This window comes from Triturus cristatus, chromosome 5_2 (genome assembly GCF_964204655.1).
Source record: "Triturus cristatus chromosome 5_2, aTriCri1.1, whole genome shotgun sequence".
NCBI classification, from domain to species: Eukaryota; Metazoa; Chordata; class Amphibia; order Caudata; family Salamandridae; genus Triturus; species Triturus cristatus.
Genome location: NC_140588.1, coordinates 698,337,992 through 698,914,707, shown reverse-complemented (window position 1 = coordinate 698,914,707; position 576,716 = coordinate 698,337,992). Strand labels below are relative to the sequence as shown.

The 576,716-nt window shown below is 45.6% G+C and overlaps 1 protein-coding gene and 1 long non-coding RNA gene across 2 annotated transcripts; one reads left to right on the top strand and one right to left on the bottom strand.

Annotated features, from left to right (window-relative positions):
- Window positions 1-204,658: 204,658 nt before the first annotated feature.
- Window positions 204,659-227,555, bottom strand: LOC146829146 (uncharacterized). The gene is made up of 3 exons (XR_014961918.1): window positions 227,290-227,555; window positions 215,143-215,485; window positions 204,659-206,508 (listed from the first exon to the last, which is right to left on the bottom strand). It is a non-coding gene; the product is annotated as an uncharacterized LOC146829146 (long non-coding RNA).
- A 59,264-nt stretch (window positions 227,556-286,819) lies between these two features.
- ZDHHC9 (zDHHC palmitoyltransferase 9) lies at window positions 286,820-554,443 on the top strand. Its single transcript, XM_085607769.1, has 10 exons — window positions 286,820-286,999; window positions 323,810-324,121; window positions 399,561-399,721; window positions 411,977-412,135; window positions 423,897-424,034; window positions 448,540-448,588; window positions 479,795-479,897; window positions 520,532-520,635; window positions 523,131-523,218; window positions 552,090-554,443. The coding sequence occupies exons 2-10, from the start codon at window positions 323,955-323,957 to the stop codon at window positions 552,222-552,224; spliced, it is 1,104 nt and encodes a 367-aa protein (XP_085463895.1). The 5' UTR covers window positions 286,820-286,999; window positions 323,810-323,954; the 3' UTR covers window positions 552,225-554,443.
- Window positions 554,444-576,716: the final 22,273 nt, after the last annotated feature.

Genomic DNA, 576,716 nt, shown 5'->3' with positions numbered 1-576,716 from the left:
AGAACCGGTTAGGGCCGATTCTCCTTTCATATATCCTTCTCAAGCTGTCTTCCAGACTCAGCATTGGTCTAGAGTGATGCTCCTCGCAGCAGATTCGTCAGGCTAGAGAACCGACAACAGAGGTATAAAGAGAAGTGAGCATTCTGCACCTGTCTATGGCTACCAACAGCCACACCTGAAAAGACTGACTCCTTTCTGAAGATCCTTCACATGCTGGCAGCAGAATCCACAATTTCTCCCTTGTCTCCTTACAACCACCGAATGGCAGTCTCCAGGAATACTAATCAGTAGTGCTCTCCGTCAAAGGACATAATCAAACTTCTAAGGAGGAACCTGTCTCCTCCTTCCCCACATCAGTGTCTAGGATCCCTCCATCCAGCCCCAGGAATGTCAGCAATACAATTCCACCGTATGAGGAAGTAACCTCACCTTCATCTTGTGCACATGAGCATGCTAGGACTTCCAAAATGGAACCTGAGTGGGTTACACGCTACATTAATTATATAAAGGAACCAGAGTGGCCCACTCATCACATACATACACCCAGGATCTCAGTGCTAGGACCCAGATTCATCCATTAGGCCTCCACTCTCGTTACACAGATAGAAATTTCTGGTCAGGCTGTGATCTCTACATAACATGGTATACTGCCACCACCATGTTACACACATGATCCTGTGACAGTGACAGCTGTCCAATGCCACTGTCGAGGACATTCTTGATCAGCCCATTCAGGTCCAGAACAAATTCGGAGCCAGGCTCTTGTTAAAGGCAGGCCAAGGCATTTCATGCACACAAAATTAACAGTGAGCTGGGGACAAAAATCCAAAACTAGAATGCCAAATACTTGCAGTTGAACATGGAAGGCAGGGAACATAAAAGTACATTCCCATCCCAACTCTCAACATCCAGTCTCCGGGTATGAGGACATCTCTGAGATGTACAATAGTTTCCATCTTGAAATGACGGAACAGTGCAAACTGATTGAAATCCCTTAAACTTATAACAGGAGGGTACTTCCTGATTTTCTTCCTGACCAAAAATATTTTCCTTAACCCCTATTGAGAAACCAATGGTTTTGGTTTCAACAGATTGGATTGGAAGAGACAATAATGCTATTTGATACCCTTGCTTGATTTAAAGGACGCAAGAATCTTCTGACATGTTTTTCATTTGTGAAGAAAATAAGTTATCCTACCACCAACTACACAAGGTGTATCCACTTTGCAAACACTGAAATCTTTTATTGGTATACAATTTTCTGGATTATTCCATCTCTGTAGGGATCTTCAGTCCACATAAGAACGATTCGTCCTAAAGATGATCTTATAGATGTTATCACAGCAAAGACCGAAACATCGACAATTTAACCTATTTTCCTTGTAACCATCATCTCAGGACTTCTTCATTGTATAATCAATGATGATTTGCCTGTTTTTTAATGTATGAAATGGGTTACGGCAAAAGTGTTCATGAGACAAATAAGTTATAGCGAAGAATGTCTATCTCAGTCGCTTTTGTCTATATGTGAATTGATTTTTGTACCTTGGTCTTTTACATAAATCTGTAATTTAAAAAGTATACACTCGTTTTGTATTGTTCATTTTTGTTGTGCACTTTTTCTGCGATAGATTCGCTTTCCAAACAAAGAACGAATTTTGAAATTTAGTTACAAGCCACTAAAAAGGGCTTACAATAATTCATTTTTGAAGATTATTTAAAACTTTATACATCTAAAAAAATCCCTTGTAGGCACTTTTACTTAATATTAAGTCTGTGTTACCCAAGCCTTCAAGGGTCTATTGGGTTGCCCATTTTCCCGTTCAATTCACCAACTACAAAAGGGCAAGAAGAAAAAGCAAAAATTTTGGTTGATATTGCTTCTTCTTTGCTGTCTGTTATGGGGGCATTGATATTCTCTTCATCTTTGTGAAAAGAATGTAAGGTGTTGAAGAACTTGCCGCTCTGCTTGAACCTGCTGTTGGTGATGTATTGGCCAACAAATTGGTTCAAGAATCTACTGGCCTTGGCAAAACCCTATCCGACAACAACCCTGGCCAGTGAGAACTGAACATTATCCACTGTGGGCAAAGCATGGCAAACCCATGCCTCCCCATTTGTTTACTAAAGTGGATGCCAAAGAGAGGAACTTGCACTGCTGGCGCAACCATTGGTCTTGCAAATTCACTACATTTAGGTGCCGATTCCGATTCGTTAAAAAAATTTACCGTCCGACTCGTATCCGTATTGTTTTACGTACGAATCGTACAAGTCCCGTACAAATGGCGAAGTACGATTCGTACGTGAAAAATACATATGAATGACCTCGGGAAAAGTCTACGAGACGTCTCCGGACAGTATTACGTACGAGTCGTAAAACTGAAGTCCGAGCGCACAAGTCCGATACGTACCGGCGTCCCGAATACACAAGCGTATGGAAAACGTCCCGTGCGGAGCAAACTTTGCACGACCCCTACCCCGGGTACACTTGTGCCCGAGTACGAGTCGTACAGCCCCCCCCAGCCTCCCACCCCTCCCGTGTACGTCCGCACCGTACCCCCCACCCCCGTATGTACGGTGCGTACTCCCAGGCCCCCCCGGATATACGTGCCGTACCCCCAGCCCCATATGTACGCGCCGTACCTCCAGCCCCCCCGTATGTACGCACCATACCCCCAGCCCCGTATGTACCCGCTGTACCCCCAGCCCCCCGTATGTACGTGCCGTACCCCCAGCCCCGTATCTACGCGCCGTACCCCCAGCCCCCCGTATGTACGCGCCATACCCCCAGCCCCGTATGTACACGCCGTACCCCCAGCCCCCCGTATGTACGCGCCGTACCCCCAGCCCCGTATGTATAAACTCTAACACAAACACAACTAGCTCAGAAATCTAGGACAGGAACTCACACTCACTGACATGGCAGCATGCGCCATGGTGGGACAGATACATCAACTGGGAGACCCACTGCCACATCACCACACACCCACCAGCAGGCACCGTCAAGCAATCAACAATCGATCAGGGTACTTGTAATGCGCGATTCTTACCTGTCAGGGTCTCAAGGCGCTGAGGGGGGGGGGGGTTCCACCACTGCTCGAAGAGCCAGGTCTTGAGGAGTATCCTGAAAGCAAGTAGGTCTTGGGTCAGTCGTAGGTGGGTTGGGAGGGTCTTTCAGGTCTTGGCAGCGAGGTAGTAGAAGGATCTGCTGCAGGCGGGCATACGTTGGATGCGGGGGACAGCTGCGAGGCTGCCGGAGTGGAGCTGGTGGGTGGGGGTGTAGAAGCTGAGTCTGATGTGCAGGTAGGCTTGTCCGGCGGTGTGGAGTGCCTTGTGTGCGTAGGTGAGGAGCATACAGGTGATCCTCTTGTCGATGTGGAGCCAGTGCAGGTCTCTCAGGAGGGGGGTGATGTGGCTGTAGCGGGGGGGTTGACGATCAGTTGTGCCGAGGTGTTTCCGAAGCGTTGTAGCCGCCGTTGGTGTGTGGATAGAAGTCCTGCATAGAGTGCAGTGGCGCAGTCCAGTCAGCTGCTGACGAGGGCCTGTGTCACTGTTCTACTTGTTTAGGTCGGGATCCACCAGTAGATCCGGCGGAGCCTGCGTAGGGTGTCGTAGCAGGAGGAGGAGACGCCGTTGACCTGCTTGGACATGGAGAGGGAGGATGTGACGATCACTCCTAGGTTGCGTGCTTGTTTGGTGGGTGTCGGTGATGTCCCCAGAGCGATCGGTCACCAGTAGTCGTCCCAGGCTGAGGGTGTGGGTCCGAGGATGAGGACCTCCGTCTTGTCCGAGATCTGTTTCAGATGGCCGGTCCGCATCCAGTCGGCAATGGCCCTCAGACCCTCGTGGATGTTTGTCTTGGCAGTGTGAGGGTCCTTGGTGAGGGAGAGGATGAGCTGGGTGTCGTCGGCGTAGGAGATGTTTTTGAGGTTGTGGTGGCGGGCCACTTGTGTGAGGGGGGCCATGTGAATGTTGAACAGCGTCGGGCTGAGGGATGATCACTCACCCCTCACACAAGCACACACCCAATGGCAGCCAATGGAGTCACACACTCTCACAATGGACATGTGACACAACAAGATCAAGCCACAGCCAAAAAAACATCCAAGGCCAAATTCGACATGTCAAAGACCCTGGATAACATTTCAATCATTCCCCTGCAACATACCCATCCACAAGTGAACATTGATGTGAATGCTAGGCACATACAACTACCTGGAGGAACTGTGGCAACTAGAACATGTATGAAACATGGATGTCGCATTAAACAGCATTAACATTGTCTCTCTCTCACACACAGGGCAATGTCATGGAACTCCCCCCAACACTGGGGGGGAACAATCACAGGCCCAGGCTCGGCAGGAAGATGATCCCACCGGCAGCGACGACTCTCAGCCCAAGCCCCTGCAGCACCTGCGTCAGGTACATATGTGCCAACCACCACCCCCATTCTTGCCACATCCCAGGAGACATCCAGGAGCCCTGCCCGCACAGAACAACTGAGCCAGTCTGACCTGGAGGGACAACGTTCTCCGGCCACCCAGGAGGAGGCAGACAACCCTGCAAATGCCATCCCTCAGGGGTCCCGTAGACCCGATGTTCCCACAACGGCAGGCCAGGCTCGTGTGGGCAGGGGTGGTGGGAGTGGAGGCAGGCGGAGGCGCTAACCTGACCAGCCAGCTGAGGGAACCGGTATGTCACACATACCCCACATCTTGGACACATACCGGCATGACACCAGGGGCATCAGCCAGGCAGTGGCGACCCTCAACGAGATTAAGAACCAGCAGGCCGAGCAACACGCCAGTCAACAACAACACCAAGGACGGATGGAGGCAAGACTGGCAGAGCTCCTGGCGGTGCAAACGGACATTAACCGTTCACTCCGTCGGATCGCCGACAACATGGCCAACCCTCCCTGTGCCACCAGGCGAAGACCACCACCAGCCACAGGGAGCGAGGAGGAATCGTCCGACGGAGCGTCACAAACATCGTCAAGGCCTGCATCTGAGGGTCTCCCGAGGAAGGTGGGTCGTCCACGGAAAAGACCGTGAGAGGCAGCGGACCATCCACATCTCCCAGGTCACCTGGCCTGGCACCTGGCCCTCATGCGCAACAGCAGCACCTCATCCAATGACATTCTCTGCCACATGGACTTGCTGGTCACAGTCTGACCAATGATGAACAACACTGTGGTCTGGACTCTGATGACTCCAAATGACAAAGATCCCATCTCCCCCTGTGAACTTTGGATTCCATGCACACTGTATAGCACCTATTTGTCCACACTAAACAGGCCCCTCACCGAGAATAAATCTTAATTTCTTCAATTAGATGTTGCATTCATTTTGCATGAGTACACAACCTACGTGTGGGGAAATGTCAAACTATGCCTGAGTGTTGAACTAACTCCAGCCATCCATACCCTGGAATCTGAGTCTGGTACAGGACACACATGGGTCACAATGTCGGGGCAGTAGTTGACACGGCTGGTGTCGTGGGCCTGGGGGATGGTCTGTCTTTCCTTGGAGTGGATCTATCTGTGGATCATGTGCATCATGCAGAGGGTGTTGCGCCCTGAGGTACAGATGCTGGTGATTAGCATGGCAAATGTGAGTGACAAATCCATGATGCACCCCATCTTGTGTGCGTGGGCACTGGGTGCATGTGCAGGGCACTTGCGGGTGTTACACAAGCAGTTGACCCACCTGTAAGGGGACAATCCTCAGATGATTACCTCAGTCCTGTACAAGTCCAGCCTCAGGTGGCTGATGTTCAGACATTCATCAATGGATCTCATGCCTTCTTGAATGTTGGAACTGGCAATGGCTGCGTCTTTGGTGAGGGTGAGGAGCACCTGGCTGTCAATGGCATACGAGCTGATGATGAGGTGCTGTGCGCATGTGATGCCGGAGAGGGGGACCTGGACACATTGAAGATTGACACGCTGAGAGATGATTCCTGGGCCATGTGCCAGATGATGCCACTATACTACATGCTGAAGGCTTGAGTTCCACTCCCGTGGCCTTGCTGGTGTACGGAGCCGGTGGGGAGTAGGAGGGACATGACCTGGTTGGTGTGACAGGGCCTGGAAGGCGGGGCAGCACTGTGTAGGCAGTTGGAGTTGCACACTCATCATGCAAAGGTGTCGTGTGTGCGCCTAGGGTATGCCTGAGAGCAGGCGGTAGATTTTCGGATGGACAATGCTTGGAGGGTGGCTGCAACATCAGACTGTAGTGTGATGTGGGTCATGCAAGGACATGAGGGTCGTGCAATGTGCACGTTGCATGCGCTGACGGTCCAGCTTTTGGCACCGCGTGGCCGCAACAGTGGCACAGACAGGCTGATGACAGCCAAATGAATGGGTGGAGGGAGGAAGGGAGGAGCATCTTTGAGGTGTGAGTGTTGCCGAATCCGGAAACTTTGTGGGCCCTTGCTGCAGGGGCCGCAGCAGCAGGCGGCATGTCCTGGAAACTATGCCACAAGTTGCACACAAAGACAAGGATGTCAGAAAGGACAACTGCAACAGGCGTATGTAAAGGAAGGAGTGACCGGTTTCCCATGCACACCCAGAGACAATGGATGCACAATCACCAAAGATGACTGACACAGGATCAGGAAACTGAAGGCCGAGCTGCGCACAGGATACACACCCTCAGCAGGTGTTGACGGCCCGTTGTGGCCAACATGGCCAAATACATGCACAACCATGGACATCATGCACAATAGAAATCCTAATCCCTGAAGAACTGCATGCATGTTGCTAAACTACACATAGACTCATATGCACAATCTTTGACAACTATGCCAGAGATGCCGCATGCAAAGTGGCAAGAGACCTGCATTGACAGAGATGAGGCACCTTGGAGGGTGAGGAAAACCTTTATTACTCAGGTTCACACCTAGGGAAATGCATCAATATGAACAGACTCACAGGTCATTAGGCTGAACATGTGGGACCTACACTGGACACCCCCTTCACAACACAGATGCTGTGAATCCATTGAACTGGCACACAAGTGAAGGGGGTGAGCCAAACACCCCCTGCTGCACACGGAGGGGCTGCAATTCCCCATTGATCCTCTCATGGGGATGTCTCACACTATGTCCACCCGTAGCATCCCGTATGTTTCAGAGGGAAGTTGTACACACATTGATGCCTTCATCAGAATCCACAGTCCCATTACAGATGACTGTTACGAAGGGTAACTATCAATTCATGGGAGTCATGCAACATGTCATGTGCCCCATGGTGAGTCGACATGTATGTATAGTAACACAACATGCACAGGAACAGTGCCCACACATTCCAAACACCTACCAACACCAAAATCCCTTGCAGCAATCCTTAACCAAAAAGTCTTTTCACCATGTCCGTGCATGAGACGCTGATTCAGCACACGTTGCAATACTCATGAGGAATAGCGGGAGGCCAAGGATGACACGAGCAGACAGCATGCGCAACTACCTGGGGATGACAGACACACAAGAAGTCAGGGAAAAGATTGTCATCCGCATGCATGGTCATTTACTCTACAGGAATAAGTGTGTCACCATGCTATTTTTAAATTGAGTGTCTAAGCTAAAATGTGTGGAAGGACATCATCACTCGAGTGACACATCTAAACACACCTCTAAGTCACTTAGCATACAGTCAGCTGGACACACACATTGCAACACATGCCACACAAGGCTCCAAGCGTGCACACTCCGAGCCATGGACTCGCCATTATGAGAAGAAGTTGCGTATGAGCTGACTCCGGATGTCGTCCTCCTCCTCCTCCTCATCCTCACTTGCCTCGTGACCAAGGCCTTCATCCTCCATGGGTGGATGTTCCTGCTCATCCGGATCCAGGATGAGTGGCACAGCCTTCTCCACTGCCATGTTGTGCAGCATGCAGCACACAAGGAAGATTTTGCAGACCTTCACCGGTGCATATGGGAGGGACCCGCCTGTCTTGTGAAGGCACCGGAATCGGCTCTTCTGGAGGCCAAACGTCCTCCCGATCACTCGCCTGGTCTGCCCATGTGCGTTGTTGTAACGGTGATCTGCAGCTGTTCTGGGGTTGCGGAGAGGCGTCATCAGCCATGGCATGTTGGGATAGCCAGAGTCCCCTACATGGAAACATCATGTAAAGAAGTGGGTCAGGAGATGCCGTAAGATACAAAGATAGCGCTAAACAAAGGACAAACAGAGTATACCCACCAACAAGACATGCTCGTTCGTTGTGCAGCCCCAGCATCATTTCTGGAACCCTGCTACGCCTCATGATGTAGGCATCGTGTGCTGACCCTGGAAAACGTGCACAGACATGGGAAATCAGCATGTTAGCAAGACACACCACAAGGGCATTTATAGAGTGGTAATGTTTACGGTTGCGATAGGCAACCTCCTGTGCCGGTACAAAAGCCACATGTGTCCCATCAATGGACCCAATGTCATGGGGCATCCCTTCCAGGGCATAGAAATCACCCTTGACACCTGTCAACTCCTCAGGAGTCGGGAAATGGATTAATTCATCCAGGTGCTCCAACATGGCTTCTAAAACATCATGCCGGACACGGCTGAACATGGTCTGTGACATGCCACCCACATCCGCTATCGTAAATATAAACGTACCGGTGGCAAAAAAATGTAGGGCTGCCATCACCTTCATCTTGGGGGTCAGCGCAGTAGGATACCTGTGTCGCGGTTGGAGGTGTGGTTCCAGCTTTGCGGTCAAGTTCTCAATCAACTGTTGCGAGAAGCGGTAACGTCTTATGCAGTCACGTTCCCTCATGGCACCCAAGTCTGGCATTGGTCGGGGGAGAGGCGGTGCCCTGCAGACCATTGGAAGGAATAACGAAGAGTGAGTACATAACAACATCAATGTCAATGAACTGAGCACATGCTCAACTGGTACTACACCTCTGCTAAATACAGAGTCTGGTCTGTGCAATACATCCAGGACACGTATGCCAGCCAGGTGATACTCCTACGAAAAGCCAGCGACACCCGTTGATTGTCAAGTTCTACATGACATGCCCCGAAACTAGCTGTGGGCCAGTGTAAGTGAACTGCCAGAGACATCACAGGAGTGACATACATCCACATATCTACATTTGAAGGATGTCATCTCATAAGACAGCTGGCGGCAAGCTAGACGCACAGGTCACATGTCATTGAAAATGTACAGATCACACACATTGCGATGAAGGGGTACACGTGAAAAACGAAAACACAGACATGGATACGGCGCAGATATGTCCTCATGTCAAAAAATCATCTTCGAAGCATCCAGACACATGTAACGTGTGAATCCACATGTGGCATGGTGTGCGTATATGTGTGCCATGCCCATCTACACACAGACACATGTTGGATGCAGCAATAGCAGATGCAGTTGACGGAACACCAACAATAAGCTCATGGGAACACATGACACACACAGGACATAGTCACATCGGGGCACGCTGGTACTTAGATGTCAGGTGTTAGTGTCCCTGTCCCTGGCATCAGGGGACAGTTGCGGGTGTTGGTGACTGTGCCATACCAGTGATGCAGTGCTTGACACGTTTGTACTACATGCACACATGTGCAAAGTGGGAAGGGGAAGTGTGCCACATACTGCCCCATCACACATGACATGTGTACACAGGTCATCACACATCTATTGAGGAGACATGTGCCATATCACTGCCTGACACACCTAGGCCATGCACATGAAGGACTGCAATGACAATGACTTGATGTACAGCCGTGCACGAGTCTGACACCTCCATTCCTTTCGTGTGCGCCTCCTATCACCAGTGTAAGCTGTGAAACGCCCCGTACACATGCTCTGAGGGCGTGTGAACGGTCTGTAACATGATATCGGTGTTGCCGCTGGAGTACGGGTGTGTGTACGGACCGTGCACACGTACGTCTACTACCAGTGTGTACACATACGTGTACTAAGGTCGTACACGTACGTGTACGACCAGTGTGTACAAATAGGTGTACACACTGGTCATACACGTACGTGTACGACCGTAGTACACGTAGGTGTACACACTGGTCGTACACGTACGTATATGACGGTATTACACGTAGGTGTACACACTGGTCGTACACATACGTGTACGATGGTAGTACACGTACATGTACACACTGGTCGTACACGTACGTGTACGACTGTAGTACACATACGTGTACACACTGGTCGTACACGTATGTGTCAAATGCACTGTGCAACTGGTGCCGTAGGGGTACGTGTGAAACGCACCGTACCTGTGTGTGGAATTCTAAATTACATAGGGACACATGAAGGACAAGTATTAGGGCCTAAATGCATGCTGGTTGTCATGGATACCGAGTTTCCAGTTCAAATTTTTCCATCAGGTGGCCTGTAAAAGTCAGTTAGCAACTAAATACAATGTTGCAAAGTGGTTGTTGACTTCACATGATGCTCAAATTTTGAACCATGCAAAGGCACTCACTGGTGTATGTTTAAAGGGATTGGAGGAAACGTAAGATGCAAATGAGTCTGACCATCACTCTGTACTCCTGTAAATGAAACAGCCCAGCAAGGCAGATATAAGTCAGCCAGAACCCATGAGAGGGCACTTGCCTGCACAACCTTTCAGTCGACACCACTGCTGCTGCCTCTGCTTCCTCTGGCACCATGTCAAGGTCTGTGGAGAGGGCCCAGCCTTTCACACAAGAGGAGAATGAGGCATTGCTAGATGTCATCCTCCCACAGGACCCCAGCCTGTATGGGAGACCAGGGGAGCAGGTGAGTGCTGACTCCACTACCTTTGACTGTGCACCTTTTTTGTGACTGTCACTTCTGGCATTTTGTCCAGGTGTGACAGACATGCAATGTTGTTTAGAGTGGGTCCCAGGGGTGGGAATGGCTTATGTCTCTCCTGCAGAGCAAGATGTAGTTAATGTGTGCACTCCTCACTTGCATTGTGCTTACTGTGACATTCACTGCATAGTGCATGGCACATTCAGCCTGCCCAATCCTTTAGGCCATTTTTGTTCTATAGTCCTGAGGTGATTCAGTGGCCCCCCCGGTGTGACAGGTGACTGTACCCACAGATGTGTGTGAGTTGAGTGGAGCTGTGGTGAGAGTGGTGAGAGTGTCCGAATGATGTGTACGCCCCCTGGACATTGATGTGTGTGAATGTTCCTTGTCATGTGGGTGAGTGTCTCTGTGGAGTGTTGCACCACAGCTGCATGGAGGAGGCAACAGCTCCACCCATCTGATGTGAGAATTAAGCCGTGCGGAGTGTCTGACTTGCTGAGCTAGCACCACACCTGTGACACCCCACAGGCAAGTGGCACATGTGCAGAGTGAGGTTTGTATCCGCTGTTGCCAATGGCAGGTGATTGATCTGTGCCTGTGTGTGTCTGTGTACTCTGCTGAGGTTGCGTCAGTGGCCAGGGGCACGTGACTGCTTGGAGGTGCTGTCCATCAGCCTGGTGTTGCATGTGATGCACAGTGTGTGCCATGATCAGGGAGTGTGTTGCACCCCTCATGCCACCTGTGTACTTTCAATGCCATGTAGTGCATTGGGGCTTCCACAGAGGCTAATGTCCCTATGACAAAGGTACTATTTGTTGCCAGCATACTATGCCCTGTTCAACATATAAAAGATGTTCAAATGTGTGTCTCTGTGACATGGAGCAGGTGTAGTGATGTTGTCTCACTTTGTCATCCTCACAGCTAACTGCCTACGAGAAGGGGAAGATCTGGAAGCGGGCCGTCAGGGCCGTGAGATCGGTGGAGGGTCGCAGTCGGCGCCTAGCCCAAGTGAGGAAACGCTGGCAGGACATCCGTTGCTGGACCCGGAGGATCGCCCGGGCCCTGCTGAAGGACTCACCTCCACGCAAGCACGGCGGGCGCCGACGCCTGACCCACCAGATGAAGCGCGTCCTGGCGGTGGTCTTCCCTGAGTTGGATAGGCAGTTACAGGAGCTGCAGCAGCAGGAAGGGGGTAGGAACATGTGTGTTTATTGTGTGTCACTAGCTTTGGAAGTGCTCAGTCGCCTGGATACACTGCGAGGGTTAATATGTGCAGTGCATATCCTGTTCCCCAAAGTCAACCGGTGCTGTTCTTCCTCCCTTCCCCTCCTTGACATGTGTTCCCTGGTCTGTGTGTAATCACTATTGCACATGGTCATCTAGGCTGCCAGTTAATCCAAGTGCACATTGCTTTCTGCATCATGTGGGGGTGGGGTCTGAGACATGTGTTGTTACCTTGCCTGTGCCCTGTCCTGTTCAGTCATTTGGGAGTCCATATTAGTTGGCACTGATGCTGAGTCTCAACATAGGAGTGTGAGTGTTCAAATGAACAGACTTGCAGCATGCATGACCGATGTTGTGGCCTCATACATGATGTGCATGAGTGGGAGATATGCATAGTGCCGGGACGGTTGCTCATGTTACAGTCATATCATTCCAGGACCATGGAGCAGTGTGCCCACTACAGTCCCCTAAGACACCCTTGCCTCGGAATCATGTGTGTCATCCAACACTGTGCCCATTCTCTGTGTGTTCAGCATAGGTTGGCCTCTGTGGCATTGTTCCCTGGCCTCATTGCTATTTATCTAAAGTGTGCTACATGTGCCCATTGTACAGGCTGACCCCATTTGGCTTGTGCATCCTCACACTGGGCAGTGCCTGTGTGTCTATGTACAACTATCTGTTGATGGTTGTTTGTCACAAATATGTGTTGGCAGCCTCACAAGGTGATGTGGAGTACATTTAGGAATTCTTGATGCACATTTTAGAAAACCCAGATTAAGAGGTGTAACTTCGTGATCTGTCTCCATCACATTGTGTCAGGTATGGGGGGTTTGTGCGGGCAAGGCCTACATGTCCAAGCCTTATGTCTCCTTGCCAGGTCTGACCTGTGTGTGATAATTGTCTGGACAGACACTCAACATGCAGTGACCCAGTCATGTTGTGCAGGGTTTAATGTTTGTTCTTTGCAGCATGTGTCAAAAGTGAAAATACATGGTTCCTGCTCATCCATTTTTGGCACTAGTGTGTGGTCGAGATGCTACGTAGTTTGGTCTGTGTGTGCTGACATCTGTGTGGACATTCTTGGTTCCCATGAGGGTGTCTCCTCAGTGCAGGTGCTCTTTATCCCGTCACAATTGCAGGCCCATTAGCTAATGCATTGTCCTGTGTTTGGACATGTGTGCCACTCCACATGACAGGCAGTGGGTCAGATGTGTTGCCAACTGTGTCATCATGGTACGGATGGCCATGTGACAGGTTGCATGATTCAAGTTGTTAGTCAAGAAGTATTGTACCTTGGCACTCACTACACTTGTCAACATGTCTCAATTTTGCATATGCTTGACTTTGATGTTTTGTTGTGAAGGACAATAATGGGCCTGCATGACAGATGTCTCCCAAGGAAGTGCAAAAGAAAGTACCTTTACACTTTCCGGGGACACGCTGGCACATTTTAAAGAATGGCACAGTTTGATTACCACTTGTTTTCTGATTATACATATCCATGTTCCCACAGTGTGTTTGCATGTGGGTAAGTCCTTGGTTGTTGCTGATACCAACTTACGAGTGTCAAGTCATCCAGACCACCGTGGTGCCATGTATATGTACTCACTGATACCCCATTTCTTCTTTACAGTGGCTGATTTGAATTCGACTGGCAGCTCATACAATGACTGTGTAAATGCAGTTTTGTGTGCACCTCCTTGTGTGACTTCTGTTATACAGGCACATGTGTGTTTTGTTCACAAAGTGGCACATTCACACATTCTAAACATGTACATTGTGTAAAGTGTGGTGAGTCCCAAGGGATCACAATGTTTTTCGATTGGGTTTCCAAAGTACTCACAGGTCTCTGAGTGTGGGGACACCTTCAGCATTGAGGTCTGTTATTTGGCCTTGGGTGCACCAATACTGTTTCGTTCACAGTGAACAAGAGGTGGCATGCCTTCATAGTCTTGCTGTGCTCAACTGTTCCCAGACACTAGCTTCTCAGTATAATTCGATATCAAGTTATTTGCTGTTGTGTCATAATCTCCATTGTTTCCAAGTGGCATGGTGGGTCAACCAACTGGGGAGTGCAGGGTTACATATGTGCGGAGTATTCTAGATGTTATTCATGATGCATTTCCTGATATGCACTGTGACATATTTTGTTTGGACTCATGTGTCAGTTGTATACAGGTGACTGATTATTTTCTGTATCTTCACCTTGCCCACAGCATCATCGGAGGACACTGAGGGAGACACCTGCACGGACCTGGAGGAGGGATCCAGCACCGCTGCCACCACTGCTGGCGAATCTGCGGGAGCAAGTGGCACGGAGGGTGAGGGGAGTCAGGCGGAGGACCTGTCTAGTGGCAACACTGACTACGACACTGACAGGTCCGAAGCTGAACTCCTCGAGGGGGCGGAGGCTGCTACAACACCTGGCAGCAGCACTACATCTGTCACCACCCCCTCCATTCCCATCACCGCCCTCCCAGTTGTTCCGGTCCGTGCAAGGCCTCACCGTGTCTCCTTCGTGCCAGGCACCGCACCCCCTGCCCCTGTCCCCACTGCTGCCCTCACTGCAGAGTCTGTGGACATTCAGCGGCAGTTGCAGGTTGGCCAGACATCGATGCTGAATGTCCTCCATGGCCACACCAGACTGATGACAAAGATGGTGTTGTACAAGGAGGGCATGTCATCAGCGATGTCTGACCAACGGATGTTGCTGAGGTCCATGGACTCTTCACTGACGGCAGCAGTGAGTCTCCTGCAGCGCTTTATCCCCCCCACCCCTGCACCATCCACACTTCCCACTCCCATGCCTGTCCCAAGCACACCCAGACATTCCCAAGCACGCACACCACCAGACACAGGCAGCACACCACCACGTAAGGGCAAGCGCACACCTCCTCGCACGCACACTCAGGGGGATGAAGGCACAGCCACTGGGTCTGGGGCACACAGGCATACACGCAGCCACAGTCCGAGTCCGCATGCCTCACTACCCAGTCCCTCCAATGGCACTCCCCTCGGCTCCCTTACCGCACAATCTGACAAGGAGGCCTACTTGGCTGTGCTGGGCCTCAGCCCCTCTGGCTCACCAGCCCACAAACGGGAACGGCACTCCATGGGTAGGGGAGTTGAGTCCCCCCCCGTCCACCCCCTCCCCCAGTAGCGCTGCACCCCATCCCTCCGCCCCCCCCCTCCTTTGAGCCTGTGGTTTCTTCGGGTGCAGGGGATACGCTGGACGACCTGGCAGCAGTGTGCAGCGCCGAGCTCACCTCCACGTTTGGCGCTGCCCCACACCCTGTGGTGGAGGCGTCCGTCCCTGCACCCACCACACCTACCCTTACACCTCCTGTCCCTGCGGTGCCTGGTCCTTCCCCACATGATGCACCCCCCCAGTCAACGAACCTGAGGGTTCTAATGTGCAGGCAAGCTAGGGGAGACGCGTGGTCATGTGTCCCCCCCAAGGACTTCTGATCTGGACTGGCCATGTGCCTTTGTAAATAGTGTCCTTTTATAATTTTCCTTTTAATGCTGAATAAAGCATTTTCTTTTCACTTTGAACACTATTGCATTTCAGGTATTGATGTGGGTGCTGATGCTCCAGGAATTGGGGTTATGGTAATGTGTTATGTTTCAGGGAAATGTTGTAGTCTGATGCTCATGGGGTGGACCATGGTATCTGCGTGCCATCACAAGGTCTCTGCAAAGAATCTTTGGTCGTGTGTGCTATTTGTGTTTGGAGACATTGTCCCAAGGAGTGTTCGTTCCTCTGTGGCACCTGACATCTTCCCTGCAGGGAGTTGCACAATTGTTGTGCTGACCTGTGTCTACATTTCCTTTGTTGGTGACGGATCCCTTCAACTATGGCCATGCCTGCTCAGCAATGTCTCCGGCTGCATCGTCTGTGCCATCCTTGCTAGTCACTGTACTTGTGTATTGAGTATGTTGTAATGTCGTAATGGCTAAATTCTCCATTTTCTGCACTATGCATGTGTGTTATCCCAGCCTAGCACACAATTGGTACTTGTTCTGCAGGGTATTTGGGCACCTGACTGACAATTGTGGGCATTGTATCTGTGGGAACTCCACCCTATTCCTTCCATGAGAGGCAACATCTTGGTGGCTGTCCCAGCACCTGTACATTCCTATCAGTCCTGGGATGTGCGTGACAGTGTGTGTTCCCTTTGGCTCTCTAAGTTTAGTAGGCATTGACATGACTATCCAGTCTTGTGGCATGATCTCTGTGTGTGTATTGTGCTGCATCCGCCAGGGGTGGGTATGCATGTGTCATTTGTCCTCACACCCACATGTGGTGTGTCATGCAGTGGGGGAAAGACATCCATCCTCATGGGAGTGGGACACTGCTGTCAGTGATGTGTTGCTATGGTACTATCAACATAGTTGAACATTAGGGATGCTTACATACACCCATGGAGTTGTGGTCATCTGATCATGATGTACACACCACCATGTCTCTGTCCACTGCTGGTATTCCTCTGCACCCACCCCTCACATGTCTCTGTCCACTGCTGGGAGTGATAGGCACCCACCCCCATGTCTCTGTCCACTGCTGGGAGTGATAGGCACCCACCCCTCACATGTCTCTGTCCACTGCTGGTATTCCTCTGCACCCACCCCTCACATGACTTTGTCCACTGCTGGGAATGATAGGCACCCACCCCATGTCTTTGTCCACTGCTGGGAGTGATATGCACCCACCCCTCACATGTCTCTGTCCACTGCTGGTATTCCTCTGCACCCACCCCTCACATGTCTCCGTCCACTGCTGGGAGTGATAGGCAACCACCCCTCACATGTCTCTGTCCACTGCTGGGAGTGATAGGCACCCACCCCCATGTCTCTGTCCACTGCTGGGAGTGATAGGCACCCACCCCTCACATGTCTCTGTCCACTGCTGGGAGTGATAGGCATCCACCCCTCACATGTCTCTGTCCACTGCTGGGAGTGATAGGCACCCACCCCCATGTCTCTGTCCACTGCTGGGAGTGATAGGCACCCACCCCTCCCATGTCTCTGTCCACTGCTGGAAGTGATAGGCACCCACCCCATGTCTCTGTCCACTGCTGGGAGTGATAGGCACCCACCCCTCACATGTCTCTGTCCACTGCTGGGAGTGATAGGCACCCACCCCTCACATGTCTCTGTCCACTGCTGGGAGTGATATTCACCCACCCCTCACATGTCTCTGTCCACTGGTGGGAGTGATAGGCACTGACCCCTCACATGTCTCTGTCCACTGCTGGGAGTGATAGGCACCCACCCCTCACATGTCTCTGTCCACTGCTGGTATTCCTCTGCACCCACCCCTCACATGTCTCTGTCCACTGCTGGGAGTGATAGGCACCCACCCCTCACATGTCTCTGAGGGCGTGGGTACGGCCCGTACCAGCATTGTAGTGGTGATGTAGGGGTAAGCGTGGTACGGGCCGTACACACTCTTTGAGGACGTGGGTACGGCCCGTACCACCATTGTAGTGGTGATGTAGGGGTACGCGTGGTACGGGCCGTACACACACTCTGAGGGCGTGGGTACAGCCCGTACCAGCATTGTAGTGGTGATGTAGGTGTACGCGCCGCACCCACGCCCTCAGAGCGTGTGTACGACCCGTACCACGTGTACCCACGCCCTCAGAGTGTGTGTACGGCCCGTACCATGCGTACCCCTACATCACCACTACAATGGTGGTACGGGCCGTGCCCACGCCCTCAAAGCATGGGTACGGCCCGTACCACCATTGTAGTGGTGATGTAGGTGTCTGCGCCGTACCCACGCCCTCAGAGCGTGTGTACGGCCCGTACCACGCGTACCCCTACATCACCACTGCAATGGTGGTACGGGCCGTACCCACGCCCTCAGAGTGTGTGTACGGCCCGTACCACGCGTACCCCTACATCACCACTACAATGGTGGTACGGGCCGTGCCCACGCACTCAAAGCATGGGTACGGCCCGTACCACCATTGTAGTGGTGATGTAGGTGTACGCGCCGTACCCACGCCCTCAGAGCGTGAGTACGGCCCGTACCACGCGTACCCCTACATCACCACTGCAATGGTGATACAGGCCGTACCCACGCCCTCAGAGCGTGTGTATGGCCTGTACCACGCGTACCCCTACATTACCACTACAATGGTGGTACGGGCCGTACCCACGCCCTCAAAGCGTGGGTACGGCCTGTACCACCATTGTAGTGGTGATGTAGGTGTACGCGCCGTACCCACGCCCTCAGAGCGTGTGTACGGCCCATACCACGCGTACCCCTACATCACCACTACAATGGTGGTATGGGCGGTACCCACGCCCTCAAAGCGTGGGTACGGCCCGTACCACGCGTACCCCTACATCACCACTGCAATGGTGGTACGGGCCGTACCCACGCTTTGAGGGCGTGAGTACGGCCCATACCACGCGTACCCCTACATCACCACTGCAATGGTGGTACGGGCCGTACCCACGCTTTGAGGGCGTGGTACGGCCTGTACCACCATTGTAGTGGTGATGTAGGGGTATGCGTGGTACGGGCCGTACACACGCTCTGAGGGCGTGGGTACGGCCCGTACCCCCATTGGGGTGGTGACGGGTACGCGTACTCGGGGATTGGTGGACACGCCCCCCGAAGTGACCAGACCCTGGAGGTAATGTATGGACAGTATATGGTATTTTTTAAATTGGGTAGAGGTTATGTTTCCTGACCCTCGCCCCCCCTTTGCCCCTGGGTGTTGTGCTGACCTTCTGCGGCGTGCACGGTGGTTTCGGTGCACCAGGTCATAGGCTAGGAGGGCCGGGATGACACGTAGGATGGGGTCCATGGCTGTCCGTCGTGTACCGCTGCTCCTTCTTCGCGTCGTCCTCAATTTCCCGGGAGTTTTTGGCTGCCGTAAAATATTAGCCGTGCGGAGTGACGTAGGCACGAATCGTACTTGCTGGTCCGTAAAATGCTGCCTGACTCCGTCCGGACGTCACGTACGCGATGTCCCGGATCGGAATTGTGGGTATTTTTTCGCCGCACGTAGTTTTTTACGATTCGTACGGAAATGGTATTTCTGTACGAATCGTACATGCTGCTTTGTAACGTGGATTTCCCGGGTACGAGTCGTATGCAGAATACGCTCCGTACGACCATTCGTACCCGGGTTTTACAGGATCGGAATCGGCACCCAAGTGTTGGTTTTGATTAATAACCCTTTATGTCTCATCAAAGAAATAGTCATATTGGGAAAGTAAAAAGTCCTTTGTGCCCAATTAGAAAAACATCAGGGTTAATGATTTCCCCCATCTCTTTGGCTTGCTCCACCATTCATAATTACTTTGTGAGAGGGCTAAACAAACCTAGAGGTTTCTCCTGGCAGGACACCGATAGTCTGTCAATGCCTTTTCTTGGGTCATGTCCATCCTTAGTGAAATGTGTAACCATTTTAGGTTCCAAAACAGGGGTAACTGCTATTTTACCTGGAATAATGCGTCTGGGGCATGCAGTCTTCAATTTAGAACTGATAGGCTTTTCCATGTAAAGTCTCAATCTACTTCTGATATATTCCACCACATGATCAACAGAAACCAATCCCAGGAAGAGGGTATCTAAATAAGGAATGGATCAAACATTGAATCATTGGCATAACAAAATACCTAAAATACATTAGAAGGATCATTACTTTTCTAAATAGGTGAAATAGTCAACCTCTGCCTTTGAGACACATCTTACCTGCACAGGAAATAAGAATAATTAATCATGTACATGTCTGAACCAGTGGTATCGCCATGGAGATTAACATCGGCATAGTAATAATGTGGTTGTGGCTTCTTTAAGACGCAAGTAGATTGTGTTTAGAATGTGTGCACCTCCAGGCAAGAGGATTGTGAATTTGATGATGAATCAATCTCTCTGTGCAGTTGGAAACAGCTAATTACTATGCTTAGTTCAAAGTCCATTGTACCCTAGGAGATTGCTTAGTAGTCACATGTTTACATCTCACCTAGGTCTCACTTTGAGTCCTATTGTTGGTTTATCAAGAATGGACACTGGGCTTAGAGCCCACCCATTGCTTATCATTGGTTAGTTTTATTGTCACTTTCATGTGCTTGCTTCTTATTTAATGAATTTCTTGTCCAAACGTTTTCCATCTTGTGGATGTTCCCCCCTTGGAGCTTAGCATCTTTAACATCATTTGGTGTAAGTTGACTTACAAGTGCCCATCCACAGATCACTTTTAGGGAAGTACTTTTTTCTTCTTTCTTGAGCATTCTATTGAAGTGCATGTTTTTTTCAGCTCTCTCCTTCATGTGCTTCTCCCTCTCCTAACAAACATTCCTTTGTGCTCCGTGTTGGTGTCTCCCCCAAGGTGCAAGCTCTCTCTCGTGTGCATTTCGGAACACCAAACTCCCCCGCGCTCTTTGTTGCTTTCTTGATCATATGCTTCTTCTCTGCTCCCTGTACTGGTTTCTCTCTTGTTTTGCTTTTTCCCTCCCCTGCTCACTGCTCTCCCCCACCCAGACCTCCGTTGTTCCCCAACCTCACCTGTCAGTGTTTTGTTTTTAGAATATTATATTTTTTATTAATTTTTCGGGGGGAAGAACCAGGGAGCAAATTGCAGCCTGCGCACCTCTGCCGGAAAAATAATCACCTGTGCTCTACTTTCATTTTTTTATTTACTGATTTATCTCGAATTAGTAAATGAAAACAGTGGCGTCCTCATCATTTGAGGAGCACACATGCGTAACGATGCACGCACTAATATACACAAATGATGCTGTCCCTTTTTGGGGGGGGGAGGCTTACCATGCTGCAAGCATCTTGCCAATGTTGTACAGCTTTGCCAAAAGGCATTGGCAGAGTCAATAGGACTCAAAGGTGAGACCTATTGGATTTGCCAATGCTTGTTTTAATTTAGTAGCACATTTTCCTCCATTACAGGAGGTTTGTGATTCCCTATTAATAGAGACATTTTCAATACAGGAATGAGCAGTCTTATGAACATGCATGGCTTAGTCCTAACAGCAGGAGGACTCAAATTCTCTGGTATCTCTCTAGCATCAAGGTACAAATATCTGAAGCCACAGATTACAGCCTGGAAACAAACATACTCAGTAGGAACACACACATTGTTCCATGCATTTAGGGGAGACCACAATACCAAAAAACATTTGCTTACATTATGCCAACTAGTGTAAATAACATTGTTATTACTTTGTTATTGCATGATGCCATTTGTAAGTGGAGAACTGCAGTGGAGATGTTACTTCTATATGTCGATGCGTGTGTGCTGTGCTGCTTTTAGGGCTCTAGCTCCCATGATCTGCTTGTGACGCTCTGTGGAGGGCAGGCCTACCCTGGTACTGAGTGCGAATTGCGCTGATGTGCCATTAGCATTGACAAAACCTATAGACATTAACATTGACAACGCATAGAGCTCTTGGAATACTAAGACCTATTGGCTTTGCCAATGCTTGGTTTTCAATAGATCCAGCACTATAGTTGTGCTGCGAATAGAGTCATAACTATGCAGTGGGGCCTAATGGTGTAATTTTGGAAAATTTGTATAAAAAGCATAACGAAGACTCATGAAATTACAGGAATTATGCCTGGGCCTAAACAAAATTTAAGTGATGCGTTGAAAGCAGTTACCATGTACAAGTAAAGGGAAAAACACCATAAGTGCAATGGCTTGACAAACACGCTGTACTCCCAGGAAAACGGGATATTTATAGAAACCTAGTACTTAGCTCTGTGAATGCCATTTGAGGAATGTGACTGCCCCAACCGTGGATGGTCAGGGTAATTGCTAAATAAGCGATGAAGGAAACTTGATTGAAGTATCCTGTCTGTACGGGACCTAATCGCACCTGGCTCTCACGGAATGGGCCATTACCCTGGCCATCCACGGTTGGGGCAGTCACATTCCACAAATGAGGTGCATGTCCGCAAGAAGGTACACCAATTTTAACCTCTCACACTTTTGCACTTTTGGGATTACCTTTTGAATCCAGACTACAGGGGAAGTGATTTTTGTACAGTACCTAAGAATAACCTTCCCCGGCGAGTAGTAGATGTATCTTAGGTCCTGAAGAAAAGCATAGATCTGTTTGGACACCATAGGGCATTAAACATGTCGACCACTCACACACCACACACATTTCTCTAGACCGAAGCGGGTATAATCCCTCCCTCTTCAATTCACGACTCAACGGTGGTTTTAACACATAGCACAAGAACCCAGAGAATAAAATTACCCTTGGAGTCTCTTGTAGCCATTTTTAGATCACAAGCACTTTCTTTCACTTCTACTCACGACACACAAGCTCCCTCATAACACCTAGCTTCACGATGGCAACCAGAAAAGAACTCTGGCAAAGAGCTCACCTGTGGGGCCCGTTGGGCATTGCGGCGCCGGCTCAACAAGGAGCTGCCCTATGATGAAGTATGAAACCTCTTGGGGTGTGTGAGGGCCCTTGCTCCTTATTGGAGCACTCCCAGTGCTACTACGCACTCTCTATTTAGCACCTGGACTTCACACCCATCTCCCCTCTCTCTTTTTTTCCGTTCATCCCCCATAGGAACAGCATACTCCTTTGTATTGCATCTCTGTAGTTATGTCACACTTTCTATTGCAAAGGCATTTTTTATATTCTTAATAACTTCGACAAATCTGTACAAAACTTTCCAAAAAGAAGCACTGTCAGAACCCCTTTCAGAGGGCCACGGGGCAGACAGGGGTTACTGGACCTAACCGTAGGGGTTGAGGCCTTTACTCCTGATTTCCCAGGGCCCGACCTACTAAGGATCTTGAGCAACTGGGCCAAGTACCCCTTCTGCGCTTGACTTTTCCGGAAGAGAGACAGGCGTTTGAACTGGGAGTTGGGCACACCGAGCTACTGTTTATGTCTGAAGAAAGTGAATAGTTGTCAAATTGAGATCACTCGTTGTGGTGTTATGATGGAAATTAGTGATAACTTACAATATGCAGTGAACGGTATATAGAGGGGTGATGTGACCTCTTTGGTTTATGTGTTGTGACTTTAATGGAAAATCTCAAAATAAAGACTTTAAAAAAAATGTGTACATTGATTTGCAATTATATATTATATATTGGATGAAATGTGGGAACTGGTTTAGTACTGGTGCATTACATCCTGGAGGAAAATAAGGAAACGGGCATCCAATATTTATTCATGACTACTACGTTAATATACTAATGTCCCCCTAATATGTAAAGCATAAGTGTTAAGGCAATTTCTTTCCATGTTACTCAATATGGACAGTGTCATGGAAAGGAACACAATCCTGCTAATCCTGCTGATTTTGTCTCTTCATTCTCGCTCACCACTAGCCACAGGAAGCCATCTGTGATATATATCACAGACACATAGTCAGACAAGCATGCACTGACGCCCTCAGCAAAGATTAAATCATCAGGGCTTCATTTTTTTATTCCACTTTCAGTGCTGTATGCTATGTATTTGATTCTCAATATGGAGAGCTCTTGGAAGGTATCAAAAACCACCAATGTTGCATCATCAAAGAATTAGCTTTTCACCAGAAAGGACTCATATCAAGAGGCACCTGACTAGTAATTCCCTTGTTATTGTAGAAGTGACTAGTGGACTCCCACATGAAGGTCATCGTTGTATTGTAGCCACCAAAATACTACTTTTTGGTTTCTGTTCCTTAATGAGTTAACTAAAAGAGGCGTGGGGCCTGCCAAGTATGGCACAGCCTGGGGAGCGACAGATCCCCAGAACCGATCCTGATGTCTCAGGTGCATTCTGAAATCGAGCAATGGCCCTCTGTTCAGTGTCAAGGACTTTAAGACTTTGTTGACCACCTAGGATTTGAACTTCGTAAAATGATGTCTCTATGGCCCTGTGAAATGATTCATGGGAACTCTAAAGAACAGGTTTCAAATTTCCAAGGCCATGAATTCGTCTGTCTCTGAGGTCCTGTGCCCAACCGTTAGCAACTGCCATGACACTCCTTACAGCACCACCCGTTTCACATGCTAATGTTTTGGATGAAAATTTCACACATTTCAGCTGAAGAAAGTCATCCTTACACAGGAATGTGCACCAGCTCAATTCACTCCAAAAACAGATGAAGACAGGCCAAAATGGAGAAGCTGGACCATAAAGGCTCTGTCAAGATGACAAGTCACTTATTAAGATTAATGGCAAACCCAAATTTCACCCTAAGTCATCTTTGATCAGAGATATTAGAAGATCCATGATCACTGTATGGAGGGTTGGCATATCATGGCCCAAACTCTTGATATTTTTGCACGATAAAAGGGAAATATTCTGAGTTGGCATCAACAAGGAAACATCAGACCTTGACCTGAAACATGAGGAGGAAATGTCCACCTACTATGATGATATTGGTGATTCTAGTAAGACACATCTTGACGGTCCTTGCTAAAGATGTTACTTGAGGTCCAATTGATTTACCAGTTGTGTTTTCTCCTTCTAGTTTGCTCTTCATCCCTGCAGGAAATTTTAAGCCTCCAGAGAAATTCGTTATCATCCTGGACTAATCTCATGTTACTGTTTAAGTTGTAGAGAAACGTGGTGTAGCTCAGTCTGGTATGCACATGATAGAGCGAAATTACTCATTCCGCTCAGTAAACGCATTTATTAGCAAAGTACAATTTATACCATTAAATAACATGTGCCAAATTAAGGCAAAAACTTATAGTTGGTAATCACACTTACACATTATAAGCAAATACTTGGATTAACATATTGTAATTAATTAAATTAGCTTAAATGATGATGCCATTTTAAATGTTGACTTTAAACGTTCAAGGCTAATAGGCCTGTTTACGTATTTATCCAGTTCCTTTGCAAGAGATGTTTTTTCTTTCTTCCCACTGCTGGGTGCAGAGACAGAATATCGAGTCATAAATATCGAGTTGCACAAATATCGAGGCATAAATATCGCGGGTCAGAAATATCGACAGCAAGAATATCGTGGTCAAGTATATCGAATTTAAGGTAAGTAATATCGATTTTAAAAATATTGAAGTGTTTAATATCGTTATATTATTATGTATTTCAGTATATATTTTACATGTATGTGATGTGTGTTTTTTTGTATCAGGATTGTTGGTATTTATAATATATGTGTTACATTTTTTGTAGTTTTTTTTTATTTGAAGTTTGCTCTTTTAGTTCTGTAGCGGGTTGTGGGTTTATAGGGGAATAGGGTGGGAAGTAATTTAAATATATTACATTTATTGATTAATTTTATTTATTAATATTTGTTTAATTGAGATGTTATAGTGGTAAATGTTTAAAGTAAATTATTATTAATGAATTAATAATTGGTTGCTAATAAAATGTAGTTAATTAATTGGTAATTAATTATGGTAATTGTGTAATTAATTTTAGGTGTGTGTTGTGGTGTTTATAGGTGTAACAAGTGGGAAGTAATTTATTTCTAATTTATGAATTAATAATTGGTTGTAAATTAATTTTAATTAATGAATTGGTAATTACTTATGGTAATTGTGTAATTCATTTTAGGTGTGTATTGTGGTGTTTATAGAAGCAAAGGGTGGTAAGTGATTTGTGTTTAATTAATTAATATATAGTTGTTAATTAATGCTAATTATTTAATATTTTTTGGGGTAATTGTTTATTTATTTGTGTGTTGTTTTTACTTTTAAAGGGGTAAAGGGTGGGTATTAACTTACATTAAATTATTTGATTATTAGTTGTTAGTAGTAGTTTTCAATTTTAAAATAAGTTTTAATTGTGTTTTATTATTTTATAGTTTAATTTAGGTGTGTGTTGTGGATATTATAGTGTTAAAGTTTGTGTACTTAATTAATGTTTATTCGTTTTTTTATTAATAATATTTGTTTAATTGATAACTTTCTCTACTGTTGCACTTATTGTATTGGGCAATTTAAGTTTACATTTTTTTTTATAGTTTAATGTTTTAATTTATTCAAGAATGTTTTTTTATATTTTATATTTTTTATATATATATACATTATTTTTATATAATTTTAATTTTTTGAAATACATTAAAGATAATAGTTTATTAATTATTTTTAATCAAATATATGTATATGTATGAATTATTATGTTTGTGCGTTTATTTTTTTAAATTACGTTTATTTGTTATATTTAGTAAAAATGTATATTAGATTTCATTTATTTTGCTACAATTAATAAAGATATTTAATATATTTAATGTATATTCGTTTATTTTATATATATATATTAAAAAAAATATTTTTTACATCTATATTTTTTACATCAATATTTTTGTACTTACCTGTTTAGGTATAGTAGTCGATATTTTTGTATTCCATATATTTTTTCGATATTTAGAACATCGATATTTTTTATATCGATTTTCTATCAATGAATCCACTGCAGATACTGTACTTTTCCAGAAGCCTTCTGTTAGCTAATGAATAGGAATTTGTTATGTTTAATATAACTGATAGTACAGTTCTCACCGGGAGGAGAGGAAGATACTAGGAAGTGTGACTCATGGGAAGAGCTGTCAGAACCACAATATTCTGTCTAAAGTAACAATTCAAGGACATAATCATGTATGAACCATTGGAAAGACGTGTTAAACTGGGGAGTTTACCTGCTCTTGTAGTCTGATGATGACAGATGTGTTTGTGGCAGTGGAAACAGGGAGAAATGCTGTAACTAGAGTTTTTGTTTAGTTATAATAACGGGTGTTCCTTAGGGTAGGGCAGACCTGAGACATACTTGCTGACTTCGAGCTGAGAAGTCCCTTCTAGCCTCTGCTAATCTCCACTGCCTGAGTGCTAAACCTTCAAGCCTTTGAATTCCTATTCTGTCATTTGGTTTTCTGAAACTGACATCTTAACTAATTTGCTTAATTTAAATGTCATTCTCGCCCATATCTTTTTTGAATTAGATTTGGGATTTTCTTTAATGGAACACACTTGCTGCGTATTTTGCATTCTATCTTTAATTCTTACAAATGTGCTATTTTATCTCATTCTGAAATTTCGTCTTTTAAACTATCTGAATCTGTAATAAAGATTACCAAAGTTAAATACTTAAAAAATTCATGACCTGGTTTGAACTAATTTGTTAAATCCCTCTTAAACTTTCTTCAATTCTATTGTTGTTTCCTATGAAGTCCCAATGGTTGTTCACTGTCAAGAAAATTAACGGGCTGACACGAAACTTAGCAGTTGCATTCAGTACCTGCTCAGTACATGCAACACTGCCACATAGAGGGCTTTTGAGACCTGTATTTTCACTTATATGTAATTCAGAAAAAAGCAACCGCATAAGTAAAGAGAAATAAAATAATCTTGTTTCATCTGAAAACCTTGTCCCTGCTGTACTACAAGTCGATGTCAATTGGGGTTTCACACCAACAATCTCTCAATAGGAGTCCTTTCTTAATCCTGATTTCTCAGAATAAGAATTAGTGAGTATTTTCATTCATAAACCGCAGTTGTGAAATTTTAAAATGAGCCTGCACAGTATGATTGCTGCTGGAATTCTTAGGGTTAAAGGTGGGACTGTGGTATTTCTGGGTGCGGCACTTTGCATAAATAGTATCCACACACCTATTGTTAATACACTTGGAGTTTTCCGCATGGTGAAAGTGCCACATGCCTACACTTTGCATCTCTATCCATGACGTTACAAATTGTCTGAGATCCCATTGGGATTGTAAACCATCCTGTAATCGGAAATCTACGCTAAATGTGGAAGTAATCCTTCAGGAGCTGGTGTTTTTCATTTGTAGGGGCCGTGCGAGTCAGCCGTAAAGTCCAAAAGTGTTTTTACTGCAAAAGGAAGATTAAAAAAATATATTAACTGAAAATTTGGTGTCACCTTGTGGCTCATCAAAATATATATATATATATATATATATTCACTGAAAAAACCATAGGTTTCACACACGTTATAGTTAGGAATTAGCATTTAAAAAACCTTGCAAATTCAGTGAAAAAACCATAGGTTTCACACATGTTATAGTTAGCTGGACATTTTACTGATAAAAAACCAATGAAATTCCCCCGTTATAGTTAGTGCAGGCAACTATAACTCACGCGACCGCAATCCTCTGCTGATGCTAATACTGTATTTAGACACTTATTTACCCATGTCTTCTTCCATAAATTTTTAGCTATACATATATTACAAATATTTTTTTTTCATAAAGACACATATGTCATCAGCAGAGGATTGCGGTCGCGTGAGTTATAGTTGCCTGCACTAACTATAACGGAGGGAATTTCATTGGTTTTTTTCAGTAAAATGTCCAGCTAACTATAACATGTGTGAAACCTATGGTTTTTTCACTGAATTTGCAAGGTTTTTTAAATGCTAATTCCTAACTATAACGTGTGTGAAACCTATGGTTTTTTCAGTGAATTTGTACGTTTTTTTAAATGCTAAGTTACTTTACGCCATTCGTGGCGTGCGCGCCCACTTAACGCAGTTCGTTCCGTGAGCGCACGGTGCGCTTCGCGCACCGTGCGCGCACAGTGAGCACGCGGTGCGCGGCAGTTAGTGCCGTGCACGCACGGTGGGCACGCGGTGCGCTATGCGCACCGCGTGCCCACGTTACGCTAGATGGGCCATGTACGCACGATGCGCTTCGCGCACCGTGCGCACATGGAGGACATATGATGCGCTTCGTTGTGAAAGGTAATATTTTAATTTTTCACATAAATATATATGCCATGCACAAATGGTGCCCATAGGGCACCATTTGCACATTGGGTGGGGAGAGTATGGATATTTTTTTTTTTAAATAATTTTTACCGTACGCGTACGGTAAGCGTAATTGCCGAAATTATCGAAAAAATTAAAATTCCGTTTTTGTCCTTGGGGGATCTTTGGGGACTCCCTCAACATGGCTAGGTGCTTAGGAGCTGTCTAAACAGCCCCTTTACATGTTTTTGGCCTTTGTTTTTTAACCCCCTCTCAGAGTGCGAGAGAGAAAATGGCGGCCGCCACTTCCTGGTTTCGACCGATTCGAATGTTTACTAATATCTAACAGCCAATCAGATTCGCGCTCGCGCACGGCACCGTACGCGTACGGTAAGCTTACCGTAAGCGCACCGTAAGCGCACCGTAAGCTGCCACAGATATATATATTGATTTAAATGCTATTTTCTCAGGAACTACTGAACAGATTTACACCAGACCTACAAAAGGCACTTCCTTGACCTGAGGACTACCTCTCTGCCAAATTTCAAGTAACTCTGTTCAGCCGTTCGGGCTGTAGCTGTGTCTAAAGGTCCTATGGAAAAATGCATGGGAAAAACGCGTTTTGGGACCCCCCTTTTTTCTCAGCCCCCGCTTGACGAATCCCCCCGAGACTTTTAGGGTAGGAGCAGAGCGTAGCGCCCCACCTATTTTGAAAATTTCGCGAGGATTCGTCGACCGGCGCCAAAGTTATTCCAAATAGAATGTTGCGGTTTTCCTATGGAAACAGGGTCCTAACTATAACTACCTACTGGCGACCGCCAGTAGGTAATATATATATATATATATATATATATATATATATATATATATATATATATATATATATATATATATATATATATATATATATATATATATATATATATATATATATATATCCAAAACACTTTTCCCAGCTCTTCCCGCTTTCCCATCCGGCAAGACAGCGAAGAGAGAGTCACGGACACCCGTTTTCTTTGTGGCAAAATCAGGTCTGTATTCAATTACAGCTTACGACGCGTTTCGGATAACAGAGTATCCTTGTTCACATGCGGAAGTGCAGTCCGCCAACATTTTTTATACCCAAATGGCTTTTTTTTGTGTGAGTGCATTTTTTTACTATTCTGTCACGTGATAATAGACATAAACAACACCTTCATTTAGCGCTGGTTACTTGCCAAACGATTGGCAAGTTCACAATCATAGACATAAATGTAGTTGGAGTCCCAATCGACAAATTAAGTTGTTCACATGTATAAATACATTGCATATGTTGTCAAAAATGGATGCGTAAATGCCTGAAATATAAAACAACATACATAAACATGAATTTTGTATATATGTTGTGTATTGATTCTATGCAAGGATCCAGTAGTGTATGGAATGTTTGAGTTAAAGTGGCTACGTTGGGATAAATCCTCTGCCATATAAAAAAATGTTATATATAAAAGCCCAAAATTCCATCTTAAAGTTGACTAAAATGGTTTGACAACATGAATGTTGTATCTCAAAACAGACCATAAAAACAAGTTATGCGTACTGGAAAGTTAATGCAATAAACAACCATTTGGTAATCTGCCGGAATTGTGCAAAAATGCATATTTATGTAACCCATTGAGGGCTATCATGACATCTGGATTAGATGTTTTAAAGTGCGAGGCGCTAAAATGGTAAGGTGCTGGAGAATATGTGCAAATAGTGCAAATACTTTGTGGGTTACACAAAGTTTATAGTGCAAAAAAAGGGAAAAAGGGGAGGAAAAAACCGGGGAAGGGGGGAGATTACATATATTAGCAGCTAAGGAAATGACATCATGTTAAAATATAAAATGACCTAAGAAAATACAATATAAAAACCCACTGTAAAAACCTTCTATAAAAACTCTCTATACAGACTCCTAAAAAGAAGTAAAGAATTATTATAAAACATTCCCACAATAAGTCTTCATATAAAAACATAATGTTGAACAGTACTATAGAAAATATATATATATATATCATCCAGTGAACACAAAAGTGAGGCCCAATGCTGGAAATAAGGCTTTTATTCAGGCAGCACAGCAAACTTCCATTCGCTAACGTTTCGGCGATTGCCTTGTTCACAGCTGGAAGTTCCACCTAATAAATTGCAAAGTGCGTTAGTGCGTGCTTTTAAAATGTTCATCACGTGACTGAATGCTCAAAATACAAATCCCACAGTGCATTGTTGAATCAATTTTGAACAAATGTCATGACACTGTGGTTAGTTTGGAATCATTAGTCAGAGTAGCCAGGCGATGTTGCTCTTAATGTTTGTTTTGTCTGAAAGCAAGCCTCATTGTCGAGCACGATCGTAGAAGGAGAAATCCCTCACAAATCCCTTCCAACATGCGCTCGTTTATTTGCTGCAATAGCTTTCCTCAGTAGGCTGGGCGCATGAGTGGGTCGAACTCCTCAATTAGAATACACAAAAACATTTCCCTGATTCTGGAGTCCCCGACCCTTCAGGGCGGCCTCACGGGAATGGTCTCGGAGTAACCCATGAAAAAACCATCCAGTGAACACAAAAGTGAGGCCCAATGCTGGAAACAAGGCTTTTATTCAGGCAGCACAGCAAACTTCCATTCGCTAACGTTTCGGCGATTGCCTTGTTCACAGCTGGAAGTTCCACCTAATAAATTGCAAAGTGCGTTAGTGCGTGCTTTTAAAATGTTCATCACGTGACTGAATGCTCAAAATACAAATCCCACAGTGCATTGTTGAATCAATTTTGAATAAATGTCATGAAGATTTTCGTTAATATTTCACCTAAGTTGTAAATTTAGAGTTCTTACTTGACAATGACACTGTGGTTAGTTTGGAATCATTAGTCAGAGTAGCCAGGCGATGTTGCTCTTAATGTTTGTTTTGTCTGAAAGCAAGCCTCATTGTCGAGCACGATCGTAGAAGGAGAAATCCCTCACAAATCCCTTCCAACATGCGCTCGTTTATTTGCTGCAATAGCTTTCCTCAGTAGGCTGGGCGCATGAGTGGGTCGAACTCCTCAATTAGAATACACAAAAACATTTCCCTGATTCTGGAGTCCCCGACCCTTCAGGGCGGCCTCACGGGAATGGTCTCGGAGTAACCCATGAAAAAACCATCCAGTGAACACAAAAGTGAGGCCCAATGCTGGAAACAAGGCTTTTATTCAGGCAGCACAGCAAACTTCCATTCGCTAACGTTTCGGCGATTGCCTTGTTCACAGCTGGAAGTTCCACCTAATAAATTGCAAAGTGCGTTAGTGCGTGCTTTTAAAATGTTCATCACGTGACTGAATGCTCAAAATACAAATCCCACAGTGCATTGTTGAATCAATTTTGAATAAATGTCATGAAGATTTTCGTTAATATTTCACCTAAGTTGTAAATTTAGAGTTCTTACTTGACAATGACACTGTGGTTAGTTTGGAATCATTAGTCAGAGTAGCCAGGCGATGTTGCTCTTAATGTTCGTTTTGTCTGAAAGCAAGCCTCATTGTCGAGCACGATCGTAGAAGGAGAAATCCCTCACAAATCCCTTCCAACATGCGCTCGTTTATTTGCTGCAATAGCTTTCCTCAGTAGGCTGGGCGCATGAGTGGGTCGAACTCCTCAATTAGAATACACAAAAACATTTCCCCGATTCTGGAGTCCCCGACCCTTCAGGGCGGCCTCACGGGAATGGGCTCGGAGTAACCCATGAAAAAACCATCCAGTGAACACAAAAGTGAGGCCCAATGCTGGAAACAAGGCTTTTATTCAGGCCGCACAGCAAACTTCCATTCGCTAACGTTTCGGCGATTGCCTTGTACACTCCAGAATCGGGGAAATGTTTTTGTGTATTCTAATTGAGGAGTTCGACCCACTCATGCGTCCAGCCTACTGAGGAAAGCCATTGCAGCAAATAAACAAGCGCATGTTGGAAGGGATTCGTGAGGGATTTCTCCTTCTACGATCGTGCACGACAATGAGGCTTGCTTTCAGACAAAATGAACATTAAGAGCAACATCGCCTGGCTACTCTGACTGATGATTCCAAACTAACCACAGTGTCATTGTCAAGTAAGAACTCTAAATTTACAACTTTGGTGAAATATTAACGAAAATCTTCATGACATTTATTCAAAATTGATTCAACAATGCACTGTGGGATTTGTATTTTGAGCATTCAGTCACGTGATGAACATTTTAAAAGCACGCACTAACGCACTTTGCAATTTATTAGGTGGAACTTCCAGCTGTGAACAAGGCAATCGCCGAAACGTTAGCGAATGGAAGTTTGCTGTGCTGCCTGAATAAAAGCCTTGTTTCCAGCATTGGGGCTCACTTTTGTGTTCACTGGATGGTTTTTTCATGGGTTACTCCGAGCCCATTCCCGTGAGGCCGCCCTGAAGGGTCGGGGACTTCAGAATCGGGGAAATGTTTTCGTGTATATATATATATATATCTATATGTATGTGTTTCTACTTTTAGTGTGTTTCTATGCAGAATGCAGCACACATAGAAAGAGGAAAAAACCGAGGGCAAATAAAGATATTTCTCCTCAATATTCCTCACCTGGGAAGGCATATCTTTTTCGGCATTCCCAGGTTTACTAGGCTTGGTAAATCTTTGAATGCATTAAAAACCAAGGGAGTTGCAAGGGAACACCCAGACAATGCCCATGGAATGACTCCCTTCTGCAGCGTGATGCAGCGCAGCGATTTACACTGCGTTGCATTACTCAATATTTTTTAAGCCATTCAAAGCCATGCAAAGTGGCTTTGCGTGACATCAGAAATATGACTTTAGGTTTGCATCGCTCTTGTAGTGGCTTGCTTATGGCAGAGCGAAGTAAACCGTGTCAAAAATATGGCCCTTAGTTGGTAGCAAAAGTGCGATCTGTGTAATGCCAATTAATTATTTTAGTTTCAGTATAAACCTTTCTGTTCGGTTTCACATAGCATTACATTTGTTTTAGGAGATGCAGTTAGTTTAACCCCTGCTGCCATTTGTAAAGTTAACCTGAGCACTTGCATTGCCATATAACAATTTAACATGTGACAAGTAATTCGGGCTAAATTAGTATTCGACCAATGAGAACATATAGGCCCTTCACACACTATCACAGTACCTTAAAAAATCTATTAGCAGCAGAGCCAGTGGCTGCCGCAGCCGTTCAGTGACTACCAGCTCATTATGTAGTTGACGAATGTTATTTCATGTAGTTAGAAATTGGGTTTTTGGTTGGCTAGGGTATACGACGCTTCGTTACAAACAGATACAGCGGGAACTCGGCGGCTTTTGCCTCCGATTGTATCCCTGGATGCCGGGAGTAACCGACGGAGAGGTAAGCCTCCCGAAAGAATGAATTATCTGATATAGCGCCTGGCCTCTATCTGTGTAAGCGCTAACCACGTCGAATCCTGATTTACGAGGTCGATTGTACAAATTACCTAACCAGCCTCGATGGTATCAGGACCTCCAATCCCCTTCTGGTCCAAAGAAGGTCCTGATTTTTGATTTTTGATTTCTGTTTCAAGCGTAGAGGGTTATAAACGGTGAACGCTGTGGGAGCACATGATGCAAAGTTTTTAGAGTTTTGTTTTTGCAATAAGGAGGGGGATAAAGATTAAAACATTGTCTTATCAACTCCTATTTTCTAGAGCGGTGCTCCACGCCTTGTGATACAATAGGTGAGGTGAAGCACATACCCTAGTCAAGCAGGGTAAGTTTGTGAATTATTCATGATCATGAAGTATTTGATGGTGGTGGCTATGCTAATGGATTAAGATACACCACCCCAAGAAAATAATGAATGTGACTTAAAAATAACTGTGATATTTCAACTGTTACTTTATATAAATTATTGTGTTTATTTGTAGGTGACAACCTTCCTGTGGCCGTCAAAATGGACGCACGGGCATAGCATGACTACGGTTGTATCACATTTCTATTATGATTTTCACGTTTTTCCTGAGTGTATAGATGTTCTTTATGGTCCTGACGAATGCCCGACCTAGTGGGTCGAGAGGGGCAGAAACATGTTGACCTTGCTTTAACAACATACAGTAATATCATGGCCTATTATGTTAAAGGCCAATTACACCATTTTAGCTTTGTCGCTAGTATAGCTCCAATAAAATAATGATGGCTATATGGTAGGCATTTTTAACGCACTTTTTCTCATTCCATCCTCCATTTTTGTATACTCTGACTGTGAATACATACAGCTTTGTCAACATCACGGTAGAGGAATCTTCCTCATAAACCTGTGGGGACGATATAAGTTGTTACCATCTCAAATGATGAGTCTGGCCAATGTGGTCGTTGATGGGATGCTTTCACAAGTCTGTTGAACTACTGCAGTAAAAAGAAGCATTTTTCATAGTCACAATTCTATTTGTCCACTAGTTATCTCTGAGTGTCAGATTATACCTGCTCAACTTAAGTTGTTTTTTGATTAGTTCATTGCGGGTTTTAGTTGATAGTAGGTCTATAAATATAAACCCTGCGGACCCTCTTTAAAATTGTGTTAATAGAGTGGCTAGGGTATGCACCTAAGCCAGGCAGAATCCACCACTCTAGTTAAACACCCAAGATTACCCCTTCTCACCTCCTTGGTATCTTGGCAGAGCAGTCAGGCTTATCCCAGAGGCAATGTGTAAAGTGTTTGTGCAACACACACACACCAGTGATACACTAAATACACAACAAAAGAGACTTCATACAAGGTTATATAAAATTATATCATATATTGTATCTAAAAAACATTGACCACAATCACATAACCCTAAATCACTTTGCCACTAGGCAATGGTCATAACATCATACGTAGTGCAATAAAGTAAATACGCATAGGTTGCACACATCATGAAAACATTATGAAAACAACACCTTACACTATCACTGAACACAATAGGTGGATCCTAAAAATGTAACTTGCTATCCGGTTTTCACAAGGACTAAAATGACAGTTATCATAACTTCAGGACATGAAATGCAGGCCGTAGGATTAAGAATGGAATACATAAATTACCACATTTCTATGTACATGAATTACTAGATATCGCTCTACATGAACCACCAATTTGGGCCTACCCTAAGCAGGAAGCCACAATGCTTCTGCACTTCACCTACTGGTGATACAGTAATTCTGGTCCAATTGCAGGTCCGGGATCTCCTGCTCGCCCAGTACAGTTAATATGGTAACTCTAGTGGTCACCAGACACCTCAGACAGCAACCCGGGGGTCCTCCATCAAGGATGCACCCACAATCATCAAGAAAGAAGGCCCCTCAAGGTAAAACCAATGGGGGTGATACCTTGCTGGGTCCCCATATGCAGAGCCTGCAGTTTGGGGCCATCCGCAACACGCTGTATAGCTGCCCACAATGTGAATGCTTCGGCCAGTGTTCCTCCTGTCAGCGAGGACTCCTGAAGCGGTATGCAAAGGAGGAAGACCTTGGTCGGCCCTTCTGAGTCAAGGCTGGCTGCCGGGGTTGGAGATCCGGGCTCCCAATCTCTGGCTCCCAGCTGAATTTGGGCTCATAGCTGGCCCCGTTCTCGAGGGCGCTGCTTCAGAGGGCGCCACCTGCCACAGAGAAGTTGTGGTCGCTAAGGTGACACAACCAGGGCTCGAGTCAGGGGTAAACGAAGATAAACGGCATCTCCCCACTCTTTTCACAGGTTGGACGCCGTCCCCTCGCCTAGAAGCTGGGCCCCACAGAAATAAGCTGAACGTGTTCCGGTGTAATTTTCAGACACCGGGACACGTTCAGTACGTGACGTCATGAGGTCATTTGCGTATTGTCAGTCCCCCACTTTTTTTTATAGGACTTGTGCCCTGGACACAACTCTCGGGCTACGTTTAGTACATGCTCAGCTCACGGGCAGGTCGACCGGAGCAAGCATTCGTTGTGCCGATCTGCCTTGATGCTGCAACACCACATACCGCTTACATGGTGATTGAAGACCAAAAGGGGCATTCATTGCTTAGTGCCAGCAGACAGTCCCAAGCAGGGACGCTCCACACACCGGCTGCCAGAGAGAGGGAAAGCACTTCCTTCGCTAACAGCTCTCTCCTCCCCTTGCTCGAAAACACAAGGAAAGTGCAGTGCTACAAGCGTTATGGTTACCAAGCACCGGGATTTCTATACAGCGCTCTCCACGTGCTGGGCTGCAAACAAAAGCACTCCTCACGTGCTTTCACTTTAGAACAAAGGGGAAAAACAGTCCAGTCCTTTTCCTGCAGGACCGGCAACTGCAGGCCAATCCACCCCTCACACAGCAGGGGCAGTGCTTCTCACACAGCTCTTCAGCTTTTTTAGCCAGGTTACTTGTGATCCAGCAAGGATCCATTGAAGTCTTTTATCTCCCTGAACCTTCCAACAGGAGGCAAGCACACACAAGCCCTTGGAGATTGTTCAATAGCAGGATACCACAGCAGGGCAAAGAGAGCCAGTGCTTTTCCTCTATCACAGACAGAAGCAGCAACTGCAGGCCAATCCACCCCCTCACACAGAAAAGGTAGCGCTCCTCACACAGCTTTCCAGCTCCTCTTCTTGCAGGGTCCTCTTGTTTCCAGAAATAATCTAAAGTCCTCGGGTTTAAAGTCTCAAACTTATACCCTATATTCTCATTGTTATCTTTGCTTCAGAGTCTCTGAGCTCAGTCCAAACCAGTTCTGTCCTCCCTGGTCCAGTATGACCAGATGGGGTGTAGACAACGTTGTGCAAAGGAGACGCAGCCTATTCAGGTGCTTTCGAAACTCTTCCCACCAATCTAAATGCAGATCAGGTCTATTCAGCCTAGCGATGAGTCACCCAGGAAAGGCAGGATACACCCTTGTAACTGTCTAGAGTGAATGCACATCCCCAGCAACTATCACTCCAAAACCAGACAGTGAATACACAAACAGGCAGAGGCAAACACAATGGTAAAGTGAGAAAATGCCCACTTTCTAAAAGTGGTATTTTCAAACACACAATTTAAAAAACACTTGTACTTTGTTATTTCTCTAGCTTGTTCCAATAGCAAGTTAGACTTGTAAGATGTTACAAGGCAGCTCCCATGTTAACCTATGAGACAGAGGTTTTGAACAGTAAAAAACTAAATACGCAGTATTTCACTATCAAGACATGTAAAACACACCACCACATGTCCTACCTTTCACATACACTGTACCCTGCCCATGGGGGGGGGTGCCTTATATGTAAGAAAAGAGAATGCTTGGGCCTGGCAAGTGGGCACACCTACCAGGTAAACATGACAGTTTACCACTGCACACACAGACACTCCAGTGGTGGGTCTGAGATACAGTTACAGGGCTACTCGTGTGGGTTGCACAACCAGTGCTGCAAGCCCAATAGTAGCAGTTGATTTACATGTCCTGGCACACTCAGTGCACTTCACTAGGGACTTGCCAGTAAAACAAATATGTCAATCATGGATAACCAAGCATAATCACAATTTACACAGAGAGCAAATGCACTTTAGCACTGATCAGCAGTGGAGTCCTATAGCCAGTAAAAACAGAGTCAGAAAAATAGGAGGCAAAAGGCAAAACGTTTGGGGATAAACCTGCAAAAAGGAGCAGGTCTAACACATGTTGATCATGTTGATGGCATAAAGTCACTCTGGCTATTATGAATTATATCTGTGATGACAGTAGTAAGCTGTGTCATGAGGACTTTGGCCAATAGGTTGGTCTCACAGTTAATCAACGATATAGGCCTATAGGATGAGCAGAGAAGCAGAGGGTGATCTTCTTTGAAAATAGTGATGACATGGGACTCCTCCAGGTCTTCTGGGTGCGGCCTCATTTCTGTGTTTCAGTAGAGCGGTCCAGTAGGGGCTGGGTAACGAGATCAGCCTGACAGCGAAAGAAGTCCACAGGGAGTTCATTGAGACCCAGGCTTCAGCCCCCTGACAACTGAGCGATAACTTCTCTGATTTCAGTTACAGCAAGTTTTTCCTCCAGCAATCCTCATTGGTCAACGTTCAGTTGCAGCGATCGAATGGCTAAGATATATTACCTCCTCATCCGTCTTCCCGTCCCATTCCTTATCCATAAGCAGCTCGCCTGCTCCTCAGAACATGTTACCTAGCTAAGGTCAAAATACTTCTCCCAATATGGAGCTGCCTACCCAGCATGCATAAAGAGGGAAGTATGTCACCATGGCAGCCTGCTCTTTTTCGTCTGCGCTGCAGTCCGATACCTAGCGGGTCAGAGATAAGTGTTTTTATGTGTTCATTGACTGTTCCTACTGGATTTACATAAGCTTGATCTGTTTATCTTTTTGGACCGCTCTCCCTGCTCCAGCAGGCGTGGATCATTTCTATGGGTTGTGGTGCAAATCTTACTTTCCCCATGTTTTTGTCCCCCCTCCCCTGCTATGCCACAGCTTTGCAACGGGTGGTCCGCGGGGGCGCACAGATTCTTCCGGGGCCCTGTACGTCCTCTTGGGGTTTCTCCTATTTCCCTCGGCAGCCGTGTTTCCAAATGCAGGCGGTTCTGCTTCCTGCTCTCATGGCTCCCGCAAGTTTTTGGGTGCAACGAGAGTTGAGTTGCCTAGATACGGGCGGGTTGCAGGAAGCGACCACATTGTGTTTCTCGTGCTGGCTATGGAGTCCACTTTTGAAGGTGCTGCGGGGTGCCGACTATGGTAGTGCTACGCCTGCTCATTAATGAGGCAGTTGAGGCCGCTTTTCTGGACCAGAGAAGCTGGGGAGCCTCCTGCTAAGGTTCCATGGCCTGTGCTGTAAATGAATGACTCTGAAGATGAGGAGGGGATGCACGGTCACTTTGTTCAGGGAGCTGAGCTCTCTGGTCTATTTGCTCATGTCTGGGACAAATTTTTACCAAATATCAGCGCCCTGACCTGGCCTCTTTGCCCTTGTAAAGTGCAGTCCGCAAGGTGATGGTCCATGAAAGAGATTGACAAGGCTGCTTTCGCTCATTTTCTGGCCAAAAGCTATGCTTTGGAGGGGTGTTCCGAGGAATACCCACAATCAGTTAAAGTGGACAACTTGATGGCTGGCCTATCTTCCCAAGGCATGGTGCTTTTGGATGACGCCCTTCCTTCGGACCCTGTGGATAAGAAGGACGAAGGTGTAGTAAAGAGGTCTTACGTTGTCTCCAATTTTCCATCAGGGCTCCCACCTATGCAAATTATATGGTTCAGTCCCTTCTGAAGGATTTCCAGATGCTGGCACTGCAGATGAATGAGGGTAGGGATACTTCCTCACTTTTGTTTCTGATAGAACTCCAGGTCCACTACTTGTCAGATATCTCATTCGATAACCTGTGTTCAGCTGTAGCAGCTTCTTGGGCCTCCATTGCAGCTCGTCACAATATATGGATGCGGGCATGGAAGGTGGATGCCTCATAGGAGTCTGTCCTCTTAAAATTGCCATTTGACAGTTCAAATGTGTTTGGTCCTCATCTTGAAGAGATGGTAAAGCAGTCAGCTGAAAATCAGAAACTGGTTGCTCCCATTTGCACTCCTTCGCAGGGGCAATGTTTTGGTTATCGCCACGCCTTTGCTTTTCCTTGAGGCAGAGGTCGTGGCCAGGTTTCCCCTGGAGGTGACAAATCTCGGTCCCAGTCTGCTGGTGCTTCCTCCACTCCTTCTACAAAGTAGTGACTATCCACCCCCTCCGGTTGGTTGTTGTCTTTGCTTCTTTTGTCACCAGTGGTGGGGTGTTTTGGATGCATGGTCAGTTCGAACAATTATCTCTGGTTACCGGATAGAGTTTTCCTCCCGTCCAGCCCAGCTGGCATTCAAGGAGACTCCTCTGCCCCAAAATCCTGTGAAGCGGGCAGCTTTGTTGGAGGGTGTTCAGCTTCTTTTGAAGAAAGTAGCGATCATTGAAGTTCCACCTCTGGAGCAGGGGCTGGGATAATATTCCATCATCTTTCTGGTTTGGAAGAAGAACACCAGAGACTTCCGCCCTGAAGGATCTGAAGGGGTGAATCAGCACATTCTTTATCACCGCTTCAAGATGGTGTTCTTGCAGTCAATAATTCAGCTGGTGCATCTGGGGGAGGGGGATGCTTCCTCGCCTCCCTCGACCTGATGGACGCCTACCTGCATGTTCCCATCCATGTGGCGTATCAGCTGTTTCTGTGCTTTGTGGTGGGCTCAAGGCACTGCCAGCACCAGGTGCTTCCTTTCGGCCTTTCATCGGCACCAAGGGTTTTTGTGAAACTCTTGCCCCCCGGTGGTATTCTCCGTTCTCGAGGTATTCAAGTTTATCCTTACCTTGAAGATTGGCTGATTATCTCTCCTTCTTTCTCTCAGGCAACGGAGGAGGTGCATCAGGTCTGTTGTCTTGTGGACTCTGTTGGGTTTCTAATCAACCACAAGAAGGCCTCTCTGTGCCCCTCTCAGTCTCTGAAGTTCATCTGGGCTCTCTTCCGGCTGGATCTAGGGATGGTGTTCCTGTCTCCCTAAAGACAATTGACTCTGTTCCAGCACCTTTCATGAATTCTGTGCTAATCTCAGGTGTCCGCCTGTCTCTGGCTGCGGAGTCAAGGGGAGATGACCTCCATACTACACATGCTTCACTGGGCCCGTCTCCATTTTTATTCCCTCCTGCATCATCTTCTGTGCCACTTGGATCCGGCTTCTCAGGCATACGAGGCTCTCATTTCTGTGACCCCAGAGATCCAGGAGTCTCTCCAGTGGTGGTTGTCACCTCACAATCCGTCCAAGGGCTTCGATCTCGATCCTCCTCCCTTGGTGGCCCTGACAACCAATGCAAGTGCTGTAGGTTGGAGGGCGGTTGTGGGGTATTCCAAGTCCCAGGGCAAGTGGTCCCAGTTCAGGGTTCTTCAGTCCTCGAACTGGAGAGAATTGATGGCAGCGTGGCAGGCCTTGTTTGGTTCACTCCTCTCTTTCAGAACAATACTGCCTGTGTTCAGACCGACAACCAGGCTGTTCGTGCCTATATCAACCAGCAAGGGGGGATGCTCTGGTCTGTTTTTCCTTTCCCAGAAGATCGGTCTGTGGACCAAGAGGAATCTCCTTTCTCTTGGTAGTCTATCTTCCAGGGAAGGAGAATGGGCCTGCAGGGTTTTCTCCTCATCTGTGACCATGTGTCTGTCGCCTCTTCTCTTCCAACAGATTCTCTCCAGATTTGGCATTCCTTGGTTGGATCTGTTTGCCTTGGAGGAATAAGCCCTGCTCTCTCAGTTTTGCAGCCTGATTCCCTCGAGTTTAGCCTGGGTGATAGATGCTTTCACCGTCCCGTGGTCCATGGGGCTCTTATTTGCCTTTACCCCATTTCCCTTGATTTCCAGGGTCCCCAGGAAGATTCGGGTGGACCCGGCAGAGATTCTTCTAGTTGTTCCAGAATGGTCCCAGAAGGCTGTGGTTTCCCCTTTTTCAGGGTTTGTCAGTGTGACCCCATTGGAGGTTTCCTGTGAATCCCTCTCCCCGGCTTGCTCCTCTTCTCAGCGCATCCTCTCTCTTATGCCTCTGACTTTTGGTATGGCACTTAAGAGGTTAACCTTGTTGACTCAGGGTTGTTCACTTGAAGTGGCCCAGCACATTCAGTTATCTCGCAGGCCTTCGACCTTGAAGTCTTACAATCAACATTGGAAGAACTTTGACTCATGGTGAAAGGGGAAGGGTCTGTTTCCTGTGATCCTGTCAGAGCGTTCCAACTTTTTGAAAGATGGGTTTACAATGGATTTAGCGGTCACCAGCTTCCATGCCCAATGGGCTGCCATTCTGGCTTTCATGGGTTCTGATATGGCTGCTGTGTCTCCCTTGGTGACACACCTTTTCTTTGCTACAGTCCCCCGTTTTCTGCTCTCCCATTCCCTCCTGTGATCTCCCTTTGATACTTCAGGCCCTGACAGGTCTTCCTTCTGACCTCTTAGTTTACGTTGACCTTAAATTTCTTTCTGCTCAGGTTCTCTTTTTGGTGGCGGTTTCTTCTGGTCGCAAGGTTGGTGAACTGGGGGCTTTGTTGGCTTCTCCCCCCTTTATGTGTTTCTATCCATATAAGGTGATTTAGCACCCTAGTAAGTTGTTTCTGCCAAAGATCTTATCTGACTTCCATTGTCAAGAGGATATTGCCCTTCTGGTGTTTTATCCTGATCCATCTACTCCTGAGGAGGAGGTTCTCCATTCTCTGGATATGTTGAGATCTCTTCGCATCCATCTGGATCTTACCAGTGAGTTTAGACAAGTAGACTCCTTGTTTGTTTTCTCTGGGAAGGGCCTGAAGCCTTCTTTGTCCACTCTTACTTGTTGGGTAAAGTTGGGTAAAGGGTGCTGTAAACTTATGCTGTTGCCCAGTTTCCTCTTCCATCTTCTGTCGAGGGGCAGTCAACCAGGGGTGTTTCCTCATCCTGGGCGATGTTTAAGGGGCCATCTCTATGTGACATTTGTAATGCTGCGTGGGACTCGCCCTACATTTTTGTTTCCCACTACCATCTTTAGTTGGGAATGGCAGCGTCTGCTGATTTTGGAACTCATGTTTTATCTTCTGTGCATAATCTGTAATTTGTTCTGTTTTTTATATTAAATATCAAGTATGTGGCATCATCCTTGGTTTCTGTGTGCGTCAATCACCATGCGCTTGGGTATGGGCTCATAGATAAGGAATGGGACGGGGACACGGAGGAGGTAATGCTTGATAACTCACTGGTAATCTTTATTACTCCGAGTCCAGGTCTTTCCGTTCCATTCCTGGGCCCGTGACTGAGGACGAGTGTCTGAAATGTTTCGGTGCTCCATCCATCATCTCTTTGTGTTTGCTTTGTTCACCCTAAGTTGGTAGGGTATGCCCAGACGTGGGTCCCTTGCGCACTTTGCCACTGGATTCAAACTAGTCTGGCTGATGAGGGTGTTGCCCTGAAACCGGTCCCAGGATGCTTGTTTCTGGTCTATGGAAGACCTGGCTTGGCAGTTCGGGATGGACTGTTCTCATAAGAAACAGGGTCAAGACTGATTTGCATATGGCTGGATCTGAACTGGGGTAGTGAATTGAGCTAAAGAACAATGATGGATTCAACCCAGTTCTGTGACTGGGGGGTGAGTGTCTGAAAAGTTTCAGCTCTTCATCCATCATCTTCTTGTGTTTGCCCCGTCCCTCCCTCCCTGGTTTCTGGCTATGGTGATTGTTTTTATTTCCTTTTCTTTCTTTTGTGTTCTCAGGCTGTCATGGTGACGTACTTCCCCCTTTATGCATGCCTGATAGGCAGCGCCATATTAGGGGAAAGCATTTTGACCTTCGCTAGGTAATACTTTCTGTGGAGTAAGCGAGCTGATCATGGATAAGGAAGGGAACGGGAAGACCAGGACTCGTAGTACTGAAGATTATCCGAGAGTAACCGGGCATGCTTTAAGTAACACCTCAAAGCGAATCTGTACTTTACTGTAAAGTGAGGAGAAGTAGGTAGCAAATGCATTCGCCATACTATGGGGGTCGTGTGAATAACTCCTGACACACCCTCAATCAGTGTCATGAACTGGTTCCTGTCAGTGTTCTGGATTACATAATGCAGTAGTTTGCATGTCTATTGCTGCACTTGTAAAGACAACTTTGAGATACCTGCCAGAGTTTTCAGGTCTTCTTTGGAGATGCTGGAGCACAAAGGTGGCCTGCGCCCATGTCTCCTCTGAGCTCCCTCTGACGTATTTACACTCCGCCTCTTGTACCACCAGTTCAGGGGCCATAAATCTCTTATAGCCATTCATGTTTTTTATGGGCAAACTTCAATATCTCTGCCACCTAGGTCACTGTACCATATGCTCCTTATCTACGGATCCCGCCTTGTTGTGGAAGAATTGCCTCAAACCATCCAGCAAGAACTCCTGATATGGCTGTTGAGTCAACTACCAGGCGCTGAGCCACCAGGGGATCGAAGAATGCAGGCGGCCACATCGGACATGTAGCCCCAGTGGGGCCTGGTTCGACAGACCCCGGGCGTGTAGAAGTATTGTAGATATAGAGGAAACATGGATTTCGGGAAAGGGGGTGTAATGTTATGCTAAAGGTGGAATACCCTGAGGACAATAAGCATCAGATGGGGGAAAACTAAAAGACAAATATCTACCACGCTGTGTTGGAGGTGACAGCTTGTGGTGTAGAATAAGAGGGATAAGACGATGCTCATTTGGAAAGTTGGAGGGATTGTTGAAACAGTAGACAAGAGAAAAATGTTAAGCTCTCTTAGATTCCTACTTCTAGGATTATTGGAGATCACCTACTATATTGTAACTATATTGTAACTTGTAACTTTACAAAAGTGTAATAAAAACATACATTGCAAAAAAAGCAGTGCTTCGGCAAGGGCAGGAATGCTGCAAGATCACATCAACATGTAAGAAAAAGTGCCACCGGCTCTAGCTTGTTGCCTTCAACAGTGTTTTCTGACCATGAACAATCCAGAAATGCCCAGGTGTTCTCTATTTGTGGGAGCAATGAACTTGCTGAACTCACTGTTAACATCGGTATCAATGGGAAAAATACTTTTTCTGATGACTGCAGATACCACCATCAATGTCATTCATGACACAAAATTTGCAAAGGTATTACAAGTTAACCCTATCCTCCTTCCTGTGCATGTTTGCATCCATGCACAGGGCTCCACAAAGTCTCTCAGGTACTTTGGTTACTTCAGTCCCTAGTCACCTATGACTGAAGACACATAGAAGTCGGGAAAGGGGCCATGTACCCCTGGCAGGAAGGTATATCCCCAGCATCACGATGGCGTGGTGTCATGCATCACTGAGACCCAAAGCCCCAACAAATGATCCCAGAAGGTTTGTGTTTGGCAGATTTCATGGCAGAGGTCCAGCAGGATCGAGGAGCACTACCTTTTTCTGACCACATTTGAAAATAGTTAAGATCTAAGCAAAGAATTCGATCATGGAATGTTGGCACACTACAGGAAAGTACACTGGAATTATGTGGTAACGTAGCACCACATTATGTGGCAGAGTTGAATACATTATGTGACAAGAAAAGGCAAATTATGCAGCGTAATGTGGCACATGAGTGGCAACATTAAACAATTTTGTAATTTTACACACATTAATGATGTTTAGATACACGTTTTGCCTGACTAGTAACAGTTTAACACCTGAAGATAAGAATCAGCAACTAAAGAGTGACCGGTTACCTTTCCATAGGGCCTGCCACTGCAAGGAACTTTGTTTACTATCTTTTGATCAATTTGAAATAGAAACATTTTATTGAACTGTGCAAATTATGTAGCATGTTTTGAAATAGGTGGCAACTGTGATAAATACATAATTATGCAGAAAACACAGTGGCAGCAGAATCACATAATCCCAGTGACCCAAGCCAGTGACCCAAGCCAAAGGAGGCAGAAACTGGGTGGAAAAGTTAGGGGCTTGGATGGAGAGTGTTAGGGAATCCAGCCTTCCTAAAGGGGATCTGTAGCCTGGATCCAAAAGAAATGGAGCCTGAACAGAGGGTGAACAAGATTGTTTGAGATGCACACATAGGTCTGAGTTGGCACAGCCCCTGTCAGCAGTGGACTGGCAGGCTGGAAAAGGAGATGGTGCTTGGAAGCAGCACAACCCTGGACCACCAAGGCTGCCCGGTAGGGGCTCAGGGGACCCCCTCTATCCCGCAGGGCACTGTTCTCCCAGCTGCTGGCCACTGCGCCATCCACAGTTCTTCTCTGAGGTGACGAGCTCGATGGTGGCAGCACACTGGCCTCATCAGAACCTTACCAAGATGTTTCCAGGTGAAACAGTTCTGTCACGTTTCATGTTCCTCAGGGGCATCCAGTGAAACTGACAGAACGTCTTAAAAAAAGGGAAAAGTACTGAAACTATTAATCAAATGATGACAAATATAAACAAGTCAGTACAAGGCAACTCACCCGCTGGATACCAGTTAGCAGTTGCAATTGACTAGTAGTATCAACTGATGTTAATTCTGCCATTCTTTACGAATAGCCCTGGGCAGGATGAGGCAAAGTCGATTTTGTTTCTGAAGTTTTCGTAAAGGAAGTTTCGGCTTTAAGTTTGGGGTACAGTGCGCTCTACATTAGTGGACCCATCATACCAAGGGATCAGCCGCTGTGTTTCTTGTACTTAAAAGGTGAAGGGGAGTCGGATGTGCGGATTCCGACCATTCGTTCCTACTGCAGATGTCAAGTGAAGCCACGCTTTGCAAGTCTGCTGGGAGCATATTAACAAGCCAGGCGATAAAATTATCGCCGCTTTGGCGGAAGAAAACTGCCGCTAAAACGGCGATAATGGGCTTGATAATATGCTCTATGGAATTCCAATTGAAGCTTAGGTTAGATGTCCTTCACATCTAACATGGGCTTCAATTAGAATTCCATAGAGCATATTATCAAGCCCATTATCGCCGTTTTAGCGGCGATAATTTTATCGCCTGGCTTGATAATATGCCCCCTGGTACTTTGTTCCAGGAGACCCCATGGATGGCGCAACTAAACTTCAAAATACAGCATTATCCAGGCTCCAGGGCTTATTTCAATTTGGCAACGAGCGATACTAACCAGACATACATCACACCCTTCAAATCTCTGTTTGATGACTGTTTTTATTGGACTTGCAGTTTAAACCGCACCCCATGAGCCTGCACCCATAATGTCGCTAGTGAGTTAGAGACAGCAGTTCTCACCGTTTATTATCTCGCCCGCGCGCTGGCCTCCCAATTTCATCCGTTTGTATTTCATGAGGAAATTTTAGCAACCTTAGTCTTCTTCCAATTTATTGTGACCCATCGCCATCTAGAGGAAGTAGATGGTATTTTCACATCGGATTCTGCAACATCTCCTATTTAAGGCCTTAAATGCATTTCTTTATGTGACAAACTACGGTGATTCCCAAACTTATTTCGGGTGTACCATAGTGCAGATTAAATCACAGTGATAAGCATACTTTCTGAACATTGTCATATTTTTTTGGAAACCTTGATATTTCTGTGTCACAACAGTAGCATTTAACAAAACGTTCTTTCAAGTCACGGGGGTATGAAGGAAAACCAAATTTTTATTGTCATAAGGTCGAGCCTAGGCAGCGCGCATGTGCTGTCGGTAAGGCCTGTAGTATTAAGTAAAACGAGGCAGATCCCGCCTGCTGCTCACCATTTGTTAAGTGCAGTGTCGGTCTTCTTTGTTGCCCCGTAATTGGTTGAGGGGGCGAACGTCACTTCCGATTATTTCTCAGTGCAGCACCGACCAACTACAGTTACATTACGCTTGCACAGCATAATTGTTATTTGGGGAACTCTTTTTTGCTTCATGCTTGTGTCAGTGCTCACTGCACCATGCATGACTGTGTCATCCCCTCCACCGCCACCCACCCTCGGTATTGTCACCGCCCACCACGGACGCCGCGCTTTTACTTTCGCAATATCAGCATGTCACAGTTTAACATTAACGGCCGACCGCCTCGTTCATTAGCTCTGGCAAGTTCAGCAGAGTAGGCTGGCTCCGGCTCCCAGGGTATCTGTTTGAGAGATGGCTCTCTGGGCAGTTGCGAAATAAGGCCAGCGAGGAGGTGGTGACACGCAGAGGCCAATTGCAAGTGAGAGGACGGGGCCAGGTCACGTGAGCAGACAGCGCTCATTAAAGCCAGCTACCCATTGCTCAGACCATCGAGGGACCTCTGTTCAGTCTCTTTTCATTTCTGTTTATTTTTTGCAATTCTCACCCCTCCCTTCTCCATTTATTTTTTCTTCCAGTGCTCGCGGCTTGTGGGTATTAAATCAGGCACGAGCGCAGTCTGCGGAGAAACACTTTTCCGTTCAGTAGCAACATTCCAAGCACTCTCCAACCAAGACTCTGGGAGTGCGGCATTCAGGGAACGGTGTGGAGTTGGCTTAAATCCTTTCTAGCCGGCCGCCGACAAACGATCTGGGCGCCTCCTTTTTCCGCGGAAATGTCTCCGCTAGAGGTAGGGGTACCGCAGGGTTCCATTCTTAGCCCCACGCTATTTAATATCTTTATGGCTCCTCTGGCGGCAGTCGCGGAATCCTTTGGCGCCCAGGTCATATCTTACGCCGATGATACCCAGCTCCTGTTCACTTGTGACAGGGGCGGTACTTTCAATGGCGTACAGATCAAGGACTGCTTGGGGGCGGTCTTCGAGTGGTTCAGGTGTAATGGGCTTAAGTGCAATCCCGACAAGTCGGAGCTGCTCTTTTTTGGTTGCACCTGTGAACCAGACTGGAAAGCCTGGTGGCCTCAAGATTTATTTCCTCCTAACAGTGTGTCACTTAAAGCAAAAAACCTAGGAGTAATTGTGGACAATGAGCTGTCTTTTGGGCCACACATCTCGTGTCTCTCAGGTAAATGCTTCGGCATTTTACGTATGCTGAGAAAGTTCCTTCCTCTTCTGTCTGTTCAACATAGGAAGACTATTGTTCAGGCCCTGATTGGATCGCGTCTGGACTACGCAAACGCCCTTTTTCTGGGCCTTCCAAAATATCTGTTGACCCGTTTGCAAGTGGTCCAGAATTCGACAGCCCGTGCTATTTACGGCCTCCCTAGAAGAGCCGGCGCTACGGCTCTTCTGAGAGACTTACACTGGCTGCCGATCACTAAAAGAATTCTTTTTAAGTGCCTGACTTTTGCTTTTAAGGCTCTACACGGCCCTTGCCCCAAGTACATAAGGAAACGTTTGTCCCGATATGTACCGGGCAGGGCCCTGAGATCATCTCTGTTATTCAAAATGACAGTTCCGGCTATTAAGCGTGCTAGGATGGGTGGCAGATCCTTCCGCTACCTAGTCCCGAAGGAGTGGAATGAACTACCACTCTCTCTCAAGCAGGCCCCGAGTCTCCTTGCCTTTAGGAAGGAGCTTAAAACATGGCTCTTTGCTAATTAAGTACTTTTGGATAACCTGTGTCTTTCTCTTTATTTTTCATTGCAGCCGCTATGTGTTGTTTCTACCTGTTATTTTTCTTCAGCAAAGCGCCGGGATGCTCCTTGGAGTAGCCGTGCGCTATAGAAGAAATAAATTAACATAACATAACATAACATAACGTCCTGGGGTTTGTGTAATGCTCACATGCCAAACCTGTGCGCAACAAGGCGCTGTTTATACTTTGATTAATGATCACAGATGAATATGATATGGCCCTTAAAAAGCATCTGTCACTGTAATGTCCGGCGTGCGACGAGGCGTTCTAGCCTTCCGCGCTGCCGGAGTGCACTAGCGCTGCCGCGTGACGTCAGACGCTGGCGGTTGTAAATAAAGAGGCGTGGCCTCGGCGAGTCAGTCGGAGCCGCGTGTGAAGTCTAAATCACCGGCTCCTGTGGTTCTTTAGCGCGAGCGCGCTAATATGTAAATTAGCATAAAACAAACGCTACACTGGCGACGAGGGAGTGTTTTGGACCCTGTTAAATGTGCCCATGTCCCTACAGGGCTGAGTGCCTGCACCATGCTGGTGGCCAGAGTTCGGTGATCTCCCCCTGGAGGCCTGCAGAGGCGGCTGGTGCTGCGCGTGGGAGGAGAGGTGAGAGCCCCATCCATGTGCCCCGGGAGCATTGCCCAACGACCTCCTGGTGGCTGATAATGAACTTGGTGTTTGCCAGCACATGCCTGTACAGTGACCCGGAGCAGGCCCATGCCCTGTTGCAGCGTCAAGATTCCTAGGACCCTGCAGCTGGATCCATGAGTGACGTGCCCCCGCAGGGTGGAGGGGTAAGGGTGGACCACACCGGAAGCGCGTGGGCCTCGCCCCCATTTGTGTCCGTCCAGGGGAAGTGAAGCAGACAGTCTCCGCAGCATGCTGTGCACGTGCCAAGATGGCGTCGATTCCCGCCCTGGAGCCATTCGTCGTTGATGGTGCCCCGTCGTCCCTTGCCCCGCGCTGGAGGGATTGGACAGACCGCCTACAAATATATTTTGAGGGGGTAGGCATCTCGATGGAAAGACGCAGAGCATTGCTACTCCACCTGGGAGGCAAAGACATCCACCGCATCTACAAGACCATCGTGGAGGCAACGCCGAAGACTTACCTCACGCTGCTGAACGCTCTAAACGCCCATTTCGAACCCATGGCGAACAGAGATTATGAAAGATTTATCTTTCGTCAATCCAAGCAGGAGGCGGAAGAGTCCCTAGATGCGTTCCACGGCAGACTGAAGGAGCTAGCCAGCACGTGTGGGTTCCGAGATGAGCAGGAGGAGATCCGAGGACAGATCATACAAGGGTGTTACTCATCCAAGCTCCGAGTCACCGTCCTCCAGGAAGACGGCAAGCCCCTGGCGGACATCCTCACACTAGGACGGTCAAAGGAGCTATCGCAGGCGAGTGCCTCGCACATGGAAGCAGCCCTGCATCGCCCCGTGAAGACTGAACAAGTACAGGTGGCGGAAACGGTGAATGTGGTACGGCCCAAGGTGAGACCTGCCGGAGGGAAAAGACAACTGGACACGAAAAAGAAAGAATGCGGGTATTGCAGAGGCCAGCCCCACCGCATACAAGACTGTCCGGCAAGAGGAAAAAAATGCAGCGCATGCGGATGGATGAACCACTTCGCAGCAGTGTGCAGGTCCACCAGAGTCAAGAAAGAAGCTGCACATGCGGTGCGAGAGGAGGCGGATAGCGAAGACATGGACGATGACACCGAGGAGTACCCAGTCCACTACGTGTTTGCGGTTAACCAGCCACAAAGGAAGAAGCGCAGACTTCCAAAATGTCGCATCTTGATCCACCAACAGGAAATAAAAGCGACCATTGATACAGGGGCGTCCATTGAGCTGATGGCCGCCAACGTCTATCACCAGCTACGCACCAAACCCCCGCTGTGAGAAGCAAAGATCCGAGTATTTGCATACGGCCAGAAGACGCCCATCCCTCTCATCGGGTGTTTCAAGACGGAACTGCAACACGTGGAGAGGAAAATAGGCACCACCATCTATGTCACAGAAGAAGGCAGCGGGATGCTGTTGAGCGGGCAATCGACCGAAGAGCTGAGACTGATATCGTTTGCCATGGCGGTCCTAGAGGAGGAGCTGGATACCATCATGGAAGAGTTCGGAGAAGTTTTCAAAGGAATTGGGTGCCTGAAAGGGAAGGAAGTGTCCTTACATATTGATCTATCTGTCCAACCGGTGGCGCTGAGGCACAGGTGAATTGCGTTCCATCTGAGGCAAAAGGTCGAAGAGGAGCTGGAGGCTCTGGAAAAACAAGGCATCATAGAGAAGGTCAGCGGGCCAACCCCATGGGTATCCCCGATCGTCATTGCCAGGAAGCCAAAACAGCCCGGACAAGTCCGTATCTGTGTGGATATGCGCCTCCCCAACGCCGCCGTAAAAACGGAACGACACCTGACACCCACCATTGATGACATTTTAGGGGAGTTGAATGGGGCCAGGTGGTTCTCGAAAATGGACCTCCGATCAGGCTACCACCAGCTGCCACTCCATCCGGACTCGAGGTACATAACCACCTTCTCCACACATGTGGGCCTCAGACGGTATCGGCGTTGTCGTGGTCAGGTATAACCAAGTGCCACTAACCTGACAGCCGGATACAGCAGGAACGATGCTAGGTAATCTCTTCCCCTCAGAAGTGACACCTGCGCGCAGCGTATATATATGCGGCACAGATAACACTCCTACCGGGGAAGGGAAAAAAGGGACAAAGGAAACAAAAACAGAGTTGTCGCCTGTACTGCGGACACACTTGGCAGGAAGGATGAGGTCTTACTTCAGCTCCTCCCTCTAGTCTCTGAAATGAGAACACAACATTCATTCAGCAGGGTCTACAATCAAGCGTTTTCCCAACCTCCTCCCACCTCCTCAGACTATAGCTCACAATGTATATCCGCAAGGAAGCAGTCGTAGAACCAGGCGAGTTCTTATGATCAATAATGCAGCACTAAACTATACAACAGTCTTGAATAAGGAAGTTGCTGGATACTTATCCAATAACGCCAAGTCGGCAAGTCTGGCACCAACGTTGACTGTCTTCCAGCTGAAATCCAGCGCTATCATAAGCGCACCGTGTGAAGAACAGTCCCTCCTGTACCAAAGTTAACAGCACTCTGGCAAGGGGGACGCTGACAACCAGGGACGCTTGCGGGGGAGGAGCGCGACTCCGCGGCAGTGTCGCGTTGGGAGAGTCTCCGGCAGGAATTAGCAGTCTTTAAGGTTCAATCCTCCCAGGGCATAGCCACCGGTATGACAGTAAAGAATAAGGTGTGGGGACACAGGTTTGAGTTCACCCAGCTTCCGTCTGAAGTTTGGGCGGTGGAGGTAGCGGAGTAATGACTAGTGCGGGGAGCATGAGCAGCGCTCTCCTACTGTTCGAAGAGCCTGCTGTGAGTCCCGCAGGGGAGAGAGACTTTCCCTGCTTCCCGTCGGGTCAAGGGTGCGCGGAGACCTACCGCCTTCCAGGGACAGTGTGGCGGATTCGGCAGGGTTCAGGTATCGCGGTTCTCCCGCGCTGCGGGGGAGTCTCGGTGGTGTGAAGCAGGATGCGGGTGATTGCAGGCTTCCGTGCTGCGGTTCCTTCCTTGTTGGCTCGAGGTAAACAGCGTTACGTGAAGCGAAGCTTCACGGCATAGATTCGGAACTTGAGTGTCAAGCACCGCCTTGCGTGGGGGCGGGGCTTATATACTAACGGCAGTGGTTCCCAGTGCACTGTGGGAGTTGTAGTGTACCGGCCCCTCAGTCATACGCATTCAACCCCTTCCTGCTCTACGGCGCCCCCTCTGCTGGGCCATGACAGTACCCCCTCTCAATGTCCGCCGTCTCGGCGGACCTCCTGGCTTAGAAGGATGTTGGTTATGGAAACGTCTCACTAACCCTGGGCAATGTAGGTTTTTCTTTGGTTCCCAGGACCTGTCTTCCTGCCCATAACCCTTCCACTCTATTAGATAGTGGATCTGACCTCGTAGGATCTTGGAATCTAGAATAGCCTGCACCTCATATTCATCCTCCCCGTCTACTTCTATAGCAGGGGGCCTATCGGGAAGTCGGGTGCTGGCACGACATGGTTTCAGAAGGGACACATGAATTACGGGGTGGATATGCCATGAGGAGGGCAGAGTGAGTTTCATGGCCACAGGATTGATGATTTTGCTGATAGGGTACGGACCTATGTATTTGGGAGCTAGTCTACTATTTCCCTTGAGTCTCAGATGTTTTGTGCTCAACCAGACCTTATCACCGACAGTATATGCGGGTTCAGGTGTCCGTTTTTTATCAGCCTGTGATTTATCTCGTATTCGGGCTTCCGCGAGATGTGCTTTAGCTGTGTCCAACACGGTTTTGAGGTGTGCGTGATGTTCTTGAATGGAAGGGAGTCTAGAGATGACGGGATTGACGAAAGGTAGCATGTTGGGATGGAAGCCAAAAAGACAAAAGAACGGAGAGCATCCTAAGGAGGAATGGGTGGCATTATTGTATGCAAACTCAGCTGTCCATAGGAGTGTACTCCATTCCTCTGCGTGTATCAAGGTGAAGCATCTGAGATATTGCTCTAAGGTTTGATTGAGCCTTTCTGTTTTCCTATCCGTTTGGGGGTGATAACTAGAAGATAGTCTGGCGTCCACTTTCATTATTGCACACAGTTCTTTCCAGAATTTGGAAGTGAATTGGGTCCCTCGGTCCGTGATGATGACAGCAGGTATTCCATGTAGTTTAATCACTTGTTGGAGGAAGACGGAGGCCACTTCTGCTGCCGTGGGTAACTTGGGGAGGGCAATGAAGAGCCCCATCTTGGTGAGATGGTCTATAATCACCAGGATGGTATTGTTGTTACAGCTGGGCGGCATTTCCACTATAAAATCCATGGATATGGTGTGCCAAGGAGCCGGGGGCGTGGGAATAGGTCTAAGAAGACCGCTGGGTCTTTGGTGAGATGCCTTTGCCTGGGTGCAAACGGCACAGTCTGCCACATAGGTGGCGGTGTCTTGGTGTAATGTCTCCCACCAGAAATAGCGTGACACCGCTTGTTCTGTTTTTTGTCTTCCGACATGACCGGCTAAAGTAGTGTCGTGAACCCAGTGTAAAGCTTGTTCTCGCAACAACTTACTGGGAACATACAGTTTATCGTCTTGAAATAGTAGACCATCCATGTCTTTTCTCAGATGAGGCCCTTCCTGGACCCAGGCGGCTCTATCCATAGCCATCACCTGTCTTTTTACTTCGGAAAGGAAGAGCTGGGTAGAGAGAGCAGCCGTGGACAGCGTCGGGAATGACGCCTTGTGTAAAATGATAGGAGGCTCTTCTACAGTCTCAGGGACTGAAGGACCCTCGAGCACGGGCCTCGACAAGGCATCTGCCTTTCCATTTTGTGGTCCTGGTCGGTATTTAATGAGGAAATCGAAATCCGCGAAAAACAGGGACCATCTTAGCTGTCAAGGGGTTAAAGCCCTAGCACTCTTCAAAAACAATAGGTTTCTGTGATCCGTATAAATTTCAACGGTGTGCTTAGCCCCTAGCAGATAGTGTCTCCACTCCTCACAGGCGCGTTTTATGGCCAACAGCTCCTTATCAGTGGTGCTGTAATTGATTTCACAGCTTGTCAATTTCTTTGAAAAGAAGGCAACAGGGTGGAGTTGCCCGGTGTCCGGATGTCTTTGAGACAGGATTCCTCCTAACGCGTAATAGGACGCGTCTGTTTCCAGTATGAAGGGCAGTTGGGCATCTGGATGTCTCAGAATCGGGGCCCTGGAAAAACATCTTTTTAGGTCTTGGAAGGCTTCTTCTGCTTCTCCTGTCTACTTGAAGGAAACTCCTTTCTTCAGTAGATAGGTCATGGGTTGGATGCGGGTAGAGAAGTTCTGTATGAACCTTCTATAGAAGTTCGCAAACCCCAAGAAACTCTGTAAGGCCTTAACGCTAGAAGGGGAATTCCACTCTTGGATGGCCCGCGTTTTCTTTGTATCCATGCACACCCCATTGGGCCCAATGACATACCCCAAGAATTCCACTTCCTGAGTGTGAAAGAACCATTTTTCTAGTTTGGCATACAGTGAGGATTTCTGGAGCCTCTCCAATACCGCTGCTACGTGGTGCTTGTGCTCCTCTAATGAAGCTGAGTAGATGAGGATATCATCAATGTAGACGATACAGGATACATCTAAGAGGCCCCTCAATACCTCATCCATGAAGTATTGGAAGGCGGCAGGGGCATTACAAAGACCAAAGGGCATGACTTGGTACTCATATAGGCCAAACTTTGTTCTGAATGACGTCTTCCATTCATCCCTCTGCCGCACTCTGACCAGATGATACGCTCCCCTGAGGTCCAGTTTCGTAAAGAATTTGGCTCCTTTTAATTGATCCAGAAGTACCGGAATGAGGGGAAGGGGATACCTGTTCTTCTTGGTAATCATATTTAGGGCTCTATAGTCTATACAGGCCCGCAATCCTCCTTCACGCTTCGGTATGAAAAATAAAGGAGATGACGCAGGGGAGGAGGAATGTCTGATAAATCCGTTGGCCAGTAACGAATTAAGATATTGCTGTAGGTAGGTGGTTTCCGCTTCCGTCAGAGCGTAAATGCGGCTACACGGGATACTGGCCCCTGGTTCCAAGTCAATGACGCAATCATAGGCCCTGTGCGGAGGTAGTTTGTTGGCTTCTTGCTCATCGAACACTTCTTGATACTTGTGGTATTCTGGGGGTACCTGTGACGTACAGCCTATATTGGGGGAGCTACTTCCGCTAGCCAGGAATGCTGCAGGGTTGTCTTTCTTTGCCGGTTCTTCCTTTTGACAGAGAGTGCAGTGTTCTTTGCAATACGTTGAATTCAGGGATACTGTGCGAGCGGCCCATTGAATGAGAGGGTCATGGAGGGTTAGCCAGGGCATCCCCAATATCAAGGTAAACTGAGGGGCGTCGATCAAATCAAATTGAATGTCTTCACGATGGTTCCCACCTATGGTCATCGCGATAGTTTGTGTGTGATACTCCACTGGTCCAGAGGTTAACTCTGTGCCGTCCACGGCTTTTACCATCTCGGGGATAGACTGTTTTACAGTTCGAAACCCTGTTTCTTTTGCGTATGTCTGATCCATAAAGTTACCGGTTGCACCAGAATCAAGTAAGGCGTGAACTGAGACCACTCCGACCTCCGTAGCTGCTAGTTCCACGCATACATGCATATGAGCTACTGCACTTTGGATTGTATTGGCGAGGGCAGGACAGACCTCTCTCTCTCCGGGCCTCAAACAAGGGGTCTGGTTCTTGTCTGAGCTGGCTAGTTTTCCGACGGTTCAAACAGGGTGTCTGTGGTGTTCACTTTTTGTGGGCTTTTTACGTCTTTGTAAGGGGCCCGGGTTCTGGCCTTGCATTCCTTTATGAAATGCCCGGATTTTCCACAATAGAGGCACAGACGTAGCTTCCGCCGTCTCTCTCTTTCTTCTTGATTTAGTGGGCCACGAATACCACTGATTTGCAGGGGTTCTACCCCGTCCATAACCGGGGTAGGAGCGGTGCTAATAGGTCGAGGTCGCGGGGTAGTATAACGGGTTTCCATGCGGGTTTTATCCCCTCGCCGTTCTTGTAAGCGATGATCTAATTGAACTGTGAGATCGATGAGTTCATCACATGAAGTGGGGAGATGCACCACCTGCGCGAGGACATCTTTCAATTCGCCTCGTAACCCCTGATAGTATAAGGATGTGCGCTTCTCCTGAGGCCAATCTGTTTCGGAAACCAGTCTATTAAACGAGGTAATGTAAGTCAATAGTTCTTGATTCCCCTGTTTCAGGGTGATTAGTTCTCGGTCTAGGGAGAGGGCATGGGCCTTCCGATCAAACAATTTGCGCATTTCCTCGCAGAAGGAGTCAAAATCTCTCAGAGCCGGGTCATTTCTTTCTATGAGCGGGAAGGACCAGCTGGCAGCGTCTCCTCCTAGATAGGACATTACAAAGGCGGTTTTGGTCTGGTCATCTGGAAATACAGCAGGTTTGCACATGAAATGGAGTTTGCACTGCCCCATGAATTTACCAAATTTCTTAGGGTCCCCAAAGAAACGTTCAGGGGGGGCTAAAGGCAAGTGTGCGGCCTGAATAACCTGGATGGTAGCAGGACCCCCTGCACCCCCGTCTGTCTGTGAGGCATGCCCTGCATGGGAACTGCTAGTGTGAGGCGGAGGTAGGGTCCATTGCCTAATGTACTGCGCTCCTCTCTGTGTGCTGGGACCTGGGCGAGATAGCCCAGCAACCTCCCTTCGCATCGAGCTCATCTCACTACGCAGTTCTAGCGCATCCCCCCGAAACGCATCTACTTCCATCCTGAGGGCGGTCAGGGTCTCTAATACTGACGTGAGGACGGTGCTAGTGTCCATCGTTCGGGCTGTATATATCCGTGGGCTTGACACTCTGTCGTGGTCAGGTATAACCAAGTGCCACTAACCTGACAGCCGGATACAGCAGGAACGATGCTAGGTAATCTCTTCCCCTCAGAAGTGACACCTGCGCGCAGCGTATATATATGCGGCACAGATAACACTACTACCGGGGAAGGGAAAAAAGGGACAAAGGAAACAAAAACAGAGTTGTCGCCTGTACTGCGGACACACTTGGCAGGAAGGATGAGGTCTTACTTCAGCTCCTCCCTCTAGTCTCTGAAATGAGAACACAACATTCATTCAGCAGGGTCTACAATCAAGCGTTTTCCCAACCTCCTCCCACCTCCTCAGACTATAGCTCACAATGTATATCCGCAAGGAAGCAGTCGTAGAACCAGGCGAGTTCTTATGATCAATAATGCAGCACTAAACTATACAACAGTCTTGAATAAGGAAGTTGCTGGATACTTATCCAATTACGCCAAGTCGGCAAGTCTGGCACCAACGTTGACTGTCTTCCAGCTGAAATTCAGCGCTATCATAAGCGCACCGTGTGAAGAACAGTCCCTCCTGTACCAAAGTTAACAGCACTCTGGCAAGGGGGACGCTGACAACCAGGGACGCTTGCGGGGGAGGAGCGCGACTCCGCGGCAGTGTCGCGTTGGGAGAGTCTCCGGCAGGAATTAGCAGTCTTTAAGGTTCAATCCTCCCAGGGCATAGCCACCGGTATGCCAGTAAAGAATAAGGTGTGGGGACACAGGTTTGAGTTCACCCAGCTTCCGTCTGAAGTTTGGGCGGTGGAGGTAGCAGAGTAATGACTAGTGCGGGGAGCATGAGCAGCGCTCTCCTACTGTTCGAAGAGCCTGCTGTGAGTCCCGCAGGGGAGAGAGACTTTCCCTGCTTCCCATCGGGTCAAGGGTGCGCGGAGACCTACCGCCTTCCAGGGACAGTGTGGCGGATTCGGCAGGGTTCAGGTATCGCGGTTCTCCCGCGCTGCGGGGGAGTCTCGGTGGTGTGAAGCAGGATGCGGGTGATTGCAGGCTTCCGTGCTGCGGTTCCTTCCTTGTTGGCTCGAGGTAAACAGCGTTACGTGAAGCGAAGCTTCACGGCATAGATCCGGAACTTGAGTGTCAAGCACCGCCTTGCGTGGGGGCGGGGCTTATATACTAACGGCAGTGGTTCCCAGTGCACTGTGGGAGTTGTAGTGTACCGGCCCCTCAGTCATACGCATTCACCCCCTTCCTGCTCTACGGCGCCCCCTCTGCTGGGCCATGACAGGCATCTAAACTTCGGCATCTCGAGTGCCGCCGAGGTATTCCAAAATACCATTAGAGAAGTCCTCAGCGGGCTCCCTGGAGTGCTAAATGTAAGCGATGATCTGCTGATCTATGCGTCAACCATAGAGGAACACCACCAGAGGTTGAGGGGAGTCCTCAAAAGGATCCAGGAGTCAGGCCTGACCCTGCACCGGGAGAAATGCCAATTCTTGCAGAACAAGATTAGTTTCTTCGGGTACACCTTCTCGGATCAAGGAGTGGCCCCAGACCCAGACATGGTGAAGGACGTTCAGGAAGCCTCAGCACCAACAAAGATCTCAGAAGCCAGGAGTTTCCTGGGCATGGTAAATTTCTGCGGACGCTTCATCCCTGACCTCTCCAACCTCACCAAACCTCTCAGGGAATTGACAAAATCATCGACCACATGGCAATGGGGCCCCGAACAAGAGCAAGCTTTTCAAGCAACGAAAGCAGCCCTTTCGGCAGACACCACCTTATCGTACTTCGACCCTGCGAAGCCCACCAACGTGGCGGTGGACGCAAGCCCCTATGGTCTGGGAGCGGTGTTGGCTCAACTTCAGAGCAATGGAGAGTGGGCCCCCATCGCCTACGCGAGCCGGTCCCTGACCGAGACAGAACAGCGCTACTCGCAGATTGAGCGAGAGGCCATTGCCATCCACTGGGCCTGTAGACATTTTCACGTATACGTACATGGCCACCACTTCACGGTGGTGACTGATCATAAGCCCCTCATACCTCTCTTCCAAGGGTCAGCATCGAAACCACCACCCAGAATCGAAAAATGGATACTCCAATTACAAGGGTACGACTACCAGGTGGAGTACAAACTGGGGGCCACGAACCCGGTGGATTATCTGTCGAGGCACCCGTGGAAAGCCACCAAGGAAGAAAAGGAAGAGGCGGAGGACACAGAGGAATATGTCCGGCTTGTGACGGAGCGGTCACGACCCCTTCCGAGGAGCCTAGCTGCAATCATCGAAGCGTCGAGAGGAGACGAATGTTTGCGAGCAGCGGCGGAGGCTGTCAAGTCAGGGGATTGGAAGGCAATCCAAGAATTGCTAAATCGGAGGACACCCCAAGCCAAACTGACACTAGAATCCATCCTGAGAATAAAGGGAGAACTGTCTATCGACGGCCAAGGATGTCTTCTACGAGGCCCCAGACTGGTCATGCCGGCCAGCCTCGCCCAGCAGGCAGTAGACCTAGCCCACAGAGGGCACCAAGGAATGGTGAAAACTAAGGGCAGGCTCAGAGCCAAGGTATGGTTCCCTGGCATGGACGCTATGGTAGAGCAGACTGTGAGAACCTGCAATTGGTGCCAAGCGGCAGGACAGCCGAACCGCCCTCACCCAGTGGTAACCGAAGCAAACCCCCAGAGGCCGTGGGAGTGTGTGAGTGCCGACTTCGGACACCTCCCAGATGGATGTTATGCACTAGTCATCATCGATGATTTTACCAAATATCCAGAGGTCGAAATAGTGGGGAGCCAGACAGCCACCGAGGTGATAGCGAAGTTCGAGAAAACCATCGCCACTCATGGCATATTTGAAGTGGTCAAGACTGACAACGGACCCCCCTTCCAAGGGCAGGAGTTTGCAGAGTACCTCAGGAGTTGGGGGATCCATCATCGCAAGGTGACACCACGCTGGCCCCAAGCCAACGGAGAGGTGGAGAGATTTATGCGAACCCTCAATAAGACAATACGTATAGCCATGGCGGACGGATCTCCATTGGAAAGGGCGATTTATAGTTTCCTGAGGGAATACCGGATGACCCCCCATGTCACAACAGAGGCAGCGCTGGGAACGGCCACCATGGGAAGAATAGTGAGTCACACGCTACCCCACCACCCGACCTGGGTTCCGGTACAGGCCAGTAACGAGAAGACTCTGGCCAATCGGACTCGCTCGAATGATCAAGCCAGCAGAAGGAGAGGAGCCAAGGAGTCAACGATCCAATGGCAAGATCAGGTGTATGTCAAGGACCGATACCCTGGAAGCAAATTCAGACTCCCTTTCGAACCACGACCATGGACCGTCACCCGCTGGACAGGCACGATGGTGACCGCCCAGAGAGGAGCTGAAACTGTTACCCGAGACGTGTCCTTCTTCAAGAAACTCCATCCTGGGACGCCTTCACGTCCCGGGCTCGAGCCAGAGGGATGAAGCCCAAGCCAACTGAGCGGAGACCAGGAGGGGGAGGAAGGTCCGGATGAAGATGGTGATCCCAGAGATTGTGACTCCCAGGCCCTGCCAGCCACTCCTGGGGGTAACCTGCCCAGCTGCTCCCCGTCCCGGGAGGAGCACAACACCCCAAAGCGCAGGACCCCCGAGGTGGCCCTATCCAGAGGCGGCCAATCCCGCTATGGCCTGCGGAAGAATCCCGCACCATCGTCCCAGCTGGCTGACTATCTGGTGTAACCCGCAAGGACTGGCAGACTGGTAACAGATCCATCGTTCATTTGCATTTTGTGTTAATTAGTTGTTGTTTTGATAAAGTTTGGAAGGAGTGTAATGTCCGGCGCGCGACGAGGCGTTCTAGCCTTCCGTGCTGCCGGAGTGCGCTAGCGCTGACGCGTGATGTCAGACGCTGGCGGTTATAAATAAAGAGGCATGGCCTCGGCGAGTCAGTCGGAGCCGCGTGTGAAGTCTAAATCACCGGCTCCTGTGGTTCTTTAGCGCGAGCGCGCTAATATGTAAATTAGCATAAAACAAACGCTACAGTCACAACTGACCTAACAATGCAAAAGGAATTCAGGCAAGTATTCAGGAAACGGCAAATGAGAGCGGACACCGTACAGGTTCACATAGGCATAGCCTGTCCACAGGTTTCAGAGAATAGTTGGACGATTACCGTATTAAAATCGGTTGCTAAATTACTTGACTTGGGCGATGTTTCAACCAAAAATATCTAGGGCAATTTTGCTGAAACCTACTCCTTCCGCATACAAACTTTAAGTCCTGAAGGGAAAGGAAACCCAAGTTTACCATTCTAGCAGCATAATATAGGAATACTTACCTTACCATATATCTGGAAATGCTTGACTTTAAAGATGTGCGCTTGCTTCAAGAAGCGTTTTCACTGAAAGGAAATGTACTACACTCAAAAGGTCACAATGACACATACCCACACGTTTATTGCATAAACATTCATTGCAACAGATACTTTATGGAATTTGTTTTCACAGCAGTCCTCTGCCTGACTCACAATGATCAATGAGTAACAGTGATTTGTCACGAAAACATCATTTAGAAGGTCGTTGTAATATAATATTTTGTCAAATGGATGGTCCATAAAAATGCCCTTTTATGGTCAGAGAGTAGCTGTGTAAAAAGGTCAAAAGGAATGTTTGGGAGACCTTTCCATTAAAGAGATCAGAATGAACAATTTCCTCCTTTTCAATGCTACTTTGGTCATTTCTGGGAAAGGCAAGCAGTCGTAAAGAACCACTCAAACAAGATATTCTGCCTCCAGAACATCCGTAAAAAGTACTAACAGCGGAATGTGAGCAATAGCGTACGCGGGCTATGGCAAGATACATATGGCATCGAGTACCTCTTTAACAGCTTAGCTTGTGTTCGCATGTTTATGTCCAGATTTATCCTAAATCCTTATGCCAATAACACTTGAAAAATATTATGCCACACAAGAGAATAATCAAGCAAGGTTTATAAACTAAACAGGTACTAACTTCCGATGCAACAGAAAACATGTTTGCTTTCGTGTGTTTTGTATATTGTAATCATGTGTTTTTTATATTGTAACTGTCACTGTACAGCGGTAAACACAAAAAACAGAGTCCAAGGTCACCCATAAAAAAATATATTGTCTATCATTATTAGCAAAGGCTTTATTTTTTTAGGTTTGCAATGCCAATAGATGAAAACCCTTGCAAATGCGAGTCCTATTGCATTGCAAATGCTTGTTTTTTAGCACCTATCAGGATGGAAGAAGAGGCAGGGAAGTATCAATCAGTACAGTCAATGGCTCCTCCTCTCATGGTTTAGCATAAGCTGGTCCACCCGCAGTTGAATGACTGAATTAATTAGAGGCCATTGATGGTTTGCACTTCAGAGCTTCAAGGAAAAGAGCCCTTCCAATTAATGCATTAGGAAAAGAAGGTCAACATGTTTTCATGATTACTCCAATAGTTAAAGGACCAGGCAATGCACAGATTGAGAACACTTATGTAGATGCCAAGAAAAGACTAAAAACATATTTTGGAGAGCAGGACAACGTAGTTATGAAGAGACATACATTTTACACACAGTCCCAGAAAAGTCATGAACAGTAGATCAGCTCATCACGAGACTACATACGTGTGAGGGATGGGCGAAAAACAAATCTAGGAGGCCAGATGGGCTTCTCAATCTTGGCATTTTCACAGGGGGGGAGGGAAAACTTAATTTGCGGTAGCTGGTTTTGGTCTTTGAATTCTTCTCCTTTTACTGGTAATCTTCTTTCGTTGTTCCCTTTTTTGGGGGGGGTTCTAGGTCTGGGCTTCATTGGTGTGTCATCCCCGGGTTGCCAAGAGAAAAGACAAGGAGAGCAAGGTAAGGAAAAATGTCTGGGCTATTCGGGTTGAGAGGGCTAGGGACCATCATCACACCCAGGGGTGTTGGGGAAAAGCTCTTCTATTCTTCAGTTACCTCCTTCTCTCTTTAGTTGTTAGGTACTCGTTTGTTAAACCTCTTGTTTTACTTCTGAGTCTTTGGGGAATAAAGGGGGGTGGAGGTGTGCCAGGAAAGCAAAAATAAAAGTGTGCGATTATACTCAGTCTGTTTCACTGTTCTCTCTATGTGGTTTCTAAGATAACTGCGCCCCTCTTGCGAGTTTCTCCATAAATACTCTTCCTATCTCTTTTGGTTGATTGAGCTTTCATGAGGGTAGGTCCAAGCTCCACTGGCCACAAGGAGTCATTCCAAAGGGCAGTGTGTCTGCCAAAGATCAGGACATCCGTTTTGTTTGTGTCAAGTTTCAGGCAGTCATTTTTCATCCATGGCACGACATTCCTCATGCAGTTGTGGAAATTAGTCTTCAACAAGGTGGGGTCCTCTCGGAGTGAGAGGATGAGCTGTGTCTCATCGACATAGGAGATGGTGTTGATTCAGTGTGAGCTGACGATGTCTGTGAGTGGTGCCATGTAGATGTTGAAGAGGGTTGGGCTGAGGGATGAGACCGGGGGTACTCTGCAGAAGGTGTGCTTGGGTTGTGAGGTGAAGGGAGAGAGGAGTCTCTGGGTGCATCCTGTGAGGAAGGATGCCATCCATCTGAGCACCTCGCGTGTGATTTCAATCTGGCTTTGTTGGTTAATGTGTGTGTAGTGGGAGATGGTGGAGCAGGCTGGGGAGAGGTTAAGGAGGATGAGGGTGGCTGATTCTCCTCTGTTGAGTAGGGTTCGGATGTTGTCTGTTGCAGCGATCAGGGCTGTCTCGTGCTGTGAATGGCTCTGAAACACAATTGGTATGTGTCCAGTTGTTTGTTTCTTTCCAAATGATCGGTGAGTTGGAGGTTGATGGTCTTCTCCAGGACTTTGGTGGGGAACGGGAGTAGGGCGATGGGACTGTAGTTCTGGAGCTCGCTGGGATCTGTCGATGGTTTCTAGAGGAGGGTTCTAATCTGCGTCTTTCCATGTGTCAGGAAAGGTGGCTATAGTTATGGAGGTGTTGAGGATGCTGGTGAGCTGGTGGCTAATCTCATTGCTTCCGGGGTTGAAGAGTCAATGGGGGCAGGGGGCAGTGGGTGATCATGAGTATATAGAGTTCATCAGGGTGGATGTTGTCAGTGTGCTAAGTTGTTCCCATGTGGTGAGAGGATGGTTGGTGGGTTGCTAAAGAGGTCGTAGGGTTGGGGGGTCAAAGTTTCTATAAATTGGTTGCTATCTTGTTGTGGAAGTGATCGTCGAGGGCATCACAGAGTTCTTGTGAGACGGGATCGCATTTTTTGTGGCTGGCGGGCAGGTGGACTCTCTAACGATGGTGAAGAGTTCCTTGGTTTGGTTGGTGCTGGTCTCAATATTGTGTGTCAGGGCTTCCTTTTTTGTGGCTTTGAGTTGGCTGTAGTAGATGTTGAGGGCTGATTTGTAGGAGGCTTGGTCTAAGTGGTTCCTGTTGGTGCACCATCTTCTTTCTAGTTGTTTGCACCTGCGTTTTGATGTGCTGAGTTCTGGTGTGTACCAGCTGGTTCATGTGGTGTGTATGCGTGTTTTGGCTGGCTTGGAGGGGGCGACTTTGTTGGCAGCGTTGGGGATCCGGGATTGAAATGCTCTACTGTCTGGTCTAGGTCCAGCATTAGCAGCTGCATGGCGAGACGAGTATTTATTTACGTATTTATGGGGAATAGGATTTACATTATGTACTGACCACAAACCTTTAGTAAAGATTTTATAACCAGGGGGCCGACATAGTCTGTGCTAGATTAGCTAGGTTTGCTTCTCGCTTACAAGAATTTCGATACAATGTAGAGTACATAACTGAATGAGAAAATATGCAAGCCTATTGCTTGTCTAGATTACCCCTTAGCATTGAGAACGGTGGTGAACCAAAGTATGATGACACAGAATGTGAAATTGCCAATGTTGAAGATGGATTGGAAGGAGAGAGGAGTGGTATTTCAATCGAGGACTGGGAGCAAGCTGCAGAGTCTGATGCAATTTTTCAGAATTTGGCAAAAAGTATTCACGAATGCTGGAAAAGAAAAGAAGACGTGGTTGGCCCACTGTGCAGCTACTTGAACCTACAAAGTGTATAGAGCATGGTTGGACAAATACCTCAACTGTGATTGGTGAACAATATGTACCCCCAGAAGGAGTAAAAGCAAAATTGATTAAACTTGCCCAAGAGGGACACTTAGGACAATCACTTACCATAAGACACTTAAAAGACAAGTTTTGGTGGCTAGGCATGGATAATGATGTAAAAGAATGGACAGAAAGATGTGAAATGTGTGGCGAGAGTGAGAAACGTTTGAAAGTTGGTGGTGAGGAAATGGGTTCCTTAAATGATGCTGAAGGGCCAAAGTGTGCATAGATTTCACAGGTCCCATGGATTATTTGTGCAAGTCTCAGCACTTTGTGATAGTAATGGTTGATGTATTCTGGAGATGGTTAGCAGTTGAATTTGTAAGGAGCATTACAACTGAGAATGTTATCAAAGTATTCAAGAAAGTATTCATGAGAGAGGGATGCCCGGGAATAATTGTCATAGATAATAGTAATAGGCATACATCCACACTGATGTAAGTATTTTTAAAATGTTGTGGGGAAACAAGAATGTTGCACCTCTTTATGTAATCCCCAAGGTACTGGCATAGTTGAGAGGGTGAACCGTCTAGTCAAAGGAACCATACAAACGGGAGTGAAGAGCAGAGTGGGAGTGGGAGAAGGTGTGGACAAAATGGTGTGGGCATATAACACGACTGTGAATAGTGCCACAGGTGTGTTACCGTTTGGGAGGATAAGAGGTAGAGAACCCAAAAGCAAACTGACCCCACACTGGATGGAGAAATCTGAGACTAAAAATGAAGCATATGAGGGCATGAAAGGAAAGAATATTGGGGAAGGTGACTATGTAAATTTCAAGTTGGGAAGGAAGAGTGATAGCGTTAATATATTTTCGAATCCCATGGAAGTGAGAAGTGTACCTAATTGGAATGCTGTTTTCAAGAACTGCCAAAGTTGGAATAAAATAAAAGTTGCCTTATATTGCAAAACAGAAAAAAAGAGTAAGTGTGTGGAAAATCGATGAAAAGAAAGAGAGAATGACAAGAATGCCTGTAGTGGATACATGTTGATGGATGATGTGCAGATGGTTAACAGAGAAAGTATTGGTCTAGGTGACCGAGCAATAGCACAAAGAGTGAATTCAACAGCTGGAGTAGATAAAGTTAGGACATTGGAAATACTAGGTTATTAATTCACATGGTTGTTGATCCACGTAGTGAAGGCCACAGAGAACATTGCACACCAGTTAGGTATTAAGGGCCCGATTCACAGAACTAACTTAAGACAAAATCCTAAACTTACTACTTATGGTATTCACAGAAGTTAGGATTTTGTCCTAAATTTGACTTAAGTCAAACTTAAGACAGACTTAAGACAAACTTAAGACAAACTTAAGACAAACTTAAGACAAACTTAAGACAGACTTAAGACAAACTTAAGACAAACTTAAGACAAAATCCTAACTTAAGTCGGTCTTAAGTCTGTCTTAAGTCTGTCTTAAGTTTGTCTTAAGTCTGTCTTAAGTCTGTCTTAAGTCTGTCTTGAGTTTGTCTTAAGTTTGTCTTAAGTTTGTCTTAAGACAAACTTAAGACAAAATCCTAACTTCTGTGAATACCAAAAGTAGTAAGTTTAGGATTTTGTCTTAAGTTAGTTCTGTGAATCGGGCCCTAAGACTATATTATTAATTGATCCCACAAATGTTTTCTGTTTCTGGATTAACTTTGTGTATGTTGATTATACTTGCATTTTCTTCTTTTCGTTTTCATGGTTTCTTTTTATTGGTAAAAGAAGGGATGTGTTATATGGTGACTGTTAGACATGGCATCCTTGTTGTTGTTTTCCCCCTAAATTTTTCCCTTTAGACCTCCTGTTTTTGTTGACTTCTTTTTTGCTGCCTGTAGGACTCTGCACACTTTACCACTGCTTACCAGTTTTAAAGTGCTGGTGCACTCTCCCTAAAACATGGTAACATTGGCTTTTACTCAATTAGCATTTTTAATTTACTTGTAAGACCCTAGTAAAGTGGTACTACCTGTGTCCAGGGACTGTAAATTAAATGCTACTAGTGGGACTGCAGCACTGGTTGTACCACCCATTAAAATAGCACTTTAAAAATGTCTCAGAACTTCCATTGCAACCTCTGTGTGTGTGCAGTTTTAAACTGCCTGTGACGATATAGAGTGAATTATGTGGGTGGTTGTGCGACATAACTGTGTAATACACTTACCAACCCTTTTAGGTACAGTAAGTTTCATCTGGAAAACCCTCAATTCTACCCTCAGTAGCTGTAGCACTAATCAGCAAGGTTACAAAGAGGAGCAAGTGTTAATCATTTAAACAACACCGAAACAATTGCAGAACAAATCGACACAACACTCAAGAAACCAGAAGGCAATTTATAAAAATAGACTGTATTTTTATAAGAATTCAGACACTAACACTAAAACGATCCACCGGTGTGTTCCGGAGATATTGATTTTACAAGCAATAATAAATCAAACCAATTTCACTCAACCACGAACAATCCATGGCAAAGTCAACAAATTGGACACTTGGAAACTTTTTCTAAGAAAACGTAGGTAAGTGTCAATGCGGTCAATTACAAGTACTTGGGGCGACCAACTCCGGCAGGGAGCTAGTCAAAGGGGACCAGCAAGGTCTTCAAGAACTGTTACGTTCCTAGAAGAAGCAGTCCTTTTGCAGTTCCAGAAACATTATCCGCATTGCAATGGATTCCTGTGGAGTAGTCCTGATGCAAGGGATAAAGGATGCTGAAGATGCTCTAAGGAGGCTGTGGATACAACGCGGTCGATGGGGGAGGTCTCCCTGCAGGGATTCCTCGATCCACAAGATTGGTGAGGGGGTCCTGCTTGCAGGGTTGACATCCAACAAAGTCATCTCCAGCCTGGCCGAAGTCCAGTTGCCACTTGACTACCAGTCACCCATTGTCATGGTCACAGGCCAATCCTTCCTAGTAAGTACCTTTCCTTCTGAGGGTCTCATCAACTCTCTGACAACACTCCCAGGTTCAACGACCTCAGACGCATAAGGTCTTGCTCCTTGGTGCTGCACGGCAATGATGGTAGTGACTTGATGATGTTGGGGCTACCAACGACCTCCAGCAGGTGTCTTCAACTGTTATTTCCCTGTGGTGCTAACAGGAGGCCAGTCAGCATGCCCTTGGAGTGATTTGACTGGGCTCTGGAGATGGTTTCTCCTTGATCAGGACATAGCAGCCACAGTCCCTCTCTTCGATAGCCACCAGGTGCAGCAGGTGCAGTCTTCTTCAGTGCTACCTCTCTTTACTGGTCCCTCAGTGCAACAGGGCAGTACCTTTGGTTCATATTCCAAGTCGGTCAAGATCTGAGGTCTGGGTGCCAGTGGTGCCCTTATTTATGCATGGAAAGTGCCCTCAGGGCAGGATGCCCATTGGTGGCCAATGGATCACCAGGTTCCCTCCCACCTGGTGATCACTTCCTGTGGAGTGTGGCATCTGGCTATCCCAGGATGCACCATTCTGTCCACTTCCAAGATGGCGAGAACCCTCTCATGGTGATCAGACCTCCCTAGCCCACACCCGGGTGTGGATCAGGGATCACGCCCTGGGGGAAAGCGGTTTGGCAACAGGTTTCCCCTCTCTGCTTTCTGTGCCAGCCTGTGTACCTCAACAATAGGGCAGGGCTCCATCCTAATGTTACAAATCTGCCCTTCACCTTTGAAGGGTTGTAGCCACTGCATGGACAGGATTTCTACTGGCATGGCTCATTACCACTAGGATGAACCTGTGCCCTGAAGCTGTGGGTGGGTCCGGGGAACCAACAATATCTATCACCACCCTCTCAAGGGGTATCTCCACCATAGGCAGTGGTATAAGGGGAGCCTTTAGCTTGCCTCCTGCCTTGCCACTGGTATGGTAGGTCATACAAGAGCAACAATACTCCTTGACCTTCTCGGGCATCTGGGGCCAGTCGAAGTGGTTGACCAGCCTTTGCTAGGTCTTGGTCTGCTCCATACACCCAGCCAAGGGGATATTGTGGGCCAGGATCAGGAAGAACTCTCTGTACTGTTGAGGGCCCACCACCAGTCTCCTGGAGGCCCTTGGTTTGGGGTCCCTTGGCTCACCGTACAGGAGCCCCTCTGCCCAGTATACCTAATGGGTACCACTGGTATCCCCTTGTACCTATTTAACAGCTAACTGTTGCAGGCCTTCTAGAGTGGGACATGCCCTTTGTCCTTTGCTCAGGTCCTCTCTTGATGGACCCTATACCCATTGGAGTACTGCCAGATGTGACAGGTTTCCAGGGGTCAGACCTTCTTCAGGCCTTCCCACTGATATTTGGGCTCCTTCTGGGCCTGTGGACCTTTATAGACTGGGCTGCCAGCCTCCCAGCCCCTCCTCTTGGCTTTAAGGACCTGATCCATAGATTTAGGCTTCAGGTTCTCTTAACTTTCTCTAAGGGTCTTCTATGCTCTAGTAGAGACACACACCTATTCAGGGAGTCCCAGTATGGCTGTGTGCTCCTCCCCTCTACTTCTGCGTGGGAAGACAGAGGAGTTTTAAAGGCTGCAAAGTTGGTGGTGCCATTGAGAGGTTTTCTCCAGCCCATCCATCTAACCATCCTCTCCTCTGGCTTCAACCACTGGCTGGTGAGCTTCTGCCCAGGCCCTCAGTGCCTCTTGGAGCTCTAAGAGCACCACCTGGGAGCTGAAGAAGCCTACCGAAGCAAATTGGTTGCCCCAAAGTCTTTAAGTCGCTACCATTACTGCTGTGCAGGACCAAGGACAAAAACCCGCTGCACAGAGTTGCATCTGAGTTCGCTGAATCTGAAAGTGCTGTTGGAGTATTGCTGGGACCCTCCGAAGGAAGGTTATTGACCTAGGAAGGATTGGCCTGTAACCGTGAGAATGGGCGACTGGTAGTCCACTGGTGAATGGACTTCGGCCAGACTGGAGAAGACTATGATTAATGTCGACCCGGCAAGCAGGACCCGCTCAACATCTTTGTGCACTGAGGAATCCCTACAGGAAGAAACCCCATCAACCACCTTGCATCCACAGCATCTTTAGAGGATCTTCAACATCCTTCATTCCTTGCATCAGGACTAATCCATTGCAATGTGGATAAAGTGCCTGGAACTGCTGAAGGACTGCTTCTTCTAGGAAGGTAACTGTTCTTGAAGACTTTGCTGGTCCCCCTGACTAGCTTCTTGCCTGAGTTGGTCGCCCCAAGTACTTGCAAATGACTGAATTGACACTTACCTAGGTCTTCTTAAAAAGTTTCTAAGTGTCCAATTTGTTGACTTTGCAATGGGTTGCTCACAGTTGAGTGAAATTGCTTTGATTTATTAGTGCTTGCAAAACCAATATCTCTGGATCCCTCTGGTGGATCTTTCTGGTTCTAATGTCTAAATTCTTATTAAAATGCAGTTTATTTTTATATATTGGTGTCGGATTTCTTGAGTTCATGTTGATTTCTTATACAATTCTTTTGGTGCTGTTTAAATGCTTAGCATTCTTTTCTGTTTGTAAGCCTTGCTGATTGTCATAGCTACTGAGGGTTGAGCCGAGCGTTTTCCAGATGAAACCTACTGGACCTAAGGAGGTCGGTAAGTGTATTACACAGTGAGGTCACACAACCACATCATATGATACACCCTATTTCCTCACAGGCAGTTTAAAAATGCACACACACAGAGGCTGCAATGGAAGGTCTGAGACATGTTTAGAGTGCTATTTAAATGGGTGATACAATCTGTGCTGAAGTCCCACTGGTAGCATTTAATTTCAGGCCCTGGGCACAGGTAGTGCCACTTTACTAGGGTTTTACAAGTAAATTAAATATGCTAATTGGGTATAAGCCAATGTTATCATGTTTTAAAGAGAGAGAGCACAAGCACTTTAACGCTGGTTAGCAGTAATCAAGTGTGCAGAGTCCTAAGGCCAGCAAAAATGAAGTCAGCAAAAACAGGAGGTCTGAAGGGAAAACGTTTGGGGGAAAACCACACCAAGGATGTTAGGTCTAATAGTCACCATATAACACATTCCCTCTTTTACCAATGAAAAGAAACCAAGAAAAAGAAAAAAAGAAGAAATACAACGATTATCAACATACACAAAGTTAATCCAGAAACTGAAAACATTGGTGGAATTAATCCATAATATAGTCTTGATACCAAACTGGCGTACAAGGTTCTCTGTGGCCTTCACCATGTGGATTAATAACAGCGTGAATTAACAATATACTATTTCCAATGTCCTAACGCTATCTCCTCCTGCCGTTCGATTCACTCTTTGTGCTATTGCTTAGTCATCTATTCCAATGCTTTCTGGGTTAACCGCCTGTACACTATTCATCTACATGTATCCACTACAGGCATTCTTTACATTCTCTCTTTCTTCGCAGCGACTTTGCACATTTGTACTCTTTTTGTCTTTTTTTTACATTACAAGGCATCTCTTCTTTCATTCCAACTTTTGACATTCTTTAAAACAACATGCCAACAATGTACACTTCTCAATTCAATGGGATTTGAAAATGTATTAACGCCATCTCTCTTGCTTCCCAGCTTGATTTTGACGTAGCCATCTTCCCAAGTATTCTTTCCTTTCATGCCCTCATATGCTTCATTTTTAGTTTCACATTCCTTCATCCAGTGCAGGGTCAGTTTGATATTGGGTTCTCTACCTCTCATCCTCACAAACGGTTACACACCTGTGACACCATTCATAGTCCCACACCATTTTGTCCATAGCCTCTCCCACTCCCTCCATGCTCTTCACTGCCATTTGTATGGTTCCTTTGACTAGTTGGTTGCCCCTCTAAACTATGCCATTACCTCGGGGATTATATAAGGAGGTGCAAACTGGTTTATTCCCATGAGCTTTAAAAAATACTTGCATCAGTGTGGATGTAAGCCTAGTACCATTATCTATGACAATTCATCCTGGGCATCCCTCTTTCATAATACTTTCTTGAATACTTTGATAACATTCTCAGTTGTAATGTTCCTTACAAATTCAAAAGCTAACCATCTCAAGACTACATCAAATATTACTATCGCAAAGTGGTGAGACACGCACAAATAATCCAAGGGACCTATGAAATCTATGCACACTTTGGCCCATGGCACTTCAGCATCATTTAAGGATCCCATTTCCTCACCATCCATTTTCGAACGTTTCTCACTCTCTCTATGTATTTCACGTCTTTCTGTCCCTTGTTTTGCATCATTATCGATGCCTGGCCAACAAACCTTGTCTTTTAATCGTCTTATGGTAAGTGATTGCCCTAAGTGTCCCTCCTGGGCAAGTTTAATCAATTGTTTTTCACCCCCTAAGGTGGTACATATTTTTCAATGATCATAATTGAGGTATTTGTCCACTCAAGCTTAATTCACTTCGTAGGTTCATGTAGCGGAACAATGCAGCAACCATAACTGCTTCTCTTTTCCACCGTACGCGAATACTGCTTGCCAAATTCTGAAAAATTGCATCAGACTGTGCAGCTTGCTCCGACTCCTCATTTAAATAGCACTTCTCTCTCCTTCCAATTCATCTTCAACATTGGAATGTACACATTTGGTGTCATCATACTTTGATTCACCACTGCCCACAATGCTAAGGGCAATGTAGACAAGCAATAGGCTTGCACATTTTTCCATCCAGCCATATACTCTTCTTTGTATGAAATTCTTGTAAGCGAGAAGCAAATCTAGCTAATCTAGTACAGACTCTGTTGGCCCCCTGTTTGTAAAACCTTGATTAAAGATTTGTGGTCAGTACATAATGTAAACCCAATTCCCCATAAATACATATGGAAATACTTGCCATGCAGCTGCTAATGCTTCATGCTCATAGACCGTATAATTGCTTTCAGTAAGACTCAAAGATCTAGAAGCAAAGGCCACTGGACGTTCAACTCCACCTTTGCTCTGTAATAAGACTGCCCGTGATCCATGAGTAATAGCAACAGCAGTTAATGTGCTTGTGCTCTTGGGATGAAATGGTGTCAAAATCTGTGAATTTGCAATATCATTTTTGATGTTTTCAAATGCTTTTACATGTTTCTCACCCCATACAAACCCCTTTCCTTTTCTTAATAATTCTCTTAAAGGTTCTGTTTTCTCAGAATAATTGTGAATACATTTTGCATAATATTCTATTAAGCCCATGAAAGAGTATAATTAGGCTATCTGGTTTTAGGTTTAAACCTATAAAGACTGATACAACCCCACAGAGAGGAAAACAGCCATCAACAGTGTAAACATATAAACACTGAAAAAAAACCTTCGCAACCACAATCTAAGGGCCATATTATCAAGGAACGGCGATAAACTTATCGCCGCTTTAGCGGCAGGAAACTGCCGCGAAAGCGGCGATGATAGGCTTGATAAAATGCCCTTGTGAATTCCCATAGAAGCACAGGTTCTGGTGTGAACCTGGGCTTCTATGGGAATTCACAAGGGCATATTATCAAGCCCATTATCGCCGCTTTAGCAGCAGTTTCCTGCCGCTAAAGCAGCGATAATGTTATCGCCATTCCTTGATAATATGGCCCTAAGTGCCATTCAAAGGAAGGAAAAGATGAGTGAAATAGTCTTTTTTATTTCTTCCAGAAGGGACCGATACAATGTAACTTTGTTATACAAGGCAGCGGCAAGAAAGACTGGGCTAACATTATTCTGCTTGAGTTTTACTGTTTAGGGATGTCACTAATATATTGTTTCTTCTTCCTTTAGCTTTTTTCAGTTTTGTGGTCTTTGGTCTAAATATGCAGTGTTTAGAAGCATGTTTTAGGTCTTATTCATTTATTTTGTAAACTGTAGAGAATCAGGAAATCTCAAAATCATATTTGAAATTTTGTTGTTGTGTTCTGTTTCTTTTCTACAGCATTTACTTCATCACTTATCTTTACATGAATTTGTTAAATTTCTCTCATGCATGAGTCAGATTCGTCCACTATTTTTGCAATTTTAATTGCTTCTTTTAATGTTGGCTACTTGTAGCTCATAACCTTTCCTGCATCCTTTTGTTTTTGCATTGAACTATTTTATTGATCTCGGTTCATTTGGTCCATAATGTTTTCAAAATCACATTAGTCTGACATAACTCTCGTAGTCTGGTGATAAATTGATCTACTCTTTCATGACTTTTCTGGGACTGTGTGTAAAATGTATGTTTAATCAATTGTTTTTCACCCCCTAAGGTGGTACATATTTTTCAATGATCATAATTGAGGTATTTGTCCACTCATGCTTAATTCACTTCGTAGGTTCATGTAGCGGAACAATGCAGCAACCATAACTGCTTCTCTTTTCCACCGTACGCGAATACTGCTTGCCAAATTCTGAAAAATGGCATCAGACTGTGCAGCTTGCTCCCACTCCTCATTTAAACAGCACTTCTCTCTCCTTCCAATTCATCTTCAACATTGGAATGTGCACATTTGGTGTCATCATACTTTGATTCACCACTGCCCACAATGCTAAGGGGGAATGTAGACAAGCAATAGGCTTGCACATCTTTCCATCCAGCCATATACTCTTCTTTGTATGAAATTCTTGTAAGCGAGAAGCAAATCTAGCTAATCTAGTACAGACTCTGTCGGCCCATTGTTTGTAAAACCTTGATTAAAGATTTGTGGTCAGTACATAATGTAAACCCTATTCCCCATAAATACATATGGAAATACTTGCCATGCAGCTGCTAATGCTTCATGCTCAATGACCATATAATTGCTTTCAGTAAGACTCAAAGATCTAGAAGCAAAGGCCACTGGACGTTCAACTCCACCTTTGCTCTGTAATAAGACTGCCGTGATCCATGAGTACTAGCAACAGCAGTTAATATGCTTGTGCTCTTGGGATGAAATGGTGTCAAAATCTGTGAATTTGCAATTTCATTTTTGATGTTTTCAAATGCTTTTACATGTTTCTCACCCCATACAAACCCCTTTCCTTTTCTAAATAATTCTCTTAAAGGTTCTGTTTTCTCAGAATAATTGTGAATACATTTTGCATAATATTCTATTAAGCCCATGAAAGAGTATAATTAGGCTATCTGGTTTTAGGTTTAAACCTATAATAACTGATACAACCCCACAGAGAGGAAAACAGCCATCACCAGTGTAAACATATAAACACTGAAAAAAACCCTTCACAACCACAATCTAAGGGCCATATTATCAAGGAACGGCGATAAACTTATCGCCGCTTAGCGGCAGGAAACTGCCGCTAAAGCGGCGATAATAGGCTTGATAATATGCCCTTGTGAATTCCCATAGAAGCACAGGTTCTGGTGTGAACCTGGGCTTCTATGGGAATTCACAAGGGCATATTATCATGCCCATTATCGCCGCTTTAGCAGCAGTTTCCTGCCGCTAAAGCAGCGATAATGTTATCGCCATTCCTTGATAATATGGCCCTAAGTGCCATTCAAAGGAAGGAAAAGATGAGTGAAATAGTCTTTTTTATTTCTTCCTGAAGGGACCAATACAATGTAACTTTGTTATACAAGGCAGCAGCAAGAAAGACTGGGCTAACATTATTCTGCTTGAGTTTTTTTGTTTAGGGATGTCACTAATATATTGTTTCTTCTTCCTTTAGCTTTTTTCAGTTTTGTGGTCTTTCGTCTAAAGATGCAGTGTTTAGAAGCATGTTTTATGTCTTATTCATATATTTTGTAAACTGTAGAGAATCAGGAAATCTCAAAATCATATTTGAAATTTTGGCTACATTTGATTTCACGGATAGGTAAATTGGCTTATTTCATAAGAATCTTTCCCAATATGTATCATCACATATGCCCACAGACAGAGAACGGGTGAACTTCTTTGATACATCAGCCCAGTATTGACTGTAGGGGAATTGTCAAACACCCCAGGCTTTAAACATTCAATGCAAGGTATAGTGACAGGTATATGTGAAAAGAGTGTTGTCACCATGCATCTAAGATAGTGGTGAAAACATGACACAGATGTTTGGTAAACATGGAACGCGGTGTCACTTGGAATGCTGCTGCAAAAAGTTCCTACCAAGTTCAATCTAGATTGGAGTGATATTGTTTGTATTTGCAGTAATTCAGCTACGTATATGAAAACTTTGTATGATGACCTATCAAAATCAATACCTGAGCTGGAGTGCTTCCCTGTAAGAGACCCTTGTCACATGCAAGATGGTATGCTGAAAGCATCTTTACAATTTTCAGAGTTATTGAAGAATGCTATGACTTTATAGTCCATTCTGGTGCACTGTTTCATTATGCCCGGGAACTAAAATGCAAATATTTTTTATTTTGTTCTTTGTGTGGCATCAAAGAAAGATTCATCCTAACTGTGTTATTTAGCCGGTGGTTCTCAGTCCTAGAGGTTGTGAATGCTATATTATCCATGTGACGACCGTTTAAAGACTTTTTGCTCAGTGATGATGCCAAAGGCAAGAAGAGTGATGATTGTCGGTCACATATTGATAGTAGTGTGAAAAGTACAGTCTGCTGCATACTTAGGTTTTTACAGGAAAACATGACTGTTGAAGTGGACATTATAAAAAAACTAGAGTATGAAAACACCCTTGTCTACAAAGTGTTCAGCGTAATTGGTGTGGATGTGAAGCATCTCCTTGAGAGTAGGCTGGGCGACAATTTTAGTGACTTTGGCACAGCAACATGCTCCATGTTAGAATTCTTGCCACTTGGTAAGCACAGAAATGTTGAGGAGCAATTCAGGAAATTTTATTTTACAGTGTATGGGAAATGGCTTGCAATGATGCATAGAAATATTCATTCACCAACCATTGCATTTGAAGTTAATGTAGCTTTACTGAGGTACTCTGCACAAGTTCTAGATCCTTCTGAATTTTCTCCAGGCTTTGAAAATTACTCCTTCACTTTTGACCGCTTCAATAACTGAGGGCATATGCGCCCAATTAAACCCATATGTTGCTGAACATGTCCTCGAAAATCACAAGCTTCAGATGCACCAATATGGGCTTGGAAAACGATGTCTTTGGCCAGAGTTAGCAAATTGTGTACTGGCTGTTTTGGCATTGCCTGTCAGAAGTGCCAATGTTGAGAGGGCCTTTTCACAGATAAACATTTACATGGGAAGGAAAGAGTAAGCGCGCATGACCAAATAACTAAAGAAGTATTGTATGGTGTACTAAAATAAGTTTGATTCATAAAACTGTATTTGGACCTCATATACCCTGTACACACACTATCTATACACATGCACTATCAGTGCAGAAAGCAAGCAATAATTAAAAGCAAAACATTCGATAAACACCAGAAAAACACTGCTTCTGTTGTTTTTAATGGCTTGAAAATGTGTAACCACGGATAACCACTGATCTTTTAAGGTATTGAAAACACTAAAAAAAAAACAGAATTTACCAAAAATAGAAACTGAAAATAGGAAAGCCTAAGTATAATAGGTCTTTTCTTTGAGGAGCTTGTGCCAATCTATTGGATTTTACTAGCTCTTCTTTTGGCTTCACAACTTGGCCAGTAATGATGTATCCAAGATACTCGATTTTGGTTACCAGGAACTGGCATTTCTCTTTGCGAAGTGTCAAACAAGCTTCCCTTAGTATTGGTAGTACTTTCACCAAAGTACCACTATGTTCCTCTTCTCTGGCACTACAAAGTTTGAAAATCATCTTGAAAAAACAAACATTTGACATGTTTGACATGTTTTTAAACCAATTACTCATCATACATTGGCATACACTGGAAGCTGATGCCAAACCTAAAGGAAGTCTTGTAAATTGAAACACATCGTACATTGTCATGAAAGCAGTGAAAGTTGTTAACTTGGAGTGAAATTTAATCTATTGATAATCAGATTTTAAGGCTAATCTGGTGAAAAATCTAGCATTATTGAGTAGAAAGATAAATTCCAATATGCTCTGCAAAGGAAAACTGTTCATCACTATGCACTGGTTCAAACTCCTCAAGTCAACACAAAATCTTAAACAGCCATCCCCTTTTTTGTTATAACCACTGGAGTTAAACTTGTTTAACACTGCATCTATTTCCTTGTTACCCTGGATAACTAAATTGTGTTTATTAGATCTGAGATTAAGTACAATGTGCAAATCATACTGTTGAGCCCAACCCAATATGGCTGGACCATTGTGCAATACATACATCTTTCCTGCTGTCTCCTGACCTTTGACTGAAAATGTTGAATCAACAAATCCTAAGATTTGTATATCTTCCCCTCCATACCCCTTTGGCTGTATGTCACTGGACTGTAGCGAGACATGCGGCCATACTCTGTCAAATAGACAGTGCCAAAGTATAGTATACATTGATCCACGATCAACCATCAATTCTATGAGTGCACCATTCACAAAAAAACATAGTTGTTGGCCTATTATTTCTCAAGTCTTATTTACTTTTGATGCACATTACTCTTTCTTGTTCCTCCTCTACGCAAGCCACTCTAGATTTGTATCCATCCTTTCTCACTGTTGATAAGTCCTTTCCTACCATATTTCCGACATTCTTTATCCCTCACAAAACATCTTTTGAAACCAGCCATTTGTGACATACTGCCACATCTGTAGCATCCTATATATGCTGGTTTGATGTAAGATTTGCTCAGTTTATCTTTAGATCTTTCCATGAAGCTCTTTTCCCTTTTATCTTGATTCTTGAAAGCCGTTGTTGTGTTCTGCTTCTTTTCTACAGCATTTACTTCATCACTTATCTTTACATGAATTTGTTAAATTTCTCTCATGCATGAGTCTGATTCGTCCACTATTTTTGCAATTTTAATTGCTTCTTTTAATGTTGGCTACCTGTAGCTCATAACCTTTCCTGCATCCTTTTGTTTTTGCATTGAACTATTTTATTGATCTCGGTTCATTTGGTCCATCATGTTTTCAAAATCACATTAGTCTGACATAACTCTCGTAATCTGGTGATAAATTGATCTACTCTTTCATGACTTTCCTGGGACTGTGTGTAAAATGTATGTTTAATCAATTGTGTTTCACCCCATAAGGTGGTACATATTTTTCAATGATCATAATTGAGGTATTTGTCCACTCATGCTTAATTCACTTCGTAGGTTCATGTAGCAGAACAATGCAGCAACCATAACTGCTTCTCTTTTCCACCGTACGCGAATACTGCCTGCCAAATTCTGAAAAATTGCATTAGACTGTGCAGCTTGCTCCCACTCCTCATTTAAATAGCACTTCTCTCTCCTTCCAATTCATCTTCAACATTAGAATGTACACATTTGGTGTCATCATACTTTGATTCACCACTGCCCACAAGGCTAAGGGGCAATGTAGACAAGCAATAGGCTTGCACATTTTTCCATCCAGCCATATACTCTTCTTTGTATGAAATTCTTGTAAGCGAGAAGCAAATCTAGCTAATCTAGTACAGACTCTGTCGGCCCCCTGTTTGTAAAACCTTGATTAAAGATTTGTGGTCAGTACATAATGTAAACCCTATTCCCCATAAATACATATGGAAATACTTGCCATGCAGCTGCTAATGCTTTATGCTCAATGACCATATAATTGCTTTCAGTAAGACTCAAAGATCTAGAAGCAAAGGCCACTGGAAGTTCAACTCCACCTTTGCTCTGTAATAAGACTGCCCGTGATCCATGAGTACTAGCAACAGCAGTTAATATGCGTGTGCTCTTGGGATTAAATGGTGTCAAAATCTGTGAATTTGCAATTTCATTTTTGATGTTTTTAAATGCTTTTACATGTTTCTCACCCCATACAAACCCCCTTCCTTTTCTTTATAATTCTCTTAAAGGTTCTGTTTTCTCAGAATAATTGTGAATACATTTTGCATAATATTCTATTAACCCCATGAAAGAGTATAATTAGGCTATCTGGTTTTAGGTTTAAACCTATAATAACTGATACAACCCCACAGAAAACCTGGCTTTTTTCACCTTGATTTACTTGCTGTTAGCACCATTTCCATCCCTTGAGCGCCGAGACACCTTTGGGTAGTTGCGCGCTTTAAAAATTGCACAAACATAAACATAAACATAAACAGAGAGGAAAACAGCCATCACCAGTGTAAACATATAAACACTGAAAAAAAACCTTCGCAACCACAATCTAAGGGCCATATTATCAAGGAACGGCGATAAACTTATCGCCACTTTAGCGGCAGGAAACTGCCGCTAAAGCGGCGATAATAGGCTTGATAATATGCCTTTGTGAATTCCCATAGAAGCACAGGTTCTGGTGTGAACCTGGGCTTCTATGGGAATTCACAAGGGCATATTATCAAGCCCATTATCGCCGCTTTAGGAGCAGTTTCCTGCCGCTAAAGCAGCGATAATGTTATCGCCATTCCTTGATAATATGGCCCTAAGTGCCATTCAAAGGAAGGAAAAGATGAGTGAAATAGTCTTTTTTATTTCTTCCTGAAGGGACCAATACAATGTAACTTTGTTATACAAGGCAGCAGCAAGAAAGACTGGGCTAACATTATTCTGCTTGAGTTTTGTTGTTTAGGGATGTCACTAATATATTGTTTCTTCTTCCTTTGGCTTTTTTCAGTGTTTTGGTCTTTGGTCTAAAGATGCAGTGTTTAGAAGCATGTTTTAGGTCTTATTCATTTATTTTGTAAACTGCAGAGAATCAGGAAATCTCAAAATCATATTTGAAATTGTGGCTACATTTGATTTCACGGATAGGTAAATTGGCTTGTTTCACAAGAATCTTTCCCAATATGTATCATCACATATGCCCACAGACAGAGAACGGGTGAAATTCTTTGATACATCAGCCCAGTATTGACTGTAGGTGAATTGTCAAACACCCCAGGCTTTAAACATTCAATGCAAGGTATAGTGACAGGTATATGTGAAAAGAGTGTTGTCACCATGCATCTAAGATAGTGTTGAAAACATGACACACATGTTTGGTAAACATAGAACGCAGTGTCACTTGGAATGCTGCTGCAAAATGTTCCTACCAAGTTCAATATAGATTGGAGTGATATTGTTTGTATTTGCAGTAATTCAGCTACGTATATGAAAACGTTGTATGATGACCTATCAAAATCAATACCTGAGCTGAAGTGCTTCCCTGTAAGAGACCCTTGTCACATGCAAGATGGTATGCTGAAAGCATCTTTACAATTTTCAGAGGTAATGAAGAATGCTATGACTTTATAGTCCATTCTGGTGCACTGTTTCATTATGCCCAGGAACTAAAATGCAAATATTTTTCATTTTGTTCTTTGTGTGGCATCATAGAAAGATTCATCCTAACTGTGTTATTTAGCCGGTGGTTCTCAGTCCTAGAGGTTGTGAATGCTATATTAGCCATGTGACGACCGTTTAAAGACTTTTTGCTCAGTGATGATGCCAAAGGCAAGAAGAGTGATGATCGTCGGTCACATATTGATAGTGGTGTGAAAAAAGTACAGTCTGCTGCATAGTTAGGTTTTTACAGGAAAACATGACTGTTGCAGTGGACATTATAAAAAAACTAGACTGTGAAAACACCCTTGTCTACAAAGTGTTCAGCGTAATTGGTGTGGTTGTGAAGCATCTCCTTGAGAGTAGGCTGGGCGACAATTTTAGTGACTTTGGCACAGCAACATGCTCCATGTTAGAATTCTTGCCACTTGATAAGCACAGAAATGTTGAGGAGCAATTCAGGAAATGTTATTTTACAGTGCATGGGAAATGGCTTGCAATGATGCATAGAAATATTCATTCACCAACCATGGCATTTGAAGTTAATGAAGCTTTACTGAGGTACTCTGCACAAGTTCTAGATCCCTTCTGAATTTTCTCCAGGCTTTGAAAATTACTGCTTCACTTTTGACCGCTTCAATAACTGAGGGCATATGCGCCCAATTAAACCCATATGTTGCTGAACATGTCCTCGAAAATCACAAGCTTCAGATGCACCAATATGGGCTTGGAAAGCTATGTCTTTGGCCAGAGTTAGCAAATTGTGTACTGGCTGTTTTGGCATTGCCTGTCAGAAGTGCCAATGTTGAGAGGGCCTTTTCACAGATAAACATTTACATGGGAAGGAAAGAGTAAGCGCGCATGACCAAAGACTAACTAAATAAGTATTGTATTGGTGTACTAAAATAAGTTTGATTCATAAAACTGTATTTGGACCTCATATACCCTGTACACACACTATCTATACACATGCACTATCAGTGCAGAAAGCAAGCAAGAATTAAAAGCAAAACATTCCATAAACACCAGAAAACACTGCTTCTGTTGTTTTTAATGGCTTGTAAATGTGTAACCACTGATAACCACTGATCTTTTAAGGTATTGAAAACACTAAAAAAAAAAAAAAAATTACCAAAAATAGAAACTGAAAATAGGAAAGCCTAAGTATAATTGGTCTTTTCTTTGAGGAGCTTGTGGCAATCTATTGGATTTTACTAGCTCTTCCTTTGGCTTCACAACTTGGCCAGTAATGATGTATCCAAGATACTCGATTTTGGTTACCAGGAACTGACATTTCTCTTTGAGAAGTGTCAAACAAGCTTCCCTTAGTATTGGTAGTACTTTCACCAAAGTACCACTATGTTCCTCTTCTGTGGCACTACAAAGTTTGAAAATCATCTTGAAAAAACAAACATTTGACATGTTTGACATGTTTTTAAACCAATTACTCATCATACATTGGCATACACTGGAAGCTGATGCCAAACCTAAAGGAAGTCTTGTAAATTGAAACACATTCTACATTGTCATGAAAGTAGTGAAAGTTGTTAACTTGGAGTGAAATTTAATCTATTAATAATCAGATTTTAAGGCTAATCTGGTGAAAAATCTAGCATTATTGAGTAAAAAGATAAATTCCAATATGCTCGGCAAAGGAAAACTGTTCATCACTATGCACTGGTTCAAACTCCTCAAGTCAACACAAAATCTTAAACAGCCATCCCCTTTTTTGTTTATAACCACTGGAGTTAGCCACTCTGAGATTTCACCAGGCTCTATGATGCCCTCATTCTGCATATCCTCTAACATTTTCTTCACTTCTTCCCAGACTACGGTGGGAAATTTCTACAAACTATGCCTTACTGGTATCACTCCCTCCTTCAATTTGGTTTCATGAACGTAACCTTTAAGTCAGTCAATTTTCTCTTTGAAGACATCAGAAAACGTGTTTATCACTGCATCTATTTCCTTGTTACCCTGGATAACTAAATTGTGTTTATTAGATCTGAGATTAAGTACAATGTGCAAATCATACTGCTGAGCCCAACCCAATATGGCTGGACCATTGTGCAATGCATACATCTTTCCTGCTGTCTCCTGACCTTTGACTGAAAATGTTGAATCAACAAATCCTAAGATTTGTATATCTTCCCCTCCATACACCTTTGGCTGTATGTCACTGGACTGTAGCGAGACATGCGGCCATACTCTGTCAAATAAACAGTGCCAAACTATAGTATACATTGATCCACGATCAACCATCAATTCTATGAGTGCACCATTCACAAAACAAATAGCTGTTGGCCTATTATTTCTCAAGTCTTATTTACTTTTGATGCACATTACTCTTTCTTGTTCCTCCTCTACGCAAGCCACTCTAGTTTTGTATCCATCCTTTCTCAATGTTGATAAGTCCTTTCCTACCATATTTCCGACATTCTTTATCCCTCACAAAACATCTTTTGAAATCAGCCATTTGTGACAAACTGCCACATCTGTAGCATCCTATATATGCTGGTTTGATGTAAGATTTGCTCAGTTTATCTTTAGATCTTTCCATGAAGCTCTTTTCCCTTTTATCTTGATTCTTGAAAGCCGTTGTTGTGTTCTGTTTCTTTTCTACAGCATTTACTTCATCACTTATCTTTACATGAATTTGTTAAATTTCTCTCATGCATGAGTCTGATTCGTCCACTATTTTTGCAATTTTAATTGCTTCTTTTAATGTTGGCTACATGTAGCTCATAACCTTTCCTGCATCCTTTTGTTTTTGCATTGAACTATTTTATTGAACTCGGTTCATTTGGTCCATCATGTTTTCAAAATCACATTAGTCTGACATAACTCTCATGTTCTGGTGATAAATTGATCTACTCTTTCATGACTTTTCTGGGACTGTGTGTAAAATGTATGTTTAATCAATTGTTTTTCACCCCCTAAGGTGTTACATATTTTTCAATGATCATAATTGAGGTATTTGTCCACTCATGCTTAATTCACTTCGTAGGTTCATGTAGCGGAACAATGCAGCAACCATAACTGCTTCTCTTTTCCACCGTACGCGAATACTGCTTGCCAAATTCTGAAAAATTGCATCAGACTGTGCAGCTTGCTCCCACTCCTCATTTAAATAGCACTTCTCTCTCCTTCCAATTCATCTTCAACATTGGAATGTACACATTTGGTGTCATCATACTTTGATTCACCACTGCCCACAATGCTAAGGGGCAATGTAGACAAGCAATAGGCTTGCACATTTTTCCATCCAGCCATATACTCTTCTTTGTATGAAATTCTTGTAAGCGAGAAGCAAATCTAGCTAATCTAGTACAGACTCTGTCGGCCCCCTGTTTGTAAAACCTTGATTAAAGATTAGTGGTCAGTACATAATGTAAACCCTATTCCCCATAAATACATATGGAAATACTTGCCATACAGCTGCTAATGCTTCATGCTCAATGACCATATAATTGCTTTCAGTAAGACTCAAAGATCTAGAAGCAAAGTTCCACTGGACGTTCAACTCCACCTTTGCTCTGTAATAAGACTGCCGTGATCCATGAGTACTAGAAACAGCAGTTAATATGCTTGTGCTCTTGGGATGAAATGGTGTCAAAATCTGTGAATTTGCAATTTCATTTTTGATGTTTTCAAATGCTTTTACATGTTTCTCACCCCATACAAACCCCCTTCCTTTTCTTTATAATTCTCTTAAAGGTTCTGTTTTCTCAGAATAATTGTGAATACATTTTGCATAATGTTCTATTAACCCCATGAAAGAGTATAATTAGGCTATCTGGTTTTAGGTTTAAACCTATAATAACTGATACAACCCCACAGAGAGGAAAACAGCCATCACCAGTGTAAACATATAAGCACTGAAAAAAACCTTCTCAACCACAATCTAAGGGCCATATTAAAGGAACGGCGATAAAATTATCGCCGCTTTAGCGGCAGGAAACTGCCGCTAAAGCGGCGATAATAGGCTTGATAATATGCCCTTGTGAATTCCCATAGAAGCACAGGTTCTGGTGTGAACCTGGGCTTCTATGGGAATTCACAAGGGCATATTATCAAGACTATTATCGCCGCTTCAGCAGCAGTTTCCTGCCGCTAAAGCAGCGATAATGTTATCGCCATTCCTTGATAATATGGCCATAAGTGCCATTCAAAGGAAGGAAAAGATGAGTGAACTAGTCTTTTTTATTTCTTCCTGAAGGGACCAATACCATGTAACTTTGTTATACAAGGCAGCAGCAAGAAAGACTGGGCTAACATTATTCTGCTTGAGTTTTGTTGTTTAGGGATGTCACTAATATATTGTTTCTTCTTCCTTTAGCTTTTTTCAGTTTTGTGGTCTTTGGTCTAAAGATGCAGTGTTTAGAAGCATGTTTTAGGTCTTATTCATTTATTTTGTAAACTGTAGAGAATCTGGAAATCTCAAAATCATATTTAAAATTTTGGCTACATTTGATTTCACGGATAGGTAAATTGGCTTGTTTCATAAGAATCTTTCCCAATATGTATCATCACATATGCCCACAGACAGAGAATGGGTGAAATTCTTTGAAACATCAGCCCAGTATTGACTGTAGGTGAATTGTCAAACACCCCAGGCTTTAAACATTCAATGCAAGGTATAGTGACAGGTATATGTGAAAAGAGTGTTGTCACCATGCATCTAACATAGTGGTGAAAACATGACACAGATGGTTGGTAAACATGGAACGCAGTGTCACTTGGAATGCTGCTGCAAAAAGTTGCTACCAAGTTCAATATAGATTGGAGTGATATTGTTTGTATTTGCAGAAATTCAGCTACGTATATGAAAACGTTGTATGATGACCTATCAAAATCAATACCTGAGCTGAAGTGCTTCCCTGTAAGAGACCCTTGTCACATGCAAGATGGTATGCTGAAAGCATCTTTACAATTTTCAGAGTTAATGAAGAATGCTATGACTGTATAGTCCATTCTGGTGCACTGTTTCATTATGCCCGGGAACTAAAATGCAAATATTTTTCATTTTGTTCTTTGTGTGGCATCAAAGAAAGATTCATCCTAACTGTGTTATTTAGCCGGTGGTTCTCAGTCCTAGAGGTTGTGAATGCTATATTATCCATGTGACGACCGTTTAAAGACTTTTTGCTCAGTGATGATGCCAAAGGCAAGAAGAGTGATGATTGTCGGTCACATATTGATAGTAGTGTGAAAAGTACAGTCTGCTGCATACTTAGGTTTTTACAGGAAAACATGACTGTTGAAGTGGACATTATAAAAAAACTAGAGTATGAAAACACCCTTGTCTACAAAGTGTTCAGCGTAATTGGTGTGGATGTGAAGCATCTCCTTGAGAGTAGGCTGGGCGACAATTTTAGTGACTTTGGCACAGCAACATGCTCCATGTTAGAATTCTTGCCACTTGGTAAGCACAGAAATGTTGAGGAGCAATTCAGGAAATTTTATTTTACAGTGCATGGGAAATGGCTTGCAATGATGCATAGAAATATTCATTCACCAACCATGGCATTTGAAGTTAATGAAGCTTTACTGAGGTACTCTGCACAAGTTCTAGATCCCTTCTGAATTTTCTCCAGGCTTTGAAAATTACTGCTTCACTTTTGACCGCTTCAATAACTGAGGGCATATGCACCCAATTAAACCCATATGTTACTGAACATGTCCTCGAAAATCACAAGCTTCAGATGCACCAATATGGGCTTGGAGAGCTATGTCTTTGGCCAGAGTTAGCAAATTGTGTAAAGGCTGTTTTGGCATTGCCTGTCAGAAGTGCCAATGTTGAGAGGGCCTTTTCACAGATAAACATTTACATGGGAAGGAAAGAGTAAGCGCGCATGACCAAAGACTAACTAATAAGTATTGTATGGTGTACTAAAATAAGTTTGATTCATAAAACTGTATTTGGACCTCATATACCCTGTACACACACTATCTATACACATGCACTATCAGTGCAGAAAGCAAGCAATAATTAAAAGCAAAACATTCCATAAACACCAGAAAAACACGGCTTCTGTTGTTTTTAATGGCTTGAAAATGTGTAACCACTGATAAACACTGATCTTTTAAGGTATTGAAAACACTAAAAAAAAAACAGAATTTACCAAAAATAGAAACTGAAAATAGGAAAGCCTAAGTATAATTGGTCTTTTCTTTGAGGAGCTTGTGCCAATCTATTGGATTTTACTAGCTCTTCCTTTGGCTTCACAACTTGGCCAGTAATGATGTATCCAAGATACTCGATTTTGGTTACCAGGAACTGACATTTCTCTTTGCGAAGTGTCAAACAAGCTTCCCTTAGTATTGGTAGTACTTTCACCAAAGTACCACTATGTTCCTCTTCTGTGGCACTATAAAGTTTGAAAATCATCTTGAAAAAACAAACATTGGACATGTTTGACATGTTTTTAAACCAATTACTCATCATACATTGGCATACACTGGAAGCTGATGCCAAACCTAAAGGAAGTCTTGTAAATTGAAACACATCGTACATTGTCATGAAAGCAGTGAACGTTGTTAACTTGGAGTGAAATTTAATCTATTGATAATCAGATTTTAAGGCTAATCTGGTGAAAAATCTAGCATTATTGAGTAAAAAGATAAATTCCAATATGCTCGGCAAAGGAAAACTGTTCATCACTATGCACTGGTTCAAACTCCTCAAGTCAACACAAAATCTTAAACAGCCATCCCCTTTTTTGTTATAACCACTGGAGTTAGCCACTCTGAGGTTTCAGCAGGCTCTATGATGCCCTCATTCTGCATATCCTCTAACATTTTCTTCACTTCTTCCCAGACTACGGTGGGAAATTTCTACAAACTATGCCTTACTGGTATCACTCCCTCCTTCAATTTGGTTTCGCGAACGTAACCTTTAAGTCAGTCTATTTTCTCTTTGAAGACATCAGAAAACTTGTTTAACACTGCATCTATTTCCTTGTTACCCTGGATAACTAAATTGTGTTTATTAGATCTGAGATTAAGTACAATGTGCAAATCATACTGCTGAGCCCAACCAAATATGGCTGGACCATTGTGCAATACATACATCTTTCCTGCTGTCTCCTGACCTTTGACTGAAAATGTTGAATCAACAAATCCTAAGATTTGTATATCTTCCCCTCCATACCCCTTTGGCTGTATGTCACTGGACTGTAGCGAGATATGCGGCCATACTCTGTCAAATAAACAGTGCCAAACTATAGTATACATTGATCCACGATCAACCATCAATTCTATGAGTGCACCATTCACAAAAAAAATATCTGTTGGCCTATTATTTCTCAAGTCTTATTTACTTTTGATGCACATTACTCTTTCTTGTTCCTTCTCTACGCAAGCCACTCTAGATTTGTATCCATCCTTTCTCACTCTTGATAAGTCCTTTCCTACCACATTTCCGACATTCTTTATCCCTCACAAAACATCTTTTGAAACCAGCCATTTGTGACATACTGCCACATCTGTAGCATCCTATATATGCTGGTTTGATGTAAGATTTGCTCAGTTTATCTTTAGATCTTTCCATGAAGCTCTTTTCCCTTTTATCTTGATTCTTGAAAGCCGTTGTTGTGTTCTGTTTCTTTTCTACAGCATTTACTTCATCACTTATCTTTACATGAATTTGTTAAATTTATCTCATGCATGAGTCTGATTCGTCCACTATTTTTGCAATTTTAATTGCTTCTTTTAATGTTGGCTACATGTAGCTCATAACCTTTCCTGCATTCTTTTGTTTTTGCATTGAACTATTTATTGATCTCGGTTCATTTGGTCCATCATGTTTTCAAAATCACATTAGTCTGACATAACTCTTGTAGTCTGGTGATAAATTGATCTACTCTTTCATGACTTTTCTGGGACTGTGTGTAAAATGTATGTCTCTGCATAACTCCGTTGATCTGCTTTCCAAAATATGTTTCTAGTCTTTTCTTAGTTTCTACATAAGTATTCCCAATCTGTGCATTGCCTCGCCCTGTAACTATTGGAATACACTTGAAAACATGTTGAATTTCTTTTCCTTATGCAATCATTTGAAGCTCTGAAGTTCAAACCATCAGTGGCCTCTAAGGAATTCAGTCATTCAACTGCGGGTGGAACAGCTTGTGCTAAAAACATAGGAGGAGTAGCCACTGACTTTACTGATTGATACTGCCTCTGTCTCTTCTTCCATCATAAGCACAACAAAAATAATGACAGTAAAATTTAGTTTTCCTTAATACACCCTGTGACTTGAAAGAACATTTTGTTAAATGCTACTGATGTGATACAAAAATGTCAAGGTTTCCACACAAATATGACAGTGTTCAAATAAAGTATGCTTATCACTGTGATTTAAACTGCACTATGGTGCACCCGGAAGAAGTTTGCGAATCACTGTAGTTTGCGACATAGAGAAAGGGTTTTAAGGCTTTTAATAGATTTTGCAGAATCTGATGTGAAAAATACCAATCAATTCCACTAGATGGCGATTGGTCAGAATAAACTTGAAGAAGACCGACGTTGCTAAGAAGGAAAAGAATGCATTGAAGTTGCTGGGCCTCTGAGGTAACGTCGTTCTGAAGAGGTTTCTTCATGAAAGGCAAATGGATGAAATTAGAGGCCAGCGCAGAGATGATGAACGGTGAGAGCTGCTGTCTCTAACTCGCTGGAGACATTCTGGGGCTTATTTACAAGCCCCTTGCGCCACCCATACATCACTATTCTCATGTTAAAAATGACGCAAAAGTGGCGCAAGGGCTTGTAAATAAGCCCCTAAGGGTGTAGGCTCACGAGGCTAATAATAAAATGGGCAGATATGTTTCAAGTCATGGCAGCGACTAATGGGTTTGTGTAAAATTACAAATCCAATAAAAAACAGTCATCAAACAAGTATTTTAAGGGTGTGCTGTATGGCTGTTAAGCAAGCAAAACATACCTCACAGCACAACACTGGCAGCCGGCACTCGTTGTCAAATTGAAATAAGCCCTGGAGCCTGGATAACGCTGTATTTTGAAGTTTAGTTGCGCCATCCATGGGGTCTCCTGGAACTAGGTACCAGCGGACTTGCAAAGCGTGGCCGCACTTGACATCTGCAGTAGGAACGAATGGTCGGAATCCGCACATCCGACTCCCCTTCACCTTTTAAGTACAAGAAACACAGCGGCTGATCCCTTGGTATGATGGGTCCACTAATGTAGAGCGCACTGTACCCCAAACTTAAAGCCGAAACTTCCTTTACGAAAACTTCAGAAACAAAATCGACTTTGCCTCATCCTGCCCAGGGCTATTAGTAAAGAACGGCAGAATGAACATCAGTTGATACTACTAGTCAATTGCAACTGCTAACTGGTATCCAGCGGGTTAAGTCCCTTCTGTACTGACTTGTTTATATTTGTCATCATTTGATTAATAGTTTCAGTACTTTTCCCTTTTTTGAAGACGTTCTGTCAGTTTCACTGGATGCCCCTGAGGAACATGAAACGTGACAGAACTGTTTCACCTGGAAACATCTTGGTAAGGTTCTGATGAGGCCAGTGTGCTGCCACCATCGAGCTCGTCACCTCAGAGAAGAACTGTGGATGGCGCAGTGGCCAGCAGCTGGGAGAACAGTGCCCTGCGGGATAAAGGGGGTCCCCTGAGCCCCTACCGGGCAGCCTTGGTGGCCCGGGGTTGTGCTGCTTTCAAGCACTGTCTCCTTTTCCAGCCTGCCAGTCCACTGCTGGCAGGGGCTGTGCCAACTCAGACCTATGTGTGCATCTCAAACAATCTTGTTCACCCTCTGTTCTGGCTCCATTTCTTTTGGATCCAGTCTACAGATCCCCTTTAGGGAGGCTGGATTCCCTAAAACTCTCCATTCAAGCCCCTAACTTCCCCACCCTGTTTCTGCCTCCTTTGGCTCGGGTCACTGGGATTATGCGATTCTGCTGCCACTGTGTTTTTTGCATGATTATGGATTTTCTAAACTTGCTACATATTTGAACACCTGCTACATAATTTGCACAGTTCAACAAAATGTTACCTTGTTACTATTTCGAATTGATCAAACGTTAGTGAACGAAGTGCCTTGCCATGGCAGGCCCTATGCAAAGGTTAAGTGGTTACCCTTTAGTTGCTGATTGTTATCTTCAGGTGTTAAACTGTCACTAACAAGGCAACACCTATATCTAAACAGCATTAATGTGTTAAAATTACACAAATTTTTTTAAATATTGCCACTGAATGTGCCACATGACGCTGCATAATTTGCCTTTTCATGTCACATAATGTAGTCAACTCTGCCACATAATGTGGTGCTACGTTACCACATAATTCATGTGTCCTTTCCTTTAGTGTGCCAACTCCCCATGATCGAATTCTTTGCTTACATCTTAACTATTTTCAAATGTGGTCAGAAAAAGGTAGTGCTCCTCGATCCTGCTGGACCTCTGCCATGAAATCTGCCAAACACAAACCTTCTGGGATCATTTGTTGGGGCTTTGGGCCTCAGTAATGCATGACACCACTGCCATAGTGATGCCAGGGGCTATACCTTTCTGCCAGGGGTAAGTGGCCCGTTTTCTGACTTCTATGTGTCTTCAGTCATAGGTGACTAGGGACCGAAGTAACCAAAGTACCTGAGAGACTTTGTGGAGCCCTGTGCATGAATGCAAACATGCACAGGAAGGAGGATAGGGTTAACTTTGATGGTGGTATCTGCAGCCTTCAGAAAAAAGTATTTTTCCCATTGATACCGATGTTAACAGTGAGTTCAGCAAGTTCATTGTTGTCTTTGGTGGGGACACTCCCACAAATAGAGAACACCTGGGCATTTCTGGATTGTTCATGGTCAGAAAACATTGTCAAAGGCAACAAGTTAGAGCTGGTGGCAGTTTTCGAACATGTTGATGTGATCTTGCAGCATTCCTGCCCTTACCTAAGCACTGCTTTTTTTTGCAATGTTTGTTTTTATTACACTTTTGTAAAGTTACAAGTCACAATATAATATGTGATCTCCAATAGGCTAAAGTTCTCTTTCTTTAATCTGAAATTGTCTCATTTTACATTGTCACTACTGGGTCAGGTGCAGTCAATTAAAATGGTGACAATACCATGATTAAATTATGTTATTGGAACTATGTTACCTGTATTGATACTTAAATCACTATTTGAACTTGCAGACTCTGATATTAATATGGTTTATATGAGAAACTTGTAGGTCATGTCTAAATATGAGCAAATTCAGGAGGTTTACGTACCGTCACACAGGCACTTACTATCTAGCACTATCTGTCTAAACTCTCAGACCGGCTACTAATCACTAGGGATTGGCCACTTAAGTACTTCGAAGGAAAGAAACACTATCAAGTGACATGAGTTTATATATCCTATAGAGACACAAACTCACATCCCTGCCATGCAACATAGATAACCATAAAATTATAACCATGGAAGAGAGCTTCTGATCTCCTAAACTGGGCGGCTCCACCATGTGGGTGGAGGAGCGTTGCCCCACTGCTTTCTTGCACTGCAAGAAAGCAGAAAGGTTTGGTTGGGGGCTGGCGGGTTGGCAGGCTTACTCTAAGGCAGGGGCGGATGGCTTGCCCACAGCTGAGGGTGCTGACTGTTTAGTCGGGCGTCTGGGGCTGACTAAACTAGTCATGCACATTCTCCATTTTCTCCATGTAGGCTGCGTGCAGCCTACATGGAGAAAATGGCCTCTTCATAGACGCCTGGCTGGTCAGGGTCCCGACCAATCAAAATGCTGTCATTGCAGCGTTGTGATTGACTTAGGGGAGGGAGGCTGCCTGCTTCCTGTTCAGGAGAGGGGCAGAGAAGCAGAGACAACACAGGACCGGGCCGGTGAAGGTAAGCTAACATTTATTTTTAATTAACCCTTCTCCTCGACCCGTCCCGTCCCCCTCCTGTGCGCGACCCCCTTCCCACGTGACCCCCTGCCACCCCCACCCACGAGTCATGCCAGCCGCGACTGCTCCTCAGGGTCGATACCTGGGTCCATACCTGCACACCGTTGTGGAACACAACAGAAATCACTCGGGGGAGAGGTACAGTATATATTGGAAGAAGTGGGACTTGAACGGTGTTGGACAACTTGAGCATCTAATAGATGACATGTTAAAAACATTTCCGAACCTGGGTACTGAATTTAGGCTTTAGAGATTATGGAAATATATGCAATTAAACCATTGTTTGAGAAACAGACTTAAGAGAGACCCTGTGAACATGCCAGCTTTCCCTGTCTTGAAGTTAGCATCCCGGTCCCGGTCCAATGCACTTGCACTACCACCAGACCAGCAACCTGAAACTGGAACAGCATCACTGACAAGTACTGGATCGCTGCTCTCAACATTCATTGACCTGAAAACAGCAACAGCCTCCCCAAAGTCATCAAGAATTCATCAATTTAATAACCTGCTGCACCGATTAAAAACAAATCACTAACCTGCAGGCCGGCTGCTGCCTCTCGGTCCACTTCAGTCGACTCCAGAAGCAGGAAGCACACAGGCTCCCAGACTCCCCTAGCCAATCACAAAGCTGCTGTCACCAGCATGACAGCAGCGCCGTGATTGGTCTGAGCGCCATGGTTCGGGGCTCAGACAGGGACTGGGAGCCTGTGCAAATTCTTCACTTAAGCTGTGCAATACAGCCGGGTGGAAAACATGGTAAGTACGCATGACTATTTGGCCGGCCCAAGACGTCCGGCCAAACCTGCATACGCACTTAAGAGAGTGCCCACCACTCCTCCCCCTGCTTCAGTGACAGCCTAGCCACCCCCGCACCTAAAATGTAAACTAGCAGAACCAGGACAGAAAAAAAAATTAGAATAACATTGTGTTATTATCGGTTTATTTTTCCTTTTTGAACCGCTCACAGAGCATTTGGGCGTCCGTCCTACGCCTTAGTGGAGGAGACGCCGCTGGGCTAGACTAATACATGCTCAGGGCCAGGATACCCTCCCTGGTGATAGTGCACTCCACAAATCTGTGTAACATAACCTGTGGGAAGCACAAAGGAGTAGTCTCAAGGACATTTGGTCTCTTGATAGAACACTTTTACTCTACCACACACCCATGAAGGGCTCAGAGGTTATTGGCATAAGGCGCTAGAACTAGAATACTCACAGGAACAGTAGGTGACTCTCAGTTCAGCACATGATCCTTTACTTGACCTGGGACATAAACCCCTTTAGAAGGAGGAACAGGAGAGATGGTATCATCTTGCGCAGTCTGGCAGATAGAGTTTTGCTACTATATTAATGAGTGATATTGGTCTAAAGTTTCCCTAGTCGTGATGGTCCTTCCCTTCTTTGGGTACCAGAGTTAAAAGGGCCTTATTAGAAATGAGGCTGTATTATTCCAGTGTAAGAAGGTTGATAAGCATTCTCTAGAATGTGGTGAGGTCATTACTGGAATGTAGATATTTGTAAAATTCTGTCCGTTGATCTGGCTTTGTGATGGTAAGATGACTCTTTTTCTGTGGCAGCTATGCATGAAGTACACCTCTACACCTACTTGTATCATGTTTCCTTGGACAAGGATTCCACAGCTTTTGTTGATGAATAGAACAGGAGCTGCACAAGGACCCACAAGTGACACAAAGTTTGACTTTCTCCAGGAGCTATCATAACGGCAAATCTTTTGGTTTTTGAACATTTAATTTTTACTGGGGGATGAATGCACCCATGCCAGTTGCAGGTTGCCAGTAGTTATTGCTGTGTTCACAGCGGGCATCGCACGTGCGCGACAAGCAGTAGTGGTGTTCGTGAGGCCCGTTGTCTGACCAGACGCATCCTGTGTTCCAGTGGAAGGCAGCGTCAGTGTCGATTGCGGTCCATTGCCAGAGTGCATTGCGTTCCAGCTTATGGGGCGTCATGTTGAAGCAGCTGCCATTTAGAGATGGGAGGTCTTTCTTTATAAACAAGATTTTTGGCTCATTAAATGGTAAAGTCCTTAAAACATGCTGCCAATGTTTTCTAATGCAAAAAAAACAATTGTTGGACAGAATGTTGAACAATGTCAAACATTCACCCAGTACAGAGATCTGGGCCTAAATCCATCAATCTATTGATTTACATTTCTTTGCAAACTGGCATCTATTGAAGGGTGATACTCCAAAACCGGTCCCAGGATGCTTTTTTCATACCTTTTGATCCCAGGTTGCCATGTTGTTTTACACTAGTTGCGAGTAATCATGGTCTGGGGCTGTGCTCATGCAATGTAATGGTAGTGGGGAAAACACAATTGGGTATGCCTCTAGGACATTAGTACATTGAGAAATGCAGAGATTAATTTCTCCACCATTGAGAAAGAATTGGAGGCCTGTTGGTGGGCCATACAAAAATGTAAACCATTTGTGTGGGAAACAAGATTCACTATTAAAACTGATCACAAACCTGTGGTTACAATATAGAGCTGTGACAAAATGAGAGACTAGACTCCTCGCATTGCCAGACAGTCAACAAATTGTTACAATATCATTTTAATTAGTCCACATTCAGAGTGTGAAGAATGCGAGAGCCGACTACCTGTCTAGGTATCCGTCAAAACGGGAGTGTGTGGAAGATGAGGAAGACACATGTGAGGAGAGTTGTTTGATTGCAGGGCTTGATTTGGAGAACAAGTGTGCCGTTTCAGAGTTGGAGTGGAGGTCAGAAGTCCTTGCTGATACGAATCTGAAACAAATTATGAAGTATGTAACTAAAGGGTGGCCCTCTGAGGGATCACTTGAGAGTTCATGTCAACCATTTTGGAAGGTTTGGGATAAATTGTCAGTGGTAGATGGCCTGTGGGTAAGAGCAGAGAAGTTAGTACCTCCTGTTGGGTTGAAGTATAAGCTTATTAAGGTAGCACAAAAGGGGCACTTAGGAAGGCCCGTTACTAAACATCATCTGAGACAAATATTCTGGTGGCCCTCTATGGACAAAGAGTTTGATCATTTGTTTGTTGAGTGTGCTATTTGTGCCACTTCTGATAAGAGTTTGGTGGTGAGGATGTCCCCATTACATCCTATTGAATGTCCATCCAGGGCCTGGGAGAAGGTTGAGATTGACCTAGTTGGACCTTTCAATGCTTTACCAAGTCAGTCACATTTTGCGTTGGTTCTAGTTGATTTTTATTCTAAGTGGCCTGAGGTAAAATGTGTATCAGAGCCTAATGCCAATGTAGTGATTGAATTTACGAAATACATTTTCATGCATGAAGGGTTTCTAGACTTTTTGGTGTCAGACAATGGTATGCAATTTGTCAATGAAGAAGTAAAAGGATTTCTAAGATCTAGGGATGTCAAACATTTGAGAGCGTTGTTATATCATACTCAATGCAATGGTCAAGTTGAGCGCATGAATTGAGTTTTGTTTCAGTGTATTAATTGGGCTAGTGCCAACAGGTGTGTTGTGTTGAATGCTGTACAATCCATGTTAATTTTTAGCGCACCAGTCCCCAGAGTTCTACTCAGGTATCTCCATTTGAGTTATTGAGAGGTGGAAAGTCTGCTACTAAAATTTGCCCGGATCGGATTAGTAAATGGTAACGTTTGGTATGTCAGTGGAGGAGTATTATATCAAGGAGAATGTTGTTGAGACTAAGACCACGCAGAAGGACGTTTTTGACAATATTAACCATGGGCGAAGCTAATTTTGAAGTAGGTGATGCAGTTCGCATAAGGAAGGGTTTGGATGTTAAGAAAGGTGGAGAAAAATATAGTGGTCCAGTTGTGATTGACAAAGTTTGTGGTAATGCTGTCAGTGTCAATGAATGTAATTGGTGGAATGTGGGATGAGTGATGAAAAGTAGGAGTGGTGCTGCCCTTAATGGTCTCGCATCCTGAGAGAGAAGTGGTGTGGATGGGAACAGTTCTAAATGTTCTTGTTATCAGGAGGATCAAAATGGAGAAGTTCAGAGAAGCAAATGTTTCAGGCGTTTGCTGCTCAAGCCCAGAAAGGTGGTAGCTGTTTGTTAAAACAATCAAACATTTATGACTTTTTTCTTACTACTCGTATATGTATTCTTTAAGTATATCTGTACTAACCTCTTGGTAAAGCTTTAAAAACATGTTTAGAAATAGATCATTTTATTCATGTTTTATTTTGCAAGACAAGATCTATATAAATTATTTTATCAGTATTCTCTTTGGTTCCATTGTATCCATTTTATTTTTTTGGCCTCGTTTTTGTTGTTGTTTTGTTTGTTGTTGTTTTTTTAAAGGGGAAATCTAATGTAGTTTTCTGGTGTAAGAAGGTTCTGTGGAATGTGGCGAGGTAATTGCTGGAATGTTAATATTTGTAAAATTGTGTCAGTTGAGCTGGCTTTGTGATGGTGAGGTGAAGCTTATTCGGTGGCAGCTTCACAGAAATTAACTTCGCAAGAACTCTACACCTACTTGGACGAGGATACTACAGAGACTCAGGGACTCTGTTGTGTCGGCTTCTTCAAATGCCTGATGTAACATTGGGGATACCTATGATTTATGTTTTGTAGCATTCGCCAAGAAAGCCACCTCCCCTGGCGACTTACATACACATAGAACGACTGGCTATGGCTTTGTTGATTTCATCAGAAGAAACATCTGCTTGACCTCATCTGTAATGTGGGAGATATTAATTGAGGCTAAGAATTCATCTCCTGCCTCTGATGAGTCACCAGGAGTTGCCTCATATAATGCCCTATTGTACGAGGCAAATGTATCTGTGATGTCCTCCGGTTGGATCCGAAATTCCCCCTCATTATTCCGGAGAACGAGAATTGCCAGTTCTATCGCTCTTTGCTGCACCTTGCTCGTAGTGTCTCAAGAGCCTTTTCAGCCGCTTTATGGAAGCGCAAGTTATGTGTGAATGTCTCTGCCTGTAGCTGTAGCAGCAGATATGGGTAGAGCATTGGGCATACTATGCCTAAGGTGGTGAGAGAACCCTCATGGCGCTTTCGTTCCCTCAGGGCCTCTTTTCTGGCTAGGGCTGAATCCCCTATGAGAAGCCCCTCCCCTTTTTGCCATGCCTGCTGTCCATACTGTTTGTGGTGATGCAATTGATTGCTCATTTTCAGGCCTATAGAAATCAACACACGAGTTCAACGTACATTTCTCCTCTGGGAACCTGTAATTGGAGGACTGCCTCTTAGTCTTCCACATGGAGAGTGTTGGAAGTCTATGACCCAAGTGTATGTCTAATATAACAGAGTCATCATCAGAGATCCCCCTGGAAGAATTTCAGTAGAGAACGGAACCGAAGCATGTGAAATGAAGTGCCATGTACAAGTGACAGAGACTTACTAAGGTGTTTAATGCGCCATACATCTTGATAATGAGTGATCACCCATAATGTCCTATAGCAGCGCTCTTTCGTTTGCATAACTTTTGTTGATGTGCCCAGCCCTGTCCAGGATAGTGTAAGGGCAAGGTTCTAGTCTTCGCACATAACAACCCTCGTCCTGCCAAATTCAGTCAGCTATCTGGGTGTCTGTGCCAGGAAGAGGACTTATTTTTAGGGATGTATACGAAGTCTATTATCAGAGTTTGGTCCATCATTTTTAGTTTCAGGCAAACATAGTTGTCTACTGTATTGGTCCATGTTTTAAGCATCTTGTGGGGGAGGGATGGATAAATGAGTATTGCCATGTCACATTACCTGGAGAGCTCAGTGTTTTGATCTTGGGTGGTGGTCTCCCGATTAGTCCTACAACTGCTTACTACCCTGGCCACCCAATCCCTTTTCAGTTTGTCTGCTTGATGTGGTGGGAGATGCTTCTCCTGTATCAGGACTATGTGTGTATTTTGATGATGTAAATACTGTAGGATATTTTTCCTCTTATTAAATGAGATAATTCATTCACATTCATAGGAAGTATTTTCCGTGATGCAGATTTCGGATCTCTATGAGCCAAAGAGAAATGAAGGGTTCTTCTAAGTGTATATTAATGCAAAAGCATATTAAAAAAATTAACATTATTGTAGCGTTCTGCGTTACTGCAAGTTCTCTGGGCTGTCATATATCAGGTGCTGAAAAGTGTAGTGTGGATAAGAGCTCTGCAGACCTCTGGAAATGCTGGGTTGGGGAAAGATGATCTCAAGAGAGAGTGGAGCATTGGCTGAGATTACAATTAATGGAACCTAATCCCTAAATAATACAAACTAACCTTATTGCTACTCTTGGCCTTAAGGGAGGTGCCTGGGGCTCACGAATGCACAACTATCTCAGAGTATGACTCAATCGAGCCAGTGAGTGGGAGATCAAACAGAGGGGACTGTCCCACCCGCAGCCGACCCAATTGTGTCTGGGAACTGCGCGGCCTATCTCATTACACTTTCAATGTGATCTTCATTAGTCATACGGAGGAGAGGTTTCCAACCATTACACTCACCAGACCTAGGTTTGTGCATGCATTGATCATATGCAGTAACAGATCCTTATTAGATCAAATGCCCATTGACCTACCCTGTATAAGGTACTCAACAAACAACATATTGAAGCTCAAGTGTGAGGATATAAACCTTCAGCTGCATTTAATACTCCTTCATTAGTCCCCCTGGTCTCTGGCTTAGTCTTTGAGTGGAGTCAACACCTCCAACACTTGCTTGATGCCATCCCTGTCAGAGCCTCTACGGTGAGCAGAATGTTTCAGCAAAGGAAGGTGGGATCTGCCCATTTGCCGAACATCTGGTTTAGTACTGTAGCTCTGTAGATCCCTACCAGTCTGGAAATAGGTGAACTCAATTGGTGCCACATTCGAGGAATCCAGAACATCTACTAGTCCTTCATGATCATTACATTTAAGAGCGTGGTAATTTATTATAAGAAGCATGATTGCTGGTTCCAGCAGACCAATCATAATGCCATTTTGTCGCACCCATGGACCTAGTGATAAAAACTTCTTTCTTTTTTTAGCAGTGTTGTGAGAAAAGTCTGTGATACTATGTGCTATCAGTCCACCATGTGTATAAGGGCCCCCATCCTTCTTTGCTGGTGTCTAAGGAGACAGGTGATGATGACCCATTGTTTGTTAAAGTTCTGTTATTATCTGGGCCAATATATATGCACCCTTTGGAATTCTAATGCATCAGTAATATGTATATTTAAAAGCTTGAGCAAGAAGACCTGCAAGAACTGGTTCATTTAGCTTTTTTTCATGAACTCCGGTATTCCATGAAGAGGATTGTTGTCCCTACAGGACCGGAACTCCAATTCTGTCCTTTTGCACTTGAGATGCCAGATTTCAGTGCCCTAGTACAGGCCTGCAGCAACCTGCCTGTCTAACTCCTCCAGATGTTGGTTGTGGCATATAGACGCCTATGTATAAACGTGAGGAATACGTCTGGTTCCAACCTTAGGTGGCATGGTGTACAATATAACAATGAACTGGAATGCAGCCCAAGTAAATACCCATGGTTAAGATTAGTGCAAGCATTTCACCCATTTCTTTATTGTATACTTTAATGTGTCACCCTTAGTGGGACTGGTATGCCCAGACATGAATCTTGTGCACACGGTGTAACTGGTATCTAGTTATACCTGACTTTTAGCCCTTATCAGGGAAAAACTAGTCCTGGATTGTTTGAGTTTCGGTCAAAGCAGTTCGGACTGGACAGTTCCCGTTGGAACAGGGTGAAGACTGATTTGCATTTGGCTGAGTCCAAACTAAGGTAGCATGGTGTGCAAAATAACCATGGATTGTGAGGTGGCACTAGTAGTTACAAGTGGCTTAGATTAATTCAAGCATTCCACCATTCACTTTGTGTATACTATTGTTTGTTGCCCTAAGTGTGACGGGTTTTCCCAGGCATTGGGCTCGTGCACACTGTCACTAAAGCCAAGCTATGCCCCACTGATGAGCCCTAACTAGGCTGAAATCGGTCCTAGGTTACTTGTGTTTTGGTTGAAGGAGGGCTTGGCCTGGCAGTTTGGGATGGACTGTTCCCATTGGAGCAGGGTCAAGTCTGATTTGAAAATGGCTGGGTCCAAACTGAGGTGGCATGGTGTGCAAAATAATGATGGACTGAACTGCGGCCTGAGTATTTACCAGTAGCTGATATTAAGTCAAGCTTTCCACCCATCACTTTTCTAAATACTTTAGAGTGTTTAATTAAGTGGGATGGGTATTCCCAGATGTAATGGATGGAATGCTCAAATTGCTTCACTCCTTGAGTGGCAACTCTATGACCCCTACTCTAACTACTTATGCCTTTGTGCTGCAGGCACTGCTGTGCATCTCGATTGAGCTACATGTAGGCTGTTCATAAATGGCTTGGTAAGCAGGTTTCAGACCAAACTGTCGGGAAGCACTCACCCTGAAGTTCAGTTCAAAGTAGAGTGATGTATGTATTCAATACCTCTCTGAATCCACTACATACTGTACACATAAAGATATGTTATTTATAAATAGACCTGAGGAAAGGGGAATAGATTATGGGAGAAAACAGAGACACTGCATATTGCCACTCGGTCAAGGCATTCATCTGGGCACTGCCTTCAATTGTAAGAGCATTGATATTTAAAGATAAGAGCCCTTTAATATTTGTTCACCCTTGATACAGCATCTAAACACATTCATTGCATATGATATATCTTAAGAATACTGTGTTTCTAACTTTCTAAGCTTAAATGAAACTTTTGAGTCTTCATTGAGCTGAAACACAATTATTATCTCGACATCTTTTTTACTTTATTTTAGAAAACTGCCAACTGTCTTATAGGAACACTCTCTGTGATTTGAATTATTTTCAAGATAATATGTTCAAAAATTGCAATATAGCAATAGCACATTAGGATTATGGAGTTGACCAGGCAGCATTTAATCTCTTCCCCAAACTGCTTCAGTACTGTAATACAACAATATGTGTGTCAAAGCAAAATTATTTGACACTTTGAAGGTAAAAGAATCATTTCCTTTCCCCCACGCTGAATAAAAGGCTGTGGAAATATGAGTTTATAATCCTTATAGGACTGTTTCAGAAACTGTACTTAAGTTTTGAAGATTACAAACCCAATTGGGTTTCTAAGAATACTACTCTGTATCCAGTTCAGTCTTTCATCAACTCCAATAACGATTACAAGCAGTGTCCAAGGTTCTCTTGGCAATAAGATCCTGGCTGGAGCAGGAATGTATCTCAATTGCCTGTTAGGAACTTACACTATGATTTCAAAACTACCATTCGCAAACCTCATGAGTCCTGTGACTTCATGGGATATGTTGCTTCCTTCACTAATCTCTTAGAGCAAAGACGTGAAGCCGTACTCCAGGCGGTGCCAACGCTCTATATGCATCACCAGCATTGGCCTTCAGCAGTATGCCCAGTTCCCCTCACATTGTGCCCTTTAGTGGGCTCTTGTCAGAGTACTGCATGATTTATGATTTATTTTTAATGCAAAATGCCTTTCTGTAGGCCCTTGCCATCTGTTTGCCTTTTCATACAAGTTCTTCTGGATCTACCAAACTTATTTAGGTTTATTATAAGCATGCATGTGCTTTACTTATGTTAAATACATTTTATCAGTATCCATACACAAACATAACATGAAATAGAGTCACTCTGAAAAAACCATACACACATTCTAAGGGCAGTACAAAATGTGAAAAACCTGAGATGCCTTAAACGACTACGCTTAAAGAAAGTTGCGTAAAAAGAAAGGTTGAAAATAGAGGAGCACGGGGAAAAAAAACACCAGTCCGCCTCTCTAGATAGATTCCTAAGCATACTATGACATTTGTAATTCTTTAAGTAGCACAATATAAATCTACGACATTTCCCAAGATGCAGGTGAATTTATCAAGATGATCTTGCGCTTTGGAGAACATATTTTCCACTGATGCTAGTTGAACATTTCATGTAGCCAAACCAACACATCTGGCTTATATTTGCTCTTCCACACTCACAGAATTGTCATTAGTCCAATCATCAAACCTTTCACAAGCCAACTTTTCATGCCTGGTTGTACACCATTAACATAGGATATTCTATTAAAACAACAATGTTCCATCCACCCTCAGGTTAAACTCATGGTTTCCTCCTAGAATGCAGGTAAGAGCAGTGAGGCCGGGTGGGGTTGGTTTTCGACAGACGAGCATGAGAGAAAATTAAATAATTAATTTTCCCTCGTGGTCGTCTGTCGAAATTCCCGACGCCCCCTCCCCCCCCCCCACACCCAGCCCTACCGCTCTTACCTGCAGGGGCCGCGGCTGCTAGAATGGAGACACCGATGGGCCAGAGAACAATGGATGGTGCAGGGTTTCTCCTCCAATACACATTTGCAGAACACTTCGTTCTCAGCAAGGCCTAGTTCACTGAGCTTTATTGGAAACAAATATATCCTCCGAAGTATTTTCTGCTGCTCAAACCCCAGTTTCAAAATAGGACCAATTGTCACAATGTCAGAACCATAGCATGTCCACAACACCTCTTTTTAGCTGCTTGGACAGCCTCTGCTTTGCTTAATTCTTTGCCATGCAAATGTTGTCATGTTTTTTTCTGAATGTTCATGCGGTAAAATCTGTCACTTCTGCTTGGAATGTGGACAAGCAGGATGGCGCTTCAAGGAGGAGAAACTCAGAATGTTTCTGTCATCATTGCACTGCTTGAATGCAGTCTGTACCAGGGCTGGACAGGCTTTTCTGATACTCTGGGAGTTTCCAGGTGGGCTGCAGGATTGGAAGCTTGTTTGAGAGGTGGATGGGCTATTATTTTTTATTTATTTATTTTTGTCCTCATTTGCCATTACCCTCTTAAAGGTAACACCATCCACCTTGTGTGTCACGAACTGAGAAAACAGCACCAGATTTTAAAGTTAACTCTCGTTCCAGGACACAATTTACAGAATGGCGGAAGATAAGTCCACGAGGAGGGATGCTAGTTAGCAAGGTTACTCCATCAAGGTATCTTTCAACCTGTTGGGCCGAATCGTTGAACGGGTCCATAGAGTAAAGTAGGCATAATCATAGGACCCGGGGAAAAAAACAAAAACCCCGGCATACCTATTTCCACTTTACCAATAAGTCCCAGAAAGCCAAACTTCTTTTGCTAGCAGATCTAGCCAGGTCCACCTTAGATGTATCATATAGGGATGTCAGCCAATCTTCGTGTGATGGAGCAGCGGCGTCTACCCAAAACCTGCATATTTGTCTTCTTGCCAGAAGGATAGCATAAAAAAGAAAGGATCTTGCCTGGCCAAGAATGTTTTCATCTATGCCAAAAATAACTAGTGACAGGGTGATGGACACGGAGGAGTTAAGTATGGAGTCCAACGTCACCTTTATTTTCTTCCAAAAAATACAGATAGAAGGGCAGTCCTTGAACATGTGTATATCTGATGCTTCAGGGAGATTGCATTTGTTACACCTCTTTCCTGGCAGAAATTTTGATAGTCGTAGAGGAGAGAGGTATGCACGGCGGACAGTAAACAGGTGGTTGCGCCTTAGCCATGCAGGTTTAACTAATTTATGTAGAAGAGTAAATGAGATTACCCATAATTGCTCACACTGACGGCCCATCTCCCCCCCATAATTGATTAGAGAGATTAAAGTCTCCATCCACCTCCTCCAGGATACTCCAATAACAAAAGGCCACCTCTTTACCGCCCGCCTGCCTTACCACAAGCTGATATTCCAGGTTGCTGAATTTTCCCAGCGGGCCACCTTTCCTAAAAAGAGCCCGGGCCCAACTATCAAGCTGCATATATTTAAACATCGATAGCCCGGGGCCTACCTTATACCGTAGTTCGTCCCATGTCACCATTGAGCCCTTTACCAACAGCTCTCCCCACCTTGCAATTCCAGCATAGTTCAAGGGAATCGCCAACCTGTCCGTCAAACACAATGGTAGGCCCGGGGAGTCCCACACAGGGGCATAATTTGAAAAATAAGACAACCCTATTTTCTTTTTAATCTGTGCCCAGAGTCTGGCCAAAGATTGGAGACTCTTTAGTTTAACTTTCTTGAAGAACTTTTGGTCTCCAAACTTAAACAAAAATCCTTGAGATGGTAGTTCAGCCCCGGCTAACATGGCCTGAAACAATAATCCTATCGAAGAGCTAGTTGGTGATTTCAAAAGCATCCTGGAGTAGGACAATTGAAAGGCCCAAGCATAATACAGCAGGTCGGGTAAAGCCAACCCACCCTTTTCCCTCCTCTTTCTCAGTTTCTTCCATGCCAATCTAGTGGCTTTATATTTCCAAATAAAAGAATTTCTCGCTGAGATTTATCTATTTGTTTAGAGTCAAAGGCCAGGGGAATGGTGTTAAAAATAAATGTGAACTTAGGAAGTATAGACATCTTCACTAAATTTACTCTCCCCAATATGAATAATGGGAGGTAGGACCAAGCTTTTAATTTTTTCTGACAGTCTTTGAAGACCCGATCTAGGTTATTTTGCGCAATATTCCCAACTTCTTGGGTGATATGAATACCGAGATATCGCATGGAGGACGTCACATCAAGTTGTGTATTATTGATATTCCACACCATTATCTCAGTTTTACTTGCATTTATCTCGTATCCGGATACCCGCCCAAATTCCTCTGCGCGCTTAATGACGGTAGGGAACGCTAAGACCGGGTCTGCTGTAAAGATTAGAATATCGTCCGCATACAGGGCTACCCTCCTTTCCCACCCCTCATATTTCAAGGGGGGGATATTGACCTCCTCTCGTAGTACCTGAGCAAACGGCTCAATGTACAAATCGAAGGGAAGGGGAGAGAGGGGGCAGCCCTGTCTTGTCCCCCTTGTGATTTTAACTGGTTCTGTCAGAGTATTATTTACTAAAAGTCTAGCAGCTGGGGCCTTATACAAAAGAGAGATCACCCGACAAAAGTTGTCTCCAAAATTACATTTTTTCAAGACCGCAGCCAAATATGGCCAACTCACCCTATCGAAGGCCTTGGTTGCATCTAAAGTAAGAGTTGCTAAGGGGAGGGAGAAGTTGGAAGCGATGTCAATGGCCCCGACTAAGTCATGCATGAGGTCTGCCAACTGACTACCTTTTATAAATCCTTTCTGATCCTGATGTATAATTGAGCCGATGACCTTCCCCAACCTAATGGACAAGATGGCCGCAAATATTTTGTATATATGACCCAACCATGACAGGCCTCAAAACCTGTTCTAGTTGCAGCCTCCTGCAGTGTGCGGCTAGTTTGAATATTTTGCTAGGTTTGATTTTAGTGGTCTGGCCTGGCTCACTGTGCAACATTCCAGCTCATGTATAAACTGCTTTATATGTTGAAGTGAACGTAGCAGACGATTGGGAACTTAATCATAGAGTTCATGTGGGTGAGTCCTGTGTAAAACTCAGGACATTTCATGAGAGGCTGTTTTTCTAGACAAATTTGTGAGGGAGATATTCTTTTTTGTTTATATAATAGAAATACCTCCATAATTGTAAAACCTTAATTTCAAGCCTTGAAGAGATACCCAGTCCTCAATTACTCAAATGCCTTGTTTTACTTGATTCATATTTAATGCAGATTATACCTTCAGACTCAGCTGTACATTATACACACATTGTTGTAGAATGGGGTCTGCAGCTCATTCAAGTCTTCCAGCATTCCATCTGCCACTTAAACAAAATCGTATCACCCCTGTAGTAGATTTTTTCATTTTGCTGAGTGGTCAGTTGCGAGAGCTGTGAGGCGTGAGGATGTGAGACGTGAGGGCGGAACCGAGCTACGTTGCGAGGACTGCAGAGCCGCATAGTGGCCAACTGCCACTGCCATTAACGTTGGCCTGGGTCAAGATTCAGACAAGCAGGCAGGCGGCAGGCGGTGCCTCCGGAGGTTGGCGGGTGTAAGACCCCCAGACTCCTGCATCAGTGGGCACCAGCTTCTGGCATCGGGCTGGTGAGCAGCGAGTGGCTGGGGGGCTCACAGAGGTCCTTGTGCTGCCACAACCTACCTGGCCCATAACGCTCACCTACAGATCATAGCACCAATGAGCCGCAACCTTCTTCCTTCTACCACGGGCCTAGCTGCCTCCACGTTGCCTCCTTGCTGGTGTCCTCTGTTCTTCAGGCGTTGCAGGCAAAGGCAGCAGTGAGGGCCCTGGCCCAGTTTGCGGAAGTGGCCCAACTGGTCGGGTGCGGCTTGCGTGCCCGGCACACCTTGCACCATCAAACATCTGTTTTGCCCGTCAAAAACGCTATAAAAAATAACTAAAAAAATTGGCCCACCCATTCCGCATTTCTCTGTTATGCAAAGCTGCTAAGCCACCACTTTAACAGGAAGAAGTGTCACCATCATCTCACCATCTTTGTATGGATGGGTGTCCCTACTGAACATGGAACAGCTATCTGTGGAGGCATTACAATACCAATCGAACAAGTTGGACATTCAGCTTTCACTTCTTAACACCCTGGCCTTCTTGTGGCCGGGATTGATGATAAACTAGGTGAACTAAACTCCCTGATCAAACAGGTTCAGTCTGACACCACATTCACCCAAATAAACTGTCCCTGTACCAATATCGTCAATAAGCTGTCAACTCTTCCTACAATGCTGAATGACTTCATAACTGGCTTCAAACAAAATCCAACAGCACGGGCAGACCAACAAACTGGGGTGAACCCTTCAGACCACAATCTAACCACTCGTAGGGACCACGCAAGGCTCCCATCGACCACTGAAGGTACCAGCGGGCATGTAGATCCAGCTCAACTGTAACAACCTCAGGGAATGTACCAAACACAGGCGGGGCGGCCCCAGCACAACTCCAGACGACACAACATTAGATTGTCCGGCAGACATAGCTGCTCCCCAATCTGGGCCAAACGGGGCCAGGAGCACCCAAAATATAGCGAAATTAAGACGGACACAAAGAAGAAAGGGACGGAATAAACAATTTGAAGACCAAAAGAGAGTATACGCTCTCTTTAACTCAACAGCAAGACCAAACGGAACGGTCCACCAAGCCTCCCAGGAGGCGGAGAAAAAGGATAAGCAGGAGGAAGGGCAGGCTCAAATTCCAACAAACTCACAATGGGTGGGTAAACAGCCAGCCACGACCAGCATTAAGCCTCCATCTGAAAGCCCGCTGGACATACTGCCCGGTAAACCATCTGGGACAATTCTCAAGTCTATATCACTAGGGGTACCTTCAATGGGGTGGGAGGTAGATTCCCCCTACCCCACCCACCAACGGATGCCCTACAGACTCTTAATCGAATAACCAACTGAGCACAAGTGGATCCACAACTGAGATGGTCTTCGCAAACACCACTACGACAGAGAACAATCACCCGTAGCACACGGGCACAGAGCTGAACTTCTCGTCAAGCACAGGTCACGAATCTCCTCCCAATACTTGCACTAACCAAAGTAATTCATTCAGGAGTGTCTCTAAAATCGCCGCAACTGGTGTAACCCCACATGAGATCACACTGACTCTACATCAAGTACAACAAGAACACAAACACCCATTGGGAACTGCTGGGAATCATCGTGATAACACCACAGTGCTAAAGTTCATCCCGGAATATGCCTCCAGAGAGATCCATGATGTCCTAAACAGGGGCAACATTCTTCAGCTACTATCAGAAATCCCAGCATTATGTGACCTGATCTCAAAGGACCTTGTAGCAATTTAGTTTGAACCCTCGGAAGAAGCTTCATGAGGGGAACAACCAAGACCACATGGACCTCAACCAACATCGGAAAGAAAGTCCTCAAAGTGGGGAAGGTGGGAAAAAAGAATCATCCCACATTATGAGCCAGGAGAACCCCCGAACTCTTCTCACTCACAGTGTAATGGACTCCTTGTCCAGAGAATTAGCGGCACACAGAAATTAGTGGAGAACAGGCAAGCTGAAAATGAGCTATCGAATGACAACACAAATGGTATTGTTAGAACAATCAGCTGCGTCCCTACGACAATGTGACCGTGCACAGCCCAGGAGCCACATGATGGAGCGAACACCTGCCTACTTCGCATGTGCTCTTGAAATATAAATGGTCTCATCACAAAGCTAACTGATCCGGATCTACACAATTATCTGAGGTTATTCGATGATATCCTCTTGCAGGAGACCTGGATGGCCAAACCTGTCCACATTCAAGGTTTTGCAAACTTCTCTGTCCTAGCTGTGAAATGGGTGAAATACGGTCACCTCTCGGGCGGCCTGCAACCTACATCTCAATAAAAAGCATAGCTTCTGCAACGGCCCTGGACGTCAAAACCTCCGGTATGAGCGCAACGAAATTCACCATACCAATCAATAATACAGCAGACAATGTAGTCTTCATCATTACCTATGTCCACCCAAAGAGGAAGCCAAAGGACTGCAGGAAATTAGTGCAGGAACTAACGAAGGTTACAGAAGGGACTGCTCCACACACCTTGTCATCTCCTGGGATGTCAATCTGCACCTACCAAACAAAACTGGAAGTCGCCTGCTGGACAATCTTGAACACTTAAGCTTCAGGGCACTGAATGGTAGATTCACAGTACACAATCCACCGGCTGCCACATATCATTCTAACAGAACTAGCACAACTCTGGACTACAATTTTGTGACTCTCCCACTATTTCTATGTTCACACATACCAAATTAGAGACAGAACTGGCAGTGACCACCTCCTGCGGAGGTATCCTTCTCTCCAAACTTATCTATTCTAAAACACATCGGGTAGACAATGGACCCAACTTACACTATCAACTACAAATAAATCAAGTCCACGCCAGACATCCTCATGCAATTGCCTGCAGCTGGTGTGGACATACTTCAGAAACCTGGGGTGCAAATGGCGATGCAGCATCTATGTGGGAGTCTTTTACAGATACACTTCAGGAAACGTACGCAAAAGCAATTAAACCTAAGCTTTCTTGCAAAAACCTTCACAAAGAGAAAGGCCACAACACAAGAAATCAGACTAAGGCAGCTTAAAATCACAGTAAATGATGCTGTGAATCCTGTGGAAAAGACTGGATGACCTAACCGTCCTTGTAGCCTTAAGACAACACAAAACTCAGATAAAAAAAACTGAAATGGGCCATAAAAAGAGCACAGGACAACAAACTTTGGGCCAAGCCATGCACAGATTTAAAATGCAACTACAGCACCAGATTCTGGGCCTCCATCAACCACCTCCTCCGACCTGACCATGAAGGCATTGATTCCTACATCTCTGAGGCCACCTAGGTACATTTTTTTAAAGAACATTTCAACTGCCCGAAGATAGACAGCCCACAGCAGGACTCTCGGGAAACGGCAGTCTCAATATCAATGGAAGAGCCCAATGAGGTAGACACAGATAACATCATAAGGAAGATAGCCATAGGGCGGAGGGAGGGAGCACTAGGCCCCAATGGCATTCCTCTGGTGGTGTCTGAACACAACCCAGCTCTTTAGGCAGTAACTCTGGCACCAGTATTTTCACAGATCAGGAGCACTGGCACCCTGTCTGCCTTGTGGCGAGGCTTGGTCATATCACCAATCTTCAAGGGTGGCAGCAGATCATCCCCACCTAATTATCACTTATTCGCCCTTATCAATAACGAGGCCAAGTATTTTGATGGGAGACTGTTCGAGGATCTATCATTATGGATCTCTAGCAACAGCATCATCGCATTCAATCAGACAGGATTTTTAAAAATGTCTGCACAACCACAAACATCCTGGCCATCTCTCTCCTAACAGATGCTGCCTGAGGTACCAAAACACCATTATTTTTCTGTTTTATTAATTTCAAAGTGGACTTTGATAATGTTGACTGAGAAAGGCTGTGGCATAAATTAGCAAGCTTTAAAATACATCAAGGCCTGCTGAACATGCTAATCATGCCTCATAAGGACACATGGGTGCAGGTCAAGCTAGGTTCCGGAACGCACCTCTCCAGGAAAACTCCAACTATCCACGGTCTAAAGCATGGGTATATTCTGGCTCTAATGCCTTCCATTCTCTTTCTGGCAGATCTGGCAGAGCAACTGCAATCCTGCAATTCCCATGCTCCAAAATTAGGAGGCCCAGCAATATCCAGCTTCCTCTATGATGATGACGTGATTCTGGTCTGCCGCACTCATGTAGGGCTGCAGCGGTTGCTAGACAGTACAAAGGCCTACTTCCTGGCCAATGGTCTGACCATCAACCTTGGCGAAACCAAGACCTTGGCGTACAACAACAAGATAACATGAACACACTCATGGCTCTGGGGAGACATCCGGATAAGAAAGTACGGATGAGTATAAATACCTAGGGGTCACCATCGATAATAAAAGCTCCTTTGTAGTCCAGAAGGAGGTGATACAAATGAAAGGGTTGGCACTGGCTGTAACTCTTAAAAACATCAAGAAAAAAATTGTCCGGGCTCTCTCTGATGCCCCTACTCGAAGTAGCACGAGCAAAACTTATACCAACAATCTCATTTGGAAATGAATTGCTAAGAGGCTGGGACACCAGAGTCTTGGACAATATAATGGTACGTGCCTATAGCATCATCCTCTCACTCCGACGTCTCACCTCACCGGTGCAGATTAGACTAAAATTCAGGTTGCTAAAGCAGTCGTCAGCCAGGCGTGGGGCATACTTAATATGCTGGAACAAGATCAGGAAAGCACAGGCAAATACACTGAACCACTTGCTATGGAAGGAGCTGCAGGACTGTGATTTGTCGCCGGCAAGGGCCTATCTACAAGAATCAATGGAAATCACAGGGTTCACACAACTTTGGGACATGCCCACCAGTAATCAGATATTCAAGTAGACGGGCTGGAAGGCCTTAAATATCGGTTCCGTCATTGAGGATAAGGCCTCGTTGTCAAAAAGAGCACCTGGATGATGACATTAAATAACTATAAAACCTTGCACCACAAAAATACTTTATCACCGAATATCCAGCCACTGTCAAGGTGCAGTTTTTAAAATAATGACTGGGTCTGCTACCTGCAAAAGTGCATCTTCCACCCTGGGTACGAGAAAGCCTTCCTGACGTAGGGCCGGGAAGGAAGACCTCCTCCACTTAGTCTGCACCTGTAAAGCAGTAAAGGGTGAAAGGAGACAATTATTGAAAACACCCTTTAACCAAAGTGGAATACGCTCGCAAAGGCAGGCAGTGCTGGCCTGCTACTATCGAGGGATCCTCAGCTGACCTATCATTTTGTCAAATTCCTGCTGAAGGTGGATAAAAGGGGGCTCCACAGCATACCCCCAGGCCTGCCAAAGCATACGCACCCCTTCATGATGGAATCACCCTTCTTCAATCGTGATCACAAGAGGATAACATTGGCTGCACTTTTTGCACCTGCACTATATTACATATATATCACCTTTCATAATCAAGATTGATGACTAATACCAACCACCCCCGACAGCATAGCCAGACTGGTGGGGACTATTGCACTCAAAGAGTTCTAAATTTGCAATGTGGTATTTTAAACACGTGATATAACACTTACTGTTATCTGGTTGTAAGGGACAAGAGACACCACAGTAGCGGTAATGATGCAATTCATGGTTGTCTATAGACACCACAGCAGCGGACATGTAGAGCCCACCGTGAAGTAATGGTGACACAACCCAAAAATAATCAGAGACACAAAAATAGGGGGTCTATGGAGTCTACCCAGGAGAAGCAATGGAACAACTCATGGATATATGAGGACATCACTGTAGTATATATATATATATATATATATATATATACACAAACCACTCAGAAGAAATGACACAACCCAAGAGTAACCAGAGGCACCACTGCAATGTATGTATGGAGGCCACCCAGGAACGGTAATGGTGCATTGCCCCATGGACCCACTACCATGGTGTCAATAGACACCATGGTAATGGGTGCATGGGAACGACCCAGGACCAAAGATGGAACAGTGAAAGGATAATCTGGGGGACCTCAGCAGAGGGAGATAGCAAAAATAAACCCACTCCAAGTCAGTGAGGTACAAGCGACAGGAGAGGATGCTGTTAGGTAATCGATGGGGGAGTCAAGAATGTTGGTCTCGTAGAAGCAAGTAGTAGTCAGCTTTTAGAAGGTCAGAATGTGGTAATGAGAGGGTGAGGAAGTGGGACGGGGTGAGAGAGGCGTTCCATCCTTCGGACTTTCAGGCCCTCATAGGCCTACACTATGAAGAAGCTGTAGACACACTTAACCTATATGCCCCATATCTGAAGGCTTGGAGAAGTACAATCCTGGGTCCCATTTGAGATACTGTAGGAGTGCATCATAATCATGAGTCGTCAGCACTCAAATATATTCTGTGTGATTGATGTTACTAAGGAGAGTGGAGTACTGCATATTTAAAGTACATGAAGTATTTGTGTATAGAGCGTGATTAATAAAGGTCTATGTAACATTTATATATTAATGTGACAGGAGAAGTTAACAAAATGTGTCCCATTGTGAGATTAATAAATTGGAATGTGTAAACAAACATTAACATTTATACGTGTAACAAGAATTATTTTCATGTAGGTGCATTTAGAATGACATCATTGTAATTCTTTACAATTTATTAATGTATTAAGAAGTTACATTTATTGTGTGTGTAGAAATGTGCACGTATTCTATAACCCCGTGCACTGTTAAAATTGACTAGAGTGGGCCTCCAGAAACCAGTTCAGTTCATGCTCATGTCTAGAGTCTAACATGTAATTCACATTTAACCTTCAATGCAGAATGCATTTTCTTGTAATTTGTGTCCACTGCAGGTATGGATAAGGCCCCATTAGTTAGCATAGAAGGGTTTTATAAGTTGGCAAGGAGAAGTGCAGTAATGAGCAAGGAGGCGAGTTCTCATGGGAGAGGAGAGGAATGACCAAGGATGAACAAAGCTGCAACTTATCGATGTGGGAAAGGTGGTGAAAGTATCCTGCTGTGCCGGAGCCATGTAAATTCACTAGCAAGGGTCATGTGGGATTATCTACCGGGAATGCAATTGATATCTTATGCTGAATGCAGTGAGGGACGGGAGATTCCACAGAGAGCAGATCTGTGCTTCTGCTTGTGTGGCTTTATACTACCTGACCCATTGCTGGAGTGCCTTCTACTGAAGAGTCTGACAGCTGACAACTTTCTGATTTCACCTTTACCAAATGCTTCTTAGCTTAGTGTTGCCCCTTTTAAGGTAGTGTAGGGAAAGATAGCTAGCTCATGGTTACTTTGGAAAATCATCTGCTGCAATTTAATACTCAATTATTTTTCCTGATCATCTGTATCGTGGAGATTTGGACTTACCTCGGTCTTTCTGTATTTCTATATTATTATGTTGAGGGTGGTCTATATAAAACATTTTCTAAATATATAATTAAACCTTAATAAACTCAGATTAAGTTGTTGGGTGGCTTATTGTGTGGCCACATTGGTTACACTATATCGAGATGTAAACGAAGTGATAGTTTTCTCCCTTTATCTCTCATGCTTGTACAAATGTCGTCGGTCTGGAGATAAATGTTTGAATGCGCCCAAGCTCCATCCATCAGCTGGTAGTATTATCGTATGGTTAGCTCTTGAAGTAAAGGGAGTTAGAACCTAACCAAGAGTAGTCTAGACCCCAGCCTCCATGGCCCTACTACAGAATCCAGGATCGAGATGTGGAGGATAGACTAAGTTCAGGTGATGTGCATTAAAACGCCAACTGCGAAGGAGTGAGTATCAATAGGGATGTGTGTATGATAATTATGCTTAGCTTGCAGTACAATACTGATTGTGTGATGTCTGGCTGATATGTTGTGAAAGTCTTATGAATGTGGTGTTAAATTGTCGAAGTTGAAGAAGTTGTTGAAGTTGTACCGACTTGACCTAAGATCCCGGGATATATAACAAAGGTGCAGAAGACACCGTGTTGGAATTGTCTGCTATGGTTTTGTGGAGTTTGTCGGGAGATATTGTCGACGGCCCAACGGAGATAGGGATCTTTCGTATGCAAGATAGAGTTGTAATTAGTGTGGTGAACCTTTTTGCGCAGAAGGGAAACTATATTGATCTAATCGATCGCTGATCGAAGTTTCATTTGTAAATGTGTGTTCTTTGGGTGATTGATTCTCTGGATTCTTTTAGCAGAGCAGACAATTGTTAGTTGTTGTTTTAGTATAAACAGAAGTAAATGAGAGAGAGAGAGTGTGGGAAAGATTATGAAGAAGGGTGAGCTGCTGCAAGGAGTGAGAGTGACATCAGAGTGTTCCATGCTGAGATAGGTTGGTTGGTGTAACGCTGCGCTGGGATGGGTTGAAATTGTCCTTTGGATGCTGAGCTGTCATTGGTGATTCCAGCGGAACTTGAAATTTGTTTAATTTGGATTTGAGTTGAAATTGTTAAAATAGAAGCTTGACAAATTAGATGTTTTAAAGCATTAAGTGATATGATACGAGGGGATGTAGGTGTGCCTACTAGAATTGTCGAGGAAGCATCAATGGAAGATACGTCAGCTCATTATATGGTGACGACCATAGGGCTCAATACTATTATCTAGCTTTACGAATTGGCACAAGATCACAGAGAAAGAACGTAAATGAATGTTTCCACGCTACGGTACTTTCAATTTGAGAATAATTGCCCATTTGATAGGGATATTATTTGCAATGAAACCATTACCTAGGTCTACACAAGTTTAAAGTGCTTGATGCATGGGAAATTGCAGTGCATGTAAAACAAAGAGACCAATCTCAAGGAAGGATGAAGAAATGGATATGTGCATATGCAGATGTGAGAGGAGATGACCAACAGAAGAGGTGAAGAGTAGACATTATTGAGGGAGCGAGTTTATACCCTGTCGTAACAAGTGAGGGAAATGATGCTGAGAGAAGGAGAAAGGAAAAGAAAAATGAGGGAGAGGGAAATGCAGACAGTGATAGTGATGCAAGTGACAACATTCTGGATGGAATGTTAGCTAAACTTCCACCCCCCACATAATCAGACGCACATGGGAAGTGGGGGAAATATGAGTGGTACTGGCAGTTCTGGAAGTGCTTCAGCACCAGTTGCTTCTAATCCTGGTATTGTCTGGGTTGTATCAACTGGCACAACAGACTATAGCAGCAGGAAATATGGGAGAGTGTGTCCAAGATTCTTGGGGAAATTGTAGCACTAATTTGGCTTTGAAACTTCTGGATGCTCTTACAGTACCAGTTAGTATTGGACCTTTAGTCCCTACATATTGTCCTAGTCCTGTTGGGAATGAAAGTCAGGGAGTGCCTGCTTCTACAGAAGCGAGGGTACCAGAAAGAGCAACAGATACCCAGCTAATGCAATTTGTCCCGTTGGTTTCAATGAATGCGAGGCCACTGTGTGCAGCGACTACAGACCCTTCTGTAATACAGAATGGATTCAGACATATAAGGTCTTTTCCTGGACTGGCAGGTCTGGATTCCCCTGTATGTGAAACTCTCCTGAATGTACGAAATAGTACGCCATACGACAGCACTACACAAAAAAGGACCTCTGAGAGTCAACATCTATTTGATATCCAGGACTTGGTTGAAGGAGCATAGCAATAATGATTCAAATGGGAATCAGAGTTCAGAGGTGAGTCAGGGAACAATAAAATTAGCTGTAAAGGTAGATTTGATAGATGTACTTAAATTGAAAACTGAATTAGAGGAAATGATAACTGGGAGGTTGCAGCTTAATCAAATAGATATCTATCAACAGAATGAATTGTTATTCATGAGTAAAGATGTCAACAGGAGAGCAAGACAGGCTCATGAGAAATGATCTGATTTCGCACAGATACATGATGTTGATATAGAACGAACAAAGGCATTGAAGAAAAACCACAGACTTGCATTTATCGATCAGGACATAGAGAATGTGAGATTACCAGGATTTAAGACCCAAATTTGAGAGTTAATTCTAAACATTCGGATTTGGAGCATCTTAGGCAAGTGGGAAGAGAGATGGGAGAAAAGAAAGGGTTCTAAAAGAACAACAGGAGAACCTCCTTCTTTGGGAGGGATGGAAGTAGGTGTCAAGGCTTTTCTATTGTGGGAAGTACCGAGTGGAGGTTATCTGCATGTACCTTGGAGTAGAGGTGATCTTGTGGCTTTTACCAATGATTTCTCAAGGCTGAGAGAAAAGCCTGTATAGTGGTTGTTAGACCTGTCAGCCCTTTGGCAGTTCCCTCCTCATTTTTATTATTTTTGTCCCTTTCCCCCTTCTCATTTTTTTCTGTCTACCAAACTTTTTGGGTGCTGATGTAGAGGTTCTGGGCGCTTCACCCTCACTACCTGAGGAGGAGGCGCAAGGTGCTCCGCTGAGGAAAACTAGATAAGGGAAGAGAGATATACAAAATGGTGGCTCCAACTGTCACCTCAGCGCCTGGACCATGACTACCATGAGAGGTTCCGGAACCTTCTGGGCTCCTCTGGCAAGTCAGGCCCAAGGTGATAAATAGAGGTGACAGGTGGGCGGCCATTTTAGAAGAGTGTGAGTGGCCAGATAGTGAGGAGTAAGGCACCTGAGTGGGGAGGTGGCTGCACTAGGTCAGGTATGGACAGGTCTTAGGGTCTGCGTGATTTTCCTTACCAGTGACACCACCCTCCACCTTCTGACCGGTCCCTGACGTCTGCCAAGGGTTTTGAAGAACATTGTACCCTGGGGGAATCTCAGGTAGTCAATAACCCTGAAGGAGGACTGAGGGAAGAATCGCCGCCTGGAACCCCCTTTTTCTCATCCCTACTGGATCTGAGTCGTTGGTGCAGACTGACTTTAGCGTTTTCCCCTTGATCCCTGACTGAGGGAGAGATCGGTACCCAGTGATTGAGAAGGGTTCTGTTAACACCTTTGTCCGCACCGGAGAATTCCTGGCCCTCTTAAGTTCAACCCCCCCCCCCCCCTCCTGGTTACGAGGCGCTACCTGGAGTCATCGCCGCCGCCACCCCCGGGATCGGGAGGTTGTCAGGTGTCCTCCGGAGGTGGCCCGCTGTTTCCGCAGATCCTTGGAGAGGCTTGGTGACTGGTGAGGGGGCGTTGCCACTGCTAGCCTGAGGAGATTTGGGCAGCGGAAGTGGAGACGAGCTTCAGCCTGGAGGCCGCCGTCCTGTGATCACGTGAGTGGGGCTGACGCCGTAGCGCCGCCCCACTGCTGTCGTACCCAAGCGAAGGCCGCGCCACCGCAAGCTGCGCGGCGACGGGTGGCTGTGGGCGCGCTTTCCCCGAGGGAGTGGAACGGCAGCCGTTGCAAGTGCGCTGGGGTGAGGCCCATCAACAAAGGAGTGCACACTACGGGGGTAGGAGGTTGTGTCCTGATTTCGCCCTCACGGTGATCCCTGCCGCTCGCGTGTGAAGCCCCGCCTGTCCTGTGGGGAGTGGGGACTCCACGCCAGACTCCGCCGGACTGCCGTCAGAAGGACACCGAGGAGCATTCAGTAAGCGGGGCAAAATAGACAGGGAGGGAGAGCCTGATGCAGACTTGAGGCCAGCTGAGGTCCGGGTTAAGCCGGTTGCCGATCCCAAGGGAAACCAGGTGGTAAGATAAGGACTCCGGCACGACGCTGTGCTCACTCCGGTAATTGTAATGTAACTAGTGAGACTGACAAGATTAGCGCTAGAGCCAATAGATTACTTCCCATTAACAGAGGAAGTTGCAAAAGTGCTGATATTATGTGATTTTTGGAAATATAGCACCTCAAGGTAACCACTTAAGTCACAACAGTAGAGAATCCATTTCAAGAAAGCATCTAAATGTAAAGTGATGATAATATGTGATTTTGGAAATATAGCACCTAGAGGTAATCACTTAAGTCACAACAGCAGAGAATCCATTTCAAGAAAGCATCTAAATGTAAAGTGATGGTAATATGTGATTTTTGGAAGTATAACACTTAGAGTAACCACCTGATCAAAGAGCCTTGTGCAGACTAGAAGGCCATTTGTGACTCCAACTGGCAAGCGAACGCTGTGCAAATTAAGTGACCCCTTGAAATGTTGTGAAAGCTCGTGGGTGTATAAAGTAACCTAAAGGAAAAGTATTGTTATTTAATGTGATGAAATGTTACAGGAAAGCTGATCCTGAGTAACCCTGATTGAGAGAACAAGATAAAGACTTCAATTAATTCTCAAAAACTTAATCGGTGTAGTGTCCTTTTTGAGTGGTGCTGCGCTGGATTGCGAGCTGGGTAGGATGCAAGCATGAGAGGCCAAGTGGAGGTGAAAGCCTGTTGACCTGAGCCAAGCTAACCCAAGGACAGGAAGTCCAACAAGTTGGTGCTCAGCGGTGGGATCCTTATTCAGTGCTTTCATCCGCTTGGTAGCAGTTTTGCGCGCGTCACCACCTACACTTGATTGTTTTAACTGGAGTTTTCTCCAGATTGTTCCTGATTGGAGGTTTTCAAAATTGTCCTGTGTTATACTTCCTTTCTAGGGAAAGTCTTCCAGTGTGAAGTTCTTTTTGACTGTGTTGGGGTCCCATCTGGTAGGATGGAGTTCGAGTTGGGTAGGCTGGAGGAATATACGGTGACCCAATTGAAGGAATTCTGCCAGGAGCGGGAGGTATTCTTTAAGCAGGGGGCGAAGAAAATAGAGCTCCAAGCAAGCTTAAGAGCCTGGGTTATGGCCCACCCTAGCGGGAAACGGGAGGAGGAACCAGGACTAGACCTCCTGGAAGAACCGGAAGTCCTTTTTCCCCCTGGGAGCAGCAATATGGACGTTGGGTCCAGGGCCCCATCAAGAGTGGGTAGTAGTGCTTCAGGGGGGAGCCTGTCCTCTGCTGATCTAGTTGACCGGAGGGAGGAGAGGCAGTTCAGGATGGATCTGGCCCGGTTGGAAAAGGAGAGGGAGGAGAGGAGGTTCCTCCATGAGCTCCATTTAAAGGAGTTAGAGCTCAAAGCCCTTCAACTTGGAACCCCCAGCAGTCCTGTTGGTGGCAGCATACCGAGAGAAATCCCGAGAGAGTCCAGGCCTTACCTGCCCAAAGATGTAGTCGCCAGCTATGGTGTCGGGGATGACATCGTAAAATGGCTGGCTGCCTATGAGGTCTCTCTAAGAGCCCATGGGGTCCCCGAAGCTCAGTGGGGGGGTGGCCTATATAGGTATATGCCTCCGGTGGGGAGGGATGCCTTGTTAGCACTGGAACAGCCAGACCAGACCAGGTACCCCATCATGAAGGTAGCCCTAGTGAGGAAATTTGGGCTGACCCCTGAAAAATTCAGGCAGAGGTTTCGGGGCAGTCAAAAGTTGGCCACCCAGAATTGGGTAGACTTCTTGGACTATGCCAAGAAGGCCTTAGAGGGCTGGGTGCAGGGAAGCGAAGTCAAGGACTATGAGGGACTGTATAATTTAATTTTAAAGGAGCACCTCCTCGAGAAAAGTTTTCCGGAGCTGCGTCAGCACCTGGTGGACAGCAAGCTAACTAATCCCAGGAAGCTTGCAGAGGAGGCGGATATCTGGGCGAGTACCCGGGTATCCTCAAAAGGGACTGGAGGGAATTTCCAAGGGGCTGGACAGGGCGCCCCCCAGAAGAAAGAGGGGGGAGACAAAAAGAAGGAGTTCTCCAAAGGCCCCCAAAAGAGTTCACAAGGGAAGGGAGTAGTATTCCCTCCTAAAGTTGGCCCCCACAAACCCCCTTATCCTGACCGTGGTCAGCAGCCTAGGGTTGTCCGATGTTATGAGTGTGGTGAGGTTGGGCACTATAAGGGGGATGCCAAGTGTCCCAAGAGACCCCACCCTCCCATTGGAGGAAAGACCCCTGGGTTGGCGAGTGTAGTGCTCGGGGAGGAGTTGCCCCTAGATAAGGGAGGTGAGTGGGCAGGGCTAACCTTAGTGTCCTTAGGGGATTGTGAGATGGTTCCTAAGACCCAGATGCCCTCGAATACTACTAAGTACAGGCAATGGGTCACCATCAATGCCCAGAGGGTGGAGGCTCTGAGGGACACAGGAGCCAGCATGACTATGGTAAGGAGTCAGCTGGTGTCCCCAGAGCCGGTGGTTCCCAATGTAGTCCACCCGGTTGTGATGGCTGACAACCGAGAGGGTCACTATCCGGTGGCCCAGATTCCCTTTGAGTGGGGAGGTGTTGTGGGTCCTCTACGAGTTGCAATCAGCCCTGCCATGCCGGTCGACTGCCTGTTGGGAAACGACCTTGAACACTCGGCGTGGAAGGAGGTTGAGTTCAGGGCCCACATGGAAATGTTGGGGACCCCTGAGTGGACATATGCAACACCCGGTCCGTGACTGCCCGAAGAGGGAGTTCACAGAGGTTGGAGCCTGTGACAAAGGCCCAACCAGCTGCCGGAAAGGGAAAACGGGGTAAGGGAAAGCCTGCCCTGGCATCTGACCCTCCAAAGGTGGATGGGGCAACTGGAGTGGTCCCGGAGTTTACGGAGGGGGATGTAACTTCCCTGGAGGGCTTACCTACCCCTGCAGATGAGGATTGCGTCCGATACTTTTTGTAGGATGTGTGTAACCTGCCAAGCTAGTGGGAAAACAGGGGTGAAGCTGAAGGCTCCCCTGGAACCACTGCCTGTCGTTGGCACCCCCTTTGAAAGGGTGGGCATCGATATTGTCGGGCCATTGGATCCACCAACGTCTGCCGGTCACAGGTTTATCCTGGTTCTGGTGGATCATGCCACACGGTACCCAGAGGCTATCCCTCTGAGGACCATTACTGCACCTGCAGTGGCACAGGCCCTTATGGGAATTTTTACCCGGATGGGATTCCCCAAGGAAGTGGTGTCGGACAGAGGTACCAACTTCATGTCGGCCTATATGCGGGCTATGTGGAAAGAGTGTGGAGTCACTTACCGGTTCTCCACTCCTTATCACCCCCAGACCAATGGTCTGGTGGAGAGGTTCAACAAAACCTTAAAGGGCATGATCCGGAGTCTGCCCGAGAGCCTGCAGAGGAAATGGGACGTCCTCCTACCTTGTTTGCTGTTTTCTTACAGGGAGGTACCACAGAAGGGAGTGGGCTTCAGCCCCTTCGAGCTGTTGTACGGGCACCCTGTGCGTGGACCCCTCATCCTGGTGAAGGATGGATGGGAAAAGACTCCAAGAAAACTTCCCCTGGATGTGGTGAGCTACATGCTGGCATTTCGTAGCCAAATGGCTAGGTTGTGGAAGCAAGCTTCTGAAAACCTAGAAGCCAGCCAAACAGTCATGAAGGAATGGTATGACCGAAACGCTCACCCGGTAGAGCTGGAGCCTGGCCAGAAGGTGTGGGTGATGGAACCTGGAGAGCTTAGCGCCCTCCAGGATCGCTGGTCAGGCCCCTTTGAGGTGGTTGAGAAGAAGGGCAAAGTCACCTACGTGGTAGATCTTAAGACCCCCAGGCAGCCCCATCGGGTGCTCCATGTCAACCGCCTCAAGCCTCACCAAGAGAGACCCGAGGTCACTTTACTGATGGTAACTGATGGGTCAGAGGAAGAGGAGAGTGAATCCCTTCCTGATCTTCTTGCGTCCCAAGAGAAGGATGGGTCGGTGGAGGGAGTGATCCTATCACCATCCCTAACTCCTGAACAGCGGAGAGACTGCCACTGCGTGTTGGAACAGTTTGCTTCCTTGCTCTCCCTTATCCCGGGAAGGACTCATCTGTGTACCCATGACGTGGACACAGGGGACAGCCCACCTGTGAAGTCCAAGTCCTACCGACTGTCGGATAAGGTGAAGGCTAGCATCCATGGAGAAGTTACCAAGATGCTAGAGCTAGGAGTGATTGAGCCTTCAAGTAGTCCCTGGTCCAGTACGGTGGTACTGGTACCCAAAGCTGCCCCACCGGGCACTACCCCAGAACTCTGGTTCTGTGTGGATTACAGGGGACTGAATTCTGTGACAAAGACAGATGCTCATCCCATCCCGAGGGCGGATGAGCTCATTGACCGGTTGGGAGCTGCCCAATATCTCAGTACCTTTGACCTTACATCCGGGTACTGGCAGATTTCCCTGACGGATGGAGCCAAGGAAAGGTCAGCCTTCTCCACACCCGAGGGTCACTACCAGTTCTGTGTGATGCCTTTTGGGCTCAAGAACGCCCCTGCTACATTCCAGCGGTTGGTGAACCAGGTCCTCTCTGGAATGGAAGCCTTCTCGGTTGCGTACCTGGATGACATCGCTGTCTTCAGCCGCAGCTGGGAGGACCATTTGTGTCACCTTCAGGCTGTTCTTCAGGCTTTGCAGCATGCGGTTCTGACGATCAAGGCCAGTAAGTGCCAGATCGGGCAGGGGTCGGTAGTGTACCTCGGTCACTTGGTGGGTCAGGGCAAGGTGCAACCCCTCCAGGCCAAGATCGAAACCATCATGGCCTGGGAACCCCCCAAGACACAGACAGAGGTCCGAGCCTTCTTGGGCCTCACTGGCTACTACCGACGCTTCGTAAAGGGGTACGGTACTATCGTGGCCCCCTTGACTGAGCTCACTTCTAAAAAGCACCCTCGACGGGTAGTCTGGACCGAGGGATGTCAACAAGCCTTTGACACCTTGAAAAAGGCCATGTGTGCGGCACCTGTTCTTAGGGCCCCTGACTTCGCCAAGGAGTTCATCGTCCAGACAGATGCGTCGGAGCATGGTATCGGGGCAGTGCTGTCGCAACTCAATGACGAGGGTCTAGACCAACCGGTGGTTTTCCTATCTAGGAGACTACTCCCCCGGGAACAGAGGTGGAGTGCAATTGAGAGGGAGGCTTTTGCGGTGGTGTGGGCTCTGAAGAAGCTGCGGCCATACCTGTTTGGCTCGCACTTCCTGATTCAGACCGACCACCGGCCCCTCAGGTGGCTGATGAAAATGAGGGGCGAGAATCCCAAGCTATTGAGGTGGTCCATTTCCCTACAGGGAATGGACTTTAGAGTGGAACATCGCCCAGGAGTGGACCACGCCAATGCTGACGGTCTATCCAGGTATTTCCGCCTTAGTGAAGAGGACTCCCAAGGGGTTGGGTAGCTCTCCCCACTTTCAGCTGGGGGGGACGCGTGTTAGACCTGTCAGCCCTTTGGCAGTTCCCTCCTCATTTTTATTATTTTTGTCCCTTTCCCCCTTCTCATTTTTTTCTGTCTACCAAACTTTTTGGGTGCTGATGTAGAGGTTCTGGGCACTTCACCCTCACTACCTGAGGAGGAGGCGCAAGGTGCTCCGCTGAGGAAAACTAGATAAGGGAAGAGAGATATACAAAATGGTGGCTCCAACTGTCACCTCTGCGCCTGGACCATGACTACCATGAGAGGTTCCGGAACCTTCTGGGCTCCTCTGGCAAGTCAGGCCCAAGGTGATAAATAGAGGTGACAGGTGGGCGGCCATTTTAGAAGAGTGTGAGTGGCCAGATAGTGAGGAGTAAGGCACCTGAGTGGGGAGGTGGCTGCACTAGGTCAGGTATGGACCGGTCTTAGGGTCTGCGCGATTTTCCTTACCAGTGACACCACCCTCCACCTTCTGACCGGTCCCTGACGTCTGCCAAGGGTTTTGAAGAACATTGTACCCTGGGGGAATCTCAGGTAGTCAATAACCCTGAAGGAGGACTGAGGGAAGAATCGCCGCCTGGGACCCCCTTTTTCTCATCCCTACTGGATCTGAGTTGTTGGTGCAGACTGACTTTAGCGTTTTCCCCTTGATCCCTGACTGAGGGAGAGAACGGTACCCAGTGATTGAGAAGGGTTCTGTGAACACCTTTGTCCGCACCGGAAAATTCCTGGCCCTCTTAAGTTCAACCCCCCCCCCCCTCCTGGTTACGAGGCGCTACCTGGAGTCATCGCCGCCGCCACCCCCGGGATCGGGAGGTTGTCAGGTGTCCTCCGGAGGTGGCCCGCTGTTTCCGCAGATCCTTGGAGAGGCTTGGTGACTGGTGAGGGGGTGTTGCTGCTGCTAGCCTGAGGAGATTTGGGCAGCGGAAGTGGAGACCAGCTTCGGCCTGGAGGCCGCCGTCCTGTGATCACGTGAGTGGGGCTGACGCCGTAGCGCCGCCCCACTGCTGTCGTACCCAAGCGAAGGCCGCGCCCCCGCAAGCTGCACGGCGACGGGTGGCTGCGGGCGCGCTTTCCCCGAGGGAGTGGAACGGCAGCCGTTGCAAGTGCGCTGGGGTGAGGCCCATCAACGAAGGAGTGCACACTACGGGGGAGCCTTGAGTGAGGGGGTAGGAGGTTGTGTCCTGATTTCGCCCTCACGGTGATCCCTGCCGCTCGCGTGTGAAGCCCGCCTGTCCTGTGGGGAGTGGGGACTCCACGCCAGTCTCCGCCGGACTGCCGTCAGAAGGACACTGAGGAGCATTCAGGAAGTGGGGCAAAATAGACAGGGAGGGAGAGCCTGATGCAGACTTGAGGTTAGCTGAGGTCCGGGTTAAGCCGGTTGCCGATCCCAAGGGAAACCAGGTGGTAAGATAAGGACTCCGGCACGACGCTGTGCTCACTCCGGTAATTGTAATGTAACTAGTGAGACTGACAAGATTAGCGCTAGAGCCAATAGATTACTTCCCATTAACAGAGGAAGTTGCAAAAGTGCTGATATTATGTGATTTTTGGAAATATAGCGCCTCAAGGTAACCACTTAAGTCACAACAGTAGAGAATCCATTTCAAGAAAGCATCTAAATGTAAAGTGATGATAATATGTGATTTTGGAAATATAGCACCTAGAGGTAATCACTTAAGTCACAACAGCAGAGAATCCATTTCAAGAAAGCATCTAAATGTAAAGTGATGATAATATGTGATTTTGGAAATATAGCACCTAGAGGTAACCACTTAATTCACAACAGCAGAGTATCCATTTCAAGAAAGCATCTAAATGTAAAGTGATGGTAATATGTGATTTTTGGAAGTATAACACTTAGAGTAACCACCTGATCAAAGAGCCTTGTGCAGACTAGAAGGCCATTTGTGACTCCAACTGGCAGGCGAACGCTGTGCAAATTAAGTGACCCCTTGAAATGTTGTGAAAGCTCGTGGGTGTATAAAGTAACCTAAAGGAAAAGTATTGTTATTTAATGTGATGAAATGTTACAGGAAAGCTGATCCTGAGTAACCCTGATTGAGAGAACAAGATAAAGACTTCAATTAATTCTCAAAAACTCAATCGGTGTAGTGTCCTTTTTGAGTGGTGCTGCGCTGGATTGCGAGCTGGGTAGGATGCAAGCATGAGAGGCCAAGTGGAGGTGAAAGCCTGTTGACCTGAGCCAAGCTACCCCAAGGACAGGAAGTCCAACAGTGGTACAAACAGGTTGATTGATTTGTGAAGATTTCGAAGGTGTTGTGGATTGATTTGAATACGCTGTTCAAAATAGTAGTCCCCAGTGATTTGTGGTCAGCATGTAAGATAGCTATAGAATGGCCCAAAGGTGAACCCGAGAGAGATCCAGTGACACATGGTCCGTCACCTGTAATGATGTTGAAATAGGAGGAGACTTGGTCGAAAGCTAAAATGTCACCACAGGCTATTGATTGGATAAAGATTAACAGGACGACTCAGCAACCTAAGGAGATGATTCATGCGTTTTATGAAAGGTTGCAGGCTTTCAAACAGTGTAGTGAGATGGCCACCCTAGAACCCAAGGATATGGTAAAGTTTGTGTTCTGATTTGTGACTGGGTTAAGACCTGAAATTAGTGTGATGATGAAACAGCATTTGATTTGTTGGCAGAATAAGTCTGTTGACGAAATTTAGCATTACGCAAAGTATCGTTGAGATGAGATTGAGATCAAACACCAAAAGTTGAAGGAGAATTTGATGGTTGCACAGATGAAGGATGCTCAAAGGGGTCAGGGACAGCCTTATGTAAGGACTACTGCCCCTATACAAGGAGTCTATCAGTCTGGGACTCCAATGCAACAAGGTGGAAGATTTCAGGGTCAAGGAAGGGCAGATGTGTTCCCATAGATCCCACAACTGGAGTTGGTGTTGCCACTTTAAATAAGTCAAACCCATGTCACTTTTGTAACAAGCTGGAGCATTGGAAGTGAAAATGATGCTTTAATCCTGCAAACCAATAACAGAATGGAGGGTTAAATAAACCCCAGGGTAATGTCATGCAACCCCAGAATGTGGTCAGATCGAGATTCCAAAATCTGGCTGGTTCCCAAGGTCCAATGATGCAAGTACCACAGACCCCGATGCCACAGCAAGCTGTAAATAGTGCCCAATTTAATCAGAACACAGACATGAATGGGAATCAGAATGTGTCCTGTCATAATGGCCCGTACCAACAGTTTAATTTATTTGACACAGCTATTGAGTACTGCTCAAGTCAGTCTTATGACAGTGCATGGGGGGAAGACTGTAAACTTGGCACAGTCTTAGAGGTAGACTAGAGTGGACCATACGTTGACACTGATGTCGATGGCCACAATGTTACTTTCCTGATTGACACTGGTGCTACCCGCTCTACTGTGAGAACAGCAGAGGTTCCAAACCCACCCCTCTCAAGAAAAACAAACCAAGTAGTAGGAGTTGTAAATAAACGATTATCAAACCCCCTTACTGAAGAAGTGCCTGTGAAGATAGGGACATTTGAAGATAATCATCAATTTGTGGTGTGCGATTCTAGTTCTGTGTGCCTGTTAAGACGGGATTTGCTGTGCAAGTTAAATTGCACCATCTATAGTACCCCGAACGGTATTGAGCTTCAGACAAACAATGAGGACATTGCCTTTAAATTAGCAAGTCAGAACTTGTACGTTTCACTGCTCCCCAAGTTGACAGTGGAAGATTACCGTTAAATCTCAGAGATACAGTGAGAGACCTAGTTTGGGATTTTTTTGAAAAGGTCATCGGACTCATCTGAGGGGTTGAGCCGGTTCACATCCAAGTTAAGCCAGATGCCAAATACCCAAGAACACCACAGTATAAACTGATGATGAGACAGATGCTGGAATTACACCTGTGATTGAAACTATGATTGAGCAAGACATTTTGAAAGAGGTCCTGGGGAGTCTATATAACTCATCCATTATGGGCTTGCAGAAAAAATATTACCATAGTGGTTCCTTCTTGTCCCATGGTACCGAATCTATGATATTGTTTCAGATTCAATGTGAGGCTGAATTGTTTACTGTTATTGATCTTTGTCAAGCCTTCTTTTCCTTTCCCCACCATGAGGAAAGCCAATTCTTATTTGCTTTCCGGTGGGAGAATCATGTTTTAATGTGGTGTCGTGTCCCACAAGGGTATACAGGGAGTCCTTCCATTTTCAGCCAGATTAAAAAAAATAATCAGGAGTCCCTGGTCATGCCCTGTAATTCTGTCCTGGTCCAGTGCATCCATGACCTTCTGGTTGCATTGAATACTTGAGATGCCTGTAAAACTGATACAATTGCCCTACTGAACCATTTGGCTGAGAATGGACATAAAGTGTCCCCAAGCAAGTTGCAGTACTGTATGATGGAAGTCCTTTACTTAGGACATCACTTTGTGAAAGGTATGAGAAAAGTTGTCACAATAAGAATTTATGCGATCATGCAAATGAATGTGCCTTGTAATGCAGAAAGAAGTCAGGATATTTCTGGGAATGGTGGGCTACTGTCACCAGTGGATACCCAACTTTTCCCTCATGGCTAAGACTCTACTGATGTTGTCACACAAAGATGTGTCTGAACTGGTGCCCTGGTACAATGATTGCTTGAACGCATTCCTGGAGCAGAAAAAAGCCTTTGTTGCACTCCTGCTTTAGGAATGGCAGATTATTACAACGCATTTTTGCTCTTTTGTAGTGAACAAGAAGGTTTTGCGTTCTCAGTAATGTCACAGAGTCATGGAAGTGCCCGTAGACCAGCTGCTTATTTTCCACCTATTCTGGACCCAGTAATAATAATATAAATCTTTATTCGGATGTTATCACAACCATAAAAGATAAAAAACATACAATAAAATACATCACTACAAATACATTTCTGTAAAAAGAGGGGAATGCAAAACTCCTCATTACTATTGATTAAAAACAATGAGTAAAAGAAGCAAAGTCCAGATGTCTATGAATCAGGTCTTGATTGTCTTGACCTAATAGCTGCCCTCAAGAAACTCGTAACTAAGAAAAGAGTGTGGTCATTAAGCAAAAGCTGCAAGTACATGAGTGCTATATGGGCTTGCCTAAACTTCCTGGATTTTAAAAAGAGCCAGAGAAATTGTCTCCTGCGGCGACTAAAGTATTTACATTTGAAGGAAAAAAAAACAGTAGGGAATGCCATGAGGTGGTGAAGCTGATTAAATCTAAGTCGATTTTGTAAAAACCTGTTGCTAGCATTTATGAGGACAGAGAGATATTTATCCATACCCTGCATTGATTTCAGCAAAGCATGCCCTCTCACAATTGGTTTCAAAAGCTTGTTGTTTTCACGATGAACAGCAGCATGTTTATAAAAGAGCTCCTTTACTATGTTGTGGTCCTGTGCCCTCACAGAGTCGGGTCCTTCCAATGGCAGTGAGGGACTCTTTTACATACTGTAACCAAGGAGTTTTAAGTGCATGGTCTAGTGACAAGCAATCTGGTATGATCAGACGGCTTAACTCTGTATCCTCTCTAGACCATATCTTCACCCAACACAACAGGGTCCTCAATGCCACCAGCTCAACCATGTAGTTAGCTCCAATTTCTTCATGTACGGTAAACGAGGGGGTGCACTGAGGGACCTTAAGAATTTGTCTCAGGAAATTGTTTTGAGCAATCTGTAAATTATTAGCCAATGTCTACCCTCAATCTTCACTACTGTATAAAACCTTGGAGAGACATATGGACTGGTATAACTTTAAAATCACGCCTGGTGACCATGATCTCAATCTAGGGGCATAGTTGGCAATGGCCCCCATTAATTTATTCATATCACTCAACTTTCCCTCCATCAATTGGTTCCAATTAAATTTTGTATCAAATAGGATTCCCAGGTAGGAGAAAACCAGTGCTTTCGTTAAGGTGTGGGACCCTACCTTAAAAGTTTTAGACTGAGTCGCCCAATGGCCAACTTCCAAAATGTACAATTCTGAGAAATTGACCCTCAGGTCCAACCTGGCCATAAAAGAAACAAACTTATCAATTAAAACCTGCAGGCTCAAGGGTGTCTGTACCATAAGTACCGCGTCATTGGCGTATAATAAAACTGGCAATGATTTCCTACCAATTCTGGGGCAGTCACACTTTATTGTAGAGAGGGCTGCTTCTAGGCCATTGATGTAGATGGTAAATAAAAAAGGGGCTAATATACAACCTTGACGGACCTGCCTGGTACAGGTAAAATGTTCTGTAAGGCCCACCCCCTGAGAGTATCTAACCGCAGCTGTGGTATTGGCATGAAGGTTCATTAACAAGGATACAATGGCGGGTTCGGCGCCAAGAGAAATAAGTAGGTCCCACTATTTCTTGTGATTCACAGGGTCAAAGACAGACGTGAGGTCCATAAAAGCTAAAAGCAGGCCACCAGGTTGGTCTACCGTATATGTATTCACTAATAAATTGAGGTTAAGGCATTGCTCAGTGGTCGATTTGCCCGGGCGGAAATCAAACTGCACCTCAGAAATTATTCGATTTGTGTCAGCCAATTTTGAAAGTCTCGTCAGTGAAACCAACCCATAACCTTGACTGCAGAATCAGTGAGGTATATAGGGCGGTAACATGGGGGATTCTCCGCATTCCCCTTCTTAAAAATCAGTATAAATGTGGCAGTTGACCAAGAAGGCAGCATCCCATTCCCAGCTGCAACGTTTAGTACCATGGTCAAGACCAGGGCCCAGACATCTATATTATCCCCAAAGAGATCCAGAGCGATCCCATTGGGTCCAGGTGCTTTGTTCCAGAACAATGCCTCAATGCCCATGTGAACTTCCTCCACGAAAAAAGTCTCACCCGGGCTGAGTTCTTTCACGTTGTAAGTCTCTTCGATGTGGCCAAAGCTGTATCCACCTTCAAAGTGGTCAGCCCACTGTTCAGGGGCGATGTGATGGCATAGCGCATGCTTTGTTGGCTCAGAAAAGCAGGGTCTGTTTATGACCTGCCAGAAGAGGGTGCTTCCCCTCAGCTCACTGGCTTTAGATAGCTTGTCGCATGGCTGTCTCTGTAAGAAATGCTTCTGATATTTCAAAGCCCCCTTATAAGCGCTGCAGCAATTTGTCACCCACCCTCTCTCTCGTGGGGACTGCTTCAGGGCTTTCTTCGGAGGAGGAGAGCCTGGGGGCTGTCCTCACACAAGAAGTGGAGCCAGGGAAATTGGCACCACTCGCATTCCTTAGCAAAAACCTTACTCCAACGGAGACCCGATATTCCCAAATAGAGAGAGACGCATTGGCCATTTCCATCTATACCTCAGGCCATTCTGTGTGGTCACTGACCATTAGCCGCTTGTCCCTCTATTTTGTGGCACAACACCACATCCTCCTCCATGGATCGAGCACTGGACCATTCAACTGCAACACCACCACATGGAAATAACTTACCAAGCTGGGCCTAGGAATCCAGCTGACTTCCTCTCCCGGTAACCACCTACTCATGCCAAAGACAACCACGACAAGTCGGAGGCCACCGAGGAGTATGTCAGCATGGTGACACAAAGTGCATGTCAGCAGGCACTCCATGAGATCAGTGATGCCACTAAGTCGGACTCAGTCCTCGTGATGGTCATGGACGTCCTCCATTGAGGGTCATGGCAGAACTTATTAAGAGATGCCAACAACTTGCATGACCCCAAAAAAAAAAGCCTCATCAAAATGTGGACAGTGCCTGATGAACTGAGCGCCACTCAAAAAGGATTAGTGCTGGGAGGGGCACGCATTGTTATATCCGAAGACCTGCAAGGCAAAGTGTTGGCCCTAGCTCATGGAGGACACCAAGGGACAGGTTGAATGAAGTCCAGGATGAGAGAAAAGGTCTGGATTCCCAGGCTAGAGACAGCCATTGACGAGGCCGTGAGACGCTGTCCTTCATGTCAAGTCACAAGTCTCCAGGAACCACCAGCATGCATCATCACCGAGGAACCGAGCACCACCCCATGGTACCAGGTGAGCCTAGACTTTGGGAGCTTCCCAGATGGACGCTTTACCGCCGTAATGGTCGACAGCTACTCCAAGTTTCCCATTATTGAGGTGGTAGACTCCACAGCCTTCCCAAACATAGCCCTGGTGCTGGAAAGAACTTTTGCACTGTTTGACCTCCCATATGAAATAAAGACAGACAACGGCTCACTCTTCCAGGGATCAGAGTTTAAAGAACTCCTTCACAACTTGAGGATAAAACACCTCAGGATTACCCTTCAATGGCTGCAAGCCAACGGCGAAGTTAGGCGCTTCATGTGCACCCTGAACAAAACACTCAGAATCGCTGTCGCTGAAGGTGCCAATCCAGAACTGAGCACGCACAGCTGCTTAAGAGAATACTGGGTACTCACTGCACCACACACTGGTCTTCATTGTCCCTGATGCTCAACGGGCACAGGCGGACACCATCCCAGTCTTCCCAGGATAGACTCCACATTTACATGATTCAGCATGTGCCCAGGCCAAGTGCACTCAAACCAACGTGCTCGCCAGCGTGAGGCGGCATGCAAGAGTCCAAATAATATCCCCTGGAGACAAAGTATTGATAAAAGACAGGATACTAGGGTGGAAGTTTTAAACTCCATTTGAACCCGGAACCTGGACACCAAAAATGGGCGAACCCGCTAAAGCAGGTAACTCCCCAAATTCCATCTTCAAGGAGGAGCCACACTCAATTAAAATTAACAAAATGCATCAGGAAAGTCAGGACAGCCAGGAGAGCCAGAATCAGAATCTGCGAAGCCCACCCAAGATAGAGGGCAACAAGGGTGGAAACAGCGGGAACAGCCAAGACGTGTCGCCTTACCAAACAAATAGCAATTCCCCAAAGGGGCAACAATCCAACACAATAACCCGGGACAGTCTGGGCACCAAGCAAGAAATAACGTCAGAAGAACTACCTCAACTGACTGACATCATCCCTACACAAATAGAGACCCCAATTAGAACAAAAACAGACAATGGGGGGCAAATAAGTGCCCAGAGCGGGACAACCGGTCTCAAATCAATAATGCGTCGCACTCTATCACAATATAGTGATTTCAACTCCACGACCAGCTCAGCGGAAAACAATATGATATTTATAGCCACACAGGAATGGGAAGACCTAGTCGCCTCTTACAACCTCAGACCAGAGCACACTACTCTACTTGAAGAACCAAACATCTTATCAAGCCAGGGGAATAGCAAAAGCACGACAAATCCACTATTGGAAATTCCATGGCTTATAATCATAAATACTCTGCAAACATCGGCTAAAGCACTAGAGTTCCAATCGCAAAAAATGGACACACAGCTTACTGTCTTACAATCAATAGCAACCTCAATACAAGGCATTGAGGGGAAGATATCTGAACTAAATGGTCTCATAAAAAGGGGCCAGGAAGCGACTTACACGATCAAATCTCCGTCCCAACTATGCTCTTGCGAACTGATACTAGATAAACTAGCTACAATGCCATCTATGCTAGGGGATCTGATGCGAGAAATAAAATCAACAATCCCCCAAATGCAAGACTGTAATGTAACATCAATTCCAAAACAAAAATTACAGGACCCCAAGCCAGTAGCGGCCCTGAGAGCAACCACCAACTCAATCGCAGAGTGCTGGGAATCTACTTCAACCCAGCTAAAGGAACCAGGTGTCGAGTCCGTAAACCAAACAGCAACCTCAACTGAACTGACAGCAGTGAATAGCAAAGCACTGAATAAAACCCGAAGGAAAAAAACGGAAAGGGAGAAAAAAGCTCCTACCAAACGCCAGTCTTTACACTAAAAAACAGCTCAACCCGCAGCAAGTAGATAGCATAAGCCTTATAGAAGCAATGGAAACGGAGGAATGCTCACGCACACCGCAACATGAGGCACTAGAGAGACCACAAGAGCAGCCAACCAACTCTTTTCATGCCATAGTTCAAAAGACAACTAGAAGTCCAACTCAGAAACTTCAACCGGAAAAAAATAAACAATTACTTGACCACAAAAATTGGGCACCAAGAAAAACCAATGACCCAATAACCAAATTTAACTTAACACAAGAAACTATGCCTACCACAAGGATTATTAATAACACAGAACCTACTCAATCATCAAACAGCATAACTAACAGCAACATAACCGAAACAAGAGTTGACTCTACACCAAGAGCCCAACTAAATAACCCAATTATGAGCAGCCCAAGCCGCTAACCCCAGTCCAATCAATTTAGCCACGTGGGTCTCCAATCAAACCCCAAAAATGCCACCAATCAAGCAAACTCTACTGTAATCCTCTTCGTACCAGAATATACGTCCCTTGGTAGGGATGACATACTGAATAGGGGAAACATCCTCAAACTCCTTCATTCAATAACAAGCCTAGAGAACATCCACTCTTCAGATCTGTTTCAAATTGAATTCATCCCCAGCAATGACTTCTGTCACCAAGAGACGACGAAAACAACTTGGAATACACCCGAGACAGCAAAAAAGATAATGGAAGAAAAAACAATTTTTAAACATTGGGGGATCGACCTACGACTTGCAGAACAACTTTGATATCCGGCACCTTTCTTACTTCCGCCCAGTTCACCAGCGCGAAAAAAGACCAACTCTGTACTAAAAGGAGCAAGGAGCTTCTCGCCGACAGCACATTCCAAATCCGAAAAAAAAAACGGCTAGTGGACGGGAACTCATGCAAAATGATCAAAACCTGCCAATCACCACTCAGAAGTGGAAATCGATCCAACGAACCATCTACACAGCCAACAAGTCAAATTGACAAAAGGGACTGAACACCGAGAGCTTTACAGACAAAGCCAAACAAATAAAAATTTGCATTTGGAACATCAACGGTCTGGCAAGTAAAAGACACGACCCTGAATTCTTACAGTATCTAAATTTATTCGACCTTTTGCTGCTCCAAGAAACCTGGGGAGAAGAATCATTTGAAATTCAAGGGTTCACTTCATGTTTTCTCCCAGCCAGCAAAAATTCTACTTTTGGACGCAGATCAGGAGGTCTTGTAATTCTGGCATCTATAGCCACAATAGGAACAATAAGAACTACAGAGTTTTATATAACCCCACCAAGTGGAATTTTGACGGCAAAAATCTCGTTAACACTACAACAACACACCCAAGAGGTCATAATAATAAACACTTATATCCATTCAAAACAAAAACGAAAGGCAGCTAATGAATTGATAAAGGTACTGAAAAAAATCTCGGAAGTAGACCCCTCCGACCTGATCATAGTCGGAGGTGACTTCAATATGTTTCTCATTAACACAGAATATGATAATAACATTCAGCAAGAACTTAGCGCCGCATGGGGCGTACCAGGACAAAATATGGCAAAAACCGACAAATCAACAACCAACTCAAAAAAAATATTGCGGCAACTAGAATATCTCAACCTAAGGGCATTGAATGGGCGTCTTTCCGACGACAACCCACCGGCTCCAACGTTTCATTCCAATAAACAATTCTCCCATTTGGACTACACCTTCATATCCTTAAACATGTTCCCCATGATAACAACATTTAGGATAGGGGTAAATGACCTTAGTGATCACCTCCCCCAAGAAGTCTCTATAAAAGCAAGAGCATTATCAAACGTTGAGCCATACACATGTCTTGCGATAGACACAACCTCAAACCTAAGGCGACTCCGATGCAACTCCAAAAACATCATCACCATAAGCTCTGACGTAAAATCCATATACACTTTAACAGCAAAGCGTATAAACACACCATCAGAAGAATGGCAAAATTTCATCCAAAAAGTTACTGTGAAATTATCAAAAGGATCGTAAAAGAAGTTTTCCCACGTAAAGGGGAACCCAAATAAAACATCACTCTCTCCGGGAATGAAGATCCAAAAACGAATAATAAACCACACACTGAGAAAGATACGGAAAGATCCAGACAACAAAGAACTGCAGATAACCTTGAGGGAAGCCAAAAAATCACTAAAACAGAAGAAATGGGAGAAACAGAAAAATAAAAACAATCAATTATGGGCAAAATTATTCTACGAAGGGAATCAAAAAAACAGCTCTAAATTCTGGCGAATGATTAAGGAAATAAAAAATCCAGACCATCCTGGTATAGACTCAAACATCACAGAGGAAGAATGGACAAACCATCTAGCTAGGCATTTTAACAGTGAGGACACCACCAAAGAGGAAGCGCCAAAAAGCTTGAGTACGGACGACACGACGGAAGGATCAGGCAATTATCATACGGCCGCTGGTGCCCAAAGAGAAAAAAACAACAAACGTAGTACCCTCCTCTCGAGAACGAACGAATTAAAGATTGACCTAGACATCCCTACAGATTCGGACCTACATGAATCGACCATTGGGCCAGACAATATCAAAAGACAAATAGCGAAAGGAAGACCAACAGGAGCTGCTGGACCCAATGGCATACCACCAATGTTGTACAAAAACGATGTAGAGTTCTGGAGTGTCGCATTAACACCTTTATTCAACTATGCAAAAACAACTCAGATACTACCCGAGTCATGGCACGGATCAATAATTAGCCCAATCTACAAACACTCAAACAAAAAAGACCCAAAAAACTATCTTCTGATCGCCTTAATTGACGTAGAAGCAAAATACTTTGCAGGGAACATACTGGAGGAATTAACCTCATGGGGCACAGAAAATTCAGTGATACCGAACACTCAAACCGGATTCTGTCGGGGGTCAAGGAACAATCACAAACATCATGGCCCTGACCCTACAGATGGAATCAGCAAGAGAAAATAACAAATCTTTATATCTCTCTTTCATCGATTACACTGCTGCGTTCGATCACGTAGATCGTAACATGCTATGGCAAAAACTGGTCAAATGGGGTATACCAGCTCACCTCTTAAATGTACTGATAGCACTTCATTCTAACACCTGGATCAAAATTAAACTAGGTGCAGGCACACACCTCTCAAAACCTATAAAAACAACAAAGGGCCTCAAACAGGGCTGTGTCCTAGCTCCAACGCTATTCAATCTCTTCCTAGCCGATCTACCTGGCGAACTAGACAAAAGTTCTTGCCATGCACCAAAGCTAGGGAAGACCACATTATCCAACCTGCTATATGCAGACGATCTGGTGCTTATCAGCCAGACGCCCATAGGTCTCCAGCACCTGCTAAACACCACCTACTCTTTCTCGAAAAAAAACGCTCTGCAAATAAACTTCGACAAATCTAAAATAATGGCAGTAAATTACAAAAAGAAAAGGGAAAACAACTGGCACATAAATGGAGAACGAATGGAAAATGTAACAACCTACAAATACTTGGGTGTAATACTGGACTCAAAGATCTCCTTCAAACCTCAGCTGGACTCTCTGCGAGGCAAGGGAATGGCAACCTCCCTTACCTTAAAATCTTTAAAGACAAAACTCCCAGATCTGACCTTTTATCTGCTCCTCCAAGTACTTTGTGCAAAATTGCAACCAACACTCACCTACGGGAGCGAACCCCCTTCAAGGGAAAGATGCCACCCTCTTGGACATAGTTATATCGAACTCCTACAGGCACATCTTTAACCTGCCAAAATACGTTTCCTCCGCACAAATACGACTCGAATTTGGTATCATGAAACAAACTCTAGAAAGACGGCGTGCATACGTCGTTGCCTGGCATAAGATACGCAATGCCGACAAAGATTCCCTAAACTATAACATCTGGGAAGAGACTCTCCGGCACCAAAAATCACCAGCAAGTTAATTGATTCTCTTGAAGTGCTGGGCCTGTCCGACTTGTGGGGTAGCCCGACATACCACGTGACGTTTAAAAAAACAGCCAAAAAAGTAGTAAGACTTATCTCCATAGTCGAAGACAAGGAGGCCCTGACAAAAAAAGCGCACGGCTGGATAATCCTTAACGATTATGGAACAACGCAACCACAGGCATACCTTAATGTTGGCATGAACCTAAGAAAGAAAGAAAAATTTCTAAAACTGCGCTTGGGTGTAATCCCCGTACTTCATCACTTACCACCTTGGATAAGGAAAAATTTTCAACTACAATGCCGGCTGTGCAAAGCCGGAAAGGAAGACATTGTCCACGCGGTGTGCATTTGCCCCAACTTGAAAGACCTGAGATGCAAATTTCTGCGAGATTCCTTTAAAACTCACGGTATCCGGACATGCAGACAGGCAATCAAACTTTGTTTCAACCCCAGCAAAACAAAACTAAACTGTCAGGTTGTAAAAATTTTTGAACTTGCTGGGGTCAGATATATGAGGGCCTGAGGACTGTTGATTTTAATAACGGTTAACCACAATCTGAATTACCCTGGTAAATCCACGGGACAGAGAGAACTTTTAAACTTTTTTTGTTTTTTTTTTGCTAACTGATTTTTCTACTTTTTAATTTCCCTTTACAACGTGTGTATCCGATTTGTAAAGATTTTAATTAATCATGTACAAATAAATTACTTATTTACTTACCACAGGGCCAATCCACCCCCAAGCCAGAGACTCAGAGACTTTGCATGCCAAGCACAACAGCAAAGTCCAATGCCAGGTTGGGGAGGGATGTGATCCAGCGCAAGACCAATACCTAATCAGGGATCGATACTCAATATCATCACACTACAATGGCCCATACACATTCACCCAGAATCCTTGATGCGCTGGGGTCAATTTATAAAGACGTTCAATTATTTTCTTTCATAGATTCATGTTGACATCTCAAAATACATATCTAACCTATACATCAACTTTCTTTCTATTTGGTCGATGAACCAATTAGTTGAATAGTTGATGGTAATGATAGAACTATCTAACTAACTATTCAGTCAGCTAAATAATCACAGACTCTCGGTAAAGTTAATAATGTTTTATCTCTAAATAAATGGTTAATGCTCATTGCATACGGTCACAAAATGCAAATGATGAAATTCACAAAGGGAGAGAAAACATCAGCCACCTCAAATGAATACAAACTCATCATACAAGCAATTACTTTGTGCATGAAAGAGTGGATAGATTAAGAGACAAAAGTTTCAGCAAAATTAAATGTGAAACATACATCTAACAGAGGGGCTAGATGAAAATAATGCGTATCAATATACCTATGACGGAGTGGATAGGTGAAGAGACAAAAGTTTCAGAGACAAAATACATTTGCAAATTATTTTGTAAGAATAAGTCAGAATAATACAAACCTAATGGTGTGTGGAAAACCACCCCCTTGGCCTAGGTGATGGTGGGGGTTCCCTGAAATAGAATCAGGGAACAAAGATTACAGAACCCAGGAGCAGGACAGGCAAAGAAACAGCTAGGCCTCTCTGCAAACCGACGAACAGCGACGCATTCACCCATCTTCTCTTCCTCCCCGCAAGTCTAAACCACACCCCTAAAGGCACCCCAATTATACCCTAAAACCTACATGTTCATCCCACATTAGTTGAAACATTTTATGAAACTCGACAGGGGAAAGCAAGATGCAACATGCAAACTACGAAATGCGCATGCGGCCTAGTCATGCATTATTTCTTGTTTCTTTCAAAGTGCACTTGTAATTACGTTTCAGTTCTTTCACATATTATTTCATATTAGTGCATACATGCGCAAAGCTATTCCCTCGTGTTTGTGTAAGGTGCATGTTAGTTTTCTAATACTACGTACTAATAGTACGTATTATGGGGGTGTCAATTCGAGTAGGTTTCTTTTTGCTAATCCCTGCTCCATCAGATGTAACAACCACCAGGCACTGCCCCCACGGTGACGATATGCCCTGGAACTGCATCTAATGCATCCTCTGGACAGGCGTGGCCAGAGGCTAAATAATTAACGGGCAGAGACTGCACGTGGTCTGATGGCTCACACTATAGCTGTGTGTGTGTGTGTGCTTTTCATTGTTCCAGCGCGGTGCGCTCAGGCCTAGTGGGAAGTGGGGGAAATATGAGTGGTACTGGCAGTTCTGGAAGTGCTTCAGCACCAGTTGCTTCTAATCCTGGTATTGTCTGGGTTGTATCAACTGGCACAACAGACTATAACAGCAGGAAATATGGGAGAGTGTGTCCCAGATTCTTGGGGAAATTGTAGCACTAATTTGGCTTTGAAACTTCTGGGTCCAGAATAGGTGGAAAATAAGCAGTACCAGTTAGTATTGGACCTATAGTCCCTACATATTGTCCTAGTCCTGTTGGGAATGAAAGTCAGGGAGTGCCTGCTTCTACAGAAGCGAGGGTACCAGAAAGAGCAACAGATACCCAGCTAATGCAATTTGTCCCGTTGGTTTCAATGAATGCGAGCCCACTGTGTGCAGCGACTACAGACCCTTCTGTAATACAGAATGGATTCAGATATATAAGGTCTTTTCCTGGACTGGCAGGTCTGGATTCCCCTGTATGTGAAACTCTCCTGAATGTACGAAATAGTACGCCCTAAAACAGCACTACACAAAAAAGGACCTCTGAGAGTCAACATCTATTTGATATCCAGGACTTGGTTGAAGGAGCATAGCAATAATGATTCAAATGGGAATCAGAGTTCAGAGGTGAGTCAGGGAACAATAAAATTAGCTGTAAAGGTAGATTTGATAGATGTACTTAAATTGAAAACTGAATTAGATGAAATGATAACTGGGAGTTTGCAGTTTAATCAAATAGATATCTATCAACAGAATGAATTGTTATTCATGAGTAAAGATGTCAACAGGAGAGCAAGACAGGCTCATGAGAAATGTTCTGATTTGGCACAGATACATGATGTTGATATAGAACGAACAAAGGCATTGAAGAAAAACCACAGACTTGCATTTATCGATCAGGACGTAGAGAATATGAGATTACCAGGATTTAAGACCCAAATTTGAGAGTTAATTCTAAACATTCGGATTTGGAGCATCTTAGGCAAGTGGGAAGAGAGATGGGAGAAAAGAAAGGGTTCTAAAAGAACAACGGGAGAACCTCCTTCTTTGGGAGGGATGGAAGTAGGTGTCAATGCTTTTCTATTGTGGGAAGTGCCGAGTGGAGGTTATGTGCATGTACCTTGGATTAGAGGTGATCTTGTGGCTTTTACCAATGATTTCCCAAGGCTGAGAGAAAGCCTGTAAAGTGGTACAAACAGGTTGATCGATTTGTGAAGATTTCGAAGGTGTTGTGGATTGATTTGAATACGTTGTTCAAAATAGTAGTCCCCAGTGATTTGTGGTCAGCATGTAAGATAGCTATAGAATGGCCCAAAGGCGAACCCGAGTAAGATCCAGTGACACATGGTCCGTCACCTGTAATGATGTTGAAATAGGAGGAGACTTGGTCGAAAGCTAAAATGCCACCACAGGCTATTGATTGGATAAAGATTAACAGGACGACTTAGCAACCTAAGGAGATGATTCATGCGTTTTATGAAAGGTTGCAGGCTTTCAAACAGTGTAGTGAGATGGCCACCCTAGAACCCAAGGATATGGTAAAGTTTGTGTCCCGATTTGTGACTGGGTTAAGACCTGAAATTAGTGTGATGATGCAACAGCATTTGATTTGTTGGCAGAATAAGTCTGTTGACGAAATTCAGCATTACGCAAAGTATCATTGAGATGAGATTGAGATCAAACACCAAAAGTTGAAGGAGAATATGATGGTTGCACAGATGAAGGATGCTCAAAGGGGTCAGGGACAGCCTTATGTAAGGACTACTGCCCCTATACAAGGAGTCTATCAGTCTGGGACTCCAATGCAACAAGGTGGAAGATTTCAGGGTCAAGGAAGGGCAGAGGTGTTCCCATAGATCCCAAAACTGGAGTTGATGTTCCCCCTTTAAATAAGTCAAACCCATGCCACTTTTGTTACAAGCTGGAGCATTGGAAGCGAAAATGATGCTTTAATCCTGCAAACCAATAACAGAATGGAGGGTTAAATAAACCCCAGGGTAATGTCATGCAACCCCAGCATGTGGCAAGATCGAGATTCCAAAACCTGGCTGGTTCCCAAGGTCCAATGATGCAAGTACCACAGACCCCGATGCCACAGCAAGCTGTAAATAGTGCCCAATTTAATCAGAACACAGACATGAATGGGAATCAGAATGTGTCCTGTCATAATAGCCAGTACCAACAGTTTAATTTATTTGACCCATCTATTGAGTACTGCTCAATTCAGTCTTATGACAGTGCATGGGGGGAAGACTGTAAACTTGGCACAGTCTTAGAGGTAGACTAGAGTGGACCATACGTTGACACTAATGTCGATGGCCACAATGTCACTTCCCTGATTGACACTGTTATGTTATGTTATATGGTTCTTATAAAGCGCCTATCACCACTGGTCTCTAAGCGCTAGACAGACGACCAACAACACCAACAACTGGTGCTACCCGCTCTACTGTGAGAACAGCAGAGGTTCCAAACCCACCCCTCTCAAGAAAAACAAACCAAGTAGTAGGAGTTGCAAATAAACGATTATCAAACCCCCTTACTGAAGAAGTGCCTGTGAAGATAGAGACATTTGAAGATAATCATCAATTTGTGGTGTGCGATTCTAGTTCTATGTGCCTGTTAAGACGTGATTTGCTGTGCAAGTTAAATTGCACCATCTATAGCACCCCGAACGGTATTGAGCTTCAGACAAACAATGAGGACATTGCCTTTAAATTAGCAAGTCAGAACTTGTACGTTTCACTGCTCCCCAAGTTGACAGTGGAAGATTGTTAGAAGGGCGATCTCCGGGGAGTCAGATGGTGTCGGACTGACCACCCCGAGAGCCGCCGTTCCGTAGGAAAGTAGCCGAGCGCCGCTGAGAAGCCTCCTGGGCGAGGTCCTTCTCCTATGATCGTAACAGCCAAGCAATCCCACCACCACAAAGGGACACAACAAAGGTATCAATTCTCACAAGTCTTTATCGGTATTAAAGGCAGGTTTCTGTGGCAATGTTTACAGGCGGATCGAGGGATCCAAAAGAGTCTCAGGGTCTTTTAGGGACGGGGTAGCGGGACAGTCTCAGTACCAGCCCGGTACGGGGACACCCTGCGCCCAGCTCTCAATCCTCGAGCTGGGGGGGTTCCGGGAGCCGGGACGTCGTCCACAGGGCTCGAGGGGTTGCTTCGGTGAGGTCGAGCCGTGACGAGCTCAGCAGGGCTCCGGTGGTTACTTCAGCGAGGTCGAGCCGCGACGAGGTCCGCAGGGCTCCGATGGTTAGTTCAGCGAGGTCGGGCCGCGACGATGTCAGCAAGGCTCCGATGTTCCGTGAGGGTCTTCTTCTCGGCAATGGGGAGCCGCGACGCAGTCAGCAGGGCTCGAGTTTCCAAGTTCCAGGCAATGAGTCTCTCTCCGTAGGGTCAGCCGCGATCCGATCAGCAGGGCTCTTGACTCCAGGATACAACTACTGTCCTGGTTTTGGGCTGCCCCAGATATATGTCTGGAGCCCTTTGATGTCCGGACCCTCGCGCCTGGGGGGGTCGGAGGGGCCGGGATGAGAGAGTCCAGAGACCCAGCGGGGGGGCAGCCAGCGCCCAGGGAGGCCGGAGGGCGATCGAAACCAGGCGTCGGGGGACGGCTGGAGGCCCCATCGAAACTCTCCTCCTCCGGGATCTGTGGAATGGCCACTCGACCCCCCCCCCCCGGTCGGATCTTGGCGCCTCGATGTCGGGGCTTCGCTGGGACTGAGGCCGGGGGCGGGCCGCATCGCGAAGGCTGGCGCGAGTAGCGGGGTACAATCCAGGGGGACCCCGAAGGGTTGGGGTTGCCCCCGTTTGGTCTGGTAGGAGGGTTTGGGACCACGCCACGAGGCCGGGTCCAACAAAGATTACTGTTAAATCTCAGAGATACAGTGAGAGACCTAGTTTGGGATTTTTTTGGAAAGGTCATCGGACTTGAGCCGGTTCACATCCAAGTTAAACCAGATGCCGAATACCCAAGAACACCACAGTATAAACTGATGATGAGACAGATGCTGGAATTACACCTGTGATTGAAACTATGATTGAGCAAGACATTTTGAAAGAGGTCCTGGGGAGTCTATGTAACTCATCCATTATGCGCTTGCAGAAAAAATAATACCATCGTTGTTCCTTGTTGTCCCATGGTACCGAATCTGTGATATTGTTTCAGATTCAATGTGAGGCTGAATTGTTTACTGTTATTGATCTTTGTCAAGCCTTCTTTTCCTTTCCCCACCATGAGGAAAGCCAATTCTTATTTGCTTTCCGGTGGGAGAATCATGTTTTAATGTGGTGTCGTGTCCCACAAGGGTATACAGGGAGTCCTTCCATTTTCAACCAGATTAAAAAAAATTAATCAGGAGTCCCTGGTCATGCCCTGTAATTCTGTCCTGGTCCAGTGCATCCATGACCTTCTGGTTGCATTGAATACTTGAGATGCCTGTAAAACTGATACAATTGCCTTACTGAACCATTTGGCTGAGAATGGACATAAAGTGTCCCCAAGCAAGTTGGAGTACTGTATGATGGAAGTCCTTTACTTAGGACATCACTTTGTGAAAGGTATGAGAAAAATTGTCACAATAAAGAATTTAGGCGATCATGCAAATGAATGTGCCTCGTAATGCAGAAAGAAGTCAGGATATTTCTGGGAATGGTGGGCTTCTGTCACCAGTGGATACCCAACTTTTCCCTCATGGCTAAGACTCTACTGAGGTTGTCACACAAAGATATGTCTGAATTGGTGCCCTGGTACAAGGATTGCTTGAACGCATTTCTGGAGCAGAAAAAAAGCCTTTGTTGCACTCCTGCTTTAGGAATGCCAGATTATTACAAAGCATTTTTGCTCTTTTGTAGTGAACAAGAAGGTTTTGCGCTCTCAGTAATGTCACAGAGTCATGGAAGTGCCCGTAGACCAGCTGCTTATTTTCCACCTATTCTGGACCCAGTAATAATAATATAAGCCTTTATTCGGATGTTATCACAACCTTATAAGATAAAAAACATACAATAAAATACATCACTACAAATACATTTCTGTAAAAAGAGGGGAATGCAAAACTCCTCATTACTATTGATTAAAAACAATGTGTAAAAGAAGCAAAGTCCAGATGTCTATGAATCAGGTCTTGATTGTCTTGACTTAATAGCTGCCCTCAAGAAACTCGTAACTAAGAAAAGAGTGTGGTCATTAAGCAAAAGCTGCAAGTACATGAGTGCTATATGGGCTTGCCTAAACTTCATGGATTTAAAAAAGGGCCAGAGAAATTGTCTCCTGCGGCGACTAAAGTATTTACATTTGAAGGAAAAAAAAAAGTAGGGGATGCCAGGAGGTGGTGAAGCTGATTAAATCTAAGTCGATTTTGTAAAAACCTGTTGCTAGCATTTATGAGGACAGAGAGATATTTATCCATACCCTGCATTGATTTCAGCAAAGCATGCCCTCTCACAATTGGTTTCGAAAGCTTGTTGTTTTCACGATGAACAGCAGCATGTTTATAAAAGAGCTCCTTTACTATGTTGTGGTCCTGTGCCCTCACAGAGTCGGGTCCTTCCAATGGCAGTGAGGGACTCTTTTACATACTGTAACCAAGGAGTTTTAAGTGCATGGTCTAGTGACAAGCAATCTGGTATGATCAGACGGATTAACTCTGTATCCTCTCTAGACCATATCTTCACCCAACACGACAGGGCCCTCAATGCCACCAGCTCAACCATGTAGTTAGCTCCAATTTCTTCATGTACGGTAAACGAGGGGGTGCACTGAGGGACCTTCAGAATTCGTCTCAGGAAATTGTTTTGAGCAATCTGTAAATTATTAGCCAATGTATACCCTCAATCTTCACTACTGTATAAAACCTTGGAGAGACATATGGACTGGTATAACTTTAAAATCACGCCTGGTGACCATGATCTCAATCTAGGGGCATAGTTGGCAATGGCCCCCATTAATTTATTCATATCACTCAACTTTCCCTCCATCAATTGATTCCAATTAAATTTTGTATCAAATAGGATTCCCAGGTAGGAGAAAACCAGTGCTTTCGTTAAGGTGTGGGACCCTACCTTAAAAGTTTTAGACTGAGTCGCCCAATGGCCAACTTCCAAAATGTACAATTCTGAGAAATTGACCGTCAGTTCCAACCTGGCCATAAAAGAAACAAACTCATCAATTAAAACCTGCAGGCTTAAGGGTGTCTGTACCATAAGTACCGCGTCATTGACGTATAATAAAACTGGCAATGATTTCCTACCAATTCTGGGGCAGTCACACTTTATTGTAGAGAGGGCTGCTTCTAGGCCATTGATGTAGATGGTAAATAAAAAAGGGGCTAATATACAACCTTGACGGACCTGCCTGGTACAGGTAAAATGTTCTGTAAGGCCCACCCCCTGAGAGTATCTAACCGCCGCTGTGGTATTGGCATGAAGGTTCATTAATAAGGATACAATGACGGGTTCCCACTATTTCTTGTGATTCACAGGGTCAAAGACAGACGTGAGGTCCATAAAAGCTAAAAGCAGGCCACCAGGTTGGTCTACCGTATATGTATTCACTAATAAATAGAGGTTAAGGCATTGCTCAGTGGTCGATTTGCCCGGGCGGAAATCAAACTGCACCTCAGAAATTATTCGATTTGTGTCAGCCAATTTTGAAAGTCTCGTCAGTAAAACCAACCCATAACTTTGACTGCAGAATCAGTGAGGTATATAGGGCGGTAACATGGGGGATTCTCCTTATTCCCCTTCTTAAAAACCAGTATAAATGTGGCAGTTGACCAAGAAGGCAGCATCCCATTCCCAGCTGCAACGTTTAGTACCATGGTCAAGACCAGGGCCCAGACATCTATATTATCCCCAAAGAGATCCAGAGCGATCCCATTGGGTCCAGGTGCTTTGTTCCAGAACAATGCCTCAATGCCCATGTGAACTTCCTCCACGAAAAAAGTCTCACCCGGGCTGAGTTCTTTCACGTTGTAAGTCTCTTCGATGTGGCCAAAGCTGTATCCACCTTCAAAGTGGTCAGCCCACTGTTCAGGGGTGATGTGATGGCATAGCGCAGGCTTTGTTGGCTCAGAAAAGCGGGGTCTGTTTATGACCTGCCAGAAGAGGGTGCTTCCCCTCAGCTCACTGGCTTTAGATAGCTTGTCGCATGGCTGTCTCTGTAAGAAATGCTTCTGATATTTCAAAGCCCCCTTATAAGCGCTGCAGCAATTTGTCACCCACCCTCTGTCTCGAGGGGACTGCTTCAGGGCTTTCTTCGGAGGAGGAGAGCCTGGGGGCTGTCCTCACACAAGAAGTGGAGCCAGGGAAATTGGCACCTCTCGTATTCCTTAGCAAAACCCTTACTCCAACGGAGACCCGATACTCCCAAATAGAGAGAGACGCATTGGCCATTTCCATCTATACCTCAGGCCATTCTGTGTGGTCACTGACCATTAGCCGCTTGTCCCTCTATTTTGTGGCACAACACCACATCCTCCTCCATGGATCGAGCACTGGACCATTCAACTGCAACACTACCACATGGAAATAACTTACCAAGCTGGGCCTAGGAATCCAGCTGACTTCCTCTCCCGGTAACCACCTACTCATGCCAAAGACAACCACGACAAGTCGGAGGCCACCGAGGAGTATGTCAGCATGGTGACACAAAGTGCATGTCAGCAGGCACTCCATGAGATCCGTGATGCCACTAAGTCGGACTCAGTCCTCGTGATGGTCATGGACATCCTCCATTGAGGGTCATGGCAGAACTTCTTAAGAGATGCCAACAACTTGCATGACCCCAAAAAAGAAAGCCTCATCAAAATGTGGACAGTGCCTGATGAACTGAGCGCCACTCAAAAAGGATTAGTGCTGGGAGGGGCACGCATTGTTATATCCGAAGACCTGCAAGGCAAAGTGTTGGCCCTAGCTCATGGAGGACACCAAGGGACAGGTTGAATGAAGTCCAGGATGAGAGAAAAGGTCTGGTTTCCCAGGCTAGAGACAGCCATTGACGAGGCCGTGAGACGCTGTCCTTCATGTCAAGTCACAAGTCTCCAGGAACCACCAGCATGCATCATCACCGAGGAACCGAGCACCACCCCATGGTACCAGGTGAGCCTAGACTTTGGGAGCTTCCCAGATGGACGCTTTACCGCCGTAATGGCCGACAGCTACTCCAAGTTTCCCATTATTGAGGTGGTAGACTCCACAGCCTTCCCAAACATAGCCCTGGTGCTGGAAAGAACTTTTGCACTGTTTGACCTCCCATATGAAATAAAGACAGACAACGGCTCACTCTTCCAGGGATCAGAGTTTAAAGAACTCCTTCACAACTTGAGGATAAAACACCTCAGGATTACCCTTCAATGGCTGCAAGCCAACAGCGAAGTTGGGCGCTTCATGTGCACCATGAACAAAACACTCAGAATCGCTGTCGCTGAAGGTGCCAATCCAGAACTGAGCACGCACAACTGCTTAAGAGAATACTGGGTACTCACTGCACCACACACTGGTCTCCATTGTCCCTGATGCTCAACGGGCACAGGCGGACACCATCCCAGTCTTCCCAGGATAGACTCCACATTTACATGATTCAGCATGTGCCCAGGCCAAGTGCACTCAAACCAACGTGCTCGCCAGCGTGAGGCGGCATGCAAGAGTCCAAATAATATCCCCTGGAGACAAAGTATTGATAAAAGACAGGAGACTAGGGTGGAAGTTTTAAATTCCATTTGAACCCGGAACCTGGACAGTCATCCGCTCGGACTGTACCATAATCACTGCACGAAAGGGCAAAGAAACAGTCACCAGAAATGTGTCATGTTTCCAAAGAGTTGACTTCCCAATGCAACCAGTCTCAGAAGCAGAGGAACAGAAGAACTAGTTGTAGAGCTCATATTGGCAGCCAGGCTCCAGGGAGACCCAGGAAAGCAGCCCTATTCCTGCATCAAATGATTTGAAAGACAATGTTGTCAACTCCTGCCAGGGCAGGCAGGAGTCTGAAAACAGTAACAGCCGGCCCTGCCATCAGCGATGAAGTACTGGGTTTTTAAAACCCAGCGGTGCAGGGGAACACATCCTAAGACTTCAGGTTCTTCCTGTTTCAGACCTACAGAAACACAGAGGGCCCGATTCACAGAACTAACTTAAGACAAAATCCTAAACTTACTACCATTTTGGTATTCACAGAAGGCACTTACTCATTTTGGTATTCACAGAAGGCACTTACTCATTTCGGTATTCACAGAAGTTAGGAGTCCTAACTTTAGGACTCCTAAATGCCTTCTGTGAATACCGAAAGTCTTAAAATTAGGATTTTTCTCAGTTTAGTAGTAGTATAGTTAGGACTCCTAACTTTAGGACTCCTAAATGCCTTCTGTGAATACCGAAAGTCTTAAAATTGGGATTTTTCTCAATTTAGTAGTCCTAAATTTAGGACTCCTAACTTTAGGACTCCTAAATGCCTTCTGTGAATACCGAAAGTCTTAAAATTAGGATTTTTCTCAGTTTAGTAGTAGTATAGTTAGGACTCCTAACTTTAGGACTCCTAAATGCCTTCTGTGAATACCGAAAGTCTTAAAATTAGGATTTTTCTCAATTTAGTAGTCCTAAATTTAGACTTAGGACTACTAAATTGAGAAAAATCCTAATTTTAAGACTTTCGGTATTCACAGAAGGCATTTAGGAGTCCCAAAGTTAGGAGTCCTAACTATACTACTACTAAACTGAGAAAAATCCTAATTTTAAGACTTTCGGTATTCACAGAAGGCATTTAGGGGTCCTAAAGTTAGGACTCCTAACTTCTGTGAATACCGAAATGAGTAAGTGCCTTCTGTGAATACCAAAATGAGTAAGTGCCTTCTGTGAATACCAAAATGGTAGTAAGTTTAGGATTTTGTCTTAAGTTAGTTCTGTGAATCGGGCCCCTTGTCTTCTGGGTGAAGTCAAAGATCGATTTATTGGCTGCAGACCAATTACAGGTATTCGAGAAGTACAACACAATGTATGTTCTCAGGAGACTGCTTAAACTTACAGAAACGGCCTTCTCCTTATATACAAAATAACATGCTTCAGGCACACATTCCTCGTTTTACGATATGGTCATTCACATGTATTCATTACAAACGAAAAGGCAGAGTCATGATGACCATCCCACATTCCAGTTAAGCCAGCCCACAATTATTTACCCAGCGAGGCTCAGATCCCACATCAGATATCAACAGACCTCAATAAACACGGGCATCTCCTGTTTGTAAAACAAGCCATAAAGCAGGTGTGAAAGAGATTAGCCGGAGGCTTGTGTGGGATGAAAAGGCTTTATGGTGTGTCAAACCCTGATGCTAATCACAGGTGGCCGTAGGACGGGGAGCTCGTGAGACCGGACGGACCTGGGGCAGCGGAGCCAAGCTGCACAGGTCACAGAGAAGTCAAATAGAAAGCACATGTAATCTGAAGGCCTGTGCTTGTTCGTAATGTGTAGCCTATGTGAGGGCAACAATAAGATGGCCACTGCTCCAAGATGGAACCCACAAAGTCAATGTGTAATGTCGTATACACAGTGCATTAATCGATAAAACGCTATACAAAGCACTTGTACATACCGCATTGGCCATTCGCGGTTCGCTAATACCGGAATAGGCAGGGTAGGGCCCTGCCTCCTACGCGGTCCCAAATTTTGAAGTACCACAGACCCTCCTTTTGCCCTTACATAGGCAATAACTATACTCACATCAATCCAAGTCTAGGTCAATATTCATGAAGTCATGGAGATGTTGCTGTAGCATCATCCTATTACTTAGCTCGTCCCTCAATACAGGTTTCCTTACACATAATGTAGCACAGAGGCCACATATTGCAGGAGCATACTGTATACACAGACAGAACAGGAAAAGAATGGCTAAGATCATTCCAATGACCATCAGAATCTTCCAACCCCAGGCAGATATCAGCTCCCAGAACCACCCCACCAGTGACCAATCTCCTTTATCCACGTGAATAGATTCAGATATTTTATGCAGTTTGGAGATGGCTTGATAAACTGTTGGAGCGTTATCTGGTATGAAAATGCAACAGCTAGATTGGATGACCTTACATACCCCACCGCGGTCTGCAAGTATGACGTCTAGAACCATACGGTTCTGCAAAGTCATGAGGCGATCCGCTTGGAACTCAGCTGTCAAATTACCAAGGGCACCAGCCGTAACATGAACAGTGGTTTCAACCACACGAGTCAGTTGTCTCAGGTTCCTACTATTGACCATCGGTCCCCAAAACGGCAGGAAACCCAAAAAGAAGTCTCCCGCTTCCTGACCGGCAGTATCCTCCTTACTAATCACGCCCCTCACAACTCTGGTCTTGTGATAATCAGAGGCAGCAGTAAATGTTGGCGGTAGCAAGTTTGCAATATAACATGTGCCCAAGAAATCAGGGGGAAACCATGTATATGCTCGGTCATTGCAGACAAAATATGTACCCTTGGCAGCCAAAAACGCAGGGGAAAACTGTGATGGAAAAGTGTACGTTTCAGTACAGTCACTTTTCCCCAGTTGAGCTCTTGGATTCAGACCATTACCTTGTAAACAGAACCGACCTATGTGGGGTACGACCCAAATTGGGGATGAAATTTTCCGCTGCCTTTCACCCAGACTAATGCTATACCCCGTCGCGTTCCAACCTACATAAGCTCGCAATTCATCCTTGGGAATAGATGAGTATGCGTCGATATCTCTGCTCATATCGGCAACTCCTTTCATTAAGGCCTTATTATTTGTGCTAGGTCTGATGGAACGCGGTTGTCGCGGGGAGTAGGCATCTAATGCAAAAAGAAACATGGTCTGGAATGCCCATGACGATCCATTATAGCTAAACGGCAGCACTAGATAAGGAATACCCTTGTTAATGGTATGTGGCATTAAACCACACACCCAGCAATTGGTTGTATTCATGACTAGTTGGTGCAGGAGTTGAATGAATGAATTGTTTACAAACTCGGAACGTCTAGCTTGTTCGTGTTCAGGCAGAGGGTGAAAAGAGTGCAAGGAGGCAGTAGGAGGAGGTATAGGCTGTACAGTGGGTGCAAATGGCACTTGAGAGGAGAAGAATACATAACCTACAGTAAACACCATCATACTAAATAATACAAACAGACATAATAATACAAAACGTTTGCTCTTCATTATTTTACATATTTTCGTTTTAAAGTTCATTTCCTCAGCGAGTCTCTCCATCTTGAAAAACTCCATCCTCTAATCGTGCCGCTCGCGGCGGGTGAGTATCTTCTGCTAAGGAGTACGCCTGTCAATCCAGGGAACGCCCTAGACCAACCAGAACCGTTGACCTAATGTCTTCGGCCTGTACCCCAAAGTCTTGGCACCGCGACCCTGCGGCTGAACCCGGATGGTGGTTTGAAAAATCAAAATCAAAAAGTTCTTCAGATGGGAGAGCTATAATATCAAAAAATAGTAAGGGAAGGGAATTTTTGTTTGTCCATAGGCCTTGGTCTCAAGTTATATCGGTTTCTGCCAGGTACTGTCTGGTCTTGAAACAAGAGTTCAGGCTCTGTGGTGTCCAATCGAATTGACGGTGGCACAGCTTCTTGCAAAATATCGTCACTCTCTTGTTCTGAAGTTGTGCCTCTTATGAGTGCATCACTAAATGGTACAAAACGAGGTACAGTGTCTGTTTCAGAATCAGCGATACCCTCCTGGACCCACTGGTCATATGGTAGGGGCAAAGGGATCTGTTTGCAGTGGGCGCCGTGAATCCAATTCTTTTTCCCTTTTACTCGAACTGCTGATCTTGTTGATAGAAGTACGAGGTGAGGGCCAATCCAACGGGGCTCATCGTTGCTCTTTCGCTGAAAGTTCTTCACGAGAACCCACGTGCCAGGGTCGATATGGTGTCCTGGAGCTTCAGAGGCTTGGGGAAGAGTATCGTGCACCTGTTGGTGTAAAACACGCAATTTAGCCGTCAATTCGTACAAATAGTCAAGCAGTACTGGGTGTTCGATTTCGCTGAATTTTGTCGGTCTTGGCACACCCCATACATTGGCCGGGCGGCCAAAAATGATCTCATATGGGCTAAGTCCCACTTGTGAATGCACAGTCATTCTTGTGGATAGGAGTGCTAAAGGCAGAGCGTCAGGCTATTTAAGACCGGAGCTCGTCTGGATTTTGGCCAGCTTGAGCTTCAGAGTGCCATTGTAGCACTCTACTAATCCAGCTGATTGGGGGTGATTTGCAGCGTGGAATTTTTGCTTTATCCCTAACCCCTCACACACATTCTTCATCACTCGACCCACAAATTCACTCCCATTATCACTCCACACCATTCTTGGCATTCCAAACCTAGGGAAAAATTCTTTCACAAGGGCTTTGGCTGTGGATAAAGCAGTGTTGTCTTTTAGGGGATATGCTTCTATCCATTTTGAAAAAGCGCAAACAACAACCAGTACATATTTCAAGTTGTTGCACCTTTCCATGTGGATAAAATCTAGCTGCAAAACCTCGAATGGATACGTTGGAGGCGCAAAATGACCAGCTGGAGTTGGGGTTCCCCTACCAGGGTTGTATTTCAAACATACCATACAATTCTTGACCACATTCTCTGCACACTTGGGAATTCCAGCGTTCTGCCATACTGGGGCCAACAACTTACAGATTCCTTTCACACTGATATGTGCCATTCCATGTACCATAGTAACCACTGGAAGCACATATGCATCAGGTAACAACCATCGCCGGTGTTCTGACAAATCAACCCAACAACCATTCTCATCCAATTTACCCGTACTTTCTCTCCACTTGCTCAACTCTTTCTCTGTGGCTTCAGCTTGAAGGGACTTCACACTTTCTATCGTGTCTTCACACATTCTAACATCACCAACCCATCTTGCAGGGCCTGCAACATACATTCGAGTCTTCACATCTTTTGCTGTTTCTTTCGCGATTTCGTCAGCAAACGCATTACCACGACCAACATCATCAGTGACTTTCTTGTGCGCACTGCATTTCATAATCGCAACTTGTAACGGTAGGGTCAGTGACTCATTCACCAACTTGCCATTCTGAATTTTAGCTCCATGCGAAGTCAGGAACCCACGTTCCTTCCACAATCGCCCAAAACTATGGGCCACACCAAAGGCGTACTGGCTGTCAGTATATATGTTCACTTTCATTCCTTCAGACAACACGCATGCTCCTGTAAGGGCAATCAATTCTGCTGCTTGAGCCGAATTATGTGGCACACGTGCAGTTTCAACAATCGTGTGCAAAGTCGTGATAGCATATGCAGCAGTCGTATCACCATTCGAAAGCTTGAAGCACGAACCATCCACCCATAAGGCACCATCACACTCAGTCAGGGGAGTATCTTTAAGATCTATTCTCCCTTTCGTCTCTTCTTCTGTTCTGAACAGACAATCATGCTGCTCAATCTCATCTATGTCTGCTGGAATCAGCAGTAATGTAGCTGGGTTCAACGTGTTGCATCTCTTTATGTGTATATGGTTTGCCAACAGTGTCAATTCATATCCTGACAATCGAGCACTAGTTAAGTGCTGTGTCTTGGTCCGGTTTAACAATGTGTCCACAGCATGTGGAACCATTACAATCAATGTGTTATCCATTACCAATCCAGCAGACTGTCGAATAGACATAGCTGCTGCGGCTGTAGCTCTCAAACAACTTGGCAATGCCCTCGCTACCGGGTCCAAGGTTGACGAAAAATATGCGCATGGACGCGGTCTGTCTCCAAAAGGCTGTGTTAACACTGATAATGCGCAACCGTCCTTTTCATGAACATACAATGTAAAAGGCTTACTGTAGTCGGGGATACCCAACACAGGAGCTGAACATAATGCATTACGCAATTCCGAAAAACTTTTCTGACACTCCTCAGACCATGGGACAGGATTCAGTGTATTTTTACATGTTAATGCTAACAAAGGTTTTGCCAGCAAAGAAAAATTTGGTATCCAGTGCCTACAGTATGAAGTAATGCCCAAGAAAGCACGCACTTCTCTCTGTGTTCTTGGCACGCTCAATTGTGCAATGGCTTGAATTCTTTCTGGGGTCAGTTTCCTTCCCTCCTTCGATAAGAGATGACCTAAGTAGGTCACTTCTTGTCGACAATATTGCAGTTTGGAAAGAGACACTTTATGATGAGAGGCAGACAAATGACGCAACAATGACAATGTAGCTTCTTTACAAATCCTTTCAGTATCCGCGGCGATTGGTGAATCATCAACATACTGAATAAGGATAGCGCCACTAGGTAAAACAAGTGCATCAAGCTGCGCTTTTAAAGCCTGACTGTATATTGATGGACTTTCACAGTAGCCCTGTGGAGCGCGTTTAAAGCGGAAGCTTCGACCTCCTAAACTGAAGCAAAAAATGTCCCTGCTCTCTTCTGCAATTGGGATGCTAAAGAAAGCATTCTTTAAATCGATCACTGAAAACCATGCAGCGGAGGCTGGAATCATAGTTAACAAGGCAGTTATATCAGGGACAACTGGAAACTGTGGCACAACAATCTTATTTACCTCTCTAAGATCAATCACAAATCTGTAAACAGGTGGCTGGGAAGGGTCCGTACGTTTTAAAACAGGTAAAACAGGACTGTTGCAAACGTTGCCTCTTGTTTCTTCAATTACACCCTTTTTAATCAAATCACTGACAATTGCTAACAACGCTTTCTGACCTTCATTGGAGATCTTATACTGGGGAATGCATGGCAATCTGACATTGGCTTATAAAGTGACCACGTATGGCGGTATTTCCAAGAGACCCACATCATTGGGACCAGTAGCCCAAATGACATCCGGAAGGGATGACAATTTAGGTGGCATTGTATTCTTTGACAAATACAATCCGGGAAATCACTTCCTTACCCAATGAAAGTTGTACTCCTGAGGGAGAACAATATAGTGTCGCATGCAATCTTTTTAACAAATCCAATCCTAACAGATTTTCACCACAACCTGTCGTTAGGATGAGGGGTGCTTTTAACTCACAAGGTCCAACAGAAAGCGGCATAGGACTAGAAATCGAGTTCCTAACTGGGGCGCCAGAAAAACCTACGGAAACATTAATTTCGCCAGACAAAGGCGCGCCAGGGAGTTTTGAATGCATGATTGAACTCTTTGCAGCACCAGTGTCCAGCAGAAAGGGCTCTGTTACACCCGCTGTAGTCACCTTAACATACGGTCCACTCTGATCCACTGGTACTGAAACAACTCCCTCTCTCTGTCTACGGCTGTCCTAGTAATCATTACCTTCCACATTGTCGTCTTCTGCATAATAATCATTATTATAGTACTGAGCTGTGTTACCAGTTGCATTGGCTTGCTGATCAAAGCTATTTATCGTATTTTGAGGCGGAAGAGAACGCGCGTTCTGGGGAACATTTCCACGCCCTCTACCTCTAGGGGCTTGCTGACCACCTCTACCTCTTGCGCCATACGCATTATTAGTACGCTGCAACAATTTAGGACAACTATATTTAAAATGACCTTCCTCTCTGCAAAATGAACATTGATTGGGACCTATAGGGATACGTGGTTGATAATACCCATTCATTTGCTGGTTATTCTGAAACTGTTGGGGTTGCTGATAGATACTTTGGGTTTGCCTGTAATTATTCTGTCCTCCACGTGGCGGATAAGCCTGCTGTAAAAGGACCTTTGTTTTCAATTCTTTCGTTTTCTTGTCTGTTCTATCCTTCTCGTCTTTATCTCTATTTTCGTAATACTGTGCAGTAGCCAGTATTTGCGCTGAAGAAAAAACAGCCCAAGAACTCTCTGAATCTTTTAATTTCTTACACAACTCGGGAAGTAGATTCTGCACAAATATATCCACAAATAACCGTTGGCCACCTTCAGTACTCATGTCTTGACCACTGTGGTCGATAAACTTTCTTCAAACCTTGTAAAGAAATCGGACACTGTCTCATCTTTCTTTGCTTGCATGCGGATAGTTTATCCCAATTCACGCGCATCGCGGGCATTATAGTCTTCATGTATGTAATAATTCTACTAGGGAGGTCTGCTACGAGGGGCTCAGGTTTTGCACCACCAACTTGTCTAGTGTCTGCAGCAGCGATATTAGCCCATGTGCCCCCTAGTTCTGCAGCATGATCCGTATTACGAATGGATCCCCATAAAGGCTGTTGAACCACATTCCCGAACAACATATCTATGTCAGCCAGATTCATGACACACGATTCTGCAGTTTGTGATAACTCCTTATAATATCCTGTAGGGTTTTTACGGGGGTCAGGCAATGTCTGCTTAAGCGCTAACACCACAGAGCGCTTCCATGGCACAAACACGCAGGAAATGAGCTGGAACAGCTGGATTAGCATTTGGATCAGCAGGTCTCCAAACAGGGGGCACCTAACGCATCGGATATTGGGGCGCTTTTATCTATTTACCCACAGGGAATTCCTGTTCGAACAATGATTGTTGACAATCGCCATTCCTGAAGGACAGTAAAGTCGCAACTGCTTTATCTACATCGGGACCCACAATTGTACCTGTTCCAAAATCGAATCGCACTCGACACAATTCCTGCGGGATTGTGTTTGAACCATGATCCTCCAATTCCTCACAGAGGAATTCACACATTTTGTCAAACACATACCTCTGTTTTGGGGCATCCCATTGGTGAAACCCGTTAACAACTGACCCCACCTCATAGAGTGAAGGGAAAACAATCCATCTACGCGCAATATGATCTAATACCTCTTTTTCTTCAGGATTAGGCAGCTGACTACGTAACTGCTTACGTTGTAAACCAGGGGTCATACTAGATGACCCAAAGAGAGGCGACATTAAACTAGTAACTACATTAGCTAGTCGTTGTCGTGCTGAAGGAGAAGTTGAGGCGAAAACAGGGGGAAAGACAGAGGGAAGAAAAGCGGATGCAGATACAGGTACCTGGGTAGTGTAAGGAAAAACGCCAGGGGAGGCAGCTGACGTACTAGGCAAAGTCGCAGGAAGCGCAGGGGCAACAGGTAACAAAACTGGCGGCCCTTGAGAGGGCTGCACTGTAGGGATAGGAGCCAGCTGAGGAGGAGCTGGCGGCTGTGGGAAGGCTTGCGGCACATTAACTGGAGGCTGCACATTTACGAGCTGTGGAGGCGCCGTGGCATTTTGCGCATAAGGGGGTGGCGAACTTAGCAAATGGGACATTAGGGAATCTTTCCCTTTCTCTTTTGTTTCATCTTGTGGTAGGGGTGACAAAACTGGGTAACATTTATCGATCCCTAGTTTACGCTGTCTATGTAACTGCTCATTCATTTGTTCCTCCTCATTATCTTTAAATTGCACAGCTGCTTGCATCATTGACATACCTTTTTCTCTCTTATTCCTTTTCGCTAGCTTAATTTCCTTCTGTTTGGCTTCCTTTCGCCATAGGCGGAAAGAGTCAAACATCGCCGGCCGGGCTTTCTTTTTAAACAATTTAACTTCCAAATTATCTAAGATATCTGTATCGAAACTACCATTTTGGGGCCATTTTAAAACACCGTCCTTTCTGGTGTATCGGATCCATACTTCATTATATGCAATGGGGCCCACGCCATGTTTTACATAAAGCTCATAAGTTGGAGTTCCAATTGGAGGAACCGGACACGGATCCTCCAATTGGGAATCCCTTCTACAACCCAAACAAAACAATCTTCCAAATACACTAGAACCAGGCATCTTCGCTCACTAGTCTAGTTTCAAACTTCAAAGGATTATCGAATACGATAGTCTCGTGAATACACGAGTCCTCTGGCTTTGGCACTTGCAAGTTCCAAATCAAGGCGATCCCGAAGGATACCAAATTCCCGAAGGATACCAAACAAACTGGGAGACGCTCCACTTATACTTAACTGAATATCGATGATCGATGGCGTCACCAGAAGACTCTCTCGATTGTTTCGCTCTACCAAATCGTCAAGGGTCCAAAACAGGGCGATTAATCAGGGCAGCAGTCTTTCGTAGCCGTCGGGACGCGGAGAACCTCGCAGAAAAGACTTTCGGACCACGTCGACATGCAGGGGTCAATGAAGTGGCGGCCTTCATCCGGAATTTCCACACGAAGCTCCTCACGAACCTCTGGCTTGGACCGGTACCGCTGAAATCGCCCCGAGTTGGGCGCCAACTGAAGTACTGGGTTTTTAAAACCCAGCGGTGCAGGGGAACACACCCTAAGACTTCGGGTTCTTCCTGTTTCAGACCTACAGAAACACAGAGTCTTCTGGGTGAAGTCAAAGATCGATTTATTGGCTGCAGACCAGTTACAGGTATCCGAGAAGTACAACACCATGTATGTTTTCAGGAGACTGCTTAAACTTACAGAAACGGCCTTCTCCTTATATACAAAATAACATGCTTCAGGCACACATTCCTCGTTTTACGATATGGTCATTCACATGTTTTCATTACAAACAAAAAGGCAGAGTCATGATGACCATCCCACATTCCAGTTAAGCCAGCCCACAATTATTTACCCAGCGAGGCTCAGATCCCACATCAGATATCAACAGACCCCAATAAACACGGGCATCTCCTGTTTGTAAAACAAGCCATAAAGCAGGTGTGAAAGAGATTAGCCGGAGGCTTGTGTGGGATGAAAAGGCTTTATGGTGTGTCAAACCCTGATGCTAATCACAGGTGGCCGTAGGACGGGGAGCTCGTGAGACCGGACTGACCTGGGGCAGCGGAGCCAAGCTGCACAGGTCACAGAGAAGTCAAATAGAAAGCACATGTAATCTGAAGGCCTGTGCTTGTTCGTAATGTGTAGCCTATGTGAGGGCAACAATAAGATGGCCACTGCTCCAAGATGGAACCCACAAAGTCAATGTGTAATGTCGTATACACAGTGCATTAATCGATAAAACGCTATACAAAGCACTTGTACATACCGCATTGGCCATTCGCGGTTCGCTAATACCGGAATAGGCAGGGTAGGGCCCTGCCTCCTACGCGGTCCCACATTTTGAAGTACCACAGCGATATAACCACAGGGCCAATCCACCCCCAAGCCAGAGACTCAGAGACTTTGCATGCCAAGCACAACAGCAAAGTTCAACGCCAGGTTGGGGAGGGATGTGATCCAGCACAAGACCAATACCTAATCAGGGATCGATACTCAATATCATCACACTACAATGGCCCATACACATTCACACAGAATCCTTGATGCGCTGGGGTCAATTTATAAAGACGTTCAATTATTTTCTTTCATAGATTCATGTTGACATCTCAAAATACATATCTAACCTATACATCAACTTTCCTTCTATTTGGTCGATGAACCAATTAGTTGAATAGTTGATGGTAATGATAGTACTATCTAACTAACTATTCAGTCAGCTAAATAATCACAGACTCTCGGTAAAGTTAATAATGTTTTATCTCAAAATAAATGGTTAATGCTCATTGCATACGGTCACAAAATGCAAATGATGAAATTCACAAAGGGAGAGAAAACATCAGCCACCTCAAATGAATACAAACTCATCATACAAGCAATTACTTTGTGCATGAAAGAGTGGATAGATTAAGAGACAAAAGTTTCAGCGAAATTAAATGTGAAACATACATCTAACAGAGGGGCTAGATGAAAATAATGCGTATCAATATACCTATGACGGAGTGGATAGGTGAAGAGACAAAAGTTTCAGAGACAAAATACATTTGTAAATTATTTTGTAAGAATGCGTCAGAATAATAAAAACCTAATGGTGTGTGGAAAACCACCCCCTTGGCCTAGGTGATGGTGGGGGTTCCCTGAAATAGAATCAGGGAACAAAGATTACAGAACCCAGGAGCAGGACAGGGAAAGAAACAGCTAGGCCTCTCTGCAAACCGACGAACAGCGACGCATTCACCCGTCTTCTCTTCCTCCCCGCAAGTCTAAACCACACCCCTAAAGGCACCCAAATTATACCCTAAAACCTACATGTTCATCCCACATTAGTTGAAACATTTTATGAAACTCGACAGGGGAAAGCAAGATGCAACATGCAAACTACGAAATGCGCATGCGGCCTAGTCATGCATTATTTCTTGTTTCTTTCAAAGTGCACTTGTAATTACGTTTCAGTTCTTTCACATATTATTTCATATTAGTGCATACATGCGCAAGCTATTCCCTCGTGTTTGTGTAAGGTGCATGTTAGTTTTCTAATACTACGTACTAATAGTACGTATTATGGGGGTGTAAATTCGAGTAGTTTTCTTTTTGCTAATCCCTGCTCCATCAGATGTAACAACCACCAGGCACTGCCCCCACGGTGACGATATGCCCTGGAACTGCATCTAATGCATCCTCTGGACAGGCGTGGCCAGAGGCTAAATAATTAACGGGCAGAGATTGCACGTGGTCTGATGGCTCACACTATAGCTGTGTGTGTGTGGGTGTGTGTGCTTTTCATTGTTCCAGCGCGGCGCGCTCAGGCCTAGTGCCCGAAGCGGGAGGCCCTGTTACAGGCGCTACCCTAATGGATGCAATCAAGTGATGGAAGATCTGCATAGAAGGAAAACTTTTTTGCAATAGCATACCTGCTGGTCATATGTTACTTCTTCTGACTTTGTGCGAGTGGGGCTTTCACTTCTAATGGCCACGTGGAACCTCATCATTATGTGCAATGGAAAGTGAACTGCTGTGTCCATTTAGAACTGTTTCTACTTTTGTGAGGTAAGCTATACTGGAAATTCCAATGTGCTACCTTTTCTGTTTGTGGAACAACAGCTTGAACTGCTGATGCCTACATGGTACCTGTTATGTGTGTGTGGGGAAAGCTTGCACTGGTGACCCTGTGTGGTACCTTTTTTATGTATCTACTGGAATCTTGCACTCCTGAGTTCTGTAGATGACAGAAACATGCTCATGTGGTCCCCATGTGGAGCCTGTTATGTGACTATTGTTTTTGTGTTACACCTCTTCTGATGGGCCGGGGATCTTTGCACTTCTAATGGTCATGTTTCACCTGTTCTGTGTGTGAGAGGGAAGCTTGCACTGCTAATGCCCATGTGTTATCTGTCCTCTGTGTCGGAAGAAAGTTTGTATTCCCCCAGCTCAGGTGCAGCAGCAGTACCAAATGGCAATTTGTTGTCTTTGAGAAGTAGACATTTGTTACTGCAGTCCTAATGCTACATTTTCAAGCTCATTAACACATTTTCAATGCAAAAATCCAAAACGACTGCCATTGCCAATGCTTGCTTCTGTATAGGACTGACACATCCCTAACCACATCAAATAGAACTTTGCAGCTCTTTTGATCTGAAAGAGTTGTACCTGACATCTGTCTTCTCTTTTCATTATTGTTATATTTTATATACAAGGAACTTTACATAGAAACAGTGGAGTCCCTCTTGTCCGTGAAGATCATTTTAAAATGTGTTTAAAATATCCTAAATAGAAAGTAGTGGGCTCCGAATACGGTTTAAAATGGGAGAATAGTACTCGCTTATTTTTAAAAGTTAAGAGAAAAATGTTTTGTTAGGCGATGAAAAAGTCATTATCATTGCGGGAGACATTTGAAGAATATAAAAAAATATATATATTTTAATCTGTAAAGCATGGGAGTTTATTTTATGTAACCCACACTTTTTTTTAGCTGGAAATTCACATAAATGACACCATATAATTTTTATCAATTACTTCTCATTTTAGATCTCGCCTATTTGACAGAGCATGCTCTGTCTGTTGCAAGATGTATTGTGAGCTTACAGTGGACCTATAGACCACCCATTGCTTACCATTGATTGCCTTTTTGTCATTCTCATTTGCATGCTTCTTCTTCATACACGTGTGTGGGCTTTCCTTACTCTTGGGTTTGTCCTTCCCATGGAACATGGACGCATTACTTGTGTCTTTCCACCGCTCACTTTTTATGGGCTGCTTTTTTGTTTAAACACTCCAAGAGCATGTGAACACCATTTAACAGCTATCTCATGTACTTCCCCCTCCCGCAGTGCTCTGTTGTTCCTCTCTCTCACCCATGTCCTTCTCCTCTATTTCCCCTGTGTTGCTTTCTCACCTGTATGCTTTTCCCCATCAGCTCCACATTGTAGTTTTTTTGTCTGTTTGCTCCATCCACCGCTACACTTTGGTATCGGTGTTCTTTGCTCACCTAAGCCCTCTATGTTGTTTCCTTCTCCCTCAACCTCCATGTCGCTTCCACTCACTCGTGCCCCCCATGTAGCTTGTTGTTAGAAACTGTTTTTCTATTTGGCAGAGGTAGGCACTCTGTCCAAGCAGGAACCACAATCTTAGTAAGGGTAAGTGTACTACACACTGAAAGTTTACCTGTGCTCACCCTTGGGTAACCTGGCACAGAGCAGTCAGGGTAAACTAAAGAGGCAATGTGTAAAGATATTGTTCACACACACACACACACAGTAACAGTGAAAACACCACAAAAGTACTCTACACCAGTTTAGAAAAAAAGCCAAGGTTTATCTAAGTAAAAGAAGACCAAAACGACAAAAATCCAACATAAACAAGTCAAGTTATTAATTTTGCAAGATTAAATCAAAATGCAGTGCTTAGAAGTCAGTAGCGCCAACTGGGGCTGTCTAGTTGTACTTGACTGGTGCAAATCCAAAAGTTCTGTCCGACCATAATGGAGCGTGGGCTGGGTACCGGAGTCACGCAGACCTGCTGACAGTACCTTGTATGCGTTTATGCTCGGGGACGATGCGTTGCAATACAGAAGTGATGAATCGCTGTCATAGGCGATGCGTTGATTCCGAAGTCTGGAAAGTCATTGATGTGTCAATGTCAAGAGTGCTGTGTGTTGGTCCCAAGGCGTCGATACCGAACAGCTGGACTGAAGGCGATGCGTTGGCTAGAAGCCACGCCAGTAATGCTTTGGAGTCGGAAGAGGGCATTGCAGACGTCAGTGATGCATTGTTCGAGACTCACACAGCAGCAATGGTTCAGAGGCTCTGCATCCAAAAAGTCTGGGTTGTGTTGTACATCGAGGGCACTTGGAGAGCAGTGTCCACGGCTTCACTGCAGGCATCAGTGAAGGGTTGATTTCGCAGGGACTGTGCACATTCTGAGCGATGCTTCAGTGTCGATACGTTGGTTTCGTGGGTTGCAGCACCAAACGCTCACTTCCAAAGACCCCAGGCTGGATTTGGCACCACTTGGCAGAGCAGGACTCACAGCAGAGGAGCGCAGGTGCTGGTAGCAAGATGCAGGTGAAGTGTTTGATATCCCTGAGACTTCAGTAACAGGAGGCAAGCCCAAATAAGCCCTTGGAGAACCTTTTGAGATGCAAGATATAGAGAGTAAAGTCTAGTCCTCTCACTCCCAGGCAAGAAGCAGCAGGTCATCACAACAAAGCAAGCAGCAAAGTGGCATTCCCTCCTGGCAGCACAGCAGCTCATCTTCCTGGATGAATGTCTTCAGTCAAGAAGTGTTATGAGTATCTGGTGTCAGAGGTCCAGTACTTATGCCCATTTTAGCCTTTGAAGTAGGGAGACTTCAAAGAAAGGTCTTTGTTGAGCACAAGACCTTGCTCTTCCTGCCCCTGGCTCCAGACACACTACAGAGAGTTATGCAGCTCTTTGTCTGGTTACAGCCCTATTCAGGTGCAAGTGTCAGCTCCTCCCTCTCGCTCTAGCTCAGGAAGATCCATGGCCTGGTGATGGGCCATCAGGATATGCAGGACACACCTCAGCTCCTTTTGTATGTGGCTGTCTAGAGGGAATGCACAAAGCCCACCTGTCATCCAACCCAGATGTGTATTCCAGGGACAGACAGAGGCATAGAATGGTTAAAGTAAGAAAATGGCAACTTTCTAAAAGTGGCATTTTTAGACCTGCAATTTAAAAACCAACTTCACTAAAAGATGTGTTTTAAATGGGAGTCCAGAGACACCATACTTACTCTTTCTCTCTTTTCCCAATTGGAAGTTACACTTGTAAAGCGTTACAAGGCAGCTCCAATGCTAACCTATGGGAGAGATAGGCCTTGCTGTAGTGAAAAACGAATTTAGCAGTTTCTCACTACCAGGACATATAAAACTCAACAGCACATGTCCTAACTTTTAAATACACTGCCCATGTGCCTACATAGGGCTTACATTAAGGGTGCCTTACATGTAATAAAAGGGAAGGTTTGGGACTGGCAAGGAGGTGAATTTGTCAGGTTGACATGGCAGTTTAAAACTGCCCACACAGGCTCTTCAGTGGCAGGCCAAAGACAGATTTGAAGGACTACTCATGTGTGTGGCACAAGGCTCTGTGCACCTGTAGTGCACTGTACTAGGGACGTATTAATAGATCAAATATGCCAATCATGGAGAAACCAAATGCCAATACATTTTAGACTTAGAGCACATGCACTTTAGCACTAGTCAGCAGTGAAAAAGTGCCCATGGTCCTAAAACCAGCAAATCGAAGTTCAGCACACAGTCAAAACAGGAGGCCAGAAGGCAAAAAGACAGGAGAAATCATGGCAAAAGATGCCGGGTCTAACACTTATTATATATTATATGGATTTGTACAGCGCGCTAATCCCCTGTGAGGGTATCCAGGCGCTTTACAAGTGGGCAGGCAGCTGTCGCCTGGTGAGGTTAATCGAAGAGTCAGGTCTTCAGCTTCTTATGAAACTCTGGAAGCAATGAGGAGGCTCTGATGTGGTGAGGGAGGTCATTACATGCTTTGAGGAAGAGATATGAGAAGGTGTGGCCTCTGGCTGGGCCTTTGAGGATGCGGGTATGTATGCCAGTGAGAGTACGGCTGAGAAGAGGTGCCTGGAAGGTGTTTAGAAGTTTATGTGAAGTTAAGATATGCAGGGAAGGGCCGGTGTTGTGTAGTGCTTTGTATGTATATATGTGTGTGAGCTTCTGCCTCCCACCCACTCCCTCCATATTGCTGCCGGCCCTAGGGTCCACCTTGTTACTTCGCCCGTTTCCAGTCCTCTGTTTATGCTTCCACCGCCACCTCCCACCCCCATCCCGCATTGCTTCCCTCCCTCCACTTTAAAAAAAAAAACATTTGCGTTATTTTCTTTTAAGCTGCAGATCCAACTTGGGTCAGTAACTATAAAGAAAAAAAAGCGTCCATTTCATTTTATCGTTCGCATGCCTACAAAAGTTCTTTCCTTTTTGACTGCGTGCACATCTTTTTAAAATGTAATTCTTTAGCCATGCTGCATAGCATCGGGGATGCTGTGCACCATGAGTGAAAAACGTTGGCAAAGGTAATTGGTCCCAAAGGCGAGACCTATTGGCTTTGCGCAATGCTTGTTTCTATGTAGATTACTTGCTAGAGGATACTGAATAAAACAAGCCAGGAAAATTGGCAGGCAGTCAAATAATTCTTTCAGGGTCACAGTAACATTATAAACTATGCAGGTATTCATTTGATGTTTACTGATTTGCCTGTTGATCGTGCATAACCTAATTGCCTCCAGGTGCTATCATGGCTAGTAGCCAGAACATATGTTTCTTTAAAAACAAAAGAAACTTAAAAATCATATTGAATTGCAGATAGTAGTTAAGTTTGGGGGTGTTATTTAAAGGACATTTCCAAATTGTGTAAAATGTATGTCGCCTTTTGTTACTTAAAAAATAATCAGGTTATTGACATGGATTGGAGCATTCTACAATTGCTGGATTTTTCACCTATAGGGATAGTTTACATAAATGTAAGATCTAGCCATGTTACACTACGTGTGAATGAGGCAGAATGTAATGCGAATCTATGTTTTATGTTAAATTCATTTATTAAGCGCCTGTGAGCGAAGCTTCATGGCGTCGTAGAAAAAGTACAAAATAACCAAATGCATAAACAGCAATCAATACAACTGCTTAAATAGGAACAAGGGGAATGTGAAGACAAGGAGCTACTGATAAAAAGAAAGATTACAGATCCTTTATAAACATGAATAAGCGGGCCTCTGCCTGCTAGGAAGGTGGAGTTTGCTACAACCTTTGTTGCTACAACCTCTGGCAGTGCCACCGAGAAGGCCCTGTCCCAGCAGGAGACCGTTCTGTTCTTGGGTACTGACAATATGAACTGATAAGCAGGTGATATGTTCCTGCCATGGGACACCACGTGAACGTGTCTCACCAAAGGGACAAGGTGTGCCCATGAAGGGCCTGTTACGCAGCAACCATTGCTGAACGACAGTGTTTACTTCAGCATCTTCATTTGAAAAACGCAGTTATTTGCACAGCATGTTGTGCAATCGGTGAACTTTGATACTACTGAAGAGGCTGGGCCTATTCTTTCTGGCTCAAAGCAAACGGCCCCCACCCTACCCATAGCAAAAAGTATCGTTTTGGAGCACTATGGCCCGTTAATCTCAACAATATAACAAGCATTTGCAATTCAATAGGTCTCTCAGTTTGAGCTATTGGCATTGTAAATGACAATAGCTTAAATTCTCGCAAATGCGAGACCTATTGCATTGCAAATATTTTTTGTTTACAAGCGCCTCATTATGCGCTCTCAAGTTAATAGAGGCCGCGCTCCTTTCTTCAGATGAGCAGTGTCTAAAGAAAGGGGCGCGGCCGCCATCAAAGTGAAAGCGCGGTATGGGGAGCTTTTACAAACAAGCATTGGCATAGCCAATTTGTCACGCCTTTGGGACCTTATAAGTGTTTAGCTAAGCAACATGATATTATGAGTGATGTGCCATCAGGGATTGAAGAGCTATAGAATTACTACACACTGGGTCATGCAGTCTGATGCAGGAATACATGCTTGCCTCAGGAAACATCTATAGACATATTCCAAGGCTTTTTAATGCGCAGAAAGAAAGACAAATGCCTCTGTGAACAGCACTATACAATTCTGTGTGTGACCGCAAAGTATCATGAAGTAACATATTATAAAATCATGTACCTTCCCTCTTCTGTGCCACTTTGGATTGTTGAAGCAACAGTTCGGCAGTAAAACGCTGCCCAAGTCCCAACATGATGCACACAGAGGAGTTATGATATTGTTAGCTTATCATGGGCCAAGAAGCAGCTTTATGGCATCTGCCGTTCATGGTTAAATTGGTAACACAAACAAAATCCAGCTTTGAAGGTGGCGCTCTGCGTCTGGCACGAGAATTGAAATAATGTGTGTATATCTTGTTGAGTGAACGAAGCTAAAAATAACGACCCCCCTTTGCAGAAAATATGCATATAATGTAACACCAGTACACAGAAGGCAAAGAAAATTCGAAAAGCAGTAAATAATTAACTCCTACCCAAAACAAAAATGTGAAAACAAGCGAAGTTTTACCTATGGGAAGCTTCAACATATCGAAAAACAGTATGGGGCAGATTTTTAACGGACTTGCGCCACTTTTACGCCGCCGTTGCGTCACTTTTGTGATGCAGCGGCGGCGTCAACCCTGCGCCATGTTGCGCCCCATTTACAACGTGACGCATCTAGGGATATGCGTCACGTTGTAAAGCCTGCGCCACATGTGGGCGTACCTGCACAGGGGGGGGGGGGGGGGCGTTCCGGCGCAGGAACGCCTCCGAAAAGTGGCTGAGTGTAATCTACAAGATTTCACTCAGTCACTTTTCTGGCCATGCTGCGTCAAAACCCTGCGCCTGCTTGAAGCAGGCGTAAGGATTGACGCAGCATTGTAACGATAGGGCACCCCCGAGCCTTGCTGGAGCTGGGTCGCGCTTGCGACGCAACTCCAGCAATGCGCCAACCTTCTGCCATCAGATGCGTCACGCATCTGTTTATCCTTGCGCCATGAAGCAGTAATGCGAAGAAGACATTTCACTTCATTCGATAAACCGGAAAGGCTGGTGTTAGGTTCCACGCTTGCGATGGAACTGGTGCTTGTGCATAGCAGATAATACTGGCAAACTGTATAAATAAATAACATATATATGCATTTTGCGACACAGTTGTAGAGTTCCTCACTTGTGTACGATTGAATGAGCAATTTATGAACCGTGTTTACTTTTAGCGTGCTGTTCCCATGCTAACACCCCTCCCCTCAATTCTCCCCAAAAATCAGATACATGCCCCTACTTGGACCCGGGGAACTTAGTTAAATCTCCAAAGGTCTCTTCACGTGGGAAGTCCCGAAAATAAATGTAGAGACATACTGATATTTAAATTGAAAAGACGGTATGGTTTGTACAAATATCGTTAGGCCAGCGAAGTCATCAGTTGTTATGTTTTTAGATGCAGTTTGGGAATGAAACTTTAAAAGTGCAGCTCCTTTGCTGCTGAATAAGCACACATCACGCAGGGGGAGTAGAGGTAAAAAGGGGGAGGGTTGGGGGAGGAGCCTAGCGCGCATCCAAGATGGTCGCGTGAGCACAGGGCTCCCCGGACCCTTTCTGCTCCTCGGAATAAATCCTGAGAATATCCTGATTTGGTGTATGGAATCTGAGAGATGAAGACCAGCTGACTATATATCTCTTTTCAAAACTCTAATCGGACCTGGGAATCCTGAGTTATCGTCGCCGGAACTTTTGGGACCCACCCGACGGAGGTGGCCGGGGTGAAGGTGACCCGTGGGGCCGGGCTGCAATTGAACAACAGCGGCCACAGCGCGGTGCCAGTTACCGATTCAGCACTTTCGGTTTCGGTTTTGGCCTTCAGGAGATCAGCTGGCGTGCGTGCTCGAGGTGGCGAGGTGCCTCCTGGGCCTCTGCCCGAGGTTTGCTTCCATCTGCTACTGGCGGGTCTGACGCCTCCGACCCCTACACCGACAGTTTGTGGTCCTTTCGCTGGCACCCGCGCACCCCTTGATCGGAGGTCCCATTGAGTGACTGCACTCACATGGCGGGCAAAGGGGGTCCGGAGGGGCGCAAGACCAAGGCTTCACTGCGCGGGGGAGCGGTCCAGAGCAACAACATGGACCGCTATACCCAGGGCAGGGGGTCCCCTGGCGCTGCTGGCCTTTCCCCGGATGCTGCGGGGGGAGGCACGACCGTCGCTGCGGAACCTTCCCTACAGGACATTATGGGTGCCATCGAGGGCATCAGGGAAACTATCGCGACGCAATATGAGGCCCTGGCCCGTAAGATCGACACTGTCGCGATCGACGTCACCCTGATTCGGGCCGACCTCTCTAAAACCAACGAGAAGGTCCAGGCCCTTGATGCACGGACCTCCACCCTGGGTGCGGAGGCGTCGGATCTGCGGGCCGCGCTTGGGGACATTAGAGTGGTCAACGACCATATGGCCCGGCGGCTTGAGGACTTCGAGGGACGGGCCCGACGCAACAATATCCGTATCATTGGGGTACCGGAGTCCTCCGACAGCCGCCCGGTGGACCTCGTGGTCGAGGAACTTATCCTGCAACAGTTGTCCCCGGTTGGCCTAAGCAAATTCTTCGCTGTGGAGCGGGCCCATCGAGTTCCGGGCGGCCGGCCGCGGCCGGGGGCCCTCCCGAGGCCTATCGTGGCTAAACTGTTCCACTACAGGGACCGCGATGCTATTCTGCAGGCTTCACGGACCCGTGGCCCGGTCCGCTACGAGAACTCGACCATCAACTTTTACCCGGACTTCACGCAACTGGTCCAGAAGCAGCGGATGGGATTCCAGGGGGTGAAGCGCCGTCTCCGCGAGCTAGGCCTGAAGTATTCGATGCTCTACCCGGCGAAACTTCGAGTGGAGCATGGAGAGCGGACAGCCTTTTTTGACACTCCTGTGGCCGCAAGTGACTGGCTGGACTCGCTGCCGGACGGGGGTGGCCGGCCCGGGCCCTCTGGGGGCACCGCAGGTGACGGGTCCCCTTAGACTGACCTTTGGTCCTTGCTTTTGCGGTTTTGCACTGTACAGTTGGGTCTTACTTCTTTTGCATACTGTGTTTTACCAGGACCCGTGAGGGGTGCGGGCGGGTTCGGGTCCCTTTCCTCCTCCGGGGTCTTTTTGTAGAATGGGGTTAGTGGGGCGACAGGCACACTGCAAGTTGGGGGGGGTCTTTGGCCCGCAGGGGTGCAGGGTGGGGGGCGTTGGACTTGGGGTGGGGTTGGGGGGGAAGAGGGGTTGTTTAGTTGTGTGTTTTTTGTTTACAGGGCGAGGTATTGATTTTTATCCATATTTGGGAGCGGTGCTGCGGGCTGGGGGCCTCTTGACCCATTGGAGGGGATGGGGGGAGACGGGTTGAGGCTTATGTCGTGGAACGTCAATGGGTTGGGGGACCGCATTAAGCGGGGTGTTGTACTGCAATATTTGCGTCGTTTGACTCCTGATGTGGTGTTTCTCCAGGAGACGCATTTGGTCGGCAATGTCTGCCATGCGATGAACAGGGGGGGATACCGCCTCGTAGCCCATTCTGGTTTCACAACTGGCTCCAGGGGGGTGGGCATTCTCCTGCGAGCCTCCCTTCCGGTGGAGATCACGAGGATAGTCTCGGATGACAGAGGGCGCTATGTGTGTCTGATTGGGAGGTGGGAGGGGCAGCCCCTTACCCTGGTTTCAGTCTACGTCCCCCCGGGCCTCCAGAACTCCACCTTTACTGATTTGGGTCGAATGCTGCTTGACCTCCCGGACGGCCTCCTGCTCATGGGCGGGGACTTTAATTCTGTGGTTTCGGGTGAACTGGATCGTCACCCACCGAGGACCCTCCCCGCTGCCCAGTCATGGCTGGGTGGGATGTTGGAGACCTTCGGCTTGGTGGATAGTTGGAGACTAATGCATCCGACCCAGTGCCAGTTCACCTTTCATTCGGGGGCGCATGGGAGTCTCTCCAGGTTAGACTACTTCCTTATGCCCGCGGCGCAGACTGGTCGGATTCGAGAGGTCAGACACCTGGCGCGTGGTATCTCCGACCATTCTCCGCTGTGGCTTGTCTTTGACACCGGGTCGCGGTCCGCAGGGCGGATAGCTCCCATTAACCCCTGGTACCTGCGGGACCCTGTGATTCGTGACAGCCTGGTTAAGGCCATGGACCAATACTTCAGTGAAAACGAGGGGTCGGTGTCGTCTGCGTTGTCCCTTTGGGAAGCCTTTAAAACTGTTATACGTGGACACGCCCTCGCCCAGATAGTGGTGGCCAAGAAGGTTAGGAGCGAGGCGGTGGTGAAGCTGGAGACTGACATCTCGGGGCTGGAGTCGGCCTTGGAGGCGAATGTTACTCCGGACGGGCTACATGCCCTTAGCCTGAAACAGTTCGAATATAGGTCCCTGGTCACTGACGCGGCCAAAACTATGTATAGGGAGCAGCAGGGCCGATTGTATGACGCGGGGGACAAGGCGGGAAAGTTGATTGCATGGCTGGACAAAAAGGAGAGAGTGAATCGTGTGGTCCCCGAGTTGCGTGCTGCGGATGGTGTGTGTGTGACTGAGCCGGATGAGATTGTGGAATGCTTCGCTGACCACCTCCGGGCGGTGTACTCCCCGGTGACTGACAGGGACGAGGATGACTCTCGCCTCCTACTGAGAGATATTGCTCTGCCCGGCCTGTCCGTTGAGGACCGGGAGCGGCTGGACGCCCCCTTATCGTCGGATGAAATAGCGACCGCGATTCGTTCCCTTCGCTCGGGCAAGGCTATGGGTCCTAATGGTCTGCCCATTGAACTATACAAATTGCGTCCTGATAAGCTTGCGCCCTTCCTCAGCCGCATGTTCCGCGACTCTCTTGCGGCGGGTTCCCTCCCGGCCGACCAGCGCTTGGCCACTATAGTCGTTCTCCCCAAGGAGGGCAAGCCGCGTGACCGCTGTACCTCTTACCGGCCTATTTCACTGCTCAATGCGGAGCCTAAAATCCTGGCGAAAGTCCTGGCCAATCGATTGTTGAGTGTCGTGTGCGACCTTATTCATCCGGACCAATGCGGCTTTATCCCGCACCGCAACACCGCTCTTAACTTGCGGCGTCTGCACGGGGTCCTCGCCAGGGCGGAGCTCCTCACCGAACCGGCCGTGCTGGTTTCTTTGGATGCCACGATGGCATTTGACACTATTGAGTGGCCATTCCTCTGGGCCGTCTTGGATAAATTCGGCTTTGGAGAGGGATTTATTGGCTGGGTGAGGCTCCTTTACACGGGACCCATGGCTCAAGTGGTGGTGAATGGGCGGGTCTCTCGGCCCTTTGCCCTCGGCAGGGGCACGAGGCAGGGGTGCCCGTTGTCCCCGTTGCTTTTTGCTCTTGCCCTGGAGCCACTCGCTGCCTGGCTCCGTTGGGAGCCCTCGCTTAGAGGGATCCGGTGGGGCCCGGGCTTTGAAGATCGGGTCTCGCTGTATGCGGACGACATTCTCCTGTATCTCACCTCACCGCGGCAGTCACTCAACGTCCTCTTTGACGTTCTGACCTCCTTTGGGAACAATTCGGGTCTCACGATCAATTGGTCTAAATCCTGCGTTTATCCCATCGCTGGTGGTCCTCCTCTCCTGCCGCCTCGGCTCCCGATTCAAATATCTCTGAGCGGCTTTAAGTACCTGGGGATATACGTTTCGCTAGACCCGGTGGCTCGCTACGAACAGAATCTTCTGCGTCCACTTCGGCGACTGCGTGAGGACACGGCCCGGTGGTGCAGGCTGCCCCTGTCCCCGCTGGGTCGGGCCGCGCTGTTTAAAATGATGTCCCTTCCCAGGTTCCTCTATGCACTCCAGAACTCCTTCGACGTTATCCCAGTGGCCTACTTTCGGGAGGTGGAGAGCCTGCAGAGGAGACTGGTGTGGAACGGCCGGGCGCGTATTGCTCTTGCCAAGCTCACTCTCCCCTGGTATGACGGGGGCATCGCGCTTCCTGACATTCGCAGGTACTATTGGGCCTCGCAGCTATCTGCCATTAACCACGCCACGTATGCGCCCGGCTTGAATCCGGCGTATGAGATGGACAAGTTCCTGCTTCCCGGCGGGAACTACAACAGGGCACTTTATTCCCGCCTGGCTGACCGGACCCTTACGGGTCCTACTAAGATTGCTGTGCGGACCTGGAGGGCTGCCACTGCGGCCATGGGCTGGAGTGAGCGAATGACATGTGCTACTCCCTTGTTTGCCTCCGACCGCCTGGGCAGCTTGTGGACCACCAAGGGGTTTGACCAGTGGGACACGATTGGTATTAGCAAAGTGGGAGACCTGTGGCACAAGGGCGCGGTCAAGACTTTCGCGGTGCTCCAGGCCGAATACGAGCTGACCGACAGGGAGTTCTTCCGCTACGCCCAGGTTCGACACGCCCTGCTCTCGGTCTTCGGGGAGGGGACCAAGATCCCTGTTTCCTCGCCCCTCGAGGACCGCGTACTTGACGGACATGTCCCTGATAGTACTATTTCTTTAATTTATAAAAAATTGATTAATCACCGGGCGGATCTCCTGGTGCGCCTTCGGGAGGCTTGGACTGGGGATGGGGTCGAATTGGACGACGAAGACTGGCAGTCTGCACTGTCGTCCCCCAAGGAGGTTGCCATTCCGGCTCGTCTCCGGTTGGTACAGCTCAAGATTCTCCACCGGGTGTATGTTACGGGTCCGCGCTTGGTCGCGATGGGATTTTCCGACGACGGGCTCTGTAAACGAGGCTGCGGGCTCAACGCCACCTTTCTTCATATCCTTTGGGAGTGCCGCGAGGTGGCGGACTACTGGCGCCGGGTCCACACGGTTATGGGACAGGTCACCGGGGTTGTGCTGCTGCCGGAGGTGCGTCGCTGTGTCCTGAATGTGTGGGAGCCCAATGACTACAACGCGGCTCAGACTCGGTGGGCGGCCCTGGGGAACATGATTGCCAAGAGGGATATAGCGCAACTTTGGGGCGCTCAACGGCCGCCCACCGTGTCAGTATGGAAGGAGAATATGGACTGGTGTATGTTTCGGGAGAAGACAGTGTATGTGGCCCGTGGCAAGCCGGGGGCATGGGGTAGAATTTGGGGTCAATGGAATGCGTATCGCGGAGGCATCTGTACGCCCCCCCTGGTAGACACTGATATCGCCATGTCCCCCTGACCCTTGACGGCTCCTGGCGCTTTTTGTAACAACTACATATGGACGTTCATCTCCCTTGACCCCCTTCCCCCCCCCCCTCCGTCCCCGGCCTCCCGGTACTCCTCTCTTTAGCGGATTGCTCAAATGTTCTGACTGGAGTTTCCCGGGGGGAGCCTGAACCGCACTGGTATCCCTCGTAACTCGCCTTTTGTTTTTATTGTTTTTCCTTTTGTTTCTGTTCTTGTTGGACTGACACTTGCTGTTCTTCGAGAACTATCTTGAGCCACTGCGGGGCAGTGCCCTGGGAACGGACTGCAGCCTTGATATGTGTATATTTCCTTATGTACCTAGCGGCCGGCCCGGGTGGTTGTAGGCCCATACTTGTAACCGAATTATTGTTCAATAAAACTTTTTCAAAAAAAAAAAAAAAAAAAAAAAAAAAGGGGGAGGGTTGGTGTAGAGGCCTCAGAGCACGCAGGTACGGGCTAAAAGAAAGGGAGGGTGAGCACAGGGAGAGGGGAGGAAACATACAAGGGGAGCCTGAACTTTTCTGTGGTCGGTTAATTAAGGAGTTGAAAAACCATAGAATGCATTATCTATTATTACCAACAATTAGCATACTGCAACAAGAATTCACCCCTGCTGTCCGGTGTTTCTGTTTTAACAACAGTGCTCTACAGTGACACTGTAGTGTTACAAAACTGTGACCAAATAAAAAACCCAAAAATATACATGTTGCCGAAGGCCGCAACTACCGAAGAGCTCGTACTTAGCTGCCCGCAGTTTTGCTGGTAAGTGTTTTCCTGCAGGCTCTCCGCTCCGTCCATAGTGCCAATATCGGCAACAGTTATCACAAAGTACATAAGTTCATAAATAAAACACACGACACTGTAATGTAAGTGGCGAAATACTGCTGCAGGTTTATTAGCATAACCAATATGCAAACAAGGTGGGTTATCTTACAGGCGATCCCAGGGCAGGCCAGCCCTATTGTTGTAAATTGAAACAGAATGTGATTAAGCATTTACTAAAGACATCAATGCTTTCCCTTTAGATCATGTTTTTCTTCGTTATGTTGACCGAAGTCCGGACTCCATTTTGTATTGACATGCTGCCATGTGTTCACCACGAGGAGAGTCCGACCTCTGTGTTAGTTGCTCTTGTAATCTGCCTAGTAACAGTTTATAAATAGCTCTCTCCTGTCCATCTGGCGCATGCCCAGACTTGACCACATCTGTTATAATTAGCCTTGCTTGACCATGTGTTTTCGCGGGCTCAAGGAGTGTGTTGGCTCCGCCCATGTATTGATTCAGTATTGAGAATGACCATAAATGGTAATGTTCTTCGGCCTCATGTTGTATCCACCCACTTATGAGCCCCTCTGTTGTGTATAAAAGGGGACTGTGTACGAATGTTCTTTGTGCTACTCCATGCAATACTGAAGAGTGTTGTGTGGATTGTAGGACCACCCTTAAGGGTTAATAAATGCTGTTTTTGTACTTTGCAGTTTCCGTGCCAACTTCCTTATAGATTCCGTTACAGGAGAGCGAACCCTTGTGTCCTGCGGGCCTAGCTGGGGCCTGTATTCATCAATTGGCGCCCAACGTGGGGCTCATCGGCGACTCGGATGCTCGAAGGACTGGTCGCGACGAAGGTGAGGAGTTTGGCCGGGGACGTGATCACTGCCAGCGGCGTCTTAGCCCTGGCATCCCGAGGTTTTTCTTCCTTCCCTTCCGAGCTGACCGTCTGGGTGGCGCCGGTCATCGACTGAGACCTCTTCTGTCGGTCCTGCCGTGAGAGCCGTTTGGGCGATTGTGGAGCTTGGCAGTTGGAACCTGGACTCTTGATTGGTAAGAACCGTTGTACGGTACTTGCTCCGAGTTTTTGAAGCCTGGGTTGGCTATTTGAGTTTGATTGATGATGACTAGTCATATTTTGAATTTGTCTTTGTGAAAATATATGCGTTGCAACACATATAGGCAGGTAATGTGGAGAGATTTCTCCGGAGCTGTGTAAACTTTGAACGGCGCAACGATTAAGTGCCATTTTTCCTTATAATATTGCATATTTTGCATTATTCCTAGCATGCCTGCTTTTAGCGCACTCCGTAAGTGGTGCTGCTGTTTTGGTAACCGGTTGGACCTCGAGGAATCTGCTCCAGCTCCCCCAGAGGGGACTCCTAATAGGGATATGTATGTGAAGCATGGTCTTTCTTCCATAATGTACAGCACACTATGGAGGAAATACACGAAGAAGGATCCTGAGTTGCGATGGCCTTTGTATGGATCGTTTGATATACGTAAGATTGAGTATGTGGAACAGTGTATGTGTAAGCGACGTGCTCGTCAGGATATGTTTGAGTGTGTGCGATTATGGGTGAAGGAAGTGCGTGAGCGAGAGAAACGTGAGAAAGCGCTGTTTGATAAAGAGCAACGGAAGAATGATCATGTGCGAGCGCAGGAAGCGAAGCGTCGGGAGGACAAAGAGCACACGGACAGACAAGAGAAAGAGCGTAGGCTACAGGTCTCGGGTCAATATGTTGTTCGCCAGCCACTTTATCCTGTCCTTAATAATCCTGATGATGATTTTTATTTACTAGATCGTTCTCCGCCCCCTTATGTTGGCGCATCTGCTCCGCGGCCGCAAGATTCTGGCCCGGCTCCGGGTAAGGTCGACACACGGTCCATGTTATCGGCCGAGCATATGGCTGAGCTTCGGAAACTTTCCCTCCGTGCACTTAAGGGCAAGATGTCTAAGGAGGAGTTGTTTCTTATTGGGGGTCGTGGCAAGATAGAGAGAGGGTGTATTTTCTGTCTCATTTTGCGGATGAAGTAATTGCTGCTTTCCGAAAATATTCTAGTGTCCTTGAGCCTGACGAAGTGTCTTCGGATGCCGGAGCATTACGTAATGGTGTTTTTTCTCCCCCTAAGGCTCCTGAGGCGGCTCGGCGGTTGTTCGCTTTGCGGGACGAGGTGCTGGCCCTTAGAGAGAAAGCACGCCAACAAACGGAGGAGGAGAAGCAGTCGGATTCGTCTGCAGCAGGGGGCCACCCATCCGCCTCCCAGTCAGATAAGGATGACATAGTGCATGCTAAACCAATGCGAGAGGCGGCGCCTTTGTATGTTCCTCCTAAGGGAGCAGGGACTAGCTCGGATATTAACTCCGCCGATGCAAGGGGATATTTCGTATATAATTGGGTTTATACTCCATGGCATAGGGCCGATGTTATGGCGTTAAAGAATGCATTGCCTGACCCCCGCAAGAATCCAGCGGCCTTCTATGAAGAAGTCGAGGGGGCCTTGAATTCTTGCATTATGACCTTAGCGGATATAGACCTGTTCTTTGGCCTTATCCTACCGCCGGATACGTGGCGCTCTGTCCGAAAGGTAGATGATGCGGTTGCCTTCAAGGCCCGGTGGTCTGACCTTGAGGATGAGGATAGGGAACGGAAGCCCGCACAGAAACCACCCCAGAATATTTTAGATCTCCCTGCTGCTATTGTGACTAAGTTAAAGACGATTATCCCCCCTAAAAAGATTGACTGGAATATGTTAGCTGCATGTAAACAGAAAGTTGACGAGTCAGTTGCAGATTTCTTCACGCGCTTTGAGGAAACGTTTCATGACTTTAGTGGCCAGTCGCTTACTGACGAAACAGGCCGCCACCTTTTCGCGGACAAATATGTGGCTAATCTGCTACCGGCAGTTGCGGCCCGGTTAAAAGCGAGCGAGAGTTCCTGGTCCTCCGCGACGCCGACGGCCCTTCTGACTATCGCTCAGTATTATGAGCGTCAGGAGCACGAGGCGAAGGGCCAGGAAGAGAAGAAATCGAAAGACCTCAAGACTAAGGTGATGTTAGCACAAGTATATGGCCCGCCCCGGCGGGGTAATAATAGAGGAAGGGGCGGATCTTATGGTCCCCCTTCGGGCCGATCTGATTTGAATAGGAACCAGTGTGCCATTGGGCCAGGGATTGCCCAGTGTTGCGTGCTTCACGTCAGGGGCATACTCCGGGTGGCCCGAGAGGTAGAGGGGGTTCCTCGAACTTTAGAGGGAATTCTAATGATAATGCCCGTTTCGATACTGCTGGGCAGCACCGAGATAGCTCAAATGTGTTCGATCGCCAGCACCAGTATCATGTGTCGGACATCGATCGATCGGGATATCACGATTCGCAGCATGCATAGGAATGCGTTGGATGGGGGTCTGAATCAGTTGAGGTGCCGGTCGATCAGACGGGTCCTTATGTATCGGCTGAGGTTTTAGGTTCTACTGATCAGTTCCTAGTAGATACAGGAGCGACACGTAGTGCATTGTCTAGGTACTTGGTTCCGGGGGCTCCCCCATCCGGCTCAGTGGTTACATCGGTAGGGTTTGACGGTACACTCTCCCGAAGCCCTCTTTCACAGCCCCTTACATTTAAGGTTGATTCTTTTTCTGCGCCCTGTCCGTTTCTGCTTGCTCCGTACACACCGGATAACATTATGGGCCTTGATATGTTAAAGTACTTTAGGGCTACAATCCGCTGCTCCCCTGAGGGTGTGAGGGTGATCTTAAATGACAACTACCCCCGGTCTGGGCGGATGTGTACGATATCAGAGGATGCGTTGTTGGCTACCCTCCCCCGAGCTTTATGGGCGACTTCGGACACAGATGTGGGACAAATGGTGATTCCTCCGGTCCACATTAGTGTCCAGGAGGGGGCGGTGTTACCGCGCCTCCCGCAGTATCGTATTTCCCAGGAGGGCGAGGAGGCTCTCATACAGATTGTGCAAGACTTGATCGCAGTAGGGGTAGTGGAAGAAGTTCCCTATAATATCTGTAACAGTCCGATTCTCCCTATTCTGAAAAAGGACACGGATGCAAAGGTCTATCGGTTCATAATTGATTTGAGGGAGGTGAACAAGATCGTGATACCTCAGTACCCGGTGGTTTCCGATATCACGACGTTGCTTACCTTGGTCCCGCCTACGGCGACCATGTTTTCAGTGATTGATTTGAAGAATGCCTTCTTTTCCATTCCCATTCACCCTGATAGCCGATTTCTTTTTGGGTTCACATTAAATAATAGATCTTATCGTTTTTGTAGAATTCCCCAAGGCTACACAGAAAGCCCTAGTATTTACAGTCAGGCTTTGAAACGACAGTTGGATTCCTTTGTTTTACTCGAGGGGGTCGCCCTCATTCAATATGTCGATGACATCCTGTTGGCAGCTGACACCCTGGAGTTGTGCGAGAAAAGCACGCTAGCCCTACTTTCCTTTTTAGCCTCCCACAATCATAAGGTCTCCAGGAAGAAATTGCAATTCTGTAGACCAAAGGTGACTTATTTAGGTCACCTTTTGTCTAAGGAGGGGCGTGCACTCACGCCAGATCGTATTCAAGTAATTTTGGACACACTGAGACCATCCACGCAGAAGGATGTGCGTGCATTTTTGGGCCTTGTTTCTTTTTGTAGACAGTGGATACTGGGGTTTTCACACATAGCTAAGCCATTACTAGCTCTTTTGACAAAAGACACGCCTATCCCAATCCCTTGGTCAGATGAGTGTGATGCTGCTTTTCAGCAACTGCGACAGGCCCTTTGTTCAGCACCAGTGTTAGGGACCCCTGATTATGCAAAACCCTTTTCGTTGTATGTGCATGAGAAAGATGGATGTGCATTGTCAGTTTTAGTGCAGATGCACGGCGACAAGCAGCGCCCTTGTGCATACTTTTCGGCTGTGCTTGATCCTGTCGCCCGAGCATTACCAGGGTGTTTTCGCTCGGTAGCGGCGACAGCTGTGTCAATACGCCAAAGTGAAGGAATTGTGTTGTCTCATAAATTGTTGGTGTTAGTTCCCCATGCTGTGGATGCCCTGCTCAATCAAACAAAGACGCAGCATTTGACCAGTGCCCGCTTAACGGGATATGAGTTGACGCTTTTGGCTCCTCATATTACGTTGAAAAGGTGCGTAACGTTAAACCCGGCCACATTGTTGCCATACCCCGAGACCCAGCCTGAGGCGCAGAAAGCGCATGATTGTATTCTTGTGACTGAGGAACAAACAAAGGGTCGTATTGATCTCCAGGATACGCCCTTTTCAGATGTAGATGGAGAGTTGTGGGTAGACGGATCATGCCTGAAGCTACCAGATGGTACGACTTCAGCAGCGTATGCAATTACCACATTACACACGATAGTGGAGACAGCACGCATACCACAGAAATCAGCTCAAGCAGCGGAACTGATAGCATTAACACGAGCATGTGAGCTCAGTACAGGATTATGTGTGAATGTTTATACAGATAGCCGCTATGCCTTCGGAGTAGCACATGACTTCGGCCTACTCTGGAGGGAGAGAGGGTTTCTAACGTCACATGGAGTACAGATAATGCATGGAGAGTTAGTTCATAATCTTTTAACTGCATTGACATACCCAAAGAAAATTGCTATCGTTAAGTGTAGCGCCCATAGGAAAGTGGTTGATAAAGTTGGAGAAGGGAATGCGTTAGCGGATCGAGTAGCACGGGAGACTGCGATGCAGCCCAGCGCTACTGCCATGTATGTAGTAAAGTCACAGGTGGAGAGATGGCGTGATGCGAAGGAGGAAGTGCGAGAAATGCAAAGGACCGCTTCTGATAAAGAGCGGGAGAAATGGGCTAGCGAGGGAGAGTTGGATGATGAGGGTTGTTGGAGAAATAAACAGATGGATAGATGGAAGTTACCCACGGCTTTCGTACAACCTATGGTTCAGATGGCACATGGGCTAGCACATGTTGGAGCTTCCGCAATCGTGAAATTGCTTACCCAAGTCTGGGAGCATCCAGAGATTGCTAGCACGGCAAAGAGGGTGGTGCAGACCTGTATGATCTGTCTGAAGTATAACCCAGGGAAAGGCACTCGAACTCCAGCAGGAGGATTTGCGACACCCACTGCACCCTTTGAGGTTCTACAGATGGATTACATCCAGCTTGAGCGCTGTAACAATTTGAAGTATGTTCTAGTAGTGGTTTGCGCTTTCAGCAAATGGGTTGAGGCGTACCCTACGAAAGACAATACTGCAATGACCACGGCGAAGCTACTGCTAAAAGAGTTTTTCCCTCGATACGGCGTCTGTAGACTTCTGTGGAGTGATAATGGCCCTCACTTTGTAGCGGATGTTATAAAGTATGTCTTGAAGGGCCTAGGCATCACTCAGAAGTTTCATGCCGTGTTTCACCCCCAGTCTGCCGGACTAGTCGAGAAGTATAATGGTACACTGAAGCTTAAGATAGCCAAAATCCAAGCTTCAACGTCTTTGACTTGGCCAGACGCCCTGCCACTGGCGTTATTGTCAATTAGGTCAGTGCCACACTCTCGAACCGGCCTTACGCCATACGAAATAGTATTCGGACGCCCAATGAACATTTGGGGTCCACCAAGGCCTAAGGCTGTGTATGATGTACCTTGTGTAATGATGAGCGATTATCTGGCACAGTTAACGGATAACTTGGTTTCTATTCATCAACAGGTCCGAGAGGCGCTCCCTGATCGGTCTACCGGCGAAGGACATGGTCTCCGGCCTGGAGATCATGTTATGGTGAAAGTCTTCGACAGAACGAACAGTTTGGAGCCGAGGTGGGTAGGACCTGAACAAGTCCTCCTTGCAACGAGGACGGCTGTGCGAGTCTCGAACCGAAAGAATTGGATCCATTCCTTGCACTGTCGAAAGGTACCGCCCGGATTGGTGGAGTCTGCCGTGCTGACCGATCAACGAGAAATCCTAGCAGCAGAGACAGGCCGTGCTGCTGAGCCACGAGACACTGAGGAGCTCTTTCCGGACCACACGACTTCTGGAGGAAGGCGATATCATCTTCGACCAAGGAAGTAAGGTTTCCAGTGCCGGGACATACTGTCAGAACGGCCCTTGGGTTAGTGAAACGGAGAGCCGATGAGGCAAGGGGGGGGGGGATCAGCCCTGCATTAGTGTAGCGACACCCGTCTTGGCCCGCTGGTGAAGAAATCAACCGCTGCCCAAGGGGAAGAGTTCTGACAGACCTTTTTAGTTTCAGGAAGATATCAGGGTATTGTTTCTTTTGACATGGAGAAGAAGAAAATCCTTTGTGCGTTGGGGTTCATGCTAACAGTAGCTATTGTTGGGATAACCACATGGTTTGTGGAGGAGGTAACTCCTGCTCGGAAAACACTTGTGTTGACAACTCCGGTGCCTGAGGAGCACTACTTTTATACATTACCGTATCAAGAGTTGAAGCATCGACAATCTTACTTGAACAACACTTTCATCCAGATGCTGCATCATACCCACGTTGCTACGAATGCTACGAACTGTTGGATATGTGGGATGATGCCAGCCCATCAGAAGAAAGGAGGAACGCCATTCATACCACTTCCTTTCTCTCATAATGGCTCTTGTAGAGCATGGTACACTTTGCTTTTTGCCACTCGGAAACCGACAGTGGGTCGATTGCTTTTTAGACTTAATAGAGAATGCCATCAAGACAAGAATGGGTATCCACAAGCGAATGGGACAATTTGGGAATGGGAAGAGTACCGGCCGGACAATGAATCCATTCCCTATATCTTCACGAACACCAGAGACACTGTGGGGAAGGACAAATTCGTGATCCAAGTGGCACAAGCTCAAGCGGACCTGTGTGTCCAGAGTGTGGGTTTTATCCCTGTTGGTGTCAGTGATTGTATAACTGTACTGAATATTGACGGGTTGAACAACAGTACCTTCCTAGCGTCCCATAATACCTACTTTGTGTGTGGAAATAAAGGTTATTACCGTTTGCCGGCTGGGTGGTCTGGGGTATGCTATGTATCATTCCTATTACCTCCTGTATTTCTAGCACCCGCGTCATATCATAAGGATTTGAAATTGTTGAATAATGTGACTGTAAATAGGTATAAACGTACTCTATCAATTGATGATGTGGATCAAACCGATACTAGCTTGCAACAGTATATTGATTTTAACTTAGGACTGTTTTTCTTTGTTGGAGCCGCTTTGAATAGTAGGAAGATCCGAAGATTAACAAGAGTGGTAGAAGCTGTGACCAATCAGACTGCTGCTGCTCTTGGGAATCTTACGGAAGAGTTACAAATAACTAGGATTGTTGCATTACAGAATCGTATGGTATTAGATGTAATGCTAGCTGATCGAGGTGGAGCCTGTAAAATTATTGGAAGTAGCTGCTGTGTGTTCATCCCTGATCATACGCCATCCGTTTATAACGCCATTAACAAGCTGCATAAAATAGCAGCTGAAATCCACACAGAAAACGGCACTTGGTCCTTTTCTGGATGGTTTTGGGCGTTGGTTACTGCCTGGGGATGGAAGGTCTTAACTGGTTTCTGTATTATTATAGCAATTCTGTTCTTCTTCTGTATGTGTGTTCAATGTGGACCATTATTCTGTTCCGTATGCATTTCATTCTGCATTCCGGATAAGAAAGCTATTGCCGATGTTGCTCATCAGAAGCGTCTAGCTAAAGAGGTTAAAGGAATGATGATAATTGACATATATGATGATTTTTGGAAACCGGATGTCTTCAGTAAATGCTGAAAGGGTCGTCTGTTGTAAATTGAAACAGAATGTGATTAAGCATTTACTAAAGACATCAATGCTTTCCCTTTAGATCATGTTTTTCTTCGTTATGTTGACCGAAGTCCGGACTCCATTTTGTATTGACATGCTGCCATGTGTTCACCACGAGGAGAGTCCGACCTCTGTGTTAGTTGCTCTTGTAATCTGCCTAGTAACAGTTTATAAATAGCTCTCTCCTGTCCATCTGGCGCATGCCCAGACTTGACCACATCTGTTATAATTAGCCTTGCTTGACCATGTGTTTTCGCGGGCTCAAGGAGTGTGTTGGCTCCGCCCATGTATTGATTCAGTATTGAGAATGACCATAAATGGTAATGTTCTTCGGCCTCATGTTGTATCCACCCACTTATGAGCCCCTCTGTTGTGTATAAAAGGGGACTGTGTACGAATGTTCTTTGTGCTACTCCATGCAATACTGAAGAGTGTTGTGTGGATTGTAGGACCACCCTTAAGGGTTAATAAATGCTGTTTTTGTACTTTGCAGTTTCCGTGCCAACTTCCTTATAGATTCCGTTACAGGAGAGCGAACCCTTGTGTCCTGCGGGCCTAGCTGGGGCCTGTATTCATCACTATGCCGCCTGCCCGTCTGATAAGCCTAGAGTCACCATGGCGACGCCAACTGGTGTATACCAAATATTGGGAGGGTCCACCCCTCCCATCCGTGGACCACCAGTCCACTTGCTTCACACGCCCCCCCGTGATGGGTGGGCGGAGCATACATGGCAGCCCCCGGTTGCTCAGACCCACAACCGCCTTTCGGTTAACGGGGCGCCGTCGTTCTTCCAGGGGACACGCTAAAACATCCCTGGGTATCCTGGCTTAGCACCCCGCGATGCTGCTGCATGATGTACCCCTTGGTACGTGCAGACCCTGGATCACCCTGTAACTCCTCCTGCAACACAAAGTAAAATTGTTAGAAAAACCTGCCCCCCCCCTTTGTCCCTCCGGACGCCGGGTAAGCGGAGGGGCGGGCAAGGCGAACGAGCGGACAAGAGGACGAGGAGGGGGCGGAGACAGTATATGTACCCCTGTCTCCTCCCCGCCCTCGCCGGAAACCGCTATCTGTTGGGGTCTCCCCCGGACTAGCCCAGGGACTCGACCTCCCACCCCTGTGCCTTCCTGTGGCACTAAGGCAGCCGCCCTCCAAGGGGCGGGTCGCTGCGCAACCCCCCCCCCGGGCAGCCTTACATAGTGCCAATATCGGCAACAGTTATCACAAAGCACATAAGTACATAAGTTCATAAATAAAACACACGACACTGTAATGGAAGTGGCGAAATATTGCTGCAGGTTTATTAGCATAACCAATATGCAAACAAGGTGGGTTATCTTACGGGCGATCCCAGGGCAGGCCAGCCCTATGCCGCCTGCCCGTCTGATAAGCCTAGAGTCACCATGGCGACGCCAACTGGTGTATACCAAATATTGGGAGGGTCCACCCCTCCCATCCGTGGACCACCAGTCCACTTGCTTCACACGCCCCCCCGTGATGGGTGGGCGGAGCATACATGGCAGCCCCCGGTTGCTCAGACCCACAACCGCCTTTCGGTTAACGGGGCGCCGTCGTTCTTCCAGGGGACACGCTAAAACATCCCTGGGTATCCTGGCTTAGCACCCCGCGGTGCTGCTGCATGATGTACCCCTTGGTACGTGCAGACCCTGGATCGCCCTGTAACTCCTCCACAGCCTTGGGAGTGGCCACCGTCACTACCAGGGCCCCCCCACCAAGGTAGACCTATTTCCTTCCAACCTGCTGCAGCCAAAGCTTCCCCTAGGTCCAGTCTATTCGCAACCCGCAGCTGCCAAGGCTTCACCAAGGGCAAGTAAATTCATGCCTAAAGTGGAGAGGTGCACCCATCACCCTCCATAACCCTGTTGATTTGGCGTGTAAAGGCCATGCCTGATGAAGCCAAAGCCTCTTTGCACAGTGAACTTGCACATGGCGCTATTGACACCTCACTGGCTTCTCCAGAGCGGGCTCCTAGCCAAGGTAGCCTATTACTTACAACCTGCTGCAGCCAGAGCTTCCCCTAAGTCCAGTAGGCAAAGTTCCATGCTTCAACTAGAGAGGTGTACCCCATCTCCCTCCCGGCACCCTGTGGATTTGGCATGAATAAGACCTTTCCTGATGAAGCAAAAACCAAATATGCCTTTTAACAAACAACATGCTGATAACTGGGCTTCCCCAGGTCCAGCCAAACCAGTCTTAGCCCATGCAGGCCCGGAGCCGGCATGCCACCTCAGGCAAGTGCCCCCATTCTATCAAAACTCCCCGTGGATTTTGACTGATGTGACCCAAAACCTAACATAGGCGTTGGTCCAATGTTACCTTTGCATGGCTGAAGAACAATACCTATGACAAGCCACTCCTGCCAGGAAGTGCCCGCGGGTGGAGGTAAGAGTAGACAAAACCGCTCTACTTCCTCTTACCTCAGTTATCGGAGTCTAGCCCTAGTCGGAGTATTACCATCACCTTCCGACAGTCAGCACCCTATGTGAAGCCTAGCCCTCCCAAAGTTCTGACAACATACCAGCGAGCAGACAGGACAGCGTGACCCAGGGGGGAACCAAAGCATAAATCCTCACTATGTTAATACTGGGAATGCCAGTGGTACTCCTGCTGCTTAGCAGCCCAAATATGCCTCCTAGGAGTTTGCCCCAAACATATGGACCCAATCGCCCCCGTGGGAAGGCCACTTCCACAGCCTGCATAGCTGCCAGGCAGTGCTAAAGGGCGGGAGAAGTCACCCCCTACCGTTACTCACTATGAATGTCCCAGTATGTCGAACTAAAGGACAGGCTATTAAGTGAGCTGACCAGGCTCTTCCCTTGAAACCAGGGGCCGATCCAAGCCCCTCTAAGTTCTGCTGCATCACCTGCCTGTTAACAAGAATCCCCAGGGCAGACCCCGGCCTCTAACCCATGCTTGGCCATGCCTGAGCTGAAGACACCTATGATAAGCGGGACAACTGGCTGACCACCAGCACTGCATTCTGGATTTTCCTGACACAGCCAAGAAACATGCGCATCACTAAAGCAACTGGCACCATGCCATAAAAGTATCAATTCAGCCATCTATGACTGCAAAATGTGCTCTGTGGCGATCCGTATTAGTGTTCCCTCCCAAACCAGCCGCCCTAACCAGGCAACCCGCACCCTCTTGGCACTGGCACACTCCCACCCCAGCAGCCCTAGAGTGCCTGGTCGAGTGTGGCCACAACCTACGTTTTAACACGTGACGTTATATCGGGGTATGATGACACTCAACTAACTCTACTGCTGAGTGTCCATTGCACCATCGCAAGTATGTCTTTGCCTACTCAGTGGCTGGATGTAAAGTTAGATGACATAGGCAACCCAGTCCCGGACGAACATAGCAGCTTTACAGTTTCTGGTGCTGTCGACCGTACCTGTAGCTAGATGAACCGAATGCAATTCTCTTGCTCCTGTTGAGCACGAAATCCACAACACTTTTTCCCCATGGTTCAATACCTTAATGCTGCTCATCCTTTCCTAGCACAATGTTGCCAATTCTATGTTCTGCAATGGCACTACTTCGCAGCCTGCACCATTCTGCCAGTGCCGAAAAGACCTTTGTCCTGCTGCCTGGCCTATGCAATCTTGTCCTGTTCTAGACGCGCCCGCTTCAGCCCTAGAGCAAACAATTCACAAGTAACCCCAAACTGGCCCTGATGCGAATCAAACCATGCCAAGGCACACAGGTGTGTGTAATAACTAATAGCAGGTCTAACAGCGTCAACAAGCCTCCTCAGCTTATAATAGGTGAGATGGAGTAAGGGTTTCCAGTGAGAATAAGATGACAGCAAACACAGCGAGGGGAAGCGGCCGAAGACCTGCCCCAAGACTCTTCGAAATCCTCCTACCGAATGATGTGGGAGCTCGCCACCAACCTCTGTCCAAGACTGCCAACCCCACAGTAGTTGGACCCCTATTGCTCCACGGATTGGAGGGGGGGAGGGGAGGGGCAGTCCTGCCTGAAGATGTGTGTAGTGGAGGACAGCTGTCCTACAGTACCTATAGTTGGGTTCAAACGAGTACCTGATGTGTTTAATACTAATAACAGTAGTAGGAACTCAATCAGCACAGGGCTGGTTGTCCCCCTGTCTTACAACCGTGTGCGACTCACAGGGGGATTAACGGAATGCTAACCCCAGTCAGACACAGAAAAACCCACCACGTGGCCGTGCCCAAAAAACCACCATCCCGCATCAAACCGACCCAATGGAAAGACAACAAGCGCCTAACGCTCTACACCCGCGGATGACCCCGGAAATAACCAATCGTTAACGATCGATTAAATAACAACGGACATCCTTTCAGCATCTGAAGGCCTAGCCCTTCCGAAGTAACCTGGGAGCCCAACGCCAGGCGTCAGAACAGGCCTCGGCACCTGTGGCGTGTGTGATCTTTGCCCACTACCGTGTGAGCCAGGGCCCCCGTTGCATATATATATATATATATATATATATATTTATTTATTTTTTATTGCTGAAGCACACGTAAACCACCCTAGCTGTTCTTTGCCGCTGGGTCATCCTACCCTCAGGAGCCTTAAAGAACGACCAAGTAACATTAACACTCACTCAACCTAGGCGTAACTCTTTGCTTAGCCTAGGTGCTGGATGCAAAATGACACCCCCCCCTGCTCCCGACCATAGCGGTGAAGTGTCCCAGGAGTGCTCGGCTAATATAAAAGACCTCAACAGAACCGAGGGAGCCCTGCGCAGCTACAAGTGTTATCCAGAGTAAGACTGGACTGCAGGGCTACCCAGCATGCTCCGGCACTGGCTGTGGCATACAGACCGGCCACCAACACACCGCGCATTTAACAGGTACACATACAACATCTTGTCATTGAAGCGCTGCAAGCGTGGCAATCGAACTAGGAGAGCTTACCCGCCTCTATTTCCCTTGACTCCAAGTATGACAAATGAGGCAATCCAGTCCCCCGCCCCTCTCCAAGGCTAGAAGGATGGCTTGGGCAGGAGGGAAGCTGCCTGTAGCCGACCAACCAAATTCCACCACAAGGAAGCACACAGGTACTGCGAAAATGTGTACCCTTACCATCAACAGGAGCCAACAAAAGACCGTCGTGATAGCCCAAGTGGTATCGGTTCTACTGCCGCACTCATAAAATACCGGGCACTCAAAGTGAAGCCCCCCCCCCCTCCTGTAAACTCATGCAAAAGCTGTTGGGTTGGCACTGGGCAGCATGCCCACAATCAGTTCATGTCAACTGTCCTGCCGTTACTACTGGAGTCTAGGGGCAGACCTGGGGTTGCATGCTGTGTTTACAAACAGATAGACATACTGCACGGTTCAAGTGTGCCCAGGGTGTGTCACTGTGGCAGGGGAGATATATGTATGGGCCCCCCCCTGGAGTATTGACTACCCAATAGTAGACCCAATATAATGCAAGTCTCTGTTGTTCCTACCTTGCCTTGAAAACACCTGAGACTGCCCTACGTGGAGGTGCGCACATGCTGTCCAGGTATGGCGCGTTGCCCATGGTCGCCAGGATTTTACGATGGGCCCACATCTTTGCTGACACTGCACTGTGTCAAAATTATCCCAAGACGGGTGCTGACCTAGGCAGATTACCCCTCTCGCCTCACCTTTGAGGATTGCACAGCCAAGCTAGTCCTGCTGTGCTGCCCGGAGGACACGGTTGACAATCTCTGCAATGGCACCCTGCACATTTAAGAAACGCACCCCCATCGCATTGATCTGGGATTGGCAGCAAGATGACAGACATCACATCAACACCATATAATATAGTTGAACTAACCGCCTATTGTGGAGAGAAATGCACGCGGCCACCCAAGGGGCACAACACACCTCAAATCAATCAAAAACACTGAAACATAACCGGGGTGCAGGGCAGGAGCGTATTGCACCCGCCACCCATCAAACCGGTACCTCAGGCCACACGCGCTCCGGCGACCGGTGTTATCAGAAACAAGGTACAATCTCACTTGGATAAAACTGTGACCATAATTGATCTCACATGATTGCGGTTAGGCTTTCATGTGTCCGCTTGTGTGAAGTGCACTCTGAACTTGGACCTGGCGATTGCCTGAGACTCCTTAGACCTCCTTCCATCTGCCAGCTCACGGTCATGGGGCATCACTGACCGTGCATCCTGGAATGCTATAAATCTAGACCCCGTCGATAATACCCAATGGTGCCACTGTACAGTCTGTGAACTTGATAGAGAGTCCTGACGCATCTAGCAATATACCGGAGGACCCGGCGTGCGCGGGGCGCTGTACATGAGGCCCGAGTTTACAGTACCTATTCCGCCAAGGGGGTATGAGAGATTTGCCCATGCTCAGAGGATGTGGACGCGACCGTGAGGCTCGATCCCTGGTTTCCTGCGCCATAGTCAGCAGTATGAGCCCCGGAGCACTGCGCAACCCAGGCGCTCCACACCCCCCACTGCCGTGCGTTGCACCTCCCCCCCGGGAGGCCTGGCAACCGTGAGCAGCCGGGAAAGCGCCGCCCCGCAGCCCACAGCAATGTGGCCTCTCGGCGCCCGGCATGCCTACTGTAAAGATTACTGTTACAATGACCCCCCGTCGCAGGGAGCGGGCAACGCGGCGTAATAGCGCGGGCTCGACCCGAGGATAGGCGCGCTGTACCTAAGCACCGTATTTACATTCAACTACAGATACGGGGATATTAAGTGATTGGCCCAGGGGTGGTAGCGACCTCGAGGCTCGCTCCCTGGCGTACAGTGCGAAGTCGCTGTACCTACCAGCCGCTAGGCCTGGGGGAGGGGTGTGACCCTGGGGCACCCGTAGCTAATATGAATAATGGAGTATTGTGCAAGCCTGCAACCTTGAAGACCAGGCAGTCTCCCCCCCCCAGGTGCTACCCGGCCCGACCCTGCTGAACATCGAGTTCGGCCAGGATCGCGTGCAGCAGGGCGGCTGGCCACGGCATGGTGAGGTGGCACCCTGTTGTGCTATATGCTGTTTGAAGTATGAATTTACTTTCAGTGGTCTAGTTCCTGCTCTTATAATGACTTAACTACTGAATGTCAATTTGATCATTATAGCCCAACCTTGACAATTCTTGGCTTATCCCTCATGGCTGGCAGCCCCCTTCAAATCAATATCCCTTTATTAGTGCAGCATAGCTAGGCCCGCATAAACATGTGGATCCTACAAACCTCTTCCCCGAACACACCTTTACACAACCTTTCCTATTTTAGTTTGAATCGAATACAACTTATTTTTGTTAACCATGTGATGTGGTTCCTTTTACCTACTTTCTCAAAGTGTAGTAACTCATCAGTGGCCTCCCCACTCTGCACCACATGGTGAATGACTGGTCCTTGCGTCAGGACACGATGTGCAGTATAATTGGCTGCTCTGAACTGAACTCGACTTGTTCCCGGGCCGCAGAGACTGAGAATCCTAATAAATGTGGGGCAGGATCCTAGGCACGCGCAAATAGATTTCTTTGTAAAGCGTTCGGATATGAGCGCACTTAAACTGAAACGTTGTACATGACCTCCCATGAAAGCGCTCCCTTTATCCTAGTACGCATCACGTTACAGCCTTGGCCTTGAACAAACATACCGTGATCCAGGCATACTTAACCTGGATCGTGACCTATTGTTTCCTCGCGCTTGAAAATAAATACCGTGATCCAGGCATGCCTAAACATGGATCGTGACCTTTGTTTCCTCGCGCTTTCATCGCCTTTATCTCCCATCAATATATAGCGCGACTCGACCTGAAGGTATTGGAGCGCTGAACCGGAGCCCGTATTACATTGCACGTACAGGCAGGGGAAAGTGCTTAGCCCAAAGTCAGGATGTGGACGCGACCCCCAGGCTCGCACCCTGGTTTCATGCCGCAAAGACGGCAGTATAAGCCTACACATGGCCGGGGCTGTAGGGTGCCACCCATGTGGGCGCAAGCTCGACCCGACAGTAATGGTGCGCCGGCCGGAGCACCGTGTATACATTACACATTCGGGCAGGGGAGATAAGTGATTAGCCCAAATAAACGGCTGTGGACGCGACCCCCGGTTTCATGCCCCAAGTCAGCAGATTAGGCCTTAACATGCCCGGTGCTGTAGGGTGCCCCTCCCCCCCCACGTGGCGCGAACTCGACCCGGAGGTATAGGAGAGCTGGGCCGGGGCACCGCATTTACATTCGGGCAGGGGATAGAAGTTAGTAACCCAAATTACAGGTTGTGGACGCGACCCCCAGGCTCGAACCTGTGCCCTGCAGCGAAGACCGGACTGCGTAGAGTCTGCCCGAAATAGCTTCCAGACAGAGCCTCTGCACCCCCCCGCCCGCCCCCAGATACCCCTCCGGGCTAAAATACTCTAGGGCCGGAGACGTGGTCCCGCGAGGGGGGGGGGGGGGGGGCTCACGCTGCTTACTGCTACAAAGGCCCCCAGCTGTTGCTGCCCTTTGAGTCTCACCTCGCCCCCTGGAAATGTATACCTTGTGCAAAACCGTGTGAATATCCCCTGGCTGCCGCGCTTCACGCAAAAGCCAAACCCCCGGCGCAACCTTGTGCTTTGCCCCTGAGACGGCCTGTGATGTCCTACGAGACCCGGACCTGCCTACACTCCAGGTCGCCCTCCCTGCCGCAGCTGCACTGGACTGAGCAGAGAGGCCTTAGATGCACGGGGGGCGGGTGACAAGAAACAGCGAGCCTGGGCACAGTAAAGGTATCTGCCGAGGAGACGACACTGAGGGGAGGGAGTTAAACACCCTGGAACCAAACGCTCCCAACCCGAGCGCGCTCGAGGCCTCCCGCAGGAGCAACCTCAATATTTAAATATCGATGTGGACATCGAGGGGCACGGGGCACAGGGCCGGGGCACTAGCCCCCTCTTACTCTACTCTCACCTCGCGACACGCGACCCACAGGATTCTGCCCCTCAACGTCCACATCCGACAGCGCGACCGACAACCAAAAGGCGAACGAGCGGACAAGAGGACGAGGAGGGGGCGGAGACAGTATATGTACCCCTGTCTCCTCCCCGCCCTCGCCGGAAACCGCTATCTGTTGGGGTCTCCCCCGGACTAGCCCAGGGACTCGACCTCCCACCCCTGTGCCTTCCTGTGGCACTAAGGCGGCCGCCCTCCAAGGGGCGGGCCGCTGCGCAACCCCCCCCCGGGCAGCCTTACATTACTGCCATGGCGCACAGACTTCACAGTCAAAGTATGTGAAAAAGCGTTTTTTTAAAGATCGTGTTTGGAGTTGCTGTTCGCTTGTTTGGGCATGGAGTTCTTGAAGACATTGGTGCCGTTTTTCTCACTCATGCCATACCTTGTGTTTGTAGTAAAACTCAAGGTATGGCATGAGTGAGAAAAACGGCATCAATGTCTTCAAGAAGTCTATGCCCGAACAGCTGCTCCAAACACGAGCGCTAGTGTCTGTTAAAAAAGAGTGCACCGGGAGAATCCAATGGCCTGAAGTGAAATGAACCAAGTAATAGAGCCAATCGTTTTGGGCGTGACAAACACACCAAACAAATGAAAAGCATTTGGAAAAGCACAGGGAGGGACCAATTCAAAATAGTGAGTGTGGCCAAACTACTCTTCTCGAATACTGCATGCCTCGTAGAGCAGCGCATGTGTGCGCAGCTCGACCTAAAAAACAAAATTGTTTGTCAAGTTGCCAACCAAATGCTTCTTTTTGTAAAAGCGCCCCATGCCACCGTTTGGGGTGCTAGGGCATGGAGTTTTGATGTGGGAGAACTATTCAAGGCTACTGGAGTTGGGACTTCAGTCGTCATGCTAAAGAATTTAGGCTTAGTGTGGGGGATGCATGGGCTGAACTGGTAGCATTCAAGTGCAGTTGGCCAGTCTGGGAAACGGTGACAGTGCTTGGCTATACAGTTAAAATGCAAGTTACAGCATTGTGTAAAAGAATAAATAAATAAACTTTTGACTGCAATTAGATAGTCCTGTTTCTTATCTGGTTGTGGACAAATTTCCCAAATCTGGACATTTCAGACACTGTTTCCTTTTTTTTAATTTAATTTTTTATTCTTTTTATGCCTTCAGGTACATCTTTAAACTTACAAGCAAATTAAATAGAAGAAAGACTATGCATCAATCTTAAAGCAGTCAAACTTAATAGAAGCAAACGTTCATGAGAAATAAAAAAATAAAAAAAAACAACAAAAAGGAAGAGAGACATATAAAGCATAATGAAAAAGCGTAAAAACATGGAGAAACATTCTCATTTCAAATCTTCACTTTCCCCCTTTACCCTATTCCCGTTCTCTCCCCAAGCTCGTCATTATTTTTTCCTATCCATTTAGATAATGGGGCCCAAGTTTTATCCCTTTATTCCTGGCATGATAGCCCTTCTTTTTATATAGAGCCATTTCCATATTATATATATTCAATAAGCGATGAAGCCAGAGTGTATACATCGGTGGTTCCACATCCTTCCAAGCTGTAGCTATTAATAATCTAGCAACCGCTATTGAAATAAAGACAAAGTTCCTATGTGCCGATTTTAGTCTAATTCGACTATCATACCCTAATAGCATCAGCGAAGCACTTATTTCGATTGAACAGTTAATCGATTCATGCCCAAAAGTTTCTATCCCCTTCTTTAAAGGGGTCAGGGTTATGCAAGCATAAAACATATGAGTAATATCTGCTGGGCTATGATGACATCTGGGACATTGATCATTATCCCGTTTCCCCCACCCGAACAATTTTGCTGGGGTGTAATATAAATTGAAAAGGGTTTTGTAATGTTGGGCTTGGAGATTAGCAGCCAAGAATATATTCTTGCCCAGTTTTAGTGACGTATCTATATCTATATCGTCATCCCCTAATTTAGACGCCCACTTTGACTCAGTTCCCTCCACATCATCGGGTATTGTTTCCATTAATATTTTATAGATCTCCCCAATCCTCCCTTTCCCCCGATAAATCTTATCTATTAGCATAACTGCTCTGAGATTTTCCTGTTTCTTGACTTGATTCTTTATACACCCTCTTATTTGAATATATTTAAAATACGATCTATTATTGATCTCAAATTTCTGACCCAGCTCTTTAAACGATAATATGTCTAGCTTATCATTAAATAGATTCCCGACTCGCTGTATGCCTGCCTATGCCCACTCTCTAGCCATATTATCCGAGAATTCGGGTGGAAAAATCGAGGTTCCCCATAGTGGGGTACATCTGTTACATTTTGGAATGTTCATGATTCTACTTATTTTGCTCCAAACCGTTCTGGCAGCTTTCAAGCATTTTTTAGGTTCTAGTTGTCTGAAGAGGAGCCCTGCTGCTTCTTTCCCCACAGCAAGCTGATATATCAGGGTGTGGGTCAGTTATGGAACCGTTGGGATATTGCATCAATAGTTTCATTAAAGAATATGATGTACAATTTTTATAGAAGACTATATTGTCATTTAGATGAGACACTCAATGGACATATAGAGAGAATTTTAATATGCACTGTATATAATTGGGCACTGTAGAATGTATTGTAAATAATTCTTCTTTGCTCCTCTTTCCTTCCCCCCCTTTTTCATTCCCTCCTCTCCCCCTTATTTTGGATTTATTGTCTTATTAGTTAGGACGCTGTTTTGATTTAATCCATCACTATGAAGATAATTGTATAACAGTTGCCCATCATCGACAAATGTATATGATTGTGAGTAAGTTTCAGCAAGACTATACCTTGATTTATGAATATATTGTTTTTAATCACCTCTTAAAGAAGAGTAAGACAGTACGATTTGTCGTGTTATTAGGATTATATGTGATGGCCCGTTATGTCTGGAGCCCGATTATCGCAATCTATAAATAAAAGAAGGAAGACTACATAAACTTAAAATGTTTATAGGTGTAAAAATAATATAAGTCTGAGTTGTAACGATGCGCCCTTTCCCAATCTAAGATGGCCGCCACGCAGCCTTCTTTTATGTCTTGAGTGACGTCTGAAGCTCCGTAACTCCATGCAACCTTAATATAACGGGACTTACTACTTCCGGGTTACCGTCAGGTATCCTGGTGATTGAATCCTATACAGCGACATACAGACTGCTGGACGGGCGTCATTAAAGTAAGTTGCTGCCCCACGAGGTTTTTTAATTAGATAAGTTCGTAAATATACTAGAACCACCTAAAAAAGCGGCGTCCTTCCCTCATTGAATTATGTAAATTAATTTTTCAGTGAGACACACCGCGGCTATAAATTGATATTACCGAACACACCTGCGCTATCAACTCCCATTATACGCGAAGACAGGCAAGTCTGAGTAAGTTCTTTTAATTTACAAATTAGATAAATGTATTGATTGGTGCACATAATAATGTGCTAATTTTTGCATACCAGTTGCAGAAATCACCGCGTTTAGAGATATCATTCTCTATGAATTTATAATGAGAAACCATGATTAAATCCTTGAGCCATACGGAGTGAAACAGTGAATTAGAGTAAGTTCAACTCTTCCTATCACTGGGGTGAGCACTCTCACGCATTAATATAGCGGTTGTACTCAAACATTGTACCTTTGATTATAGGTTAGGAGAAACTTATCCTCCGCCGCCACATACTGGATCCTACATGGACATAAGTGCGCAATTATTGGTAAGCGACCGTCCGTGCCCCTAACAAGCCCAATTCCTTTAATAATCGTTATATCAGTAAGATTATTAACACTTAGTTTAATTTGTTTAGTCCCCAGAAAACACAGTCCTGAAGAGACCCGGTACCAATAGTGGGTCGAAACGTCGTCGATAATACATATAAAGAGACAGTTTTTTTGACCAAACAATTACAAATAATAACGAGTCTGTCCTTATATAATTTCCAATAACCCTTTTCCCTTGTTTTTCACCTTTGTCATTTATAATAGGTTATGGTTTTTCACTTGGGGTCACATGTCACTGAAAATATGAATTATATATATCTGTAAATTGTATAAATGTATTTTTGATGGAAAGTCTATGATATTAATGATCTTTAGAATAAAATAATACCTACCTCGGCTGAGGTTAGGTTGAATAAAAAGGAATTAGGCTTTTTGTGTGGGCTTATTACGAAGATTGATTTATAATTGATTTGATATGGTTTTTGTAAAGAAAAATCATATGAGGTTGTGATTAATTCAGAGTGACATTATTGAGTCACACATTATTAATTATTGTTTACAAATGAGTTCCTTGTGAATTTTGCCTTGTACTCAGTACCTACCCGGTTCACAAGGACATAAGGGTTGCTCTTGTTATTTTGAATACCACTTAGACCTGAGGCCAGGCGATGCATATTGAATATTTGGGAGCCTACGGACCTCCATGTACGGGGGTGGCTGTGGGTCACTTTGGGGCAGATGATTGCAAAACGAAACATTGCACAGGCATGGGGGGCCTCCTCGCCGCCCAAATTAAAAAAGTGGAAAGAGGACATGGACTGGTGCATGCTGAGGGAGAAAACGGTCTATGTTCCTCGGGGATGCCCAAAAAAATGGAATGAAATATGGACTAAATGGAATATATATCGGGGAGGACTGTGTGAGCCCCCGGATGTCCCCACGCCTGAAGACCACTGTATGATATAACCATCATAACCTGACCAGGGAAGACCCCGGAACAAGCTTAGAAACTGTGTGCCAGCCTTTAAACCCTGTGTAATAGTATATCCTTTGAAACGGAAGTATATAATCATGACAAAGTTGTTAACTTTCAATAAACAGACGTTTTTAAAAAAAAATTAATTGCCGTAGGAGATAATTTCCAAAAAAGACTAGCACGACCCGGGGTCTTGTAGTGGCACTTGGCTGCTGTTTCTGAGCTATTGGGACCCTATGTGCACGTTGCACTTCCTGATCCCAATTCCATCCTTCAAGCTCGGGGAATGCCTTGGCCAACAGGTCAACCATATAGGTTCTGATGTCCACCGCACCTCTATCTTCGGGAATACCCATAAACCGCAGATTGTTTCTTTGTTGACGATTTTCCTGATCTTCAAGTTTCCACTGTATATCTACAAGTCGGGCCACATGAGAAGTAGTCTGCTGCTGTGTTACCCTCAGTTCAGTCTCCATTTTACTCGTTCTAGCCTCAAGATCTGTTAATTGATCTGAGATCTCTGTGCATACTTTGGCTATCTTACGGACTGAGCCTTGGATCTTCCGGATGGCAGCCTGGGAGCGCCTGTTATCTTGTTTAGATTCATCCCTATGTGCCATGACTGACTGCAGTATTGCATCCAGAGTTGTCGTAGTCGCTGTCACTGATCCCGTATTAGAGAGTGTTTCAGGTTTATCACCCACAAGATGGCTTGTGGATGAATAATCCCAGTTTAGATCTGGTGTCCCCCCTTTTGTTCGATTTGTAGCTGTCAAAGACTTAGCTAATCTTCGTATCGTTGTTGCAAAGTTTCTACCGCTGGTCTCTCTACCACTAGTGTCGTGTGGGCTTTCACTATCTTCTTCCATCTCACTGTCACTATCGTTTGTAGACTGAACAGATACTGCCATTGATTCTGTGTCCTCAGAGAGAGAATAGTAATAGTCTGTCATTTCAATATCTGTCTCCTTCCCCTGTCGTATTCTCCGTGAAGGGTGTTTGGTTCACGCGTGGGATGATACATCCTTTATTTTAACTGTATTTTTAACCTTTGACACAGGGAGGTTTGCGCTTACTTCTTCACTGCAGGACCGAGTTGGGCATAATTCATCCTTATCACGATGTGACGGAGTTATCTGTTTGATTTTATCATTACGGTAATCTTGACCCCCCCTTTACCTGCTTGCCTTTTGCCTGCTTCTGCACTTGTAGTGTCTGGCCCCCCTCAGCTTGCCCAGATTCCTCATCGGGCATTTCTGCTGGAACAGCATTAATACCAGGTATTATCTCCACGCATTGATCACCCATGACCCCATCAGTCATCAAGTTGTCCTACATTGCACTATTCGTTTCTTCAAAAGCTAAGAGTGTAGTAGGCAAAGCCGTATCCCCCCCCCCCTGCGGTCACCAGCTCTGCTACATCGGTTACCTGCGAAGAGCGTTCAGGTATGATACTTTGTCTGTCATCTCTCACCATATCCAGTCCCTCCTGCCTCGTATCGCTGGCCCCTTCCTTCTCGCCGCATTTTGCCCGCTTTGTATGTTTCTCCCGACTCTTCGTTAGGAGCTCCCTTACGGTGGGACCGGCTGTTAGTTGTTGGAGCTTTCCTCTTCACGGGCAATCCCTCCGGGTTGAGTTCTGTCTGTATCATCCTAACGGACGCGTCACACCTCCTTCCGCAGCAGCTGTGCCATCCTCCAGCCTCCGAGAAGGCTTCACTGCTATGTCACTCAATTTCCCCGGGGGTGGGGGTGTGTGGGGGGGGGGGTATCATCGACTGCATCCTTGGCTCCCACTTTCGCCCTGGGTTTTGGCTTCATTTCTTTGCAGTCCGTCCGATACCGCCCTGCCAGCCGCACGACCGAGAATCCTCTCAGCTCGGGATCCGCGGCGTCTCCAGAGGTCACCATACACTAAATCCGCAGGCTGGTAAGAGCCGCTACTTCCGCTATAGCCGTCAAGGCTATTTCACAATAGTTGATCCTTTCACATCTGTTATCGAGGATTTTATTCTCGATGGGGTCATGCATCTCCAGAGCTAATTGCGGTGGTGGTGATCATATTCACAAGAAGGGGGGGTCGTTGGATCACACCATCGAGCTTCTGCGGCAGCCTAACCTAGGCTGTCACCATCTTGGCTCTGCACACACCGCTGAGAACCTCTTCCCATAATTCTTAGCATCCTTCAGACACTGTTTCCAAGGAATATAAAAGTGCAGTGGCCTTGTTGGCTGCACGGGACCCATCCATGCTGTATGAATATTGGTCTCAATAAAGTTCGCTGGGCATGTAACAATGCAGGGCAGCACAGTAGTAAATGCACTAAAGATTCTCTTCTGTAACTGCACAGAAGGCACCCGATGATGGTCTTGAGTGCTTTCCAAGATAGATTCAGTTACCTGATTGGGAATGAAACTAATCTTGCTGACAGAATATGTCTTTGGACATGTTTGCCTACTGCTTTATGGAAGTAGTGTTTGGTGGGGTTTTCAGTTGTGGTGTGGGTAAAGACTTGTGCAGGGATGTAACTAGGAGGGCTTCCATTTTCACTTCACGTGACCAGTGGTGGAGCTGCTTCCTTATTGCGTATTTAATGCAGGAGTAGCTGATTGCGTTAGAATCCCAGTTTTTCACCTCCAATTGCAGGCACACTGTAGCTAATTCTAGGTTGATTGACCAGGGGTTGTTAGCCTGTGTAAAGATTGTTTTTATTGAAGAGTTCATGGAGTTTTCCAGGGCGGTCAATACCTGGAAGTAGTACTTTGCCAAAAAGGCCAGGTTTGAGCTTTTGTTGCGGAACCCCGAATCCTAGCCTAATCAAGGTGTTTCTTGTGAACTTTGGAAAATTAAATAATTTCTTGTAAGCTGTGCACTGGATTTTCTCTAAAGCAGTAGCCAATTTGCCTGGGAATGCTTGCTGGGAATGCTTGCTGTGCGTAGTTAAACACGGGGAGCATGTTGGCCAACACCACCCTCCGTATATCGGTGGTCATTGGACTGTCTAGGATGGCTTTTAGTTTACACATGGAATATGTGACCATTCTGGCCTTTCTTGTCATTTTTTTTAAATGCAAAGTTGGTTATGTGGTTTTGCTTAACCAAGCTCGCAGGTAGTTGCAGTGTTGCACGTAATCCAATTTTAGCGGCCCCAGCCACCATTTACTGACCCTCTTTTTTTAGTACTTTCCAAAGACCACAACATTTGTTTTGGTACCATTAGCAACAAGCTCATTCCTTGAGTTGTATGTGTTTAGAGCAATAAGAGCTTTTTGCAGACCGATTTTGGTGTGATCAAGCAGCACTAGGTTGTCAGCGAATTGCATGAGAGAGATTCTCCTTTTGCCAATTCTGGGTGTGAGTAGGGCGGACCTAGGTCTGCTGTGTATAGATTAAATAGCAGGGGGGCCAGTACACAGCCCTGCTTTAACCCTCAATCTGTTGATCTTAGTGGTTGGTGCCTCTGCCGTGAGTTTTACTTGGACCCAGGTCCTTGTGTATAAGGACAGGATTGCACATAGGAGTTTGGAGCAAATGTTCCATATCTCCAGCTTCCCCCATAAGATGTTCCGGATGACTCAGTCAAAGGTGGCTGAGTAGTCAATAAAACTTGCAAACACGGGACGTGATTCCTGGGTTACTGCTTGGTGTGCGAAATAAGAGAGAGAAAATATGTTGTCCACCATTGATCCCCCTGCATTGAACCCTGCCTGCTTCTGCCCATTGTGTGAGCTTCTGGAGCACTGTGCTGGCATATGGTTTGACCTCAATGTCCAGCAGGGGTATGAGCCGATCGTGTTTTGGGTCAGCGTTGGATCCTTTCTTAAAGATGGGTGAAGGAAAGAACCCCTCCATGATTCGGGGACCTCTTCCAAGAGCCATCTTTTGGTGAAGCCCAGAACTGTGGATTTTCTTTGAATAGGAACCATGGGAGGCCATTAGGGCTAGGAGCACCATCCCTTCTTGTTTTCTTTAGTACTTTGAGGATGACAGCAGGAGAGGAAGACCATCTGTACTACACATATTAAGCCCTTAATCAAGAGGGGGAGTGTATTACAGAATGCTACAGAGCGGTCCAATCAAGCTCTCAGTCTGCCCACATTAAGTGTATATTGGGCTCTTGGGCAGCACATTACCCACACTCCTAGATAGCTGAAGCACCTTCATTCCCATTCTAGTCCTACACTCACAGGCAAGTATCCTTCTGCCTGCCACAGTCTGCCCAAAGGACAGATCCTAGATTTACCACAGTTAGTATGTAGAACCGACATTGCCACATATTTCTCTAGTTCTTCCGATAAGAGTGAGACATATCTACATGGGTCTCTTAAATATTATAACGCATGGCCTGCTTACAAGGAGACCACATGCATCATGTTGTCCACTCGAATTTCCCACTGATGGAGCCTCCTCCGCAGACCACTAGCTAATGACTCAATTGCCATGCGAATAATAATGGTGATAGTGGGCATCCCTGCCTGGTTCCTTGTTCAAGACTTAAGACTCAGATATGATGCTGCAAGGAGCACTAAGTGCCTCAGTGGTTCAAAGAACAAAGTAGGAACGTTTATGTGATGTCACGTGGATAGGTTGTCCTCCAAGGAGGAGGGGGAAATCCTCCTTTCGGAACTAGGGCCCTCAAACAACCAGCAAGCTAGGTGTCATGCTTCATCATATGGGCCTGCTCCTCGTCGGGTCGGCGCTGCAGTACCCGATGGGCATCACGAAGGGGTGCTTTACCGGAGATCTTTAGGTCCTTGCCGTTTAGGTGCAGTGGGTGTAAGGGGTCTTGTACTTGTAGATGTAATGGTGGATGTGCAAGATAAAACAGGGGAGGGAATCATAGGGAATACTCTAAATAAGTTTTATTCTGTAAGGATCCCAGCCTGGTTAAAATAATGATAAGGAAAGGCGATTATCTGGCTGTTATGTGCCAAAAAAGCGCTCTACTCCTAAATGGTCGAAATTTTTCTCGCCTAGTAGTCAAGAATGATCTGTGGCGATTCCTCAGGACCAAATAAAAAGAAAAACTATCTACACCTAATGGTGAGGTGAAAAACTACCTTCCACGTAGTGTACCTACGGGAACGGTACCCACAGGTATAGAGACCAACCTAATGTTTGTAAGATCGCACCTCATCAGTTACAGCGGGATACTAGACACATGTAGTGTTGTGTCTGCTCCAATTAGAAGCCCAGTGGTAGACCAACCCCGCACTGCTGCAACCGGGATGGTCACCATCACTGCGGGGTAGGTCTACCACTGGGCTTCTAATTGGAGCAGACACTGTACTCATAGAACCCAGTAGAGGTGGCATCACTTTACTAGACTATATGAACACTTATCAGCAAGACATACATTTATATGGATGTGCCAGCCCTTTAATGGGGCTACTGTGCGTTTTTATTAGTCAGTTCTAGCACATCAGCTCTCTGCTACACTTTACCTGGATAGCACCAAGACGTCTTAGTAGCATTTGCATACTTTTAATGGAAAGTCTCTTTTCATGGATAAAACCCAGAAGATCCTGTTAGCTCTTAGTTGCTCATGTGTTTGGTTTAATCTTACAGGCTGGTAAGACATCACAGTGAGTTATGTGCTTGCTAATGGGGTCTGAATGTGATCGCCATGGTGGATTCACTCTAAGATGGTCTTGCAAGTCTGATGAAAGGAGTTCCAATTTTGATTGGGCGATAATTGCGTATACAGTTGATCTCTGCAAAAAAGCATAAGTGAAAACATTACATAAATAAAACATTATTATTATTTATTTTGCTTCTGGATAATATTCAAGTAGATCACAATACTGATGGTTAATTCATGTATTCCCCCTTCTTAAAACTTTAAGCAACAGGAGAAAGGGCATAAAGAGAACAGAAACAGAGCTCTATTTTGTTAGTAGGCACTCTCTAGTTCAAACAAAGCACATGCCCTGCCTGTGCCCACACATGAACTGCCCTTAAGGCTTCGTGGTAAGATGGGCAGAGAATAGGGTGAGCTGGCAGCCATAGCCCTGGTTTGCAGAATGTGCACTGCCTGTAATGAGTACAATCCCCTCGGCCTTCTGAGAGATCTTGTAATATGTCATTCTACAGGCTTACTTCCACTTGTACTCAGAGAACAGTCTAAAGGTCCGAATGAACATATCTGGCCTGGATCACAAAACAGGCATAAATTACATCATGCATAATATATGCATATGCATGGTTTTAATTTACACCCAACTGCTCATTCACAATTTTTCCGCTGACACCTGAAAACGTGCGTGTATCCTAGTTAAAAGAGATTTCACAGATGAAACCATCTTCAGGCTGCAATTTAAAATCATGCTTTCTTTAGAACAAATCACAAATATGGTGGTCTGCTGACCCCCCAGACCACCATCATCCCAGTGATGGCAGTAAATACTAGTGGACCGCAATTTGCGACCTACATCATGAATGTTCATAAGGTAGATCGGATTGCGACCCATTGCAATTCAGTATTTTGTGAAGAATATAAGTCGGTTAGTAAAATACAGCTGAATTAGCCAAACGTCGGTGCACTAATTGCGACCACTTTTATTGAATCCAAAGTGTGTACATCTGGCTCAATGTGTGCCTCATAATGATGAGCTCTTTAGAAGATTGTCTATAAATGTGGCTGATTCTCAAAAAACAATGAGGCTGAGTATTCTGGCGTAAATGAGTTCAGTGGGTGCCAAGCATCGTCCCATCGACAAAATGAGGAAGCAATGGTATGACTTGAGATCAAGAACGAAGGAGAGAGTGGCCAGGATCCTACCTGAGGCACGTGGTACAGAGGAGGACCCTCTCCTCAGCCACCACAAACACCTCTTGAGGAACTCACTGAGTCAACCTTTGGGCCTGAAAGACTCAGTCGTTTCAGTGCAATATACACACATCAATGCCACCCTCAACTGCTGAAGGTAAGAGAATTGTTTTCAATATTTATATTTAAACTTGATATTTATTTATTTTGATTTATTTAAGCTATTTATGGCTTGGTTTTAAATATTAGCAAAGTGAGCTAAAGAATGCAATACGCAGTCCAAATGAGCTTTTGTATTTCTCTTTGCAAAGCATTATGGGACACGTAGTGCTATCATTTTATGTAGCCTACGGACAAGCGTTAAGAAATTTTCAAACATGACCCATACAATACCAGAATGTAACAAAATCTACTTTCTACAACCACATTAGTATGAATAGCTAATATATTTTTTAAAACAAAAACTTAAAGCTACAGTTTTGTTATATATCATCACAGTAATATACAGTCTGGTCTTGGGCAGATGTGCCAACACAGAGAGGACTAGAGACTGATGCAGGGGCACCTCAAAGCACTGAATCTGAACTGGAGAAGTTAATGTGCTTCAATACATTATCACACCACCTGGTCCTTCAAGACACAGGACAAGAGTCAGCACACTGAGGTTTTCCTGAACAGTGTGAGGAATCTCCAACACCTAGGGACATTCCACCACTGGCTATAAGGGTAAGGGGATTGGGCACGAGGATTTTCCAGAGGTGTTGCAGTACTTTAAGGTCCAGGCCCTCTGTTAGCTTAGAGGCATCCATGCTGTCAGTGCAGCTCCTACAACATAAAAGTATAAAAGGAGTTAGCAAACAGTTAGAGGCCATTGAAAAAAACAATAAAATATGGTTTTAAAAAGGTTTATAATACTGTAGAGGACAATAAAACTATCACTGTGGGAAAACTTGCTAACATATTGAGGCAGTGACTCATTTATGTCCTGTTATGCAACAGGAAAGTGTGTCACATAGATGCTGACATCACCAATATGTCTCGCGTATCAATAGTTTCCATCAATCGGTTCACTGTCTTGCGCATGCTACTGCCACTTTGGAAGGCATTTGGTTAACCTGCAAAGTTGAAATGGGGCACTATAGTGGGGATGTGGCTCCTGGCCTTGTCTGTGTAACCACTGCCCTAGAAAGCATCCCCAACACACAAATAGCTACTGATGGTCAAGGAGGTGGTGGAGAAATTGAAGAGGCTTCAAGCCTAAATTGCATCTCTGTTTCAGAAGCTATGAGTGTGCGGCACACTCGTAACCACGCTGAAGGTGTTGATGTGCCTGCACCTGCTACTACTGCAACCTCAGAAAAGGGGCAGCATTGGGAGAGGAAGAAAAAACATTGAACAACTGCTTTGTGGTTGCCATTGTTTCACGTTTTTTGTTTGATCAAATTTAAGTATGTTCATACTTTGAGACAAGTATTGTGACTTAGCAATATTATTTACTAATTACAAGCCAGAAGATAAAGGTTCTGTTTACTTTCAGATGCAGCAATACAATTATATTGTGGATTTTGTAAAAAAAGAAAAACACTTCTATCAATACTTACTATAAAAGTAATGATTAGTAATGTCTGGTTGTCGTGTTCATCCTTCGGCTACTTTTGAAGCATCTGGATAGTAGTAGATTCAGTTCGTTATCTTCAGAATCTGACTCCCTATATAGTTGCTATATATCATGCAATATAGCCCAGGTAGCTATAATCTTACGGGAGATTTCAGGGCTATATTGCAGTGCTCCATCAAACCTATGCAGGCACCTAAATCTTCCCTTCTAGACTCTAATGGTTTGCTTAACTGCAGAAGGTGTTCTTTTGTGAGTATTGTTGTATCTTCCCGCACTATGGGTGCTTGGGTTTAGATATGGAATTGAAATCCAAGGCACTAAAGCATAACCAACATCTTATATAAAAAAAAGTAAAAATGGTATTAATGATTCATATCAATAACCCAGGCATTTGTGTGTAATAATATCTATTAATACACTTAGCATGTAAATGTCCATCACCAAAATCTCCCCTAGCGAGATGACTGTAAATACCACAGTGTTTAAATATTTAGAAGTTGTGCCTGCTGCCTTGGAAATGTGCTACTCTGTCTGTGATGTTACAGGATGCGTCACACACAACCTGTATGTTGAATGAGTAAGTATGTTTCCTCTTTTTTAATACTCATAAGCAGATGGTGGGCACATAGCTACATGAGTACCATCAATGCAACCTATGAAATGTGGCAAATGTGCTATTCAATAAAAATGTAATTTGGTCATTGTGAGGGAAAATTATATGGTTAATAATGTTTGCAAACATTACATCTAGAAAATGCCTAAATAATCTAGATAAGGCACGTTGGGAACCACTACCTGACATTTGATAACTACTGGAGACTAAGAGGTGAAGCATTGTACTTCCATGCAGGTAGGTCTGGCGTGGGTTCTTAACGTATTTCTTTGTAGCTATGGTTTAAGTTCTGCATGGAGATCCAAAATAACCTGACTACTAAGTCTGTATTTCTCAAAAGTCTCCTGTTTGCAAGAAAGAGGTTACTGCTGACCCTGAATATCCTTTCCTGTCTACTTCTCCTCCCCTGCAGTCCAGCCAATATCTGCATCGTCCTCGCCATCACATACAAAGCTGCCATTGTGAAAGGCATTCTGGGCCTGTTTATATGGGTTGCACCTGTTTACCACCTGATTCCATTTGGTGGTAAATTGCATGTGCAAAATTGGCATTCTGTGACTAGTTGTTATTGGCGAATCTTTCGTACATTTAAAAAGTGATTTACTATTAAGAATTCACTAATATTAAATTACTATTTGTAGTCAGTAAATTAATGAATCGCTATTTATTGAGTGAAAAAGATATAGCTATCAAATGGCCTTTGTATAGGTAAATGCAAAAAGCACAATTGATGGACAGAATGCAGAACGATGTCATACATTCACCCCAGTACAGAGATCTGGGCCTAAATCCTTTTTTTTGTTGCTCCCCATGCCATTCCAGTTTGAATCCAGTGATATGCAAATCAGTCTTGACCCTGCACCCAATGGGAGCAGTCCAGCCCGAACTGCCAGGTCAGGTCCTCCCTGTACTCGAAACAAGCATCCTAGGACTGGTTTTGGGGTTTCACCAGACTAAGACTAAGGGTCGACTCCTGAGGCGGAAGCCGGGAGAAAGATCATTTGCATTTTTAAAACTTGTGTGTCACTGAATAACTTGTTTATTTTAAAATTACTGTCACTGATTACTTGTGTGTCCAAACCACTTACTGGACAGAACTGCCGTGCACTCAGCGGAGCCAGCGCTGACGTCACACGCGTTCTCCCCCTCGCGACCTCCCGCCACGAGCGGAGGCCACGCCCCTTTTGCAGGCCACGCCCCCAACAAACAAACACTTGCGCACATAAAAGCGCCGTGATTTGAGCTCTCGCAAAGACTAAGGGTCGACTCCTGAGACGGAAGCCGGGAGAAAGATCATTTGCATTTTTAAAACTTGTGTGTCACTGAATATCTTGTTTATTTTAAAATTACTGTCACTGATTACTTGTGTGTCCAAACCACTTACCGGACAGAACTGCCGTGCACTCAGCGGAGCCAGCGCTGACGTCACACGCGTTCTCCCCCCTCGTGACCTCCCGCCACGAGCGGAGGCCACGCCTCTTTTGCAGGCCACGCCCTCTATCCCACAACTCCAGGGCACTATAAAGTATGTGCAACCCCCGGTCGCGCAGCGGGCAAGCGCAGCGGGCGCGACGATTGCGCGCCGAAGGCGCGCCTAAGGCAAGCCCGTCTGCGCCCGTCCGCGACCGGACGGGACTAGGGGCTATACCCCCTACAGGTTCCAGCCCAGCCATGGCTGATACCATTCGTTATAACCGCAACGAACTGCTAGCTCTTAACAAAACAACCATAGCGGTCAAACCGCTCCCATGCATTCAAACTGGCCCTGGTCTATCCTATGGACCTATCTCATGCCGCTCATGCCGATGGGCTAGCATGGGCCAACTCCCAACGGATCATCACACACTCTCCACCAGTTACCAGCGGGAACTAAAATGCCTATATTTCAATGCCAGATCTCTACCCAAACATGCTTTAGACATCTGGGACATATTAACATCTAAGAGCCCGGATCTGGTTTTTGTCACTGAAACATGGCTAACCGACGCCAGTGCTCCAGACCTGGCCAACGCCCTCCCCCCTGAATATAAAATAATCACACAAAACAGACAAGGCAAAAAGAAAGGAAGTGGAGTCGCCGTGATTTTCAGGGACCACCTAACATGTCTCACGGATACAATTACTGTCTATCCCGAACATGAGCTACTATCATTTAAAATTCTCGCAGAGAATTTTATCATATTAGCAGGTGCAGTCGTCTATAATCCGCCAGGACAACAAACCAGCGTTAGCGCCAAATTACTGAACCAGCTGCTCCCATCGTGCTTGAAACACAAAAATTACATGGTGATTGGGGACTTCAACGTCCATTACGAAAACACCGATGCCCCTGGATCAACACAGCTAAAGTACGACATGGAAATCCTGCAACTTAAACAGCTGGTCGAGGGCCCTACGCACATAGTAAAAAGGAGATCCAAGGTATGCCTTGCTAACATTGAGTCGACCTGCATTAAAGAAATCCTCCCCCTGTCCTGGTCCGATCACTCCATGCTTTCATTTTCTTTTAAACTCCCCGGTAAACCCGCAAAGACTAGACTTACCCCCATCACCACCAACAGAGCCTGGAGACTGATCAACGACTCCAACTTCCAAAATCACTTCCGTGAAATAGAAGTCTCCCTACCAGATGATTCACCTATTTGTAACAACGTCGTTTTGCTAGAAACCGGCATCCGCCAAACGCTGGACAAACTAGCACCCCCGCGGGAAATGAGGACAAAAACATCCACCAATGAAAAATGGTACACCCCCATCCTCAAAAGCCTTAAAAGGGAATGTCAAAAAACAGAACACCAATGGAGACAAACTAAAGACTCCGAAACCAGAGCTAACTACATCACTAAGCGGAGACAATACATCTCTGCCATTCGAGATGCAAAAAAAGCATTCTTCACACAACAAATTTACGGTAATCACAACTCCGCTAAAGAGCTGTTCAAAATCGTAAAAGAGCTTAGCAATCCATCCAGTACCTCACAAACCCTCACCCCCTCAACTGAGGCATGCGAACGGATTAGCACCTTCTTTTCTGAAAAGATCAACAAAATTTATTCTACCTTTACCTCCTCCCACATCATTACCCCATCCGACAGCCCTGACGAAAACTCACCTACATCCGACAAAGATAACGTCTATCTAGACGCAGGCAACTCCCCATGCCTAACCAACTTCCAACCACTCTCCGAAGAGGTGTTGTTAGCGGTTCTCAAAACAATTAAATCCGGTTCTCCTGCAGACCCCTGCCCACATTTTGTATTTTCTGAAATCGTACCAACACTCTGCCCCCTCATCACCAAACTTTTTAATCAGTCCCTCACCTCTGCGTCCTTTCCAGAATCCTGGAAACAAGCATCTGTAACCCCCCTCTTGAAGAAAGCCGGATCCGACATCCTTAACCCAGAGAACTACAGGCCAATTTCCCAGCTCCCCTACCTCTCCAAGGCTTTAGAGAAAAAGGTCAACTCACAACTGTCCAAATACTTGGAGGACAACTCACTCCTGGACCCCACCCAAACTGGCTTTAGAGCAAACAACAGCAGCCAAACCAACGTTGCTGGCAGTGTCGGACAGTGTCAGATGCATCACAGACAAAGGAGGATCTGTGGCTCTGATACTGCTAGACCTGTCAGCGGCGTTTGACACGGTATCGCACGAATGCCTACTAAAAACCCTCCAGAGTAAAGGAATACAAGCCACAGCGTTAAAATGGATCAAATCATTTTTAAGTAACCGCACCCAAGCAGTGCATATGGGTCAATTCCATTCACAACCCCGTCCCATTGGCTGTGGGGTCCCACAAGGGTCCTCACTAAGCCCCACTCTCTTTAATGTCTATGTCTCATCTCTAGCCGACATTGGAAGAAAGTGGGGCATCGGCATATGTTCATATGCCGACGACACACAGCTGATAGTGACTATGGACGAAGGGTTGGAAACAACTAAGAAAAAACTACATAGTTGTCTCTCCGAAATGGCAGAATGGATGAGCAACCATTGCCTTAAACTCAATGCCGGAAAATCTGAAATATTACTGTTCGGAGGAGCCAAACTATCATGGAACGATACGTGGTGGCCATCGTCACTGGGAACAGCCCCCACCCCAAAACAGTACGCCAGAAACCTTGGCATCATGATGGACGACGCACTGTCCATGAAAGACCACGTACGCATACTCTGGGGCAAAGGCTTGGCAATCTTGAAACTCCTGGCCAAAATCTTCTCTTGGATCCCATTGGACTGCCGGCGCACAATCACCCAGGCCCTTCTGGTCAGCCGCCTGGATTATGGCAATGCCTTATTCGAAGGGATGAATGAGCAACTGTTCTCCCGCCTACAGGTCTTACAAAACCAGGCAGCCAAATTGGTATGCAACAAAGGCAAACGAGACTCGGCATCCGCATGCCTAAGAAAACTCCACTGGCTACCAATGCGTCAACGAGCCACCTTCAAAATACTTTGTCACGCGCATAAAGCCCTCCACAAAACAGGCCCTACAATCCTGCAAGGTAAAATCGAATTCTATATTCCAAACAGGAACCTAAGGTCCAATAACTCAGCCCTGGCAAAACCTAAGCGCATTTTCAGGGCAAGGACAGGTGGACGAGCCTTTTCACATCTGGCGGCCAAAAGATGGAACGAGCTACCCATGGATCTTAGACACACTACAAACCTTCTACAGTTCCGGCAAAAACTAAAAACCCACCTCTTTCCAAAAAACTAACTCCCTCTGCATAAATCTCAATAGTCCCCCTTTTTCTTATAGCGCCGTGATATCCTATGGGATGAGTGTCGCGCTTTATAAATACCAGAAATAATAATCAGCCAGGATGGCTTGACTCCAGTGGCATGGAGAGCAAGGGACCCACGTCTGGGCTACCCATCCCAATGGGGGTGACAAATGCAAAAAGAACAATTGATGGACAGAATGCAGAACAATGCAATACATTCACCCCAGTACAGAGAATGGGGACAGTCCAGCCCGACTTGCCAGGCCAGGTCTTCCCTGGACTGGAACCAAGCATTCTAGGTTTCGGGGGTTCACCCCTGATCAGCCAGGATAGCTTTACTCCAACAACCATGATGGATTCAACCCAGATCTGTGATTGGGGGTGAGTGTCTGAAGAGTTTCAGCACTTCGTCCATCATCTCTTTGTATTTGCTTTGTTTGCCCTAAGTTGGCAGGGTATGCCCAGACTTGGTTCCCTTGCTCACTTTGCCACTGGTTTCAAGCTAGCCTGGCTGATGAGGGGTGTTACCCCGAAACCGGTCCCAGGATGCTTGTTACTGGTTCAGGGAAGACCTTGCTTGGCAGTTCAGGCTGGACTGTTCTCATGAGGCACAGGGTCGAGACTGATTTGCAAATGGCCAGGTCTGAATTGGGGTGGTGAAGTGTGCTAAAGAACGATGATGGATTCAACCCAGACCTGTGACTAGGGGTGAGTGTTTGAAAAGTTTCAGCACTTTGTCCATCATCTCTTTGTGTTTGCTTTGTTTGCCCTAAGTTAGCAGGGTATGCCCAGACGTGGGTCCCTTGCTCACTTCGCCACTAGATTCAAGCTAGTGGCTGATGAGGGGTGTTACCCTGAAACAGGTCCAAGGATGCTTGTTTCCGGTTCAGGGAAGACCTGGCTTGGCAGTTCAGGCTGAACTGTTTCCATGAGGCACAGGGTCAAGGTTGATTTACAATTGGCCAGGTCTGAACTGGGTTGGCGAAATGAGGTTAAGAACAATGATGGATTCAACCCAGATCTGTGACTGGGGGTGAGTGTCTGAAAAGTTTCAGCACTCCGTCCATCATGTCTTTGTGTTTTCTCTGTATAGGTAAAGGCATTTTTTGTGGTTAGTAACCAGTTTGTGACTGGTTATCGATTTACTAATCTTTCATACATCTGGCCTTAAGTGAGGTTCACAAATATTATCAGGTTTAAATACACAATATCAGCTAATAGATTATGTAAAACTCCTAGCTCTGAAAGCAACATTTCATGTTGCTCCGTACATCAGCAAACTGTACCTGGTAAAAAGGAATGTGGGCTCCAAAGTGCAGCTAGTGAGTAATCTTTGTCACTTTATTTGGGTACTTAGTATAGAGCTACTTCAAAAAGAATGGCATTGATTCACTCCGAGACATTCTGTGCCATGGCACTAATAAGCTCGGCTTGACCGGGAAGGCATGTACGCTAGCAGTTTTAGCAAGGCACTTCTACCATTATTGCCAGAAACATCGGAGTTAGGTGCATGTGAAACACCTTCCGGTCCCCAGAAACTGTGCAGTAAGACTAAGGTTTTAATATGCTGTAGCAAGGTATAAAAATCAAATTAATAAATGTTAAAAGATTGTCAATATATTGAATTAGAGTAGAACCCGCAGGAAAACCAAGGTGTCCAAATCTTTCTATGAGGCTTGGGAAAAGATCTACAGAAACTCCCTTAAGCCTTGATGGAGCCTCTCGCATGCTAATTGAAATCTACAGAGTGAGAACATGAAGAGGAACTGACTGTTTGTAAATGGGTACGGAAAAGAAAGTGGAACATGGGTCCACTACAATACACCATTGGGCATTTGCGGGGATACAGGAAAGGATGGTGGTGGGTTCAGGACCACAAGGAAACTAGGGACAACCATGTCCTGCCAGAATCTATACACATTGTTTTTTTCCCACCTTCTTGACAGGAAGTATGGGCATACTACATCTGTGAACAATAGACACCAAAACACCTTGTTCAGTAAGGTCTGTGACTGTTTGAATCCCTGCCTCTGCTTTAGTTTTTAAAGGGTGCTTTGGAATGCAAGACAGATGCTTCATTGTATTGATATTTATCTTAACTATGCTGTGGCACTTGAAGGATGACAAGGAGAGGTATAGGGCCAAACATAAATCTTTATCGTTCCACAAGCTATAATAGACAGTCTCTATTGCTGGCTTTTGGGTCCTCTGATCTGGATACTTGGGCACTTCCGGTCCAACTCAGAGGGTTAGGTCACTCAGGAAAAAAACACAAAAGAGAGACTCTTTTAGGACAACCTGCCCATATGTGTGTGGTTTAAAGAGTTAAGGAGTGAGGGGGTTTAAAAAAAAACACCCGGATGCACCGCCACCAGTGTCTCACTTGCGTGCAGGTTACCCTGGCTCCGTAAACCACTTTAACCCCCTCCCCTCTTCAGCTCAGACGTCCTAGTGTCTAACAAATCTTTTACAAACAGCCCCCTGAGGTGGCCACGTACCTCAGTGTGCTATGATCATGTGGGAGCGCCACTGGATCCTTTATGTTGCTGGAGTGGGTCCGGCTCCCTTCTCGGTATTCCAGGATGATCAGTTGGCCGGATGTCCCTCTCCAGATTCTTCTTTGCCGGGCCCGTGCTGCTTAGCACCATCCTGCTACCGAACTCAGGGATGGTCACGTCCAGGTTCTCCAAACTCTTCCTGTCGTCCGTCCTGGTGTACACCTTCGCAATGGAGATGACGTATTCCGCTGGAGGGAGGCCGGATATAAAATCCTTTGCGGGGTCTTCAGGGCTTCTGATTGTATTGGGCCTCTCACATCATCGGACGTCAATGTCATGGCATCTAAAACATTAATGATATCTATGCCCTGTTACAGGTATTGCAAAAGGTCTATCTCATCATCCACCAACACAGGTATTGACATTACTGGATTTCCCATCATCCATTTGCACAGGAATTGACAGCAGTGGTTTTCTGCCCATGGTACCCTGCTCTCCTCCCTCCCCAGACATATTTAATAGCAGCTGCAGCGCATACGCGTAGCAATCACACACAGCTGGCACGCCACCAGTTCGCCAAATGCAAGCCGGTCTGCGCCAATCCATGCGTGGACCATGCCCAGTTTCAGGAACCCTGGTTCTCCCCCTGGCCTCCGATTCCCAAGCTTCATGCTCCTAACCTGGGCCGTGGCTCACTGCACTGCTGCCACACCGCACCCCACAACAAGAAAGGAGCATTCACATGTGCTCTTCCACACCCTACACCCATCACTCCTGCACCAACAGCCCCCAGCAACCCACTCGCTCACACTTACACAAACCAGTCACCCTCTCACAGTCATACAGACCAAACACCACCCAAACAACATGCTACACTTGCATACATGCTCTTCAACACCCACGTGCTCACCAAACACATCACAGATATGTTGGATCTACTGCATAACCAAGCTCCGGACCTGCTCTTTCTCATGGAAACATTGCTAAACCCAACCTCTGCACTGGACATCACTACAGCCATCCCTGCCGGCTACAAGAGCGTTAAGCAAGACCGGCAGCACAAGCCTGGAGGTGGAGTCTCCATCACATTCAAAGATACCATTAGCTGCACCAGCGACACGGACACCCCCACCAGCTACATGGAACACCTCAAGGTCAATAGACACATTACGGACAACTTCTCCTTGGGCGGTGTCGTTATATACAGACCACCAGGACCCTGCAACAATTTCAACAGTGACATTACAGACTTTATTGAACCCTTCATCATCAAAGACAACAACCTTCATCCTCCTTGGAGACCTTAATTCTCACCTAGAAGACCACATCGACCCAAACTCTATGGCCCTTCTAGAAATATGGACTCACCCTGCACGTTACCGAACCACCATATTGGACCTGATTTCCTCCTCAATTAGCAACATCACAGTCAACAAGCCAGAAACTATGACCTGGACAGACCACGCCCTCATCAGTTTCGGTATACTTTTCCCACATGCTCATAGACCTACCACTACCGGAACTGCCCACTGCAGCTGGAAAAGCATCTCACACGAGGAGTGGGCTTCCCCCCTCTCTGAGCACTGGCCCAAGCAGACCACCAACTTGCTGAAAGCCATCAAAATCCTCTACAGCTCGATCACTACATGCGCTGACACCTTGATTCCTCTCAAGGCAACCCAAAAGCAGGAGCCCGATCACAAGTCAGCTGGTACACAGAGGAACACAGGCTGACCAAACACCACTGCAGGTAACTGGAGCGCAAATGGAGAACAAGTCAAGAAACTGCAAATTAAGACATCTTCAAATCAGCCATAGGGTGCTACCATCAGCAGATACGAAACACCAAGGGTGCAGCTTTTGCAGATTGCATTGATGTCAACACTAACAGCAGCAAGGAAATCTGCACCTTCATCAGAGATTTCACTGTGCCTCCTGCCACCTCCAACAATATCGTCCCTTCCCAAGGTGTTTACAACAAGCTCTCTGAATTCGTCTAAGAAAATCATCTCCATATACAGCAACTTCGGCCCACAACTGGCCCCTAATACCAATGTAACTCAGTTTCCCATCACAGCCTGGGAACAATCCCTAACCTAGTGGCCATCCGACATCAACATCGAAATCGCTGGTACAATGAAGACCATAAACTCGGGGACTCCATCTTACCCATGGCCCTGCCACACTGTCACCAAAGGACTCCTACCAATAAGCAAAGCACTAACACCCATCCCTAATTCCCCAATGCCTCCATAGACTCAGCCACATTCTCTGACACCTGGAAACATGCCATTATCATGCTCCTGCTCAAGAAGCATTCGCTGACCCTGCCACACTTTACAAATATAGACCCATCTCCCTCCTACCATACCCGACAAAGATCTTACAGAAACTAATCAACTGATGCCTCACCAACCACCTCAGCAACCAGCAGCTCATCGATGCTGCACAGTCTGGTTTCGGGCCCAACCACAGAACAGAATGTGTGATCCTTGACAGAGGAGACACGGCAGCCCTCATTCTCCTGGACCTCTCTGCAGCATTTGACACGGCCACACACCCCATCGTCATCAGGTGCATCCACGAAATTGACATCCAAGGACCCACTCTCCACTGGATCTGCTCCTTCTTATTGAATAGAACACAAGCTGCCAGCCTGGAACCCGCAAACTCATCTGAGGAGTGCCTCAAGGTTCATCACTCAGTCCCACCATGTTCAATGCATATCCCTCTGGTCAACGTCATCAGCGCACATGAAAACAACATTTTTTCCTACGCAGATGACACACAACTCATACTGAACCTCTTGGAAAAGACCCCGAATGCAAGAAACAAGTTCATTGTCTGCATGACTGCAGTCGCTAGCTGGATGAAAGCCAACAAAGTCAACACTGACAAGACAGACCAGACAGAAGTAGTGATCTTTGAAATGAACACCTCACTCTGGGACTCCAAGTGGTGGCCGGCCGAACTTGAACCCATGCCACGATCCTTGGAATTATAATGGAGAGCAATCTGGACATGACCTCACAAGTCAACACCATGACTGCATCCTACTTCCACACCCTGAAGATGCTGGTGAAGATCTTCAAATGGCTTCCAAGCAACACTATAGAAAAGGTTACTCACACCCTATTCACCAGCAAGTTGGACAATGGGACCCTCCATGCTGGGATCACCAAGCAACTCACTAGAAGACTACAAACCATTCACCCAGACTCATCCTTAACATCCCATGTATAAGATCACACCACACCTCGAGGAACTACGCTGGCTCTCGATACACAAACGTGCTTAATTCAAACTCCCCACATGCACATTCAGGGCTCAACATAACTCAGGACCCACTTACCTGAACAGTTACATCTCCTCTCATCAACTATCCAGACACCACCGCTCCGCACAACTCCTACCCCCACACATCCCACTCATGCACATTACCAGACCAGGAGTATGACCGTTTTCTTACATCGCTCCTAAAGTGTGGAATGACCTCCCACTCCACATCAGAGCCTTCTCCTCTCTTCTTGAATTACCTAAGAAGCTGAAGACCTGGCCTTTCATTGAACTAATCTACCATAGGCAGGGCTAGGCACACATACCTGGTCACTGCCAGGACACGCTTGCGGGCCATAGTGCACTTTAGAAATAGACATAACATACCATGAATAGCTGGTTTTAAGAGGCAGATTTGCTATGCATGGCAACATCATCCTTATGGTGGTCCTGGCAGGCCATATTTGAGATTCATGGGAAATACAAATCAGCATAGAAGTCTCAAACGGGTGAATATGTTCCCTGCGGGCACTTCATATAAATCCGCGTTCTATGGATCAGAGACTGATTTGCACATTGTTTTTCAGTCTTTGTTGGGCATGTCTAGCACAAATGTTGTATAGTTGCCAGTTACATCAAAAGGTAAATAGGAGCTTATTTGTAAATGGTATTAGTAAATGGTCAAAGACAGCCAGAGTTCGGGAGACACGGCTCACACTGTCTGAAAGGGGTGACAACTATGAGTTGACAGATGTGCATGTGGTGAGGGAGGTTACTTCAGGAGCTGCAGTGGGATCCCCCTCTCACGTGATCAAGTCAGGATGAAGGTGGTCAGCTTGGCAGAGAAAATGGCTGAAACTGTCTGATCCACTTACAACCTAGTTTGCCTCAAAGAAAGTGGCCATACGAGTAGAAACCCTGTTTGACATCATGCATTTTGATTATCATGTTTTTATTTGTTGGCTCCTGTGGTCTGTGTTAAAAGGGCTGCTATTTTATCGTAGGAAATCTGCTCATACAGCCAGTGCTTGATTTGTCAAGACATATGTACTGGTGCCCAAAATGTTCCTAAGGAGGACCCCGCCCAATTCCACTCTGGGTGAGGCCCAGTTTCCCACTGAAGATGGCCCTATTCCACCATGAGTGCCACATCTCTCCTCGGCACCCCTGCTCTGCTCTCTTTCCCTAATACCCTTGCTCTTTTGTCTAGCCCCCTCCAATGCGCACCTTTGCTGTCCTTCCATTGTCACCGCTCTCCATTCCTCATTTGACATTGTTCCGCTCTACCTCTGCTCTCTTTCCTCTCGCCTTCCATCAAACTCTGCGTTCTGCCCTCTAACCAGTTTTCTCCCTCTCCCCTATTCCCACTTCACCTCTGCTCTTTGTTTCTCTACCCCGCTTCTGTTTTATTTCCTCTACGTCATCTCTTCTGCAGCCCTGCATTCCCTCCCCTACCTCCCGAAGTCTCTCTCCCTCCCATCTGACCAACCTTAACTTGTGCTGAGGAAAGTGTAAACAAACTCCGTGTCATAATCTCACTCCACACAGCTTGGTGACAGCACGCCGGCTGACTCGAACCGAACCTGACCTGCATCTCCTACTGACTGAGCACGACCCCATTAAGCTCTGCCCCCTCCCCCCACCCTGAATGAGATGAAGTGTTCACCCCCCAAGGCTCTAAAGCACGTTTATAACCTGTACCTGCTCGTGATGATGTGTTATCAGCCAATGCACTTAGCAACAGCCGGAAGTGTTGCTCCTTGGTACACCACTTCATTGCCTCTAGTTCTCACTGTGAAGCAATTAGAATATATGTCCATGCCCTGCAGTTAGTGCCACCACTTATTCAACTATCATTGCAAACACTATATTTCAGTTCTAGACTTTAGTTAATACAGTACCTTATGCATTCTGGGAACTGTAGACCTAGTCATCTTCAATTGAACCCAGTGGACTGTATCATTTTGATCTTCAAACATAAAAGCCCAACGCTGGAACAAAGTCCCCAGTAAAACTCGGTCATGTGCTAACTAACCCTTTACAAGAATGGTCACTCGGTTAACTGTACTGTTCACTTTGAGGGTTTAGTACAGAGCCCGAAGATTACTAGACAGGATGGGGGAATAGAAAGGCCACTAACCTGTAAACTAGACATGTTTATTTATTTACACACACCCCAGAAGTGGTGGTAAGCCTAAAGTGCAGATTACAAAGACTAGAGTCACAGGCAGAGAGTGCATAGACCCATGCTTGATGCATCTTTCTTGGATGTGAAACACACATAAGGTCCATGTCTCAGGGGATGTCCTCAGTGAATCAGGTCACGGGCAGAGGCGGATGGGGTAAGATGATCAGACGATGCCTCAACTGATTTTTGTAGGATCTAAACCCTTCACTAGCTGCTTCAGATTTGTGAAAATCCGAGAGAAGCCAGGAAAGCTTGCAGCTTACCAGCATGAGGGGAACAGAAAGGTCACAGGAGTGACAAGTTACGATTCACTTATATAATAAAAAAATCCCTTTTCTTGAACACACATTCACTGTCACAAACGTTATGTTATATTATAATTTTAAATATAAATGAAAGTGTAATACATTTTACTGTTTTACATAACATGGGGTCTAGGGGCAGTATTTACAGGTAGGTTTAACCCTTCGATCAGAAGCTATATTGAACGGATGGCATGCGGCAGTGAATGTGTGTTCAAGAAAAGTTTTTTTTTCTATTAGTGAATTCACTTTGAGACCCTGTCCCTTTCTTAACCAACAGGGCACCTCTCCCATTTTTGGGGTGACAAGTTGCGATGCCAGTGTCACTAGCACCTGCTTGTCTTGCTATCCAAGTGTGTCCCCACCTGACACATAGCTAACGCGGCTCAACGCTTGGTGGTAATTCATTCCAAAGGTGACTTCTAAGTCCCTGGCACACTATTCTTCCCTCCCCACCATCTCAAAAGTGGCCTTGTTGGCAGACTACTTACGGCAGTGGTCTAGTTGGAGTGAGGGTCCTAGAGGTGCTAAGGAAGGGTGAAGATGGCTGCCAATGCAAGGAGTTGTGAACTCCAGCCAAGAGAGGTGGCTGGAAAAGAAGACATTATATCAAAGGGAAGGCAGGAGCAACAGCTAACAAGGAAGGCAAAGTTAGCACATAGGAAGTATGCAACAGGCAAAAGGCAGGAAATGGAGCACACAAAGCAAGAAGACACAGTGAAAGCAAGAATGAACAGGGGAATCAGAGGATAGGGTAACACCGGGTGCTGGGAGTGGTAGAGAGAGGAAAGGGATGTGCTAGTAGTGGCAGCAGTACCACAGGGTGAACAGGGGATAACAAAGTAGTTGCAAAAAAGGCACAGAAGAGGCAAAGCAACCACAAGTTTGCATGGAGGGGGAATTGAAACACTGGGCTAGAAAGAAGGAAATGGCTACTGGCTGCCGCATAAAAGAAAGCTGGCACCGTGAGGACAGGCAAGGTCCTCACTGCAGTCAAGAGAGAAGGCTAGAAGGCGAGGCAGCACACAGGACGCTAAAAAGGCACCTTAACTGCGGGTTGAGCATTTCTGCCTACTTGCAGCCCTGCAGTTTCTGAAGGCCCTGCTCTCAAATGAACGCCTGGATCTGCTCACAGTTAGACTGTTTCACTTGTGAAGTTGTTTCCACTTCTACATAACCCATAACCCCACCTCGGGATGCCTCATAGTGGCCGGGCTCAAGTCTGGTGAAGTTGCCAAGCACAGCACGGACAGCTCCTCTGGGAAAGTGACAGACCAGAAACGAACCCATTGCTTCTTCGTGTCTGTGAAAACGGCCCCGACTGCTTCCTCATAGGTCATGTTGCTGCTTCCTTCACCGAGATTGCAGAAGACGCAGCTGGCACCCTAGCCTTTGATCCCCGCCATGCATCTTGGCTCTTTTGGGGCCTCATGTAGGTAGCATACAAGTTACCACTTCTTAAATACCGAACGTTACCGAATCGGTATTTAAGAAGTGGTAACTTGTATGTAGGTAATCCTTCGGAAAATATTACCGAATCGGTAAAATTCGGTAATTACCGAATCGGTATTTACCGATTCGGTAATGAGGCATACCTTCCCATTGATGGGAAGGTATGCCTCATTACCGAATCGGTAAATACCGATTCGGTAATGGGGGGAACACTTGCAAGGGTGGCAGGGTGTCACATTGACACCCTGTTGCACCCCTGATTCGGCCATGTGTGCACATGTGGCACACATACATGCCCTAAGGGCATGTATGTCTGCCACATTGCACACTTCTAAGCGCTATCACATGCGTTTACACAACCATACATTATTTACCACCAACTATTAGTTGGTGGTAAATACCGACTCAAAACATCACCCACACACTCCCCCTACATCTCATTTTTGTATTCGGAATTTACCGAATCGGTAAAATTACCGATTCGGTAATTTTACCGATTCGGTAAATTACCGAATTCAAAAATGATCCCCCTACATACCAAAAGCCAAAATACCGGTCGGTAACGGTATAATTACCGAAAATCGGCCGTTACCGACCGGTATTTGGCGACCTACATGAGGCCCTTGGTGAGGTAGATGTATCCTCACCAGGCATTACTTGATATAAGTTAGAAAAAATTGCTATCCAGGCCTCAGTGGCAACATTATTATCGATTTTGGAATTACCTTAATTTAATTTAATTTATAGAGCGCCCGAATCACCCCTGAAGGGGTATCTCCGCACTGGAGCAGTACAAGAACAGAACCAGCAAAGAACTAAATGGCAAAGAGTTTGGTTTTAAGGAGTTTCCTAAAGAACGAAAGATCATTGCATCTCCAACGTTTAAGGGGCAGTTGATTCCATAACAGGGGGGGCATAAAAGAAACGGCTTTACCTTCTGTACAGGCTTTCTTGAAGCGAGGAGTAATGAGGAAAGATTTCTCGCCAGAGTGTAGGGCCCTACTCGGCTGGTAGGGGATGAGTTTATCAGCTAGGCAACTGGGTCCTTTGCCATTTTACAGCTTTGTGTATAATGCATAACATTTTGAACTTAATTCTCTGGTGAATGGGCAGCCAGTGAAGTTGTTGCAAGAGGGGAGGAAGGACGTTTTAGGGGCATATTAGTGACGAGCCGCACCACTGTTTTCTGTACCACCTGTAGCTTATTCAGTAATTCTTCATTAGCTGCAATAAAAAGAGCGTTGCAGTAGTCCAGATGACTGATAACTAGTCCCGGAACCAAGGTTTTACATACAGACAAAGGAAGAAGGCGGAATATTCTATGCACAAGACGCATAACGTGGAAACCTTCCCTGTTACGAGTAGGAATTAGATTCCAAAAGAGGATTTGATTATTTTCCCTTGCAGCTGATAATAGAAACTGCCAATTTTGGTTATCCCAATTCTCTTTTTGCCTTTGAAAGTGCAGGATCTCTCCCCTTCTGTTGCTCTTAAACAAATTAATCAGAGCACATTTAGCCAGACTACATTGTCGATTAAACCAGGATGGTACACTGCTCCTTGGCCCTTGAGTGATTGCTTCTCTGAGAAAGTCAGTTTTTATGCTATCAAAAAGGGAGTTCTGTACTTCTCTGATCTTTATTAGATCAGTCTCATGATTTGACGCCAGGTTAAGACTGCAAAGCTCCCCCAGTGAGTATTCCTTCTTAGCATATATAGATCTTATTGCCTTCTCTGAACAGGCCACTGCACGCTGTGAATTCTACGTTTACTGTGAGTAAGCTTGCACCTGCCATCCAGTGGTTGGGGAAGAGCTAGCTGGGTATGGGCCATAGGAAACTCCAAAATCATCTCAAGTACATTGTGATTGCTTTTGTGCCTAAACACAACAGCCGTATCCACTAAAAATGGGCATAATTTAACATCTACAAGAATATAGTCAATTAGACAGGTGCTACCTATCCTGTTAAAAGTGTGCTTCCCCTCTTCATCAGATTTTGTCCTTCCGTTGCACTCTCGGATACTATGACTCAATGATAGAGCATTTAATTTTACGGCCAGGGGAGACCATTTCATAATTAGGGGAATATTGAGGGCGGGGATTAGCACAACCTCCTGTCCTCTTCTGACATAGGGGTGTGACTAGCTTAATCAAGAGGTTCGAACTGGCAGTTAAAGTCACCTCCACCTACTTTTAAAATATCAGGGTGAAGCCCTACTATATGAGAGGCTAACACATCAATGGTAGTAGATTCCTGACGATTTGCAGATAGTCTTAGATTAATGTTATAAATACTACTGGCTAGGCATCCATTGTGGAGTTTGACGGTTACACATAAGATATCATCGGTTACGGATTCTGACTCCATCACTACATGCCCACGTGTCCCAATCCATATCATCAATCACCCAGAGGGTCTTCCCTGACCATGGCACCTTGCCTCAACAGAAAATAAGGAAAAGTCAGGACGAATAATTTTCCGAATTAGCTGCATTTCTTGAAAAACAACGTCAAATTTGTTGATATACGCTCCCCAGTCTGGGTTCCCCAACTTAGAGTCAAGCCCTGCAAAGTTCCATGAAACTACCCTTATTTTCTGTAGTTCCCTGCATCAGGTGCAAGCCCACAGGGCTCCACTCCACAGTGTTGCACTGCGCTACGCCCTCCCACCGGGTGTTTTACCATAGCTATTATTTTGGGATCACCCACGTTGAGACCTACAGGACTGGCACCCCAGAGGGTGAGTCAGAGCTCGCCCTTTCCCCGGTGATAAGGGCTCTCGGTTGGCCCATAATGTCTTCATGCTGCGAGATCACAAAGGGACCAGAATTCATAGTCCCAACAATAATAGGACCATTATAACAATCAGGCGTCCCCCCCTAGTTTGCTGCCTTACTGACTTCCGATTTGGACCTACCAGAGTAAGGACTACTATTTGGTTCAAGTCAATCAACAAGATCCAGAGGATCAAACCTGTGGTATACTGGGACATTATACAAACCACCTGGCTGAGGCTGCTTAGCATTTGAGAGCAGAGGATACAAAAATACAGGGTTCTTAAAGGTTTCGTAGTTCCTCGGTTGTGATCCCTGGGGAGGCTTGTACATATCTCCCAGAGGTAAGAGAGTCAGCCCAGAGCCCCCATATATTCAGAGCCACCATTAAACAACAGTTTGTGAACCACTGCAGGATCTCTAAAATTAATAATCACACAATTTCCAGAACAGTCCTTCAATCCCCTCCCTAACCACCCTACACGGTGTGTAATCAAGATGTTATTTGCCATCGAGGGTGGAAAGTTCTGTTTTTTTCCCAGCCAATTAAGGCACTTGTTGCCCAGTTCCATTTGTGTTTCCCTCTGGCCATCTCTTAACCCCGGGACCCCAGTCAGCACAGCCACATAGAGGCAAGCCTCTGGGGGTAGATTGATTACCGGAAGATTCCTGGATCATTGGGGATATGAGCCACCTATTTTGTTTCTCGCCGGAGGACCCTGGAAGCTTCTAAGATCAATAACACCTGGACTGCGGGTACACCATAGCCCACAGCCTGGGCGCTCTCGAGTCCCTGGGACAAGCCTGGGTCACCACTTTGGGTCCGAATGTTCGGATTCCCAGGCGTACCTAAGATTGTAGATGCCTCTAAGTGGGCAGGCTCAGCTTTTAACTCTAGACGTTCTTGGTGTGGGCTAACTTTTAAAGTGAGATTCACATGAGATTCTAGCTCAGATAGCTTCTTCATTAAGGGGGTAAGTTCTAGTCGTATCAAATCTTGGGGTTGATTCATCAGAGCACCCATAAAGTAGTCTAGCCAGCCTGGTTTGAAAGTGTCCAATCTTTCCTCACAGTTTGAGGAGACAGTTTTGGGAGCTTTAGCAGAAGGTGTAGGCATCATTTGACCACGACGGGAGATCTACTTATTCTTAACATCCCGCATGACTTTTATCCCTGCTTTTTTAATCCTCTGGGCTTTTCTCACAAGTCAAAGCATCTACAGTAGTAGCCCTAGGTGGCGTGGCATTAGAATTACAAGCAGTGTCAGGTTGAGCCACAGTTAGAGTTGGAGTAGGGGTTTCAATGGTAACCGCATATGAGGTTGAGGGGAGAGGTGCCATACGAAGGGAGGAATCTCCACCACCTCCTATGGAGAGTCTCCTTTCAGTCAGCTCTATCTCAGTGGCTATAACCACTTTAACACTTTCAAGCATTTTGTCGATAGTGGTGACTTTTTAATGGGGCGGAGTTGAGTGACCCTCCTCAAACACTTACGTTTCCCCATACTGTACAGAGGCTGGTTTTAGCCAACTAAAAGTTAGGTATAGTCAAGTTTCGACTCACTGGTGAGAAAAAAAAATCCAAGAGGGGTTGTGCAGCCTCGTCCAGTCACGGCCGAGTGCAAACAGGTCCACTCTTCACCCAGGCATGAGCTGCGGGAGCCACACACTTCTTATGAGTGCCTCCCGTCACGGAATGCAGGGTCCCAGGGGGAGCTTGGCCTTAGCACCCACTGGGTGAATTCGCACAATGGAACAGGCTACATCGACGGGTCGTAGGTAGTCTAAATAAGGATGTCCTTTGGGCGGGAAGGCACTCGTGAGGCAGTGCCAAGCACGGGTAGACTGAGGGGGAAAAATCATTTTGAGTGGAGAGTAGTTAGAGTCAGGTAAGGCCGGATATAGGTTTTAATTCTCTTTTGCATATATAAGGCAATGAGGGGTAACGAGGAGGTGCGTAGGGCGAAATGGGTTTTATGCGACGCAGGGAGGGCGTACCTTTTAAAACCTGGTGTTCTGGGTGAGGTGTGGGTACGTTTGGAGAGGCCAAAACAAAGGGCAGCTGGCGGCGTAGCGGCTGCGGTGGCTGCATGCTTACCGGTATTAGCTAACAATAAAGTGAAAACGACGGGTTCAACTAAAAAACGAAAGTTACCTCAGAAGTGGGAGGGGCAGGTGGTTCGGGCTCACGTTAGGCAGTTGCAACGGTGTTGGCTGAGGAAAGGAAAGAGAATGTAGCGGCGGGCGAAAAACAGGAGTCGCGCACTTCCTGCGCGGTCTAACAGGCGGTGTGCAGGAGGAGTTTCCAGGCGGAAGGGAGGAGCTCGAAGGGTGGAGGCAGTTACGCCGGTCACTATTAGGGAGGCAGCGCAGATTTTGGGTGTGGCGCCTGGTGGTGCTAGAGCGTTACACTCTGTGAAGATGGCGTCCTTACAAGAAGGCCTAGTCGAGGTTTTCTCACCAGGTGAAGACACTCATAGTGAGAAAACGCCCGCTTGCTTAATGACTGGCAGCGGCATATCTCAGCAGAAAATGAGACGGCGCATGGCTCAGGACTACCCAATTTTATTGAATTGTGGACCGATAAGGTCCTTAGAGAAGTGGAGGGAGTTGACAAACCCTGACACAAAAGCAGGTAAGGTGTATATTATGGATAGTGATTCACACAGTAATTTGGCAGATAAAAGTGCTTTTTACAGAAATGTTCCTGAAAGCATGTGTGATATAATTAAAAACACACCTTTGAATTTAGTGAAAGTGAACATTAAAAAGAATGTCGTGTCACAAGATATCACTCTAGCACATGCTCAGAGTGCGGTTTTGAGAAATGTTTATGATTTAGGCCAACTCTTTAGGAATTTGGATTTAGAAAAACAAGCAGAGAGAAGGGGTAAAGATGGGGGTAGTATTCTGAGCAATTTTATTGATTTGGATGCAGTAGATTATGTTTCTTCTCAAAAGTCAAGGGAACTTAACAGAGGTAGGTCAGGTCAGTGGGCGTGGGTGATGAATGCTGATATAGGTAGGTTATCAAACAAGGAAGTTGTCACTGCAGAATTTGTTGGTCAACACGGCCTAAAGAACTATCGGAGAGCAGGTCAAGTGGAAGAATACAGCAGACCAGTTCACATTCCAACTGAGCATGAGGCGGCCTTTCCACGTTGGTCTGAAAAACAAGGAAGATCAATTGCGGATTTTCCTTCCTCAGGGAGCATCATAAACAATTGTCTGCATCTCAGTGGAGGTTGTATGATGGCAGGGTGAGGGATGGTGAGAAACCGGGTATAAGTGGTGATGTTTGTTTAAGTGAATGTGATGAGCTTTTGGACTATGATGAGGAGAGTGAAGAACTGGAGGAGGGGATAATAAGAGAACAGGAATGTGACGTACACATGAAAGATATGTCTGATAGCATAAGGGGAAAGGGGGATTTAACGGGCCAAAAGAGTGTTATTAGTACATTTCAGAAGTCTGGAGTGGACTGCGCAATCAAGATGGAACAAAACAGAAGTTACAGTCATGTGATGTTGAAGAAGTTCGCAAGAAGGCATCACAATTGCCAAAAGGTAAGGTACCATGGTGGACTGCTTGGGACAACAGAACAAGAGGAAAGTTACTTCAGTTCACAAAGAAACACTTGATGGGGAGGGTAGACTGGTGGTGAATTGCAGTACAGATACCCAAGGGGACGACAATGTTTGTGTTGATCAGTAGAAAAATATAAAGAAAATGAAAACTAAAAAGATGATGTGTGATAAGCAGATTCAAAGTGAAAAAGTTGAAAACAAAGATAATCAAGATGAAAATAAAGAAGATAAAGGAAAGGATAAAAATATACATAAAAGATTACCATACATGGGTATTGCGATGCCTTTGGGATCTAATTTATCGGAGAAAATAAAAAATAGAATCTGGACCCACGCGTTTATAGATGTATTTAAACTGTTACATAGGGACATTCAAGCAAAAGAAGGTTCTAAAGAAGAGGAGTGAGAGTTAGCAAGGAGGTTAAGAGTTCCTAAATCCATTGAAAATTGGACATCTGCATTCTTAATCTATTCAAGTATATATTGTGAGAAACATCAAGACAGGGTTGTGGTAATTTTTAAATATATTGACGTCATACGTAAAGCTTAAATGCATTTCCGTGGGTATGCTTGGCTGAACTATGATGAAGAGTTCAGGGCCAGGGTTATTTTAAATAATGACAAACCATGGGGAGATATTGACTCAGAATTATGGCGCTAATGAATGTTATCCACACAACCTCCAGCCACTACAAATAGGCCAATTGGGTTGCCAGTTACTTATCGGTCTTTTCAATATCGTTCCAAGCTGGGGCTGGGGGGTATCGGAAAAGTCAAACATCTTTTACAGTGGCATGCTGGAATTTTAGTAAAGGAGTTTGCATCAGACAATTTTGCCGCTGCCAGCATGAATGGTCTCAATGTGGGGGGAAACATCCTCTCACGCAATGTTCTCGGCATCAAACTTTGGGGACCAAGACAGGTTTCAGAGGGGAAGAGGTCAGCAATTACAACATATTCCAAAAGGCTCATATACCTATTAGATTTGAGATTTTATTGTTATGGCTACAGAATTATCCAAATGGTGAAGCAGCTTCCAGATTATTCAGGGGTTTCAAATATGGATTTAGGATTGGGTATCAAGGGCCACAGCAAAAAAGATGGGCGGATAATTTGAAATTGGCGAAGGAGTTGCCAAATATTGTGCAAGAACAATTGTTTTCAAAGTTACTGGCAGGCAGGATTGCAGGTCCTTTTCTTCAGTGCCCATTTCCAAATTTGATAGTTTCACCTTTAGGTGTAGTGCCCAAGAAAACACTAGGTGATTATAGATTGATTCATCATTTATCTTGGCCAGAGGGTCAATCCATGAAACATATTCTAGTGTGTCTAATGCATCAGTAGATGATACTTTGAAACTGGTACGAACTGCAGGTAAGGCAGCTGAACTTGAGAAAAGTGACATACAATCAGCATTTCGTTTATTACCAATTCATCCAGCGGATTTTGAACTGCGTTGCATGCAGTTTGGGGGTGCGTTTTATGTAGACAAAGTCCTTCCTATTGGTTGTTCTATTTCATGTGCATTATTCAAGATTTTCAGTATTTTTTTGCAATGATTTTTTATGGAAAGGAGTGGTCATAGACTTGTTTGTCCAAGTCCAAGATAAGCTTTATTTGATATCACACAGTGAATCATAAAAGCATACCTAGTAACTAAAGTAGATGATAAAAATACAGCAACAATTTAAGAAAAGGTAACAGTAATCTGCTCGCCCGATAGCAACTTCCTTCAGAAAATAACAGCCCATAGGAAACATGATAAAACCATACATGTGGACAAATTTGGAAGTAGTTGTAAATATAAAAACGCCGGTCCACATTGTTGAAAATGTAATGATTTCATTAGTGGCTTGATAAAGGAATGTCTCGAATCTGAGTAAAATTTACAAAAAAACTGTATATGCATGGTGGACTTCTTGGATATATTATCAGAGGGACAATACATTAAATCACATGACCAGTTGTTAATATTATGAAAGCTCATCAAGCGGTGGAAAATGTTAAGCCTAAAGCGTGTCACAACAAATCTGTGCTGGGCATTGAGTACATTAACTAAGCAGGGTCGCATGTCAATAGTGGTCAAAATCATTAGGTTTTTGTGGACAGTAGGTTTAGGCGATTCAACGGACAACCTCATTTCCTCAAGCAAAGTAAAGCATTCCAGCTTTAGTGCTATCCTCGAGATATTAATCAGGGTTTCTGGATGATCATAATATTCAGAGTGGCCAATGTCAGACATAAATTGCTTGATACACTTTAGCTAGGGGATTTTTAAAGCATACACTGATCCGCAGCAGTCCTTTACAATAGCTCGATTGAGTTAGTGTAGTCTGATGACCAAATTTTATGCCAGAGCCAAACTGGCTGAACCTTTATCAGGTCTGCTAAGTATGATGCACCCAATTCCGAATGATATATAAAATTGGAACAGCTGTTAGGAAGAGCAAGGAGATTTTTTGTTAAAAAAAAGGCATTTTCCGACAGCTATAAAGACTCAACATTTGCATATCCTCACAACTCAGAACCATACATCGCAATAGATCGACATTTTAAACTGTAAATGGTCAGCATCTCTTTTGGGTGTTTACTGCCCAGTTTCCTAAAAAAGTTGAGCGTCGCCATAATGGATTTAACAAATTGGAGTCTTCTAAAGTTTACGGTACTTCTCCAATTCTCCTCACAATCAAATAGGATCCCTAAATAAGAGAAAGAAGGTGTTTGCGGTAAAGTGGTGTTCTCAATTTTAATATTATGAAATGTTGCTGTTCTGTTTCATAACAAAGGTTTTACTTGTGTTGATTTGTAACCCCAGGATCTACATATAATGTACAAATTCATTGAGAAGACGCCGTAGGGCAAGCTGGGTATGGGCCATGAGCACCACGTTATTTGCATAAAGCAGAGCCGATATGAATCGATGCCCAACTTGTGGCAGATCTGAGCATTTATTTGCAAGAGTGCTACCCAGGCTATTTATATAAAGATTAAACAAAAAAGGAGCGAGTACACACCCTTGTCGAACCTGATTTTGTATACTAAATGGTTGGGTGCATTCACCTTTGAAGGCATAGCGAACCCTTGCGATGCTGGTTGTGTATAGATATCTAAGAAAATTAACTATAGTGAAATCCACTCCCATAGAAAGCATGACAGACTTGTTTGTCATCATCTGGAAGACTTTATGTTTATTGGCGAAAAGGATGCGGGCAACTGTTTAAAAGCTTTGCAGTTTCAGAATTTAGCACAGGAATTTGGTCTATCTTTGGCTCCAGACAAAACGGAGGGTCCAAGTACGAGACTGACATTTTAAGGAATTGAAATTGATACGACAGAAATGATAGCTAGGCACCCAGCTACGAAGGTACAAGAGATAAGGCTATTTTTGCTTTCAGTATTGGGTAAAGAAAAATTGGAACTAAGGAATGTACAAAAACTATTAGGCTACTTAAATTATGCATGTAGAGTAGTCAGAGCTGGAAGGACATTTCGTAGACGTTTAGGCATGGTTATGTCTGGGGCTTACTTACTGCACCATAGGATAAGAATCACCAGAGCTATTAGGGAGGACCTGTCCATTTGGTTGAAGTTTTTGGAAGATTTCAATGGTGTTTCATTTGATTCTATAGAGGACACTATATGGCGTATTCAGATTTTCTCAGATGCTCTCAGCTCAAAAGGCTTTGGCATATTTTGGGCTGATCGCTGGTGTGCTGAGAATTGGCCACATCCATGGTTGTTGGTTTTTGGGAAAAGATCCAGTTAGTTATGGCACGCATTCTTATCATATTGGGGCGGCAACTAAAGCTTCAAGATTGGGATGGTCATGGTCCAAAATAAAGAGAAGTGGGAAATGAAAATCAAAATGTTGTGAAAAATATGTAAGAAAATAAACACTGATTGCAGCACACAATTTGCTAATTTATTTTCCTTTTAACCTTAGGTTGCGCTTATAGGCCACTATCTTTTAAAATGATTAACTGGATATCATTCCTTCATAAAATTGGCGGCATGGTAGGCTGAGCAACAAATCTATGGCCGCTCTCTTGGACTCCCAAGTACCAGACATGAAGTGGTATGGAGGGGTAAAAGTGGTATGCGATGGGGGAGTTTGTTGCCCGTCTTAACAGAACTGTTCTCATCCAGAGGATGCCCTAACATTTTGCTAATCCATTTAGGCGAAAACGATGTAGTCAATTTATCTGTTTTAGCATTAATAAAACTAATTAAATTGGACTTATCAGTTATAAATCATAATAGGGGAGGCACATGCTTAATTTGGAATGAATGTTTGCCCAGGAAACAATGGAGAGGAGCAAAAAACTATGCGGCAATAGACAAAGCTCGAAGAAAGTTAAACAGGGCAATGAGTGTTTTTTGTGAAAATGTAGGTAATTCAGTTTTATCTCATGGGGTTTCGATGCAAAGCGATGTGACAAATTTTCGTTCTGATGGGGTACACTTATCTCAAATGGGTCAATCTTACTATATGTTAGAAATAAATTGATTTAAAAACCGTGGAATGAAACTCTTTGGTGTTTTAGCTAAATTTTATAAGATTTTCAATTGAACAACAATTTGGTGGGGCAGGAAAACTCTTTGGTTTTCCTGGGTGGCGGTTTTTGGGGGGTGGACAGTCTGGAGCGGGCTTATCCATCCCTCAGGGGGGAGGACAGAACACAGGGGAGGTGAAGAGTAAGCAATGGGGTTTTGAACAAAACTAGAGCAGATCGCTTGGGGATGCTTGATGAAGGGAGATCATGCGATTGGGGTAATCAAGGAAAAGGCAGTGAATGGAGGAAGAATGGCAATGGTGGAAGAACATGGTGTTTTTATTTAAGCAAGGTGGTGCAAAGTGGGGAGTTTAAGGGTGGGAGGGACTTTTAGACTTTTATGTATTAGTGATTTTGAATTATTTACAATGTCTTGTGTTCATGAAAGATTTGCTACATACCTGTCTTAATAAAAGTGGTCTTTTTTGCTAAGTAAAGACATAGTGGTATGTGATTTATTGTGCGAATGGTGATGCCTGAACACAGGGGCAGTCTGGGGCTTGCGGTCCTTGCCCCGCAGCTTGCTGGAACCAACAGCGCGTCCCCTCCTGGCGAGAAACTTAGCGGATCAAAACACTTCACTGTTTTCTGTCTTCAACCAGACTACTTTCTCAACCGGATCTTTGACTTTGCTCCTCATTGTGTCTTAAGAAGAGCTGCAGAACATGGAGACAAAAAGGGCTGGAGAAACCATCCGGGGCCACAACGTGACAGACACCGAGCCAAAGTTGCTTGAAGGCCCCAGTCGCCAGGAGCAACATAAGGCAGATCAGTCTGTTGGCTCGCCCTCTTAACTCCACAGCCACCTCCGGCAGTGTCCACTCTGTTCAACAGCTCCCTCTGCACCAAGCTAACATTTTAGTCCCCCATGGGTGAAGTGCAGTGGGTGCAGGCCTCCTCCAAAGCTGACTGCCACGGTGTTGAGGGTGCGTCGAGGGAAGTCCTGTGGGCTAGGCTTCAGTGCAGGCCACATTGCAGCTATACAGCTGTCTCTCATCTCCCGTGTGGGTCCACCTACTGCTCACCGAGTCACACAAATCCCAGCACCGATCGGCTCCAGCATGAGGGCTCCATACCAGCGACGCCCTCATGAGTCGGTCAACAGCAGCGAGGAGACCTGGACCAGGCAGCGTCACGTTTCTGTGCCTCCTGTGCGCATGCAGGCTCGAGGCTCACTTCCACCAGGAATCAGCAGCTATGTGCAGGTAAGGGGGGAGGGGTCCTTCTCTGCGGCAGCCCGTTCCACGGGCCCCAGGACCCAGAGAGTTTATTCACCGCAGTCGCATTGTTGGGAGAGGCCGCAATCCAGCCGCCGCTCGGCCCGACAGGTCGGCTCCGCAGGGAGTATTTCCAACATGCACTAGTACTGCATCAAGTGTGGCCTATGCTCTCAGTAAGCAATGTAACCAGTGGTGTCAACAGTGGCAAATGTGCAGTGCTGATCTCGAGACACCATCCATGCTCCTTTTAAAGAGGACAAAAAGCCCTAAATACATACTCTACACGTGTCGTCAACATCTCTGAGGTAACATGATGCACAGGAAATAGGTGCATGCCTGGACGGGCCTTGAATAGGACACAGACAGTCAGTGCCAGATGTGGGACTTTATCCTTAACCGAGGCTAAAGCCTGGTCATGAGAGATAACAACAACATTTCCAGTCCCACTGAGAAGTATCCTGCATGTACTTGGACCAAATGCGGACAGTGGAGGGGAACGTTTTCCCATCATGTATCTGGCTGGGGTTTGGTCACTCTCTGTCCCTCCCACACCTCCACCTGCCATTACATCGCAGCCACACAGATAGCCATACCCTGGGCAGGCACTCACCCAAAAAAATACTTCAACAGGGGACAGCCTCTTAATTAAGGCAGGCTGGGGGGCCCTGACCACTGATAGTAACACCCTGGGCCAAAGTGTGGTGGAAACAGTGTCAGAAATTTGGTGTGGAACACGCTGACTTGAAATGCCATCTGTGTCTGTGGACACGCTCAAGAGAAGTAATGAAGGGTTTACAGACTTTTGACGGCAGAGTGGCTTTCAGTGGTATTAATTAGACAAACAGTGAGTTTACCATTTATCATACATTCAACGTAGAGGACCTTTATGATCTGCAGGAATCATTTCATTCATTGCGCAGCCTGCACACTCTAGTATTCAGAAGAAGAGTTCTGTGTGACCTGCTTAAATGTGGGTGGGTCAGTAAGACAGGGCGCATTTGAAACAGCTTTAGGGTCATTCCTTTTTCAATGCCCCAACTACCTGCAGGCAAAACATGACCCTCACGCACCCGGGACTTCTCCTCTGCTCCTCCTGTTTCCTCACTCCATGCACTCCCCACCCTGTCCGCCCTTTTGTTTCCACCTGATGGGGGCTACCTGTCCTCTCTCCTTAACATTTTGTTGCATATATTTTTATTTCAAAGACATCAATTTAGATTCATCATTCTCTTTCGTTCATTCTTGTGAGGCAACACAGTGATTTGCAACACTCACTAACTCAGTCAGCTTTTTTGTTTATCATCCAATACAAATAGTCATTAGCTGACTTTGCACATTTGGCAACAATCTCTGCACAAAAGCAGCACCAACACCTTCCTGAGCCATCTCAGTTGGACGGGCAATATCTGAATAGTTCCCAAACATGTTCTTAAGCCCGTCCAGATAATCTTCTGCTGATTCTCCTTTATTTTGCTTGCACTTTGAGGTTTTAGTCCAATCTGCTTTCACCGGTACACATCCGCAACTGCATTCAACAATGCATCCTTTGCTGTGTTCAGCGCCCCATCACTCCCAGGAGCCTGTCTCAGCCAACCTGACTTGCCAATCAATCAATCTTTCACTTCACTAGATACAGCAATTGTACCACATGCCTAATTCCATCTATAAATTTCAAACACACTTTGCAATTCTTCATGGAACTGAGTATGGCTTTCTCTAAGGTTGGGGAATTGTTTCTTAATGCTCATTAAATCAAAAGAGGTCCAGGGGATATGGACGATGACTTTATTTTTATTTATTTATTTATAAAGTTTTATATAGCACGAACATGACCCACGGGGGTATCAGAGCGCTTTACAGTACATAATTCTCACAAGTTATACATACAATCGGAAATCGCATGTAATACAAAAGAGGTAGACATTGGTGTTTGGATATAATTGGTGGCAAATAGGCAACAAAGTGTTAAATATTTAGGATGTTAATTTGTTCATTAGAAACAATTTTGCTTCTTTTTTGAAGGTGTAAAAGAGGAGATTCTGCGTATGTCTGGTGGAAGGTTGTTCCAGATCTTCGGTGCGATACCTGAGAAAGCTCTGCACCCAGTTCTCTTTTTGTGGAAGGATTGAGGTTTTAGCAGTAGTGAGCTTGCGCTTTGCGTATGTCTGCAACCTCCCAACCGCTCTAGCTTTTGCACTAAAGAACAACAGGGGTATACCCAAATCACCCTATGATACCTGGGTATAAGGACAATATATATATCTAAGAGAAGAAGGTATCAAGGAAACAATACATCAATCATTTATGAAGCGAGCACATTTAATTACCCCTTCAAGAGTATCAAATATTAATTTAGAATATATCTGACATCATTTTCCGAATATCACAAAAACAGGCGCTTATTCAAAGAAAGGCACAAGGACATATATCGTACAACATCAATTATATACATAACACACAACATCTACTACACATAACGATTAACCCAAATATACATTATTCACAACAGTGTCCCCTTTTGAATAGCGGTAGGACCACTGGGAGGTAGTCAACCAAGGAGGGGAAAACACAAGCAAGGGGGGCAAAAATGGCCCAAGATTTTACAGGTGTCCCAGCCACAGTCTGTGAATCACTCAAGCTCTGGTGACTCCTCCATCCAATGTCTGTCGACGTGACCACGTTTCAGCCAGAATTCGCTTATGGCCTCTTCAGGACAGGGGTTGAACGATAACTATAACAATAAAGAGGGAGGGAGAACAACATTACTCTCATTCAGATCCTCCCCTGGACCCGGAATGGTGACCAAGCAGAGCACACAGTGCCAATATCCCGCAAAGGACCCCTCCAAAGTGAATCAAATGAACCTTATATCCCGTTAACCACACGTGACTCGTTACAAGCAACAGTGGAAAGGGAAACGCCACCATTAGACAAAGAATGTATGCGTACCTAGCCTAAAAACAGGCCTCCATCACCAATGTGCCACATACTACAAAATAACTCGAGGTGGTGACAACCTACAAAATTAATTGTCAGTGAACCACCAGCCTCATAAACATCAATTATATCCAAGGCCAATACTCGAAGCATTACATCCCTGCACCAGAGTCTGATCTACATACACTTACATTTGTCTTCCTTCTTTCTATCTTGCGTGGCTGTTCAATCGATACACAACAAAGTTCTGCTAACATGGGGGAGGAACAATGTACCAGAATATCACGGCGGCTGCATAAAAAGATAATATACATATGCAGGGTGAATAATCTTCCCCCATGTCACTGACGGTGTATAACTACCTGCAACATTCAAGTAACGCTCTTACCTCAAAGCCGCTGTGCGCGCCTATAAACCGGTACTATCCACAAGATCCGACCACCAATTCTCCACTAAGTTTCTAAAAGACAAACAAGATATACTATCTTTAGAGCCCTTAGAGCGCCTCTATACACATCTATGGCTGCGTCACCAAGACTAATGTCCCACTTACTAGATCGAAGTCGGGTCGGTCTTCAAACGAAATCCTCGCTACAACGCCATTCCACACACGCTCAGGAAGTGTAACAACGGGGCATGAAACGACCTCCCCGGAAGTAAAGCTCCCGCTTTGCACAAACCCCTCCCTCTGTCAGCATCAACATAGACAGAGGACTGGGAAGTGGCCAAAACGCTCACCATACGGCCTCAATAATAGGTAATTAAAATTCCGCAAATGAGTAGGCATATACAATATATACGCCGATCACCTACTTACGACAAACAATATATGGTTACAGACATCCTCAACAATAATGGTTACCAAACATACACAGTTCATACATCTACATCCAATAACACAATGAATAAAACATGAAACAATGTCAATATCAAACATGAAACAATATAAAAAATTTAGCAGAAAAAATATATCTCTCGATGACAAAGTGCCGTCTCTGTGAAAGCAATGACGAATTTTTTATATCCACATTCAATGTAACTCAACTTATTGGACGCCTCACACTTAACAAAGTGTAAAAAAACTCATCAAAGAACAACAGGGGTATACCCAAATCACCCTATGATACCTGGGTATAAGGACAATATATATATCTAAGAGAAGAAGGTATCAAGGAAACAATACATCAATCATTTATGAAGCGAGCACATTTAAATACCCCTTCAAGAGTATGAAATATTCATTTAGAATATATCTGACATCATTTTCCGAATATCACAAAAACAGGCGCTTATTCAAAGAAAGGCACAAGGACATATATCGTACAACATCAATTATATACATAACACACAACATCTACTACACATAACGATTAACCCAAATATACATTATTCACAACAGTGTCCCCTTTTGAATAGCGGTAGGACCACTGGGAGGTAGTCAACCAAGGAGGGGAAAACACAAGCAAGGGGGGGCAAACATGGCCCAAGATTTTACAGGTGTCCCAGCCACAGTCTGTGAATCACTCAAGCTCTGGTGACTCCTCCATCCAATGTCTGTCGACGTGACCACGTTTCAGCCAGAATTAGCTTATGGCCTCTTCAGGACAGGGGTTGAACGATAACTATAACAATAAAGAGGGAGGGAGAACAACATTACTCTCATTCAGATCCTCCCCTGGACCCGGAATGGTGACCAAGTAGAGCACACAGTGCCAAGATCCCGCAAAGGACCCCTCCAAAGTGAATCAAATGAACCTTATATCCCGTTAACCACACGTGACTCGTTACAAGCAATAGTGGAAAGGGAAACGCCACCATTAGACAAAGAATGTATGCGTACCTAGCCTAAAAACAGGCCTCCATCACCAATGTGCCACATACTACAAAATAACTCGAGGTGGTGACAACCTACAAAATTAATTGTCAGTGAACCACCAGCCTCATAAACATCAATTATATCCAAGGCCAATACTCGATGTATATAATGTACAAAATTATGCGTGTAGATGAAAGCAGTGCTCGCTTCCTTCCCATGGTGTCCTTGCAGTGCATACGGTGCTTTTCATTTCTTTGCTTCTCTTTTTTTCCCCTTTTCTCAATTCACATAAGGGGTGTAGTTTATTACTTAGGTAGGCTTGTTCACCAAGTGTGGTTTGGTTTAACCGTTGGACTGACTATTATCAGTTTTTATATATTGCTTGTCGTAAGTAGGTGATCGGCGTATATATTGTATATGCCTACTCATTTGTGGAATTTTAATTACCTATTATTGAGGCCGTATGGTGAGCGTTTTGGCCACTTCCCAGTCCTCTGTCTATGTTGATGCTGACAGAGGGAGGGGTTTGTGCAAAGCGGGAGCTTTACTTCCGGGGAGGTCGTTTCATGCCCCGTTGTTACACTTCCTGAGCGTGTGTGGAATGGCGTTGTAGCGAGGATTTAGTTTGAAGACCGACCCGACTTTGATCTAGTAAGTGGGACATTAGTCTTGGTGACGCAGCCATAGACGTGTATAGAGGCGCTCTAAGGGCTATAAAGATAGTATATCTTGTTTGTCTTTTAGAAACTTAGTGGAGAATTGGTGGTCGGATCTTGTGGATAGTACCGGTTTATAGGCGCGCACAGCGGCTTGGAGGTAAGAGCGTTACTTGAATGTTGCAGGTAGTTATACACCGTCAGGGACATGGGGGAAGATTATTCACCCTGCATATGTATATTATCTTTTTATGCAGCCGCCGTGATATTCTGGTACATTGTTCCTCCCCCATGTTAGCAGAACTTTGTTGTGTATCGATTGAACAGCCACGCAAGATAGAAAGAAGGAAGACAAATGTAAGTGTATGTAGATCAGACTCTGGTGCAGGGATGTAATGCTTCGAGTATTGGCCTTGGATATAATTGATGTTTATGAGGCTGGTGATTCACTGACAATTAATTTTGTAGGTTGTCACCACCTCGAGTTATTTTGTAGTATGTGGCACATTGGTGATGGAGGCCTGTTTTTGGGCTAGGTACGCATACATTCTTTGTCTAATGGTGGCGTTTCCCTTTCCACTATTGCTTGTAACGAGTCACGTGTGGTTAACGGGATATAAGGTTCATTTGATTCACTTTGGAGGGGTCCTTTGCGGGATCTTGGCACTGTGTGCTCTGCTTGGTCACCATTCCGGGTCCAGGGGAGGATCTGAATGAGAGTAATGTTGTTCTCCCTCCCTCTTTATTGTTATAGTTATCGTTCAACCCCTGTCCTGAAGAGGCCATAAGCTAATTCTGGCTGAAACGTGGTCACGTCGACAGACATTGGATGGAGGAGTCACCAGAGCTTGAGTGATTCACAGACTGTGGCTGGGACACCTGTAAAATCTTGGGCCATTTTTGCCCCCCCTTGCTTGTGTTTTCCCCTCCTTGGTTGACTACCTCTCAGTGGTCCTCCCGCTATTCAAAAGGGGACACTGTTGTGAATAATGTATATTTGGGTTAATCGTTATGTGTAGTAGATGTTGTGTGTTATGTATATAATTGATGTTGTACGATATATGTCCTTGTGCCTTTCTTTGAATAAGCGCCTGTTTTTGTGATATTCGGAAAATTATGTCAGATATATTCTAAATGAATATTTGATACTCTTGAAGGGGTAATTAAATGTGCTCGCTTCATAAATGATTGATGTATTGTTTCCTTGATACCTTCTTCTCTTAGATATATATACTAGCTTTTGCACTGGATAGCTGGGGGTGTTGCTATTTAGGGCTTTATGTGTCATGCAGGCGATCTTTAGTTGTATTCTCGACTCGTAGGGCAGCCAGTTCAGAGCCTTCAGGGCTGGTGTAATGTGGTTAATTCTTTTTGTTCCGGAGACCAGCCTGGCCGCAGCGTTAAGCGATGCCCTGATCGGTGCTAGCTTGTATTTTGGAAGACCGCATAGCGTGGTGCTTCCATAGTCCAGTCTTGGTAGTACTAGCGCTTGAACCGCCATTTTTAGATCAGTCTGTGGGAGGAAGGGTTTAAGTTTCCTTAAGATACTTAACTGAAAATTGGCTCCCTTGGTGGCATTGTAGATGTGTGCCTGCATATTTAAATGTTTGTCAAAGGTGACTCCCAGGGATTTTGCAGAGTCAATGATGTGTGGGGCGCAATCAAAGGAAGTTAGATGCTTCAGCCATAAGTCTATCTTGGGTGTGTGATTGGGTGGGGGGAGATGAGGAGGAATTCAGTTTTCTTGGTATTGAGCATGAGGTGGTTGCCATTGAGCCAGTTTTGGGTATTATGTAGAATGGCGTTGAGGGAAATGAAGTCATCTGGTGAGGAGATTTTCATATATATTTGAGTGTCGTCTGCGTATAGGTGATATAGAATGTTTGCGGAGTACAGCGCATTAGCAAAGGGTTCCATGAGTAGATTAAAAAGGATTGGTGATAGTGCTGATCCCTGTGGAACTCCTAGGGTGACCAAGGATGGTTGAGAGAGTGATTGCTTCATCTTGATCCTTTGGGTTCTGTTGCTTAGGAAGGAGGTGAACCATTGTAACACTGGACCGGTAAGGCCCATCCTTCGTTCAAGAAGGGCCAGTAGATTGTCGTGTTTAACCGTGTCGAAAGCGGAAGATTGATCAAGGAGTATCAACAAGCACGATTCGTTATGATCTAACATTTTTAAGATGTCATCCATTATATGAGTGAGTGCTGATTCAGTACTGTGACCTTGCCGGAAGCCGGATTGGTGTTTATCTAGGCGGTTGAAGTTTTCGATGTGTTTGCAAAGTTGAATTTGAACACATTTTTCCAATAACTTCGCCAGAGTGGAGATGCTGGATATAGGGCAGTAGTTGTTGAGATCTGTGGAGAGGGAGTTGACTTTCTTTAGTATGGGCGTTACCTGCCCTATTTTAAGGCAGTCAGGTAAGGAACCTTGCCTCAGAGAGACGTTAACAATTTTTGCCCATAGTGGTAGAATAGAGGTCTTTATCATTTTGAATACAGATGGTTGTGGGGATCGGAGAAATGATTGGCAGGGTTGTTCGCTAGCAGGGTGCTATAGATTTCGTGTTCAGGGATGGGTGAGAATGAGTGCCAGTTGGCATTGTTTTTTGGAACTCCGATCGGAAAGCTAAAGAGGTCCTTGATCTGTGAGTAAAGAGCAGATTCTTGGTCAGTAGATTGTTGGGGAGCCTTCTTGGATTGAATGTCATTTTCAATTACTCTAGTCTTTTCTAGGAAGAATTTGGCAAGCTCGTCGCAGCTCGGGGTAGCTGGGTTGCTTAGCTCCACCACATTTGTAGAGTTAAGCGATTGTTATTTTACGATTTCGAATAGCTTTTTGGGACGGTTAATGGCTTTGTTCAGCTGTGTTTTGAAGAAGTCTGCTTTAGCTTTTAAGATTTTTCTGTTGTAAGTGTTTCTCAATCCTCTAAGTTGGTATAGGTGATCAGTGGAAGGTGCTGATTTCCAAACTCGCTCAGCTAGTCTTAACTTGTGCCGGTCCGAGTTTAGATTCTCGTTGAACCATGGTTTGGAGATTTTGGAGGAGATATTTTTCTCTCGGAGGGGCGCTGTGGTATCAAGGATTTCAAGCATAGTGACATTGTAGAAGTCTGTGAGATCATGGACGTCAGCCATGTCTGCTGATGGGGTCAGGGCGGAATTGCATTGGGATATCAGGGCGTAGGGATTGATGTTTTGGATATTCCTTTTCCATTGTTTTGTTTTAGTAGGTTGGCTTCATTTTGGAGATACCTTACTGTTGATGGAGAAGAAGATGCTGTAATGATCAGTCCAGTCACATGGGAGCATGGATTCTAGTGAGTTAGTGTTTTTTTTGCTATGATGAGATATAATGTCTCCCCCTTGTTGTGGGTTGGGCTGTCACAGAATTGGGACAGCTCCTGGTCTTCCAGAAAGGATTTGACACTGCTTACATCATGATCGCCAGTATTGTTCCAATGGAGATTGAAGTCTCCCAGAAAGATCTGCGGCACTTGTGAGTTGGTGTTGGCTGTAATGACTTCCATGAGTTCATCAATGAACTTCAGATTGTCACCCGTGGGGTGATATATTATGTCGTTGGGTGAGGGTATTTTACTCCATGATGTATAGACTGGGTGTGGATTCGTGGTGAAGTACCTGCTGGTGTGCTGACTAATTCGGTTAATGGTGTCGCTAGTGATTTTATTAGAGTTTAGGAGTTCATTGGTGATTGATGAAAGATTTTGCATTTCATCCTTGAGCTGGGCTAGACCTAAGGTTAACTCGTTGAACCGAGTGGTCCAGTCATGGTTAGGACAGTTAGTTAAGTGTGTGGGCATGTGTTCCCTTATAGTGGTAGTTCCTTCATTATGGCCTGGTTGCTTTGAGCTCTGGATATCATATTGAGTGGGGATATCATGATTATTTTTTGATTGGGTTAGTTGAGTAGTGAGGGTAGTAGGTGGGTCAGAGTCGATGTGAGGGGTGGTATCATGATGTGCTACCATGATAAGGGTAGCTGCATGTGAGGGGGTATGGTCGCTGTGTGTAGGGTTTGGTTGAGCGGGTAGGGCAGCGAGGGTGTTAGGAGCCTACAAGAGCAAATTATCAGAAATCAATGCGGAAATTGCTGAGAATAGAGAATATCTTATGAAACAAAACATTTCCAAATTGCAAAAAGACATCCAAAATTTGTCAACCGAGAAAGTCTATCCCTATCTCAAAGCAGACTACACGAGTTCCGTAACTGGATATTCCTCAGACGACAGTTCCAACACTTCACGGAGAGGATCCTCATCCAGTAACGACTCCAACACTGGGAGTTGGAATAATAGGAAGACCCGAACCTACCAACCACCCATGTTTCCTTCTTACAATGGCCCACCTTACCAGGAACCACCTTTCTGGCAATACCCATTATATCCACAAGGCCCACCACCCTTTTACCAAACCGGACCTGCACCTCCTTTTTTAGACAGAGGTTGGGGCAGAGGAAGAGGGCGCAGAAGAGGCCAAAAAAGAGTGCAATGGCAGGATCAACCAACAGGAGCAGTGGAATCAGGAGTCAAACCAGGGGGAAAAGAAACTGATTGTCAATCTTTCCTCTAGAGCCATTTCACATACTGAGGAACAGGTTTTGCAAAAAGGATTAGGCTTTGTTTCTACTCCAAGAACTGACACGTTCAGGGACCGTTGCGAGATACAAAGCTTTTTTCGCAAGATTCGCCTGCGGGCCTTCTTTCAGGACCAACCAGCATACACCGCCGATGATTCAGGCTTGCATAAACCATCCACGTTCACTCCTACCAGTGCTATGGTTCCCAATGAGGTTCTCACGTTTGAGCAAGCAGTGTTGAAGGATTTCAACTCTAATGCAAACTCAGCCCCCTTTCATAACCTGTCCATCGAGGAGACCACTGCCATCAGGGATCTGGCAAATGATGAGGCTATCACGATTAAACAGGCTGACAAGGGTGGGGCGACTGTAATTATGAACACAGAAGATTACAATATCGAGTGCGAGAGACAATTGAGTGATAGAAGATACTACACTCCAATAAGAGAAAACCCCACACAGAGATTACATAACATCATCACTGCTATGACGTTTACAGCTGAATCAGTAGGGTGGATCTCGAGAAAAGAAGCCGACTTCCTTACAACCAAGGAACCAGTTGTACCCTACTTTTATTGCCTCCCCAAAATTCACAAAGGGATGACACCTGTACCTGGACGTCCTATCGTGTCTGGCATCGGTTCTGTATTAGAGCCCCTCTCTAAATTCGTCGATCATTTTATACAACCTTTTGTCAAGGAGACTCCTTCTTTCGTTAGAGACACTACTGATGTGTTACGTCTCCTTGAGGGGGTCCAACATCCAAATGAGGTTACATTGGATGTTGAGGCCCTCTACACCAATATTCCCCAAGGATCGACCTTAGATGTCATTAAAGACATCTTAAACAATGCCGAGTGGAATTCCCCCACCCCAGCGTCATTCATTATGGAATGTGCCACTATTGCCCTCACAGAGAATTAGTTCCAGTTTGGTACCCAACTCTACCACCAGACCCAAGGTACTTCAATGGGTAGTACCTTTGCTCCCAGCCTGGCATGTTTATACATGTCGGCTTTTGAAGCACGTAAGATTTTTCACCCTGACAATCCGTATTTCTCCAACATCTTACTGTGGAAACGGTTTATAGATGACATCCTTATCCTCTGGAAGGGAGAGATGACCAAATGCAATGAGTTTTGCGCCTGGATCAATACCCTCAACCCGTTTTTGAAATTTACCGACACTATTTCAACGAGTGAGATCCCTTTCCTAGATCTTTTGATTAGGTTGGAAGCAGGGGTCATTTCCACCACCCTTTATCGTAAACCTACTGACAGAAATAGCCTTCTCCTTTTCAGTAGTCATCATCCCAGGGCTTTGAGACACAATCTACCTGTTGGCCAGTTCCTCCGTATCAGAAGGCACAGTAGCACCCTTGATGACTATAAAAAGGAAGCCAACACGTTGAAGCAAGATCTGCTTCAACGTGAATATCCTTAACAGGTAATCAATGATGCTTACAAAAGGGCGAGAAATAACAATCGAGATGGTTTATTGGAGAACAGGATTAGAGAACCAGATTCTACCATCACATGTGTCACTACTTACACCCCCGATTCCAATCGATTAAGGAACATCATTCGGAAAAATTGGGGCATTCTCAACACAGGTACATTGAACCTCTCTATACCAAGGTTCGCTTTTAAACGAACGAGCAATATAAAAGATATGTTGATACATACTAGACCTAAGAAACACCACAACATGTTACAGAACACACTTTGGAACTTGCCACCAGTCCAGGGACACTACCCTTGTGGTTCTTGTTCTGTCTGTTCTCAAACTAAAGTCACTGAACAACTGAATCTCCCGAATGGCGTGTATTGGCGTTTGACAAAACATACCAACTGCAATACAGCCAACTGTATTTATATGGTGAGGTGTACTTGCAATCTCGTCTACATAGGGATGACAACAAGACAAGTGAAAGTACGAATGATGGAACACAGGAGTACCTTTAGATGTGCCAAGACCAACACAAAAATGACCACTCACTTTAAAGAAAGACAACGTCTTCCCAATTCTTTTAATTGGTGTGTTCTGGAAGCACACCCGGGCATGTCAAAGGACACCTTATTCGGTTTAGAACAACGGTGGGTGCTTAGACTGTCATCTGATAAATCAGGACTTAATGAAGACATCCCTTGGAGCCTTTTGACCTCTTAACTGAGTTTTTTATTCAATAACTCAGCCTTTTCTGGTTACCTGTATCTATTTATACTATATTTATTCCAGACGATATGTCTTTCACAAAAGCTGTCTCCTAGACGAAATACTAATTTCTCCCTCGTTTGCTCGGTCATTGCCAACAGTAGGTTTTGACACCAGTTAGCAATCCTTGACTTCCACCTCTGTGGTTTTTAATATATGAGATGCCTCTTATAACATTCTCGGCATCATTGACCCCTCTAGCTCCGCTTTTGATTGCGTTATATTAATAACTTCCTCTTTGCACCACTGTTACCCTTGTGTTCTTAGAGGGTTTTATGCCTTCCTGTAAATATACTATATTGGGGCTACTTGTTTGATCGTAAACTACGCTCTCCAGTCCCCCGTCACCTCTTTCAAACCATTATATATAGCGATCGCACCATACAGATCGCTAGTTCACGATTGGTCCTTTCCCCGATCAAGTGACTCTGTTTTGGTCACGTGTTTATCCTTTCATCATGGCACCGTTCATGTTCGGCGCTCTAGCTTTCCATACAACCACCCGGAAGTCCTGGGGAAACGCCCCTCCCCCCCCCCCCCCCCCCCCGTTCTGCTTTCCCATTTTAACCGGGGCCGAACCGTTGGGGTAGGATTAACTCTGTGATCCGACTAAGGGAACCGTGAGTAAAAAATACCGTGTGATCGTTGGCACTACTATACGCATCAGCACCCTCGTACTTCGAGGTCCGCGGCACTCCCCGCTAGCATGGCATGAGATCCCTATAACAGTAAGCATTTTCCACTTATTATGATGATACCGCTAGCTGGTTGCAGCATACCAGTTCGCACGGGTAATTTCGCCTGTTGCGCACCTCCTGACACGCTGCGATTACTGTACCATTCACAGGGGTGGGAGTAACTCTTATGTCCCCTCCAACTCCCCTCCAACTCCATGTACGTGTCTGTCCAACCATATAGCGATTTTCACTTCTTCGATTGTTACCAAGGCGTTTTATACATTTGGCACTTTACCTAACATGATCTAGAGGTTTATCACCGTTGCCGATCTTTTTCAGTATCTTCCCAAGAACTAATATGACTTTACTATATATCAGGGCACTAGAATTCAGTGTCGACGGCGACCGGTACTGTTATGGCCCGGAACAGACTCAATGAGGGTGAGGATTTTCTTGTGGTTTGTGTATTATTGATTTAGGAACAGCTAGACCTTCCATTTTTATCTCTACTGCGAAAATTCATCATTTTAATCTTCATCACCTTAGTGCTCTTAGATTGATTGAATACAGTTTGAATGCATCAAGCATGTCACTGCCCATGGGCCATTTGCATGTGTTTGATGCACTGTCACTAATTTTGAAACCAATAGTATTGACTATCTTTTTTTTTGTGTTGAAATTTTTTATTAGCATTTCAGAATCATTAAACAAAAACAAGAAAACTCAAATACAAGTAATAAGGGTAAGGATCATATGATAGAGATTAAAAAGTAAATTCATATATAAAACAATATTTAATATTATGCTATCTAGGACAATAAATATATATAACAATATATAAAGGAAAGAGTGAAAGTATTGACTATCTTTGAAAAAACTTTGTACTACTTTGTTTTCTGACTGTTCTAACTGTTTTTAATATTACAGGTTAACACTTGATAATCTTTGTTGATACCAAAGGTACCCCCACATTTTTTAGGGTGCTGTAAAGGTGGCCGCTTTTCACTGGCTGTGCTGGGTGACCACCACCAAAAAATGTGTAGGTAGTACTCGTATAGGTCCTGAGGAATTGCCATCGATTTGATAGTAGGGCAAGAAACATGTCAACCTCTTTTTAAGCGTATTAATGCACATCATTGAGTGACTATACGCGATTTTCTTTATTTTAACTAGGGATATAGCCAACCACATTAAAATTACTTTGATTGGACTATTTTTCTCTATTTTAACTTCACTTTACACTTCACATTCACCTACACTAGGACCCTTACTCACACTTCACCTGTCGGCTTTGGAATAAAGATCTCCGTGAAGTAGGCCCCATCACGGGCGCCTGATCGGGCATTGCAGAGCCGGCCCGAGTAGGAGCAGGCCCGATGATGAAGCAAGACACCTACTTGTCAGGTGTGTGAGGGTCTTTTTCCAACAAGGAGATTGCTCTCCTGTGTTTTACTGGTTTCAACCTTACAGTTATGACCCGTCATCTTTCTTTCTGATAGGAACTGCATACTCGTTGTTTACACAGGGTGTTAGGGGTTGACAGGGGATCAAAGTAAGTGTCGGATCAGGAGGAGATTTGTCAGGTAGCTCATCTGCTGGTTGGGCGATTGGAATGTCAGGGGTGTAGTTTCGGTTGTTACATTCTCCCTTAGTTATCCGGTGAATCAGGTGTGTGCCTGCATTGAGGTGGTCGTTAACAAAGCTTATGGGCCCTGGTGTGGTTGAGTTAGTTGTGAGGGACATGTGGGGGTCGTTGGGGGTTTGGCGAGATATGAGGTCCCTATGGGTCATTAATGGATTACACAGAGATTGTGTGTTTACCTGAGAGATGGGAGGAGTTGCGTCGGGGAAAGAATTTTTCTTGCTGTTCACTGCTCTTTTGAGAGTAGGAAAGATCTCATCAATGAGTGCTAGATTGCTATCAGAAGCTTGTATGAGGATATTACCATTATTGTATATGGATATGATGGCATTCGCCTTGCATAAGTCCGAAGCTGTAACCGTCAGTTTGAGGGCATGAGGGTTTTTTTTTGGTATTGGCGATTCGAAGCAAGGAGTAGAGGGTGTTCCTCCACTGTGCATGTTTTTTGATGTGGAAGATGAGGTCATTCGATATTATGCCCTTGTTGGTGCAGAAATAAGGGTCTGAGTGTCTCCGGGTGAGATTTCAGTATTGTGTGTTTGTACTTCTTGGCTGCGTTTTTAGATAGGTTGAGGGGGTGGGAGATGGTGAAGGCATGGCAGCTTGATGACTCTAAGCTTATTTCCATTGTCTCACTTTCTTACTTCTATCTCTCTTTCTTCTTTATCCTATCCCTTTTGGTTGTGATTCTTACTTTCCTTAGCTTTTGGGGTCACCTTCTCTGTTTCCTCCTTTCCTGCATGCTTTTAAACACCGTTCCAAGATGGCTGCTGCTTTTCTCTTTACTTTACTTCAGTCTTCTTTTCCTTACTATGTTTAGTCCTCTTTTTATGCCCATTGGTGATGGATCTTGCCTTGTGGAGCCGAGTGTCCACGAGGCAATAGGGATCCTAAAATGGAGGATTGGATCCCTGGGCACCGGGACCCCCCCCCCCTGCAGTCAGGAGGAACGGGTTAGATCCGCTGATCCGAGAGGTCAGTGCCGATCTTCCCTCCACAATGCCGGCAACGCGCTCGGCAGCGTGTTTATGCACCCGGGCTGGGGGGGGAAGGATCCTATCATATACACCAGGAGGCGCCCCCCGCGATAGGTGCGCAACAGAAGGGCAGGGTATATATCAATTGGGCAGTTAATCGCTCAATGCCTCGAGGCAGTCCGTGTTGGGGGAGCGCCCGGCAGCGTGCTGGTGTTCCCGTGATGGGGGAGTGCTCGTCTCCTCTGAAAACAGGTGGCGCCTCCCGCAAGCGTTATCTGGTGGTGACTCACCCGGTTTTAATTTTTCTTCTTGGGTCCCGTGGAGTCTGCTGACATGCAGTAGCTTCCCCGCCGGAGCCGATAACTCTCCGAAGCCAGTGGGGGCTCACCTCAGTCTATCGCCGGCAGGATTGCGGTCAACCACCTCATCTCGATAGCTCATGCAGATCACCAGCTCTCGGTGGCTCGGGTAGACGCTCAACGCTCATCATAATTCCGGGCACTCGAAGCTCTCACCAGGCACTCCACTTCATCAGTGTCCGGCACTCCGTCGTCCTGATGGTCCGAGAAGCGGTAAGTGAGGTCTGCGGGCGGCGGGCGGGTTGATGGTAATGTCCTGGGTGACAAGTGGGCAGCCGGGTGATGAGCTGGGGGAAGAATGGCGGGGTTATACAGGGATATCGACCGTTTTTGGTGATCCCTAACCCGGAGCTCATTCCAGGAGCTCCCGTCCATCGGCCATCTTTGCGTAGACTTTACCCCTTGGGCGGAGTAATCTCTTAATGGAAGAAGGGTGTCTCGGGTGGGTAAAATCGGATCTTCGTTGACTGCATCACTGGAGTGACGGAAGGCCTCTGCCATCTCTCTTTGAATTCTGTTCCTAGCCAGTCAATCTTCAGTCCTCCTTAAACTGTCTTGGATTACAGTGGAGCTGAGTTCAAGGGGATCGCTACACCGAGCTGAGACTGAACGCACTCTTGGTCTAGACCACTCCACTGCAGTGGAGTCTGCACCTCCTCTGGCTGTTCATGCTCTTTCATCCAACATTCTACTATCAGTCGCTCACATCGCATCGCTTGCTTGGATCTTATCTCCTTGTGCTCCATCCGCTGGCAGTCCCACGGTCGCTGCTATGTCTAGGTGCATCCCCTATGGCCGGCTTGGTGAAAACATCCAGCAAATCCTCCTCCCTTGGGTCCTCGTTCTCCTTTTATTTACCTTGTGTTTCAGTGATCTGGGGGTATATATAGGGAGGAGACAAAGCAGTAGAAGCACAAGCCCTAACTCTGTGCCTAAGGTGGCTTTCATGGTAATCCACTTTCTCTTGTGTCTGTTTCATACCACAGACTTGAAATTCATGTTTGCATTGGGTGTTTTCCTCATTCCAGTGTAAAAATGCGGCCCTCTGTTAAGCCTCTTTCTTAGTTTTAGTATCTTTCAACTTCTTTTGTAATTTACGCATCCAGATCGAATGCACCATGTTCAGGAAAGGATTTCTTCCCATCCTCGTTAGTGGCTTCCATCCATTTTCAGGCACTTGCATGCAAATTTCCATATTGAAGGTACATAACATTGGCAGGCGTCCCTTTCGGTGGAGGCTTGCTGTGCTTAGTTTTTCTGCCACCATTACTGCTCCTTCATTTATGCATGGTAAACAAGGTAAGGTCTACTTGCCTTATGTCCAGAGCTCGTCGCGTGGAGGGGAGTGGGAAAGAAATGCAAAGTGTGGTAAGAAGGTCCCTCAGTTATTTTTCCAACTGATCTTGTGTAAGCAGGAAGGAGAGATATCAAGGAAAGGTATTGTACGCTCACATTAAAAAATCCCTTTGCATTTGGTCTTTCTTCGGTTGTGTGTCCTGAGAGATTAGTGATGTGGCTAGTGTGGTTGGATACGAGGGGCCCGTTCTCTCATCCTTTAAGGGGTTGTGCTTTGGGTCCTGGTGCTCCTGCCTATCTTCCCTATTCACATACTATTTTCTAAAGCCAACCTAATCTTTGGCTTGGATTGCACACACACTGTCTTTGCTATGAGACTCATCTCATTCCTACCGACCCAACCTGTATATTATCCCTGCGCCTCCTGGATGACAGTCTCTGTGCATTGTAACACATCACAGACTGTATAAAACAATACATGAAAATAAAGCAAAGCAACAAATGTTAAACATGGTTAGATTTCACCTCAATTTAGGTCAACATGCTTACACTGTCCATCCAAATTACCAGGTTGTGGCGGGGTAGCAGTGACAGAGTCGGAAACCAGGCTAGAGTGGTGTAACAAGGGCTTTATTTTTGAGAACACTTTCTTTTGACGAGCTGTCAGGCGGAAGCTAGCAAAAGAGGAAGAGTCCGGCTTGCTCCGTCTTGGGGACTCCAGAGTGAAACAGTTTGTGTTCAGTCGTCTGGATCTACGCTTGTCGTGTCCTCAGGGTCTCGACGTTGTCCAGGATCCACAGACCATTGAACCATACGAGAGAAACAAAAGAAGAGACCAAGGGTTAGGACGGTCGTCCTATGCTGTATTTGAAGGGGCCGGGAGTGAGGGAAACCGAGTGCTCAGGTGTTTCTGCTAACTCCGTAAGAAAATGTGCTCCAGTGCTCGGTGAGGGGTGGGGGTAGAGGATTACACGATATTTACAAGCGAGAGTTATGCTGATGCGGGTACGTGCTCTCACAGGGACTGGTGGCTCCTTCTTCCCACCCAGCCCGCCACTCTGCCCTGTACCTGTTCAAGCCACGCTCCTCCCCTGGGAACGTGGCAGGGCGGCTCGAGGAATCGGTGGCCTCCTGGCTTGTCGGGTGTTCCTCCAGTCGTTCTCCCTTCGTGCGCGTCGTTCTCTTCTTCCGTCCAGATATCAGGGTTCGCCTTTCTTCTCCACTCCGGTTCTCCTCTCTCCTCCAGGGAAACGCCGTCCGTCTCCTTCCGGGTTTCTCCTACTTTTGAACACCCCACAAATGTGACATCGTCCAGGGGAGGGGTTTCGTCCTGCTGGAAAGCTGCATTAAAGACACCGCGTCCTGTTTCTGGAGCCCAGTCTTGCGGGGAATACGAGTACCACTCATCCTTTAGGAAGGGAACATGCGGCTGCTGTAAGGGGATACAAGGGGGCAAAGAAACGTCTGTTGACCACCAGTTCCATAATGACTCTAGTGACTAGGGAATATCACCCGCCCCGTCACACAGGTCCAAGATGGACCGTGCTCCATCCCACAACCCATGGAGAAATCTCTCCCTTGCCTTTGGTGCCTGGGGTCGTTGTGTGGAGTCCGGTCCAGGGCTTGAACTCTCTTCTACGATCAATGGCATTTCGTGGCACACAGGTTCTGTCAAAGTAAACAAACACTTGGAACGCTCATAGAAGCCTAAGACAGGTTTATTGCAAAAATAGCCGGCAAGCATCAAACATATTCTAAGGGCAAATTGCCATTTCAGTGGACCATATCGTGGTCCCCTGCTCAGTTGCAGCTTGTGCTGCTAAAATCAATACATTGCAGTGTTGCATTTATAGACTTCTTCTCAATGCAATCAGGGGAGGAACATACACATGAATTATTATTATTATTTTTTTTAAACAGACTTTTATTGAGTTTCACAGGGTAACATATTCAAATCTCCTGCCCACTGACGAGCCACCCAAATGAACCAGGACATAGTAAATCGACCATCCCGCTTTTCGGAGCCCAACAACACATCTCTCGTCCCACAAGGCGTCCGTGCACCCCTCCCCCATCTAGTCTCCCCCAACACCACCCCCCATCCCACCCACCCTCCCAAGCATGTCACCAGAATCTAATGCAGTCAAGTGAACCCTGAAGCCTCCCGCGCTTCTTGACAGATTCCCCTCTTCCAGGGCACAGCAGCGAGCATGGCAAGAGGTCAGGAGGTCACTGCCTATCCCGGGTCTAGAGTCCTTCCCGCGCCCTACATTGCCTTGAACATGGAGAGAATCTCAAGAGTTTCCTGCCATATCCCCCTCCTCAGGCCCCCCCTCGCCATCCTCAACCGGCTGTTTGAATAGTTCCAGGAGTGCCACCCATGCCCAGGCCATTTCTTGTGACTTCTCACTTCCATTCCGCCGAGCCATGCACAATCTATAGCTCCCCTCGCTTCCCGCCCACTTCACCACCTCCCTATGCCAGCGCGAGAGGTTAGGCCCTTGCCTCGCCTTCCAATGGGAAGTAAGTTCCCGCTTGGCCCGGACAAACCCCAGGTCAATGAACCGGCTGGTGACCTTAGTCTTAGCAGTGTGCGGTAACCAATGCAACAAGCAGACCCCTAGTGCCGCCTCCAGTTTCCTCTCCGTCACAGCCTGCAGTGCAGCCATCACCTCCCGCCAAAAGTCTCCCACCCGTGGGCAGTCCCAGAACATGTGGAGGAAGTCCGCCCCATCATGGTCACAGTGAGGGCAAGCAGCCGACCCCCCAAAATACTCAGCTATTTTACTAGGTGTGAGGTAGGCCCTATGAAAGACATAGAACTGGATGAGTTGGAATCGGGCATTTCGGGAGCACTTCCATGGGCGCTCCATGACTTCGTCCCAGGCTTTTTCCACAATGGGTTTCCCCAGGTCCGCCTCCCACTTGAGTCGCAGCGCAGTCAGGGGTCGACGCGTATCACAGGTAATCCGCCGGTAAAGGCAGGTCACCGCCTTAAAAGTCCCCGCCGCCATCACTACATATTGACAGGCAAGGGACGTGGACGGCTCCACCAGCCCCTGTCGCCAGTGCTTCCTGATAGCCGCAGTCAGAGCTGCATGCAAGAGGAAGTCCCCCCGCGGGAGATCATGCCGCTCCCTGAGATCATCAAAAGGGAGAAGGGTGCCATCCTCATAGAGGTCACTCAACGTCATAACTCCCGCCTCTTCCCAGGCCGATAACCGGCTCCAATCGCCCCGTGAGGCAACGCCCCACACATCCGCAAGGGGATCTCAGGCACATAAGGAACCTGAACATGCGTCCTCCTGGCCAAGCGCGCCCAGCATTGTCGCACCACCCTCAAGTCCAATGGCATCAAAGCATCCCTCACCGGGACCCGGAGCAGCACACAAGACAAATGATGCCAGCTCGGATCCGACCCTCCCCGGTCCTCTGGACGCCTGATGTGGCCTGCCACCCATTTCGTGAACCACTGGAGCTGCGCAGCATGGTAGTAGGCTTCCAGATCTGGCAGCGCAAGGCCTCCCTCTCCCCTGGGCCTCTGCAGAGTAAGTAACGCTACCCTCCGTCTCCCAGCACCCCAGATGAATCCCGTAATCAAAGCGTTCAGTTGTGTGAAGAGTTTACCCGGGATCCAAACTGGGAGGGTCCCAAAGTAATAAAGAAACCTGGGCAATATGACCATTTTCACCAGGGCGACCCTGCCGGCCACTGACAATGGGAGAGTCCCCGAAAAGTCAAAACAGGTTCTCGCCCTGCGCACTGCTCGCCCCACGTTGCCCTCCAACAGATCAGCGTGAGCATGATAAATCTGAGTCCCCAAGTAGGACAAACACCGAGGCTCCCACGGGACTTCCCCTGGGCGAACCACCCAGTCCGGCTCGATAGGGAACAGACATGACTTGGTCCAGTTCACCCGAAGGCCCGCCACCCTCCCCAAGGTCTCCAGCAGGCCCCGTGCTCCCTGTAGAGCCTCCCCAGCATCCGGAAAGAGGAGGAGGAGGTTGTCCGCATACAACGCTATGTGATGCACTCGTCCCTCAACTAAGAGCCCCGGGAAATATCGTCCCGACCTGGCCTGCGCAGCCATGGGCTCCATTGCCAGGGCAAATAAAAGGGGGGACAACGGGCACCCTTGCCTCGTCCCCCGAGCGACCGTGCAGGCACCAGAAATCAAGCCCCCCATCCTCACCCTAACAGTGGAAGCACTGTAGAGAAGCGCTGTCCACTGCACAAACCATTCCCCCAGCCCAAATGCTCGCAAAACCTCGAGAAGGTAAGGCCACTCCAGGCTATCAAAGGCCTTTTCAATGTCGACCGCGAAAATACAGGCCTCCGCCTTGTCATAGGAGTCGGACCCCATGATCCGCAGGAGTCTGCGAACATTCATCGCAGTGGTACGGGAGGGAATGAACCCCGCTTGGTCCTCATGGATCAGCTTCAGCATATGGGGCATCAATCGGCTAGCCAGGATGCGACTCAAAATCTTGTAGTCAAGATTGAGCATCGCCAAGGGTCTATACGAGGAACGATCCCAAGCGGGTTTACCCGGTTTAAGAAGGGGGACTATGAGGGCTTCTCGCATGGTGGCAGGGAGGGCCCCCTCCCGGCACGCCGTATTATAAAGCGCCACCAAGCAGGGAACTAAAACATCCGTGTAAGCTGTATAGAATTCAACGGGGAGCCCATCAGTGCCCGGGGTCTTGTTCCTGGCCATGCCCTTTATGGCACTACGTACCTCACCCACCTCAATGTCCCGACCTAGGACCTCAGCGTCTGCAGCTGCAAGCTGCGGGAGCCCTGCCCCCGGCACAAACTCCTCATCTCCCGGGCACCCAGGGCCCACTCTGCTCCGGTACAGGTCGGCGCAATACTGTAAGAAGTGATCATTATTGTGTTTTTGGGAACAAAACACCTCAGCACCCTGCCCCCGCAGTTCGACTATCGGGGTCCCCCTGCGCGCCGGGTTGGCCAGCCAGGCTAGCAATGTCCCCACCTTGTCGCGTTCCACATGCGCCTTATCTATGTAGGCCTTATAGTCATAGCAGCGCAATCTCTCAATTTGAACTGCCAATGCCTCCTGAGCCTCAAGTAATCCTGCCTGCCTGTCTGGGCGCTCCGGACACTCTTTCTCCAACTCGCGCACCTGCAGTTCTACCCTCTGAATGTCCTGCAACAACACTCTACGCACTCCCACCACCTCGCCTATACAGCGCCCCCGAACTACAGACTTAAAGGCGTCCCATTCCACCAGCAGGGATGACGCCGTACTGGCGTTAAGCCGAAAATAGTCCTCAATGGCCGACCCAATGTTAGCACGAAATACTGGGTCCTCTAACGTGTCGGGGCGAAGCCGCCACGTAGGATCCCTCATCCAGTGTAATACTGTTAGTAGTGGGTTATGCTCAGAAGATGTCCTGGCCAGATATTCACTGTGTACCATTGCCCCATGAACATCTGGAGAACTAAGGATCGAGTCCAACCGAACATGGAGGGCATGTAATGGTGAGAAATAAGAATAATCCCTCTCGCCCGGATGGTGTGCCCTCCAGGTGTCAGCCAACCCCCACTGTCGCTGCCAGTCCCTCCGCACCATCGCCAGTCGCTGTAAAGAGGAATCAGCAAGAGGGGGATGAGAGCGATTCAGGGAAACATCCGCAATGCAATTGAAGTCGCCCCCCCAGGAGCACCGAGCCGGTCAGCAAGGGGGCCAATGTTCCAGACAAGCGCTCAAAAAAGGAAGCCTGATCCGTATTTGGGGCATAGATACTCCCTAGGACAATGTCCCTGCCATCCAGTCTCCCCTTCACCATAACTAATCTGCCGTCCGGGTCAATTACCTGTTCAGGGCTTTGAAACGGCACCCCCGCCTGGACCCAAACCAGCACACCCCTTGCATATGCTGAGTGTGTGGTACAGAACACCTGTCCCCGCCACCTCCGCTGCAATGCCAACCCTTCTTGTTTGTTCAGGTGTGTTTCCTGTAGCAGTGCTATCTGCACCCCACGCCGACGGAGATAAGCGTGGATCTTGTGGCGGCGAGTCATACTATGCATCCCCCTAATGTTCCACGACAAACACTTAAAACCTACGGCGGTATCCATGGCATGGTGGGAATAATACTATGCATCCTTTCTCTCCCTGTGACATGCTTGGTCCCTCCCTCTCCCCCCCTACCCCAACACCCCAACTCCCCCAACTCCCACACCCCAGGATAGGTTCCCCAAAACTAGTCCCCATTCAAACTAAAAGAATCATCAACCTTGCCAACATGGAGAGTGAGACGTGCGCCGACCCAAAAAGAGGACCCAGAGCCCCCCGCCAGCACTCCCCCACCATATATGACAGAATCAGCAGCAGCCCCCTGGAGGCCCCAATAAAGACATTCGAAGAGGGCCAAGTCCCCTGCATTCACCGGGGAAAATCCCCTCCACCCACCAGACCTGGGCTACAATACAAGGGCAATCATCCCCACCATCTGACCCCAGCTCAACCAAACAAGTCCACCGTCTGTGGGGTTATCACCGGAAGTTCAATCTCAGAATCCCCACTCGTGCTACCATCCGGAGAGGACCCCGGGCTTCCCCTCACTCGTACTGGAGAAACAGAAGCCGGACTGGTGCCACCCCGACTGATCGCCACCACTGCCCGCACAGAACTGTCCCGTTCATGGCGGTGGTCTGACAATGGGGGAGCCCCTGATGGACTCACAGGGCCAGGAGATCGTCTCTCCACAGCGTTCTCCGGTGACCTCCGATCCAGGCCCACCTGCCGAGTTTCCAGCCGGCGCCACGCCTCCTGCGGGGCGGTGAAGAAGAGAGTGCTAGGGCCGTCCACCACTCGCAGCCGCGCCGGGAAGAGCATCGCATATGGAATGCGTAGCTGTTGCAGCTTCCGCTTGAGAGCCAGAAAGGAGGTACGCTGTCTCTGAACCTCCCGTGTGTAATCCGGAAAAAGCATCACCCTAGAATTGTCAATTTGTAGGCGCTGTTTCTCTCGGGCTTGCTGCAGGAGGTGGTCTCTGTCTCTGTAGTGCAGCAATCTCACCACCATCGGTCTCGGGGTGATCCTGGCTTGGGAGGCCTCGCTGGGACCCTGTGAGCTTGTTAAAGGGCAAAAAATGGGGACAACCCCTCCAGGGCCACCTCCGATCGAAGCCAACCCTCCAAGTACCGAACTGCATCAGCCCCCTCCGCTCGCTCCGGAACTCCCACTATCCGGAGGTTATTCCTTCGAGAGCGGCCTTAACTGTCCTCAGCGCGCAACTCCAGTGTCCGCACCCTGTTCTCCATCTGCGTCAGTGACTGCTGCAGGGCAGCCACCCTATCCAGCACCTCTTCCATCGTCTTCTCGGTCGCTTTCACCCGCTCCTTCAACTTCCTATGATCGTCCTTCAGCAACGCAAGGTCCACTCCAATGGTGTCTATCTTTGGTTCGAGGGCCTCCTGGGAAGCCGTGATGGCCTGCATAATATCCGCCAAGGACGGGCCGCTCGGGGCCTCCACGCCGGGGGTGCGTATCACGACCTCCTCATCTTCCAACTGATGCTCCCCCTCTACGTCCTGGAGGGCCGTGAAACCCCTTCTCCGCGACGTTCACCCCATCCCAGGCGCTCGCCAAGGGCCCCAACAGTCACCACCAGCCTCAGGACACCGTCCGCCCCAGCAGCGCTGGAGCAATGCAGGCACTCCAATCGGCGATCCAGATACAGCAGGTCAGGCCTGACAGCTATATCGGCGGCTAATAATCCAGGCAAGTCCAGTCACCGGCTCCCGCTCCCCCGCTGTCAGGACTGGGAAGACGAAAGGGGGCCAGCACCTCGCCACCAACCTGTCGTCGGGGCCACCCAGCCACCTGTGCTCACCGTGCTGCAGTGCAGAAATGTGCCGCCAACTTCCAGCTGCCCACGAGTATGGTCTCAGAGCCCTCAGCCCGATCAAGAAACTCCTGCCCACCGGTGACGAATACGGGGCAACTCAGGCAGGATCCTCCGCTAGTCCTCCAGCGTCCGCCGTCACCGCCGCAACTGGCAACCCCCGCGCGGGAGTCACATTCCTACTCCGGTTAGGCAAGGGGCGGTCTCCCAAGGGGGCAGCAGCGCACCAACCCAGCTCGCAGCCGCAACGGGGGGCTCACATCCGATCCGTACCTCCTCCAACTGGCACCAGCCACACCGGGGGCACCAGGCCGTGTAGTCACACACCCCAAGGCCTGCCCCTACACCATAGGAACCTCCCAACAATCTCGCTCCTCCGCAGTGAAATCGTAGCGTCACTCCGGTCCCTCAACAGGAGACAAGAAGGGGCTCCGCTCCACCATCCAGGCAGGAGCACCGGACCGGCCGCCCCTCCGCTCTCCAGGCCGCTCCTCAGCGTCCGCTCCGGGTCGCCATCTTAGAGCCAGGCAGCAGTGGCGCCCGGCCTCAGCCCTCCGCTCAGGCCACTCTTCGCAGGCACAGCGCCCGCCAGCCACCACCGCAGAGCAAGCGCCAGGACTCCTCACCGCTTCACCAGGCGACGCGCCGCCTCCAGTCCCCGGCAGGGTACAGCGATCTCAGCGGTGGGTCACGGCCGCCATTTTGAGCCGCTTCAAGCAAAAACGCGGCGTGGAAGAAAGACCAGCCCCACTCCGTCACCGGGGCACCTCCGCTGTCGCGGGAGCGTCCACCCGGTCAGCAGGTATTCCCAATTGGATTAGGGGAGTAGGGGCCCCCTGTAGCGGCTCAGAATGTAGTCAGGCAGAGGGAGGCCGCGGAGGAGCTCCGGAGTCCCCGTCCGTCTACATCGGCGTCAGGCCACGCTCCGGAGGAACATACACATGATACAACTGAAACTACAGATAGACACTAACAAGCAGGTACCAGGCGATTCCGGTGGGAAGAAGGTGAGAAGACATTGAAACTAGGGTAAAACTTCTGCCTTCACTAAATCTTTAATTCTTGCTTTCGTGTGCTTTAAGCAGGTATAAAAACAAATTCACATGTCTTAAATACAAACATGCAGGTATACAAAAAATACCTCTTCAGTTGGATTGTCATTCCACTCTGTTGAAGCCTGTAGAAAGGTATTTGGTTATCTCACAGATTATCATAGTAGGCAAGGGTTTTGGGGCTAGTTACACCATGTCACAAAGCCTTAGGGTAGAAGACATGCACTTTGAAAATTCCTGTTATGCCAGTTGAGGAAGGATTTTATATTGTTTTTCCAATTGTGATTTTGTACATGTTTGTATTTTTATGGTTACTGAGACAGGGACTTTGAATCTGTTAAAATATTGAATCCCTAGAGTGTAGATTTTGTTTGAACATAAGATGCGTGCTTCTGCTGAAAAAGATTGCTTCTATTGCTTTATTATTTGCCTGATGGGACAATTTATGCTCAATACAGCAGCATTGAGTGGGCTTTGGGGATAAGCCATTAATCCAGTATGTAGGCCTGATCTGTTTATTATTAAAAGCTATGACAAAGGCAGTAGGCATAATGCATTTATTGTCAAAAGCATATGTTAAAACCAACAGGCATTTAACATAGCCCTGGGCGTAGTTCACTGAGTTTTGCTACACGGAACTCCGCGAAGTTACAAAACAAACTCTGTGAAGTTCCACAAGTGGCGGAGTGCAGTACGAACGATCAATATCAAGGATTGTAGAAACTGGAAATCATGTTGTTTAAAGTTTCGTGATGTATAAATATCCATATTTAGAGTGGTCACATGCCGGTGAATATCATTATTTCCATCAGATGTAGATTTGCTGTTTGGAGTTATGTTGGTTAGTACAAACAACAGTGCACAAATGATTTTCTATTGTTTTAACACACGTTTGCTGGAAATAATTTTGTTTAACTGTTGAACAGGACTACAACTATACATAACCTTGTGTATATTATGATATAATTTTGTGTACATAATGTTTTTTTGACACACGATTTTTAGAATAATGGACTGATATGGCTCTTGTTTTGTTTCATTATGTTTTAGACCTTAGATGAAGGGTCCATATAGACCCGAAATGCATTGGGTTTTGGAAAATATTGATAAACCATGAATGAATTATACATGAACCTGTTTAAAGAAAGAGAAGATTGTGAAATAAATTGATGATTTAATCAAGAAAGAACTTGAAGAATTTCCTGTCATTGAACTCACACAAAATTGGGTTAAACTTGGATGAGAAACTTAAAGTTTCAAAGTAAAAGTGCACCCATCCACCAGGGACTGGCATGCCTGACCTGATATAGAATTGTTGATACGAGGCACTGCAAGACGTAGTACAGCGGATGTAGTAGCACCAACATTAAAATTGATAAAAAACAGAACGTTGGACAATTGAGTGCACTAAGAAACTTATCTTATTAACATCATCATTTTGCCATGCAAAATTGACCCCTTCTGGCTATGTCGGTAGCTGCCGTATTTGGGGTCTGGCCTGGCAGGCACCCAGGGAATTCTACCAAACCTAGATATTTCTAAAAACCTAGACACATAGGAGAGTCCATTATGGTGCGACTGGTATTTATCCCACTACATTTTCGTAACACGAATACACTGTAAATGTCTGCCTTTGGCAAAATTCACACATTTTTCTCACATTTCTATGAGGTACAGTTCCTGAATCTGTGCGAATCCACAAACATTCATGCCACCCAGCATTCCTATACTTCTCCCAATAAAGCCGTACACCACTTGTGTGGCTAGTCCTATCGCCTGTGAAAGTAATGGTCCCAAAAGCAGTGTGGGGACATCAAACATTTGTCTTAAAAATTGACCAATTCTCTCTATGTAGGTAGCTATGGTATTTGGGGCCTGGCTCGACAGGCACCTACCAAACACCCAGGGGAGTCAATGGTGGAGTGACTGGCATGGATCCCACTACATTTTCTTAAACAGAATACACTGCAAACATCTAACTTCGGCTAAAATCACACATTTTTCTTCCATTTCTGGGAGGGAACACTCCTGAATCAATGAGGATCCACAAAGTTCCTATACTTCTCCTAATAAAAACAGCACCCCACTTGTGTGGTTAGTCCTGTTGCCTGTGACAGGCATGGCCCCAAAATACAATGTGGAGACATAATTTTTTTTCCTGCAAATAAACCCATTCTCGCTATGTGGGTAGCTGCGGTATTTGGGGCTGAGCTTGGCCAGAAAATATGAAAGCTTACCACATTCAGGCATTGCTGAAAACTAGACTCAAAGGTGTCTAGTGTTGTTTGAGTTGCATGGATCACAGTAGGTTTTCTGATCCAGAATGCACTGCAAATCTCAAACTTTGGCTAAGATCATCCATTTTCCTTAAATTTCTGTGAGATAGCATTTCAGAATCTGCAGGGACCCATAAAAGTCATACTACACAGCATTCCTACACTTCTCTCAACAGAAATGGTACCGTACTTGTTTTGCTGGATCTATCGCCTGTGATGGAAATTGGTCAAAACTTGGACCAAGTAAAGTGATTATGATGTCAACAACATCTTTATATGGTTAGAGTTTTGGTTCATTCCAAAAACGTGTGTTAGGTGCAATTGCTGGAGCAGGATTTTCTGATGAAAATTTATTGGGTTTTTAAGCTCTGGTTTGTCTATTTGTCATAATTAAAATTACTAATTATTAATCACTAATTATTTGTTTTGTGTATATGTTTAAACTTATCAACGTGAACTAATGAGAAGAAAACCCACACGAGGGAATGCTTTCGTATTGCTATTTAATAAATGTGCATGTTTTATTAAATAAACGTTGCTGAGTGCTGTTTATTTTAAAGCACGAAACGCTTTTGAATTAATGCTTTTCTGTGTTGCAAAAGCTAGATAATTACATACACATAAGGGTATTAGTGGGGTTAACACTGTTTAATCACTATGCTGTGGTAACGTTGTTTTTGTCTCTTTTAATTAAGATGGTCCATTTTGGCCTAGCGTAAAATGTCCGCTGTTTGCAGCCTGGCCTCGAGTGAAAGATTTGTGATGAGAGGGCCTTGCTGAATATGGTTGAATCATCTGACCACAGTCTTCGCCTGGTTAAAACTTTCCGTGAGGACAGTAGCAGTGCTGAGCAAGTCTCCAAGAACCAAGAAATGTTTGAATAGCCTTGGAGGACAAAGGAGCCATAAAGAATGAACTGAATGGACTCTGAAGTCATTGTGTTAGCACTGAGGAAATGTGGATGTTAAAGGATACATTTTTTTAGTTCCTGTTCTGTCTTTTTATTTTTGTGATTTTTCCTGAGCGGAGATTTTCCAAATGTAGCGATGCTACATCCTTTCCTGCTCGCTCTGCTCAGCGGTTCGGCGGACGTGTAGAACATTTAATGTTTCTATAATATTGCAAGTTTCATTATAAATATTGTTAGCCTAGAGAGGGTGGGAGGCCACTTTACCACTTCTTCCCAAACCTGCGTTGGTGAGGATCGATGCTGTGAGGACGGTGACTCGGGAGATTTCTACTGAGAGACTTGTCCTGATGACCCATTCTGACATTTAGCTAGAATTGGTAATTATGAGAAAATGATTTACTCTGATTAATTTCTTTGACTAACTTTAGATAAAGAATCATAATTTTAAATACGGTGTTGGTGATTATTTCTTGTCAATTATTGAGTACTCTATTTGATTATTGATGTATAGATTGTTTAGATTATGACAATTACAATAACTAGGTCTTATCGACCTCAGTGTAGATGTGGGGTGTTTAGGAGTTTTCTTTCCACAGGTTCAGTGCTGGTGGAGTATTTGAGTGTATGTTAGTGAAATGGGCCCTAGTGTATGGTGAGTGTATGTGCGTGTAACTGTGAAATTACTTTATCCGTGGAAGTAGGGAGATTTTGTACACCCTAATCTGCATCACAACCACACATGAGAGGTCAGAAGAAGTGTGGGGATGCAGGATGAAAAGACTTTGGCCATGGACAGGAAGTGCATGTGCTTTCTGTCACAAAAATGTGGGGCAAAATAGCCTTTTTTGACCAATACATTGATGTTTATAAGCAATTCTGGGTCATCAAACTTGCTCAGATCCACACCACCTTGGATTCCCGGGGGTCTCTAGCTTTCAGAAAGACCGAGGATTACTAGGCTGGTTACAGGCTGACTCAGGACCTGGCCTGGCAGTTCGGGCTGGACTGTTCCCATTGGGCACAGGGTCAAGACTGATTTGCATATGGTTGGGTCCAAACTGGAATGGCAAGGTGAGCAACAAAACGATGGATTTAGGCCTAGATCTCTGTACTGGGGTGAATGTATGACATTGTTCTGCATTCTGTCCATTAATAGTTCTTTCTGCATTTGACACCCCGAGTGGAACGGGTATGCTCAGACGTGAGTCCCGTGCTCTCCATGCCACTGGAATCAAGCTATCCTGGCTGAAGAGGGGTGAAACCCCGAAACCGGTCCTAGGATGCTTGTTTCCAGTCCAGGGAGGACCTGGCCTGGCAGTTCGGGCTGGACTGTTCCCATTGGGCACAGGGTCAAGACTGATTTGCATATGGCTGGGTCCAAACTGGAATGGCATGGTGAGCAAAAAAACGATGGATTTAGGCCCAGATCTCTGTACTGGGGTGAATGTATGACATTGTTCTGCATTCTGTCCATCAATAGTTCTTTTTGCATTTGTCACCCCGAGTGGGACGGGTATGCTCAGATGTGAGTCCCGTGCTCTCCATGCCACTGGAACCAAGCTATCCTGGCTGAAGAGTGGTGAAACCCCGAGACCGGTCCTAGGATGCTTGTTTCCAGTCCAGGGAGGACCTGGCCTGGCAGTTCGGGCTGGACTGTTCCCATTGGGCACAGGGTCAAGACTGATTTGCATATGGCTGGGTCCAAACTGTAATGGCATGGTGAGCAAAAAAACGATGGATTTAGGCCCAGATCTCTTTACTGGGGTGAATGTATGACATTTTTCTGCATTCTGTCCATCAATAGTTCTTTTTACAGGCTGACTCATAGCATAAATATGGCTGCCATTCACCATGGCAAGTGAGACGAAATTGGGAATTACCCCCCACCATAAGCCCATACCTGAATACTACACCTACATACATGCCAATATTTTGGAAGAGGAACGTGGGAGATTTAAAAAAAATAATTCAGAGAATGTATTTCTCCCATTGACTTCTATTGCGGCCTGCATAGGGTCGATTGGCATGTGAGGGACTTGCAAGAGTGCTGCTGTAGGATCAGATATGAGACATGCAAATATATGTTTTTTCCTTACCTGTCAGGACCACAGAGAAAGCGCTATTGAAGGCAGAGAGAGTGTGACAACAAAAATGTGGTGCACTGGCCTGCAGAAGCAGGTTACTGGCTGTGCATAATCAGAGTTACACAAGACCAGTGCCTACCGTCAGAAGATGGCTGAGGAATCAGATTTTTGCATGCAAGAATCAGGAGGCGGGAGACTAACCTTGAAATCGGTAGTCGCCCGTGTGAATCTGGAGAATTAGCATGTATGCACCTAAAGCATTCCAATTTCATCTCACTTGCCATGGGGATAGGGGTGCTCCACCTCCAGGGGAGCAGATAGACTGTTTGGGCTTCAGATGCAGCCTGATGCCAGGATGGGCCGGTCCCAGCCCAATTAATTTTTGTTTAAAAAGAAATCCCTGCTTCCCAGTGGCCTTTCTGTCTCCCACAGGGGGAGCATGTTGGGGCACAACCCCTAATCTGCCTTCTATGGTAGGCAGAAACACTGTATGATTAGTGGTTTGGTGGGCCCCATATATTTTGGGGAAACAAAAATAATCCCTGGTGTCTGATGGACTTTCTGCCCCCTGGGGTAAACCCCCTAATCTGCTCTCTCGGTGGAAAGCCAGTGTTGCCCTATATGGGGTGAGGCATGACCTGGAGCAGGACAAGCTGCCTGGCCCCAATTCTTTTTTATTCAAAACAAATACCGCTTGTGCTAGTGGGCTTTATGCCCCACCGGTATGGAGACTGGGACAGAAAGACTGTGGTCCCTTTGGTTGGTGGTGGCACAGCCCACTGTCAGGGAGGGCTACCCCAACCACATTTTGAATTTATAAAAGAATTCCTGGTGTTTGTGGCCTTTCTACCAATCCAGGGAGGGCAGATTAGGGGTCAGCCCACAACCTGTCTCCTGCAGGGGGCAGAGTAAGGGTACAGCCCAATATCAGTCTGGGCCACCCCACTCCATTTTTTATATATAAACAAAAATCCCTGGTGGGTTTTTTGCCCCCCTTGGGGGCAGATTCGTGGTAAATCCCATTCATCCTCCCAGGGGACAGAAAGTCTGATTTTTTAATTAATATTTAGGGGGAGCACTTTCCTATGACACTGTGCCCCCCTTCAGCCCTTCCTATTGTATAGTGGGTGGTTCCCTACTTGGGGATTATTGTGCTGCATAAGTGACTCAGGGCCATGTTCTCTTCACTTGAAGATAAAAGTGACCCTACTCTAATTGAATGCCATAACACTGAGAAAAAACCCCAAAGAAGAAAGCAGTTGGCACCAAGTTCTTCGGAACAATATTGGTGGGCGAGGCACACTCTGATTTTGTTAGAAGGTTAACGTTTCTTTTTACAATCTTCAATCTTTTTTAGATTTAAGCGTGCTGCAGAGGAGGCATGCAACAGTCATGAATGCCAAATATACTCAGCAATTTCACTAAGTGAACTTGATGCTTACATGAAAAAAAGATAAGATATTTCTACAAAGTTTGTGATCTCAACATATGTTGAAAAATTTCAATAGGTATTTCCACCAGCTAGTAACAGTGCGTAGAGGTCGGGTCCCACTGACCCTGAAATTGTTGACCAAGTTCTTCAGAGACAGTTGCAACACACATCTGAAGCAAAAAATTTTTATAGGTATTATACAATGCGCACAACGAACTACATGCTACCAAGGAAGGGCTGTTCTTGAGGGCTGGCCATACTATAGTCCCTGCTGCACTGTCACCAGACAGACATTCATGGTCTGGTGCATGCGGTTGGGAGAGTGAAGACGAGGATGCAAATATGAGAAAAATCCTAAATCCATAACACTGAGCAGGAATCAGAGTCTGGTGGCTAACTGTCTGCTGTACTGGGCAAATGGGAAAAGTGAACTGCCCATTATTAGAACATTGGAATGCTGGGAGCTCCATTGAAAACAATGGAGTGCTCCAAGCTTCTACTGGGCAGTAGAAGCCCGGAGCTCCAACATTCCAATGTTTGTTCACAGCTGTTGCTGTGAACAAAAGGCCTCACGGATTTTAACCCCCTCGGGCTCCGTGAGGCCTTTGATTGACAAATTAGAACATTCTGCCCTCTAGGGGTGGAATGTTCGAATAGCCTTAGAGCCCTACATAGTGGGCTCTACCGGCCATTAAAGGCCTGTCCCCTGAAAGGCCTGTCCCCTTGTTAAAGGCCCTCGCCTTCCGCTCGGGCTTTAAACCTTGGAGCGGGCCTTTCATGGCCAGTAGAGCCTGCTATGGCAGGATCTAAGGCTATATTAGAACATTAGAATTTTGGGAGCTCCATTGAAGACAATGGAGTGCTCCAGGCTTCTAATGGCTGGTATAAGTCCGGAGCTCCAACATTCTAATGTTGGTCGTTCACAGCTGTTGCTGTGAATAAAGGGCTCTCTGTGTCCAAGAGGATTTCAATCTCTTCGGGTTCACTGAGGCCTTTGTTTTATTTGTCAGAGCATTCTGCCCTCTAATGGCTGAATTTCCTAGTAGCCTTACAGCCCTCTGAAGCTGGGCTATACTGGCCATTAAAGTCCCGCTCCCTTGTTAAAGGCCCGTGTCTTTGGCTGGGGCCATTAATGCTGGAGCAGACCTTTAATGGCCAGTATAGCCAGCTACAGTGGGCTATAAGGCTTGCAGAGGAATTTCCACTCATCTTGGGCTTGAATTAATCCTGGTTTCGCTTGCCTTCCAGATGAACACCACCAATTTGTTTGAGTCCCTACCTGCAACACAGGTAGGAAATACAGCAACTAGCTACTTCCCAAGGCCTCATCATCAACCTTCTCAGAAATATTGTGATTTTCTTATACGATCGGACCCTTATTTGGAAAGCTATATCTAGAGTTCTTGAATATGTATTTAATAATGTGTTTCCCCTGTACCCATGCCTTGGTAGGAATGTTGTGCCCATCACTATAAGGAGAGTGTTTTAGGAGTCAAAAACACACTGTATGCAGCTTAACGGGCAGTGATGTAATTGTCTGAATAACACTGCCAAAGGGCCCGGGACAGTGCATTCTATGGGCAAAGTGAGTACTGCATCCGTGCCCTTAAGTTTATAGCCACATGTCATGAAAATGGGGAACTTGCTATAAAGATATAGGACAAAACAATGTCTCAGCTCTCAAATCTAGGAGAAGTAGTAACATAAAAGAAGGTACACAGCTAAAACAATGTATTGTTATTAGCACAAGTGGCAATGAATATTGTAGAAAAGATTAGTTTATTGTTTCAGCTGTAGCCATAACAATTTTGAAAACATACAACCAAATTCATCACTAAATTTAGTCACACGATAAGTACAGATACATCGATCATTTCAATATATAGATAAAAAACAGGTGAAAGGTAAAAACAATTAAAAAAATATATACATATATAAGCAATTGTCATACCTTAGTGCTGTTTGTCACCACTAAGTTAATGTCCTTCTAGCAAGCCAAGCTGATGATAAATATGAGTAGTAAATTAATAAATTGTCACTGTACTTGAAAAATTCTAACAAGTGGTAACAACAACTTTATGCGAGCTGCTATATGTTTTCTGAAAAAATGTAAACAATGCAGTATTGAATATATCTTTGCCCCATAGGTACAATGACAACAAGCAGTGGCAAAGCCAATAGGTTTTGCATATGCGAGAGCTATGATCTTAGCTAATGTTTTTTAGCCATGTCATACAGCAGTAACGTTAGAAAAAGTGCTGTGATGCAGCCTGCACTGGCCGCGTCATAGTGCTTTTTAGGTATCGCCTAGGCATCGCTTGCACTGTCTCTTCGAAACATGCTGTATTTAGGTATGAACTTTAAGCTCCGCCTATTTTCTGCATATCTTTTCAATTGGCTCTTGTTATTTTCCTTTATAAATGGTGGCTTTTGATTTGTCAGTAGGCTTAGTAGTACCTCCTTAGTGCCTCCTATTCTCCAGTTGTAACCTCCCATGAGGACCGCCCCTGTTACATGTGTTGTTACTCTGGATGTTTTAATTACAGTCTGTGAGCACTTTTTTGTAACTAGCGGGGCATGCCTCATGTGTTTTTTGCTTCAGCTGCAATACTGGCGGCCAGGCCTTTTTTCTTATGTACAGCTCGCCTAAAGAATACATTTTTTTATAAGCAGTGCGGCACGACACACTCTTTTTATAAGCAGCGCGTCACGATGTGCTTTTTTGTAACAGTCTTAAGGATATGCTTGCAACATCCAGGACAAAATATTGTGCCCAGGTGTAGCGCTTGCTGTATTGCATTCACTGTGGCATGCGCATTCCTTTTACATTTTTTCACTGCCCTCGCCGTATTGCACTCAGATTGACAAGGGTTTTTTAATATATTTTTTCAGCCCATTATTGCCTTTTGAGTTGACTTAAGCCGATTATTTCATGGCTATCAGTTTTGAGCAATTCCCTCCACTAACATTTACGCTCAGGCTATTCTACACCAGACTAGCCTTCCGGACATAACCCAGCCCACTTCCTGTTTGCAGTCATTTATTCCAAACATATATATCAAGTAGCCGGCAATTGATTCAACATGGTGTAGGAGATTTACGTCACGCTGGTTTTGAGGATCTTTTTGCGACCCAATCCCTTGCTCATGAGGTGTCTTCTTTCAGACCTGATCACTGAAAGTACGTTTGAGCAGTAATTTGATGCTTTGCAGTTTTGTTCTGCCTTATGGTCGCTGTGATACTATTATGATTTCTTTACCATCCGGCTGCCACATTCAAGTCCGTTTACACTTGCTGCCTGCCACTTGGTCTCATTTGCTGTTTTTCTACGGGGTCAACACCAAACCAGGGATGACTTAATCTCCCTGCAGGCATATACGTAAGCTTCTGTTTTGCCATTGTTACACACTTGGGCCTCTGCTACTTAGTACACCGGATCTAAAACAGTGTGTTCCATCTTTTGTATAGGGCGCTTTCTTTATTTAGTACTACCCATAAAGGTTTGCTGATTGTTGCATCTTCAGTAGCAACTGGTAAGCGACAGCATAAGTTCCCTTCCCATGTGATGTCTGAGACTTATTCCCCTTTAACATATTTAGCCGCATTTTTGTCAAATGGCTTGTGTAAGCACCGGGGGTCAACCCTGTCTTCATGTGACAACAGCATAAAAGAACACTCTTTATTTTTATCTTATGCTGACTGGTTTGATTTATCTATACGGCCACTACCGGTGTCTGTTGTTTCCTGCATTTTTCCACTTCATGGGTCTTGGATGATGGTGTATGGGTATATGCTAATGTATGTTTTACTAAGAAACACAAAAGTGAGGCCAGAACGCCCAACAAAAACATAACTAATAAATATTGTCATTAGCTATGCCAATAGCTCTAACTTTCACTAATGCGAGACCGATTGCATTGCAAATGTACTTTTGTTATAATTGTGGCACGCCGCACTTTAGCTTTAAACATCTTAAGCTAAAGCACGGCTGCCACCATTGCTACAAAAGTAAATAAATAGATTTTTTAAAAGCATTTGCAGTGCAATAGGTCTTGCATTGCGGAAAGTTTGAGCTATTGGTGTTGCAAATGACAATGTTTGTTATTTATTTATTTTTTGGTTAAAATATATCCCAGCAGTAGCCTAATTGATAAAATAAAATCCACGAAGCAAGAAAAGGGTGCTGTACCACAGGCTGTTACTAGGTGCCCCTGTGGAGTTGTAAAGGGACCTCTGTTAGCCACATAAGGTACTGCACCCTTACTTATGCTAGTGCTGGGATCTTTTTTTACAAAAAAATAAATCTAACAAACATTATTATTTGCAACACCAATAGGACAAACTTTCAGTAATGCAAGACCTATTGCATTACAAATGCTTGTTTTAATTCTGCCTTGTGGGGGTGGGCCAGACTGACAATGGTAATGGGAAAGATGGAAAACATGGAAAACATGGGTGGGAACAGCACGTAACAAAAGGAGTATGATGCAGCCAGCGTGTGCCATGTCATTGCGCTTTTTTTAGTTATGGCAGGTGGAAGGTAACAAAGACAACAGGCAGAGGCGGGTGGGAGGGATAAAGCAACATGAACAACAGGGTGGGGGTGTTGCAGTGGAAGAAGCAACAGGAGTACGGAGGGTGGGAAGGAAAAAGAAACAGGAGCAGACGGGAAGAAGCAAATTAACAAAAGGGCAACTGAATAACAGGGTGAGTAGTGGATGGACAACGAAAGGACACTAATCAAGCTAAGTCAATCAGTAGTAGGACCATGCTTCAAATGAAAGAAAAGGAAGTGAAGCCGGATGACGAAGGCCAATTAGGAGGCAGCAAAGAAGAGTGACAATAAAGCCAATGAATAATAAGCAATGGGCGGGCTCAAAGCCCCTTATAGTAAACAATACCCCTTGCAGCAGCAGCGCAAGAGCTGTTGGCAGGAGAAACCTAAAAAGTAGTGCTTATAAAGTAAGCAGTGGAAGGACACAAGTGATGAGGCCATGCTCCGGATAAATGACAAACACAAGAAGAGGATGATGAGCCCACACAAGCTAATGAATTACGTGTAACTAAAATGGTGGAAATGAGTTTGCACTGGTTTGCACTGTTTTCACTAGTGAAAGATTCTGTGATATAGCTCAATCTCTGATATGATGCGAGTCTGCCTGTGAAATTGAGTTCATCAATTTAGGGACTGGTATCAAACAAACGATGGATTTAGGCCCAGATCTCTGTACTGGGGTGAATGTATGACATTGTTCTGCCTTCTGTCCATCAATAGTTCTTTTTGCATTTGTCACCCCGAGTGGGACGGGTATGCTCAGACGTGAGTCCCGTGCTCTCCATGCCACTGGAATCAAGCTATCCTGGCTGAAGAGTGGTGAAACCCCGAAACCGGTCCTAGGATGCTTGTTTCCAGTCCAGGGAGGACCTGGCCTGGGAGTTCGGGCTGGACTGTTCCCATTGGGCACAGGGTCAAGACTGATTTGCATATGGCTGGGTTCAAACTGGAATGGCATGGTGAGCAAAAAAACGATGGATTTAGGCCCAGATCTCTGTACTGGGGTGAATGTATGACATTGTTCTGCATTCTGTCCATCAATAGTTCTTTTTACAGGCTGACTCATAGCATAAATACTGCTGCCATTCACCATGGCAAGTGAGACGAAATTGGGAATTACCCCCCACCATAAGCCCATACCTGAATACTACACCTACATACATGCCAATATTTTGGAAGAGGAACGTGGGAGATTTAAAAAACAATAATTCAGAGGATGTATTTCTCCCATTGACTTCTATTGCGGCCTGCATAGGGTCGATTGGCATGTGAGGGACTTGCAAGTGTGCTGCTGCAGGATCAGATATGAGACATGCAAATATATGTTTTTTCCTTACCTGTCAGGACCACAGAGAAAGCGCTATTGAAGGCAGAGGGAGTGTGACAACACAAATGTGGTGCACTGGCCTGCAGAAGCAGGTTACTGGCTGTGCATAATCAGAGTTACACAAGACCAGTGCCTACCGTCAGAAGATGGCTGAGGAATCAGGTTTTTGCATGCAGGAATCAGGAGGCGGGAGACTAGCCTTGAAATCGGTAGTCGCCTGTGTGAATCTGGAGAATTAGCATGTATGCACCAAAAGCATTCCAATTTCATCTCACTTGCCATGGGGATAGGGGTGCTCCACCTCCAGGGGAGCAGATAGACTGTTTGGGCTTCAGATGCAGCCTGATGCCAGGATGGGCCGGTCCCAGCTTAATTAATGTTTGTTTAAAAAGAAATCCCTGCTTCCCAGTGGCCTTTCTGTCTCCCACAGGGAAAGCATGTTGGGGCACAACCCCTAATCTGCCTTCTATGGTAGGCAGAAACATTGTATGATTAGTGGTTTGGTGGGCCCCATATATTTTGGGTAAACAAAAATAATCCCTTGTGTCTGATGGACTTTCTGCCCCCTGGGGTAAACCCCCTAATCTGCTCTCTCGGTGGAAAGCCAGTGTTGCCCTATATGGGGTGAGGCATGACCTGGAGCAGGACAAGCTGCCTGGCCCCAATTCTTTTTTATTCAAAACAAATACCCCTTGTGCTAGTGGGCTTTATGCCCCACCGGTATGGAGACTGGGACAGAAAGACTGTGGTCCCTTTGGGTGGTGGTGGCACAGCCCACTGTCAGGGAGGTCTACCCCAACCACATTTTGAATTTTTAAAAGAATTCCTGGTGTTAGTGGCCTTTCTATCAATCCAGGGAGGGCAGATTAGGGGTCAGCCCACAACCTGTCTCCTGCAGGGGGCAGAGTAAGGGTACAGCCCAATATCAGTCTGGGCCACCCCACTCCATTTTTTATATATAAACAAAAATCCCTGGTGGGCTTTTTGCCCCCCTTGGGGGCAGATTCGTGGTAAATCCCATTCATCCTCCCAGGGGACAGAAAGTCTGATTTTATAATTAATATTTAGGGGGAGCACTTTCCTATGACACTTTGCCCCCCTTCAGCCCATCCTATTGTATAGTGGGTGGTTCCCTACTTGGGGATTATTGTGCTGCATAAGTGACTCAGGGCCATGTTCTCTTCACTTGAAGATAAAGGTGACGCTACTCTAATTGAATGCCATAACACTGAGAAAAAACCCCACAGAAGAAAGCAGTTGGCACCAAGTTCTTCAGAGACAATTGCAACACACATCTGAAGCCAAAAAATGTTATAGGTATTATACAATGCGCACAACGAACTACATGCTACCAAGGAAGGGCTGTTCTTGAGGGCTGGCCATACTGTAGTCCCTGCTGCACTGTCACCAGACAGACATTCAGGGTCTGGTGCATGCGGTTGGGAGAGTGAAGACGAGGATGCAAATATGAGAAAAATCCTAAATCCATAACACTGAGCAGGAATCAGAGTCTGGTGGCTAACTGTCTGCTGTACTGGGCAAATGGGAAAAGTGAACTGCCCATTGTTAGAACATTGGAATGCTGGGAGCTCCATTGAAAACAATGGAGTGCTCCAAGCTTCTACTGGGCAGTAGAAGCCCGGAGCTCCAACATTCCAATGTTTGTTCACAGCTGTTGCTGTGAACAAAAGGCCTCACGGATTTTAACCCCCTCGGGCTCCGTGAGGCCTTTGATTTACAAATTAGAACATTCTGCCCTCTAGGGGTGGAATGTTCGAATAGCCTTAGAGCCCTCCATAGTGGGCTCAACTGGCCATTAAAGGCCTGTCCCCTGAAAGGCCTGTCCCCTTTTTAAAGGCCATCGCCTTCCGCTCAGGCTTTAAACCCTGGAGCGGGCCCTTCATGGCCAGTAGAGCCTGCTATGGCAGGATCTAAGGCTATATTAGAACATTAGAATTTTGGGAGCTCCAATGAAGACAATGGAGTGCTCCAGGCTTCTAATGGCTGGTATAAGTCCGGAGCTCCAACATTCCAATGTTGGTCGTTCACAGCTGTTGCTGTGAATAAAGGGCTCTCTGTGTCCGAGAGGATTTCAATCTCTTCGGGTTCACTGAGGCCTTTGTTTTATTTGTCAGAGCATTCTGCCCTCTAATGGCTGAATTTCCTAGTAGCCTTACAGCCCTCTGAAGCTGGGCTATACTGGCCATTAAAGTCCCGCTCCCTTGTTAAAGGCCCGTGTCTTTGGCTGGGGCCATTAACGCTGGAGCAGACCTTTAATGGCCAGTATAGCCAGCTACAGTGGGCTATAAGGCTTGCAGAGAAATTTCCACTCATCTTGGGCTTGAATTAATCCTGGTTTCGCTTGTCTTCCAGATGAACACCACCAATTTGTTTGAGTCCCTACCTCCAACACAGGTAGGAAATACAGCGACTAGCTACTTCCCAAGGCCTCATCATCAACCTTCCCAGAAATATTGTGATTTTCTTATATGATCGGACCCTTATTTGGAAAGCTATATTTAGAGCTCTTGAATATGTATTTAATTATGTGTTTCCCCTGTACCCATGCCTTTGTAGGAATGTTGTGCCCATCACTATAAGGAGAGTGTTTTAGGGGTCAAAAACACACTGTATGCAGCTTAACGGGCAGTGATGTCATTGTCTGAATAACACTGCCAAAGGGCCCGGGACGGTGCATTCTATGGGCAAAGTGAGTACTGCATCCGTGCCCTTAAGTTTATAGCCACATGTCATGAAAATGGGGAACTTGCTATAAAGATATAGGACAAAACAATGTCTCAGCTCTCAAATCTAGGAGAAGTAGTAACATAAAAGAAGGTACACAGCTAAAACAATGTATTGTTATTAGCACAAGTGGCAATGAATATTGTAGAAAAGATTAGTTTATTGTTTCAGCTGTAGCCATAACAATTTTGAAAACATACAACCAAATTCATCACTAAATTTAGTCACACGATAAGTACAGATACATCAATCATTTCAATATATAGATATAAAACAGGTGAAAGATAAAAACAATTTAAAAAATATATACATATATAAGCAATTGTCATACATTAGTGCTGGTTGTCACCACTAAGTAAATGTTCTTCTCGCAAGCCAAGCTGACGATAAATATGAGTAGTAAATTAATAAATTGTCAATGTACTTGAAAAATTCTAACAAGTGGTAACAACAACTTTATGCAAGCTGCTATATGTTTTCTGAAAAAATGTAAACAATGCAGTATTGAATATATCTTTGCCCCATAGGTACAATGACAACAAGCAGTGGCAAAGCCAATAGGTTTTCCATATGCGAGAGCTATTATCTTAGCTAATGTTTTTTAGCCATGTCATACAGCAGTAACGTTAGAAAAAGTGCTGTGATGCAGCCTGCACTGGCCGCGTCATAGTGCTTTTTAGGTATCGCCTAGGCATCGCTTGCACTGTCTCTTCGAAACATGCTGTATTTAGGTATGAACTTTAAGCTCCGCCTATTTTCTGCATATCTTTTCAATTGGCTCCTGTTATTTTCCTTTATAAATGGTGGCTTTTGATTTGTCAGTAGGCTTAGTAGTACCTCCTTAGTGCCTCCTATTCTCCAGTTGTAACCTCCCATGAGGACCGCCCCTGTTACATGTGTTGTTACTCTGAATGTTTTAATTACAGTCTGTGAGCACTTTTTTGTAACCAGCGGGCATGCCTCATGTGTTTTTTGCTTCAGCTGCAATAATGGCGGCCACGCCTTTTTTCTTATGTACAGCTCGCTTAAAGAATACATATTTTTATAAGCAGTGCGGCACGACACACTCTTTTTATAAGCAGCGCGTCACGATGTGCTTTTTTGTAACAGTCTTAAGGATATGCTTGCAACATCCAGGACAAAATATTGTGCCCAGGTGTAGCGCTTGCTGTATTGCATTCACTGTGGCAGGCGCGTTCCTTTTACATTTTTTCACTGCCCTCGCCGTATTGCACTCAGATTGACAAGGGTTTTTTAATATATTTTTTCAGCCCATCATTGCCTTTTGAGTTGACTTAAGCCGATTATTTCATGGCTATCAGTTTTGAGCAATTCCCTCCACTAACATGTATGCTCAGGCTATTCTACACCAGACTAGCCTTCCAGACATAACCCAGCCCACTTCCTGTTTGCAGTCATTTATTCCAAACATATATATCAAGTAGCCGGCAATTGATTCAACATGGTGTAGGAGATTCACGTCACGCTGGTTTTGAGGATCTTTTTGCGACCCAATCCCTTGCTCATGAGGTGTCTTCTTTCAGACCTGATCACTGAAAGTACGTTTGAGCAGTAATTTGATGCTTTGCAGTTTTGTTCTGCCTTATGGTCGCTGTGATACTGTTATGATTTCTTTACCATCCGGCTGCCACATTCAAGTCCGTTTAAACTTGCTGCCTGCCACCTGGTCTCATTTGCTGTTTTTCTACGGGGTCAACACCAAACCAGGGATGACTTAATCTCCCTGCAGGCATATACGTAAGCTTCTGTTTTGCCATTGTTACACACTTGGGCCTCTGCTACTTAGTACACCGGATGTAAAACAGTGTGTTCCATCTTTTGTATAGGGCGCTTTCTTTATTTAGTACTACCCATAATGGTTTGCTGATTGTTGCATCTTCAGTAGCAACTGGTAAGCGACAGCATAAGTTCCCTTCCCATGTGATGTCTGAGACTAATTCCCCTTTAACATATTTAGCCGCATTTTTGTCAAATGGCTTGTGTAAGCACCGGGGGTCAACCCTGTCTTCATCTGACACCAGCATAAAAGAACACTCTTTATTTTTATCTTCTGCTGACTGGTTTGATTTATCTATACGGCCACTACCGGTGCCTGTTGTTTCCTGCATTTTTCCACTTCATGGGCCTTGGATGATGGTGTATGGGTATATGCTAATGTATGTTTTACTAAGAAACACAAAAGTGAGGCCAGAACGCCCAACAAAAACATAACTAATAAATATTGTCATTAGCTATGCCAATAGCTCTAACTTTCACTAATGCGAGACCGATTGCATTGCAAATTTACTTTTGTTATAATCGTGGCACGCCGCGCTTTAGCTTTAAACATCTTAAGCTAAAGCACGCTGCCACCATTGCTACAAAAGTAAATAAATAGATTTTTTAAAGCATTTGCAGTGCAATAGGTCTTGCATTGCTGAAAGTTTGAGCTATTGGTGTTGCAAATGACAATGTTTGTTATTTATTTATTTTTTGGTTAAAATATATCCCAGCAGTAGCCTAATTGATAAAATAAAATCCACGAAGCAAGAAAAGGGTGCTGTACCACAGGCTGTTACTAGGTGCCCCTGTGGAGTTGTAAAGGGACCTCTGTTAGCCACATAAGGTACTGCACCCTTACTTATGCTAGTGCTGGGATCTTTTTTTACAAAAAAATAAATCTAACAAACATTATTATTTGCAACACCAATAGGACAAACTTTCAGTAATGCAAGACCTATTGCATTACAAATGCTTGTTTTAATTCTGCCTTGTGGGGGTGGGCCAGACTGACAATGGTAATAGGAAAGATGGAAAACATGGAAAACATGGGTGGGAACAGCACATAACAAAAGGAGTATGATGCAGCCAGCGTGTGCCATGTCATTGCGCTTTTTTTAGTTATGGCAGGTGGAAGGTAACAAAGACAACAGGCAGAGGTGGGTGGGAGGGATAAAGCAACATGAACAACAGGGTGGGGGTGTTACAGTGGAAGAAGAAACAGGAGTACGGAGGGTGGGAAGGAAAAAGAAACAGGAGCAGACGGGAAGAAGCAAATAAAGAAAATGGCAACTGAATAACAGGGTGAGTAGTGGATGGACAGCGAAAGGACACTAATCAAGCTAAGCCAATCAGTAGTAGGACCATGCTTCAAATGAAAGAAAAGGAAGTGAAGACGGATGACGAAGGCCAATTAGGAGGCAGCAAAGAAGAGTGACAATAAAGCCAATGAATAATAAGCAATGGGCGGGCTCAAAGCCCCTTATTGTAAACAATAACCCTTGCAGCAGCAGCAGCGCAAGAGCTGTTGGCAGGAGAAACCTAAAAAGTAGTGCTTGTAAAGTAAGCAGTGGAAGGACACAAGTGATGAGGCGATGCTCCAGATAAATGACAAACACAAGAAGAGGAAGATAAGCCCACACAAGCTAATGAATTACATGTAACTAAAATGGTGGAAATGAGTTTGCACTGGTTTGCACTTTTTTCACTAGTGAAAGATTCTGTGATATAGCTCAATCTCTGAGTCTGGCGAGTCTGCCTGTGAAATTGAGTTAATCAATTTAGGGACTGGTATCAAACAAGTTATTAAGGATTTTTGAAAGGTATGTAAATGTATTTTTCACCACATATACAGCATTTGTTTTAGCCTCATTTATTGTATCTTGTAACATAGAGTTTGTTTGAAGATGCCATTATCTCTCAAGGAAAGCCATGTTCATGCAGGAGAATAGAACAGTCATGGGAGAAACCGTCTCACCAAATGTGCTCAGGAAGCTACAAAAATGGCTATGAGAGCATGGATGTCCGTTCACCAGAATGCCATGTGTAGCGGTAGTGACATTATATGCTCTTTTATCCTGTGACTTCACAGGAGGAGGTATCCTATGGTGTTTAGCCTTGATGCAACAATGAGTGGTGAAAAGAGTGTTCTTCAAGGGTGAGAGAATGGATAGACAGAGAGGCCCTGTGTAGGAGGAGACAGTGAAAGAGGCTGAAATGAGGGGTACGAATGGGCGAAAGTGATAGCAGGATTTATGACGTCATCTATCATTATAGGGGTGAAGATAAGTCACTGGCAGACAGGAGCACAATTACAGTAAAGCAAACAGGGGATGGGTGTGGGTATGAGTAGTTGGGAGATTCAACGAGACAGAGAGAAACGGGGAAAATGAAGGAGCAAATTGGCATGATTATGTGAGATGCCGAAAAAGCATTTGACCGGGTCACCTGGGAAGCACTCTTGAAAGTAATGGCAATATTTGGGCTTGGAACCCGGCATATTGCAATGATCCAGAAGCTATAAAAAATCCTACTGCAAAGGTTACTGTGGGTGATATTTTATCTTCTCAATTTTTTATATATAGAGGCACACGTCAGGGATGCCCACTTTCCCCTATATTGTTTGCTCTACATATCGAACTATTTATAAGGCATCTTTTATGTAATAAAAGCATACAGCCAGTAAAGTGGAATGAAGTAGAGCAAAAAATCACGGCATATGCTGATGACATTGCGATATTCGCTACCAATCCGCTGGCTTCTCTGCCGATTATATCAAAGGAAGTGGAATCATTTGGTTGTTTCTCCGGCTACAAGCTCAATCTGTCCAAAACCCAGATTATCTTGAACTTTCAGCCACAAACGTCAGACGTCAGTAGTTGTCAAGACGGCCACATACCTGGGCGTTCGGCTGAGTGGTTCTGTCAAAGAGATTATTTTGCTTAACTGTGAGCCTCTGCTGAAAACTGTAGCTGCAAAATTGTGGATGTGGCATCGACTACCTCTTAGTATACTGGGGAGTTGCAACGTTATTAAAATGAATATATTACCTGAATTTCCTTATTTTGTGCCATACCTCTCTGAGTCCTGGATTCTTTTTTTAAATGTTTGGAGAGAATCATCTGCAGCTTTATATGGGGTTATAAGAGAGCAAGGCACGCTATTAAGTTTCTTAAACTTCAGTACAGGCAGGGAGCTTCAATCTACCAGATTTTAAACTATATTTTTGGGCTGCAGATTTATACTCCACAGATTGACAGATCCTAACTATTTCAAAAGGGTTAGATTTAAGTTAGTTACAGAAATAGCACAAACCTGGCAGGAAATTAGCTCCAGGTACTCTATGCCTGTTTTCCTGTTTTACGTACATATGCCCCCCCTACTGGATAATCCTATAATTTCAGATCTTTTCATGATGGGGTGGGAAAGGCATGGCAAAAAAGAGGGTATATAATCTTGGGCATTTATATGACTCTCAAGGGCTTCAGGCCTTTACCTCACTGTGGGAAGAGTAAGGGGTCCCACATTATTTTTCTTTAAGTATCTTCAAGTAAGGGATTACTAGTTGTGCGGTTGCAAATCGACTATTGATCATGAACCACCTGAAATTCTCACTTGCCTATATTCGTCAACCGATGCAATAACCATAAGTTTATTTTATCAGAAGGTACTGTCGTATGCCTCAGATGACAGTCTGGATAGCTTCAAAATAGACTCGACACCTAGCAACTAAAGTGTCGGTTACAGAGATTCAGGAGGCTCTGGTGTTATTAGAGCAATCAGTTATACCTGTTAATCTTAAACTACAGCAATTTAAAACTATTTAAATGATGTATTGTACACCTAGCCGTATTCCTCAGTGGGCACGGCCCCAAACCTCGGAGAAGTCATTCTGTCCGAAGTGTCACCACTTTGCTGCCGATTTATCCCATATGTTTGGGGAATGTCCCTCACTTAAGGAGCTGTAATCCAACCGGCTCGGCTGCGAGCTTCAATTGGAAAAAAAAAAGATCTTCCTCTTGGGTATAAATGGGGACTGGATATACATCTCGGCTCATTAGTTGCAATTGCAATTGTTAATGCCCAACTATGGATCACCCGGGCTGGATTGATCACTGTTCGCCCAAGGTCAGTGAGTGGTGGGCGACTTTACAGCAAATATTTGAATGTGAACAAGCAGTCGCTAAAGCTTGCGGCCTTTGTTCAGTAAAGAAATTTGAGAAAATGTGGACAAGGCTTCGGTGGGTCTGATTAGGTCCTGCTGTGATTATCACAATTTGGTTTCAAGCAAATGTATACTATTAGTAACTTTTCCGTTCTCGTTCTTTTTGTCTGTTGTATGTTTTTTCCTCTTTGTAAATTGTTTCAAGTGCTATGAATGTGACTGCTTTTGTTTCAAATGCACATAAAAACAATTATAAAAAAAGAGACAGGGATAAACGGGGGATTGTAAAGAGTTAGAGAGCTAGTGAAGTAGGAGTAATACAAACTTGAGGATTAAGGGGATGGAGAAGAGAGAAAGCATATTGAGTGAAAGTGTGAGTTAGTAAGGTAAGAGAGTGAGGCAGAGAGCACAAGAATAGGGAAATGAATAAGGAAAAGAGGAGGAAAGGAAGAAAGAGAAGAAAGGGGAGAAAGTAGGAGAGGGCATGAACTCTATGTAGGGAGAGGAAAATGGAGTAAGGCATAAGAGAAAGTGAGAAATGGAGCGAGAGAGGTACAACTATGTTAGAGTGATGAGAGTTAAGAGGAAAAAGAAAAAGAAGAAAAATTGAATGCGAATGGTGAGGAGGAAGAGGTGCAAGGAAAACGAGGGAGAGGGCAATATTGAAACAGAAGGAAAGATTAAACGAGAGCGAGCTAGAGAAATAAACATTGAATAAGAGTGTGCACTGACGGTCCTGTAGCTAGTATAGAATTTAAGGTTACCTCCAGGCAGGCCGGGAGGATAAGGATAGCAGCAGGACAGAGAGTAAACAGTAACCAGAAAACCGCCGGACTTACAAATACAGATTGTAAAGTAGTAACAATAGAAGTTGTCAAACAGAACCCAAAAGCTGTTTCGAAGGTGTTCTTTAACAAATATTGTCTTAGCTACTGGTTTGTTCACGTCCTTTAAAAAAATGCTAATTAACGACACGTTAAGTACAATAAACCATGCTTTGGTGATAAAACAATTGGCAATTTAATTTCCCAAATAAAGGTACCCCAGCATCTCTCGCGCCTCAAGTCCCAGGAACCGATTCGAAAATAGTTTATAACGTAGAACCTAAACACCATGAATATGCGTCAGCCTGGGGCAAAGTATACTAAAGAGTGCCCAGAGACACCTCTAGATAATGAAATTAATCCACAAACTTTAAAGAATTAAACACAGAGAAGTGGTGGGTGGGAGGGGAAAGAAACCACACAGGCAATTTTATTTAAATAAAAGTAACTAAATCACAGCGCAAGCAGCGGAGAGACACTAAGTAAGCAGAATCAATTTGTGCAGGTAGTGACGCCTGGCCTGCGCAGACCAATTAGGAGGCAGCAAAGAAGAAGTGACACTGAAGCCAGGGAATGGTAAGCACTGGGCGGGCTCCAAGCCAGGCTCGGTTCTAGCGGGTGGGCCGGGTGGGCCAGGTCCACCCAAACATGAGCCTTGGCCCTCGCAGTGAGGGCTTGAAGGCCAATAGAAAATGGACACTTCAATTTAAAACGTTCCTCTGAACGTTGTTTTTCTTCCTGTTCTAGGAGTTGCATAATTGGGCCTGGGCTCTTTCTCACAGGCACCCTCAATCACGCACCTCCTTTTGTGCAGGTACAATAGGGGCATGGCAAAAGGGGACAAATCCTTTCTTTGGCACCGGTAACCTTTGCCTACTGTCCTACTGCGTGGATATTTCTTTTTCTATGCAGCGCAGGAAAAAATAAGTTTATTTATTCTGATTCACCTTTCCTGACCCCTGCAGCTGCTTATCACATCAGGCTGTGACACAAAGTTTGACTAAAGGAGTAGGTAAGAGAATGTGTTACTATTTGTTTTTCTTTTCAAAATCTGCACAGGTCCAGCAGGACACATACTTTGTGTATGCTTCATTTAAACAGTTTTTATCATTATCATGGCCGATGCAGGACACCAATAAGACAACAATAAAAAATGTCCAGATAACGATAGTGATTAATGATCCAGCTGGAGAACAATCATTTGTCTGTTAATAGTTTATAAATGCAGATAAACTGTATTTTATGTGGAAGCTCAGTGGGTTACTGCCTTTGTCACAGAGATCCTTGTGTTAATTGCAGTTCAGAAGTTACAATCCTAACATAGGACAGTGAACAATGAACTACCATCAAAGAGCTGCAAACAAACATGAATGGTGTAGTTAGAACTTTTTTTGTTTTGTGATATAGTTAGAACTTTCCCAGTTTTTCATTATTCTAATGTTGCTAAAATGAGTATGTTTGGGCAGATATACTTTTTTATCAGTAAAGCCAACCTCCAACCACTGGAGTACTCTTTAAATCTTGAGTTTGTGCTTCTCCAGACCAAACCCTCTTAAAATATACTGCCCACCAGTATGGATGACATGTGATTCATACACCTTGTAAACCTCAGGATTACCTAATTAGCTTATGTGACATTCCCTGTAGACTGATTTACATACTTGTATGATTTATTGTCTCTGTATAATGTGTGCGTGGTGTAAAGTACTGACACACACTACACTGATATGAGTAGCACTATACAACAAATGAAATGCATATGAGAGAGGGGCTACGCAAAGATGAGGGGCACTGTTGGAGGGTGGCAGTGAAGGAATCAGAGGAGGAGGTCAATAGGGGGAGGAGCTATGGAGTGATGAGGGGCACTGTTGCAGGGGGGCAGTGAGGGTATCCGATGAGGAGGTCATGGGGTGTAGGGGAGAGCTAGGGAGAGATGAGGGGCACTGGTGGAGGGTGGTAGTGAGGGAGTATGAGGAGGAGGTCATGATGGGGAGGGGCTACGGAGAGATGAGGGGCACTGGTGGAGAGTGACAATGAGGGAATCTGAGAAGGAGGTAATGACGGGGAGGGGCTATGGGGAGATGAGGGGCACTTGTGGAGTGTGGCAGTGAGGGAATCCGAGGAGGATGTCAATAAGGGGGGCCTTGGAGGGATGAGGGGCACTGTTGGAAGGTAGTAGTGAAGGTATCTACGGAGAAAGAGGTTATTGGTGCGGTTCCAAAAAAGATTTTCACATTAGTGCTAAAGCCGGCCCTGTCATGGCCTTTCTGTTTTTATTTAATTAGCAGTCGGGTCATTAGGGCTATTGTGGAACATACTTTAAAGTGTGTGCTAATTATATTTACTACTATATGCAATGTTTCAAGTTTGAAGGTGATTTTACTAATTTTTATTACCCTGAAAAATGAAAGTGGAGCCTGATGGTGGCTGATATGGGGCTGGGGCCCAAGGTCAGCTGTGAGATAAGGTGCACTGGAGAGGAGTAGTAGAAAAGTGGATAATCAAGCCTGTAAGGGAATGCTCTGCAGAGTCTGGGGTCAGGTGGAGGTAGTAATGAAGAGGGATTCTTCCTGAAGGCTCGCACAGAGGGAGCCCGAGAAGTGTCACTTGTCTGATACTCCCACCTCAGAAACCTCCTCTTCCCATCAAAGGAACTTTACATGGAAAAAAAAACATCTTTTGAGAGTGATAACATTTAGAAAGAGATTTGGAAAAGAGTGTGTTTTACTGGGCCTTGTAAAACTAAGAAGAGATAAAGGAGGGCCCTGACGCAGGCCTGCCTAGACATGTAAGCGACAAATCGGGCCCGCAGTAGCCCACCCGAATGCACCCTTGGCCGACCCAAATAAAAATTCCTGGGGCCGGGCCTGCTCCAAGCCCTTTTTGTAAACAATAGTGTTTCACACGTGAGAGCGCATGCGCTAGCGCAGTGGCTCTGAACCTGTGGCCTGGGACCCTGGGAGGTCCGCGACTCCTACTCAGGTGGTCTGTGAATGCTTAGAAACTTAAATAATACTAACAGATAAATAAAGTGCATAGAAATAAAAAAGCAAACTGTACAAGACATTTTTTTCAACATTCTTTAAATGTGGGGAATGTGAAATTGAAGGCTAAACATTCAGCTAGTATCCCCATATATATTGTTTTTTGGAGCAGTGGAAATGTATCAGAACGAATATAGTAAGGACGACTAGTGGCCTCAGTTTAATTTAGATACGCTCCGACCTAATTAAAAACAACATGCTTTTTTGTGTATCTGAATTATCTACAATGTTCAATCATGTGTGCATTTCTTTGATGAATGTCTGTGTCTGTATTTTTTACGTATTCTTTTGCGGTTCAAATCAACGAAAATGCTTAGGTGGGGTCCCCTGTATTCAAGTAATGATGTAGTGGGGGTCCCCAGTTTTCAGTAAGGATTAATTGGGGTTCCACAGAAGTCAAAAGGTTAAGAACCACGGCGCTAGCGCATGGCTGGACCCTAACAATTACTATTAGACAGGCTGCATAACAAGTGTTTTGAAGGCAGTCCTTTCATGTCTCTGCTATACTGGTGAACAAACTGAAGCTTTGTAAGCAGGGTGAAAATTATTTTCAGCAAACTGGTTATTGTTTGTTCTTTGATGTAATTCCCTTTTTAATGATAAAAATTTGAACTGCCTCAGAGGAAAATCTGTCTAGTGATTATGTGCTTCTAGATGGACCCCGCTGAGTCGGTTTATTCCCTGTTGTTTTAAAAGTGCCTTGAGGGGGCCGAGTCAATATAAGCTGTGTATGGTCTTTCGTATACATTTCTTCTCACCAAGATATTATTGTTAGAGATAACGGGGTGCTGTCTCCTAAGTTACCTTTTATTTTAGATTAATTTATGGGCATGGTTGGCCAAATGTAGTAAATCACAAGTCATCAGATGCAGTGTTTGACAGTACGGATTTTTTTCGGTATGTGTGCCGCCTCCTCCCCATTCCAGCACTCAGAGTCGTCACGTATTGTCGGGAAACAGTAGCGCAACCTGAGAGCATTAGGGCCCGACAGAATTTCTCCTTTCATCACAACGCACAAATGCCGCCCAATGGATACCTTGGACGCGATAGAAGAGGCGGGATCTGCGACTGTCAACGCCCAATGGAAGCCACGGTTCGACTTTTTTGATTGTGACGTCAAGAGCCATCGATTAAACAGGTATCCGTTTCCTTGAGAGCCTGGAAGCAGCAGGGCGGGGAGGCACGGGTCAGCCCCCAGAGCCGCAGCGGCTAGGAAGGCGCCCCGAGCGGCCTCCAGACACGCACACCGAGGAGCTGGAGGTAGGAAAGCTGTACTGGTGGGATGCTGGAGTGGAAACGACGGGAGGGGCGCGGCAAAGGAGAGAGCCCTCTAGCTTTTCTGTGCATGGTCTGGCCCACAGCACGTGTGACCTGCTGACCTCGGGGGTCGCAGGGGTGGGGGTCACAGCTGAGAGTGTCTGCGAGGTCATTGAGGCTGGGTCCTCTGGTGCTGTAGAGCTGTGTGGAGACTCCAAGGGCGCTGCCTAGCTCAGTCCCCATAGGGGCGTGGGCTTCTCATTCACAGAACTGACACAGTGTACCCTGCCCCAGGGATGTTCTGCGTGCGCTCGGGCGTCTGCTGCAGGCATGCGAGGGTGCTGCCGGGCTGCACCGGTAGATGCGGTGGGCACCCGTGCCTACTACTCTCCTGGTACGGAAGTGCCTTTTGCGTGTTTTGATATGTCATCGCACGGAGTGGTGGCCACCGAGACAGCTACAAAGAACTCCGACCGCACCCACTTCCTTGGACCCCCGAGGTATCGGGCTGTGCGGTGACAAAGCAGGCCAGCCCGGGGGAACGCAAGGCGGTGGAGTACGGTGGCTGCACTGCAGAGCGTGTCCCCTAGGTTGACCACCCAGGTACCTTGTCAGTGCTACAGCGACGAGCTTCCTCACTAGTATAGCAAAGGTGGCGATGCTACCATGGCTCGTCATGGCCTACGACATATAGTGCTCCTTACAGGTCTGTCTCATGGACAATTTCCCCCCCGTCAAGGCAGGAAGCGTTTAAAGCCACCCAGACATCACCCGCTGTGCAACACACCCCACCCCCTAAAAAAACCTTTTCGATGAGAAAGGTAATGAGGGATGTTAGGTAATGGGCTCCAGGTTAAGTTCCGGGGCAAGAGAGGCGCAGTGCCTAATATAGGGAAAAAATCATCTCACCGCACGTTAACTTCTCACATATCAGCGGTGAATGACAAATAATAAAGCGAGCGGAAGTGGTCGAATCCGTGCAGCGCAAGTATGAGCATAACCTACCAGTGTTTCTGAAGCTCATTGAAGTAACCTATTGAGTGGTAAACCCCTTTTAATTATTTTTGATTCCTGGATATTTATGCCTCTAGAGACGGCCAATTAAAATGTAACTGTGCATTGCAGGTTGTACCGGAAGTAGTCTGTCTTGTGGCCCAATAAAAATGCAACCTTAATGACAACCTGTACCGGAAGCAGACTGCCTTGAGTTCAATTGATAGCGTTATACCATTTTCTGCGAGGGAAATGGAACTAAAGTCCGCCACACGTAAGGAAGGTCTTTTAAAGGCTATTGTGATAGGAGGCTGGCTACGTCCATCATATTCCGTCTTTGTGAGGATCAAGGGAGTAGGCAGAAAAAGAATATACTCCCCACTTTGAGTTGTTTGGCAGAAAATGACTGAGCAAAGCAAGCGCTCCTGACATTTCCTACAAAGACTAATGGGAATTGAGCCCTAAAATAAAATTTGCGTAAGATAGTGCATATGATACTTTTACAGCATGATTTTAAAAGAATGTGGTCGAAAACTGCATATTTAGTATTTCTGGTTTATTTAATTCTTTTCATTTACTTCTTTCCATTATTTCGTATTTGCATTCCTTTTTTCTCTTGTCCAGTTTTCAGTTCATTTATTTCTTTCCAGCTTTCTGGCCATTTTTTATTCTCTTTTGATTCTTACATTATTTGCTTGTTCCTTCCTTTTCTTATAATCTTCTTGTCCTTATTCTCATTCCAACATTTTTTTTTTATTGATCCCATTATTGTGTATATATATATATTTTTTTTTATTTCTTTCATTTTCGCGCTTGACTTCTTTCCAGCTTGCATTTTTCTTTAGGCCTATCTGTTTTCTTGGTGTTCTTAATTCATTTTTCTTTTTCATCCTTCCCTCATTGCTTTCTTTCCTTTTTACATTCTTTTGCACCTTTTTCATCTTCCTTTTTATTTTTTTTCCTTATTTGCATTCTACCTAGCTTCCTTCCTTTATACTCTCTCGCTTCGTTTGCATCTAACCCATCTTTGTCATTTTGTATAATTCGTCTTTCTCTCTGTTACCTTTCTTGGATCCTTTGGCCCCACTCCCCTGCTGTGGTATGGGAATTTATTCTTGCAGTTTTTAGGTCGAGCCTGGGCAGTGCATGGAATGCTGAGAGGCATGCAATAATGGAGTATTGCTTTGAAGCCCCGACCCTTCTCCACCCATATTTTTAATTGGATTGTGTCATTGTCCTTCCTAAACGCTGGCTTCAGAGTCTTTATTAGTCTTGTTAGCCCCTCCTTGGTACCGCCTTGTCTGCATTTGTAACCTCCCATGAGGACTGGTCAGTTTACTGGCATTGTTACATGGTCTGCTTTATAAGAAGGGCTCGCGGTTTTATAGTATTTATTTTTTGCCATTTCCTTCTGTATATATCTATATTTATTTTTTGGGCATTTTATCTGTATTTATCCACATTTATTTTTGCCACAAGCAAAAGACGACGCTACAGCCAGTGTTTTCCCACATTTATTTAAATTGACAATGCACCTATGTGCTCGGTTGTTATTGGTCAACACAATCATCTGAAATTTTGCCATTGTAGTACTAGGACATGTGCATTTCTACAGACTTTGGGAACATATTGAGAATCTTTCTGGTTTGTTAATGAAATGAAGAACACTGAAAACCCGTCCAATATTTGCTGATGATACTGAAAAGGCCAAAAGATTCATAGAAAGATTACACAGTGTTGGCCATTCCTGCTTCTGAAAACGGCAGCCATATGTCATTGCACTGATATCTTTTTGTAGAATATTGTGCATTAAATATTTGTTAAATTCCTCTTCAACAACATTCATTATGTCATCAGAAGCTCCAACCAACATTAATAAATCTTTGTAATCATTGAAATCCTGACTAAGCTGAACTTTCTTGAATGGACCCAGCATTTTAACCCGTTTCCAAAAAGAGCTGTAACGCATTTGCCCGGTTATGTTACAAGCTAGGACAGCACCCCACTTGTTTTCAGTACATCTTTAAAAATAAGCATCTCTTTTATTAGGGCATTTGCTTTTTTTTGTGGTAACATTTGCAATAGACTGGTGGTCATTTGGTCTTGTGTATAGTCTTGCTCCAATGCCAAAGCCATGTCAACACATATGGCTGAATATATTTGGTAAAACAAACGCATTGGAATCTGCTTTAGGTTCCAATGCACAGCCACATCAGTGACTGAATGAATCAAATCAATTACATTTCTCAGTTTAATCTTCTTATTGACCATCGATTTTAATCTTTTTCCTTTTTCTTTTTTCTCTTCATACAGTTTTTTTCAATTCACTTTATCCATTCCAATGCCATACTCAGATGTTAACAAAAGCAAAGAGGACACCAAAGATTCCACATGTCACTCCTTTATTTTAAAAATAACCCAATGCATTTCTAGAAAAGACTTCCCTTCATCAGGGGTGTCTGCAATAAAAAAGATTAAAAAATTCGTGAACACTACCATCAGCATTTTTATATACCTTAATAACTGGATAGTACACCTTAGTTGATTAACTTCACTCCAAATACGATCGACTTGCGCGTAAATATATTTGGTAGACATGTGTTGCTTCTGACTCCAGCGTATTCTGAATGTTGATGATACAGTGGGAGTTTCAGCAATGAAATGCAATTTCGCATAGAAAGATTGGTGGTTTGCACTGTTGGGGCCGAGTAGTTTTCGTAGGTGATCAATTTTGGATCCAGTGGTTTCTTCATTGTTTACAAAATATTTCCAAAAGTTTTGCTGCTCCCTCATACCAGCTGAACCATCGGATCGCAACAACCACCCTTGGATATCTCATTCTCCCGTCTACATTTCCTTGAGAATAAATGCGTTTTAAGTTTTGTGCATACTTAGACTGCTCCAGCCTTTATAACAAAATCATACATGTCCCGTTTCTCAGTCGGAGACAGAGCATAGGAAACAGCAGTATGTATAAGATGACATGGATCTTTTATATGAATGAAATTAATCCATTGAGCAGCGCTCATATCATTTACTGCCTGTCATATATATAGGATGCAGAATCAGAACATATTGCAACAAGGTCATGCCATGATGTACCCAACTTATGAAGCATATTGTATACAATTGAGACAATTTTAACAGAATTACACTAATCCGATTCAATGAAGTCAACTAAGGCTGAGCGAGGACCCTTTTCTTCATCATCTCTGTAATATGTGACCAATGTTTCAATGGCTGGCTCTCCATGCACTTCTGGTTTCGTCAATTGTTAGAGATGGGGACATTTGCTACAGCTTGACGTATGTTTCCAAGCTGGGCTTCAAACACTTAGGGGAGATATTTTTCATTTGGCTGGATTTGCACATTGTCCTTGCTGCAGGGCACAGCTGCCTAATCAGATCTCCAATTGGACCATCAGTCTGGTGAAGTGGAACACCACCTTCACACAGAGCTTTCACAACCTTGTGAGGGATACTTGCAGCCTCTTCAGTATTTTGGCATGCACGAGTTCTGCATTCCTCAGTGGCCATTTGCGCCGTATGGCCTTCTTTACGACTGGAGAAGAAAGTCTCTCATGGGTTTTACTCCTCAGGTGGGCTTTGATATTATCTGTTGCCCTGTTTTTCAATGTCAACAGTTGTTTGACATGACTTGCAGGTGAACATTTTCATTCCTTTAAGGGATACAGCTTCAAATTCTGCATACTCCTGTACATAATCATCAATGTCCTTGCGTTTGCGACCTATCTCTATAAATGTAAGGATTCAGGAATTAATTTTATTTATTTTAGTTTAGGAGTTTTATATAGCGCTGGCTAGACCCGTAGGTATCGGAGCGCTTTACATAAGGGAGAACGTGGACAGTACACTTGTTACATACAATAGATACATACATCAATGTCCAAAACTCAAAATGTAGCGGAGCAAGGGAAAGATCACAGTTAAACGTAGCAAAGTGGAGAGAGAGATCGGGAATAAGGCAGACAGTAATAGGAAGGAGAGTTCAAAGTCCAGTAGACAGGCCCAAACAAGGGGGGTGACCCGAGGTCGGTCCATTCCACCGGGCCCTAACATGGGCAGTCCAATTTGAAACTGGTGAGGAACCCACAGGAGGGTTTAGGTCAAGACACAGTAGAGCAGGACAGATACACTTGCTGTCCCGAAAATAAGCATACCACCGCGAGGGCCATCAGAGTGGGTGAAATGGCCGCCTCGCACCCATCATCACTAACCAACAGGGAGCAGATGAGAAGCAGAGGGGGAGAAAGAGTGGTTCATTGCAGTCCAACGCTGGGAGCGTACCAAGCCACAGAAATCTAATAATAGGAACGGAACAAGCTGCAAGAGGTGCCCCTGTAGGAGGAAAAAAAAAAAACCTCCCAACTCAAAGATGGAGGGCTCAGTTATCGCCAGACCCAAGAATAATTTCTTCTTTATCAAAACAGGTCCACACCTTTCAAGATAAGTAATTGGGTTTCAGGTTTTCGAGGAGCAGAGAGAAGCCAGCTCGGTACAATTGAAGATGCCAATAATATGTTCACTTATACCAAGAGAATCTACGTTGATATATTCACACAATAACTCAATGAGTATCACCCAAGAGGGTGTCCAGCCACTTGCAGGGTCAGAGAGACTCCTTCAAATAGCCAGAGCTTAAGATCACTTTGAAATTTGAGAACAACTGGGCCGGTCTGGAGCTGGATGGGGAGGTTGTTCCATGTCTTTGCTGTGAGATAGAAGAAGTATCCCCCGCTCGTGCTTCTGCTGATACAGGGAGTGTGGGCAAGCAAGAGGGTGGTGATGGTGACTTGCTATGTAATCTGACCTCTGCAATCTTTTTTGATATTGGTGATCTGTCATATCACAAAAATAAATGATGCACAAGGACATCATGGCTAAACTATGAAAAAGAATAACTTTAGAAATTGGCCCCTTAGGGCAGAAGTGCTCACAGCAGTGGTTGCCTTATTGTTAGCTTTCCTCTGAGTTAAAGCTTTATTTGAGGTTTCAAATTCTAGTTTTTCCAGTGGGGAGACAGAGTTGGACAAATGGTGCATTTTTTAAAAATGTTTTTTTTTTTAACTTGTTTTATGATGTGCTTTGCCCTGAAGTTACCCTCACCTTAGTCGTACACCATACTGACTTAAAGCTAGGCGTTTTATCATCCTGATAAGGACGAAAGGCTGAGTGGGCCCACCAGATGCAAAACTATGACCATGAGGTCGCACACAGTTGCACTGACTCAATATTAGTCCATTCAGCTGTTCGACGGAGGGGTCAGTATGACACAGTTCACTCTAAGGTCAGGTGTGGAGCCATATAGTGACAACCTCTCTTTTAAACACTGTGCTAATAATTACATGGAAGTACAAAGGTAAACGGGGCACCTCAAGGAAGTATTGAACCCTAAACTTAACAGGCTTACCTTAACCCGTTCCGTGCTCATGACGGAACCACTCCGTCATGAGCCACGGGCGCCGTGTGCTCATGACGGAGTGGTTCCGTCATGCTGCGGCCGTTGGCGGCCGCTCCGCCCACGCCGTCATGAGCACAGCTCGCCCGTGACTCATGACGGAGTGGTTCCGTCATGAGCACGGCGCTGCTGCTGTGCCCCCAACCCCCCCCCCCCCCCCCCCAGCGCTGCGGCGGAATTCCTGCCGCGTCGAAGGGGTTAATTAGTGTTAACATGCAGTGACGTCAGGACCTTGCAGGAGCAGGCTAGTCAGAAGAGTGCAACACACAAAGCAAGACACACAAAGTGAACACAGACCCCTCACATATAGGGCAGACTGACCTCCTACAAACACCAGTGTAAGTTGCATCATAGTGCTCCGTCCCGCACACAACGCAAAACTAGGACGATGTGCGAACCACAAACGCAACGACCACATGCTGTTCCTGACAGAAGCTAGCAGACTGCATAAACGCATGTAAACACCATGAACAGTGAACACCATGAGTGCATTAAACACAGATGAGTTAATATGGGTGATGTGTGAGAATCTATTACAGACATTTAGATCAAAACATACCTCGCCTATGAAAAATGGAAGGGTGTCACAGCGATTATTTTCAATAATATAAATAAGCTGCCGTTGTGTAACAACAATATTGAAAACACACCTCACTAGCTCAGAATAATAGATGTAAACACATTTAGAATTTAAGCTGAAACGCATGCTGGTTCCATATTAAAAAGAAATTAAATAAACTGTAGCTAAGCACTCCTTTTAGGATGTATTCAAGGTCATTAGGGCAAGACTGCAGAACAGAGCTGGCTCTATCAGGGGGCCAATGAAAGATTAAAGTAAGGCAACATTTCAAATTATTGTTTGCAGGGTAACAGCCAAGCAGACAGACTGGGGGCCACAGCATGCGTAGGGGGGGGAGTTGCAGCAGAGACAGCGTCTGGAACAGAGGGAAGACTGCAGCACAAACACGCCCCAAAAAACACATGTGCAACTGCTTGTACACGCACACGAGCTGAGAGACCAACAAACTTAAATGGCAACGCAAGTCGACACTGAACACAAAGTAAAAAGGACTCCACGCCCCCCCCCCCCCCCCCACATGAGGACGGAGGATAGGAACCCTTGGTGCTGCTGGTTCATTGGGGGGAAACAATTCCGTCTGCTGCTGTGGCACCGCCCGCTTATAGGGATGCTCTTCTCTATGCCCTTGCTGACCTTGAAGGTTTGGCAGATACTGCAACTAAGTCCGAAACAACACTGTCCGTTATACCACTTTGAGTGTCACCTGGCATTTGACTGCCTCTCCTAGTCGGCCCAAATTGTACCTGCGTGTCCTCAGATTTGTTTCCTGCCTGTTCGGCATCGAATTTTCTATATCTGGCAGAGTGCTTGGCTTCAACTTCGACCGCCCACTAAGCTGTTGTGTACATAGTGCTGAGAAACACAGTCACCTGTGCCAGGGTAAATCTTTTGCTAGTGCTTCATCCAAAATATTTGTGTGCTCAGTGCCAGGTTTACTTGCATTCTAGACGCCACGATCTCCTTTAGTGATGCTTGACAGTGCGTGGGAGTACAGTAAAAGAAGCCCGTCGAAATCGACAGCTTCTGGCCAGTTGGAGGTGCGGGGATGTTTTGGCAGTTCTTTGTGCTTCAGATCTAGGCGCTGCTAAGTGTTATCTTCTGTTCGCAAAATGTATGAACGTTTTGCCATTGTGCATCCACGTCACCGTATGAACCCTTTGGAGTGCCATTTTAATAGAGGAGTGATGGGCAGGCGCTTCAGGGTAAATATTCCAACGAGGTGTGATGATGCTGTTCAATATTTTTCAGACCCTGACCTCTGAGACGGGCCATTAATCGAGTCAGCCTGAATAGTTCTGCTTTAAGCAAACTGCCGAAGAACAGGTGGTTAGGGTCTTTCTGGGATTGCATGATCTGAATGGAGGTTCACGTTTCTGACGTTTGTTCTCTCGTTTGTGCATCTGCCTACGGGCAAGTGATCAGAGTTCTGACTGGGTGCAGCTGGGTACCCCGTTCTGTAAGCAGGTTTGCCCTTTGCTGCTGTAAATCCTGTGAATGATGCATAGGGTTTTGGCTTTAATCCTTAACTCTCGTCCCTTTCCGGCCTTCTGGTTCCACACCTGCAGCGGTCGGTCAGTAGGTTTCTTGGGTTGACCGTGTTACACTGCTGAAAGTGCTGGCTGTGAGTTTGAGAGAGCGGGAGGATTCTCCAAAGCTGAAAATAAATAAAATTTTTCGTGGCTCTGCCATGGGGAGCAGATGGGAGTTCTGTTTTTAGTAAGTCCCTCGGATTTCTCTTTCTGTGTTGTGGTCAAAGGGTTTAGTCCTATTATAATGGGCTAGATTCTGCTGGTTTTCTCCCAGCACCAAGACGTGATTTTCTCACATTTTAAACCGAGATCTCTCATTAGTTGTTTGTTGTGGCTGAGGCTTTTGGTGATGTTTGGCTACCCCAGTCGTCCTTTAGATTGCCGTGAATCTGTGTCCCATTCAGCATCTATACCAGTGGTCTAATGCACACCTTCTTGAATAGTGGTGGTGTAAGGGAGGATTCGAGCGCCTGGGTACCCTCTCGGGTGACAAGCGGCGCTCTATAAATACTTCTTGATTGACCTCCACGTGTCACCTTATTATAGAGTGATCCCAGATATCGAACTACACCTGTGTGCTTCGGTCAGAGTGGAAGATCTAGATATCTTTTTTTTTTAAGGCAATTTCAAATAACCATGTCCATTTTCTTTATCTTAAGATGAACGTGGTCCACTGCATCGTATGTTTAGACGTCAGTGTCTGCAGCAAAGCCTGTGCTTGCTTCACATGATGGTGCAGAATAGTTCTGTGCTGCATAGTTAACTTAGCAGCATGTTGCTACGTTATCACGTGCTTAATGCCGACCTCTGAGCTGTCATCTGTCAATTTGGTCCACCCAAATGGGTTTATTTCTATAGTGGGTGTTCATTCCTTGTCATTTTGTGTAGTGATCTGTCGCTTCATTGTTTGTGGGAGTGTTTCATTTTTTTCATATTTTTTCTCCGCTTAGGTGTTTAACAAGACATTTTGTTTCTTTTATAAAATTATTTACCAAGAAGCTTTCACCTTGCTGTCTTTATCCATTGGTCTATTAATGTGTGGTTGACGTTGTTGTTCCACCCACCACATCATACAGCATAGGTAGGGCACAGTCCACCAACGTCAGCCAATGGCTTTTTTCCTTTGTGCTTTGCACAGTGTGCGCTTAAAATTAAAAAGTAACCACCCCAGTACAGTTATACAATAAAGGTAGCACAGCCAAAAGTCATCAGTCAAGGCCAGACCTATTGGCCATGCCAGTGCTTGTTCTTCTCTGTTTTATTAAATCACTCATTTGACAGGAGTTAGGTTTGAGGCCTAGTGTATAAATAGCCTGATTGGAATTGGATTTGGTGTGGCCATCTCGTCAGTGTGTAAAAAAGTACATATAAGCGTTATTCCATCTAGCTTTCCGGCCTTCTCTTCATTCACAGACCCTGTATTGTCCCCGACTTTCCCATACTGATGTAGATGCAGTTTTAGGTCTCGCCTGAACCAGCGCATATGTTGCTCTGGCGAGACATTTAGTAAGCGGGTTTTTGAAGTGCTACCCACAGGCTTTTTCCGGCCACCAGCTTGCTGTTACGCGCACAAGCGTGCGCGCCTCGCTCTGCCTCTCCAATGCTGCGCGCGCATCCCTTGTGTGCTTAGCACAGAGCATGTCATTGCGATCACTTTTGCTTTCACGGCCGTGCGGCGTTACTTTTACGGCCCCGCAGCCAATGCTTGTTGGGGTAATGTTCTCGTTTCTTGAACCGATTTTCTGCATCTTTTTTGTTGAAACGTGCGGTGCGCCGATGCCCTGTTGATGTGCTTCGTAAAAATGTAAATGCCTAGAGAATTTTGAGATTCTTATTTCTACCAATTTGTAAGGCAAGATTTCTGTGTTCTTGCTGCATTGTCGTCACCACCCACTCTGAAGGAAGGTAGTCCTGCACCTGGCAAAGACTCTACCCAGCATACAGTTTGTTTTCAGCACGGGTTACCAAGCATAATCTAAAACAGGAGCGCGTTCTGGCATACCTTTTGGTTTTTAGTCTACATATATCCGGTTGCGTTAAGTGGTTGACAAAATAAATAAATTTTTCCACCCAACCTTGCTCATCCCATGTGCCTTTTTCCCAGTGTGCAAATTAACCAAACATTTTGTACACAACACGAATTAGGCTACAGAGTTGTGTGAAGGCATTGGACAATTTCAGTTGGAAAACAAACTTGTAGTGGATTTCTTTAAGACTAAGGTGCTGGAAGAGTACTTTTGTGTAGCTGTTTTGATGCTGATGTGTCCATTGTTTGTTCCTGGAGATGTACGTAACACATCCAATGCCTGGAAGGATGGTGACAAACGGCCTTAGCTGACCCAGCAGCGTCTGACACATTCATTGTTCCTTTAGTGGCTGCCTTCATGCTATCATGAGTAAGATAAGCTATTACCTGCTTTTAATGCAGATTGTGTGGTTACAGTCGGTAAAGTGCTCGCTTGATCCCTCCCTGCCCTGCACTTAAAGATGAACGAAGATGGTGGTTAAAGCCAGCTTTTAGGGCACATAATTTGAGGACTTGTTTTAAAGGCTTCGTGGTCAGCACTTACATCTAACTTGGAAAATGGTTGCCGTAATTAATTTACTGGGAGCAAAGAGTTTGTGACTTTTGATGTTTGCCTTCTGTTAATATTTAATAATTGTTTTTAGTTTCTGCATAAAAGGGGCCAACTAGCTAGGCTTTAATTACAAAATAATATTTCTATGCAAGACTATCGAAGTTTAACTTTGGCACTTGTGATCTTAAATATAGTTAATCACATTAGGTCTCGTTTGCCAGTAATTCTTGGATTTCACATGACTTATTTATATTTTCAAGGGATGGATGTTTGGTTTGTGATATGGTATTTTGAGATGGTTTGATTAACCATCAATGAAGATTCACTTGACACTTCATTATAGAGACTGAATGGCACTATTTCTATAGACGTCACAGGCTTGTGAAGATTCTAAATGTGTCATATTATAAACCCAGCAGTGTATCTCTATAAAGCATCTGCTGTGTAAGTTTATACCTTTTGACTGGCATGTTATGGGATTGCGTGGTTTTGTTTGGTGTACCGGCGGGAAACCTGCAGATGGTTGAGCATCAATAATTATTGTTTTTTGCTCTGTTCCCTGTTTCTCATTCTGAGGTTGGAAGAAAGGGGCCCTTTGTTTGTCATACCCAGTTGTAATTAGACTTTGTGGTGCTGATAAGCAAGTATGCTTTACTTAATCTATATTATACCTACTTGACTTCGTTCACCATCTACGCTCAGCTTTGTATGTCCCAGTCTGTTCTCTACATGCTTCATGTGGAGGAGTGTCCATCTGTCAGCTACCAAGCACTTCCACAGACACCCTTCTGTAAATCGGGCACCTCCTTTCATTTGCAGATTCTACCATCTATGGAGGGTCTGCTAGTGGAGGACTGGCCAATAAAAGGGGTAAAAACAAACATTAGCATAGCCAATAGGTCTCGCCTTTGGGACCTAGTGTTTAGTTATGCAGCACAATATCCTTGGTGTAACCACGTCAAGTGTTGCATGGCTAAACACTTATAAGGTCCCAAAAGCGAGACCTATTGGCTATGCCAATGCTTGTTTTTCCAGGCTACCTGCTATCCCCATTACCCGAATATGTTTTAAGCAGATTTAATTATATGGTGTGTGAATGCAGCTACACATGATGTGTATTACAGTGGAACAGGCTTCATAAAGTATGGGCACAATCTCTGCCGAAGTTACAGGTTAATGCATCTTTCAAATTTATTTTTTCACATTGGTTGTGATTATATTGGGGGGAATCTTTTGGCTCTTCATTTGCCATTTCGCAGCTCACTGAGCCATTCTGCTGCTTCCTCAATAACTCTCATAGCAGCATCTTCAGAAATTAGCCCTAAAAAGAGATGCATAGAGACAAATGTGTCCCACATGGATCAGGTGAGGGAAGCGGGGCATCTCTGGGGCAAGAATCTTTTAGAAATGAGGACTGAGGATTCGGTGTACTGTTATTTTGGTTGTTTCTAGAGCTCTTAACACAGCCCTCTAGTTGCTTCAACGCACTGGGCGATGGATAGAAAGAGAAGGGAGGGCAGAACTTTGTGAATGGAATGAGCGTTCTCAACATTTTTGCCCCAATGCAGAGTGAAGCACTAGTGAATAAAGGATAGCCAGCACTGGGGTTTTGATCAGTTGGAAGGAAAGTTGGGAGCAGATAAGACATGGTGGGGGAGAGTCAAAGAGAGGGTGTCTGAGTGCTTTGTAGTAGAGAGGGTGAAAGTATGATACTGGAACGATGGTGCTTAAGATATTGCTGTCCAGTAGTGAGCGGCTCCTTCCAGCTCAGTTACTGCCCTTTGGTACCGCTAGGTCAAGTCGCCCATCAGTAAGTGGAATGAGTGGTCTGCACTCATACAGCACTGGGTGCTAGCACCATCCGCCTGGGACAAGCGTGCTCGTACAAGTGGGACCAGTGAGACCAGAAGGCACTCTAGCAGCTGTTTGATATTCGGACCCACTGCTTTTTCGATGTAGGCAGCACAATTAAGTCCTTGAGCAGTATCCCGCACTCCAATCCATAAGGAAACATAGTCTCTTAATACATCTAAATAAAGCAACTATATACCATCTTTCCCTATATTCAGTATTGTTCTAGAACTTCCCAGAACAGAAAGCCCAGTTTATTGTAGCACATTTCAATATCTATAAAGACCGATCTTTATACATTGTACACCTCGAGTGAACAGCACATAAAATAACAATCAACACCACGCCTTTCGAAAAATAATGTATGTTCAATCTTGCTTTTAAAAAAGTTTTTATTTATTTATAGTCCCCTTACTCATTAGAATCCTAAATAGACCTAATATTCAAACACCCCCATCCTTTCCTTTCTAAGGACTACAGAAGTCCGCCAATCGACTCCTAATGTTATGCAGGGGTACATCTCACACGAGTGCTATATCTTCTTCTCGCCCTTCGTAACTTGAGTCCATCAAACTGAATATTCCATAGTGCTGCATAGGTCCTGTGTGAAGCAATGAAGGGGCCACTTGATTTCTGTTTATTTCTTTTTTTTTTTTTTTACTTTTTCTCCTAAAAACTCACAAGTATGTCTGAATCCCAAAACTGAGCTTGAAATAGTCACAAATTAGCTTGGCTAGCCTCGATGGTACATGAGGTGCACAGACAAAGTGGGTTCCTCGGGTCGATAATAAAACTGATATTTTGACGCCCCACTCGGAATCAATCGGACATATATGCAGGGCTTGGTTATGTGGCCGCAAGCTTAATTTCCCAGGGCACTCGGTCTGAATCTCCTGGAATGACGAATGCATGAAGTTTGCTTCTGCAAAAAATGCAGTGGCCGAGCTGTCTCTCCTATTGTCCTGCAATTGTAACTCTTGACACAAGAATAGGGATTGCAGGCCTGTTGAAGAAACAAACAATGGTACTTAGTGATATGAGTTTTGTAAAACACAAACACTGGTGACTTTTCTCCAGTGGCCTTCTTTGCAGGGCAAGGTGCGTCCTGAAGTATGGGTTGTTAGGTAGCTGAAGTTGTGGATTGCAAACCTCTTGATTCCACATGACCCTGACTACATAGCTTTGGAACATTCTTAGAAAGGTTGGTATTGTTTGGACTGCACAAGATCAAGACTTTCTTGTCAACATAGGAACAAGTCTGATGATCTATATGTGTTACTTAGGGGAAGTCTGACATCTTTCCTTTGTGACTTCTACAAGCATTGCACGCGGTTAGCTACATGTTTGTCCCAGTTGCTTAGTAGCTGTGCAACAGAGCGGCGGAGCGTTCTTGACCCTGTCCAAGACAAAATTATTAAAAACTCTTCAGTATATGGACAGTGTAGGGATGGGACATTGAAGCTAGTTTTAGGGTTCTCTTACATGTTAATTTTTATTAGGGATTCCCATAATAGCAAGACTTAATCAAAGGGGCAGTTCCTCGCCTTGCGAAACCTGATCTGCTTATTTTCAGATAGTCTCCAACTCAAAACCAGTCATCCTTTTGGTAGGAGAACCTAAATGCAGTTTCCAGCTGGATTTTCTCTATTCTGGCATTTTAGTTTCTCATTCAGCTTCAAATTAATAATTGACTGTGACATGTAATTTCAAACCTAAACAGCTGGACAATAAGCAGTGTGTACCAGAAACCTATGTTTAAGCTTTTAATCGGATGACTTTATACAAAACATTTTAACTAAAGCAATCAACACTTTCCTTGGTAGTAACCTCTTTTCCCTAGGAAATCAATTAACCTGTTGCCTGCGAACGACCTAGAGGATCCCTGTTGCCCAAAATAATGTTTAGCCAAGCAAAAAATTAAAATAAATGTAGGCAACAGGACCACGGTCAGTGATGGATATCCCACATATGCTGCCAGTCAGGAGACTGTCATGGGAGGTATCCATAGTTGGTTCTCGTGTTGGAAAGTTTCACACACTTAACTGTTCCTGGATTTTTACATTGAGAATGTGTCTCTTTGATGCTCTTTGCACTTTAGGTCTCTTACCTCCATGTTTTTTTTTTAAATATTTCGTTCTTTTGTCTGATCAGTGTTGCATTTTCCTTTCCTGTTGTTCATAAGTGCCTTTGTTTACTTTGGCCGTTCAGTTACCAACTTGACTACCTCTATATTGGAGTTCATCTTCCAAGGCTTGATAGATCTATGGATGCCAGCAAGATAACCTAAATTAAACAGATGAAACTGCCGTCTTATTACTGTGTACCAGCTGACCGTTTGATGGCTTTTACCCTGATGTTGCCAAATACCTAACCAAACGCCTTTGTATTTGGCGCATGAAAGCCTTTCCTAGTTATTAATTGTTGTTTGACTTGGCATAGCTTTGGTTCACTCACTGATTAGCAGCAAGTGCGCGTTTTAACCTACACTATTTCTTCTTCAAATGTTTCTGGCTAACTTGGTGTTTGGTTTTTTGAATGACATTTAATTGGATCATGCTATCCTTACCCTCCTACAGCAGTGACCTTTGTTATTGCTGTTCTGTTTTGGTTGAATGGCTCACAAGCATTGGTAAACAAGTGGTGGCCGTGTTTTCCCCTTGTAAAGAATCCAGGAAATTTGAGTTATGTTCCGAGTTGCCTGTAAACTATATGGAAAGTAGTCTTATCTTTTTTTTGTGTTCAGGAATACTTATGGTTACGTCTCTTTTCAGCAGCCTGCATAGTTTAGGCTTTTATTCCAGATCTCTAACCAGAACATGGAAATGAGAAAACCATCTAATTTAAAAAGTAAAGTCTAACCAAGGTTCTGGCTTGGCTCTTAGAGCCCCTGCATGAGTCGAGCAATGGGCATTTTTGGCATGTTAATCATGCAACAAATATGCTATCCTCTCTTCAAAACCTTTTCAAATAGATGATTTCTTTAACACACGGAAGCCGTACACCTTAGTACATCAGATTATATCACTGCATTGAGAGATATTTATAAGTGATACTTTTTAAACGGAACATAGAAGCAATCCTGCCACCCCGCCCTGACAATAATGCCATTCTTGAATGAGGAGGCACTTACTCATATTAGTGGGGAAAAGTGCAAGTGCCTTGAGTAAAACCTGTGGTCTTAACTGTTCGTCAGACCTTGCTGATTCAACAGAACAATTACTACACAGCATTTGACCTTTGTCGTATCGGTAAAGCCCCTGCCAGGCTAAAGGAAGCTGCGCTCTACCGACCTTTGACCGTATTATGGTTCCTCAAACGAAATGTAACTTTTTGGGGCGTTTATTGGGTCTCGACCCTAAAATTTGGAGCACATTTTTAACGCTACAGATCCATAAGGAAATGTTCCGATCCTGCTGTTCTATTCATGGTTGTCTCTTAGCCGTGCAACAGTGCATGCTAAAATTAATGTATTCAGTTTCCTCCCAGTTTTCTATTAAAAAAATGTGTAGAATGGACATGAATGCATATATTGTTCGTACAGCAATGACCAAAAATATTAGTAAACTCGAAGGCGAACTTTATACCGCGCATACTGTTTGTAAAAGTAAAACAAAAAAAAGAAGCTTCCTTGTTGGCTCGTTTCCACTTGCACAAACTGTAACGACATCTTGCTTAAGCAGCACTACGTTCATTTCTGGGGAGGTAAACCACATCATGACCACTGAATCCTTCGTCTTGCATGGTTTGCCGTCTCCTGTCTACAGCCACAAATATTTGTTGTGCACTTTCTTACGCTCCATGTTAGTATGAAAGCAGCTCCTTTGCTGTGGTGATGGTGTTGTCTGTGCTTAAGTGAAAAGCCTGTAATGTGAAGCGTGACTCAGTGTTCAAAGATTCGCTGCAATGTGAAACATCCAGACAAGCTGGTTTTGCCTAAATCACATTGCTAATTACAGGGAATGGCAGCGCTGAAACCTCACAACCGATGGCTAGGTCATACCAAGTAATCTTATCTCAAATTACTTTCTTAAGGGATTCAGTTAACTTTTTAGGCTCCTCTTAAAAGGTTCGTGGGCCTTGACGTTTTGATTACCCAGAGCAGTGAGTCTCAAAAGTTTTCCGACTACATCGCAAGTTTGTGCGGTCCAGACCATCTTCATTCATCCACCCCGCCGTCCATTGCCATTGTGCAGTTCTATAATTATCTGGAACTGCAATTCACCCCCCTCCCCCGCTGTGGGTAGTTTGAGATTTGCTAGTGCTACTCTGTCTTGCAGAGCCCTATATGAATTAGCTCAGCATAGTCTCTAGCTCTCTGAATGCGTCTCTGGTATTTTTATTGGCATCGGTGTGAAGTAATAAAGAAGGTGTTGCCAGGTCACCATTTTGGATATGGCTATCTTCCTGGCCACTAAGAGGAGTAGCATGTTCCAGAAATGAGTCCCTATTCTCAGTGCCATCACTAGTCTCACACTGCCATTCATTATATCTGGATCAGTGCTTTACATATGCATTAATAAATGTTTGAGTTGGTCACTTCCCATCTCTGCCTTTGTATCTCCTCTGGCAGGAAGTTGACTCCCAGTTTTGGATGTACTGGGAAGATGTTGGATGTACTTAATGTCACTTTAAGCCACGATAATCTGGCAAAGATCTCTAGGGCTTCTATCACCTGTACGATGGGTGTGTCAAAGCCGTCCAAGTATAGAATAATGTGATCAGTGTATTGTGAAATGTAATGCGTTTTGTCACCATCTTTGATCCTTGTGAAAACTCTTCCTTGTCTGACCCTGCTAGCAAACAGTTCTGTTGCAACAGTAAGAAGCTGGGATAGCAGACTTCATTGTTCTGTTTCTCTATGTATTTGATATGCTGCAGGTATCTCAGTACCTGTCCTTACCCTAGCAGTGGTGTTGGTATATAGTATAGACACCCATGTCTGAAACTTTCTGCAGCCCCGTTTTTTTTAATTACTACGTGTAGATATTGCTAATTCAATGTAACAAACACTTATTCAGTATCTGCAGACAGATGTGCCAGTTTTGCTGCTGTGAGTCTCCTAATATTCACGGTCGTTTTGCACCCCGAAATAAACCCACACTGATCACAGATTTGGAGCTTGTAGGGAAGCAGCTTGCTCGCCTGCGTTATTCGGCATCAGAAGTGGGTGGTATGAGGTCAACTCAAGCAGACCTCTGGCCTGTTGAGGCAGTGCTATCAGTACTTCACATATTGTGGTGGGTAGGCTATGTCCCTTCCAGGCAGTTCCTTTGTGTGAGATCTGTTTGTGTCTCCCTGTCTCCACCTCTGCTTTTTTTTGTGTGCATATGGCTTCCTCTGACATTCTTGCCTCCCCTCCGCCCCCACCCGATAGGGTCCCATGTCCACAGGTGTCAGCACTGTTCTCGCCCCAGATACTCAGTGAGTGCCAGGTCTATGAGACTATCTTATGCATTCTCTTGCCCCCGTGTTACACAGACCGTTTGTTCTACTTCACTGTTGATTCTCATTCAGTCGACTTATCGGGCGATTTGGGTAACCGGACCATGAGGCAACTTGGAATGCATGCCTATCTTCCTTCAATTTGGAAATCCTAGGTTCTGTTTCGATCTGGCTTGTTTTTAAGTACTAAGACCCAGGGTAGCTGCTGCTACATCATTGCTGTGTGTGAAGCAAACTGATTATTGCAGTTTTTCCAGCAAGACTTTCATTGCTAAACTTTAAAAAACAAAAAAACCTTTCTTCTCTTAAATGGTCTTGGATTGCCATGTTCTTCTGTACAATGGCCAGAAGGGGGCGGAAGGGAGCATATGAGGTGCACAGCACGAACCAATTACGCATAACCTTCCATGCGGTGTCAGCAGATTGAACTGTGGTTCCATGGAGGACATTTGTGTGTCAAGTGAACACACAACGGAGATCCGCCACAGAGCAACAGGTTTCAAGAGGGTCCTGACCAACGGAGTCAAGCAGAACCTCTGCCGGAATCTCCAGGGGCATTCGCTGTAAATTGAAAGCTTATGCTTGGAGAGGGAATCCCCCTCCCACATGTATGGCACCTTAGCTAGCGCGTGCAACACATTATTGATCAAACACTCACTTTTAGTGTAGATCTCACACTCGCATACTTAAGGTCCTGAGGAAAGCCAGTTATTAATGAAAGGCCTGGCTGAAACATGTAGACCACCCACCGGATGCTGGAGTCCCTAAATGTTACTCAACTAACATCCACCGCCTTGTTTTTATCGCTGCCAGAGGCTCTGATATCCAAGGAAACCCCCCTCTGGTACTGGGACCACTGGATGGCTTTTCAATTTCACCTTCACTCCACTTTTCACTGCACACTCAGCAAAATACCAGCTCCGCTGTAATACAGGCGTTGAAGCACACCCGGGACACATTCGGTGTCACTGGGTGGGCCCGAAGATGAAGCATGCCACCAACTAGATTGGTAGGTGAGGGCTTCTTAAGGAAACCTAAGTTTCCCCTTACTTCTCCATACAGTCCTTAGTCCTGTATCACGCACTAGATAGGCTAGCCCTTTCTTGATTTATATACAAGTGAAGATGCTGCCGACGTAGAAGCAGATTGGTGTAAAAGGACTTGCCAGAAAAACCAGCAGCTGGTTTGTTCTGCCCTTAAACCTTATGATGGACATAGCCAATTTCATGGCTGCCACATGACCCCATATCATTTCTTTTAGGTAGCCGCAGCTTTCGAGCTGATACTTTTGAGCTCATTCTAGTTCAAAGGAAACAGTTTCCAGAGTGAAATGTGACTTGTTAGCTATGCATTGTTGGTGTTTGAAAAAGTGCTCTGCTGCTTGGCCACTAATAGCAGGGCTGCGGTCAGGACAAAAGCAGTCTTTGGGGTCCGTAATGGACCCCTGCCTCACATTCCTGTCTGTGGTAAGTAAATGCCTAGCTGCTACTTGTCACTAGTTCCTGCAGTCAGCTGTCCCTAGGTATTTGAAGGAGAGGACACAGGTGCCACTTGGGCTCTTTGGGGCTTTCTTGAGAATGCTAGGGATATGCTGGCTTGATGGTAAGATGTGGGGAGATCTATCAGCCCCCACTCTTGTTGGAGTAGACCCACTTCAAAGAGGAAGATGGGCACTCCCGTGTTTTCATTGGTTGTTCCCAAAGGCCACCACATCTGTTTTCAAAGTGTCCACTTCATCTAGCATGCAGTCGGGTAAACATCAGTAATGTAGTACAGAGTTTAAATTTGTTAATGAGCTAATGGATTCCGTACTTAATGAATTAATAGTGTGGTATGATTGAAAGCTAGCACCATTTGATCGTACTGTATTGGTTGGGTTTTACTGTCCAACTTTATTGATTTAGAGAACTGAATCTTTCAAATGCAAAGATTTAATACAAATCATATGTTCCAGCAATACACCAGGACCCGGTTTATTGGTGCTCAGTCATGCAGGGTCCAGTTGGAGAAGAATTATTGAGTAGAGAAGAGGGAAAGGAGGTAAAGAGAGGGGTAAAAGGTATTTTGGAGAGGGATATTTAAGTTGTGAAGATAGACCAAACTGGGTTCATTAGGCAGAGGGGAGGATGTAGCATCTGAGTTGTACTACAGGTATGGCAGAGGTATTGTGAAGCACTGTAGTTCTTAGCCTTTTGACTTCAGAGTATCACCCCATTTGAATCCAGATAGGGGCCACGGCCCAAGCTATTTCTATGATTTAAATCGCAAAACAATACACAAAAATAAACATTTGGACATAAAGAAATATGCAAATTCTGAAATATTGTATTTAATTCACTATCAAAACACCACAAATCCACTTTTTAATTTTAATGAGAAGGTTCGGGTTTTTCAAAAATTGTCTTTATTTTTAAAAGACGAAACAGTATGCTACATTCTAGCATATTGCTACTGTTTTTGCTTGTAATGCATGTTCTTTTTGTTGGTGCGTGCCAGTGGTTCAGTGAAAGCTACTAATCATCCTTACTAGATTCGGTTTGTCCTACTTGCGCTACTCCTACAAACCAAACTACAGAGAGAGACTTAATTTTTAACCTCCAATTTGAAATGTCTTCACATTTACGAGGCATTTCATAATTGTAATTTTTAAATTTTAGCTTTGTGTGTATGTATATATGTATGTGAGATGCTACGAAGAACTCCGATTTGCATCCAGTTTCTTTCACCCTTTTGGAGTGCGTGCTTTATGCGTTGTTTGAAGTTTGGTGATAATAGGGTCATGTGTGGTGTTCAAAGATCTGCTTTAAGTATGCTGCTTCACACATTGGTGTTCAAAAGCATGCGATATTCCAGGTGTGTTTGAATATTTTCAGCCCTGAATGCCCATGACCCAGTTACGTAAAGTTGGCTTACTATCAATACAAAATTGCAGATTTGTCAATGAGGTGGTTTTAGAGGCATGGGGGTATTGGGTGCAGCAGCATAAGAGCACGTAAGTGGCAAAAGGACTAGCTGAAGTCTTGACCGGCTGTCAAACTGCAGTGCGGTAGCACTGTCTTAGTGCAGCATAATGCTTAATATTCTGAGAGCCCAGACTAGTTATTTTTCTCTAGGTTCGACTGTTGCACTGGTATTGATATTGCATTCTACTGTACATGCAAGTAATAGTTTATTTTATGAGCAAGTGCATCTCTTATAGTAGATGCACTCTTAGATCTACGGTGATTAAGTGCCAGCATAATGGGTTTTTTTTGTGGTCCCCGAGTTTGATGCAGGATGATAGTAGTTTTTTTTTTTTTTGGCTAGCTTGATAGTGCTGGGAAGCACGTTTTTGCTTTATAGAAATGTTTTCTTGCTGTAGTGATGATTAAGATTTGTGACTGATTCAAATATTTTTGATCTTAACCAGTGTTTTAATAATTTTTCTCCTTATGCGGCTGCAGACTGCAAGTACACTTTGTAGGAAGGTGGAATCTGACTATGTGGTTGCCCCAAATTTTTTCCTGGTGTTTGAATGGTTTTTGACTAGTCTGGCTGGGATCCCGCTATCCAGGACCCCAGCCTATCTGCTTACTCCCTTAAAACTTGGTGTGCATATTCGATGCACTAGTGATTGGATACTGTGGTACCTTATGAGCACCTAGTATATGGTGCCGTAGGTACCTAAGGCATTGGTACTTCACAGGCCTACCAGGGACTGCAGCATGTATTATGCCACCCCTGGGAAGCATTCACAATCTGACACCACAGGCCTGCTACTGCAGCCTGTGTGAGGTAGTGTTAGCACTCCTCACTGAGGTATAGGTTCCTATATCTCACCATACACACACATATAAACCTATCAGTCACCCCTCTAGCAGGCCCTAACAATCCTGAGGGCAGGGTGCTTAGTTTACTATGTGAGGGGGTGCTTCTGCCTGAGCAGGACCCCTCTGCAGCTGGCAGAGTCTATTCTCTACTGCTGTTTGTGGATGCGGTTAAACCATATACTCTTAAGTGCATTATAACCTCGCGGTAAATGCTAACTTTGGAATGACTGCATCAAAACATGTCGTGTTTGGTGTCAAACAACTTGGAATCCTACACCCACACCAGTAACTGGTGTGGGAGTAGGATCCCACCCTTCTAGAGGGGACAACATGTACCCACTGTACTAAACGGTAGAAATCTTCTAGAGCCCTGGCATCACAAAATGGATGCCACCTGCACAGACACCGGGCTGCCCTCCTGCTGCTGACTGAAACTCGCAGTGGAGGAAGCCCAACAAAAGGCATCCTGTCACAGGGAGGTGTCACCACCTCCCAGACAGGATTTAGTGTATTGGAGCTGGGTGGGTGCACTCTTAGAGTGCTTTGAAGTCTTGCACTGGGGGAGCAGTAGGCTCCTCTGTGCATATGCCAGCTCAAACTGGTTCAGGGGCTACCTGCCCCTGCTCTGGCGCGAAACTGGAAAAAGGGAAGTGGGTGTAACCACCCACTACCCTGACCCTCCTAGAGGAGTGGTCATAGAGCTAGTCCCTCCCATATCTTCACTATAAGATACCAAGCATTGCCAATGCATTTCAGATTACACCTGGACGACGCTCTACAAAGAAGAATCCTGGCCCTTCGACGTTCCACTATCTCTGGAAGACTGAAGAATCTCCCTTGGAGTCAAGGAGTGACTCCCCTGCTTGGCAGGCACCAGTAACTTGATCAACGGTTGCAAACTTCACCGCTCCCGCCGGAGTCCGAAGTCCCTGTGTCCCCTGAAGCGGATTTCCTGACCTCTCGACAGCCATTTTGAGTCCCCAGCGAAGCTGTGGCGTCTGGACCCCACGAGTGACGAGGAACAGCAATACCAGGGAACCGTGCACTGATTTAGAGTGCAAACCCTAAACAACGTTCTACGAACTTGTGCTTTGGACCATCTGTAGTCCAAGTCCCTAGCAGGTCTGGTACCAAAAATCTGTGGCCTACCCTGTCCCGAGTGACCATGGGCTCCTGTGGAACTTTTCCTGCAAAGGCGTCTTCGCGGTTGCTTGCCCATTGGCTAGTGACTCACCCGAAGACTTTCTCATCGACTTCAAGGACTCTCTTGGTTGCTCCGGGCCTGCCCTCACTTACCCTCGCTGGGTAAGTCCATCAGACCTTGCTGGTCTGCACCATCTTCAATCTTCACTCCACACGAGACCTGCAGTTGCCAAGGCTTGTTGGCTCCAATCCGGCTGCCGACACCGTCATCAGCTGCAGACGTCGTGGGACCCTCCGAATCCAGCTGCTGGTCATTGTCGATCTCTCCTGGACCTCGTGAGCGAAGAGACAAATCACCATCGACGACCTGAAGCGACACAACATCAGTGGTCATCCATCCTGCTGGCCACCGGTCACTGGCAAGTGACTTTGAACTCTGTCCCCTCAATTTTCAGGTCCTCTTCAACTTCAATCCATCTTCGGATTCCAGCGGACACCTCTCCAGTTGTCACAAGCAGCAAGTCTTCAGTGATCTCCATTGAAAACAGCATCGCGACCCGACGCCAAAAGACACCTATGCACCCGGCTTCCGTGGGTGAGGTAACTTGTGCACTCAGGTGCCCAAGTGTGTGTTGGCCCTCGAAATACTTACCCTGTAAGTGGCTTGCTTGTGGACTTCTCCGAAGTGCCCTAAAACTTTAAATTATAAACTGCGACTTGTGCCATTGAAACCAATAGGAAACCCGTGGCTGTGTTTAGACACTGCACGCGTCTCCCGTGGGCTGATTACTTACCTGCTAACACTGCAGAAGTAAAGCCCCAGCGATGCCCTAGGCCTTTTCATTTTGCAAGTTGAGTTTGTTAAACCATTTCCTTAGTATATGGTCTGGTACGCCTCTAGGGCTACAGCCATATTTGTGCTTAATTGATTGAGAAGTGTTGACATTTGAATGTGTATCTGGGTTCTAATCTCATAGAGATTAGTAGAGTGTATCTAAGAATAAATACACATATATATATATACCTGTGTGGTGTCCTTTTCATTTGGTAATTCAAGAGATTATAAGGTAAAACAAGCTACTTTACATTCCTCAGAGACTTCACCTGAAGGCTGCTCTCCACAGCTACCACTAGGATAGCTTTCTTGGTTGTCTTAAACCGATCTACCAAGAGTCGAATTGGACTGGTGCAAGGTGGCCACTATAACTAGTGACCAGCATATGCCAGGCCAACTTCTCACACACTTTAGTCAGCAGTGTGCAGAACCGTGAACACTGAGGAAACGAGATATGACCTCAATGGATGTCCCCATTGCTTATTTACAAATAATACCTTCATTGTCATTTTACAATCTGAACGAATGCTGAAATAGAAGCTAAGAGGTGTGGACTGGAAGCATAGTGCCATCAGGACACTGGCACCTCTACAGTTTAACCACAAGTCTAGGCCTGGTGACCGAAGTATAGACTCTGAAATATCCCGAATAACTTATTGTCTGCATTCAGCCCATACTGGGTATGGAATCTCAGTCTTCAATCTTCAAAATCAAGGTCAATATTATAAAGTTTAATTTATGTTCGAGCCCTTCTCAAAATAAAACTGCTTTGGCATATTGCCTTTCTTCTGTTCACGTACCTGAAAACCTTCTCTTGAAAAGTTCTAAACTGCACTGCTAAGTTAATTTTGCCTAGGCGTATGAGAAAAAACCTAAAACTTTTGCCTTCCACAGATAAGTCTCCCATCTTTCTCAATCGTAGCACCAGGAAACTCTCACTCGTTACAGAGCCCTTTGTAAATAGCTTTTCATGATCATCTTCCTTTTGTCAGGTATTTTTGTCATGCGCATAACTGCTTGATCCACCCTAAAAAATGCAGCGCACATCTATAAACACCTCATTTCCTATCCCTGCCTTGCTGCAATCTTTTCCACAAGCCACCTGCATTTCCCATCACCAAATGTTTAGAGTTCATAAATTAATGAGTAACATTGACGAGTGGCCAGGCAAATTTACTTGTAAAACTGCTTTTGTTTCCCTCAAGTTACAAAATAAATCCTCCTAAATATAAGCTGACTTTATTCCATAGTCCGCCTGTTCATCAAGTGTTACAGCTTTCACAGTCCAAAGCCATGCTCATTAAGTACCACTGCACGCTCCCGATGTCTTGTGTGGAGCATGAAGTGTTAAGCTAGAGGGATCTGTGCGCTTATCTATAAAACATGTCTTTTTTAAAAAAAAATGTAGCACTTTCTATTTTTCTATCTTATTAAAACTATAATTCCTCTCTCCATGCTGTTTTAGAAACTTTATACATTCTCTGACATTGCAGCTACAAGCGATTTAGGGGAAACGTTGGAAGATAATTCATCTGCCAGCAGATTTCCAGGCAACTCTAACTTCATGTCAACTGAATTTAGCCTTTATTGGGAACTCGATCTGCCAAAATAGTACCAAAGGAATACCTATGTCGGTTACAAAACTATATGATTTCTTCTGAAGATTTTCGGACTCTTCATTAATTTAATCTAGATTGTACTTTACCTGGAGGCGTGTCCTTGTTCAAGACCACAGAAAAATGTATATGTTCTGAGAGCGAAAGAAAGATGTTCAGAGTATGATTTATTTGTAACTATTGCATGAAGTTCTTCTTTTGGCTTTCAATTCATCTAAATTGAACCCGTTTCTCAGTGTTTCATGTTAGGCATAGCGTAGTGTCAACCTTTTTGTTTTGAACACATACACAAAGTGTGTTTTGGGCCATTCTTCTAATTTGAAGATGTGAGTAACATCATTTCAATCCGCCTAGAAGAGAGAGTTCATCTCTGACATTCTGTTGGTTATTAGGTATATTATTCTACCTCTTAAGATGTGCTTTCATTACAATGCATGGAGTGCCTTGTTTTTAGGAGCAGCAACAGCTGGCAAGAACTATTAGTGAACGTAGAAGACCTATTGAAAGGCAGGCTTCGCTCACTAGAAAGGCAATTTGAGTGATTGAAGTTTGATCGAAATGTGGATGTAAGTGCAGTGTAATATCAGGTGTTATTAATTTTCAACAATATTCATTTGTTTTCAGAAGAATGTCAATATGACCGCTCCCTTATCAAATTTCTGTCTGACCTTCTATTCCTAAGTATAGGAGCCCGGTGGGTCCTGACGAGTGACGGTGCATCCTGTGTCCCCAGAAGTAAGACTTTTTTTAGATGAAAAGTTGTCTTTTGTCCACTTTTGAAGGAAAAACTCTTCGTTTTATATGTCTCGCCTGGTGTTAGCAGTGCGCATGCGCTGCTCTCGCCATGCGAGTGCTTCTTGGAATCAATACGGTTCCAGAAGTCGTGTCGCTGCTCTGCCTGCAATTTTGATTCGTGCGTGTCGTTTTGTGTCATGGATTATGCAAAACACAGTGTAATGATTGCACCGGAGGCAATCATTACACTGAGGGTTGCCACCCTGTCCGCTTTGGGCCCCGCCCACCGGGATTGGATCTTTAACTTGCGGAGGGACACAACCGCCTTCAATTACTCGGTATGCACTAGATTTTTTATTTTTTGTAAGTTACATGCGCGGTCCGCTTTCATTTTCGGGACCGCAAGCACTTTTGTTATCTTTTTTTAAAGAGTGCTTCGCGCACTTGTACAGCCAGTGCAAAGAGCTTAGAACTCCGGCCGGTGATGTGAAGCGCTAAGTGCATTGAGATTGCAGGAAGCATGGGCTCAGGCAGAAAGTGTGGGATCTACCTCTGCCAGGGAGTACTCTTATCACCAGGGCCCTCAATCCTATGCAGATTGACCCCATCACGCACGCTCGGCACACATTGGTTTCCCTGTAGAAGACTATAGTGCTGTGACACTACGGGACGGTAAAAACAGCACTGCGTAAATACAAAATAGAATTGCAAAAAGGTTTTTTACTCGGGTCTCTGAAGCTTTCGCTCCTCCTCTTTCGCTGGCTCTTGCTTCCAGCCGTTGCCGCTGCGACACTGTTTTTTTTTTTTTTTTTTTTAAACCTTTATTGAGAGACACACAATACACAGCTGACATCCTACAACCCATTGGGCCGGCAGCGGAAGTAATCTTATATGTGTAGCCAAATAACACAGCCCTATGCCGTCAACCCGGGGGTACGGCGGCGTTAATAAACAAGTGTATCAAATTGTAGGGAAGAAGGATATAGGTCTTGGGTCTTAGTTTCTCTTAGAACCACTTTTAACACAAGCGTGTGCCCCAACAGGCGTAAACGTATCTACCAGTCAAAACTCCCCTCCCCCCCCCCCCCCCCCCCCCCACCCTTTCCAACTAACGGTCCACACTGTTCGCACCGTAGACCTTACTTCCCGGTGGGGCGACCTACGCAGCACTATCTTAACCCTCGGAGCGTCAAGAGCAGTGGTATATTACACATCCCCTGGGTCTGCCTGCTCGACAGATGGAGGCACACAAATGCCCCCTCTGAAATCATTCCACTTGGACCACACCTCGACCCACTTACGGGGGCACCCTCTCGTCACATAGACGGTCTTTTCCTGCAGCATGCACCAGTCCATGTCTCTGTTCCAGTCTGACAATGTGGGCGGAATAGACGTTGCGACACTCTTAATTGTTTCCAGAGCATGCTGCCACTAGGAATTAAAATAACAAAGTCACGTGAAACTCTCCATGCCAAAGATGGGTTTGGGGAGGGGAGGGGCTTATGGAAGTGAGCTGTGCCCGGGTATCATTTCCCAAAACAAGATAAGCAGGCAGTGCCGCAGCCCTCCAGGCCCCTGCGCCGATCGCTCGGCTGTAATGTGCATTAGAACTGCCAGACAGGAATGATGCAGATGTGGAAAGCTCATAACTTGGGTGGCAGGCACCGGTCGCATTACGGTGCCCCCTTTTGTCTCACTGACAATGAGTGTGATCTTGGCAAAGTCGAGGCCTCCCTCAGAGTGCAGGGGTTTAATCCAAATGGAATGTTTAACACCAGAAAGCTGCCTCGCCGACACGTCATGCAATTTATGAGTCACAGAATGATAGTCTTATGGACTGCACATGGTGGTAGGGTGGTAGCTGCCACATATTTAAGTGAAGAAAAAAACACAACCAATCACAAAGAAGCATTCAGTCTGTAGTGTCACAGGTTCAAACCCCTGGTGGACCCTCGATGTCTTCATCATTACCAGTGCTGTAGGTCGACTACTTATTGCAACAGAAAGATGAGACAAAGCGAACGCAGTGTCTGCGTGGGGTCGTGTGTGATGTAATGAATGATGTCATCAGCACAAATATCTGACTTGAACCAATTTAATTTGTTTTTGGGTGACTTTACTCGTTGTTTAGGTACCATTTTCTCAGGTCGTTTGGTGCGACAGGAGGGTTGTTACAGCTGTGGATGTTAGCAGCACACCTCTGTAAGGAGAGATGCTGGTATGTAGAAGAGATTCTATATTCTGAAATAACTATTTGCACCCCGTGCATTGCACTGCCTGCTCTCTGGTATCCGTAGTGACGTCATTAGTAGAGACGAAGGAGACTTTTGAAAGGAGCTTAGTGCCAAATTATGTGCTATCCGCATACAGCTCCACTGGGCAGCGGCGAATAGCGGACCCCGCATTAGTAGTGACTGAGATGTAGGTGTTCTATTAAACATGCTAATAAGGTAAGACATACCACCTTTGCTGTGTGTGATATCACTCCCTGCTCTCCACTGGCCTCTGTTCTGGTTCGTGAGTAACCTCGTGTGCGGTGTCAGTTGTGATGCCATCAGAAGGCACGAAAGTGGAGTGTGTGTGTGACGTCATGTGACTGTCATCTGTGGCATTAACAGCGTGAATAAGCCAAATGCCTAAAAGGCTCATGCTCCTGCCGATTCTATTGCCGACTCTGTTGTCCCCTTTCAGACCGCGTGTGTGGACAGGTCATGATATCACACGTGATGTGATATCACACGTGATGTGATATCACACGTGATGTGATATCACACGTGATGTGATATCACACGTGATGTGATATCACACGTGATGTGATATCACTCGTGAAGGTAAAATCTTAAACTCCCGTGCTACTGCAGTTATGTTATGTGTGATGCCATGAGTATGAACGAATATTTTAAAGATGTGTAGTGCTGCTATTTCAGAATGTGGTGGTGACACAGTGGTCCATATTGCTATCCTATATCCTCTGTCCACTTCAGTGCATGTGTGATGCCATATGATTGTGTATTGTGTGATGTCGCCTGTTATACGACCTCTAAGAATAGAGGTACTTTGTAAAGTTGCCTGCTGCTAAGGCAGATTGTGCTGGCATTCAAGTTGCTGCTTTTTTGCTGCCTGTACTGTTTACAATGTAGGATGTGTGTGATGCCATGTGGGGATGTCACCAGTACAGTGAACCAGCCTGGCTAGAAGTTTTAAACGTCCACGAAAAAGCCATCAATTAAAACCACAACAGCCACTTTTCATATACTCAGCGAACATCTTTATTTGACTCTGTTTTATGTGCTGTGGACACTGTGAGGGGTTTGGTCTCTATCACTAATTGAGATATATGAGTGGCTGCTGCAGCTATCCTTTCAAGGAGGCAGACGAAAGTTGTTCGACTTGTACAACAAGCTTTAAAAATGCAATAGGTCTCGCCTTTCATTAAGTTAAAGCCATTTACTTTGCTATGCAATACCAGTAGCAAAGCAAATGGCTTTAATTTAATCAGAGGCGAGACCTATTGCATTGTCAATGATTGTTTGGTTAATGAGAGCGTTATGGGATTGGTGCAAGGCACATGCCACTGGGGACAAAATGGGGAGAGGGTACTGGCCAGAGCTGGCGACTTTGACCCTGGGAAGCCAGGTTCGAGTCTCTGCATCGGCTTAACAACTTGTGTATTCTCGGCAAATCACTGCATCTCCCCGCGCTTACCGAAAATGATTTACCCTTCTGTAATGTAACTTGTGCTCATGTAAAGGGCTCCAGTACTTTTGCGTCGTGTTCGCGCTACATAAAACTTTTAAAAAATGGGCATAAACACTAATGGATCTTGTGTAATAGATTGCGGTACAGGTTAGGAAAACCAGAAGCAGACCTCTGGCTGTACTTGGTGGGGGTGGAGTAAACAGGAGCACAGGTTTTGGAAGTAGGAAATCGGTAAAGTGACGTGGGAAGCTGGGAGAGTCATGGGAGTCGGGGAAACCTGGATCTTCTCCTCTTGGTGTGTGTTTTTTTATTTTTTTTTATTTATTTATTTTTTTTAAAATCTACCATTGTAAACAGCTAGAATAGGTACTTTGAAACGTTAAATTGAAATATTTAAAATCCACATCTTGAATGATGATTTACAGAAATATGGAGATCAACACCCGTGTTTGCCAATGCTTCCTTATGTTTTTTAAGCGAGCACACAGCCCATATCTGTTCCCTCAGTTTGTCTTTACACAAGTGTAATGGAAGTGCGGGCCGGCGGTTTTATCACTTAGCTGAAATAGGTCAAACAATGTTGTATCTAGCGGGGGATGTTTGGTTGCAGGTAAACTTGAAGTCAACGCATGTAAGGAACTTTTCCTCAATGACACGCAGCATTTTGCAGTGCACCCTACAATGCAGCGCTGAAAATGCTGCATTTCATTGGTCGATGTTAAACCCTGAACATATCAACTGTGGCTTTGTATTTGCTTTTTGTGATTAGGTGAGCGTGGCTGTAAAGCAGTGAGAGAAAATATCATAAAGTTAATATTATCTAGAGCATCCTACTAAGCTAACAATATTATCATGTTTATACACCATAGAACAAGATCCATTCACGGTACCCTTAAGTTTTTTAATCAGAGGATTATGTCTACATATAAAAAAAGAGACCAGTAAGCATCATGTCTCAATTCCATGAATAGGCTCTCTCCATAAATACACTGGTGATTTAGTGGAATAAATAATGAGCAATATAGGGAATCTGGTCTATCTTCGCACGTTTCTATCTAACTTCCCTTTCTTTTCTTCTCTATGCATGTATTCTAAAGTGTTTGATTATATGTACAGATATCACGCAAATGTTAGACTCTGAAATTTTAATCTGTAAGTCTATTAAACTTTAGCAGACAGCAACACAGCTTTTCTAGATTCAAATGTAATGAGATTTATTGTCCTAGGTTACAGGAATGAGTTCTTAAATACTGTTTTTTAATTAAGGTGTATTGTGGCTACTCCTGACGAAGGCACTCATGTGCCGAAACGCGCGTCGAAGAAACCCATTTCTGCCACCTTTTGTATTTTAATAGATCCATTGATGTCATTAGAAGATTCGATTTCCGCCATTGTTGTATATTAAATAGACTTTTTGGTGACATTAGACCATGTATTTTTAACAATGTCACTGTATATGTTTTCTTAATTAAACTTGTGATTTTTTATTGTTTAACTCATTTCCTGTACTACACTGTTGATTTGATAATCTCACATTGCCTGGGAACTACATTTTCCACTGTGAAGCAGTGAGCGAACTACATACCTTGATACTTTCTCATAAAACACTCGTGCATCCCGTTTGCACAAATGCAATGGTAATGAGCTGGGTAACGAAGTGGTTTTTGCTGTTGTAAAGGGCTAAGCGTGGCTTCATGCGACGTTATACTCAAAACGTTGCGTTCTGAAACTTTCCTTATTAACCATGCAAAATACATGCGCATTGTGTGGGAAAGCCTTAAAATGATTGGCGTTGATTTACATTTAAACTACATTTGTCGTTGTGAGTAATGATGTCATTTTAAGCAGCTCGAGTGGAACACACTCTTTCTATAACCACACTTGTTTCTTTGTTAGCCTTTTTTTCTCACTAATACATACTCGTGTTAGTGTTAGCATACGATTTGTTAAGCACCAGGTATTATAGTGTTGAATTTTAAGTCCTCGTGTATCAAATGAACACATATAAAAAAAAATGCACAAGGGGGACATTGCAATTTCATTTTCTGCTCTTTGATAAGTGTAATGTAAGTTCATAAATGGAATATATTCTGTAAAATGTATGTAGTATTTTTCATTACTTGAAATCGTTCAAGAACACAATATCAAAAGCACCTGAGGGGCATTTATGGTATGATTTAACGAGGCAACACACACAGGATAATTAACGAAACATTCCTTCTAATAACTTCAAATATTCAAACACCAGTTTAAATATTTATATCCGTCCTGCTAACTTTGAAGATCATAGTCCATTAACTGTCTTCCATATATAAAGAACAACCCTTTGTATACGGTTTCATGGGACTTACCTCCATTTTATCTGGGCAAACGTCACATGGAATGCAATGCACCACAAAATACTGATGCCTCTCTTTAGTGACGACGGTCAGAGCTGGCTCACAGTGCAAAAGCACCCACCAGAGCAGGTTCTGATTTGGTAAAGCAGTATACCAGCATTTCAGCCTGATTTATTTATTTATTCATATTTTTTTTTTTTCCCCTTTATTTTCTTTAATATAATGCCTTTCCCTCAATGTTTTCCCGCAGATCAGGTGCTCATAAGGTTTTCGCTGCTGATTTTGTACCTTTTGTCAGTCCCACTGACTGCCTTATTTATCCTCCCCTCGTGCATTTCTTAACTAGTATCTCAGTGTCCCTCTCTCACCATCCCTCCTACATCTCAATCCAACAAATGGTGTCCTTCCTCAACAATTTTAGACCTCTATTGTTTCCTTTCTGTATGTATCGCTCATTCTCTTAATCCTTCCATCTATTCAACCCTCTCCAAACCACCAACAATCGATCCATCCGTAGACCCACACACGCATTAATTCACCCATCATCCTTCTCTTCAAACATTCATCTTTCCCTCTATGCCTCTACCCACTACTTCATCATAAAAATTCCTTGCAGTGGTATTAAGGGCCTACTTTTTAGAGACCAGTGTCCCGATCAAAAGAGAAAAAGGGCATTTTAAAAGTTGTATTGTGTACACACTTCCCAGTGGTGCATCCATTCTCCCCCCCCCCCGCCCCCCCCCCCCCAAATCAGGCTTCTAACGTGGAGTCCATGACCATCTTGTGTGGGGTCCCACTCCTCCTACAGCAACCTTTTACTACCAATCTGTACATTCGGACAAAAGACACCTTTTATACTGCACAGACACATGCCGCTGAGCTCTTGCATTTTCTCTCCTTTCACCCCTCCTCCGTACTTCTCACTCACATACATGTATGCCTTCTATCTAAAGATGCCGCCCTCACCACACACATGCAAGCCCATGGGTGCAGTTACTAAATAACTTTTTGGCTAATCCACTCGCCCCTAAATTAATGTATCTATGCACTATTTCTGTAGTGAAAACCTAGAAACAGACTGCATGACCCAGTGTGTAGTAATTGTATAGCTATTCAATCTCTGGCGGCAGATCACCCAGGATAGTGTGCTGCACAGCTAAACACTTCTAAGGTCCCAAAGGCGAGCTATTTTGTCTTCTTACTTCCCCTACCGTTAAAAGTCAAAATGATCACTTCCAACACAAGCGATCTGCCTTTAGGTTTTAGCTTGTGTAAGCCTCACTAAATGAATTTTCTCCCCACTCACTGGCACAGTATAATTTATGCAAAAACATTAATAGGAAACGAGTACATTTTATTTCCTACATTTGCACCCGATGGTCCCTCCTGTCTATGCGGTCATGTTTCCTTTGGCTCTCTCGCTGTTTTGTAAGTATGGGGTGTAATTATATAAACGCGTTCGCTGTGGTGTTTCAAGTGCAAACTGTCGCTATTATTTTCTCTCTTCGGACACGAGCGATATGCTTTTGGGGTTTGCTTCTGTAGAGAGTATAAGCTTCTATTCCTACCACCCCCTACTTTTCCACAGTTTTCTCTCTATTCTCTTTCCTTCCTACCTTTTTAAAGAGGTCAAATAATCACTTCACTGCAAACAAAAATTAACGAACGCATTTTCATTTGCAATACCAATGGCTCTAACGCACTACTGCAAGACCTATTGCATTGCAAATGCTTGTTTTTGGGGTTTGGAATGTGGCTTAAACTTGTAGAACAAACTAGTTGCTCTAGCGATTGGAATGCCAAAGCATCACCGCTTGTTTTTAATCTTTCATGCACTCATATTAAAGACAAAAACCACTGTACCGAGTAGGCAATTTTACGTTTTAGAACCCCACCCATTACACCAGTGCTTCCTCATAGGTCGAGGTAAAAAGCACACCTGACACAGCTTGCATCCGTGAGAACTCTATGATGAAGCATGCCACTGTAATTAGCAGTGGGTGAGAGTTCTTTCTGCTAAAGGAAAAACTTTCTGGGTGTGTAGGGAGTTCTCATTGCCTTAATTATTGGGTCAACCAAATGATATCATCTTGATGATGCACTCCCTTTACTCCTAATTTGACTTCTTATTACCCTATTCTCTTTCTGAACCAAGTGACGTTCGTACTTAAACGTGATACCACACTCCTGCAGTTATTTTGCACCTGGATGTCTTTTTCCACCAAAACGCGTTAGTGCATACGTTTTGATGCTATATATTTTCGTTTTTGCACCTAAAAGTTTCCCCGCTCTTTTTGGTTGCAGCATGGGTCATTTTGCACATTGTTATTTGAGAACTTGGAATTGAATGTGATTTGTGATCCAAGAAGCTGGAGACCACTGCTAAAGAAGCCTGTCCTTCCTTGCATATTAAAACTACTCTCCAAAATCCCAAACACCAAGCTCTGACAGCCAACCCCAGAAGCCTTAATTGTGACTATCATTATCTCAGTAATTTTTAAATTAACTAACATACCATTTGTGGGCCGACATTAGTCTGCTAGAGGTCACATAATCAGACACGGGTCTAAAAGCAGGCTAGCGTGGAGGACTTTGGCTGCATCCATTTTGTCCACCCACACCTTCTTTACAGCATCTTGCTTGTGTAGCAATTTTACAAGCCCGCCTAAGTCGTAGTTTCATTATTCTTAACTTGTAGACCTCGTTAATGCATAGCCAGGGCAACGGGAATTATGGAATTGTGCAGCTGCTGCGATTTTTGCATGATTATAGATTTGCCACATAATCAATCATCTGCTGCAGATTTTAACAGCAAATTTTGTTTCTGGCTCAAACTGTTCAAAAGTTACTAAAACCGTAGCGGCACATGTTACCATGCAGTGGAAGGCCTTTTGCAAAGGTTGACTGTTCACCTTTCTGTTGTTTATTGCTATATTTGGGTATTAAACTAGTACTAAGGAGGTGCACCCAATACCCAGACGGTGTTAAACAAGTGTAACAAGTACCAAATAATGAAGTAATGCTATTTAAAAAATGTGGCGCATAATTTGGCCTTTCTTTCCACATAATTTGCTCAACCCTGCTACATAATTTGGCCTTCTCTGGCCGCATAATTCCAGTGGTCCTGTGCATAGCCATTTAATACAGTAGGAAGGGGCTTCACATTTTGTAACCCTACTTTGAGATCTGTGCCAAACACCCCAGAAAGGGCGTTTACTTTTTTAACACTAAGGGGTCCTCCTTGCATGTATTTCTAGTTTAGGGAGGGTTTAATGAGGTTCGGTTTTCTTGGTTTGTAAATTTAATCACATTTTTGTGTGGATTACATTTTCTTTTTTAAATTTAAAAACAGTGTCTTGGTAGTAATTGTGTGCTGAGTTTGTCTTTCACCACTACTTTTGGGAAGCTTTGGCCTCCACTGTAATTATATGGTAGTCAAGTCGCATCAAAAAGCTTTAGGGGCGGGTTTCCCATCGGTTTGGAAAAATAACTACTGATGTTGTCCCACTTACCACTTGCATGCTGACAAAGATTGGGTGAGCAACACTGCAGGCACACAGTATATAACCTTATTCTTGACAACCGATTTCTCAAGGTCGCTCGCGACACTATTCTGGGTGTGGGACAGGGCTTTGCTTTCAGTAAACATGAGTGGAACTTTGCTTTTGGTCAGTTGAGACGAGGATGTGCTGTTCTAAAACATTGGTGGCGGCGTCCTGCTGTTTTCATTTTGAGAACAGCATACGAGAGTAATGCTTTTAATACATCAAAAAGCTCTTTTCCCCGGAAATGGGACGTTCTGTTCAGATTTTTAAGTTAAATCTTATTTGCTAATAATCATTTGTTTGTACTTTGAACTTTAACATGTTATCCTTTACTCCTGGATATTCTTGATTTTGTTTCAGTTGTTTACTGTACTGTGTTGGATGCCTGTGCACAAGCCTTACCCGTGAACAGTCAAAATCATTGTTGGGGGGGGGGGGGGGGGGGGGAACGTCGACTGGTATCACATCTTCCATGGGCCTTATTCCACCATAGTTTGTAATGGCCCTCTGTGACATGACATCTGCCTCTGATACCTCAAGAGCCCAGTGCTGCGCAATCTTGTTTGATACTTCCGGCTAGGCCGCGTATGAGCATGGGTGACCTGGATGTTTCTAATTTTCTTTTTTCCCTTCCTTCCAGGGGCTCGGGCTGTGTTCTGAGAGATGTCTTGCCCTGCTCGGACGACGGCGCAGGGCCGGGAAGCGTTCAGGGTGGTGTCACCTCTGTGAGAGCAGGCCTGCTAGGCTGGTTTTAAAAGGAAGCCTTGCACGGAGAAGGCGGAGCCATGTCGGTCATGATGGTGAGGAAGAAGGTGACCCGCAAATGGGAGAAACTGCCTGGAAAAAACACGTTCTGCTGCGATGGAAGGGTCATGATGGCCCGTCAGAAAGGAATCTTCTACCTGACCCTGATACTCATCCTGGGCACCTGCAGCCTCTTCTTTGCTTTCGAGTGAGTTCAAAGGGCAGCTCATTGGATCTTGTGTTCGGGTCCTCTCCCAGGGTCTAATGCTCTGGCCTTTGGTACGGTTATTTGTGCCCGCCAAAGATGACAAAAGGTGCCGAGGTTATGTTTTTTATTTATGGCTACCAATATTGCAGGTTTTGAAATGGCGTTATTGTCCAAGGCGCTCTTGAGTTAGTTTTCTTTTTTAAAAGGGTCCATCCGCTGAATATGCCTGTTGTTGGTGATTGTTGGAGATGCAGGGTTGGGTGAAAGCCAGTTTTTTTTTTTCTCTTCACCCAATGGCCCCTTAATATCATGAAACTTAAGACACAAACTAATGGCCCCTTTATATCATGAAACTTAAGACACAAACATAGTTTGATATATGGTTACTGAGATTTGTGGTGTTACAGAGGTTTCTTTAATGTATATCATTTTGATTGGATACAGAACCTGGTTGTCATTAAACTGACGTTATCTTTAATTTGTCCATTTCGGTTGTGCTATATTAAATTTGTTTTGATTGGTAACTTTCGAAATGTATCTTCATCTGGCTTAAAATAAGGTGTACTGGTATTTTGGAGAGCAACGGGATAGCTCGATGGGTTGAACGCTCTCACATAAGATGTATGTGCTCTGCAGGTCATAGGTTTGAATTTTGGTAGAACGGCTCACACGTTCCTCCCACTGAGTCTCCTAAAAGAGAGCACCATTGAATTTGCTAGTCATAACCGGTTTTATTAAGATCACTACAACATACCATTTTGTGACATCAAGCAATGTAGAAAACATTAGGATGATTTTGACCTCCATGATTTCTGCTGTAGATTGCCATTTGTTAAAACTTGAAAACGCAGAATTTTGATACTTTTTGCAGTACTTGGAAATGCCCGTGTTGAAAATTGGTTCTTTTAAAGAGAATCTTTTCCTGCCACTTAATTCTTTACCCTCTACCTTCTGCTACGTCGTCGTGCTGCACTCCTGGGAGCGGTGGCCTTTATTTGTAAACTGTCTACAGATATTTTTGGACAGATTGTGTTCAGCGAATTTTAACAGCGTGGGATCTGGGTTGTAGCATCTTGTCATTCAGGATGTGTACACCCGAGTGAAGAGAAGATTATCCTGTCACTTGATAAGTATGTCAATCATTTGGGTCACATATTTTTAAGACGTGTACTCCTATTCTTTGCAGAGAATATTAATAACCACTTAGTACATTTGGAGTCATGGTAGAGGAAGGTTGTTTACAGTAAATGTGATTATCATTTTTTGATAGCCTTTTACTGTTTTAAAAAAATACAGCTTTTATTATATACATGTAATGCATTAATTGTCATGCTCTTCTATGTTTACATTTCCTCTTCAACTTGTATGTATCCTCCTTATATTTTTTTTTTTATAGTACTGAAACAAAATGTATACCAATCATCCATGCAAATTACATGTTAAAGGTTTTCAGCAAATAAAAAGTACCTCTTCTGCTTCTTATGAAATCCATTCTTCTTCCTCCCCCCCCCCCCCCCCACCCCCCCCCCTTCCTGGTCTCTGCTTCGGTTTTCCATTTTACCATTTGTCTTCAGTTCAATTGCCACTTTTTGGGCTTCCCTGACAGCACATAGCTGTTGCCTGGACTCCTCCTTGTGCATTGCCAGCGGGATGGCCACAAACCATCCTAGTGTGCACTTTAAATGTACAAGTGTAGCTAGCCTCTTCAAGTTAGCACTTGGGTGCTCAATAAACAAGCCTCCACTTTGCTTCTGTAGCTGTTAATGAGCTGGGCCTGCCATTATGTGATCTATAAATAATTAGATTTGAAAATAAGTAAACCGTACCCCAAGGGGCGGCTGGCATGGCTCGCGGGTAGGAGATGCGCAGGGGAGGGGGTTTACAAATTTAAAAAGAAGAAAAAAAAAAAAAAAAATTACGAGGCAGGGTCACGTGTCTCCTGTGCTCCTGCTCTCCTGAGTCCTCTTCCAGGAACAGGAAGCAGGCAGCCAGGCTACCTCCCCTAAGACAATCTCAACGCTGCAGTGCGGCGTTGTGATTGGTCTGAGCGCCGTGACACGCCTTTCAGCCAAGGGCTGTAGGGGTGGGCATGTTCTCCATGCAGGCTGTAATGCAGCCTGCATGGCGAACAGGGAAGTGTGCATGACTGCTTTGGGCGGCCTGAGAGGGCTGACCAAACAGTCATTGCGCACTTGAGTGGGCAAACCACTCAGTCCCTGGCCTGCTCCGTGAGCAGAGCAGCCCCACCCTTCCGCCCGCAAAGGAAACCTAACATGATAATAACATAGTCTTCTTTTCTAGTGAGAGATCAGCCTGGGTATGTCATTGTGTGCAGTTTCCGCTTTACGGTTGTGAGAAATTAGGTTGTTAGTTGAGGGTGGTGTGAGCCCTTCTCAAGCAACAGCCACAATCCTTGTCAGGGTGATGCACAAAAGTGACTAAATTAACCTGAGCTTACTCCTCTTTTAGTTTGTCAAAAAAAGTCTGTCTTAACTTGGAGATACTGTGTTAAGTATTTATGAAGTTCTCAAACAGTACTAAAGTGAGAACCTCACAAAAATCCCACACCAATTTCGAAAAATAGAGTAAAATCTAATACATTATTTGACACCCAAATGTCCAAATATCCAACCAGCAGAAATGGAGATATGCAATTTCAAAGACTTAAGGTAAGTAAAGCGTCTAAAAGCACAAAGTGTCACTCGCGGTTATCTGGTCGTGTGAGACCAGGTGACTAGTTTAGGCGACTGCGATGGAGTGTGGACTAGATGCAAGGACCAGGTTAATCCAGCTGAAAAAGTTACTGTCCTAAAGTCCAGGGCGAAGAGACCAGTTTACAGTGAAGTAGGTCGTGAGGAGCAGGAAGAGTGTCACTGATGATTGTCGCTGTAGCACGAAGATCGGTAGCTGGTGGTGGTTTGTGTCGGTGGTCACCGCAGGCTGTTGATGCTGTAGTGCAGATCTCGCGTAGCCGGTGGTCACGAAGAGTCCGGTTCACTGGGGCTTCGCATTGGCGGATGGTGCCGGCGCAAGATCTTGTCACAAGTGGGCCAGTTTGTGGTCACAAAGCAAGGCCCATTTGCGGTCACGAAAAGCCCAAAACGTCAGTATTTCTACTTTTCCTCCAGGAGGAGCTCAACCGATACCACACCAAACGTCCAGTCCCTGGAAAGCACCCCTTGGGAATCAGGGAATCACTCCAGCACAGGTCAGCTGGGATCAGGCAGGTCCAGTGCAACGTGTAAGCTGCACAGTTGAAGGGAGGCCTCTGAAGCTTCTGTCCCTGTAGCTCAGAACAGGAGGACCGATAAGTCGCCCTTGGAGTTTCTCAGGTAGCCAGGGAAGAAGGGAGCAGGTCCAGTCTTCTCAGTCAGCAGGGCGGCCTCCTTTTGTAGTGTCCACAGGTCCAGGAGTATACTGAAGAGTGGGTCTGAGGGGTCCGATTTGTACACCTGGTGCTTTGTTTGAAATGGGAGAAGCATTTGTAGTTTTCACCCCAAAAGAGGTGTTTGGAATTGCCTTCCTCCCTGTCCTTGTACCAGTCTGTCTGCAGTCACTATAGGCTAGTGTGAAGCTCTTTTGTGTGTGAGCGAAGGCAGAGTCTTTGAAGTGCAGGTATGGCTGCACACTGCTCCTCTCCTCCATCCTGCCTTGCATCGCCTTTCATGCCAGCTCTCAGACACACTATTGTGTGACTGTCTGGGAGGAATACACAAAGGCCAGCTACACCTAGTCATGTCACACAGGAAACATGCTGCAGGCACCAAATGGTTAGGACAAGAAAATTGCCACTTTCTAAAAGTGGCATTTTCAGTATTGTGACTTAAATTTCTACTTTACCACTAAATGGGGCTTTGTTACAGTTCCTCAGACACCAAACATGAGATTCCTACCTGCTCCCAAATAAATGTCAACACTTATTTATTGTAACCAGGTGATCCAATGGTATCCTATGTGAGAGGTAGGCTTCACAGTAGTGGAAAATGAATTCGTTTTTCACTACCAGCCCACGTAAATCTTAAATACATGTCTAACTTTTTAAATACAGTGCACCATGCCGCATGAGCTATTTAGGGCGCCCCCAAGGGTGACTTAAATTTATTGAAATGGAAGGGTTAGGTCTGGCAAAAGGAACATCTTGCGAGGTTGAAATGGTAGTTTAAAATGCATACACAGGCTGCAATGGCAGGCCTGAGACCTGTTTTAGAGGGCTACTTGAGTGGGTGGCATAATGAGTGCTGCTGACCCACTAGTCGCATTTAATTTACAGGCCCTGGCTACCTGTAGTACCACTTTACTAGAGACTTTCAAGTAAATGAACTGTGCCAATTTGATTTAAGCCAATTTTACCTTGTTTAAAGGATTGTGCACAAGCACTTTAGCACTGGTTATGAGTGGTGCACAGTCCTAAAAGAAGACAAAAACGAATTAAACAAAACTGGGGAGAAAGGAAAAAGCTTGGGGGCTACCACCCGAGGGTGTCTCATCTAACAACACTTGCCAGGAGTTAACTACCTAGCTTTGGCATCATGTGTTCGTTGTTTCTAGATTCGTATAGGTTGATTGTAGTCTGGGCATGTAGGTATAATTCAGAGTACCTCTCAGTTACTAATAACAGAAGGTCCATGAACCAGAGCTCCAAGTAATACAACTGTGGTGTACAGGAGTTATCCTTGTTCCTGTGGTCTTTTTAGAAACCGAACTCTAAGTTCTTACACACTTAAACTGATCTTTTCAAGCATTCTGTTTAGTCATCCTCGAAGAACATAGATTCCTTGATGGCTTGACGAAACAATCAGGATTCACTTTTACCGGTAAAGACCTGCCACCATATTTACTTTTTTTGAATCTGTGTTTTGAATGGCAGTTGTCTTACTGAAATTGTTGGTCTATGGCAAAAGTTGTGTATGTGTGTGCATGCTTTTGTATTACTTATTTTTCAAATACAGTATTGCCTTTGCATATATCATGGTTACCAGTTTGCAGTTCGTTCCTTACAGAACTGTAAACAAGTTACATTTTCTTAAAGTTGGTGGTGTAAGACTGTTTCTTTATATCACTTAAAAAAACTACATTTATTTTACTCCATATCTGGCGCTAGAACATGGCATGTAGAAACTGTTAAGCACATAATAATTGCAACTCAAAATAATGCTTCATGCCCCCACCGAGAAGCAACCTGTGTTGCAGTGATGGGGTAGAGGTACATGGTAATGGATGCCACTTTGAGGAGTGATACAGCAGAGTTGGATGTCTCCAGACAATCGCAGTGTTTGATGTCTCCAGACAATTGCAGTGTTTAACGTATCATTATGCATTTAGGCTCAGTAGCTATTGGCAGTGTCCTCAGACAACGTAAGGTAAGGTGTGTGGGGAAAGTGAACACAGACACTTTTGACTTGAAATAGCTGGCATTAGAAGACCCTTCTGAAGATGATCAGCAAGTTGCCAGACCTTGTATGAAATGGAAGGGAGTAGTACCTGTGGAGGATTGTGAGGAGGGAAACCAATCTGCATCTTGACTTTGGTATGTACTATAGGCCAGCCCGGCTGTTGCAGGTTGGGGAAATGAATGTAGTTCTTGGGAGGTAGAACTGTGTGCAGTTTACAACATTTACTAGAGTTTGAAGGGGTTTGAAAAGGTAGCAAGGAGAAATTAATTGAATTGCCGTCTTGGTGTGGTGGCAATTGAGGTGGAAGTCTGTCTCACAAGATGACCATGGTGAAGAAGCTTTACTCTGTTTAATGAACTCCAAAGTTGCTACAGAGGGTAACTGATTAACAGAACCAGGTAAAGATCAAATTACAATGGTTATTTTTTTGTTTTTGTTTGGTGCAGTGGAAAAGCTTTGTGCAACACTGGAGATTCTGTAGATCTCGCTGGTCTGGAGGGAGGGGGAAATGGAACATTTTCTTTGGTGTCCTCCGTAAAGTGGTGTGAGAAGCAGTTATGCCACTATGGGATCTAGTGTAAAGTGAAAATAGGGTCATAAACTGCTTCATTGGAGTCCAGTGAAGAGCAACAGTTTAGCCCTCATCAGTGATACACCTACAGCTTGTGTACTTTGCCACAGGCCTCAAACACCCCACTGATCAGGTTTAAGCAAAAGACCTCGGTCTATGGTTGCTTATGTTCCTGTCTGGCGAGGACCTGGCCTGGTAATTCGGGCTGAACTATTCCTAATGGAGCAAGACTAAGGCTGATTTCCATATTGGTGGTCTCTCTCTAGTTGCACAGTGTGGAAAAACGGTTGCTTGTAATGCACTCTGAACGATTGCCAGTGGGTGACTTTAATTCAAGCATTTCTTCCATTACTTTGTTGCAAAAGATTTGAAGTTGGCATTATGTGTTGCAGCTTTTGAGGCAGTACAGAGTCTAGGTAGGCACACCCAACAAATTAAAAAAAAAACCGAGTTAAATGAGGGGGATGCTCAATTACAGTACAATGTCAATGCCCTTCTATGTTATCTTAAAGAGTTCTTGGCAAATCACGGTATATGAATTTGCTTGCAGTTGCACTTTTTCGTTGCTATAATTGTCTGAAGTGTTATTCGGAGAAGAAAAATCAGTTATTGTTGCACGTTTTATTTAGTTATTTGTTTGATTGCGCAAACTCGACCCGGATCACTTTACATGACCACCAGTTGTGTTACAGACCGACATATTAATTTTGTTAGGCACTTGGAGATTTGGTGATTTGCACAAAATCACAAGGATGTTGAGCGTCCCTGCTGAGACTCCAACGGTTTGAGTTCGACCCCCCCCCCCCCCACCCCAGCTGCCTGTCACAACTAGACCAAATGTGATTGAAGTGCGTATCCTTAGGTTCTGTGGGATGCGTATTTCTGCCAGAAGTGTTCGTTAACTGTGGGACCCCGAAGTAGGTGTGTAAACGGGCGTACTGGTGAGAGAACCAATGGTAAAGCACTCCAATACCAATTACTCCTGCCTACCATGATCCAATGTACCATACTTGCGAAGATTTTGAACTTGGTAAGAGGGAGATTTTGAAAAAAAACAGGGGTATTGATTTTCCCCTTTGAGTTACATTGAAAAAGAGGAGATTGTAGACTGGAGACAGATCAAATAAAGCCCATTTGAGCTTAAAAACATTGGACGTTTCCTGGCTGAAACGGGTCTGTTGGCATGTATGGTTGTAGTACCACTGCCTCTTCCTTCTGCCCATAATGGTCTATTATATTGCCACAGCCTCTCTTGCCAGTCCTGTATTGTTGGTTTGTTGCCCCTGCCCCCCTTTCCACTGCCCTCCATAGTCTGTTGTGCTGCCACTGCCCTTCCTGCCTGCCCAGTGTGGTCAAATTGTTGCCTCTGCACTCTCCTACCTGCCTTCAATTTTCAGAGTCCGTGCCCCTGGCCTCTGCCTCTCAACAATATCCTAATGAACAACTAGATTGCTAACATTCTATATGTATTACAGAAGTGTGGAATGCCTGACGTCATCTTGACGTAATCAAAACTGTAATACCTAGAGCATTTCCTTTAGAAATTACATATGAGAGGGTCTTATTTGCATCAAAATTATGGTTAGTGCTCTAAAAAACTAAAATGAGGACATATTTTCTGAGTTTTCAAATAGCGACAAAGAACTTTTTAAAATTATTTGTAATCTTTGTCTTTTTATCCAGGTGACAACTTGATTAAATGTTGCACACAGGGGAGAGGATGTGGTGTTACTTCCAGAGCTGCAGACTTTGCAACTGGGGAACCAGGTTGGAGTTTCTGCTTCAGCTCAACATTCTGCGATTCTGGTCAAATTACTTAATCTCCCCATGTCAACAACCAAAATGAATTTGATCTTGTGTGATGTAACCAATGCTTTTTAACATCCGAATCATCCTTCAAGAACAGCCTGAAGGCACAACAAACTACTCTCTAATAAAGGTGTAGTACACAGAGGTTCAGGTTGTGGGTGCACCTTAGCGAGTGCAGACACCCCCCCGTTCCTCAAATTCCTGGTCCTGACGAAAACCTAAGAATTACTAGAAAGGTTGAAACATGTTGACCACACACACATACCACCACTGATATCCTAACTGGTATTAATGGACAGTGATATCTATTCACAGTTTTTTAATCGTGCCAAGTGGCTTCATATTAAATTATTAGGAAGCACACCGCTGACACTTTTAAATATCACTTTTATTTTTCATCATTCACGTTTTCACTCGCCTATACACACAAACCCGCTCCGCTGGAATTCCAGGCGTCGAAGCACACCCTGACGTCATTCGGCGGTCAGGGTGGGACCCAGATGATGAAGCATGTCACCAACCAGGTTGGTGAGTGATGGGTCTTTTTCCAAATAGGAAATTCTTTTGCCCTGAATTATTCCTTTCTCTATCTCTCCCCCTTCTTTTCGATTGAATCTTTTTCGACTGAATCTCTCTCCCTCCTTTGTTATATACTCGGATGCGTATTTCTGCCAGAAGAGGTTTTCTCGCAAAAATGTGGTGTGCGCGCGCTTTACTTGCTTTCATAGAATTGATGAGCTCTGGTAAAGCTCTTACCTGTGTGGCTACTGCTCGTTACTTTTTGAGGTGCATTACTTTCTTCACCATTCAAAGCACTCAATGCTGCTAGACCTGGTACAGCTTTCTTCCTCCTGCAGAGGGAAGCAAACCGTGCTTGCTACAGGCAGCTGTGTGTTTGACGCAAAACATTGTCTACTGTGGAAGGAGGGCCTTTTTAATCAGAAAGTGAGATTTGAAGCCAATGTGTTCTTACTTTAAAAATTTGTTGTTGTCTCGTAGGGTACCCGCGGGACCCTAGTTTTCATGCTCTGAAGGTGGGTATTTTCAAGATTGAGTAGATATCATTACCCCCTCTTATACCTTCTCAACATCCTCTATTTCAAGTCCTAATGGATAGGCAAAATGGCAGTAACGTAAATCATGTATAGGGGGTGTAGGATAACAAGGTGATTATAAGTCAATGCAATTGTGAGAATATTTGCCACAGAGTGCTGGGTAGTCTGTCAATTTTAGGATTGTTGACTGCGCCGGTTTAAGTTGAAACAGGTGTTTTAGGAGTCCTGGTTTGAAGGCATGTACTGAGATGGCCTTTGATGGATCTGGGGAGCAGGTGTCATTCAAGCGCTCTTCAGTGATGCACCTTTCCATATGTTGTGGTGACAGGTGTTTTAGCCATTAATCTGCCTATAACTGCAATGTGTGGAGGAGAACCTTGCCTTTGCAAGGAGATGTTGGCTGTTAAGAAACCAATTTTTAGGTCTGGACTAAATACTGCTTGCTTTTGCCCACTCGATATGATGAACAAGATCATAAATGAAAAAGGCATACAACTATACATACCGGAGGATACTTTTGGCCAGCTCTCCTCATCCATTGGTCTGTTCAGCAGTCGTTCCCGTTTTTGCTCACAACAACATTGGGGCTGAGTCGTTCAGCTCTCTTCAGTCATAGACTCGTCTGCACTGAGAGCAACTTCAGTTTCTCGGATTATGTGCACATCTATCCAAAAGGAAGTGTAACTTAGTGCCACAGATGACAGGGCTATACATTAGCCAGTGTGTGTTTCGTATTTCTTCATTTTTGGGGGCAAAGTTTTTTGTTTTTAATCTTTCTGGTGAGTTTTGTTAAATTAGGGCTTTGACTTAGAGAAATTAAAGACCAATGGGCATGTTTTTTCTTTGTGCCTGTAAGAATCCTATTTTCCTGGATTCCTAGAATTGTTCCACGCAGCTAGGAATTAATTGTACAATTATATTAAAATTACATGCAATAGTTTAAATTACGTGTACTATTTACAGTGGCATGTAGCTGCCACTTTTAGGTAGACATATCTTCTGTTTTTGTGGTAGATGGTTTCAATAAATTACCAGCAGCCCAAGATCAGACCTATTAGCTTTACCAATAGTTGCATATTTTGGTAAGCTATCCCCCAAAAGTTGTTTTTGTTCCTAGAGGATGGGGAAACACAGAGCCATGTTCAAATCCTGGACCAATGATTGTGTTGAAGATTGTGGTATGGCAATTAATGGATTTGGAAGAAGTAGTTATTCTGCTAAGATGTAAGGACTTTTTATTTCATTTTTATTTTTTTACATTGCAAAATTGCAATCTTGATACTCGAAGATTGCGTTAACTGGTCCTGGTCTCTGCAGGGGGGCAAGGTCGAATGCAGAGTGGTCTCCAGTTTCACTGATTAATTTGAAATCTTTTGATGGCTATAGAATTGACCAGAGAACTCAATGACCACGCCTTCCTCATCTAACAAATTAAATAGTATTGCACCCAGTTAGAAATGGGGTTTCTGGTTGGATAAGGTATACACCCTGGCCAGGCAGAATCCACCACTAAAGTCAGGGAAAGCTAGATGCACAAATCACATAGCCTGTGCTCACCCTCTGGTAGCTTGGCGCACAGCAGGAAGTTTATCAAGAGGCAATGTGTAAAGTATTTGTGCAACACACACAGTAACACAATGCATACACACAGGTTTATAAAAATAGCTGTGTATTAGCAAAACTAGGTCAAACCAATATATAAATAAGATGCATACTTTTTAAAATATGGACATTTTAAGTCTCGCGAAAATACAGTACTTGGGGCTCTATTTCACGGTTCGTGCATCGTAACACTGGACTGAAGAGAAATGATAAAATGAAGGAGGGGACCCTCCACGGAGGCTGCCACCTGGTTTCAAATACAAGTAGGACTTCGAAGGCGGTCAGTGAGCAGGGGAAGCTGCCCGCGAGGGAGCACTGGTTTGGAAAAGTACAGTACCTTGGAGCGTTGTTGGAGAATGTAAGCCCACAGCACCCTGGTCAGTCCAGGAGTCTGGCTGCAGTAGTTGTCAGTGGGCCCCAGGAGCGGGGCCCGTGTCATCAGCTGATCAGGATCCACAGTGGTGGCTGATGCAGGAAGCACCGCGAGAGACTGGTGTGCGTAAGGCTGGTGGGCCTCGCACTTCAGGATACACCAGTCATCACCAGGGCAACACGTTGTGGTGAGCTGTGCTGAAGCAGCTTTAACTGCTTTGACTGGCGATTGACAAGAGCTTAGCCAGTTTAGCGCTGAGTCCTCGGAGAAAGGGGGAGGCGCGCTGGTCGATTTGAAAACAGTCACTCTTAAATGCAAGTCGGGGCGGACTGCTCGACCTTTTGTAAAACCCCTCCTGCCGTCGGGGGGAGTTTGAAGTCTTATGTGGCCCTGAGCCTTCAGGGGGCAAGCTAGTGAGCTCTTGGAGAAATGTGGTAGTGAACACAGCACAGACTAAGCAGGCCAGTACACAAGGCAGGTTGCAGAGTGGCAGTCCCTCCTGCAGCAGTGCTCAGCAAGCAGCAGGCCAGCAGAGCAAAGCAGTTAGTGGCAGTCCCTTCTGGCAGCACAGCAAGCTGGACCAGGGAGGCCAGAACTGGTTTTGACTGAACACAGAGCCTCACTGCCACCAGAGAATAAAAGAAAATGCTGTATAAATATTGGGGCCCAAACCACAGAACTTTAGATTACTTCTGGACTCAAGACGAACCTATGCCAAGGAGAAGAGCTGGGAAAACGGAAGGAGAAGTACTGCCCCTTTGCTGTGTGCTGTCTGGGGTTGGCCTGCAGTGGCTGTTTCTGCCAAGAAGAGGACCAATACTTTGCTGTGTGCTTTTTATTCTGCTTGAAGATCTCCAAGGGCTTGGTGTAGAACTTGTTTCCTGTTCTGAAGTCTCAGGGACACAAAGACTTCATTTCCTCTGTCCTCCTGCATCTGGAACTGCTGTTTCAGCTGCCACAGAGGGAAATTGCAACCCAGGCACCTGCCCGCCAGCGACTCCGTGACCAGCAACAAAGCCGTGGGCACTGCTTATGAAGTGCACATCACACCGGCCTGACTTGCACCGCAGCCCTGCTGCCTCCGCACCGTATCAACTCCGAAGCAATCACTAACGCTACTGCCAGCACCAGAGCCGAGGGCATTTCTCGTGATGTTCACAACGCACCGCCACCCTGACTTCACCGAGGCTGGTGCTTTATCATCGCGGAGCCGATACCTGACGTTGGTGACTTCCTGAATCCATTAACACCGCACAGTCGTAAGGAACTGACGCCTCGCCGCCCCGATCTGCAGTACAGGCCTACAGACTGTTCTACTGTAATATTTCTTAGCATTGCCTTACCCATTGTAGTGGCATTATTCCACGTAAATTATTTGATTTCAGTGACCTGATTGATAGCTTGCTTGGTATTACGTGGGGTAGTACCCCCATACTGTTTTGCCTTGACGTTGTTAAACATGGTGCCAGTGCACTGTTCATGTTGTATGTTTTTGTAACAGGAAAAAAGCTAATAAAAAGATTTAAACAAAAAAGGAAACTATGCCTTGCTGCCACCGTGACATCACTTCCCCGACAACAGTAAGGAACTGACGCCTCGCCTGCATCGCTCTAAGGAACCAAGGCCTCACCTCCCCTGGGGTCACAAGGAACCAACAAAGCATTATGTCGCAGATGCCGTGCTTAGTCTTTGCTTTCATCGTTTGCCAAGGTACTGGTCTTTAGGTGTCTGTGTGACTCCCGACGGCACCCGACACCTCGCGGTTGGTGCCGTACTTTGGATTTTCATCTGTCACGAAGTCATAATGGCTCCAGGTGGAGTTGTTTGTTGCTACAAGCTTTATTTGTCTGAATAACCCATTTTTGAGGACATCTTGGTATATGTGTTGTGGAGTTTTGTCGTTTTGGTCTTGCTTGGTTTTGATTAAGATTACTTATATTTCTAAACCGGTGTGTCCATTTGTAGAGTTTTCACTGTATGTGTGCACAAATGCTTTACGCACTGCCTCTGAGAAACGGTCTGCTCGTGCCAAGCTACCAAGGGGGTAAGCAGGGGTTATCTAAGGGCGTAACTCCCTTATCCTGACTAGAAGCAAGGGAGTGCAGGTCTGCATATATTCTCATATTCTCCATACAATGAGAATGTGCTGACCACACCGTGGTTATAGAACTGTAGAGAAGAGGCCCATGACTGTGGGGATGCCTGCTTTTAAAGAGTGAGACAAATGTTCTGCGAAAAAAGTCAAGAGGGAAGCGTTTTGAGGTGGGATAGTTATGGTTGGTGTAGTTGGTATTTTCACAAAGTGGGCGAAGGAAGTTTCAGTACAGTGTACCCTGAAGAAACTCCGCTACAGGGGTTGCAAAGGTTGTTGGCAGTGGGGTCATGAGTGAGGAATCCTAAGGAAGACTACGTTTGGGATTTAGTGAAGACGAACAAGTGAGTGTTTGATGGTTGGTCCGTTTCAGACGGGGCACAGCTGCTAGCTGTCTGGTAAACCTGTCCCCTGTTGTGCCAGTAAACATTTTTTTTATTATTCTTACTATACACCAAAAGTCCCCTGTTGTATTTTTTATCTTGCCACCCTTTCTTAGGACTGATGAGTAGGAAGAGCAGCCCAGCAGAAGTCCTCCCCTCTCAAAGGAATGCTGGAAGTGCCTTTGCCATAAAGAAGATATTTTATCTCCTGTCCCTTGTACAAGGTGGGAATGTGGGAGATGACTGACAACCATCTTGTCCCTTGGGTCAAGCCATGAGGGTATAAATACGTCCCCTATGGGCTAGGAATTCCCCCTCCCCGGCAAGCGGAATGTGGAGGGGAATTTATCTACCTCCTAGACCATTTTCATTACTGCCTCAGGCCAGTATTGATGCTCTGCAATGACTGGCTTCATTGTTAAGCATTACTACCGAAAGAATTTGTCTCTTTACTGGCTCAAAGCATTAATGTTCATTGATGCACATGACTGCTACCAGGCATTCACGCGCATTACTCTGTATTACTCTGTAGATATTGCCTCTCTCAATGTCTGTTACTCTAAGTACCAATAATGATCTTACACTTATGGGAAGTTGAGACCATGGAAAGTCCTTACAGGCCGCAGTAGCTCGTTCTTTTAGATACCAGGGGCCCTTACTGTCTGGATTACCGTTCATACTCAAAGATTGCGTTAATTGACATTAATAATTGGGCCCATAATATTCATTAATGCATAGATCCATTGAAGCTCATTTTTACCAGGGGAGCCTGTGTTCACCATCTTACTTGAAAAAGGTTGAGGTGGTGGGAGGAGTGAAGACTGTATACAAAACTGTAAAAGACCAGAAATAGACCAGTTAAGGAAGTGATAATGATCGTTCTCCTTACTGACCTCCACTCTTCATAGCCACACTTTTCACACACAAAATACATTACAGAATGGATAATCTGAGTAAAATACTACTCATTTTTATAAGTAAATATAATTTAACTTTTTACGATAAAAGTTGAAACGCCAGCATCTGGGATGTGCTGGATGTTGATGTGGCAAACGGGCGCTGCGTCAGTTTCTTCAGCCGCGGTCCCCCAATGTGTCGATTTCTTTCAGCCGCACAGCTTGGCCTGCGACCGAGTCAGTGCGGTAATCTCCGACGTTGGAGATCGGTGCACTGGACTTGGCGTGTTTCAGAATTTTCAGCCGCTGATGGCGGCTGCGTAGATTCTTTGACCACACTGCGGCAATGCTTGGAAATTCATCCCGCACGCTTGAGGCATCGGAAATAGGCGCTGGAAGGGTGATTCTTTGAATATTCTCGATTCCTTCAAGCTTTTTCTGCTCTTAGCAAAGGTAACAACGTGCAGGGCCCAGACCTGGAACAGGAACCTCCTGGCAGACCAGAACTCCCAGCAGTAGGGTTCAAGGAAGCTGGCGGTGAAGTCTTTGTGAATCTGAGACATCAGAACAGGAGGCAAGCACACACAAGCCCTTGGAGATTCTTTACTAGCAGGTACACTGCAAAGTTCCAGTCTTTGTCCTCTCCTTGGCAAAAGCAGGTCAACCCAGCAAAGCAACACCCAGCAAAAGGGCAGTCTTCTCCTCACAGCTCTTCAACTCTTCTTCCTTGGCAGAGTTTCCTCTTGATTCCAGAAGTAATCTAAAGTTCTGGGGTTTTAGGTCTCTCCTATTTTTACCCCATTTTCTCTTTGTAGTTTTTGTTGCAAGGGTCTCTGAGCTCAGTGAAAACCAGTTCTGTCCTTCCTGGTCCAGCTTCACTACAAGAGGTGGAGACAGCACTGTGCAGAGCATACACAACCTATTTTGGTGCTAATGAAAACCTCTCCCACCACTCTAAATGCATAAAGGTCTATTCAGCTTGGCCATGAATCCTCCAGGAAAGGCAGGGCACACCTCAATCCTACTTGGGACTGTCTAGAGTAAATGCACATCCCCAGTTCCTCTCACTCCAAAACCAGACTGAATACATAAACAGGCAGAGGTACACATGATGGCTAAGCAAGAAAAGGCCCACTTTCTAAAAATGCCATTTTCAAAAACACAATTTAAAAACCATCATCACTAAAAGGTGTTATTAAATTTGAAGTTCAGAGAGCCTAAACTCCAAATCTCTAGCTTTTCCCAATTGAAAGTCACACATGTAAAATGTTACAGTGCAGTCCCAGTGATAACCTATAGGAGAGCTAGTCCTTGCAATAGTGAAAAACTAAATACACTGTATTTCACTATCCGGACGAGTAAAATACACCAGTACATGTCCCACCTTTAACACACTGCACCCTGTCCATGGGGGTACCTTGAGCCTATATTAGAGGTGACTTAGATGTAAGAAAAGGGAAGGTTAGGGCCTGGCAAGTGGGTGCACTTGCCCGCTTGACATGGTAGTAGAAACTGCGCGTGTAGACTCTGCAGTGGCAGGCCTGAGACACATTTGAAAGGCTGCTGGTGTGGGTGGCACAATCCGTGCTGCAGGCCCACTAGTCGCATTTGATTTACAGGCCCTGGGCACACATAGTGCACTCTGCTAGGGAGTTAGCAGTAAAGCAAATATACCAATCATGGATGCCCAGTCATAATTACAATTTACACAGGGAGCTCTTAACACTTTGACACTGATCAGCAGTGGCAGTGTCCAGAGCATCTATTCCAGCAATAAAATGAAATCCAGCACAGTCAAAAATGCAGGTGCTAGAGGCAAAATGTCAGGGGGAAACCATTCCTAGTCTAATTATACCAATGAGAATAAACATGGTCCAGTATAGCCTTATTTAGAGCAAATGTTTTACACACCTATTCGCACAATTATTGCCGTTCAGTTGTCAAATTCAATTTTATTACTCCTGTAGTACGTAAGGGACATGGGAAAACACTGGGTAGTGTATTTCAAAATCGAAGTTACAGTTCCTTGAAAGAGGAAAGCAACTCTAATTGTCACAAGGCCTGTTCGGTGTGATTTAATCTCAATGCATGAATTTAATCCTTTGTCTTGGTTAAATACATTTGTTTATTACCACTTTGGCAAAATAGCATTTATAAACTATACTGTATGTATTTACTTATGCATATAGTGTCTATTTATGGTTAACTATGTGAATATATACATTGTGTGTGTGTGTGTGTGTGTGTGTGTGTGTATATATATATATATATATATATATATATATATATATATATATTCACTGAAAAAACCATAGGTTTCACACAAGTTATAGTTAGCTGTACATTTCACTCGTAAAAAACCAATGAAATTCCCCCGTTATAGTTAGTGCAGGCAACTATAACTCACGCGACCGCAATCTTCTGCTGATGCTAATACTGTATTTAGACACTTATTTGCCCATGTCTTCTTCCATTAAATTTTAGCTATACATATATTACAAATATTTTTTTTTCATAAAGACACATATGTCATCAGCAGAGGATTGCGGTCGCGTGAGTTATAGTTGCCTGCACTAACGATAACGGGGGAATTTCATTGGTTTTTTACGAGTGAAATGTACAGCTAACTATAACTTGTGTGAAACCTATGGTTTTTTCAGTGAATTTGCAAGGTTTTTTAAATGCTAATTCCTAACTATAACATGTGTGAAACCTATGGTTTTTCACTGAATTAGCAAGGTTTTTTAAATGCTAATTCCTAACTATAACGTGTGTGAAACCTATGGTTTTTTCAGTGAATTTGTACGGTTTTTTAAATGCTAAGTTACTTTACGCCATTCGTGGCGTGCGCGCCCACTTAACGCAGTTCGTTTCGTGTGCGCACAGTGAGCACGTGGTGCGCTTCGCGCACCGCGCGCCCACTTTACGCAGTTAGTGCCGTGCACACACGGTGGGCACGCGGTGCGCTACGCGCACCGCGTGCCCACGTTACGCTACATGGGCCATGTACGCACGGTGCGCTTCGCGCACCGTGCGCACATGGAGGACATATGATGTGCTTCGTTGTGAAAGGTAATATTTTAATTTTTCACATCTGTTATATGCCATGCACACATGGGGTGGAGAGAGTATGGATAATTTTTTTTTATTTTTTTATTAATTTTTAATTTTTCACTGTTATAAGCCGTGCACAAATGGGGACCTTTGGGCACCATTTGCACATGGGGTGGAGAGAGTATGGATAAATTTTTTTTTTTAATTAATTTTTACCGTACGCGTACGGTAAGCGTAATCGGCGAAATTATCGAAAAAATTAAAATTCAGTTTTTGGCCTTGGGGGATCTTTGAGGACTCCCTCAACATGGCTAGGTGCTTAGGAGCTGTCTAAACGGCCCCTTTACATGGTTTGGGCCTTTGTTTTTTAACCCCCTCTCAGACTGCGAGAGAGAAAATGGCGGCCGCCACTTCCTGGTTTCGACCGATTCGAATGTTTACTAAGATCTAACAGCCAATCAGAATCGCGCTCGCGGCGTGCGCGTACGGTAAGCGCACCGTAAGCGCACCGTAAGCTGGCTCAGATATATATATTGATTTAAAGGCTATTTTCTCAGAATCTACTGAACAGATTTACACCAAACCTACAAAAAGCACTTCCTTGACCTGTAGACTACATCTCTGCCAAATTTCAAGGAACTCTGTTCAGCCGTTCGGGCTGTAGCTGTGTCTAAAGGTCCTATGGAAAAATGCATGGGAAACGCGTTTTGGGACCCCCCTTTTATCTCAGCCCCCGCTTGACGAATCCCTCAGAGACTTTCAGGGTAGGAGCGGAGCGTAGCGCCCCATTAGTTTTGAAAATTTCGCGAGGATTCGTCGACCGGCGCCAAAGTTATTCCAAATAGAATGTTGCGGTTTTCCTATGGAAACAGGGTCCTAACTATAACTAACTACTGGCGACCGCCAGTAGGTAATATATATATATATATATATATATATATATATATATATATATATATATATATATGCAGTAGTTTGTATGTATACATGTGTTTATGCACATGTATGTTTATATTAACTGAAAAACAGTTAAAGTGAAGTTAGTGACAAAACCAAACCTAGAAAATTGCTAGTTATAGTTAAGTAAATTAATCAGAACTAACTCCCCTATCATGCACTGCGCATGACCTCACATATAACATCACTCATCACTCAATACATAATTAATAACTTAATTGATGAAGGGGGTTGGCCTTAACTTGATTATTTTATTTTTTGCTCTGTGCTGCTGAAGTGTTTCTGTGTTGAAACTGTAGAGAGTGTCTTCAAAATTGTGGGCCCTTGTTTCTATAGGCTATGAATGTATTTTTAGGTATGGTGTTAGCCAAGACCTTTTTCTGATTTTACAAAAATTATAGGTATAACATACTTGGTTATTGGGCCTTTTAGGCATTCCTCTTCATCTCTTGGTCCATTATTATCATTCATGTTTGCTTCTGCCCGCTACAGCATGGGGCAATGCGGCAGTACCGTTAAGCCATGGGCTAACTTCAGTGTGTTTAACTGCGTTCTACCCTATCTTAAAGAGACACGTTAGTGATAGATTCCTTACCGGAGAATATCCCCAAGCGTTTAACTGGATCCGGAACGTTTTCGTCAACAGTACCCCTGCGCGTCGGAAGGTGGCGTCGTGCGGCTCCGCGTCCGTCGCTGGTGTCGTAGGAGCCGAGATGACATCACGGAGACTACTTTGGCGCCACCCATCCGCGTTGACGTCAGTTCTTTCTTTTTCCGCGCCAGCAAGCGCAGATCCGGATAGAGCACGTACCCTAGTCACTTTTTGACGTACGATGTCGGTGGCCGACCCCCCATGGCGTCTCTCTACTTTCTGGAGCGCGACCATGTCTCCCGGTCATGTTCCGACTGTCTGACTATGGCTCCGAAGGCCTTACGGGATTGGTCCCATAAGCTGCTGGAGGCCCGGCAGTCGTCTCAGCGCCGTTCGAGGTCCAGGGGTCAATCGAGGGCCCGATCGCGGAGCCATCATCATCGCTCCTCGGGGTCGTAGTCTTCACACTCGGTATTGGGTAAGAGACGTCATAAGAAAAAGGCGAAGAAGCTTTTCCGCAGTCCCAGTTGAGGGCCCTCCTTTGCCGGCGGCTCTGGCCTGTAGGGATTCTCCTGACCCTCCCCCCTCCTACGGAGCCTGTTCCACGGGCAGTAGAGGAAGGGGATGACTGGGAGGGGTCTGAGGACCCTCTCTCACGGCAGTGCGGGTCGGAACAGGAATGGACGGAAGAGCTAGAGGATGCCGGTGGCCTTGACCTCTCCCCTGACCCTGGTTTTCTTTCTCTTCCTGCTGTGGCTATGGAGGAGGGCGCTACATACTCTGTGGTGCTCCGTAGAGCAGCTGAGGCCCTTGACCTGGCTACAGTGACCCTCCAGACTAATCTCCTCACTGAAGTGCTTCAGCCAGCGGCAAGCTCTTTGGAGCCCCTGCTGCCGTTCAGTGAGGCCCTAACTGACGTCTTGATGGGCACCTGGTCTAGACCAGCCACGGCGGTCCCCATGGATAAGAATGTGGGCAGGCGCCATCGCCTGGTCCCGGGGTGACCCTGCTTTTCTGTCCGCCCATCCAACCCTGGAGAGCCTGGTCATCCAGGCCTCCACTTCCCAAAGCGCATTCCCTACCGCTCCGCCGGATAAAGAATCCAAGAAGCTGGAACAGTTTGGCAAGAGACTGTTTTCATCTGCCAGCTTAGGGCTGCGGTCAGTCAACACCACATGCCTCTTGGGCCGCTATTCCCACGCTGTGTGGGACTCGGTTGCGCAGGTGTTGCCTCACCGGACAGTGCTTTTCCAAGCTGTTGCTGAGTGGAAAGATGCAGCAAAGTTCACCATCCAGTGTGGACTGGACACCGCGGAGTTACTGGGTAGGGCGATTTCCACAACAGTGGCCTTCCGTCGTCCCACCTGGTTGCGGTCCACTGGTTTTTCAGGGTATGTACAAAGTTCTCTTATGGACATGCCCTTTGATGGTACTCCCCTGTTTGGCGATAAGGCAGATAGTGCGCTGGAGCGTTTTAAGGACTCCCGGGCTACGGCCAAGTCCTTTGGTCTCTCCACCACGTGCCTGGCCACGTCTGCTTTTCGTTTCTTTCGTGGCCACGGAAGGGGCGCCCGACGCGTTCGTTCAGCCAGAAGCCTGTGCAGAACCAACCTTGGCGCGGACGTGGTGCCCGCCGCGGCGGGACAGGGGGGCCAGCGTGCCGGTCAGTCCACCTCTGCTCCCGCAGCATCCGCCTCAAACGCTTCCTAGTCCGAGCTTTGGGGCACACCCTGTGCCGGTGAGCGGCAGGATTCGCCATCACCTTCCCCACAGGCGTTCCGTTACCTTGGACAGGTGGGTGCTGCAAATCGTCCGAAGGGGCTACTCCCACCCCTTCGAGACTGCCCTTCCAGCCATGCCACCTCAGTTCCACCTCATGTCGGGGACCATTTTGTGCTTCTCCAGTAGGTAGTCATGGCCCTCTTGGCCAAGGGGGCCATCGAGCGCGTTCCTAGGCCAGAAGTAGGACGCGGTTGTTATTCCCACTACTTTCTGGTCCCCAAGATGGAAGAAGGGGGCCGGCGTCCCATCTTGGATCTCAGGAACGTCCACTCACTGCTTTTCTCCGGAAGTAGAAGTTCAAGATGTTGACTCTGGCTCAGGTCTTGGCGGCCCTCGAACCTGGAGACTGGATGGTAGCGTTGGACTTGCAGGACGCATATTTTCATATCCACGTCCTGCCGGCTCACGGTAGGCCTAGAGCACTTTCAGTTTGCCATGCTCCCCTTCGACCTTAACAGTTTCCCTCTGGTGTTCTCGAAAGTGATGGCAGTCGTCTGAGCTCATCTGCGCAGATCAGGGGTTCCAGTCTTCCCCCTATCTCGATGACTGGTTGTTGAAGGCAGGCTCGCCCTAGGCAGTCGTCTCCCACCTCCAGACTACGGCAGACCTCCTGCAGTTGCTGTGGTTCTCCATCAATGTGCCGGAGTCCTTCTCGAAAGCTCCCCTTCATCAGAGCAGTGCTGGATTCTACGCAGTTTCGGGTTTATCCTCCCGAGCAACGAGTCTGGGATATTCAGGCTAGGATTCCAATCTTTCAGCCTCTATCCCGGGTTTCAGTCGGGATGACCCTCCTCCTCCTGAGCCTAATGGCCTCCTGCATCCTGCTAGTGCAACATGCCAGATGGCATATGCGGGCTCTGCAGTAGGACCTGAAGTTCCAGTGGGCACAGCATCGGGGCAACCTGTCCGATCACGTCCAGATCGCAGAGGGCACTGTACGACAATTGCAGTGGTGGCTCACGAATCTTGATTGGATCAATGGCAGATCCCTCTCCCTTCCCCAACCGGAGCACACAGTGGTGACTGATGCGTCCCTCCTGGGATGGGGTGGCCACATGGGAGAGGCGGAGATCAGATGCCTCTGGTCTCCGGTGGACTCCCGGCTCCATATCAACCTTTTGGAGCTTCGGGTGATTCGACTTGCACTGAAAGGCTTCCTTCCCTCTGTCCGGGAAAGTGTAGTGCAGGTGTTCACGGACAACACCACCACCATGTGGTACTTCAACACACAGGGCAGGGTGGGATTGTGGACCCTGTCGGGATGTTCTCCGCCTCTGGACATGGCTTTAACATCAAGGCATTACCTTTGTGGTTCAACACCTGGCAGGTTCTCTGAATGCCAGGGTGGATGAACTCAGCCGGTGGTGCATGATGGATCACGAATGGTGTCGGATCTCGGAAGTGGCGTGGGTAGAGCTTTGGTTAGATCCATTCGCCACCGAAGAGAACGCGTGATGTTATCAGTTCTGCACGTTGGAATTTCCAAAGCGGCACTTGCTCGGCTATGCTTTTCGTTACGAGTAGAGCTGTGGTCTGATGTACACCTTTCCGCCTATACCACTTCTGCACTTCACTGGTCTGGTTTTCCCCTCTTTCTTCTTCATTAGTGATTATCTCACTAAGTACACCTCTACACATTTGTTTTACTGGACACTGTATAATTCTGCATGAGAAAGTTGCCGATGATGATTACGTGGACAAGCTGGTGAGAACCTGCCAGTAGCTCCTCTGGTGGTGCGCATGTGAGGCACTTTCTCTCTTTCACACACATTTCTTTTGGTGGGACACATATTCTAATGTTAAGTGGATGTGTTGTTGTGAATGGTCTGACAAACACTTGTTTTCTAATTCCTTTTTAAGTTAACAGAGTATTTCGGGGATAGAGGACCATATTAGACTGTATAATCTTTGAATCAGTTGTTAGGCTGAGATGAGTACCCCGTGACTCCGGTCTTAATAAAAAGAGAAAAAAGTGACCCAATAGCCAGATCTTTGTTGTTTGAATACCTTCTCTCTTTGGCCCAGCAGGGCTCTGCTCTGGGCACTATCAAGGGTTATCTCTCATCCATTTCGGCCTTTCTAAGGCTTCCAGATCAGCCTTCTCTTTTTAAGTCTCCGGTTGTTAATCGCTTCCTGAAAGGCATTACACACACGTTTTCCCTCCCCGTGCCTTTCATAATGCCTCAATTGGACTTAAATCTTGTCTTAACCTATCTGATGTGCGCTCCCTTTGAGCCACTTCATAACTGTCCCTTATGTCTTCTCACTCTAAAGACAGCTTTCCTGGTAGCGATCACCTCTGCCAGAAGAGTGAGCGAGCTCCAGGCTCTTTCTTCTAAATTTCCTTTTCTCTCTGTTCATGCGGACAAAGTGGTTTTAAGGACTCGTCCTTTTTTGCCAAAGGTTGTCCCTTCCACATCGGGCAGACCAACACTTTGCCCACCTTCTTTCTGCATCCTTCAAAACAGGGAGAGAGGCTCCACCGGCTGGACCCAAAACGTGCGCTCTCATTCTATTTGAAGCGCACACAACAGTTCCGGGTGGATGACCAGCTTTCTGTTGGCTACGTGGGTGCCAAAAAAGGTCGGGCCGTGCACAAACAGACCATCTCTCGGTGGGTCGTTCTGTGCATCAAAGCATGGTACTCGTTGGCTAGGAAGGAGCCTCCTGTGGGGCTGCGTTCTCATTCTACCTGGGCAACGGCAGCCACTACTGCTTTGGGACGTGGTGTTCCCTTGCAGGACATCTGTCAGGCAGCTACGTGGGCCTCGCTGCACACGTTTATCAAGAATTCTTGCCTTGACAGTCAAGTCCGGAGAGACGGCTTCTTTGGCCGTCCTGTTCTCTGACTTTCTGGTGTGATCTTGTTCGCAGACCCACCACAGGGGTTGGTATTGCTGGGGTATCTATTCTACGGTAAGGAATCTATCACTAATGTGTCTCTTTCAGATGCACAAGTTACTTGTGTAACGCTATATCTGTAAGACACATCAGTTAGTGATAGATTCCTTACAGCCCACCCATCCTCCCCGTTCTGCAAACTGATTTCTAGGGTTAAGGTCATCCCTTTCAGGGTCCTAGTCTCTTGGCACCAGTGGTCAGTTTCTTGCATGGCCCTGCGTTGCTGGCGCGGAAAGTCGTGTTCAGAACTGACGTCAACGCGCATGGGTGGCGCCTAAGTAGTCTCCGTGACGTCAACTCGGTGCTTATGACGCCAGCGAAGGACGCGGAGCCGCACGACACCACCTACTGACGTGCAGGGGTACTGCTAGCAAAACTTTCCAGATCCAGTGTGACGCCTGGGGATTATTCTACGGTAAGGAATCTATCACCAACTAATGTCTCTTATAGATATATCCTTACACAAGTAGTAACTTGTGCAATTTGCATATTGCATATTTGTTTAAACAAAGTGCCCAGACTAATGTATACTGCTGTACCCTGTTATATATCTATAGATCTGGTATCGGGGTTGAGTGAATGTTTAATTGGACTCTGTAAACATTGCTGCTCCTTCCCTCCATGTTGTATAATGTAGAATGTTTTATCTCGTGTACATTACTCTAGCATTAAGATTTTGTTAGATGTTTTATTCGAGACTGTGCGTTCTATTTTTAGTGATCTGCTAGGAAATGGATTTAAAGGGGGGCTCTTTTGCCCACTGGCATTTTAATCTGATCTGTGATTCTGAGTACGGTTGACTTATCAAGTGAAATAAGAACAACTCTTACATGATCAAAACGTTATTTGCGTCACATGAGTCGTTCCCCTCCCCCCCCCCCCCCCCCCCCTTCCCCAATAGGGTTTTCTTTAATTTTTCAACACATTGTCCTCTATAGGTGGGTTATAACTCAGATAAAATAAATTCTACTAGAAGTATTCTGGGGAGCCTAAGCTACAGTCCTCCAAAGTTTACCCCCATATTGAGTGAGGATGTATGCTGCCCTCCAGTCCCAAGAGATGATAGCAGCTGCATTATTTTAGTCCAGGCGTATAGACCTTTTTAACCTCTACCCCCCTGGGGAAACTGCATGTTAACTGTTTGTTGTAAAGGTCTGTCCTGGTGCCCAAATCTGGCGTCCCTTACCTATTCATCTCCTGTTCAGGGCATTAATTAATAGCCTGTGTATGCCATGTGTATAATACCGTTTGTTATATAGCGTTTGGACATTTGTTGAACTGTGCATCAGCCCAGAGCAAGCTCATTACCAGCAATGGAACCTCTGCCGAGTTGCAGTTCTACGCAGGCTGGGGACAAATTCTCAACTTTTGGGTGTCGTGCTGTTGTGACCTATGATGCGAAGAGTAGTCGATTTGCCTTTTCAAGAGTTTCTTTTGCCCCTACAAAGATTATGTCCTACACCTTTACGGACCTGACGGAGGGTATTGGCCAATCTCCTTGGAGGATAGTCTAAGGACACCTCCCTCCACCCCCTCATTTCCCCCCCAAAGCTAATTGGCCTGCAAAAGAAAAGTCTAAGCACTGGGGTGGTTATGCAGCTGCAAAATAATTTTTCTTTAAAGTCATTTGGGAGCATGCACTCCCGTACATTTAGGGTGCTAAAATGTCTCCCTTGTTAAGTCACAAAGGGACCAAGAGGTTTTGCCTTTACGCTCCATACCTGTCTATTCCTTTTGGAACAAGCACCGTTTCAAGATTAAACACCATTGGGGCCTTAGCAGTTTTTAAAAAAACATTAAAGTGTATCCTGAGCAAACACTGATAAGCCTCCTGGTCTCTTAAGGTACACTTGCCTGTGTTACTGACATAATGAGTAGGGTCGGGCCCTTGTTGAATGTTGGACTTTTGGGTTCAGGAGCATTTTACTATTTTTATTGCTGAAAATGTTGCAGCTGATGCTTTAGTACTGAGTTGTCCAACGTTGCGCCCATAGCTGGAACCTCTATAAACAGCAGGCTTTACTTATACTGTCAGGCTTCCTATATTGTATTTTATCTCGAAATTGTGCCTCATTGATGAGAACATCAAAGAAGTGTATCTCTAGCAAACCGGCATCTTGGCTTGTGTATCTTTTTTAAATAAGTGCCTAAAAAATATAGTTCTGCTATGGCTGGGGGTTTTGTCTTCATATTTAAGGAGTTCGGGTAATACGGTCTGTGATAGATGGGTATTGACTGAATACCTCTGAAACCTTGTTAGCTCTGCAAACCATCACTGCAGTCTTTCAAATGCTAATGAAGACAGGAGGTGCTGCACAAGAATAAATAGTCTGCCTGCGAGACTGCTGAGGTGGTGGGGCAGTGAGGGACAAGGAAAGAACAGATGGACATGGCGATGGATGCAGTGGGACCAGAAATTACAGCAGTGGCAGCTTGTGTTCTTGCCACACCTGTGCCCCAACTGTGCTCTATAGCACTCCTTGCACCAGCAAACTTCCGCGACCTATGAGAGTAAGAAGTTATACAGCAAAAAGAAAAACTCAGATCGCAAGTTCCAAATCAGAAACGCAGTTGTTCGTCCGTGTTTCCCTAACATGGTTTCCCTGTATTTTGTTGCAATATAAGAATGATTGTCCGCCTTCTTAAACTCAAACACCTGCATCTTTAGTATTGCATTTCTATCGCGGGACCAAGAGCGTTAATGACAGCCAGGGAGATCTTTTCCATGAAAAGAATATCCTGCAGCTTCCTATGCCATTTAGTGACCACTGGTACTGTGGCTCCCTCCCGCCACAGGTCCAACAAGACCTGAGGTGCAGCAACGAGGGTAATGGTGAGTTGTTTGCCTCAAGCAGATCCCAGTACCCTGTGGGACAGGAGCTGCCTCCCCAGAATGATTACTCTAAGGCTGAATACAAGTCATCCAGTACATTGTCGCAAAATCTCCCTAGCCTGGGATAATGCCACAAAAGGCAAAGCAAGGTGCCTATGGCCCTGCAGCCCCTCCAACAGTGGTCTCCTTTAGACTTGTTCCATTTACTAATTTTCTCTGGTGTTTTGTACTAGTAGGTCAGGAGTTTGTATTGCATTTCACTAAGACTGGTGTAATTTGCAAAGGAGTGCCCCTGTTGTATAGATGTTCCCAGTCTGTAGTAGATCAGCCCTGCCCCAATTTTGCTTCTGATCTGTGTTGACCCAGTGTCTTTTTGTGGTGAATAGAATCAATGCGAAATCTGTATGGTATGGAAACTAGTGCACAGTCCTGCAGACCGTTCTTAAAACATTTTTCGAGGCCTGTGAGTGATTGTGATGCACCAGCCTTCATTGCGGGGGTAGAGGATCCAGTGTTGGAGTAGAGTTTATGAAAAATGCTCTTGTTTCCGGTAACCCAAATTAGCCATAAGGTCCTCAAAGGAATGCATCTGCTGATGTTTGAAGAGGGGGCCCACCAAGAGGCATCTTCCCTCTCGCTATGGCTTGAAGACAGAAGTTTCTCAAGGGTGTGTAAAATTTGAACTGTGTGAGATGGGTGTGAAAGTTACTTTGTCCCAGATGGCCATTGTGAGTCTCATGACTGGAGAGGAGTATAGCTCCCAGCTTTTCTGTGATCTACAAAGCCACAGAACCTGCCCGAGAGGGGTTGCGGCGGTAATGCAGCCTACAAAGCACCATTGCTTTGCACTTCCTCCTTTCCCCGTTCAATAAGATTGTGGAGCTGAGTGGGTTGAAAATAGGACAAAGTGTGTGGAAGTGTCGGCCTCACTTTTTTAACGGGGCAATATAGTTTTGCTAGCAATGTAGGGTGGTATATTCTGGACTGTGTGTATTAGACTCTGCAGCTGTTTGATCATTGTGGACAGGAGAGGTAGACCAATAGTTTGAAACAAGTCGAGGATCTGGGGCAGGACCCTCATCTTGATTATTTACATGCACCCTAACCAGGAGAATTGTTTATTGTGCCATTTCTGGAAGTCTTGATGCAGGTCTGTGAACGGTCTAGCATAGTTTAGGGGTACTATCTGCCAAGTAGTGCTCACTAGAGTGGTTCCCAAGTTAAGTAAAGTAATCACTAGATCACAGGATTGGTTTGACATTGTTCAAAGCAGAAACCTGGTGAGGCATAGCATGCAATAATAGTGCCTCTCATTTGTCAAGGTTGAAGTAAGAAACCGATTGGAAGCTGTGGAGTTCTTCGACCAAATGTGGCACTGAGGTCAATGGCTCCTTTAAGAAAAGTATGGTGTTGTCTGCGAACATTGTACGTTTAAACTTCTCTGTGCTTATGGAGGCCCCTGATCACCCCTTTCTAACTGTGCTGGCGAATGGTTCGTGTGAGGGCGAATATCAGGGACCGGGAGAGGACATCTCTGCCTTCTGCCTCATTCTATATAGGTTGGGGAGGATGTGGTACCATTAACCTGAATCTTAGCCATAGGATTGCGGTAGCTGACCATAATCCTTTTTCACAGACGAGGGCCAAATCCCAGGATTTGAGACCCTTTCATGAATGTCCAATCGATCCTCCAAAAAAACATTTTTGGTGAAGAGAGGAGTGCGACGTTCTTGCATTTCATTGGAGGATTTACGATTATGTGTAACGGCATTGGCAACTAGGAATAAATATTGCCTGGTCCGTAAAGAGTTTTAGGTCCATGTTCAGGAGGGAGATGGGGCGTTATGAAGTGCACAGGGATGTGTCCTTACCTGGACCTCTGCTTATTTACCTTTGCTACCGGGAATTGTAGGTGCGAAACTTGTGTTATAGGCTATTGGAGGCTATTCGAAGAATGTACAAGACTACAGCCTGACCTGCTAGACGGAATTACACCAAACTTGGCAGAAAGCTAGCTCTTGGTCCAGAAAGAGTGCTTTTTGTTATTTGATGTAATCCGTTAAGCAGTTTTTGAGTTATTAAAAGAAATTCAAATTTGTATATCTAGGGTTGAGGATCCAACATTCCCTGTGCTGAAATCTGTTTGGCTGCTAACACTTCAACCAGGAAGTGTTGACAGCCATCTTGGGACTGTTTCAGCAGACCCCCCCCCACAAAAAAAGATTTAAAAACAAGAAAAGGGGCCAGGGTAAGAATACCCCGACCCCCTAAATCTGGCCTGCAGGACAAAACCATTATTTTAAATGATTTTCGGTGGGAGCCGTGCTGGATCTGAGTTTCTCTACTGTTTGGCTCTTGGGTGGGCAAGGTCCAGGCGAAATGTGGGAATTAAAGGAAGGGAGCACACGGGGCCTGCGGGGCCCCATCTTTCTGGGCCATATACCGCCCTGGGGACAACCACCTCCCTGGGGCCGCCGTGTGCAGATCAAAGGAGACATATGTGGCCCTGGGGACAGCCACCCAAGAGACTGCGGCTGCTGCTGTGTCCCAGGGTGCCCACCCCAGGACATAGCGGTTTGCTCTGACTTGGCGGGAGCTGTCAAAACTCTCACCAAGTCAGTGCAAACACTAACTCTGCTCTTAGCAAGCGAGAGCTGTAAAACCACACCTGCTTGCTGAGAGCGGAGTTTTTGTCTGTTATCCTGCCTGCTGTCAAGTGGGCAGGGAAACAGAGGAGGGCATTGCTCTTACAGACAGGGAGCTGCATTGTTTAGCAGCTCCCTGTGTGTGAGAGCAATGCCGGCTCCTGCAGGAGACGGCGAGCCGGCTTGGACTGTGGGGGCCTTGAGGCTCCCCTGCGGTTCCGTGTGGAATAGAGGCAGAATAAATGTCAGAAACTAGCAGAAAGAGGCGTGCTAAAGGTGAGAAGCAAGCAGAAAAAGGCAGAATAGAGGTCAGAAACAAGTAGAGGCAGAATAGAGATCAGAAAAGAGCAGTAAGAGGCAAAATAAAGGTCTGAAACTCGCAGAAGGAGGCAAGAGACCAGAAACTAGCAGAAAGAGGCAAAATAACGATCAGAAAGAAGCAAAGTAGAGGTCAAATGAGCAGAGGGAGGCAAAATAGAGGTCAGAAATGAGAAAAGAGGCAACATGGAGACTAGAAACAAGCAGAAGGAGGCAAAATAGAAACCAGAAACTAGCATAAAGAGGCAAAATAAAGGTAGGCAGTGAGCAGAAAGAGGCAAAATAAAGGTCCAAGGTTGAGCAGAAAATGAGCAGAATTCATTCAGGTACTCGAGCACCCACTCGCAGAACAACTAAGACATGTACACCCACTCAGACACAGTCAGGCACTCATGCACCCACTTGCAGAATCCCTCATACTCTCTCTCTCCCACTCCCAAATCTACTCAGATTCACGCACCCACTCAGACACTTCTATCCACTTACAGCCCCACTAATACGTTGACACCCACTTCCAAACCTACTCGTACACCCACTCAGACACTCATGCACTCACTCACACTTTGTCAAAGGTAAGTGGTTACAGTTAGGAAATAACATTTTAATAGACCTTACAAATTCACATAAAAAAACAAAGGTTACAAGGACGTTCTAGTTGGGCAATAGAATTTTTAAAAAACTTAGAAATTCACTGAAAAACCAAAGGTTATAGCAACCTTCTAGTTGGGCTCAGATTTCACTAGTTAAAAAATCAGTAAAATTCAGCAGTTCTAGTTACCTGTGCTAACTATAACTAACTCCCTCGCAATGCACTGCTTATGACCTCACATATTACATCACTCATGACATGGTCATTGACATCACTCGTGACAATTCAAATGACCTCACTGTCATCATCCACAGAACCACTCACATATCCACTCACCCATACAAACTCACACGCCCACTCACACAACTACTCGCATACCCATTCACAGACCTATGCAAGTACTTACACTGCCATTCACTTATCCATAGCCACTCACAGACCCACTCACTCAGAGCCTGATCATACAACCAGTCACTCACATAGCCACACACTCACCCATACCTCTCCTTACACTCCTACTCACTCATATAGCCACTCAACCGAGTCACTCCCTCACTCACCCATACAACCACTCACATACCCAGTCACGCATCCATACAACCACTCACACAGCCACTTTCTCACCTATACAAGCCATTTACACACCCACTCACAGCCATTCAGATGACCACTCACCTGCCCAAACAGTCACTCACCCACCCACTGACCCATACAGTCACTGACACACACACCTCCACTCACCCACCTATAGTCACTGACACCCACCCATACAGTGAGACCCACCCACCCGCTCACTCACCCATACAGCCACTCCTACAGCCACTGACAAACCCACTCATAAATACAGCCAATCCCACAGACACTCACTCTTCCATACAGCCACTCACACAGCCACTCACACACCCACTCGCACATGGATACACAGCGATACAGCGACTCACAAACTTAATTAAAAAAGGAATCACTCCGTAGTACACGAAGTATAGTAATTTAACTTTTGTGGTACCTTAGTATATACATTTAACACACAAAATGTTTAGAAAACAATCTCTGGATGGTGTCATCAGTGTCATATTTGATGTCCTAAGCAGTGCATTGCGGGGCGCAAGTTAGTTAACTATAACTGCTGAATTTCACTTTTTTTTTCTTTTCTTTTTTTACGAGTGAAATATGAACCTAACTATTAACGTCCCAGTAAGTTTTTTTTTTTTCTGCAAATATATTAGTAAAGTACTCCAAAATACCGTTATCCTGAAGGCTCTGGTGTCAACCAGTGCTACGAAACAAAATACATCAAATAAAATATTGCTAAGATAAAATTTGCTTCATAATAAAAACTCATACTATCCTCACCACAATCTGTGCCATACATGAACACTAGCAGTTTGCAACAAGACTTAAAAATGAGGACTGGACTCCAAGACTTTCAATACCGAAATGCGAAAACCAATCATAAAAGACAATGACAAAGCACCTAATTTAAGTCCTAGGACCCCATAAGTTATTTCTCCTGTGAAACAAGCGGAGCTTTAGTCATTGAAACCACTTGGGCATTCACTACCTTCAAACTTCACATGATAGAAAACTTGAGTAGGAGTTACACCAGCTGTAGAAAGTTCAAGAAGACTTGGAAAATAGAGACAGCATACACTTTCTTGGAGTACAAGAAGGGAAAGCACAATCTAAGGGTCGTCTTACAACTTTCTGTCCAAAATACTAGGTCCAGGCAAATCAAATGTCACAGATGAAAGAAAAATAGAGTGTATACAGCTAAATCTAATTTTAAACATTCTCCATGCGATGTAGTTTCTAAATAGATGTAAACTGTTGATGTCAAGAGTTATAGGAGGTTGTGAATTTTCTTTTTAAAGTTTGATCTACAAAAGAGTAATAACAAGCATTTGCAATGCAATAGGTCTTGCATTTGTTAAAATTAGAGCTGTTTTAGTTGAAAATGACTTTTTTTGCAGTGGAGTAATTATATTTGCATAGTGTTATTGCCATTGGTATAAAAAAGTAAAATTAAAAATTGTCATTTTCAATGCCAATAACTCTGACTTTAACATGCATTTGAGTATTTACACAAACAATTTAAATAGCACTTAGTGATTTAAAAAAAATGGATAGCGCTATTTGCCCTAATGTATGGTGTGGGAGCACTTTGCATCATAAGTACACATTGATAATAAATTACAAGTATGTACATGAAATACAAGATGTTACGACAAGGTTTTCAAGATGTAGGAGTCAGTCTTTGCTGGTATGGATTATATGTAATGAGAGAATGGCTGAGAGAAACATTGTCATGATTTAAGTTGTAACGCAGTGCTTAGCGTTGTCTGTACTAATAAAAGGTTATTTGTCATAACAGTAACCCACTTACCGATCTACATAAAATGAAGCTAATCTGCATGTTATGGGATATTCTTTGCTGGAGACCTTTACTGTAACATTAAGTATGTTGACTGATACTGGTTTTCATGACTCTGCCCCTTGCGACTCTACCCTCTTTTGTAGCCACACCTTAACCCCAAATTGATGGTTTCCTGGAGTAATTATCGTTTTTCCAGCACTGAAGCAAACGGTCTTAACAAACCTCCGTATGCTGTTCGCTCAACCTCGTTACTCTTTGCCTTGGTCCGTGGCATCCACTACTTAACTACTGGAGACCCCTTCTTTTTGTTCCTGGCTGCATGTAATTGGAAGACCCTACTGTTGCAACCGAAGTTGCGATAGTGGCGTGTGTAGTGCAGAGGACAGAGAAAGGGAGGGTGAGGGCTGCCCCAATATGGGAAAAAACCCAAAAAACACTAACACCATGAATTGGACACAGTGTCCGATAAAATTAAAAAAGGCACGCAACACGAAGGGCATATATGGGGGGGGGGGGGGGGGGGAGGGGTGAGGGAGGTGGAACAATGGCCTGAAGCAGGAGGTTGGACTGTAACAAACGAGCAGGAGGAGGCGGCAGCTACAGCCTAGGGAGCGAGCGTTCGCATGAAGAGCAGCTCTTCCCAAAACATTATTAAAGCCATTAAAGTGAAAGCGCTTTAAGAAAAATGTTTTAAAAAATCCGTTGTTAAAGTAAATACAGCAAGTCACATGTAAACAAAGGTGCGTGATCGCAATGAAAGAAAGTGCAGCTCAAAGAGAAAATAGTTGAGACTGAAACAAGCAGGCATCTATAGCCCAGGGAGCGCATTCACATGTTCTCAGAGCGGCTGAATACCGCGCATTACTCGTCGCTGTAGCAGTCTTTGTAACTTCGCAGTGCAGCTGTAATATGCCCTTCCCAGGCCACAGGAGAGCTGCTGCTGGTACCGCACCCTCTCATCGCTCTTGTGGATCCGATACCCTGCGATGAAAGCACTGCGGCCAGCCGTGAAGCTGGGAGGGACCATATTAAAAAAAAAAAAAAAAAATAAAGCCCAACGTTCATTTTGAGTGTGCATTGGAATGAACCAATTAATTAAAAAAAATGTATCGAGCGGGCCTGTTGGAAGTGAGCCAGCAAAGCATGTGCAGGAGCCGCAGTGCGCTAAAGTAAGGCTAGTGTTTGCTGAGAGATAGTAGCTACACGACCGTGCCAGAGGCAGGACGCGATGAGGAGCCATCACTAATAACGAGTTGGGTGATCTGCGCAGATGGCCGCCATTGCTATAGCTGGTGTCCCACCAGTGCTGTTTACATTAATTAAGCAAAGTGTGCTCCCAAAGGGCTAATGCAAGCTATAGCGTAAGAACACACGTAAATGAGCCCGTCTTGATGGGAGGTTACAGCAGAAGACGGGGAGGTACTAAGGAGGGACTAGTACGCCTATGAACAAATCAAGAGTCAACATTTACATAGGATAGTTGCAGCAGCCAATTTAAAAGAAGGGCAGAGTGGGTGGAGCTTCAAGTCCATACCTGAATACAGCATGTCTCGAAGAGAAGGCACAAGTGATGCCTAGGCGAGACCTAAAAAAAAGGAGAAGCTGAAAGATATATCAATGGAGCAGGAATTGGGTTGTCTAATGTAACTTAATTTCTGAGAGATTAAATAAACTTATTGATTTGGTTTAAGAAGAATAAAAAATAATTGTAGAGAATCAATGAAAATGTTAGAATAGTTATTATTGAAGAGGCTGTAATTGAGATCCATTTATTAGTTGATTCTGAACCCTTAAGCCTCATTAGGGTTTGAGTTCCCTCTTTCATATATTCATAAATAATTACAATGCTACACAAAGATTAATCCATAAACAAACCTAACACTAGACTGTTAGCTAATGTTACTAGTGTTTGCCTCACAAAGACTTCTAGCCAATTAGAAATCTACAAAACCTCAAAGTTTCAAGCAGTGGTTGAATACAATGTTTTTTCCACATACTGGAATATAACCGAACATTAGCAGTTTAATGAACTGAAGAATAATTGGTATTTTATGAAATTTCTGAATAAATGTCCAACAAAGTGCTCTTAATGCCAGCTACAATCTAGAGATTGAAAAACCTCCATAAAACCTGGCAAACTGGAAAGACTTGCAGATCTGGTTCTCACTTTAGACTGTGTATGTTTCCCCTTTTGCTTTCGGCCTAAATCTCCAACAACATAAAATTTTGTCGTTGACCTTTTTCTTTCAATATCATTTTTATTGATGCATATATGGCCCTATGACTTAATTATAAACTTCTTTTATGTGTGACTAGTAGTTTTATAATGGTTATACAAACATCAGTACAATATATTAAATACAAAACAAACTGTAGAAAAACATTTAGCAGAAAACCTGATGAGCCACAAATTGCTCCAAAGTTCCACTAGTCTGAGTGCAGCTGTGCTGGAAACAAACTAGACGATCGTGTGGTTAACAAACTCATGATATGAAATCATTTGGTGTTGTATCTCAACCCCGAAAGGGTTAATATCTTTTGATTTTCTTTGCGAATATATTTTAGTTGCTCATTTATGTACATTTAGTTTCTTATTTTAAGATAGCCCTGGTTTGACATGGAGTTTCTTAAACCATTATTTCAAAAGTGGCAGTCTTGAGACTTTTTATTCGATTTTACTTAAAGTGCAAGTAAATTAGGGGAACGCTAGGTGGCGCACTAGCGAATGGCAGCCCTTGTGTAGGGCTCCCGCAGTCTGGCGACAAATATCCGGCTAAACATCCTTATTCTGCAACTTTTGGTGCTGTAGCTGCACTAGGGGATTCACTGTGGATTCACTGTGGGTCCCGACATCGGCTGGCCAAGTTTGAGCGACCGTGGTGAGCTGCGTCGGAAACTAGGAGATCTGGAAGTTTCGACGGACTGGTGGGCTGGAGGACGCAAGGCGATAGGATCGGCTGCTGCTCCTAAGCGAGGCCGCGGTGGTTGTCAAGGCCGTGGGCCTCCGTATCGCGGGAGGGGAGAGCTGCGTCCTGAGGTGCCCCGCCGGTTGGAGGTTCGTGGCTTTGGTGCGCTGAGAAGTGCATTACTGAGAGTGGTGGCGGTGAGGCTTCCCTCCCCTCCCCTCTTTCCCCCCCCCCCCCCCCCCCCCCCTCTTTGGAGTGCTAGCTGGGATCGTCGTGAAGTGGGCTGCTGGGGAGAGTATCGAGGCTGCCCGGGGGTTTTGCAGGGCCCCGACTTTCGGCTGGTGGAGGCGCAACCACAGATTCCCGGTCGGACGGATCGGTGTAGTGAGGCTACGATCTCCCCCCTCCCTTGCCGGGGGCGCTGGTGCGCTGCGGTGGTCACCCGGGAGGGACCGGTGCGGTGTTGGGAGCTACGGCGGGATTGTGCGCAGGAGCAGAGCTGGTGATCAGGAGCCAGGGATGGAGGGCTTCAGCCGCGAATAGACTGTGGCACACTGTGCTCCCTTTGGAGGGGGTGTCGCGGCCAGTGCTGACGCCCACGGGGACACGGGGGTTGTGTGTGGGACTGCGCTGGTGAGGGTGCACGTGGACTTGGTCCCCGGAACAGTCAGATGGGATTGCGGCTGCGGAGCAGTAACATGTGATGGGACTCCTTAGAAACGCCTGAGGTGCTGTGAGAGCTGTACGGGGCTCCATCACCGTTCACCACTTGCATTGGCCGGCTGGAATCGGCTGGGAGGCTGAGTGAAAGTTTCTGCGCCATTTTGGATCAGGAGGTAGATGCATCCCTTAGGACTCACTGTTTGCATTGGACGAGAGCTCTTTCTGCTGGGTCGACACTGCTGATTGCGCTGTGAAAGGCCACATAGTCTGACCTGAAGGTCTGCAACCTGAGATTGGGAACCGCACTGACAGCCTCACATACCTGGTTGTTGGAGGGTCCCCTCCCTCCCCTGCTACATCCTCCTGCTTGTAGCATATGGGGCCTGCGAGCTGGGGCCTTGAGGTGAGCTCATCCCCCAGGAGCGATATATTGTACGGGCTGACGTTCAGGATGGGACGGACGGACCCGAGACAGCCCAAGCTCACGTTTGACTCGACCAAGAAGACATCCAGGCCAGGGGAGGTTCTTCATTGCCCGGCTGGGCCGAGTGGAGCGGCGGAGGATTCGGCGGACGCGGCGACTAGCGCACAGGAAGTTTTCCGCAAGATGCGCCAAGGGTTTGTGACGATTGCGGACAAAGTCGACAGGATGTCGTCGCGCATGGATGCAGTGGTGCATAAACTGCATGCTCACGAGGAACGTCTGAAGGGAGCAGAAGAGCGGATATCGGACTTGGAAGACACGCTGACCCACCACACATAGCAGTTATCCAGGATGGACAACCTACTACGTGTTATTGCGGCTAAGAACGAGGATTTAGAGGCGAGAAGTAGACGTAATAATGTCTGCATAGTGGGTATTCCGTAGACGACCAATGTGGGCAAAATGGAGGAGTACGTCGAAGATGTTCCTGGCGGCGATTGGTGCTGATGTTTTTTCTACTCAATTTATAGTGGAAAGGGCGCATCGTTCCCTGGGCCCCAGATCAAAACCGGGTACGGCCCCCTAGACCGATCATTGCCCGGCTGCTGAACTATCGGGACCGGAATGCGGCTCTGCGAGCGGCACCTGCTCACTATCATATGAGGGAAATTCCTTTACTTTGTTTCCTGACTTCACTCCGATGGTCCAAGAGGAGCGTAGGAAATTTCTAGCTGTAAAAGCTAAATTGCGCAACTTGCAACTGGATTATGCGTTGCTCTACCCGGCTCGGTTGAGAGTCACGTATCAGGGGAGACAGAAATTTTTCACGAATCCTCAGCAAGTAGAGTATTTTCTCAAACATTACAAGCGTACTCAGCGGCCTGCTGATGGAGCGGAAGAAGAGCTGGAAACACTGCATGGGGAGATGGCGGATGGTGGATGGTGAACAGTGAGTGGGGTGCGCCTTGATCGCATACTGTATATATGGCTCATATGAGCATGGGGCACGAGAGATGTGCATGGGGATTTCGGCTGCGAAAGACATTCTACTGGACTGATTGTTCCTTAAATTGTTGTGAATAATGGGGTGGAGGGGGGGGGGGATTCTTTGATTGTACTGTGGGTTGTTTCTTCTCCATTGCCAGTTGATAGAACTGTATGCTGCGGAGGTACCACAGTTGCCTAAGGTTATAGCGCCGGATACCCCTCTGGGTCATCAGGCCAGACTACGAGTCACATTGTGAGTTTGGCGATAATGAGGGGAATTAGTGGTGCCACCTAGACCTGGTTCCCGAAGGGAAATACCCTAGAGTAAATTTGTTATGTGGGGAGTTCTTCGCCCTAGTTTTTGGGGCAATTGTGGGAGGGATGGGGAGGGGACACAGCTGGCAGGTTGGGGTTTGCTTCAGTGGGAGCGCGGAGGGTCTATGGGGCTCGATTTGGGGTAGGTTGTTTGGAGTTCATGTACTGGGGAGGGTGATTCGGGACAAATGTGGGGGTTTTTGCCTACAGAGATGGGTGCTGGGAGAAGTTGATTGTAATGCTGCTTTGTTGGGAAATGAAAATTCAATTCTGTGGTTGCTGTTACTCTTGGTATGCATACGGGTCAGGGTATGGGGGGCCGTCCTTTACGACATGTGGCTATTCGGATTATGGGACTTGGATGCATAATGGCTGATATTGCAAGGCTGGCGAAAATCACAGTTTTATCATGGAATGTACGAGGCTTAAATGATGCAAGGAAGTGCAGGAGGGTAGTGGCCTATTTAGAGCAGCATCAGGTACAAGTCGCTTTATTGCAGGAAACACATCTTAGCCCTCGTGCTACTTATGCCTTGGCTAGCAAATGGGCGACGGTGCGTAGTTTCTCTTCGTATTCCTGGTATGCCAGGGGAACGGCGATTTTAATTAAGAAAACTGTGCCGTTTGTGCGACTGGGTGAGCATACGGATGAAGAGGGTCGATTTTGCTTGTTGTGGGGTAGGATTGGTACTGACAGTCACAATAGTAAACTGTTATGGTCCTAACGTAGATTCGCCCACTTTTTTCACGCAGTTGTGGGGAAAGATACTGAGCGCGGGATCACTGCATATTGTATGGGGAGGAGACTTTAATGTTGCGATGGTCCCAGGATTAAACAGGTCTGATGGCAGCCCTATATACAACAAGGGTGCAAGGGATGCTCTAGTGGGTATACTGGAGGAAGGGGGACTGATAGATAGTTGGAGGTTCGTGCATGCTGGGCTTCGTGAGGGTACGCACTTTACTGCATACGCTAACACATGGGCCAGACTTGATTACTGTTTTGTCTTGCGGATTGTTGGTTGATTTAGGTAGAGTTACGCATTTGCCGAGGTCCTACTCTGATCATTGTCCGGTTCTGGTTCAGGTGGCAGTTCCGGGCTATGGTAGGGCTGCACCATTGTGGCGTATGCAACCCACGGCATTTTTGGATCCCCTGTTTAAAACCGAGTTGGGAGAGGAGATAGCAGAGTTTTTCCCTCGCAACAAAGGATCGGTAGATAGTGTTGATACCATTTGGGAGGCGTTTAAGGTGATGGTCCGAGGATACTACATGTCAAAGAGCTTTGGGGTCCTGAGAGACATACGAGGTGCACTTACGAAACTAGAGACAGAACTTAAGGGACTGGAATCTAGGATGGCCCGTGAGCCGATGGGCCTCATTCATAAGGAATTTAGAGAACTGCTCACGCAATATGAAAAGGAAGCAGATAGAGAGGCCAGATTCAGATGTAAGCATTGGCAGGCTCGGAGATACTGCGAGGGAGAGAGACCGGGTCGAGTTCTAGCGGAGATTGCTCGGCATCCGCGTTGCAATATACACGTATTGGAGGTACGTATGTCGGCAGGTGTCATGCATCAGGATACGAAGGGTATCTTAGGCCTATTCTCTGCACATTATGAGGAGTTATATGCTGCACAACCGCTGGGGAGGTCATATTGGGTGAGTTCCTGGATGATGTGGCATTGTGCTGGTTGAGTGACGACCATAGGCAGTTCCTTGGAGCCCCGTTCGAACTTGATGAAATACGAGAAGCTATTCTGTCTCTTAATAATGGTAAAGCGACGGGCTTCGATGAGCTGCCGGCGGAATTTTATAAATGCTACATTGATATAATGGCCCCGGTGCTCAAGGAGGTCTACGAGGAGTCACTGGAGGTTGGTATCTTGCCAGGCTCAATGAGGGAGGTGGTGATTACATTGTTGCTAAAACCAGGTAAAGACCCTACTGACTGCGATGCGTATAGGCCGCTCTCTTTGATAAATTGTGATGCTAAGATATTGGTGAAAGTGCTCGCCACTAGGCTCTCTTTGCTAATGAGTAAGATAGACCTTCCGGAGCAGGCTGGGTTTATCCCTGGGAGATCTACAGCCAGTGATTTGCGGACTCTGTTCTCTCTGCTTCACACAGTGGCGCCGGAACTACCTGTAGCTGCCATATTCCTTGATGCTACCAAAGCATTCGATTCGGTTGAGTGGAACTACCGGTTTGCTATTTTGTATAGGATGGGGTTTCCAAAAATATTCATGGCATGGATAAAGTTGCTTTACACGGACCCATCGGCGAGAGTATTAATTAATGGGTAGCTGTCGGATCCGATTTCATTAACCAGAGGTACCAGACAGGGGTGCCCATTGTCCCCATTATTGTTCGCGATAGCGATTGAACCCTTGGCATGCCAGATACGACAATTGCACAAGCAAAGTGCTTTTAAGTGTTTCCAACGTCAGATAGATGTGTCACTTTATGCGGATGCTTTAACGTTGTATGTTGTGGATCCGCAGACTAACCTCAACCCGATGCTCAGAGAATTTTTGGTGTTCGGTAGATTGTCTGGTATACAAATCAATTGGAAGAAATCAGAGTTTTTTCCCCTGACTCCTGCGGTGGCCCGATTTTCATTGGACTATTTATTTTTTTAGTATTTTATAGAGCGCACAGCTACCTCCGACGGAGGTGTCCCGGCGCTAAATCATTGTTACAGAAGGATCAAGGCGGTGCATGGAGGGTAAATTACATCGAGAGACGGGAAAAAAAAACAGGTTTTTAGTTTTTTCCGAAATAGGGGTTCTGATGTCAGAAATCTTAATTCAATGGGAAGCTGATTCCATAGTTTGGAGGTGGCTACTGCCAGGGACCTGCCTCCTGTACGAGTAAGACGAAAGCGAGGGCAGCACATTAAACGAAGATGATTGGACCTGAGGTTTAATGAGGAATGTGAAAATTGCAATCTGCGACGAAGGTAGGAGGGGCCTCGATCCGAGAGTGCTCTGAAAGCAAGAATTAAAACTTTAAATTGGATGCAAAATTTTACAGGGAGCCAGTGAAGAGTAACCAAATGGGGGGAAATGGAGTGGCGATAAGGGATATTGCAAATCAGCCTAGCAGAAGCATTTTGAACTTTTTGTAATTGGTTGATAAGGTAAGTAGGAGCACCTACATACAAGCTGTTGGCGTAGTCTAGATGTGCGGTGATAAGGGCATGGACTACGGTTTTTCGAGAATCCAATGGTAAATAGGGAATGATTTTTTTTATCATACTTAACTTCCCGAAACAGGCTGAGGTAACTTTATTGATTTAAGTCTTACAAGAGAGGGAGGTGTCAAATTGAAATCCTAAATTACGGGCGGTTAGAACCGGTTCCGGGGGGGGATTGAGTTCAGTTGGCCACCAGAAAATGGATGGTAAGGGAGATTTTTGATTAAAAAACAAGACTTCAGTCTTATCGGTATTAAGCTTGAGATTGTTGGAAGACATCCAAGAGGCGATGTTAAGCATACAAAGGCGGAAGTTGGTAAATGCTTTTTCAGTGTGGTCTTTAAAGGAGAACACCAGTTGGGTGTCGTCCGCGTAAAAAGTAACTTTGACGCCACAAGATTCAATTACCTTTGCCAGAGGTTTAAGATAAACATTGAAGAGGAGAGGGCGAAGGGCAGAGCCTTGCGGTACTCCCCAAATCAGAGGTTTTTTAGTGGAGAAAAAAGAACCCAGCATCACTTGTTGTACTCTATTAGTAAGAAACGACTTTACCCATGATAGAGGTGAGCCACCAATGCCAACTTCTTGCAGGCGAGTCAAGAGTTTGTCATGGAAAATGGTGTCGAATGCCGCGGATAGGTCGAGGAGTACCATCATGGCCTCCTCTCCTCTATCCATGCATTCTCGAATCGACTCAGATACCTCCAGTAGAGCTGACTCAGTGCTGTAGTCTGGTCTGAAGCCAGATTGGGTATCGTGGAGTAGAGAGTTGGATTCCAGATAGTGGAACAGTTGTTTTTGAACAATCTTTTCAAGAACTTTTGCCGGCTTGGGAAGAAGAGATATCGGCCGATAATTATTTAAGCAGGAGTGATCCATGCCAGGTTTTTTCTGAATAGGAACAAGGACTGCATGCTTCCAAACAGAAGGAACAACTCTGGTAGATAGCGAAGAATTCCAGATGTCAAGTAAGGGGTCAATAATTAGGGGAGCTGCTACATTCATAATAGAGGCCGGGGCAGGGTCCAAAGGGGAACCCGATTTACATTCCAAAAAAACCTTCAAGGCAAGTTCTTTGGCAAGGGGTTGGAATGTATTGAAAGACTGTTTGCAGTTGGGGATCAAATCTTCAGTAAAGTCAGAGCTATTCTGAAGAATGTATGCGGCGATGTTAGTAATTTTTTCTGCAAAGAAATTAGATAAGTTTTCACTCAGAGTTTGAGACATGGGAACTGGAGTGGATAAAGCACTAGGATGAGTGAAATCTTTCACTATATTAAATAGAGCTTTGGTCGAATTTTTAGCTTTGGCAATAGAATTTGAAAAGTAAGTGCTCATAGAGATGCGTTTAAGTTTGCAGAACTCTTTGAGGCTTTGACGATAAAGGGCCTTTGCACCTTGATCATAGTCCTGTCTCCACCGTCGCTCCAACTGTTTGCACATACTTCTGTGTGACCGTAATTCTGGGGTAAACCATGGGGCCGATGGTTTTTGTCTGCGAGAAGAGAGGGTTTGTAAAGGCGTAACAATGTCAATTGCTGACATTAAATCCTTATTTAGAGTAAGCACCGCTTCATTGAGATAATCAGGAAGGAAAGTCAGACTGTTGTGGTAGCTCCGCGCTAAGGCAGTCGGAGTAAGTTTGTGCCATTTTCTACCCTGAGTTCTACTCATGGCATTTTGTTTTACAGGGTGGAAAACAGGTAGATCAAAAGGTATTAAAAAATGGTCAGACCATAACAAAGGTAAGGGGGGATGGATTATTAACTTCTCACAATTCGAGAAAATGAGGTAAAGAGTATGACCTGCCACATGGGTGGGGCCAGTTACTTTTTGCGTCATGTTAATATTTTGCATAGCTTCGAGAAGATGAGTAGCGGGATTACAGCTCTTAACATCAACATGGAGGTTAAAGTCTCCCAGTATCAAAAAATGGGGATGTTTAAGAGAGAGATCAGCCGCGATTGTCAACAACTCGAGTATGATGGGAAAAGAGGTGTGCGGAGGATTGTAGACCAAAATCCCAGAGGAAATGGCCGATGAGGAGTCAGTAATTGAGAAATATAAGGCTTCGATGGGCTTAATATTTAAAATTCTTCTCGAGGTAATTTTTAAATGATTCTTTAGAATCACTGCGATTCCCCCCCACCTGTTTTGGAGCCTTCTCGACTTAATCCCACAAAGCTATAACTTGCAGGTATGGCCAGGGCAATATCTGGGGTGGAGGAAACTTTGATCAAAGTTTCAGTTAGGAATAATACATCCCAGGATGTGGAAGACAAAAGAAGCCATATGTCGTTTGCATGTTTGGGAAGCGAGCGGCAGTTCACCAGACCCATGGAGTAAGTGTTGATGACAGAGGACTGATTGGTAACAACTTCATGGGCGACTTCATGGGTCGAAATGCCGGTCCAGTCAGGGCGTAGGGAGAAAAAGCAATTGTGACATGTGTGCACAAAAGGGCTGGATAAAGGGAAATTACAGGTGGAGGGAAACGGACAAGAGATCTTACCCATATCAAGTAACTGTGCTTTAGTCCACGTTACTCTTTGAAGGAGAGGAAGAGAGGCAGCATGGCCGGCCCTAGGCACGGAGCTGGCGCGGACGGGCGCAGACGGGCTTGCCTTTGGCGCGCCTTCGGCGCTCCCGCTGCGCGCGCCCGCTGCGTGGTCGACACATCCGCCCCTTTTGAGACTAGCGGCTGGGAATCCCCGTGTAAACTGCACCGCTGACCCTCTCCTCCTCCCAATATGGCCCCCGCCCCGGAGTATTGAGCACAACTCCGTCCCAAAACCAAATTCAAACCCCCTCTATAGTTTACATAAGGCTGTTATGTGCAAATAGGCAAGTACGGCAAAATGTAGCTTGAATGGTGTGACTCGGACCTTCGTTATTTAGGGATACAGGTGTCGAGGCTGAGGGAAGAGACGCTACGATTGAATTATGGTACTGCCATCACTAAACTAGCAGCAGATGTGACTCGGTGGATTTCTTTACCTTTTACCATGGCTGGTAGGGCTTCGCTAATAAAAATGGTGGTTTTACTGCGCTTTTTGTACTTGTTCCAGAATATCCCGTACTACCCGGGGGCGTTTTTCTTTCATACGCTACGTTCTGAGCTGTTAAGAGTGTTCTGGGCTGGTAAGCAACCTAGATTGGCGTGGTCGGTTATTACCCAGCCATATGCTGACGGGGGATTTGATGTCCCCGATTTTCTGGCTTATTACATGAGTGCTCAAGCCCATTTCGCATACCATTGGTTTTCGCCTACGCCGCTCATGCCGCAGCTGGCTGTGGAGGATTGGATAGTTCGACCTTTGCCATTGAAGGGCATTATTCATGGTCCAGTGGGTGTGATAGAGACGCCGGCTACTACGGTGACGTGCACGATAGACGCGTGGCAGCGTATCCTACGCAGGGTTGCGCTTCCGATTTTGTATGCTCCTGGACCTTGCCGTTAGTTTACCATCCGGGTTTATCCTTGTTGCAGGAGGGGGGGTTCCAGGCAATGTGTGCTAAGCTGAAAATCCGTTCCTGGGGCGATCTATTTCTGAATGGTCCGTTCAAAACGAAAGAACAATTGTTTCAGGGGAATCAGCCTACACCGCTAGACATTTTTTACTATATCCGGTTGCAGCAGGGATTAAGGGCTATCATACAGCAGTTTCCGGAGTAACCTGAAACAGTGATGCCTTTGCAGGTTCTACTGACGTCTGCGGATGGCAGGCATTTAGTTTCCCAACTATACCGTAGTATCCGTAAGCACAGTGGGAATGGAGAATGTAGAGTGCTCAGGCAGTGGTGTGTTGATATAGGCAGAGACATTACGGAGGCGCAGTGGGCGTATTGCTGTGCGCTCACGTCATAGATTTCGGCCAGCTGCAGACTGCGGATTATTCATTATACATTTTTGCAGAGATTGTACTGCACGCCGTAAGAGCTGAGGTTCCGGCTGTCGGACGACGACGACAGATGTGAGCGTTGCCACTCTGAAGGGTGCGGTTTTTTCAATTTGTCTTGGACGTGTCCGAGGGTGTCTGATTATTGGATGCAGGTACACACAGCATTGACCGCTATGTTGGGCGAAACGATTGAACATGACCCGCTCATGATGCTGCTGGGATATACTATGCAGATACCCAAGGTGCATCGGAAATTTGGAGGTATTGCTCTTTTGCTGGCTAAAGGAAGGGTAGCATGTAGGTGGGGGAGGGGCCGAGCTCCGAAATTTAAAGAGTGGATAGATGACTTACTATATTGTCAAGAACAGACCATGATGTACGCCGATACACAACCACTGAACAGTAGGGCTAGGGACATATGGGATCCGCTCAGAGAGTACTTGGCAGCTAATGCCCCTGTAGATAGTGATGTACACCAAGTGGCAGCGGTTACAGATCCTGCAGATATACCAGGAACTTAGGCGCGGCTCCTTACGGATTTACTGTATTGATGAGTCAGGCTGGTGGGGAAGGTGGTACAGTGTTGAGATCTTCTATTTGCAGGCGGCAATGTGGATTTGGTGACGCTGAGGATGAGAGGGCAGAGGGTGGACTGCTGGCAGGGCACGGAGTTTGTCACGGGAGGTGAGGGGGGCTGAGGACCTAGTATAAATATCTTATTATTTGCTATAGCAGATAGCCCACAGGGCTGGGAGGAGTATTATGAGCTGCAGGTATGGTTGACTGTCTCCATGATGTGTAGTCCTTTATTGCTGCTTATTCTCGAAGTCAGGGTCAGGGGTTATTCAGGTGTGAGGAGCCTATCTGGCTTCATGGGCGGTACCCTGAGTGACTACAGCTGTATGCCCGGTAGGACGAAGGCAATTACGACGTTATAGTTAGGATTGGGATTCTCGACACCCATACCCCAGTTTCACCTTCACTGCTGTTCTACAGTGTAGGAGTTACAAAGGGACACTAAAATAATTTCATGGACCTCGGAGAGAAGTGTATCTGGCAGGGATGGTATGCAGGATGGGTTGCAGAACTTTGCCGCCGGACCTTCGGGATGTCGGCTTGATGGCTGTGTATATATGCGAGTGGAACAGGCAAGATTTCTTAACTGTAGCCGGCCCGTGAGGTTGTAGGCGTGGAGCTGTAATACTGTGTACTGCTGTAATTAAGGTCTTTGAAATAAAAAAAAAAATAAAATAAAAAAAATGCAAGTAAATTAGATTTTATAATTAATGTATAAACCTACTGGCAGTCGCCAGTAGGTAGTAATGTTTAGGAACTAGTTTTGATAGGAAAGTCTTTTTTCTTTTGGCAATATCTTTGGCTCGGTTTGACAAATCCTCGCGAAGTTTTCAAAACTAATGGGGTGCTCCTGTCTCAAAAGTTTCGAGGTGATTTGTCAAGTGGGGTGCCGAGAGAAAAAAGGGGGTCCCAAAATGTGTTTTCTCCATGTTAATTTCCATAGGAAACTTTGGACAAAGCTACAGCCCGAACTGCGGAACGAAATTACACCAAACTTGGCAAAAAGGTAGCTCTTGGTTCAGAAAGCGTTCTGTTTTTTTTAAAATGGTGTAAGTCCGCTCAGTAGTTCCTGATTAAAAAAGAAATAAAAAATCTATCTGGTGACCGCAGTGGATCCGCGAACCCTCCCGAGCACAAGCATAATTCTGATTGGCTGCCAACACTCTAAACCAAAAAGTGTTGGCAGCCATCTGTGAGAACAGTCACAAGAAAAAAGGTTAAAAATGAAGAAAAGGGTCCAGGTAGAAACACCCTGACCCCTTAGGCCTATTTAAGGGGTCCCACAGGGCAAAAAAAAGCATTTTTATTCAAAAGAAATTCGGCGTGATTCGTGAATCCCTCCGAAAAAAAAGCACGGTATCCTGCGCTTCGTTTTAATAAGCCCTTGGGTGGCACAGGTCGTGGGGGCAATGTGACAAATGTATGCGGGTCCGCCACCTCCCCGGAGCTTTATTAATTATGCGTTGGGCACGCGGCCCCCCCTTAGCCCCAGGGACTGCCATCTCCCCCTTGGCCCCGGGGACTGCCACCTCCCTGGGGCTTTCCTTAATTAGGGATTATGGGCGGGGGCCTCGCGAGCCCCCCACGCCCCCAAGGACCGCTACCTCCCTGGGCTTTATTAATTATGCCTGATTCTGGCTCACGGCTGAAAAGCCTTTGGCTATAAAACAGGAACACGTCAGCACAGTCATTAAGTGCACGAATTGTTGATACTATACTTAAATCCAGCGCATAGCTGCCAAGGTTTCAGATTGCCATTTGTGACATTTACATAATTTCACTGAAATTATGAGTGTCATTTCAGCGACTATGAGTGACACTTTATCGTGAGCAAAAATCATGCAATGAAGAAGAGGGAAACTTCTTAACATCAGAAATTACAGCCATTTGAGCAAAAAGACTCAAAGAACTTCTTGAATCTGCTGCAGAGCACCAGAAATGGAAGGGCGCTAACCCTAGTGCTCCCTCCTGACAGATAAGTGAGAGCCCTCCTGGCAAAAGAAAACACCACCATGACCACGGGCACCGGCGCACCGTAAGTCACACCAGATCAAGCCAGCCCTAGCGGTGTGCACCCTTGGGCCCTTGCTGGCTGTCTGGTGACCCTACTGTGCACGTTGAGTGCTATACCGACATAGGATTGAGTTCTGATCACAACCTGGTTGCGCCTGGTGCGCCCAGCTGTGTCTGCAGGGCCTCTAAGTCTGATTGCGACATCATGATACGAAACAAGTTAAACTCACCTTTGAGCATGAAAGACAAACCCGGCACAAAGATGATGTGGACACTGATTTTTCTGTCCCTTCTGGTTGATGTCGCCTACCTTCAAAATGGCGCCGGTCAGGCGATTTCAGGTTGATGCCCTGTGTGGTCCACAAAAGATGAGCAGAGGGGCCGACTGGACATCAGCCATTGTTTTCTTCCTCATCTTGTTTTTCTATGTTTATTGAATGGTTGGGCCCCGGAGGTTTGGGATCGCCATCGGCGTAAATCCGGAGTAAACCCTGGAAATCGAGCTTATCAAACCAAGCTACTTGCTTCATATTGCTAAAATATGATATAATATTATAATATAATTGCTCCCCCAAAGACTATTGTTTTTGGATTTTATCTTTTGCTTTTTGAGGTTTGTGTTTGTTTACCGATCTAATTTGCTCCAATTTTACGATGTAATCTGTTTTGCTACCTAATCTGCTCTTGATTTTTAATTCCTCCCTTGTTTATCCTACTCCCCTATTTTATCGTGTTTGTTTACCTATTTAATGTGATCCATATTAGCACTGGAATCTGCTTTTAATATCTTATCTGCGCCTGACTGCATTTCCTCGCTTATTTGCCCCCTTGCTTGACTCATCATATCTACCATGCTTGTTTTACCTTTTCTACCCTACTGAACATCAGTGATGTAATTTGTTTTGCTATCGAATCTGCTCCTGATTTTATTCCTCTCTTGCTTAACACTACCTCCTTATCTTGCCCCTGATTTTTCGACCCCCACACACTCCCAGCACCCCCACCTCTCTCCTCTCCTCTCCTTCCCTACCCCCATCTCCTTTAACTTCCTTCTCTTTACTCTGTCTCACGTCCACCCAACATGCCCCTTCACAGCACTGACCATCACCCTCAGGACCATACCCTCTCTAAACACGGCCCCAAGTCCTGGACCATTCTTTACCCCCCTAATCTCGCCAAACACGCTAGGAAAAATTTCAAACAAATTTCTCATCCGCAACCCTGAAACGCTCATTGTTGATAACTACCTCAGCCTCACCTCCCCCATTATTACCAACTACATCTTCTACTCCAAACGCCCTTCCAAATGGAAGAGTATCTTCCTCCAACACCTCCCTATCTCTAAATCGACAAATATACCATATGGATTTAAAATATCCACCGCTCCCTCCCCAGCCTTTCATGGTGATATTGATATCTCCATCTTCAAAACATGTAACATTCTCATACAAGCCTCGCCGTCCCATCTTTCTATCTTTGAACACCACTTTAGCACTATGTCTCTCCTCCTTAGTCACTCAGCGCCTAACACTCCTCCTCCCCAAACGAACAGAGCCCCTCAAACCTCTTCCTTCCCCCCTCCCCCCACTCTACATCCACTCTCAACCTCCAAAAATTGTCCTCATCATCTCCCTCCCTGGACCCCCTATTGATAACGACTACCCCCATCCCCAATTACCTACTTCTCATCCCCACTTATCTCCCTCTCTCCCCCCTAACCCCCTTAACCCTTACTCCTCTGACCCCTCCTTGAATAACGGTAGCCCCAATCTCCTGTCACCTACTTATCATTCCCTTCCCATGACCCAACCACTTAGTTACCCCACCGTCTTTTCCCCGCAACCACCTATCACAACTCCTCACCCCCCTACTCCTACCAATCCCATACACTCTCTGCTCCTCCCCTTCCTCTCTACCCACCCCCCTCAGGCTCTACCTACCCAACCCCGCACCTCAACCCCCAATAAACACCCATCTTCCTCACACCCCATCACACCAATATATTCGTTTCTCACTCACTTCATGCCCTTTTATCCTCTGACCACATCACCTGAAGATTTCTGCCCCTTGTATAACCTAACCCCTCCACTCTCACTTAACAGCTCTGCCAGCCATCACCCCATACCTACTACCCTATCTCCCCCCCCTCACACAGTAGGCCTCAATCCGCAACTAATCATGACCACTCCCTATCCCCAGACCATTCTCCTCCCACCTCCTACGCCCAGTCATTCCTTCCCTGTACCCGGAATACCCCGAGCCTACACAACACTGTACTCGTCCTACCTACTTTAACTTCCGAACCCCTCACTCCTCCCAGCCCCGTCACCGCTCACCCCACACCATCTACCACATCTCCCCCCTCACACATTAGTCCACCCTCTGCAAATAATTCAGACCACGCACTCCCGATACCTCCCCTCTCCTCAATTGCTCAGATCCTACACAACATTGAATGTGACCTATCTAATTTAACTACTGAATTTGCCTGACTCTTCGTACACAGCACCAGATCCCTCCCTCACCATAAAACCACCATCATCCCTCCCGCAAATATCCCCAATAACAAACACAACCTTTGGTGATCACTCCCTCTCTGATGCCATAAGCATAGACCTCTCCGCACCTCGAACCATCTCTCGCCGTCCGACCTCTCCAACCTTTGTAACTCCTACCTTCCTAATCTGACAATCACCAACCCTCCACTCCCGTATGCCCCCATCCCTGTTATCATAGGGACAAATAGAACCCCCACCTCCCCTGCTTCCCCCAGACCACCACCCCAACTTTCACTGATCCACTCATGCCCACCCTCCATACCCAACCCCTCACCACTGTAATGCATGCTAGCTAACTGTCGCTCCGCGGTCCTACATGCCACAGAAATCTCGGAAACCATCCTGAGTGAATCCATTGATATTGCATTCCTCACTGAAACATGGCTAAATGACCACTCAACTAGCATACTTGACCTTCTCTCCCCCCCGGGATACTCTATTCTTAGAAAAGACAGACCTAACAGAGTTGGGGGAGGGCTAACCATTATCTTCAAAAAGGAACTTCAGATTTCCCTTATCACTAACCCAGGCTACTCCTCATGCGAATACCTGGAAGCAGAACTGTTGACTCAAACCTCCCTCCCAATTCGTCTACACAACATCTATCGCCCCCCGGGACCACCACAGCCCTTCATTGAGGACTTATCTGATCTACTGGCGCAATCAGCATTATCCAACTCAAAAAATCTTTCTTGGGGATCTCAACCTCCATTGGAATGATACCAATGACCCCAGCATCTCCCTCCTCACTACACTTCTTGAAATCAACGAACTCAAACAACTCTGCCAATCTCCAACTCACACTAAAGGATCCATACTTGACGTCATTCTGTCCAACAATGATGTGACCTACATTACCAATATCACCCCCACTGACTGGTCCGACCATCACCTTTATACTGTTCACCATTGCTACTTCAGCAAACCTCCCCGCCCCTAAAACTACCAGACCTAAGAAATTGACCAGAAACCTAAAAGGCATCCCCCCAGGTGTTCTACAATCGCAACTCCAAGCTCAACTTCTTATCATTCTCCCCCCTCCCAAAATGCGAATGAGCTCACTGAACTATTTAACAATACTGTTACAGATATTCTTGACCAACTAGCCCTGCCTAAACTCAAAAACCAAAGAAACACCCCCTCAAACTCTTGGTTTAATACAGAGATAAATAATGAGAGACGGGCACGCAGACTGTCGGAAAGAACGTGGAGACACCATCCCTCACCCTCCCATCTTGCACTTCTCAGACATGCTAGATCCACTTACACAAAACACATCCTCACGGAAAAGGCATCCTTCTTCCGCACTCAACATGACAGTGCCAAAAACAGGCCCAGGGAACTCTTCAAAATCATCCGAAACCAAACTTCCCCCGCACCTCCTAATATGACAGCCTCATCAGATAGATGTGAAGAAATTGCCCACTTCTCGGAAAAAAATGCCAAAATTGACCAATCCTTCCTTCCCACACAAATATCCTCCAACTTCCAAACCAATCTTGTCCTCCCCTCTCCTCTGCCCTCCATCCTACCGCTCCCCAGCGAGACTCCTCACCCACCCATTTCCATACCCCCCCAACACTCCACAGGCCTCTCACCTGCCACATCCCCAGTAACCAACTCCCCTAAATCTCAACCTAAGAACAATGCCTCCTTGCTCAACTTTCTCCCCGTCAGTGAGCTTGAAGTCCTCAATATAATTGGCAATCTAAAACCGTCCTCCCACACAAGACCCAATACCCTCCAACCTTGTCCCTACCCTTAAGCACATCATCACACCATTCTGGACCAAAATCATCAACACCTCTCTCTCCACCGGCTGTCCCCCCTCCTCCCTTCAGCTTGGTCAAATCTCGCCCATAATCAAAAACCCCAACGACCTAAATAATCTCCGCCCCATCACTAACCTCCCCCTTCTCTCAAAGGTACTTGAAAAATGTGTCCTACTACAACTAGACAAACACATAGAACATTTCAACCTTCTCGACCCCTTTCAATCTGGCTTCAGAAAAGGCTGCAGCACCGAAACGGCAATGCTCAATGTGATAGATGACATCCATCAATCACTTGACAATGGCGAGACCTGCCTTCTTATACTTCTTGATCTCTCCGCAGCATTTGATACAGTTATCTATTCAGCCCTACTTAATGTGCTTAGGACCCGTTTCAGCCTTAATGGCACCGCCTACAAATGGTTCATCTCTTATTTACAACACCGTACTCAGCAAAGCAAAATTCAAAACTGTCTCTCTACCCCCACACCTGTCTCCCTTGGAGTCCCCCAAGGATCTATTCTCTCTCCCTCCCTCTTTATGGAACCCCTCACCCTCATTCTTAACCAAGCAGGCATAAATTACCACCTCTACGCCGATGACACCCAAATCTATTACAAGATTAAAACTCATGCTGACATCTTAAACCTGAACAACACCCTTACCAAGATCCAAACCTGGTTCCATTCCAATCATCTCAAATCCAACCCTAACAAAACCGAAATCATCCTCTTCTCCCCCCAAAATAACCCTCTACCCATTCAATCATGGATCCCTGACCTCAATACACTTAATTGTCCAACTCCGTCAAATCTCCTGGCATCACTATCGACAACACCCTAACCTTAATGTTCACATCAAAAACTCTACCAAAGGAGCCCTCTTCACTCTCCGTCACCTCAAGAAAATCAAACCATTCATACCCACCGATGATTTCAAACTCGTAGTTCAGTTGCTTGTTCTGTCAAGTATTGATTATGGTAATGCCAGCCTCAATGGAATCCCCAAAGTACACCTAGCTCCAATCAAAGCTGTGCTCAACCTTGCTGCCAGGCTCATCCCGGACTGCAAACGCTTCGATCATATATCCCCGGCTCTCAAATCTCCTTAAATGGCTCCGTATCGAAGGAAGATCTGCCTACAAAACCACCTGCATTACTCATAAAGTCCTCCACCAAAACACTCTGCATTACCTCTCAAACTCCACTCTGCGGGCTCCACTCGACCTCTGAGAAGCACCAACACCCTACTCCTAATCCCACCTCTGCAGAAAAAGAAATCTACACAGTCTCGCTCCTTCTCTGGCAATGTCCCTATTATATGGAATGCCCTCCCAAAAACCTGTGCTGTAATCCCTCTATTCTAGTTTCAAAAAAGACCTCACAACCCACCTCCTCAATTATTATTGGGGTTCCTAACCTGTGTCCTACTCATGATTTCTTATCTATCATACTATATTTGTTCAGTAATTATCTACCCTTCTCTCCTGTTTACCATTTACCTAATTACTTAAATGTATAGCTCCTGCCCCTGTTTATTTATCTGGTTTTGTATAATGCTCATGTTGTTTGTACTTTGTATATTTCAAATTTGTTGCACTACCTTTCATGTGCTTTTATACCCTATATGCCTTATACTATCCTTATCTTGTATAGCGCACTGATACCTCTGGGTCTAGTCAGCGCTATATAAAACCTTCAAAATAAATATATAAATATGCGCGGTGGCACGCGGCCCCCGCAGTACCGGGGACCGCCACCTCACTGGGACTTTACTTAATTATGGGTGAGGGTGCTTGCGGGCCTCCCTAAGCCCCGAGGAGCGCCACCTCCCCGGGGACCGCCACCTCTCCGGGGCTATGTTCACGTTGGGAGGAGGACTGCACAGCCCCCCTCCAGAGGCCCTCCTAGGCCCTGGGGACCTCCACCCCCAGGGCCAGCTCCAGCAATGTCCCTGGGTGCCTACCCCCGGGACATTGCCGTTTGCAATGACCGGGCGGGAGCACTGCTCCCGCCCTGCCATTGCATACTTGTGCTTCGCTGCATGGAAGTGAGAGCAGAAAACTGCTCTCGCTTCTATGAAGCGAAGCAAATTGCTTTTGGACAAGGGGACCTGTATGTCACCAGCTCCCCTTGTCCAAAAGCAACGCCGGAGGTGGGGAGCCGGCTGGGACCGTGGGGGCATTGGGATCCCCCCCGATGTCCCCAACATTGAGGCCAGGCCCCGGGGGATGGGGGCCAAAAGTGCGCCACGGAAAGGGGGGCCACGTGGCCCCTCTCCCGTATTAAAATTAATTTTACAAAATGGAAAAGGATGGGGTCCCCCTTGCCTATGAGGGCCCCCAGGGACCCTCATAGGCAAGGGGACTTCCTCCCCCAACCTAGAGCGCGCCAGGAGGTACGTTTGCAGAGTGGTGGAGAAAGGGGCCTTTGCCTCTGTTGCTTAGTTTTGCACTTCTCTTGCCTCTTTCTGCACAATTTCTCCCTCCTTCTGCACCTCTGTTGCTTCTTTCTGCACCTCTGTTGCTTCTTTCTGCACCCCCCCCTTGCAAATTTCTGCACCCCTCTTGGTTCTTTCTGCATCTCTATTGCCTCTTTTTATACCTTTTTTTGCTTCTTTCTGCACCTCTGTTGCTTCCTCATGCACCCCTCTTCCCTTTTTCTGTACCCCTCTTGCCTCTTTCTGTACCCCTCTTGCCTCTTTCTGTACCTTTCTTGCCTCTTTCTGTATCCCTCTTGCCTCTTTCTGCTCCTGTTTTTTTTTTCTGCAATTCTCTTGTTTTTTCTGTACTTCTCTTGTTTCTTTCTGTATTCAAATGGGAAGTGCAAGCTGTCAAGTCTAAAGGTCTGCATGCTCTCGTGACTGAGGTATGTGTGTACATGTATTCACACATGTGTTATGCATCTGAAGACGGTAGCTTAAAAAGTGGGTACTTCACCTGAAGAAATAAAAACCTTCTAAGGGGTTCACTGATACACCTGGTCCTTTAAACCAACAAAGAGATTGGCACGGAAGCTGTAATATCAAGAAAACATATTTATTATCCTCACATGAGGGAGATTGCGTCACACAGTACCCTCAGGCAACTGTGGGAGGCATTCTAAGGAGTACAGAGAACCGGGCCTTATATATGCATAGGTTACATAGTCCGCATAAAACCAAGGGTAGGTCCTGGCACATACAAGCATGCTTATTGACTAATTTGGGTATACAAAATTTGCTTACTCAAAGTGGTAGGCGAGAGATTTCTCCTTACATCAGCAAGAATAGCCTGACAGTTCTATACTAGGAGCAGGTGAATTCTACCAGCTAGGCCTTTCTGAGCATATGCAAGGCTCTGAAAGAGGGAGAAAGCACATGGCTAACTAAAATGACTGCCAGGAACAAAATGGCTTTTAGCTCCTACTAACAGCAATTCCTGCCATCTTTAACACTGTCCTTTTAGCATGAGCTAAAGACATCCCTATGATCTAGAAGGAACATAGAAAATATTTTGCACATTTATTCTCATAAATTCATCAATATTCTAATCCATTGCTAGGTGGGCATTTCTCATTCTAAATATTAAGGTGGCATATATAAAGTATAAGCAGGAGTACAAAGGGAACAGAGCATTGGGTCATAATTAACATACAGATAGCAGGAGAGAGTAACGACTATTATTTCAAACAGAACAATCAATATTTTTCAACCCTAAGCAGAAAGCACATCCTAGAACCATTTAGTCTAATTCTATGTAAAAAAACACTTTCAATAGACTTTTCCTGTGTTCCTTTTATGAGGGCTAGAGTATCAATCGTTATAGGACAGATGGGAATAACTCGAGGAGGAGGATAGGACAGAAGCGCAAATGTATATACTCTCCTGGGCAAGTCGTCGTTTTGTTCTAGTTCTTGACATCACTCTTGATCAGAGCTGTTTCTTATGGTGGCTCATAAGGGACTAGCGCCTTGTCCAGAGCTTCCCATAGGCCTCTGGATGTGCCTTCCACAGAGAGTATTGCATTGCCAGGTTATCTGCTTCCCTGAGGTGGATGACCCAGTTGTGCCAGCTCTTGTAGGATGTTTTTGAGGAATCTTTCCAGTTCGTTAGCACCAGTTTGATCGCTCCTGTCAGAAGTAGGTCAATTAGTTCTCTCTCTCTCCATCTGTGGGGAGGTCTGTTCGAATGAACGCTGTGGTGAGTGAGGCAAAGTTCCTTGTAATCTTGCACTTAAACATGGTCTATGAAGTCCATCACCTTGTCCCAAAATATCTTTAGTGCTGGGCATTGGAAGACCAGGTGTTCCAGCTACCCCCTCCCCATGTTGCAGTTCCAGCAGAGTGGGCTATCTCTGAGGCCTAGTGTGTGTAGACTGGCTGGGGTCCAGAATGTTTTGTGTAGCAACCATAGTTTGGTTTGGGCAAGAGCTGGGGTGATTTTATTTCGGGTGGCTGAGTTCCACATCTTTACCCACTCCTGTTCATTTAGCGGGGGTTGTATAAGCGTATCCCAGTATCCCTTTGTTTTATTGTTGAGTTTGGACTTGAGGGGTCATAGTGTTTTTGTATAGTTTCGATGCTTGGTGGCCTAGTTTATTTATGTTTGCGACGTTTTGGAAGATCGCGGGCGTGGTGTCTATCTTTGATTTTGTTATGGCTGTCTTTATCTTTAGGAAACTGTACAAATCTAGGTCTTCTAGTTGGTGGGTTGTCTTCAGTTCAGAGAATGTGATTGGTGTTGCTTTTCTTTCTAGTTGGTGCGGGTGCGAGATGCCCTTCTCTATCCATATGTCAAATCTAAGGGTTTTCCCCTTGTATTTGAAATTGTTATTCAACCATAATGCTTCTGATTTTGAGCATTTGATACTGACCTCCATTTTTTTTGTCAAGTTTTAAGAGTGCTATTTTGGTATTTCTCAGTATAGGGTATACGTTTGTTGTTAGTAGGGCTAGTGGGTTCAGGTTGTTCAGAATGGCCTTTTCTACCTGACACCACACCGGTGTGTATTCCGGTGTCTGGTCTACCCACTGTGTGCCCTGTTTAGCAAGGAAAGCTAGTTGGAAGATCTTGAAATCCGCTAGGTTCACCCCCCCCACCCCTTGCATTTTTGGTAATCTTAGTTTTTTTTATACTAATCCTTGCTTTCTTATCTCTTCAAAGAAATTTGGTGCACTTTTTATGTATCTTTTGGTGGAAGTCCTCTGTTAGGAAGATGGGAAGCATGCCTGATAGATAATTTACCAGGGGTCTGATCATCATTTTTAATGTTTCGATTCGTCCCCACCCTGTCGTAAATTTAGGTGACCAGTCTTCTAGTTGCTTCTTTATCAATAGGAGCTTCTCATTGTGCCGTATTGTGGTTATTAGGTCGCTGCCGAATAGTATACCTAAGTATTTGATGTGTTTTGTCTGCCAGGCCAGTCCTGAGTCTCCCAGCACTTCCCTAGAACAGTAAATATTTAATGGCTTGCACTCAGACTTTTCATTATTAAGCTTGTACCCTGAGAGTTCCGAGTATTCTTTTATCATGGACATTAGCGCTTTTATTGAGGCCTTGGGCTGCTCTGTCATTATCAGGATGTCGTCTGCGTAGGCTGCCAGTTTTATGGTCACTCCCTTAAAGTTAATCCCCTTTATGTTTTCATTTAATTTTATGTCTCTAATTAGGGGTTCAAGAGCCAGGAGGAAGAGTGACTGTGAGAGTGGGCACCCTTGCGTGGTTCCTTATTGGAGCCTGAACGTGTCCGAGAGAACCGTTTACCGTGACTCGAGCCGTGGGGGTCTGGTATAGGGCCATTGTCATTCTGACCAAGTCGTCTCCTAAGTTGAAGCTGTGCATGCATTGTTCTAGGAAAGCCCACAACACCTTGTCAAAGGCCTTCTCCGCATCTAGTGCTATGGCCACTGCTGGCGTCTGTCTCTCTGAAACTTGCTCTAGTACATGACAGAATAACCGTGTGTTGCCACTTGCCAGTCGGTTTCGCATGAAGCCGACTTGGGTGTTACTTACTATTTTGGGTATGAACTTGTTCAGTCTGGCCGCCAGGATTTTGGCGTATATTTTACAGTCCACATTGATAATTGATATGGGTCTATAGTTCTCCGGATGTTGTTTGTCTTTACCTTCTTTCGGTATAACTATTATTGTCGCCTCTGTCATACAGTGGGACTATCCCTGCTGTTTGGTTAAATACCTTTTTCAGGGTTGATGTTGGGTGGGGTAGGAAGGCATTATAGAAGTCGGCTGTGAAGCCGTCCGGGCCCGGGGCCTTGTTTTTTTTAAAGTGATTTAACTGCCAATTCTCTCTCTGTGCGGTTGATTTCTTGTCATAGTTTTACCGTGTCTGCTTGGTCTAGTTTCGGGAGTTTGTCTTTCTAGAAATCTTTTGCACACCTCCTTGTTGAGTGTCTTATGACTCCTATAGAGCTCTAAGTAGAAGTCTTTGAATGTCTTGAGTATTTCCTTGTGACTTGTGTATGTTTTGTTGTGTCGGTCTGTGATTGAGATCGCTACCTGGTTACGTTTGTGTTTCGGGTACGATGCCAGCAGTTTCCCTGCTCTGTTAGACTCGCAGAGGTTGAGAGCCTTGCATTTGTCAAACCACAATCCCGCTCTCTCGCTTATGATTTTGTTATATGCGTATTTTTGTTGTGTCTGGGTGTAAAGAGTTGTGTTGTCTTGTTTGTTGTTTATAGCCTTGAGTTCTAGCTTCTTTACATCCTCTAGCTGGGTCAACTGTAGGTTCGCTTTCTTGTTTATTCTTGCCTTAATGCTGATTAATCTGCCTCTAATAGTTGCTTTAATGCCTCCCACAGGATATTGGTGCTAACCTCTCTATTGTCATTGTTGGTTATGTAGTCCTCTATGGCTTCCTCTATTTCCTTTTTGTTGCCCGGGTCTCTGATGGTGTCATTCCTAAAGCGCCATCTTTTAGGGATTACTTTGTGTGTGCCACTTAGTTTTAGGTTAATGGCTGAATGGTCAGAGACTAGCCTTTGTTCGATCGCAGATTCTTCGATCATATGTGTGTGATTCCCTGAGATTAGGATGTAATCTATCCTCGTGTATGATTTGAGGATTGGAATAAAAGGTGTAATCCCTCGCGGCTGGGTGCTGCAACCTCCATGCGTCTTTGAGATTGAATTTAGAGCATATGTTCTGCAGTACTGTGTGGGAGTTGGTGTGGTGGTATTTGCAAAGGGATTGCCTGTCTATTAGGGGGTCTAATGGGATGTTGAAGTCCCCAGCAACGACAAGGAGTTCATCTTGTGGGATTTTGTCTAGGGAGTCGGATACCTCTGCCCAGAAAGTGGGGTCATCTATGTTGGGACCGTATATGTTTGCTACGTGTACCCTTTCTTCCCCTCTGGAGAGGTTTGTTAAAAGCAGTCTGCCCTCTGTCATGTGTGTGTGTGTCTATTGTTAGCCTCGATCTCTTGGAGACTAGGGTCAGCACTCCCCTCTTCTTTTTGTCTGCAGGTGAGCTTGCTATCTGCGCTATCCATTTGGCTCTGATTAGTTTGGTGTCTTCCTCGTCTACTTTTTGTTTCTTGTAGCAGGACTGTGTCACTTTTGGACTTAGCTAGTTAATCAACTATTTTCCTGCGTTTAATGGGGTGGTTTAGGCCCTTAACATTGAGTGATGTTATTTTAAGATCCGCAGTCAGTGTGAGATTTTTGCTACTAGCCATTTGTATTGCTAAGGTGCGGCAATTCTGAATGCCCAACACTCTAGGCTCCCTGGGGTTGCTCGTATCTCTGGCAAAGATTCTTCCCGTCTACATTCATTCGAACTAGTAAATCGACATTTGATCTGGTATGTAAAGTGTGGGAAAAGAATGGAAAAGGAATAGAGTGAGTACCTGAGAGGTACCAACATTGCCCACCCGCTTCTGTAAAGCTCCCCCGCCCTACCCTCCCCTCCCCCCTTCATTAGGATACGGAAGGTGCGACGGCAGGATCGCCTTTCCGCCTCCCGAAGCTTGTCTCGTAGATTCTAGTTGCTGTAGTCCTTTTGTTTGAGGACTTCATTGTTCTTAGTGTTACCCAGACCCCCAGTCAAAATAAAGGATACTTGTAGGTCCAGAGTTTTCCAGTTTCCTTGTTCACCTGACTCTTTTCCTGGGGTCATGAGGTAGCTGTTGGTCGCTATTTGAGGTAGTTGTGTTGCTTATGTTCCTTGTTTTATAGCTTTTTTTAATTTATTTTTTTACCCAGTACCTCCTTCATTATTGAGCTCTGGCGATGGGCATCTTTTTGCTGTACCGTGGAGCGAGGTGTCCATGGGTTGTGACAGTGGTCCCTCTAGGTATTTGTGCAGCTCGCGAGGGTCCGTGAAGAAGTGATTTTTCCCTTTACCTATTACTTTGAATTTCGTAGGAGCCACAAACAAATTGTATGTTCCTGTTTTTGAGTTTCTGGCGCAGAGCAAGGAATCCTTTCCTTGTGTCCACGGTGGGCTTTGAATAGTCTTGAGTTAACATCATTTTGTGTCCCTTCCAGTTGTTCTGGTGGTACCTCCTAGTGTAGCTAAAAATCTCCTCCGCGTGTTATGATATCAAGGGTTTGCATATGATGGGTCTTGCATATTGGGAAGTCTGTCTTGACAGCCGGCACTTTGTATGCCTTATCTAGTTCAAATTGTCGGTTTAATTTTAGGTTGGTGAGTTTTGGTATTAGGTCCTCAAGGAATGTGGAACAAGACCCCCGCGGCATCCTCTGCCCCTTCTGGGATCCCGAGTATTCGTATGTTACCCCTTAGTTTCTTGTCTTCCATCTCCGCTGCTCACTTTTGTAGGGCATTCGTGACTTCTGTTAGTGACTTTACTTTTTTCCTCACGCCTTGACCAGCGTCTTCTGTGTCACTGATCCTCTGTTCTGCCGCTGTTAGTCTGATATTCAGAGTTCAAATCTGCCCTAACCGCAGCAATCTCTAGTTGGATTGTTTCTGTAGTGAGCTTCGTTGATTTTGTCAATTCATGCACCTCTGCTAGTTTCTTAAGAATCGTTTCTAGCGTACTATTTATGTCCGGTCTTTGTTTGGCGAATCAGATGTCAGTGGTTCTCCCTTACTTATCTTTTGCTGCTGATGCAGCCTGCTTTCCCTGTCAGTCATATTCCCTGTCGTTTGCTCTCCGTGTTACACCCTTGCGTTTCTTTTGAGTCCTTGTCTCTTGCCTTGCTTTTCCTCAGTCCTTTTGGTTCTGCCCTTTTTTCCTTTTCAACTCGTTTTCCCTCCCTGCTTGGAGCTCCTGTCTCTTTATCTTGTCTTGTTCCTGTGCCCGTGAGCGCCTCCCTTGCTCCATCTGCTGTCTCTCGTTCCGTCTCAAGTTTCCTTATGTTCCTCCATCTAGCGTTGTTTTTTTGTTGTCGCGCCATGTGTTGGTCCCACAGATTCTGTATAGCGTTCTTTTTATTTTTGGACGGTGGTTTGTCCTTGGTAGTTTTAGCTCTGGCGCTGTGTCCCCTCTTTCCTGTGTATTTGTGAGACTTCTGTGATGTTAGTTGGTTGTCCTCAGGTCGATGGTATGGGGGGCCAGGGGTCTTGGGGCTAGTTGTATCCCCTTTCTTGGTGCGCACACAAGCTTTGTTGTTTGTTTTGCTTGTTGTTTTTCCCCTCCCCCTCTTTCTCTTTTCTTATTACCCTCCTTTTTCCTTTGTTCCTTTCTTCTCGTGTTGTGCCTTTAATTTTGCCCTACCCCCCCTCTTTGCGCTAATTTATTCTTCGTGCATGCTATTATGGCATTATGAGCTCCGCCCCCGCCGAATTCCTGTGCTTACAGTGCTACTTTCGTTTTATTTTTATTTGTATTGATTTGTTTCAATTACCCACTGCTCTGCTGGCTTTGGGTCTCCACTTATTCACTGTTTATTCTCTGTTTATTCACTGTTTGCGACAAGTTCTGGGCTTTCTCCCCCGTCTCCTCCTTTGTTTGCTAGCGCTTTTGCTTTAGTTTCGCTTTCTTTTCCTCTTGTTGTTCCACCCGGCGCCATTTTGTCTTTCCTCTCCCTCGCCTCGCCCGCTCACCCCCACTCCATGTTTTTGCTTTACCCGGCTTTGTCCTGCCGTCTTCCCGTTCAGGATAGCGTACATTAGAGGAGGGGAGTAGACACGGTATGCGGGCTCCTTGTGGACAAGGGGGGGCTTTCCAATCAGTACCGCTTACATCCTGCTTTTTAGCCGTGCGTTTGCTCCCCTCCTCCCCCCCCCCCCCCCCCCCCCCTGCTTGCCCCCGCTCACCTCCGATGTCTGCGAGCAGTCTTGTTTCTATCTGCTGGAGGTGCCGTCTTCTCCTGAGGTGTTTTCCTGCTGAGCGGCAGGTTCCGATCCTCATTGTCACGTTGAGTGCATTGCTAGGATCAGTTTCCTTTGTTCCTTCCCCTTGGCGCCATCTTGGTCGTCTCAGCCTTACACAGAGGCTCTGCATTTCTATCTTTGCTTGTCTTCCTGAGCCCTCATCTCTCCGCGATGGTATCAATCTTTGGCGCAGATGTTCCGACGGTCTGGGGTGGTTTTTTTTGTATTTTTTTTTTGGTGTGCCTCGCGATTACCGGAGTATTCGTTCTTCGCTAGCTCCGTTACGGCGCATCGGCAGGATCAGGCAGCCATTAGCTCTGCCGTCCAAGCCACGCCCCCAATAAACATTATTCCTAATGCAAATATTAAAGCAGTCAGACATAATATTACAAAAACAATCATGGCTCCAGGGGACCAGGAGGACCATACAGGGCCATGAGAATTAGGACGAGGAGCCGCAAAGGGCTGCTCCTCCTCAAAAATGGGACGACTTAAGGGGCACATTACTAGCAAAAAGAAGTCCTTGGGAAAATTGAAGCCGCTGTACAACTAGCCAGAGGGGAGTCTTCTCCTTGTGTCCGTTTGAGCCTCACAGGCAGGCTCTTGTTGTTCCCACGGTGGAGCTGCACAACTCGTAACTCAAGAATCACGGCTCAGTTTGAGAAGAGTCTTTCAACGATCCTGTCCAGAGTCTCAGGCAGTGCACCAGTTTTCTTCACTTTAATCTAACAGGCACCAAAGGCACAGCACCTGTACCCTGAACTCAAGTCCTTCCCTAATGTATTGCTCTGCTGCCGCACTGCTCTTTCGTTGGGGCCACAGATTGTATCAAGTGTGCCCAGGTATCTCTTGATCAACAAAGGTGCAGACTTTACAGACGGCATTCAGGGGCGTGGTGCTGAAGTACCTGAAGCAACCCTTGTTTCAAAGGGGGTCACCTCGAGCAAAAGCCTCCTTGCCGTTCTGGTTGGTCTATGACTCTCAGCTGGGCATCAAAAACTTGATCCACGACTTCTCCTTTCTGATTTGTGACCCCGTCTTTCGCCCAAGACAGTGGCAGGGGTACACACTTCACATCCCAGTGCTTCCACCTTCACTGAGGTCCTAGTTGCCATCAATGCCTGTGCTGGTTACCTTCACCTTGGCTTCAAGCTGGACTGGTGCTGACTCCCCAGGCTGGATCTGATGTCCGGGCCCCTCTGGCAATGGTTGTAAGGCAGAAAATATCTATTGGTGGACAGAACAAAAGGTCTTTAGACAAGGCATACAAATAATCTATATCAACAGAGAAGATCGTCTCAAAATACTTCTAGTCTTGGGGCGCCCCATATATTAGCAAGGCACCCAAGAACCACTTCATCTACCTGAGAGTAAAAACCCTGAACCTATTGCACTATTTGAAGCAGCTAAGGAAGTCTGTGTTCATTTACTAAGTTCTGAGGAAAAGAGAAAAACAATACAGACCTACTCCAAAACCTTACATTTGTGTATTCCTATATTCTTCATCTGAAGAACCTAAAAAAAAATGGAAATGTTCTACACTTTTACTCATAAACTTTACATTACTGTACAGGACTGCAGACACTTAAAATGATTTTTCTTTCATAAAAGCACCTACATTGTAAGCTTAGGACCATGCTCTCATGTTCTAGGTGCAGCAGGAAAATCTAAAACTGCTAATTTAACAGGGATTCTTATTACATAAAGAACTTAAAAAAATTCAACGTAGTGGGTACATACATTTCTTCTGCAGAACCTTGTTGTAACAAACAAACTCCTATAAAACAATATTTTCCTTCAAAGATGTTTGCGGAGGATCACATGGGTGTTTTCCCTGACATTATAAACCTTATGCATCCTACTTTTCACGATGTGGACTATGCAACATCATTTTCAAAGGAAAAACCCTATTCACCAGCTCTAATAAGGGCTGTCCGCTCAATTACACAGACTAACTAATAAAAGACTAGCAATGCCCTTGCAAAACTGTATGTAGCATGAGAATAACCTATAGTTCCCCTTAAAGGTCAATTAAGGGAACAGCAATCTAGACTACTAATCCTTTCATAATTTCATCAGACAGGATGAGCAGTAACATGGCGCATTTTTTTAAATTCATTTTATTAATTCTAACAATTTTTAAAACCGTATTAATGAAAATGAATAGCCAATTAAATGTCTCATGGCTGTTTCCCAGACAGCTTAGACAGGCTCAAAAGAGTGAGAAAAAGAGAGGGAAAACATAAATTTGCCTACCCTTAATTTGTAGAGGAGCTAACGTCCTCCACCCCCCCCTTCCCATTTCGACAGTAGGAAACCTGAAACAGGTTTCACTTCTGTCAACACTATCAACCCCTATTTGTGGCAACTGGGCATAAACAAACTTGTAGGAGGTAAATAGCACATTGAGCTAGCTTGAACACATTAATAACCAACTACCAATTCCTTTAGCAATTGTACTAGTGTATCTTAAGGGCAAACTAAATCCCATTGCCTCCTTATCTCATCCCTTGCACAGTAATTTTTAAGCTAAAAGCATTAGTGCCATATACGTGGCAGAGCTATGCTCTAATCAGGGCCCACACATCACTATATTTCCTTCTGTTCATATGACTGCACAAAAACTTGCTTGTGCCAAAAATATTAAGCAAAACGTATTTTTCTCTCCCTGTGCTATCATCTCGTCTTTCAGAATTTTTCAGAGGCCGAATTGTCAAATAAAACTGTGCCCGTAGCCCCGTTAGGCTGCTAAATGCAGAACTAGACCTTTAACCCTTACCAGCTGTCCTATTTTTGTACAAGGCTTTCCATGCGGCTTTTCCAATTCAAAGAAACTTATGGAGACTCGCAGCTGAAAAGCAGTCATATTCCCTTCCTGTTTGCCAGTAATTTAGAGGTAGGATAATAACTTCAGCTGCTTTTTTATACTTATTTTCATTTGTGTGCAGTGTGTGGTGTGCTTTTCTAGCAGTATAGAGGTCAGCTGGTTGTTCTATACTTGCATGTGTGCATTACTGAAGCCTGAGATCAGTTTGAAAACTGCCCTGAGGGGCAGAACTGCTTTTAAACCGTACAGTTTGCCCAATTTCGACTTTGGTGCGAGGGACACTTAAAAATGAATAACCTACAATGTTTTGGCATATTAGTCATCCCCAGAGGCGGGGGGGGGGGAGGGGGGAGATCAGAAATGTATAAGGTACACTTTTCTAAAAGAGTTTTGTATGCCTGGGTAAAGTGACATTTTCCATTTTAGTTCTCTCTTCCCCCCCCCCCCCCCCCCCCCCCCCCATTGCCGTAAAGCGCTGCTTAAATTCAACTTTGATGCTAGGAGTTCACAGTATGATTATTCGGCATTATAGAGATTAAAAAAACGAATTTAGTGGACTTATTTTAACTACACTTTTATTTTCATATAATCAAAATTTCCTTTTTTTATTTTTTTTTAAATGATGATCACTAACCCTTTTTATGGTTTCACATAGGAAAGGAATGAGGCTTGCTTTTCATATCATATTTAAATGCATTTATTTATAACCCTAAGCACAGAAGCCTTACTTGAAATATGAAGTCTGTGCCACTTTCTAAAGGATAGTTATTTAACATCAGAACTACAGATGTGCTTATGTAAAAAGTTTTAAGAAAGGAAATCCCTACTTTTAATCTCATCTGTTATCCAAAATAATGAAACTGTCTTTTGTAACTTTTAAAATCAACAGTCTGTAATGCAGGCCTTTTATACCATGTTTTGCACTAACTTAAAATCTAGTTGACTCAGCAGTTTCCTTGTGGCTTGGGACCAAGAATAGCCATGTATTGACGCAGCTGTGCTCTTGACCAGCAGGTGTCACCTTACACGCCTTTCAAGCCAGCACAAATCTATCGTTCTGTAATATCGTGTTCATTTCAGCAACAATCAATTCACTCAGATGGCGTGAATGCCTTTTAATATCTAATACAATGTATCTAAGGAAAATGCTGTAACATTTTATATTGAGTCCTAGGTGTTTAAAACACACAATTTCGATGTTTCTTCCTTTCTATGAGGCCTATTTTATTCCTATTGATTGTGAATTCTAATTTATCTTTAGCAATGTTGCAATTTGCACACATGTATACTTTCTTTCTCTTTCAATTTTAATGATAGCGTGCAGCTATTTAGCATATATTACATAATTCATTTCTGGATTTGTTTTGTTCAAAAATGTATTTCATTCAATAACATTTTGCATAACAGAATGATGACATAAAAACACATTGAGCTCATTCCAGACATTTTCAGAAGGGGTCATACACTCAGAACACACAATACAGCGCGCTTAAGGCTAGCCATTCTTGCACAAAGAGCGCAATCGCTACTCGCTCACACGTACCACCAATGTCAAACCACATAGACATTTAAACACACAATTAACCCACAAATCAACACTTAGGACAGAAACAAAAGACAGCCCACATACTGTACTTAAACCAAACCTTGTAAATATTGTAAGTCATATTTACATGAAAAGCTCTCAAAAGTAGTTTAAAAGACTGCACCAAAAAACAGCCCAAAAGACTGTTCAGTGTCCAAGAAGCCAAAATACACCAAATTTGCCAGTTTTGGCTGGCAGAACACTCAAAAAGCGCTCTGCATATCACCACTTATGAATGTTACTAAGTGCATAGACCAGGATCCTTTTTATGTACATATTTAATTCCATGGGGTACTTAGTCACCAAGGAAGAAATACGTTTTTATACCTAAACCTATTTAGGTATCCCCTCTAGGGGAGCCGGCTGATTCCATTCAAGATTCACATTGGTACCTCCAAGAAAGCAGCACATTCTTCGATGTGCGCTTGAAACAGGCATGCCAAAAATATTGTAGTACATGCAATATTATACAGCAGTGGCACTAAACACAATATGTGCCGTTACGAATTATTCAAAAGTTAGAGAAAAATCTCATTACCTGCCTACATAAATTGCAATTCACATATATTTCCACATTCCAAAGTCTTTGGCCAAACAAAACAAATCACATGTCGACGACCTTACCAAGCCCAAATCTCCAACATCTCACTGCCAAGTTCTGAATGACCTGTTGTCGTTTTCAGAATACTCACGCCAAAAAGGTTTTCAGCCGGGAGCAGCAAACATTTGGAGAATCAGATCAGAAAGACCAGATATATACTGGGCTGCAGAGACCGAGAATCTCCGTGCGCAGGGTACCTCCTCAGTAGATTCCTGTCTCCCATCAAGACCACTCCATTGGTTAGCCGCTTCTCCGATAAGGTCCACGTTTCGGGCGCCATTTGAAGAAATAAAAACCTTCTAAGGGGTTCACTGATACACCTGGTCCTTTAAACCAACAAAGAGATTGGCACGGAAGCTGTAATATCAAGAAAACATATTTATTAACCTCACATGAGGGAGATTGCGTCACACAGTACCCTCAGGCAACTGTAGGAGGCATTCTAAGGAGTACAGAGAACAGGGGCCTTGTATATGCATAGGTTACATAGTCTGCATAAAACCAAGGGAAAGTCCTGGCACATACAAGCATGCTTATTGACTAATATGGGTATACAAAATTTGCCTGCTCAACAAAGTGGGAGGAGAGATATTTCTCCTTACATCAGCAAGAATAGCCTGACTGTTCTATACTAGGAGCAGGTGCATTCTACCAGCTAGGCCTTTCTGAGCATGTGCAAGGCTCTGAAAGAGGGAGAAAGCACATGGCTAACTAAAATGGCTGCCAGGAACAAAATGGCTTTTAGCTCATGCTAACAGCAATTCCTGCCATCTTTAACACACCTATAGGTGGTCAAATCCTCTTAGTTTTGCTCTGTCATACGATTGCACTGGAAGACATGTCTTATGTTTCTAGATGTTATAGAGCCCCTGAAATATGCTATTGAATATCCATGTGCCATGTATTATGAGCAGAAAGAAATGCATACACCTTTTTGTACACAAATTTCCAGTGCATGCATAACTTTGCAACCCTCAAAGTGAGGTCTAAGATATCTTGGGAAAAGGATTAGTGACTATGCAGGATACTTTTTATGAGTCTGTTGTAAGGTACAGTTGAAGTAGGCCTTTTTCTGCACCTCTGTTGGTTCCTTCTGCACCTCTGTTGGTTCCTTCTGCACCTCTGTTGGTTCCTTCTGCACCTCTGTTGGTTCCTTCTGCACCTCTGTTGGTTCCTTCTGCACCTCTGTTGGTTCTTTCTGCACCTCTGTTGCTTCTTTCTGCACCTCTCTTGCTTCTCCCTGCACCTCTTCTTTCTGCACTTCTCTTGCCCCTTTCTGCACCTTTCTTCCTCTTTCTGCTCATGTCCTACCTATGTAGGCATAGTTAGAAATTAGCATTTAAAAACCTTAGAAATTCACTGAAAAAAACAGAGGTTTCAGGGATGTTATAGTTAGGCTGACATTATGTTCATAAAAAACCAGAACAATTTGGCCGTTCTAGTTTAGCTGAACTAACTATAACTTATACCCCCGCAATGCACTGCTGATGACGTCTCATATTACATTACTGATGACATCATCCACTTGATATCTGATGCACCTCTTCACACCCTAATATAACCTTTCATACACCCACTCGAAAATACACACTGCCATTCTCGAAACCATAGACGCACCAATACCAGTTAGTACATACCCACTCACTGATTCATAGGTCTACACATACATCCACTCACCCATACAGTCACTCATAAATTTAACCACTGATGTATGCACTCATACACCCATACAAACACTCACACCGCCGCTCACCCATAGTTATTCACACACCTAGTAACCCAAAGAATCCATCACATTGCCATTTACTCACCCATACAGTTATGCACACCCCACCTCACGTATTCATACAGATAGTAACACATACTTACTCTCTTCCTAAATCACTGACTCAAGCACGCACTCCTCCATATAGCCACTCACACTCACTCATAGTCACTTATATACTCCAACACCCACATATACTGCCTTTCACATATACAGTTACTCATCTATACGCCACTGAGACATCCATACACTCATCGACACAGCCATACGCACACTCACTCAACAATACCATCCCTCAGACACTCATGAACCCATACACCCAGGCATTCACCCACTCATAACATCCATGCAGGGAGTCATACAGCCGCTCACCACCCCCCACACAGACACTCAAGCACCCATACAGGTACTAGGACAACCAATCATTAACCCATATAGACACTCGTGTAGATACTAACCAACCCATGCATCCACTTACACACCAACTGACAGACTGATAGACATTCACACAGATTGGTCATTCACCCATGCATTCACTAAGACCCATTCAATCACTCACTTATACAGTCAGTCATGCACCCACTAAATCAATCATTCAGACACTCATACACCCACTTATTCTTCAATAAGCATTGGCGTATATATACATATAATGTTCTTAAACTTTTTAGAAACACCGTCACTGGATGATGTCAGCAGTGCTGTCACTGACCATGTCATGGGTGATGTAATATGTGACGTCACCAGCAGTGCATTGAGGGGGCGTGAGATATAGTTAGCTCAGCTAACTATAACAACCAAATTTCTCTGGTTTTTCTACGAGTGAAATGTCCAACTACCTATAACGTCCCTGAAACCTGTGGTTTTTTTCAGTGAATTTCTAAGGTTTTTTTTTAACTGCTAATTCCTAACTATGTCGCTAAAATCTGTGGTTTTTTTCAGTGAATATATAGATCTAGATATATATATATATATATCCAAATGAAAAGCGCACCACAATTGAAACGCCACACACGGTCGTGTAGAGTACCTTTTATTTGGCAGGATAGCAGGGAAGAAGGTTCACCATTGCAGCTCAGGCTAGTAGCCAAACATGTTTCGGGTTTGCTTGTCCCTTGATCACTGGCTTCCCAACGGAGAGAACAGCTGCAAAGATTTTCCCGCCGCACTCGCGGAGGCTTGATTAAAAGTCCCGCCCCAGTGGGCGTGTCTGATGACTGCATTCTGGGATAGTGAGTTCTTTGAAAGCCATCGTGGCATTGTGCTTAATCTCCCATCAGTTTCTTGTACCTATAGTAGGCCGCTGTAAAAGGTAAAGCTGGGTCCCCGCTAGTGATGACCTGCCACATTGGTCACGCCGTTCCTTGAACGCCTGCAATTGTCGGCGTGTAGGATCTGCTCCTCCGCAGCGGGGCGTTTCGCGATCTGGCACAGACCGCTATATATCCAAATGAAAAGCGCACCACAATTGAAACGCCACACACGGGACCAGCAAACCCGAAACATGTACAAGAAACTGATGGGAGATTAAGCACAATGCCACGATGGCTTTCAAAGAACTCCCTATCCCAGAATGCAGTCATCAGACACTCCCACTGGGGCGGGACTTTTAATCAAGCCTCCGCGAGTGCGGCGGGAAAATCTTTGCAGCTGTTCTCTCCGTTGGGAAGCCAGTGATCAAGGGACAAGCAAACCCGAAACATGTTTGGCTACTAGCCTGAGCTGCAATGGTGAACCTTCTTCCCTGCTATCCTGCCAAATAAAAGGTACTCTACACGACCGTGTGTGGCGTTTCAATTGTGGTGCGCTCTTCATTTGGATATATATATATATATCAAACAATCATTTCTTGCGCGGTTCCAAGCGCCGGAAAAAAGTCGCACACATGTTTTTCTTGAAAGGATATTGTATTAAGAGACTCAAACGTGTTTCGACAGCACGGTCTTTGTCAATGAGTCATACAAAGCAAACTAGGAAGTGGCAGTGTTATTTCAAACAGTTCCTGTTACAAGTTAATAAACATGGAAAAAACCTTGGTAAATGTTGCTGTTCTGCGTCATTATTTCTAGAAGACAGACTCTACAAAACTTTACACTCATTAGTGGAAACAAAATGTGACAATGAATTCAACAGTTAATATAATCACTGTAATCCATAATTAGACATCGGGACTGTTTTTCAAGAAATATTACACTGAATTCATTGGTGATATTCAGTTATAGTGTATGAACCAAAATTTGTCATTAAAAGTTGTATTCAAACAAATGCAGAAAAGCCAAGTGGCAGTGTGTGTGTGTGTTTGTATATATTTATATGTGTGTATATGTGTATGTGTGTATGTATGTATGTGTGTATATATATATATATATATATATATATATATATAGTTATGGCCAAGGGAAATGTATATGGAGGAGGCCCTTGGCCAACTTAATGACAGGGAGTGTTATAAAAGATTGACAATGACTGATGCTAAACAGGCCTGTAATCTGTTCCACACGAATCTGATGGCATGGAGAAGCATGGGTTTAATAACTATGGATGAGTTCAGATTTTTGAAGAATGACCACACTGTGATTCCCAAAATCCATAAAAACAGTGTTAAGCCACCTGGGCGTCCAATTATTTCTGCGTGTAACAATATTATGGAGAACACCAGCAAATATGTTGACTTTTTTCTACAAGATCATGTCAGAAATCTCCCATCATTCATTCTTGACACTGGTGATTTGTTAAAGAAATTAGAGGAAGTGACATGGCAATCAGGGTACTTATTGATCTCGTTGGACGTCTCCTCCCTGTACACGAGTATCCATCATAGGGATGGAATGAGAGATATTGAACATTATTTGAATTTGAGACCCATCTGTTTTTATGAACATAACAGAATGTCATTGTCAATGGTAAATTTGTGTCTGGAAAACAATTTTTTCCTATTTTCAAATCAAGTATTCCAGCAGGTGAGAGGTGTGGCTATGGGGGCTTGTTTCTCCCCTAGTTACGCCTGCCTTCATTTGAGGTATTGGGAGGAACATGTCCTCATACCCACGTACCCTAAAATCATGTCTGAATATATTGTGAAATGGTTCAGGTACATTGATGACCTTTTTAATAATTTGGAATGGACCAGAATGTGAAGCTCAGCAGTTCATAGTAAATCTCAACAATAACAAGTTGAATTTTGGTTTCACTGGTCAAATCAGTGACACATCAATATGCTTTCTAGATGTTGTAATCTTGATTCGTTCTAACAAATTACAGACTAGAATGTACAGAAAACCTACAGCCGGCAATGCCATTTTACATGCTTCCAGTCATCATCCCGCACATGTAATTAGGAGCATCCCCTATGGAGAAATGCTCAGAATAAGAAGAATTTGCAGTAATAACAATGACTGTTTTGAGGCACAAAGATTGCAGGGAAAGGTTTCTGAGGGAAAGGTTTCTGAGGAGAGGCTATCTCCCAGAACTTATTGACAAGACTATATGCAAAGCCAACGAACCTGGTAGGACACAGGCACTTGTAGGCAAAAAAAAATTGGTTCAAACGGAGCAAATTAAGACCAGATTGATTTTAACCTACAATAGTCAACATCAAACTATTCACAAAATTGTGAAAACAAATTGGGCACTGATTGTAAATGACCTGGTATTGGGGAGCCAACTACCGCGATCTCCCAGCATTACATACAGAAGGGCGAGATCCATGAGCAGTTGTTTAGTATCTAACAGCCCAGAGGTTAGAATCAACAGCTCTTGGCTTAACAGCAGCAAAGGCTTTTTCAAATGCTCAGTGTGTAAAGCCTGTAAAAATGGGGTGAGCAAAATAGAATATCTGACTCCCTTCAACGATAGAGCTGTCCGTATCCAGAATAAGTTGACTTGCAAGACTGAGCGCACGGTATATGTGCTGGAGTGTCCGTGTGGCCTGCGCTATGTGGGCAGCACTAAGTTGCAGGTGCACAAGAGGATACTCCAGCACATATGCGCCATCACCAATGGCGATGCCGCGTACCCAGTCGTAAGACATTTTAATGAATTCCATGCCAAAAACCCTGCAGGTCTCAAATATTTTGTAATTGACACAGTCCTGCCACTAAGAAGAGGAGGGGACCGTGAATCAATATTACGCAAATTAGAGACTAGGCATATCATACTTATGGACTGCAAGACACCTAATGGATTGAACGCCAGTGAAGATTTTTTGACTTATCTTTAATGAATCAATAAGATTATTATTGTACACATATGCTGCTGCCTACCCCCAGACCAACATGGTTTTATTATTTGTTTGATTACGAGATTTACTTGTTGCGCATATTTGCACAAGGTTTGCACTTTACAAAATGACAGTATTTCGTTTTGCATCTTTGCACATATTCAAATAGGACAGGAATGTTATGGCATCTGCCTATATGGGTGGTATTTTTCCATCTTTAAAGAAACATCCAAACAATACATGCTAACAATTGTGGTGCCCTGTTTGAATTTTAAGTAACATTGCTAATTTTAATGAGAGAAGATTTTACATTGTTTTAACTTTTTCAACTGCTTTGTTATTGATCAAAATGAATTAGGCACCACCAATTAAGGTCACCAGTTATTTTTTAGAAGTGTAATAGTATTATATTGAATATTTAATGTGCATATATATTTATATATTTATATGTATATTTTATTCAATGTGCTGACAGTACAGCGATATTTTATCACGCCTACTTTACCTTGCACTATATTACTGTATTTTACATTGACTTTATTTCTGAAATTCCACATAAATTACATTTTGTGGCAACATCATAGTATGTTTTCCATGCCTATTGCCAAGCAATACAGCTGATTCAATTAGAATACGTCACACACTTGCACTTTAAATGTACTCTTCACGCCCTCAAATGTGTCATGTGATCAAGGCCCCACGCGGGCTGAAACACGTTAAGGCGGCGGTGGTGTTGGGCACCAAATAAACATTTGCACTAAACCTTGGGTTCACTTCGTCTGTTTTCCGGCAATTGGTTACCTGAAGACGATTTAACTATATATATATATTCAGTGAAAAAACCATAGGTTTCACACATGTTATAGTTAGCTGGACATTTTACTGATAAAAAAACCAATGAAATTCCCCCGTTATAGTTAGTGCAGGCAACTATAACTCACGCGACCGCAATCCTCTGCTGATGCTAATACTGTATTTAGACAATTATTTGCCCAGGTCTTCTTCCATTAAATTTTAGCTATACATATATTACAAATATTTTTTTTTCATAAAGACACATATGTCATCAGCAGAGGATTGCGGTCGCGTGAGTTATAGTTGCCTGCACTAACTATAACGGGGGAATTTCATTGGTTTTTTATCAGTAAAATGTCCAGCTAACTATAACATGTGTGAAACCTATGGTTTTTTCACTGAATTTGCAAGGTTTTTTAAATGCTAATTCCTAACTATAACGTGTGTGAAACCTATGGTTTTTTCAGTGAATTTGTACGTTTTTTTAAATGCTAAGTTACTTTACGCCATTCGTGGCGTGCGCGCCAACTTAACGCAGTTCGTTCCGTGCGCGCACGCACGCACCGCGCACCGCACCGTGCGGCCACTTTACGCAGTTAGTGCCATGGATGGCCCATGTACGCACGATGCGCTTCGCGCACCGTGCGCACATGGAGGACACATTATGCGCTTCGTTGTGAAAGGTAAACTTTTAAGTTTCCACTATTGATTATATGCCATGCACAAATGGTGCACTGCGGTCACCATTTGCACACTGGGTGGGGAGAGTGTGGATAATTTTTTTTTTTTTTAAATTTTTTACCGTACGCGTACGGTAAGCGTAATCGGCGATTTTTAGTAAACAAATAAAAATGATTTTTTGGCCTTGAGGGTTCTTTGGGGACACATTCATCAAGGCTAGGTGGTTAGGAGCTGTCTAAACAGTCCCTTTCCATGTTTTTTGCCTTTGTTTTTCCTCCTCCCCCCCCCCCCCCCCCTCAGAGTGCGAGAGAGAAAATGGCGGCCGCCGCTTCCTGGTTTCGAACGATTCAAATGTTTACTAAGATCTAACAGCCAATCAGAATCGCGCTCGCGCACGGCACCGTAAGCTTACCGTAAGCGCACCGTAAGCTGGCTCAGATATATATATATTGATTTAAATGCTATTTTCTCAGGAACTACTGAACAGATTTACACCAGACCTACAAAAGGCACTTCCTTGACCTGAGGACTACCTCTCTGCCAAATTTCAAGGAACTCTGTTCAGCCGTTCGGGCTGTAGCTGTGTCTAAAGGTCCTATGGAAAAATGCATGGGAAAAACGCGTTTTGGGACCCCCCCTTTTATCTCAGCCCCCGCTTGACGAATCCCCCCGAGACTTTCAGGGTAGGAGCGGAGCGTAGCGCCCCACCTATTTTGAAAATTTCGCGAGGATTCGTCGACCGGCGCCAAAGTTATTCCAAATAATGTTGCGGATTTCCTATGGAAACAGGGTCCTAACTAGAACTATCTACTGGCGACCGTCAGTAGATATATATAGCTGCTACATCGCTGTAAAGAGGAAAATAAACGCATTCTACCGCCAATTTGATGTGGTCTACGCTCCTTTGTGTTCAAAGAATCGAGGAAACTTACGAGGAGTTCGTTGATATAGATATATATATAGATATATATATATATATATATATATATATATAGTAAATAAATGTGCATTCTATAACTAGCAATGTTTGGTTTGACCTGGTTTATAGACCTTTATAGATTTGCGTTATTTTGCCTTCAGTATTCCTTCATAGTTGCCATGCTTTATATTTAATGTATGGTGTCAAATTGTGTGCTCCCTTTTCATTCTAGGTGCCGCTACCTCGCTGTCCACCTGTCTCCAGCTATCCCAGTCTTTGCAGTTGTTCTCTTCTTCTTTGCCATGGCAACGCTCCTACGGACAAGTTTCAGTGACCCTGGGGTAATACCGCGTGCCCTGCCTGAGGAAGCTGCCTTTATCGAGATGGAGATTGGTATGTGGACTTAACGTGGAAATTTTCGTAGGGCATGTTGGGTGGAATAAATAGAGAGGAAGTAAAAGTTCAAGTGTAATTTTGTCTTGGAAGGTAGATACATATAACCTACATCTGGGTTATTTTCAGTTATTCATGAAAAGTCCAATGCTTTCAATCGTCGGATATACGAGAGATTTTTCTCCCAATCAAGTATAATTCTGGCATCTTAATGGTTTTTCTCAAACTAAATTTATCAAAATGATCCTAAACTGCATCAGAACTTCTCCAATACCTTGTTATACATTCCACATCTGACTGGACTAAGTGTGTTAGACATTAAAACGGACAAGGGTGTCCTATAATGAAGTACATGTGTCTGAATGCATAGATACCTAATAGAACATAAAGATGAATTATTTTATTTTGTCTTTGTGGAAATCAGTCTTTTGGTGTTTTATTGATCTGCTTGTGAATCCAATTCCAACAATTACATTTTTTGTGGACGAATTTTGTATATCCTTCTGCTGTTGCTCACATTACTGTTTTTATAACGTTCCTTTTTTAGAAAATATTACTTGGTAATACGAATATCTATGGTTAAACTGATTAAGAAGCACTGGTGGCTTTTGCATGTTCTTCTGGCTCCGATGGCCTTGGAAGCTGCCAGGCAAACAAGACTTCTACAAAAGCCTTGAAATGTTTCAGTCAGACCTAAAGTGTAAAAAATTATTTTATATATATGATCAAGGCCGCTTGGACGGCCGAAACGCTTCCTGACACAGACGAAATAATAAAAAATAATGCTGCAAAAGTTGGTCTACGCTGGTGATTTCCGCGCATAAGCGGGTGAATATCTCGAGTTGCTGTGAGATATATATATATATATATATATATATATATATATATATATATATATATATATATATATATATATATATATATATATTGCATTACTAAGTGATGTATAGAATTAAAGATCTTTAGTTACATTAATTTTTAATTTGAAAGGTTTGTTAAAGTATGTTACAATGAGTTTAATTTTAGATAAAGGTTACAACATTTAATTTACATTTATTTTCAACTATTTTAAATAATTGAATTTAATATTGCAGCGTATGGGGTTTTATTTTAAGTTCCTAGGTCCATTATTTTCTATGGGAGGGTGGTGCCCTATCAGTGGTTGGCAATGTATAGTGCTGGACGTACTACTGTTTCTTTGTGGCAGATGTAACTTTACACTCGTAAATTACGCTCTTCCACATTTCAGGGTGTGGAGACGTGCACGTCTCCACTCATTTGAGTAACTATACACTCTGATTTTGCCAATAACCCAAAGTAGTAAATTACTTAAGTGCAAGAGTAAATTTACTAGTATTAAATCTGTGTAAATTTACTTGAACAAGGCCCATGGTTCATATGATAGCAATTGATGATTCAAGTCACACAGGAATCTGTTGGCATAGGAATCTCGTTCAATTTCACAAAATATTTTGAAGAAAATCCAAATTTTGCAACAATATCCTCACTGTTCAGTCAGCCTCCCCTTTTCTTACTTTGTTCTATTTCGCAGTTCACAAGTTTATCATTTATCGCTTCAAAATGAATACAGTGGCACAGTATCAAGCGATTACTAAAATAACCAATGATAATCTAACGAAAACCACAATGCAGCATTTGATATTGATTGCTGTCTCTGCAAAACTGAGACGCAACTCCATCTTGAGTAATGCTTAGTTTTCAGGACACCCAAGTCCTATATGTTTTTATGCATATATTATCATCCAGATGATGAATTACCAACATCTGGTTTTTATCGGAATGTCAAACTCGTTGGCTAAGAGATGCTGTGTGTAATCTGGAATGCAGTGTATGTAGGGTAGGAAGCCTTTGAAGATGCCCATAGTCGTATTCTTTTTAGAACTGCTCTTTCAGTTGTAGCACTTGTAGCTTGGTATATTTGGTGCTTGTGGGGGGAGGCAGGGAGGGAGGTTGGTTTAGTTTAATTGCAGATATTTTTGCTTATGGAACATCCTCAGAAATGGTGATGTCCTTTGCTCTTTTTTCCTCCAACTGGAGGGGGGGGGTGTGTGTTTCCAGCCACTACTAGTACCTCTCCAGAGAGAAGACACCACTCTAGAGTAATTGAGAGGAAAGACCGACCCTATGTCACAAGTGAGTTTGCTGAGCTACTGGATTCCATTAAATTAGACTGAAGGAAAAATCGAAGGCCTATGAGCAAAGATGGGGAAACCAGTAGGTGTCATAGCTTACCCAGAGGACCATGAGGGTTCACATCTTGATGCATAACTTTCACCTTTGTAGAGTCCAAAAATACAGAAGTGAATAGAGGACAGTTATTGTGCTTTTGATTGAGGGGCACCAAATAGGGCAATTCAGCCTTTTCAATCCCCAAGCCACACATTGAGAAAATGCTTTGCAATAAACCCAGCAGAATGGTTACCTGCACCCCAAGTAGGATTTGTACTTGTATATGAAAATACTGAATTTGGTTGCCCTAACTTTGAATATTTGCTTTACCATTCAGTTGTATGAAAAAGTTGGAGGAAGGAAAAGCATTATTATATCCTATAGCAGCATCCTTCTCAGCAAGCGGATCAAAGTGGTTTTACACTTTGGTCCATATGAGGCAATCTTTCGCTCTGTTATTTCCCTTCCCCCAGACCCAAGTGTTACTGGAGGCATCCTGTTGCCCCTTTAGGAGCTGGTGGTGGTGATGTAACGTAAAGACTTAAGTGCATCAATAAAATGTGGCGTTTAATAAAAATTTAAGGGGTCATGTGTGTCGTAGATGATGACCCATTTCTTATCTAGTTGAGATGTGGTTGTTTTGGTTAAGTAAGAATAAATGATGACTTCAAGTATCAGTAAAAGCTGTTTCCGAGACTAGACTAGTCAACCAAAATTATGGGAGTAAAGCCACTGATGGTTATGGTATTGAAACTTGTGAATAGCAGATGACTCGCATGACTTGGTCTCACTGAATAAAGCAATCTGGCCTCATACCTTCCCTTTTCTAATGAGGCCAAATCACGGTCTCTGAAGTAATGGCGCCAGTCCTGTGATAACGGAAAGGACAATTTTCCCAGATGTTCAGCAAGACTGGGGTACACTAACTATTGTGGAAAGGGAGAAGAAGCATCATAACTTGGTAACATTGAAAGTGGACAACCATCTGTAAGAGACCCAATGTTGGGCCTGAGGCTTTCTTAGTAGTAGTGTAACATATTTTTCTGCCCCTAAGGGCTTTCATTTTTCCAGTTGAGAAACTGTCAATGCCAGTGTCTTTTCTTAAGTCCTCAATAATCTTGGTCTCTCATTAGCTGTTAGGCTTATGAATATCGCCTGGATATAACACATTAATATATTCCTTGAATAGTAGTGAGATCCCCGAAGGCCGGAGTTAATAGATTTTTTTTTTTTCTTCTTCTTTCAGAGTTAATATTTTGATACGATTGTGGCTCAGTATTGTTGGTTCGCGTGATGGATTCCTGGCAATTGTGCTTGGCAGTAGACCCGTCAATGAAAGTTCTTTGCCTAGAGTGTTAGTGAAATTATTCCTTGGATTTTACCATTATTATCAAAGCAGACAAGGCAAGCGAACCTGGTCCGGTTGGGATAGAGGCGTAGAGGGCCAAATCATAAGTTCTTGACTGAAATGTACGCTGTTTATGTTTACAAAAGCTACGTTAGTTTAGAATGTTGCAGATGAGCCTGGATGGCCATAAATAGAAATACATGAATGCAAAGATTGAGGGAAATGTATTAATTCTTCCACCACACACCTTTGATGACTGTCTCATGTCCATTTTCACCGTTATTACTTTTCGTTCACATCTCTCTCTTGGTTAGCTAACTACCTTTTGTCCTTGTGCAGAATGAAATCCGTTCGTTTATTTTGTCAAATATTACAGATTCGCTCCTGCTTCTTGCCTCACAGTAATAGTACACCCACAGTTGGGATGAGGCCATAAAGCCCAACCGTAATTCATTCACAGAATAATTTATTTTCAGAATTCTGACGAATGCCTTAGCTTAAAGAAAATGGCTGCACTCATAACTTGTGTAACATGGCAGTTTGTTCTGCATAAGTTGCTGTCCATGCTAAACATGTGGGGCAGAAACAGGACCTGTTTGACTCCGGTCAAAAGAAATGGTTCACAAAGGGACGACAACAACCGTTAAACAAGCATTGGCAAAGCCAACAGGTCTCCTATTCAAGATCTTTTGGCTTTTCCAATCTGTTTTAGCCACGAGCGTGGCTGCTGTTCAGCATGGCGAAAAGTTAGTGTTGTAGAGTGGAGTGTTATGGAATGGAGTAGCGTAGAGTTGTGGCGTGTCATGGAGGGAATAGAGTGGTGTAGTGCAGAGTAGAGTGGTGTAGAGGGTAGATGGCATAGAGCAGAGTAGATTGTCATGGAGTGGGCTAGAGTAGAGTGTCGTGGAGTGACGTAGAGTGTAGTATAATAGGAGTTGTGTAGAGGATCGTAGAGTAGTGTAGAGTGAAGTGGCAGAAAGTACAAAATGGATTGATGTAGAGTGCAGTGACATGGAGTAGCAAAGAGTAATTTGTTTCAGAATAGAGAAATTGCATGGAGTGGTGCAGGGGAGAATGTAGAGGGGCGTGGAGGGGTGCAGAGTAGAGTGACAAAGTTCAGTCTTGCAGAGTAGTCGTAGACTGCAGTGTAGTTGCCGTAGAGTAGAGTGGCATAGTGTGTTGCTATTGAGTCGAGTGCATTGACAGAGTGCAGTGGTTTAGAATAGAGTAGCGTTGAGTGCAGTGCCATAGAGTAGATTGTTTCAGAGTAAAGTGAAGTGGTGCAGGGTGGAGAGGTGCATGGTAGAGTGCAGTGGCATAGACTAGTGGCGTAGAGTGCACTGGCATGGAGTGGCCCATAGTAGAGTGGAGTGACCTAGACTGGAGTGATGCAGAGTGCAGTTGTGCATGGTTGGGTAGAGTGCATTGGCATAGAGTACAGTGACGCAGAGTACAGTGGCGGAGAGTACATTTTGCATAGAAGTGTTTTGCCAGGGGTGTAGAATTTAATAAAATATCTACTTGTCCATGGGGCAGGTTGCTTCATAAATCTACTTGTCCTGTAACAAAATCCACTTGTCCCTTTTGTGCCATGTAATGTGGCGACAAATTACGGCAGCAATCTCATTATGCAAGAGTTATGATAAAACCTCTCTAATTATGCCTGGGCTACCATAGTAGGGTTTGACTACTAGCAATTCCCTAATGTTGCTACGTTTCTGCAGGTCTACATACTGGGGCTGAAGGTATTGGTAAGCAATAGTTCAAGGGTTGGAATGCCCTTTTGAGTATGTGCAAACCTACTAATGCCATGAATGCTAAGTTACAAGTCCTTTTATTTTCTATTTATTGGTGTTATTGATGCACAAATAAAACAGACTGTTAGACCTGTCAGCCCTTTGGGTGGTCCCTCCTCATCATTATTTATTTTGTCCCACTTTTGCCTCAAACCCTGTTTGAATTTTTCCTTTTTGGGAACCACCAGACTTTTTCGTGTTGCTGCAGATTCAGGGAGCCATTTTAGCTACCCCTGAAACTTCTGTCTGAGGGCCTGAAGCACAAAATGGTGGCCACCTGTGACATCACCAGCATCCACTGGAACCTGCTAGCACCTTACAGAACATTCCAGAACCCTGTGACAGTTGGAGGCGGTTTACAATGTTGGGAAGCTAAGACAGAGAGTTGGCAGTTGGAGCTGGCAGTTGGCACCTGACTGGTGAAGAGTGAGCAGCAGAAACTTGAAGGAGGAAGGAGTGAAGCAGCAGGGGTGGAAACTTGTGCCTGGAGTGGGGTCCATAAACCCACCCTTGATACTAGTCCCTACTGACTGAGCCCAGCCTGGAGCCCTGTGTGGGAAGAAGCAAGAAAAACCATCCTAAGGACCTGGACAGCAGGAACAGGCCTTAGAAACAGAGAACAGCAAGATCCTGACCTGGAAACTGGTTTCCCTGGAGTCCGACGTCGAGTAGCCTGAGACCCGGAGCCCGAGATGGAGAAGCGGCGCCGACTGGAAAGCGGACGTCGTACCCGGAGCCGCCAGAGGTCGAGAGAGGGTGCCGTCAGAGGTCGTGAGTAGTACCAGAGGTCGAGGAGGAAGTCACCCGAGGTCGAGTGAGCGGCGTCATCGGAGGAGTGAAGTCCGCCCTCCGGAGTCGTCGGAGACCGAGGTGAGGTGTACCGGAGGTCGGGAGTGAGGATCGCACTCCGGAGTCGCCGGAACCTGTGAGAATCGGGCCGGAGGTCGGGAGTGGAGGTCGCACTCCGGAGTCGCCGGAAACCTAAGGAGAGGAGCACCGGAGGTCGGGAGTGGAGATCGCACTCCGGAGCCGCCGGAAGTCGACATCGAGCCAAGGCCGGCCGACGTCATCGAATCCGAGGTCGCCATCTGACCGGAGCCGCCCGAGGTCGACATCGAGTAAAGACTGCCCGACGCCATCGAATCGGAGGTCGAGATCGAACCGAGGCCGCTGACATCGAGACCGGAGCCGCCTACCGGCGTCGTCAAAGAACTGACATTGTGCCGAGGCCGCCGACATCGAACTGGAACCGCCTCACGGCGTCGACACGACTCCAGCGGCGTCGGAGCATCAGAAAAAGGGCAGTAAGTGGAGTAGAGGGCGCCTAAGGCCCTGTGGAGACCTGAGAGACTGCTCTAAGGGGCTAGGGAGGTGCTGGAACCAACCTGACTGTGCCAGGGGTGAGCTGGGACTAATCTAGAGAAGTTGTGTGGAGGGAGAGAGCCAGGTCTCTGGTATTCCCCCCTTGATCTACCTCAGTTTAGGCCTCAGCCTTGTCCAAGCCAGGGAGTAGACACCCCCAAGCCTTCCACATCCCCACAAGCTGTGCCTGGGCCAAATCAGCCCTTAGGAATTCAAAAGTGATCTGATTCTATGAGTGTCACTGTCAGCTTTTAAGTATTTATTAGGGGCACTGTATTTATTGTATTTAACCTATTTATTGCTTCACTGTATTTATTGGTCCACAGTATTTATTGATGCACAATATTGATTGGTTTACAGTATTTATTGCCTCAGAATATTTAATTGCCTGTATGTATTGCATTTATATTTATGTCTTCATTATTTATGATCACCCCTATTTATTGAATCATTAAGCCAGTATTTATTTGACCTGCACTATCTAAAAAGTTTGTATATTGTGATTGTTATTTATATTATCCAATCAGCAACTAAGAGAAAAAGAAGATAAAGAAAGATATTTTCATAATTTTTACGGTGTAGAGTCGTTTTTGGAACGGATGCACGCATGGTTATTGTTTGGGTATGTCGTATGCTTAGCACGGAGCCTGATTCCTGACCACTCGAGCCAAGCTACCACAGTGTGTCCGGTAGACCACCACCACCCTTTCAGAGTGGGAGTGTGGTTTTCCAACACAGACAATACATGTTTGGCGCTTTTTTGTCGTCCTGCTTTGTTTCTAGTCATTCCTACTTTAACTCTTTCGGTGCCTACGAAGGAAAAGGGACTGGCAATACCAGTAAGTATAAGGGTTGTAGTCCTGATCTAACCCCTGCCACAGATGACCCCACATAATCTTTCCTCGCTTTAGACAGTCAGAAGATTTGAAATGTAGGTTGGCCTTTACAGAGAAGTAAAGTCTTCTCCATGCTTGATCTGCTCTGAGGAAAGATGTTCTGAACATCTGGCCTGCAGCCCTGACATCCTTTGTGTTTGGATGAAGGTGGCATGTGGAGAGAAGGCTGCCATGATTAATGTGGGTACTTGTATTTCCTGTGTCATGTACACAACCCGACACTTTAAGCAATTCTACATTGGCCTGTGGTAGAGTCCAGGAATAATATCCAAGGAGCAGTACCCACCCTCAAAATGTACGTGAAGCTGCCCTCCATCTTCTATCTGCTGATCCGGTGCAGCTGGTTCAGAACTCGGCTGCCTTTATTATCTCAGACCTCTCCCGGCATGTGAAGATTAAGAATTTAATTCATAGGCTATTGCACAGAAATTAGTCCTGTCGGATCAATCTAAGTTTTTAACCTCTTAAACTGGCACAAATCGACTTGTCCTCTACTGCTTCGGGCTGACCTTAGATGGACAAGCCATGAAGAATGGCTTCAGTTTATTCATCTTGCAGCTCTGTGGAAGGGTCACTTGTCCAACCTTTTGGAGAACAAGTGTCTCACTTGGTCTTGCAAGCTTTTTTAGGTCTCGCCTGACCCAGCGCTTGCGCTGGTCTGGCGAGACTTATTGAGAGGGCTCCAAAAAGTGCTACCAGGCCAGCCTAGAGCTAGAGTGCATGTGCGCGGGCGAGCGCGCCGCGCTTTCCCGCGATTACTTTCGCGGCCGCACGGCCGCTTTGAGGTTTGATCGTGATCGCGATCACTTTCATAGTATAGCCAATAGGTCTCGCTTTTGGGACCTTATAAGTATTTAGCCATGCAACAGTTGCATAACTAAATACTTATAAGGTCCCAAAGGCAAGACCTATTGGCTATGCCAATGCTTGTTAATATTTAGTTATTTGCTCACAGAGTTCTGAGTTGAAGTTGCAATACATTTTGGAAGGTGTCCTCACCAGTGAGAAGCCTGATGCTAGGTTCGAACTACATGTATTGTTTTACTTTAGTCACAGTTCCTGGACCTTCCCTTCTTGGTTTATCTCATGCTTGGAGTTCATTGTCTGTACGTAACCACTCACCTGTCTTTTAAACCCCTTTTAATTTAACCAGATTAAGTGTACATTGTCTTATCCCTCATCGGACACATTTTTATTATTACTGATTATCTGTTCTCTGTTTACAAAGCCTGTCTTTGGTGCTTTTCATACTCCGTTAGTCCATCTTGACAACTCTTCAGATGACAACACCCTGGGATTGCAGTATATCTTATTAAACTTTAACATCGATTCTTAAGAGTGGCCTTTGCAAAATCGAGAGAAACGGATCTGCATGCAATTCGATTAAAGCAGCATGCCCAGTTGATAGCAGTCACATATATCGAGCAGGCCCTGCAACTGTATTTAAACCTCCCGCTTTCATTAGAAACAAAATGCAGACTGCTGTGGTCGGTTTGTGAGAAATACGGCATAGCTGGAAATTCAAGAGAAGTCATCGTGCATGCCGGGTCTGCGCTTATCACAGTCAGTAGCCCACATCCTCTGATTTTACCTCATTTTGAAACCGAAAGCAGCAAACTGCTCTCAGGCTCCAAATTTCGCAAAGCTAATATAAGAAAAGCCCAGTTCTCAATTCTACTGTGCTTTGGCTGTAACAATGGTATGCTGATCAGCAGATTCACAAAATATATGAACATAGTCTCAAAATCCATAGAACTGCAGCCTATGTGATAATTTATTAAAATCAACCCCTATTTAAATGTAATTGATAATCAAATTGGTTATTCCACTGCGCCTTATATTTAAATTAGTGATACAATAGATGCTTATTTGTAATAAAATAAGTACTGGTGCCCAAAGTTTTGCTCCGGAGCCATAGCCGCCGCTACTGAATGTTGGGGTCCTGAACCCCCAAGGCTGCATAATCTTGATTATACATCCTGCCTCTTTCATCCACCAACAGATATTCCCTGCCCCTTTATTTTACTCTTTCAGATTATTTTTCATCCTTGCTTTCTATTTGTTGTCATCGTCTTCCCGTTTTTCTCTTCCTTCTCCGATTTCCCCCTTGCGTGTTTTTGTGTCTCTTGCTCAGGGCAAAAGTCTGATGAGCAAAAAAAATTGCCAATCACCAAAAATATGGCCGATGGGCCCCATCAGCTCAAATTCAGCACCGGATATAGTAAACCAATGGGCAGAGCGCACTTTTTATTTTTGTGATGGCTTGTCCACAATGTCATCTTGTACAAGCTGCAGTGACCGTAGCAAGTTAAACAATATATGACCATCGTTTCAAAGTGCTCAGAATAGCTGCAGCCAATAGTTCATGGACTAAATGCTAGTTTCAGAACTGTGATACTGAAATTAAACGGATCTATGAATTGGGCTTTACACTAAGGGTGGGCGGAATTTGCTAAATTGACTTTCGCAAATTATCGCAAAATTGCACAAAATCTCAGAGCATGCAAAACTTTGCGGAGATTGCTTTTCCCACCCTTTCGCGATGTGTGTTTGCATGCTCGCGTGGAAATATATCTCCAACTTGGCCGCGCCCATTAGCGACCGCATGGGCATCTTGCTCGCGATGCTTATTTCCTGTTCTCGATCGCAATGACGTGTTCGCGATCGCATACTCTCGCGGGATAGCGCGACCGGCTATCAACAATACAACATCTTGTGGCACGAACGGATAGGAAAACTCGTTGGCGAATGCAGGGACCCGGTAAGTCGCCATCGCGAGAATGCATTTTTAAAGCACGAACAAGAAAAATACTTCCATTTCACGGCAGGTTGCGTAAGTTTTGACGTTTTCGCGCTGTCCACGGAACGCGAAAATGTCAAAATCGCAAATTCCGCGAACGGAACGAAATTTACCGTCCAGGCCTACTCTACACACAATACAATGATACTGTAACTGAATGGGTCTATTCACTGCACTTTGTATTTGGATTGCGATTTTAAATTTAATGGTTTTTATTTATTGGCAAAATCTATTAATATAAAGAACAGTCCAATTTTCAAAAACCAAGTGGATATGTTATTGGACACTTTCAAACGGGGATGGCTTTTGGATCACAGAAGTTGCCATAACCCTTGTATGTATAGGCTTCTGAATCCCAGCGTGCCTCAACTGAGGACCAGTTAAGATTTTACACATCTTACAGCCCTCTTGCAGCTGTGCATATCCGTTAATGTGGCTGTCTGTAAGTGTCCCTGTGCTATCTGTACAAATCACTCCATTTGCATAATGGATCTAGCGTCCTATGGCTTCCTGCCCTCTAATATAATCGCTCCAAAGCATTTTAAAAAGACTGAAAATTCCATTCTCTGGTTTCCAAAATGTTCCGTATCCTCCGTTTATCTGGTGTATTTTAGCAGTGGTATTCCTGCATTTTGCAATGGGAGGAACACATTAGAAGGCGAATTATGTAAATAAAACCGGACTGGGTGAGCTGGGACATATTTTGAACGTACTTCCTATGTGCACCCCCATGATGTATTCACCCCTCTGACATTGAATTGTACATAACGTGATTACGCCTTGCTTTTGGTGCCTGTATTGATCTATGGGGATTCATGCATGTGTTCCATGCCTCTGTCAGCGTTCAGCATACAAAAATATGTATTTCTTTCTCTTGGACCCGGAGCTGCTTGTGTCTAAGTTTGTGTTCTTAATAGCCCTAGTTTCTGTGCCTGGTCTTATTTGTCCTCTTTCCTGAGCTGTGCTCGTGGGACGTGTATTCTACTCGCTATGCCATCTCGTCACAATAGCCCTTGTCTCCAGCGTGGCCTCAACTTGCTGTCTACCATAGATCCAATTAATGCAGAATGCATTGCTCTCGATTGATGAAATGACTTGTTTGAGCTTAAGTGATAGTCTTCGTCCCACCAAGAGTGTTTAGGGTCTAATACATACATCAAAAGGAGCACATAGCAGTAGTATTGTTATCCACTAAACAAATAAGTCTTGCCGTGTTGTTCCTGTTGGTAGAGAACTCCTATTCCTTTCCTACTTAAACAGTGCATCTCCAGCCACCAGTGTCCCTTTATTCCTCTCCTTATGCTTAAGTAGCTAATACACATCCCTGCCCTCAACAGTTTTGCATCTTTCTCCTGTTGCTCATACGTTTATATCTAAGGAAGGCAGGAAGCAGGCAGGAAGTTGGGGGGGGAAAAGCCTTGAGAGGTGACTAGTAACTGGGTAAAGAGATGAAAGAAATACATGACCAGGTTCTCTTGTGGCGACATGCGTTATACTGCTCATTGTGAGAAAGAAATGCGGACGTGCTCTTTTCGTCTCCCATGTCCTCATGCTCCTACCAAGTGACTGCATTTTTTTATAAAACCGATTCTTTGAAGCCTAGTTAGCACACTGTGAATGACCTTTTTCTTATCCGTTGGTAGCGTTTTCGTGGCAGTCTCTAGGGTCAAGGTCCTTCCTTCTAGAAGAAAACAACGGTGGACTTTGGCTTCAGGCCGGTCTTAAAGTAAACATTTACTTCTGGCTAGTTGACAGTAATCCTTTTTCTGATAGCAGTATTGTGGAACTAGATTTGATTGTAGCACACGGGGAGATAATGTTCTTCATTTAGGTAAATAAACTGTGCTTTCTTGTGTTTTTCAGAGGCAGCAAACGGGAATGTTCCTCAAGGTCAGCGTCCACCTCCACGTATTAAAAATGTGGAAATCAACAATCAGATTGTCAAGCTCAAGTACTGTTACACATGCAAGATCTTCCGCCCACCTCGTGCGTCCCACTGTAGCATCTGTGATAACTGTGTTGGTGAGCAATTAAGATGATAATCGTACTTGTGTTTTCCATTGGTTGCCCCACTATTCCGCGTCGGAGAATTATTTGTTTCCACCTGTTGAGTGGCAAAGTGTTCACAGCTTATTTAATAAGGGTAAAGATTGGAGAAAGTTAGAAGATTTATGTCTATATGCAAATCCTTTAAAGTTTATCCTTACTGTTGAAACATTGCAACATCGGGTGGCATATAGAAAGCTCATTGCCGCCCTACTGCTATGCGTCTGGGCAAACGTTACTTTTTTAGTGAGCTTGAATAGAGTTCATTAGGAGTCAGGTATGTAGAATGAAAATAGTTATTTCATTTCAACCATACTGTATATGTGCTGATCACTGTGCAGTTTGTCATACAAGGTGGTACCCATAGCCAACAAACTACAGGTAAAGCTAAGTTCATCAACCATTTCCAAGCTTGTTCTTGTAAACTAACCTGCTCTTCTCAGTAGTTGGTAACAACACAATTTAAAGATACTTTAATCATTGAAGACAAATTTAAATATTGATAATTGAAGATGTAAAAGAAACAAGCCTGCAGTTCAGAGCTCAAACTAACTTTGTTCAGACTGTCTGTATTTGCATATTTATTGTATTGATCATTTATCAGTAGTGCAACTGTGCAGAGTGGTAATATCATGTGTAATGCGTAACAACCTATTTCAGTGTATTACAGATAATCAAGCAGTGGGTAGCGAAAGGGAGGCTTGCAGGGAGGTAGGATCCCAAAGATTCGGTAGGGACCAGAAATTCAATGTAAAACGTAGTTTAAAGGGGTGGTCCGGTAAAGAGAAAGTGCTCATCCCTTGTAATCGCAAACAATAAGAATTCTAGAATGCTTCTTTGTTAGATTACGTCTGCTGATGGTTTGAAATCTATTGTGATGACATTCACGAAAGACCCATTTTAAGGCAATTATAATACAAACTGGAGTCCGAGATACAGAAGCAACGAGAACATTTAACCCCTTCGGTGCTCATGACGGAACGGTTCCGTCATGAGCCACGGTTGAGCTGTGCTCATGACGGAACCGTTCCGTCATGACCACGCCCGCGCAAGAAACCGTCAGCACAGCGGCGGAATTCGCGCAGCATGGAAGGGGTTAAGAGCTCATAATATATAGGTTTACTTGAAGGCGCAAGGTGAAACATGGAGGGGGTGGGTGTTTGGTTTTTGTCATCCCAGATGCATCTTGAATAACTGGGTTCTGATGACCCTTCTGAAGATAGAATATTAGGATGTTTCCTTAAATGAACTTTGAGTGGCTCCTGGGAGAGATTTTATTGTATTGGTCACATAGTTCACAATATAAAAACTCCTTACTGTGGTGTTTGCAAACAATGAGAATATTCTTCCCTATTGTTTATCAGCGAGGTTACAATGTAAAACCCCTTACTTTTGTATTGAAGAATTTTAGTTTGACATGTCCCAGGGACCTGATGGTTACTTGGTCTCAATTGAGTAAATGACAGTCGTTTTACTTGTGGTGACCTCTGTATCCAAGACCCTCAAATTGGGACCAAATGCCCCTTTTACCGCTCGCCTCTGAAAATTAAATTGTAGAGCACTCCCAAGGCTGGCAGAGAGGTGCTGTGGGCTAGAAACTCAAAATATCGCAGCACACATAATGCCTCAATAAATTCATGCCCAGCCAGTGCTTTTCTTTCTGAAACTTTCAAAGTTCTTTAATGAAAATATTGAAAATATTTCCTGTGGAAGTAAAAATTGGAACCCTAAAGCTGCTTTGCAGATTAACCAAGGTGCAAATTACCTACACTAAAGAAATATCACAGTGGGCAACTAACCCTATAGATCTGGTCTGCTTCCATTACCCGTGAAATACCCTGTGACCATTTGTGAGAAGCAGGCTCCGATCGTGGAAAATGGCAATGATCAAGCATTGTTTATTTAGGGTGTTCACAAACATACATTCAAAACGGTTAACCCCTTCAGTGCCCGCCCCTTTCCCCGCCCTGTGCCGGCCGTTGCATTAGCGGGCGGGGTCTATGACGAGCTGGACTCGTCATGGGCACAGCGCCACCGCGGCCCATGACGAGTCCAGCTCGTCATGGGCACTGAAGGGGTTAAATACATAAAATCATTATATATGAATATGCAGAATAACAAATGGGTGACCTTCAGATTTTTTTATATATATTATACCAACATTTTAAAATAGGAGCCCTAACTGCTTACTACAAAGCCACACCACATATAAAAACTTGCTAAGACCAAAAACAATCGGCGCAATGAAATCAGACCGAAGTGCACTCAAAGCAATAAGAAAATGCTGAAAACCCGTATTAAAGCAGAGATCTTATCCATTTTATTCTTGTGTGCTTATACTCGGGACAAAAGAATAAAATATGGTCCAAGTTTCCACATTACTAATCCATAAATTTCAGTAGAGGTACCACCATGCTTCCATTTGGATGTAAACCTATTAGTAAATGGAGTTCCAAGTCTGAATTTGTCATACAGGAATTTGGCCTGTTGTGGTTCTTTGTCGTCCATGTAGGCTTCTAAACGGTGCAAGGGTTTATGAGCCAGAAATTCCATCAGTGTGGGTGTCACTTCTCATAGATTGATGACATTGTTCCAAAAACTGGTTCCAAGAGGCAGCCTTTAAAACCCCATTAGTGGCTCTAGAAATAGTTGCTGTATCATGCCACACAATTTTTAGTCCCAAAGCTTCCAACAATGATTTTACATGGAAAAGCTACAGCAAGGTTAAAGCCTTGCCTAATGTCAATCTCTTGGACGCTATGCCTATACAATGATAATTATGGTGTAGACCATAGTCTTACCCAGAAAAGTAATGGTTTGAGGGCTGCTAAATCCCCAACCCTTTTTAGGCCAAGGTCATAGTAGAGTGGTAATGACTGGGTGCTTTGTGGTAAATGAAGTAATGGTTTTAAAAAGTCTCCTTCCAAGTTAGATTTATTGAATTAACCATTCTCCAAATTTCCGCACCATATAGCATGGAAGGCCGGTCCTTGACTCCATAAACCTAAATGGATGGTGATCTGGATCTACCCATTGTGGCACTATGCATTTTACTGACTGCTGCTGCTTTATGGGTCAACATTGCGCTACTCTTCTTAACTTGGACATTCCACCGAAACAGATTGTCCACTTTAATCCCGAGGTAACCAGATTGATTGACCCAATCACTCATGACGCCCCGCCCCCCAGCCTCGTACCACCCCTTAAAAGACTTGGGTGGTCTTAACGTCATGTATTTGGTTCTAGAAACATTAATCTCCAGGCCCCTTAGCACTGAAACCATTACATTTATTTAGAAGGTTGTGTAGTCCCATTGGGGTGCATGATTTACATCAGCAAATAGGAGTGCTGAAACAGGCTTGTCTAATTTGGGTGCATCATGGGCACAGTTGTTTAAAAAGTCAATGGGGTTATTAATATGTAGGGAAAACAATGTGGGAGCCAAAACGCACCATTTTAGTACCCTGTGTGTGATCAGAAAACTCAAGTTTGCCCCAGCTCACATGAGCGTAGTTAGGTTCATGAAGTTGAATTAGAGTATCTAATAGATACTCTGGGATACCCATCAACTTTAAAGTGTCCCAAAGTTTGTTTCTAGGGACAAAGTCAAATGCAGCTCTCAAGCCTACAAGTGTCACATATAGGGTCTTTTCTTCCCTCCTTTTTATTATTCAATAAAATAACTCCAGCAAATAAGACTTGATCGATAGTGCTGGTTTTCTCTCTAAAACTGGCTTGATAAGACGATAAAGCCTGTCTCTTGCTCATCCATTCAAGAATATTAATAGGGGTTGTTTAGCAAATATTTTGTGAAGATGACCCAGTAGACTGATAGGTCTATAGTTCCCAGTTACTCCTCTATCACCTTCCTTAAAGATGGGTTAATTTCTGCCCCGTTCAAGGGGTCAGCAATGCTCGCTCCAGCAGTTATTCTGTTGGACAGCAGGTTTATGTAAGGACCCCATACTTCCATCTCAGTCAGAGCAATAAAGGTCCCCCGGACTTTGTCAGGGCCTGCTGCTTTTCATAATTGTAGCAACTTCAAAGCATTCATGGTGTCAGTCAGTGAGAAAGGAGGAATATCACTGACAGAGGCTGATATAGGTGAATGGGGCCCTCAGTCAATATGTACTGGCGTGCCTGCAGCGTTACCTTTTGAATGAGTTAGTGAAGTGTTCAATCCAGACTTGGGGATAAATATATAATTATCTGTTGTGTTCCTATGACGACTGCCGTGTGCAATAATCTGCCAGAAAGCAGTTTATCTTTTTTTTTTTTTTGTCTTCTACACATTTCTAGGAGATCCATCCAGTTTGCATCGTACCAGTTTTTTACTGACCTCAATCACACATTTATAGTTGAATCTTGCTTTTTCTAATAGAAGGCAGCTTAAAATGTGTATCTGCAAAAATAAATGTCGATTTGGCCTTCAACAACCATTTGGTGGGCCTAATTAATGGTGGGGGTGCTATTCAAACATTCTTTGTAGTTATGTCGCTCAACATTGGAATGTCATGTCTAGGTAAGCCAATGAATGCAGTCGTAATAGTTTTATAAGAGCATGGCACTGGATTTCTGCCCCCAGGGGGACAAACTTGGTTTACCTGTTTTTACCAGACCAACGGTCAAAACTATGCCAAAATGCACCCCAAATTAATCTCACTTGCCTTGGGGAATGGCTGTGCTATTTGGGCTTTTGGGAAACTGGCACCCAGGGAGCCCCACTAACCGAGGGCATTTCTGAAACCTAGCACCCTGGGAAAATCCAGGGTGGTGTGTTTTGGTATGGAGCCCAGGGTGTTGATTCACCCAGAAAAAAACTGCGAGCATCAAAGTATGGGGCCAAAACACAATTTTCTCAAAGTTCATGACAGAAATCACTGGCACATCATGCCCATGACAAAAGTCCCACCATCATGTGTTCCTGCTCTTCTAATGAAAATACTACCTCCCTCACGTGTGGGTGGACAAAACGCATCCGTGGAGAGTGCCAACATTGTGACAATGTGACAATCGCATTGACACCATGCTGACTTAACAAGGTCCAAGTTTTGACTGATTTCTGTTTTGAGCAATAGGTCTGGGGTGGCATACCGTTTTTATTGGGAGAAGTGTGGAAATGCTGGATGGTAGGAATTTGTCAGTCACCGCTGATTCCAGGACTTTCCCTCCCAGAAGTGTTTAAAAAAAATGGTTTTACTTTGAGCCAAAATGTTAAGTTGATTACCTTCTGTGTAAGGAAAAGTTGGTTCCATGCATGCCCCATCACCCTGAACGTTCCCCGGTAGTTTTTAGAAATGTCTGATTTCCCTCGGTGCTGACTGTCCATGAGACCAAACACTGCTGTTACCTATAACAGTGTAGATCTCGATTATTCTTTACACAACATGTATACTAGATTTGACACTAAAATAACTTGTACCTTACACAAGTTGACGAAACATCATAGAAATGGAGAAAACGTTGCATTATCGGCACCATAAAAGCGCGCTTGATTATCTAGAAACACTGGAGTCCAGCTATCCTGGCCGAAACCGGTCCTAGGATGCTTGATTCCGGTCCAGGGAAGACATGGCTTGGCAGTTCGGGCTGGACTGTTCCCATGAGGCACAGGGTCAAGACTGATTTGCATATGGTCATGTCTGAACTGGGGTGGCGTGGTGAGCAAAATAACGATGGATTAAACCCAGATCTGTGACTGGGGGTGGATGTTTTGCCAATGTGCAACATTCCGTCCATCTTGTGTGTTAAACAGTAGGATTAATCAAATAATGTTATGAAGACTAATGAAAAATTTAGCATTTCTATTCATTTCAATTGCAGAGTGTTTTCACAAACATTTGTGCAAATCAATGTTGATACTTGTTGCATGTTTGAAACTTAGTAGAAGTACCTAACATCATAAAGAACATATATTAATGTAAATTTGTTTTAATGATTTTTAAAATTATTTTACATGTTGCCACTGTTCGTATGAGGAGGTCATATTTAGGATCGTAAATTTTGATATAATAATTACTGACAACTATTTTTCCGAAAGAGTTGAATTGCTTATGGTCTGAATAGTTAATAGTGAGTTGATTCACCAAAAGAAGAGTACTCTAATGCATTGAAATGTTCCTGCTTGGGCTGTGTGGGTGGGTGTGTTGATGGCTGGGGTGGGTGGGTGGGTGTTGGGGTGGGTTGGGGTGTGTGTGTGTGTCTCCTTGTGTTTTTTTTTTTTTTCTTTGATGGGAGACGATCCTTACACTGTACCCATGAAGGAGCTACAAATACATTATTCTTTTTGTAACTAGCCTGTGAGCCTGGCAAATATTGTGGTTTCTCATTACTAGCTTGGGAAACAATGCTGGAGTAGCAAATTATACCTGTCAAACTGGACAGGCTACTGTGGTCCGATCGCTGATGTCATAACTGCATCATCTATACTATAAAGACAATTTCCCCAAAGGAGGAGGTGTGAAGGATGAGGATTAGATTGGAGTGAAGAGGAAAGAGCGCTTTTTTTTTTTTTTTTTAACTAATTTTGCTCAATGACTTGGAATGCTTTCAGCTGCTGCTGAAATTGCAGATCGACTTGGTCTCCTTGCCAACAACCTAAACCCAATGCTCTGACACTTCTTTTCCAATGAACTTGCTTACTGAAGTCTTTTGAATAGATTGTGAGATACTAAATCGGAACTTTCCTGATTTTTGTTTTTTCCCCCGTGTTCATGGTCCTTTCTCTACAGGACATTAACTTGATCCTTTGACCCCTTTTCCAGAATGAGGTTTTTTAGGTCTCGCCTGGCTATCACGTAAGCGATCGCTCAGCGAGACTTCTGTAGGGGCTTCAGAAAATGCTCCCAAAGGCTTCCCTGGCGGATCGGGTGGCAGTTACGCGCACAACCACGTGCATTCCATTTGCCACCAGCTACTTCCTGCGCGTGCGCCGCCTCACGCATTCAGAGAGATTTAGTAAGGGTCACAAGACCTTAGGAATGCGGTTTATGGCCAGTGCATGTGAGGCATTCAAGCGCGAAGCTGGCATCTGGCATCGGACTTGAAAGCAGCAGACTGCTTTCGCCAGCGCGCGCTCTGCCTCACTTCCTGCATCCCCTCTTACAACAATTAACTTTCGTTATAACTCACACCCCATATGCTCGTTCCCTCCCACCCTTCCTTTGATGTCCGCTTTTCTTGTTTTCAAACCATGCCGCACACTGCTACACGCCCCCCACTGCTGCACGCCCCCCACTGCTTATATGTGAGGTTATGCTACTGACATTGTAAATGAAAATGCCTTTTATTTGTTTTAAAACCAAAACCTAAATAAAAGGCATTGTAATTTTACAATGCCAATAGCTCAAACTCTTATAAATGCGAGACCTATTGCATTGCAAATGCTTGTTCTTTTAACCATCCTCCTGACTTCATTGGTAGTGGGAATCTGCTTAATCCAACCTCTTTGGAATACTTTGACTAAATGTGTAATTTTATACTGCATGTTGGCATTCTAACTGAGCTACTGAAAATGTTGATTGTATGTGTTGATTTTGCTTCATTAATACAATGACCAATTTATCTAAATTTGCCCAAGTCTGTTATTGCGTTTCTTTAAACTGTGCTATTTAGTATCGATTCTAGTTGCGTAATTGAGAGAGTCGTAGATTATTTTAAGTGCATCAAGTTCTGCTTCTTCTGTTCTGTGTTGCCACTGCAGAACTCTTAGTATGTACAAGTCTGGTTGGACTGAACTTCAAGATGTTTGGTCTACCATTGCAATAATTTATTATTTACAGTGGTTCTGAGAGTAATTTATTTAAACCGCATATCGAACTTGCGAGTTGGCCACTAATTAATGGTCCTCCTTGTGTGGCTAACTGTGGTTTGGACATCCTGAAGTCTCACCCCTCACTACGACCAAGAAAGATTAATCCGAGGACTAATGCCTCTATAGGTATAGTGTAAATCTGTGTTCAGTAGAAATTCACAGAACGGATAGTTTAGTGGTAGAGCAAATGTTTCTGCTGGATCACCTATATACCCAGAATGTTTGCAATTCCAAGGAAATATCTTGATCTTTCCATGTTGCATTTTTGGCCCATTTATGTTGTGGGTGATAGGCCGCTCAAATGGGCTAAAACATTTTTTGGGGCAAGTGTAGGAACTCTAGGTGGTAGGACTGCAGATTCTAAAACTTTTCCTTTCAGAAAAGTATGGATAACTACTTTTTGCTGAAGTTTGACATTTTCTGGTCAATCTCAGTAAGAATATGTTATGTTATGTTATAATAGTTTATAGAGCGCACGATTACCTTGCGGTGTCCTGGCGCTAAACACTGAAAAGCCTGCGCTGACGTGAAGAATTAGAACTCGGAAAAGAACCAGGTTTTGAGAGTCTTCCTAAAGGAGGTGAGATCTGAAGCATTTCTCAGTGTGAACGGCAATCCATTCCAGACTTTAGCGGCTGCATAGGTAAAGCTCCTTCCTCCCCAATTTACCTTGTTTATGTAAGGAACTTTTACCCGCTTGGCTCCAGATGATCTGAGCGTTCTACCTGGTCTATACCAGGAGAACTTATTTTTGAGAAATTCGGGAGCTGTCCCGTTCAAGGCTCTGAACACAATACACGAGGCCTTGAACCTGGCTCTAATATGGATGGGGAGCCAGTGCAGTTTTTTCAACTAGTCTTTAACTGATACCCATCTAGGGGTTCGAGTCAGGAGTCTGGCTGCAGCGTTTTGGATGACCTGCAGCCTGTTTTGATATTGTAACTGCATATTCAAATAAAGACTGTTACAATAGTCAAGTCGGGATAGTATGAGTGCGGTCACTACAGTGCGAAGGCATCCCTCAGTCAGATAGGGCCTGATTTTCCTAATCATTCTAAGTACAAAGGAACAGCCTGAAGTGACACTGCTCACCTGGTCGCCCATATTGAGTTTATCGTCAATCATCACTCCCAGGTTTTTTGCCTTCCTACAGGGAATGGGGCAGAGGCCTAGTGAATCAGGCCACCAGTCAGGAGTCCACATCCGGAGGTTATTGCCAAACCTCACCACTTCTGTTTTAGCCGAGTTCAGCTTAAGACAGTTAGCTGACATCCACCTGGAAATGGATAGCATACAATTCGAGAAGCGATTGCCTGTTTCGTTCTCAGCCCCCTCCCTTACCGATAGCACAATTTGCGTGTCATCGGCGTAGGAGGTAAGCTGGAAGCCGAATGACCTGATGATACCGGCTAAGGGGGCCACATAAACATTAAAGAGGGTGGGGCTTAGTGAGGAGCCTTGCGGCACCCCACATGGCAAAGAAAAAGCTTCAGATGTAGTGTCGTTTAATTCGACTGTTTGAAGCCTGTCTTTTAGGAAGGACTCCAGGAGCTTCCAGGCTTGTCCTGTTATCCCGGTCTTTGACAGCCGATTTAACAAAATTTCGTGATGCACGGTGTCAAAGGCCGCGGATAGATCTAAAAGGATTAGCATAGCACTTCCTCCTTTGTCCAAGGTTTCTCTAATCTCCTCTGTTGTTTTAATGAGCGCCAGCTCCGTGCTATTATTTGGTCTGAAACCATGTTGTGAGTGATCAAGAGAATCATTCAACTGAAGAAAATTGCTGAGTTGTCTGTTCATAGCTCTTTCGAGCATTTTCGCTGGTAGAGGGAGTCTGGAGATGGGGCGATAGTTAGATGGATCTTTGGGGTCCAAGGATTGTTTCTTTAGAAGAGGAAGTACTGAGGCCTTTTTCCATAGGGTAGGAAAAGTGGCCGTTTGAAATATATTATTGAAGAGGGGTGTGAGGGCCCTGCAGGAAATATCTGCCACCTGTTTGATCATCCAGGTGGGGCAGGGATCGCTGGGCGCACCTGATTTGATATTATTCATAAGATCCTTAGTTTCCTCTAAATTCAGAGGAATAAAGTGATCTAATGTGTTAACCAGGGGAGGGGGGATGTTGGTCTCTAAAACCTCATCATTTTTATTAATCATGTCTGATAGAGAGGAAAAAATGATTTCCACTTTAGATTTAAAAAATGCCGCCACCGTATTGCAGAAATTGGGTGCGATTGGACCATTGGGCTTCCTAGGGTTAGAGAGTTTAATGACAGTTTTAAAAAGCTCCTTTGAGTCAGATTTGGCATTAGAAATATGTGGAGGTATTCACTCAAGCCACACTTCCTTGGGCTTCCCCAGGTGTCCCGTTTTTAGGTCTTGCCTGGCTATCGCGTAAGCGATCGCTCAGCGAGACTTCTGTAGGGGCTTCCGAAAATGCTCCCAAAGGCTTCCCAGGCGGATCGGGTGGCGGTTACGCGCACAACCACGCGCATTCCATTTGCCACCAGCTACTTCCTTCGCGTGCGCCGCCTCACGCATTCAGAGAGATTTAGTAAGGGGCACAAGACCTTAGGAATGCGGTTTATGACCAGTGCATGTGAGGCATTCAAGCGCGAAGCTGGCATCTGGCATCGGACTTGAAAGCAGCAGACTGCTTTCGCCAGCGCGCGCTTGGCCTCACTTCTTGCATCCCCTCTTACAACAATTAACTTTCGTTATAACTCGCACCCCATACGCTCGTTCCCTCCCTTTGATGTCCGCTTTTCTTGTTGTTTACAAACCACGCCACACACTGCTGCATTACACACTGCTGCACGCCGCACACTGCTGCACGCCGCACACTGCTGCACGCCGCACACTGCCGCAGACTGCTGCACGCCGCAGACTGCTGCACGCCGCACACTGCTTTTATGCGAGGTTATGATACTGACTTTGTAAATGACAATGCCTTTTATTTGTTTTAAAACCAAAACATAAATAAAAGGCATTGTAATTTTACAATGCCAATAGCTCAAACTCTTATGAATGCGAGACCTATTGCATTGCAAGTGCTTGTTATAAAAGTCTGGGAGTAGGTTTCCCTGGGTGCTTGCCAACATGGAGCCCAAATACTGTCGCATCCCACATCCCAAGAAAGATTGAATTTCTATGGAATATCTTGATCTCCCCACATTGCATTTTGGGTCGATGTTTTAGAACATTTGGATTTTTGATAAAACTTGCCATTTTGGACCCAGGCAGTGCACATTGAGGGACACTTCCCGGTTGGGAGGTGCCGCACTAGACTATATGAATTAACACATGATCTGTACACAATGAGAGATCATTTAAGCTGCATCTCGGTTGCTGACTGTGGATACAGTCATTTTGGACGGCCAACAAACACTATGTACCCCTGCGACCAAGAGAGTCTGACAGACATACCCTAACATGGCTACGGAGAGAGAAATCTTAGCAGAGCAGACATTTTATTGATGACATTTTGAGAAGAACAAACCTTTCTTTCACAGCCCACTCTGAATAAAACTCAAAACTCTCACAGTGCAATATCCTTTTTTGTTACATAGGGTTAGTGTAGTCTTTCAGACCCATCCACAATTTGTCTTTAACTATAGTTATTAAATTGACCTCCAGTATCTGTGCCACAGAACATCCTGATGACTAGCAGGAATAAGGGTTCCTATGTATATTTATTGATTTAAAAGACAAGTTTTATTTAACAAAACCAATATTGCAGGGTGTTTTGTATATAACATTAATTTGTTACTCATGAGCTCAATGTACAATGCACTCACTTACTGTGCACACTGTAAGAAGAGAGGGCTACTAATTGCCAAACCAGGCTAGCATATTGCAGGTGTCTTTGTTACACTGCAGTTGACTGCGTTTTGCATTCTGTTGATGTTTTTCTTTCTCTTACAGAACGCTTTGATCACCATTGTCCATGGGTTGGGAACTGCGTTGGCAAAAGGAATTATCGTTACTTCTACCTCTTCATCCTCTCCCTTTCCTTCCTCACCATCTACATCTTTGCCTTCAACATTGTATACGTTGCCCTGAGTAAGTTTTATTTTCTGTATTTCTGCACTGAGCCAAACAATCTGTTGGCCGATGGTGCTATAGCAGCTAAGCATTTGAAACTGAAAGTGCGGTCGCTGGTGTAATTTAACCTAATTGATGGAATTCATGCAACATGTTACCTCTGCTCCATTTTTCTGAAGTCCAGCATATAGTATTTTGTTCCTGAGAAATGTGCACATGTGTGTTAACTGTTGATTCACATGTGAATCCCGTAGGTCTATGGGTTACACTGGAAACCTGATATGTTATATTACATATCCATTTGTAGCTTTAGCTTAATGAACGCAACTTGCAGCATACATTCCCGAATGAACTAAAGTCCTCACTTTTGACATGTGAACACAGGGGACTAAAGTTTGGTATTGGCCGTTGGAATGGAGTCCATGCATAACTTTGCGCAGCTGTGCTGTTCAATGCCATTTTTCTGATAACTATTGATTTTCTCCCTCGTAAGCTGAAGAGAAGTGAATCCACTAAGGGCTATATGAATTGACCATGAGGCTTTCTTTGTTGGGACGCCCAAAATGTGCCCCCTTTTTGGACAGTGACTACTACTGCTGCTGTTTTGTTGTGCATATATATAGAGTGCACTGTCACCCAAGAGGGTATCCTAGCACTGAGCAGGTGTGATTCTAGCCACACCTAGGGCTTACTGGGACTACTGGAAAAGACAGGTCTTCAGCTTCTTGCGGAATTCAATGCTCTTATGTGTAGCTGTAGGTCATTCCACACTTGATGAGCCATTTAGAGGATGGATAGACCACCAGATCTGGTTTTCCGTATGCGTGGAATGTGTGCAAAAAGTCTGGACGAGTGGATGTGTCTAGAATGTTTGTGAAAGCAGATGCCATTGTTGAGGTATGCTGGGCCAGTGTTGTATAGTGCCTTGAAAGTGTGGTGAGGAATTTGAATTGAGCCAGTGGAGCTCCTTCAGGTGTGGTGTGGTGTGATGCAGGTATGGCATGGGAGGATAAGGGTGCTTCTAGCCGCTGAGTTCGGAATGGCCTGCACCCTTCTGGGGAGTTTTTTTTTTTTTTTTGTTAATTCCAGCACAGAGGGTACTGTCTCTGAGTAGTTAACTTTATTTATGGCGTCATTTTAGTAAAGGGACAGTCCTTTTTACCTGTACTTAGTGGGAAGGCTGTCTATTAACCACAATGGACTAGCCTGTGGGGATTCAGTAGAAAGTGTCTTGTCGCCAGATATGGACTTTTCACTCCAGAACACAGTTTTGCTTGCCAGGTTTGGGTGAGACCTTTCTTGGTTTGTACAGAAACCCAGCTCCTGCAGCCAGAATTGCTTCTGGGAAAGATCGTTGCCTCTTAAAGTGTAACATCTCTAACATGTGACATTTGATGTACCTTTGAGACCGATTTAGGTACTGCTGTTTTCCTGATCCTTTTGCGTGAAATGCAGGCTGTGATGTTCTCAAGCTCTCACTTGGGCTTTGCAAACACTTTAGATTGGATGACTTGTCCATAGGCCCCACAACAATGTTTTTTGGGTGCACTTAGCGGTTAAACGCATTTAATAGTGTTGGGATTGTATTGATGGCCAGGAAGAAGCTAAAGTTTTCTGGCTTTCTTTGTTCATTCTTTGAAGAAAAAATAATACTTATGCACAAGAACAAATTACTACATTTCAAAGTAATGCTTAGACAATGTTACTAAGGTGTATTTTAGTGTCCTATATTATAATTGACTAACATACATATATCACCTTGCAAGGTAAGCCTTGGATTGCTTGGAACCTTGAGAAAGTTCAGTGCCAAAAGGGAGTGCTTGTTTGCCTAGGACTCAAGTAATCAGATTCTCACATTTGCTTTAAAATAAATCAGTTTTTTAGTGGGATTGCTCTTTTAATTTATGACATTGATAAATAAAACACATTGGGCATTCTTCATGGGTAGGTATTAGGCAATTAATCTGAGAGAAACTGCGTCTATATGTTTGTTGGTAGGTGTGTACTAGGTGTTCTATTTCTAACCACAGATTCCTGACCTTTGGAATATCACCCAGGCGCCAGACTGGCTCTGTAAGCTTTTTGTAGCATAGCAGTGCTCCCGTGCACCGCTGTTCGTTTCACTCCAAAAGTGACTGATCTGAGCCACAAATAAGAGTGTCCCCCTGCATGCTGTCGTAGGTTACTTGCTTTCCTTTCAATACAGATCCCACTCTTGTCTGTATTTGATGAATCCCAAAATGAAATCAAGTGTGCAAGGCAACGATGCCCCCTCCTAAATTTAAAGGCTTCAAACCATGCCTTGAGTGCTGAAAACTTTGGTTGCTCATTGACCGATATGAGGTTTCTTTGGTGCTTGGATTCGGGGCACAACTCCAAGTCAGGCAGTGACTGCATGCTCATGTACCCCGAAGGGGATTTGAGACCACAAAGGTGTATATCGCTGGACACAGGAAAGTCATGGACCTTGCTTAGGTCCCACTCCAAGTAGAGGGCATGGACCCACTCCTGAGGCCACTTATGCGAGAAGTCTCCTTCCCTGACGAAGTCCTCCAGTAAGTCAAAGTCGATGCGGAAGAAAGCGAAGCAGGATTCGATCCCTTCCCGCTACTCTCTTTCAAAATAGAAGTTGTAAGGGTGCCATTTGATCTCGCTCCACATTTTCAATTGAGGAGTTGATGCCTCTGTTGGTCTTGATGCATCCTAGGCGATCAGCAATGCTGCACAAGTTGAGGCCTTTATTGAGGCCATACTGTGTCTCTTTACCACTCTTTCGACTCCCTTTGGTGTGCCTTGAGGCCCTATGTTTCTTCGGGGGCTACCAGTCGAATTGCCTCTGCGGTGCTGTTGCTAATAATGAATCAGAGACCTACTTTGATTCCTGAATGCGTTCACTGTCTACATCCCCAATTGTACACCTGGTCCCCATACAGCTTAAGTCTGATCCTATGTTACAGCTTCCTCAGGGGCTCCTCCATCTTTTAGGCTCTACCCAGAGCTTGCCACCACTCAGATGACGGTAGTGGGGATGGGGATGATTTACTCTTACCATTATGATGATGAGCCTTTACATTGAATTACAGGATGCCAGTGGACTTGGTACTTGCCCTGATACGGGGTTGAATTTGCCTCTAGGGCCCTCCTTGGAAGAGATGGCTTCCTTTGCTGTGATAATTAGATGTTACAGCAAACAAATGATGGACGGAATGCTGACAATGCAAACATTCTCCCCCAGTCAAAAGACCTGGGTTAAATCCATCGTTCTTTTGCCCACTACGCCACCCCAGTTTGGACCCAGCCAAATAATGGATAATTAGATGAGCAGTTGAGGTCCAGGATCTAAAACTGTCTTCAGTTGCAGTAAAGACTACTGAGTTTTTGCATCCTAGGCAAGCATCATCCTTGGCTCTGCTTCTGTTCAGTGAAGTCCTTACTTAATGGGCACGTGATCCAAACCTTGTTCATACACACCGGTGAGTAGGCAGGTGGCCAGGTGCCAAAGACCAGCTCCTGGTGACCCTGATTTCCTTACACATCATCCTGCTTCAAAGAGTCTGGTGGCCCCGGCTTCTACCTGCAAGATTCATTCCCTGCAACATTCCCGAGAACTGTGTTGAAGAGGATTAAGGTGTCTGGGGGAAACCAACGTTCTCCAAGGTTAGCCTAACTTTGACTTCAGCCCATGCTGTTTGTTTATTGGGTTGATATACGCACGCCTTCTGGTACATGATCAGCGAGAGCTTGCCGCCAGCCCTGGAATAACTTGGACTTTCTTGGCTTGAACCATTCACGATGCATCCAAATAAATGATTTGCGGCTGGCCTTGATACTACGGATTGTGTAGGATGGGCACCTGGCACCAGTATGGTGCTTCATTACCATGTGTGGAAGTGATCCATAGGTTTCTCAAGAGACTTAAATGCCTCCTTTTATAGATGGGCCATTTGCTGGCTCATGTCTATTCAGTGACGAAGCTGATTTGCCCATTGTAAGCTAGAAGGAAATTTGTGCCATAGCATGCTGTCTTTCAAGCCTTACCAGACAGTTTCCTCGCTAGGTCAGGTAATTCCAAGGCTAATCCAGGTTGGTGGTCTACAGGCAATGCCCATCTTCCCACCCACCTATACAGTTGCCCCAGACTTTTCATGGCTGAGGAGATGGATCTGGCAGGCAGCACACAAGTTATCTGAGGCATTAGTCTCCACCCCCCCTCCCACTACCTACTCCCCCATCTTCTCTGCGGAAACAGCCTCCAAGCTGCTGTAGCTTACCTTCAGACTCACAACCACCCTTTGGGAGGCAGAATCCAGTACTTTCTCCCAGGGTGGCAATCTTTTTTTCAGCATGGTTATACCCTACCATTGCTTTTTGCCCCACGGCACCTACCTTCCACACCTGACTAGCTCTCAAAGGAGTACCTGTCTATTTTAGTGCAGGGGATAAAAGCTTTCCTCTCCAAAGGAGCCCTTCAGAGTGTTCCGGACTCTGAAAAAAGGACGTGTTTCCTTGTGCCAAAGAAGGAGATTGCCTTACTATGGAAAGACAAATTCCTAATGCTCATGCTGGCCCAGAGTCTGTGTGCACCCGTAGGACGCACATTTTCATAGCAGTCCCTGCTGTTATACAGACATTCCATTCAGTTTACTATAGGAAAGGAGCATTTTCAGTTTGCTCTGCTCCCCTTTGGCCAGGGGTAAGGTACAGGACAGGGGTCTCTGATATTCAGCAGAAACTGCTATATAGCAATTTGTTGAAGTTGCGGGCCATATGTCTGTTGGTGAAGACTTTGATGCTGTCCATCAAGGGCAGAGGCTGGTTCAAGTTCTCCAGACAATATCCCCACAATATGATACTGCAACAAGCAGGATGGAGTGGTGTTCTGGGTCCGGGGCCAAGAGTCTATGCACCTCCTGAAGTTGGCCAGAGCATCGGGGCATATCCCGAACTGTGACCTGGTGGGATTCTTCAATGCCAGGGTGGATGAGCTCAACAGTTGCGCCTGGTGGATCACAAATTGCGTATGCATTCCAAGGTGGCACAGGGTATCTTCCTGCAGTGGGGTTGAAGGGGAGGGGAACCCTGGCAAAATACTTTTGCCACCATCAAATGTGCAGTGTCAAAAACATTTGTGGGTTGGAGTTCCTGCAAAAACATTTGCTAGAAGACGTGTTCTGGCTGGTGTTCAACACTGGACTCCTGCACAGCTTCCCACCATTGCCTTCTCTGGCCATAGTTTTGAAGATCAGGTGCAACCAGGCCCAAGTCATCCTACTGGCTCCAGATATTCAGAAGAGTGTAGTACCCGTACCTTCTGGGCATGATAGTCTGCCCCCTGACCAGATTGCCACTCTAGGAGGATAGTCTGTCACAGCAACAGGGCACTGCAACTGAAACAGCGCATTATACTCCTCCATGCATGAAGTTTGAGCAGTGGCACTTCACTGCATTTCAGATTCAAACGGAAGTTTCGGTGACATCCTTGTTATCACGTGTCAGTCTTTGAAGTCCATTTATGCTGGATGCTGGGACAAGCTTGTAGGTGTGTTGAGTCCGCAAATACAGATGCTTTGCAATCCAAATTGGTTTGTAATGGACACTGTTTATTTTCTGTGCCATTTGGCTGGACCAACCATCCTTGTTTAAATCAGCTGCTTTGTAATTATTATTTATTTTTTTATTAGGTTGAGCAAACCTGTTGGGACCTTAACTTGGTCTTGACTTTACTCATGCGTACTCCCTTTGAGTCGATACACAGATGCTGTTTGCATTAACTATCCCTAAATACTGTCTTTCTCATTGTGATCACTTCAGCTCCTCCCATGAGTGAACTCTTATCAGTACCACTGCCTTTCACCACAGTTTTTTTCAAAGTGGTGCTGAGGACTGGATTGGACTTCTTACTATAAGTCGTGACTTCTTTCCACTCTGGGCAATCCTCACTTTCCGAGCATTGTTTGCCCCACCTCACCCCTCGAAAAAGTAGCAAAGGCTTAATCAGTTGGACCCCAAAAGAGCTTTAAGCTCTTACATCCGTCGTACCAAAGAACATTTAAAAAAAAAAAAAAAATTTATACAGCGCAAACTAGACCCGAGGATATCGGGTATCGGAACGCTTTACATGAGTGCCAGTTTTGTTTCAGATGGACACATTCATGTTTGTTAGGCACGGGCACATAGTGATTTGCCCAGAATCACAGGACGTTGAGCGTCATTGCCGAGACTCGAACCCGGTTCCCCAGCTTCGAGGGCGACCACACTAACTGTAAGGCTACATCCTCTCCACATCCAACATTGGGTGGATGATCCGTTTTTTGTGAGGGTCTGTGGGTCAAAGAAATGACAGGCTGTTCAGAAAGGACTCTTGTCTAGTTGGATAGTCTTCTGCATTAAGTTTTGCTAGGCAAGGACAAAAAGCAGCTTCCAGGATGTCTGGTAGCTAGTTCCACCTGGGCTAAGGCTGTTACACTGCCTCTTTTTTTACCATCTAAATGGGTCTTAAATTTAGAATCGGCACCCAAGTTCCGACATTTGTTTTGTTTTTTTAGGGTCCAGCAGGAACTGATAAACTTATATGTGGCTCTGCACAGTCACTTCCTGGGCTGAAAGTCTCCGAAGCGGAGGTGCATGGTGCCACATAGTGGCATGCGGGAACTCTGCTGTGAAAAGTTTCCGGATACAGGTTGACACCTGGGTAATATTCTAAAGGTAAGGAAGCTGCAGTTGGAGTGTTCTTCTCTCCTCAATCCCCAGCCTGTGTGTGAGCATTGGCACATATGTCTGACCTGTATTTTCGAATGCCAGTATATCTGGCACTTAGTAGGAGGGATTTATTGATGGAGAGGCCAAGGATTGACATTGCATTGACATGCCATGCCCTTCAGTCCTTTCCCATTTTAAATTTGATTCCCCCCGTTGACTAAATATTGTGTGCATCTACCTAGCACCAATTGCAAGTCTATCAACTCCTCTTTCCCTTTGCCTGTTCATTTTCCTATACCTCCGTTTTATCTGCATGTTCCTTTGGGTGCCAGTGCATACATTTATCCAGGTGTATTAAAAAAATGGTGTATGTTTGGGCCGTCGAGCCATCGGCGGCGCGATCAGACCCGGCGTCGGCGCTCGCCGTCGAAGGGGGAGCGCCGCTCGCCGTCGGCGAAGAGGCGACGGTCGCCGATGAGGCGGTCGCCATCGAGGCGGTCGACGTCATGGAGATCGACGTCGAGACGATTGCCGTCGAAGAGATCGACGCTGAGTAGACTATTGGCGTCGAAGACGACTATTGCCGTCAAGAAGACGATTGCCGTCGAGGACAATTGCCGTCGCGGCGGCGGTCTCCGTCGAGGAGGCGGCCGACGTCGAGCCGGCGCAGGGGGAGCCCTGATGCCAGGAGTACGAGGGGAACGGAGTCGCCGGGATCAGGGTACTCCGTGGTGTATACACCCCCTCGGAACCCTACGCCATCACCACCTCCGCCACCGCGACCGCCGACTCCTCCTCCTCCTCCGCCACCGCCACTGCCACCACGGCCGGCGTCACCACCTCAACCTCCACCTCCCCCTCCGCGTCCTATACCGCCTCGCACTCCGTTGGGGCCGCCTGCAGTTCCACCGCGGTCGGTCTCCCTGCCCAGGTATCCGACTCCGCCGCAGGGGACGCCGAGGCCGCGTCACCCCCGGTCGCCGGGCCCGGCAAGACCGTCGGACAGGCCGAAGCCGAGGAGGTCGCCCTCCCGCTCCGTCAGGAGGAGAAGGTCGCGGAGCCATAGGAAGTAGTCGTCGTCATCAGGACGGCGCCATAGGAGGCACAGGTCCAGGTCACGCACACGGTCCTTGGCCAGGGACTTCTCACCGACGCTGTCGGACTCACCGGGGACTAGGGTGTCTCCGGTGGATGATCTGGTCTCCTTCCAGGAGGTGCTGCTGCGGGGGGCAGCTAAGTTGGGCATCACGGTGACGGTACCGGCACCCACGACGTCTGTGAAATTCGAGACTCTACACAAAAAACACCTGTCTCGCCCCCTGCTGCCTCTAGTGCCGGGACTGGTGGAACCCGCGTTGGAGTTGTTCCTCACCCCCGCGGTGACGAAATCCGCTCCCTCACGGCTCATGAAAAAGTATCGGGCCCCGGACTCGGACCCTGCTTTTTTACGGATGGACCCGAAGCCAGACTCTGTCATCGTGACGGCGGCGAGGAAGCAGCATGCGACTGCTCCTTCATCGACGGTCCCGCCCGACAAGGAAAGCCGCTGGCTGGACTCGGCGGGCAGGAGAGTGTGTGGGACCGCGTCTACCACCATGAAGGCGGCAAGTGCGGGGGCGCTGTTGGGGTGTTACGACCGGGCCCTGTGGGAGTCCCTCCAACAGTATGCGGACCTGCTGCCCCGGGACAGGAAGTAGGACTTCCTGGAAACGGTGCGAGAGGGGATGCTGGTTTCGAACCAGGTCATCAGTGCGGCAGCGGATGTCTCCTTGTTGGCGGCGCACTCTTACTGTCATGGTGTCCATCAGAGGCGTCACTCTTGGTTGCGCCTGACGTCGCTCAAGCCAGAGGCTCAGCACAGAGTAGCCAATCTGCCCTTCTCGGGGGAAACCCTGTTTGGAAAACATGCGGATGATGAGATGGCCCGCATGAAGGCGGAGGCGGAGACACTGACGACTGTCGGGTTGGAGAAGGCTGAGAAGAAGCGCCCGTTCCAGAGGAGGTTCGGGTCTACGGGCAGAGGGCGTGGGCAGGGTTCGGGACAGCAGCAACACTAACAGCAGCCCTTCCAGAAACGCCAGAGGGGTAGAGGAGGCCAGCAGGCTGCTACCACTACCAAGGGCCCGGCCGGGTCTCGGCCCTGAGCGACAACTTCCCCCTCAACCGTTACCCACTCCAGTGGGGGGGGAAGCATTCAATTTTTTCCGGCAGAGTGCAGAAAAATTACTCACGACAAGTGGGTGCTGAATATTGTTTGCAATGGATACAGTCTTAGGTTTATCAGCCCGCCTCCAGCGATTCCGCCGGTAAGCTCTCAGTTTCAGCTGCGAGAGCTCCAGGCGGAGGCAGACATCTTGTTGAGAAAAAAGGCGGTAGAAGAGGTACCTCTGTCTCAAAGGGGAAGAGGTCTGTACTCTCGGTTCTTCCTCGTTCGCAAGAAGGACAAGAACGAGTTCAGGCCCATTCTGGATTTGCGACAGGCAAACAAATGGATTCGCAGAGAGAAGTTTCGCATGCTATCGTTGCATCCAATTTACCCCCAGCTGCAACGGGGAGACTGGCTCTGTGCCATAGATCTACAGGATGCGTACTTCCATGTGCCCATCGCACGGAAGCACAGGAAGTTCCTGCGATTCCAAGTCGGCGCCAATCACCATCAATACACAGTACTGCCATTCGGGCTAAAGTCTGCGCCCAGGACCTTCTCGAAGTGCATGGCAGTGGTGGCGGCACACCTGCGGAGGAATAAGGTGTTTGTCTACCCGTATCTGGACGATTGGCTGATCAAGGCATCATCCTTCTCGGAAGCGCAAGAACACTTCCGGTGGACGTGCACTCTCTTGCACAAGCTGGGGTTACACGTCAACATGTCCAAATCGGTCCCGACTCCGGTCCAGTGCATACAGTACCTGGGAGCCTCCATCGATACGCGGTCAGCAAGCGTGTCTCCTTCGGAGGAGAGACTGTTATCACTCCTTCGGAAGGCTCAGGACCTCAGGACTGCTCCATCGACGACAGTGAGGAAGGTGTCTTCGCTGCTGGGATCGATGGCCTCCTGTATCTTCCTCATGCCTCACGCACGGCTGCACATGAGACCACTGCAGGAGTGCTTGGAGGATCAGTGGGATCAGAAGACAGGTTCTTGGGACGACAAGATCCGGCTGTCTCTACATGCTCTTCAGTCTCTGAAGTGGCGGTGTTCGGCGGAAAACCTCCTCAGGGGGGTTCCCTTCCACAAGGACATTCCCACGAAGAGTGCCGTGACGGATGCGTCTATCCAAGGCTGGGGAGCGCATTCCGGGTACTTGCAGATTCAAGGAAAGTGGTCCCCGTTGGAATCTACGTACCACATCAATTTCCTGGAACTCAGATCTGTCTTCCTGGCACTGAAGGCCTTCCTTCCGTCCTTCCAGACCAACTCGCTGCTGATACAGACGGACAACACAACCACTATGTATTACCTCAACAAGCAGGGGGGGTTGAGATTGCGCACTCTGTCGCAGGAGACGCAGGCGATCTGGCACTGGCTTCTGGCCTGAGGACTGACGATTACGGCCACGCATCTGCCAGGGGTACAGAATGCTCAGGCGGACGCACTGAGCAGGCTGATTCAGGAAAACCACAAATGGGTCATAAACGACGAAGTACTAGGAGAAGTCTTCGCAAGGTGGGGGACTCCAGACGTAGATCTGTTCGCCACCGCCAAAAACAGCAAATGCCGAGACTTCGCATCCAGGTACTACCAGCGGGGGACGCTGGGGCATGCGTTATGGATCGATTGGTCGAACAGCTTTCTGTACGCTTTTCCACCCATTCCCCTGATTCCGGCAGTGCTCATCAAGCTGTCCCAGTCCAGGGCGCGGATGATCCTGATCGCACCGGAATGGCCCAGACAGTGGTGGTTCACGGACCTACTTCACCGGTCTCTCCTTCCTCACATACGGTTGCCGTGCAGGCCGGACCTTCTCACGAAGTTTGGGGGGCGGATGGTGCACCCCAACCTCTCGTCTTTGAGTTTGGCGGCATGGCTCCTGAAATAGTGCAATATGGCCATCTGAATCTACCAGAAGATTGTATGGACATACTGAAGGAGTCTAAACGGCCTTCCACTAGGACGTCCTATGCCTATAAGTGGAAGAGGTTTTGTATCTGGTGTAAGTCCAAGAACTTTGATCCTACGACATGTAAGGAAGATGTCATCCTTTCGTACCTTTTGCATTTGGCGCAGTCTGGCCTTAATTTCCATTCCATTAAGGTTCATCTGGCTGCTTTGACTGCTTACAGGAAATGCCCTTCACAGACTTCCTTCTTTCAGATCCCTGTGGTCAAGGATTTTTTGGAAGGCTTGCAGAAAGGGTTTCCTCCTGTCAGACTTCCCTCGCCTTCCTGGGACTTGAATGTCGTGCTGTCCAGACTGATGAAGGAGCCTTTTGAACCCATTCACAAGGCTTCATTGCAGCACCTATCCTGGAAAGCGGCGTTCCTAGTGGCCCTTACATCTGCCCGCAGGGTGAGTGAACTTCAGGTATTATGTTGTCAAGAACCTTATACTGTATTTCATGCTGCTAAGGTTGTGATGCGTACTCACCCTAAATTTCTTCCTAAGGTTATCTCTGATTTTCATGTCAACCAGACCATAACTTTACCTACGTTCTTTCAGAATCCCTCTTCGCCAGCGGAAAGGTCTCTCCATTCCCTGGATGTTCGGAGGGTGTTGAAATTTTATCTGGATAAGACCAAGGATATTCGTAGGTCAGACCAATTGTTTGTTAATTATGGATCAGTCAGGACTGGTCTCGCGACCTCTAAGCAGTCCATTTCTCGGTGGATTGTGTCCTGCATACAATTATGTTATCAAAAGGCTAATAAGACCTTCGGGGGTAAACCTAAGGCTCATTCCACCAGGGGCAAAGCTGCCACGACCGCTTTGCTGCGTAATGTTCCGATTGCGGAAATCTGCAAGGCGGCCACTTGGAAGTCGGTCCATACCTTTGCTGCGCATTACTGTCTGGACACGGATGCCAGGGCAGATGCTCAGGTTGGGCAGGCTTCGCTGCGAAATTTGTTCGCACAGTAGTGGTATTGTCTTGTGTGTTCTCCACCGCCGTTGTTTTGTGGGGATGGGCTTGCCATTCTATTCACTAGATTATGACTATACACAGAGATCCCCTACTACAGAAGGAGTAGTTTCTTTTCTGTAACTCCAGTTCTGTAGTAGGGGTATCTCTGTGATAGGCATAAGCGCCCGCCCTCCTCCCCGGTGGAGAGATGAATATTCATGTAAGGAATGCTACAGGTCTGGCGTGCTACGCCTTCAAAAAGAACTGAAAGTAAAAGGGACCTGCTGTGCATTCTGGGATACTGGGAAAGTTCTGGAAAGTTTTCTTAAAGGCACAGTATCCTGTTCTGAGCCACATAATGGCAGCCTATGGGGCTTGTCTGTCCATTCCTTCCTCTCTATCATTCCAGAGGCTTTTGCTGGGGGAGGCAGGGTGTTTTTTCCCTTGTGGAGAAAAGCTGGACAGGCAGTGCTGTTTGTGGATGTTGGTGGAATTCTAGTTGAAGTACTGGACAGTGTAGCCTGTGGGTATAGGCTGCATTATCTGTCTTTAAATTAAATTCTCTCTTAAAGGTGGATGCAGGTCTGCATGATTTGACACCTTAAGAGATTTTTTTTTTTATTGCTCCGGGGTCCCCGCACATGGGCGGGACTATTCACTAGATTATGACGATCACAGAGATACCCCTACTACAGAACTGGAGTTACAGAAAAGAAACTACTCCTTCTCTTCCACACCAACCCTGCAATATACCTTTTTCAGGTATTCCAAAAGCATCAAATAACTAGGGCGTACACTTGCATTTAAAGGTGTGCTCGCCTTGATACTTCAATGGTCTAACGTGAAATGTGATAAATCCAAAATTCAGTTCCTGCGTCCTGCATTTCTTCCCATTTATTTTAGTCTGAGATGTAGATATTACATTTATGGTTTTCTTTGCTCTTCATCTTTCCTGATAATCAGGTCTTCTATGCCTGTCGGCATAGGCCTTTCCTCTAGAACCCTGCCGAACGATGTGTTTTGAAGCTAAAGCTAAAATAGATTATAGGGCCAGGTCATTAGATCCCCTTTAACTATTCATAATTCGTACTCTGGAATGGCATTAAGGCTTGCATTTTTTTTTCTTTTAGGATTGATTCATCATCTTCAAAAACAAGCTAACTTTTGTGTGGACTGGGAGTCAAGTTTTGTGCAGTTATGCCCTCTAGTACTAAACATAACCCCCCACTGTACTATACACTTTTCACGTAACTGACTTGCACAGTTTACTGGTTTAAATTATTTATTTTAATTTAAATTGTAAAACACGTACGTTGCAAAGTCATCCTGTTCCCTGGGCACCCCCCAAAGTTTTGCTGACTAGTACTCATGGTAACTGACTCTGACCCTGGGCTCTGCCTAACCAGGGCCAGTGCTATGCAGAAAGAGACACTTGGAATACAGTAAAACACCTACATACACTAGGGTACACTATGGGTTGGGCTACCATTGTGATTGGCATGACCTCTACTATGAATCCCTAATACATAATGGGGCAGGGGGATTAAAACAACCTTTTAAGTCCCTAGTATAGAATAGGGAAGAGCAGTTTAGAGGCCAACAGCCTTTCTGCTCTTGCATGTGTGCACTGCTGGAGCTTGGGGTCAGTTTAAAAGCAGCCCTGTGTTGCAGGACTGGTTTTAAAAATGCAAATTGTGCCCAAACTTAACTTTGGTGTTTGAGGTTTATAAATTTAAGTGCCCCGATGTTTTGGCATGGTAGGTAACACCAGTGTCTCCCCTAGGTGTCCCAGGGGTGGGTGGTGAGGGTCGGGTACTTATAAGGTGAATCCTTATAAAAAAGTTTTTTATATGCCCTGGGGTTAGTGAAATTGCACGTTTCACTTCCCACATTGTAGAAAAGTGCTTCCAAAATCCCCAGGCTATAGGTTAACATTGGAAGAGTTTATTAGTTAATAACTGGAGAAATAAAAGCCATAAAACTAGAATTAAAGGACTCAGTAGTATGGTGATGATAAATCCAACAATATGGTATTGTGGAATTTATTCTAAAATGTACAGACAAGAAGTTATAAGACTTTCTTGTCTGTAACCCAAAATGCAGCCCTATAGTGCTCTGCCGTGATTGGTCAGATACAAGTGGATTAGCCAGGCTGCTTTGAAGAGGTGATAAATGACCCCTAGGATTAGGAAGCCTTTCTGTGAAGAGAGGTTGCTGGGCATAGGAATGCCAGAGCAAGGGGTAGTAAAAATACCATTCAATGGAAGGAGACGACAAGCCCAAGAAATCAGTTCCATTTACAATTCTCCTCTTTGAACCAAGCCAGATGCTAGGCTTGAGGAAGGACCGAGCAAATGGAAGGGGGTGAGACTATGGAGATTAGCCATCCTGGAGGTGTTTAGCCAGCTCTTCTCTCTGCTGAAAATTCTGACACATTGAATTTTGGAGGAATAGTGCTTTTGTAGGATATCATTGTGCCACACTTTGGAGGAAGTAGTCCTGCTCTGGGGTGTTGCCCTGCATCTCATTGGACAGTGGTGCCCTCCTGCTTGATCCCAGAGAACACTGAATAAGTATCTGAGAGGGGCAGTGCCTCTTAGATCTGCTGCTTGAAACCTAAGAGAACAAGTAGGGTCCACACTGAGGTTTGATGTGCATTAACCAGGCTGCTTACTCTGAAGATTGAGCCTCCTGCATCATCTGTAACTACAACCCTGTGGCTCAAACCTGCTTCAAAAGGACTTAGAGTGGACTTCCTGCAAGCTACAGGTTAACCATCACCACAAGAATCCTCAGCCTGGAGTATCACCAGTGGAGCTGTAAGGGTTTTGTCCAAGTGGATTGTGGGAACTAAAGTCCCAAACTTTCAAGGACTCTCTTGGAGATTTCAGACCCTTGGATTGTGTTTTGGAAACTTTGGCCCCGCAGGAGGAGCTTCAGGAAGGAGTTCCTAACTGCATTTAGCCGCCTGGAGGAGGCTGCACGACATCTGGTGACAAATCCTTAGGTACTTGTTCAGCATTACAAAGGTAGTATATAGTTTCCCTAGACGGAAGGGGGAGAAAGGATCAAAAATGTTTCGGGAACATGGTCCACCTTCTCAGTTGTGTAGGTTCAGGGTAACCCATTAGATGAGAATGTGTTTAAAAATGAGCAGGTGTACACAATCTGGGTGAATGCATAGGTAGATCATACAAGGCTAAACAATGTAAATGGTTGTGGATTAAATGTGCATATGAGGTAGTTCTTTGACTGGACCTATGGAAGACTTGGAGGTTTTTCCTTTGACATTTCTGCATGTTTCATTCTTAGGGGTGTTAAGTCTAGAAAGAAAGTTTGGTGGGAACAGTAAAGTGAAGGGCTCGAGGGAGAATCTGTTTTGGTGCATGACAGCTTCTCCATATTAAGTGTTCAGCCTCTAGGTGGGCAGTGAGATTCCTGAAGTTATATTTGGTTGCAGCTTTTACCACTTTTCCAATTTTTTTCTCTCCATTTTTAGGTAGCTTGGCAGCAGTGCTGCTGCCTCACCTTTTATGATCGACTGAAAAAAGAGGATAGGAGCTTTGGAATGTTATGTTCTTCGGGTATTTGTTGTGAGCGCAGTAGTTGCTCTCAGTAAGTAGTCTCTTGTTGTTGGCACAGGTGGAGTCGAATGCGACCTTGGTGTAAATGTAATGCAGCCCGTAAAGGTGGGGTTAATTGGAAAATAGCCATGTTTTTAATGCTTTCCTGAATGTTAATACGTCAGGTGTTGCCCGGTCATAATGTTGAATTGCTTAACTGCAGTATTTGATTGGACAGAAACGCCTGCAAAAGTCTTTGTATTAAAATGAATGCCTTGTTGGAAAGCGTATGCCAAGTACAATATTCCTGATTTGGTTATGATGGTAAACCAGTGATGCCATTTGTCAGATGCAATTTAGTCTGCTCTGTTATGAAAAGTTACAGCAAAGGCAAATGGGGCTGACTTCTAAAGTAAACAAATGTTATAACTAAATGCCCTTTGAGAGCGGAAGGTTACTGTGCTCTGCTGAAACCTTTCAGCAGGTATTGTTACATAAAATCTCGCATATTGCTGTAGTAGCCAAGGATTTTGGTATTGTTTACCCTCCCTGACGAACCCTTGGAATACGAGATTTGCACTGTTAAGCTTACTTAGGATGGATGTACATTGTGCCAGCTGTAACTTTGTTCATATTTGCAATTTTATGACCGTATGGCACTGGTTTTATCCTGGCAAAGCGTTTGTTTAATACATTTGATCTGAGTTTGTTATGGTGACCAGTCAATCAAGGCTATAGGTCCAATTTATTTATTTGGGAAGGTTAAGTAAGATGCCTTATGTCTAATCTATTAGTAATGGTTATGGCAAAAGTAGTAGACCTGGATTATGAAAACCCTATTTTAAAGCCTATAACCCTCTAAAGGTGGATTGTTATCACGCTATGTTAAAGCTTGTAGACCGGTATTTTGTTACACAGAATGTTACTGTAGTGGGCACTTTTCTTATATTGGTCAACCCCCTTTAACAAACACTGAGGTTAGAAGGTTTGCAGTATGGTAATCCTGGTCAGGCCCTCCACGGAGAACTTGCATATTACCTTGCTAGCAGCAATTGTATACATATTGGTATTTTTAGGACTGTTGTCTTGTGGGAAAGATTATGGTCAAAATGGTGATCTGTGTTTGTTCATTGGGAAAAGGTGTATTCAATACTATGTCTAATCTATTTCATATGAATGCTTACAACATAGTCGGTTGGCCTGATTATGTTTTGTGAAAAGCATGTGTTAAAGCAATCAGGCTACGTTGATGTTACACATGTTAAAGCCTGTTGACAGGTATTTTTATCATGTGCAATCTTAGAGATCACTGTAGTAAGCAATAGATATTTGATATTGTGTTGCTTCTTCCTATTACTAACCCTGAGTGTAGAATATTTTTACTATTTATCCTTGTTATGCCCAGTGCTTAATTTGAGCTGGAGCTTTCCGGTGCTCAGCACCGGCACATAATTATCAAGGCCGGGTCTACAACCATCTTTGTGCGTCATTCATTGATATATTTGATTTACCTCACTAATGGACTTTTCGCAGAGTGCTGTGTTGCGGGCACGGCTGTGAGACTGAGCCTGTCCTCCTGGCTGAGCCCAGAGGAGATTCGTATGAATGAACCCCAATCTGATATGTTGAGTACTAGAATATGTTGATGGTAGCGGCCCTTAGTTCAGTGTTTTACCGGCCCAGTGGGCGGGGCCTGATTTGGGCGTGATATTGGTTCTATGGGGGCTGGGGCTGTGCAGCAGCAGGCAGCATGCGCAGAGTTTCTTAGAATGCATTGCCACGCCCCACCACCCGAGTCATCGTCGGTACAACGGTTCAACACTGAAGAGAGTGCCAGGCCAGCCCCACCTAGTGAGGACTGGCAGGCAGCAACCAGGCAGGCCTAATAATCAGTTAATGAAGCTAAAGGCCTGCAGTGTGTGCCCCGGCGGCCCGGACCTCCGCGAACGGTATGTTCTATTTTATACTAATTAGTCACACACGCAATGTCAATAAAATGCTGTGGACCTAGTGGCCCATGCCAAACAAACGCTGCTTTTTTTTTTTTTTTTTTTTTTTTTTTTAGTGTTTTGGCGTGACGGTCGTCAGCATTATGTAGTATAGACTGTCACCAGAAAGCTTCCTACAGATCCATCAGAGGCAGTGATGTGTTCTAGAAGCCTCTATCCAGAGACGTGTTTTTATGGCGGACGGTGTCTGTAACAAACCGTCTAAGTATCTGGAAACCACAGGCCCCGATGCAAGAATCGTTTAACCTCTCGTATTAAAAAGTTTTTCGGGTGACTGATCTAATGGTCAAACTGCCACATTAGACTAATGAGCAGATCCACTAGTCTAATGCGGGGATGTGAAAAGGTTGCTTTATGCTCATGATTTTGATAGCGGTAGTGCAGTCTCTAGTGTGCGGTGTTGTGCCCTTGAGAGCTGTTGTGCAGCCTCCCGTGTGCTCTGTGGTGCCCTGGAGAGGTGTAGTTGAAATGTCTAGTGTGGGCTGTGGAGAGCTGTGGAGCGTACTTGCGTGTGATTGCTGGGCAGGCTTTGTAAACCTGGACAAGCGTCAGTTTTACCCTCCACTGCCAGGGGCACCAAACAAAGGGTACCAGAGTGTGCTTTGCAAGTGATTGTAGCACCAACCTCAGCAACCATTTATTGTTTATAGCGTTCTCATTGCATTGGAGGATTTATGTCAAATCTCTCTCCGGGTCAGGTATCAAACGATTATTTGCTTTCAAAGGCAGGCACACTTCTGACGCAGGCCAGGACCTCTTTATGTAGTGAGGCCTACAGTAATATTGAGTTTCTAGAACAGTCGGAGATCAGATGTATTGACCAAACAGACGCTGCGAAGAGTTACTAGTTTTCTATAAAATCACATCCGGTTGTTGAAAATGCAGCTCACTGGTGTGTATAGAGTAGACAAGCCCTAGTTGTCTTGTTTACCAGCACCGCAGGCATTAAAATGCACCTGAATTTCAGCAGGTCACGTCCGTATAGTAGTAGCTCTGGTCCGGTGGCTACACTAGATTTGATGATGAATGATGATGCACTGCCTGGCTGGCGGCCACCTAGTAGTAGCTGCCGCTGGCCGTAAACTTGTATATCACGATACCAGCACTGCACGATACTGATGAATATGATATGGCCCTGCTGGAGTGAAGTTAAACTGGCCTGCCCTTTCCGCCCGCCCGGCCCCTGCCCTTGTACTATCCTCCATTCTTCCCAATTCTGATTCCTCCCTTGCTTCAGAGTGGCTAAAATGTTAAATCCGTGCAGGCTGGCAAAAAATGGGCCCATCTGTGTCTCGCTCTTGCTGCTCTCGGACTCCTGAAATGCCCGTTATTGGGGAATGGCGCAGACCGGAAATTAAAACCTCAACCTAGGCTCTAACTGTGGGTGACTGGTGACGGGCCTAACGGCCCATGGCTCCATTGCCTGCCATTTGAGCAGTAAGCAGTTACAAGTTTCAGTAATATAAATCCACTGACCACATATTTAGGCTTACATTAAAAGATCAGTGAGAGGAATTATCTTCACTCTCCTCCTAACCAGAGCTTAATTACAGACAGCGGAATAAAAAATGGTTTACCTCACTTTACCACAAATGCGTAGCTAAGCTCTAGTTGTTTCAGGTCTTTATAGTCTCCAGAAGATATTAATCATGGCTGTGTACCTTCTCTTCGCTGTCCTAGAAATCTGCTCTTCTGAACTGCTGATTCAGTATATTTGCTTACTAAATCTAATGATAAAAATTCCACATTTTTTGTTATATGGCCGTGTAGGCACACACAGATGCCATCCAAAAACCTGACATGTCTGTTTTAATTTGCCTAAATAAAGAAACCTGTTTTTATAGCCAAGACATGATTCCAAGAAAAAAAAACGTACAGCTAAAAGTCAATGTGCAGCATGTTTCTGGTAACAGTTGCTCCAAAAGCCCACCTTTCTCTTTGCATAGCTTGTTTGGAGCTCTCTCATCACGCCCCTTTCACCTAAATCTAACTGCTCCCTTCAAGTCGTGCTTGCATGAAAGACTAGTATAATGGCGTCAACCTTTGGGCATTTCTAGGACTGTTTTGTTAGTCACTTCTGGTAATACTACTCCCGTCAACAGAAAAGCCAGATGACGCAATACTTGTCAGCATATCACTGATTTATTTATTGTAAGTACTAGAATTTACAAATCAGTATATTTCATAGGCTGTGAACACCATTATACAAAAGCTTATTTTTTTAATGAGATGGATGAAATGGCTGCCTTTAAAAGCATAAGTTTATTCAGTACATTATAACAGAAAATGACCATTTGTGATACGTGCCAAGCATTTTATGCATTTGAATAATGTTCCTGCTGTTCCTCTTTGGTTTGATGTACAGCGCTGCGTGGCCCTTGAAATTAAGTTTGTGCTCTAAACTAGAAGAACCATCACAGTGAGTGTACACTTATATAAGCTATGTAAAATGTGTATCTTTTAACTCAGACTCTGTTAAAAAATGGCATACCCCAGTATTGTCCTTTCCCCGAATCAGCACATAGATCACTGAAATTGTCCCTTTTCAATGCATTAGTGATTTTGGCAAATATATTCAAAAATTGTGCTCTAAATGCACTTTTGATTTCATCTTTTTCAAAATTTTCACAGGGCAAGGGGAACCTCCTATCAAAACCTTACTATGAGGAAGGCTTCCTTGCTGAAACTCAGATCCGGTATTGTATCTGACATTCAGCCGTGCCAGTTGAGGATGTGGGTGGAGCTAATAGAGTAAGTGGGTGGAGCTAGTGGAGGGAGTGGGTGGAGCTGGAGAAAAGTAGCTGTGGCCTCCAACAAACATTTGAGCACCTGCACGTCATATTTTACAAATTAAGCACTGGTTATGCCCTTTTAAGAGGCGTTGTCAACTTTCATTTGGTTCATATTGGTAATTTTATGACTTGCATTGTCAGGTGCCCTATCTGATCCGTTATGAAAAGGCATGCCAATGGCCGAAGGCGGGACTTTTTTATGAGAAGCAAATGTTAGAGTTGCCTTATGGGTGCATTTTATGGCCTTGTGGGAAATGTTATGCTCAATACAGTTTGCATAAGTTGCTTATAGTGATGAGCCAATTATAAAATATACAGGACTGATTCATTCATTAGGAAAAACTGTGTTGATTTCTCCTTTATGCAGATGACGCCCTTCTACTCTCAAGGACCACGGGCTACAGCAGCTTCTGGGCTCACTCCATTGTTAGACGATTCTAAATGGGCTCACCATCAACCATGTGAAAACAAGGATTATGATCATAGGAAGAAAGAACAGCATTGGCATAGCCAATAGGTCTCGCCTTTGGGACCTTATAAGTGTTTAGCCATGCAACAGTTGCATAACTAAATACTTATAAGGTCCCAAAAGCGACACCTATTGGCTATGCAAAGCGTCCGCGAAAGTTAAAGTGATCGGGATCGGCTGTGCAGCTGCGAAAGTGAAAGTAATTGCAGTAAAGCGCGGCGCGCGCACCCGCGCACATGCACTGTAGCTCTAGGCTGGCCTGGTAGCACTTTTTGGAGCCCTCTCAATAAGTCTCGCCAGACCAGCGCATGCGCTGGGGTCAGGCGAGACCTAAAAAACCAGGCGGGTGGCATCTAAATGTTCTGCCCATCAGCACTACTGCGGATTACAAGTATCTGGGTGTTATCACGGACAACCGCAGATTATTTCAACCACATGCTACCTTTCATACCCGCCAACCTACAAAAAATATTGGTTACATCACTATTCCTGTCTAAAATGGATTACTGTAACAGTCTGCTGCTAACCACTCATAAGTACAATTTAAACAAACTCTGGGTCCTGCAAAACGCCGCTGTTCGGCTCATACTGAAAATTCACAAATGCTGTTCAGTAGTTCAAAATCTAAAAGGTCTGCACTGGCTTCCTGCCAATCAAAGAATAACCTTCAAGATGCTATGCTTAACTTATAAGGCAATCCACAATCTTGGTCCTGATTTCTTGAGCCACAGTTTCAAACCGTATGTTCCTGCTAGAAATCTTCTTTCAGCTACAGCCAACCTACTGGTACAGCCTAGATTTCAAAAAGCACGATGGGGTTAAAAGAGCATCGTACTGGAAGCGTCCAAACTATGGAATGCGCTTCCTCTGTACATAAAAAATGAGTCCGGTCTCCTCTTTCAGGAAGGCTGTAAAGACCTGGTTACTTAAATCCTGGTAACTCTTCCGGCACCTTTGTTGACACTCGCGGCTGAAACAAAACAACCCTTAGACGCCTCAGGGCAATAATGCGCTATACAAATAAAATTAACGGAACATAAAGAGGCCATAAAGTCATAATCAGCCAAACTGTTACACTCGTCCCACAAGCTATCTAAAGCTCCACGGTCTATCCCTTGAACCTTTAATGAAGGTGATCCATGCCAAGCTAGTGCCTATCCTAGCTTATGGTTCAGAGGTCATGTACGTAAGAGGTTCCCTCTTGTTGGGCAAGCTAGTAGTGAGCACCTATGAAAGTCTGTCCACCAAAAAACGCCTCTCCTGCGCAAACCCGATTAAATTTGGCTTGTATAGTCCAGTACTAGAAAGACCAGCTGCGTTCCTGAATTTATTTTTTAAGCTCTGCACAGTAGAGTAGGCACTGACAAGGTGGAAAACCAACTTTGGATCGAAATTTCCAAAATGCCTATGCACTCAGCTGCCTGGGACTACCTGGATCAGTCGGTCAAGAACCTACAGGCAGCCGGTCTATGGACAACCCCCACCTCCCTTGCTAATTTCAAAAATGTAATCACCAAAATGGCGCATCAGATATCTTGACGAGCCGACAAACAAAAAACAGCTTCACGCTCACACAACTGATCGGTTCTAGGAAGCAACACCATACTGGGACGGCACTCTGTCACAAACATGCATGTCAACTCATGTCCAACAGCTCATTCGAGAGAGGCTGTGGGGGGGGGGCTACGGGGGGGGAGGGGGGCGACCTTAGCCTGTCTACCCACACAAAAAGTCTAAACCTTTGCAGGCTGTTTCTTTTCCTGTAAGGAAACACTGGTGCACCTCGCCTGCGTTTGCCCTGCTGAAAGGACAGGTTCTTTTAAAACCAGTTTCTGGCTTTACGCATCCTCTCCTGCAGAACTGCTGTGATTGCCTCTCTCTCAGCTGAACATCCCATTTTGGCAGGGAGATTCATGAAAATCACGCAAACGATTGAGACTAAGTCGATCAGGCCTCGGTCAAAACAGCACTTTACTTCATGCACTTTGGGGGCCCATCCACTTTTTTGAGCAAGGTTTGTTAGGATACGTACGCCTTGAAATAAATATTTTAAATATGTATGTTTTAACATGTATGACTGTTTTGCGCTAGCCTTCTTACAAGGTTTTCAGTATTCAGAACAAAAAGAATTTTGTAATGGTTTTTGTTACTCATACAAATAAAGATATGTTTCTTTGTTGATATTTTAGACCCGATTTGTTTATTCTGAAAGGTTATGACAAAGGTAGTAGGCACAACGTAATTTAATTGAAAAATGTGTTGAAGACAAAAGGCCTATATGGACTATTATTGCTTTGCAAAAAGGGAATTTGTTACAAGGAATCTGACCTATTATATTAGTAGGAATGGACATTGGTGTTTTTAACACTGCTTACCCCCAGCAAGCCCTGGGAGTAGAAGATGTACATTTGAGAATGATTGCTAAGCCTCTTAGGAGGTGCTACTGTTCGCTTTGTCAACTGTAATTGTATATGTCTGTAGTTTTATGTATAGCGTTTAGCGGCGTCGGCATTAAAGCACTGTTTAGGTCCGGTCTGACCGCTTTAACTTTCTGCCAGGCTCTTGCACTAGCAAACATAAATAAAAATACATTTGCAAGTACATACATAGAGGCACAACCAGCTTCAGCCATTGGTCTGTTAGATGGTCATTCACCTTGTGTTTCCATCCAGCCATTACTGCATATAGATAGCATGCAGCAGTGGACCAGCCCACATCAGCCTTTGTCTCAATAGTCCTGTGACATTTTGCCTGATCACATGTAAGCATCCTCCTGAGTCGAAGTGTGCTGGAGTGCCAGGCCCTGTGCATCTGTTGCTTTAGTTTTGCCCTTTTTGACTTCTCCGTTTTGATTTTTTTAATGATGCGTAGTAGCTCCGCAGAAAATGCCACTCGGGTGAGCATTTACTGATCATTTCATCTGCAGTGGACTGCATCTTATATAGCCACTGCTTCTAAACAGAGGCCGCCTTAAACATGTCAGCCAACTTTAATTGGTGAACCAATTAATCACAGTAATCCCATTACTATTTCAAGATCGCTGCTTACTTATGTTTTATTTTTACTTATGCTTGATTGGAAACGCATGTTTATGGGGTACTATTTTTCCTTTTTTCTTTTAATTTATCTTGTGTATGCTTGTTGAGTTTGTGTGTACGTACATTTGATTATGAATTGAGTGAACAAATAGAAGAATGAGTCCGTGGGTGGATGAATGTTTTCCGGAGTGCACAGAAGAGTGACAGAGCATATGCGTCTATCTGGTGATGTATTGAGTACCTACACTCAACGGTAACTGAAGAGGCACTTTCCGTTGTAAGCCAGGCCTATTGGCATTGCCAGCACGTTTACTATATACGTAATTTTCTTATTTTCAGAAAAATCTAAATTTCTGTCCGGTTAACTTGGCACCACAAAATCCATTTTAGTTATGTCTATATATTAATGACCGTGACAGAGTGAGACCGTTTGACTTTTTTTGAGCACCATCTCTAGCTCAGATAAGTGGGTCGATTGACACTGTAGTATGGTGTGAGGAGCACCGCCGCAAGGAGTTGTAAAGGCACACAGCGTTTCCGCATTGTGGTGGTGTTTGTCAGTGCTGCTGTTGGTGTGGTGGTCTTTCTCTGCTGCCTCTTTCAGTTCAGTTTATAACCTTTACCTCTGCTCTCAGCCCTTTGAGTGTTCTAGTCAACCACCTGCTCTTACTCTTTTCGTTCTCGCTTCTGCATGTAACTCCAGTTCTTACTGATGCTTTCTCTTCTCCTTCTTACAAGTCAGTGCCTGTCTCTTGTGCCATGTTTCACAGCATTTTTTCCGTTGCTTGTAGAGCTGTAGGTTATGAAAAAATGCTCAATATTGATCAACTGTATGTTTTTGGAGGTGCCCTATTTTTGAGATTGTTAAATTTTTTTTCTTTTCTGTTCCGCAGATACTGTAAGAGTTGGCTTCGTTGAAACATTGAAAGAATCGCCTGGAACATATCCTTCCTCTCAAGTTAAACTTTTTTTTTTTTAAATATGTTCTCAGTGGTTTGGTAATACTACTAGTACAAAGAATTTGATACACTGCGGGCAGCAGGATGGGTGAAATGCATTGGGTAATGTTTTTGGCAAACTCAACCACACTTAAAATCATTATTTAAAAAAAAAAAAATGCATGGATCTAATTCAACTTGGGCATACATGAAATAAAACATTATTTTTAATATATGTGCAATCTATAGGTAACAAACTGAAGCATGACTTTTCAGCAAAGATTTGCTCCGGTGTCAGTTATTCTGTTTTGGCTTGACTGACTGGGTACACTGATGCAGCCCACCTCAAATTGTGCCTCTAGGTGCTGATGACTTGACTGGTAAGCATATCAGAAAAGCGTGCATCTGAAAGAAACACGTTAGTTATAGATTCCTCACCTTAGAATTACCCCCAGGCGTCAGACTGGATCCGGAAAGTTTTTTCATCTGCAGTACCTCTGCGCGTCGGAAGGTGGCGTCGGTCGGCTCTGCGTCTGTTGTCATTGAACAGAGTTTGAACTTGGAGATCATGTATTTTCCATTCAGTCGTAAGGGGGCTATACTTCGGATTTTAGAAACTAGATGGGCAGCTGCTAAAGGCCTCTAATAGTCAGACAAGCACTCTGGTCCTCAAGTCGGAGTCAGTGCAGAGATTGTATGACCGCCTTAATGTGGCCCTTTTTCCAAACCCATGAGTTAGCATAGCTTCATTTCCATCTCTTTGCATTTTTGCTTTGGGGGTTGAGAGCATAGCCTTGAACGTGTTTGTGTAGTTCAAGCCGTGGTTAACTTATACACTAGTGCTTTCCTCGTGAAAAGAGGAAGGGAAGTTTTAATGTGTAATTTTATGAAGCAGCTGTTAACAGTAGTGTTACCTTGTGCTTGATAAGTCAGATCATAAAGTCTCGATTTTCTTTTACTTTCTGAGCTGGGGTAAGTTTCAAATTCAGAAGGGGGCAGTGATCTGTTTTGTAAAACTGTACTATTTTGCCCAGATATCATTCCCATTATGTTTTAATAACAATCTTGTATCCAGGCTTACTTGTTTACACAGGCAGTAAAGTAGAATTGACGGTCTTGATCAAGACCTATTCTGATGTGAAGCTAGTTGCTGTTTGCATATGACACGTCACTGAAAATCCAGTGATGATGGTAAATTAAAGGCATACGTAGATGTGCAATATGATGGCTGACTGGGAGTTCCAAAGGACCCCAAAAGTAATATTCACTTTCCCTGATGAGTTCCAGTTTAATGCCTGAGAGTTGCTTGTTAGAAATAATGGTGGGAATTCTGTTCACCAGCGTGGTAGGGCCACAGTAGCAAATGCTGTTGAGAAGTCCAGCCCATCCAGCAGAGCAGCATGCCGTTAACCCACAAGTTTTGCTGTGTCATTCCTCAACGCAAATAACTGTAGATTCATCCCATTCCAAGTCCTGACCCTAGCTGATAAGGCTTTGATAAAGGAAAACCTGCAATGTCAGCTAGCTTACACACAACTGGTACAGTGGCAGTTATACAAACAGGGGTCCGGACTTTCGTAGCCAAGTTATTATTTCTTTATTAAAAAAAGTAATGTGGTCACTAATCTAATGCTTCGTATCGTGACAGAGCTCTGCCTTCAGAAATCAAAAGGTGGTTTGTTTTTGCAGTGTAAATTATTTTGAAATTTAGTGGTTGGTTTTGGAATTTTTCTTGTTCCTGTTTTTTTAGGTGGGGGGGGAGGGGGGGGGGGGGTCTTATTGTGACTCGTCTGCCACCATTTGTAGTATGTCAGTCACCTCCTGATGTCAGACGTGTGCCCTGTAAGCCCCTGTGATTGGTCACTATATTCAGATTATTTAATGTGTTGTTGGGCTCTGTAGGAATCTGGCTCTCTATATAGTGCACCGAAATAAGGTACACTGTGCAGAGTCCAGGCAAACTCCTAAGGAAATAGAGGTACAAATTACACCCCAAATGCTCTTTTGTGGTAGTATGGGTGAGCAGTTAGGCATATAAGAGGGTAGTACGAAGCATTTATCACACACACAAAGGCAGTAAGTGTAACACGCACTCAAAGAAATCCAACACCAAGTTATAAAAATAACATACTTTTATATACATTTGGATACCAAGATCATCAGAATCAGAAAGCACTTTTCGAGTTATGAGTTTTTACAGTTTTCCGAAATGAACACTGCATTTTTTGGATCTGCAATGTCCTCTCATGGAGGAAAAACATGTATTGCATTCGGGCACTTAGAAGTGACTTAAGGGACTGTTCTGAACTTAAGCGGAGTATGGGACCAGGTCCAAGACCACACAAACAGGTCGCCTCTGGAAGCTCTGGGCGTCCGGGTGCGGAGGTGTGTCATGGCGTTGGGTGCCCTATTTATTCACTTAAATGGGAGAACGGTCCAGTCACAAAAAGGCTGCAAGCTGGAACTGGGAGAAGCCAGTCTTGGGGAACTCACAGCTGTGCTCGACCCTTGAGATGCTCAGGCACACAGGAAAACCCTTGTTCCACTTCTCCTCAGGCTGTGGGGCTCAGGTGCAGTGGTGTCTTTTGGGAACGGGTTCCAGTGCAGGAGTCTCTCGCAGTTGGAGGGGGCCTGCTAAAAGAGGCTGCAGGTGGCGACTTGAAGTCCAGTCTGGGCAAACCCCTAGCTCTTGTGGGTCGGGAGACTGTGTTGGCACTGTCACCTCCCTTGGAATTGGGCTCAGGAGCTTGGTGCATAGGTGCTTTGAGGAGCTGGGTTGCGACGGTCACAGACTCACTTCTTTGTTTTCTGCAGGAGGGGCAAACAGGACAGCTGGGTCACTCGTGATGTGGGCCTCACTGTCCCTGAAGTCCCTCGATGTTCAGGTCTATCTTTCTTTGCATTGGTGTCTGGACTGGACACAGAAAGCCTTGGCTGCTCAAGTGATCCGGTACCTGGGTATTGGTCCTGTGCAGCTCTGGTTGGTCCTGGTGTCCTCCCACTTGTAGAGACAGACCGGACCTTTAGGAGCTGTAGGTCATCTTCTTGGGGAGCTGCTGTGTCGGGCTGGCCGGGGAGCAGCAACTCTGTGAACTGCACCTTGCGTCTTTGGTGCAGTGGAGTAGCTTCTCTACTCCAAGGTAGTTTCTTCAGGCATTTGGCGGAGTACTGGCAGCCCGCCAGGTCTCTTGGAAACTGCACTGCGGCAGGAGTAGTCTGCTTCTTTCATGATTGTTGGGTATAGCAGTCAGGCTGACGGAGTTGTCACCAAGTCAGTTGTTGCTTATCGGTTCTTGTGACAGAGCTATTCTTTCTCCACTCCTTCTCTTGATCCATCAGAATCTGAAGTCTTTGTATTAGTAGTCCCCTAAATCTCAATTTAGTGGTGTTAAAGGGAATGAGGGATAATAGCTAATGGGCTACATAACTCTGGGGTTGCAACATCCCCAAGATGACCACTTCCTGTGGTGAGTGGGCATCACCCTGTCCCAGAATTCCTAATTCAACCACGCACTATGGTGGATTTTCTAAAGTCTCGTTCAGGTCAGACTTGGTCACCCTAGAGGTGTGCCCAGCCTGGTAGTGCAGCATGCCTCCTCCACAGCTAACTTTCCCCTTTGTCCTGGTGCAAGATGGCCTAGGGCAAGAGGGTCCGCATCCTCTCCTGTGAGAGAAGCCAGACTTGCAAACCAAAAGGTGGTGGGCTCTTTGAAGGCCCCTGCCTTGGAATGCTAATTTACCGGCCTTTCCTGGGGGAGGAAGCGATAACACCTCTCCCCAGAGCAGGCATTGTTCCTGGTCTCCTGAGAGCAAAGGCTCTCGCCCGTGGGGGTCAGAAACTCATCTGTGGAAGCAGGCTGGATTGAACCAGTCAGCATACTAGAGGGCTGGTAGTGTTCAGGGGGTACCGCTAAGGTACCCTCTGGGTGCAGATATTAATAAATTAAGGGACCCTTTTGAGTACCTCTGCCCGAGGAAACTGCATTTCCATTTACTAAGGACTTATAGGGGTGCTAAATACCTTAGCCAACATAGCGCAATTAGGCTTTACCTCGTTTTAGGGAAAGAGCACTGGCAGTGAGGTCTGGTTAGCAGGCCTTAGTGCACTGGCAGAGTCGAAAATCAGCATCTAGTAGCTGAAAAGGGGTCAAAAGTGTGTGTGGCGGGGGGGTGTAACTGCAGCAAAAGCCCAGTTCTCTACAGGGTCATCCGAGAGAATTTGTGGCGGAATTGCTGGATCTTTGGGCTACTATTGAGATATGGTTGGAAGGCACATTTTGGGGGAAATGTTTTTGATATCAACTTTTAACCACTCAGGGTTACGGAGTAGGGTAGGTTCTTCACGTGCATAGACAGCGGGTCGGCTAATGTGCATCTGGGGGGCTGGAATGGTCAAGAGAAATGCAGAAAACACCTTTAGGTTCTGTCCCAAGTGCCACCATATAGGTGCACAAAATATAACCCCAAGGCCTGCAATCGCTACCTGCTGAGACCACTACACCTACCTGCTGAGACCACTACACCGAAGGCTGCAACATGTGCAATGAGTTCTATCCAAAGATCCTCTGAACCATGGAAAAACAGAGATGGACACTTAACTCTATAACGCAGATGCAGAAAAAGGACCAACATTCGCTCTGGAACCTCCACTCAAAACACTCATCAAATGAAGAGAGGACGAAACAAAATTCCAAAAGCCTGACACATGACAATCTTTGGAGGCTGTCCTTCAGAAGGCAAGTTTGATGCCAAGAGTTGACCAAGAACCTGAGAAGGTTGCAAGACCAGCCAAAGTCCAAACCAGTGGCCATCTTGGACACAGAGCAAAAACTATTCAAGGTCAAAATGAAAAATACCTTGAGGCCAAAATGAGATATTGGAGAAGAGGACTGATTTTGATGAGTCTCTAAATTTAAAATCCCTTCAAAGACAGTAAAATATGAACTCTTCAGGAACCGCAGCAGGAACTACAGCTACACTGGAACCCAAAGAGCTGGTGCGGGTTTTCTTCTTTGAAGAAGGGAAATGTATGAGCAAGATGGTTTTCAAGATCTTGAGAGCACCGAGGGAGACAGACAAGACCTCAACAGATATCTCCAAAGGCAGGTATCAAATCCTACCCACCAAGGCCTCATGACGGGACAGTGTTCAGCTTGATGATTAAAAGAGCCTCAGACAGGTATAGAGAAAATTACTTAAAGGAGTGCCCCAAAACAGAACACCAATGGAGTGGCAAAATTGGAGGTAAAAAAGGGGACTTCCTCCAGAAGTGAATGTCCGTCACCTCTGACAAAGGAAGAACTATGTTTGCAAGAAAAGGTGGAGGAACTCCTATAAAAACAAGCAGTGGAAACCGTGCCAAGAAAAGCGATAAACCAGGGAATCTGACTTTAGTGTGACCAGTTGTGGGTTTCCAGTTTTTAAAAAAGTTAATAAAAAAAACAAAAATGATTTGGATAATGGCACTTCAAGAGGTCTATATAGATTTGGATAACAGCACTTCAAGAGGTCTATATAGTGACAATCGACTTGAAAAATGCATGTCATCAATAACATACACTGTCTGTTCAGATTACTTCCCTTTGGTATGAAACCAACACCAAAGGGTTTTCAATAAATTTGGAAAAATCCTTCCCTTTACTGCAGAAGGGAGAAAGTCTTTTTAGAATCAAGACTCCAACAAGGCCAAAGCTTTTAGCACTGCCAAAGGGATTCTGGCATCGACCGTGCAAGCTAACCATTACCAGAAGGGACAATGTCCGACTGTGGGGACAGTCTGAAAACTAATGGGCATGATGACTTAATGCATTCTATTAAAACCACCTGCCACACTACATATGAGACTGATCCAAGCGTGTATACAGAGTTACTGGTCCCAAGCAAAGGGAATTAGGGAGAATCTCAAAAGGTACAAAAAGTAACTATACATTTTGGTGTTTATCACCACAGATGCAAGCCGCATGGAATGGGGCAAGAGGGCACACATTGGGAACTTGAACATCCAAGGTTTGTGGACAACAAGGGAACAGCAGTAGAACACATAAATGTGTTAGACAGTCTTCCTGGCTGCCAGAGATTTTCAAATAGAGAGAAGGGCGGAGACTGTGCAGATTCAAACAGAACCAAAGTGTTTACCCCAACAAGTAGGGTGGGGTAAGAGCGAGACAAGGCCTTATGCTTAGTCAAATTATCCCAAGACATTTGGAAATGGGCCAACCAAAGACAAATACCCTTGAGGGCAATACACCTGCCAGGTATAAAAAACATAGAGATAGACATACTAAGTAGACAAACAACCTCTCGCAGAAATGGGAGCTCAAACAGCAAGTATTGGGAAGAGTTTTTCAGCATTGCGGTACACCAGAAATAGATCCGTTTACAAAACCGGAAAAACTCAATTTCAAAACTATGCACCCACACCACCCCACCTGTCCCAGTGAATGTCCTTTTGATAGACTGATCAAGAAAATGTGCGTATGTTTTTCCCCAATACCATTATTATCATTGATATTAAAAAAAAAAAAGTGCACACCATCCCCCTTGACACTAATCTTACTAGCACCACAATGAGCTGTGCAAGGATGGTTCTCGTGGAGATGTTGCAGCAGAAAGTAATGAACCTACCAGCTGCGCAGAGCTACCTTTCAATGCAAAGGGGAACGATATAAAAAACAAAAAAAAGTATATTCCGGTCCTGGCCTACCAGCTTGCTTCCTGAAAAATAAGAATTTGCATATTTGGCTTTCCCGAAGAGTTATGAACGTTCAAAGAAAAGCTAGAAGGCTAAGCTCAAGGAAATGCCATGCCGCTGAATGGAAGCGATATGTTCGAGGCATGTGGGCTGCTGAATTCATATCTGTGCATAGATCGCCGCCTAGTGTTGGGTCCGGATGTTTGCACGTTGTTGTCCTGGAAGAGTCTTCGAAGTATCCTTGGATAGGTGACTCCTCCCCTGGACTACAGTGCGCATGGGCATCCTCTCCATCCTCAGATTGTTTTTTTCCGCCATTGGGTTCGGATGTGCTATCTTAGCTCAAGTTAGGAAAAAATTTTGTCGAGGCCTTTAGTTCGCGTCGGTACTGTTTATCGATCGGTTTTCGATACTCTCTGTTAGTTTACTAACTTCCAGCACCGACTTTGTTCGCATTTACCTGTCCATCAACTACTTCGACGATGGAATCGAGGACGCCATTCAAAAGGTGTCCGGTATGTAATGCGAAGTACCCACACATCGACGTCCATCCGGTGTGCAACAAATGCCTTTCGCCGGACCACGACGAGTCGACATGTATGGCCTGTGCCCGGTTCCGTTCGAAGAAGACTCTGCGGAATCGTCGAGCGGCGAGGCTCGAAGCGCAGCACGCGGCACCGGCCCCAGCTGACATCTTCGACGACGCGGACGACGTCGAAGAAGTAGAAGTCTTACCCTCCAGTCCCGTTTCCGACCAAGAACCCGGATCGGACGAGGCCGACGAGTCACTCTTCCACAGAGGTGAAGACGACACCGAGGTAGGAGACGACGAGGAGGCCTTAGGGGCCGAAGAGAGTAGCTCCGATGATGAACAAGGCCTACCTGTTCAAACCGAGAATTCACCAGTGCCACAGACTATGGCTCCGGTCGAGGGATCGCCTTCGGGCCTTACCCGAGACCTATCACGCAGTCCTTCGGCCCCGCCCTCGGGCCCGGCCTCGGACGTTCAGCGGCAGCCATTACCGCTTAAGCCAGCTGGTTTCCCTTCCACGAAACCGAAACCGAAAGCTGCTCAGGTTCCTACGAAACCGAAACTGAAAGTGGCGCTAGTCGGATCGAGGCCTTCAACACCTTCGACGCCGGCGCACCGTGTCGGCACCGACCGCACCAAGGGGGACTTCGGTGCCGAACTCGAGACGGGCGACATGGGAGTCGACAAACGGAAGAAGGCCATCGGCGCCGAAAAACCTGCTCGGTTACCGGCGTCGACGCCACCGACACCGAGGGCCGTCCCGCCTGCTACGCCTCGCAGCACCCCCTCGACGACACCGAAACCTCACGTGTCGAAGACGTCGACGGTGATCTCCGCACCTCGGCTCGATGCACCACGGGCGCAGAAGATATCTGCAGCCGCCTCGACGACCCTGGCGGGGGCCACGACCTCTAAGGCGCCCCGAGTACGGCCTGGCGCAATGCCAGGCTGCAAAACCAAGGCTGCCCTCCAGGACCAGTCGGGTTCGATCGATCCAGCGGTTTCGTCGGTGCCGACCAGCATTACCTTCGGCTTGCCTCCATCCACAATCCCGAAGGCGTTTCAACTCAGGACACAGGCCACCAAAACTGCGGTTACGCCTGTCGAGCCGTCACCGTCACGCGTCATCGACGCCGACACTGGCAGGATGATTCTCCACGACCGAAGGATAACTTCGGAACCGCCATTGGAACCTTTCAGGATCCCGCTAAAGAGGAAGCTGCCTGTGGACACAGAACCTCTCCTGTATGAACCCTTTCATTCACCCTACCAGGATCCACACCGGGCCTCCCCCACACGCTCCGACACGGATGCATTGGAGGACTACATGGGTGAACAAGTCCCCTACCATGTGGACACGGACCCTGATGACCAGCAGGACCCTGACCAAACTTGGGGCGACCCTGCAGACCCCAGTGCACCTCTTGATGCACAGGACCCACAACTATATGGGGCAAAAACGTCACCCACAGAGGATACTGCGGCGTTCAACGCTCTGATTGAACGGGCGGCGAACAACCATGATGTACAGCTTCACTCTGATATCATCGAAGATGACTTTCTAATGGACACCTTTGCATCCTCAGAAAGACATGTAAAGACTCTGCCAATGTTGAAGGGGGTCCTTAAGCCAGCCACTGACATTTTCAGGGAACCCACCAGGGCACGAGTGATAAACCCCAGGATCGATAAGAAATACAGATCAGCACCTGGGGATCCTACTTACATCAGAGGACAATTACCACTCGACTCCATCGTTGTGGCGAATGCCCGCAAGAGGGCACACTCGCAGACAACGGGTGACGCTCCTCCCCCGGACAAGGAGTCCAAGGTGCTGGAGACCTCCGGCAAGCGAGTTGCCGCACAAGCTGCAAGCATATGGCGCATAGCTAACACTCAAGCGCTCCTCGCTCGCTACGATAGGGCGCACTATGACACAATGGAGCAACTCCTTCAACACCTCCCTGACCCCTACAAAGAAGGTGCAGAAATCCTTATCAGAGAGGGACAGCTACTCACAAATGCTGCCATCAAATGTGCACTAGACGCTGCTGACACGGCTGCCAGGGCCATCAACACTAGCGTCATCCTACGACGTCACGCCTGGCTACGTATCTCAGGATTCAAGCCTGAGGTACAAAACAATATCCTTAATCAGCCTGTCAACCCCGACTTTTTGTTCGGGCCTGAGGTTGACGCCACCCTCGAGAAGATAAAAAAGGACACGGACACTGCAAAGTCCATGGGCGCCCTACAAACTCAGTCCTTTCGGAGCGGCTCCTTTCGTCGCCCCGGAAACAAGGGAGCAGGCAGAGGACAGGGGTCACAACAAACATATAACAAGGGTAATACGCAGACCACCTACGATAAGAACACCCGAGGTGGCTATCGTGGCTCCAGTACCAAGGGCAGAGGACGTGGCTACGGCAACACCAGGTCCTCCCCCAAGAACAAGCAGTGACGCCCTCTCCCTTCCTCCCGACCACATAACACCTGTCGGGGGAAGGCTACAACGGTTCCTGTCCACGTGGAACTCCATCACCACGGACAGGTGGGTCAAAGATGTTATAAAATACGGTTACTGTCTGGAGTTAACTTCCACTCCACCCACAATACCACCAAGAAACCGTCCTATGTCTTCAGAGCACTTGACGCTCTTACAGCAAGAGGTAGAAAGTATGCTTCTAAAAGGCGCTATCGAGGTCGTACCCGTCCACGAGCGGGGCACGGGGGTTTACTCCCTCTACTTCTTAATTCCAAAAAAGGACGGGTCGCTCAGACCTATATTAGACCTGAGACCCCTGAACCAGTACATTCTTTCGGAGCACTTTCACATGCTCACTCTACAGCAAGTCCTTCCGCTTCTCCAGCAGGGAGACTTCCTAGCATCACTGGACCTCAAGGATGCGTATTTTCACATACCCATCCACCCCTCACACAAAAAATACCTCAGGTTCACTGTTCAGGGGCAGCACTATCAGTTCAAAGTCCTTCCCTTCGGCGTGACAACAGCGCCCAGGGTTTTCACAAAGTGCCTAGCTACGGTGGCGGCACATTTACGGAGACAGCACATACACGTCTACCCCTACCTAGACGACTGGCTCGTTCAAGCGAGATCGGCCCAGCAATGTGCAAGCCACGTGTCCCGTACCATTCACCTTCTTCACAGTCTGGGATTCTCACTAAATTACCCAAAGTCTCATCTCCAGCCCGCACACGTACAACAGTACCTAGGTGCGACTATAGACACTCTGGCGGCCACAGCTCAGCCAAATTTAGTGAGGATCAACGGCATACAAGCGCTGATCTCCAAGTTCAGACCCAACCACTCGCTTCCAGCGCGAGTGTTTATGCAGTTGATAGGCATGATGGCCTCCTGCATCTTCATAGTCCCGCACGCGAGATTACATATGCGCCCACTTCAGGAGTGCCTAGCACGTCAGTGGAATCAGGCTCAAGGACAGTTGAAAGACCTAGTGTTGGTGAGCGGTCGGGCATACAACTCTCTGCATTGGTGGAATCCACAAAACCTTTGCAAGGGCCGACCGTTCCAAGAGCCTGTTCCACAAATAGTACTGACAGCGGACGCGTCTCTCCAGGGATGGGGAGCTCATGTACTCCACTACACAGTGCAGGGACTATGGACGACACAACAGAAGAAGATGCACATCAACCTTCTGGAACTGATGGCAATCTTCCTGGCCATGAAGGCTTTCAAAGTACATCTGTGCAACAAGGTCGTGTTGATCCGGACGGACAACATGACCGCAATGTACTACATACAGAAGCAGGGAGGGACACACTCTCCACAGTTGTCTCATCTGGCTCAGAGCATGTGGAAGTGGGCCATTCAGAGGAACATGTTCCTCATGGCGGAACACCTCCCCGGCAAGGACAACCAGATGGCGGATCTGCTCAGCAGACACAGCCACCAGATGCACGAGTGGGAGTTACACCCATCGGTACTCCAACCGTACTTCCAGCAGTGGGGTCACCCAGAAATAGACCTATTCGCGACAAGCGAAAACGCAAAATGCCAAAGCTTCGCCGCCAGATTCCCACACCCGCAGTCGCAGGGCAATGCGATATGGATGAACTGGTCCGGCAAATTTGCGTACGCTTTTCCTCCAGCACCGTTGATACCGCTGGTGGCTCGCAAACTCCGACAACACTCCCTGACACTCGTCCTAGTTGCTCCCACGTGGGCACGCCAGCCGTGGTACACCACCTTCCTCGAACTTTCCGTGGTACCGCATCAAAGGCTGCGGATCAAACCCGCGCATTTGACGCAGAACCATGGAGAGGTTCAGCACCCAGATCCGCAACAGCTGAACCTGGCGATCTGGCTCCTGAAGTCCTAGAGTTTGGCTATCTCAATCTGCCACCTGACTGTATGGACATCATCAAGGAGGCCAGGAGACCCACTACAAGAGCTTGCTATGCAGCCAAATGGAAACGGTTCGTCATTTATTGCGGTAATAATGACATTAACCCGCTGGACGCATCCATCCACAACATCATATGTTACCTCTTACACCTATACCGATGCAATCTGGCGTACACCTCTATACGGGTCCATTTGACCGCAATATCAGCCTATCTGCAAACCAGGCAGCACCTCTCTCTCTTCAGAGTGCCTGCCATCAAAGCATTCTTGGAAGGACTCAAACGAGTCATTCCACCTAGTCACCCACCGGCTCCAATGTGGAACCTCAACTTGGTCCTCACACGCCTGATGGGTCCACCCTTTGAACCTCTACACTCATGCGAGATTCAATTCCTTACCTGGAAAGTAGCCTTCCTGGTAGCGATCACTTCCCTAAGAAGAGTTAGTGAACTCCAGGCACTAACCGTTCAAGAGCCATTTATTCAGGTTCACGCCAACAGGGTCGTACTACGTACCAACCCCAAATTCATGCCCAAGGTAATATCGCAGTTCCACATGAACCAGACTATTGAACTGCCCGTTTTCTTCCAAAACCCACAAACTGTTGCAGAGAGGGCATTACATACACTAGATGTACGGAGGGCCCTCATGTACTACATCGACAGGACTAAACCCTTCAGGAAGACAAAACAACTGTTCGTTGCCTTTGCCCCACACCACAAAGGTAACGCCATCTCCAAAGCAGGGATAGCCAGATGGATAGTTAAGTGTATTCAAATCTGTTATCAAAAGGCAAAACGCACATTAACTATTCCACCACGAGCCCACTCAACACGCAAGTTGGGGGCTTCCATGGCCTTCCTAGGAAACATTCCCCTGCATGATATATGCAGAGCAGCCACATGGTCCACTACACACACATTTACAAAACACTATTGCGTAGATGTGCAGTCAAAACAGCAGGCAGCTGTAGGACAGGCTGTTCTCAAAACACTTTTTCAGACCGCTGCAGCTGGCACGGGTAGCCGCCGCCAATAGAGGGCACTGCTATGTATTCTATGCACAGATATGAATTCAGCAGCCCACATGCCTCGAACTGAATATGCTACTTACCAGTATGCATCTGTTCTTGGCATGTAGGGCTGCTGACATTCATATCGCCCTCCCTCCTCCCCGGCGCCTGTCGCAGCTGCAGCTCTCAGAATTATTGCAAGCATGGTCATCACTTTCTGTATCTACTCCATCACTGCCACAATGGCGAAAAACAATCTGAGGATGGAGAGGATGCCCATGCGCACTGTAGTCCAGGGGAGGAGTCACCTATCCAAGGATACTTCGAAGACTCTTCCAGGACAACAACGTGCAAACATCCGGACCCAACACTAGGCGGCGATCTATGCACAGATATGAATGTCAGCAGCCCTACATGCCAAGAACAGATGCATACTGGTAAGTAGCATATTCAATTCATTGGTGCAACAAAGTTTAGTTTTTTTATTCTGGAACACAGGACACCAGTAATCAAATACCTAGCTTATTTGCTAGACGAGAACCTAACCTACACTTCGCTAAACGTCCATTTGTCAGTCATAGTAGCATACACGAGTACTGCTGACGTATTTTCACCTAGAGACCTTTGGTGATTGGCGCTCTACAAAAATAATCTAACAATAACAAATACCAAAGACACAAGCTATGCTCCCTCTGAGCTGCGCGCATGCACACTCGCCCAACTTCCCTCTTCATGCCATACATTCAGAGGCTCTGAACGCACATAGTTAAAGGTGAACCTGCCATGGCGTGATTTAGTTCAACAAAACACTTTAGTCTTTATTTTTATCTGCTTCCGGTCAGTGTTTCATCATTTTGAGAGAACCTTTCTGTTCCTATTTTCAGAAAAAGAAAGGCTGAGGAAACAGCATTTGAAGTTCATGGCACGCCTTTATAAATTCATCCATGGTTGCTCAGACAAATGCCCCAAGAAGCTAGGCAAATACATTAACTTCTCAAATGTCTAAATCAATTGGGTGGACTGACTATTTGATAAAACTCAGTTTTAGCAATAATTTTGAAGTAACTGGGCAAAAATGGACTAACAATTGTACAAATTGTGTTTTTATGAGTATGAAATGAATGCATTTTCTCATCCATGTAACTTTCTCTTTGTCCTGCTCACAATATGACATCCTCTTAAAAAAGGATCCAACATTCATGGTACTAATTTAAATGATAGTAGAACTGAAATCTTAATCATTCTTATCCCATAGAGAAAATCTTATTACAATAGCGCTATGAGGCCATTGAATCCTTAAAGTTATGATCGCAGGGAAATTCATGCAATGTAATCAAATGATACGCATTCAGTTCATTCATTGCAACCTCTTAAGTCTTCTCTGCTGATTAGAGAGGTAAAACTGTACAATGGATTAGTAAAGCTCACCCGGCTCTATGAGGATTGGAGCTCAGCAAAGTAAAATGGGGGTATTTGTGCTACATGGGAAAAATAAGGCTTCTCCCCTCTTGCCTCTAATGCTCACAGATGATAAATGCACGACCAATTACAATAAAGAATTATTCCAGACAGTTAAATGTTGTTGCAAAAATATTTGCGTTTTCTTTATTTCGATTTTAGCTTTGTAATGAAGTTTGAAATAACATTAAAGAAGGGTTGCACATCATCTTTGAAGTGAGGTCTTTCTACTTAACGGCTTCTATTTAGTATATGATGGAAAGAAATTCATTATTTTCCTGCAAATTTCTTTTTTTTCTCAGTTTGACAGGCTATAATAAGGATTTACCTGTCCATACACTGCCTGCATTGCTGCTCGCCCCTGGTGTAACCTGCAAGTTCAGATTTTTTTTTTTTTGATTTTCCCTAGATCAGCACTGTGAGGTTGGACAGGTATATGCTGTCTACTAATTAAAGTGGGCACCTTGCACCAATCCAAACGACCCTTATGATGTATGAGGTCAAAGATAACCTTTAGAAAGCTATCCTAGTAGAAGCTGTGGAGAGCAGCCTTCAGGCTTAATCTTGAAGGATTGTAAAGCAGCTTCTTTTACCAGATTATCACCTTTAGTATTAACTAAATGAAAGGAGAACCACACAGTAGTTATAAAAATATGTATTTATATAACACACTCTAGTATCCTCTACACGAGGATACAACACAAAGCACACAATACTTTAGCAAAGAAATAGTTGTAAGTAGACCAATACACAGTGGGCTCCAGGGGGAGACCAAACCCTATACTAAAATAGTGGTATAAGAACCACGACTGGAGTCGAGACAGTGTCTAGAGAACGTAGAATCGCTGGGACCCCAAGGAACCACCCAAGGTGAGTAGAAAGGGACCCCACAAAGGACGGGTGCAGTGTGAAAACATGACCGCGGGCTCCGTACAATTCTATGGGGAAGTCGCAGTTAGTTTTAAAGTTTAAGGACCCTTCTCGGTTTGTCTTCGAGCAAACCCTTAGGAACTTAAGAGGTTGGAGAGCCACCCCACCCGTGGATACCGGAGTACCCGAGTTACCTATCCCAAGGGAGCCGGGTGCATAGGTCTGGAGTGGTGTCGGTAACCTCCATCGTTTTCAATGGAGGGTTGCAAAGAAGAGCTTCTGCTGGGAAGGAAGAAAGTGTCCGTTGGAATTCAAGGGTGGATTTGTGATGGAAGGAAGCTGAAAGAGAAGGAACAAAGTCTGGGTCACTTCAGGGTGACCATGGGCTCCGTGAACATATGCCCACTGATGTTGGGTGCTTCAGGTGCGAAGAAGAGATGCTTGACTCTGCCGCTATGAGAACCATGAGACGATGACCAGATGCGAGCTGCCCCACGAAGGATGTAGAGTGCGGAGTGGTCGGTGTCCGGCTGGAGCACCAAAAAGCCTTGGCAACAGCCACCCAGGCAGGAAGGTTAAGCAGGTTACGGTGTGGACCAACAAGGTCCAGGGGACTCACCAAGCAATGGGGAGCCGGGCACGTCTGAGCAACCAGGAAAGCCCAACAGAATTCAAGATGACCCTCAGGAGGACCCACAGTCCGAATGACTAGGAGTCGCGAGGGGACCTCGAGCAAGATCAGAAAGTACCAGCCCACGGAGCACTCTGTGCGAGGAGGACAGAGTTCTTTGGTGAAAATACTGCTCAGGGTCAGGACTACGTGGAGTCCAGTGCACAAGCTCTGGAATTGCCAGCAAGTATATGCACTTGCAAAAGTACTCCGTACACAGGTGTAAGGGTTATGCGGTCCCCACGAGGTATACTGGCCTCTAACTCGGTGAGAGGGCAGCTCGACCTCAGGGAACTTTGGAACCCACCTCCTGGCTTGCTAGAGCCTTCGGATTACACAGGAGCTCGGTTTCAGCAGACTGGTCACTTGCGTTACGGTACCTGCGAATGCAGGGGAGTGACTTTTTCACCACAAGGTAGATTCTTCAGTTGTCCTTAGTGCACCACAGGTCATGCTCGGAGCCTGTATGGGGCAAGGGCACAGACGAAGCTTTGGACGGAGAGGGAGATGTAGTCGGGCCCAGTCTAAGTCCAGTGTGTCCAGACGGTCGAAGGTCAGTGGTTTCTTGTTGCAGATTCTTATCCACATAAAATCTTTTTTTTTTTTATTGTGTTTATTGACATTTTCGAAAACAAGAACAATCATTCACGAAATAGAAAACAATAAGCAGTGCCTTAGACCTAATCGTATTGTCGGTGCTAATCAAAATGCCTTTACATAGCACAATCTGTAAGAAATAATCATATCATTTCGGGGTTGCAAGCGGGTCATTCACAGCAGCTAAATAGGTAATAATATGATCCATGGTTCAGGGGCAGCGAAGTATACTACAGATTGTATTCATATCACCTGAATTCCACAAAGACCACTATTTGGTGCGTTAATCAACCACCACAGCAGAAGTCCTCCACCGCACATAAGGTTGCCAGATGTCTTTCGGCCGTTATCTGGCCGGCATAAATTCCCAATAGTTAGACAGCTGCGCCTTACAGTACGTCACACTTGCTGTCCATTCCTGTATCGTAGGATGTCTGGTTCCACCCCAATGTATAGCTACCTGTCTTTTTGCCATTAAGATCAGTATTTTCGGCAGCTTGTGCAGTTTAGGCAGGATCGTGTCAAGCACCCCGAGCATTGCCGCTAGTGGTGTGCAGGGAATTTCGAACCCAGTAATGTCGTGTATGTGACTCGGCACTGTTAGCCAGAAATTTGCTATCGGCCTGCACTGCCATGCTAGATGTAAAAAGGTCGCTCCAGTTGCACCACAGCGCCAACAACGATCATCATCTCGAAGCCCCATTTTGTGCAATTTGACTGGTGTACGGTACATGCAGTGTGGGTATTTAAAGTGTATTAACCGGAGACAGGAATTTTATGTTAAGCACTCCAGTTGTTTGCAAGCCAAGGACCATTGTTGAACCTAGCTCCACCTCCCAAGCCCCAGGTGAAGCCGGGATGGCAATTGGAGAAGTCTTTTGTGTGATTTTGTAGGTGCTGGAAATACGTTTTCGTCCTGATTCCACCGACAGCAGGTTTTCTAGCGCCGGTAGCATCGGCGGCGGGTCTGGGAATGTCTTGAACTTACCCTTACAGGAATCCCAAAGCTGATAGTAGATTAATGTGTCAAGTGCCATGGGTGTGTCTGGGTCACATAGTTGCTGTAATGTAAGAAAAGTGTCTGAAGGGTATAGATCACCTCCCAACTTCAGATTGTGCACTGCTGTGCGATCTCGCGCCTTACGGTCCATGAGAGAGGGGTACAGTGGGTTTTGGAGTGAAGACCTATTTATTTTATTTATTTGAAAGTTTTATACAGCGCGAACAAGACACAAGACCCTTGCGGATATCAGAGCGCTTTACAGGTGAGTGTCTGGGTTATAATGTACCTTTCTTTACACAATGGTTAAATGCAGGTCAAAGCATATATACATAACCTCTCGTAAATACAAAGTAATAAGGTACATCACATGACTTTCCCAGTGAGTCTGGCTAGTGGTAGAAATACTGTCTAGAATACTTGGATGGTCCGTTGGCATAATAAATTTCAGTAGCGAGGGAACGTTTGTTCTCAAAGTTTCTTTAATCCATGCTCAGGTGAATTTAGCCATGAAAATCGATTTTACTACTTTTTTGAAAGATGCAGTAGAGGAATTTAGTCTGGTTTCAGGGGGGAGGGAATTCCAGATTCTGGGGGCCAACCCACAGAAGGTTTGGTTAGATGTTTTCTTCTTGTTGAATCTTTGCGGTTTCAATAACAAGTTTTCTGAACTTCTTGAGGATCTGATCCCACCAGAGAGCATCAGTTTCTGTGCCAAAAAACTGGATGCCTTGTGATGTATGGCTTTGTGAGTCATGCATGCTATTTTCAAGTGAATTCTGGCTTGAAAAGGTAGCCAATTCAGGGATTTTAGGTCTGGAGAAATGTGCTAACTTCTTTTAGAACCAGTAATGAATCTCGCTGCAGTATTGATTGCAGCTCTTAGAGGGGCCGTTGTAGCTTTGGGCAGGCCACAGAGAGAGACCCTTCCGTACTCCACTCTAGGTATGACTAGAGCTTGTACTGCCTGCTTGAAGTCTTTTTCTGGCAAGAAAGGTTTCAGCTTCCTGAAGTGTTTATCTGAAAGTGTGCTCCTTTTGTTGCGTTGCTGATGTGTTTTTGCATATTGGGGTTTCTGTCAAGTGTTTTCCCCAGAGATTTTGCTGAGTCCACGATGGTTGGTTGGCCGTTGAGTGCAGTAAGATGTTTGATCCAGTCTTGCATTATGGGAACTTGGGCGGGCGGAGCGATTAGAAGGAATTAAGTTTTTAGGGCATTCAATTTGAGATGGTTTTCTGCCAACCATGTCTGGGTTTTTCTAAGCGTTGTGTTAAGCGATTTAATGTCTTCCAGGGAATGGATCTTAAGGTATAGTTGTGTGTCATCAGCATACATGTGATATTGAACGTTAGACACGTGGAGAATATCGGTGAGTGGTTCCATGAAATGTTTGAACAGTGGGGATAGTTAGGACCCTTGTGGGACTCCTAAAGTTACTGGGACGGGTTTGGACAGGGAGTTGTTGACCTTGAATTGTTGTGACCTGTTTTGGAGGAATGAGGTAAACCAGTTTAGCACTGATCCCGCTAATCCCATTCTGTGTTCCAGAAGATCTATCAGGTTCTCGTGTTTGACCGTATCAAAGGCTGAGGAGAGGTCGAGCAAGCTGAGTAGGCAAGCTCCATTCTGATCAAGGATTTGTAGAGCATAGTCGATTATAGGAGTCATGGCTGATTCAGTGCTATGACCTGCTCGGAAACCTGATTGGTATTTGTTAAGTAGATCAAAGTGATCAATATGTCTTATTAGCTGGAGATGTACACATTTTTCTAATAGTTTGGACAAGGTGGGAATGTTGGTTATAGGGCGGTAGTTGTTTAGATCCGTAGGGTCGGCCGTGGGTTTCTTTAGCATGGGTGATACCTGCCCGACTTTGAGGGTGTCCGGGATGCAACCTTGTTGTAGTGAGCTATTTATGATCTTGGTCCAGAGGTAGAAGCAGTGGGGTTAAGTCTTTAACAGCGTTTGCGGGGAGAGGATCGGTGAAATGATTGGCCGCATTTAGGGTACTAAGGATTTTGCAAATACATTCTTCGCTGTAAGAAGTAAAGGATGACCAGGATGCGTCATTTTTTAGGATAAACTTTGATGGGATTTGGTGTGGAGCCGTTAGGAGGGATGGGGAGGTTTTCGTCAGTGATCCAGAGTGTATGATTAGGTCATTGAGAAGGTCATTCTTGAAGCTGTCAGTCTTCTGAGTGAAGAAGGAAGCTAATTATTCACAGTCTGTTTGTGGGCATGCTTTATCTTGCGAACAATGAGGTGTATCCTTAGATTTGGTTTTGATTAATTCAAAAAGTTTTTGGGGCGATTTTTTTTTTTTGCCCGGTCTAGTTGGTAGCTGAAGAAGTCTGCTTTTGTGCGCTTTATCTTTCTGTAGTATGCATTTCTCTTCTTCCTTAGAATCTTGAGGTGATTGGCTGATGGAGCTGATCTCCATGTGCGTTCAATTGTTCTGAGAGATCGTCTATCCTCATTGAGTATTCCATTGTACCAGGGCTTAGAATCTTTTCTGGAGACTCTTTAGTTGAATGAGGGCTACCTCATTTAATATCACGTTCATGGAATTGAAGTAGTTGTTGGTGAGGTCATGGACTTCGGAAATTCCTTCACAGGGCAAAAAGGGGGGAGTAGCATTTGTCTCGGATGTAAATATCAGTCGGGTAGTAGAGGAACTTGGATGGTGGAAAGGTTTGGTGGTATGATGTGGTGTGTATTGGTGTTGGGGGTAGTCTGGGTGGAGGTAGCATATGAATCGGATGTAATTACTGTTCAGAATGGTAGTGGGGCGTGGTTAGCCAAAGGGTTTGGCGGTCTGATATGTTGTGGACTGGTGGAGTTTTGAGTAGCCTGGGTGGGGATTGGGGTTTTGAAACTTGTTCCTTGATAATAGGGAAAATGTTATCCAAGAGATTTAGACTGCGGTCTGTGGATTGCATGAGGATTGTTCCGTTATTATAGATGGTGATGGTTGCTGTAGCTTGGAAGAGATGCGAGTGGTTGGTATAAATAACTGGACCATGCGTGGTTTTTCTAGTGGAGGAGATCACAAATAAGGGCTAGGCATGCTTTCCTCCATTGTGCTCTTCGTTTAGTGTGAAAGATGATTGATATCTGTTGTTATATGCCTGTTGGTTGTTGAGAAGTAGGGATCAGCAATTGGTGTTTCAGGGGGAAGTTTTATCAGATTGTGCTTAAATCTTTTGGCTGATTTTCTTGAGGTTGGGGGAGGGGGGGGTAGATGATGGTGTAGGTACGCGTACCTGTGAGTTCCATAATGGGTCCGGCTCAGTTGATGTGATTTTATGGGGCGTTGTGTGTGTGTGGCTCGTAGTGGGGGGGGGGGCAGTGTAATGCGATGTGATGGGCTTGGGGCGGGTGGTGGGTAGAAGGGAGGGGCAACTGTGGTGGTAGCTAGGTATTGGGCATGTGGGGGGATAAGGTTGTTGGTTCTAGTACAATATTGAATGCGCCTTGGGCGGGAAATGGGGGGTTGGATGTTGGGCAGGCGAGGTAGCCAGCGAGGAAAAAAAATTAAATTGAATAGATTAATGTACGTTTACAGTGAAATTCTGACCTGCAATGAGTAGATGGAGGGATCGATGGTTATAGATTAGGGTCTATTCCACAGTGGGGGAGTCAGTCCAGTATGGCCGCTTCATTTGGCAAAAGCATCATAGTCCGCCATGTAGTCCCATGTCTTTTTCCATTAACTGTGCAGAGCCCGGGGTAGTCCTGTTTCGCTTTCCATTACTCTGATGCTTTTAGTCCTTTTTCACTTCGTGTTTTACTGCCATAGGGGTCGATGACTCTCTGCTTAATATGACCACCGGCTGGAGGCGTACCCCTGGCCAATGTAATTTGTGTGGGCGGCCATTTTGCGAGTTTGTGTCTCGAGGCTGTTACCAACCGAGCATAGAGGGAAGTCTCAACACAAAAGGAGTAAAAATGAAAAGTCAAAATTAAAAAATTCCCATGGGAGCAGCCAGTGAGTCTATGTAAATAAATCTATGCAGGTGTGCGGTGCCACGACATTATGGGTAACACCTGAGGAGCTAGAGCTGGGTTGTGGGCTTCAGCAGCATCTGTTAAAGAGATTATATCGGGTGCAATGATCGCTGCCACATAGTATAGCGGCTGCATCCCCGGTGTTGCTGCTGTGATCGTTAATGAGCCAGCCGGGCAGAGCTGCGGGCTTTATCTGCGCCTCATTTTTGTTTCAAAGTGATGTCTGAGTTGTTTGTTAGTGACACCATGGCTCCATTGTTCCGTGCAGGAAAGTAAATAAACGCGCTATTGGCGTTATTATGCGCTGATCCTGAGGAGGCGGGGCTAAGTAGCGGCTTCGCCCTGGAGTCCGAGAGTTGATCATGTGTCTCGGCCCCAGTTCCCGCGATCCGCAACGCAAACCAAACGCGTTATCCGCGTAGCTGTGTGAAGAACCCGAGGGGCGAGGACAGCCTACTGCCTCGTCCGGGGGCAACGGGTGCCCACGGGCGGTTCCTTGTGTCTCTTGTCCAGCCAGACCCTTCCTCCTTCGATCCGGGGACAGTCGAAATCGATGCAACAGGCATCAGTCTGTTTCGTCCAGGGGTCCGATGGCTGTTCCCTGTACCTCCGTTCCAGCTCCTGTCCAGCCAGAACCCTCCTTCTCTGTACAGGTGTCGGCCCTCTTCAGAATACCATCTTGTCAATCCTCATACTGCTGTCGGTGATCCCTGTCAACTCGCCACCTGAGCGGACAGAGGTGGGCGGCGATGAGCTAATGTGGGTCCGGTTAGCTCTCCACTGCGACGATGTACACTCCGTTTCCCCCGAGTATGTCATACCACATAGAAGGTGCATATTGTAGATCAAGTTGTGCCCTCCTGCGTATTCTGTCCCAAGCCTACCTCATAGTTTGCACCGTATCTATTTCATCCCGAGGCCGTTTATATGACTGGAATAGCATAGTAGATAATGGTATTGGCGCCGGTTTGTCCACCTCAATTGCAACATGTGGCTGGTATGGCATGAGATTAACCCAGAAATGCAGGAATTGTGCCTGTGCACATAGCGCATATAAGACCAAGTCTGGAGTGGCCATGCCCCCTTGCTCCTGCAGTAGCGCCAGTATTTCTCAGGCGATCTTCTGCTGTTTACCAGCCCACACCAGCTTGATCATGAGCGACCGAATATGGCCGAAAAAGTGCATCGGACTGTTAACAAACTGATAGTTTCGGCAATATGATCATCTTTGCCACCGCAGTACGCCCCGCTAAAGAGAGGGGATGGGACTTCCACCTCCTCACCCTGTCTTCGAACCAAGCAATAACTTTACCATAGTTCAGTCACTATTTCCTACATGTTAGCACTAAACCATATACCCAAATATCTGACCGGATGCCCAGATAAATGGGTAATCCATGGCAAAGGCCTGGGAACCAGAAGTGAGCAGAAGGAGTACAGACTTACTCCAGTTGATATTCACTCCTGACAGGCCGCCGTATCAAACCACCTCCCGCGTCATAGGCGATACATTTTGTTTGGGGTCAACCATGTACAGGGTAATGTTGTCCGCATACATGGACACAGTTACCGCCTGTGTTGTGAAGCCAATGGCCCTATTGGTGTGATGCTGACGCAGGCGTGCTGCCAAAGGTCCTGTCGCGTTGGCGAATAGCAGGGGCGAGAGAGGGCAGCCCTGCTTGGTAACCCTAGTAATAGCTATCGGTTTTGAAATCAGCCTATTTACCCGTATACGTGCTGTAGGACGAGTGTATAGAAGCTGGATGAAGAATGAGCTCAGGCCCATCCTCCTGAGGAGTGGAAACGGGGAAACCCCATTCAAGGGAGTTAAACGCCTTGGAGGCGTCCAAGAGCGCAGCTAACGCAGATACATGAGGGGCCAAATAATGTGAGTGGTGGATCTACCGGGTACAAAGCCCGATTGATCCGGGCAGGACAATAACTGGCAGCAGTGGTTGAAGCCTGGTGGCAAGCAGTTTTGCGAATATCTTCGCGTCTAGGTTAATCAAAGAGAGCGGTCTTTATGATTCGCTGAGATTTGGATCTTTATCCGGTTTCAAAAGTGTGATTATAATAGCCTCGCTCATGCAGTCAGGAAGCACCCCGTCCTGTAATTCCTCTTGGTAAACAGCTAGGAGTCGAGGGGCTTGTAACTCGCAATATTCCTTATAAAATTGCGCAGTTAGGCCGTCCGCCCCTGGCACCTTGTCTGCCCCCATGCCACTGATAACTTGTCGTATGTCCTAAACTGTAAACGGAACATCTAAATATTCCCAATGGGCCCTACTGAACCATACGAGTGCTATAGAGTCAAAGTAGTCGTCTAGGGCCGAGGCAGATGGGACAGTGTGTGATGTGTATAGTTGTGTCGCATGGTGGCAAGAATATCGGGAGGTGAATGAACCAAGCTGGTGGTGTGAGTGTTAAGTGTTATACAAGTGGACCCCCTTTGTGACCGCATGAGGTTTGCGAATGTCTTCTCGTTCTGTCCCCCTCCCCATATCTATGCGCAACTGCGTGTTTGTATAGACACTTAACCTCCCTGTCTGCCTCCTCCTGGTATTCGGTCAGTGTCTTATGAATAGCCCCCAGTGTCTCAGCAGACGTTGCTGTGCAGTAATGCAGTTTTGTCTCGTCTATGTAGTGTACCACGTATATCCCGGAGTACCCTTGCCTGCCCCGCTTTACAATGTCTGCGGATCATCACTTTAAAGGCGTCCCACAATATGCCCTCACTCTCGACCGATCCAGTATTATGTGCAAAATATTCTACTATGTGCGTATGAATCTCTTCCCGGAATACCTCATCGAGAAGGTCATTGTGCGGTAGTCTCCAGGTGAACGGTTGCCTATATGGGCGTGGTATCTGTAGGGTCAGGGCGACTGGGCAATGATCTGAGAGTGTGCGTGCACATTGGGACACCGTTAAAACCCAAGAATGCAGGACCGGGGACAATAGCCAAAAATCCAGGCATGACCAGGCACCGTGGTGCTATGTAATACATGTGCCCTCCCGATCTTCTGGATGGAAGGCCCTCCACGCATCCACAAGTCTATAGTCAGACCTCAATCTCTGTAAAACCCCTGCTGCCTGTGGGTGATGGACACGTGAGGCACCCATCCTGTCTCTCAAGTGAAAGTACTGTGTTATAATCGCCACCCCAAATCACCTCGGCGTCGCTCAGAGATTGAACATGATGGCACACTTTCTAAAAAAAGGCGGGGTCATCTACATTAGGCCTGTAGATGTTGGTGAGTATGATACGTTGGTTATATAGTGTACCCAACACCAGCTGGAAGCGGCCTTCCGGGTCACAAACTACCTTCGTGGTCTGCCATGGAACTCCCCTTTTGATAAGTGTCACTACCCCCTGAGAGTAGTTAGAGTAACAGGAGTTGTGTACCTCACTCCAGCGACTGGACCTTAATTTGTCGCAAGCAGTACCTATGAGGTGCATCGTCCACGTAAAATCTAAAGTCTTAAGGCCAGGTAAGCCCTTATGTACCCACGGGAGAGGGTTGGACAGTTTCAGGGGACCCTCCTAGGGGAGAGTGAGGACAGAGGGGAGGTTACTCCCATGTCCTTTGTCCAGTTTCACGCCAGAGCTGGAGTCAACTGCTCCCAGAACTGGTTTGAGCTGAACTATGCACAGGGACACCAAATGTGCCCCAGGTGGAGACTTTCAGGCACTCTGGAAGTGCACCCAGCCTGGTCCAATACACTAAATCCTGTCTGGGAGGTGGTCACACCTCCCTGTGACAGGATCCCTATTGTGCTGCCTTCCTCTGTTTGAGCTTGGCTCAGCAGCAGGAGGGCAGAAATGTCTCTGGTCGGCAGCATCCATTTTGTGCTGTCTGGGCCAAGAAGGCAGGCACCCGAAAGACAAGTGATCCCGCAAAGCTTGCTTCAGAAGGGTGGAATCCTACCTCCCACACCAGTTACCGGTGTAGAGGTATGATTCCAAGGTTTTTAATACCAAACACGACATACTTTGTTTCAGCCGTTTTCAAAATAGCATTTACCGCGAGGTTATAATGCACCTCCACCTATAGGTCTGGCTGAGTCACAGGCAACCTGTGATAATGGTCTCCGAAGGCTGCAGAGGGGCCCTACTCATGCAGGGGCACCCTGATGTAAAACCCAGCACCCTACCTTCAGGATTAAGGCCTGCTATAGGGGTGACTTATACGTTTTAAGTGTAGTGACCTATAGATATAGTGAACCTATATCTAAAGTAAGTGGTGCAAGCACCAGCTTACACAGGCTGCAATGGCAGACTCCATGTTCCATTTTGCATGGCCTCTCATGAGTGGTGTAATAGTGCTTCAGTCCATGGGAGGCCTCTGGGGTACCTATGTCCTGGGTACATGGGTACCATATACTAGGGACTTATATGGGTACCCCAGTATCCAATCTGGAGTGTACCAAAGTACATGGCATAATATTTTAAGGAGAAAACAGACTTGGGGTCCTGATTAGCAGGATCCCAGTCAGACTAGTCAGAAACCAGCAAAACACCAGGCAAAAAGTGGGGGTAACCATACAGTCAGAGCCTACCTTCCTACAGGGACTGCTGACATTTGGAGGTTCTTCTGAATTGTTCTGGTGTTTTCTGTATATATAATAAACTATTACTGGATTGAACGGACCTCACCCTGAATCCATTTAATAGCAAATAAGCTAGCAATGTAAGGGCTCACTACTGAGGGTAATCCACAATAACCCACAGGTTTGCTAGGTGTAAAGCAGGCACTCATTTTATCTATTTCGGAGGGATAAATGAGTACTATGGAGTTCAGTAACATTAACATTGGTTACATCTGGAGCAAAGGGTAACAGTCTGGTAACAGGCACAATATAAAAGCCCTTCAAAAGATTCAGCTTAAAAATGATTTGTGTAGAGTGCTGGTAATCATCAGTTACAATTTTTTAACAGGCAGGTCATTTAATCCAAAATAAGCATTCAAATGGCGCAAACAGTTCCAGTTCAAGCAACCGAAGCAATAGTTATCTGTTTTTGACTGTTTAAAAAAGTTTGATAGCGTTGCACCTCTGCCTGCAACTCGCTTATTTCTAGTCTTCTGCACTCCACTTGGAGAGAGTGCACACAGACTACCTGTGGCCGCGCACACGCAAAAATAGAGGGAACATTGGATACAAGCAGAAAGACTTATCCATATGCTTGATGTCTGTAAGGCAGTCGTGTACTACTTGGTCAGAACTAAGCAAGTCAGGAAAGGAAACCAATTCTTTGTCTACTATGCACCAGTAAATAGGAGCTCATCAGTTAAAAAAAGGTGCCATTGCACTGTAGAGTCCAAACAATCCAAATGTGCTACACAAAGGCAGAAGACCTTTTAGAAGAGAAACTTGGAGCCCATTGAACAAGAAGGGAGCAACTCGTGCCTCGTTAATTTCTATTTCTAAACCTGTGTCCGCTACTAGGTTGCCCATACACTTCAGAAAACATTGTGCAGATATCCAAGTTAACAAGGAGGTACAAGTGAGGGAAACGGTATTATTAAAGCATCTGCCTCTACAAAATAGATGCACAGCATGTGAATCCAGGAAAGATTAACGCTACAAAACCGTACCTATTGGTAAGTAACAATTTGGTTTCGTTTGCGAAGTGTGGTGCCATATTTCTATAAGAGCCATGCAGACTGAACGCAGATTAGAATTTTTTGGCCTTACTTTATTTGGAGAACTGAAACGAAAAGCTTTGTTCACCAGTTGAAGCATAGTGATGGAACCCTCTAACTTCATTTATTTTTATTGTATTGTGAATGTTGGCAGTGCGTGTTTGGTTCCTCACTAAGGCTGTACTGGCTGCTGCCTCTGCACGTTCTGACAGAAATGTGGAGTTAAGAACATAGTTTTATCTGAAAATACCGTTTTCAGAACAGCTTAGTCTGGAATTTGGCAAATAATTCTAAGGGAATTTTAGTGGAGTTTGCTATACAACAGGTATGGCAGGTAAATGCGAGAAATCTTGTTGGGTCTTCGACAGATGCCGCAGAGAAATGATCAGACCAGGTCATTCCAGGTACAAGGTTTGATGATAAAAATACGTGACGTGTTTTTGCAGAAGATCAAATCTCTTGTGGAGAACCTAACCTTAAGTCAATGTCACCTGATATCACAAACTGAAGACTGTAGAGGGATCAGAGCGACAAAATCAAAGTTCTGGAGCGCCAGCTCATTGCCACTGTGTGGGCAGGAGCCAGGAGGTCAGTAGCCACGCAAAACTGGGTGAAGCGCAGGATGCCACGGAGACTACAGGGAACCCCACATCTGGCATTTCAGCATACTGCGTTCTGCAAATCATGGGGTTATCAGCACCCTTCCCCAATTCTCTATTATTCTCGGTTGATTGATAAAATATATTGCAGATGCACCATTCAAATTATAGTTGTTGGACTATTGTTTTTAAACCCAGTTTCATTTAATCGTATTGGCCGTGGTCATGTGTCGGCAGCCCTTGCTAAGTCAAATGCAGATTCGATGCCCTCTCCAGTACCTAGTTAATGACGCCAGTATTAATGGGCTGAAACTCATGCTTGAAAACCTTGTACACACGTTTGGCCGTTTGCCACTTATTCCGTTTTCTTTGCGTGAATTTGGAGGCCTGTCGGATGGTGCTTTCATGCCTCGCATTTAACAGACTTATTTGCTAACGCAGACATTAGCTCCTTCAGCAGTCGTTTCACATCTTGTAATTGCATATTAAAACACGATATCGGTGCTATAATTAGGGGTTCAAGCCTCGGTTCATATGTCAGGGTAGCTAGATTTACAGCAGGAGACAATGTCAATTTTAACGATTTAAACCAAATACACAATGACATCCGATTTATGCTCCTTTTTATGTTTTAAATTGAAGCTGCTCTGGTCCATTACCTTTCGCCTAGGGCTAAACACCTTGAAAGCCCATGTTTCTTAATTGTTTCTGTAGAGAAAAAAAAACTGACTTTTTTCGGATGCCCTCTGAACATGTACCGAAACATTGATTTCACTGCTTTTCAAACCCCAGCCCTCTTAAACAATAAAAAAACTAGGTACATTGTTAGTCCTAAGAAACATGACTGTAAGCTGTGTTACCTTGTATTGTAATAATGAAAGCACATAAAAAGAATCCAGAGCCCCCAGTACTAGGTAAATGACAGAAAACCTCTTCTTGCTGTATTTTATGCAGCCGTCACGATTAGCTCAAAATAGCATGCAGCCTTAATGTTGATGGGCATATGAGATTTCGAACTAGGTCAACAGTGACCAGCGGAGAATTCATGAGAGCAGACTGTCTTGGAATTTTCACTGCATCATTCTGACACTTTGATCCATGTACAGCGAGCCACTGCCTTTTGGTTATTTTGCTCCATACAAATACCACATAAGCGCACACATACAGACCAGAGAGCATGTTTCTTAAAGCTGCCCACAGGTGCCTAAGTTGCAAATTAAATGGTTTTCGGTTTTCTATAGCACATAGAAGCCCAATGGTTTCAGTGAACTTTCAATTTCTTAGATAAACCTAGTACATCACCAGGGTAAATACAGTTGTAAATTGAGGGTCTCGAGGCAAATAAACAAAACAGTAAGTCTTGCCACATGACTCAGTAGATTCAGGGAGCCAAAGTTGAGCTAGCGAATATCCATCAGCAGAACAATGAAGTGGAGATGGTCAACTGTTAAAGGAATTTGGATCTAAGCAATCCTTCGTTTTGAAGCTGGGAGACTTGTGATTATTGCTAGGGGAAGTGGCGTTAAAGTAGGTATTTCAGGTTCATTTTAAATAACTCCGTGGATGTTATGGTTCTGATCTCTAGGAAGATGAAGTTCCACAGGTGCATTACGAAACGAGCATTGGCAAAGACAATAGGTTTCGCCTATGCGAGATCTATTGGCTTTGTCAGTGTGATTTTTCCACATGTTGCAAGGCTGAACCATAGTGCTTTTTTAGATTTTATTTTAAGCCATGTTGCACTTCAACTTGTGGAAGAATAATATTGTCACAGCCAACAGATCTCACATTAGCTAACCCTGTTGGCTTTGCCAATGCTTGTTTTCTCTTAAGCACAAGGCTATAAAGCGATTCTCCGAGAATCAAAGGCGAGTGAGCGGAGGCCAGGATTCAAACCTGGATCCTCAGTTCTGCGATCTAAATGTACTCGGCAGCTCTAGACGATAGGCTCCTGTCCTCACTCATTAATACCTTTTCACGGAGCTTCTGTTGGGGAAGTCAAGCGCTGGTATCCTCGCTATGTATAATGGCCGACTTCGAAAGCTGCAAGCCTTGCAGCTTGCATGGAGCATAAAGCCTTCAGAAAGAAACTGCTTCCCAACCAAAATAATATAAAATAACTGCTTAATGGCAGGTTTTTTGTTGTTGCAGTTTTACCCAGCACAAACTCAGCCCAAAGGCACTGGATGGAACATGTTACATGAGCACCAGTTGCATTACTTGAAGTCACTTTTTTTTTTTCTTCTTTTTAAAGGCGCAGGTAGATTAAGTGACTTGCCTATATTAACAGGCTGTTGAACTGACACCTGGTCACAAACCTGATTACCAGTTCCAAAATGTGCATCTGTGGCCGTAACACAACCTCTCCTCCCAGTTATTCTTATACATGTCGTGCAATGTGAAAGCACAGTAGTCCATACAAAAGTAGGCTTTCTTTCAACCATGACGAAAAATTAAATTTGAAAAATGAGAACGTGCTGAAAGTACCGCAAGGGCCAAAATGTGATAAAACATTTAATTTATTGTGATAAAGAGTTTTAGAAGTGAATTAAAGCATGAAGAATGCACAGATTAAAAGGTGCTGCTCTTAATGAGATCACGCCAATAGGGAAACCAGGCTTGAGGGATGCTCGCAGACTAAAAATCAAACCTGTGCGTTATTCTAGAGTGCAACCCAAAAAGTAAAAAAAAAGTAGCTTTTAGAGCTCACGGCCAATGAAAAGAAACTGGCTGCAGTAAGCTGTAGTTGGTCCATGCTGCATGCCAAGGACAACGATGGAAGAATTAAATAAAAGGGGGGAGGTGCGAAACTAATGACAAGCAAGGAAAAGAGAGTGGTGTTGAAGTCACCCAATGGTAAGTAATGGGTGGGCTCTAAGCCTGTGATAAGCTTTTTTTTTTTTTGTTTACAAAAAAATTTGCAAGCGCTGTGAAGGCAAAATCTAAAAATGACTGAACAGTTATTTTTATATTTCTTCATACATATCTGAAAATTTTGGGGAGCGACTGATCTCCTTAAACGTCATTGCCCTCCTGATGCCTGTGGTTTCCTCTTTAGATATCCATTCTGCCGGACTTAGAAATAGCATGAAATGCTTTGTGTCTTAAAAATTGTCCTTCAATTTTTGGTGTGTTCCTTGGCTTGAGTTTTTTTTATTTTCTGAATCTATTGAGACGAATATTGCTTAATCAGTACCATTAGAGTAATTCTACTGGTATTTTACAGTTATAATAGTGTTAGCATAATTGGGACAGAGTGACGCAAAATTTTATTCAGTCAAAAGCATATGCATCCAGAGTTATTAGTAAGCATCTTCACTATTTGATTTTATGGAATTAATTTGTACTTTAACAAAAATCAAGATGTACTGCACAGTGATACTTAAAGAAATGAAGGGGTGGGGCCAGCTCGCATTGTTTTCTTTCCTATGGTTAAATGAAATTCATGCGGTGTTCTGCACCTCTGTGTACATAAATGTTTTTTTAACTGTCTTTCCCTCACTCTTTACTGATATTGGGTGTCCACTGTGGTGCGGGGGTTAGCAGTTAAGTATGGCATCAGTTGCTATTATGACTGAACCCATGCCCAGTGTATGGCGACTCCATTATGAAAAAGTCTTCTGAGGTGGAATTGACTATTTTCCCTGTCCTCTTTTGGGGAATTGAGGCCCAGAAGCAGTTTATCCTGTGTTTTATTCTATGTAGTATATTTTGAGTCTTGCTTTCCTTAACCATGTTCTTACGGTTCTTGAGGTGTTAATCTGCTTTTTCACACTCTGGTCAGTTGTTGGGTTGACTGGTTTCCACACCTTTTTGGTATCCTTGAACCAAACCACAAATGAGGACGTAAGTATACCTATCATTGTATTAAACCCACTGCATTGTAACATTGAAAGTGTCTGTTGACATTTTGTCATTTCTTAAAATTCCTCAACTTTGGCTTCCAGTGTTTTTATGGTTGGACATTTAATATTAGTTTTCTTTGAGTGTTATCAATATTTGCCTTCCGTACAATGCAGAATGAATAAAACCGTAAAAGAGGTTGATACAAAACAAATAACATAAAACACGCTGAGCAAAGAGTATTGGTTTTAGAATCTGATAGTTGTTACCTCCTCAACATTTTTGTAGGACGAGCCGCATTGTGGTCATACTTGGGCCTGACTACTGGGAGTTAAACCATCCCTCTAGCATTTAGATAAAAATGTGAGGGCACAATGACTTGGCTCGAATTTCGCAACATAGTTTCCTGTGTCAGTTGAGGCTCAAGTCTACAGTTCAGGATGCCGTTCTCCCGGTCAGGAAGCCCTACACATGTTATTTCTTTCAGTTTGTGGTTGGTTTCATCTTGGGTTCTCTTTCAGCAGAGATGGCTTTTCCCATGATGAAACTAAGAAAACTAATCCTTTCGTCCGGTCTTCTGATAAAAAAGTTTATCATTTGATGCAGCAATTTGTCTCCAGGTTTCCTTGTAAATAGGCAGTGAAGTATGTGTTGTAGTGACAAATTCCTCTCCATTTGAAAGGTGCATCTATCACGGATAGTGGTGCCCCACTTTCACCTTTTCCGCTGTCTAAAGGAGGTAACTTCTGCTTTCTAAAAAATATTCGAGTCTTCCCTAGGTCTGTGTCTTCATGCATGCGCTGAAATCGCCATTATAATAAAAGATCTTCTTCCATAAACTCTCTTGGAATGTGCTCAGATCTTCTAGGTCCTATCAGTAAGCAACAGGAACATGTTGGTTTTTAAAGTTTCCTTACTATTCCCTTGTGAAGTATGGCCTCGCTCCTTGACTGGAGGATTTCTACAGTGCTGATGCTTTCCTTACACCATACGACATATCTGCCACATCATACTGACTGAACATATGGAGTTTCGCTCATTCCATATTTCACTCTAAAGACCATTCCCATAGAATTTCATAATTGATTTGACCCTTATCTGAATGGGCTGCTTTTATTACATTTACTGTAACATGGCGTGTTAAAGGAGAGAAACCCAGGAATAGTGTAAACATAGAGTTCAGTTAATTTGTATATTGTCCACATCTGCTAATATTTGGTGTTTTATTCCCTGATACACGGAGTTGATGTAAACTGCTCCTGTACATATTAAGTTTACACTACCACATATTGGCTGTGGCACTATTTGATTATTGTAACGCCCTGTTGAAACTTGCCTTGTCTTTGTGTGGTTCCTTCTATATTTAATCTGCCTTCTTAAATATTAGAGAAGGTCAGTAGAAAAGTTGTAGGAATAGATTATGAAAGTATTGAATAGCTCCGTTCCTGTTCAAGTATTTTTTATGTAAACTATTAGTCCACAAAGTATACTTTTAAAGCCTTAAATATTGCTTCAAAAATAAGTAATTATCAAAGTATCACACACAAGCATGTTTTCAGCTGTGGTAAATGTACACAATAGTTATACATTTTTATAATTTATTAAAACAATATACATCTATAATGGAGTGAAAAGGAAATAATGCAGAAAAACAAACCCCTTGGCAACCATTAAATGCTACGTCAAACGTGTGTGTGTGTGTGTGTGTGTGTGTGTGTATGTATGTATATATATATATATATATATATATATATATATATATATATATATATATATAATTTTCGAGGCATATGAGCTGCATCTGTTCTTGGCATGTAGAGCTGCAGATCTACACACTTGTGCATAGATCGCCATCTGGTGTTGGGCCTGGATGTTTGCAGTTTTTCCTCTTGGAAAGTCTTTGGAAGTCAAGAGGTCGGTGACTCCTCCTTTGGATCGTATTGCGCATGGACTTCGGCTCCATCCTCAGATTGTTTTTTTCCGCCATCGGGCTCGGATGTGATCTTCGCACTCCGGTTCCGAACAGGTTTCCAGTTCAATCGACGCGCAATCCTCACCCCAATTCACGGTATTGTTTCGATCACGATCTCCTCACTCTGCGTGGCTCTCATCGATCAAGACCTTCCATTCCAGTCGTCGACGCCGGCCTTCAGGCCTACCCAAGCTCCGGTCCTGGCTAATAGAAAGGACTCCCTTCAAGAAGTGCCCTCGATGTGGGTCCAAATTCCCCCACACCGATCTCCACGAAGTATGTAATCTCTGCCTTTTCCCTGAACACGAGGCTTGAGACTGTCCGGCGTGCAAGTCCTTCCGGTCCAAGAAAACTATTCGAGACTGAAGGGCAAGAAGAACCATGGCACACTCTCCGACGGCGAGTCCAGATGACCTCTTCGGAGAGGGCGTCGACGCTTCAGAAGACCACACCGACGAGGGCCTCGTCAGCGCCTCCGAAGCCGACAATTCAGATGTGGAGGACATCACTCCGGCACAGAGGATCGTGAGTACCAATTTACCCCCCCAACACCCTCGCCGGCACCGAAAAAGGCTTCGGTCACGCCTCCGGGCCTAGGTAAGACCAAAGACACTACTTCCCACACCACACCTTCGGGACTGGTAAAGAAGCCGATTAAGCCTTCCGGCGGCTTGGGCTCGAGTCAGCCCACCGTCGGTGCCGACAAACATTCCTCCGCACCGACACCGAAAAAGAAAATGGCCTCCTCTTCGGCACCGAGCCCCATACCGAAACACTCTGCCGAAACCCAGTTCCAGCTCCTCGGTACCGACCCCATCCCCGGAACCGGCACACAAGGCACCGAGATCTCGAAGCCGAAACCCATCTCTGCACCGACCAAACAAAAAGCCCTTTCCAAGCCGCATACTTCCAAACAGGACACTAAAGCCAGAAAACCAACGGCCCGATGCCTTCGGCGCCGACGGAAAAACCACCTTCAGAAGAAAATTTTACACCGGATCCCTTGCAAATGACATTGACCAAGGATCCCAAAGACATTTGATGCTCAGCATCAAAAAGACAGCTGGAACAACCTGCCCCAGCTCCACCTCCAAAAAGGAAGGACTCTGCTACCTCACATTTCAGAATCCCTTCCCCACCTCTTCCACCCCTCCACCTTCCCCCCCCCCCCCCACCTTCTCCACCCCCTCCTCATCATTCCCCAACACCCCCTCTGGATGATGATGATCATGACGACACATATGATGACATAGGGGACGTGCCCCATGACTTGCCCACAGGGGACCCCACTCCCACAGGCTCCCCAGACCCATGGGACGACTAACATCCCCGACATCCCTAACGTCCCACAAGATGATCTCTATTCTTCGAGACCATCCCCACCAGAAGACACATTGGGGTTCAACCATTTACTCCAAAGGGCTGCACACTATCACGGGGTAGATCTCCATACCGACCCGGTGGAGGAGGATTTCCTCCTCGGTACTTTCGACACCACGCATAGGGCCACCTCCATACTGCCCATGCTCAAAGGAGTTATAAAACATGCGCCAGAGGTCTTTAAAGACCCAGTCAGAGCCAGGGTCATTAACCCGCACATTGAGAAGAAATATAAAGCCGCCCCTACAGATCCCTCCTACATCAGAGGGCCAGCACCACTAGATTCCCTGGTAGTGTCCACAGCACGAAAGAGGGCCAACTCCCAGGCGTCAGGCGAAGCACCACCACGTGACAGAGTCAAAACTCTTAGACGCATCCGGCAAGCGCACTGCATCACAAGCTGCCAACATATGGAGTATCGCCAATACACAAGCGCTACTAGCAAGATATGACGGGGCCCATTATGACGAACTAGAAGCCATAATACAACACCTCCCTGACAAATACAAAAATAGGGCAAGCGAGTTAATTCAGGAGGGCAAAACTATCACTAATACCTCCATCCGTTGTGCCCTAGATGCAGCAGACACCGCCTCCAGGGCCATCAATACTAGCGTCCTCCTCCGTCGCCATGCCTGGCTCAGGATCTCCGGATTTAAACCAGAAGTACAAGCTTCCATCCTGAACCATCCTTTGACCAGGAACATCTGTTCGGCCCAAAAGTGGATGAGGCCCTAGAAAAGATGAAAAAGATACGGACATGGCCAAATCTATGGTAGCTTTTCAATCACACCCTCCCAGGCGTTCCTTTCGCCGTTCCTCCTTTTGGAGCACATCCAGAGGCTACTCATCTGATGCCACTTCCACTTCATATAAAGCTCCTACCCAATCCACCTTCACAAGGGGTTACCAAAGAGGCGGCTACAGGGGCAACAATAATAAAGGCAGAGGCAAGACAAACACCACCCGCTCTGCCTCCACACCTACCCAATGACTTCCCTCCACTACCCCCAGACCATTCCACTCCGGTCGGGGGCAGACTCCAAAATTTCCTTCATGTCTGGGCTACCATCACCTCAGACAAATGGGTAAAACAAATAATTCGGTCAGGCTACTGCCTAGAACTAATATCTACCCCCCCCCCCCCCCCCCCCAAAACATTCCACCCAATGTCACGGGAACATCTAACATTACTAAAGCAGGAGGTAATCTCCCTCCTACAAAAGGGGCGATAGAACGCGTTCCTACCAACCAACGAAATCTGGGGGTTTACTCCCTATATTTTCTCATTCCAAAAAGGGACGAGACTCTACGGCCCATCCTAGACCTCCGGCCCCTAAACACATACATACACTCAGACCATTTTCACATGGTAACACTTCAGCAGGTACTTTCCCTGCTCTCCCAAAACGACTTCCTGGCCACTTTAGACCTAAAAGACGCTTATTTCCACATTCCTGTACACAACGCTCACAGGAAGTTCCTCAGATTTGTAGTGGACAACCAACACTACCAATTCAAAGTACTCCCATTCGGAGTCACAACAGCACCACGAGTATTCACCAAGTGCCTACCAGTCGTGGCAGCACACCTCGGGAGACAACTCATCCATGTCTTCCCATACCTAGACGACTGGCTAATGAAAGCCAGTTCATACAACCAGTGTGTACGAACACACGCATGCCACTATCCAGCTACTTCACCAATTGGACTTCACGGTAAACCACGCAAAGTCCCATCTGCAACCGTCCCACGTAAAACAATACCTCGGTGCCACATAGACACCTCAAAAGCGCTAGCCTACCCCAGTCCGGCTAGGATCACAAGCATTCAGGCTCTATGCGCAGAATTTACAGCACAACACTCCCTTCCAGCTCGAGTGTTTATGCAACTAATCGGGATGATGGCCTCTTGCATATTCATAGTACCTCACGTAAGACTCCAGATGCGCCCTCTCCAAGAGTGCTTAGCGTGCCAATGGAACCAGGCCCAGGGTCAATTAACAGATCTGGTGCTGGTAGACGGTCGTACCCATCACTCTCTGCAGTGGTGGACCACCAAAAACCTTTCTAAAGGGTGACCGTTCCTGGACCCGGTTCCTCAGATAGTACTGACAACGGACGCATCGCTCTCCGGCTGGGGAGCTCACCTAGTACATCACACCTTGCAGGGCAGATGGACACCTCAACAAAAGTTACTCCACATCAACCATCTGAAGTTACTCGCTATATTTTTAGCCCTAAAATCTTTTCAAACACAGATTTCAGGCAAGGCAGTCCTAGTCCGCACAGACATGACAGCCATGTACTATATACAAAAACAAGGCGGCACACACTCTCCACAGCTCTCACCTAGCACAGAGCATATGGAGATGGGCCATACCCCAGAAAATCTTTCTCCTGGCCCAACATGTCCCAGGAGTCAAACACTATGGCCGAACTACTCAGCAGACAGACACAACAGATCCACAAGTGGGAACTACATCCACAAGTTCTTCACTCGTACTTTCAAATGTGGGGGCATCCACAGATAGACCTCCGCCACCCTCAAAAACACCAAATGCCCAAGCTTCACTGCCAGATATCCACACCCATTGTCCAAAGGCAATGCGATATGGATGAACTGGTCAGGCAGATTTGCGTACACTTTTCCGCCTCTCCCACTCATTCCATTAGTGGTGCGCAAACTACAACAACACTCCCTCACTCTCATCCTAGTAGCTCCAACTTGGGCCAGACAACCGTGGTACACCACACTGCTGGAACTATCTGTAGTACCGCACCAAAAGTTACACCTCTCTCCACACCTCTTAACCCAGAACCATGGAGAGATCAGGCACCCGGACCCAGCTCAGCTCAACCTAGCGATCTGGCTCCTGAAATCCTAGAATTCGGTTACCTCAATCTTCCCCCTGACTGTATGAACGTCATCAAAGAAGCTAGGCGACCCACCACTAGAGCGTGCTACGCCGCCATGTGGAAACGTTTTGTCTATTGTCACAACAATACCATCAATCCCCTTGATGTGTCCATTCAACACATCATAGGCTATTTACTACACCTACAAAGATGCAATCTAACCTATACGTCTATTAGACTGCACCTCACAGCCATAGCAGCTTATCTGCAAAACAGGCAACATCTATCACTCTTTAGAGTACCTGCCATTAAAGCTTTCATGGAAGGCCTTAAAAGAATAATTCCCCCCAGACCGCCACCCTCCCCTGTGTGGAACCTAAACATCGTTTTCACCAGACTAATGGGGCCTCCCTTCGAACCTCTGCACAAATGTGAACTTCAATTCCTAACATGGAAAACCGCTTTTCTTGTAGCCATCACTTCCCTCAGAAGGGTCAGTGAGATACAAGCACTTACCATTTATTTATTTATTTGCGGGTTTATATAGCGCTAGAATCGACTCCAATGGAGTATCTCTGCGCTTTGGATCGGGTTTCAGCTGATCATTAGCAAACAGGGAGAGCCGGCTCAGATGTCACCTTTAAACAAAGTTTTAAGCTGTTTCCTGAATTGCAAGTGTTCGGGACATAGTCTTAAAGTTTGTGGTAGACTGTTCCACAGTGTAGGTCCCACGACTGACAATGCTTTACCCCCATGTCTAGCTTTTTTGGCACGGGGCACTACCAGCAGAAAACCATTGCTGGATCTCAAGGTCCTGGTAGGAGTGTAGGGAATGAATTTGTTTTCCAAGTACAGGGGACCTTGGCCATTTATACTTTTGTGGATCAGGCAACAGATTTTAAACTTAGTCCGTTGACGAATTGACAGCCAATGCAGTTTTTCCAAAAGAGGTTTGGAAGCTGTTCTCGGAGGGGCATTAAGGACCAGTCGAGCTGCTGTATTCTGGATCACCTGTAGTTTGGCCAACACTCCCTCATTTGCTGAGAGGAGCAGGCCATTACAGTAATCCAGCCGACTTAGAACAAGAGCCTGCACCAGGGTCCTTCTAGAAGAATCCGGCAACAAAGGAAGAATCTTACGCAACAGGCCAATAGTGTGGAAGCATACACCTGTGATATAATTGGTATGCTGCCTTAACACTAAATCCTGGTCAAGGCGTATCCCCAGATTTTTAACAACCTGCTTCGGTTCAGGAACCATACCCAGATCGGGGGGCCACCAATCGGGGGACCACAGTATCTTGGCCCCTCCAAACAACATAATCTCTGTTTTGCTGACATTGCATTGTAGGTAATTAGAGGACATCCATTGTCCTACAGCCTTCATGCCTGCCGAGAAAGAGTTCTTGATTTCCGTCGTGAGGGTTTTGAAAGGGAAGAGGAGCTGCGTGTCGTCAGCATAAGACACGGGAATAAAACCAAATTCGCGCATCACTCTTGCCAGGGGTGCCACATAGATGTTAAAAAGTGTAGGGCTCAGACAGGAGCCCTGTGGCACCCCTTTCGTAATTTCTACTTCCCTGGAACGGTAAGTACCCATGGTGACAGTCTGGGTACGGCCAGTAAGAAAGCTTCTCAGCCAGGCAAGGGCTTTGTTCTTCACTCCCATGTTCGACAACCGGTCAACAAGAATGTTATGTGACACGGTGTCGAACGCTGCTGACAAGTCCAGCAAAACTAAGATTACAGAGTAACCTCTATCTTGAAGCATATGTAGGTCGTCTACCACAGACAGAAGAGTAGACTCTGTACTGTGTTTTGGCCTGAACCCAGATTGTGAGTAGTCCAGGCCACCCACATCTTCAACAAAGCCTGACAAATGTCTGTTGACATGTTTTTCTGTCAATTTCCCCAGAAAAGGAAGCAGAGAGATAGGTCTTAAATTGGTAAGCTCGGTCCAAGGGATAGATGTATTTTTCCTGATGGGCCTTACCAGCGCACGCTTCCAATCCTTGGGAACAGAGCCCAAGCCAAGAGATAAGTTGACCAGTCCTTGAATCATGGGGCCAAGTTGTCCAGAAAGGATGGGCATAAGTTTGGCAGGTATGATGTCATCCGGACTACCACTTTTTATCTGGGTCATCAAAGCCAATAGGTCTGGGGAAGAGATTGAGGGAAAGGTGTCTAAAACTTGTGTATTAGGCACATGTTCAGTATCATTAAAGACCTGACGGGGGACCATGGCAGTGGAGGCGATGTTAGAATTGACAATATTCTCATAAATCCTGTCTATCTTATTAGAAAAGAAGGACGAAATTTGATCACAAAGAAGTTGAGATACTGATTCAGAGCTTTCACAGGCAACTGGCTTCATAAAAGACTGTAGAACCTGATAGAGAACCCTTGAAGAATTCCCTGCCGCAGCAATTTGTGATGCTATATGGGTTTTACGTGCCCCACGAATGGCTTTGTGATAGATGGATAGAGAAGCCCAGTATTGCTTTCTATCCTTCTCCTGATGTGAGGTTCTCCATCTTTTTTCCAGCTTCCTAGAGGTCTGTTTTAAAATTCTAAGCTCCTCAGAAAACCAGATCTCTTGTTTGTTGGCAGGGCGTGGTTTAAATTGTCTCAATGGAGCAATGGTGTCTATCGTTCGCCTAGTGGCTAAATCAAATTCCCTTAAGGCACCATCAATTCCCTCTGAGGCATTGTAGAAGGGTTCAATAAAATTATCTTTAAAAGTCTGTTCATTGACCTTATACCAAGGACGTCGTTTACAGGGAAGAGAGATTGATTCATGACCAATGTATTTATGTTGAAAAGTATGAAATTCGATAACAAAATGATCAGACCAGCCGGTTTGAATAGGCGGTAGACATGAGACTAAGGGATGGTTTGCTAATATGAGGTCTAATGTGTGTCCTGCCCGGTGTGTGGGCCCAGAGTTAACCTGTGATAACCCCAGAAGCAAAAGGTCCTGTAAAACCGACTGGGCTTCTTTACAATTTTTTAATTCACTGTGAATGTTAAAAGCTCCAAGTAAAATAAAACCTTTATCATTGCTGATATATGGAGCCAATGACTCAAGTAGAATGTTAGAAAAGTTTGCACAAGAGCCCGGGGGGCGATATACTAAGGCACCCATCTGAGTGGCTGTGTTTTTTTCAGAAGGAGAGATTTTAAAAATTAATAGTTCAATTTCCGGTGTAGATAGCTCAGTTACCATAGAACAATCAATATCTTGTTTGTGAACAATAGCAATTCCTCCGCCTATTTTCAAGGGACGATCTAATCTGATAATTTTAAAACCCAAGGGAACCATTCAGGAACCTTTTCTCCAAATGCACCATAACAAGGTTGTTCGCCGTACCAACCCAAAATTCCTCCCTAAAGTCATTTCTCCCTTTCACCTAAACCTAGCGGTAGAACTACCAGTATTCTTCTCGCAACCAGACCGTTGCAGAGAGCTCTTCACACACTAGATGTCAAAAGAGCCTTACTCTACTACATACAGAGAACCCAACATTTCCGTAAGACCAAACAGCTGTTTGTCTCTTTCTCTCCACCACACAAGGCCAACCCCGTCTCCAAGTCGGGAATAGCTAGGTGGATTGTCAAATGCATTCAGATTTGCTACCACAAAGCAAAACAAACGCTATCCGTTCCCCCTAAAGCCCACTCTACATGTAAAATAGGGGCCTCAATGGCATTTTTAGGGGACATCCCATTAGATGATATCTGCAGAGCAGCTACATGGTCAACACCGCACACTTTTACTAAACACTATTGTGTAGATGTGCAAACTAAGCAACAGGCTAGTGTGGGCCAGGCTGTACTCAAAACATTATTTCAAACCACTGCAACAGATACGGGTGGTCGCCGCTAAGGGTGGGTACTGCTATATAATCTATGCACAAGTGTGTAATCTGCAGCTCATATGCCTCGAACGGAATATGCTACATACCAGTATGCATCTGTTCTTGGCATGTAGAGCTGCAGATCTACACACGCCCACCCGCCTCCCCGGCTACCTTTATCTGTTCCAGTTTATCTTATTTAGATACAACACACATGGGCATCTTTCCTGTTATTACTACGCTCCATCTTTCCCTGTTGGCGAAAAACAATCTGAGGATGGAGTCGAAGCCCATGCGCAATACGATCCAAAGGAGGAGTCACCGACCTCGTGACTTCCAAAGACTTTCCAAGAGGAAAAACAACTGTAAACATCCAGGCCCAACACCAGATGGCGATCTATGCACAAGTGTGTAGATCTGCAGCTCTACATGCCAAGAACAGATGCATACTGGTAAGTAGCATAAAAAAAAAATATATATATATATATATATATATATATACACTGGCGGTCGCCAGTAGATAGTTATAGTTAGGACCGTGTTTCCATAGGAAATCCGCAACATTCCATTCTATTTGGAATAACTTTGGCGCCGATTGACGAATCCTCGCGAAATTTTCAAAATGGGTGGGGCGCTCCGCTCCGCTCCTTCCCTGAAAGTCTCGGGGGGGGGGGGGATTCGTCAAGCGGGGGCTGAGAAAAAGGGGGGGTCCCAAAACGCGTTTTCCCCATGCATTTTTCCATAGGACCTTTAGTCCAAGCTACAGCCCGAACGGCTGAACAGAATTACTTGAAATTTGGCAGAGAGGTGGTCCGCAGTTCAGGGATGTGCCTTTTGCAGGTCTTGTGTAAATCTGTTCATTCGTTCCGGAGAAAATTGCAGTTAAAAGCGCATATATATCTATAAGCGTGCACCGTGCGCGAGCGCATTTCTGATTGGTTGTTAGATGTCAGTAAACATTCGAATCAGTCGAAATCAGGAAGTATCGGCCGCCATTTTGTCTCTTGCAGTCTGAGGGAATGAAAAACAAAGGGGGAAAACGTGAGAAGGGGGCAGGATGGACAGGTACTGACCCCCTAGCCTTTGTCAGGGGGTCACTGAAGGACCCCCAAGGGTAAAAAAATTAATATTTTTTTTGGGAAAAATCGCGGGGTGCGCGCACCGCACGCGCACGGCATGAACAACGCATCGTGGGCGCTTGGTGCGTGAAGCAAGCGGCCAAAGCGCGCGTACGGTACGCGCACGGTGAAAAAACTTTAAAAAAAATAAAATACATTACTTTGCATTTAAAAAAACGTACAAATTCACTGAAAAAACCATAGGTTTCACACACGTTGTAGTTGGGAATTAGCATTTAAAAAACCTTGCAAATTCACTTAAAAAAACCATAGGTTTCACACTTGTTATAGTTAGCTGTACATTTCACTCGTACAAAACCATTGAAATTCCCCCGTTATAGTTAGTGCAGGCAACTATAACTCACGCGACCGCAATCCTCTGCTGATGACGTCAGATATTATATCACTGATGACATATGTGTCTTTCTGAAAAAAAAATATTTGTAATATATGTATAGCTAAAAATTAATGGAAGAAGACCTGGGTAAATAAGTGTCTAAATACAGTGATGTAATATCTGACGTCATCAGCAGAGGATTGCGGTCGCGTGAGTTATAGTTGCCTGCACTAACTATAACAGGGGAATTTCAATGGTTTTTCACGAGTGAAATGTCCAGCTAACTATAACATGTGTGAAACCTATGGTTTTTTAAGTGAATTTGCAAGGTTTTTTAAATGCTAATTCCTAACTATAACGTGTGTGAAACCTATGGTTTTTTCAGTGAATATATATATAATCTACTGGCGGTCGCCGGTAGATAGTTATAGTTAGGACCGAGTTTCCATAGGAAATCTGAAAATTCTATTTTGAATAACTTTGGCGCCGGTTGACGAATCCTCGTGAAATTTGCAAAACTAATGGGGCGCTCCGTTCAGCACCTACCCTAAAAGTCTCGGGGTGATTCGTCAAGCGGGGGCTGAGAAAAAAGGGGGGTCCCAAAACGCGTTTTCCCCATGCATTTTTCCATAGGACCTTTAGTTGAAGGTACAGTCCGAACGGCTGAACAGAATTACTTGAAATTTGGCAGAGAGGTAGTCCTCAGGTCAGGGAAGTGCCTTTTGCAGGTCTGGTGTCAATCTGTTCAGTAGTTCCTGAGAAAATAGCATTTAAAAGCATATAAATATCTAAGCGCGCACCGTGCGCGCACCCTAACGTGCGCAAGCGTAATTCTGATTGGTGGTTACATGTTAGTCAACGTTCGAATAGGTCGAAATCAGGAAGTGTCGGCCGCCATTGTGTTTGTTTTCAGTGCGAGAGTGAAAAAGGAAGGTGGCGAACGTGAAAAGGGGGCAGGGTAGAGAGTTCCTGACCCCCTAGCCTTTGTCAGGGGGTCCCTGAAGGACCCCGAAGGCAGAAAAAAAAAATGTAATTTAAAAAAAAAAAATCGCGGGGGTGCGCGCACAGTAAAAAACCAAAAAAAAATGAATACGTCGTTTATTGTGAAATATATAAAAAAAAAATAATACATAAATAACTTAGCATTTAAAAAAACGTACAAATTCACTGAAAAATACCATAGGTTTCACACACGTTATAGTTAGGTGGATATTTCACTCGTAAAAAACCAATGAAATTCCCCCGTTATAGTTAGTTCGGATAACTATAACTCGCGCGACCGCCACTCTATCACAAGGATGATGTCATCAGTGATGTCATGAGTGATGCCACTGACCATGTCATGAGTGATGTAATATGTGACGTCATGAGCAGTGGATTGCGGGCGCGCGAGTTTTAGTTAGCTGAACTAACTATAACGGGGGAATTTCTTTGTTTTTTTACGAGTGAAATATCCACCTAACTATAACGTGTGAAACCTATGGTTTTTTCAGTGAATGTGTGTATATATATATATATATATATCTATATCTATATATATCTATATATATATATCTATATATACTTTATTAATATTTATTGATGTAAGTAAAGCAAATTCTATAATTTTTGTACAAATAGGGTATCAAAACTTCCGAGATAATCTAATATGGTCTCATAACACAACTAGAAAACAGAGGTGATATCTAAACAAAAGTAAGAGCTAACAATGTTCAATATCCAAATACCTACAAAGTAAATAGACAAAACATGACCTACTTAATCTCATGAGAAACATTTAAAAACATGAAATATATACAGGTTAAAACACTACAAGCTATTTATATAGTCTTTGCTATTTACTTCACAACCTACTTAACACACTATTGTTTCAGAATAGTCCTATTACTTTCATTTTCTGTGTGCATTTCAGCGAACAGACACGCCTTCAGGAAAAGCCACAAATCCAGTCAAATGAGAACCTGTGAAAATGTACATGTTCATTTTAGCTGGTTACATAATTTAATTCTTATACACCTGCTGAGAATTCTCAGTGGGGAAAAAAGTATGAAAACAGGTTGGTCAGATGAAAAAAGCCATGGAAAAACCCATACATGTAACAGGGTTGAAAGGGTCACAAACATGTTGAAAAACATGCATTTGAAATACAAATCAGTGATTGATCCATTAGTCTACACCAGTGAATGAGGACATCCTATATAGTGATATTAATCGAAGGTAAATTTAGAATATAAGATGTATTTGCTCCCCTTCACTCAAGCAGGATATGTGGATAACGGAGAAATCGAGGAGCAAATCACACAAATACCCTAACACCTATGTTGGTAGGTGAAAGGTAGGGAGTTACTGTAAAGAAAAAAGCGAAACGACCTAAAAAAGGTCAAGAATACCTTCATGGAGGTAGATTGGCGAATGCGTGAATAATTTGATCAAGAGTAACAAGATGCGAGCTGTACCAAGATGCAATTCCAAAAAATTGAATAAACACTTCTAAGTGAAGCTGAACGAGAATAATAAAACTGGTAAAATGTATGACAAGGGACAATGTGGATTCGTCTTCTCAAATTCTGGATGGAATGACCATTGCAGGCAACTGAATATGTCCAATCTATCCATAGTAAACGAAGATATTGTAACGGCCGCTTGCTTAGGTAGTTCATAAGAATGTAATAGGCAACAAAAGCCCTTGTATGGGGGGAAAATCGTGGCAGAACGAATATATATATATATATATATATATATATATATATATATATATATATATATATATATATATATATTCAGCTCGATGGGGTGTGCAATGAATTAAGCCGCACACGAGTCAAGGTCTGCTCTCCCCAAAGCATTTAATGGTACAGACAGTGAAGCATTTCAGTCAGTGTTGACACCTGACGGCAGCTTGACGCGTTTCGGGCTTTCCCCTTCAAAAGGCTTTCAACAGTCAAAGAGCGCGAGGCGGGCTTTATCTCCCTCGTTCTGCCATATCGCACTCCATGATTGGACGCTCTTAAACGGCTTAATTCGTTGGACACACCCCACCGAGCTGAGTGTGTGTGTGTATATATATATATGTGTGTGTGTATGCGTATATATATATATATATTACCTACTGGCGGTCGCCAGTAGGTAGTTATAGTTAGGACCACGTTTCCATAGGAAATCCGCAACATTCTATTTTGAATAACTTTGGCGCCGGTTGACGAATCCTCGCGAATTTTTCAAAATAGGTGGGGCGCTACGCTCCGCTCCTTCCCTGAAAGTCTCGGGGGGATTCGTCAAGCGGGGGCTGAGATAAAAGGGGGGTCCCAAAACACGTTTTTCCCATGCATTTTTCCATAGGACCTTTAGACACAGCTACAGCCCGAACGGCTGAACAGAATTACTTGAAATTTGGCAGAGAGGTAGTCCTCAGGTCAAGGAAGTGCCTTTTGTAGGTTTGGTGTAAATCTGTTCAGTAGATCCTGAGAAAATAGCATTTAAAAGCATATATATATGTGGGCGGAGCCTAACCACACATCTCATCCTGAGATCTGATTGGCTGTCAGCACTTCATCCAAGAAGTGTTGGCAGCCATCTTGGGACCAATATACATGATAGCACCTCATTAAAAAGCATTGCAGTTAATAGAAGGTTTTAAGACTTTAGTTACATTATAAATCATTTGTTGATGGTACCATACTCATTTTAGGAATTGTGGTATGTTCTAAGGTGATTTCACCAGGTGAAAAAGCCTTCTGCTGGGATATCATGATTGAGAGAAAAATATTTTCTCATGCTTTTACCACAGAGGTTTGGAAGGTGATCTATAGGCTAAACTGAGAGCTTATTTTCTGTAAATTCACATTATCTTTCTCAGTCATGTGAGAATGAAGTCTGACATTCTCAGTAAAACATGTACATCCAACAAGGGCAGAGACTGTCAGTTGATTCCTTTGTGTTCTACTGCAGCTTCCCAGAGTGTTCCAAAGAACTACTAGAGCGCTAAAAGTCCTACTTATGATAAACGTATGGCACACCTGAAGCCATCTTGCTTGGATTAAAGTGGTAACTCTTAAAACATTTAATTTAAAAAGGAACAAAATGAGGGGGTTCATTTTTCAATAAAAAGTATGATTAGTGCTGCAGAAAGAAAAATTAGGGAACATTTTGAGTGACTTCTCAAATCCTCTTCTATTTCATTAAAAAATTCTGACATGCAGACTGAAACATGCACTTTCAATACCAGCAGCAGTTTTCCCTGGTGAGCAGTAGCTTTACTACAGTGATCTAATGAGCAAAAAGAGTGCTAACATTCTGAATTTATGGCAAATGTGTGACACATCTGAATGCCTTCTTGATGGAATCAAAGTAAAAAACTGAAAGTATTTCCTACTGAGGAGACTGCAGTAAATGAGGAAATTAGGAAACTTCATAACAAATAAGTCTCCCAAGATGGCCACCAGAGACAAAAGAGCCCAAATGTAGCCCAAATATCACCCAGATGTAGCCCAAGTATAGCCCAATGACAGAATGTCCCAGAATGTTCTTAAAAACAACTAGAGCGCTTACTGTCTTCATTATGACAAAAGTATGGCACACCTGAAGCCATCTTGATTGGAATAAACTGGTAACACTTAAAACATTTAATTTAAAAAGGAACACAATGAGGAGGTTCATTTTGCCATAGAAATTATGATTAATGCTGAAGAAAGAAAATGAGGGCACATTTTGAGTGACTTCTCAAATCCTCTTCTATTTCATGAAAAAATTCTGACATGCAGACTGAAACATGCACTTTTAATACCAGGAGCAGACTTCCATGGTGCAGTAGTTTTACTACAGTGATCTAATGAGCAACTAGAGTGCTAACATTCAGAATTTATGGCAAATGTGTGACATATCTGAATACCTTCATGATGGAATCAAAGTAAAAAACTGAAAGCATTTCCTACTGAGGAGACTGCAGTACATGAGGAAATTAGGAAACTTCATAACAAATAAATCTCCCAAGATGGCCACCGGAGACAAAAGAGCCCAAATGTAGCCCAAAATCACCCAGATGTAGCCCAAATATAGCCCAATGACAGAAGTGTGCAAAACACTTATTATTTTGTGTTTTTGCAGTGCAATATAGTGCAGACTTGTCAGGTATTGGAGTGCTTTACATGAGCATTGGTTACATCACACAAGAACACATTCATTTTGGTTGTAGACATGGGGAGACTAAGTGATTTGACCAGAATCACAGAATGTCGAGCTGAAGCAGAAACTTCAACCTGGTTCCCCAATTGCAAAGTCTGCAGTTCTGGAAGTAACACCACATCATCTCCCCTAAGTGCAACATTTAATCAAGTGGTCAACTGGATAAAAAAACATAAAGATAACAAATAATTTAAAAGTGCTTTGTCGCTATTTGAAAACTCAGAAAATATGTCCTTATTTTAGCCTTTTAGAGCACTAACCATAATTTTGATGCCAATAAGACCCTCTCATATATGTAATTTCTAAAGGAAATGCTCTAGGTATTACAGTTTTGATTACATCAAGATGATGTCAGGCGTTCCACACTTTTGTAATAAATATAGAATGTTAGCAATCTAGTTGTTCATTAGGATACTGTTGAGAGGCAGAGGCCAGGGGCACGGACTCTGAAAATTGAAGGCAGGTAGGAGGGTGCAAAGGCAACAATTTAACCACACTGAGCAGGCAGGAAGGGCCGTGGAAGCACAACAGACTATGGAGGGCAGTGGAAAGGGGGGCAGGGGCAACAAACCAACAATACAGGACTTGCAAGAGAGGCTGTTGGAGGCAAGATCTATTACGGGTCAAGGAAGCTAGGGGCGGTCCCCAGATCCCCGGGAGCCACCACAGAACTGAGCAGGAAAGTGAGTCCGGGACAAAAGGGGCACCTTAATTTGAGCCGGGGTGCCTAGGAACGCTTGCTCCAAAAATGAAGAAAACAGACATATGAGACATGGAATTGGAGGCAGAATACAATGGCAGTTTAATGAGAAGATGCAACTTCAAAGAAACCGCAGAATAGAGACATAAAGTACAAAATACAGAATCCAGATAATCATACAGCTGTCATGATATTCTCTGTATCTCAATTAAAGTACTGACAGAGAGAGAGAGAAAACACATCTATAAATGCATCATGAGAAACAAGTTACACCAAGGAAAATGTTACCTAGGAACACTCACGTTTACTCTTAGAGCAAGCATTCCTGCAATTACAATACAAAATCTTTTAAATGCAAAAGTAAAGAGAACAATGGTTAAACATAACATGACATTTCATATAGGTAAAATAGAATAAGATACTTCAAGCAAAGCAGAGCAAGACATTTTAAGCAAAGGAAGACAAGAGCTCCCAGCTCTTGGGGAAAACCTGCACTGCCTGTTAACCTACATACAGACGGCGAGGTAGTCCGTCGATATCTGTGGGTGCTCCCTTTTTATATCATTTTGTGGGCTCCTTTGCACGCTACATCTACCTACGTATGCTACCCAAAAGCTTCGTCTGCAGATTTTACCAGACATTTCGTCATTTACCCACTTAATGCTGACAATGGACTGGGTGAAAAGGTCAGTCTCTCAGGCCAATCGCTTATCGTAAGTTCCATAGAGCAAGCAGAAAATAATGGGTATTGTACGGGAATTCAATATATTCATGTATAAAATCTCCTCAGTTCTCCTAACTTGACGCTCTGCGGTTGCCACTTCCTTAACCCCTTCGATGCTGCGCAGATTCCGCCGCTGTGCTGATGGAATCTTGCGCGGGCGTGGTCATGACGGAATGGTTCCGTCATGAGCACAGCTCAACCGTGGGTCATGACGGAACCATTCCGTCATGAGCACCGAAGGGGTTAAAAGTGGGAAACCTGCCCAGGAAGCAAGTACCAGTCCAGGATGCAGCCTACTGTATGTCGACAGCTTCAGGGGGATGTTGAATTTTGATACCGAGCACGGAGCACTCGGGTAGGGTGGGGGCTACTGGTTTGGGGCAGAAGGCCTCGCAGACCTGCCTTCAGACTGCTATACACTAAAATTGCAGAGCTATGGTCAATTTAACAAAGAGGCCTACATATTGAACAGAAGGGCCTACACAGGGGTTTTATACTGGCTGAGTGGTAAGGATGTCTCAGGATAATTATATAGCAACACAGGACCCGCTGGTCAATTTAATACGGCCTACAAATGCAGCTGGCAGGGCAAGGACAAGGGTCTCATACTTCAGGTGTGGACAGAACGGGCCAGGGGCCCCCTGTGATACAAAATCTACCCTCCTTCAAGCCTGTGGCAATGTAATAGAACATTGTGGGCAGAAGGAAGAGGCAATGGTAGTACAACCATACATGCCAACAGACCCGATTCAGCCAGGAAACGTCCAATGTTTTTAAGCTCAAATGGGCTTTATTTGATCTGTCTCCTGTCTACAATATCCTCTTTTTCAATGTAACTCAAAGGGGAAAATCAATACCCCAGTTTTTTTTCAAAATCTCCCTCTTACCAAGTTCAAAATGTTCGCAAGTATGGTACATTGGATCATGGAAGGAAATGGGATAGGGACATGGACTTGGATAACAGAGGACAGGAGGGACATGGAGAGGTGCACCAAACTGACCCTGCAGGGCAGGCATCAGGGTTTGCAGCAGCACAATACACCACACAGGGCATGCAGGACGGGAGTGCAGCACAAAAATCCATAGAAAGCAAGAGGGAGGGGACAGGACCATGCACATGGACAACAGAGAACAGAGGGGCAAGAGGCAATGGTAGCTAGCTGACCATAATGGACAGACAGGAGAGAAAGCTGCAGCATAACAGACCATAAAGGGCAGGAGGGACGGATCAGGGGCATTACAATGGAACAGACAAGCCAGGAGGGAGGGAGTAGGGCTGGGGGCAAGGGGGGCAGGGCAGGAGCAGCAAGATAGCCATGAAGGTCAGGCAGGATGGGCACTAGAAGCAAGACACACCATGAAGAGCAACAGTGAGACTGTGATGGCATACACACAGACCATGGAGGGAAGGTGGGAGGGGGTCAGGGGCAGCTAACTGACCACACAGGGAAGGTGGGAGGTGCCATGGCAGCACAGAAGACCATGCATGGCAAGTGGGAGGGTTAGTGGCAGCACAATGGCTATGATGGGCAAGAAGGAGGGTGGAGGGGCATGCACAAAGGACGATGGAGGATAGAAGGGAGGGTCAGGACCTGTGCACAGACAAGAAAGTTCAGGGGAAGGGACCTCACAACAGACCACACGGGGCAGGCAGGAGGAGCAGCTGCAGCACAACAGACCAGGGAGGGCAGAAGGGTGTGGCAGTACAATGGACCATGTAGGACAGGAGGAAGAGGATAGGGGCATGGCATGTGGACAGGCAGGGTGGAGGTGGCAGGGACAGGTTACAGTCATCTGACAATGCTAGGCAGGTGGGAGGGGAGTGGCAGCTCAACAGAACACTCAGAGTAGATAGGAGTGGCAGGTCCATGGAACATGGTGGGCAAAAAGGATGGAGCAGGGGCATGCACAAAGACATCGGAGGGCAGGGGGAAGGAGAATAGGGGCAGCAATCTAAGCACAGAGTTTAAGCAGGAGGTCAATGATGGGGCATAGAATTGGGCAATGGAGGGCAGGAGGAGTGGACTGGTACATCATACTGAGGGCAGTGGCAGCACATCAGACCATGCATGGCAGGAGGGAGGAGGCTAGTCCATGGATTCACACAACAGAGGATAGGGAGGAAGGGGATGGGGCAGCAAGCTAACTGTTCAGAGAAGGCGGGTATTAGGAACTTTATTGTTTTTAAAACATTGTGTCTGTGCGAACTACTTAAAATATGAACAAGTATGCAGCATAATCTCACTTTTATTCAGGAAGAAGAGGACGTTTGTGACTGTGACTCCGGGCTCACTTGGCAGAAACACCCCCTGACCCTCCACCCCCTATCGCAAAATGTAATGCCCGTGAAAAGGGTAGGTGAACACAGTGTTATATAGAACATAGTCCTGAGAGCACGATTGAAAATGAAAACTAGATATAGTGTATGGTATAAACTATGCACCAAAAAGTGTGATATAAGATGAACCAGGCGTGAAATATAATATGCAATACATTGTGCGCAATGACAGATTCATTGGAGAGCGCGAGATAGCACAGGCACTAGCGCGTGCTATGCGATATGCGCCTTGGAGTGTAATATGCACAGGGCAGTGTTGTGTAACCTAACTAGTCTCTAAAGTTGTAATATAAAATATGTGCTGGGGAGTGTAAGGTTGCATATGCACTGTGACAAAGATATGGATCCCAGATTGTAATATGTATGGCATAGCACTGTGCGTTATAACATAGGCATCGAGAAAGGCACGTTAGATGGGGCAATATAACCCGTGCGAAGACAAGTGTGGCATGACATATTCACGGGGTGGTGTTACAGTGCACATGGGCTAGAGAGTGTCATAGCATATGCACTAGCTAGTGGAATACAACACAGAGGTGTGTGGCACACGGCAGGCAATGGTGGGTGTAACACAGCATTGGGCTCTGTCAGGAGCGCGCTGTGACTCTCAAGTGATGTTCGTCCCCTTTCCAGAGAGTAAAATAAAAAGTATTACACATCCGGCAGTGGATGTGTGTTTTATTAACCGTGAGGGGGGTTTCTTGCATAGTTTTGGTCGAATTTTTGTCGAATCCCCTTTGAATGGCTTGGTGTGCATGTGTATTAAATGTGCCCGTCAATAGCTACCCAAGTTTGTATAAATAAACGACAAGTGTGTCTACCGGGATTAGGCACGGTAGGGCATCAGACATGTCAGAGCTTCACTAGTGGTGTAAATACATTCCACGTGGATTCATTGCATGCATAGTCGCCTTTTAATGAATATCACGCAAATCGTCATGGTGATAGGTACGTACGGTTTGTCCAGCATGTCCTAGGTGTGTCTATAAATATATATTTTTTAAAAATAATAAAAAACAGTGGCCGGCCCTGGGGATTGGGGTCAAAAAAAATATAATTAGGAGACTGGCCCTGGGGGATGGGGTCATCAGGGCCAATAAATTAGAATAAGAAGGGGAACCAAACAGCCCCCCTTCTTAAAAAACTAAAATAAATAAAAGACTGGCATCGTGCCGGAGGCCATGCCCCCTCCGTGCAGCACTCTGCAAACGCGCCCCCAACAGGTATATCCAGTATGCACCAGGGAGCTGCGCTGCAGCCAGGTGTTCTGAGGCCAAGCCCCTTTTTACACCTCTCTGCAACGCAGCTCTGTGGCGCTTACTGGAGGTACCTAGTGGTCTAGTTTGACCCTAGGGACCCTTAGGATTCAAGGGGACTTAATCTCTCAACTTAGAACAGCCACAGGGCGCGTTTACACAGTGGTGAAGGGAGGGGACGGGGCCTGAGGTGACTTGTGCAAACACGCACTATGGCACGTTTTAAATTGGGGATATAATTTCCCTTCAATACTGAGGGCCCCTGGGGGCTAACTAGCCCACCAAGTGCTTCCAGTAAGCGCCACTGAGCTGCATTGCAGAGAGGTGGTCCAGGCCGTGCCACTTTTTACACCTCTCTGCAACGCAGCTCTGTGGCACTTACTGGAGGTACCTAGTGGGCTAGTTGGACCCCAGGGACCCTCAGGATTCAAATGAACTTAATCTCCCAACTAAAAATGGACACAGGGCGTGTTTACACAGTGGTGAAGGGAGGGGACGGGGCCTGAGTTAACGTGTGCAAAAACGCCCTGTGGCCTGTTTTAAGAGGTAGTTTTAATCCCCATGCCCTCTTATATACTAGGGGCTTACAGAGGAGGTCATGCTAATCACAGGGGGACCCCAACGCATAATGTTCCCTAGTGTATGTAGGTGTTTTCACTGTATTCTAAGTGTCTTAACATAGCACTGGCTCTAGGACTGGTTAGTCAGGCTCAGTTACCACCAGTATCCGTCTGAAAAAGTTGAGGGTACAGGATGATTTTGCAACAAGGCTTCTTTCTGCTCTTCTTTTTGTTCTTTCTGCACGTTATCCTTCTTCCTGCACTTATCTTCGTATTTGAGGACTTCTGTTGCTTCTTTCTGCACTTCTTTTGTTTCTTTCTGTGCATTTTTTCTTCTTTCTTCACATGTCCTATCTCTGTAGGCATAGTTAGAAATTAGCATTTAAAAAACCTTTGAAATTCACAGAAAAAACCATAGGTTTCAGGCACGTTATAGTTAGGAATTAGCATTTAAAAAACCTCAGAAATTCACTGAAAAAACCATAGGTTTCAGGGGTGTTATAGTTAGCTGGACTTTTCACTTGTACAAAACCATTGAAATTCCCCCGTTATAGTTAGTTCAGCTAACTATAACTCGGGCGCCCGCAATGCACTGCTGATGACGTCACATATTACATCACTCATGACATGGTCAGTGACATCACTCATGACATCACTGATGACATCTCAAATGACATCACTGATGACATCACTGATGACATCATCCTTGTGATAGAGTGGCAGACCTCCTCTCACCCAAATATAACCTTTGATACACACATTCAAAAATAGAGACTAAAATTTTCAAAACAATGGACATACCAATACCAGTTACAACAACCTCTTCAGTAATTCTAAGATCCACATACACATCCACTCATTCACCAACAGTCCTATACAGTCACTCATACATGTACTCACTCATCATATGTACTCATACACATATACATCCTGTTACACAATGCCACTCATCCATAGAGTTACTCACACACATAGTCACTCATGCTAATAAAGAATCAAACATACATTTACTTGCATATACAGTTATACACACACCACCATACTTACTTCTACGGAAACTTACACATACTTAGTCTTTTAAACAATCACTTATAGAAACACATACTTATTCATACAGGAACTCTTTCAATCTCTCACTCTCACATATACTCACATATATACACCAATAGTCACATATACTAGTTTAAAACATATGTAGTTACTCATAAAGACACTATTGAGACAGTCATTCACTCACTAACACACCCATACACACACTCATCCACCGATACAGTCCTGCACACATGCTGTGTTCAACACATACAAACAGTGAGTCACTCATTCATGCACCTATGCACTACGTAATACCCCCCACCGAACCATGCAGACACTCAGACTGATACTCAAAAAAACAACTAATAACCTATATAGACACCCATGTAGCTACTCACCAACCCATGCAGCCACTTATACACAAAGTGAGAGACTGATACAGATATTTACATATTTAAACATTACTCACTAAGCCATGTATTCACTATGATACACTTAATCAGTCAGTTACACAATCAATTTTTCAAAAACAAATCATCCATTTAGACACTTATATACCCATTTATTCTTCCATCGACCTTGAGATATACATATATAAAACATATTTAATTTTCAGAAAAACACACATTCACTGGATGATGTCATCAGTGATGTCATCAGTGATGTCATTTGAGATGTCATCAGTGATGTCATGAGTGATGTCACTGACCATGTCATGAGTGATGTAATATGTGACGTCATCAGCAGTGCATTGCGGGCGCGCGAGTTATAGTTAGCTGAACTAACTATAACGGGGTAATTTCAATGGTTTTGTACAAGTGAAAAGTCCAGCTAACTATAACACCCCTGAAACCTATGGTTTTTTCAGTGAATATATATATATATATATATATGTATATGTATATATGTATATATATATATGTATATGTTTCCAAAAGTTTGTTGTGAGTTCACCGCTCTCCTCCCTCGCGACGCCGGTGCCAGCAACGGTCACAACTCCGCCTCAAATGTTTTACACCAGGATATGATCCGAGTATTCTCCGAAATAAATCCAGCGGCACACCAAGGACAACACAATACGCCTTTATTGTGTCACAAAAACAGAACTACGCGTTTCGGCGAAGTCTTTGTCAAGTTGCTGACCTGTGCCCAAATTCCCCTAGAAATACAGGTCAAAGTTCATAGACATGAAAGAAAAACTTTGCGAGCGCCCCGTTTGAAACAAAAACAATTACATTCATCAATGATCGTTTTTCATCCAAATATGTGCAAATAGAATTCACAGTTATATAATTTATAGAGGGCGAAGAAATAATTTCTTTTCAGTTTTCGAAAAAACATAAGTAATAAACTCAAAGTTATTATTATTATTATCTCCTAGGCAAGTGCCTATGTCATCCATTGTTGCACATTTTTTGTCAAGCAGAAAGGTTTCATGATCAAATTAATTATAATTATATAATTGTTTAATTTGTATGTATTTTCTTATCTTCCATGAATCCGAAAGTGCCGTATATCAAGTTTTTTTCGATTCATTGCCCTTAATTAATTAACAGCTGTGTCAGTGGAGCTTTCAGTTAGCGCCACTGACGCAGTGCATATAAAAGTTTGTGCTGTTGCTTAGAACCAGGGGTGCAACTAGACCCCAACTTCGAGGTGGCTAACACTCCCAGCCAGGGCTGGCCCTAGCGCTGGTCGCACATGGTGCAACAGTCTTTCTTTGTTTCCCCATTTCCTCCTTTTCCACTAATTCCTTTACTACCACTCACCAACAATGCACCTCCTCTCTCTACAGCACTGTAGGAAAGTAGGATCTGCTTTCATGGCCACCCCCACTTTTTTGCTGGTGTCATGTTTTTCTGACTTGGATCCTGCTAATCAGGACCCCAGTCTCTTTGCTTCCTCCCTAAATTGGACATGGTGAGTACTTTGGTACCCCTCAGATTGGCTACTGATGTATCCTTGTCAGTCCCTAGTATATGGTACTGTTCTGCTTGGGTTGTCGGATCAGATAGAACCCGCTCAACAGAGCCTCTCTAACCCAAATCAGAACGTTACCCTCTCCCTAGGGCCTATTCACAAGAACACACCTATACATATATATATATATGTACCACCCAAGGACAGGGAATTCCTATTACATGGATATATATATATATACACACATACACATATATACATATATATATATATATATATATATATATATATATATATATATATATATATATATATATATATATAGCAGCCTCGCGGTCTTGGACAGACCCAGGACTTCCTGCCCAGACGGCAGCCTCACCCTCGCGGTCTCAAACAGACCCAGGATTTCCTACCCAGACGGCAGTCTCAGCCTCGCGGTCTTAGACAGACCCAGGACTTCCTACCTAGACGGCAGCCTCAGCCTCGCGGTCTCCGACAGACCCAGGACTTCCTACCCAGACGGCAGCCTCAGCCTCGCGGTCTCAGACAGACCCAGGACTTCCTACCCAGACGGCAGTCTCAGCCTCGCGGTCTTAGACAGACCCAGGACTTCCTACCCAGACGGCAGCCTCAGCCTCGCGGTCTGAGACAGACCCAGGACTTCCTACCCAGACGGCAGCCTTAGCCTCGCGGTCTCAGACAGACCCAGGACTTCCTACCCAGACGGCAGTCTCAGCCTCGCGGTCTCAGACAGACCCAGGACTTCCTACCCAGACGGCAGCCTCAGCCTCGCGGTCTCAGACAGACCCAGGACTTCCTACCCAGACGGCAGCCTCAGCCTCGCGGTCTCAGGCAGACCCAGGACTCCCTACCCAGACGGCAGCCTTCACGAGTTCATCCTATGATCACTATAACATACGACAAGGGAATCAGTGTATCAGATCACACAAGAACTGCCAGTTTGAGCACAACCTGTTCTCTGGTTCGAGGGGCTCCTTTCTCCCCTATTCAGTTACCACTTACCGGATCAGGGTTAACATCTGTCCATGTTGAGTTGCAGCTGACTAAAAGAATAGGCTACCCTCTTATTCAAGAACACGCAGCACATGTTGACTACAAACTGACTTTATTATATATATATATATATATCATATACGCAAGCACATAATGTAATGTAACACATAACCTGTAAAGAAAAGTGAAAGATTAGGTTGTACACTCTAATAAGAAAGGGGTCGACATCACCTTAGTCGTGTGTAGCCTGCACTCAATGGTCATCTAGGTCCCCTTCTCGTCTGTGCCTCGGCTCGCCTGGCGATCACACCTACGTAGCTCCCTTCTCCGAGTCACTGGGACCTCTTCCTCATCGGCTACTCTCTCCTCTCTGGCAATTCTGCTAGAAGAGTAACTGTCTCTTGGTCTTTCTCCGTCCTCAAGTTTGTCATCTGTCTTCCCTGGAATAAGTAGTAGCTTTTCTGCTAACGGCTAGGTGCCGCCTATGGATTGAAAGAATAAGTGTCCGTATCTGCCTCAGGCTTTCACTAATATAGAGGTGCATTTTCTCATGGAAAATTCCAGCCCGTAACCTGCCGCCCACCAAATTCTTGTACCTCCCCGTGCCAAGGACACTTTCCCAGCCGGCCGGCCTGATGTAGCGTCTTCGGCATGAAGAAAAATACAATCCTTCGATAAGGGCCGGTCTGAACCGGTTCTCTCCAAGCGAATAACACCTCCTAACTAAAACATCCCCTGTAACTTGGAAACATCTCAAGCTGCTGGAGCAGAAAGAAAGATGGAGTCTCCCCCGTTTGAGGCCTACCAGGCCTGAATTCAACACGGCTCCATGAAATACCCTCACTACAGGGCAGGTTATCCCTAAGACTAACAAATCTATCCCCTAGGATATGTGTGCAAGCCCTAATCTATGGGGAAGAACACAGGATCATGTCGAAGTGCCTAGTAAATAGACTTCATTCACTACTCTAACCCTTAGGCTTGAATGGTAATAGACTGAAGTCACCCTAATCACCCATCAACACAATAGGGCCGGGAAAATCGAGCAGTACATTTCACCCTTGACTTCAGTCTATTGTACATTCATTAAACCGAACTAACATCCGTAGAGGAATAATATGAAACAAAACTAACTGACCTATGTCTAGCACCAAGTGTGCAGAATTGAAGTAGTGAAGGGATACACTGAATAAAACAACAAATAGAAATCAAAACAGCGATGGCAAGTAGAATACCTCCTAATATTCGACGTAATAGATACAGGTCGGGTAACCAATTAAAGAGCCAGTCAAACCAGCCTTGGTCAATGTGTTTTCTCACTTCCTTCGTCAAATCATGTAACCTGTCAATGTGGGCGCGAATAGATTGTGTATGATCAGACAAGTTAAAACAACAAAGACCCTCAAAGTCAGAGCAGTCATGTCCATGTTTAAGCAAAAGATAATCAATGGCCGCTCTATTTTGCAAGATGGCTCTGCGTTCACCCTGGGCGTCTAACAGCATGTCAGACAGGACTGTAGAAGTATGATTAATAGATTTTACCATCCAGCAGGCCATTTTCTCAATAGATTTAGCATTATAAACCGCCAAAGCAGGAACACCAATAATTGAAATAGCCAAGCTAAGGTATTCAGACTTGGAATACAAATGCAAAGATGAGTCACAATCCTCCTGTAACATCACTGTATCTCGAATCACACGAGAATTGGCATTCGGATGTGACGAGAACATTAGTAAACTGAGTCTTGTAATAGCACAGGGGCCACCAGAAATATTCGCGGGGACATATGGCCAAGAAGTATTACCACATGAGATAAGCCATCCGGCAGGTAGCAACATCGTGCGATAATGACTGGGGGTAACTACCAAACTCTTGCAAGTCATATTGTTCATGACCGAAGCACATGTTTTCGGTGTCCTTTGAAAGCACAAAGTTCGCTCATGAAAGGTGAAGGAAGTAGCACCTTTCAATTTCAGCTGTAGACATTCAGAGATTGCACTAGGATTACATGTAAGGAAAAAGCATATATCACCTTGTGTGATATTATAGGTAACTATTTGGGATTGGATGGGGGGTATCCTGTCCGGAAGTTCCGTACTTAAGGGGCAATACGTGTGGGTAGCAAAATCGCCCAGAAGAACATTGGGGCGAGCCTTCGAAATGTTGAAAATATTAGTTAGGGTTTCCATTGAAGCAGGGACAGCAACCAGACAGGTCGCTAGGATATCATGTACAGATCTCATCGGCGTCAAACAAAAGTGAGGGGCATCGGTCACCCTTTTCGCCAATAGTGTCCAAAAGTTCGATGACGAATCCCACGTAGCAAAGGAACGCGACACTCGGGCGCGTAGCTCATCCGGGGTTGACGGGAGTCCTCCTCCCTCGTCGAACCAACCCGAAAATAGTCCTGCGACGACACATCCTGCAGCAACAGTCCAAAGAATGATCTGAAAGAGAATCAAATACAGGCATTAATCATTCTCGTAAGTAACACTTGTCAGCCGGGACTGCTTCCCAGCTATCTTTCCCTGGTCTCATAACTAAAATGGTATTATCATGACCGGTGGCGATGACCTCTGCCTGTTCAGGGGGAGTCTTAGGCGACTGCACCCAAACCCTGGCCCCAGGGTTATCTGTGGAGCCAAAACCTTTCTGGCCTCGTACAGTTAGCAAAGTTGGGGCAGTGCCTTTTACCATCCCACCACTGAAGACAGGCATTATCAGTAATTGAGCCACTCGGTCAGTTCGATGGATCAGCAAATCAGCCTCACTGCTATTTAGCAGGAGCACCTTAATCTCTCCCTGATAATCGCTGTCAATGACCCCTCCAAGTACCTGAATGCCTTTTACGGCCAGCCCCGATCTAGGGGCGATTAATCCAAAATTCCCGGGTGGTATATGAACACCAACACCGGTCGCGATGATGACCCGATCCTTACCTTTTAGAACGGTGTCATCCATGGCATGCAAGTCTAAACCTGCTGACCCTGGGGTCGCTCTACATGGAGCCAAAGCTCCGGGAGTAATCTCCCAGTACATCACGGTCTCTCTGATTTCATTTGGTTGAGCATTAACATTCGGAGGGAACAAACGCATAAGTGGAGATTCAGCATTTAGAAAAGGACGATTATTCAAAATTAATAGTGCTTGAGATAAAAAGTCTCGCCAATTCTTATATTTGTCATCAGTTAGTTTACGCAACTGCCCCTTCAGCAGACCATTCATTCTCTCCACAAGACCTGAGGCCTGTGGATAATACGGGACATGAAACACCCAGTCAATATTGTTTTCCACACAGAATTCCTGTACCAATCTTCCACGAAAATGGGATGCATTATCAGATTGAATCTGGAATGGCACACCATAATACATGATAACCAATTCCAACGTTTTAATGGTATTTAATTGAGTAGCTTGCTTACAGGGAAGGGCTACCAACAAGCCACTGTATGTATCAACAATTGTGCAAACATATTGACAATTCCTGCTCATGGGAAGTGGACCAATGTAATCAATTTGCCAAATTTGAGCGGGCAGTTTCCCGCGATGTAAATGACCTTTAACAATTTGGGGCACTTTGCGCTGTCTGATATGCTGACAAATGGGACAATGTAAAATAACATTCTTGATCAAATCTAAGGGAATATGAATTCCTCGATCAGCAGCCCACCTGCTAGTGGCTTTCTCTCCAAAATGTCCTGCCTTCTGGTGGGCCCATTTCGCCAATCCCGCCATATCAGAATCTTGCCTGTCCACCACTGCCTCAGCAATTTTAGATTTCTCATCTGCAATGTTATGAAAAAATGTGTCAAGAGAATCTATAGGGGTGTGAGCATCCACATGGAAGATTGTAACAGTACTCTGTGGGAGCATCTCCCAAATCTCTTGCCATAACTCTCTGCCCCACAACTGTTTAGAATGCAATTCCCAATTATGGGAATGCCAAGTCGGTAACCAAACTGCCAGTCCATTGGCAGTAGACCAAGAGTCAGTGAAAATATGACATGTGCCGGGTAATTCTTGTTTCAGAACTTGGTAAACAGCATACAATTCAGCGAATTGGCTGCTCTTACCTTCACCAGTTGTGCTCAGCAGTTTCTGCGTGACCGGATTATAGGACACCGCTTTCCAGTGCCGTTTCGGCCCTATGAACCTCGCTGAACCATCCGTAAACCAGACATGGTTCCTGTCCTCTACGGACAAATCATCAAAGGGTCTACCCCACTTGACAGGAGACTCCTGTACTAAAGGTACGGAACATACACTCTCAGTCTCAGTCGATGGCGCTCGCGCCACCTGCTCATGTAAAGATGCAACTCCTTTCTGTCCCACACGTGCCCTGTTTTGTATATACCATTTCCATTTAATCACACTCGCCTCCTGGGCGTGTCCAATGCGGTGAGTTTTTGGCGAGCTCATAACCCACTGCATAATAGGAATCTCAGGTCGCAAAACTATATTATGTCCCAAAGTCAGTTGCTCGGTATCCACCAGAGCCCAATAACATGCAAGTAACTGTTTCTCAAAGGGTGTATAACGCTCACTAGCATCAGGTAACTTTTTGGTCCAGAAACCTAACGGCACTCTACTTCTGCCTTGCTTCTGCCACAAGCTCCAATTCGCATAAAGGCCCTGTACAGACACATTTAAATCTACCTCCCCATCACGTACGGGCCATAAATCCAAAGCATGTTGAATTGCCTCTTTTGCTAGGTCGAACGCATCTTGCTGTGGTGTACCCCAATCAAACGCATTCTTTTTACGGGTGACACGGTACAAGGGGGCCAATATTTGACTCAAATGAGGAATATGCTGACGCCAAAAACCAAATAAACCAATAAAGCTTTGGGCTTCCTTCCTATTCCTTGGAACTGCAAAATCAAGAATCTTCTGTTTAACCTGAGGGATCACTTCACGGTGCCCTTCATGCCAATTAATACCCAAAAATTTCACAGCCTGGGACGGGCCTTGTAGTTTATCCGGATTGATTTCCCAACCTTTCTCACGCAGGCACTCAATGACTCTGTCCAATTGGGTCTGAACTTCCTCTTGTGTTTCGCCTTGGATCAAAACATCATCAATATAATGACACATCTGAACCCGTGGATGAACTGGCACCTCAGCCAAATGCTCTGCCACCAGCCGGTGACATATAGTAGGACTATGCACATAGCCCTGAGGAAGACTCCTAAACGTCATTTGACGCCCATTCCACGTAAAACTGAATTGTTCCTGACACTCAGGGGCAATCGGAATTGAAAAGAAAGCATTAGCAATATCAATTGACGCATACCATGTACCCGGATGTGTTTGGATTCTTTCAATTAGAGTAATAACATCCGGTACTGCAACAGTCAAAGAGGGTGTGTGTTTGTTCAATTCTCGATAATCAACAGTCATACGCCAAGAATTATCACTCTTACGTACAGGCCAAACAGGATTATTCCAAGCAGAAGTAACTGGGGTTATAACACCTGCATCCACCAACTCCTGAATAGTGGTACTAATCTCCTCGTGACCACCCGGAATACGATACTGCTTCTGACAAACCACTTTTGTCGCCTGAGGAACTGTTATGGGGGGCATTCGTAAACGACCAACCCGTATAGGCCTGGACGATATATAATGCGTAGTACCAAATTGGTAACATCCATCATCTAAATGCAAAGTCATTCCTTTCAAAATATCTATTCCAATTATGAATTCCAAGAGAGGCACCACTAGTACAGAGTATTCTTTTTTAGGGATTCTACCTATTCTCATTTCAAGTAATGTTTGAATTGCGGGAGTTTCCTTTCCACCTAATCCGGTAATTGTAAAAAACTGACCTTTAAACTTCTTTGATTTACCATGAATAAGAGTGGCCTCCGCTCCTGTATCTACCAATGCTCGGGCCCTTTGGATATTACGATGTCTCCAATAAATTTCAATATCTACATAGGGTCTATTATCTCTGTGAGCCCATCTGTGTACTGGAGCTTGACCTATTCCCTAGTCATGTTTCCCGCATTCTGTGTACCAGGATAAATCAGGATAAAGACTCTCACGTTTCTTAGGTATAGGAGCCTCCTGTTCATATCCATTCCCAGTACGAAATGGATTCGTGTCATCAGCAGTACAGCGCTGGTTTCGATCGGCCAGATTATGACGATCCTCTCTCCTCCTCAACCCAGGGGATTGATCCCTATCATCTCTACGTCTGTTGTAAATATAATCATTTTTTCCCCTCTCTTTCCTCTTCTCTCTCTCTGTCTCTCTCTCGACGAGGGGACATATCACGTACATAACGTCTGTCATCACGACGAACAGAGCGCCCACGGCGGTCGTCATCACCGCTACCGTCAGAACCACCGCGATCACACTCAGACATCCGAACACGCCGGGCACCCTCCTTCCGATCCAAGCCACGTTTGCGAAACAACTCCCACAAACGAGCAGTTGTCTCACCGTCAATGTCCTCCCTCCGCACACCATCGGCCAGAAGACCAGAAAAGATATCACGTCTAGTAAGCTTATTGTCACCAGGAGTACGAGTGTCAGGCCGGGACTGACGTTCAGGTTTAAACCACTCGCCTAACTCACCGAGTTGGCGTACCGATTCCAGTACTGTAGATAATACGTTACCAGTTTGATTAATCAATAAAGTCATCATGACCTGCTTATAAGCAACAGGGGAAGAACGAATAATACGATTCCGCACAGAAGATGTCAATGAACCATCAGGCAATCTGTCAGCAGTACCTAGAAAAATCGCCGTTTTCATCACCTCTTCTTTGAGACGTTGTGCAGCGTCGCGCAAAGTATACCACTGTTTGTCATTCACAGGCCAATCAGACTCAGTAGGGTACTTTATATTACAACCCTCAGTCGCCAATTGAAGTAAAGAAATTTGACCACCACCATTATAGTTACGAAAATGATCCTGTACAGTAGAATCCGAGCTCAAGGAACAAAACTTCAAACAATCACCATTATCCAACATAATGCCAGCAGCGCCCAGTTCATAAAGGCGCACCATCCATGTGAGTAATGTCTCACCAGCTCGCTGCCGAAATCGCTGCAAAATATCACTAATTTCCTGTTGGGTAAAGTCCTCTAAGGAGTCTAAAGAAATACCCTGCGGAGCAGCAGGAGACTGCTGCAATTTCCGACGAAAAACTGGATGCACCGAGACCGCGGGGTGAGCATCACAAGGAGCTCGACCAGTACACGTAGAGGAACAATCAGCGGAAGAAGCATCAACCCTGCTCGAAGGAGGAGCGCAATCACGGGGTGCACCATCAGGGGTGCGAGAAGCAGGCTTACAATCATGGCGGGAGCGGGAGGACTCACATTTGACAGATTCCTCACTCGAGGAACCAGAGTCGCTCGAGTTCCAGATATTACCATCCCATTCATCAGGATTCCAATCCAGTCCGGCATTCGCCACGACCAGGCGCACCTTTCGCGTCGAAACCCGGCCGCGCCGATGTTTGTATTTATAACGGGCAATTCGCACAGCCGCCCTCTCGGCAATAGTCTGATAAGTCTCAAGTTTGTCAGTAAGCAACTTATTTTGACACCGCAACAAAGTATGAGAATTCTGAATCTCAACAAAGTGCGCTTCCACATCCTTAAGAGAGATCTGTAGCTTCAACAATCTCTCATGCAGAATTCTGTACGCAGACAGAACAATCCAACCTCTGCGCCCTAAAATGGGAATCTCCTCACCCCTCGAGATGGGTGCCTTCTGTAAACAAGTAATCACATTGGCCGACTCCGCCAGCTCCAAAGAAGAATTCCAATTCTCACTCAAACCAGTAGAATCAGCCCACTCCCGGGCTAAGGCTTCATAAGGCGTTGAATCCCATCCGGGAATATCAATGGGCAACTTGAGAGTAGATTTTGACTTTCTATAAAACATTGCGAAAAAGAAAGAAGAAAAGAAAGAAAAAGAAAAGAAAGAAGAAGAAAAACTATACACACAATTATACCATAAATAATACACAAACAGAACCACGCACACGCCGAAAGCAAACACGAGACAACACGACGCACACAGGTTTCGAAAACGGTTCGTGACGCCAAATGTTCTGCTTGGGTTGTCGGATCAGATAGAACCCGCTCAACAGAGCCTCTCTAACCCAAATCAGAACGTTACCCTCTCCCTAGGGCCTATTCACAAGAACACACCTATATATATATATATATATATATATATATATATATATATATATATATATATGTACCACCCAAGGACAGGGAATTCCTATTACATGGATATATATATATATATACACACATACACATATATACATATATATATATATATATATATATAGCAGCCTCGCGGTCTTGGACAGACCCAGGACTTCCTGCCCAGACGGCAGCCTCACCCTCGCGGTCTCAAACAGACCCAGGATTTCCTACCCAGACGGCAGTCTCAGCCTCGCGGTCTTGGACAGACCCAGGACTTCCTACCTAGACGGCAGCCTCAGCCTTGCGGTCTCAGACAGACCCAGGACTTCCTACCCAGACGGCAGCCTCAGCCTCGCGGTCTCAGACAGACCCAGGACTTCCTACCCAGACGGCAGTCTCAGCCTCGCGGTCTTAGACAGACCCAGGACTTCCTACCCAGACGGCAGCCTCAGCCTCGCGGTCTGAGACAGACCCAGGACTTCCTACCCAGACGGCAGCCTTAGCCTCGCGGTCTCAGACAGACCCAGGACTTCCTACCCAGACGGCAGTCTCAGCCTCGCGGTCTCAGACAGACCCAGGACTTCCTACCCAGACGGCAGCCTCAGCCTCGCGGTCTCAGGCAGACCCAGGACTCCCTACCCAGACGGCAGCCTTCACGAGTTCATCCTATGATCACTATAACATACGACAAGGGAATCAGTGTATCGGATCACACAAGAACTGCCAGTTTGAGCACAACCTGTTCTCTGGTTCGAGGGGCTCCTTTCTCCCCTATTCAGTTACCACTTACCGGATCAGGGTTAACATCTGTCCATGTTGAGTTGCAGCTGACTAAAAGAATAGGCTACCCTCTTATACAAGAACACGCAGCACATGTTGACTACAAACTGACTTTATTATATATATATATATATATCATCTACGCAAGCACATAATGTAATGTAACACATAACCTGTAAAGAAAAGTGAAAGATTAGGTTGTACACTCTAATAAGAAAGGGGTCGACATCACCTTAGTCGTGTGTAGCCTGCACTCAATGGTCATCTAGGTCCCCTTCTCGTCTGTGCCTCGGCTCGCCTGGAGATCACACCTACGTAGCTCCCTTCTCCGAGTCACTGGGACCTCTTCCTCATCGGCTACTCTCTCCTCTCTGGCAATTCTGCTAGAAGAGTAACTGTCTCTTGGTCTTTCTCCGTCCTCAAGTTTGTCATCTGTCTTCCCTGGAATAAGTAGTAGCTTTTCTGCTAACGGCTAGGTGCCGCCTATGGATTGAAAGAATAAGTGTCCGTATCTGCCTCAGGCTTTCACTAATATAGAGGTGCATTTTCTCATGGAAAATTCCAGCCCGTAACCTGCCGCCCACCAAATTCTTGTACCTCCCCGTGCCAAGGACACTTTCCCAGCCGGCCGGCCTGATGTAGCGTCTTCGGCATGAAGAAAAATACAATCCTTCGATAAGGGCCGGTCTGAACCGGTTCTCTCCAAGCGAATAACACCTCCTAACTAAAACATCCCCTGTAACTTGGAAACATCTCAAGCTGCTGGAGCAGAAAGAAAGATGGAGTCTCCCCCGTTTGAGGCCTACCAGGCCTGAATTCAACACGGCTCCATGAAATACCCTCACTACAGGGCAGGTTATCCCTAAGACTAACAAATCTATCCCCTAGGATATGTGTGCAAGCCCTAATCTATGGGGAAGAACACAGGATCATGTCGAAGTGCCTAGTAAATAGACTTCATTCACTACTCTAACCCTTAGGCTTGAATGGTAATAGACTGAAGTCACCCTAATCACCCATCAACACAATAGGGCCGGGAAAATCGAGCAGTACAGGTACCAAGGGCATAGATGCACCTGTGGTCCCCCAAGGGCTGAATCATGTATTATGCCACCCATGAGGGACCACTCAAATTGTGGCTACAGGCCTGCCATTGCAGCCTGTGTAAGCTGATGCTAGCACCACTTACGACAGATATAGGCTTACCTATATCTGAGGTCACTCCACTTAAAACCTATAAGTCACCCCTAAGGCAGGCCTTTCAGTCCTGAAGGCAGGGTGCTTGGTTCTAAGTTTGAGGGTGCCCCTGCATGAGCAGGGCACTCCTACAACCTTCAGAGTCCATTCTCCTGAGTTGTGAGTGCATTAACCATTACGATACATAGTGGCCATGTTTCATTATGCAATGGCCATCTCTAAACTGGCTGTTACGAACCCTGTTGTGTTTGCTATCAAACGTGTTAGAATCCTATCCCAACACCGTGACGGTGTTGTGAGTAACGGTGTAGGGAGCATGATTCCATGCACTGTAAAGCTCCTACGGGAGGCCCTCAGTGCTCCCAGTACCAGTCTTCTAGACCCGGACAGCAAGCAATGGCTGCTGCCGACCAGAGACATGATTCTGCCCCCCTGCTGCTGAGCCAGGCTTGGGCAGGGGAACGCAGAACAATACGTTTCCTGTCAGGAAGAGGTGTAACCACCGCCCATACAGGATTTAGTGTTCAGTTCAAACAAGCCCAGGGAGCTGTTTGCTCCTGCTCTGGCATGAAACTGGACAAAGGACATGGGAGAATCCCCCCCCCCCCCCCCCCCCCCCCCAACGTCCAGCCCCTCCTCTGGAAGGGACCCCTGAATAGTATCCACCCTCTCCTTAGGGTACTTAAGTGCTTAACTGTGGGTGGGTCCTTACATTCGTTGTGGGACAAGATTCAGATCCAACTTCACTTCAACTTTCTGGGCATTTTGGACTTCGCGAGACTTTCTTTTGGAACCGAGACTGCAACTGGGAAGACTCCTGCTGCTCCTGTTCTCGTCATTCTGCAAGTCTTCTGCAACGTCTGTGCCCATGCTCCATTCAGGTTCTTCCACATGGCCTGTGGACATCTAAGACACCCAAAGAAATCTCCCTTGGAGTGAAGGAGTCACTCCCCTGCATCTGCAGGCACCGCATCCCAGCTGCCTGGTCTGCTGATCTTGGGCTCCCACGGACTCCGAAAGGCTCAGCAACACAGGTGGTGGTTCTGCAACTCCCTCGAGGCTTGACCTGTCTTCACAGCAATTTTGAAGCCAGTATCCATCATCGGAACCGCTGGAGCAGTACCCCTGTGCACTGCATCAACGTGCCGTTGCCAAGGCTTGTTGATTCTTACCTCCAGAGATCTTCGGGCTCCAAGAAGCTCCAGCCTCAAGCATATTCTGTAGCCAAGATCTTCATCATCCCAGCATCCTCGGCACCGTGGCCCTTCATCCCTGATGAGCTATTTGGGGTGCACTTGCGACTAATGTGCCTCTGGCCTGTGGGTCCTCTCGAGGGGCTTCTCTGGCTCCAGGGGGTTCCCCTGCTTGCTTGGGCGTGCTCTGACTTACCTGATCGTGGAGTCACTTGGACCTAGCTGGTCCCGACATTGCACTTTTTTTCGAATACTGCACCTGTTGCCATTGCCAAGGCTTGTTTGTGCACCCGGCAGACACTGATCTCCTGGTTCTCGACAATCGATGTGGGGCATCTCTTAACTGGCTCCTGGTCATCCTCAGTGTCTTCCGGTCTGCACAGGTGCAACTCCAAGGGCACCATCAACTCTCCTGCATCTTTCGACATCGGTGGGCATTAATCTTCCGTGCCTCCAGGTCACTCCTGAGTGGCATAGATTCTGTCCCCTCTGCTTGCAGGTTCTTCTCACCTTGAATCCACTTTTGGGTTCCACTGGACTCTTTCACATTCTTTGTCAGCAGCATCTTAACTGAAGTCCTCCATTGTGGTCTCTGGTGGTTTCCGACGTCACTTCACATATGCACCCAGCTTCCATGGTGTAGGTATCCAGGTTCCTGGAGTATCAACAGGTGGGGTGACTCTCAAACCTTCCATCTTCCACGGGGTTTCATCAGGGTCCACTGGAAACTGTCCTTCTTTAAAACTGAAACCGCAATGTACCCATCGACTTGTATTGAGCACACGGTCATGTTCCCACTCTTCACCCGACCTCCTTGGGGCTCCTAGATACTCACCTTGGGTGATCCCTTGGATCCCCGACTCTTCTACGTCCCCTGGGCCCAGTCTCGACCTAGGTTGTTGTTCGCATTCCTCTATTTTAGTATATGGTTTGGTCTTCCCCTGTGGACCACTATGTATTTGTGCTACTTACCTGTTCTATTACTGAAGTATTTTGTGTATTGTGGTTATATCTCCGGGTAAGATGTATTGCAGTGTGTTAGTTAGTGATTCTAATAAATACCTTAAGTACACTGTGTGGTTCGTTTTCACTTAACACACCCCATAAGATTGCGTACTGGTAAAACAAGCTGCTTTGCACTCCTTCTGGACTAAGCCTGAAGGCTGCTCTCCACAGCTGCCACTTAGAGAGCTTTCTATGGATGTTTAAGACCACTAAAATCACCATAAAGGTTGTCTGGATTAGTGCAGGGTGCTACTTACATAAGTGAGCACCATATACTAAGCCAGCCTCCTACAAGCACCTGACAAACATTTTATTTTTTATAGCGCTACTCAGTTTACTCACTCAGTTCTGTGATCTGCATGGTACAGGTTCTTTGTAGCAGGCACATTAACCCTCTGCGCTGTGTGGGTGGCAGGAGTGTCCATGTGAGTGCATGGTGAGCGATGCAACAGTGTGAGAGTAGGGTAAGAGGAGTGACTGCAGGGTGAGTGAGCTGACTATATGAATTACGGGTGCGGATGCAAGTGCAGAGTGGGACGAATTAATGCATGGTTAATAATGGGCTTGTTTGAGTGAGATTGCAGATTGAGCAGTGAGGGGGCAGATGATTGAAGTGTCACTAGTGCAGGGTGAGTAGTTTGCACATGAGACTGCAGAGTGAAGGGCGAGAATGAGGTGTGAGTTATCTGAATGCAGGGTGCATTCCCAGACACTTCAAGTAACTCAGCGTGTTATTGACTGCTGCATAGGTTTCCAGATATAAGTTAAACTTGCTATTATGGCATTAATTTGGGATCAAGGGTGCAGAGAATAATGTGCTAATCCTGCAACAAACTTCCAGTCTTATGATTAGAGTTGCCAGTTCATTATTTTCATGTCCCTGACGGTACCAGATAAGCAATCACCTAAAGCCATATTTTCAGCACTTATCTGTGCATGCTTCGAACAACAAATATAAATAGAAGGCACTTTTAATTGTGTTCTAGGGCTGCCTGAATGATCCATGACTGATAATTAAAGGGAACAAAGATTAAAAAGTCATATTACAAATGAACACATACGTTTTTTATTTATAACCCTATTTAGTGTCAAGGCGATGTCTTTGCAGGCTCTTTAAACAACACATAGCTGGCATTTTTTCTTTTAGCAACCATACTTTATATTCATTTTCATGAAATGCATTCACACACTACGGCAGTAAATGTAAAATGCAAATGTAAGGAATAGGCAGAGTGGGGGCCCAAGGGGTACTGGAACCAGAAAAAACTAAGGTTTTGTAACCAGTTTACAAAGGTATGTAATTATGCAAATTGTCTTTAAAGACCTGTAAAAATCTCGGGTGTGCCAGTGATAAGACTCTAGACACTGCCCAGTCGAGCCCACCCACAGCAGCTCGAGCTGCAGCAGCCCGGGCTGAGACGACGGGGTCTTAAGCCCCTTTAGCCCTGTGGGCGCCTACTTGAAACTATGCATTAATATTTCCAATGACTGAGGCAGATTTAGCCAACACATCCATTTTAAATCGCATTTTTGCTATCTATAATAGATGCAAGTGTATCCGGGCCCCTTATTTGCTATGCACAATGGTGATGTGATTGGTATGGGGGAGAGGGGCTTTACGTTGGTGGGTTATTGGGTACATTGAGATGTGCAGGGGGTACAAGTATGCTTGTGGTTTGGAGAGGAAATTATTCTGAGGGAGATTCAAATCCGAAATGTTTAATTTCTTTTTGTTTGTGCACTTTTTGGAAAGCTCTCTAAACTGTGTAGGCAAAGAGGAACGTTGTCCTTCAGGTCACAGTTTTTGCAAGACATTAGGCCCCGAGTGAGTTAGTGTGATGGTTGCATGCAGGTACTCTGTAGATGGTGAAACCTGGATGCACCTCATGGTGGAGCTCATTTGTGTGAAGTGGGGAGCTGGCCAGTCCCTGGATTGGGGTCTTCCCCCTTGAAAAGTTACCAGCGTTTTCTTTTTTTTTGTGGAGAATCCTCCTGCTATCTGTTTAATTAAAATTCATTGTTTCTCTCTATTGCTAGATAAAAGGGTCTTGGACAGGTAAAAACAGAGTGCAGAATCCCTACAGCCATGGAAACCTCCTGAAAAACTGCTGTGAGGTGCTGTGTGGGCCGGTGCAACCCAGGTAAGGCTCCCTGTGAGAGCAGCCTGTACTTACTTGGTCATGTCTTGTTGCAAGCACTTTTGCTTCCTACAAAATTGTTGTTTGACAAGATCAGTGTGAAAGAGGTAGGCACTTGCAGTTTCCCGTTGGTCTTTTAAATTTATGCACAAATTGTGGCTTATGATGTAAACATTTGATTCAAAGTTATAAATCTCTTCGTGAGATCTTGTTTTAGTGGTTGTCCCTTCAGCATTGGGGAAAGAAAAACAGGTTTTCTATCTTCTAGATGTTTAGTGGACAATTTAGGGAGCCTGATCATTTTGAACATGCAGGGAAGGCATGTTTTTTCTTTCTATCTTATAATGTTGGGAGAAGGATATCTAATTAACATTTTGCAGGAATCCTGTCCAGATATAAAAAATTTTTGTAAAATTGAGAATGAGGGATGTACTACAGGCAGAAGGCCCAATTATTACCGTTGTGGTATTTTAGACAGGCCGGTTTCAGCTACCCTGGTATGTGATCTATATATAATTTTAAATTCCCGCAACTACTGTAAGGCATCACAAAACGGAACATGGAATTCTGGAAACCTAAAAGAGCAAATATGCACAGATTACATCGTTGCCTTCAGCATTTTGTGAGGCACTCCAATCCTGCTTGAGAGATTTTCTGAATGGGTAGCAAATCTTTGCTCATTCAGTCATAGGGGCCTCATCAGTGCTGCCATGTGAGACCTATTTGTAAAGATTTTATTGCTGGCCGGTATAAAATGTCTGATAAGCAACAAAGCGAAATCACACACCCGTTTTCCGCAGGCTGCGGAAGACACTGATTGAAAGAAAGGGATTTTGTTCTCCACCAGTATTTAGTTTAAGCTGGTGACCTAAAATTTGCCTTATGCAGTGGGAAACCACTGATGGCTGTGTTCTAAGATAGCTACTTCTGGCTCTGTGTAGGACATTCCGACCACAGACTTAAATCACAGCAATGTTTGTTAGGTATTTAATACTTCAGAGGCTGAGGCTGAATATGAGTAGCCACTCTGTTGGGAAACAGTAGCTCTCATGATCAATTTTTAAAAAGCTAGACACCCTGAGATGTGAACTGCACACAGCAGATGGTCAGTTATCTAGTTAGTCTTTTGACACTTCTTTAGAATTGGATTTCCCATCTTAGCAGATCAAAATGTTTATTAGTTAATATCCTGCTCATAAATACTTGTCCAAATCTAATCTTAATAGCAGTCCTCTCAGTCGTAAATGCATCTGTCTCAGCTAACCAAGTTCAGGATACAAGTGAGGTCTGTCTAGTACTTGGTCACAGGCGAGACAGTAGAACAGTCTTCAAACATATTACATTTATTTGTGGAATCTTATAAAATGTGAGCGTATATTCTAAAACTTTTGTTGTTGGAGATTTATGCTCTGGCGTAAGCCTACCAGATTCATTGTGTTTTTTTCATGAGAACTAATGAGTACATTTTGGAAAGAGCAAGCTACACAATAGGAGCACCTGGAATTCTCCATATCCAGCCACATCACACTGGAATGCACTATAGGGTAGACTTAGTCATATGGCACCCTTGTTATCTGCCTACCCAGCGGCTGAGCACATCGTAACAGTAGTTTGTGTCAATATGCCCAAATGCTTATGTTCACCTTTTTACGGTGAGTGGTTTATTTGAAAACGTTTCCCATCACTGGTTTAGTTATAATTACGGAATTTCCCCTTTTGTAATATCACCTGAAAATATTTTGGCATGTTTCTACATTTCGTGGTGCTGCAAAGACTGTACTTTGCATTGTATGTGTAGCCAGTGCCTAATTTGTAAAATATTAAGTGCCAGGGCTCTGTTCAGGAGGCCACTGCAGCTTGCACCACCCATCGCCCTTGTCATCACTGTCAAAACAACTACTAACCATCTCTCTCGCATGTAAATACAACAGTTCAGATTATTTCAGGTCCCCAAAGCTAAAGGAATGGCTGGGGAGGCAGATATTTGTAATTTTTTAATGTATATTGTTTGCCTAAACAAATGTCATACTGCTCATCTCTAAATTACATGAGCATCGCCACCTTGTGGCAGACTGCCCAAAGTGTGGTATTGTCAATTAGGTGCCGGTGCTCAGCACCGGAAAGCTCCGGCTCAAATTAAGCACTGTGTGTAGCTTACAACATAGTCCATTACTTCAGTTTTTTCTCTATTTTCATTTTAGAATGTGGTTACCCAAATATCGTCAACGTGTAGTATGAAAATCAGGACAGTCTATGCTAGAGCTAAAAATAAAACCTCTAAGTTTTTTTTAAGTATGTCCAAGCAACGAGGAAATAGATCAGATTGTGAGCTAAGGTAGCGGGCCATATGACAGAAACTTGATCAGGATTTCATGTCTTTGGAAGTTCCTTACCCTTCTAAGCATTTTATTTTATGTATAAACCTTAAACCTTACATGTATATGCCTAATGCAAAAGTGTATGCTTAGTTATAATCTATTTTGTTTCTTTAATTTTAGTATGCTGGATAGGAGAGGCATTTTACCAGAAATGAATGGGCTCCAAGGGATAACTACTCAGGAAAGCAGCACTGTGCCACAGAGTTCGGTATGTTGGTGTGCATCGTCTTTGTGCTGCATAATCCACATCCAGAGAATATGGCTGGGAAACGTTGTTTTGATGTCTGTGGCCTTTACTCACATTTCTTGTTGGGTCAACCTCTCTATTAATCTGCTATGGAGGGCATTCACACCCATTCCACTTGGGCCATGGCTGCTTGTTTGGCCTTCACCAGAGGCATCCTGGTTGCTTGTAACTGCCAGGTGACTGGTTGACCATCTTTTGTACTTTTGACAAGCGCATATTGCTGGGTATTGTGCCCTGGCTGTGTTTAAACTTTCTGATAGATAATTTATAACCTCGGATTCCTCACCTTAGAATATTCCAGGCACCAGACTGGATCTGGAGATTTTTTGTAGCAGAACTCTTGAGTGCTGGTAGGCGGCGTTGTGCATGTAAGTGCCACCCCTGCATGATGGCATCAGTTCCTTTCGTTATGTACTGTCTGTGGATTTGGAACCCCCTTCCCCCTCCCCCCTTAATGTGTCAATTTTCAGATTACTTACAAACTATTTTAACAGTGTGCTAGGTAACCATGTCCTCTTTCAAAACTACTGGATTCAAGCAATGTCTGTCCGCAGTAAACAGATGTTGATCATGGACCTGCAAAAGGTGTGCTTTTGATGCTTGGGTTTGTGTTACCACTCTTAAATCATGTGATAAGGGTGCCCTCGTGCACCTGAGGGCAATTTGAGACTGGGAGACGAAGTTGTATGATGCTTAACACGAGAAGCCTTGCCCTTTGTTTAGATCCTGCTCCAAGTAACACTCTTGAACTTGGCCCTGGTTACGGGGTCGTTCTCATTCCACTTTGTGCTCGAAGTTGTCTGGTAAGTCGAGGTACAGGTGAAACGCAAGCAAAAAAAGTGTAAATGGAACTCAACCTAATTCCACCACTCTGACTACAAAGAAAAGGTACAAGAGCACGGAGCTGTAAGTCAAACTCCATCGAGGTCACTGGTCATGGAACAAATTCCTCAGGTGGTCCTGATGCTCCCCTAGTAACTGAGCTGTTGTCTACTCCCACAGCAGGAGGTCTTCAAAGAGTGTTGTGTAGTTCCTATAAAACCTATATAGGATCTGTGCGTTTAGACAACATACACTGCGGACTTGGTGTCCAAACTGATTACAGACACCCCCATGTCTGTTTGCCTGTATACCAGCTAGCTAACCGGGCCACTAGAAACACCTCTTACCAAGGAGAAAATTGTTCTTTGCAACTATCGGATATGACAACCCTGATCCCTCAGGACCATGGAAACCGTGTAGTACTTTTCGCCCAGCCACTCTTGCTTACTCCGTCTCTGAGATGTACACAGAATAAACGATATGGACTTTTTTCAATAACCATTTATTGAACAGTCATGCTTGTGTAAAATAGATGTGCTAAAACAACCACTAGACCGAAACCGATCTAAATGATTAGAAGCACTAAAAAGGTTAAAGGATTGTAGATTTCTACCATCTTGCCGAAGCCATAAATACAGGCAAGTATATAAAATACATGACAATAAAATGCGTACTCCTACGAGGCAATCCTAACTAGATGCACCTAGCATGTGTGTAGGTGTTAGGCCAAGAATCACTCTAGGATGAAGTCAACCCCATTACCTGAAGTGAGAGACTGTGAGACCCCGTCTTGGTCTCGAGCTGGACACCCCACTGCGAACTGGAGTATCTGCATGCAGGAGCCTCAGCGTCTTGCATCAGTCTGGAAGTCCTAGTTCTTCTCTGACGATCTCAGCAAGATGTAATGTTTATATAACCAAAGGTGTCCCCAGGGGTTATACCTTGCTGTGCCATTGTCTGACTTAGGATGACGTCGGGAATAAACCCTGTACATAGTTATTGTGCATGGTGATCCTGTTGAGTTTCCAAGAATCCTCATGCATAATGTATGAGGCTATTCGGGAAAAACCCCACGTTCTGTAAGCAATACTGTCACTAGGTAAAGGGTCGGTCCCTATATGTAATGTAGGGACGAATATAGGTGGAAGGTTTGGCTGTTACCCGGGCCTATATTAGGGTATTGGGTATATGGAATATAACATCCACGCCTCATCTGACGTGACGACATTATTAAATTCTATCATACTACTAGGCTGTCTAGGCACTGGTACGCAAACTACAGTGAAAACAATTTTTTTACTAAAAAAAAGTTAAAACCTCTAAAAAAAAATTATAAACAATTGGCACTCAAATAGCTCTGTGTCTGTATATATAGTTTCAACAACTGCAAGCGTCTGAAAGCCATGCAGGTCATAAAAAGTGTCAATTGTTTTGGAGTTTCAATTTCAGTTTGTTTAAAAAAGGCCACATTTTTCCCAGCACACAAAGAGCCAAATGTTTGTGCCCTGGCTGCTATTGCCTGCCTTTGCAGACGACGATCCTTGTAATACCCCACAGATTATGTCAATTGAGTGGAGGAACCGGTGTCCAGTCCAACAGGAGCAGAGACTTCCTGTGGTGGTTCGCAGAATGCCGCCATCAACATAGGAATACGCTGGGGACATTGCAGAACATGGGCTGTTAGAGTTCAGTAAAGCATCAATGTCCGGTTGCGCAACTGATGAAAGTATCAGAGATCCAAAACGCGTTCTTCTCCGCAAAACCGGAATCAAAGAACAGGTAGGACACTCTATCCAGAGTGGTCTAAATGACCGGAACCACGAGGTGCTCAGTTCCCGTAGGAGAGGTGTGCCCATATGTTATACCATGCAATCACTGTATTTATGCTCCAGGAGTGCTTTTTTCCATCTCCTGGTTGACTGGGATGTCCATTGCATAGCAGAAAAATTAGCATCAGGATACCTGCCATTGGGAACAGGATCAGCGGAAGTCCTCAAAAAAAGTCTTCTGAATACGAAGTCTATAAAGTTTGGTACAACTCCGAGGACTGTCAGAAAGGTGGTTAACCGTCCCGAACATATGGTCTTAAATAGGTGGACTATGCCTGTGGTATCAGACAAGTTAAAGTTACAATGTACTATTTCTGTGAAAAGGAAGGGGCAGTTTGTACATACAAGTGCCTGTATCTCAGCCGAGGACCTTGCTATTTGGAGATCAAAAGTTTCCCGGGCGGAGGTTAAGGGCAAGGTTTTCTGTAGAAGCATGGCTTTCATTCTGCTCAGAGTATCAAACTGTATAAAGGAACCATTCAATGAAGGCCGTAGCGGTACCTCGCTGTGTGTGTCGGTGGAAAAAATACCTGCATACAACAAGTAACCCTGGAGCTCATGGTGACTAGATATGCGATTGCCCGAAGCATCCCACAACAACCTTGACTGTTCAGCATCAAGTAACTCCCATTTGAAAGTAGCCTGAATACTGGATTAATCATGGCTGCCAGGGTACTCCTCAAGAAACAAGTTAGGTTTTGCTACTGAACCATTGCAGACCCCATGCAGCATAATATCCTGGCATATGAGAAATCCACTTAAAGCATTCTTGCATTTTGTACCACTTAGAAATATTTCTAGATCCCCAATCCTGCATCGAAATCTTACGGTAAATCCCAAGATTCTATGATGAATTTGCTTCCCATTTCTTCATATCTGCCTGCCTGTTGTTCTAGGCAGTACTGAAACTGGAAAGTTGTGACCGGCAATATTATATGTCCATGGATCAACCACTCCATGGACGGTGATTCTGCCAATATGCAGCATTGTAGATTTTGCTCCTTTATCTGTTTTCCGTTAGATTGTATGCAGAAAACAAGGATGTACTGTTGATAAAATGCCAAGGCACGTAACCAGTGCGCAATGATTGCAGCGTCTAGCTTAATAACATAATGGCGTGTAATTTTGATTGCCCATGCTGTAGTATGGACAAATCTTGTTCTAGTACATCAATAGCAGAAGATACAATGTTGCCCAGTGAATAAATCCTGGATGTTAATGTATTCATACCATTGTCAGCTAAGGTTAACGCCTTTTCCAAATTAATCCTATCTATTTCTCATAGTCTCTCCACTGCTTCTTGTTTAGAGATTTTCCAAATTTCATTATAGACCGCATATAAGAAACGTTTCTGACATGGCTTTCTGGGACTCAATAAAAAATCCTGTAGCTCCACATCCTCTGTAAGTAAGGATAAGTGCATTTTCACCTGGGTTAGTGTTGAGGTCTTTAGCTAATCGAGGCATAACTTCCCAACACTGTATGATGGCACCACTCCCGGATGTTCTCTTTGTACATAGCGTGGGTCTGGCCTATGGATACTGAACCCCTTCGGTGGTACCCCTGAATCTTTCTTGACATCCGTTTGTGTCTGTGGGCCAAAACAACCATCCCTTCCAAATGGGGTCTGATCTATTGTATTGTTAAATATCATCTATTGTAGCCCCTTCTTGTGATGTAAAAGTTTTCTCGGTATGTGATGGTGTTGAAATCCGAGGTGTGTTAAAATCCTTGTTCTTGGTTATTCCAAGAAAAGAAGTCTGTTGCACATTATCATTCAGAAAACTCATCAGCTGAGGAATGAATCATACTCTAAATAGCGCTTCTGTTCCCTGGACCTGCCAGTCTCTAGAACTCCAGACCGATTTTAAGTCTATAGTACCTTTTCAGAAGTCGAAACCCTGTTCCGAAAGTTGGGTAATAAAGGATGAAGAGTAAATCTGTTTGGTGTTAGTCAGCTTATTTTTATGTGCAGATGTAGGTGCAACCTTATAGTAATAGGAGATCGGGTCTGAAATGTTAATCCCTGAAAAATATAACATTTTCTGTGCAAAAGTTTTCGAATGAAATTTCGGTGGTATAGGGCAATGCTTCCATTGGTGATATGTGAAAACATTCCTAGTGGTGCTGGATTTATGTAGAAAATGATTACCATAATGTTGATAACAATACATGGTATTAAAGTCTGATGTGTCTAACATTTCACTGCTAGAAAATGCGGCAGATAGTTATAAATCAGACAACATATGTTTACAGTTTCAAAATCCCAATCATCGGAAAATGTCATGGAGGTAATATCATTTAAGGAAATTTTAAATAAATTGGGTATTTTTAAAAGGTCTGTTGGGCCAAATATATCATAATCAACCTTGTCCCAGACTATACCATCAGGTATAGGAACTGCTGAAATGTTCATGTAGGACAAGTCTTTGTTCACGATGTGATGAAACATGAGGTTTCAGGATCAATTTCACTTTTGATGCTGCAGAGCTTTGGTGCAGATAAGTTCCATTAATAAGTAAGCAGAAAACAGTCACTTAGCCTATCCATGAAACAAGGAACAGTATACCATTGATTATCCAAAGCTCTAGCCAAGGTGACACCAGGTATGTTTTCTTAAGAAAAACAAAGAAGTCTGAGTTATTTACAAAGCTTTGGGGCTGGCATCGATTCCGGTTCACTTGGATCCAATGAAAAGGTATCAAAGTCAATGAAATAGCCATATGCAGTTCGATCTATTTTTGGTAGCTCAGCAGGTTTTGTTGAACTTGTAGATGGCTCTTGTTGAGGCATGTATATGTAACTATCAGTACTAGGTTGAATTGAAATTTGTTTTTCATTTTGACTTTGGATTTCTGTTTCGAGAGGAACGAGTTCCATGGCAGTGTTGCATAGTCCAGCATTCTGTATAGGAGACTCTTCAAAAGTGATGAGCCTTTCCGTCTGAACTTCCTGTATGGTAGTGAGAGGAGGGCGTCTGCTGCCCAGCAGCCCACGAGTCCAACTATTCAGTATCGGCCACATAGTGTGGTTTGATCAGATCAGTGGAGAAGAATCTCTTCTTTCTTTCCGGCAAGAGGCAGTAAGCAGTAGAAGTACAGTTCTTTTCCCTCTAAAGGCCAGGACAGGTACAGGCTTTATCTATGATGGCCCAAATTCTTTCTTGTCCCTTTCTTTTCTCTGACCAGATCCCCGACTTTAGCGACCCAGACCGGTCTTATCGTGACTGACTTGACTTCCCCAGTGGCAGTCTTTTCCACCTGCACGTTACTTCGTAGTGCTCTGGATTAATTGAGTTCCTGTATAACAACCAAACGTTTATTGATGTCAAAGGGTTTTTCATCCACCACTGTGCTTTCACAATTGAGATCAGGTACCCACATTCTCGTCCCAATAGGACCTAAGGAGTGACACCCCCTAGAGAACTTCTTGACATATCATTGAGGGCCTGCTGTACCCCATGTAAGTGATTGACCCAACCACCCCCCGAACCTAATACTCTAGCTATTAAAGATTGCTTTAAGTCCCGGTTTTTCCTCTCCACAACCGAATTTCCCTCGAGATGGTACAGAGAGGAGTACTGCAATGCAACGCCCTAACCTCCCATGGCTTCCTTGTAAGCCCTAGAGCTAAAAGTGCAGCCACGGTTAGATTGTATAATTCCAAGTGCGTATGTCCCTATAAAGACTCTTGCTGGGGCCATACCCATAGGAATCTCGAGCAGGAATCCACTGCAACCATGATGTACTTGTAAGCCCCGTCAGATTGTAAGGGGCGGCAGTGGTCCAAATAGAAACACATGAGTGGTCTGTCTGATATTAGCAATGGTGTATGCGCTGGACATGTTATGGTGGAGCCCTTCATCTGTTGACAAATGTTGCACTTTAAGACAAACTATGGTTTGCTTTGGTAATCCTGGCCGCCAATAGCGTTGTTTCAGTTAAGAAACTAACTCCTGCATGCGCAGAAACTTTCCCCTAGTGTGCAGCTAATATTAAACCTAATCTGCGATCCATGTTTGGTATCACTCTATCCCCCATTCCTGGAATCTGAGCAAATGGAATGTTATTTGCATCTAACTTGTAGGAGTAATTGGGTGGAAAACCTTTCGGCAGTGCCTTGTTGCGTGAAGCAATGACAGCTACCATTATTTGTTCGTCTATTCTTGTTTTTGAACGAGTGATTGCAGATACGGACGCAGTTCGCACTGCCGCCTTTGCGGCTTCATCAGCCAATTAATTCCCTTCAACATGAATGCTATCACATTGATGACTCCGTGTGTATCACATGAGCTCTTGGCAGTTCGTTTTTCAACTCTACCTGTTCCATTAGCATTTTATGCTTAATTGTGTAACCTTTCGAGTCCTTGAATACATTTTGTGCCCAGTAGTGAAGATATTCATCATATGACTGGCCACAGTAAAGAATGACACACAATTAGTGTGGGGAATTGTTGATCCGTATTAATCAGTGCTAGTAAAAGAGCTTTTAGTTCTTCTAGCTGAGCCGTGCAGTCTCCTAGAGACTGAGTTTTCATACAGCTTGGACGGAAATTGCCGTCCTGCATACGACCTTTTACAATCGCACATGCAGCTCTGTATTGTTTACTTCCAATGGCCGGCTGAGCAGATCAGTCAGTGTAAATTGTGTATTCATACTGATCTAGAGGCATTATTTTATTTGGGAGAGTATATTCTTGTTCATATTGCAGAAATGCTTGTGTTTTTAGACTTGGATCATAACTGTATTTTACAGCTGTTGCAGTGAGGGAATTATCCCATTGTATCCATTTCGGATGTAAGGCTTTAGCATTTGGAATGCTTGCCTTTGTAGCAGCCTCTAAGGCCGGTACCGTAGTCACGACAATTATTCTTTTCTCCTGAGCCTGTTCTCTTTCTTTCACTACAGCAGTCCGTAGCCCTGTCCGAATTTTTTCTGTAGATGCAAAACACATCTCAGTGTTTATTTGCAAGTGTGATTTGTAAGCTTTGGGTACTGTTTTGCCTTCATTGTATGTTAGGTAGGTGTACCCAGCTTGACCCGCGACTATACAGATCACTAGGTTGCAGACATTTACACGTGTCTAAGTGTTTGGATGCTATCATGTCTGCTTGTAGGGAACAAAGGATATCTGTGTTTTTGTCCATTGCTTCACTGAAATATCTGGTCTTATGAGGTCGTAGAAAAGTTTAACTGCGTAGTACAAAATGTATGTTCTGACAATATTTAGGAATCCCAGTATGGATTGTAAATTTTTCAATGGTTTTGGAGGTTGGAGTAGTGCACACTTGTCTAAAACATTGGCTGCCAAGCTTTTCCCTTCACTTGAATGCTCACATCCCAAAAATAGGAAATAGGGAAATTGAGGTGGGCGATTTTTGATTTTTTTTAAAGTTGAATTTGTAGCCTGAAGAGGCAAATCCCAAAATGATGGTGCTCACCGTGGTCAAGGGTTCCTCCAGGTCATTATCTGCCAGATAGATATCCTCTACATGGGGACAATGCTTCCTCATCCAGATTCTGAAGTAACTCAGTTACCCTGGTCGAAAACAACCCTGGGCTGTTCTAATATCCCTGGGGGAGTCGATAAAATTGTCGGAGACCCCAGCGCTGAGTATACTTTCAAATATCTGCTCCCAAGGCCCTATATTTTGGCAGAAGAATCAGTTTGAGACATCTAGTGTTGTATTTTTTCTGCACAATGTTATTCATCAATGCGGCACTGTGTGCATTCTGTACTGCAAATGTTTTTGTGCAGGATTTCTGATGTCTGTAGTCTAAAACTAGATGATATGAATTATCGGGTTTCATTACGGGAAACAAAGGCTTATTCATTGAGGTGCAAGTTTCAATCACACCCTGGTATTCAAGTTGATCTAAGATCTCCCTGACCTGTTTTTTCGCTTCCTGTTTTATTGGATACTGTCTCTGTGGAGTTGGAGTAGACTTTAGTGGTAGCACATGGTGAGCTGACTCTTCATCCCACCCAATTTGGCTGCGCGTATGTGTGTTTTAAGTGTACGGGAATGAGGTCGGAAAAGGCTGGAAAGATGAATGTTTCTCCCTTTGGGCAATCCATAACAATAGCAGGCTGCCAATCGTTTTCAGCTAAAAGAAAGTCTTAGCCAATAGTCGGGTTTTCCCAAAAGAGACCTTTAATTTTTCTGGGCTGGTCTCCTTCCATTTGGAGTTTTATTTCCTGTAACTTATGTGGGACGCTTACCCTGGTATCCAGTGTTTCCACTGTGATATGTTCACTCAGCTCCTCTGTCACCAGAAATTCCATCAGGTTCTGGCAGGGTATTGGTACCTCTGCTGCACTGTCTAGCATAGTCCGAGCCAATTCTCCGTTCAGTAGTTGAGTCCTCATAATTCTGGGCATGTCTGATCTTAAGACCTGTTACTTTCTTCTTTTTGAATTGAGGCTTTGATTTTGGCTTTTCTTTTTGGGAAGCATAGTCTGAAGTGCGTTGTGTGTGTCTCTGGACTTTGTACACTCTTCTTGTCTGTGCTCTGACCGTCCTTCCCTCTCGAGTTTTTTGATGAACCCTGAAAGGAACGAGAGGAACATACATCAGTGTCCTGATACCTGTTGTGTTTTTTTTTTTTTTTTTTAACGTTGTCTCTATTTCTAAGGTTATACCTCCTTTCGGAGGGCTCCTGTTGAGGAGACCTACGTCTCGATTGAGATATATTCTTCTGTTTGTTGTTATCCAATGTCTTTTTTTGAAGAAGCAGGTGTTTGCTTGGTGTGTTCTTTTTCTGGACCTCCCATGAGTTGAGGTTTTACCGCTCTAGCTCCCAAACAATCTCTACCTTCTTCTGCATAAACTGTTTCAATAATTTTCAGTAATTCACCTTCCTGTTGTAAAGCAGTGAAATACCTCAGGAGTTGGCGTATTGCCACCGCTGCTGCCTCCCCTTTAATGTTTGCTAATATTATAGCTGAAACCTGGGCAAAATTACCTAGTAATTTCATCCCCAAATTCAGAGCAGGATTTGCTCCATACTCGTTCTGTATTTGTCTTAATACATCTGTTATTACTGCTAATGACGGAATACCATGAGTCCTGGTATATATGGCAATGAAGACTCTAACCCAAGTGGTACAATCCTCTATCTGGGGAGCTATTCCCATGGACAAGCAAATTGTTAGCATTCTATGCTTTTCTTGTGGGCTAGTGTGTAGAAATACCGCCTCCAGCAGTGTTATTTTTTGACTTATTCAGAATGGCATTTGTTCACGTTTATTGGGCATTTTACCCATCACTGCGTGTAACGTTTGTGGAGGTTTTTTAGTTGTCGATGATTGAATCTGACCTGTTGGTATAGCCATTGCTGGCTGGAGTGTGTTCTCATCACAAACTGTCATATTACTGTAAAGTCTTATTTGTTCTTTATGAAGATCTTGTAAGTCTCCTACTTGCATTGTGTCAATGTCAGGATGTGGTGTGTATGCCGCTAATATTGGCCAGGTTGCCCGTCTCTTCCGAGCGGACAGTCTTACTTTGTTTCTTGTGTGGGGGAGCGCCTTTAAACCAGTGTATATGCTCCTGGTAGGTGAGTGGAACTTCAATGTCCTCATACGGCTCCCAGCAGTCTGTAGCGGACTTCCTATCAATGACAGCGGACCTTGTGATGTTGGGTTTCATTGGAAACAAGCCGAAATACTACCCGATTCCCTCTTGGAGACTACAATGCATGGGGGTGACCCTAGATAAGGTGGGTTTCAGGCCTTTCCCTCCACAGAATTTAGTCCAGGTCATTTTGGCTATGACCCTGATATTTCAAACTTGTCCCTGGATCTAGGTGAGGATGGCCCTGAGGCTTCTTGCCCTCTTAGCCTTGTGCATCTTCCTTGTCAACAATGCCCAGGGGTCAAATGCAAGCCCTGCAGAAGAACTTTGTCACAATGGGCCCAGAATAATCTTCTTGGATTAGACAGTTCAAGATGTGCAATTGGTTGTGTCACCTAGGGGAGGTGGAGATCTGAGGTCTCCAGTGGAAGACTGACTCCACATCAGTCTATTGGAGCTTCAGCCCATTTGTCTGGCCCTGAAATCCTTTCTGCCATCCAACAAGGGGAGGCTGGTGCAGATTCTCATGAACCAACACCTCAGCCATGTGGTATGCAGTAAGCAGGGCAGAGCGGGAGCCAAGGGTCTTTGCGTCTCTACAGGTGGCGGAGGCTCCAGGACAGCTTTCTGGTCGCCGTTCACCTGAAGACATTACTAAATGCAAGAGTGTACACACTGAGCAGACTTCATCTGGCAGATCGCGAGTGGCACCTGAATCCTGAGGTGGTGCAGGGTATCTTCTAAAAGTGTTGAGAACCCTAGCTATATCTTTTTGTCACCATCCGTAACGTGGAGTGTCAACAATTTTGCACATTGGAGTTTCTGCAAGTACGCTCTTAAGGAGATGCATTCCAGCTGGAATGAAACATGTGTTTACCTTCCCGCTATTTCCTCTCCTTGTCAAGTTCCTCAAGATCATAAACTACCAGGCCCTAGTCATCCTGGTGGCCCGATGGTGGTGTAGCCAGAACTCCTGAGCATATGTTCTCCAATCAGGCTACCATTGTTAGAGGTCCTCCTGCCTCAGTACCATGGCAGGATCCTCCAGTCACACCTCCATTTGTGAAAGCGAAGTGTCTACCATTAACTGCCAGGTGCTGGGTCAAATTTGTAACCTCTACCGTTCCTGAGGCAGAGACCCATTGTAAGCAAAGCTGTTGGTTGTTCCGCGAATAGAAGATGTAGAGGTAGCACTCCTGACTCTTTTTGTCAGATCACACCCTAGTCAGCTGTGTTGTATACAGGGGTAGCATGACATAAGTTGAGAGATCCTGGAGGATGCAGGTGGACATACTTGAATATCCAGTGGGGTGGGAGGCACAGTCCGTCATTTACAGGCTATCCAAAAACTAACTGGGGATCTGTGGCCCGCAGGTCAGTGGAATGGGAGGCCCTTAAAGCAGTGCTGAGAGGCACTTACATCTTTTTTTTTTTTGTTGTGGGAGTTTTATATAGTACGACTCGACCCAAAGGTATCAGAGCGCTTTACATGAGCACCAGTTGCATTGCAAACACACATTCATTTTTGTTAGGCACAGGGAGACTAAGTGATTTGCCCAGAATTGCAGGATCTTAAGCGTCCCTGCTGAGACTAACCCTGTTCCCCAGGGCGACTGTTCTAGCTGTTACGCCACATCCGTTAGGCCACATCAGGTGTCTGTCAACAGCTGCAGGTGCAATTGAGCAGGGAGGAGACTGTATTGGCTACTGTGCAGGTGGGGGCCTGACCCATCCCATAGCACATAGAGGAGCGAGCAATGAGTAGGCGCATAGCAGAAACCTTGGATAATGGATTATATAAGTACACTCTAAAGCAATACAGACCATGCTATTTAAACTTTAAACAGGAAGACACATCTGATAACACTGTTGTACAGGGCCATGCAGGCTGACACGGCGCCCCCGTGAGCTTGAGACGCTGACCTGGACACTCCACTGGACAAAAGGGGACTGAATGCATGTCAGTGACCTCATCACTTATCTTGTAATGTCCTCTTTAAACTGATACCTTATAACTTCCTCCACAGGACCTATCTCAACCCTAAAGACCTTCAATGCATATTTCCAGCCCAATCAGACCGTTGCCCATGATGCGATGTCGGCACGGCAGACTTCCTGCATCTGGCATGGCAAACCCAAGCAGGATACAACTCCTGGTCCCAGGCAGTCAGACATGTACACGACCACGCACCTAAACATTGAACACACTTCTAAGAACTGCCTGCTCAACAACATCAAGAGACCAAGGGGCTGGAAAATGGCATACAAATTCTTAGAATTGACATTGGTGTTGGCCAGACGCAGGATCACCATCAATTGGCTGGGCAGAAGAGCACCCGGGATAGAACACTGGCATAAAGACATACAGGAGTGGTCGCTGGCAGAGGCAAACAATATAAAAATCTGTCAGCAGAACAAAAAGGTAGACGAGGGTCTTTCACTTTGGTTTAAGGAGTGTTTCACATTGGTCCCTCCAGTCACTGATGCAGAATCGATAGTGAGCTCTGATGACCATGAATGAGGTAGCACAAATTTGGAAAAGGGAGGAAATCATGCACAACGGAGAGGACATAGCAATCTGTCAACACAGGGTGATATTGTGCCCAGGAGGGAGATACTTCTCGATTTTCACTCATTGTGCTATGCACTCTGCATTCCAATGACTGCTGTATTTTGTTTTCAAAAACTGAAAAAGAAGTGATTACATTTTTATTTATTTTTTTAAAGCTGTTGGTTGTTATTTTTGTTTTGACTTTAGCCCAGCAAGGTCTTGCATTGGGCACTGTAAACGTTTGTCGGCTCCTTCTGCCTTTCTTCGTTTGCTGGACCAACTGACCTTGTTCAAACTGTTCTGACTGGCTGATTTTATAAAAATGGTGACAAACGTTTTCTCTGATCAGTTTGTGATTCCACTGTGGGACCATTACTTGGTATTGCTATGCCTCCTGGCCTTGAAGACTGTGTTCCTTATTGCGATCACATTATCTCATTGTGTGATTGACCACTTGACACTCTCTGCAACTGCTGTACACCATTTTCTTTCAGACAAATTCGTCCTCAGGTGGCCTTTCTGCCAAAAGTGGTGTTCCCTTCCATTTTGAGCCGTCTTTCACTCTGTTTTTTTTTTTTTTGCTCCCTCCCGCCCCTCGAAAAAGGAAGAGAAGCTTCATCTGTTTTTGTTTTTTTGATTTTAACCAAACTTTATTGGTTTCCTCAAGATCACAACGTGCATCATCATCGGTACACTGCAGAACATAGCCATATCGACCGGTGCTTCGAAGAGACTCCAACCCAGGAAGCCGTGGGACAGATATCTACAGATTACCAAGGGACCAAGCCAGCCCGTGGCACCTAGCTGTGGTCCGGTCGTTGTGTCATCCAGGAGCCCATTATTAAGTCTGCAGCAATCGTGCCTCACGTATGGGTGCAATTCCTTGTAGAGTCCATTCTCTTTCAGAATGTACAATCGATGTCTCTGTGAATTCGCTTTATCCAAACCAATCTTAAAAACAATACCCCCCTCCCACCCGCTGCCCCCAATCCAACCACCCCCCCCAGCCCACCCCCCCCCCCGCTGCCGGGTCACCGTAACTCAAGGGTCGCTTATCTGAGTACTCACACGGGGCCACCTGCGATCTCCCTCTCTCGACCTAGGGTCTCCCCCGCCTCGATGGACAGTCCCGCTGTACTGGATATAGTGACCTGGGAGGCCTGTCCCGCTATGTCCTGCATCATTGCCCCCCATGCTAGTAGCAACTTGGGGTCTCTCCTAGTGCTTCGTATGTGCCCTTCCTCTGCCAGGGCCCATTCCCGTAAATCTGACCTCCACTTTGCCAATACAGGTCCTTGCTGCGTCAACCAGTGGATTGCTATATGCCTTTTGGCTATCACTAGCCCCAGGACCAGAAACCGCCTGCTTAGCTTGCGTTTCGGGTCTTGCGAAATCAGCCCCAGCAGACATACACGATCGTCCAACCGGTTATCCGGGTCAGCTTGTCAATAATCGCCCCCCAGTACGTCTGGATCGTTGGGCACGTCCACACCATATGCAGAAAATCTGCTGGCTCACCGCGACATCTGGGACAACGGGGGTCCCTGGAGCCATCAATGGCGTGCAACCTCCTAGGGGACAGGTATGTCATGTGTATTATGTTGTACTGGATTTGCTTAAAGCGATTGCTCACTGCCACCTTCCGCACACTTTCGTGGATTCGCACCCAGTCTCGCGGTGCAAGCTCCTGCGAGCACACCTGCTGCCATTTTTCTTCTATTTTTAGGGGGCCGTTTTTTTATCCTCCCGTAGCGCCTTATAGAGGTGAGTAACACATTTTCGCCCTCCCGCCATAGCTATCATAATGACCAAGGTCTGAGTGTGCCCCGGGGCCTCCGGAAACGTAGGCCACAGTTGTCGTGCTGTTGCCGCTATTTTTGCATAATCCAGAAACTGCCCTGCTCCCAACGCAAAGGTGGTCATTGCTTCCTGATATGTAATAAATGTATCGTCCGGGTACAGGTCGGCCAACATCAGGCAGCCCCCTGACGTCCACGCCTCCGTTGACATTACCCGTTCGATCTGCGCAAAGGGCGGCATCTGCCAGAAATCCGCCTCCAGGGCAAAGGGTCTATCTTGAATAGTTTTGCGAACCACTCGCTTCCAAATTGCGGCCCCCAGCTGCACCAGAGGTGGGTCCCGCCCCCAGCCCGCCACAATAAAGCCCCTAGCTGGCGGTCCCCGCATGTACCCACCAGCAGGGACCACTCCCAAGAGGGATCCGCGTCCAACCAAGCTATGGCATGTTGCAATTGCGACGCAAAGTAGTTAAGCTCTAGATCGGGAATCTCCAAACCCCCTCTACCCCAGCTACGTTTTAGGACCTCCAAACTTACCCTGCAGCGCTTCCCATTCCATAGCAGTTGGACCAGGAGCGAGTCGAGTTCCCGAAAGACCCGGTGTGGAATCTCGAAAAAAGACCCTTGCATGGTATAGAGGCAACGGGGCAGGACCACCATCTTTGAGTGCAATCTTTCCCATCAGGGAGAGGTTAAGAGTTTTCCAAAAGGTAATGCTACCCTGCAACCCCTGGATGATCCTCCCCCATGTTACGCTGGTAAAACCCTTCCCTGGACCTATCAAGCCCTATCCTTAAGTATCGGATCGTATCCTCCGCCCAGGGAAGTTCCAGCTCCGGTCGCTGGTCCGCCTCCCAGGTGATCTTAGATTCAATCGTATAGAGTTGTGACTTTGCTCTGTTAATATAGAGTCCGGAGGCGTCGGCGAACTTGGCCAGCGCTGGTAACAATATCGGCAGTGATTGGGTCGGCCGACTCGGGTATATTAATGCATCGTCGGCGTACAATGACACCACATGCTCCGTGTTCCCCACCCGGATGCCCTGTTCCTCGAGTATCCAGCGCAAATGGCACGCCAACGGCTCCATTGCCAGGGCAAACAACAATGGAGAAAGCGGGCAGCCTTGCCGCGTTCCCCTCTCAATGGTAAAGGCATCCGACACGTATCGACTCGTACGGACCCGTGCCAGCGGCCGAGCATACAATAGCTTGATCCAATTAACGAATCCTGCCCCCAACCCCATCCTAAGCAGAACCTGCCAGACATAAATCCATCCGATGGAATCAAACGCCTGTTCGATATCCAGTAACACTAAAGTGTTCTGCTGGGCTCTTCCCTCCACTGACTGCATAATGTGCGCCAGGCGTCGAATATTCCTCCGAGTATTTCTACCCGGTATAAAGCCGGACTGATCATCATGGATCAGCCGCCGAAGATAAGGAAGTAGCCTGGACGCCAACACCTGACTGATAATTTTAAGATCCACATTCAGCATGGAAATGGGCCTATAAGAGCCGGGAAGGAGGGGGTCCTTCCCAGGTTTGGGGATCATTACAATCAATGCTTCCCGCATGGAGTCCGGGAGCACACCACGTGTCCCGGCCTCCAACGCGGTTTCTAGTTGTTTGGGGCGCAGCAGTCCACCGAACTCTTTGTAAAGCTCGGCGGGTATGCCGTCCATTCCCGGGGATTTTGCCGTTTTTAGGTGGGCAATAGCTGCCCGTATTTCTTTCCCCCTGAGGGGGCCTCCCAGTGTGTCCCGGTCTTCTACGGCTAAGCTGGGCAGATCTATCCCATCCAAATAGGCCTCCACCGCCTCAGGGGCCGTGGGAGACCGCGTCTCAGAGTACACTTTACGTAGGTGGGCCACAAACACGCTATTTATTTCATGTTGGGTATAGACCATCTGACCCAGATCGTTTTTAAGGGCCAAAATCGGGCGTGGCTGAGTCTCCGTTCGAATCAGACGCACCAACAACCGCCCCGCCTTATCTCCTTCTGTGTACCAACGACGCCTACTCTCCGTTCTAACATATTTGCCTAACGAGTCCCATAGGTCTCCTATTCGCTGCCGCACTTCGTCCCTTTCAGCCAACCTCTCCTTATGCGTGGGGAGTTCCGTTTCCAACTCCTCCAACCGTACCTCCTGCCTCCTCAGGTCACGTTCCAACACTTTTTTGACCCCTACCTCCGTGGACCGACATATCCCCCGAACCACCATCTTCATTGCATCCCATTCGGTCGATCTGGTGCTGGCGGAGCCCCAGTTGATCTCCATGTATTCAGTTAACCCCGTCAAGATAGCGTCATTATAAATCGGGTCGCTCAAGGCTTCAGTATTGAGCCTCCAAAGTGGTATCTTCGATGTCGGTCGGGCCAGTGAGTAAGTGATCAGGAGCGGGGAATGGTCCGACAAATATCGGGCTAGATACTGCGTCTCCGCTACCCGGTAGATCGCCGACTGTTGAATGAAGAAATAGTCCAATCTGCTAAAGGTGTTGGCAGCAGGAGTGTGGCACGAGTACACTCTGCGACTAGGGTTACGGTGGCACCACACATCCAGTAGACCATAATTAAGTATCATGCGGCTCATAGCCACCCTGACGTGGGGCTTGGCATCCGGCTTGGGGGGAATCTATCGAGCTCCCCATCTAGGGCACAATTGAAGTCCCCCGCCACCACCAATTCCGTACTCGGGTCCAGATCCGGCCCTCCCAATGCTCGGCTTAGAAACCCCCCCCGTCGTCGCTATTCGGGGCGTAAACATTCACCAGGCAGATACTGCTTCCATCAAGGGTCCCCGTCACCGCCACAAATCTACCCTCTGGATCTGTTTAACATGGAGAGCCTGGAAGGGGACTCCCGGTGCCACCCATATCCGCACACCCCGGGCAAACCCTGAGTAGGATGTGGCAAAGAGCTGACCCCTCCACCTGCGTTGGACAAATTTAAGACAGTCTCCCCATAAGTGGGTTTCCTGGAGTAAAGCTACACTGACCCCATATCGCCTTGGGTATGATGCTACCCGGATCCGTTTCACCCTGTTATTGAGCCCCCGCACATTCCACGTAATTAGTTTGTAACTCTGAGCACCCCCTGTCATAAGGGAACATTTGCCGATCCTAGCTCCCCGCCCGCGGTGCGTGGACCTCCCATCAATGCCGTATCTGGCCCCTGCCTGGGACCCAAGACTGTGATCCCCTATGCGCCAACATGAACCTGACCCGGCAGCAACCCCAGCAAACTCCCAACTGTAAATCCCAACTCCCCCCACCCACAGGCGGTAGCCCGTCATTCTCACAACCGATCCCGGCCTGAGGACTCAGAACCCCGCCCCAAAGCACCTCCCACCCCTCAAGATAGCCCTCCCAACTTATCTGAATAAAAGCAGTTTCAACTTCACTTGGTCAACCAAAGCCTCTTGACCTTCTCACCCTCCAATAACTCTGGGAATCAGCTGACTGCCTGGCACCGTGCAACCCCGCCCGACCGAGGTCTAGCCAGTTCGCCTCGGCACTCCACAGCCGGCACACCTAACCAGCGTGTAGGCGGAATACAGTACCTCCCTCCAGCAAGACCCCCCCCCCCCCCCCCCCTCCCACTAGTTCAGAGGGTTCAATGTTCGTGCTGCTACATTTCCCAGGAAAGCCAAATGCCCGGCGGGCCAGACCCAGTACTCAGTGTCCATGTCGATCTATCTCCAAGGCACAGTGTCAGGACTCTCCCTCACTTATGTTCGGAGCCTACCACATCCGGGCCGGCGGCCCTCTCCAGGTCTGACTGTGTTTCCTGAACCAGACAGAGTGGGGAGAACTGGTTCTGCGTCTGGATGCCCACTCCCTCCGTGAGGAGCATGCCGTCCGGTCCCACCACAATACGCCCCTCATCCGCACGATTGTGGTCCTGCCTCTGTCGTCCGTCCCCGTGGCATTGCCGGCTTCGCTGTCGATTACTCCGACGTCCCTGCTCCTGCCATCCCTGCGTTTGGTCCGGACTGGCCAGGCCCAGCAAATCCATCCAGTCGGCAGCCTCCGACGGAGTGCCAAAGAAGTGGATTCTGTCAGCGCGCTGTACTCGGAGCCTGGCTGGGAGCATCAGGCTGTATTTGATATTATGGCTACGTAGGCGTCTGACACTCATGAAATCGGTCCGTAAGCCTTGCAATTTTTTAGTGTAATCGGGATAGATGTGAATGTCGTGGCCTTCGAATCGAGGAGGGCCCTTAGCCCGGATATACTGTAAAATCATGTCCCGGTCCCTAAAGTTGAACAGCCGGGCGATCAGAGTCCTAGGCGGGGAGCCCGGTTTTGGGGGCGGCCCCAGTGACCTATGCGCCCGTTCCACCGCAAACATTTTGGATAGTCGCAGCTGGGGGAACGCTCTACCAATCCAGTCCTCCAGAAAGAGGTCCGCCGCCGGGCCCTCCGCCCTTTCAGGAAAACCCAAAAAACGGAGATTGTTTCGTCGGGAACGCCCTTCGGCATCCTCCGCCCTGTCCTCCAGCCGGGTAGTATGGTCCCGGAGGGCCGCCACCGTCACACTCTGCTGCCTGACCTCCGACTGCAGCGTATTCAGGTCTCCCTCTGTAGTGGTAACCCTGTCCGCCACCTTCCTGAGATCCAGGCGGAGATGATTGATATCCATGGCCAGCCCGTCCATTTTATTTTCTAACGCCACCCTGGAGTCTCGGATCGCTGCCAGTATATCCGCCTTATCCTGTGCGGCCGCCTCCAGGTGGGCTCCTCGGTCCATCTCCGCTCTAAGGCGATCCGGCACTGTCTGGCCCGGGACCGTCTATTGGTCAATTTTGTTCGTCTGGGCGCCTCTCATGGCCCGATCTTTCCCCATCTTCTGCAGGGCTGACCTCTGGGACACCGCCGTGGCCCCCCCGACCAACCAAACCAGGGATAGGATTCCCCGAATCAGGTCACCTTCGCAGTGGGGTTTCCGAGTCTGCTACACCGCCGTCCCCCAGGCACTCCGAGCTAGTCCAGAGGGGGTATCCCCACCGGTTTGACCCTGTCACACACCACTCCAAGGAGGGGGACCTCTCACCTCATCCCCCCTCAGGGGCACCGCTTCCAGGCGCACAATGCACCCTTGCCCAGCTTCCCGCGCCGTCATCAAGTCTCAGTGTAGGGACCCCTGCGGTCGTGGGGGATCGGCCTCACCCCACCTCCTCCGTCGCGCTCTGGGCCTATCTCCGGCCGCTCGTATCAACAATGCCGGGTCTCCGAGAGGGCGGCCTGTAGAAGCTGCGCTCCTCCGCCGGCAGGCTCGAGAAGGAGCCGACAGGTCTCCGGGGTCCACGCCCGGCTCCCCCAGGCTGCGTTCACTCTGGCCCGAAGCCCAGGGCCCTGCAGGCCTCTTTGTCTCCCCCTCGGCCTGCTACTCTTCCTCACCGGGGGGCCTGCAGTGGGAGCGCCGTTACGCAGCCCATTAGCTAGGGCCGGGGCACCGACTGTCCACTTCCTCTTCTCCAGCCGGGCTAAGCCGATAGGCCCCTCCTGTCCCCTGGGTAGATCAGGGCCCAAACGCCACCGCAGCAGGACCCCTCAGCAAATATCCCCGTCTTCAAGGGCACCTCATGGCCCAGGGCTGAACATCCCGCCGGCCGCCGTCCCCTCACCACGGGGCCAGCCAATGTTCTTCCCGGGTCTCCACCTGGGCCTACCGCCTGTCTTCCTCAGGCCTCCGCCGGGCCGCACCTCTCCCTCACCTCGCAGGGAGGACCAGACCGCTGGGCGCCCACAGGGGGGGGGGGGGGGCGGTGCACCCCACAAGCCTGGAGCCCAAGCCCACCTTCTGGACTCTGCACTCCTTTTAGCCGCCGTATCTCCGCCGCTCTCCCCAGTGTTTCCAGGCTCCTACCTCAGGATAGTGCATGGGCCTTTCGCGGCGTTACTCCGACACCGGACTTGCGTAGTTCGCCTCCCCCGGTCTCTGCGTTCTGAGCGGCCAGCGGGGCCCGCCGCATCTGCTCTCCTCCAACATCCACCTCCAGGAGGCCCCCGGGGTCAATGGCACCGCCCGTTTTCCCCACTTCGGGTCACCGCCGTACAAGTTTGTGTGGTCAGCCTCACTGCAGCCGTACCAGACCTCCGGCGACGGTTGGCGCCGCCATCTTTGGCACGGGCAGCCCGGCGCGGCTCCGGGGTTCTACACACGATTCCCCCGACTTCGGGCCGGCTTCCCCCACTTCAACCAGGACCCTCTGGGCCAGGGGGGGTACCGATGTCAGCGGTTCCAAAATTATTCCGCTTCCGCCAGGATTTCAGCAGGATATTAACTGACGGGGCAGGTGCTGCGCTGAGACGCGTCTAGCTAGCTATTCTGTCTGGCCACGCCTCCGAAACTTCATCAGTTGTACCTCAAATGGACTTTAAGCTTTTTCATAGCTCTACATAGGACCATTGGTGGACAATCCCTTCTCTTTAGCGAAGGAAGGGAATGATATGCAGAAGAGCCCTCTGTCATGGTGACTAGTCCTCTGCATTAAAGATGTTACTTATGCAGTCCCCAGAAGGTTTGAGAACTTCCTCTACCAGGGCGAAGACTGCTACCACTGCGTTGGTGCAAGTGGTGCCCGTCCTTGACATCTACCAAGCTGCAAACATGGTTGATGATGCGCATGTTCCCATAGCAATATTGCGTTGACAGTCTGGTCCAGCAGGAAACATATGTTTGAGGCATGAGCTGCGGACCACACACTTAGCATTGGATCGTCATCTGGTGTTGGGCTCGAATGCTTGCACCTTGTTGTTGTCTTGGAAAGACTCTTTGTAGTCACGAGATGGGTGACTCCTCCCTTGTACGATAGTGCGCATGGACTCCATCCTCAGATTGTCTTTTTCCGCCATTTGGTTCGGATGCAACTTTTGCGCTCCGGTTTGAAACTTAACTTTCAAACTTTTTCGACGCGCAAAACTTCCTCAAACTCTTCAAATTGACTTCGAACATCGAAATCTTCGCGCCTTGCGCCGCTTTCATTCCAGTCGGCAACGCGGGCCGCTGGGCCTATCGACGCCGTGAGGCCTACAGCTCATGGAAAGGACGCCGTTCAAAAAATGCCCCCAGTGTGGAGCGAAGTTTCCGCACAGTGACCATCATAAGGTCTGCAACTTGTGCCTCTCGCCAGAATACGACGAGTCCACCTTCCCAGCCTGCGCCTCTTTTCGATCAAAAAAGACTATCCGAGATCGTCGGGCTGGACGACACATCATGGCGCAGAGATCAGCTTCGGACCAGAGGACATCTTCGAGGGTCCGGATGTCCCAGAAGAAGATTATGAAGATATGGAAATCGTGTCAGAGGCAGAAGACTCGGACGACCCCATCACTCCTGGTCAACGAGTGAGTACTACTGCCCCCTACCCCAACCCCACCACCAAAACAGAAGGCACTGGTCAAGACTTCGCCTGTTGGCCCCAGTCGCAACCAAAAACACACTTCAGAAGCCCCGTCATCTGGCCCGGCTCTGAAGAAAAAAAGACAAGCCGTCCAGTAGCTCGGGACCGAGCAAACAGCATGTAATAGTCCCACCGGCACCGAAACCGAAAGAACACTCTGCTCCGAAATCTGCTCAGACTCCTTCCACGCCAAAAGACAACCTGGCCCGAACACCTCGAGGCCCATAGATAAACCGGCTTCAAACACTTCTAAGCCTAAGGATCACACCTCGGCTCCAAAACCTTCGGAACCGGAAAGCAAGCCTAAGGATTCTTCCACTCCTCCTAAGGCCAAAGAGCAAAACTTAACGCCCCTCTCCGAACCGAAAAAATCTGCACCGAAAGCGGTTGTCGAGGAAGAGGAACTGTCGATCCCAGACAGAAAAAAATCTGCATTAACCCTAAAACAGAATGTCACAGCTGTGCCATGCAAGAAGAGGAAGTTAGAGAGGACATGCCCCTCCAGTGCCTGTCAAGAAGGACTCTGCTACATCACCTATGCCTCCTTCTCCTGTACTTCCTTCTAACCCCCTTCCTCTCCCTAAACCTGTTACACCACCTCTGCCTGTAACTTCTCCACCACATACACCACCACCACCACCATGATGATGATGATGACCTAGGAGTGGGGGGGAGACCCCCAATGATCCGTTGGAGGATCCAGACGACCCTCCACAGGACGATTGGAATTACCTGTACCCAATAGAACTACCAGACCTCCCAAGCCCTCAGCCATACCCAACAAAACCATCTCCCCCAGACGATAACATTGGTTTTGAACAATTGATCAATAGGGCTGCCGTTTTTCACGGTGTGACAATGCACTCTGACACAGCAGATGAGGATTTCCTTTTAGATACATTTAAACAGTCCCAAAAAACTGTACAAATATTACCAATGATTAAAGGGGTCATTAAACATGCCCCTGACATAGTCTAAGATCCCGTACGAGCCAGGATTCTTAATCCTAGGATTGATAGACCATGCATACATCCAAGGACAGCTGCCTTTGGATTCACTAGTAGTTTCCAACGCTAGGAAGCGCTCCAATTCACAAACCACCCCCGGATAAAGAATCCAAATTACTAGACGCATCTGGCAAGAGTAGCTGCACAGGCGGCCAATCACTGGCGCATAGCCAACACTCAAGTACTGCTGGCTAGATATGATGAGGCCCACTATGACCAGCTGGAAACCCTATTACAGCCTGACCAATATAAAACTCAGGGAAACGATCTAATCCAGGAGGGCAAACTAATTACAAACGCTCAATTAAATGTGCCCTTGATGCAGCAGACACTGCCTCTAGGTCCATTAATACCAGTGTACTGCTCAGACGACATGCCTTGCTACGCATTTCAGGCTTTAAGCAAGAGGTCCAGACAACCATTCTAAACCAGCCGTTCAATCAAGAACAACTTTTTGGACCGGCTGTAGACCCTGCTCTTGAAAAGATTAAAAAAGACAGACTGCTAAATCCATGGGGCGTTACAGTGTCCGCAAATACGTGGCTTTTCGTCGCTCCTTTTATAGAGGAGCATCCAAGAACATTGGTGCAGATACCTCATCATCTTTTAAAAACACCACCCAAACATCCCCCAATAGAGGATATTTTAGGGGAGGATACAGAGGGGGTAACAACACTCGCATCCCCGCCTGCTGCTAAACAGTGACTTCCCTCCACTCCCCCCAGACCATGCCACTCCAGTTTGGGGAAGATTATCACAGTTCCTGCCTGTCTGGGAATCCATCACAACAGACAAGTGGGTAAGACAAATTATCCAATATGGTTACTGCCTGGAACTTACAACTGCCCCTCCCCCCAACATACCACCCAAGCAATGTCCAATGTCCACAGAACATCTTACACTTTTAAAACACAAAGTTCTCTTGCTGCTTCAAAAGCGGGCCATAGAGCCAGTCCCCTTACTACATCAGGGAACAGGGGTTTACTCCCTGTATTTCCTAATCCCCAAAAAGGATGGGACCCTAAGGCCAATACTCTACCTCAGACCCCTCAATCTGTACATACACTCAGATCATTTTCACATGATCACTATCCAACAAGTGCTTCCACTACTCCAACAAGACTTCCTTGCCACACTAGGTCTCAAGGACGCCTACTTCCACATTCCCATACATCCTGCTCACAGGAAGTATCTAAGGTTCGTAGTGGACGGTCAACACTCTCAGTTCAAAGTCCTTCCATTCTGAGTCCCCACCGCTCCCAGAGTATTTACCAAATGTCTGGCAGTGGTAGCAGCACACCTAAGACAAATCCATGTTTTCCCTTATCTGGACGACTGGCTAATAAAAGCCAAATCATTCAATCAGTGTGTTCAACACACCCATCAAACCGTCCAAACACTGCACAACTTGGGGTTCACAGTCAACTATACCAAGTCGCAACTCCAACCCTCTCATGTGCATCAATACCTAGGGGCCACATTAAATACTTCCGCATCTCTAGCATATCCCAGGACAGCCAGTATACAAGCTTTCATCAACAAATTTCAAACCCAACACTCTCTCTTGCATATTTATTGTACCTTACGCAAGACTTCAGATGCGTCTCTTACAGGAATGTCTGGCACATCAGTGGAATCCGGCTCAGGGACAACTTACAGATCTGGTGTTGGACAGCCGCACACATCGTGCTCTGCAGTGGTGGAACACAAACTTATCCAAAGGGCGGCCGTTCCTCGGGCCTGTTCCACAGATAATACTAACAGACCCATCACTCACAGGATGGGGAGCACACCTCCTCAATCACTCAACTCACGGCAAATGGACCACTCAACAAAAAGTACTCCATATCAATCATCTTGAACTGCTAGCAATATTCCTAGCTTTATAATCATTCCAAGTTCATGTATAGAACAAAGCTGTCCTGATCCAGATGAACAACAGGACAGCCATGTATTACATACGGAAACAAGGTGGCACACATTCTCTACAGCTGTCTCAGCTAGCACAGAACATTTGGGGTTGGCCATCCCACAAAACATATACCTCCTTGCAGAACACCTTCCAGGAGTTCACAATCAGATTACAGATCTGTTAAGTCGACAGACGCAACAGATTCACGAATGGGAACTACATCCACAAGTTCTTCTACCATTTTTCCAGATGTGGGGCCAACCAGACATAGATCTGTTTGCCATACACAAACGCAAAATGCCAAACCTTCGCCGCCAGGTTTCCAATCCGCTGTCCAAAGGCAATGCGATATGGATGAACTGGTCAGGCAGATTTCCGTACGCTTTTCCGCCACTCTCACTGATTCCACTAGTGGTACGCAAACTCCGACAACAGTCTCTAAAAATTATCCTAGTGGCTTCCACATGGGCACGCCAACCGTGGTTCACAACACTGTTGGAACGCTCACTAGTCCTACACCAAAAACTACACCTCTCCCCATCACTACTAACACAGAACCATGGAGAGATAAGGCAGCCCGATCCAACTCAAATGAATCTGGCGATCTGGCTCCTGAAGTGCTAGAATTCGGTTATCCTAACCTTCCACCGGACTGTATGAACATCATTAAAGCAGCCCGGCGCCCTACCAACAGAGCTTGCTATGCAGCAAAATGGAAGAGATTTGCCATTTACTGCACTAACAATCGTATCGATCCACTGGATGCGTCCATCCAGAACATAGTTTGCTACTTACTACATTTGCAAAGATGTAATTTAGCATACTAATCCATACGTCTACATCTAGCAGCACTTGCCGCTTACTTACAAAACAGACAACACTTGTCAATTTTTAGGGTCCCAGCATTTAAAGCCTTTATGGAGGGACTTAAAAGGATCATTCCTCCCAGATTACCACCCTCTCCGGTATGGAATCTCAACATTGTACTTAGTAAGCACATGGGACCCCATTTGAACCTCTACACAAATGTGAACTTCAGTTCCTCACATGGAAAGTAGCTTTCCTTATTGCAATCACCTCTCTCGGAAGGGTGAGTGAGATCCAGGTTTTAACCATACAAGAACCCTTCTTACAAATACATCGTAACAAAGTGGTTCTCAAAACAAATCCAAAATTCCTTCCTAAAGTAATCTCTGCATTTCACCTTAACCAATCAATGGAGCTACCGGTGTTTTTTCAAAACCTAGACTCCGTAGCAGAGAGAGCTCTTCACACGCTAGACGTCAAGAGCCCTGCTTTATTACATTGACAGAACTAAACCCTTTCGCAAGACAAAATAATTGTTTGTAGCTTTCTCCCCACCTCATAAAGGTAACCCCATCTCCAAAGCTGGGATTGCACGGTGGATTGCTAAATGTATCCACATATGCTACCAAAAGGCTAAACACTCTTTGGCAATTCCCCCTAGAGCACATTCCACACGCAAACTAGGGGCTTCCATGGCTTTCTTAGGGAATATTCCCCTAGAAGAAATGTGTAAGGCAGCGACATGGTTTAGCGCACACACCTTCACTAAACACTATTGTGTTGACGTGCAAGCCAAGCAACAAGCTTCTGTAGGCCAAGCTGTTCTGAAAACTCTTTCAAACTACTGCAACCGATATAGGTGACCACCACTAGGGGAGACACTGCTGTACAGTCTATGCTAAGTGTGATCTGCAGCTCATATGCCTCGAACGGAAAATGGTACTTACCAGTATGCATCTATTCTTGGCATGTAGAGCTGCAGATCCACACATGCCCACCCATCTCCCCGGGACCTGTATCTGTTCCAGTTCTATCTTACTTAGATATACACACATGGACATCTTTATTTTCTACTAACTCCATTTCCCATCATGGCGAAAAACAATCTGAGGATGGGGTCAATGCCCATGCGCACTATCGTCCAAGGGAGGAGTCCCCTATCTTGTGACCACAAAGACTTCTTCCAAGACAACCAGGTGCAAGCATCCGAGCCCAACACCAGATTGCGATCTAATGCTAAGTGTGTGGATCTGCAACGCTACATGCCAAGAACAGATGCATACTGGTAAGTAGCATTTCCCTTTGGGCTTAGTCAGCTCTACAGACTTCCACCTTGGTAGGAGGTACTGCTGTTGCATCTATTGAAAGGGGGAGAGGAGTTGGCCTAATGGCTAGTGCGGTCGACCTCGAATCTGGGGAACTGGTTTAGAGTCACCTCAATGACGCTGAACATCCTGTGATTCTGGGCAAAAATGAATGTGTCCTCATGCAACGCAACTGGTGCTATGTAAAGCGCTCTTACCCGATACCTTCGGTTCAAGTTCGCGCTATATATAACTCTGTAAAAAAAAAAAAAAAAAAAAAAAAGTGATGAATATGCAGATAGAATTATGCATCAGACGACTAAGTTACCTTTGATAATTATCTTTCTGATGAATACTCTCTAATCTGATTCCTCACTGCCATCACCCCTTCCTATTCTATAGCTTAGCCTCTATTTAACATCTAAAAACAGGACATGTTAGTACTCAGCAACTGTAACCAACAATTCTTTATGCACTACCTTTGAGGGCATGGAAAAGCAAGAGATAAGAAACAGGCAGCCCGCACTGGTGGTGGCTCTAACATGTGGCTCCACTTTGACAGTTCAAAGCCGAAATGGAGCCAGTGCAGAGCTGTGTGGTGCCACCTAGACGTGTGCAGGAGCACTACTATAAAAAAAATTAAAAAAAATCTTTGAATTTAGGCTGGCACCTGGGGGATATTATAAGGGGAGGAATCTGTGGTTAGTGTCCCCCATAACACGTTCACCTCTGCATTACCCAATCCCTCCACCAAGACAATATTGTTTTAAGACTTATCGAGAGATTCCTCATCTAATCAATACATGTAGCTATTAGAGGAAAAGTTACTTTTGTTGATGGTATTTCTGGTGGTTCACAGCCTTCTGGCAGATTCCTCACTGCTCTTCCTTTTCTCACAGTTAGTACTGAGACCAATAAGATCCCAAGGTGTACAAATATGTGCTCAGTGTTTGTTGCTGATGTCGATACCCTTGATTTCTTTCTGCATCCCTCAATGGGGTGAAGAAAAGGTTTCCAGAAGTGACACATGAGCTTAGGATGGTGCTCAGCTGGTTTTCTATGACTTCAGACACACTCTTGATTTGCAAGTAGCCCTAGACATTTCCTTCACCCTTCCGGTCCATTTTCAACCATCTTTTAGCCTTCATAAGACGGATTTATATTCCGTGGCAATCGTGCTCTGTCTCCTACATATTGATTGTTCTTCTGGGTACACATAATCAAAAGCTATTATTGTGGTGTGTTGTGGTTTTACTTTGACCCTTGAATTATCAAATGTTGAGCTTCATCATAGTTTATTTCTTAACTTTTGGGACTCTGTTTTAGGGTCATTCTTGGTTTCTAGTAGGACCTCTGCTGGCAGCTTTGTCTCCTGCTGGGCCTGCTTGCGAATAAAGACACATTCTCTTCTTTGGCCCTTGTACCCAAGCAATTTCCCTTAACGGTGCATTGCCAACTGTAAACGTTTTGCACCTCCCCTCCCTTGAGATCTCTGGACTCCATTTCAAAAGGGTCTCTTGGTAGTCCCCAATGTTTTAGTGCCCCTGATTCTGTGCTCCTTTACGTGCGTAAGCCTTTACAACTTTTTTTTTTTTTAAATGTAAAACTTGGCCTTGTCCTTAAATGTAACTAAGATGAATCTGTTGGTTTGTGTAATGGCTAGGGCCTTGGATGTTACTGTTCAGCGCCTGGATGCTACATTTTAATGAATGTGCAACAGGAAGGAGAAATCTTTCATTTCGGTTTTTCTTATAACCATGCTTACCATACTGTAATAAATTATCCAATTTATGGTTTTGCTTTCTGTTTTGCTAGGTTGCTACAGCACCACTGATCTCTAGCCAGTCTCCTGTGAAACTTGCCACACCAGAGGAAACGCATGATCCTCTAGAGACACCGTTGCAACCACCAGACAACCCTGGAAGGGCTGAAGAGCAGGAAAAAAAATAGCATGTATTAAAAACGGACATTTTCTTTTGTTTTAAATTGAAAACAAAAATCATTTAAAAGAAAGTGGACAAAGAGCAGGAAGATGAAGAATTGGCGATTGTCCTCTTACTTCAGTGTTTACTTGTATTGCTTATGAACTTTGATGATCCACTTGGATGCAGGATGCCCATGGTTGCATCAAGACAGACCAGTTGTTCTAGTGGAATGTGCCAGTCATATACATAGGAATCAATAAATCCAAGAATGATCTATTTCTTATCCCGATTGCTGGCCTGATCAAAAGTAAATTCCCATGCATTTTGAAGGTGAGGGATTGCCCAGTCTTCAGTACATTCCTCTCTCCGGTGTGCCACTGCGAAAGGAAGAAGAGCGCAGCTTTGCATTGGTATGGACATAGCTCTGCTTTTCTGGCTCAAGAATAGACTGGGACACTCACTGCTGGAAATGGGCAACTCTTACGGAACAATGCCTTTGCCTCCAGCAAGACTTGCGTTGTGGTATGAAGACTGCAATGGAACACTGCTTAGAAATTGGTTTTCTCTTCATGCCGACCATCCCCTATGGTGCTGGTGATATAAGAATTTGAACTGCATAGTAAGATTGCCTGCAATCGCTTTCCTAGCACCTACAACAATAAGTAGAGCTCTATAGCAAGGAATATGACAGAGTGAGATGCAGGTTCCCTTGGGAGTGGCAAAGGGCACATACTCTTGCTCTGTGCTGTGCAGGAAAAGCCAATAAACAATGAAAATGGGTCTACTGCAAAGCCTTTTTCAATATAATTTAATTGGACTCATCTCAGTACCATGAAATACCACATACCCTTATTTTTCAGTCATATCGTAGCTTTTAAAAGACTAGTGAGATCCATGGTGAGTGAATCGAATGCAGCTTGCCATGATACGGTGTGTAATTGTATTATTTGTACCATCCTTTCACCCAAATCATCTAGGATGGATTGTCCAACCCCTGCCTTCCCCAGCCCCAGCAGGCATCATTGAAACCTAACCGCTGCAGTCTAGTGAGCCATGGCTACTTCTGGTGAAACAGCTACACTGTTGAATGCAGGATGACTGTATCACCGTTTGTAGATTTTAATCCTTTGAAACTATACCCCTGTTCGTGTTATGTTTAGTACAGATCAGACAAATTTGTAATTGGATGATATTGGTTTAACTGAAGTGCAAAGCAGCTCTGTTTTCTGTGTAGTAAAGAATGATTTCCAAGATATTTAATTTGAATCATGGCAACACAGCACACTCCTCTGAGTAGGATCATGACACAAAGAAAGGTGTGCTTACTGTGTAAAGGGAAGAACTTGCATCCTTGCAGAAAGATTTTAGATTTTTTTTAATGTACCTGAAACTGCATTGAATGAGTTCACTTTAGCAAAAGGTCTACACCTCAAAAAAATGTGTTTTGCCGCAGTGAGCCTCTGAATTTTTTTTATTTTCTAAAATATTACCTATAAAAGTCATCTTCTTGGGTTATGTCAAACAGTTTACCATAGCAGCATATTCCCAGTGTTCCCTAGAGTGATTGAAGCAGGTTTTAATTCAGGGGTATCTTGATCGGAAAGTGTAATGGAAGTATGCACCCCGCTATTAATAGTTTGGGACTTCCTCATCCCTTGTGGCTTGAGTTGGAAAAAAATCAGTCAAAGATGTCAGAGGTCCGTAAAGTCTATATACACTTTGGTACAATGTCTAAGATCAAAGTGTATTAAGCAGTGTCTGTTTTATAAAATAAGGCACGTGGAAGCTGCATTTGCGTTGTGGTCTTTATGCAGAGTCAAATTCAATGTTTATTTAAATGGAAAAGGAGTGTACATTTTCCTGGTTTATTCCTCTGTCTGAAGTATTGAAACCTTTCAAGTGTCTGAGCTTTTCCTTGGAGAGTTTTTTTATGTATGCCAATCACTTATTGCCATAATATTACTTGAAGCCTTCTTTACAGAACTTGTGCACCAGAAGTCTGCGATCCTACTTTGTGGCATGTTATTTCAAAATCATCGCTTCTAACCTGTGTCTAGTCATCCAACCTGCTATTGACCAAATCTCTGTAACTTTCAAACACATGTATTATTTATTTTAAACCTGTGTATAAATCTGCACTTTTTAGGTGAGAACACACCGATGACTAATATTTTTATTATATTATTTTGGATCTTTAACTGGTATTTTTAGTTTCATAATGAAGCAGTCGATCTGTATAAGAAATGTGGTGTTGTGTACTTTTTTCAATTGCATTTGACTTGTTCTACAGACCGCATATTCCTCTAACTCTAGAGCCCTAGAAATGGCTCTGTTGGTTTGCAAAATATTTGGGTGGTGCCATGATTTGGAGCTGTGGCATTACTCAGACGTTTCCACATTCAGTATTTAGAATTGTGTTAGTGCACAGCAGTAAGAATGGTGGAAACTTCAGGTGTCATGTTTGCTCATCTGCTCATGGTGTGGAATGTTGAACAGGCAGTTTTACGCAGAGTTTGCTAATTTTGTTTATGAAAGCTCACTCTTCTCCCTTTTCGTGCAAATGACAGATCTTTTGGTCACTAGTTTCTGGTTTTTATGCACTTTTATATCCTAACTCTCCCTTTTCTATTTATTTTATTGAATATTAAAGTGTTAGTCTAGCCCACATTTTTTAATTCCCTATCCCCCAGTGGAAAAGAAAAAATCATGCCCCTTCAGAATTCTTAACAAATATTATATTCAATTGTTTTAATATGTCTCGACTTATTTAAACGTTGCAGTTGAGTTCTATCTCGGTTTTAAAAATGCAATCAAATGCATGCTTGCCAAAATACTATTCTGGTCAGGCAGGCTTACTAATGCGTACAATTATCCACAGTGTGATTATTAGAAGTAGGGGTGGGAGTTTGGAAGAATTTTTGGAGTCCCTTCCGACACATACTCTCAGCTGGCGTATAAATGACAAAACATGCTAGTGATGGTCCATTACACCATTTTTTTTCAACTTGGAACAACGCACTGTTATCAGCGTAATGCTGCTTTTGGCCAGAGCCCCATAGTTTGAAGACCCCTGGTCTAGCCCCAGAGTACACCATCATGCTTTTATTACTGGATATTTTGTTCTTGAATGCACGCTTCTGCGCACATTGCCCTGCCACATGATTTCTCACACTAGTCCTATTTACTCCAGCTAGCTTTATAGATTAAAACCAGTTTTTCTCTTGCTCAGGGACCTCCCCCTATGAGGCACTGGATGGGTTTTTCTCCAGGATCATTGGTTGTTTTCACTCTCTGGTCTCTTCCTTCAGGTTTCTTTCTGAACCATTCTGGTTTTAAGCCCTGTGCATTGTGCCAGTGGCCGCACCTGACCCTTTTACTTGTGTGTTTTCTATCTGGGTAACACACATCTTGTGCATGCCTGTGCTACCATCCGTGCAAACTGGTGTGCAAGGCGTCCCTATCAGGAGACCTTTTTTCCCCTTTAATCTGATATGACCTTGTCCCGAAACCCCTTCCTCTAGTATGCAGGTCACTTTTACAGGTACTAAATACATAATGTACATAGCCAAGGGAAGATCCTGAGTCGCACTTTCTTCTATGTGACTACCTGGATTCAGTTGCTGAGGTATAAGGAATTTGCACCAAGCATCATGGAGCTTAGAGATTTCAATGGGCCCAGCCCTCATCTTCTGCTACTGAAGTAAGGCAAGCAAGCCTCTTTGCAGAGACTATATGGAACCCAATTGATAACTAGGGAGGAGGGTAGCCTCAGTCTTGTGTGAGCTGCACTACAGCTCCTACAAACTAAAATAATCTAGTGCCTAAAAAAAAACCAAGAAGGTTCTGTGAGGGATCCTCTGGTTTACCTTTAAAGCGAAGCTTTAAGCGACTGCATTCCCCTAGACAAAGTGCATGTTGCATATGAAGAACAGTACCAGACACATCTTTAAAATTGAGAAGTAAACCGGATAAAATTCAAAATCAATTTAATAAATAAGTATATACATGTGATCAAAATCATGCAAATCTGATATAGTAATTAGGAGAGAAGCTAAAAAAAAACTCCCTTGTATTGCAAACACTTCCTGATGTATTGAATCCAGTAATATGTTGTCTTCGTTGGGCTTTTCAAAACAACCACTAGTGTGTGGTGGTTTTTTTCACTGTCAAATGAGTCAAAAGTATTTGAAGGCAAAGGATTTTGATTTCAGAGGAGGGAGGAATCCCAAATTGGATCTTCATTTGCCCACCTCAATGGTTTCTCACAAACCTTGTCAGGGTCAACCTTAAGACACTAAATAAACCTGAGCTCCACACCTGGCAGTTATGGCTCAGAGCAGACAGGATTGACTTGGAGCAATGTGTAAAGTTTTTATGCCTTACCAAAAATGAATACAGTCAAATTATAAAATAATAAAAATTCCAAACTGAATTGGCGAAATAGAGTAAAACCTAAAAAACAAAATGACAATCAAATAAGGGCAACCAAAGAGATACATTTTTAAGGTTTTACTCAGAAGTGGCTCCAAAAAGCACAAAGCGGAAATGGTTGCAGCAGCCTGGGACCTTGGCACAATTTGAGGCTGACCGTGAAGGAGTACGGATCATACACCAACCAAGTTCTTCCTTGTCAAGCATTTTACCTTTTGACCAAGTCCTCGAAGTCCAAATCCAATTCTTCTACGGCCCCCAGGACCCCAGGGATGGGCCTGACGTTCCTGAGGTTCGTCGGGTCGGCGAAGGGTTTCTTCAGGAGGGGGTTGAGTTCGGCATGTTTCCAGTCGTTGGGGAATGCAGTGGTTTTGAGGGAGCAGTTGATCGTCTGGCCCAGTTCGGTGCAATAGCTGTGGTGGCTCTGTGGAAGATGTGGGGTGGGCAGGGGTCTGAGGGTGCTCCGGAGGGAATGCTCTTCATGGCCTTTAAGATGTCTTCTGTTGACTGGGGGTGGGAGCTGGAGCAGTGCAGAGGTCTTGGTTGTCTCCGTTTTGTAGATCATCTTAATCTTGAGGTGAAAAAAGGTGTTGAGTTTGTTGCAGAGGTCTTGGGAGGGTGGGACGTCTGTTTCTCTGCGGGGTTTGGTAAATTCCTTGATGTAGAAGAGCTCTATGGAGTTGTGGGCATTGGTGAGGATTCTGTCTTGGAGGAAGGCTTCTTAGTGGATTTGATGAGTTGGTGATGTGCTGTGTTGCCGAGGGTTTCTAGGAGTGCGGTGGTGTTTGGGTCGCCGTGGTTGTCCAGGTGGAGGTTTAGGTCTCAGAGTAGGATGTAGTCTGTGGAGGCATGGGCGTGTGGCGAGATGAGGTTGGCAATGGTGTTGGTGAAAGGAGCTTGGGGGCGGGCGGCCTGTAGATGAGGGTTCCATGGAGTCGTTTTAGGGTTTGTCTGGATCTGGAAGTGGAGATGCTCCATGAGGGTCGTAGTGTCGTCCGGGCGGGTGGCTGTATAACAGGTTGCTTGTGTGGACAATGATGCCTCCTCCTGGGCAGGTGGGGTGGTCTTTCAGCAGGATCTTGTATTGGTCAGGAATGGCGGTGGCTGTGTCTGGTGCGGAGTTGGCATTGGTCCAGGTTTCAGTGAGGAAGGCGACTTCGGGCTTGCGAGTTTTGAGAAGGTCCCAGATTTCTATAGTGCTTGTGTAGGGAGCCCACGTTGAGGAGGATGCAGTTGAGTCATTTGTGAGCAGGGATGTCTGGTAGGCTGGGGGCTGCTGCTGAGGTCCTGATGTGGGTGAAGGTGCAGCTGCAGTGTCAACAGGAGATCGGGCCTTGGGTGTTGCTTGGCACCAACAGCTGGCAGTTGTTGCTGCGTCCGGGGCTGAGAGCGTGGAGGGTGCTGGACTCGTAGCGGAGGTGGGTCAGAGGACCAAGACCCCTGACGCTGGTCTTGTCATGGACTGACGCAACTGGGCTTGCCTTTGGCACGGCTGCCATTAAGTAGGGGTCAGGGGAGGGTGGTCAGCTGGGAGCGGCAAGCACACACTGGAGGGGCCACAGGGCATCAGCGGCATGGACCACGCGGGGAGTGCAAGGGAGAAGAGAAAAGAGAGGGCGCCGAAGAGCAGATTGCTCTCCCACTGGATCACCAGGGATGAGGTGCAGACAGGAGCCTGTGGGTGGAGGAGGGCCTAGAACACCCTGTAACCGAGCTCAGGGGGCAACACTTAGTGGTGGAGCTGCGCGGAGGGAGAGCAGTCACACTGACCAGGTCAGTGGTCTAGTGTCTGGGACTGTTATGATAATTTGTGCCATTGAAACGTGGACAACCCTCCACTTCACTAAATCTACGTGTCCCGATCTGACCTCTTATTTACTTTGTATCCTTAACAACTGAGGGTTGCTCCTCTAGGTGGGATAAATAACTGTATCTCCTACTTTCAATGAATAGGACCTTCTGTTGAGTTTTGTCAAATAGTTTTTCTTCTTTTGTTGGTTTTGGGTAGGGAAGGCAATGAGTGTGAAAAAACCTGAGTATGCGCTATGATTCCAGAGGCTTTTTTCATGGTGTAGACGTTAAATAGAGTGCTCACACTTGAAATACACATCTGGATTCAAAAGTGTACTCCGACTCTCTGAAACTTTATGGCTGGTATTTTTCAGGCCGTAAAATACGTATGATGAAACACATGCTGAATTTAAACGGGAAAGAACTCTTCACAAAGAAATGTCCTATGGGCTGAAGATAAGCCTTTGAATGTTGTGCTCTGAAGAAGTCCCAATTTATCAGGACGAAACATGTTGGCTGTGTCCTTGTGCTTGTTTCAAAGTGGAAGTAATGAAATAAAGAATTAACATTCAGAATAGATGTTTCGTGAGGTTTGGACTCATGACTGAAACTCCATATAACTCTGTGCTTTGACTCTTTCTGTGATATTAGACTCCATGTTAAGGGTTTATTTAGTCTCACATTATTATTAGAGTGCTTCTCCCTCTCGTTGTGGCAATTGTAACTATTGGGACATTTTGAACTATTACCGAAATAGGCTTAGTAGATGCCTGGCGCTATATGGATCCAGACCTCCAAGACTTCCTATTACTCGCGTGTCCACGCCTCCTACTCCTGCATTGATCCTCTTTCTTACACATTCCCTCCTAGGATTGCTTGAATTGACCCTGCTGTCTGGTACTTCTATCCACGCAGAACTACACTGGAGGTGTAGACTCCCATGATCATAGAAGCCTTACTGATTGCAGTTGAACTTGCAAAATCCCTAGAGATTCATTAAAAAGTGCCACCATGCATGATGCAAGCAAGAAATACTTTCTGCTCCAAGCACTCCTTGACACGCCGCTACACTCTCTATGGGACTCTTTCAAAGCTTCAACTAGAGGAACCATTATTATTGAAATAGCCTGAGCAAGGGAGGTTATTAGAGCAGAAGTAGCTACTGAAATTCAAGCCCTTGACCATATGGATAAGCAAGCTACCTCAAAAGTCAGACCATGATACTGAGGGCAATTAGGAACACATAGCTGAACACTCACACCACTCCCTGAAATGATTCTACGATGATGCAACAAGGTGGGCATGATTCTGACAGAAAATTAGACTTCACAGAACCAAATAACAAATCTGGATAGACACATCGCCAGAGTCATCCCGCCCTCCTACTGAACTGAACAGGACTGAACCCACAAACCAGGTGGATGATGTTCAATAGTCTACAAAAACATGATTGATCATCACCTCCATGGTCTCGCACACCAACTTCATGGAACACCACCACTATAGCATCATCTTTAAGGAAACCCTTGCCTACTGTCCCTTGGACCCCGAGCAGAATTCTGCAACCACATCAGACTTCATCAATCCCATCCATCAGGTCAACCAACTACATCGTCCTCTGTGGACGTTAATTTCCACCTGAAGATACCACAGACCTCAACTGCACAGCCTTCCTCAACCGCCTCAGCAACCTACGACTCGCTCAGCTTGTCCAAGGACCAACCCACACAGCAGATATCCGATTTTCTCCTCCAACAGGATCACCACCACCCACACGACCCTGCTAACATGGTCCAACCGCTACATTTCAAGATAATCGCCCAACAAGCCACCCCACCAGAAAAACAAAGCACCATCAAGACACTGGGGCAAAATATCAGAAGAAAACTGGACCAAGACCCTAAAGGAACACCCATCCAACCACACTGGGAACCTCAATGTCAATACCAAGCTCTTCAATAAATGACTTGCCGACTGCACCAACTGCACTGCTCCCACCAGACACAAGACTGACAAAAACAGCAAATTTCCCAGTTGGTACACGATCGACCTCCGGGAGACCAAGCGTCATTGCAAACAACTTGAGAGAGAATGGAGACTGCACAAAAACACTACGGCAAGAACCACAAACAAAGCTGCCCTATACCTCTACCACCAACTACTACAAAACTCAAAGAAAAAGACCCTAACTCTCAAATAACTATTTACCATCTTCAAGGAGTACTCCAATCCCGCAGCTGCCAACATCCTCCCATTTCAAGCACTCTGCAACAACCTGTCAAACTTCTGCGAACAGATTGCCAACATTTGACCCACAGGATACTGATACGAACCCTTGACCAGCCTTACACCTCGTTTATCGTCAAACGGCAGCTAAGCATCTGGAAGCCCTCTCAAACAAACCACAGCCCAGATGAATGTCATCCACTCAGGAGCCCCCTAAGACTCATGCCCCCATTTCATATACAACTGTGAAAGAGCCATCATCTCTCCCACGCTCACCGCTATCAGCACCTCCATATCCTCTGCCACCTTCCCGTCTTGCTGGAAAAATGCAGAAGTCCATGTCCTTTTGCAGAAACCAGCAGACCCCCAACACCCTCAGCAGTTACAGACTTATTGTGCTCTTGCCTTTAAGTTCTTGAGAGAGCCATCAAAAACCAACTTGCAAACCACCTAGAACTCCAACTCCTAGACAACTAAATCCACTCATCCTCCTCGACCTCTCTGCAGCATTCAATATGGTCTTCCACAAGTCACTCATCAGAAAGCTTCAGCACTTGGGTATCTACTGGCAGGCCCTTCAGTGCATATCCTCACAGTAGAACTCAACAAGTTAGACTCCTCGCCCCCACAACTCACAACCCCAAAAACTAATCTGCGGAGTCCCTCAAGGATCGTCACTCAGCCCAACACTCTTCAACATCTACATGATTCCCCCGCTCGGGCATCAGCATCGTAGCCTACGGCATCAGCATAGTATTCTACGGCCTCAGCATATTATCCTACACCAATGACTCCGCTCATCCTCTCCCTTACCGACTTAACCAGTACAGCCAAAGCAATCTTCACCAACTGTATGAGCAACTTTGCTGCTGGATGAGAGACCACTGCCTCCAGCTCAGCACAGACTAAACCGAAGTCCTAATCTTTGGCAACAACCACTACCCCTGGGACGCCTCTTGGTGGTCTTCTGAACTTGGCCTCCCCCGTGTTACCCACCATTCTAAGAACCTCTGGATCATCCTGGACACCAACCTCCATGTATAGACAGATCAATGTTGTCTCATCATGCCTCCGCATCCTGTGAATGCTATGCACGATTTTCAAGTAGATCCCATTGAACACCAGACGAACAGTCACCCAGGTCCTTATCACAAGTAGGCATAATTATGGAAATGCCCTCTACATTTGAATACCAGCCAATGTCATACACCGACTCCAAAACACCCAGAACGAAGCTGCTAGACTCATCCTGAACATATCTCCACTGGCTCCTAGTCCAAGAAAGATGGGAGTTCAAGCTACTCACCCAAGCCTCTAAAGCTCTCCACAACACCAGTCCAGCTTACCTCAACTACTGCCAACCCACCAGACGCCTTTGATCTGCGTGCCAGGCAAGAGCACACCACCCTCTCATCAAGACCAGAAGCGTAGGATGCTCATTCTCATACCTCGAATCCAAGACCTGGAACAACCTCCCTAAATACTTCAGAACCTCTCCCTCGTTGACTACTGTAGGAACCTCAAGACATGTCTCTTCCAGACGAAACAGGAATGATCTCCTCCTCATGCCTACCCTACTCAGTTCCTAGATACCCTCCCAGGATATTAGCTGCACTCTACAAATTCACATGTATCATTCACAAACGGGAGCATGCTTAAATTTCCAAAAGCCCAACCTGCCTGGTGTCCACCAACTAGAAACCGAGAAAGGAGGTAGGGATAAAGATGAGGTAGAACGATCTGTGAGGCAGGGAGTGGCATAAAGTAAAGAGAGAAAGACCTGTTGACCTGAAAGATACAGAAAGGTAGAAAGAGGAAGACCTCTAGGGAAAGAGGTAGAAAGACCAGTAAGGTTTAAGAGGGAGTTAGAGAGGCTTTGAGAGCTAGAGATAGAGAGAAGGAAATGCAAAGAGATGAAAAACATTTGGCTACACCAGGGGATGAAGTTTAAAGACATAAGCCAGGAAGGGAGAGGTGAGTTAGCGGTAGAAGCAGAGATAGGTAGAAGTAGACCGATGATCTAGAAACCTATGCATGGAAGAGCGCTAGAGGGGTGAAAGGTTAAAAGAGATGAAGTGTAGATGTAAAAAATAGAGAAGGTCGGTACATTGGAAGATAGGGTGATGCACAGAGCAGTGAGGTAGAGGATGAATTGTATTGCAGGATGAGTTAGAGATGAGAGGAAGTAATGTGTAGAAAAGGGTACAACAAGAGAAAAGTGTAACGAGAAAGGAGTAAAGTAATAAGAGCTGAAACTGGAAACTGATTTAGCAGGGGAGTGGTGAGGTAGCAAATAAGAGGTAACGTGAATTGAGAGGTTAAAGTAAGGAAGGTGGTGATGTGAGTGATTATGTAGTGAGAGAGCCGAGGTTAAGGCAAAAGAGGTAGAGAAGGGTGTGGGGTGAAGAGTGCTAAGGTAGCAACAGAGGAGTGAGAGATATAGGTAAGGTATTTAGGGATGTAGAGAGCAATATTTGAGGTTAAATTGAGAAGAGCAGAGAGAGCTGGAGTACATAGAGGAGATCCCCAGGCAGATGGAATGGAAACAGCAGTGAGGTGCAGAGAGAGTGGTGTGGTAGATAGAGGTGGTATAGATGTAAAGTCAGACAGTTGTAAAGAGATCATGAGACTGAGTGACAGGTGGGCTAGATTAAGGTGTATCGAACAATTGGTGAGGTAGAAGAGGTTGGAGGAGGTAAAGATAAGGAAGAAGATAGCTGCATGGAGCTGTAGAGAGGAGACATCCATTAGATAGAAACAGAATTGAGGCTGAGAAAGCGTGGTAGAGGAGTGATGTAGTGTAGATAGATAAGTGAGGTACAGAGAAGGCATGGTTTTTGTGATTTGTAAAATAGTGGTAGAGCAAGATTAAGTAGACAAGCATGAGGTAGAAAGAGGAGAGAAGCAAGGTATATATAGTGAGGAAAAAGTAAGTTTTGCAGCAAGAATCTTTTCTGGATTCACATGCTGTGCATTATTCTGCCATCTAGTGGTTGGGTCCGGAATTGTAGTATTTAATTTTTTAGTTTTTTTGTTGGTGGGTGTTGACATACCACTATTTGGTGCCCTTCTGTGACGATGATGGGCTTCCTCCGGAAGCTCCTAATTTTGGTCGCCATCTTTAGATTCTTTTTTTCTGCTGTTGGGTCTGGATCGATGCAGAAGGAGCTCCCAAGATTGGAGAGAAGAATCGACGAAAATAAGGGAAAAAATAAGATAAACACCATTAGGACATTTCGACTTTCAAGTTTTCAATCCAAAACGACCGTAGATCGACTAAAGTTGAAAAACCAAATCTTCGACAATGATCAGAGAATGCGCATGCAGGGGGCTCCCTGTGCGTGGTAATGGACAAGTAACCGTTCAAGTTTTGCAAGAACTATTACCACAAGTATGCTCAGAAGGATCAGCATCCAGTCTGCAACCTTTGCCTACCGCTGGGTCCTCGAAGCGAGGACTGTAACGCGTGTTCAATCTTTACCCCGAAGACGTTGAGGGTGCGAGAAGGGCAGCAATGAACCAACTACAACATGCCAGGCCAAGGACCACCGCCATCGCTGCGAGACCTGGGCCTCTCCAGTGAGCGTCGCTGAAGGGCCAGAAGGCGACGAGGACATAGAAGAAGACTTCGAAGGAGGTAAGAGTCGTCGACCTCGAAAAAACTAGAAGTCTCGAAAATCGGGCTCTAGACGTTCAAAGGGAGCCTCGGCGTCAAAGCATTCGGTGACCGCAGCTGCATCCAAACAAAAACACACCGTGGGATCCTTGGATAAGGACTCTGTAACGGCAAAGACCCTCTAAGTCAAAGACGTCGAAAGACAGTCTGGAAAAGGACGCCTCGGCGTCGAAAAAAGAGCGGTCCAAGCAAGCGTCTTCGACTGGATCGGCGTTAACCAGCGAGACGCGGAAAGCCAAAATTCGCGACCCCGAAACACACGCGGCCGAGATGGAGAAAAGAGGCTCGAAGCCGAAATTGCTAATATTTTGCAACGTAAATAAGACTTCGACGAAAGCTTGAAACAATTCAAGATACTGCCGAAAACAACATGTACTGAAGGAGAAAAGGTCATCGAGGAACTAATACTGCCAACAACACCTGAGCCGATCGAAGAGGAAGAATCATTCTTCTTTGGAAAAGACGTCGAAGATGACGAACAGACATATGCCGAATCTGCGATCTTGGAGATTCAAGACCTCCAATGGCAAGATCTCGACGCTGAATCACCTGAGGAGGCTGTGGAAACCTATCCTTCGAGGCTGTTGCCCCCAGATGACATTGGCATGTATAACCAGGTGCTTAGAAAAGCAGCAGAAACTTGTGGAGTTCAGCTGGAGGAAGAAAAACTGCAATCATGTTTTTTATTAGAGACTTTGTTGCCAGCACAATCGAGAAATCCATTCCTTCCAATGCTGCCAAGTGTAGTGGACCAGGGAAAAGAGGCATTCAAGGAGCCTGCAACATGCAAGGCTATCGCACCAAGAGCAGAAAAGAAATGAAAGCACTCCTCTAAGGACCCTATATACATCAGAGGGTCTGTACCAGCTGAATCTATTATTGCTTCCACAGCAAGGAAAAGATCAAATGTACCAACAGATGGACCTTGTAGGAAGGAAGGTAGAAAGAAGTGCAGCAAATCAATGGTGAATAGCTAATTCCATTGCATTGCTAAACAGACATGCTTATCAACATTGGGAGGAGGTAGTTTGTTAAAGAATCTACCTGAACAATTCCAAAGAAGAGCTAGCCACTTGGTAGAAGAGGGTAACAACATTGTCAATACATGTTTAAAATCAGCCCTAGATGCTGCAGAAACATCAAGCAGACAAATTATGATTGGTATCACAGAAAGGAGGCACGCATAGCTCAGAATATCAGGCTTCAAGCCAGAAGTGATAGGTAGCATCATTAACTCTCCATTCAATGGGGAGCAACTGTTTTGAGGTGTGGTTGATAAAAACCTCAATCAATTAAAAAAGGACAACGAGACCGCTAGATCAATGGTGGCTCTACAATTCAGAGTCATGCGTATAGGCACACCATCAAGTAGACCAGCGGGGGGAGGGACACACCAACCTGCTACCTCTCATGAGAGTTGCTTGCAAATGTACCAAGGAACAAGCCAAAGTCAGCAGCAGGGACAGCAGCAGAGCTGGCAATACCAACAAGTAAGGCAATCCTTTCGAAGGCGCCCCTGTGGCAGAGGACAGCCACAAAGAGGTGGACAACAAACCTCTAAGTGACTGCACTCAAAAGGTACACTCGCGAAGAACAGCAGTGAGGGTACACCCAGAAAAACAACATATACAAGAACAAATACCTGCCAGTTTACAGTTCCTCCAACATACCACTCCAATAGGAAGCAGACTAAGATTTTCCATGCAAAAATTGAAGGAAATAACATCAGACAAATGGATTTTAAACAGAATACAGTACGGTTACTGCATAGAGTTAACGAAACAACCTCCAAACGAGACCAAGCCAAAAGGTACACAAAAGTAGAACTATCTCACCTAGTCAAAGAGGTATGGGAGCTTCAGTGGAGACATGCAATAGAGCACATACCACACAAAGAAAAGAACTGAGTATATTCAACATACTTCCTAATTCCAAAAGTAGACAAAACATTACGACCAATATTAGACCTAAGGTTTCTAAACAAATTTGTAAAGACACAAAGATTCAAAATGACTATACTGCAAGAGGTGCTACCTCAATTTCAAAAAGGACATTACACATGGCCACAATAGACTTGAAGGATGAATACTTACACATCCCAATCAACAAAAGACACAAGAGGCTGTTAAGATTTGTGGTGAACCAAAGACACCACCAATTCAAAGTACTGGCTTTTGGTCTAAAATGTGCACCAAGAGTGTTTACAAAGTGCCTAGCAGCATATCTCAGAAGGCAGGGGATTCCTGTTTACCCCTACTTGGACGACTGGTTAGTAAGAGCAAACTCTTACAGTCTATACAAATGGCATAAACAGGTGGTAGAGACACTAGTTCAACTGGGTTTCTCCATACATTCAGCACAATCAGCAGAGCCAGAACTCAAAGGTGTTCTTAGGCACAGAGATAAATACACTGTTAGGGAGAGCATTCCCAAGCCAGAAAAGGAGATTAGCCTTATTGAAGGAGACTCGTCTATACCAGAAGGGGCATCATCTGACCATGAGAACAGTGGGGAAATTACTAGGAATGATTGCCTCATGCATTCATTTAATTCCCAACATTTGTCTACATGAGACCATTTCGGGAATGGCTCCAGACACAATGGTCACAGGCAACGGGTAGTTGGGAGGATCTAGTGGTTGTCACGCCCAGTTAATCAGGAGATGGCATGGTGGAACAAAACAAACATAGCACAGGGGAGACTTTTCACACCACCAACTCCAACAGTGACCATAACAACAGATGCGTCCCTGATAGGTTGGGGAGCACACATGAAAAACCTCAAAGTGCGGGGCTTATGGACACATCAGGATGCAGTGAAACACATCAATGTCTTGGAGCTAAAAACAGTATTCTTAGCCTTAAAAGCCTTTCAGAAAGATCCCTATGGGAAAAGGGTGTTGATACAAACCGACAACACAACAACGTTTTACATAAACAAGCAAGGAGGGACCCAGTCCATAACGCACCGCTCGCTCAAGAGATTTGGAGATGGTCAATCCCAAGGGGAATAGACATAATAGCAATGCACCTACCAGGAAAAGACGATATAGAAGCAGACAGACTGAGCAGACAAACCACATCATCCCACGAGTGGGAACTAAATCAAACGTAACTGCAAAAGAATTTCAGGAAATGGGGGGGAAACACCACAAATTGTTCTATTTGCAGCACCCCACAATGCAAAATGCCAAAACTTTGCATCCAGGCAATCTTGCAGTCAGTCCCTTGGGATAGACTGGTCAGGGATATTTGCTTACGCTTTTCTCCAATACTGTTACTGAACAAGGTGATTAGCAAGTGCAGGATCAGCAAAATGACAATGGTTCTCATCGCACCACAGTGGGCTAGACAAACTTGGTTCTCAGAAATACTGGAGATTTCTAAAGGTATAATATACTAACTTCCCAAAAACAAAGATTTGCTAACAATGCAAAACGGAAAAGTACTTCTCCCAGAACCAGAGAACTTAGGCCTATCGGTATGGCTCCTGAGGACTTAGAATTTGCACATCTCAAACTACCAGAAAGCACAATGGCTGTTCTAAGAGAAGCTAGGAAACCAACAACAAGAAAATGTTACACAGCTAAATGGAAAAGATATACACAATGGTGCCTTAAAAAAACTTCTAAGAAAATTACCAAAGAAAGAACTGTGCTAAAGTACGCGACACATTTACTACAAAGGAAATTATGCCAGACATCACTAAAAGTACACTTGACTGCAATTGTAGCGTATACAAGAAGTGAAAGTGGAAAAAGTTTCTTCACTTCACATGTAGTCAAAGGGTTCTTATAAGGGGCAAAAACAATTGCACCTCTAAAAATGGTGCCAGCACCAACATGGAACCTGAACATAGTTCTAGCACAGATGATGAAAGCACAGTTCGAACCACTACACAAAGCAACTCCACAAATGCTTACGCTTAAAACTGCCTTCTTAGTGGTAATAATATCCTTACGTAGAGCTAGTGAACTGCAGGCAGTAACACTACTGGAACCTTACTTCCAAATACATAGTAACATGATTGTCTTGAGGACAGATCCTCAATTCATACTAAAGGTGGTATCAAAATTCCACATAAATCAGAGTATACAAATATCAAGTTTCTTTCAAAATCCATAAACCAAAGCGGAAAAAGCTTTGCACACACTTGACGCAAGAATAGCGGTCATGTATTACATTGAAAGAACTAAGGAATACAGTAAAACAAAACAGTTATTTGTATCCTTTGCAAACAGTTTTCTGGAAAGACCAGTAACAAAAAACACTATTGCAAGATGGATAGCGCAAGCCATACAATTATGCCACAGGCAAGCAGGACAAACCTTACAAGGTGCCCTGCGGGCACACAAAGAAAGGAGCAACTATTTAATTTCTAGCTAACACTCCAATTCAAGACATCGGCACAGCTGCAACATGGTCTTCAGTACGCACATTCACAAAGCATTACTGTGTGGTCATTCAGATGAACAAAGCAGCACAAGCAGGACAAAAAGTCTTGCAACATCTATTCACAAACCAAAGTCTATCTTCCCACCCAGCCACCACAAGACTAGCAAACCGCTGCGCAGTATATGCACAGCATGTGAATCCAGAAAAGATTCACGCTGCAAAACAAATAGTTTCTTACCTGTCGGTGTAGTTTTGCAGCTTGAAGAATTTTTCTGGATTCTCTAGCGAACCCACCCTCCTCCGCCAAGGAAGCTGACAATAGGAGGAGAGAAAATAAGAAAAACAAAAATCCGAAGATGGCGACCAAAGGTGGAAGCTTCCAGAGGAAGCCAGTCTACGTCACAGAAGGACACCAAATAGTGGTGTGTTAATGCCACCAACAACAAAAAAAAAAAGGAAAAAAAAGAAATATTACAATAGATGGTGGTATAATGCACAGCATGTGAATCCAGAAAATTATTCAAGCTACAAAACTACACCAACAGGTAAACTATTCGTTAGAGGGATGTAGACAGAAAAGTAGAGATGTAAAGGGTAATCAAGGTAGGTAGGGTGAAATAATAGAAAAACAGATAGGTGAGATAGAGATGTTGAGTAAAAAAACTGCAGAGGCAGAGTACCTCCTATGTTTGCTTTAATTGTTTTACTAGGGGAACCCTTGGAAGCTTTGGGCGCTTGCCCAAATGACGACTTTGCCATTGCTTTAAAACATCTGTCCTAATTGAGATGATCGGCACTAAAGGAATCGGGGGCTATGTCTAACAAAAGAATGTTCAAAAGACGTATATCTAAAGTGCCTGCTATAGCAAACATTTTAGCATTTAGTTATCATAGTATAACATTTTTTCATATCAAGTAAAAGGAAGTAGATGGAATTGTATGTATTGCAATGAAACACGTGGTTGTTGGTTTCCTGGGCCAGGCATATTTTTTCCCATAATGCGTTGCTTTCCACACCAAATAGTGTCTCGTAGATCTAAACACCAAAGTATAGAAATCTTTAAAAGTGTGGTCTATGTGATAGGAACGTGCGGTGAGAAGAACACTGAAATGTTTCCATTCATAAACCTTACCTGGATTCAGTCCTGTAATGAAGCATCCTTTCGCAATGTTTGAACCAGAGCAGTGTGTTGGGACATTAATACTTCCCAGTGTTCGAGAGAGAGGATACTTAGTAAAGGGTGGTATCTCCAAATGTGAACGCTGTAATTGGGAGTTAACTGGAAGTGACATTAGCCGTCCGTTGGGGTGGATAATGAGGTGGTGGGCTACGCTAAAGCTCTGCTGCTCAGCACTCGCTCCCTGCAGAAACACGAATTACAGGTATTTGACCTGATGCAAGATTCACTCCCGTATTTAATGTTTCTCACTGAAACTTGGCTCACTCAATTTTCTAACCGCACCATCGCCGCAGCTTTCCCTCCCGGATGTAAGATTCGTAAGCAAGTACTACACTTGTAATACTATTCCCCTAGGGGAGCTGCAAGATGCAGAATGCCTCGGCTCTCACTGTCCCTCATCTGCTCACCAGTCCTTGGCCGGTTCCTGAAATTCATTTATGAGGCAATCCTGCCACAGGTCCTCAGATATAGTCACTTTCTGGTGCCAGGTGACCTCAATATTCATCTGGATAAATCCACAGAGCCGAGATCATCTCCCTGACCGAGTCCCTTGCAGTCTTTAACCTGCTCCCTTATGTCTCCCACCCTACGCATGACTAGGGCCACACCCTCAACCAAATTTTCTCCAATTCAGAGCTCGAGGTGTATGTTAGACCTGACATCCTTGGCGTGGGTTTTTCCCCTATCTTTCGCCTCTGCTACCTGGATTTTTGATGCTGTTATGGATTTTGTTTTTGCTGGTTTAGATGCTTTGGACACTGCCACTGCTGATCAGTGCCAGAGTGTAAGTGCTCCCTGTGTAAAATGTCATATTGATTGGATATACCGGATTGGCATATTTGTATCACCATGAAGTCCCTAGTAAAGTGCACTGTGTGTGCCGGGGCTGGTGATGACAGATGCTACTAGTGGGCCTGCAGCGCTGATTGCGCCACCCACATGAGTAGCCCTAAAATGATGTCTCAGGCCTGCCACCGCAGGCCTGCCTGCAGTCCCCGGACTGCCATGTCACCCTGGTCAGTGTCCCCACTGACTAGGCCTAACCCTTCCCTTTTTGTGCACATCAGTCATCCCTCTGGAAGGCCCGAGGTACCCCCCTGGGCAGGGTGCAGTGTATGTAAGAGGTAGAGCATGTACTAGTGCAGGTACCATGCTCTGGTAGTGAACCGCGGCCATTTTGTGTGTTCACTGCTGCAAGGTTATCTTGCTCCATAGGCTAACATGGGGGAGGCTGGTGCCAATGGCTATCCGCCTATCTTCTCATAGGAATAAGATAAGACATGAGTGTTTGATATCCCTGAGATCAGCATTTAAAAACACATCTTTTAGGAGAGGTTGTTTTTAAATCCTGAGTTGGAGAATAGTACTCTTTAGAGAGTAGCTGTTCTCTTGTCTGACCCTTCTGTGTGCCTGGGCATGCTTGTGGATTGACTGTCTGGCTTGAGAGTGACAGGGGCTGGGGATCCCCCAGGAGGTTGGCTGAGTCAGCCCTTTACTGAATGGCGACATTTGCAAGTAGAGTGGAGGGAGGAGATAGCACCTGGGAGTGAATAGGGCTGTGCCTGCCTGCCACACTGCTGGCTCCGCCTCCTGCTGGGCGGCTGACGACTCTGCCCCTCACTCTGAAAAGAAAGCAGAAGCCAGGAAAACAAAGTGCTCCAGCAACACCCAGAACTGGATCAGACCGGGCTCAGGACCCACTTGCACAAAGACTTTTAGGGGTATAAGTACAAGACCCCTGACAACAGATTTTTAGATTCTACAATCAAGAGGAACCTCTGCTGAAAGACGGACTGCTGAAGAACTGAAGGAAGATTGCCTTGCTGTGTGCTCTAAGGGCTGACCTGTTCTGCTGTGCAACTGAAGCTGAGGAGGAGAAGGGGCCTTGCTGTGTGCTGTGACCCTACCTACTTGACCTAACAAGACTTTGCTGTGTGCTGTGTCTTCAACTCTGAATCTCCAAGGGCCTGAGAAGAGCTGGCCTCCTGTTTGCAACCCAGGGATAGAAAGGTTGCCAAGACTTTAAAGACTCTGCTGTGTCCCCTCTGCGCTGCTGTGTGCTGCGAGGACCGTGGACTGTTCTACCAAGCTTCTAAACATCTGCCCCGGGAAGTGCGCTGGCTGCTCTGTTTTGCTGGAGAGCGCCGCGCTGATGCTGGCCTGACACCAGTTGCCGCATTGTGAAGACCGATGTGCTCATCGGCACGTGTATTGCTGTGGCCGCAGGATAGAGGGCGCCCCCGTGCTAACTAGGCCGCTGTACGGCTTGGCGGCGTCACGATCGACCCGCTGACACGGGGCGCCGTGAAATATTCTGCCCGCGATACACTGCCGCGGCCCAGGGTCCTGAAACTGATCAAGAGCTGCACTTCCCCGCTCTGCGAAGCCGCGGAGAAGAGAACGAGGAGGCTGCGACCTGATTGGTTGCTGACCGGAGGCTTGGCTGGAGGAGCCGCGCTGTGAGTGGCTGACTCCGGTGACGTCGACATCATCACTAGGGGCTCGTCGAGGGGGCCGCGACCGGATTGGTCCATCGCTCGGGAGCTGTGAAAGCCCTGCACCACGCAGCCTGAGAGGAGCGCTTCAGTTCTAAGCGCAAGAGGCACCGCTGGAAGAACGTGGGTATTTAACTACTGGAAGCCTACGAACGTATTCCTTTCCTTTGAATACGAAGTCCCACGAGAGACTAGAGACTATCTTTTCACGCTCCTAACAACCTAGAAAAATATTGATGTGCAACGCTATGATAATTGATTTCCACTGCTGAAACTAGATAAAGTTATATTTTTGATATACTTACCTGTGTGGTCTACGTTTGTGGTGTACTAGGAGGGTCATTGTAGTTAAGTGCGGATACCTTACACATTGCCTTGGGGATAAGCCTGTCTGCTCGAGCCAAGCTACCTAGAGGGTGAGCAGGGGTTATCTACCGTGTGTGTCCCTGTACCCTGACTAGAAGCAAGGGTCCCTATTTGGTCTAAGGTGCTTACCTCTGCCAACTAGAGACCCCCAGATCTAAAATTGGTGGTCAGCGGTGCGGATTAGAACCAGTATTTGCACTTGACCTACAGTGATTCTTTGTACATCACTAGTCTAGTTAGCAGTTGCATTGCACAAAGTTTTTGAAACCTATTTTTGGAAGGCCTAGGAAGCATCATGTCTCTGAATGGAGTAGGCGAGGAGGTGGAATTGCAATTTGAAGTAGAAAAGTTGCTCACATATAAGAAGGATCAACTAATGCAGTTCTGCAAACAGCTTGGATGCCCAGTGAAGGGCAGCGATAACAAGGCAGAGCTACAGAAAGCTCTAAGGGCCTGGTGGGAGGCCAAAAATGGTGTGACTGAAGAAGCTACTGGAGAGGATGGTACACCGGAGCACGGATTTGGATCCGATGATTTGCCAGTGAATAGGCCAGCGTCTAGGGCTGGCAGCACCCATTCCAGTAGGGGCCTTTCTCCAGAGGAACTGGAGGAAAATCAGAGGATTAGGGCCCATGAGATTAAACTTTTTAAGCTCAAAGCTCAAGCAGAAGAGAGGAAACTGCGCCTTGACAGTGAAAAGAAGGCGGAGGGGAGGAGGAATGCTCTCGCTTTGGAAGAGAGAAAACTCCAGTTGGCTCATGAGTTGAGCATGAGGGAGCTGGACATTAAAGCTAAACAGGTGGAGTCCAGTCCGAATGGAGGCAGCGCACAACCAGTACAGGCGGGTAAAGTATACATACCAAAAGATTTGGTGCAGAATTATCAGAGGGGTGAGGATATCTATGCATGGTTTAGATCCTATGAGCTTGCCTTGAAGATGAATGAAGTGCCTGCGAAGAGTTGGGGAGCAGGTTTGTGGAAGCATTTTGAGGCCTCTGGGAGGGATGTCTTAGCACCCTTAGTAGCAGCAGGTACCTTAACCTACCCCACTATGAAGGAGGCCTTATGCCTCAGGTATGGGCTTACACCAGAACAGTACCGCCAGAAGTTTAGGAACTTCAAGAAGCTTGATTCAAGTACTTGGGTGGAGTGTGTGAGTATGTACACGCGTGCACTGGAAGGTTGGATAAAGGGCAGCAAAGTTACTGATTATGTGGGGTTGTGTCACTTGATTAGTTGGGAGCACTTGAGTAGTCTGTGTTCCAGAGCTGCGCCAGCATCTTTTAGACAGCAAGTTAACTGATCCCAGTGAGCTTGCTAAAGAGGCAGACCGCTGGACTAGCACCAGGGTCAACAAAGGGGTGGTAAGTATCCCAGCCAAGGGTGGACAGGGTCCCCAGCAGAAAGGTGGGGAGGACAAGGGTAACAGTAAGGAGTTCTCTAAAGGGCCCCAAAACAGTTCCCAGGAGAAGGAGTCCCAAGCCCCCAAGCCTAAGAAGTCTTGGCCCCCTAAGGGCAGACATGATAACAGACCACTGCCTACTTGCTATGCTTGTAGGGAAGTGGGGCACATCGCCCCTAAATGTCCCAAGAAACCCCCAGCACCAGCTGCTGCTCCGGTCCCAGGGTTAGCTAGTGTAGCTTTGGGAGGGGATTTGATTTCCAGTGGGGAAGAGGGATTAGCTATGATGACCCTTGTCTCTTTAGGAGACCAAGAGATGGTCCAGGATACCTTGATACCCGCTAACACTAAAAAATACGGGCAAAAGGTGACCATCAATGGGAGGGAGATAGAGGCTCTGAGAGACACCGGGGCTAGTGTGACATCTGTCAGGTGTCAGTGGGTGTCTGAAGAGCAAGTCATTCCCAATGTGCTCCGCCCAGTAGTGGCAGCTGACACTTCAGTGCGCCTCTGCAAGATGGCGCGTGTTCCCTTTACATGGGGGGGGGGGGGGGGGGGGGAGTCTCTGGTACCTTGGAAGTCTGTGTCAGTGATGCCTTGCCGGTAGATTGTCTGTTGGGTAACGACCTGGAGAGTTCTCCATGGAAGGACGTAGAGCACAGAACTCACTTGGAGATGTTAGGACTGCCAGCGTGGATCTGTGTATCCACACGTGCCATGACAGCCAGTAAGGGTGGATTAGTAGAACCGGAGCCTGGAACAATGGCCCAGGAACATGTCAGAAGAGGAAGGGGCAGAGGGCGCGGGAAACCGGCCCCCACTGTTCCCACGGTCCAGGAGGAAGCAGAACCTGAGGGGGATGCCCTGGAACCTACAGGGGAACAGGTGGCCGAACTAGGAATTGCCTGAGCTGACCCATTGGCAGCAAGAGGGTGGTCCCTCCAGGGAGGAATTCTGCCAGGCTCAGAAGGAGTGCCCTTCTCTCATTGTTGTGCGGCAGCAGGCTGCAGACCAGGCAGCAGGCCTAGGGTCCAAGGAACATTTGATCTACTGGGAGGATGACTTACTTTATAGTGAGCCTAAGTTTGCTGAGCCCGGTGCAGCCCGTGTGCTGGTGGTACCCGAGCGCTTCAGGAACTTCTTACTGGGTCTGGCTCATGACGTGCCTCTCGCAGGACATCTGGGGCAAGACAAGACCTATCACAGGCTTGTCACCCACTTCTACTGGCCCCAGATGAAGAAGCACGTCAGTACCTTTTGTAAGTCTTGCCAAACATGCCAAGCCAGTGGTAAGAGCGGAGGAAAGTGCGTGGCACCCCTCCAACCTTTTCCTGTGGTGAGCACCCCTTTTGAGCGGGTGGGCATTGATATCGTAGGGCCCCTGGACCCCAAGACTGCCTTAGGCAACAGGTTCATCCTGGTCTTGGTGGACCACGCCACCCGGTACCCGGAAGCAGTCCCTCTCAGGACAATCACAGCCCCCGTGGTGGGCCGTGCATTGATGGGGATCTTTTCCCGCGTGGGGTTCCCCAGAGAGGTGGTCTCCGACCGGGGTACCAACTTCATCTCTAGGTACATGAAGTCTCTGTGGGAGGAGTGTGGGGTAACTTATAAGTTCACCACTCCACCCTCAAGGAAATGGGTTGGTTGAAAGGTTCAACCGCACCCTGAAAGGCATGATTATGGGCCTAGCGGAGCCCATGAGACGGAAGTGGGATGTCTTGTTACCATGCCTGTTGTTTGCCTACAGGGAGGTGCCTCAGAAGTCCTTAGGGTTCAGCCCCTTTGAACTGCTGTATGGCCACCCTGTTAGAGGACCTCTCACACTGGTGAAGGAGGGGTGGGAGAAATCCCGTGGGAAAACCCCCCAGGATGTGTTCAGCTATGTGCTGGCCATCCGCAACCAGACACAGCGCTTCAGGAAGCACGCTCAAGAGAACCTAGAAGCCAGCCAGGAGGAGATGTAAAGATGGTACGACCAGAATACCACTCTGGTTGAATTTCATCCTGGGCAGAAAGTGTGGGTGATGGCGCCGGTGGAGCCTTGTGCGCTCCGTGACAAGTGGACCGGGCCATATGAGGTGGTAGAGCGCAAGAGTGAGGTGACCTACCTGATAAACATGAAGACTCCTAGGCAGCCCCTGAGAGTCTTGCATGTGAACCGCCTCAAGCCCCACTTTGAGAGGTCTGAAGTGACAATGCTCATGGCTACAGATGATGGTGGGGAAGAGGATAGTGATCCTCTCCCAGACCTCCTGGCAACCAAGAAGCAAGACGGGTCAGTGGATGGTGTGGTCCTCTCGCCCACCCTGACCCCAGAACAGCAGAGAGACTGTCGCCAGGTGTTGGGTCAGTTCGCCTCCCTGTTCTCCCTGACCCCAGGTGTCACCAATTGGTGCGTCCATGATGTGGACACTGGAGATAGTCTACCTGTGAAACAGAAGTTTTACAGAGTAGCTGACCAGGTCAGGGCCAGCATCAAGGAAGAAGTTTCCAAGATGTTGGCGTTAGGGGTGATTGAGCTCTCCAGCAGTCCCTGGGCTAGCCCAGTGGTC

What these genes read in the sequence shown, in the direction of transcription:
- ZDHHC9 (XM_085607769.1), top strand. Translation starts at nt 323,955, where the DNA reads ATGTCGGTCATGATGGTGAGGAAGAAGGTGACCCGCAAATGGGAGAAA. An exon ending in AGCCTCTTCTTTGCTTTCGA is followed by an intron (nt 324,122 to 399,560) that starts GTGAGTTCAAAG and finishes TTTTCATTCTAG; the next exon opens with GTGCCGCTACCTCGCTGTCC. An exon ending in TGTGGGCCGGTGCAACCCAG is followed by an intron (nt 520,636 to 523,130) that starts GTAAGGCTCCCT and finishes CTTTAATTTTAG; the next exon opens with TATGCTGGATAGGAGAGGCA.